The 529,045-nt window shown below is 41.8% G+C and overlaps 2 protein-coding genes across 4 annotated transcripts; both read left to right on the top strand.

Moving 5' to 3' along the window:
• Positions 1-35,348: 35,348 nt before the first annotated feature.
• Positions 35,349-443,715, top strand: EXOC4 (exocyst complex component 4). 3 transcript variants are annotated; one of them, XM_037387956.1, is made up of 18 exons: positions 35,349-35,455; positions 54,896-55,085; positions 58,811-59,005; positions 80,300-80,484; positions 82,689-82,798; positions 95,614-95,857; positions 102,688-102,865; positions 142,899-143,044; positions 147,694-147,782; positions 222,525-222,621; positions 332,803-333,022; positions 370,402-370,538; positions 378,278-378,433; positions 390,206-390,384; positions 408,974-409,115; positions 411,823-412,001; positions 413,665-413,824; positions 442,310-443,715. In XM_037387956.1, the coding sequence occupies exons 1-18, from the start codon at positions 35,370-35,372 to the stop codon at positions 442,545-442,547; spliced, it is 2,931 nt and encodes a 976-aa protein (XP_037243853.1). In that variant the 5' UTR covers positions 35,349-35,369; the 3' UTR covers positions 442,548-443,715. The 3 variants fall into 3 exon arrangements, with proteins under 3 accessions (XP_037243853.1, XP_037243855.1, XP_037243854.1); XM_037387958.1 differs by lacking the exons at positions 332,803-333,022; positions 370,402-370,538; positions 378,278-378,433; ... (3 more) ...; positions 413,665-413,824; positions 442,310-443,715 and adding an exon at positions 225,898-227,475; XM_037387957.1 differs by lacking the exons at positions 222,525-222,621; positions 332,803-333,022; positions 370,402-370,538; ... (4 more) ...; positions 413,665-413,824; positions 442,310-443,715 and adding an exon at positions 150,956-151,153.
• An 11,996-nt stretch (positions 443,716-455,711) lies between these two features.
• LRGUK (leucine rich repeats and guanylate kinase domain containing) lies at positions 455,712-496,293 on the top strand. Its single transcript, XM_037390185.1, has 18 exons — positions 455,712-456,028; positions 457,160-457,267; positions 457,925-458,006; positions 459,053-459,153; positions 459,904-459,985; positions 463,221-463,345; positions 466,740-466,883; positions 469,113-469,193; positions 470,616-470,702; positions 472,750-472,856; positions 477,074-477,193; positions 479,951-480,047; positions 481,204-481,317; positions 486,125-486,326; positions 487,346-487,459; positions 490,901-491,058; positions 493,831-493,919; positions 494,458-496,293. Exons 1-18 carry the CDS (start codon positions 455,819-455,821, stop codon positions 494,516-494,518), a joined length of 2,082 nt encoding a protein of 693 aa, XP_037246082.1. The 5' UTR covers positions 455,712-455,818; the 3' UTR covers positions 494,519-496,293.
• Positions 496,294-529,045: the final 32,752 nt, after the last annotated feature.

Consider the following 529,045-nt stretch of genomic DNA (forward strand, 5'->3'; position numbering starts at 1 on the left):
GATTAGGAGATGCAAGTCCTGTGTTCCCTTCCCAGCTCTAGGAGACATGATTTACAGCTGGAATCTGGAGGAGAGAAAGGTGGAGTACGTGCTGCATCTCCCTTACTGCAGTTCAAAATTGTGTGCTTAAACCCAAAAATAGATGTTGCGTACCTAAATCTTTGTGAACACACTAAGTCCAGGTGCCTCAATGGGTTTGTGGATCTGACCCAGATCCTATAAGCATAGCTTCAATGAAACAGCCTAAACAAATGTATAGTTGTGCCTTCAAAAATGTTTAGAATATATTGATTTTGTCAGAAAATATTTCATATAACTTATTTTTCCAAACTGTGGGGTTTTTTTAAACATAAAATGAAAAGTTAAAATAGTTTTAAAAATCTGAAATAAAATATGTTCTTGGTGCAATAAAACAGAGAAGGACAGTTTCCCCATTTTAGTGTGTGGGCAGCTTTTGGATCTTTTGCTTTTCGGTCTGATTTTAAACTGACAGTGAAAGAAAGATTTTTCAGGACTGAGATTCAGCTTCCTATATTATTTAAATCTGTCCAAAACCTAATAAATATCATCTATCAAAGAACCTCATCCAACAGTAAACTGCACCGGTGATAAAAGACTTGGGGATAGAATTATCACAATAGCTACAACTAAGTGTGAGATTCAATGTAAGAGAGGAACAAGAAGATAAATCGTGATAAGAGGTGGTTTTGAACACCTATAATAAACAAGGGCTGAGGGTGGTTGTGTTGGAGGCCAAATTGAGGCAACCACACAACTCCTGGAGAAATCTCTGACCTTCAGGAATCACGCTTAGCTCCTACAAGCTTGGCTCCCAATTCTGTATTTTTTTTAAACCTATGCTTAAAAAGTTACTTTCAATAGAAAAATGAAGAAATCAACAACATCTAATCTTTCCTGTTTAAATTTTAAACCAACATTTTCCCAAAGGTTTTCACTTTATTTCTGGGGGCCAGTTCTGTATTCTTGTCTCTACTGTAGCTTTTTTCCTTTCTTGGTTGTTTTTTCATTTGAATAAAATACTTGCTGCAAAAGTTTTTGAAAAATTTCCCATAAGAGAAAAAAGATGTGACACTTCCTTGAAGAGCAAAACGTTTTTATCAAAGACATTGCTAGCCTCACCAGGAAAAATAGTTTAACACTTTTGCCTAACCCAAGTCAGACACATTGCGCAGTCACTGTAGTTTCCCAATCATTTCAGATTTCAGCAAGGACAGGTTTTAGCAGTGTGAATTGGAGCGGGCTGGACAGAAATGAACCAGAGCTCTTATACTGGATTTTCCTACTGGCTGTGATTTAGCAAGCTCATTCACTGAATAGCAAGATTTTCCTAACAGGTTGCTTGACCTTTTCATTAATATTATTTATGGGCCAGTAATGTGCAGCATCTTTTAAATGAGCACTGCTGGGTGAAAGGTTGATATTTTAAAGGAACTTTATTCTGCTTAAAGTTTATTATCACTGAATGTAATGCTGTTGACATGTGACATTTGTAGAGTATGCTTAACCTCTAGTAATCCCTGAACTTTTTGCAAATGAATGAGCCAGATGCTCAGCTGCTAAAAGTTTCCATACCTTTACCATTATCACCAAAGACATCCTACTTTACACCAAATAGCTGTATGTGGCAAAGCAAGGTAATATCCTTAATCAGAACAACAGATTCATCCATAGGAAACAAACTTGGGCACATAGTTGCTTCTTTATGTCATTGTATGATCTTCAGGAGAGCTGGGGACCCCCGGGCCTTGCCTGTTTCTTCCAGCTTTGTCAGTTCACCTAATAAATTTATTACCAAACCCTCTCCTTTCACCACCTTCATATCCTCAGTCAGGACAGCTCAGCACAGCTAAGATGTTATCTTTGAAGCGCCTGCCTGCAGAAGGTCTATGCACTAGGAATGGAAGATGCTCTAGAATCAATGTTTCTTCATGTTTGGTAACTGGTTCAAACCAAGAAAAAAAATATTCTCAGACTCTGGGGACTGTTGGATATGAACCTGCAATGCAGCTTGCTGTCCCAAGACCACATAATCCATAAAACATCAGAATCTTTTTTCCAATATTAGTGTGAAAGCACCTCTAACCCTGTACAATAAAGTTTGCGAGAGGGCTTAAAGTCAGGTCATCTTTAGCTTTGGGAAGGCCAATGACTACTCTGGGGCAGAGTCTGCAATTGTATTTGTTACCTAGGGGAAAATAATGCTGTCACAGCACTAGAAAACTAGCTGGCTGCAACAAGACTTTTACTATCCCATCCCAGGTTAACTTCAATAAGTGGTTCCCAAACCTCACCCCAGCACAGCCACCAATCCCCCCCAAGGTTTCAACTGTTCATCTACTGCCCGTGCTGTTTCTTCAGCCTCTTCAGGCCAGTCCACCCTGCTTCTTGCCTCTGCTGCATCCAGAGTCCTCCTTCTCTGGGCTCCTATTCCAGCCAGCCTCTCCTCCTCCAGGCTCCCTGCTTCTCCCAGGCCTCTCCTTGTCTCTCCTACAGCCAGGGAACACCCACTCACTCACTCTCTGCTTCTTCCAGGTCTCTCTTTATCCAACTCTCCTCTTACATCCCCCTTAGAGCTATTTAACTACCTAGCAGGAACCAGCCACAGCTGCACATCATCCACACCAGCCAGCCCACCACCCCTGAAGCCAGCCCACAGCTGTATATTATCAATGTTAATTAACCCAGCTTCATTCCTCTATAATTCCTCTAGGAAACATCAGCTCCACACCTAGAAAAAAAGTACAGAAGAAAAACACTGAGATCCATCACCATCTATCTCCTTCATGAGTCCTGTCTGTAGAAGAGTCCCACCTTCCAGCTCCTGGTTTCCACTCTCCCTTTGCCTGCTAGAGAAAAAGTAAGCCACCTGTAAACTGTGACCAAGTCTTCTTCATCTTATGACACTTTGGCCTGCCTCAGTTTCTGGAAGACACTACTGAATCTGATAGGGTGGCTATACATCCTGATACCCTCCGGCTCTCAGTCAAGGCTTGACAGTGTTCTTCTCTGTTGGGTTAGCAAACACAGCCCTGGTGCTGCACTTTTGCCTGATGACTTTCTTGGCCAGTGCTGCCTGGCTGTTGGGTCCAGATTCTCCCCCTATTCTCTGCACCTGCCTGAAGCAGCTCCATTTTTCTGATTTCACCCTTTTTGAACAACAAGTGAGTACAGAAACTAAAATCAGCCATAGCAGAAGAGTTTCTTAGACATACGTGAAATGTGTGAAGCCAAGAGCCAAGCAAGGGAATAATTTCAGTCACTACTTTCCAGACATAGATTGTTGCCAATACAGTAAAGCATGGCATCTTGGAGATATGTACAAGCTAGCTATAGGCTTTGCAGATCGAGCATCAGAAGTGTGGCTTTTCAGAACTGCACTTCACGAGAATATATTTGGCTCTCCATTGTGAATTCTTCACTGAGCCATACAGATAGATATACTCCAAATTTGAAAGCATCAAGCTCCTAAAAGCATTTTAAGGCTCACAACCAAGCTGAAGTCAAGCACAGAAATAGGAAGGATTGGGAGAGAGTCTGCTGTGTTGCTGGGACCCATCTCTTGAAGACAAAATGTAACGCAACATTTACAAAGCTAACAGGGAGCTCATGCACGGACACAGTTTGCAGGCATGAATTAGAATATGCTTCTCAAACTTCCCACTGTAAGGCACATTGTTTGCATCATTCTTGCTCTTTTCTTTACCATTACCATCTTGTAACACACTTGGGGAGGTACAGATGTCAGAAATGGGTGCAGATATTCAGTAATGGTCTTGCAAATCCCCTGTGCAGGGGAAACATTGAATTTCTTCCATTCCTGCTCCCCGTCTGTGTACGTGGGGATCGCATCCCCTCTCTGAGCTATGGCATCACACTGTGAATTCACCTTCAGGTGAGTTTCTGTTGTTGTCCCAAGGCACCCGCAGCATCACGGATTATGTCTCCCATCTTGTCAGCATGACCTACACTCTTCAGAGCTGGATGCATGACCTTGCGGTGACTGCATCGACAGGCAGGCTCAGGTCAGCCCAACTCACTGGGTCACTCCTGTTTGGTCATTATTGAATATTCCAATTTCAGGGTTACCTGAAAATGTGACCAGGAGTTGTTTTACTTCTTCTACCAGATTCCTGATAAGGGACTGAACAGTGAGCACCAACGATGCACATTGCCTTCATCAGCTCCGCGCTCGGGCAGTAACCTTTGCCGAGAGGAGGGAAACAGACACCTGGGGGGAGCCAGGTCCCCGAGTGCCGCAGCACGGCTCCCTGGCGCCTGCCTGTCAGAGCCCTGCCGTACGGCTGTGGTGCCAGTGCACTCGACTGCCACAAGCGAACGTGCAGGCCACGAAAAAGATTGAGTTGGTCTGGTGAGAGCTATTTATCACATGGGCCCATCGATTGCCATAATTGCCCTACCTCCCTGAAACGCCCGTGCTGATTGCCGTCCCTGTCAGCCTTTCGATAATTTCATCCCCCCTGACGTCGGGCTGCGCAGGAGCTTGCGAGGCCACCCCGTTCACCCTGTGGCATCCAGGGACAACGCCAGCTCCTCCCAGGCCCCTAGAACCTCCGCAGTGCTGCAAGAGTTCGAGAAAGCAGCATGTAATGGTTTGGAGAGCTTTGCGGCCGGTTCTTTAATACTCTTAGGAGCTAGTTACATGGCCTGCCAATGCAAGTGCGTTTAACTTCAACAGCTGCTGTTTCATATCCTTCCTAGTTGCTCTTAAAATGGAGAGTATTTCCTTATTGCCCTAAGTGATGACTACAAAATCTGTCTTCTGCCTATTACAAAGGAATATTTATGAAACCTGTCGTCTTTTTTCTGAACCACAACCACCAATTTTATTAGCTTTATTTGGCATCGTGCATGTCCTGAGGGTTTCCTTTACTTCTGGTGTTTTTACGTTAGCCTCGTGTCCTGGTTTCGCCCGCAACAGAGTTACTTTTCTTCTCTGTAGCTGGTGCAGTGCTGTGTTTTGCATTTAGTATGAGAAGCATGTTGACAGCACAGCGACGTTGTAGCTGTTGCTGCGTAGTGCTTGCTCTAAGTAAAGGACTTTTTGGTTTCCCCTGCCGTGCCGGTGAGCAGGTGCACAGGGAGCCGGGAGGGAGCCGGGCCAGGACAGTTGACCCGAACTGGCCACAGGGCTATTGCATCCCACAGAACGTCACACCCAGTGTGTAAACTGGGGGAGCTGGTCAGAGCCTGCCCACTGCTGCTCAGGGACTGGCTGGGCATGGGTCAGCGGGGGGTGAGCAACTGCATGTGCATCACTTGCTTGGGTCTTTTCTTGGGTTCTATTCCTCTCTCTCTCTCCTTTTCACTACAATTGTTGTTGTTGTTATTGTTATATTATATTTCTTTATTTCAATAATTAAATTCTTTTTAATTCGTGAGTTTTATCTTTTTCTAATTGTCCTTGACATTCCACTGGGGTAAGGTGGGAAGTGATCAAACAGCTGCATGGTACTTAGTTGCTGGCTGGGGTTAAGCTATGACACCTTGTTATTAAAACACCTTATTGCCCTTAGCCCTCAGCCACAGGTTTGTTGTTGCTATCTTTATGTTCTTTTACCGAATGCCAATATTACCTAGCTGTTAGTAGGGTACATTAGCCATTAAGCTAACATCTTTGATGGTGCTATTGCACCAAATCCCAATAATAAAAAAAACCCCTTTTATTACCTGACATGCAGAACTGTGTGTAGCTCCTAGCTCTTGCTTTGTTTATCTTTCCCACATGCACAGTGCCAATGTGCGCTCTCCCTATAGCACATGTGAAATCACAGCAGAGCATCACAATATGGCTGAAGATATCCCCAGTGTGCCATGAGCACTGTGTATAGCACTAGATTCCCAGTCTTGGGAAGGATCAAGTGGAGATAGAAATGATTAAGGGAAGAAAGAGAAGCAGTGAGATGGCCTCCATGGCAGAAATGATCATATAGGCTACACAGTCTCTGTGTATGTAGAAACAGTGGAAAATAAGAAGACAGGAAGAAATATAACAGAGATCTGCAAAAAGATGAAGGTTACAGAGAAAGTGAATAGGTAACAGTTGTTCCTCTTTTAAGCCAGCAACTTGGGGACATCAATGAAATGAGGAGATGGCTGGTTCAGAGCAGAGAAGGAAATGCTTCGCACAGGGCACAGGAACTGCAGGCCTCATTGCTGTGAAGTGTGGGTGCTGAAATTTTCCAGGAGCTCAGAAAAGCATGAGTGGATAAGACCCAACAAAAGTTATTAAGCAGTAAAATGTCAGTTAAGGCTCACAAAATTAATTATCTGCAAATTTCTAGAGGTTGGGAGAGCATACCAAGGAAGACTGTTCGAGTGCTTACTCTCAGAAGCAGGATACTGAACATGAGACACCTTTAGTTTGAGCTGGGATATATGTTTTTATATTCCTGTCTATGCACTTGCAAAATTTAGGTCCTAAAATGAATAGGAAGAGGTTAAGGCAAACCATTTTTTTTTCAGTGAAATGACCCAATTTTCCCCATCTTTCAGTGGCTGCTTTAAAATGGAGACTTGGCAATTGAGATACATTTTGTCCATATTGAAGTAGAAGTCACAATTCACTGCAGAAAGTGGAGTAACGGGACCACTGGGACGTCTTCTGAATGGGGAGTGTCATAGTGCATTTGATGCAGACCTTAGGTTCTTGATGTAATGTGTTGCTCTGTCTAGGAAACGCTCCATTTATCTTTTCCTCCCAAGGTGATTTAACTCGGTGTTTTCATTCTGGGTTTTGAAAGCAAATGGTGGTAGCAAGACATGAAATTTAGCAGCTGTGCATCCATTCTGGGGATGTCCACTTTGTTCTGACTAAATTAGTTATTCCCCAATTGCAACTGCATATAGAACAAAGAAATAGGTGCTAAGGGAAGAGGTTCATTTTTTATTTATTTTACTACCTTGTCTGACTAAGTGCAGTGACATATTGCCACATGTTCCCAACATGTAACATTAGGGTAACACAGTCTGTTAAGTTGGATTACATCAGCCTAGGTCGTAATGGTATCTAACATGACATGTTACGACACAGAGCACTTCATTATGCACTGAAGCACTTAACTTCGCACACAGACAAATCTCCATTTAGACCAGACCATGCTTATGGTGGTTGTGCTATCAACAAGTATTCCGTGCGAGGTATCCACATCTCCACATTAAACCACACAAGTGGGAAGCTGGTCTTTGGTTTCTGCTGTGAAGGAGGAGTTCTCAAGCTTCATCTAACTTACACTTCTGCTTAGCAATGCCGTCAGAGAAGCCGGTCTCTCTCCATTGCCCGTAGAGACAAGTCAGCCAATGTAAGTACTCACATCAGTGGGCTTTTTAGTATTAGGATATACATTGCAGAATAATATTAGTAAATATGATATCCAAACCAGTATTACCCTGGCACAGTATCAATGCAATGAACAGGAATATTGTTGGTCTTCCTCCTCCCTCCCCTCAGTTCATCTAATTTATTATATACCACCATTTGGGTATCTTAACTGCTTGCTTGCTACTGAAAGTTAAAGCTATGTTCTTGTACGGTGCACCTGCTGTTTTGCTGCATATCAAGCATGTCCATGTAGAGTACACCTGCTGTGCTGGCCTAATGGCAACAGGATACCACTGACACATCTGATCCACTCCAGCTGTTCTTGGCGTGCCTCTGAGAAAGACGTCTTTGATGGGTAGACATATTAGAAAAGTTGGGCAAAAAAAGGCTGAAGTGCAGACTAAAATGGTTGCAAGGCAGATTGTCTAGGTTACAGCATTATTACTTAAATTACCCACTTGTGGAAGCAGCAAATAAAGTTTTAGGAACAATGTGGTCCAGGTGGAATTAAGTATGAAACACCTCCTACACTCAGAGATAACTGACTGTATCTCGATTGAGTGTGTGTAGGAGCTACTGCTTTCTGCCAGTTGACATTTGAAATTATTACTACCATTTGTCACTCTCCTAGTCATAAAACAAGTTACTGAGTGTTTTGCAGAAAAGAGAAGTACTTTGCCCTAAATAGATGCATCTGGGACACTTACAATGAAATCAGTAATCCATTACAGGATTGCTTTTCCCTGGCTGAGAATACCAAGCAGAACCAGAAAATTAAGCATGTCGTCACATGCTCTATAGCCTTCGTCCTTCGCAGAAGTCATGAAAAGCAAGTGAAGCGACTCAGCACATCTTGAGGGTCTGGGACATAGATCAGGATGGTTATGAGTGATTAGTCCCTCAGCAGTGACTGCATATCTCAATATACTTTGTCCCAGAAACAAACTGTGCCTTGTTAAGTGCTGCAATAGCAAAATATTTTGGACTGATGAAGCAAAGATAAACGGTGGCATATTGATTTAGGAAAAAGAGGAAGGTAATTTAGCTGCCAGGACAAATAAGGGAGGGGTGGATTTTTTTGCAGCATTAAGTAGAGCAGGGAGAAAAGGGAAGTCAAACATGATCTTCAGTTTAATCAGCCAGAATGCAAGAAAAAGAATGGTGTTATTAAGTGTATTAGTTCACAGAGGTAATAGAAAGAGTTTAGAGGAACATGAGTCCTTTGGGAAGCTCAGTCTGAATTCTACACTTTCTGAAGTGCCCCAGTAGAAATTCAAATAAAGTTGTAAACAACTGCAGATGAGTGAAAGGTGAAAATGAATGATGGAATAAACATGGCCCTGACTAAAAAGTGAGGTCTGCCAAAGCAGATAAGTCAGTCACCGAATTTGTGCTCCCCAGATGAAATAATATGCAAATTGAGACCTCAGAAAGATGGTGGAAGATGCAAGTCAGAAGATTTGGACTGAAAAAGATGGTTCCCTGCAAACCATTGATATACAGGACAGTTTAAAACCTGCCTTAGACCAAAACTACCAGTTGATAGGTAAAAACTGAAAAATGGAGAGAGATTCCAAATTATAGGAAAAAGTGGGAGGAAGAAGAGCATAGCTGCAGAGAGGGAAATACTCGGAGAGCAGTCAGAGATTTGACAGTGACTTCACGGAAGAGAAAGCATGAACTCAAAGCGAAAGATCATGATGGGGGATGAAAATGAAGCAAAGTTTTGGCCACTTGCTCAGGTAGACATCATTCCTAAGTGGTTTCTCTGGAGACAGAGGATACTCGGTGGAAGTGGGTAAATGGGGAGGGAAAAAATGAATGCAGGAGAGGTACCTAGGAAACAGGAGGTAAAGAGATGGGACGATAGCTGAAATGCACGTGAATCTAGGAGAGTGCTTTTCATGGAGGCAAGAGTGGTTTTGAAAGTAGAATTCAAGTAGGCAAGGGAGTAGATAACGTTTGTAGAGCAGAGCAGAGAGCACCAGGGAACGTGGAGCTAATTTTAACATTTGAAAGTGAGGTTCATGCAAAAGTAATTTATACCAACATGAGCATTGCACAGCTTCAGAAAGAGCAGGTCCCATTTGCGCATGTCCAATTTGAAAAAATTAGGAAATGCCACATTTGCACACAGATGAGATTTTAGGCTAAACTGTTTTCAGCTTTATTCCCATCCGATGTCTCTTCTGCAGTAAGCTGATCACAGCAATGTCTGCTTGCTGGCAGCTATGGGTCTGTCCGAGTCCCTCTGTACTCAAGCCACAGTCCAAATTTCATTTAGAGAGCCTAGATTATCATACATTGTGCCCAGAAAGAAAAAAATTAGCTGTCCTCTTTTGTGGGCATCAAAAAGCAGCAGTGATTCAACAGCCAGGGAGAAGCAACATTACCAGAGCCTTGAGAAGCAAGGTATGGATTTCTTATGTGATGGAACAGATAATTGATACCTAATTGATAACAGATAATGAGGGCTTCTGGGACAACAATGATCAAGGTGCTTTCCAGGGACTGGCAAAATCCAGTTGAGCGGCCACCAGCTCCTTTCCCCTGCAACTCCCAGGAGCAGATTGCCCAGAATGTGGGCCCCAAACCCAACTGCTCCATACGGACAACGCCAAGGGCTCTACCCTCCCCAGCCAGGACTTTGCTTATTTTTTTCAGTAAGGACTGAATACAGCAGCCAGCATGAACAATATTTGTTTCACCCTGTCCCTTCCAAAAACGAACACACTGGTAGTAACTTGCAGGCAGAGAAGTGCCACTCGGTATGTTCCAGCTGGAGCGGTCTGGGCTGGGGCACGGCCAGGATGAAGACGTGAAAGAAAGAGCGTGCCACCCATAAATCCCATTACACGCTCCGTGATTAAGCCCAAGCACCAGCAATCAGCAGCATGAACACGCCACGCAGCTAGCACTGCCACAACCAAAGCAAAGTGCTAAATTGCGCTGATTTAGCTGAAATCAGTAGTATATCTGACTAAAAAATACATGATTATAACTGCTCCTGTGTGTGTCTTTCCGTGTTCATTTGAAAGAAGTATGGCAGATCATAAAACACAGCAACATCCCCCAAGCCCAGAGGGTTTAATGAAGAATTAAGGAGATTGTAACTGCATAGCTGAAATAATAGGGAGGAAATTGAATTATTCCACCCATATTAAATGCATATATTCTTGGGCTTTTCTGCCAAAATTACTTTGCTAACCCATGGTGTGAAATACAGTCTGTTTTCACATGGGTGCATTAAACAAAGATGCCTGCTACAGTACAACAGCTTTGAAGAGAATGGAAAGGCATCAGGATGAAAAAGCGCACCCGACGTATGGTTATATCAGCTCTAAATTGTCTCACAGCTGTTTCTAGCTCCATTAGATGGAAGACTGTGTAATTTATAGAAGTCATTTTTAACAATTTGATTGTTGGTATATATCTGCTGAATTGATTGGCTGGGGAGACAGGTCTTTATTTTTATAATAGTAATAACATCCTTTGCAGATTACTGCTCAATTTATCCCTGATGTTAACGGTGCTAGCCAGCAACTATCCATTTATATTATGCTGTTATTTCTTAATTATCAGTCTAATTGTAGAGAAAAGAAGAGCCCAGGATGCGTGAGATTGCCTGGGCTGGACAAGAAACCACAGAAGCTAGGGGTCCAGCTCTGTCTCTTTTGATATGCTTACAGCTCTGGCCGAGATCAGTGGGATTTAAACACTCAAGCTTGTGCATATTTTTTTTTAAGTTGCTAATCCTGTGTGGGCTAGAGGGATATTCCCCACTGAAGTCAATGGGAGTGTGGTTACAGATAAGACCGATTTAGATAATGTACTCACTTTTGCATCTAACGATACTGGAGGCAATCATCCTGAAAAAGAATGAGCTTCCTTTTCAAGTCAGAAGTCTTTGATAGGCATGTGGGGATGTTCGTAGATGACCAGACCAGTGGGCTGTGTAATTCCTGATGCTGTCTTTGAGGGCAGCCAGTGCCACTTGATTCCCAGGCGGCTCAGCTGTGACCTGTTATATATCTTGGGAGGAGTTTGTTCCCCGCCTCTGAGACTCAGGATCTGGTTTATACCTTGAGGCTTGAAGATATATTGTCTTCTCTGAGCTCTTTTGGTAATATGCATTTATTGCAACTGGCTATTTTAACTTGACAGAATAGTATCCACACCTTTGGTTTGAGTCCTTCAAATCCCCAAGCCTCAGCACTATCTTGTGGCAGTGAGATTTGCAGATTACCTAAGCAATCTTTGAGAAAATACATTTTTACCTCAGCTCTGAATATGTTGCCTCTCAGTTTTGTCCCCCTGCTCTCATGGGATGAGAAACAACTGGAAGTCTCACTCGGCTCTCCGTAGGCTTTTTGGGTTTCTGCATATTTCTGTCATCATTAAGTAGATTATAATTCTGAGGTACAGTTGTCTTTTGCATTTTCAGTCACCTTAGAAGAGACATCACTCAGTGGAATAGATAAAATGTTCAAGACTTCCCCAAAGACCAGGCTAACTTCGTACATTTTGTGCTGTTCAAACTCTAGTCCTTAGTAGCTGATGTTCTTCTCACAGGTGCTAATTTCAAAAGCCAAATCCCAGAAATGGTATTCAGTGTTTTCCTGACCTCAGTGAGCATTTTTTTTAGGTAAGAATATGGTGAGAAGGGGTTCAGTCCTTAGTGTGGTAACCAGGTGACTCTGAAATACTCCGTGTTTACTGAAATGAAAGGATGGAGGAAAGGGGTGAGAGGCTCTGCTGCAAGTAGATAGCAAACATCCGGAAAAAAATGGCATGAACATTTTTTTTTCCTCATTTGGGGCTTTGGAAATTTCAAAGCAAGAAGAAAACACTATGAAAACAGGTTACTCATTCTCCATTTGCTCAGAGAAGTGACTTAATAGTAGCTGTATAGTGAACACTTTAAAATACTGGAGTCATTTACCATTGATGTTATTTCCAGAGAGGTCTTATCCCTCCCTTTTCATGTCACACCCAAGTTTCTTCCACTCAGACAGCTGGTGACACTGCTAATTTATGTCATACACTCTTCATTCTCCTTCAGCTTTTTCTCAAGGGGTAAACTGCTACGTGTTGAGAAGTATTTTCTTTGCAGAGGTTATTATTAACCCTTAGATTGTTTGGGGATATTTGGGAGCAGGATCAGAGACTTGAATTATTTTTTTCTTTATAAGCATGTATGCTCTATGTATTAAAAAGAATAGTGTCCACATCGCTTAAATGTCACCAAGACCATCAGGGTTACGGTGACATCAATGGCTTGAATATATACATGGGCAAGCTCCCCTGGAGTTTATCAGTGCAAATCAAACCAGTCTCCACTCAGCTGGTAATCCATGGCTTCTAAGTGATACTCAAATCCAATTTATTAAAAACACATTTGTTTCTCAGGCACACCAGATTCCTGATTAATTTCCAGCACTGTAGGTTATTTAATGCTGTAGATCTCATTGTCATTTTTTATTTTCCACAGAGTGCTTGATTGATAGAAGCTATTGTGAGCTGTTCTTTGAGCACATTGTTCTTGTCAAATAACAACGTGCATCTTATTGACGAAAAGTCAGTGTGCCTTTTATATATGGCAAAATCATCATGCAAGCTTTGGGACCATGTGCCGAGCATATGCACAAATGAATGAAGGAGTGGTAAATTACGCCAGGAAAGTTTAATATTGTAGAGGAGTTACCGTGCCAGTTGAATAGCTAAATTCAGCTGGCGTAACATACCCCAGCAATCCATGACTCAGATGTTAATCAGTGTTAGATGCTCTTTTTATTTTTATGCTACTGCTGAATGTTACAAAATCAAGTGTCTTGTACCAAGAGTGCAAATCAATTTTAAATTAAATTAGCCTTTTGTTTGGAGGGCACTTGGGATTTGTTTGGGGTTTGATAGCTGCTCCCAGCTATGGCTCTGTAAATTGCAGGTGGTAGGGCAGAAAAGACTCTGCCTGGTCTTTTGGTTCATCCTTCTGCCACTCATAGAATTGCACCCCATACAAAACAATCTCCTGTGCCCCTTGGCGAGCCAAATCCTCAGTGTGCTCTCTGCAGTGTTTCAGGTGAAGGGAGTGCAAATTGCATCTTATGGGATCGGTGAGATCTTCAAGCATGAAACCCAGAACTGACATTGTCTCTGTGCCTCTGTCAAAGTAACCTCGTAACTCTGTGACACTGATTTAACTCATCAAGCTGCAGATATAACGGTCAGACATTTGGAAGTGGAGCTATAGTCCAAAGGAAGAGGTTTCTTACACGCAGAATAGTGATACTTTTAACAGTAGAGGAAGTAACCTACAAATATCAACAGGTACATTCACAGGTCTTCCAGCTAATGATGGCGTATGAGCTACAATAGTAAATATTTTGTTTCTCTCCTCTTGTTAAGGATGAATACAGATATATTTTTGAAAAGTTGGTTGCAAACTTTGCATCTGTAAAAATGGAAGGAGTGCCAGTCATAACCAATGATGCTGTCAGGAGAGTCCTAGAACAGGTACAGGGTCCATTTACCTCTTCCTCAGCTGGCTCTTGCCCCAGTATAAAAATCCCTAAAAGGTTTATTCCTGTTTTCAGATCAAACCCTGGAGATGTTCCACTAACACTCAATACTCTTGTCAAGAACAACGGATTCACAGAAATAGACATGAAAACAGTTTTCCATCTCCACTGATGTAGGCTCATCTTTACCTCCTGCCTTTGCTCATGCACCTTTTAAGGATGTTCTGCAAAGCAAAAATTCAAGAGTCCTAAAACAAAATCATAGCCTAGGCATTTTATATCAGCCTCGCCTCCATCAGCCTCATCCTTTCACCATCCTATATCTCTGGCAAGCAAACTGTCCTCTCTTGAGGCAAAGGCAGAAAGACTGCCCTGTGCAGAAGGAGCTTCTCGGAGCACTTAGCACCTAGAAACGCTCTTCAGTACCGAGCACTGTCAGCTTAGTGCACAGTGAACTGCAATCACGAGCCCCAAGACCATTTCCAGAAGGAACTGTATGGAGCTGTCACTGGAGGAAATGGGATATAGTTGAGGATAAGGAAGCTGAGAGATCTACTAACATTGATTTAACAAAAAACTGGGAGCAGAAAGAGAGGGATAAGAAGGAATCTTTCCTTAAGTGTGGTAGGTTTTCAGCCCTAAGCATTTTATTAGTGGGGTTTACTATATGCCATGTCCTCTTTCTTTATCTTAGGTTGAAGCCTTTCATGGAAGAAACCACATTTTTTGATGAGTTTGGAAAGAATACCCAGAACCCGTTATAGGCAAACAGATAGTAATGGTCTCATGGGATTCTCTTGCCAAAGTCTCTTGAGTTATTTCGTCAGGTAACAACAGAGACGAACAATTTGTAGACAGATGCTAATAAATGTACTTCAGATATTTATGCGCTTTTCATCTTCAAAGGGCCTAAAAGTTCTTCTCAATCTAATCCCATGGGATCAAGTGTAGGACGGACAACACATTAGAAAGTGGAAGACAGGAATTAAGTTCCTTATATTAGAATCTGGGAAGTTGTGGAAACCACAATGTTAACAGCTTCTGCCTTTTCCTGCACTTCTAGCAGGAAACATCCTTTGTAGGACCAGGGACTTTGCAAGACCAAAGACTTCACATGGAGAGAGAGCACAAAGGACAAGAGCAAAGGTGCAAGAACCAGTCTACCATGTACTTCAGCAGAACCAAATCATAGAGTCATTTAGGCTGGAAAAGACCTTTGAAATCTTCAGGTCCAACCACTAACTCAGCACTGCCAAGCCCACCACTAAAACGTGTCCTTAAGTGCCACATCTGTGCATTTTTTTAAATCCCTCCAACAATGGTGACTCTACCACCTCCCTGGGCAGCCTGTTCTAGTGCTTGACAGCTTTTTCAGTGAAGAAATTTTTTCTAATACCCAATCTAAACCCCTCTAGCACAATCTGAGGCCGTTTCCTCTTGCCCTGTCACTTGTTCCCTGGGAGCAGAGACCGACCCCCCCTGCTGCAGCCTCCTCTCAGGCAGCTGTAGGGAGCCACCAGTTGCCCCTGAGCCCCCCCTCTGCAGGCTGACCCCCCCAGCTCCCCCCGCCGCCTCCCCCCAGCCCCTGCCCCAGCCCCTGCCCCAGCCCCTGCCCCAGCCCCTGCCCGGCTCTGGACACGCTCCAGCCCCTCCGTGTCTGTCCTGCAGTGAGGGGCCCAACACCAAACACAGGATTCCACGTGTGGCTTAAATCATCATCACAGTGGATTGGCAGTTGTGTGCCTGGGATAGGGGCTGAGTAGGCTGTTCTGAAATGAAAGCAGATGAAAACAACCAGAGTGAGCTGTGGTGGCAAATGAGATGGAGCAAGTACTGTATCCCTGGGACATGCTGGCTGAAAGAGGATTTTGTGATCAAATTAATTCTTCTTAGACAAATTGTTTTACTTAAACTATTTCCTTAGTCTGTGTGTTTTGGAGCAGGTGGAGAAATCTTGTTCATCTAAATCCTCATCCTTATGCCACAGCAAGTCCACTTCATAGACACTTCTTAATATTTGGTTTCATTTCCATGAGCGAATCTATCTCATCTTGACTTTTGGCAGTTCTTACTTTCTAATCTTCATGATGAAACTTTCTTGGCTGATCAAGCTGTCCATAGACATGACAAAAAAATCTATTACCTCCACTGCTGTCAGTGAGGAGAGGCATGTGGTTTTAGAGCTGAAAACCAGGGTTCGTTTCCCTACTATTTGGGTATGTGAGGGATTTACTGCATCTATTTGCCAAACATGGGTTTGTTAGGAGGGTGTCTGAGTCAGAGTAAGAAAAATGGCTGGAACAACTCACTACCTATGGAAGGAAATGGCTTAAACCTCATCAGCTGCAACTCGGCATCCTTGACATGGGGCTTAGCTCTTGTGTGCAGATTCTGAACTTCCCCTTATGAATCACCACCTTTCCGCAGCTGCTTTAAGCTTTGACATAAAAATGTATAAATCTCCCGCTAAAGTCCATGATTTTCCCAGTGTTGGTAAAGGAAGAACATTAATTACCTGAAATTGTCTCTGCTCCGCTGAGGCACAGCATTTGCCTACAGCATAGCTGATTTTTCAGTATGAAAGCGATTCCAGCAGATGCCTTCCTTTCCTCTTTACTGTTACCCATGCTTCTTAAAAAATCCCCTTGCACCCCTCAGCATAAAACCCCCAAACTTTTTAGATTAATCAAGATATAAATTGCACTCCTGGGAGAGAAAAATTTCTCCATGTCTCAAAAAAAAAAATCCACCCTTGCTACTGTGTGCAGTCCAGCACCTAGGCTTCCACAGACATCCAATGAACTAAAACCCAACAGATTGCCTCCTTTTAAACTGAGACACAGCAATGCATCAAACATGCAAATCTGGTCTGGTGCTGCAGCTCCTTTCTAGGATATTTGCCCAAGGGAGCCAACCAGCTGCCTGCCAGAGCCTTTGATAGTTTTAGCACAGAAAATCTATTATTCATACACACACACACTGAACCAAGGATTAATGTAGCTTCAAAGATGTGCAAGGATATTCTAATGCTATTCTAAACAAGAGAAGAATCACAGAATCACCAGCTGAAGTAATAGAGTATGATTGGGGTCAGCTTTTGAGAGAAGCAGAGAGTAATGTCTACCTGGTGCTACTTCCCACTGGACAACCGTCTTTCTGAGAAGCTGTTGGAGCGAGTGTGCTGACTGTGCTTCGTCAACCCTGTGACGGAGTGAGACGGAGAGCTGCCCTCTCCTTCCAGCCCTCCATTTGTGTATCTCCTACTGAGATGCCTAAACCTTTTGCATGTTTCCTCACCCAAGGCACCTTCAGGAGTGTCTTAGTCCCTCAGAGGAAACAAATATTCACACTAACACAGGTGCAGTATGTCCATCCAGACACAGTTCAGGTGCAAAGCTTGCATCTAGAGGTAACAGAGAATTTTCACACTCCATGGCTGGTCTACTCAAGTATCTCAATGTTTAACCCATGTATTCATACTTATCCCTTGCATCATTACCTCAATTTTACAAACAGACTCCAGCACAACAGAAGCAATCACAGAATGGTTGACGTTGGAAGGGACCTCTGGAAGTCATCTGGTCTAACCCCAGTATCTGAAGTAATGAAGTATTATTGGAAGTCTTTGGCTGAGTAGATGATTACATGCCTGTGTCCTTAGCCACACTAATGTGAAAGCCTCTAAAGGGTGACGTAACACTTAATTTTATAAGAAGTGGCTTCTTGACAATGAATTGTTGAGAACAAAATGGAGGTTGTTCCCATCATCCTGTCCTATAGCTCCCCAAGAAGCGTCCCTACTTTCTTATGGCCCAAAACTCTTGCTCCCCATCCTTTAACTTCCTGCAATACCCTTATGCAGTGTGCTTCCCATCACACAGCTTCCCGTATGCCCCCTTGCTGTCCTACCCTATTCAAGTGGTGAGAGGTGTAGAGCATAGAGGTGGGAAAAATGTGAATTGGATGTGAGAGAGGGGTTTGTGAGAAAGGGAGACTTGGAGCACTGTCTGAAAGGGCTTTTCCTTGGAGCTGGAAAGCAGAAAGAAAGTGGAGCAGAGCTCCCTCCTGGCAAGAATCCTGCTCCATCTGAGCACCGAGAGTTGCTCAGCTGATAACAGAGGGGCAAAACAGGCCAGAGAAATGAGATAGAATGTCTGATGCTGATGTCATCAATATGTCTCTCAAATAATCACTGTTCACAACACGCTTCAGGGCTGAGGAAGTAACTTTGGGTGTGCAGCACTTGAGGAGACTTGAGACCCTCATAGCATGAACGAGGATAAATTAAAAAGAGCCTGTGTGGGCTCCTCTAGCCTTGGGTCCTTCCCAAACAGGACAGATGAGGCTAGCATCTTTCTGTAAAAGCTTTTTGACATTCTGATGCATCCTTTTTAATTCATCAATAAAACGCTATTTATTTGATCATCCGAATTTCTCTGAAATCCTGATTTCCCCAGAGCATCTTGCTAAGAGCGCAAAACTAAAAGGAAAAAAAATAATTAAATCGGGAGAAAGCGCTAGTTCTTTTCTCTTTAATGAGTTCATTTGCTGACGTTCAACTCACAGATTTGCTATTAATGTTAAATTAGCTGGTTAAATTAGCTAATGATGTAAAATGTGTACAATACTCCTTGTTCGGGACAACTGGCAAAGAAGGGCTACTCAGCTAAACGGGTGAAGAAACTATTTTTTAGACCAAATAAATGAGAAATACCGGAAACATTCTGTTGTGGTTTAACCCTAGCTGGTAATTAAGTACCATGCAGCTGCTCACTCACTGCTCCCTCACCCAGCGGGAGAGTTGGAAAGGAATGTAAAACTTGAGGGTTGAGATAAGAGCAATTTAATAATTGAAATAGAATAAAAATGAAAGAACAACAATAACAATGGTGACAGTAACAGTTATAATGAAAAGGGGAAGGGAAAGAATAACATCCAGAGGGAAAGGAAGAAAGGAACACATGGTGCACAATGCAACTGCTTGCCACCCACTGACCGATGCCCAGCCAGTCCCTGAGCAACGATCTGCCTGCCCCGGCCAACACCCCAGGTATACATACTGGGCATGAAGTCCCATGGTATGGAATAATGCTTTGGCTAGTTGGGGTCTGCTGACCTGGCTGTGTCCCCTCCCAATACCTTGTGCCCCTCCAGCCTTTTTCACTAACAAGGCCTGAGGAACTGAAAAGTCTCACATCATAGCCATAGCTCCTAAGAAGATAACCCCATCCCAGCTGAAACCAGGACACATTCAAATCAATTGGGCAGTGGTAAATATCCTGATGAATGAAAAGGCTATGTGTTTTCAAGAAAGCTGGATTAATATGTTATATATTTTTACATTTTTAACATGCATAGCTACAGATTGTGTATATATTTGCACTTACTTTTTACATGTAAGTAAACAGGAGAGTCCCCACTAGTTTGATGTCATGGAGCGCTCAGGAATTCTGGATTTTATCCCTGGCTCTGCCACCAGCCTGAACTTGGGAAAAAATTCTTGTGGTGTTTTGTGCTTCTGCTGCCTCAGGAGTATTTTCCATTTAGATTATCTGCTGTTCAGGGCTGGGCATGCATCTCTGTTTAGGGGACATCAGTACAATATGGTATGGTGATACAAAGATGCTGAAACGGGACTTTGTGAAGCTAGAAACCAGTGCAAGGAGAGCTTCATCACTTCAGCAGGGACAATGGCTAGCCCTAATTAGTCCTGCAGAGAAAGGCTATTCAAAGCTAAGTTATGCTTACCTGCCTGTACAATGTAATTTAGGTAGCTGTATCTTAGCCAGCAGCATGGATATCTATACCTTACCCAAATGCACTGCTATTATACAAACAACAGTATGTTCTGGGAACCCACATACTTCATGGATGTCTTGCAGATTTTGAGTTTGGGGCTCACATCTTCAGAAAATGTGGACTGACATGAATATGACACATATGGGAGAACTGGTCTCCTAAAGCTAGAACAGTTCCCTCTGAAGTGGGCAGAAAGTATTGACAGAATAGCAGAAAGGGGCTTTTAGCTTAGGCAAGTGTAGCCAAATGCAAGTTGATGTACTTCTTGGGAGTTAACATGCTGATGAAAATGACTCATTGCATCCCTCTGTGTCTTTTGCATTCAGGCATGATACAGAAATTTCTTTGACTGGCATTTGTTGACATTTGAGCATAAATTTACACTTTTTCATGTCTGCAAAAGCCAGCAAATCTCATTAAAAAACGATATTGATACACTGTTGTGCCACCTTGCTCAGGATGCGAATTCAGTTTCTCCTTGTTGCCATACCCTGTCGTGCAAACATATGTCATGGCCTTTGAATATGAAACTGGCAGATGTCTAATTGACCTGAATAAATTTCCAGCGTATACCAGAATGGGTCAATAGAAGGTCATAAAATCCCCCACCAAATTTTAATCAAAACTAATGAGATTAACAAGGGAATGCAGAGATGAGTTATGTGGTACAGAAGATTCTGGGAAACTCTGCACCTAGAACCATAGGCAATTAATTAAAATGGTATTTTCTCTTCCTCAAGCTCAGAATTTTGCTGGCTCTGTGGCAGGGAAGACGTTCAAGCAGAGCCAGTTAAGTAGTCCAGGTGGACCTCATCCCAGGAAAAAGCATGGAAGATTTCTCTCTCTGGTGGGAATGGTCCTAGTTAGGAAGAAGGTACTGGGGATAGACCTGTCATGAAATGAAGTTTCATCAAAGATCTGAGCCAGAAAGCCACTAAACCCTGCAGGGCAGAAGTGCTTTGCTAGTAATGAGCTGTGTACACTTGGAGGAGAGCCAGAACCAGACATAACCCAAATGATGTCTTCAGACTTGGCCTTCCTCTTGCAGCTACCTCCTGGCATAATGGAATGTGTCCTCCCAACCGAGAACATTTGACTGCAGATATAGCAGGAATATATTGTAAAACATTGTAAAAGAAGCAGGATACTGTCAAGTCTTAGTATCAGATGTGGCAGAAAAACTGATGCCGTCATGCAAGGGAGGAACAGGGTCCTGTGATTGAATGGAGGAGATGAGTGAAGACAATATTTTCAGTTGCATCCTTGAGAATCAGGCAAAGGAGCACTGACCAGTGCACTTATTTTTTACACTCTTAGGTGCTGTCACCAACAGCCCCACAGCAGTCCTGGGAGACTGGTGTAATGCACACCCCTTGGCTCTTGGTAATTTGTGTTAGGCAGTAAAACTTTGTGGGTGCCACAGTTCACTCTGTGTAGGAGTTCATCAAAGCTCATGGCATGATTGTCAGTAATGCAATCATCAGCTCTTCTATAAAATCCTTGTAGCAACAGCGTAATACAAGAATATAAGAAATTATGAGTGGGGCTGGGGCAGGGGGGGCAGGGCTAGGGCATCACACTCTTTTCACCTTTTCACCACCTCCCCCTACTTACACCCAGCGGCTGTAGATAATTCAGCCAAGACCGATGCTGCTTCTTGTTACTACCTCACCTAGTTGTGCCAGCACTGTTATGCAAAGCACTGTAGAAACTCAAAACACGTTTGCCATTTGCCTTGAAAAGTTTACAGTCTCCATCAGTAACTCAAGGGATAAGTCTAGACTTTTTGAAGATATTATTAAGGGCAATACTTTTCTTGTTGTTACACCCCATCCCTGACACCTTGCTATAGCTGATGTTGTCTATAAGGAAATAGTAAATTAGCTCAGCACCTTCAGCATAGCTTTCATGCATGTATCTCACAATTCTTCCAACTGCAAACAGTGGTGTTTGTTTTTGAAATCAAGTTGAAAGGCATAAAGGAGTAGTTATGCTTTTTATTACTTCCAGTGCAGACAACAGTTACAGACCAGGACTCACACACTAAATATTAAGCCCCGTGTAAATACACAGCAAATGTGCTAAACTGGTCATAGAATAGAATCAGAGAATCATTTAGGTTGGAAAAGGCCTCTGAGATCATCAGGTCCAACTGTCAAACTTGTCATACTCGGTCATAACTAAGAAACTGTGGAACCTCTGAAACATTCATTGTTTGGGTAGGTGCCCTGAAAAATTAAGATTTTGACTTGAGGTTTATATGGTGTTTAAAAACATCCTACTTTTGGACCTTCACCTTCCAAGGAACTCATCCAAGCCATCGTATTTTACAAGTTAATGTGATTTTAGAAGGGGTAAAATGTTGCAGACAGTGAGGATAAGAGAAAAGAACAAAGATTCATTTCACTTGGGTGTACGTTCTTGTCAGCATGATGGCCCTCACACAAGTCCATCTGTCCATTTGACCAGACCTCGTCAGTGGAATATGAGTTCTACCCCACAAAAAGTTACAGACTGGCTTTTGGTGAGGGGATTGCTTTCTTTGCTCTTTCAACAATGACATCAATCCAAGCCAGTTATAGACTGGTGCAGGCAGTACAGGTTCACAGCAAGACAGAAGTCCAGTCCCAAAGAAGAAAGTAGATAATTCAGACTAAAGTGATTTATGGGTGGAGAAACAAATGCATGTGGCAATGTAGGTTCTTGCTTCAGAGCCGTAAGGCATCAGTACCCAAGTAAGGAAAAGGACCCATGAGTCCTGCACTTGAGGCAGTGTGGGATGTATCCTGAAGATGGCCCAGGAAGCAGGGGATGACTAGACCAGCTGAACTCAGGGTACTATGCATAAAGATGGAGCTTTTGTCAAACTTCATCAGGTTCAAGTGAAGACAAATTTGCCATTTCATCAGAGTTTTTCTTGCTGAGGCAGTTGTGATTTAAGCAAGTGAATGCACAGCAAGATGAAATGCCCTTTGAGTCTGCTGGAAAAATTTGCATCAACTTTTGACCACAGAGCCTAGGAGCTGCCATGTAAGTTGAATATGCCTTTGGGAAATTTAATCAGATAGTTTTTGTCATGGCTTCCAAAGCAGAAAAAGAATTGGGTGACTGACAGAAATCTGCCAGGTTTGAACAAGGAAGCCAGGAGCTGGGAGAAGGTAAAGCATATAAATGTGTGTGTTTTCCATTTCCTGCATTATTGCTGCATTAGATGTGTCAATCCAACACGGTAACTCAGAATGCAGAGAGGCAGTGTATTCAGATTTACCAAAGCCCATTACATTTACAAAGGCTCAGGAGAGATGTCCCAGCAAGACAGTGATGTAATAACTACAAGAAAATGTATTTTGAAAAAGATAGGCCCTTAGCTAAACTGTATGCACCAGGGGATCTCTCTGCAGAAAGCTTCAGTTATTACTTTCTTAAAATCCTTATTACATTTCCAGCTCTATAAAAACTGAGTAATTACTGTCTTCAATTACCTCTTGGCGCCAACTTGATTAATGTCCTTTACACCAATTGCTTTTTGAACTGTTGGAGAGAAAAGATGAGCTGGGTCAGCTCTATAAATGGCCTTTTCAATGTCTTGTTAGCGGTAAAGTAGGGACTTGAGCTTTCAGGGACGGGTCATCACTTGATTGCTGTGAGGAGGTGTAAGGGTTGGACTGGCAGCAGCTATTTCAGTATTTGGGTCCAAAAATTCGGTGATGCCAGTGCATCAGATACTCAAAGTGGTTGGTTCTCTGTCTTTCCCTGCAAATGCCCTTGCTCTAAACCCCTGGGATCTAGGCTAGAGAGATGGCACTAAGTGGGAGGATCAATGGTTGTCTACACTGGATTTAATAATTAAAGCTATTGCGCCATGTCTTGGATCAACAAACAGGGCTAACAGGTCAGTCTTCCTGGCCTTGTAAATTGATTATGTTTCTACAGACAATATTAGGGTCAGAGGCCTTGACTGACCTGCCCTCCCAGGTCTTGGTATAAACAACCACTGATTGGGACCATCTGGCCATGATTTGGCTCAGGCCATTCATTATTCTTAGCAGAAAAATACTTGTCTCCTTTAGCAGAAGTGAGCAGTGTGTTGGTACTGAGCTTTCACCTCCCTCAAGCAGGAGCCTGCACTGTGGAATGGGACAGCATATAGGATTTGCTGTTGGTAGAGTTGTCCACTACCTCAGGATCTGATAACTCATTATATTGATCAGAAGACAAAGTAATGTTGGGACATGTGAATAGCTGGGCAAATGCTCCAGGAAACTTTATCAGCTGCTCGTCTCCTGCTTCAGCATCCAATGCTGATATTACAGCAAGTGCAGGGATTTCTTGAACTGTCAGGGAATGATCTGGAAGGTCTTGGAAGGAAGGTGGGAGAGGACTGCAGCCACTTGACCAAGCATTGGAGACGCTCCTGAATGATTCAACCTATCCTATGAAATCTCACCCTGCAACTTGGTCTCCTGCTCTGTGGAGCCCCTTTCCTGGCCCTGTTGGCATTTGGCCAGTTACTAGGAGGAAGGCTAAGCCAAGTTCCTAAAACAGCAAAAGATTAAGTCTCCTGGAGGACTGCTGGCTCCTTCCTTCAACACAGCAGAGAGTGATCCATGGACCACTTCCAGAATCTGGACTGAGTCTTTCCCTCACATCACAATCTTCATTCTTCCTTGTAAAATCAGCCAAGCAATTAGCTTACCTTCCTGATCCAGGCTTTTAGAGGGACCCATCTCATCTCCAAAGGTTTCCACACTGCTGGCCACTTGCTTCAGCTCCAGGGTTCCACGTGGGCCAGTCTGTCTTCTGTAGTGCAGCCACACATGGATGCCTCCAGCTAAGTGCCCCACTGCTTTCTGTCAGCTGATTTTTGGAGTTACCTGGGTGAAGATCTTCAAAGAAACCAAGCTACCAGGCTCTTCCTTTAACCTATAGAACCAATCACTCTAGCACTAATTGGAGGGATACTGTGTGCTAAACATTTCTACTCTGTCTCAGGCAGGGTTTGCAACTGGCACTGAGCATATTACGTTATGGATGCTGCCGAACTCTCTGTCTCCCCAGATAGCTATTTAAAGCTCTCATAGGCATATCTACATGGTCTACAGCCACTCTCTGATCACAGCATAATTGTTTCCATTATAATACAAGCCTTGGAGACATATTCCAAAAAACTGTCTCCTCCTCCCGTTTCCATGTGGCAGGAGAAGGTTAGCCTAAAAATGCTTTGCAGTCACTGAGGATTAATGTTGTTTTGTAATGCCAAATCCCGATATGAGTTGCCAAAGGTCTTCTTTGCGTAAAGTATTTTCAAGCAGAGACAGTCTGAAATTCACTCCTTGCAGCACAGTAAAACAATCCCCAGCAGAATATTATTCCATGCTTGGGTTTCATTGTATTATCATTTCACCTGTCTGTATTTTGATAGCTGGGTCTCAGTGTTTAATTCAAAGTTCTCTTGTGAGCTGGCAATGTTCTTATTCCTTTGTCAGGCCCCCAGTGCCACTTCCCTAATCAAGGCTTTCTGCATGCCTTGTTCTCAGCCTGAATTTTCTCTTTTCATATGATACCTGCATGAGTTTGGAACACTTGAATTTTACATGCCAGATCTTGGGTTTTTTGTTAATTTGTTCTGCTCATTTTGATACAGGACCCTGGTGAAATTATATGCTACTGACTTTCTGCTCTCCCAGTTAACACAGGCAGGGTGAGATCTTCACTGCCAGGGGTATCAACCTGGTATATTTCACTGCAGAGACAAAAATTTGTATTTTTTCAAAAATTTGAAAATTTTAATATTAGGAAGCTAGTGTAAAGGAAAAGCTTATGTCCATAAAAATACATGTTCATGCTCTTTCCCTGTTGTTCCTTAATAACACAGATGGCATTCATCCCTTCCTGAACCACATCTTAGCTGCTGCTGTGCATGTAGCCTGCGTAGACATTTCTGAATTAGCTCACAGTGAGTTATCGCAGCTGCTGACAGTGGCCCAGCCCAGACTAGCTCCGTGTAAACTACTGCCCTGAGCATTAAAGCGGCTTCTTGGGTGGGTTTTGCAATTCAAAGAACTTCAGCCTAGGACAGAAGAAAACATCTTTCCCTCTCCTGAGCCCTCACAGACTTCAGTGTGGGGCTGGATGCTCCCCAGGAGGTAAGGAAGGGGTTTGCAGCACTGCTCAAGGCACGGCAGAGATGAGGGCTCTAACCCCTGTGCTACCACAGGAGGCCACTTCTTTCTTTGACAGGGATTCAGACAGTGAGCAGACAGTGTTCATCTAGGTGTGTATTGGATGAGTGAAGGGTAACTCCGATTTTTTTTAAGTGAGAGACAGAAAATTGCTTCATTCTGGGTGAGAACAAGGGCAGTGCTCTGCTGGGGTAAGGATGCTTCTGAGTTGCAACATGAAAACTTTATGCGTCAAGGGATAGTTACTGTTGAAAATGTAGGCACTTGGAGAGCCTGCAGGGATTTTGAAGAAGAGAATTTTGTTGCATCACCAAGATCCATCATCCTGCCTGAAAGTCACACGGGGAGACTCCTATAAAGGAGAGACCAGAGACCCATATTATCAGAGGTTTCAGTTGTGTGCCATACTCCTTGCTCCATTTACTGTGCTGCTAGCCTGGTGATCCTTGGTGGCTCCAGACTGTTTTCTGTATTCGCTGGTCTTTCTCAGTTCAGGGAGAGGTGAGCATCTGAGAGCAGCTTGGAGGCATGGGGAAAGAGTGAAGCCAAAGGAAAAAAACTCTGGATTTTGTTTTTATTCTGCAGCATGTTGATTTATATTTCAAGCTGTGGTGGGTATAAAATGCTCACAGATAGTCTAACCTCTTCTTATCTCCATGGCAGCAGGTGAGCGTTATCTTTTTAAGGACTGAAGGCAGAAATATACTGAGGAATATATCTACCCCCATGGCTTTTCCTGCCATCACATCCCAGCAACTTCTGGATCCACTGAACTAAAACCACTTCAGACAAATGGTTTCTTACTGAAAAGGCGGCAGCAGTTTTCCAAAGGTTCCAAAATTTACTGAGCTTGTAATGATTGCAGCCAGTCACCAAGACTGTGATTGAGTGATCAAGATATTCATAACCCAAGGCTACGCACTTACTCCTTCTTCCCTTGGAAAAATGAAAGTGACTATGTCTTATTTTTTCTCTGATACCTTTTTACCGTGGTAAGAAAAGCATGCAACAAAGGCTGTTTACTGTTCTGTGCTTTTCAAGTCTTTTCTTATCGTCGGCCCAAATCCATAGTCTATGGCTGGTTTGTATAATCCCTGTGGGCCCATGTACATGGTTGTGGTGGGACCAGTCTGTTCCCTGGAACGGTGTCCCACAGTGACCCTAGGGCCATCCTGCCACTAATAAGGAGAACTTCAGAACAACACAAATCTAGCACGAATATTTATTAGTTCTCATCACATGTCCATGTTCTAGACATGTGGATAAAGTTCAGAGAGATTCAGAGCCAGATTTGCCAAGTTACATGCATTGGTTATGAGATGTAAAGAGTTTGCCTCCTGCATCCTGTTTCCCCAAAGCCAGGTCTATATTTCACACAGTTGTAGCACAAGCCCCCATTTTCTGTGAATATCTAGGACACCAGGAAAGGTTGTTGCATGCTGGGGAAGTGGCTTACATAATATGAAGGCCCTGTAACAGGGTTAACCATTCATTTAGCCTCTAAACGTTCTTCACATCACACAGCCTCAGATTACACAGTAGCATGAAGGAGTTGCAGGCATGGGGACAGAAGAAGGTTGAGAGGTCTGGAGATCTTCTGCCGTAGTAAGATCTATCAGCTGAAGGCCTGGGCAAGACAAATTAAAACAGGACACATGGGACACAATTTTAGTAGGGAGGACAAACCTCTGTTGGAACAGGTTCTGATAAGACCAGGTGAATAGCCCATCAGCAGGTCTTTCTGAGTGGTAGGTTTCTGCAGGACTCACTGCCTGAAGTCCCCTGATGTAAGTTTTCTAAGAAGTTAGGCAAAGTCATCACGGTGTTCACCTCTCACCTTAAAAGCAATGAAACCAATGTAAATTCCACAGCTTACATTTCAGCCTTCCCTGAGGTGTATTTTATTATCCTGCTTAATTATGCTACATAAATCTCCAGTACGCTAAGGTTAAAATGCAGCCTCTGCCCTGGTGAGTTTATAATTTAAATAGATGAGACAGATGAGTTGAAGTAAAAGGATGTAACACAGAAACCAGCAGCACAATGATTTGTAAATTTAAGTTGTATCATTATCATTTTAAAATTATCAAAGGTCTTTAGTGGAAAGGATTAGTAAAATGCAAAGATGAAGGAAGAAAGGGCACAATGGAAAGGCAGGAGATGACTTGAGGAAGAATGGGGAGTGGAGGATAGTAGTGAAGGGGTAGTGAAAGAGCAAAAGAAGCAGCTGAATGGTCTTCAGCACCTGACAGGTCATCTTCAGCATTTGTTGTGACAGGTATTAGTTTGTGACAGATACCTACTCATTGTGCTGACCTAATTTCTTACCAGATCCCTGGATCTGGGTACTCCTTGAAATGTTTTTTCTTCCCTGAACCCACAAAGATCATAGAAAAAAAAAAAGATATTGTGTTGTAGGGTTTGCATTTCCTGAAAGGACATTGTTAAAAACCAATATCAGTTGTACCACGCCATCTTTAAGTAGAGATAAGACCTTTTAGTTAATTTTATTGCATTACATTTCATTTTATAGATGTACAGTAGATTACACTTCATTTTCTTGCTGAGCATTTAATATTACCTTACCAGACTTTAAAAGGCAATTGCAAAACCTCTGCTGCATCATTTGGAAACTACTTAGTTACACCACTATCTCTAGGAACATTTTTGGTTTGCTGACAGCTTAAATTCCTGCAACATCATAAAGCAAATCTCCAAGAGACCCATCCTTCTTGTGTTTCAAAGGCCACCTGGCCCCCAGTTCTCAAGGTTATTACAATGAACTGGCTTTACGCCACTGACATCTCTTAATCCACTGTTAGGTCTTCTGATGACTGCAAGATCATTGATGAAACAGTACAAAATGCAGGGATCTTCCATTCTAACATGTCTGTCGCAAACCCTGCACCAGTGGTGATGGAGTTGTGGGGTTCATCTGCAAGTATCTGTCTTGCTGATTTTGTCCTTCTTGCCGCCAATAACAGAAAAATTAAAGACATCCATCTTCAGACTTATTCAGTGCCCACATAACACTGCTGTACAATAAAGTTGATTTAAGTCTGTTCCCATAGATTTGGTGCTTCAGTCAGCTCTTTATCACAGTGCTTTCAAAGCTGCAGTGCCTGTAGCTCTCTGAGCATCTGCACTCTTTGACTACCCACAAACACTTCATGACACCAAATATTTGGCAGTTACCGTCACTGCCGTCTATCAGATTGGTTACTATTGAACAGTTTTCAATCTGAACTTTGAGGCTGCTTGATGGGTACGTCCAGAGATTTTAGATTTGGCCAGCCTGAGAGTCAGGCTAGTGACCACTTCTTCAGGGCTCATCTTCCCCAGCAAACTGGAATACTGATGGGTCGTAATATTTCTGGTCGAGGGGAAAGTCAAGCCTTCTCTATCACCTAAGCTGTGGTGCTGAGTCTGGGCACATCATGCTGTTGCAGGCCAGAGCAGAGGGAGGGATAGCAACAGCAGTCAGGATGGTAACACCAAAGGAGTTGGCTGGCACCATCAAAGCCAATGTGAAGCAAACATTGCCAAAAAAACATATCAGCAACACTTGACAGACATAGCACCATTGGTACCATGCACATTTCAAGCATGCTGCTGTTCCGGTGTTGTGTATTATATTGCAGAAAGCCTGCAGGGCTTTTATTAAAGAAACTCCCCCAAATAAACTCTTTTTTTTCACACTGACATTTTGTCTTCGTGAAAATGCAGAAGGTGGTGCTGGTCAAACCGTGGGGAGCTCAGATTTCTAACATGCAGGAGGGAATTGTGCAAAGCCCTTTCAGAGGCACCACTGATCCTCTGTAACGTCCTTCACCATGGCTGCCCTTAAAATGTGTTGAACTGTAGGTAGAGTATAGATCATTCCAGTTTCTTCTCCTCGGCAGTAAAACTTTGTAAGGTAAGTGGGGTTTGTTGTTGCGTGCTTGATTTTAGTATCACTGGGTCACAATTTCTCCTGTAAAATAGGGGTTATGATGTTTGCCAGTGACATATTTACTTTGTCAGAAGTGCTATAGAAGTACAACTGTCATATCATCCTTCTCTTATATCACTTCATAGTAAATTGAATTTGAGGCCAAAAGGACTGTTCAGCTGCTGAAACTTATGCCACATTTTCTGCAATGGAAGCCTTTAAAATGCATGTCTGATGTCTCATCTCAGAAGGATTGATAACCACTGCTGCTTTTCTTGAAAATACAAGAGTGTGTTGCTGGTACTGGGAGTTTTACTTACTTCAGTTCAAGTTTTTGTTGTTTCTCTTGCCTGAGGCTGCTAGGTACACAAAACAGAAAATATCCAAAGCTGTATTCAGTAGGATGAAGTACTTCTGTGAGCAGCAGAATTTATGAAGTCTTATCTCCAACGTATGTCATGCTTGGCTGCCTACAGTTTAATAAGGTGGAGGTCTGATCTAAGGGTTTTTCCTGGGGTTTACACATCCATTACCTTTCCTTCCATGTGAGTTTGCTGGAATAGATGAGCCCAGTGGTTCCACCTCCCTCTCAGTGCCAGCAGGAAATCTGGGACTCTCTTTTCTATCCAGCCTGCAGGAATTTACTGGCCTGGATATCACCTGAGGCAAGTGTTGATGCTCAACAAATCCACAAGTCATTATATGGAGACTGATGGTCAGCTAGGCATGGGGAACTTAACGGAGCTGTGTTAAAATTAGAAGTTTGTGGACAGGATCTAAGAAGTCCTTACAGAAGGGGGGAAGGGGGGGGCGGGGGGAGGGGGGCAGGAGGCAGGAAGCATAATTAAACACAAGAGAGTCAGGATATGAGTGTTGTTTTTCCTGTCTCTTAAACAGCTGAGGTTTTCCATGGTTCCAATATAAAGCTTAAAGATCTTAATTTCAACCAGCCAACATGCAGCCTACACTATTTACATGAACAAGAGGAGGAGAGACAGGCTGAGGATTTGCAAGGTTGGATGCTGGACATCAAATGGGTGGTTTGTCTTAGCCATAAGATGGAAGACACCATTGGTAAGTCACATTTAGGCTTCCTAATCCCAAGGTTTGGTGCATTTACAATACCCCGTAATGATGAAAAAACTGATATTCCTCCTTCATGTATTGTCACTGCCAGAAAATTCTCCATTTGTACAAAGCTCTCATGCAAAACCATAGACTTGCTTTGCTGAGAAGGCTATGGAATGTGTTCAAGCTCCTGAAAGGCGAATGCAGGCTCTGGGGCTCAAGCTGCACACGACCAAGTAACTGTGTTAAGGCATAAATAGATTAGAAAGCTGCTCTGCCACTTTGCAATTTACTGTTTCTCAGGGAATGAGTTCAATTAGCAAAACAAGCCATGATGAAAGATTATTCCATGGGATCAATTACAGTGTTTCTATCCCTTTTTCTGACATGCATCTTTCTGGCCAGGTCTGAATCAGGTCACCAACTGCATGAACAAACTTCCTGGTTCAGTGTCACCTCTCTGTATTGTTATGGATCACACAATTGTAAAAACAGCATTCCCTTAGTAAAGTTAAGTAAAATAAAGGAGGAAAAATAAACAGCAATAAGCTTTTTTTTTTTGTTTTTTAATAGTTTACAGAAGGGGAACAGCTTATCTTCTTTCACAGTGTTTTACCTGCCTTTGTAGAGAAACACCTCACAATTCTGCTCTGATTTCCTGCAGGGATTGCATTAGCATAGGTTCTATGGATTTGACATTGGAAAAGCAGTAGTACTTTTCCACTTAGCTTAATCTTAGTTACTATTTTTTCTGCAGCAGCAGTACACAGTGCATCTTGGGAAATGTCAGGAGGCAAAAAAAACAATAAGAAGGCATTTGAATCATATCTTTGCCTTGATTCCCAGCATTAAGCCAAGAAACTTCTTTTCCTGCCCCTTGAGTTGCTTACTTCTTATTCACAAGGTAAGACAGAAAGAATTGATGGCAGCTACATGCTGGGAAGATATACTGATTGTGGTCAAAGAAGCAACCTAAAACACCTTTAGCTCAGACTTATGTAGTGGTAAATAGGAATAACAAGGTAGTCCGGAGAAGTGACTAATCATAAAGCCAAATCCTGATGTTTCAGCACACTTTTATTCAGTTCTTATTCAGGTAGATTGGTAAAGTCTGATAAAGCTTCATAAGAAAAACAGAAAAAAATGTCTACTGCAAGAAGTGGGAGCCTGGGACCTGATTCTTTGACCATGGACAAATTTCAGTTTAATGCAGCTGATGTCAGGGTGACAAGCTCTGTAAGAACAGGTAATATATTTTAATAAAATGACTGATATATGCCAACTGAATTATGTTTGCTTTATACAAGCAAAATTGCTCCTACAGTCTTAGATGGAAGTCTGGCCTTCAGTCTGCTCCCGTTTACATTGATGCAATTCAAAGGTAATTTAATTATAACTAATATAAACACATTACAGACAAGGCAATTACACCTGTAAGATATTGGTGTGAGCTGAACTCTTTTCTCTGGCATTTCTACTAATGTTTGAAATGAAATAACAAAGTAAAATGTCATATTTTTTAAAATGTTAAACCTGTGGTTGAGAGACCAGTGTCTATAACAGCACTGAGCACTGGTAAATGTTTGATTTAGGAATTCACAAGTAATGCTTAGAAAATACCAGTGGATAAATTGTGGAAAGGGTTTACAGGCAAAGCTACCTAAGGAAAGGGGGAAAGCAATCCCCTAGTATCGTGCAAGTCCCATGGGGAAAGGAGGTCTTTTGCCATTGGAGTTTGTAAAGGCTTCCCAAACAGAGTAAGCCATATTTGCAAAAGAACTGCTCTGCCTATGCCTGTTTAGGCTTCTTTTTGGCTTAGCTTTCTGCCACCACAGTGGTCCCTCGGGCAACTAGCCTGATGAGATGATGGCAGAGATGGATGAGAAATGGCGGAGTACATGAAGCCTCTGCATGAAGCCTTTTTCTTTCCTTATGAAGGGAGGATGGGGAGGAAGAGTGAAACCATCTGTGCTTTCTAGTTCCTTTTGTATTGTGGGGATCCTTTACTGAGCCCCTCTAGTATTTACAGGCAAGTTATGACAGTGATTAATTCATCATCAAGGAAACTTTTTGGTCAATTTGGACTTTATTTGTTTTAAGTAGTCAAGAAATTACCCATTTTACTAGATATACCTCAGAGTATTAAAATTCTGTGTGAAAGAAATGTGAAAGGGAAAGTACATTTCTGTTATCTGATTTCCAATGCATCAGTTTTCAGGCTAAGACCCTTTCTGGCAAGCTGTGTAAGGAGAAAATGCTGTTCTCATAGCCCTTCTTCCTCATTGTATGATATATTATTAATGAAGAAAGACCTCTGTGTTCACATGTTGCATCAGCCCACACTATGTTGATTTTTTTTCCCTCTTTTGTTTAAAGAAAACATAAATTCACACCTATAGCTCTGCGTGGTTTGGGAGTGAAGGGAAAGGTCTTGTAAATGAAACCAGGCATTGGTTTAGCAATTTGAGCCCAGGATTGAAAGTCAGCAAGGTTATAGTTCTGGGGGAGATTTGCTGTTGTTTGTCCTGATGAAGTTCCTCCTAAATGAGGTGATTATTGTAGCTGTCAGGAATGAAAAGGTAGGACACACTGATTTCATCTGCACTTCAATCTCCAGGACGTGCAGGTACAGAGCAGTCAATATGAATTGCCAATTAACAAAAAACCAATATTGGCAAGTCGGCAGTTTGAGAAAAAACTCCCTCCAGCCAGTGCACAAAACTCCTGACATTCAAATCACCACCCTCGAGTGAAGACATTAGCAAATCTGCCCAGAAAATCAACAGAGATGAGCTTTTTTGGCATATCTGAATAGCAAATTGTAGAGCTGAGTGCCTGACTGCAGACAGGAAATGTAGCAGAACAGCTACACAGGAACACACTTCAAGTGCACACCCTATCTGCAGATAAAAATGCCTTTACTTTAGAGTAATTACTCCGTTCTGAATAAACTATCACTATATGACTATATTATTGTCAGGAATAAACTATCTTTTATTTCAGAAATAAAGTGCCCATGCTCTATTCTGCCATTCCACTAATGATAATAGATACAGCCATTGATTATAATAAATAGAGATTCTTCCACAATAGCTACTGTGGAAATCTTCCTCTTGTAAATAAGCCCTAGGAATACCATGCATCTTGTTTCCATGTATTTCAAATACAGTTCATATAAATGGATACTGTTGACATACCTACAGATTTCAGTAATTTTCATGCAATTAGAATCGTTTTAACTTGCAGCTTTGGGCTGAAGAAACAACTCCAGGATAGCAGCCAGTAGTGTCTTTGACATGATGAAGTTAACCTGGTTTAGAAAGCACCCAGCGGCTATTAGTACCTGACTGTTTCTCCACTTGCTAAAGGATTCCTGCCTCTGCAGTAACAAACTTGGGTCTTTCATGATGCTTTTAACACAAGCTCTCAAAGGACTTGACTGGAGAGGTACTGGTACCCCTCATCTGCAAACCGCGAAAGTGAGGCAGCTGTTGTAACATAATTTGTTTGACATTGCCCAACAAGCCAGTGAAAAACAACCTTTTGTTTTCTAACCCTGCAGCACGCACCATTCCTTTTCTGAAGAAGATGATCCTATGGCAAGAGATACAGCACGTCAATGGTAAAGCAAGGCCTATGGACAAGCAGGTTGGCCTTCAGTAAGCACTGGGTGTCTGAGGTCTGCTGCTTCCCAGCCGACTCAGATTTGTCATCTCCAGCTGCGCAAAAAACATCATTCAAATGCAAAATGCTGACTACTTCAGGCTTACTTTCAGAACTGGGCTTCAAAGATCACCTGGGCTGCCTCAGCTTGAGTCACCTCACCGCTGTCCCAGTGAAATCCGGGGAAAACTATTTTCAAAAACATGGTAACTTGAAAGACATTAAGCGATGCTTCAGCAGCCCCTTTAGACATGCCTGCAATCAGAATCTGCTCAAATCTGTGGCATGCAGCTAACGTTTAGCATTGGCTAGTTCATAGGATGCATTACTCTAAGTAGCTAGTGCATTTTGTTGCTTTTCAATCCTATAAACGTTTAAACCCCTCGCCGTGCAGCCCGGCGGAGGCCCTGGCACCCTGCGCCGCCAGGCTCTGTGAGGGTGGCTTCGCTCTCCCACGCTCCCACCCCATTTTCTGCAGCTTCCAGAGCCAATAAGGACTTTCGGACACAGCCCACTATGCAGATGTATCTTATCTGGGCGATAATTTCGTAGACCTATTATTAAATTTTAACTGCCTTTCGAAGGGGGGATCGTACTGTCGGCGGTGCGCTCCTGTCCCCCCCGGACCGAGCGGGACGCCGTGCGCGGGCCGCGGCCGCCGCCATAAGCACTACAGCTCCCAGCAGGCCCCGCGGCGCCGCCGCACGCTGCGCCGCCGTCCGATGCCGCGCGCCCCGCCCTCTTCGCATGCTATTGGGTCACAGACCCGCAGCCGCCCGCCTCCTCTCTTCTGATTGGCTGCGCCGCGCCAGCACGGGTGGCCGCCCTGTGTTTGAGGGGGGTACAAGATGGCGGCGGGCGAGGCAGCGGGGCGCTACCGGAGCACCATGAGCAAGAGCAAGGACCCCTCGGGGCTGCTCATCTCAGTGATCAGGTAGGGGTGGAGTGGCCCCGCTCTGCAGCCTCCCATCACGCCCGCAGGGCCGCCCTGCGTGGGACCCTGGGGGTGACCCAGGGGCGTGTGGGGCCCGTTCCGGGCCGGGCTTCCAAGACCTCGGGTCCTTCCAGGGCCCTGACAGCTGTGGGGAGGCCTCAGCGCTGGAGCAGGCCTTCTCCTGAGCGCTGCCCGCCGTCCTCCCGCCCTGCCTGGCTTCCCCCTTCTGTTCCACTTTGTTATATCCTGGGGCCTGAGGAGTAAGCCCTGCAGTTAGCACTAGCTTAATGTCGTGCAGGGAGGGTCAAGGCACTATATCTTTTATTGCTGTAGAGTCTATAGTTGACCTCTGTCCACAAACACATGGCAGCACTGAGTAAAATATGACTGGCCGGAAAAGCTGCGGGAGTAGGAAGTCCTGAGTGCAAACTCCATTCTGGTTTAGGATGCAGTAGAGGGAAAAGTGCTACTTCTAACTGCCTTGCAGGGGATGAAAAGAAAACAGTTGTGTCTAGTCATGTTTAGAGTATTGATTTCTGTCTGCCCTTATTCCTGAACCCCTCTCCTTTGCTAGAGGGTGATTCTGTGATATACTTTGAGCCAAGCAAGGACTTGAATTCATTTCACTGCTTTCCCTCTGTGCCTTCTTCAACTGCGTGTAAAAATCTCTTCTACGTAGCTTATGAACAGTAGGCTGGCAGCTGGTTTCCCAAACTGAAGCCTTGGGCAGCACGCAGTCATATTAGTACAATATTGTGAGTTGTAATGAACTTGCAAACTTTGATTCCTACTTCAGTGTCTTTGCCAGAAACTATAGTCAGTTACTTTGGAGAAGTTATTGTAGCAATATTTCTGTATCTAGGACATGTTATGATTTTAAAATCCTCTATGAATAGTAATGTTTAGGACAAAATTCCATTCTCTTTTGTTACTCTGAAAAGTGGTCTTTCAGATCTTGCAAAACTGGAGGTAAATGATGGCTCTGAAAAGCAGTAGGTTCACAGAACTGTGTAGCCTTTCCAGGGTCACGGCTGCGGTCTCTGAATTGTACGGTAATAGGTAACAAAGAATCCCACTGAACAATGAATGAAAGGTGGTGCTTAACACAGACTGCGGTGCCTGACTTCCATTTCAAATATATGTGGTTCATTAGTTTTATAAGAAAAGCTGTTAAAAACCCAGACTTGTTTAGGTTGGTATGCAGAAAAGTGTATGTTGGCATGACCTCGTATAAACTTGAGGTATGATACTGGTAGTAGTGTGCTTTGGTAACTTTTTATTTTGTATATAACAAATGTTGAAGGGGAAAGGGGTGGGAAGCTAGTACCCGAAAACGTGATTATCAAAATGGATCATGTTCCTGCAGCTTTTATACCCAGACCTACACACGCTCATGGGTGCAATTGTTCATGAGTTCACATGGAACGTTTGTGTAATGAATACATGATTAGGTGAAAATCTGAAAAAATCAAGCCTCTGCCTGGACCTTGAGTTTTTGCTGGGACTTAAGTATATTTGGGACAAGGGTAAGTAGCATGGATTTGAAGTGTTGTGCTTAGCATTTCTTTATCAGCCTCAAATTTTAATAAGTTGAGGAGGGAAATGTAGTATGTTGTAGCTAGATAACCTTAATTTAGAGAAAATTGAGAGAAAATAGAGAAAATTTGTAGACAGCGGAAGAATCAATAGTAGATGTGCATTGATTGCTGCAGCATTTCCTGTAGTAATAGTCTGTTTAAGTTTTTTTTGTTCATGTTTCCTGTAATTTCCGAGAGTATTTTAAGGGCTGCCTTCTGTATCTCTATTTTTACAAACCTGGACTTCTTATTTCATTTATAATGTAAAATGAGAGTGAGCTCATATAACTATGTTCTCTAAATAAGAAATCATGTTTGTCTAATAATCTTTGGCTTACAGGCACTGATACTTTGGTTGGTTTAGGTCCAGTGTTTGGACACAACATTGAGGTTAACTTTATGAAATTAAAATTATGTATTTCAAATAAACAGCCTGATAACTACACCTCCAGAGTTTAATTAGAACTTGGTTTGGATGTAGAGATTCTTTGCAAAGCTTGAAGTGTTGTGTTGAGCCAGACCATGAAAGCCTGAAAGTAGAACTGATTGCGAAGGAAGGAGAAAGCGTTGTGTTAATATTCACATTTCGTAGGGTTTGGCAACTACCAAAAGGAAGTGATACGGAAAGGAATTTAAGTAGTTTTCTTTATGTTGCTTTTGTATAGCTGCTCAGGTGAGGATGAACTTGCCAAGCAACAGGTGACATTTTTTTGCTGTTTTATATGCTCATAAAATACCATTGCAAACAAATATAGGCCTGAGTGTGTTAAGTGTATCTTTCTTATAACTAATCAGCTTCAGAAAAATATTACAAATCTTAACAGTAGACTACTGGTTTCAAATGTGGCAAAGTTTACTTTTCTTGATAGCTTTATTTCTGAAACATTTATGTATAGAATATTCTGCCAATTCTTGTGGGTTTAGATTGCATTTTCTGGTTTATTTAGGGAGCTGTTTATTTCTCTCTTGTTGCTTTGTGAAAGGCCCATAAAAAGAAAGTAGCAAAACTCTGACTACATTCTTCTGCTGTAGAAAAACAAAACTAGAGGAGCTTCTTTAAGTATTACGGTATTTTACTTGGTTATAGCAAAGATGGTGGTCTTTCAAAAAGAAACATTGCTTAGGTCTGCAAAATCTGCTTAGTGTGATTGTCTATAAAATGCTTTTAAATGTGAAGCTGAAAGGCCTTTTATAAATAGAAATCGTTTTAATAATGAAGGGATAATTTGTTTATATTTACTCAAGCTTAGTAGCTGTCTGATACATTGGAAAAGAGGCAGGAGCTACTGGCTCCGGTTAGGAGTTACACAGTTACGAGGCGGTGTAGTCAGACACTGAGCAGTGCTGCTGCTAGGTTATACTGAGTTTTTGGGTATAGCTTCCCCTCTTCTTTCTCCTAAAGGAGAAATAGAGGGTTTGTTCATAACAATAAATCTTTTAGAAGTAAAGAGTGTTTGGGAAGCTTAATGAATGTTTGCAGTCTGCTATTAAAATCCCCACCTTTGTTGTAGCTCAAGGGAGCCTTTCTTCTTTTCTCTGTGCCTTTAGGAGATATGAAAGTATCTTCAATTTGCCCTTGTTCTCACATTGCTGAGAAGAAATGACCATTATTTGCTACAAGAAGACATAGCTCCTGGGATTTTGACTTCTAGAGTAGGATATTGGATAGCAGGGCTTTACAGCTTATGTCCCCTTGCTTCTGCTGGCTGGTTGAAAGTGCAGCACTTACAATCATGCCTCAGCACACCCACTTTCAAAATGTGCTAATTCCTTCGTGTATGGGAAGGATCCTTCAAATTCCTTGAATAAAAGGTACTTTATAAGGTCAAAATATTGTCACTGGAGACCAGGAGCTTTTGTTGTCTAATGCTGATCACATGGGCTTTCACAGTGTCTTTTTAAAAAAATAGTGCATAGTGGAAAAAATACTGCTCATCTGCTGGAGGACAACTTGGGGATTTCTTTTTATTTTTTTATTTTTCAGAGGACAAACACGTGTATGTATATTGATTTTTCTTAACCTTTTGTTTTGTTGGTAGCTGGTTGAAGCGGCTTTTGTACTCTGAAACAAGCAACCTGGCATTTAGCAAATGCTATTTTTTTGAGGGATCTTGTCAGATTTTTAATTGGTAAATGTGTCTGCCTTTTATTTATTGTTAACGCTTTTTTTTTCCAATTAAAGGTTGCTATTTTTTAAAACTGGCCTTTAATAGCTGCTTTAATTGGGGGAAAACAAACTATAGCAGTGACTCCATAAGACCTTATTGAAATCTTTGTGTTAAGCTTTCACACAGGCAAACACATACAGCAGGTATCTGCAGATACGGCAAAAAACCTTGCATGTATTTTATTTTTCACAAGTGGATTTCTTTTTCCTTTTAACGCCTTTCGGCTATTATTTTCATTATGTTTACAGTGAACTCTGTTAAATGGATTATCACTAATGATCTGCCATTTGGTCTTTTTCTAAAGCAATAGAACTGATATCTCAGTTTGAGATGTAGAGTGAGAAGGATGAATGTATACCTGTTGCCCTCATTGTTGCATTTGAAAATAGCTGCTATGAGAAATAAGGCTGAGTTACTCCGATCTGTATACACTGTAATGGTCTCTTAAAACTGCTTTTATTGCTAAAGGTGTTCTCCAATGTTATAAAAGTAGTGGTTCTTCTATGAGGCAAGTAGCTCAGAAATTCATTGAGAATAAATTGTATTTGGTGGAGTATGGTTTTAAATGATAAATTTTACTGAAATGATTGTGAGGTTCTTGCCAGATATGCATACATTTTATACAAGTGTTGGCTTGTAGCTTCATATAGACACTTAATTGAATTTTAATATTAACAGTAGGGGAGGGTGCATACGTGAACACACAACCATATGCAGAAGGAAGTATGTGTGATCATGCCCTGTTTAAAAGTTCAAGTTACTCTATTTTTCAGCTCTTACTTCAGCTTTAAACGATGCACTGTGCAAAGCTGGAGTTCAGACTACTCTTAAAAAACTAGGAAGTAGAAATAGTTGGTTTTGTTAAAAAATTATTACATGTTCTGTGGTTTCAACTGTTCTGAAGATGTTGCCTCCAACAACTCTTCGTTCCAGTGCAGTATTGAAACCTTCTGGTTAATATTGAAATCTCCAAAGCCTCTTGCTGATTCATGCATGGCCACTGTTCTGATGCTACGTGATGTCAAGGATGGGTTCATAGTGCAGAGGGGCCGATGGCTCCTTAAATACTCTTCATCTTTTAATCATCCAGGTGGCAGGTCTGAGTCGCATTGTCCTGCTTCTGCTCTTGCAAATTTGAAAATACTGATCCTTAGGGCTTGTGTTTTCTCCTGGGAATGTGGTAATGCAAAAAGCTGTGTTGGCTTTTTGGATTTAGAATTCATTATGGAAAAAGGTAGAGCTGGTACCTGTGGTCTCCTATACATGGAGATAGTCCTGGACAGGTTGTCATGTAGTAGGGTGGTAGCCAGGTCACTCTGCTTGTGCCTGTAGTTGTAACTGGCATCTCATGGGTTGGTCTGTCTGTCTGCATCCCTTTTCTGAGGCAGAAAATGGTGCGCAGTTGGTGTCGGGGTTTTGCCTGTGTGGTATTGTTTTTTCATCTTCATGCAGGGCTGTTGGAGACAGCTAAGAAGAGTGACTTGTTCTGTTGAAGTCATAATCTTAAATGACTGAGTCTAGTATTTGTTTCAGAAATCAGCTGATCACTAGCTATGCTTACATGGTTTGTATTGATGTGGTAAAATTTGATTAAGGGTTGATTAATTTATCAAAATAAAGCATTCCATGATGATATTTGAGATGGCTGTAGGCTGCTCAGCCTTTACACTGCAGCTATATATATATGAAAGTCTTCAATGATAAAAAGATCATCAACTTTTGTTGAGAATGCTTTAACCAACTGTGTAAGCAGCATGAAAGATTAATGGAATGTAAGTAGAGGAGTGAAATGTTTTATAATGCTCTGTTTACTTTGTATGTTTAACAGCATTTTGAAGAGACTGGGTTCTGCCTTTTCTTGTAGTGGAGTGAGTTATTTCTTTGTTTGCACAGTGGTGATCTAGTTGTCTGGAGGATGAGTGCTTTGTGTTCCCTTTGAGGGTGGAGCGTGCTGGCCTCAGGATTTTACTTTTTTTTTTTTTAATTAAGGGGAAGATCCTTTATAATTTTATAGTCAGTTTACAGTGAATACCCCATTTCCCATGCCAATTGACTTACATGGTGCAGTTTTTGACTCCCTTTTTTCCAGCACCTCATTGTTGCCATGAAGGGAGGCGTTTGTCTCCTGAACGTATTGATGCATTTCCTCAAATCCAGAATTTCATAGGAACAATCAGCTAACCTATGAAAATGAGAAAACATTTAACATGTTGTTACTGAGTTAAATTGTTAACTACCTTTTGGATTTTTTTTTTTCTTCTGGCCGGCTTTGTTTCAGAAGGAACTGACTTTCAGAACTGTTTCAATGACTCTGCAGAGGTTTCAAAACATGTATTATCAGATTATATTCTTTGAGGTTAAATAGTGCTGGAAGCTGTAGATCACCCCATTTGGGACTTGTCTTTAAGACAACAGTTTTCAATTATAAAATTCAAATAAGTCTATTTAGTTTAATGAACCTCTAGAAATTTGTAGAGTAGTTTAGACAGTGTGTCAAAGTACAGTGGTTCTTGTCCCAGGGTGCCTTACAAAGCTTTTTCATTGTGCTCTGTTGAAACATAGCTGCTTGTAAGGTCTCGTGGGGTGGAACAGTAGTTGGGAGGAAGGATACTTGCTGAACTGCTCTAGACAGGCTTTTTTCCCATACAGGACTGGGTTTTTTATACCCATAAAAATAAGGCTTGGGGGGAAAAAAACCCACCCAACCAATGTCTAGATTTTCAGAAAGGACCAGATTTTATTGTTTCCTCACTTAAGCATTTTACTCTGATTAACTCAGAGGCTTAAATACTACTTGTAAGATGCCTCCAGTAAACATTTAATGTGTGTTTGATCTTCGGTGGTGTTTGACAATTTTACTGCAAGGCCCAGTTCTTGAAATCATCAGCATCAGTGTAATGTTCTGTTTCCCTCTACAGCTTTTAGGGCAGGAAAAAGTAATAAGAGTAATGCATTTTACCATACAGTATTTCTTGCAGAGCACTTATGTGCATCTTCCATGCATCTGTGAATTCAACATTTGATCCTCCCAACAACTTGCACTTCAAACTCACTGCTACAATTCCTGTGATAATTTGCAACTTGACAACGTCTGAGTAACTGCCTGGTTATGCTCGCTTCTGCTGGACAGCTGAGATGTGGACAGATGTGCTCTCTCCATCTCAGTTATTTTGTTCCCTTTCCCTCGCATCCTGACCTCTTATCTTTTATTCAGCTGTTGTTGTTTCTTGTCTATTAGATTTCCTTGCCATAAAAGAGCTTGTGCTGTCAGTCTCCATGTCTGAGCGGTGTCTCTCAATGGGGTGGCTGGCATTCAAGTGTTAGTGCACGATAAATATCTAGTAATGATCACAACGGTTTAAACTGAAATAAGAGAGCAAATACTGTAATTGCTGTGTGGTCACGGTTGTCAGCAAGAGGTGCCTTATGAAAAGTAACTAAATTCTAACGGGTTTCTTTTTACTCTGCCTTCCCCCCTTCCCCCCCCCCCCCCCCCTTCTAATACTGAAATCTCCTTGGCACATTGCAGCTATTTCCTGCAGAGAGGAGACTGGTCTTCCTAGAGATCCACAGTGCTCTGCTGAAATGATTTTTTTGCTTCTAGCAACTGCTTTCTTCACTTAACTGACAAATCCTTTGTTGGTCAAAAATTGTTTTAGCTAAGGCTGTGCTTTGATATCTACTCCCCCGCCAGCCCCCCACCCTGTAACTGACAGAGGCTTGTCATATTCTGGTTTGTCTTTTAGGTCCTTAGTATGGTATAAAATGGAGACTAAAGAAACTCCCTCATTCTCTGATTTTCCTTCTTGAAGGGTGATGTTGATAATTGTAGTGGTGTACTATTGATTTTATTGTCTAGAGTGGTGCAAATGTATATGATACATTGTGAAACATACTCAGTTTTTATAATCTTAACATGTAGTACCTACCCAGCACTTTTTTATCTGCAGATTTCAAAGGTGGACAGTAAGAATTATTGTTTAACTGTTGCCCACGCTAAAATGTTGAAAACCTTGCCCAATTTCTTCAGAAGGGATGGATCATACTGCATCCCTTAAACTTTGGATTTTGCCCAAAGCTGTAGTGTGTATTTCAGAAGCTTCTTCTGTTCAACAGATTTCTGGCATTGTTTTTACCAGAGAGAAAGGTTACAACATAAGTGAGTCCTGTAAGTTGGCCACACTTCTAAACATAGCCTTAGCTTTCACCAAGACAAACTTTAATCCAGGCTGTGTTGTACGGAGTTGATACCACAAGCTGTCTGTGTTATTGTAGCTTCAGAAGTGTTTTAAGGGGAGGAACTGGGAGGCTTAAGGCGGCATGTGATAATGGTGCACAATAATGTAGAAACAGGTGGCAGAAAGTTTACTGTGGATCGCTGTTAAAACTGAAGCTTTGTTTGATCGCCCCAGTGATTCAGCACTCCTTTTTATTCCACGTCACTAAAATGTTCGTTTTCCTGATCAGATGAGAAACATTTAAATTTGATCGGCTTGCATTTGGGTTTTTTGTTGGTGTTTCCCACTGTCTTTAATGAGTGTTTGCATTTGAATAAGTGATGCTGAATGAAGGCAAGTGAATTATGTGCTTAAAGAAACCGGATCCAGAAGTAAGAGAAGATTCTTCCTGGATTTCCAAGCTGCTCCTGTGCGTCATGTAGTATTCTTTTCTGCCTTAAACCACAAATATTTGCATATGTCTGCTCTGATACTGTGGAGCAGAGGAAGAGAAGGTCTACAGGGACACACTGGTGCTGAACACCTACAGCAACGGTCAAAAGCAGCACGGACTTCAACACTCCTCTCCTGTAAGAATTGTCTAGAGTGTTGCAGGTGCTAACTTTGCATTAATTTTCTAAAATGCATATTTGCATTTTCCATGCAATGTCTTTTCTTTCATTTTTAATAAAAAATAAAAATAATACATTTAATAAAAACCCCCGCAGAATCATAATGCCCACATACTGTTACTATAGTGTTCTTCCTTTGAAACAAATTTTCTAGTCAAGAAATTGGTAATTAAGACTGTTTACTATCCATAGCTTAGCAGTGATCATACTTAACATGGCTGGCCTTAGGGTAGGTAAAACAGGCAAAGTTATCCACCCAACATAGCTGAAAGCATCAGAAAAAGCAAATCTACAGAAATGAAACATTTATTATTCATTAACATTTTTCCCTTAAAATTGACACAATCTAATTTTCTTGGTGTTTTATTGGGTAGATAGGAAGCTAACAGTGGGCTAGCAAAAGAAATTACTTGTCTGCCCTGGAAAACTGACTGAAGCCCTTGATAATAGAAGCTATGTGGGCAAACATGAGACTTCTCCATGTAAACAAATTCTTGTTGAGTCTCAAATCTGATTCCTACTGGAGTGGTGATTTTTGAGGCTGGTGTCTGTAAATGGATAGTCTTGAAGGTTGTTAACTTCCTTTTGCCACAGTGCAAAATATTAGGGATTGAGGGGACAACCAAATAGCAGGGTTTGGTAGAAAAAACACTAGTGAATGAAATGCAGTGACAGGGTACTAGATGAAGCAGGAGTGGTGTGGCTCACACCCTGAATTCAGGTTCAGAAGGCTGAAAGCCTGTGTGTGCTCTAAGGGCACTCAGCATGTTGCAAAATGAACCAGTGTTGGACTGTGGGCATTTGGAAATCAAATTCATGGATTTGTGTCTAGGTCAGAGACAAGTTTTGTTATTGGCCCTTGTAGAATAAAAGAGGGGAAAATAGAGTTGAGTTGCTTCTCTGATGCTTCAGACTGAGGTACACTATTAGGATCGCATGTGCTGAAACTAAATCTTTACTGTCAAGCAGGAAAATAAATGTGAAAATGCAGATGGAGGAGATTCATTCATTCATGCCTCCCTTTGAGAGGAAAATGAGTGGATTTGTTTAGGAACCCAGTTTTTTCCACTTCTGTACATGTCTCTGTGAACAAAATACTCAGTCCCCTTGAAGCTTTGTGGTTCAGCAGCCCATATCGCCAGCCTGAGCACTTTGGCACTGTGGCTGCCTAAAGTACCTGCAATGATGCCTGTTGCTGGCTTTGCAAAGGTTTTTCCTACTGAAAAGTCGCAGGATGCTCCAGGAAAAGCATTTCTTAGTAACTACCTGTGTGGCTATTCTCAGTTTTTGTTAAGCTTGTTGATATGGGGACTGAGCAAAGAAGTCTGTCATGCATTTCATTCACATCAGAGCTTATTTTGTAGTAGTTCATTCGTGCAGATAAGCTGTGCACATTTGCAGGAACATGGGTGTTACACAGAATAAAGATTAATCTGTGTGTGGTGCCCTGTAGTGCTAGGAGCTATGATGTTAAGTCCTGTTTTGGGGTTGGAGTGCATTTGAAGCTCAAAAATAGCATGTTATTAAGGGAGGTGAATCGCTTCATAGTTTTGCAGCTGATCTCTGCAGCATTTCTGTACTTCTGTAGTTACCTATTGGGACACATGATGTGTAGTGCAATGGGATTTGTTTTCTTCTGCTGTTGAATAGCTTAGTGGACATCACGTTCTTGCAGTTCACAGCAATGAAGGAAATGTATTACCTTGTGAAGAAATTATGGCTTGTTTTCTGTCCTTTTTCATCATGTGAGTGTTGGTTTTTGTGGTGTTTGAATGTGGGAGAGTTTGCTTCCCACCTGCACCCCCTTTCCCTTCTTCCCTACCTTAATGTATCACACTGTAGGAGTAAATTTACAGAGGATATGAGATTGTGTGGTAGCTCTGCAGTCCAGGCACCTGTGGATCTTGGACAGGTCTATGAAAAACATTGATTTGTCAAGACACAAAGAAACAGCTAGCACTAAGTCTGCAGTGTGAGAATAACTTGTTATATAGTGTATGGAGTCTGCTGGTGGTGTTGTTGGAACCAGATTAATTACGTTGGTTCCTAGAGAAAAGTTTCTTTTATCCCTGCTTAATGTGTTGCATTTTCAAAGTGCTGTATGTATTTACTATGGTAAATAGTAGCTACAGTCTGTAGTATTTTCTGCATTATGAAAATGAGACATTGTGTGACTTTCTCAGAGCTCTTTAGTGTTTCAGTGAGAGAAGCATTTAATTTTGTTGCTCAGAGGAAAATGCTGAGACTGAGGTCTGTGGAGAGAAAAAATGACTCAATTGGCTTTTCCAGCTGCTTCCAAACACTTTTCTGTGTTGAGCATTTATAGGTAAGCATCTATAACTCAGAAATCTTGCCTTCCAGTGTTTTGGGTCAGTCCCTAGGTTTTGATGGTTGTTGAATTGCTGGAAAGCACCAGGTGAGAGTAGTTTCAAATGTGCTTTTGGGTCCTAATTGTGCCAACATGTCTGAGACACTTTATTCCTTCATCTGTGGTGCTGAGGATGGAGCACTCTTCTGGAGCTGGGAGTTAGTTCACTTTTCTAGAAAGGTATAGCCTCTTGCAGAAATGGTAGAGATGGCAATTATATTTGACCAATGTGAATACATATTCTTACATATTTACCTCTCGAAACCAGATATTCCTGTCTTTGTGAGCAGCTGTAGCAGTTTAAGGCTTTAGGCATCCTGTAGAATGACAGTGCTTCAGGACTCCTGTAAAAGTCTTTCCACCTAGTTATTTGAGTTGGGTGCTAGAAAGTGGAGATGAAAAATGCTTGTGATCCACAGATCAAGTTCTGCTGAAATGAGTAGTCCCAATGGACTGTTTTTACTAATCTAATCCCAGTGTAAATTCACTGACCTCAGGGGAAATAGCAGGGTCTGGGTTTTTTCTTGGTTTTTTGAACTATGCTGCTTATCCCATGATAAAGGCATTTCAGGATTGTGTCTTATTATCTTCTCTACCTTGTGTTCCATATGCAGAATTGACTACGGTGAATTAAGCATTTTGCATTTGTGTAATCTGTATTTTGAACTCTGTAAAATCAAAAGTCAATGAGATTTGGCTCAATGAGGTTCTGTTTTACTGTAGCATAAAAATGTCTCTTAACAGACTAACATCCAGGTAGAATTATTCTAATCCTATTGAGCTCTTGGTAATGAGACAGGCATATGCAGCCATCCAGCTGCCAAGTATAAATTACAGGTATTTTACAGGGGAGGCGGATTCTCATTTAGAAAAATGAAAATGAAAAAACAAGTGAACTGATCAGGGAATCCTACTGGAGAACCCCACCAAATTCATAACCTGCATGTACTCAATATCTAAACTGATGTTCCTTCTGCTTGTCGTATGTTTTGAATGCTTTTGTTTTGTGGGGAGTTCTAAAAAGCTAATGTATATTTATTATTGCTTCCTAATCCTGTCCTGTTTTATAATTCCCTCTTGAAAGTTGTTTCTGCAAGGTTCCTTTCCCAAACAATTTTGATCCTTTCTATTTGGCAAACAGTGTGTTGACTTTTCTTCTTCCTTGCCACACATTTTAATAGAACAGAAACAAGCAAAGATGCCCTTGGCTTACTTTTCTGCAGTATTAGCAGGAACATATATAATCTCGAGAATATTAATTATTTCTTGCTTTGCTTTTTTTTTTGTGCAGTGCAAGAAAAAGAAATGGCTCCTGTACCAAGGGGCTTAGGTAGGAAATTGAGGTATACAGAGTAAGGTTTTGGATTCAAAGTGACATTGTGCATTTTCGTAGTTACAGATGTTGCTAAACTTCAAGGATTTAATATTGTGGTTTTGAAGGAGGAAAATACATGATAATGAATTACTGGAGTAGAGAGAAAGCAGTGAGTTAAGTTTTGGTTTAAGTAGGTAAAGTGAGACCTCATCTAATACAGTGACTTGAGAAGAATGAGTAGAAGGGTCTTACTGGTGGCTGTAAGCAGTTGTAAGTATAGCCATGGTGGACAACAATGTGTATTATTGTCTGAGGAAAAAGTTTAATGTGATTTTTAAAAGAAATGCAGAAGAGTCATTCTCAGTTTTATAGCACACTTCTTTCTGACATTTTGATTGGAAACAGCTTTGCTTCCTCTTACTTATATATTGCTATTTGCATCCGTTAAAGAATGGTTTTACTTTTCTCTAAGTGCTCTTTGATGATTCTTCTGATGATGTCTTTGTGGAGTGGATCACATGTGCACTTTGCTGTTCTCCAGCCATTAATCCAGGCTCCCATAATGACTGGAAATAACAAAGTTCTAAAACCAAAACCTTAAGCTTCTGAAACTTGCTGGTCTTTCAGTCAAAGAAATGAAAAAGTAGTCTCTGATGTTGCTTTTCTCCATTTAGATCTTGGGTTGTGATTTCAACTTCTATCCATAAAGAAAGTGTTGAATTATTTATCCCTTTTGGCATAGTAAGCGGTCCCTTTAATGTTTTGAACTAGGACAGACTAAAGGGCCATAAAACATAGGTAAATTTCTTGGTCAAAATACAAATAGGATATTTTTATTGATGATTGTTTCCACAGTATTTTCCCAAAAAAGGTAGTTAAAGAAAGCAAGAGGTTCCCAATACAGGTGCTAATTCTAGAAACATTTCCCAGCTGGTGCATCTGATAGAGCCAGCTGGAAATCTTGGAATGTGGCAGTTGACTAGGCCTGAAACTTCCATTGAATTAAGTCTTGCAGGTTAGGATCACAGCCTGGAAAAAAATGGTAATGGTGTGTTAATATGGTTTTATCCTTGGTGCGCATGTCCCTGGGATATACAAAGCAGTATTTTGCAGAAGTGTTTTGTTAATTCTTCCTTTCTCCCCCTTCCTGCTGCCTGACAGCATAGTGGCTTCACCTGGAACTGTGCAAGTATGGACCATGGTTGTCTTGTCTCTTTGCTGGTCTGGATGCTGAAATAACCTGGTAAGGTGAAGGGAAGGCCCTGTGTTGGCACTTAGTGTATGTATGTTTGTGTGTACATGCGCAGGAGTCTGTAACATCACCTCCAGCACCTCCGAAAAATTACTCAGATTTAGGTGGTCTATATTAGTGAAGTATTCCAGAGGATAAGACCAAAGAAATGCTCCTTTGAGGCTGATTAATGGTTCTTCCAGCCTGGTAGTTTTTCTCCAACAATGGTAATATGAAATGTTCGAGAGAGGATGGAGGTCTGGCCACTTGCTGGTGTCCAGTGCCTCTCTTATTTTTCCCTAGTGTCTGGAGTTGTTGAGTTAGTCATGTTGGAGGATACATTCCAGCAAGTTTTTCAGTGTTTGTCTTGACCTGTTGTCTGTGAATACATTTAAGTACTTTTTCTGAACCTGCTGATGCTTCTTAAACTGATCTGTTAGTTTCAACAAGTCCCTCTAGTTCTAGTAGGGTATGATTTGGTGAAAAACTGTTTTGCATTTACATTATTGATCTTGTTTTTGACTTCTGCAGACCTCAGTTGTATCTTTTTTCCAGACTTACTTTTCCAAACTGAAGAATCTTGGCCTTAGTGTTTCTGCAGAGAACAGCTGCTTTAATCCCCTCTGTTGTGTTAGTTGCCCCTCGAAGGGCAACAGAGGAGGGGGAGGTCAGAACGGTGCACATTGCTCCAAGTATGGCCATAGTAAGGTTTTATACAGCATTAGAGTGATTCCTTTGTCTTGCTCTTATTGTTGGATTCTGAGCTATCTCTGCATATTAAGCTCATGATTCAGAGAACTGTTAAGTGTAGAAAAACACTTAATTGGCAACTATATTCCCAGTATGTGCTGCTGAGGTTCCTGAAGTCAGGTTGGATGGAATGGAGCTTTGAGGCCTGCAGATTCCTATTACCTTTCTTTTTAAGATGGGTTGGCAATATTTCCATGCTACTGATGGCTATGTTGTGGATTTGAAAGATGAGGTCTTCGGAGTTTAAACTGTGTGAGAAGGTGTGTAGTGCTCAGCCACGTCGGCTGGCTTTTTACCCCCTAAAGCATCTTGATTCTGCTGAAGGGGACAGCAAATGTATATTACAGATCTCAGCAGACAAATGGTAAAATGGCAACTAAGATTTATCCTTTTAGTTAGATGTTGTCATTTTATCATTTCAGTAGGAATGAACTTGTGGTATTTCACAAAGGCTTCTGTTATCCACCTGTACTAGCTTTGTCCTTCTTTTGACATGTGTTGTGGTTTCTAAGTTACAGTTCCTGTTGTGACTTCTCAGGCTTCATAAACATCTATTTTGTCTGTGCAAATGTCAAGTGTTTTTAGCAAAAAATATTTTTCCTGTATAAGGCAAGTTAAACTACAAGGACAAAACCAACTGGGCAGCACAATTTGAATCTGCTTAAAACCCACAGTTGTGATTAGAAGTTGTTAGGAAGCCTGAGTTGGGCAGGAGCATTAGGAAAGTCTTGAGAGATCTTCTGACATTACAGTGATGTAGTCTTATCCTTGGAGAAAGATCTTAAGCTTTTATATCAAACTACTAGCATTGCAGATGGATTCAAGCCAAAGCTTCAACAGCTTTGGCAAATTAAGAATTTTGAAATTGAATTTTCCTTAATTAAAACTAAATCTTTTCTAATCTGTGATATAGACCAATTTGGTTCTGCTGCTACATTGTCTAGAGCAATCCATGATTTTCCTGCAATCTATAATGCAGGTTAGAGAGATTCGATGTTTTCATTAACTACAGAGACAAGCAATACTGTTCAGCTTCAAACTCAAACAATATGTCAATTTCTAAAAAGGATATATACATTTGTCTAGTGTAACCCATGCTGAAGAACATTCTCCTAGCAAAAATAAGCAGTTCTTTACAAAGGAAGCATATTTATCTGCAAGAGCTCTTAATGGAGGATGATTTACTGCCAAACACAATCTTGCACTTGCTTTCTGCTCATCTGTTATAGCATGAACCCAAACTTCATGCTATTTTTAATACTGCTGCATTAAGAGTATGCTTAGCTTTGTTTCCTAGCACATCTTCATGCCTTACTTTGAAGTGTTTACATGACCCCTGCTAAGAGTGTTGAGTGTTCAGCAGTACTTGGTGTGTGTAATCTTAGCTCCCTTGTTTGAGGAACCAGTGTTGTGTATTCCCCAGGTGGGAAAGAGAAACTGGGCCACAAGGACATAGAATGTGCCTGCGGAGCCCATTCCACTCAAATGTGGATATTTACATCAGAAGTCTGTAGTAGCCAAGAGCTGTGTGTAGCTCATGATATAGTGTCAAGATACAGTCTGCAACGTGAGGGTGCTGTAAGGACAATGTTAGAGGTCTGTGGTGGAGCAGAAGCTGTAACCGAGATATCTTAATACCAGGCTTATTTTGTAACCACTGTTCTTACTTTTCAGATCCCTTTTGCGTGATATTAAAGTGCTTTGGTACAGTACAATTAAAAAAAAAATGATCTTTGTAAAACCATTATTTAGGACACGACTAAGAATGTTTGGGGGTAGAATATTAATGTAAAAACATTGGAAAGCATTCCTGTTTCTGTAGCTACAATGAAGTGTGGAACTTTAAGTGATACAAATAATTTTATGCATCGGAAGAAGCTACTCTGTCAGTGGAATGAGGAAGGGGGTTCTCATCTCAGCATGTTCTCAGCACCCTTGTCTCCTGTGAGATGTGCAGCTCTTGGTATTTGGGAGTGGGGAGGAGGGTGTGAGGCTCCCATGCTGATAGTCTGAGGCATAACAAAAGAAAGAGGATCTCTTCTCTTCATTCCCATGTGGTATCTGTTATGGCCTTCTGCCACTGCCATCTGAAAGTGAAAAGAAGTGTTAAAACTGTAAAATAAATCACTTGGGTACATTGTCTTCTTTTAGGGTGTTATAGGATATATTTGGGCTGTAATTCCTCTGTCCTCCTTGGTAGTTGAGTAGGACAAGTGTGTGTGTGCTCTTGTCCTCCTCGTGCGCTCTTCCATATGGTAGTACAGATTTGCTTGCTCACTTGAGTTTTCTTAGCTGCTCTTTCTGGGATTGTGATCTCCTGTGAAATGGATGCTTTTCCTTTTTAAAGATGGAGTCCTTGAGTAGGTGGTACAGCCTGTTGTTTTTCTTTGAGGGGAAGAAAGAGTAGTGAACTGGAAGTTTTGGGTATGTCTTCTTGACTTTCTGGGAGGGAGGGAGCATTTCTTGTATGTTTCTTTGTTTGCATTTGTTTGAGAAGAGCTTTTGCACTTGAGTTCTACTACTTTCCTATTGCGTTGAGCAACTCGGGAAAATCTGTCAAGTATTAACCCTTCTGTCCTGCTTGTGATGCAGTGAAAAACCTAAAAACTCTGCTGCAGACAGAAGCTGCATAGATAATAGAAACATTAACACCCGAGAAAGAGCAAGGGCTGGGAGCTCAGCACTTAGCACTTCGAGAAAGGACAATTAGTACCGACTTAGATGAGCTCAACAAGAATGCAAATAAGGAGCCTTCCGATGAGGACCTGCTAACTGCTAAAAGTAAACAATCTAGGGTAAAATAATGGTGGTAGTAGGAGTTAAGTGACCTCCCACTCAAATGGCCCCCACCCCGAAGAGGTGGATCCCAGGTCCAGAGATCATGGGGATATAGATTAAAACCAGCCCAGTGAGCAAGTATTGGCTTGGCATGTTTAGAGTGGACAATAAGGAAGAACTAATTGTTAGCCAGCAGACTTTATACACTTGAACAAAAGTTAGATAATGGATGAGGTATAACAACTGTAGTAGGTAACAGAAGCTAAACAACAAAGACTGCTAATGTATGCAAAGGTAAGCAGGAACTTTAGGTCACTGACCAAGAAGGGGAAAAGTACATCTTGAAGAGGCGCCAGGGGGAGGAGATTCTGAATTTTCAGAAACCTTATGTATATGCATGACTTGGTATAATAAATACCCGTCTGCTTGTTGAAACGGTGTGCAAGTTAGGAGGAGCGATTCCCCTTGCACCTGGCGCCGCAATAAACACACCTGCTTTATAACTGTCCTCGAGTTGTAGAGTTTGATACTGTGTCAGTTGTCATTGAAGATACTCTTAAATAAACCATGATGAAATGGGTTTCTGTCCTTTGTCTGTTTTTCAATGATGTGCAAGCAGTTCCTGCTTGCGTTCTGTTATTGTCAAGGACGAGTGACAGTTATTGTGAGGAAAGTTGGTATTTTCTTTCTTACTTGATAGCAGGAGATACAGCAGGAGATAGTTTCGGTTTGACTGGACCTCGTTGCTTTAACAAATCCAAAGTGAAAGCAGAGAACAGCAGCAGTGTTCAGCAATGTTTGGTTGTGTGGTGGGTTTTTTTTTTGTCTCCTTCCAAGTATTTGACCTTCTCTACATAAATAGCTTAAGAAATCCAGAAAAAAAACCCAAGAAGTTCTCTTATTCCTGGAGGTGTGTTTTTCAGTCTTTTGGGTTGGAAATAATGGCTGTTGTAGTCCTTTACTATTTTTATACTCTTTCAATGTAGGATGCATACCATATTAAGATGGTGCTTCAGAGGCCTAAACTGCTGTGATTTAAATGAAGTCTCCACTGTTCATGCTCTGCTGGTTGTATTTTTAAAGGCACCTCACTTTCAGGGTGTAAATGTTCCAGATTTTTTTGAAAGTTTTGATTGTTTCATGATTTTTAAGTATATGACCCAAACCAGTTTGTATGCAGTGAATATTTTTTCAAATATTTTTATTTTTGCTTATTTTTTGTTGTTAGTTTTTTTAAGTGGTTCAGAAATCAGTAGAGCTACAGAATTCTTCCCTGCTCATTCTTAAGGTTGTGATATACCAGTGCTTAAGTCATAACTACTATTAATGATCCTAAATGAATTTTCTGTTTTTCACCACAAAGTATCAGTTTTCAATGTCTATATGGCTGATTTAAAACAGAAACCTGTATGGACCATAGCTACCCCTCTAAGGATAAAGGAAGAAGAAAATTCAGGATGGCTTTTTTTGCACAAACCAACTTTTTGAGTGCTGCCTACGATAGCAGATAAGGATATGTCTTTTGCTGTCCCCTGCGTCTTTTTGGTAGTGCCATGGAATCAATCTAAGTGTGGCTTCTCAATCTGGTGGCAAGATGGGTCTTGGAGGGGTTAAGCGGGGTGAAGAGAAAGAGGGAGAAAAATTACGTAGATTTTTGAGTAGAAATTTATAGTGACACTGAGGAACATTTGTCTTCTGTGCCAGTGTCATTAAATTTTCAGCAGTTTTGTTGGAATCTTAAACTTCATTGAATTAAAAAAATATTAAAAATCTTACTAGATTATGTTGCTCAAAGGGTACAATAAATGGGGGGGTGGGGTTGGGGTGGGAATAAGGGCCCGTGGCATTTCTTTGCTGTGCTGGTGTACGTTTGAGAACACATTGACTATTGGAAAGCATGGGTACGCTTTTGGTGGGTTTCTTTATGTGGTTGTGATGTCCCTAGTGTACTTTTGGCAGGTAAGTAGCAGTAACTGCAGTGCTCCTAACAAACAGTTGCACTGATAGGAGTCCAGGGCAGAATTTCTTCTTTATGGTTCTTTGTAAGTAATAAATTGGCATGTATTTCCTATGTTATACTCTGCCCATATCAATGACTTTCTGGAAATATGGTAACTAACAGATAACTTTCCCTTTTCATAAATCTAGTAGTACAGTAAAAGAGCTCCAAAGCAGCTGAAAACGGGGGAACTAATAAAAGCACAATATTTATGGTTTTTTATTTTCTTGAAGTACATTGTGCTTCACTGAATACCAGACAGGCATGCTTACCAGAAATAACCAACACTCAGTAAAGTGTAAAAACTAATGAAAGTGGGTAGGTAGTGTGGTTTTTTAGGCAAAGGCTTCCTGTCCTTACAGATAATTTCAAAATATCCCTATTTTTGTAATATTTTGTCCTTAGGACTTTATCTACCAGTGATGATGTTGAAGATAGAGAGACTGAGAAAGGCCGTCTGGAAGAAGCTTATGAGAAATGTGACCGGGATTTGGATGAGCTGATTGTCCAGCACTACACCGAGCTCACCACTGCGATCCGCACATACCAGAGCATCACAGAGCGCATCACCAACTCACGCAACAAGATCAAACAGGTGATGACTAACTTTGCCTCTGCTCAATAGGTTGTATTCTGGGTACTAATCTGTGTAACACCTCTGCCTTTATCCTGTGTACTGTCTTTGTATTGGTAGTATATAAATGTTGTAGGCTCCCATTTTAACACTTTATTTTTCTCTTTGTTTTTTCCAGCTACTGATCAGTCTGAACTAAACTAAAAATTGAATTGAGAAAGCACTGTTACCCACTAATTCTGAACTAGGTCTAATTTTTCAGGTCAATGTGTGGCCTGGTTAGGAATTGACCATCCAGTCCTAAGACACAGCCTGGGACTGCTGTATTACTAGCAACATGTTTTCCATATCATTTCTCCTTGTTTGAGGACACAAGTAATTAAAAAGCAAATGGAGACGTGGATATAAAGCACAAAGCTTTGTGGTGCCTCTGTTTACTTAGTGTCTGGGCGCGTTGCTCTCAGGTTTCTGAAGTCTTAAGGGCTGCTAAGCTAACACCTTTTCATCTAATCTGTTCATATTTTGATATGTTGACCTTCAACCACCTCCTGAATAGTCTGAGTGATTCATCAGCTTGATTTTGCTTAGAGAATATGAATTTTGGTGTTATTTCCAAACTCGATTCTGTTGTTAATATACATGAACTCTGTGCCCCTGTATCTTTCTGTATTTTGAGTGCTCACACTTCAATAGTGTGCCAGTAAATAACTCTAGCACTCTTTGTTGTGAACTTCTTTGACCTGTTCCCCTCCCTGCAGGAATAGATTAGTTTGGTCTCCTGTCCCATCTTTTACTTCCTGTGTAGTTTGTTATACCCAAGCTTGGCAAATTAGGCACCAAATTTGTTTGTTGTGTCCTGTTGTCCCACCCTCCACCTCAGCTCTGTGGAGATCTCAGCTTGAAACCTTCCACAGAAGTGCTTTAGGAGCAGTAGGCTTTTACCCTTCTGGGGCTATGTACTGACCCTTCTGGCTTTTAAAATTCATTTAGCATTTTCAAAGAAAATGAGACCATTCTGGGGCTTTCCAAGGGTAAGAGTTCATTCTAGGATTTATGTACAAAGCTCAGCACTTTGAAAACAGAGATCAATTGCACTAAAATTGAAATAAACTGTAGCCCATGGCCTATTTTCACACAGTGTACTATGCTTTGCAGAGGTCAAAACAAACATGTAGGGTGTGACCTTTTGGTCCCGCCTAGAAAAATGTCTAAGGGTGAAGGACCTTTGATATTTAAGTTTTCTTATTAGTTTTGGTCAATATATATTGAAGTGGTTTTGACCTAATCTCATGGGAGGCCCCAGATCTGGTTTGTCATCAATCTGTATTACGCTATCAGACTTAATTTTGATGTTCCCGTCCTGTGGAAGGTGGATGATCACACAGGCATTTACTTGCATTAGGAATTGTGGAAGTGTAGAGAGTCCAGATCACTCTGCATATCTACCTTTTGCAGTCAATTGTATGAATTCCTGTTGGGAAAGTCCTAGTTTTGAATCCAGTTTTACATATGTTACCACTGTAAAACAGGATTATCAAGTAGAAACAGTTTGGCCTTCCAAGGGGAGGATTGCTCTTAAAGACTTGCTGTTCATTCCTTCCCCTACTCCTACATTTAGGTATAGCTGATATTCTTTCTCACAAGGACAGAGGTGGGAATGTCTTGTGAGATTCCTTCTAGCCCCATGATTGTTTTGCTGACCTAATTTGGCTCTGTGTAACAGCAGCCCACTGATGATGGTGCGCTAGGTCAGTGAAACATTTTAATTTAAGGTATTGAACAGGGATTAAGTCTGAAATGATCTCTGCGTGGATTTTATTTTGCCTCTGCTTTTGCAGCAAGCTATGAGACACTTCTGTTAGGTTTTCTGTTGGCTGAGGATTTTTCTAGGTTATTCTTTCCAGAAGGACATTTCAGAGTGCAGTGTTGCTGTATTAAAACCTTTGTCTTTTCTGACTCTGGATGGAGGCTGTTTTATGTAGCTATTGTTATTTACTGGTTGTCTTTAGTTTGGTCAATCTGTTTCGCATGTATTTTTTTTTTTTAACTGCATTTAGATGAACAAGGTAGAGAATGTGCAGCTGAAGTGGGATTTCTGGAGTGCTTTGAAGGCTCATTTTTTAAAAATAAATTGAAGGGCCTACTTCTGAGAGTCTCTCTTCATGTGTAATTCAGTGAGAGTTCAGCCTGAGAAAAGGTTGGACCCTAAGTATTCATAACTTATCACAAAAACAAGAGTAGTGTGAAAGCGATGTGTGAAGCTGTGTTGCTAATTGCTTCCACATTTTAATATGCACTGTTGATGTACATTATGCAAGAAAAGCTAGGTTATGCTGACCTTGCCAGAGGACATTGGGAGAACCCGAAAGCAGGGAATGCAGGCTGTGCGTTTGAGCAGAAGGAGTGGAGAGGAAAAACTCTTCATGCTTCCTGAATGGGGTAGAATAATAGTGGCTTTGCCACTGAGGATGGCATGAGGCTTGAAAACGAACTGAATGGTGAACACCAAGGTGTTTCTCTAGTTGATGTAGAGGCCTTGATAAATAATGGAAGTGCTGAATTGGACTGTATCTTAACTGCTTGTTCTGATGAAACGGTATCTCTTACAAAAAAAAGTTGGTATTGCTCAAGTGTCCTGGTTTCAGATGGGTTAGAGTTAATTTTCTTAGTAGCTGGTACAGTGCTGTGTTTTGGATTTGGTGTTACAGTAATGTTGATAACATACTTATGTTTTTAGTTGTTGCTAAGTAATATTTATACTAAGTCAAGGACTTCTCAGCTTCTCAGACCCTGCCAGTGGAAGGCTGGAGGGGCACATTAAAATTGGGAGGGGGCACAGCCACAACGGCTGACCTGAACTAGCCAAAGGGATACCCCATACCATAGAATGTCATGCTGAGTATATAAACTGTGGAGAGTTGATGGGGGCGGCTGCTTCAGGACTAGCTGGGCATTGGTCAGCAGCTGGTGAACAGTGTATTATGTATCACTTGTTTGGGCGTTTTTTCTTCCCTTTGGATTTTATTACTTTCCCGTTCTCCCTCCTTTTCATTACAATTGTTGCTCTTGTTGTTACTACTATTCTTCTTATTTTATTTCAATTATTACATTGTTTGTATCTCAGCCCTAGAGTTTTACCTGTTTCCTGATTCTGCTTCCCATCCCTCGGGGTGGGGACTAAGCAAGTGGCTGTGTGGTACTTAGTTGCTGGTTGGGGTTAAATCATTACATAGAGGTATTAGGAGAATGTTTGTACTTTTAGACAGTCAGGTTTCAAGAAATACACCAAACTTGAAGAAAGAAGGAGATGTGCCAAAAGATGCAATAGGCAGATGGAAAATGTTTACAACAGAAAAATTAGTAGTAGCTTATTTGCTTTCACTGAAAATTGGATTCTTGCTGTATGCCAAAATACTAAATCGGTTTTTGAAAAATGTGCAAATAAGTATTTCGTCATAATTAATAGGATCCTGCATTTGTTCATGTTATGATACTTCAGTTAAATTTTCACTAGTACAAAACTTGTACTAAAAAACATTTTGCTATGAAAACAGTTCCTGTTTGTATGTGCTATATATTTCCTTACAGCCAAAGGAATAACCAAAAATTTTAAGAAACTTGGATTTGTTTGTAGTCTTGTGATATTTTTGGAATTACTAATAAAGTAAATGTGGGAAAGGGCTGATCTATATTAGAAGCACCAGTTACAGGGACAGATAAGTAATCTTTTGACATGTTGCTTGTAGGTGAAGGAGAATCTGCTATCATGTAAGATGCTGCTGCATTGCAAGCGAGATGAGTTGCGCAAGCTGTGGATTGAAGGGATTGAGCACAAACATGTCCTGAATTTGCTGGATGAGATAGAGAACATCAAGCAAGTGCCTCAGAAGCTGGAACAGTGCATGGCCAGCAAGCACTACCTCAACGCAACAGACATGCTGGTAAGATGCGGTACCTTGTGCTGGGCCAGTGTCTTAGCAGAAACACACTGGTCAGCTGTCTGATCATCTGCAGACAGATCTGCTGTCTGTGCTGTTATTTGCTTTTTTTCCTTAGTTTCTTCTTTTGTTATTTGCTGCTTTCTTATACTGGAATTTGTTTGCTTTTGTTTTGATCCTTCCTGACTGGACTTAGGATTACAGTCTCCCATCCTGTTTGATTATCTCTTGTCTTTCAGAACTGTCTTTATCTGTTCATATGTTCTGATCACAATGATTTCTATAACCATCTAGTTCTTTACCCATTTGATCTGCACGTAGGATTTCCTTCTACTTTTGCAACCTGGTGCTTTATTTGAAAATTAATTTCCCAGGCACCTCTCTTTAGATCTTATAAATTATTTCAAATCCATTTTTGTTACAGGAAAACTATCCTGTTTCTCTCCTATTTTATCTCTAAGAACACACTCACAACTTTGGTTGTTATTCAGAGAGGAGACTATTTAGGTGTGTTTGCTTCTCATTGTCTTCCACTTAGGTTTTTTACCAGGACTCATGATCCTTTCTACTTCGTTTCAGCTCTTTGTTTCACCTTTTTTCTCCTGGTCTTCAAGTGTTTTTCCTCTTCAGTTCCATCTCATTTGTGAGCGTACCTTTTAATTCGAGTCTTGTGGTGGAGGTAGAAGTTTCCTGGACTTCTCCAATAACAGTCTTTTTCTTTCTCTTGTTTCTAAACTTAACAAGCACACTTCCTCACCAAGGGTCCAGTCCTTCCTGTCCTGGAACTGTCTTCTGTCGGGAATTAAAGACTTTAGAAGGGAGATGATCCTACCCTTCTACTTGGTCCTGATGTATGGAATACTGAGTCCAGTGATGGGTCCTCAGTACCAGAGAGTGATTGAGTTACTGGATCAAGTCCAGTGAAGGATCACAAAGAGGGTTAAGGGGCAGGAGCATCTTAGGAGAGGCTGAGAGAGCTGGGACTGCTTCACTAGGAGAAGGGAAACTTCAGAGAGATACTATGGATAGTTGAAAATTTCTTTTGGGAGGGTGCAAAGAAAACAGAGCTAGGCTTTTCTCAGTGGTGCCTGGTGACACTAGAAGAGGCAGTGGACACAGGTCGAAACAGGAAATTATGTCAAGGTAAGAAAATACTGCAAGGATGGTTGAACACTGGAACAGGTTGCCCAGAGAGGTTGTGGAGTCTCAGTCTGTGCAAAATTTTCAAGACCGGACGTGGACCTAGGCAACTGGCTCTAGGTGACCATGCTTTAGCAGAGGGGTGGATTAGATGTTCTCTAGAAGTCCTTTCCAACTTGAAGCACTCGGTGATTCAGAAGTGAAGGCAGAAGTAGTATGTCTGTTCATATTCCTCTTTGTGTTTGCCAGAGAATGACTTTAATGAAATCTTTTCATTGTATTGGTGCCTCTTGTTATTTTTTTTTTTACTTTACTGTCCTTTGCATTTCTCTTAGCTGTGCCTCTTCTTTTTAGTAAGTCATTATTCAACAGGATAGAGAGCTGGAAATCTTAGTGTTGTCACCTCATATTTCTAGAACCCATACTTGAACTTTAATTCCCCTCTTTCCGTTTTATCTCATTTTACCTTAAATATGACTTTCTAAAGCTTACCTTGCTCCTTCTGAAACATTTTTTCAAAATTTTGATGGCAGTCTCCTCATCCCTTTCTCTGATAGCTTGTATAACCCTATCTGGATTTTTGCTGTTGCTGTCACATCCTCATGTCCGATTTCACTGTGCCATCACTTCCTGTTTTCTGTTGCTCGTGTTCTGTTTTCATGCCACATTTGGCGCAGTCATCTTTTTAGAATCTGGTCACAATTTTCCCTTTCTTCCTTTTTAAAACCATCTTCTAGGAACTCTCTAAATGTTATTCTCCTTAGAGTCTCACTGTCCTTTTAATATGAACTATTGTCTTATATCTTTCTTGCTGTATTGTAAGCCATCTGTCACTGGTAATGTAACCATTTCTGTGTAATGTAGAATGGGATTTTCATGGTAGTTTTTATAGTGTCATGGTAAAACCTGTTACAATTCCTGAAAGTGTATCAGCAATGCAATGGCTTGAGGAAGCACATATGAGAAGAGTGCAATCAGGTTTTGCCAAAACTTGTGTCAGGTTTCTGATATAGGAAACTGGAGTGTGGTGTTCGTCTGGTATTTTGAGTTATGACAGATAAAGAAGTAGATGTAAATTAAGGGTGTTTAACGTAGGGAGAAAACCACAGCATTCGGAGTTAACATGCCTGTCAGTTGAAATGCTGGTGCTTTCCTTTACTGATGGACTTGCCAGTTTGCTTGGTTTTGTTTGGTTTTTTTAATTAAAAAAATTTTTTTCAGAAGGAAATTCCAGAAAAGTAATTTCCTATCGGAATATAAAATAGGAAACTTAAGAAGAAAAATAACAATATTTAGGATTTATCATATAATAAGTCTTAGAAATTGTTTACAATATGTGTATTTGTGATAATTTGTTTGCAATATATTGTGTGTGCAGTTTTTTGTGTGTGTACTTATATACATACACACATGTGTGTGCAGAAAAGGTTGCCTGAGGTTATGAGATAGAGCTGATATTAGACTTCACTGAAGTATAGACTTTGTAATAGTTGGGTTTCTTTTTTCCTAGAGTATCTTTTCTAAGAAATCAAATGATAATGATATAAAAAGCAGCTGTTAATTTGTTTTTTTAATATATCCTTTTCTAATATATTCCTGTTTAAAATAAGATTGCAGAGAAGCCTCAAGTGAAAGTTGAATGCACTATTTCTCATCTGAAGACAAGTATACCTGTAATAAAGAAATAGCAACCTACCTGCTTTTGGAGCTTTTTCATAGGCAAAAATCACTGTAGGCTCATTGGCTTTTGCCATCTTCTATTAACACTGCCTCTGCAAGACTGTGGTGTTGTAATCACTGGCTGCAGGATAATTCCTCTCTCCTTTTATACGATATGAATATCATGTAAAATAATTACAAAACTGTCAGAGATGCAGTGTATATATAGATCTCTCTGTCCTCTTGTTTCATTCCTCAAGGTAAACAGATGCTCATGGCTTATAAAAAGCCCACAGTGATCTGACAAGGAGCTTTTATCCCTCATATTGAAATTGGAGCACTGATTAATATTGTTGCCTGTAGCCTTGTGATATGTACAGTTGAAATTAGACCTTTGCAGTCGTTGTGTTAGGTTGATGCAAGCACTCTAATGGCATAATTTCTGGTTGCTGCATCACATTTCTCCAGTCTGTTCTTTGTATTCCTCTCACATTAATTGAAGTAATTTTGCCACTGAAGCGTGTTTCAAACCTCTGCATTTAAATTGAAATTTTAATTCCCTTATTGTTTGGAAAAGACGGCTGAAGATGGCTTGTTACAGGTTTCATTATCACTCAAAATTCTCCAGCTGTTGGTTCTAATGTGCAATGACTGAGTAATGCTAGGAAGAATTGTTAATAAAAGAATGGCAGCTTTTCCCAGTAGTATGAACACAATGGAAGTTATTTTGTGACAGCTTACATTTGTATGAAGTTAAAAATATTAAGTGGGAGCTTTTTTGTTTCTGATTCTGTATCCATCTAGAGTAGCACAGGTGAGCTTTAAATATCATGTACTCATGTTCTGTGTTCCTCCAGCATCTTGATAATACATGCTCTGGTGAGCAGAGCCAGTAGGATCAGGTTTGCTGTTCTGTAGTTGCACCTTATGCAAGTTGTGTTAAAACAACCTAGCTCCAACCTCCTTTGAATTGTGAAGCTTTGGGTCTGGAACAGATAGAACTCTTGCTTGATGCTGAATACATTTCAGTTATTTTCAATTTCTGTATATGCTTTTTTAAGGGATGAGTTTTTATGTTTTTCTGTTAAAAAACTGTTTTTTTCACACACCAAATGGAAAAGTTTGTTTTTGTGTGGTAATTGAGTTTACATGCATGTATATGTATGTTTTGTTTAATGTAAAACATAAAAAGGAGGTTCAGGGGGGACTTGCTCTCACAACTAACTGAAAGGAGATGTCCTGGTTTCAGCTGGGATGGAGTTAATTTTCTTCCTAGTAGCTAGTTCAGTGCTGTGCTTTGGGTCTGATGTGAGAACAACATTGATAACTGCACTGATATTGTCAGTTGTTGCTGGGTGATGTTTATACTAAACCAAGGACTTTTTGGTTTCTTGGGCCCTGCCAGTGAGAGGCTGAGGGGCATGGGAAATGGGGAGGGGACACAGCCAGGGCAGGTGGCCCAAGCTAGCCAAAGAGGCATTCCATACCATATGATGTCATGCTGGATATATAAACTGGGGGAAGAAGGAAGGGGGGGGACATTTGGCATTATGGCGTTTGTCTTCCTGAGTAACAGTTACATGTGCTGGAGCCCGGCTTCCCTGGGGATGGCTGAACACCTGCCTGCCCATGGGAAGTGGTGAGTGAATTCCTTGCTTTGCTTCTGTGTGTGGCTTTTGCTTTACCTATTAAACTGTCTTTATCTCAACCCTTGAGTTTTACATTCCTTTCAGATTCCTCTCCCCATCCCTCTGGCCGGGGGTGAGTGAGCAAGAGGCTGCGTGGGGCTTGGTTGCCGGCCGGGGTTAAACCAGGACAGGAGGTTGTAGCGAGGTGAGGTGAGGGTCGGTCTCTTGTCCCAGATAACAAGTGACAAGGTAAGAGAAAATGGCCTCTGGTTTTTCCAGAGGAAGTTTAGATTTGGTATTATGAAAAACTTCTTCACAGAAAGGGTGGTCAAGCATTGGAACAGGCTGCCCAGGGAGGTGGAGTCACCATTCCTGGAGGCGTTCAAAAAATGTATAGACGTGGCACTTGGGGACATGGTTTAGTGGTGGACTTGGCAGTGTTAATCTGCGGCTGGGCTCAATGATCTTAAAGGTCTTTTTCAAGCTAAACGATTCTATGATTCTGTGATCAGGTGCTGACAGGGGAATTTTGATGCAGAAGGAGCTTCCTAAGGAAGGGCATTGGGCAGTCTCCAAAAGGGAGAGCAGCAGAGCTAGTGGCAGTCAGGTTGGAGTTGGGGGGGTGGCTTGCACTTGGCCTGGAAGCACAAGCAGAGTTGCTGGAAGGCAGGAATCCACGTTCTAGGATACATGTTCTAGATGTGCTACAAACACTGTGGCCAAGCCAGAGCTTGAAGCAGAGGTCACACAGCAGGGCAGGCAGCAGTGGGTGAGGACAGAAGGTTTCTTGCTTGGAGGAAGCGGTTCTATCTCTAGTCTCCCCTAGTGCTGCACTGTTGTGTTGAAGGGCGGTACAGTCTGCGTAGCAGTCAATTAACTCAAGTATCGTAGAGGTCTGTAGTGTTGATCTAATTGTGCTGGCTCTACTGTTGACCCATGAGGTGCCCATAGGGAGAAATTAATATTTTCCATTTGTTTAAATAATCTAAGAGATTAAATGCTAAAAACAATTGAAGGAAGAAATGTTGTTGAATCAAGTAATTAAAGGTCATATCATAATACGATTAAATGAAAATTGCTTAGACTACTTTCTTTGCATTTCCTGGATTTTATGTGTCTAGCTTTGCAATTTTAATGAACTAATAAGACTTTGTCAATGTATGTAGAGTTTTTTTAATAAAATGTTTTAATTCCAATATACCACAAAATACTTACTCCAAACCTGATTTATTAGTGCAGGAGAACTTGATTTATTAGTGTGGGAGTTGCAGTTCCTTTGGGGTGGGATTGTGTCAAGTAACAAAACATCATGAAACTGCAGAAATAATAGGAGTGAGGATAACTGCTATTTCTGATGAAAATTTCTGGGGTTTTTTTGTTAGGATGATGACAAGAGGGAAGACCAAAGGTGGAAAGAAGGAAGTATGGAGCCATCTGACTAGTCTCACTTAAGCTTAATTTAACACTTCCTTGTGCTACAGAGCTAGGAACTGATGCGTACTTGTGTTCCACTTGTGAGCACATCCTTCTTGAGCCAGTGTGTCTTTGTCCCAAGAAATACAAAGCTGTAGCGGCAGTAATTTGTTTCTCAAGAAGTATTCCAGGGAATGCTCCACCAGCTACTTCTCTTTCTTTTTCAATGTTAAGGACTTCTATTTCAGTTTCCTTTGTCAGGGCAAGAATAATGTATGTCTCCTGCTCTGCTTTCTGAAGTGATTAATAGCATCGCGCTTTTTTCAGAGCTGACCGCTTTCTTACTGCAAATTTGCATTGTTGCCAGTTTGTTCAGTTTCTGGAGTTAAGCTGGTAGCTGTTATTGTTGCATTCAATTAAGTGTTCTTGGTGTGGCATCCAGCTATACAGGAGAAGAGATTAGTTTGCAGGTAAATTAGGTAATTTCTTATTGTGCTGATGCAGCATAGCTGAAGCATACAGAGTTTACCACCAGCATCTTTATGATGCATTAAATGTATTTTTGCTCAGCTGCTTAGATTGTAAGATCTGTATTTGTTTAATTTTTTTCAGGAGTGTTACTTCACTGTGAAATCTGACTTGTGTATCAGGAACATACCAGTCTAAACTAGAGATGTGAACCAGCTCTGTTGTCTGCATGCCAAAACATTTTACAGAAAAGTGGTTTTGTTTTTAACTGCAGGGCTTTAGAACACAACTGGACTTAGTGGGTGACAACATGGGCAGAAGTCAAAGACGTTTTAATAAGTGGAAATGCTGTGCAAACATGGTCATAAAGCTGTCGAGGCAGTCAAAAAGGAGAGGTAGCATAGGAAAAGGAAATGGAAGAGAGACTAAGCATGGGTAAAGATATTTTGGAGAATGGTGTATGAGGACAAAGACTCGCACTTACTGTGGGAAGTGGGAGTTAAACAAGGAGCTTAAAGTATTGAAATGTGTTCTCAGGAACAAAGAGGGGATATTGCTATCTGTGTGTATGCATGTGCGTATTTGTCCTCTTCTTGCTCACCAATGTGTCCTACTCGCTAAGTGTCCTCTGCCTTTCTATGCACTTCGTGTTAATCCTCCTTGAAGGCACTTGGAGTGATTAACGTCTTCCTGGAAAACGTTGGATGTTTGTAGCCCTGGGTGCAATTGAGAGTTTTAATTCCTGTTACTTGAATGTAGCTTCTACCTGTGGCTTTCCTCAGTATAGTATAGGGAGAGTCTTTCAATTAAAAGTACCATGTAGTGAGCAGAGTTCTTAGACTGTAAGTAGTCTGGAATAATGAATTTTTTTAAAAATTGCAGTGCAGATTATGCATTTAATTTATTGTCTGCCTTTCAGCTGGAACAATGAAAATCAATAAGAAAGTCTTTCATTTTGTTTCTGCACTTTTTATTGCAGAGCTGGGATTCAGGTACTGCTGTGGAACAGTTTTTTATTTTGGAATTAATGCCATAACTGGAAATAAGAGACTTTTGTTGTCTTGGGATTCTATAGATGTGCTTATTACTTATAAAATTTAAATTTTGGCTCTACTAGAAATCCTTCTGAAGTAGAAAAATAGTAATATTTTCCTAATACTTCTTGCCTTTAAGCCTTTCCCCAGCTAACATTGTGTCTTGTCATTGTTGACCTTATTGATTACAAGGAAGCCTTTTAGAAAACAGAATTGATAAGCTGACATCGCAAGGGTTGTATCTCATTTCAGATTACCTACTGAGATGTGTAAATGCTTATGCTTAAAGGAACTGTTTTCTATTAGTTTTTAATGATTGGCAAACCTTGTGACTCCTGTTAGCTGTATGGTTGAGGTACAGGTGAGAATCAGCTCTGGTGTTAAGTTGATGGATGCATAGAATATGTTCTAGCAGTTCACACAGAAGCATGGCAACTCTGAGCTTTCTTCTGTCTGCTGTTCATTCATTTAAAATATTAAAATACTCAGGTGCTAGGATTTAGTAGTAGTATTTGTGTGTCTTCAAGGAGCAATGTAATGTAAAAGCCTAAGTAATTAAGCTTGGTAGAAGCGTTGATGCTCTGTATTGCTAGAACATTTTTTCATGTCTTTTCTGTATCTTTCTCTGTTCTTTTCTCTTTTCATTTGGTTTTCTGATTGCTTTTTAAATCTATTTTAAATAAACTTGCTAGGCTAGGTTTAAAGACATTAGAATATGGAGTTTCTTTGCCTTTGAAACATCTTTTTTTTTTTTCCCTCAGTGTACTTACCAAAAACTTTATCTCATTCCTTTTTATCCTGTAATTTCCATTATTTGAGGCAGTCTGTTGCATTAAACTGTTAGTGGCTAATACTACTTCATTTGCATTGACATGTGCTTGACCTCAGCCCTTCCACTCTTAGTTAATGCACCAGCAAGCATTGAAATCTCTCTAGAGTATTATCATGTGGCTGTTAGCTCTACTAATAACCGTTCATTTAAGCTGATGAAAGTTTATTTAATAAGAAAACATGCTGTAATGAAGGTGGAGTAGAGGTGTCTAGCATCTTTTCATGGTGGAAGTAAGCTGCAGCTACGTGACAAGATACTGTCCTTAATGAATGGGAGAGGTATTTGTAACATTATGAGCTATGCTTTTGGGAATGGGCATTTCTGAACACTAAATTTAATCTTTCCTGATTATACTGTAGATGCAGTGATGAGAAGTTCTGTGCTCAAGGCAATTGCTCCTGCCATTTGATGATGCAGCCTTTCTTCAGAGTGTTCTCCTAACAGCTTGACGATTCTGTGGCTTAGTTTAAGTTTGCTTCCTTTTATAACTTTTGAACTTAGTCATATTACATACCTTCAAGTTAGTATTTCTTTTGCTATTTATGCATTAAGGCATGCATGGACTTTATTCTGTGACACATGTTATCACTTAATCTTTGAATACAGTGGATGTTTTTCCAGTGATCACTGGTCTTTTAATGAATTATTTTTTTAAACTGAATTCCATAGTAAAGTATTGGAACAAATGTAAAGAGAAATTGTTGAAGATAGATTGGGTTATGGGACAATATAAAATAATCAAGATGTCTGAGATGTCAGATTACATTTTTAAAAATGAAACTTTAAAGCTAACGAATGGTGGGTGAGAAGGTGTAATAAATGTAGTTTTTGATAAACTCACCCCAAATGTTTCAAATGCTTTAACACAGGAGTTTTCCACTGAAGTAAATAGATTTGTGTGTAGTAAAGCTGGTGTAACACTACCAGTAACTTTCAAAATGGTTTGATAGAAGAAACATTGCTATATAGACCAAGAGGAAGACTTGTGCTGAACAGCTCATAAAGGAAAATGTATGGACAGTGTGCCTGTTTGAGAAGGAGGCAATGGTTGTCTTACACTACAGTTTAATACTACCTTTTGTGAATTTATGAATGCTGTAATAAAAGTAAGTTAGTAAATTAATAGGTGAAGAGCCAATAAAAAGGAGTTAGATTCCTTTAACAACAGGGGGATAGAGCATAGGGAGTGTAAAAGATAATAAATACTATTTCAAAGGCAGCAAGAGAATAGATTTGGGGAAACTGCAAGTTTGCATTAAAAGGAAAATCTTGATGTTTTAGTTTAATGCATTAGGTCCCTATTGTTTTAGATATCATTCATATAGGGAGAGGACTTCTGGGACAGAGGTGGTCCTGAAAAAACACATTAAATCAAGAGACAAAAAAGTATGGAAATTACAAGTGAAAGGAAGAGCCTTTTTTATTATTTTTGCTGCCTTCACAATACCTACAACTGGATTGCTAGTCCATGAAAGTGCTACAGTGAGATTTAATAAAGATGTCTGAGGGCAGACCAGAGGTACTCTTAGGCCAACACTGTGTCTGATGCAGAGGATGCTTAGCTAGGAGAGTGAGGACAGAGCAAGCAATAGCAATCCTTTCCCAAAACACTCTGAGCTTCCAGCAGTTGGAAATATGCAGCTTTTGACAGAAAAGCTCATGTCTTCTGTGTCAAATAGCACTCGATAGATGTTTCTTCTTTGAATTTGTCCCTGTCGCTTTTTGCTTCACTTTAAACTTTTGGCTTCAATGCTCCTCTTTGGCAATGAGTTGTGTAGCTGACCTGTCTGATATGCTTCTTGTAGATGATACTGAATTCTTGATTTGCTAATTTCGTCTTATTGCCCAGGTGCTACTAAGGATTCGGGGCGTGGAGCTATTACAGGTACTGGGGCAGCACATGTTTCATTTCTATCAAGTTGTCACTCTAATGGCAAAAGTCTCGGATAATTCTGTGATGCCAGTAGGTACTCTTGACTTTCCGGTTTCAGTGAATTCATTTGACCATACTGTTGAAACTGTGAGCAGTTGGATAATCCTCTTGTTGTGTTTAGCCACTCTTGTTCCGTGAGCACTGCTTTCAGTTTCAACACTTCATTACTAGAAAGACATTGATGAATTACAGTCAGTGGAGGAGGAAGTAGAATGATTGATGGGTGTCAGGGCTAAGGCAAAGTCGAAAGAATTACATTTATGTAGCTGAAGTAAAGGACAGCAAGTAAGTAGCATAATTTTATACATATTTGAAATTTTATAGAGGAAAATAGCAAGTTAGGTTGGGTCATTGCCATTTAAACACTTAAATGTTGTTTATTTTTCTTTGCAGTAATGTGCTTATAATGGGTTTGTTTCCATGTTTTCATGAAGTAGAACAATAGTTTTATCAGCAAAAGATATAAAAGCTACTTCTGTAAAACAATTAATAATTAAGGCAGGACTATAGTGGTAGGGAAATGGCTGTTTTGTCTAGTAGACCTCCTATGTACTTGTGTCTGATAATATAAATTTCTTTTTAGGGGGGAAAAAAAAAGGTAAGATTAGATGGGATGATTGATTTTAGAAAGCAAGATTCTGGAGTTTGGTTTGCTGGAATTTTAGTCTCTGGAAAATACTTTTCTGCTCTAGTGCATTAAAAAAAGAATTGTGTTACTCCTTAGCTTTCATATGTACTTTCTTACTCTTGGGCACTGTGCCATATGCCGGCTGCTTGTTTTTCCTTTTGTAGAAGTGGTTGCATTTCAGTAATGTTGATGACTGTGCTGGTGGGGATCTTAATATAAAGTGCTATGTTTAAGAGAAAACAAACCCCACAAACAAAAAGTAACCCTTTTACCCTGCTCCTATATGTATATTTTCCCTGTCCTTCCCCCATCAAATGAGTTTACACTATTTATCTTAGGATGAGCTGTTTCCTTGCAACCTGATAACTTTATTTGTGTGTGTAGCTTAGAATCTTTCAAAGTAATCTTTCAAACTTCTCCCCCTTTCTGCATCATTTGGTCAGCAAATCCTTTTATCTCAACAAGGGGAGTGACCTCAGCTATTTCCAAAACATTGCAAAGGAATCATCTTCTTTAGTTCTCAGTCTTCTATAGCTCTTTGTTTGCTTTAAGCTTGTTCATTCTTACAAGACTGTTCAAAGGCGAACAAAATCGGTAGCAATTTCTTCCATCATCTTAATATCCATATCATTAATCAGCATTTGGTACTGTTCATAATCAGTGTTTTACAGCTACTAATTAATTCTCACATCCTGTGTACCTTTTCTCCTTTTCCTTTTTTTTAAGGGGAAGGAGGCAGTGACAGTTGGGAATAGCTGTCGTTGATCTGTGTGCTTTTCACATTTTTCTGTGCTTTTTAGCTAAAGACTCCCTCCTTCAGGACCGTCTGGGTGTTCTTTAAGTTCAGGGTCATCGTAGCTAGCTCATATTCACTGGTTTGTCTTGACACCAGTTCACACTGTGCTGTACACTGCCCTGTGGCGGTTTGGTAGCAGACAGTTCCCAGTTGTTGGATTTCTTAAGTGCAGCTTGGATGCAAGTTTTCCACGTGTCCCATTATTTGGATGTCCCACCCTCAAAGGTTTCATCTTGATTCTCCTTGCAAACAAAATATTGAAAAAATTTACAGAGGAGATACAGGCTTACTTCGTAAGACTTAGGATTCTAATTAAAAAATATAAATGCAGTTTAAAATCAGGCTTATTCAGTTGCTCATTACGTATTTCCAGTAATGGTGGTTCAAAGTACTCAATGTTCTTCTGCTTTCTGGATGCTATCCCCTTCCATGAAGATGATTAAGGGTGTGGAGCATCTGTCCTAGGAGGAAATGCTGAGAGCTGGGACTGCTCGGTCTAGGGAAGAGAAGGTTCAAGGTGGATCATAACAATGTATAAATACCTGAAGGGAGGGTGCAGAGGACTGAGCCAGGCTCTGTTCAGTGGTGCCCAGTGCTGGGGCCAAAAGCAATGAGAGAAAGGGAAACAGAGGTTCCCTCTGAACATCAGGAAACATTTGTTGTATTTTTTTTACTATGAGGGTGACAGAGTGCTGGCACAGGTTGCCCAGGGAGGCTGTGGCATCTCCATCCTTGGAGATATTCAGAAGCCGTCTCGACGTGGTCCTGGGCCACTCACTCAGTGGCCATGCTTGGCCAGGGGTGTTGGACCTGATGATCTCCGGAGCTCCCTTCCAACCTCAACCATTCTGTGAATCCGTGATTCTCTCCATCGTACATGGAAAATGTGGGAATTTTGCAGGCAAAACAGCCTTGACTTCTGGAGCTCTTGCTGAATTTATTGTTGGTTAACAAACTTCTGATCAGTGATTTGGGTTTTGAGGTGGGAAGACAAGAAAACATAATCAAAAAACACTTAAGGAAACATGTTTTCTTATTCTTTTTCAAGGTACAATTTCAGTCCAGCACCTTTACTGCCTTCTCTTTTCTCAAGTTATTTTTTCAATGGCTTATGCACAATCTGTTACAGTTCCTCTGATGTGACAATGGGTGGCACAGAAACTGGTGTCACCTGTAAGGTTTCTTTCTGCTACTTTTGCTTTTCATTGGTTTCCTGTGGAGCACTTTGGTTCTTCAGTTTTTCCTCTGCTACGCTTTTCCTTAGAGTGCCTGCTCTGACATGGGTCACCCACAAACTGCAGTCCCTTTGAGAGAGTGTTGCTGTTCCAGCGTGGGTCATCCCTATGCCACATTAGTCATAGCAGCCTGTCTACAAGACTGTCTCCAGCTGCTTGCAGTTGCTGGTCTCTATAAATATGTTGGAACAGGGGTGCCACATGCCACCCCAAACCAAAAGAACCCACTGGTGAATTTCTTGTCAAGTGTAAGTTGACATCCCTGAGGTAGATTTGTGGAGTTAGGAGGTTGGAGGGTCAGTTCTCTAATGCATCATCTGCTCTTAAATTTATCACATGTTCAATTCTTTGAATAGAAACCATCATTTGAGGGTGTTCTACCTTTTTACCCAATGTGAAGTCTGAACTACTGGAGTGTGAGTACCCTCCAGTTTCATAAAAAAACTTTGGATTAGATCTTTTTCTCAGGGAAGTCAGGTGCAAATCGAATAAGTGATGGCCTTGTTTAGACCTGGCTACACACATTTAAGCCATTTTTAAATAAACTTTCTTTCCTGTACCTTTTGAAAGCAAGTTCCTCGTAAAAGCAGTAGATCAATTCTCCTCCTTTTAAATGTCAGCATTGTCTTATTCATCTAGCAAGGCAGCTGAAACCTCCTAGGTTGCTGCTATCTATTTGCTGTTTTATTCAGAAGGTTCAGCTTTTCCCCTTTTGTCATACTGTGTTTGTGTATGGCTTGACTTTTTTTTTTCCTTCAAATTGTGACCTACCACATTGTTTTCTTTTAACCTTTCACAGTTGTTTGTTCGTGTTTTCATATCTGTTGTCTGAACTCAGAATAGGCTGGTATCTCAGCCGGAAAGCATTTGGTGTTCTAGCTTGAACAAACATTATTCTGTTTTATACCCTGAAGAAGCACCTAGTTGAGGGTTTTCATTTTATCTCTGCTCGTAGACTTCCAGGACTGTGAAGGTCTAGAACTAAAAATAAGTAAAATACTTCCCTCTCTTTTCACATCTATCTTACAATGCTTTCTGGAAAATTAAAATGCTGTTGAAAAACCTTTTAAGGGAGTATGTAGATTTAACTGAAAGCAGATTGGAAAACTTTGGCTAAAGTCAGGAAAGAAAAAAGAATTTTAACAAATCTTACTAGCATGTAGGTTCTAGTTTGTTATAAACCACAACATTAAAACCTTCTAAATCGGATGTTACAATAGGCAAATATTTAGCTACATTTTATTTTTAAGGCAATTAAGCTCTACTATAAACTGACTGTGACCATTAAACAATCTGCATAATGGTTCTGGTGCCACAGTTACTTTCTATAAACTTGCAATTTCTAGCCCACACAAAGCAGAGCTCTTTTTTCAGGCTTATTTCATTGATCCTTATTTTCTGAAGGGTTACTATTATTATTGTAGGTAATAATAAGTACAACAGTAAATTAGATATAGATAAGTAGATTTTAACATCAGAAATAACTAACAGATTATCGAAGCCAAGTTCTGTTGTAACCCAGGACAATATTTTAATTACTTGACTAACCCCAGTTATTTTGTATTTATTTAAGTGTGGCTTTCAATGGGAGAAACAGATTTTCAGAGTTAAAAAAAAAAATAAAAGGTGGTGGTGGGGATTACCTGCCATTTATTTTGGTACTATTTGCTCATGGTAAATCAGCTTTTTAAAGAATAACAAGATGTTTGTCTGTTGATTTACCTTCCAGCTCTTTTCTTTTGCTGTAGCTCGTCTCTGGACCCCAACCCCTGCCAGAAGAAAAAAGTTGGGGAGCTCTCTTACCTATAATTATCTTTGTGCCCAGGTACTCAAACACAATGCCATTATCTACCCCCAACCTCTCATCTTCAGGGGGGGAAAAAAACCCCACCAGTTGTTAATTTCCATTTAACTAAGCCAGGTGGGTGTAAGAAACAGGCTTGAAGGACCCTCAGGTGCTTTTTCTGGACCCTTGAACCACTCATAGTTTTCTTCTGTACATCTAATTTTCAGGTTCTCTGAAAAAGGCTGCTATTCCATTATCAGTCTTAACCGGAGTCTCATAGTGATAACTCGTCCCCTCTAAATACAATTCTGTATCTGTTAGTCTTTTTGTTAGTATGAATAGCACACAGTAGGTATAATAGGAGTATTAAAAAACAGGTAACTACTTGGGAAATCTAGTCTAAGCTGAGGAGAGAAGAGAAAGGGGAGAAAAATCTAATTAAATGTGATACCATTGCATGTTTTATAGCATCTTTAATCTTCATCATCCAACATGCTTACCACAGTGAGGATAAAGAGCAAAAAGCAGGAGCAGTATATTACACAGAACTTGAGGCTGCAATTATGTGCAGGGTGGCAATGACAGGGAAAACAAGGTTTGGTTCCTTTGCTAACTTTTTGAGTAACTCAGCATTGTGCTGAATCACTCTGTGTCCCATTATTTGGATGTCCCACTCGTGTATTTGCAGGATCATAGCAGATCAAGCTAAGTGACTATGCACTTGTGAGACTGCATCTGTAGTACCATGTCCAGTTTTGGGGGCCCTTTCTTCTACAAGAAAGGTATATACATAAGAAAGATGGGGACAGACATTAGTAGGGCCTATAGCAATAGGACAAGGGGGAATGGTTTTAACCTGAAAGAGGGCAGAGTTAGATTAGATCTAAGGAAGAAATTCTTTATTGTGAGGGTGGTGAGGCACTGGCATAGGCTGCTCAGAGAAGTTGTAGATGCCCCATCCCTGGAAGTGTTCCAGGCCAGGTTGGACAGGGCTTGGAGCAGCCTGGTCTAGTGGAAGGTGTCCCTGCCCGTGACAGGGAGGTTGGAACTAGCTTATCTTCCAACCCAAACCATTCTGTGATTCTATGATTTTCTTGTGTGGGAAGGGAAACACACACAGGAGCAAGCCCAGTGGAGAGCCCCTGGGGTGGCCGGGAGTTCAAGGCCCACAGCATCTAAGAAGATACTGCAGTAACTGGGTTTGGTTCAGCCTGTAGAAAAGAATGGCGGTTTTTTTTTGCTGTCTGTAACAATCTAAAAGAGTTAGAGGGCAAAATGGTGCCAGGATCCTCTCAGAAGTGCACAAATGAGAGGTAACTATCACTGGTTTGAGAGAACCATCTCACAATGTAGGAGAAACTGGCTGGACATAGGGAGAAAATTCTTCTCTGTGAGAGGAGTTAAACACGAGGAGCAAGAGACCTGAGAGACTGTAAATCTCTACATTTGCGGATTTCCAAACCTTCACTGGAGGTGCTGAGCAGCCTGATCTAATGTTAAAATTAGCTCTGCTTTGAGCAGGGAGTTGGATTGGAAACCTTCAGAGGTCCCTTCCAAGCTGGATCAGTATGGTATTCTAGCAATGCTATGCAAGCTGATTCCTGACCGTTGGTCTGTGCTTGCTGCCATTACATGTGAGTGTTTACTCAGTGACCACAGCATGCTTCTGAGCTACTACAGTTACTTTGCATCCTAGTGTACAGGGATTATGCAACTGTGCATTTGAGATCAGTCTTGTAGGTGTAGATAACCTTTAGTCTCACTCCTATCCTTAATGGCAGGTGCCATATAAGATGGCTCAAATGCCTTTTAATTGTAATGAACAACAAGCTCTGTAAAGCAGAGATGAATGTGACAGCAAGCAACAAGGAGGGTTTATATCATTCTAAATGCAGAGTTGCTTAATTTCCCAGCACTGCTTCTTTTGAAGTGAGTGTTCAAAACACTGGTAAGCTGAGAAAAATCTAAACCTTTCTATAATGTACTCAAAATAGTAGAACTGGCGTGGAGATGTAGCTTTTAATTTTTTTCTGTTCGTAATTGTTCAAAGTAATAAAATCCTAATAAGTGATGTAAGTAATCAGAAGTAAAGGGTTTCTGGCGCTCTGAGGATTCCAGATAACTTTGTAGTAAATTAGTGGAAAAAAAAATAGGTAAAATTTAAATACAAATTACCTATTTTTTTAAGTTTAATATTCAAGAGGGAAGGGGACAGTTGCCTCTTAAAATGTGTAAAGCTTTTTATGTTCAGGAATGGTACTAATAGTATGAAATGTTCAGCCCCCAACACTTGGGTTTCTTTCTAGAACGCACCTTTTTCTTGATTTGTTCTTTATACTGTCAGCAGAAGAGCAGCATCCACAACAAAAAATAGAAATCAGAAAATAAGGTGTTTTCTCCTAAATAAAGGTTCTTTATCTGGAGGGGATCACTACTAACCTGAAGAACAGCAAGACTTCTCTGCAGAGCAGTGTTTGTGTTGTACTCTGATCTGTTACCACTTTGTGCAGCCTGTCTCCCACTCATCTACCTCCTCTTGCATATCAGGGTTTGAAATGAGTAAAGGTTAAGAACAACTAGTTGAAATGGTATACCCAAGTTGAGTGATGAGTTGATGACACAACAGTAAATAAGTCTTTGTGATCTTTCAAATTGAAAATATTTTTATCATATGTTTGGGTCTCTTGCATAATGCAAGTGATAGTGTGTTGCTAGCTGAATGCAGGCGCAAAATTGTGGTCTTGATTTCAACTTTGCCAATGATAGACGTAGTCCCTGTTATGAATTTAAAAAGGATTACTTCTTTCTAGTCTTGCTGTCAGTGCTCACCTTGTTTTTCTTGACTGTGCATGGCATTGGCTGTTCCCTCAGCTGACCCACCACGGTGATTTTCCAAGTCCCTTTCTAACCTTACTGTTTTTCAGGATAGGTGACCGTGTTGTTAACATGGCCCATATGGTTATTTGGACTTTAAAGCCAATTTAAACTACTTCTGCTTTTGTTTCCCGGTAGTCAGCAGAGCAGTTGTCGTTATTACTGCTCTTCCTGTTCACTTTCTACTTCCCTTTCTTTTCCTTCCATCTCTGTAACACTTGATCTCCCTGCTTGTGAAGAACAAAGCCTTTGTGATGACAGTGTGGTTATTTGCTGAAAGTGAGTTTTAAGAACTGTTTTTCCCCAGGACATAAGGGTGAAACACAAAGTTGTCAAGGTTTTTTTCATAACAATGCTGTTGGATCTATCTGTGGTGTGGTTTTAATTTTGTGTGTTCTTGTAGACACCTTTGCTTAGTTTTAGTTGTTTATACTACTGTTCTGTGGTAGCCTATCCAGCACACAAATTAGACAGATGTTTTAATCTCATATTTTGTATTCTGAAATATAATCTGGAGTGCTGCTTTATAGCTTGATTGTTGCCAGGACTTAAATCATCCTTCTGTAAGTAAAACCACAAAAAGGGAAAAATGGTTGGTTTCTTTTAACATAATGTTAATCATTATTGCCACCTAAATCAATTGGAGAGCTTACCTTGACTTCTGTGAATTTGTGCTGAGCCTCTAGGTACCAGACCCAAAGTGTTCTGAACATTACAGCTTTTCTCTGGCACTTTGTCTTAATGATTGGTGGTAATGGGAAATGAAATATTGGAAAACAGTGGTTACGTGAGGCTTTACTGGAGTAGGGCTGCCTTAAGTTAAAAGACTCTGAGTGTGTGTAACATTGAAGCTTTGACTGTGTTGTTTACCTGTGGAGTTCAGTCACTGGGAAAGTGGCATTTGTCAAGGACGTATCTTCCAGCTTGGCAGACTGCAAATGTGAAGTGTCAGGAAGGCCATAAAAAAACCCCCCAAAACATACTTGAGAAACCCCACAAAAAACCCCCTTCAAATCAACCAGCAGTTTTTTCTATAGGAAGGAAGTTCGGTGCATAACAGTGGGGGTTTTTTGGTGGTGTTGCAGTTTGTTGTTTGGGGCTTTTTTTGAAGTACAGTAAGTGTTTTCACTGTTAGATTTGTTTCTTAAAAGATGTGCTTCAAAGCTGTGTGTTGGTCTTCATGATTACTTTTGAGAATAACTGTTTAGGAACTGGGAAGTTAAAAATAGAGCTGAATGATCTGAGTGGAAAGCTTTAAATTTTTGTTGATTGTGGTTTAGGTAATACTTCTCATGGACATCTTGGATCCTTTTTAATGTCATTTTACTGCTTACTTTCAGTTCTTCCATTGCTGTTTTCATCAGTTTCTCAGTTTGACAGATGTTGTTCTTGATTTTGTTCTTGCTTTGGTGAACTTGCTGAACTTTCAGGGCAGTGATGAACACCTGCAACTCCCCTGAAGTGTTTGGGGGATGGTTTAAAGCACCTTTGGAGTTAGGAAATTGGGGATACCTCTCTGCCTGCCGAAGGAAGAAGATAAAAATTAGCACTCTACGCTTCTGCCAAAGGTTTCCAAGCTGTGTCTGCGTGCCTGCTGAGCCTTCTCTATTTGTGTGAACTTTGTCAGCTTTTTTGGGGAGAAGAAAATTCGGGTTTTTTCTTCATCTGTGGTGTGGGTGTGTCACGTGTTATGGCTAAACTTCCGTAACTGTTCACAAGTAGATAAGGGGAAGAAAGAGGATCGATAGTGCTTTGTGTTAAGTGATTGGAACCCCATAAATGCGGTTGAGATTGCAACATTGGTGGTCATAGGGAGGACCCTGTTCGGTCTTCTGATTAATACTGTGACACAAATTCTTTCTCAAGACCAAGTTCTATCCTAAAGACTGTCAGCAAGTGCGTGCTCTCATCGCCCATGCAGAGAAGAGAATTTCGTAGTTGGGGACTTCCTGGCAAAATCTTTCAGGAGGAAGGAAAAAAGTGCAGCTTCCTCTTAGAAACAACTCTTGATTTAAAAAGCCTGACTGCCCCAAAGCTATTTTCAGGGTCATTCTTGACTTGGAGGCCAGCAAAGTAATACATTGTTGATAGATGTTGTTTCAGTATAGTTAATATTTACTGGCAATAAGGGACCAGACCTTAGGTTGGCTAGCTGCTTACTGTATCTCCTCACTTTTAATTTTTAATGTTTAGCTGACAGGTATGCTATAAACTTGAAGTGCAGGCAAATGTCTTATTTCACTAATAGTATCTCTGGTTATCAGGGAATTATTTTTAAAATTTTACATCTCTGTATGCAAAACATGTTATATTTAGTTTCTTACAACGTCAGCACTGAGATTTTCGAAAATTGCAGAGGGATGCTTTTTTTTTTAGTAGCTGTAGAAGTGCTCTGTTAAATAGATAAAACAAGTAAAGTGGGAGAGATGCAACTTGATAGTGTTCCTTTTATGCACCAGTTTGTCATTGCTGATAGCTTTGGTCCAGGTGTGCTGGTTTTGACTGAGGTAGAGTTAATTTTCTTCATGGTAGCTGGTAAGGGGCTGTGTTTTGCATTTGTGCTGGAAACAGTGGTGTTAATACAGGATGTTTTTGTTATTGCTGAGCAGTGCTGACAGTGTTAAGGCCTTTTCTGCTGCTCACCCCACCCCGTCAGCCAGCCGGGAGCACAAGAAGTTTGGAGGGGACACAGCCAGGACAGCTGACACTGACCCAAGGGATATCCGCTACTGTGTTGCCTTCATGCTCAGCATATAAAGCTGGGGGAAGAAGGAAGGCGGGGGAATGTTGGGAGTGATGGCGTTTGTCTTCCCGAGTAACCGTTATGTGTGATGGAGCCCGGCTTCCCTGGGGATGGCCGAACACCGACCTGCCCATGGGAAGTGCTGAGTGAATTCTTTGCTTTGCTTGTGTGTGTGGCTTGCGCTTTACCTGTTAAGTTGTCTTTATCTCAGCCCACGAGTTTTCTCACTTTTCTGATTATCTCCCCAGTCCCACCATGGGGGAGTGAGTGAGTGAGTGGCTGTGTGGGGCTGAGTTGCCAGCTGGGGTTAAACTGCAACACCACACTTGTTTTTAGGATGTAAATGGAAATGAGATTCTGCAGCCCTGCCCACTGGATGTCAGCTGGTCACCATTGAAGTGCATCTGTAGAGAAATGTTACCCGGGGCCTGTTTATGTTACTGCATGTCTAGATCTCTGTCTGTTACTTGTTGCTTGTATAAAATTATTTTCCTTCAGTCTCAATAATTGGGCATTAAAAACCCCCACACAATTTATACTTCAAAAGTACCTTTGAACTAGCAATAGCTTTCATGAATCTGATGGCTATGTTTATTTAAATTGTATAGTTATGTGACATAGCAGCTATGTAGGCTAGAAGATGAGACCTCCTAAGCTTTTTCTGCTGTGTCATGACATCTCTTTAGGGAAATAAAACTTAAGCCATTTTCTCCCTGTTTACAGAGAAGAATGTTTTATTAGTGTTTCTGTAATGAGAAGAATAAAGACAATCAAACATCACTGTCAGTATATTTTTCTAACACTGTTCGACTTGGTAATCCTCTTATTCTGTGATAAAAATATATATTTGATTTAATGAGCTGTGTTTTAACCAGCTTGTTTTACACATACGCTCAAAACATTTGAAGACTGCTCATTAAATCTGAGTTGTTTGGAAAGTGGACCTTTTTTATATATTGATTTTTCTTCTAGGAATAGAAATAAAACCCCCCTACTTAAACATTTTCTACTTTAAAGATGTTTATGGATAGAATCATCATGGTATTCAGACACTCCCCTAATCCAAGAGAAAAGTCCTGAGAGGTTAATGAGTTGACCTTTTAAAGTTGTCATGTGTTCTTCTCCCAGGTGTCAGCAGTGGACTCCTTGGAGGGTGCCCTTCTTCAGGTAGAGGGATTGAGTGATCTGAGACTGGAGCTCCACAGTAAGAAGATGAACATGCACTTAGTCCTGATAGATGAATTACACCGTCATCTTTACATCAAATCAACTAATCGAGTAGGACAACGCAACAAGGAGAAAGGGAGAATAAGGTGGGTTTGGTGTGATGCTGACTGGGGGCAGCAGGTCTTGGGGGGAAGAGGACAACATTCTCCCTTTCGTAAGTAGAAACTTATGTTTCTAGTGGATATGAAAGTAGAAACTTTCTAAGTAGATACTTAAGTAGAATGCTATCGACTTAACACCTCAACCTTTCATTTTTGGCAAGCAAATTTTTAATGGCTGTGGAGAGTAGACAAATCCAAACATGTTGATGCATCTTCAAGCCTATGAACAAGTCTGTTGTTGTTCTTAGTGATTCTGTTGTTTTTTTGCTGCTTCCCACAGAATTATGATGAGGTTAAATCCTTTTGGCATTCTTTTCCTTCTCTGATGCATATAGCTTTTCTACAAATGTCATGATTATGAGGCTTAGGTCAGGCAGAGGGAAGAACATAGGGGAAAAATCACTTATCTTTTCTAGCAAACATCCAAGGTTTAAAAGACTCCCAGCTAACCATAAGGTTACCAGCCAGAGGCTGCAATATTGAAGTGCCTGAGCAATGTCTTGGCTGTGTTGTGTTTCCAAGGTGTTTTAAAGATGTTGAAACTTTTTATTTAGTTGGTACCTCTGATCAGTGGAAATTCAGCTTGAGTATTAGGTGCCTGGCTATTTTTTCTAATTTTGTGAATTCAGAGTTTGAGGGCAATGAGGTTGTTGGGAGGAAAAGAAGATAGATAGTGGCTGAAGAGAGACACACAGTATTGGAGGATAGCTTTGTAGAATAGGAGAGGTAACAAACAGGGGCTGGGAGCAAAAGGGGAGCCAGTGTATGATAGATAAAGATGCAGAGAAAAGATAAATTAGCATTTTAAGGAATAAAAAATTCTTGCCAAAAATAAAGGAGAGACAGTAAGTTATGTTAAATTAATTTCTGAAATAAAGGATTGATTGAAATTGAAATTTCTAGGAAGAAGGGTTGCTAGCAAGTCATCGGTCTCTTCCTTACTCATCTTGTTAATTAAAAACAGACACAAAGCTCTGGTGTACCTAGACTATGCGACTTCTAATTAACTGCAGTTTTGTACAGCTGCTCCAGTGACCCTTATCTTTTTCTTATTTTCTGTAATTTTTTTTTTCACATTGCCTATTACACATCATTGGTATTTGACAACATGAACTCTTGCATCAAGGACGGTCTTGTTGCTTTGTTTTAGTGTGCTGCCCTAGACTGGCTGTTGACCAGGATGCAATAATGTTTATTTCTTGTATTGGTTTTAAGTGTGTTCTATGTAACATTACCAAGCTAGAATGCTTACAGCTAATCCCTGTAATTATGGTATTGTAAGTGTGTATATATATAGTTAGTATATAGGGAGTTCTTATGCAGGAGAGTGAGCTTAGCCCTTGTCTTTGCAGGTTTCTATAAGCATTTTGACCTGTAAGGCAACATACTGAAGTCCATTAGAGAACCCCTCTCCACTTCTTTCGCTTAAAAATGATTTCTTGCTTGAGTTCCCCTGCCACATCCAGCTTCATGCCTTTCATTATGCAACTGGGGTGGCATTGCTGCACTTTTGGCAAATAATAGTATGTGAATTTATTACAAAAAAGGACCAAGTAGAAAGTCTTTTCTTTTGGAATAAGAAAGTTTATTTGGAGAGTGATGCACCTAGGTGTGCACAGAACAGAAATTTGAAGGGGAGGAAAAAGGGTGGAGGTTTCTATTGGGAAGAGGCTGGAAGGTTTAAGTAGCTGGCAGAAGCCATGGAAATGGGAGCATCTCTTCTCAATATATAATTTTCCAGGAAGATCTTAACAATTCCATCTTAATTTATCATTATGCTAGCAGCAATTAATTGTGCTGGAGGTGAACATGTCTGTTGGGAAATAATCATGGGCTATGGCAAGCTCCAATGTGCCTGTGTCCTGATCATGTTGCTGTGGCCAATCAGACAAGTCTAGAATTCTATTAAATTCAGAGAGGCCTTGGGATACCAGATATTGTCTTTAATATGACACTGTTCTCTCATCATTGGCTTTTTCCTATTTTTGCTCAAATGTGTATACATAGACACCCAGTCATATTCATCTGTGGACTTGTGCCTTAAGTTAGGTTTTTTAAACCTCTTATACATAACACACAGTTCTGATATATCTATTACTTAGGCTTACGGATTTAAGAAATAAATGGATTATTTGTTGTGAACTAAGAATGTAAATAATAAACTGTTTGCTTTATTTCCCCTCACATAGTTCACTTGTGAAAGATGCCTCTCCTGTACCTCTTATGGATGTTACTAACCTATCTACACCTCGAAAGTTTCTTGAAACTTCCCAGTTCAGTACTCCTGGAAGCTCCAGCAGTGAGTATTTGTCACGTGCATTCCTCACAGAATTAATTTGTAGATCTTCCGCTGATTTTACAGGAGTGGCAGTAAACTTATCATCCCCTCTTTGTGGTTGGCTGCTGATGGGAGGTCCCGAGACAAAAAGTTAGGAAATGGAGTGTCATGAACTGAGTGGGTGGTATGTCCAGGGGCAGAACTTGACCAAATCTGCATTTTTGTTTTGGCTAATCATCCTTCCCCTCTATTCCCCTACCCTATCAGTTTCAATTAAATACACTTGGTTTTCTGTGCTGTTCAGATCTTGATAGTGTTGTTGATATTCTGAGGAGATTTGTAGGGAGTTCAATTTGTGCAGAGTTGTCATCTACATTATTTAATGTAGGCAGGCAGGTAGGTATGTGTAGATATTGCAGAAGTTTGGGGTTTTTTTCTGTGTTGGAGCCCAAAGGCCAAAACTTTTCCTTGTGGGCATTTTGTAAGTTCAACTAAAGGTATGTCTATACACAGGAATAATCTGGAGGTGAACTTTGTGTAGCTGTTACTATGAAAAACCCTGAGTAAAACACTCAGTTTCATTGGTGCTTTTGTATGAGGCTTTGAAAGTGCTGCACAGATGGGGAGTTAATCCTTGTATTGTTTCAGTAAATTAATAAACGGGGTTGTCCTTGTTTAACAAATGAATAAAATAATACAGAAATGACCTACATCTCTTCCCTTCTCCCTCCTTTAAAAACTGACTGAGACTCTTTCCTTCTCATCTTTATCAATTCTTTTCTCCTTTTTTTGTCTGCTTGTTTCTGTGTTTTCTTGTCATGCTTGTCTCCTAGACTCATTAGTTTGATTATTCTTATCTTGTGCTCTTGTTGTGATTTTTGTTGTTCAGCTCTGCTCCTGCAGGGTTAGTTTGTCTCTCGGAGTCTGAGAGTGTATTTCTGTGTAGTGGAGGTTTGTGAGGAGTCCCCTGTGATATGCCAATGTAAACTTTCAGAGCTGGAAACTGCAGCTTGGTCATGGAAACCTAGAAGAGAAGAACTGTGTGAGAATTATGGTGAAAAAAACTTAAGAATTCCTGTTCTGTCACTATGATCAGTGTGAAGTTAAGTTTTGTTTTTTGCTAAAGGTCACAGGGTTTTGGGGAGCTGAGGGAATAAAGGACAAAAAACTGAATCCCGGTCTCTACACTGTAAGTGTTAACCTACTTCCTTTTCAGTGAGTGAGTTGTATAGTATCTGCCATTATTTTCCACCTAGAGCATTAGTCCTCTATATAGTAAGAAAAAGTCTATTCATGGAGCTGTTAGGGATCTCTTGTCACCCCTTATGATGGGGAATAGACGGCAGGAGATGCACCTGTTGAAGAATGGAAATCCTATCCTTCTTTCAGTACCTTTTAATGTCTTTATTGCTTTGTTTTATTGCTAGTGTAATATGAACCTTAAATATGCTCTGAAAAGCATTTTGTTGATACTTGTCACCTTTAAAGGCTTACAGATCCTAGCCAATCATTGTCACATCTGCTGAGTTTGGCAAGAGGTTTGTTACTATCCAAAGCTGGACAAGAAGTTTTTTTCCTAGCTGTAGCCAGTGTAAACCTGATCTTTGTAAAGATGAATACATTTTTAGTGTTAATGCTGCACTCCTGCAACTCTATCTCTAAAGGAAAGTCCCAAGGGTACTGCTTTTTCAGATTCCAGGGTTCAGAGTCAGTTCATGTGCACTGACCCTAGTGTTCCCATTTATGTACTGCCCTTCTTCAGCAGAGTCCAGTTCCAAGTTTATGCACTGATTTGCATAGAATCCTAGAAGACCAGGCTGGAAGGGACCTCAAGGATCATCTGGTCGAACCTTTCTTGGGAGAAGTGCGGTCTAGACAAGATGGCCCAGCACCCTGTCCAGCCATATCTTAGATGTGTCCAATATTGGGGAATCCGCCACTTCCCTGGGGAGATTATTCCAGTGGCTGATTGTTCTCTTGTGAAAAATTTTCCTCTGTGTCCCATCGGAATCTCCCCAGCAGTAACTTGTACCCGTTACCCCTTGTCTTTTCCACGTGACTCCTTGTAAAAAGAGCGTCTCCATCTTCTTGGCAGCCACCCCTTAAATACTGGCACTCGGTGATAAGGTCTCCCCTAAGCCGCCTTTTCTCAAGGCTGAACGAGCCCAGTTCTCTCAGCCTTTGCTCGTCTTTGTGGCCGTCGTGTGGACCCTCTCCAGCCTGTCCCCATCCTTTTTGTATAGCGGGGCCCAAAACCAGTATTCCAGGTTTGGCATGACCAGCGCTGAGTAGAGTGGGATAACGACTTCTTCACCTCTGGTGGTGATGCCCTTGTTGCTGATGCAACCCAGCCTCCTGTTGGCTTGCTTTGCCGCAGCAGCACACTGTTCGCTCGTACTGAGCTCGTTGTCCAGAGCACCCCCAGGTCCCTCCCCACAGGGCTGCTCCCCAGCTGGGTAGATCCCAGCCTGTCCTGCACTCCTGGATTATGTTCTCCCAGTTGCAAGACGTCACGTCCTTTCCTGTTGAACTCGATAAGGTTCTCGTTAAGGCCACTCTTCCAGCCTATCCAGGGCTTCCTGCAGGGTGGCTCTTCCTTCCAGAGTGTCCACTTCCCCACTCAGTTTGGTATCATCAGCAAACTTCATGAAGGTACTCCAGATCCCATCATCCAGATCACTTATGAAGATACTAAAGAGCACTGGGCCCAATATCGATACCTGTGTATTGATTATCACTGTGTAGTTCTTGCACTACACTGACTGTGATTGTCCGTGATGGTCTTTGCCCATTGTGATTTTGGCTTTGTCTGATAACAAGGTTATATAAGAATAAACAATGTCATCCTGTACATTGACTGATAGTTATTGGTTACAGAAGTCTTCTGAAGAGCAGAACCAAAAATAACCTTATCTTGCTGCAGTTGGAACCAAATCTAAATTTAAAATTGTGATAAAACTTCTCCAGAATGAATTGAAAGTAAGCCTGGGTTATCCATCTGACAGGGCTGTTTGTAAACTTTCCCAAGATACCTTCTACAAAGCAGGAACGATACTGTCCTGGTTTCAACTGGGATAGATTTAATTTTCCTCCTAGTAGCTGGTGCAGTGTTGCATTCTGGATTCAGTGTGAGAATAATGACAATGATACACTCATGTTCTTAGATATTACAAAGTAGTGCTTACACTAAGTCAAGGACTTTTCAGCTTCTCAGGCCCTGCCAATGAGAAGGCTGGAGGGGCACAAGAAACTGGGAGGGGACACAGCCGGGACAGCTGACCCAAACTAACCAAAGGGATATCCTGTACCGTGGGGTGTCATGCTCAGTATATAAACTGGTGGACAGTTGGCCAGTGGGGGCTAATTGCTGCTCAGGGGTGCAGATGCTGGGCATCAGGCAGTGGGTGGTGAGCAATTGTATTGTGCATCACTTGGTTTTTTTCTTGATTGATTTGCCATTCTCTTTTTATCTCCCTTTTTGTTACTAGTATTATTGTTAGTATTATATTTTATTTCAATTATTAAACTGTTCCAATCTCAACCCACAGGTTTTACCTTTTTCTGACTCTCCTTCCCATCCCACGGGGGGTTGGGGAGAGAGGGAGTGACTGTGTGATACTTAATTGGTGGCTGGGGTTAAACCATGACAGATGTGCGTTAATATAGAAATTTAAACCAATATGTGAGGGATGTTCCTTCTGTAAGGAAGGAGTGAAGTGTATCATACTTAATCTCATGCCATTTTTTGGCAGAGATTAGGCCAAGACTCTTTGCCACCATCTTTTACTTGGAATAGGACATGGGACCCCTGTTTTGTTATTAGCTCCAGTTAGAATAGCAGGCTTGGGATTTGTTTACCTGAGCCATTTAGACATTTTTTTTATAGAAGTAGTGAGGCTGTGCTTTCAAATAAGAAAGTTTATTAGGTTATTCCTTTTTCTTTATAGTGGTTCCCCCCACAGTATACCAGGCAATCTTTACGTGTGTAAGAATAGGAAAAAGGTGTGTTATTAATCACTTGTGATAGCAGAACAAGTTGGGGTACTAACATTCCTAAAGCGTTGAGAAATAAGTGTTTTCTGAGCTCATTTGAGAGTTCTGAAAATCTTCTAATGATGGTGTTTAAAATTACTTGTCCTAACATGCCCTCAATAAGAAGTTATTTCAGGATGTATTTAAATGAAGGTTTTAGGGTACAAGCAACAGGTAAGAACCACAGCAGTGGCTTCTAAGAACTAGGCTATTTGTGAACATAAACCGGTGTCACTGTTTTCACTCCAAATGCCTAAAAAGAAAGACTCTGATGGCTTCATCCTCAGCTCGTAAATCGGTATAGGACAGTTGAGAATCTGCTTTAAAAATTCTTATTTCTGCACATCTGTTGTTGCTCTTTGTGCCCAGTGCACCAGAAAAATATCTTCCCTGGCTCCTTGTTACATTCTGTATCACTCAGTGACATGCTGGGCAAGTGTCCCTCAGACTGGGGAACTTGTAGATGATAATAGAAAATATTTGATCAGCATAAAGTAGGCATATGGTTACAAGTGCACAATGTACTTATGTATATTTTTTCCTCATAATTTTATTTAAAAGTAGCCTTTTCCAGGACTGTGGAACTACCAGAGAATTTAAAACTTATGTGTATGCATAGCAAAAGCTGTTTCTGTCTTTAGTCATTAAGTTTTTTGGCTTTTTATTGATGTAACAAATTGACTGTGCATATTAATGCATGTCATTATAAAGTACTGACTCATTCAACCCATCTCAGCAAAGATGCCAAAATTTTGAGTCCTTTCTGTATTCACTTCCCAAAGGAGATGTTAGCTTGTGTTGTAGAATCTTTATAAGGAAATTAAAGCTGTTCCTGCTGCACTTAAAATAAACAAAACCTTCAGTAATGTTCACCTGAGGATTGTAGATATGGCAGTTCACCAGTAACATTTTCCTTTCATGCCAGTTCAGAGAAATAAACTCACTTGTAAATGATATTTCTCTGCTTGAACCTTCTGTACTCTGAAGAGTATTTATGAAGGTTCCTGCATTGCCAGGTTCTTCCTCGGACTATAAAACACATGCTCACCCAGTACACAGCAAACCCAAGAGAGTGCCCTTTCCTGAAAAATTTCAGAGAATGCTTCTTAGAAATCAGGCAGAAGATGAGCTGAGGTGGTGACAGTTAATGTTGTTATTGATGGTATATATAAATTTTATTCTGCATGGATAATATATTTCAGTGACCCATACTTCTCAGCTCTAAGGGGAAAAAATGTAGCTTCTAGATCCAAACTGTATGGTGGCTTCTAGAGGTCAAGACTAGTTACTGCTCCTGGCTCTGTTTCTTGAAGAATGCAAGTACTTCTGTGTGGGTGAGAACATACGGAGATCTGTGAACTTGGCCCTGCAAAGCGTCTGCAGGAGCTTGAGCTTTAAGGTCCAATGATAAAGGTGGCTCTAAAAATGCCATTGTGGCATTTTGTTTGTTGTCGCAGTTGCTTCTAATTCAAACGTGCTCAACAAATAGGCAGAAGGTATTTTTTTTTCTGTTAACGTCACCTGAGGATCTGACACCAGCTAGGTGATATTTCTATATCATTCATACTAAAATTAAATGATCCCCTCACTGAACCAGAGTTTTCCTGTTTTAGCTGTTTTGCATTTGCACAGATCCAACTAAGGACTTGATTGGAAGGTGTGGGAATCCTGTGGTGAGTCTTGATTCTCTCCTGCTATCACTGCAGTGCTGCACAAAAAGCAGAATTTATTCTTATGGCAGGGTAAACTTTTGGGGCCAGAATCATGGAATAGTTTGGGTCGGAAAGAACTTTAATGACCACCAGGGACACCTTCCACTACATCAGGTTACACCAAGCCCTGTCCAACCTGCCTTGAGCACTGCCAGGGATGGGGCAGCCACAGCTGCTCTGGGCAGCCTGTGCCAGTGCCTCACCACCTCATGGTAAAGAATTTCTTTCTATTATATACTCTAATTCTGCCCTCTTCCAGCTTAAAACCATTCCTCCTTGTCCTATTGCTACAGGCCCTTGCAAAAAGTCCCTTTCCAGGTTTCCTGTAGATCCCTTTAGGTACTGGCAGGTGCTCTAAGGTCTCCCTGGAGCCTTCTCTTTTCCAGGTTGAACAGCCCCAACTCCCTCAGCCCGGCTTCCTAGCAGAGGTGCTCCAGCCCCCGATCATCTCCGTGGGCTCCTCTGGACTCGCTCCAACAGGCCCGTGCCCTCCTTGTGCTGAGGACCCCAGAGCAGAGGCAGCGCTGCAGGGGGGTCTCACCAGAGCGGAGCAGAGGGGCAGAATCCCCTCCCTGGCCCTGCTGGCCACGCTGCTCTTGGTGCAGCCCGGGGCTCGGTTGGCTTGCTGGGCTGCGAGGACATGTTGCCAGGCCACACTGAGCTTCTTGTGTTAGAGAAGTCTACTCCTGTAGTTTAAGAAGGATTTGTAACTACACAATAAACATGAAAGCCTATGAAGTAGCTTTCTGTGTGTCTGGTTTTTGTAGGACCGTGATTTCTCTTGTTTCTTATTAATAGTTCATGTTCTGACTCAGTGCTGAGCAGTGATACATGGAATGTTTGTGTGTGTTTGGGGAAGGAGGGGGAAAACGGTGATTTTAGGTCTGTGTGATGAAAGCCAGAAGAGTAATGCCTATCTCTCTTCCTGTATGATTTCATTAGTTGTTCCTGTATGTGGTCCTAATATAAGATACTTGATTACTGTGCACTTACTATTTTTTTTTAGTTTGGAGACTTGTTTTTCATGCTTGTTTATATTAGGAGGATTTTGAATGGGATTTAGAGTTGCTTTGTACAGTTTTTTTCAGAACGAAATGTTCTTAAAATTATTTGGAAGAGTGGCCTTGTCAAATTAAAATGCCTCTTTTTGAAAGACTAACTTTCTTAAAACCATAGATGGAACTGTGTGAACAACAGTTTTAGAAAGAGAAGATTTGCCTTGAGGCTTGGAGGTTATTGATCTCTGAGACCCATTTTCTTTTGGGCCTGGTAGTAACGAAGAACAGAAAACGACCAAAATCTTTAAAGGACCCATTTACCCATTTCTAAATTAACTGTACATTTGTTTCTCAGTGTCTCCATGCATGGGTCAGAATGAGGATTCAGCACCAGAAATTAGCATGTGACTTTTCTTCAAATCTTAAATTATGCCTTTAGGCACTGTGAACTTCCATTCTTCTCTCTAGAAGGATTAAAGGCAAAAAGGATATAATCAGAAGGCATGTAAATCACAGAAAATAGTACATTAAATTTTACTAGTTGCCCATAAAAGCACACAGCTAATGAAATCTTCTGTAATGAGTAGCAGCAAATTTTGACCGTTCATTGGAATGAAAAACAAGACGCAAGAGTCTTTTCCTTAGCTGCTTTGTTTAAATGAGTTATCAACATTGACTTTTCTGGGGATCAGACTGGCGCTATTAAAGTGCTTCTTGCAGCAGGTTTGTTTCTTGTGAAATGGCAGAACTGTACAAACGAGGGTATCACCAATTGAAACAGACATTTTTATAGGGCATCGTCAAACCAGAGAGCTGTCAGGGAAGTTTCTGCCTTTGTAACTACGGAGGTGATGCATCGACGACACACCGGATTCAACTTTCTAGTGATTTAAACTGAGGGTAGTTTTTTTTACTGCTTAAAAAAAAGTTGTGTGTTTTCAGATGCGCTGCTTCAGTGATGAAAAATTTCTGAAAATGACTGGATATTTCATTAGATAATGTAGCAAAATCATCAGTCCTTTAGGTGGTTATCTTGGTAGGCTTTTGAGAAACCATATTTAAATATTCCACTTCATAATCGATTTTCAAAGATCATTAGAACAAAAAAATAATCAGGAGTAGTCAGCATAGCTTCACCCAGGGGGATTATGCTTGACCAACTTGATAAACTGCTGCAAGGAAATTACTGGCCTGGTAGACAAGAGGAGAGCAGTGAATATTGTCTACTTGCTCTTTCAGTAATGTCTTAGACACTGTCTTTCATAAGATCCCAATAGAGAAATGGTTGTTATACAGGCGGGGTGAGCAGACAGTGGGATGGATCGAAAGCTGACTGAATGGCTGGGCACAGAGGTCGGTGGTCAGCAGCATGGTCTGGTTGGGGGATGCTAACTAGTGGTGTACCCTAGGGTACACGTGGTGTTTCTACTGGGTTCAGTTCTGTTCAATATCTAAATTATTGATCTGGATGATGGGGCAGAGTTTACCCTCAGCAAGTTTGCAGATGACACGGAACTGGGAGGAGTGGCTGATATGCCAGAGGATCATGCTATCATCCAGAGGGACTTGGATAGGCTGGAGAAATAGACTGACAGGAACCTCCTGAAGTTCAGCCAGAGAAATTGCAAAGTTCTGGCTCCGGAGAGGAAGAACCCCAGGCACTAGGGAATGTGGGGAATCACTGAGCTGGAAAGCAGCTTGGCACAAAAGGACCTGGGGATCCTGGTGGACAGCAAGTTGAATGTAAGCAGCCAGTACAGTGCCCTTGCTGTAAAGAAGTCTGAAGGTATCTTGGGCTGCATTAAAGTATTGCCAACAGGTAGGGGTGGTCCTTCCCTTCTACTCGGCACTGGTGAGGCCACATCTGGAGTGCTGGCTGTAGTGCCAGGCTCACTAGTACAGGAGAGATACAGACATACTGGAGAGAGTCTAGCAAAGGGTCATGAAAATTATTAAGGGTGTGGAGCATCTGTCCTAGGAGGAAATGCTGAGAGCTGGGACTGCTCGGTCTAGGGAAGAGAAGGTTCAAGGTGGATCATAACAATGTATAAATACCTGAAGGGAGGGTGCAGAGGACTGAGCCAGGCTCTGTTCAGTGGTGCCCAGTGCTGGGGCCAAAAGCAATGAGAGAAAGGGAAACAGAGGTTCCCTCTGAACATCAGGAAACATTTGTTGTATTTTTTTTACTATGAGGGTGACAGAGTGCTGGCACAGGTTGCCCAGGGAGGCTGTGGCATCTCCATCCTTGGAGATACTCAGAAGCCGTCTGGCTTCGACATGGTCCTGGGTGATTGGCTACGTGGGTGTCCTGCTTGGCCAGGGGTGTTGGACCTGATGATCTCCGGAGCTCCCTTCCGCTCCATCCCCTCGCCCCGAGCGCCGTGCAGGTACCCGGCAGGGCTGGCCCCAGCCCTGGTCCCTGGGGAACGGCCCCTGTGCCCGGCCGCCAGCAGGATGTCACTCCGGTCCCCACCACGCGCTGGGCCCGGCCGTCTAGCAGCTTTTACCCGGGGAACAGCACGTCCACGCCAGGAGCAGCCGGCTTCTCCAGGAGAGCGCTGGGGGGAACGGTCTCACAGGCCTTTGGATTCCTCTTGGATTTTGGGGGCTTCATTCTGCTCCCCATCCTGATCCTCCAACTCAGGGGGCTGGATACTGGGAGAAGAATTGGTCTTACTGTTAAAAGACTGAAGGAAAGAAGGCAGTACGCGCTTCAGCCTTTTCCTCATCCTTTGTCACTATGTTTTGCCCCCGCATCCAATAAAGGATGGAGATTCTCCTTGGCCTTCCTTTTGTTGCCAATGTATTTATAAAATATTTTTTTATTGTCTTTTATGGCAGTAACCAGATTAAGTTCCACTTGGGGTTTGGCCCTTCTAATTTTCTCGCTGCATAACCTCACAACAGCCTTAGTAGTCCTCCTGAGCAGCCTGCCCCTTCTCCCAAAGGTCATAAACTCTCTTTTTTCCCTGAGTTCCAGCCAAAGGAACTGGACTCTCTTCAGCCAGGCCGGTCTTTTCCCCCGCCAGCTTGTATTCCAGCACATGGGGACAGCCTGCTCCCTGTGCCTTTAAGATTGCCTTCTTGAAGAATGTCCAGCCTTCCTGGTCCCCTTGGCCCTTCAGGGCGGCCTCCCAAGGGACTCTGCCAGCCAGGCTCCTCAACAGGCTGAGGTTAGCTTTCTGGAAATCCAAGGGGGCAGTTCTGCTGCCCCCTGCCCTTTACTTCTCCCAGAATTGATACTAGGATTAAGTTCTGGCAGTGGTGTGCTTTTGTCTTGATACGAATGAATAGCAAAGTTATACATATTGTCAGTTTGAGTATATACTGGTGCTGATCTGTAGGGACATCTTCCTTTACCTGTGGAGCTTCTCTGCCAGAGAGAATAGCATGTGGGGTTGCAATTTTAAAGGTGTACCTCTTTATAAACACCTGTCTACTTTGATGCCTTTTTTGAAGTAGTAGAGGACAGGAGGGGCTCATTCCTGGGGCAAGGCTTTGTGGTCAAATAACCTCTTGATGACATTAAATGGCAGAAGAGGATGTTTGAAGTTGGGAAGACAGAGGAAAAGAAGAACATCTTCAATTACCTGGGGTTGGGATCTTTTCAGATATTACAGTTAAATGGGCCCCCAAAGCTTCCCAGGATACCTGTTTAATAGGCACAGTGTGCAGGAAACGTTGTCCCTACTGTTTTATCAAAAGACCAGATCTAACAGTAGTTATATACCAGTGTGTTCCTACTAGATATTGAACTATTCACTTTACTGTTGTTTGTAAGAGATGTAAATCAATGTCTCGACTATTTGAGGGTATTCAAAATTGGTTTGCTCTTTTGAAAATGGAAGAGTGTTCGTCTTAGTGTGCTGGCAGAGTTCTCAGCAAGATTGCTGCCTTTAGTCCTCTTAAATGCTGTCCTCACATTTGGCTACAGGAGTATTTCCTCCCTCTTGGGTTTTCATTGTGTGATATTAAGAATAATATACAGTCTGCTTACAAAGCGGCGGCAGCACAATCATCGGGACCTGTCCTCTAAAAGGTTGCTTGGGCTGTGAAATCTTTGCATTGAACTCAGAGGAACAAGATATTTGGTTTTTTTTAAAAACCAGTAATTTAAAACCTTTCTTCCTCTAGCATTTCCAGCACTGTCTTTTCCACAGCTCTTGTTCCAAAAGAGCTCATTTTCTGTGTTTGTGCCCGGCACGCTGTGGTTTTTTTTTTGAGAGTAACAAGTAGCATTAACCAAGTGGGTAGATGATGTACACAGTACACAAAAGTGCTTTGCAGTCTTGTGGATTGAAAGGTGTGTGATGGATGAGAGTGTTGAGCAGAAATAGTGGGCTTCCAGCTGTTAACTTCTAATTGGTATTATTGCTTTTGCGTGTTTGAAGTATCACCTGTACTATCCTTGGTCTTTTTGCTTCTTTTTGAAAAAAATTAACATGTTCTGGGCATTTCTAGTACTTGGTCCATAACTTGCCCAAATTTAATTGAAAAAAAAAAAAGCATGTGTGAGAAAGGAAAAAAGCACTATTTGATCTCCCTGGTGCTCATTATCTAAGACCTAATATCATTCTCCATGAGTCTCACAGGGATCCATTCTCATCTTGCTTTTACCTGACAGTGCTGCTGGTGCTCTAGGTTGAATTGTAAGGGCATGTGCACAGTGAGTTTGGTTTGAACTAGAGGTGCCATGTTAGGGATTACACTGATGGAAAGAAACATTCTCTGCTGTGGAAGTTGGTGTAAGCTGACACCGAAATAAGCATTATCTGTTTATTATGTTGCTGTTTATAAAGTGGCACCATATGGGCTCTTTGGGACATTGTTTTCTTGATCTTGTGTTATTTTAGGAGTGCTGATGGTCTGTTCAGTGTCACGCCTTTAGACAGCTGCAGGGCTGCATTCTACTTGTGATATGCCATTTTTCATTTTTGCCATGTCATTTAAATCCTTTTGGTGGATCTTTTGACATTTGTTCTCATGTTCTTGGGCAAATTTTGAGTAAAAAAAAAATAATCTGTTGAGCAGTTGAAACCATGGGACTCATCTATCATCCAGCAGCCATTAGCAGAGTTCTGTACTGGTAAGGTGAAACAGCTGTTAAATTTTAGTTTCTATGCAAGGAAATGGTATGGTGGATGGCATAGCTTCAGCTGTGTACTCGAGTGCTGTTTTTCCATGTAGTACCTACCACTCCAGCTGTTAACAAGCCATGCAGCTGTAGATCTTCCAAGTTGCTTTGAGCTTTCCTTGAAGACACTTAATTCACATAAGTGTTTGAATATATTTATGAAACGTTTCACCTAGTCTTTAACAGAGACATGTTTTGTTGTTGCTGGGTGCTATCTGTAAATTAAGAAATGTTGCTTAATGAACATACTTTAAAAAACATAGTACCTCTTGCTTTTCTCTTTCTTGTCGCTTAGCAACAGAATTTCTCCCTGTGCAATCTCTGTTACTTCAGGAGGACTGTATCCACAATATTGTCCCTAATTCTTCTCATTTTTCTTTTCTGGAAGCCTTGCTAAAAGATTTGAGTAACTTCATCAACCCCTTGATGGATGTAATAAAGCAGAATAGGATACTATCAAACAATCATTCACTTTGGCAGTGTAAACTTTGCCAAATTTGTCAGAAGTCTTGATGCTTGATACTGTTTATAATGAAAATTCTGCTCTTGTGAAGAATATAGGGAAGAAAAACACCTGGGTTAGAAATTTAGGGCTCTTACCTGCTCGAAACACATTCAAGGGATTTGTAGTGATGTAATACCTTCTTGTTTATGAATATCTTAGTTACATCAGATTTCCTTTGTTTCTTAACTAATATGTAACTTACACCATGACCTCTGTTTCTAAATCAATGAAATGTGCAGTCTGTTTTATTTATGTATAGGGAAGCCCCCAAGCAAATGGAATTATCCATTGCCTCCCCCCAAAGCGGAGTGTTGCTGGTTTCCTTGTCCCTTGGTTGCTCAAAGTAGTGGGAGTTCTGTGAAGGCAAGGTAGTTTATAATGCTGCTTCTGCATGGTGCTAAGTGTTGGTTTTAATAATTTAAATCTTGGATTATGTCTTCTTAACTCTATTGCAGTGCGAGAAGCAAGCCTTCTGGAAATTAAAGAAGATACGGAACTGGATCCAGAGGAGAACAGCACTGTCTTCATGGGCATACTCATCAAAGGGCTGGCCAAGCTGAAAAAAATCCCTGAAACAGTGAAAGCCATTCAGGATCGCTTAGAACAAGAACTCAAGCAGATTGTTAAGCGGTCCACAACCCAGGTGGCAGACAATGGTTACCAGAGAGGGGAGAATCTTTCCCAGGAAAATCAGCCTAGGTAAGGATATTTGAACCACTGAACCTTGGTTACTGTGAAAAGAGGTCTGGAGAAAGGTGTCATATCTGCCAAACTGCCATTTGAAGGAATGACAATAATGTTTTTGCAGTAGCAGAGAGCTGAAATGGTAGAATTTTCAGAAATGCCTGCGTCTCACTGAAAGGCTGATGTGCTTGAGCACCTGTGAGTCTTGGGAATTTACAAAATGTGTTCAGAATGGGGAGGCATTGTTGCTTCTCAGTTAAGGATGTGGGAAAGGGAGATGCTTGCTTCTGTGCTTGGCCCTAAAAGAGAATCTTTTGGTTAAACAGATGTTTGAAATGCAGATTTGAAGGTGGAAGCACAATAGAAGCCAGCATTATTTAACTAACCAGAGTGCATTATGTTCAGTACTTGATTTTAATTTTTTGTAACCTAATCTTTCATTTCAAGTGGCTTTACAACAGATTGAATTGTAATGCTTTCTCAGATTGCTGGTATGTATAGTGTAAAGCACACTTGATGCCAAAACAAGTACTATCTTCCTGTATTGCACTGAATCATAGCTTTACACTGGTGCTCATGCCAAAATTCCAATGTAATATGACTTGAAAAGAGAAGATTAAGCTCAGTTATTTATTTCAAGTGTAGCAGAGTCCAATTAAGGTGATGCAGGGGCTAAGCTTTGAAATAATGTGTGGAACTAATTACATCAGTAAGTGTATGGCCAAGTTTCTAATTGGTTTGCAGCCCCATTTACAGTAATAGCAAGGTGTGCAAGCCAACCGAGAACTATGTTTCTGCTGTTCTTCAGGATTCAATAGAACCGTTCTTTGGAAAATAGGACTCCATAAGGCCTAGCTTTCACTTTGAGCCGAAATAATAAGTTGTGACACTACACATTGTAATGATCACTGTCCAAAGGGAATTAGTGCTGGAAAATAAAAATGAAAATAAAAATGTGTATCTTCATTACATATAATATTTGTAATGGAAAATCACTCCCAAGGAAAACGTTAGCTTGATAAAGACTTTTTTAGTTCTTATCATTATCATAGCTGTGGAATCAGTTATGTTTTGAAGAATTCATAGACTTAGGGTGCTGATAACTTGGTGCAATTACAACAAGGTTTTTGGAATGGATTAGAAGGCAGAATTTTAGTTTCTGATGCCGAGAGGGAGTGTAGCATATGCTTGACACTTGGTTCTGTCACTCAGTCTTGAGAAGTGGTATGGGCTACCGGCTGTCCATTGAAATTGATAAATTGGATCAGATCATATTTTAATGAAGGTTACCTGCCCAGAGGGTTGAGCAAGGTACAAAAGCGTTGAATGGGTTTTGGCATGCATTTAATAGGAGGTTGTGTGCCTTTTTAAGGTGCTTATATCTAGAGCATGGAAAGTATCTTAAATTCTTGTTGAATGAGGAGATGATTAGAACTGATTCTAAACCAAAATCACATGTGAATTTTACAGCAAATTAGGTGAATTCATTTATATTGAAAAGAATAAATTACAGTATGGAAGGGTATACTGCCCCTTAAATTAGCTACAGTTTTAAATCAAAACTAAGTGACTTTCCTGCTGTCAAGAAAAAAATAAATCTGAACAACAAGGTCCTATTTCAAGACAGTTCTGTAAGACCCCAAATTTGAGCATGTTGCAGTGACCAAAACTGCTTAACTATTCATTAGGCTGTCAGCTGCAATACTTACTTGACCTCAGGATTCAGTGAAAAAAATGTTTTTCAGCTCACCTTAAAACTAGTCACACTTGGATGCCTCTTAGTTTCTATCACTGAGCTCAAAGCCTGTATTCAGCTACTGTACTTTAAATGATATCCATAAAAATTCTCATTTCTGGCAAATAAAATGACCAATAGGATGACAGAGAGGCCTGCGGGGTCTGAGGCCGTAGATTAAGACAAGGTCCCTGCGGCAATTTCGGTATGCATGGAACAAGTTATATGCATTTCTTCATTGCTGTGTGGTGGCTCTCAAAGGCTGGCTCTTACTTTTTCTCTGTGAAATGGGTAGTGCTTTCCTCTGTGTGAGGATGAGGCTGATAGTCTGCTTGTGAAGGTTCTGGTGTAATTCTTTTTGAGACTTCATGTAGCAATTATGTAGAGCCCTATTATCATTGTGCAAGGGTAAAATAATTTCTAGAACCTGGCCAGAAAAGTTAGAGATCTGGTAAAAGCCCACTGAGTCTGAAGAGACACTGATCTCATTCTTCTTATTTTTAAAATTTGACTGCTGTCTGCTTCCTTACCTAGCAAGCTTTTCCACATGAATTTGTGCAGCCACCTTATTCATTAGTATGTAAAGAAATGATTATTTGCTCCCAAATTTTTAAAACCAAGGGTTTTTTTGGGTTTTTTTGTTTGTTTGTTTGTTTTGGCTCTAAAGCAGCTAGCTCCCAGAGAGTTACCTCTGTCATGCACCTCTGCATGCTCTCATCATAGATCCAACAGGCAGTGGGGTTTTGGGTCAGTTCCTCAGAGCTTCATGAAGTTTGTTGTCTCACATGGAAGTCCTGAAGACTCTGTAAGCCTGCTAGGAGCAAGTTCATGCTGTACTAGATGTTGTATACCAGACTTGTTACTAAACACATGCACAAGAGTGAGCAATGATCGCAGCGTTGATGATGTGTGGCCCTTTCTGTCATGGGTGCATTGTCCTTGTCCTTTGATTTGAGAGCTCAGCCAGCAGTGCAGCTGAGTAGAGTTGGTGTGAAACTGGAAAGGCTCATTTATTGTAGATTGACACTAGCCCTGGTAAGGACCTCCTTATAATGGCAGAAGTGTATTTTTCACCAGTGGGGTCACAAAGGAAAGACTTGCATGGCTTTGTGATACAACTGATTTTTAGGTTTCCTAAAACACACAACATGGATGCAGTCACGTAGGTAAACAGACTTAGGATAGACCTGACTAGATGGAGCATCCTTGGCTCTGAGATCCTTTGCTGTGAATATAAACCCTCTCTACTAATGTGCACTTACCACTATGAAATGTGAATGACATGAAGATAGTAAAACCTGATAATGGGTAGTAGCAGGTTCCTTGTCACGGGTAGAAGATAATTTTGAAAACTGTGCTTAAATCTTGCTTAGTTGCAGCTGACCTCAGCTTTAATTTAAGTGGATTCGAAGTCTAGATAGGTTCTCTAAAGTTTTTTAGATATCTGTGCTTGGAAAAAGTTTGTGAAAAAGAGCTTAAATATAGGAATTGCCTTTGCCTTATCCTTAATTAGTGGCTCATTAGAGCATGCCCTGTAACTTCATGTTCAGAAATACTTATCTTGGGTTGTGGAGGACAAAGCATCATAGAAGAGGCTGTGTTGCATTAGCTTGGGGTACTGCTACATGAACCTGTGGGTCTATTAAAAATTATGGAAGATTGTTGACTGTAGAATAAGAATAATTGGATGCATGCCTACTTGAAGGTCAGATCTATAGGACAGGATTTTGGTAGGGATACATTGAAAATATGGTCCAGTAGGAGATGGTGTATTGACAATTTTGCTACTAAACCAAATCGATTTGATTCAATGTACTTTTCCGTACATGTTCATAATACACTTCTGGCTTTTTACCTCATCTCAAAGCTTTAAAATAAATACAGAAATTATATACATGCCAACACACTGACCAGGCAGAGGATGTTACTGCTGTTAAAATGTATGAATTGTCATTAGTGACCTCACTCAGGTGTCAGCAGTCACTCTGCATCAACTCATTCTCTGTTATTGCCTGGACAATAGGAGTTGCTTCCAGGTATGTGTCACTGTCTCTCAATATATTTACCATATTTCTCAGTGATGGGGATATGAGATTGCTTTGACAAATTGCCTAAGCCAGTCTCCTGTCATTCTCTGTATATGTTCTGCTTAGGTCACTCGATGCTGCAACCCCATATGCATAAAATCTAGGCCATATTATTTTATGCTGTTTTGTCATGTTGGCTGTCTAACACGGACTGTGTCTGTGTCTCTTTTGGGTCACCTTGTTTCAAAAATGACCTGACAGATTTAGGAGACTTCTAGAGAAAAGAAAATTAAGATAAGAGATGCTGACTAATTTGAAAATAGGGAGATGTGGAAATAAGTCATTATTTGAGAATGGAAAATGAAGTGGTAGTTAGCACCACTGAAGAACATGGATCGGGGAGTTTTCATGTCTGTCAGACTGTAACATGAGAATAGGAAGACACTGGAATTTAAAAACAAATAATTCTGTTCAGTATAGTAGTATTTTAGTAATGACTCCATAAACAAGTTGATAATGTGAGGTCAGGCTCACCTAGGGACAATAAAAATTAATTTGTCAAACTATCTGGGTAGTTTGATTCTGCAAAATTGTACTTTTCTGGGGCAGTAAGGAGGTACGTGGGTAACTACATGTTCATTTGTAATGGGATGTTAGTAGAAATCGGACTTGTAGTGATAAATTTTCTCAGTGGTATATAATTAATTTGCTCCCATAATATTAACTTTTTTGGCATTTCGACCGAGGCTATATGTAAGTTCCTCCAACATGAAATTCCTCATCTATCCAAAAGTCTTCTACATCTGGTTTTCCTCCTGTTTTTGTTTGGCTTCTGGCTGACAAGCCACTTGCCCCAGCTGCTTCTTTGTCACTTGCTATGATAAATTCTATATATCTCTTAGAAGCTGTTGAAGAAGTAGTTGCCTCTCCTATGTCTGAGAGTGGGTTGGAGAAGATAACTTGCTTAGCAGCAATGGAGAGTGTTTTTTAAGGCAGCCTTATCTGCATATTGTCCCACCTCCTTCACTGATAACATTGGTGATGGGCTAACAGACATTAGCGCAGCAGGAAGATGCATAGGTCTTTCCACAGTAGCAACTTCTCAGTTTAACTTGGACAGATTAGTTACTAAGCTTTGTACAAAGTCTAAATGGAGGAGAATAGCTTTTCTTCCACACTGGACTTTCCCATATTGAAAATGTAATAATGTTAATGTTGACAATAGCTGTCTTTTCTGGTGCTGTTGTTACCATCCTGTCCTATGTACTTCTGTTTATCCCCTGCCAGTGTCTTACTTGAATTTGTAAAGACTTGTAAAAAAGCAGTGTTTTCTCTCTTAGTACCAACACCACTTTTCTTTAGGCATTTGTTGCTAATCTTAATTATGATGAAAATGGATACAAAACATGGTTTATTTTGTTTTGCTTAAATGTGTGCCTTAGTTCTACAGTCACTTAAGATATGGCAATATTAATGCCCCTGTGTTTCTTATGAGTACCATGACTCCTAAACATGTCTTCATTGTTAATATGCCATATATCTGGCCACTTGATCTGTTCTGCTGTGCTTCACTCTACCCTTCCAGACTTACCCAACAGCTCTTTCTATTGAATCAAGGTGCTCTTCTTCTTAACTTTTGAGCTGTGTAGTTGTTATCATCAGTAGGTGAATGGCCCATGAGAGATCCCCAAGAGATTGCTGTGTAGTGCTGTGCATATATATATATCTATATGTAAAATTGTAGTGTATGAATAAGACACAGTAAGCTGATAGCAATTTTTACAAATAATGGCTATTCTTTTTTCTGCGCTTTGCAGACTTAAAGTTCAATCTAGGATTGCTATAGGCTAAGGTAGGTGGTTGTAGCCACAGCATCAGGCCAGGCCACTCTTACTGCCTGGTGGAAACAGCAGCAAGCATGCAACAGCTTCTTAATTACTCCAGTTAACTATCCAGGTGATGAAAGTGTGCAGATAATTATAGCACTCTGAAATAAAGTGGCCGAGGCATGAACACACACCTCATTAGTGATTGTTAATGAACACAGAAGACTGAACTGTGGTGGTTGAGTGGGTGCAACTCCAGTTCTGGTGCAGATCTTCTGTGCTGCTCTGGGGATAGCAACTTCTTCTGATGGGTAGACACAGCATGTGGTAACTTCTCAGCTGCTGCAGTTAAATGTGATGGAGCCTGTCTGTCAGTGCTTGAAGTGCCTAACATATGGATTTGGGAAGTGTTATCTTCACATTTTGTTGGGGTTACATGTGTACTTGAAATGCTCATTTAGCAGCAGTGAACTTGATCAGAATTTTTCTTTTCTCAAATAATAAAATGTGATGAGTCATTGCCTTGTCACAAAATATTTGGGCCTTTGCAAAGGTACATTAGTTACAAAAATTGGACAGTAAGGAAGCCATACGAGCAGGTGAAGTGTAGTACATTTAGATGAGGTTATAGCTGTAGTACCTTCTATATAATAGTAAAATCTTGATAACTGACACAGTTGATAAGGCTTAATGTTTTAGGTTTCTGATCTTTCTTGTTGTTTAAAACCTGCCATACTACTCATTTCACAGTTCAAAATGAATACCTTGTATTCTGTTTGTATGGGTAAGTCAATTTTTATCAACATGAGACTTTTACATTCTTCTGGGGGAAAAGCAGGTAGATTGATTTGGTCCTCCCTGTCTGCAGCTCTATCTGGGAACTTAAAATGGTCTCTAATGTCATAGTACTGAAGTGTGGTTACTGTGTAGTTTCTAATGCATTTGTCTTTCCCATTACCTGCAAGTAGAACACATTAAAAGTGAGCAACTCTGATACAGAGGAAGGAGTGAGAAGGAAAATCCTGGAAAGTATTTAGATACCAAACTTGAACTGCTAGCAGCTGAAGTTAGTTACCTGAAGCCCTCAGAGAGGGTTTGAAGCTAGGTGACCTCCCGGCTTGCACGCAACATCTGTCATAAAACAGGATATATGAATTCACAGTCTTCTGACTCCTGGCCTGCTGCCTGCATCTCCTGCATGCCTGTGTGCCTGTGGTCTTCTAGAAACTGAGTGGAGGTTGTCTTGATGGTTTACAGGCTACTGCTGGAACTGCTAGAGCTTCTCTTTGACAAATTCAACGCTGTGGCAGCTGCGCACGCTGTTGTCCTCGGACACCTTCAGCAAACAGTGGCATCTCCTTGCAGCCAGTATGATGGTGATATCAAGCTCTATGACATGGTTGATGTGTGGGTGAAGATCCAAGATGTCTTGCAGGTAAGAATCCTTCAGGTGGGCACATTTTCAGCTGGAAACACCTTTTTTATCCAGAATACCAGACAATACCTGTCATACTTGAGAGACAGCTGTGCTGGAATTTGTCTTGATTTTTGGTAAGTGGTCACATTTATAAGAGACTGTTAAACTCTAGAGAGCTTAAATGTCAGCAGGAAAATTTCTGTGGATTCATCTTTTTGGTGTATGGAAAAGTTGATTCCTTTTGCCTACCAAGTGATTTATCAGAAGCTTTCGAACAGTGACAGTTTTGTTCTGTGTTACCATGTCATGCCTGTCTTATAAAGTGTCACAGCTCTAATTGCTTGTCTTCTCATGTCATTATAGCTTGGTTATAGTCAGCTGAGACGCTTGCTGCCAGAATGTTTTCAGGGAATTCTTATTCGATTCCTATCCTTAACTGTAGCGTACTAAAGGAGTACCTTGCTTAGGCTTTATTCTGGTACCATGCCTATCACCTTAGTATCTGAGACTCTCAAAAGCAGCAGAGCTATCTGTCACATGTCTGTTCTCTCATTCTTGCTGTGAGGCTAACACATGCACGTTAGATTATTTTTTTAAATTTTATTTATTTTGGAATTGCCTTTATATATGGTACACAGATGCAGACCTCACCCAGTATTTGACAGAGGAGGTCAAAGAAATGGGCCTGGCATTGCTTACCAGAGTTGGCAAGATTTATGATGGTCATTCCACCTCTGGCCTGTTCATGAAAAATGCTCTCTGCTCCTACTCTAACACAGTTTTTCATTGTAGGGCACAGGTCTATTTAGCTGTTCTCTAAAGGCTTGTTGGATTGTGCAGTAATGTACACAGGTTTTTTGCTTACACAAATATAGCCAACTGTGTGCATGGTGTGAATTTAGATACTTCTTGGACATGATAAATGTAAGGTATGGGCCTTTGATCACCTCCACTGTCTCCTTACCTACTTACTTGTCTTTCTAGACGAGTTAGTATTTTTATTAAAGAAATCTTGATTAGTTTTCTCCATGATACTATATTGAAGGAAGGTGAAAATTTGTTCTTGCAAAAATTTGATTTGGAATGTCCAGCCAGAGGTTAAGGATGGGTTTTCTAAACAAAAGAATGTCAGGATTGAAGTTGTCTGGCCGTGTTACAGGGAAGAATTCAGCTTAAGAACCTGAGGAATGGGCTTGGCATGGGGTACCTCCAGCCATTTTACTGTCATCCGTGAGGTCTAGAAAAACATCAAGAGCTTTGAGTTCTTCAGGAAGGACAAAGCCTTGCGTGTAAGAATCCTCCAGGATTTTATCTTCAGTGAAGCAGAATGACAAGGCTGGTAATTCCCCCTTATAAGTGAGCATTTGTGATGGTTTCATTCCTTGTGAGTGTTGAAATTGGGAGTGAGTTACACTGGCTTTTCCAAAACAACATTGATAGAACTTCTATACAGAAGCATGTGTAGGTGTGCGTATAGAGGGTGAATGTGCTTTCTGTATTGGGCAGAAGATATTTGATTTTATTTTCTATAACCTTTCTATAAAATGTGTGCCAAGAAAAATCTAACAACTTACTTGTAAAGGTTTCCTTGCTATTGGCCTGACAGCACAGGTGTCGGCAGGAGTCAGAAAAGCTTCCAGAAGAGCTTTACAGTGCATAAAAGCAGTGATTTAAGATCCGTAATCATTTGCTGTTTTAGGGTAAGAGAAGAACATTGACTGACGTAGGGAGGAGGAAATCTTTCATTTTTTTGTTCAAAATCTTAGGGGGTTTTTGTACATTAGTTTTATTGGAGTGGATTAGGGTTTTTTTACCTTACAGTGTATGAAAACGTTTGATCTCAAGACTAAATTATTTCTATTGTGGTTTTCCAAGAAAGGATAATTTTTTTTGAGAGGAGATCTTATATTTGTGGCAGGGGGTGCGGAAAACTCAGTTTTAAAAGTGTTTATTTAAATGTTCCTGCTGTTGGGGGAGGACAAAAATTTGCAGGAAGTGGGTTCGTGGCAGGGTGCATCAGGGAAACGATGCAATTCTTTCAGATCATAGTGAATGTCGTTTATTCATCATGCTAGAACAATATCACATGACTGTGCAATTCACATGGATAATCTTTTGCATACATATATTGTGCATCTCTGCATGTTACAACAAGGTTCTCTATAATTCTGTACAAAAGTAATAATGTGCACTCATGGTGGGCTGCAAATTGTCGTTTGTGAGAAATGTGAGACGGTTGTTTCCAGCAGCTTGTTTTTGTAGCTGGATATCTGAATGCTTCCTAATAACTGCACCAGGCACTGTGGTGTAGGATTAGATAGGTGACACAGTGTTGTGCAGTGTTTAGAGACTGAACATGCAGATATTATGTATTTTTGACCTTCTCTAGAATGGAAGAATACTGAACTCCTCAGGAGAAGAGTGACCTTTCAGAGCTGGGTACTGGAGTGCTAGAAGACAAACAAAAGAATTGGTTTGTCAAAATATTAAGAGCAGCCCTGTGCAGGAAAACAAAGTTTGAAATTATTTACTTGTAGTAGAACCAGCTTAGCCTGTAGTTGTATTGCCATACCAAGAGGAGAGATTTGGAACTTGTTTAAATTTTACCTTGGTATTTTGTCCTGGAGCTAATTTAGCTCTTCAGTGTAGGAGTGGGTGGAATATCCTTTTGAAAAGCGTAATTACTGTAGGACCAAATACTCAGCTGGAGAGAACTGTGAGCTGTGTTACAACAGCAGTTAGCAGTGTACTGACATAAGTAGTTGCTTCAGGACAATGCTTCAGGACAATGCAGTGAAAGAATTCAGAGTTTTTCTGGCACAGTTCAATGTATATGCTACTTCATCCTAGCCCAAGTTATGAAGGCTATACTGTGTGAAAGACACAGAGGGAAAGACATGCTTGGGAAGAAGGCAGAAGGTTTTGGGTTCAACATAGTCTTTCTTTGTCGTTTTACTTTTTTAGTCTAGGCCAAATCTCATTAGCCGGGACAAGGGCTTTTCTGTCCTGTTGTGTTAGTGTCAGGGGATCGACAGCTGGTGGACGTGTTATATAGCAGTCACTCGTGCTTGGTGTGATGGTTCTTCCTTGCTGTTATCTAGAGCACAGAACTTTCAACTGTTCATTCACCTTTTTTAGCACTGTCTTTTGATGCCATGATGAGGGAGAGGCATCTGTCCCTGCTAAGGCCAGTGTTCATTCAGTTTCTTGAGAAATGTCACCTTTCTACTGATAGGATGATCATCCTGTCAGCTGTGTTGTCTCAGTGCAGTGTTTTGCTGCTGGAGAAAATTCCAGAGACATCTCCATGTGTGCTCAGTATCCTGTTATCAGCTTAGACTGGTGCTACTTGTTTCCACGGAAGAGATCTCTCCTTTTGTAGTGGTAGTATTTGTATTTGATGGATCTCAGTTTTTTGAGAGTGGTCTGTGTCTATTTGCTTGCTTTTACAGAAGAGATGGAAAACCACATATATGCTCTGGGACATTAGCAGGCTGTCTGGTGGTTGATATACTGACAAGACAACAACAATTATTACTTTCCTTTTTTTGTGTCTTCTCTCAAATGCTTTTGGGTGTTTTCCAAAAATGGTGTGGTTTAGCAGCCTAAACATTGCTGAATCTATAAGGAAACTGGAGCAAAAGAAATTGAAGCCTACTCTCTGCCCACACACTACTGTTCTGCTACTGAAGAGCTGGAGACAGCAGAAACTGTTGACTGAGAAAGCCTCTTTCTTTGCATGTGATGCTCCACCATCCACAGGCTGTATGATATACTCTTCTTTATAATGTGGAATGGCACTCAAGTGCAGGATTTGAGCAGGGAGATGGAGTAGTTCTGCAGTACACAGCTAGGTCTGGTGGCCAGCAACGTGAGTGATCTCACAGAAAAGCTGCACTTGAATTGTGTTTGCTATGTCATACTTCTCCTGGAGTAGTGCTGAAGGACTTGGAGATATATTTCATGGCTCTGCTTCTGTAAGCTGAGCTACTCTGTGGTTTTGTAAGTGAATTAGTGGGGAAAAATACTGGTCCTCTCAGGCACACAGGTGAGCAGGAGAAAAACAGTGGTTTTCATCAGTCTTAGTACCCATTAGTCAGTGGAAGAGGTGTAGAGTTTTCAGCTCCATACCAGTGTATGCAGATCTGATCCAGCTGTGCTGTGATCCCATTTCTTCCGCTTCTGCAGCCTAGGATGTTTTCCTTGCTCTGGCAGTGTTGCTCATTTTCCTGACAGTAATCTAATTTGAGGGAGTTGATATGGCCAAGCATTTTCTGCTTACTCAGGTCCTTGAACTGTGTCAGTGTTGGCACAGGAGTGAGTGAGAGGGAAGCGCACTGAAAAGAAGTGAAAGGGTTTCTCCTAGCAACTGCAGCTTTCACCAGCTGAAGCTGCTGTGTGGAGCGGCAGCTCAAGGTACCACTCATGCAAAAACAAGGTGATTTTTGCCCTTGCCCTGGGTGGCTCAGTACAGGTCTGAGAGCCGTGCAGAACACTTAACCAAAATGGCTCGTGATGTTAAGAGCAGGAGCTTAAGAATGGTGTCCAGTCACGAGCTCTGAATCTCTCCGCAGTTGTGATGCTGTCTGACTCTTCAGTGAAATAAGGATGTCCTGGAATAGGTAATTAAATCTCTCTTTGCTGGACCTTTGCATTTAAATGAATGAACTATTCGTGACACATACAGTTAATACTTGTAAAGTAAAATAAGATTCTTGGATGAGACATGTTAATGTTAATATGCCATAAATACATAAATGTCAGAGCAATACATGAAATCACTGTTGCATTTGGGAAGGTCACCAGGTAGTATTTCGAACCAAAGTAGCATTATTTTTCAGAAAGTCTTCTTTACAGAAATGTAATGGTTTTGTGTTTGTCCTCAAAATAATGTGCCTAACGGTCTTTCTGGTTCTTTTATAATGGTCTTAAGTGTGTGGAGCTGATGCCCTTGGACTCCTGACTGGTTTGTCTCATTAACGCTTGTCTCATTTAGCCAAGAGGACAGTGGTCGTGAAAGTGATTAGTCTGCAGCTTTTGGAAAATACAGTTTCAGTGAATCTTGGGTGCATGAAGGAGAGAGTGAGTGAGCATTCTACTCTCCAGGATATTTATATTTAAAAATGGAGTTTAGATAGTTAGAATAGATCACTTGACACTTTCCCCCTCGTTTCTTATTTGAAGTGGGCCCAGAATATGCATTAAGTAGTCCAGCACAGTGTTACACAACTTCTTTTTTCTTTTATTTCCTGCAAATATGTACTACTAAGAGCATGAGAATTTCTGTGTAAGTTTATGGTCCAGGAAGAATGAAATCTTTCTGAATCTAGGAAGGGACAAGATTATTTTGCAGGAAGGTATTTCTTTCAATGTTGGCCTTGCCAAGAAGGTATGTAACGTCCCACCTCCCCTCTCTGTTAAAATGTTTTGTAATTTGCTCCAACTTAATAATTCAAGTCTTCTCCTTACGTTTAGAAACAAAATAATTTGGTACATACTTTAAGTGCTTAAGAAGATGCACTTGGAATTTGGGATGGTGGAAGTGCCCTTGATAAAGGTGAAAAAGTGTGTCAGGAAGTGCAAAGAGGTTTCATAGCATTGGGATGTATTATGTAGCTAGACAGGCAAAGAACAAGATAGCAATGGCATACTGTCCTTTTAAAAACAAAGACTATGAAGTTGAAGTAGAAATGCACAAAATCGATCTGTTTTTTCTTTAGGTGAATGATTCTGGCTGAAGCAAAGTGTGCTTAAAACTTAACTGAATTGCTTTGGTAACAGGTACCTAGGAGAGGTCCAGACCTGAGCTGGCTACAAACACTGGATTATTTTCTTTCCTGGGAATGGCCCTTGTTAACTGATCTGTGCTATATTAGTGTGACATAGCAGAAGTTTGCACAAATACTACTGCGTTAATGGCTTTTGTTTTGACAGTCATTTTTATCCTGGAGCTGTTGATCCATTGTATTTCAAACACTAACGTTTACGCTAAAGTTCAAAGAGATAAAGCCCTGCATAAAAATGAATTGTATGAACAGTGTACAGCCACTGGTGCAGTTTATTGCAAAAGAGGTCACCAGGCTTACGTTTTGGGAGATTTTAAGAAAGATTAGCTCATTTAATAAAATGTTTGAAGGTATTTGAGCAAGGAAAAAAACTCAGGCTCTTCTGTCCATGCTGTAGAGCATCAAGCTGCTCTGTACTTGAAGAGCTCTTTACCTCAAGTGGATTTTCCGGTTTATGGTTGAGCATAATTACATAGTTAGAGTTTTAAAGGATTTTGGAGTTTATGCCTAAATATTTAAATAGCTAAATCCATAGGAGTTAAAAGCATATACTTAGACTGCCTTCTGAAGGAGGAAAAAGGTGCACAAATTCTTGTATGTAATGAGCCCCATCAGTAAATAATTTCGAAAAGCTGTTTAGCGTAGTTGTGAAAGTAGAAGTCAACTCTGGTAGGTGTTAGGCTGAGAGAAAGTCTGCACTGAGGATGAGGTTGAGAATACAGAACGGGGGTATGACATATTCCCTACTTTGATATTTGGCAGTTGGCATGAAACCTGTGCCTTTTGAATCCTGGGCCATTGTCAAATGCTTTCTAATTTATACAACTTGAGAGCACAGAATTTATGCAGCCTCTGTTCCAGCGTTGCCACTTGGAAGCCTTTCTTTTGCAAGCTGGAAGTTTGCTGAGAAGAGCTAGGAAGGATGTGAAGTGTCCGTCACACCTGATGTGAAGTCTGTGTTTCAAATTGCCAGCAGGAACATGGGTATTCTAAATAAAGCATGCAAAATTTCCAGCCTGTAAATTGCTTGTTAGCCTTTGTCTTCTTCGAACTTAATAAATGGGTTGATGTAGAAGAAATGGAAACTTGGCTGCAGATATGTGCAATGTCTTTCATTTTAACCATTTCCCTAGATTCTTGAACAGTTCTGTTAGGTCTGATGTGCTTCTTTTTCATGTTACTATCAATGTCCACTGCACTTTATTCCTGCTGTCAGTTAGAATTAGGAGAGACTACAAGTAGTTCATCAGCATTTGTAGACATGTTTTATAGGACTATAAAACCACGTCTCTTTTGATGTGCTGAGCTTATTCACACTTAGTCCCTGTGTGACTAGCTTTAAAGGCAGTGAGTCGTTCTCTTACTAGCATCATAAAAATACTGTGAACGGGAAAAGGCCAAACACTCATCATGTCCTCACTGCAAGACGTCTAATCTGACAGTGGTGCATGAGGGATTCATGCAGGCAAATTCCTGCTAGTGTTAGAGTAGCTGATATCCAAGGGAAATGTTTGGAAACTGTTTTGCTTAAAAGCCTTTCTGCTCCCGTGCTGTCTACTTGTTGTGTTTACCATGCATGATACTTATAAAACCGTAAGGTAGAATCTTTTTTTTTCCGGAAGCTTACCAGCTCTTGCTGTTTCTTTTCTGATAGGAAATCTCAACTTTGTTTTGGGGGGGCTGCATGTTTTTTTTTCAGTAACTATTTGTGATGTAGAAAACTATCAAACAGCGTTAGCAAAAATCCTTTCTAAAATTTGTCTTCCTGTTACCTTATTTTCTTTGCTTGTTGCTCATAGACAGACAGGTATGTTTGCAGGTGAATCCCTAGCCATAAACTCCTAGGATTGAGGCCATGTGCATCAAGAAGCTCAGCCCTCCTCAAGACAGAAACTGTCAAGATTAGATCTGTTATGTTTGGAAGGGGCTGCAAGGGTAGTGATTTCTTCTTTTCTTTCCCATTCATTCTGTAAGCCATGCTACTGGCCTCTTGTTGCTCTCCATTCACACACACGCATCCCTTCACACCTCTCCCCCAATCTTCGTTCCTTCTCTCTCTTTCTTCATCAACAGCATGTTCTCAGTCTTGCTCCAGGGCCCAAGTAAGAAGAGAAGGTGCAGCATTTATGGAGACACACGTGTGAGGACCTAACACTATAGATGGGACAACAGCAGCTCCTTATCACTTGCAAGCAAGTTTGCGCATATACACTTGGAAGCTGTTGCTGCTGCAGCTCTGGACACATAGACACCACTTTGAAATGTGTTGTATGTCACTAGCAGTACACATAAAACGTTTTAGGAACATCTACTTCACAGTATGCATCTTGTCATCAAAGTGACTTAGTAATCTGATCTCACCAGGGTGATGCCATTCTGTATTTTACACATGGGGGAGCTAATGTTTGAATGACTGAAACAAATGGAAAGGTTTGGGAGTATTTCTGTTATTTCTGGTGTGCCTGATTTGGTACTATAGGAGGAGGGAGTATATTGTGTGAGGTTTTTTGGTTTTTTTAGCAAGAGTTTGTAAGACATTTTTGTGTTTCTCTTGACACTATGGATGCTCTGTGACACTGAGAATCAGGACATGAATATGCAAACCACTCAACAAAAACTGGAGTTGACTGTATTGCTGATGATCTGCAGGCTTCGATATTTTGTTTATTTTATACTTACTTTTTTTTTATTTATGGTTCTGCTGAGCAGCTGCATTTTGAAGTGGTTTTATTTAGGAAGTCTGCAAACAGTAGAATTTTTTGAACGATATGCCATTGGGTTTTATTTGCATAACAGTTTCAATGGATAGTGCAAACTCTGGTTACAGATAATGAAGGCTTGAGTTGGACTGTGATTCTTCAGGTTAGGTACATGACCGGTGAGGCATGGTGAGAAAGTATTTAAGCACAGAATCAGCCTTGATATATTTTTCGCAATTCCATTACATTTATTCTTTTGCTTAAATTTCTGCTGTACCAGGCTTTCACCAAGTTTTACCCAAAGTACTCAGCTGCAAGAGAATTTAGTCTCTGCTTCTGCTTCTATATATATTGTGCAAATGTGTATGTACGAACCACCAGCAAGTGACTGATGATTCAGTGGTGATCTCTGGACTGAGAGAGGCTGAAGAAGAGCTCGAAGCCTGTGTGCTTTTCAGGAAATGATAAACTCCCAACTTACGTTGAGAACAAACAACCCCCTCTGCACCCCCAAATCCTTCTGTTATGCTCAGTGGTGTTCTGGTAATGGCATTGTAAGTCAGCATTTTTTGACATTTAAAGCATTTTGACATTTTGACATTAAAAAAAAATAATCTCAGTTGACTTGTCAGAAATAAACTTGGGAGAAGCTGTTTTCCCTCTATTCTGGTGGCTGAAATGGAAAATCTGAATTGCATTTCATACCTCTGTTCTGTCTTGCTTTCTTTGTGGGAAGTGTTGATGTTCTGTGCTTCAAAAGTGCCAATATGACATAGACAGACTTTGAAATGGGCTGATTTTTCTTTCTCTAATATAAATGTTTTAATTCTTTTTTAAAATGAACAAAAAAGACTTTCAAAAATCTGAACTAAAATTAAACTTTAATTTTGTTTCATGTAGTTAACAATCTAGTTTATTTTTTATTGGTTTTACATGCTTTTTGACTCTTTGGAGAATATTTACTGATTAGTAACTGGTTTTACCTTTATGCATTGAGAGCTATGACAGGCCTGCTGATTGGACCCTCTTGCCACCTCCAACACCAAAAATCAAGTTTTAAATGTGAAATTTGCTCTTCTCTGCCTTATCAAGTGGGATACTGATTTGCATGATCATTTAGTGGGTATATCTCTAACCACAGAGCATTTACATCTACATGTTTTGACTGGTCCAGAGCTAGCAGTAGGTAATGGAACTTCATGCGGGATTTTACATGAATTTTAAATAACCATACAGTGTGTTTCCGCAAACCCCTTTTCCCTGGCAGGCTGTGTGCTGTGGAACTCCCAACCCACATGCCTTCAGCAAACATGACTACCAAAATAAGGTTTAGAGAGATCAGGAGAAAATGAGCCTGATGATAACACAAGAGCCCAAATCCTGAACTTGTGGAAGCAGGAAAAGGGAATTGATTTGGCCAGTACTGATTTGTTTCAAGGTACATGATTATTTTAATTCTCAGTTTGCCCCATGCTGGCCAGTCTGGTACACCACAGCAAATGCACAACGGGAGAAGTAAGCCTGATAGTTTCCTTATGTCAGTGACCCTACAGTTTGGTAGGCCAAGGACTGCAGTGGGTTTCCAATTTAAAAGAGTAAAATTTCAATATTGTAGTATGCATTCGCTCTGTTTAAGATTTAATTTTGAAGATTTTCTTCAAAAGCTGACCACTAGGAACCATTAAAAGGAAAGCTGAGAATCTTCTGTAGTCACCCCATTTTCCCCAAAATGATACAAATATTGATGGCACTTTATTTGTGTGGTCGTTCTGTCTTCTGCCCATAGTAAATACCTTGCGTCTTTAAGAAGGAGCAACTTGAAAATATTTTTTTACTATATCTGTGTTTCTTACCTGTAGTCTTTCCCTTAACTCCTTTATGTGTGTTCCTCTTGTCTTGATCTGCAAACTTCACAGAGATGGCAGGTCTTGCATTGGTTTTGTATGCGGATTTGTTCTGCTGTGATCATCCAGCTTGAGCTTCCAGGCATGACTAGACTGCTTTTCACTTCCATGTTACAAAATTAGTCTGCCATATTTATGATCGATCAGTTCATGATCAAAGTTGGCGAGATTGAGTATTGAAGTTTCCTATGTCATACCACAAATACGAGTGATGGTGGCATTCTGTAATGCTGCTGGTAGCTCGTGGTCTGTAGACAGCTTAAGCTCTTTTTCTCTTTTCCCTGTTCTTTGAATAGGGGTCTTCATCGCAATCCTATATATAGCTTGAAATATTGCAGTGTTGAAGACCCACTGGAAGAACAGGGAAGACCCATATCTATCAAAATACAGAATATGTGTGCAAAAATAACAGTAGTGTTTATTCTAGATGCAACAAATTAACTGTAACTATTGCTTGTAAGCAAATGACTGGAAAAGACAGTAACTGTGTCCATGCTAGGAACCATGGAAACTCATTTTCACCTGAGAAAAGGGGGAGATGAGGGAATTAGGTAATTAAATGTGGCCTCTATGCAGTCAATTCTACTCTTAGTATGTAATTAAATGCCTTGTAAAGCTCTTTGGGGTCTTTATTTACTGGAAAAGGCCTGAGAAATGTGTAATTGTTGGTGTACTCTTGGTGAAGCTGTGATCTGGAAACTGATTAAAATAATAATAAAATGTGTTGCATTGTTAATTCATTCTTTCCAGTAATAAAAGCTGGACTCCCTCTGCTTTGCATTTGCTTGAGAAAACTTCAAAGAGCAGCACTAGGAGAGGAGAATGAAAAATATATGTGTGCCTTGCTTAGGTGCTGGGGTTTTGAGTGATGTTGTTCTGGTGCTTTTGTATACTGGAGCATTGCCTTTTATTTTTAGTATTACAGTGTGACGTAGTGTCACTGATCACTTTTTACCATGGTTTCTGTGGGTGAAATGTTGTTTCCCAGAGTTGTGTTTTGTTGTGTTTTGGGGTTTTTTTTTGTGGAAAACGTGGTGCTGGTGATGCCTACTATTGCCAGCCTAGTAGTGGCTGAGGGGCCCTGTACAGTGCTGTAAGAATAACTCTGAAAATGTGCTCAACTCAGTACTTGTTTTTCTGTAGTTTTTTTTGAGCTATCCTATGAATTTCTGTGATGGATGAGGATTTCCAAAAGAGCCAAAAGCATATAGGATCTAACTCCCTTGTCAGCCCAGTGGGAATTGGGCAACTAATTACTTTAGATTCTTTTGAAAATCCCATATCTAATTTTGCATTATAATAACATGATTTTACAGGGGGGTAAACCTTCAAGAAAAATAACACTTTGTGTAACTTTTAATCTTCTTTTTAATAGACATAGGAGCTGTTTGCCTGGCCTTGCTGATGACAGAGTCTCTTGTGTCGAACGTCCTTTGGAAAAGGCTTGGAGCAGGAGGTCAGATGGAAGGGTGGAGGATGAAGGGCTGGTTGGTGTCTTTTCCGAGGGCTGACCTATGGCCTTGTGCAATACCCAAGATGAAAGCAGGAACAGGACTCTTTGTCTGCCACTCGGTAGATTCATTCCAATTGCAGAAAGGTTAAATCGTGTCATTAATTCTCTCTCCTAGGCTTAAGTGGTTGGAAGTTGCTGCATGTGAGAGAGAGAATAATCTAAATCAGCTACACCTCCCAGTGGCTTGGTAAATAGATAAATCTGAGTGTTCCCTTAAGCATAATATCAAATATCTTTCCCTTTTTACTTACAAAGGACAATGAAAAAAACCCAGTAGATTTACACATGATTAGCTAGGACACAATAAAAGGATGATCTCACTTTATTACGCTGATTTGGTGCTATATTTCCTTGCTGTGTAATCAGTGTGTCACGTGGCTGGTGCCCTGTTAGAAAAACTGCATTTCCCAGTCACATTACCTGCCGAAGTGATAAATGATGGTGCCTTTGAATTGTTCTCTCACACTAACCTCTCTTGATAATTTGCCTTAATTCATGATGTTGTCTTTTCTTTAGAGCCCATGTTGGTCCTAATGTGGAAAAATTAAGATGCTAACAAAGATCTGTGGACGTGACAATTGCAGTGGAGAGTGTTCTGAAAAGTTTTGTCATATCTCAGTGAAAGTGATGCTAATATCTCACCCCATTAATATATACAGATCCTTGCATTTGACTAGAGAGAAGAGCTAGTGATACCCTTCAGTTTGTCTGCAGTGTGGTATCAGACACACAGTTCAACTATTGCGATTCCAGCCATGGAAAGCAACAGCATATGTGTTTGTATTGGTGTGTTAAAACTACGGTGCTTGGACCTCTTCAGTGCTGTGTAAGACAAGCAATTGTAGGGTTTTCCCAAGTTAGCCATATTTTCACTGTAGAAGCTTCAGCTTCCTTCTGCGTTGCAAGGTGATTACAGTTGGATAACCTTTTGTATGGGCCACTTTTCTTCCCAATGGGACCAATTTTAAGGTGTCATGTATTTGAGAAGGCGTTCGTCTCTGCAAGGTACACACTATTACTTTTTTCTTCAGTGTCCTGCATGCCTTGCAGTTCTTCAGTGCTTACATCCACTGCTTGGGCAATTAGAAAATAGATTTGTAAGTATGTTCCAGATAATCTGCACTTTTGCCTTCACACTTAGAGGAATGCTGAACAAAATAAGGATTCCAGGGGTTGGAACCCTTGTATCAACAGTTAAAATATGAAAATAATTTTCGGTGTGTGGTTAGGTTTTGATTCTGCTTTTGGTGTGGGGATAGGCCAAGGCCCTGGAAAACGCCATGTTGCAGTCTGAATTTGAACATCGTTCTGATTCAGCTTTGTGTAGTGGCAAGCAGTACTGAAGGAGAGAGAATTCAGTCACTAACTCACATGTAGTGCTGTTCAAGACAGGACTGTCATACCAGCAACTAGTCAGCGCTTTGCTTAAAAGTAGAACTGTGATTCTCTTCATGGTTACATTAATTATTAATTTGTGACTTTCAAATCTGAGTGTTTCAGAATTGTTTGGAAGGATGAATAAAGACTCTGCATCTCTGTGCAACTGGTATTTTAATGCATCAGAGTATTATGTAGATCAGATGGTGTGATTTGTAGAAATTTGTATGGCAACTTAGAAGTCAGTCTTCCCTTAATGGCAGCCTGTGCGATTCCTTTAAATTCTTGGAGGTTGCAGGTCATATAAAGCAGGTTAGAATTTGGTCCTTGTATTCCCATACCTTACCTTCCTTTCTTAGCAGTGATTCTTTCAGCATAATGTTCTTTGGTTTAATACTCTTCAGAGACTTGAGTCTGAAAAGTGTTCTTTGTTACCTGTTTCATATCTACTGTTAGGCCTGTATTCCCTTTATCTATACTGCATTTTCTGAAAACTAGCTAGATGTTAATCTGAATTTTTGCATTGACAGGCTTAAATGTATTCTGTAGTTAAACGCCAGCAGAAGCAAAATGATTTCCTCCATCTTACAGGCCACCTAAACATGTATTGACATTCTCTGCAAAGTCATTTGAATGAAAATCCAAACATCAAATAGCTGAATGAAGGGACTCTGCAGGTGCAGATGAGAATGAGATTATGAGACTTATCTCCAAGGTCACAAAGATGTGTTCTGCCTTTTGAGAAGTCTTTATTGTAGTGTTGAGTGGATTGTTCATGGTGTGCTGTAACTGGTGCTACATGTTCCCAAAAGTTCAGCCTCCTGTGATTAGTTAAGAGTGCTAACCTTGTATTTTCTATTGGTGTCTTTTTAAGGCCAAGGGTTCAGGTTGAAGGTTTTGTTAAACATGCTTCTCTTTTGCATTTAGTTTCGCTGTAAGCTATATAATTAACAGTTAAAGACTTGGGTTGAAGGTTCACATATTAATTGATGGTACAGAAAGAGTCTTCTGCACAAGTTATAGTAGTTCTTCATGGTCTGTGTAGGATTATTGCATGTTCTGTTAGGGGCTTGTTCTGTTGGATGCATAATATTGTGTTGTATTAATGATTGTGAGAGTTTTTGGCTTCATTCAGAAAGGTTGTGTAGAAGGAATGTGAATCCCTTTAGTATCTCCCAGCTGCAGCCCCCTGAGAATTGTAACTCAGTGTCTGCTAAAGGGTTAAGTGCTGGAAAACAATACTATAGGGAGCAAATATGTTCAGGGTAGAGCAGTAGAGTTAACTTTAGGGGAAATTTATTCTTCTCCCCGACCCCTCCCCGCAAGCTGGGGAGCAGAGAATCGTTTGTAACTTTTGTAGCCTAAACTGAAAACAAAACAGCGCTTTTAATGAGAAAAAAATACGCAAACTTAGTTTTAAAAGACTCTGGAAGTAAAGATCCATCAAGTGGCCCCTATGACACCAGCTGCTTTGCAGGACAGATCTTCCAGAGACAGCTTGAGATGAGCAGTTTTAGGTATTGGTCAATCAATTTCCTCAATATAATCCTGAAATATCAATACTCAAGTAACTTGTGTTTTGCATACTAGTCTGCTACAAAAGACATAATTTAGAGCTTGGGATATACTGCCAAAGCTGTGTGCAACCATGTGCATGTTTGGTAAGGGAAGAACAAGGGAGTGGGTGGTATTTAAGTGTGGTTTTTTTGTGCTTTTACTCTCAGAATAACCTCTCTAGTGCTGAATGGTTTAATCATATGTCTATATGTGGTACTGTTTGCAACTCTTCCAGCTTGATGCAGGGGTAATGTAGTAGTACTATGTTTATAATCCCAATTCTGTGAAACCCTCTCTAGTGGAGAAGCAAACTGTTTAAAAAAATCATGTATAATTTTTGCTATCTTGTGGAGAAAAGATGTTTTGAAGATTGAAGGTGTGTAGAGTATTTAAAATACCTTTATAAGCACAGAATCAAAACTTTTGGAGCTTAGCTTACTGTATGCTGTTAGCTGCTTGAATAATGGCAAGTTGCAGCTGCAGTAGCCCAGTGAAAATGCTTATGTTGCACTGACAGGGATTGTTGCTCCTTTTGAGCTTCAGAGTGCCACATTCGAGGTTTTTTGTGGTGTTGTCTGTGTGGTGCTAGACAAGGGAAGAAAAGCAATGACTAGTTTTCATGAAGGGAAAGATTGTTTTGGGGTGAATTTGAACTTCTTTAGATGCATTGGGCTATAGTTGATTTGTTCATAGTTGTCCTTTTTTGCCTTACTAAAGAGTCTGATGCTTGTTGTAAAATACTGACAGTCCTCAGTAAGATCCTGATGACGCTGGCATTTATGCACCTGCTTAATTTGATTTTGCAAGTAAGGCCAGCAAGACTGCCTGTGAGACTTCACTTAAATTATGTGCTGGCTTAGCAGAATAAAGCTGACTTGATGTACTTAATGAATTTGAAATGATTTCCACAAAGTATTTGCTGAACCTCAGCTTATTTTTGCAATCTTGAAACTGGTTCATTAATTGATGGGAGACAGAGCGGTGGACTTGGCAGTCCTGGGTTAACAGTTGGACTCTATGATCTTAAAGGTCTTTTCCAACCTAAATGATTCTGTGATTCTAAATTAGGTCCAAATTAGTGTTTCTCTTTAAACAGCTGACTTTCTCATTTTGATCATCAGTAGAGTGGCACCAGGTAATTGTATTTGTTTTAAGGCAGTCTTTGGGTTTAAGATATGATTAACCTCATTCTGTTTCTGAATTTGCACAGATTCACAGACTGGTTGAGGTTGGCAAGGACCTCTGGAAGTCATCTGGTCTAACCTCCCTGCTGAAGCAGGGCCACCCAGAGCTGGTTGCCCAGGATCGTGTCCGGACAGATTTTTAATGTCTCCAAAGGTTAGAGACTCCACAACCTCCCTGGGCAACCTGTTCCAGTGCTCAGTCACCCTCACAGTAAAAAAGTTGTTCTTGGTATTCAGAGGGAACCTGTGTTTCAGTTTGTGCCCATTGCCTCTGGTCACATCACTGGGCACTGCTGAACAGAGCATGGCTCTGTATTCTTTGCACGCTCCCTTCAGGCACTTAAACACATTGATAAGACCCAACTTGAGCCTTCTTTTTTCTAGGCTGAACTTTCCCCGCTCTCTCAGCCTTTCCTCATATGTGAGGTGCTCCAGTCCTTTCACCAACCTCATGGCCCTTTGCTGGACTCTCTCTAATACATCCATGTCTCTCTTGTACTGGGGAGCCTGGCACTGGGCTGTGCTCCAGATGTGGCCTCCTCACTCAGATGTGGTTCTCCTCTACACCCAAGCCTCTGATTGCTTCTCCCTCAGATTCTGAACTTGCCCATCGTTGGCTTATGATCACCTTTGTTAGGTTAATTTCTTAATGATTTTAATGATTTTACTAGCCATTATATGCTATATGTTGTATATTACTGCAGGGTAAGGTCACGCTCTGACTATAAATACACATGCAAGTTTTATAACCAACTGTACAGTGACAAGCAACTTGCTGTTGTTGCTTTCTTGCACAGAATGAGAAAAACTTGTAAAGGTAAAGCCTGTAAATTGCCCATTTTTCCAAGGTGTTCATCAGTGGTTTTGGACTTCCCTTGTCTGAAGATGGACTCGCTGTAGCAGAGTATCAGGTTGGAGAGCAGTGTGAGTCCGTCTTGATTCTGCATTTGGTTTTCTGTACAACCGGACAAGCTGCTCGTATGCAGTAAGGTGGATAGCTTGCCTTACACCAGTTGGTGCTAAACCAAAGGCTATGAAAGGCAGTGTAAAGGCTTTTGTGCCTTAATGTTTACATTTTCCAGTACGTTATTCATATAGACCCTTTGTTTTCTTTTGGGGATTTGGTCCTGTAACATTCTGTCAGATCTGTATTCTCATATGGCCTGCTTGATGAAACAAATATCCGTGTTATTTTTGTGTGTCAGATGGACGCAGAGGCTGTTCAGTAGCTGTTTTGTTGTTTAGCTGACTTGTTTTCTTCATTCCCTAAACTTCTATCTTCCTGGAAGGTACTGTTCTGCTCCTTCCTTACTGCTGCATTAGTCTGGAACATTTCGTATTGATTTTATGGGTTGGTGATCATTTCCTCTTCTGTACACAGTTGTGAAGAATTGGAAGTAATTTGGCCAGGGAAGGTTTTGTGCTTCCTAAGATCTCGAGGAGTATTTAAAATCTTTTCTGTAACCTGTTTTGAAGAGGTTTGATATTCTTGTTTGTTGAGTTGTCATTTTATTAAGGTCACTTTGTTCATTCTTGTCTCTTTGGTAGGCTTTGTTTTCAGCACAGCATTAAAAGCTGTTTTGTTTTTTTGATTAGGAAGAAATCTTGATACTATGATTTAAATTTAATATTTCATTTTGGGTTCCTCTACAAACCATTCACTGAAAACAGAACAGCAAAAGATGCAATTTAGTCATTGACTGATAAGTAAAAACCTTCTTGTGCAGACTTTAAGGAAAAAGGAGCATTTTGAGGTGGAGAGAGGTTTATCTGCAAATATTGACCTGCAAGTTCTGAGCTGGAGATAAGTGATTAATCTGTCTGCCATAATCTCTCAGAATTTGAATGGGTTCTTGTTAAACGTTTCATTCCTAGGATAGAACTAATAGTTTAGAAATTATCTGTTACCATCTAGTGTTTAGACCAATAGAGCAGCAGTTGGGAACAGGCTTCAAGGATGCTGCTGGATTTTTGTGTGCCTGAGGTCTGCATGTACAAGGGATATCAGTGTTCTCAGTGAGGTCTTGATCTAAAATGTGTTGAGTACTTTGGCTCTAATCCAGAGAAGTAATTAGATGTGTGGTATGATTGGGACCATTCACGTGTCTTAAGTTGTCTGTGTGCTTAAGTGCTTTCCTGGCTTATGGCCAGACTGCCCAGCACCTTGCAGAATGAAGACAATATTTTTGTAATAAGGTAAGGTAGAACCTTTTTCAGAAGGTGATTGAAGCAGAGTTCCATATCTGGACTGGGAAGTAGCTCGGTCTGAATCTTCAAGGTTCAGAGTAGCTTAAGGGAGTTTTGTGTGTTTATTGAATATCTCTGTCACTTCTGGAATATGAGGATTATGAATAAAGTTGTCATTTATATTCTGCTGTTTGTCAGCTTGCAAGTGGGGTGATCTGTGCATAACAGTTCATTATCTGTTTAAGAAAATCTGTCATGTTGGGGGTTAAAAATGTCATTCCTCAGAAAGTGAAGGGGTTGGCTATACTAATGGAGCCAGGCACCTGTGTCAGTGCTATATTGTTTCCATATGTGAATGGATAACATTTTCTCCTATGCTATCAGCTCTACCAATATTAGTATGCAGTGAAAATAGGGAACTGATTTCCCCCCTTCCCCCAAGACATGGGCATCTAATTTCTCCAAGAATTTGAGTGTTGATTCATTATCCTCCTCAAAAGCCAGGCAGTCTGCACAGATGCCTCAGGAAGCTCCCACTGAAATTGAATTCCTGTCCTGCTGAAACAGATTCCCAGAAAACCACAGTCCTACCTGAAACCGAAATAGACAAGAGAAAGAATAGGAAGAGAAGCACTTAAGTTGATGTACAGCAAGTACTCAAGTGACATGGAAGAACATTGTGGAAAAAGTAGAAAAGTTTGTGGGTTTTTGGTGTGGTTTTTTTCCTTAAATACAGTCTGATTCTTCAAACTAGTGGAATCTTCCCCCCCCAGAAGGGAGGACTTTTAGAGCCCAAAGGTCATTCAGCTTCTATGACATTCATGTTTAAGGCACTTTGGAAGTACTCAGCTTAAAAAGCTGACTTGGAACATGGTGTGGGTTGAGACAATTTGATTGAAATGGAACCTTTTGCAGAAAACTTGCTACAGAATGTATGTAGCAATTAAAGAAGGCATGAGACGTCTTATTTCTAATAAAATCTAAGGCTACTCAGTGACCTAACAGATTAAGGGCACAGATTGAAGGGTATTTTTTGCCTATTATTTCTTAGAGCAAGTATTTTTATTTTTTTTTAAGAGGAAAAAAATGAGTGGTGGGCTCTTTCAGCAACTATAACTTATGTATGTGATCTTAAAGATAGAGCAGCGACAAAGAAAACAGTGAATTCTAGCCTTTTGTGTCTTTAGATATTTGCAAATGAATGTCTAAAATATGTGGTGGCTCTTCAGTCAGAGGTGGGTGAACTGGATATTATGTGGATGCATCTTGTCATGATAATTCAAGAGGGACTATTTTCTCATCCATATGAAAATTGGGTGGTGATAGGTGTCAAATATTTGTCTTCAGTACTAAAGTAAATATTTGCTATCTAACTGTCCCCATCAGTGAACAAATCACTTGCAAACAACAACATATTGCAAGAAGGAGGATGCATGAAATAACATAAAAATTAAAGATGAGGCAACTGAATGAAAAGTAGATACCAAATAAACCTAAAAACCAAGTTAAATAAAAATTAGGTGGTTGGATTCCCTTGTGATTGAGAGAACCAAATTATAGAGTGCGTTATGCAAAGGTGGTGAAATGACAAATGTCAGTGGAAATCTGTAAAGCTGTTTGCAGACTGTGTATGGAAGACAGACTTTTTGTAGGAGGTGGAGGAACATGCCTTTATTTAAAGAATTTCTCTTGTCTAGTGATATAAAAATCTTGGAGTAGAGAGGACCATATATAGGGACAAAAATACTATGCTGTAAAAATTGAAGTGTATTAGCAGATTTCATTAGTTTATGGATTCAGGAGTGAAAATGGAGTGAAATTATTATTATTTTTTTAATTTAAAAAGATGAGAGGCCTAGGACTTGTTAACAAAACTGTGGTGGCTGCCGTCCTGTATTCCTGATGTTTCAGTTGTGTAAGTGGAAGAGTCAGAACCTGTTGATGGAGACCTTGCCTTTGACTGGTTCTTGTAATGGCCAGTTCAAGAGCCCACAGGAGGAGGGAAGTCTTTTTTAGGTTAAATTGCAGATTGCTATCTGATGTAATGTACTGTAGCTGGTTCAAAAGGAACAATTTCAGCTGCCTTGTGTAGTTCCTAGAGTATAATTACGTTAAGCGTCCAGAGGAGCAGGCTGAGTATCGAATAATGAAATGGACAGAAAAAGGAGGTAAAATAAAAGGCCAAATTGCAAAGTTCTAAACAGGCAGAGGAAGCAAAACTCATAGTTGGCTGCTGGATTTCAGTTGTCTAGTCTTGGAATTATGTTCCTTTAAACAAAAAGAAAAACAGAAAATAGATAAACAGTACGGCTGCCAAGGTTGGAGGTGTGTTTATTTGGTGCAAATAACTTAAAATTTAGAAATCAAGTCCTGGGAGAGCTAATAAGCTGAAGTATTTTTGAGTAGGCAGGAGGAGGGAAGTGAAGACGACCTTTGTGGGTTTTATGAATAAAATCTACTTGATATTCTCTAGACCGTTAAAAGCAAGACATATGCAGAGAACATCACGGTTTTGTTGAGTTGTACAAGATTGTCTTAAAAAAACCTCTAAACATTATGGGAAAGCTAAATGATTTCTCTGAAACAAGTGTTTAGTTTTAGAGAGTGTAGATGAGGAAGCTATCCAGAAACTCTTCGCTTCTGATAATAAAGACATGCAGGTAGAGCTAGAGGCTTTACAAGGAACTTTGTAATTAATTTAAGCTCAGAGGCAGTATGTCAGAAGACTTTTAGGAAGGAAGAGTATGAAGTTACCGAGATACCGGGAAAGATAAGCAGCCTCTCCTTAAAGTCTTCAGCTGAGGATTGGAGAATAAGCAGAAATGTCTTATTTACATGTACAAAAGATTCTGCAAATTATTTTTGTAGGGGGAAAAGCCCTTGGGCAGGGGGTGGGGGGGGGTAGTTTTGGTTTGTTTTTTTTCTTAATGCTTCACAGAGTGCACTTGCAAGGGGTACTATCTTTCCAACAAATCAAAGTAGGCAGTGGTTGAAATGCAGGGTTTTTAGTTTTATTGGTTGGGTGGTGTTTTTGTTTTGTTTTTTTTTATTGATTAAAAAACTGACCAGGAAATATAAAGTAACAATCTGTGAAAAATTATCATAATGGGAAGAAGAAAGTTAACTCTGTTTTTCTAATGACCCTTGTGGTGGTGATCTGGCTTGTTAGTGGTCTTCTGTACAGGAAGACAGCAAATTTTGACACTTGCCACAAGATTTTTTGAATTATTTGGGACAAGATGGGATGGATGAATCTGTGAGATGTTTAAACAAGTTAGCAAGTATATATTGAGGTGAAAGTTAAAATTATTTGTTGAGCTTCCTTGGTGCTAAATTAGCCAAAGGCAGGAAAGTGGGTGTAATTTTTAAGAGTAGTTTGCCACTAAGCTTCCTAATGTGCAAACTGCGCTCCAAACTGGGAAGATGCTAGAGTGTGTAAAGGATAGATATCAAATCTATTTTCGTATTGCTTTTATAGAAATGAATGCTGTAAGCCTCCTCTGTAGGTGGTCAGCCCTGAATTGTCTATGCTCATCTTCAAGGATATTGCAGAACAAGAACAGATTAGGAAAGGTGGAAGGATGAACATAGCACACTTACAAACTGCCATTTAAAGAGAGGCAGAAAAAGCTGGGCTTGCTTCCCTTAGGAAAGAGACTAAATAAGGAGGAACATGATGAAACAGGGGGTGGGATGGGAAGGGTAGGTGGCAGTTCCTGTTTGTTGCTGCTCCAAGAACATGAAACCAAGGGTCTTCAGCACAGCTAAAAGGCAGGCAATGGGTAAAATGGTAGATTTTTCGTGTGACTGCAGCTGAACAGAGGAACTGCTTGAATCAAAACTTGCTCTGCCAAGGTCCACGATATTCATAATTTATTTTCTCTTTAACTAGAAATGGACTGACAATGCAGGCACTTGGGTGGATCTTTGGTCATAAAATATGTTGCAACAGTTTGTTTCCCACAGACTCGTTATGGGCAGATTTACGTGTGGAATGTAAGGAAGGAAATGAATGAAACTCCTTGTCTGCTCTACCTGACAAACCTCAAATTTAAATAGAGAAATCAAATCCATTTGTTAATGATGCTTCTCTGTGTGTTCCATTTTCTGCTTGCAGAGGATCTCATCAAAGTCTGTACTAGCTGTCATCCTACTATCCCTCTTCCTGCAGTACCGTAAGGGAGTTCAAGTCTGAGGAAATCGGCACTTACCTGAAAAGCTGGAGAAATCTGAAGAAAGTATTGTGAAATCCAGTGGTGCAACACCATATAACTCAACTTGTTTACTATTTGTTTTGCATACGCCTTCTTTCATGTCACTTGCCAGGCCCAAACTGAGGGAAGATAGGCTATTATATGGGGAGGATATTGTCTGCTTTTATAATTCTCATTCTTCAAGGCTAATACTGAATTAATTGTTAGTAAAGTGGCCTGAGTAAATCTGGACCATCCAGAGAGGATAAAGACTAAATCTTAAAGAAGAAGGAAATCCTGAATGGAGGAAACATGCTGAGAATATGAAAAGCAGCGGTTTAGATTTGGTGTCATTTTTAGCTTGACTGCCCATGTGAGAGCTTTGCTTTTGTGTTGTCTGAGTTTTGTTCTCTAAAACCTTTATAATTTGCATTTGACTGACAGATTAGAATTTAGCTTTAGGCATTTCTGCAGGTTTGGTGTAGGTATGTGACCTGGTTAGTGCCACTTCTGAGTGAAAGACTGCAGGATAATAAATGTATATAAACCTACAGAGGTGAGTGGTACTATGAGACACTTCAGCCAGAGCTTATGTTTTATGATATACATGAGATGAATCAACTCTGAGAACTGATGCCACAGAAAACCAGGCTTCTCACATGGATTCATGGATTTATTCCATCAGTATGTGCATGTGTTTCTTCTTCCCATTCCCCCCTTGCTTTGTTATGTACTGACTACAGAATCCCATTCTACAAGGTCTAAACAAGGATTAAGTTGCAACACGACTTTACTGGGCTTCCACAGTGAGTCTTGTCCAGTCTCCACTTCCCTTTAAGGACTCTGCTGGATTTCAATGAGGGAGTTAGAGGACTCGTGGTATTTTAATTTATTTTTATTGTCTTTTTTTCTCCCTGACTTGCCCTTGGTCGTCATCATTATTCTCCCTTCTAGTCTGTGGTAATCATAGCATAAATCACACCTTCATCCGAGGAGAATAACATCTTCCAAAAATCTTCTTAGGAGATTCTGGAAAAGCTTAAAAAAGAAAATCTAGACACAGGCTTTTAAAAAAAAGTATTCAGGGAAGCAGGGGAAGAACTCAGGGACTTCTAAAGCAGTTGTATTAAATGACTTCTCAAAAAAAATGTAGAAACGCATAAACTATGTAATATATAAAATCAGAGGAAGAATTACTGTTGCTCTATATCAAGCATAAGCTGTCAACTGATTTAACTTCCCTCTGAGAGCTGGTGGCAGGGATTGTGGAGGAGGGAGGAGCAGTGGGTAGCCCATGTCCTGGCGACAGTAAGCTTTCTACTAGGTTTTCATATGCTTTCTCTCAAAACTGATTTTGGGAACTACGGTGTAGATAAAACTGTAATGAGCTAGGGTAAACAACTGGCTGGGAAAGGAGAAGTTATGAAGGGTTTACTATTAAGGGATTTATCTAATGGCTCTTTTGAGTGCTCTGTCTGGGGTTTGGTGCTATTCGATATTTTTGTTAATGTCTTAGATAATGCAGCAGAGAATCGTAAAATGTGCAAATACCATCCTGGAAGGCAGGACTTGGAAGCATGTTAGAGAATATGGTTAGAATTTGGAAAATCTTAATAAACTAAGTTTAAAAGGAGAGGTATGCATTTGGCTATTTCTGTGTATGAATATGAAGTGAAGAGTTGAGTACGTCTCATCTTTGGACAAGGAGTCATGTGGTACAGGGGATTACAATGGGATGTGAATCAATATGTCACCAAAAAAAAAGTCAAATATTGCCCTACTGTGTACAAGAGAAGCATGGCCTGCAGGATGTCTGGAAATAATCCTGTTCTAGTCACTGTTGAAAAGATTTCAGCTGCGGTCCTATGTCCTCTTTGACTGTGATCTTAAGGAAGGAACCAAAGAATGGGGGGAAATTCAGAGGAGAGCAACCAGCGTTATCAGAGATTTAGGAAAAAAAATATTGTTTGACTTAAAAAGGAACAATCCATTTACTTATAGATCAGAAGACCAAGGGGTGGAGGGAGGCCTTTGCTTTCAAATATATCAAGAGAGTTGAAAAGAGGAGTAGAAGCATGTGTTTTCCAGGACATGATTGGACAGCAACTACTGAGCCTAAAGACTGGCAAGGGAGACTTGAACATTTCTTGTCTTTTATGTCTTACCTAATGGCTAGTGTATGTAAGCAGTGAATGATTTGGGGATGTTACATTTTTGTGCGTAGCATCCCTAAAAACTTTCAAGCATCTGTCAGGCATGACAACTTAACTAGTTCTTTGGGGTATGGGGATGGGCTAGGACATCTCTTGAGGTCTTTTCCAATTTTCTGTGCTTCCAGGAAAATCACTGGGATTATGGTCCTGCCATCCACGATGATGGATGAAATGCTAGAGAGCCAATCCACCAGCTCGCAGGTTATCAAAGCTTTGCAACTTTGCCTGTTTGATTTAGTTCTAAATACTGCCTTGCAAGTTGGGATTTGGAAGAACAAGACATTGCAATTAAATGTAGAATTAATGAAAGGGGGAGGGTATGTGTTGCATTTAACTTCACGCTTGTGATTTAAGTGCCAGAATTAAAATCATCAGCTCCCTGTGTGGTCTCCTTATTTGTAAGAATTCAAGTGACATTAAAATTGGATTAGTAATGAGCTTTTGGTTGAAGGACCAGTATTAAAATCAAGGGAATCTGAAGGAGGAGGGAGGGGGAGAGGTGTTTTCCTTGTGAAGTCTTTGTTGGCAGTGGCAAACTGTGTGTGTGTTTCTGTGGGTGTGCACACATCTTCCTCTTAAAAGCTTTATCCTCATTTCAGCCATGTACCAGAATCTTATTTGCCTTGATTTATAAATTATTTACACTTGGACTGTGATGCATTTAAACTTTTGAAAATAAAGGTATATATTAGTCCTCCATTTATGACTGATAGGATCAGGGGAAAAGCAACAGACTAATGGAAGGGAATAAGGAAGCACTTGGGAGCTGCTGGCTCATACTTGACAGTGATTTGTATGTCTGTAGGTTTTAAAGTGCACAGTGTATTTTAAAATGTGCCTGTAGCCTTTTCTTTGTTTGACTGTTACCTATCACCTACCATCTTGCCTTAGGAAGGACTGCATTTGTAGAGGTAACTGTGGTCCTGGATTTTTTTGCCCTTCCTTGGAGCCACGTTACAGGTGCTTCTGTTCTCAATACCATTTTTATTTGCATCGCAGTAGTATTAAGAGACTCCAGTGAAGATCAGACCACTAGTGTATTTGTCACTGAACAGATATTCAGCAAAAATTCTCTGTTAAATGTTCCTTGAGACAAAGAATGCGGCTTGAGAAGAAATTAAGGTTGTGCTGCAAAGTGATACATGAACTGAAAATGTGCTCTGGATCTCTGATTCCTGGTTCAGTAGCTTTGTTCCATCCTGTGTGGTCTCTCCGAAGCCTCCCCATTTTATCGGTCATAAATAAAAATGACAGATCTCCCTGCCATGTTGTCTAGCTGAGTAATGTAACTTCTTCCATCCTCCTTCTCTCTTCTCTGTCATCTTCTGTGGACTGTTGCTTGGGTTTTTTTAACTTTTTTTTTGCATTTGAAAAAATTCTGTTTGCTAGAAGCTGTGCACGCAGTAAGGGGGGAGGGAGAACTTTCTAAGTAACAGCTTTTTTATCCATTGAAGATAGATTCTGTCACACACCAATAAATAGGTAACTCTCATAGCTGCCAACATCAGACTGCAGAAGACGGCAAATTTACAGACTCCCTTGTGAGTCACACGTCTTAAAAAAACCTCACAGTTAATTATCTGAAATGGAGAAAAGTTAATGTAGGTTTTGTCTGTTTGTTTCTTCTAACTCTCATCCATGGTTAAAAGCCATGCAGTACTTTATTTTCTTTCAAATTCTGTGTATATATGTTAAAGATACGGTATTGTAACTGGACACATAGACTTACCTATGATGGCATTACTGAGTCAGGTTTGTATGCCTGGCTGCAGTCTTGTGCTGTGAAGGGTGGGCTTTACAGATTCCAGCAGAATAGATTTTAAAATGAATTCCAAGAATCTTAAAATGGTAGGTAGTCCTTTCATCAGCTGAGTTGAATCTGACAGTCCTTTTTGTTTTTTTCATGGTGTAACAGGGGATGCAAGGTGGTTGTTTTAATAATTGTAGTAGCACGAAGTGATGGCCGTGTCTATGCAGTGTTCTGAGTAAATAAATAGGCTTTTAATCTCTGAAATTTAGGAGCAGGAGGGAACTAGTGCAGGGGGTTTGGTTGAATCGAAGGCCAGAATTTCCTGTGGTAGCGACAGCTTTTCTTTTTAGAAAACCAGCACTTAAATGGTAGCAAAATTGGCAGAGTGCTGAAATTTCCGTTGCAGCCATCTGCTTTATCCTGGCTCCACCCAGTGGTATTACCCTGCCAGTTTCACACACATCGCAAGGACTTTGGTGGGGATTTTATGTCAGTGCAGGATTTAGTGTTGGCTTTTGTTAAGGGTTAAGATGTTATACAAATACACTCTGCCTTTCCGCTCTTGTCCTGGACAATGTAGCCTTTGTTTGGACTTTTCTGTCCTGGTCCCTATCTTTGCTGTTCAAGACCATGCATCAGTAAAATGATTATTCAGAGAGACTGGAGCCAGAGCTGGAACCTGAATTCAAATATCCAGCCCTCTGGACCAGGTGGCTTGCTGACCTGATGTATTGTTACTGGTTTTCTTTCAGTTTTCAAACCAAAACAAATCGCCACCTCTTTTGTGTAATTGCAGTGCGACTGAAGAATAAATCGACTATATGGCAGTAGTCTCAGGATGTTCTTGTGAGTTTGAATTTCAGTAGAAAGGACCACACTCTGGGATTCCTGCTGGGGAAAATACGGATGAATTCACATCCTGCATCTCAAAGAATGAGAGAGAGGCATTTTGCAGTAACATAGTAGAAAGCTGGATGGAGATATCACAGTGTTGTTCAGGAGGGGCTCCTTTCTGAGCAACAGTATGGTTATATTGTTTGCTTTAGATCCTATAAAAATACAGAGTTGTTTTTTTCTTCTTCCCTTTTTTTTTTTTTTGTCAGGCTCTTAGCTTTAAAATGGATTCCTGTTGCTATTGCATTTACACTTCCTTTTGGCAATCTGAAGAAATGTTTTCACTGAAGGAAACAATGACATGCATGATTGGTTTGGATATTTGAAGCCACATAGTGATTCCAGAAGCACTTACACTTTTCTGAGTAAACAAAAGGAATGGTTGCAGGTTTTGCTGGAGAAATTTTTATCTAAAATAATTTGAACACTTGCCAAATTGAATGTGTTTCAACAAGGTGCAGAGTGTTCTCAGTGCTGAGAAGTACTTCAGAAATTAAGCTGGGTGTTCACCAGCTGGAGACCTCGGGTGGGATTGTAGGTGAGTTGTCCTGATGTGTGCGCCTGTCTCTGGACTCCTTAGAAGAGTCGAGTGACACCCTCTGACAGGACTGTGGAAAAAGCAGCTCTCAGCTGGCATTGCTGTTTGTGTGCTTGCAGCCTCTGTGCCATGTCCCAGCAAAGGCCTTTGGCGTTGTGTGTGGTGCCATTCGCTGATCTAACTGGGTGGCCAGATGAGCAAGTGTTGGAGGATGTTGGGCAAGAAACCGTAGTGTCATGCTGGCTGTTGCATGTACCGGGTTGCAGTTGGGTGCTTGATTAAAACTGTTTTTTGCTGAGCCAAGAGCCTTTCAGACTGGCTTTAGGAGTGCTCTGTCTTTTCCTTCTCTGTTCCAGGTTTCATTCTGGTAATCAGTTCGCTTTTTTGCCTGCCATTAATACAAGGGGAAAGACAGTATCTGCCTGGGAATTGAAAGCCCCTTGCTTCTTCTGGGCAATTCCTCATCCTTATGGAAGAATTAATTTCATTGTTCCTACTGTATCCCTTTAAAGCGCAGGGTAAGAAATGTCTTCAAGGTCACATTCCTTCTTGAAACTAATGATGGTGTTTTTTCCTAATCCCATTACAAGGTCCCTGGTATCATTAGATGCAAGCGTTACTGTTTAGCTTCATTTGATAAGCTGGTGAAAAGGGGAGGAAAAGGCTCCCTGATGCAGAAAGGCATTCAAGTATCTACTGTAATGGAACATGTTCCGAAATGTTATAATCTGCTTAACGTTGGCATTTTGGTGGCCCAATGCTGTACCTTTTGTAGAGCAGCATAAAAAGCAGAAGCGATAGCAGTCCTGACAGGTACTTAAAAAGCTGGAATGGCTCATGCACAAGAGCTGTAAACAGTCTGTAATTTTTATTGTTTTTTCCCCCAAGCCTTAAAACAGGAATCTTGTCTATGCTGTGAGCTCCCTCCTCTGGCATCAGGATACTTGTAATAATGTTGAAGACCCTGAAACATTACAGAAATATGTATTTCTGGAATAAGGTTGGGGGACTGTTTGTTGCTGAAGTGTGGTATTAAGCATCCAAAATGAGACTGCTGACAGCACTGGACTGCTATGCACTTCCGTCCTTTGGGGAAAGGGAGGAATATAAAGCCAGAGTACTTGTAAGTTTGACAAAAACGTTCTCTAGTTCTGATGTAATTTCGAAGACGTCAGTGGCTTTATAAGCTGGGCTAGAAATGGTGGCTGCTGGGTTGATGTCAAAGGGGAACATGCCTTTCTATCAATGTCTTGGAGTCACTAGGCTTGTTTGTACAGAAGCCTACATTTGCTGCTCTAGCATTTAGAATCTGCTGTTCTTTTGTGTAAACCCTTTGCAGAATTCATTTTATGGGCCATTTCTCTCTGTTAGGTGCTTTGCCTCTGGGCCGCAGTTGTAGATTCAGCTGTGGTTGGATCTTCAAGAACTTGGTCAATTAGAGAATGCCAACGTGTTTAAAGAATCAGGGAAACATTTTTTTGTTAGTCTGGTGCTTGTTAAACAGGACTGTTTATGCCATCTTCTTAAGCCTGAAAGGCATGAGATCTGAAAGTCTTTCAAGTTAACTCTGACAAATGCAAGAAATTACATACAAATTTGCAAAATGTAGGCTTTTTGAAAAGTGACGGAATAGTGGTTCCTGCAAGATCTGTTTAAAAGCTTTTTGTATATAATGAAGCAACAATACTGGGTTTAACTATGGCAGACTTCCTTTTTTTAATCCAGTTCTACTCTTTTGCCTGCCTGACATAAGTTGGTAAATCACTTTTGTGGGTAATATCTCCTATTACCACAGCATATTACAAAGAGGTGAGTGGAAGTTTCCTTACTTGTCCTCCATTTTTCAAGCCGCTGTGATGAAGTTTTTAATTGATCTGAAAGAAGATAAAGCAACTGGTAGCTATACAGTTCTGTTACTCACTTTAATTAACTTTCATTGTTCCTTACACCATTTCTTTCTCACTATTCAATATTGCTTAGAGGCAGTCTGACTCTGCAGCTTAGATTGCTAAATTTATTTCATACTCTGGGTTGTAAGTATAATAGTCACCTCCACCGTACACATTTTATGTTGGCTGATTTTTCACTCCCATACAGCACTGCTGCAGTGGTCTAGCAGTTGCTATAGCTGCTATAAAGCTTACTGGAAAAATGTATTCTCCTAGGATCAGGTGTAATTTGTAATTTAAAAAACAACTCGGACTTAAAATCCAGTTTTAAATACTAATTCTGTAAGAAATGGGTGCAGTCTTGTATCTAGTTATACAAATATTCAGGTATTTCCGGTTTTGTGGGTTTTGGTTGTTTTGGGGTTTTTTGTTGTTTTTGTGTTTTTTTTTAATAAACATGCATGATGGTATATGAAGATGTGTGCTAATTTGTTTTCTAGATAGTCAAATTACCATGTATGTGAAATAGATGGGTCAGTCTGGCAGCTGATCCCAGTGTCTGTCTGACCCAAGGCAAAGGTCTCTGGTCCTGAGGTCCCTTATTCAGTCTCTGAGCTAATCCTGGGTGCAGTCGCTGTTCAGTCAGATTAGGATTTGAACCCCTCATTGCATGAAATATTCCTTATTTTGTAAAGTTTTGGCATAAAGTATCCTGTTCATGGATCCTGCTTAGGTCTGTTTGTCACTGTACAGCTCTCTTAAGTAAATGCAGGATGTGCACGCTGCTATAAAATATGAAATTCATATATGCCTGCAAATGAATTGAAATCAGAGACTGGAATCCTAGTTAATTAGAATAAATCTTAAGTCAGGTTTCAAATGGGGCTCAGACTTCTATCTGACTGACACACTCAGTTTTTGTATTTATTATAATGAGTGTAGGTTATGAATGTGGAGGTTAGATTAATTACCAGGGGCAGCATGAGGGAGGGAGCACTGTGCTTGAACAGTTTGGTCGATGTGAATGTCCTGAGTAGCTCAGGGTTCAAGTTCAGGAGCACGCCTGGATGCTTTCTGTAGTATCCGGCATCAAAACACAGAGCAGCAAGCTGCTCACAGAGCACCATACAGACATACTAAATTTACTCCCGACAAAGAAGTTTTTATAGTTTTGACTGGTGATAATTGATGGGCTGTACCCTCAAGGGAAATAAATCTCTGCAAGTCAGATTTATGAGGACCCTTATGTTTATTTGGCAGCACAACACTTGTTACAGGGATAAACCAAGCAAGCAGAAGAAAAGCTGACATGTTGAAAAATGTTGTATCCTATTTCTCAGCTGGACTCCTGCAGTTTTAAAGCCATAAAACTTCCCTCCTTGTTGTTTGGGACAAGTGACTTGGAGAACTTTAATTTGTTGGTGAGCTGAGGACGGGGAGGCATACAGGTGTTTCTCAGGAAAGAATCCTAAGACACTTTTGTTCTTCTGTGCTGTAGGGATATTGCACGGTTTTGTCAAGTGCCTGATTAAGTTTGACATTTGAAAATAGAACTTCACGCAGAAATAAGTACTGTACTTCTGAGTGTTTAATTAAGATGTTTAGTTCCTGTCAAGGCTGGTAGTTTCTCTTTCTTGTTAAGGGCAATACGTCTTCAGCTGCTGAAATTTCAGAAACCTGTACTTAACCTTTAATCGTCATTCCATTTACATAGAAATCTGATTAACAACTTTTAAAGTTCAGGAGCTGCGACTAAATGCAATTAAAGGCCTTTTGGAGTCTGTTATTAAGAGTTGGCATTTAATGAAGACTGAGGGCACACTACTGTTACCATCTACACTATAGTAGGATGTCTTAAGCAATTAGTTGAAGGCATGAAATACATGAAGTGTGCTGTATTATCCATGAGTTAACATGGTTGGTATTTAAACAGCATGCTGTCTTTTTCCTCTCTTTGCTGCTGCTGTATTGTATGTGCCAGTTTGAGTAGCAGAAGCTCAGATCAGTTGGGTTAAGTGTAACACTGTTTCTCCTATGCTTTAGAATTGCCCATTTCTTCCCTGAGGCAGAGGATGTTCTGAAAGGTGGGCGTGTAGTTGACGCTAAACTTGAGCGAATATATCCTCTTTCTTTGTGATTTAAAAATGTTTAACTTTACCTCTAGTTATAAACGCAAGTTTCTAACTGTTGTCCCCACCTTCAAAACATGCAGAACCAGTGAAGCTTCACTAAATTATAATTGCAGACCAGAAATCTGCACTCAAATTACCTGTTCAACTCTTACATTCCTCCTTGACCTTTTTACATGTTACGTGAACAAAAGAAAGTCCAGACAAACTGAAAGACGGTGTGTTTTAATCTTGCTGGAAAATACTTCATTTTGTGCTGTCTATGAAGCAGGTGGTAATTATGCCTTTCTGATGAAGTTCATTGCTTTTTGGTTCATCTTAGAACACAGTTGGCTAGCTATCCATCCTCTGGATTGTACTGGACTGTATGTATTTTACAACTTCTCATCATTCATATCAGAAGGACCATGTGCTAAAGATATACATGCATGTGTGTAGACATGTGTATACATACCAGTATTTGAATACACATATATATACACACACATATGTGCACCCATGTTTTTATGCAGTTATTGAACAGTCCTGGCAATTACATGTTACTGCCCAGAAGCCAATTGGGTTTACTTGTCAAAAATTGCAGAAAGATTTATTCCCCCCCCGCCCCCTGCGTTGACCAGTATTCCACCAAGCCCCCGCAAGCTGTGTAAATGTGTAGGTCTCACTGATTCCAGTCATCGGCATGCAGATGAAATGTCTGCTTTACTGTGGAAACACACATCTGAATGTGGATTTTCTTTGCAGGAAATGAGTAGTCCTGACTGGCTCCCCATGTCACCCACTTCCATTCCGGTTTGGGCTTTTTTCTAACTGTTGTTTTGTTTTGTTGTTAAGGGCCTGATACCAAAATGAGAAAGTGGCCTTGTTTTTTGGATCATTTCTGCTGGCATCATCTGTATTTGCTGAACAGTTGATGTGCCTGGAGAAAAATAAATACTGTCCGTTTGTTTTATGACCCAGTTATTCAAGTTGACTATTGGTAGCTGTAATAAATTTGTCATCAGTATTTGTTCCTCTTTCATTAAGGTAAATAAATAAAACAGCAGAACTATTAGGAAAGATGGGAAAAAAAGACGGCCAAGCTCCTGTTCTCTTTGTTATGTTATAAAAAAGACTTAGGAAGAGGCAGCCCTCTTTCAGCATCACGTGCCTGCTCACATCTTGCAGAAGATAAGGTTACCTGCTGTAGTCTCTCCTCAGCTTTTGCTTTTACCTGCTTATTTTCTGAGCCACAAGTGTAAGTGAAGATGAAACTTAAAATACTGATGCAGCACAGGGGAGTGGGTGAAGTTAGTAATGGTAAGAGGCCTTCTGTCATGTGTGTTTGTCAGTGGCAAGACACAATCTCTCATGCTCTCAGTGGCTGAGAAAGTTAGTGGATGCAAACCTCACCCTGTGGATGTCAGTGATGTTTGTCTCGGCACTTGTAGCAGGACCAGGGTTTCACTTTAAATCTGTTCAGTCAGATAATGATGTGTCACGGGGCGTTGATACGTCAGAGGGTTAATTAGTGAACACTTGCAGAAAACATGGCTATTTAAATCATTATGCCAGGTATTTGTTACAGAACCAAAGTCCCTTTCCTGATAGATGCGTAAGCTGTTGTGGCAGTTTGCATAAAGAGTGGGAAAATGAAATGAGTGCTGGCCTGCGCTGGCTTGTTCGAGGAACCTACAGCCTGATGTGTCAACTGTGACAGCACGCAATGGTTTCTACTTCTGCTGTGCTAGCAACTGTGAAACCCGTTATATTAGTATGTATGTCTCAAGTGACTTCAGCTCATCCATACACTTGAGTCAGAGTCTGTGGCGCTGAGGTTGTGAAGTCCATGCATGTGTTATCAGAAGCTTGTGAAATGAAAAGGGTCTGGTTTTAAACTCTCCAAAGCCATCTGAGCAGGTGTGCGATTCATTGCCAATAAAAACAGCTTTTAAGAAGTGGTGGTTTTAAAGTAGTTTTGAGGTTTGTTCCCTCCCTTCCTTCCTCCCTGGAGGTAGATGCACATTCACAGGTCTACAGTAATAGTTGTGCTAATTGACAATTAGCATTGATAATGAACGTAGTAGTACTGGCAATGGTAGCGTTATCTAAACAGTTCTAGGGTTATTTTTCCCTTTTTCCCAAAAATGAAAAACAAAAGGAATTCTTGCTTCTTGTATAATAATGGAATTGAGCGATGCCTTGAGAGAATTAATTCTGGAAGGGCTTTTATTATTATGTTTCAGTTCAATTAATTTCATGGGCAACAAGAGGATTAGGTAAAGCAGGTTGTGCAGCATTAAACAGTATTCACGGTACCTAAAAATTGTTTTTGTTCTTTCAGACTTACCTTATTGCTGTGTCCTTTGTCATGTTTGCCATGTGTGTACTCAGCCCCTGTTCTCGATGTGGTGTAACTTATGCAGAAAGCTCAGTGCTCTTAGAATTCAATTAGCTGTTGCTTTTTTTGTTGTTGTTAAATTCCACAATTGCTGCAGTATTTTAATTATTAAGACTTTTAATACAGCAAATTACTGGGTAATTAGCTGTAGGCTACTGTCTCGCATGGAATGCCACTGCTTTTCTTGCATTATTCTGGCACTGTGCTAGTAGTTAGTTACCTCCAGTCTCTTCAAGAATGATGCCTCTTTTCGTATGTTTACAAAGAAGTAAGTGCATGTCACAGTATCCTACTTGAACTCCCAGCTTTTTTCTTTCAGGATTCATTTGCAGTTGCTTTTATTGCCCCTGAAATAATCTCTGGCGGGATATCATCCTCTCTCAGGAATGTTGTGCCTTTCCTCAGTGCATGCACTGTTGTTTGCTGTCACCGGGCATCTCTGTGCGTCCCTGGTGAACCCGGATAACTTGAATCTGTTGTTCTGTTTTTAACCAACTTTTCTTGTTGAAATAGCATTGGGAAATCTCTCTTCTGCTTTGTAATCTTGGCTTCTTATTCCTCCTGATAGGTCTAAAATGTAACTGCAAAGCAGTCTCAGAAGCTGATATATCTCAGAAAGAGCCCACAGTGCATCAGTACAGCTGAAATGCCAACATTTCTGCAGATGCCTGGTGTGACGCAGCAATAAGCTGAAAATAAATCTGGCTTGCAATTGCTAGTAACAGCATAAGAAAATACTAGCGACATCCTCAGATGCTGAGAGTATTATTTTGTGGGTTTTTTGCCTCTTACAGTTTCCTCAAAGTACAAGTGAGGTAGCCTTCATTTGCACTTTCATGCCCAGTGGTTGCCAAAGACAGGCCTGGGTGAGAACTTTCCACTAGCACAAACCTGTTCACCAAAGACAAACGTTAACAGTAGATGGTTTTATTTCCTGTATCAACTCGAAATGGAAATGAAAAGTGCTGTGTAGCAATAGTACTTTGATCACTAGTGGTTTCTTCATGCAAGAGCCTGAGAGCTGGCCCTGAAAGGTGTGACAGCTTTATTAAGATCCCTAGATTATAAGGAGCTGTTGTGATCTTCTCGCCTGACCTCAGCATAAAACAAGCCATGGTGCTTTCTTGAATTAATTCCTGCTGGAAGGAGCGCACGTATTTTAGAAAGGTGTCCAGTCTTGACTGTGGGGGGAGAAAAAAGTAATCAGTGGCAAGACAGTACAGTGCAACCTTTGATGTAAGTGGTTAATTGTGTTCTGGAAATATATGCCTAACTGTTCACCAAAGCCTATCCAAATTCAACTTTCCAGCCTTTGATTTTTTTTAAAAAAATTCATTAGTGAAGATTTTTTTCATCAGTGCTGTGCCCTCTGTGGCATACTTGCAGACTGATACTGTAACCTCTTAGCCTTCTCTTTGCTAAGCGAACAAGACCGAGCTCATGACTTCTTGTTTTGCTCCAAGTCCTGCATTCTGGCCTCTTAATAACTTCTAGGCTTCTTTTGTGTACCCTTCCACCCCCTTTTCCTTGATCTCTCTTTTGTTTATGAGTGCCAGGGGGTTTTTGGCATTCCAGGTGTGAGACCAATATGGAATGATACAGTACACTTTTACTTCAGACAAGGCTGTCTGCTTTATGTAGCCATTTCCAGTTAGCTAATTAATTCTTGTCATCACAGTTGGGACTGTCTCTGTTGTTGATTGTCTTCAATATTCCCAAATTTGCTAGAGTCACATCTTTACACAATAACCCATCACACACAATAACAAAAATAATGATTTTTGTATTTTTTTCCCTAGATGTAGAGATTTACCTCTGCTGACATTGATATTCTTATAGTAGCTTGATTATATTATGAAAAATAGTAAAAATAGAAAACAAAACTATTTTATTCTTTTAATACTTTGTTCACTTTATTATTTACCATTTTCCCCTCATAACATTATAATTTACAAACCTCCTGCAGTCATTATATCCATAGGAATTTGAGATGGGAAAAGTTCTGGTCCGTTCAGTCCAGAAGGGAGTTGCTGCAGCCACACTTGCATGTGCTTTCATTGTTTGATTGCTAATATTTTAATTACCTCTTCTAATTACTATTGTTTTAAAAACAAAGCTGGACTGAACTTAGGCTGAAAACTAGGAGATTTCTATCCGACAAAAGAGAAGGGTTCTGAAAAGGGTCTTCTGTTTCCCTTGGAATACAGAGGACAAAAGGATAAGAGGAATTAAGATTTTTGGGACCTTGTGAAGTCCAGTATCAGTGCTTTCCTCATTTTTAGTTGTATGTGAAGGATCTTGTCATGTACCTGCCCGTTTTTCTTTTAGGAGATGCTGTGCTGACTTTCAGTATTTTGGCTTTTGTCGGATCCTTGGCTGAAATATAACTTTATCTGTCTCTGTTTACTTAAAGCTAAATTTATTGTTGTTGTAAGAATACTGGTTAGCTAAGATCTGTGTTCTGTAAATCCATGCTGGTGGACATGAATTCTGTTATTTTCCCTTAATTCTTTTTTAGTAGAGTCTTTAACCATCTATTCTGTGATTTTTGTCCCTGATCAATATGAGGTGGAGAGGCCAGTAATTACCTGGTCATCCCATTTAACCTTGCAAAACTTATGGTGTGGTGTTAGTTTTCACTTGATTTTTCTGGACCCCCTGAAATATATGAAGGCATGATGAAAATCAGCATTGATGGTGCAGAGTGTGAAACTGTCATGATTTTCTGATGGAGCAGACTGTTCACACTGCAGCATCCATCTTAATTCGGACTATATGAGGATGTGAAATACCTATTTACAGCTTTTAATTGACAGAATACAGCTTCTTCAGAGCTCAGGCTGCCCATCTAAAACCTCTCAAGAGGTACAAATAATGAATGAATTTAGCCGTCGCCCTGTGGCCAGACATGTTTTGTTGCCCATGCTTTGTTCATAGGTCAATCTTGAGCATGATAAGACATAACGATTTAGACAACTTCTCGTGGGGCTCAGCCAGAGGATAAAAATGTACATCTGAAGAGTTGCAGCAAGTGCAGGCAGCAGAAAGACACAGAAGCAAATTTGTTCTTGCCCCGTCGCCATTCAGAAAGACAGTGTAGTGCAAGCTGTTATCAGATGAATGTGATAGACAGGCTACACATACTGATACAACCTTTTGAAATTTGAGAATTTAATTAATCCTCCAAATCCATAAACACTGCTTTTTTAATAAAGCATTTTATATTAATTGTAATTTCTGAAGAGCAGTTGGAGAAAAAGTGCTTTGTTCTCTTGCTTCATGTACAGCTTTGTTTGTTTGACATTGATGTAAATATACTACATGGAAGGCAGAATTCAACCATTGAGCAGAAAGTCATAGTCCTTGTTACAGATGAATGGGATGTTGCCAACTTTACAGTCACTCATAAATCTTCCTGTACGTCCATGTGATTAATGTCTAACAAGGTTTTTGATTGATGGCTTAGCAACTACTAATCAGGTGTTATGGGACCAAATCATGAAATCCCTTAGTTCGTTGGTTAAGGAAAGCTCCTGTTCACTTAGATAGGTAGGAAAATGTCTGGGTTTTCTTTTCTTTCAAGTGGATTTTGAAGTTCTAGCTTGCTGTGGCTTTTAATAAGTACACGGCCAGACCACAACTCTTAACATTGAAATATTACAGTTATTAAAATCCTCTACTAGGCCTGTGAAGCAGAACAACTGGGTAACTCTGACTGTCCAGACATAGGGAATAAATTGAGGTCGATGACATTGGGTGACGGCCATGCATTGCACAACGCAATGAGAAATGAAAACTTCAGGCTGTTTTTTGAAGCAAGTAGCTGGCAAGACTTTCCGACTGGCCCACATGTTAATTGTATTGCTTAAATATTATAAGGGTTTTATTCTTTACGCTGCAGTGATAAGCCAAATGTACTGTGTGTTGAAGATCTCTCCTGTCTTAACTTCTCTCCCGCTTGGCTATGTATTGTAAATGCTCAGCCATGCTTACACTTAATTACTTCCTTCTGAAGAATTTGTGTAACTGTTGAATACAGGGCACTGGAGCAGAAAGAGCTTTGATCTGTCTAGCACAGTTTCTGCTAGGCTTGAGTTTTATAACTTAAAGATGAACTTTGAGAATAGTTATCAAAACCATCTATTTTTGCTGCTTTTACAGCTTTTGACTTTTTCAGGGCCTTGTATCTAACCATCCTGCCCTGCCTGTCTTGTAATACTACAAATTAACGAATTTCTTTTCTTTCTTCTAATCTGTGGCATTTTCAGTACTGTTCTGAGTATCTAACTGCAAACTCATCTTTTTGTTTCTGTAATTCAATTTTTAACCAACAGGGATAATTCATTATGTTCCTAGCTCAAACCTCTGTTGGCTTATTGTAATCTTGGAGCCAAGATTATTACACGCTGAACATTTCCTAGTCTTGGACACAAAGTGACACCGGAGTAGTGGAATCCATTATAGATGGGTTTCATCTATAATGGAAGAACAAATTGCTAAGTCTTTTTTTTTCAAAATTTGATTAAGTTTGAGGGTTTAATTACATTTTTGTGGCGATTTTAAGGTTGTTAATTCAAGTAGAGAAGATGAAATGCAAATATACGAATACAAACGGATTTGGTAAATTACTGTTAAAAATTAGCACAGTGATTATTTTTTACTTCTGACAATAAGCCTGCATTTTAAAAGCTTGTGCTCAGGTAAAGTTTTAATTGAGATGTTTTAGGAGTTGAAGTTCCTTTGTGTTTGTGTTTTTTTTTTTCCCAAGGTATCCTGAATTGTTTCTAATTTGGGGCATGATACCTTTTGCCTAGATACTTATTCCTATGTAATTTGTGTAAACTCAGACAGCACAGTACTGATGTATTCCTTTCATTGCAGACAACACTTTGATGGGCTTTGACTAGCTAGTTATGAAAATTGAATACATTAGTAATATTCTCAGAGCAGGTAGAATTTTCTTATAATAAATAGTGACTTCCTGAATGCAGTGACAAACGTTAATTTTTAAGGGGTTTCTTTCCATCATCAGACACAAGGAAATTAAAAGCGAGTGACTTGGAATCTGTTTCTGCTTTTGCACCATGGAGTTGCTTAAATAGCATCAAATATCAGGCTACTGCTCAGGGCTCTAAGGGTTTCACAGAGTGTACCCTGGTCTCACAAAGGGCCCCCCCAACCACTTACTGAGTATGTCGGGCTAGAGGAGAATCAATCCTGAACTATGTTGGCAGAACTGGCAGCTGTGGGAATTCATATTTTCTATGGTAAAACAAGTGTGTTTGGTTTGGGAGGTATTAAAGGGCAGTTTTTGCAGCTTTACCAGGATTTTTTCCCAGCATATGTGACATGCAGCACATGTACCCAAACAGATGCATGGATGTTTTTTATTTCTGCATATAACTATGTAGGAAATATAAAGGCATACATACACATATATAAAATATGCTTTTGTAACTGAACAGATCAATATTGCTAACCTTGAGAGCTGTGGTATATAATCAGTCAGTAAAGGCCAGCCAACAACCCACCCACATCTCCTTGTTGCTGCTGCTGCTGGAATCAGTTTTGGGAGGAGTGGGGACTTCTTACAAGTTACCTTTGGTACCATCTAGGTTTTGTAGCAGATTGAATTGGGCAAGTGATGTAAAACAAGCTTTTAAAAAATTGGAGACAGTGACATGTAAGTCCCTAGGATCACATTTCTGAAAATAAAGCCAGGTTTCTGTTAATTAGAATTTTTGAGATTTTTATTAGTTTTGCAGTCTTACAGAGTATCTAGTAATCCTAGACTTTCAAGTTTTCAGTATAATGCTGTTTTATTTCAAATGCTGAGATCCTTTTCCTTCTGTTGGCAGATGCTGCTGACAGAGTATCTGGATATGAAGAACACTCGCACTGCTTCGGAGCCATCCACCCAGCTTAGCTACGCCAGCTCTGGGAGAGAATTCGCAGCATTCTTCGCAAAGAAGAAACCACAAAGACCTAAAAACCCTTTGTTCAAGTAAGTGCTGGGACAACGTTAAAGCTTTGCCTAAGCTCTCTTTGGTCCCTCAAGTACTGCACAACACTGGCTGCCAGTCATAGTTTCACAGTGTGAGAGGAGTGTAAGTTTTAAAGTGGAGGTGCAATGCCCAAAGCTGAAACCTTGGTAAGATCTCTGTTATGGATTCATTGCTGGTTTTTAGTGTAGCTCTTCCCAGGGCTCGTCCTGGGTTTGGGATCCTATTATACAAGCTGCTGCAAAGCATGCAGTGATATGTTATGCCTGGCTTTGTCAGTGGTGAATTCAGGACTTGTTAAAGAGAGCAATAAAGGGAACTGGACAAAGAGAATTACGATAACCATGTAATTACTAGATAGACTAAGCGGTTAATCCTATCACTAACTCCTTTAATTTGGAGTTCAGAGTGGAAAGAATTAAGCGGTTGGGAAGAGACTGTAAGAGAGAGGATGAAAGGCTAGGTGGCCAAAGGAAAGATTTGGGGGAACAGATTTCATGTGCGAGAGTAACAAGTGGAGAAGAGTTGTTGGTGAGCAGTACTGTTAGGAGAGGAGAGGCTGTCTTGTTACTACACCTAGATTCAGGGGAGCTGTGCTGAATTTTTATCTCGTACACTTAACTACATGTGCTGGTCATTCTCTTTGGCCTCTTGAGGAGTTTGGGGAATACCAAAATGTGCTGTTTTGGCAGTGGGTGCTCCAGGTTCAAAGATCACAGCTTTCTCAGCTCTGCCAGCATAACTCCGTGGGTGGCTGCGGTCTTAACTCGATACTGCCAAGATAATCTTTTTATTGATGGGTTTCTTTTATTATTTTTGGAATGAGATTTTTCAAAAACAGTTGCTGACGGTATGAGCAAGTTCCACAGCAGCTTTGTGGAAAAAGCAGAGAGTGGAGCAGTGGTGGGGAGTGCCAGCAGCTTGGAGCAGTAACCTTTTAACCATGCTCAGCTGCAGCAGGAGCAGTGTATCTGGCAGGTTCTTGGCACCCGTCTGGACTATAAGCTGCTGCAGGGCTTGGGATGTCTTTCACTACCCATCTGAGCAGTGCTTAGCCTTCTGTGCCTTTGTTTTCTGGAGTCAACAGAGTGCAAGGTTAAAAAAATTCTGGTGGAGTATTTGCTGGAGGAGGAGCCACTGGAAGTGAGCTGGTATTTTCACCCTTTATTTGCTGGAGATGGGGATCCATGAAGTCTGGGTGTTTTTTTAAATAAAGAACCCCTCATCTGTGATTGGAAGTAGGTTGTTATATGGTAGGGAAATAATGCCAGGGACTTCTGTAGTGGGAAAGGCTGAGAGTAATTGGCTGTTTTGGGCAAGTGGGAGGGGAGCTTTGTGTTCTGCATCCTGTTTACAGATTGTTCATTGTTTTCTGGGCTTTTTTTTTTCCAGCTAAAACTTATTTCTTGATTATCCAGAACTCACTGTGGTTTTCCCCATAGGCATATATATATCTGGTGGCTGTATTCTAGTAGTACCGAAGGCCCCAGTTAGAACTCTTCTGCACTGCTTTCTCTCCCTTGCACAGGAGAGTTCTCTATGTAATCTTCTGTTATTAGAAGGCTAACTGTTACCTGGAGGATTTCAGAGGTGCCTCCTGTCCCTGTCAACCCCTGGTTATTCCCCCATGACCCTTTCTTTTAATTAACACTTTCATGGCTGTTTGGCTATTTGGGTTGAACATTACACACTCTGAACTTACTCTGGCTTGCAGATGTATATTGAAGCAAAATAGGGCTGCTCATCTTTTCATACTGTCTGTTCTTGGGTGTACTTGGACCAGTTCACTTTGAGGAATAAGGATGCTGTGTTTCACCTACAGCAATTTAAGGCTGTATATTAGTTTGTCAGCGGAGAGTGAAGGTGGGTATAATTGTTTAAATTGAAGGTGCATAACCTCATAGGAGCGGCATGTCTCTCACCACTCATGGTCTTGTCACCAAGTCATTGCCAGCACCGCAGTGACAGCAGTACTTACTGGGATCTCTTATTTGGTTATCTGTCTTCTGTCAGCTGTCACTGTATCTGTGGAAATCTCCATTGAAATGGAATTTCTCAGTCCACTGAGGGATGTACATGTTTGATGGAGTGTTATTCTTGTCTCCTCTCCCATCTTCAGTGCTTTTCATGCCAGGCTGCAAGGCGCTTTTTCTTGCCTTTCCATTAGCTCTGTCCAAATCAGAAGAGCCTTCCACTTGTCATCAGAATATCTGCATTTAAGTCCTCACTTCAGAAGTTTCTTAGGGCAGGGCTCCACCTCACTTTTTACTCACAGATGGATGCAGGTGTTTGTGCCGTGTCCTGCGATAGCTTGCTGTAGTCTTGTTTTATAAATACTAAGTACTTCTGCTAGTTGTGTGTTCTAGCAATAATGGGAAAAATCTCTGCAACCGTGTCCCGCTCTGTGGTAATCGGTAGCTAGCATTTGGAAAAGACTTTGAGTCATTGTTTCCCTGTGTAATAATAATAAAAAAAAAGTCATGATGTATTTAGTTTTTTAATGTTGGCTTCAAAAAGAAAACTTCAGACAAGGGGTACTTTGGGAATTTATATAGTTCACGCAATCATGAACCAATCTGTCTTCTCTTCCGAAAGGTAGCCAAGTGCACATTCAGGTTGCCATCTCCCTACAGGTCAGGTTTGCAAGATGGAAATTGGGCATGGTGGGAAAGGAGTGAATTCTACAAGCAGACGTTGAACACCCAATCCATCAGTCTCAGGCTTGGCTGTAATTATGTGTAATTCTATGTACTACAAAAATATTTTGAAAGCTTTGCTGTGGGAGGATCAGCATGGGGAAAGAAGTTACAAGAGCAGAGGACCAAAGCGTGAGTCGGAACATGGGATAAGAGCAGATGAAGGAGACAGCAGAGGAGGGGAAACAGGGGAGAGAAACTGGATGTCTGTGGGAAAGAAGTGAACGTGATGAGATCCTGCAGCAAAAGCCAGTGCAGGCCTCTGAGGAATAGTCTGAGTCTCTGTCTCAAGGAGGAGACTGAAGTTTATTGCTGTAGTTTGCCTTGACCTGAAGCTTCTGATTTTGATGCCTGGCGAAGGCCATGGTGATAATGTTATGCTTAATATCTCACTAGGGGTAAAAGAGAGCGCATCATAAATATGGAGCCAAGAATTTACTGTTTGTTTAATTAAAGTCTTAAGTGTTTGTTCTATTTTGATAAATTGTTATTCGTTCAGTTGCAATAATACTAACACTCAGTCCAAATTAAAGCAGAAAAGCCTCATTAATAGTAATAACCTTAACACTGTTGCACAAGAACGCATGCAAATGCGTGCCCTTTTTCTCTGGTGTGATGCTCATCTTTCCAGTGTCCCTCAGGGCAGCACTAGGGCTGATCCAGTCTTCCTTAGCAGAAGGGGTAGGGAGGGGCCAAGGGCTGTTAGCAGCAAGTCATCAACATTGTGAGATCTTCACCTCCAGAAGTTTGATGTTCGTGAAAGATGACTTCCCTCCCTCTAAGCCTTATGTCTATAGCTATGTGAAGATGCTTTGTCCCCACCGCCTGCTCCCTTCTCCCCGGTGCCCAGCACCAGGGCAGAGCTGCCCAGCGCCCAGCCCGGGCACACCAAGGGCTGGTGTTTGCTGGGCAGTGCCTGCCCGGGGCGGCAGCCCTTGGCCGTGCTGGGTGTCCCCAGCGCGGAGCTCAGGCAGGTGGGCACCAGCCCCTTGGCCGTGGGACACGTGTGATCCCAGGGACACCCAGCTGAGGGCACGGCCAGCCTAGAGATGTCCTGAGACCTTGCAGCATCAGCTTGGTGCCCAGTCTGTGGCCTTTCACTGTCAGTGGCAAAAATCATGTTCATGGGGCTACAGTAGTTGGAAAAATATTTGTCTGCCTCTCAGATTGGTCCTTCTGGAGTATTAGAGCCATATGATAAATACTAAATAATGTATTGCTTCCTAGTTTCCAGGAGAAATTTAGGTTTTTATTTTTAATTTTTATGTATAGGTCAGTTAGCAATTTAGATGGTGTTAGCTTATGGCTTTGGTTTGGATTTTACCAGTTTTAGGGGCCATTCCTACTTAAATGCCTAGGTGCTCCCAGCTAACAGGGCATCTCTGTGCTTTGTGGGCAGGTTGGTGTTATGGGTGGCTGTAGAAGAATGAAGGCAGTGTGTTGCTTAACATTGACAACACGCAGCTGTGGCCTTGCCTCAGCGGCAGTGGGTTGATTGACATGGATGATGTGCAGCTGTAGCTCCTTCCTGCTAAGTGGTTAAATAGCCCTGAGGTGTATGGGAAGGTGCTGGATGAAGGAGGAGCCTAGAAAAGGAAGAACCCAGACTTAGCAGAGATAAGGAGCAGGGTGGTCTGGCCTTGGGAGGATGGAAAAATAGCATGGGTAGTAGAATCTGGCCAAGGGTAAAGCCTTTTTGCAGCTTGCTAGTTTTGCTTGTTCTGTGACAGATGGCTGCTGGTAGAGCTGCGTTCATTGAGGGTGGCAGAATGTGGTGCATCAGTGATGGAGTTTTACAGGAAAAATGTGCTTTTGGTATGCTGTGATAATTTTGCTCCAGCATGCAGAGAAGTAGTCCTTTTTGTTTAGGGCTGACTGGTGCTTACAGGAAGGGTGCTTCTTCAGATGGCTAACGGACTAGATTTATTTACTTATTTGTTTATTTTTAATTACAGGTTTGAGTCCTCCTCCCATGCTATTAGCATGAGTGCCTATTTGCGTGAGCAGAGAAGAGAACTGTACAGCAGAAGTGGAGAACTTCAAGGTGGGGAAACAGATAATGTGCTAGTTCGGATAATTCTTTTTTGCAGGAGCTTGAATATCCTGTCCATGCTATGTCAGGGTGTTAATACCTTTCTGCTTTGCCATGCAGGCTGTCTAAATATCTCCAGTTTCTGAGCTCTGCTTATTTATTATTACTACATTGTGAAGCAGCAGGGTTTCTCTTCATTCCCTCTGCATTTTCAGCTAGAGGTCAAGGTCTTAAAAGAGACTTGTAAAACAATGGGTGAAATGCAGACAGTTTCACCATGAGCACTGCTTTTGGATTCGTGGAGCTAATGCCTGCTTCCTTATCTGCAGTTTATTCCCTTACATCGTGTGCTGAATTTGATACTTACTCTGGATTGCTTTGGGAGCCGAGCTCAAGCATCCCATATTTGAAGTTGCAGATTTCTGTTGTATTGACTAAAGTGGCCAATTCTTTGTCTTTTGTACAACGTTTGAAGATGAAGAATTGTGGAGTGTTTGAAAACCGTGAATTTGAAGAGCTGGACTACTCTTGCTGTTTTATATTGCCTGTGGCAAGTGCTGTCTATACACAGAGAAGTGTTCTCTCCTCTGAGTATGACATCATCCCATGGTTTTCTCATGAATGATGTAATTTATGAAAACATTGGTTTTGGGAGCAAAATCAAGGGAAGATCTTAAGGCTGTAACGGCAATGTATAGCAAGACTGAAATTGTTTTGTATCATCTATTCTAGTTTGTTACTGAGGAGTCATAAGAATAAAATAATATATACTCTTCAAGTATTACAGTGATGGACAAGGGTAGAATTTCCCCTTGAACTATTACCCATGACAATTTTCAGCTGGCTTTTAATTGAGGATGTTTTATAATTCACAATTTTTGGGTGACTTTTTGTTCCCTTCCTCCTCTTATAACTCAGTTGTCTAAACCCACAAGAACATGAAAGGAAGCCATGAGAGACATAGTTTTTTGTGGACAGATTGCTTCACTTAGTTGGCTCAACAAAGATGATCTTAGTATTGGTGATTAAGGATGTAGTGATTCACTCTGTGGTGAATATTCAGATACTGCTGGATGGACTGTGAAGGAAGAATCTGAAATGGAGCTACTGAAGTTGACAGTTGTCTACACTATGATCTGACAGCATATAGGAATAAAACAAAAGTGGAGATAGCTGTCTTTTAAATCATGGTATTGACATTAATACTCACTTGAAAGGTGTTCAGCTTACAGCTCTTTACCTTCTGAGATTCAGGTTCTCACCACCAAAATCTGTCACGTGCTCTTGTGCCTAGGATTAACTGGAAGAAGTTACCCAGTTCAGCGGATGCTGCAAATTTGTTATTGCATCATGATTTTCTTGTACCAGTGGGCAGTAGGATTTAAGTAGCTGCTTCTCCACAGTTAACAGCTCTGTTACAAACTGCCTGGGACAAATGTGGGTTTGATGCCAAGAATTTTGAAGCTGTTGAGAGCACTAAGTTTGGATCAGTGATGGGGCCATCAGGGAACCTGCAACGCTTGCCTCACAAATTTCAGGTCTCTTTGGATTGAGTCCTGTTGCCTCCAACACCCTGACCTGACTCACTCCACATCTCTATCCTTTTCCAGGTACCTTGTGGCTGAGAGAAGGGCTTTTTTGTGGTTACCATTGGTGTTAGACTGAACTGAGGATTTGGTTTTAAATAGCTTCTTTTCTGGGTTCAGAACCCTTTACTGATGGGCACAGCCAGATTTCATGAAAGAGTGACTCCTTGTTGATACAAGACAAATCTTGCGGAAACATTTGTCATGTGCGGGAGATTGTGAATGTTCTCAAGAAAGGGGGATGCAAAAGAGCTATGCAGACTTCCAGCCACTGAGCTAGCACAGGGTTAGAAAGTACAAAGCCTGCAAGCTGACAAAGAAGTAAAGGACAAAATATAGGAATTAGTGTGGATAGGACAAGATTATATTGCCCTTCCTGGATGAATTGGAAGAGCTTGAACGTGATGCAATGGGTGACAAAAAGTCAATGTAGGGAGTCAATAGGGACAATAGATGAGATGACTTTGCTGAGAAATCTTTGCAGTTTAACCATCAAGAAAAGTTTCCCTTTGAATTTTATGTTAAAAATGTACTATCCTCTCTTTCTATTATAAGCTACTGTTCCCTTTTAGGTAGCTCATTAATCTTCCCAAATCCCAGGCCACAGCAAGATCTGCATTTTTTTTAATACCTCTTTTAAAGAGGAATACAATTTAATTGTTCAATCAGGTTCCTGGAAAGCAGGCATGTGACACTCTTCTGTGAATGCCACAGTTTCTCTTCCTGACAGCCTTATCCACAGGGATGACTTTTCAGTGGCAGCAGGGGGAGGGTGGCTTCTTAGGAAATCTTTTTCCTGAAAAGATCTTCAAAGAAACATATGCATTAAAAAAAAAAAAACCCACACCAAAAAACCCTGAACTTATAAAAGTTTGGCTCGTGCCAACTTTTTGAAATAAGAATTTAATTTAAATAGCCTTAAAATGTGTGAAGATCAGAGTGATGCTTTGTCATTAACCTCTTTCATTTGGACTGAAATAGTGCGGTGCATAAGGCACATATTATCCCTCAGTGGGAGAAAGGGACCTGATACAGGCATGGAATTCTTGTCTTATTCTGCTGAAATCAAGGGAGGAGGACTTTGACCATGTATTTTTTCCCTTGGAAGATGAATGCACAAGTTTTTTGACAGCTCTCTTTAAAAAGAGGAGGGGGCAGGGGGAAGGAAGTACATAACTGAAATGCCTCTTTCTAGACTAACACATGTGGTTCCCCAGGTTGTTTGAGATAGTGTCAGAAGTGGTTTCTTCTGTACACAACGAGTAATGTCCATCATTAAGCTTCTTGTATCCTACCACCCCCTCCCCCTGCCCTTCCCCCGAGGAGCCTGTCTTGGCTATGTGTTGGCTGAGGAATTTACATTTTCTTTGTTGGACCTCTCCTACCATTTGTCAAATATGATGTTTTTTGTAATAGACTATGATAAATAATGCAGGTATATTTAAAAAATGAGTAAGCTTATTCCATGAGCAGCTGAATGACTGAAGCCTTGGTCGTCTCAGATGTGCCACCTTTTCTCCCTTAACACCTTTCCTTCGCTAGCTGCACTTCTCACCGTGTCTCTAAAGCTCCTTCATCCCCCTCACATTTTTCTTCCAGGCACCCACCAGTGCCTGCCTATGTCCCTGAACTACTGTCCCCCAAACCAAGCAAAAAGCAGCATGTACCATGACTGGATCAAGCAAGCAGCCTCGTGCCCTGGAAGCAAATGTGCAGGTTGCTTCCTGGCTGGTAAGTCCAACAGCATGGAAAGCTAACACATCCTCACTGCAGCATTCCCTTCCATGGAGGCACGCTTTTATTATGCTTTCATCTATGTGGCTGTGTGCTTTTACAATACCTCTAAGAATTTACTGCTTTTAAGATCAATGCCTCTGCCACATTTGGCAGAAATTGGCTCACCAGCGCAGTTGTTTTCAGGATGGGATGGCCAGCTGGACAGACACAGAAGATCAGCACTTTCATTGGAAACTAGGCTAAAATGCTGCATTATTTCACCACAGAGGTGGATGGTTGCTTGTCGCTGACTGGTGGAATGAATCCCGTGTGTGCACCTTATTTCATTCCGCTGCTGCCTTCAATTACCAATGATTTCTTGGGAGTAAAAGAAGAATGTAGTTTCTTGCCATTGAGGGAGGTCAAGGACTGCAGGAGAGGACAGTAGACAGTAGGAGGATGTCACTGGGGCTGCACAGTAAGGCAGGAGACAGTCTGCAGGGGCCTGGAGGCTGTTTTTGTTAAATTGAATGTAACTGCTGTCTACAAAACATGTTTTCAAGCAAAAATAAAGACCACAATTCTGGGTAGTATCTGTGCATGTCTGGATTTCTGATGGTGTATTATGGTAATGTTTTTTAAAAGCACTAATCCAAGTTTTAATTTCATTATACTGAGCATGGTACACACATGATTTGTGCATTGTATATACCTGCAAGGATTAGCTTTCATATGATGTAGCAGCCTTCACCACCACAGTTGCCTTGCACAAGTGTCTTGAAGTCTGTCTTCCACGGGTCTACACATCTCCATTTTTTGTGGCTGGGAGAGGGGCAGTGGCAGGAGCTGGATTCTGGAGGTGCCAGTCAATTTTTTATTTTTTTTTTTAAATACATAAAAAAATAAGCACAAGCCGCCAGCAGAAGTGAAAGGAGACATAACTGAAAATGGAAAGCTCAGTGAATGATAATCTTTGTTTCAGAAGGTGCTGTATCTTAGCTAGTGATCTTCCTTACTTGCGGATAGCCTTGCGTGCATGGGATTCGGAAGACCCGGGGTAGGTGAGCTCTGAGGGCATGAGATGTCTCGCCAGCAGCCGTGCACTAAGCTGCTCACTGCTGGCTGATAATTTCTGGCATGGTTATGGGCCCCTTCTAGATATGCTGGGTATTGTTTCAGAGTCCTGTGGCCGTAGGGAATTCGTGTGGCTGTATATTGTGCTCATGGTGACTGTGGCCTCGGTTTAGTTTATCAGTAGAAATGGGAAAAGATGTTTCTTCATGCTGTGAAAATCTAAAGAGCCTCGAGGGTGCTGATCGGCATGGAAAATAGCATCCAGCTTCTCTGTTATCTGTGCGCGTGCAGGCCCTAGCAGTTCATGTGAAGGTCAGCTTTGCTGGTGGTGTACATCTGGGCCGTTTTTAAGAATGAAATGTTAAGTGCTCCCGAGCAGCTGTTGTTCCCATGGATGTTAATGGACTCCACAGCTGCTCAGCACCTCTTAAAATTTGGGCTTGTTTATTTGCTGGGGAAGCTCAGTGCACTTCAGCATTAATTAAACTTCTCAGGGTCTTTGCAGAGTAAGATTTTATTTGGATTATAGCTGTGCAAGCTGTGGTATGCCATGCATCATCCTGAGAAGGACGATGAGAGCAGAATTAAGAGTCAGAATCACCTTTCATTTTTTTGTTAAGTAGCACTGGTTTGACTCTGAGTATATCATGGTATTAATATATATTCATGTAAATGGTGGCTTGGGCACACTTGACATAGCCATGCATTGAGTGAAGCGGCTCTGCAGCCCCAGGGTTGCTGCCATGCCCAGCCATGTGTGTGCTGCCCTGGGAGCTCAGGAGGATGCTGTTGTGCAGTGCATCTTGAGGAATCACTGCCTGCGTGGTTTTGTGGTGGACTTGGCAGTGCTCAGGTAACAGTGGGACTTGATTTTTAAGCTCTTTTCCAATCAAAATGATTCTATGATTCTGCAAGGGCTTTTTTGCTGTGTAAGAGGGTTGAAAATATTTTTGTATTATTGTGGCGGACAGCATGTTTCCCATGGGCTAGCAGCGTGCCCTTGGGGCCAAGAAGGTCCCTGGGACCCTGCGGGGCATGAGGAGGAGCATGGCCAGCAGGGCGAGGGCGGGGATCCTCCCCCTCTGCTCTGCCTCCCTGATGCCACGTATGGAGTGCTGGGTCCGGTGCTGGGATTCCCAGTTCGAGACAACAGGCACAAACTGCAACACAAGAAGTTCCGTCTGAATATGAGGAATAACTTTACTGTGAGGGTGACAGAACATGGGAACAGGCTGCCCGGAGAGGCTGTGGGGTCTCTTGCTCTGAGGACATAAAAAACCAGCCTGGATGCGACTGTGCAGCCTGCTAGAGGTGAACCTGCTTTAGCAGTGGGTTGGATTAGGTGATCTCCAGAGGTCCCTTTCAACCCCAGCCGTTCTGTGATTGTGCCTGTGACTTTTTTCATTCGTTTTTGGGTGTTGGTTTTTTTTTGGTTTGGTTTTTTTTGTGTGAGAATTTGTCCCCTCTATAATCCTGCTACTTGAGCATTGTGCAGACGCGTTTCTGCTCTTACTGCCACTGGAAGGTAGGGCAGTGCTTGTACAAGAAAAGCAGAAAAAAGTTAAGTGACTTAACAGAGTAAGTCTTTTAATAGAACAAAGAATGAAATGAATGCCCCGAAGCCGTATTCCCCCAGCTACTGGGCATGTTTTGCGTGCTGAACTGAAATGGCAAAAATTCTTTATTTCTTTCTGAAGTTTATGCAGTTTCTGTCCAGAACATCCCTGTGTTGCAGTACAACACACTGTGATGCAGTACTTTTTTTTCTAATGTTTAAAAATTTTGGGTAATTCACCTTGCTTCAGTTTTCTTAAGTTTCTTTAGTTTGTCAGAGGTGTTTTTAAACTCTTGCCCCAAACTCTTGCATGGTTACTTTTCTGTTGGTGGTAATAGTAGAGTATTACATGAACTTAGATTTTCATTTTGGAGTTTCAAAATTAATGCAAGAGTGTCTTGTGGATTCAGATTATGCAACACTCCCATGTCTCACAGTTGGCTGGTAGTTCAGCTATGCATGTTATATGTAAGATTTCTTTTTTGCCAGGTACCATATGCAATGTTATTTTTCTCATTTGCATGTCTCTTAATATTGGTGGTGTCTTTGTCTCCTGGGTTGCAGTGGATCTTGCTAGAAGTTTGGACCTTGACTGAGCGGTTTCAGGCATAACTGTTGACGCTCAGAAATACCCAATTTCTGCAAGTTTAAATGATCAAGCATGGTCCCAGTGAATCGGTAGGAGGGCTACAAAATTAAAGGTGGTGTATCACATCCAACTCTGGCAAAGAATGGTGAGTCAGAGCTGTTGCAATGAGACAGTAGGTACTGGATCCTTTTTTTAACCTTATTTCTTAGAAGTAGAAACTCTACGGATTTTTTTTTTCTTGTTGGTCAGGTGATAGATGGGAAGCCCTGAACATCCCTATGATACAAATTTAAGTATGGGGAGTGGATTTGAGTTACTTGCCACTATGCTGTTCATACATGTTCTCAGTCCAAGCCTGAAAATTTCTTACCATAAGGTTTTAAGTAATTAAGGAAATCAAAGAGAAACTCTGCTAATTAAGAAATTGATGCCAAGAAATAGCAGCGGAGGCAAATGGTATCTGATATGACAAGGACACAATGTAAGGCCAGGTCTGGGGAAAAAGCAGTTATTTGTAGGTGCCTTGTTCCATTTGGATTCACCAAAGGGCTGCTGGAGGGAGCCAGCTGTGTCTGCCAGTGACAAAAATGAATCTTGACATTTTGGATAATGAAAATTCAGTTCAGCACCTTTTAGAAATGTGTATGATAATATGTTGTCAGTCAGAGGCAATGAGGAGGGGGAGAAGCAATACAATTCTTCTCTGGTTAAAGGAGACGACGTGACAAGCGGATGGTCCCAGTTAAAAATATCAGTTAGAAAAGGATGGGGAATAACCAGCTGAAGAATCAGGAAGCTGGTTATGCTAAGGAGTGGGAAAAGATTTGATGTTATGTATCTCCTGTCATGCAGCTGCTTTTGTCTCCCCGTGATGCGCAGGATCACAGTTTGCTTTGAGCTTGGAGGGGGAGGAGAGGGGAGAGAATCGCTTTTTTGTGGTTTGACGGTATTAATGCAATCATCTAGTTCAGACCTTGTAAGCCCACTTATTATTTCCTCTGCGTGTGTTTTTTCTGGTTTAGCGGATTAGCTGCACTGTCTCTTCAAAGGCTATCCAATCAAGAAGGGGTTATTAAAACCAGGGCGCTTTATGACTGAGAATTAATTAGAGCAGCATTTTCATGCAAAACATCCAATTTTTTGATTAGCAATGGAGCAGGGCCACAATTAACACTCTAGGAAGCTTAAATTTCCAGCGTTTTGAGTCTCAGGAAATGAGATTATCAAACTAGGGTCAGGCACTTGACAGCAAAAGGGGGATTATGTGTAAGAAAATAATTTGTTTCTTGATTTTTGCCTATGAGATTGTTATTAAAGCTATGGAAAATTCAGAGGGAGGCAAAAAAAAAAAGGAGGGAGATGGCTAAAAATGGAAGCAGGAGAGACCCTTTGCTTTGTTAGTGCCCTCCTTGCTGTGTAAAGAGCTTTCCTTGTCCTGGCGTTAGTGAGAACACGTTTTGCATTTGATTTACAGCAACAGGTTTTCATTGCTTTCATAGGGTTAGTTTGCCTTTCCTGGTCGATGTATTTTAAGAATCCTGCAGTGGCTGGTTTTTTTTTAAATGTTCAAAATATTTGTATCCAGGGGAACGAGGCAGTGTAATCATTTTAATAGACATATCACTTTGTCTCCATTCCTTTAAGTGAGTATGTGGTGTGTTTTTTAAACAATGTTTTTTTGATCCATTGCTGGTGTCTGAGGACATATATTACTGCTTATTAAAGGCTGACCTTGGCCAGCTGTCAGGGTCTGTGAAAAAGCAGCAGGGCATCTCTGTCACTTCTAGAGAACACTTAAGGGTTGGGGGAGGTTTACATCTCCCACTTAATTCTTCTCACTTCTCAGGGAGATGTAAGGTGTTGAAAGTCAGGCTTGGGCTGCGAAGTCTCTTCTTTAGCTTGGGTCGAGGACTTTGAGCAGGCTCAGGTAGTACAAGTTAGTTTTGATAGCAGGTCGATATTTACTGACTGCTGCGAGTTCAGAGAGTGCCAGTTAGATCTCCACAAGACAACGGGAAATCATCTGTCTGCTTTATAAAATGACCATACAGTAGTTCTTATTACTATTTATTTTTGCGCAAAATTGTTCATGAAAACAAGTATTGTGAAGATAATTGTCAGCAGCCATGTTAGCCACATTCTTGGTCCTGGGTCTTACCTGGCAGTGCCCACAGCTACTGCATCCTTTTTAGCAGCAGTGACATTATTAAGGAAGCTCACTTTTAGCTTGCACCTTTAATTTATCTTCACAGGTGGGACCTTACGCAAGCCTGGCAGCACAGCTCAGTTGTGCTTTGCTCCCTGATGTGGCCTTGGCAATGGACTCTAGCCTTCACCCATGACAATATTTTGGTGTTCAGTTTTGGGTCTCTGTCCAGGGCTTCTAAATAAGTCCTTGGGCTTGACATGAAGCTCCTCTTGCTTTAGTCTTTGGCCCCATACCCTGCTCAAGTCACTTCAGAGCCTAAGGGCCTCTAGTAGTCTACTATGGAGATTGCCAGATGCCACTTGGGTTTGTTTTTTTTTATTTAGTAAGAAGACCAAAAATGCCAGGAATCAAGGTGTTTTATCATTAAAGGAGCTTCTCAAATGAAGACTGAAAATCAAAGATGCTGGAATAAGTTATGAGTTCTGTCATAAGCCTGGATTATTCATCTTCGTGACTCTCCCATTAGTGCTATGTGTTGCTCCCCTATTGATACGAGGAAGCATGTTGAAAAAGTGCTCATTTTATAAAATACCCCCCCCCAAATGGATGCTTTAGTCCTATTAATATTGCTGGGAGGTTGCTCTGACCAGGTCTGGTTTGTGTTGTGTTGTTACAGTTCTGGGCTGAGAGACTCAGGTTTTCTGGGACTTACTATGTCACAGTGCCTTGTCTGGAATGCAGTCATTGATTTTCAAGGTACTTATTTACAGCTTCTTTTGGGCTCTGAGTTTTGGATTACTGAAGAATTTGAGGGCTTTGTGGTAAATTTACAAAGACGATGTGGAATTACTTTGTGTTATGCAGATTAAAGCAGAATAGGTAGAAAATGTTTATGTCTGTGAACTATAATATCCTGTTTTGTATAATTTCCTGCAGGTTTTTTTTTCAGGACGACTAGGCTTTTGGAGGTACTGAGCCATCTCAGCTTGGTTCAGTGAGATGTTCAAGTCCTGATATCCATTAAAATCAGTCTGTATGTTTTCATATGCTTAATTTCTAATTGGGTATAACTTAAAGTGAACACTAGGTGAACTGAATTCAGGGGTGAATGAAAGGCAGCATCTCTGTAATGTGACTTACCTGAATTGGAAAGTGTCTTTCTCCTTTTTCCCTTGTGTCATACGGTGCAAAGCTTTCTGGGCTAGTCTGTGCCAGGCGGTGGGCTGTGCTATGTCAGTGTGTAAGGTGTGTCCCAGGCTGGAACAGTTAAATCACACTTTGCTTTTTTGAAGGACAGTGGAAACATTTCATCAGTACAGCCACTAATAAAGTATGGTACCATTGAACAGGTACTCTGCTTACTGTGATCTGAAATAATACGATCTTCCTTTCTATATGAGAGCTTCACACTCCTGGAATTTGTGCTTTTGTGTAAAGTTCAGTAGTAAACCATTTATTTAAAAATATTCTGTCTTGCTGTTTAGGATCAAGATTCTCTCAGGCTGGTATAAGCAGGTCTGGTTTCTGACAATCTACTCTGCTTTGAGGAACACTCATTGCTGCACTAGTGGAAGTGGGCTGCAACAACCTGAAAGAGTGAAAAAGGCTCTGTGGGTTAAGTGGATGGTGCTGCTGTTGTTCCTTCTAAAATCTTAATTATCTGAAGCCAAAATCCTGGTTTTGAGCTCTGGCTTCCCTTATGACATTACTTACTGCAAAGCCATTTCCTGAACTCATCTAAGGAATGATTTTAGGTTGCTCCTGTGTTGTGGGGTTTTTTTGTGGGGTGTTTTTTTTTTTTTTTTTTTGCTAGCAGGGCATTCCAGTGTGTCTTTGTTGCCCCAGGTTTAGATTCTTATGCTTATCTTCTGTTACTGTTAATAGTAATAACAGCCATTTGAATCGGGATTTGGCAATTGCTTGGTAACGCCATAGACTTAGGCTGTAAAATGAACAAAAATATCCCGTGGGAATGTGGATTAGCTGAATACAATTGACTAGGTCAGAATTCAACCTGGCAAAGGTTAGCCAGTTAATCCTGTTCTTTTAGGATCTTTAGCGACCAGGTTAGCCAAACCTGCAAAACGTATCCTTCAAGAGAATACATACTTTTTGAAAGAGATTTATACAATGTGTATACTTTCTAGAATGACTGATTGCTATGATAGCATTGTTTATCTCCCCCCCCCCCCCCCCCCCCCATCTGGCCTGTTAAATACTGTGGTTTTAAGATGCTCTTAGGTGGCCATGTTTTATGTTGAAGTCTTGCTGACATTTGGCTTTTTCCGCAAGTTCTTACTTCTTTCCATATTGAAGTTTATCCAGATACACTTTTTTATGTGGGTCAAATTCTTATTTACTACTTTGTAATTTCTTCTTTGTTTTCATGAACTTAATTAGAAACTCAGTAAATACATTGTGGAAACAGTGTTTTCATTTCTCCTGTTTGATAGAGTAGCTAATTCTCATTTTAAAAAAAAGTGAAACAGAATTGTCTGTGGAGACTGAACTGCCTTTTTGCCTCTTCTGCAAATTTTATACCCTTCAAGATGAGACACCCTGTAATATCAAACTGCTTTCTAGAGGTATGGCAAATTACAACACATACCTCAAGGGCGAGTGTGGAGGCAATAGCCGTTGCTTTGCCTTGTCTTGTACCTGTTCAGTGGGTAAAGAAGTGTTTAATCTCTGGCCCTGTCATTCTAATGCCTCTAATCTGTATTTGAAGTCCCTTAAAAATGCGAATCCGTTGTTTTTCAAGTAGCATAAAAAATGCACCAGAGACAGCTGTATTAGCATTTGGACTTTCTCCTTTGGCTTTGATGGATGGATATATACAGTTTTTTTTACACTGAAGACTTGTTTTATCTTGGTAATGTTGAAATGAAACTTCACAGTGGCATAGTAGTGGGCAGCTTTAGAAAGCCCTGCTTTCAAGTAGGGCTGAAGCCATTTAGGTGAGCATGAATTAACATTTCCCTTGTCTTGTAAAGGTCACCCTTTAATTGAGATTCACAACATTCTGTCCAAAGCCTGGATTTGAGGAGACCTCTCTTTACAAGGAAGGCACAAATTGGCAGCGTAATCTCATCAGAGGCTTAGGTTATATGGTAATAAATCATTCAATTCGAAGGAACGGAACTGCCACGGAGCATAAAACATGCCAGATGCTTGAAAGACTTTCGTGGCTTAGAGATTGAATAACAGTTGGAGGATCTGTAGATGTCTTGAGTTTTTCCTAATAAGGAAGAACTGTTGGGAGGAAAGTAATTCTTACTAATTAAAGGATTAAAATGTTACACATTTGATTTTGTTAGCCACTATTCATTTTGTTCAACATCGGAAGGTGTGATGTCTCTGTCATGTATATCTGTTTGTGTATGGTATTTCAGAAACTATTGAAAAAAAACCCAACAGCAACAGCTTTCATCTATCTATTATACTGTACCTTTTCTAGAGAGATAAATGTGTGTTGAGAAGGTGATTCTCCTCCGTAGAATGAAGATGTAACTTTAATCAATAAAGTGATGTGATTTAGAGTTCTGAAGGTACAAAGGCTAACAGTTTCTGAAGGGCTCTTCGGGCTAAGTGCATAAATTGCTGTGAAGTTTTTTCTTAATATATCATGTATGGTATTAGAATATTTTATCATCGGAAGACAGAAATACAGATGTATTTTCAGATGAGAGTATCGTAGAATAAGGTTTTGCGTCCACTAATGATGTAACTAGATGGGTAGGGGAAAGGGTATTTTTATGGAGGCTGGAGGTAGAGAAAGGGAATGCCTGTGAGACTCACCAGAGCTTTGAAGCCTCCTGTCAGTGGGCTTTTAAATCTATAATCTCCTGGCTTTTTGTTGTTTTTGGAGCTTGAATGGAATTCTCCATTCGGGAGTGTGTGGGCTGCATGTGTATGTCGCAGTGAATGGTTTGGGATAGCAGGTTCACTGCTGCTTGTACATGTTACAGTGCAGAGACCTGGCACCTATAACTAGTGTTAAAATATCCCTTTTCTGCTGTTCATAGAGTTAAGACCTGGCCTCTTCTATCCTCCCTATTTCACTTCTTGTTGTTTGTTCTCTTTCTTTTCATAGCAGCTCACCAGAGCAAGGCCAGTATCACCTTTAGGGACCTGGCCACTTAGACAAATGCAAATGAATGTCATTCCTTTTGGACTGGAGTGGGGGAATTCTGCCTTGTCTTCCCTGTTGTGCCCATGTTTTTGTAAGTCACTAGAGAAATGAGGTGGTGGCATTTGTGGAGTACAAGACAGGAGCCTCATTGTTCTAATTGTATTACAAGGTCCAGTTGTAGAAGGACATGGTGTGCATGTTGGATACGTCTTTAATAGGAGCTTGTTTTGGTGGTTAGTCCAGTTTAACTGACTTGAAGAGTCTTGAACTGGGATGCATTAATGGCATAATGATTGAATGGGCAACGTAGTACTGAGAAAGCTACCTTACTCCAAGTATCTCTCTGGCTGGATAATAATAGTGTGATGCATGCAGGCTCCATGGGGTGATCCTCATGGTCAGCTGTGCTGGATCTGTCTTTGGGATGTGTCCTAGGCGAGGCCATTTTCTTGTACAAAGGTGAAGGGTGGACTGTGGGGTCTCAGATCTTGAAGGTTGTTTCTGAATCCTGTAAATTCAGTAGCAGCTTTGCCTGTCCTTTTTCTGGAGTGGTAGATACCAGAGTGATCAGATCTTGCAGACTGCTTCCGTAAGTGTCACCGAAATCGGGAATCAAACCTCGTCACACCAGTGCAATATTAAGAAGCAGGCGCTCCTTTATTGCAGCACTGGGTGCTCGGTGGTGTCTCCACAAATCAAGTACACCTGTGTAGATTTTACTGTTACATCTATACGCAGAATTACAAGGTAGTACACTCCCAGTTACAATCATTGGCTAGTAATTTGCATATAATTGTAATATTTACTGTGTCATCCTTTTCTGTTACTACGCTTGCACGGGGGGGGGCGGGGCGCGCGTGTCTTCACCTGGGCAAGGATCTTCTTGACCTGTGGGTGTGATTTTTAGTATGATAGTGAAGGTAGTTCACTTCAGGACACCTTAAAAGTAAGTTTTGTTGCCAAGTTGGACAGCTGGATATCGGCCTTGCCAAGCTGTCTGATAACTCATCCTATACACGATAGAACCTGGGTGCTCTGGTTATGGTCTGGAGCGTAAGGACTAAGGGTATTATGATCTATAGCATGGCGACAGCGATTCATACGTCGTTGGTTAATAAGTGCTAACATAATTCTATCATGAAGGTTAACTCCTGTAGAATCAAAATTCTTATAACTAACTTACATAAACACAAAATATAGAAAGATTCAGTAAAATCTTAAGATAATCTGCAACATAAGGGTGTGGGTTAGTTGAAGCAGGAGGAAGGATACTTTCGAAGGGTTCAAAGACCATTCTTTCCAAGTTAATTATCACCAAAAAATATGCTTTTAGGCAAAATGAGAGACACTTCTTTGTCTCAGTTCCCTGGATCATTTTGGAGTGTTAGGATGTTTCGGGAGTCCCAGGACTCCTCTCGATGTGACTTCTCTTCTGTGGGTACTTCCTTTCTCCAGTTCCTGCCCGGTCTCCTAAAATTGAGACCCCTTTTTGCCTGTGACAACTGGTCCCTTTTCATCAGTGGGTTCACAGTTTCAGCAAATGCCTAATACGGTCACAGGATCCTTGTGTTTTACTTCCCCATTGGCAATCAGGATCGGATTAATTGGCTCATTTTGTGAGAGGAGTGTGCATGTAAAGCTTTCTTCCCCAGAATTCATCATTTGATTATATACCAAACAAAACAAAGACTGGTTACTCTTCATAGTTACTAGTATGCCACATTTGTATCTAGTTTCATAAAGAAAAGAGGACAGGGAGGGTAACCAAGCTCTACATTCAGAGTGGCATTTGCAGTTCCTCACATGCATGTGCCCACCAGGGTCTGAATTTAAATTCATGCTCTGTATGTAGATTTCCCAAATTTTTAAGCTTCCATTGCCAGTCTTTTGAGCCATGCAGTCACCAGAAAGGCGGAGAAGTTGTTGAAACAAGATTTTTTCTGTGTGTTTTCTCCATATAAAACTTCTGCAGCTGCTTGAAGGAGGTTATTCCAAGTTTGTTGGAGAAAGCCAAACTGATTCTTTTTCCTCTAAATATTGGGTACAGCAAATACTTGCTAAAGATCTCATTAGTGTTTTCATATTTCGTTGTAATTACTTAATAGTATAATAGCAAAGACTTGATGCTCTGTAGCTGGCTTTTATATAATATTAAAAATACTCTAAGTGATTGGGGGCTTAGAATGCATCTGTGCTCCTCTTTGGGAATTTTAATTGCACTGATCATGTGGTTATGTTTGACTTAATTGTCATCAGTAGTTATTGGATGAGATCCCTTGCATAAGCACTGTATTCACTGTACCTCAATGGCATCTAGAAATTTGTGAACAAATGTAACAAATGGCACTTTCTTTGTCTGCTTAATGAATATGTAAGTGATTTCAAATGGCCTCTACCCTAGACTCTAACTATATATTTCTTTCATAACGGGAGATATGTTGATACTATGTGGAAAAGCTGTAATTCCAGTAATAATTGGTTTATAGTGCACTTGGTGCTTTTCCCTCAGCAAGGTAAGATGCCAATTTGGCATGACCCCAGGTTAAGTGAGGAAGAAACACATTCCCGGTGTGTGGTTGTACAATAGCATGATGCTTGGAGTTGGTTGCCAGCCATGGGAGATACGTATTTGTGCCTTTTCAGGTACTGTGGAAATGTGATAATTTACCTATACTTGGCTAAAATTTATTTGCACCATAAGTGGGCAAAGTCTAAAGTCTTTAAGATTTAAGGAGCCATGATGTTGAATAGTTTTTGCAGTGCACATACCCAGAAGGGTGTTACTACATTTTAAAGATAACTGCTATGCAAAAAGCAATAAAAACTCACTTCATCTGGAAATGTCCCTATTTTTAAGGTTTTCAATATTTCAGTCCAGGAGAATCAGGCAGTTTCCTGGTGACCTTGGAGAATCCTAAAATAGAGACATATTATGGTAAAACTAGCATCCGTAAAATTCATGCTGTTAAACTATGGGGTAAATGGGAAATTTTACAGCTAGAAAAATGATTATACAGGACTGAGTTAGAAAAGACAATGCTCAGTCTAGTACTGTAAATGTCCTAGCCAAGAAATAAGCTGTGCCCTTGGGTCATTTGGGTACCCTCATTGGGTACATGGTCCTGTTAGCACAGTAAAACTGGACTTAGCATCTGCAGAAAGTGCATCTTCTGAAACATCTTCCAGAAGGTTTTAGTAGTGCTGTAATTGTGCTTATAATGAAGCATGTCTTGAGAAGCCCAATCAGGAGTCTTTGCATTGAATGTGAAATTGTGCCTGAAGCATGGTTTTGATGTCTCTGTTCTCAATATTAAAGTACCTAAAGCAGGCTTTTTGGAGGATCAGGGTTTATATGCAAAAGAAAAATTTCTTAATTGTGAGATTTATTGGTATTGATGGGAAGAGGGAGGAAAAATCCTCTGACACTTAAGTTAGTCTGCAATGTAAACCTATTGCATATCGTATAGGAAGCAACCTTCTGTCACTGGAATCACAGGCTGTATCATTCTGTGCATTGTTTCTATCTTAATTGTTTTTTTCTTATGAGCTAATTTGTAAGTGAAGCATTGTGATACGGAAGGCAAAAATTAATTCAGCAGCAGTGATTTCTTGAATTATTCCCTTCTCTGACTTAAACCAGACATTAGATGTTTCTAAATGCAGCCTTCACCTGAGAACCTGGATACCGATGTATTTCTTGCAACCTTTTGCTTTCTAATTTGTTCCCTGGAAGAGAAGCTCTTAGGACTCTATTAGTGGTAATAGCTGCCACGTGTGTATATAAAGAGATGAGGACGTATGGCAAGATACACTTCCATGTAAATACCTGACAATTCTGGTGGTGGTAATACATGTCTGTTATCCCTAATTGATGACTTTGGTGCTGTGTTGGGTATCTCATGTATGGGGCGGAGAGGGGAAATCTCAAACAAAAGGCCTTCCCTTACTTTCATCAGCTCACTTGATAACTGAAATCAAATATTTGTTTAGAGGTGTGATAAGGAGGTGCGCTGTATCTGAATACCCAGTTGCATTGCTGTTACAAACACAGATGTCAGGCTGTAACTTCTAGTTTGGCATTATTACCTTAACCATACCAGATGGAGCACGTGCCTCTGCTGTTATATTGTGTCCGTAAATATATAGTGCCTTACTACTGGTATATCCTCTTGGAGCCTCTTTGGAATATAGAACAGTGTATTAAAGAAAAAAGTCAGAGGTGTTTTTTACTGAAAATATTTATAGGTTTTTTTCCTTCTTGTTTTAGGAACTAATTTAATTTATAAAAGTTCATATAATTGATTTGGGGCTTATCTTGGTGTATGCTACAGTTAAACACTCTAAATTATTTCCTATTAATAATCATGAGTTACTTGACCCTTTTTTGGAGCCTTCCAGAAATAATGGCCAATTTACACAGTTCTGTGGCCAAACTGTTAAGCTTCAGACAAGGGGCTTTGTGTTGGTACTAATATATGGAGTTTGGGACTAGTAACCTGAGATACTGGGTGATGTGTAAATGGTGCTGTGCCATCTGTGCACCTTAGTTTCATATGGTATGCTGCAGTTAACCTTGTGTATAGCTAAAGGCTTTCTTTTTAAGGCCATTTTTGTAACTAGAGGGTCCAGTTTAGGAACTGGACAAAAAGTTGCCCACTGCAATTTGGTCTTTACCTATCCCTTACGAGATTGTGAAGCAGATCTTCCTGGAGACTATGCTAAGGCATATGGGAAATAAGGTGATTTGTGACAGCTAACTTGGCTTCACAAAGGGGAAATTGTGCCTGACAGATTTGGTGGCCATCTACAACAGGTTTACAGCACCAGGGGATGAGAGAAGAGCAACTGACATCATCTGTCTGGACTTGTGTAAAGATTTGATGCTTTCCCACATGTCATCCTTGTCTCTAAACTTGGGGAGACCTGGATGTGGTAGATGGACCACTCAGTAGATAAGGAATTGGTCTGGGTGGTTGTGTTCAGAGTTGCAGTCAACAGCTGGATGTCCAAGGGGAGACCAGTGACAAGCAGTGTTCCTCAGGAGTCGGTCGTGGGACCAGCACTGTTTAACATCCTTGCCAGTTACATGGACAGTGGGATCAAGCACACCCTCAGCCAGTTTGCTGATGATGCCAAGCTGAGTGGTGCAGTCAACACAGAAGGGAAGGGATGCCGTCTAGAGGGACGTGCACAGGCTTGAGTGGTAGGTCCATTTGAACTTCATGAAATTCAACAAGGCCAAGTGCAAAGTCTTGCACCTGGTTTGGGACAACCCCCAGTATCAATACAGGCTGGGCAGAGAATGGATTGAGAGCAGCCCTGAGGAGAAGGACTTGGGGGTGCTGGTGGACGAGAAGCTCAGCGTGGCCCGGCAAGGTGCGCTCGCAGCCCAGCAAGCCAACCGAGCCCCGGGCTGCACCAAGAGCAGCGTGGCCAGCAGGGCCAGGGAGGGGATTCTGCCCCTCTGCTCCGCTCTGGTGAGACCCCCCTGCAGCGCTGCCTCTGCTCTGGGGTCCTCAGCACAAGGAGGGCACGGGCCTGTTGGAGCGAGTCCAGAGGAGCCCACGGAGATGATCGGGGGCTGGAGCACCTCTGCTAGGAAGCCGGGCTGAGGGAGTTGGGGTTGTTCAGCCTGGAGAAGAGAAAGCTCCGGGGAGACCTTAGAGCACCTTCCAGTACCTAAAGGGGCTTGTAAGAAAGCTGGGGAGGGACTTCTTAGTAGGGCACATAGCAGTGGCTTTAAGCTGAAAAGGGGGAATGGGTTTGAACTGGAAGAGAGTAGGTTGAGATTACATATTAGGAGTAAATTCTTTACCACAAGGGCGGTGAGGCACTGACACAGGCTGCCCAGAGCAGCTGTGGCTGCCCCATCCCTGGCAGTGCTCAAGGTCAGGTTGGATGGGGCTGGGAGCAACCTGGTCTAGTGGAAGGTGTCCCTGCCCATGGCAGGGGGCTGGAACTAGATGGTCTTTAAGGTCCCTTCCAACCCAAACGATTCCATGATTCTTACCCTATTTCAGGCGCTACAAATACAAAAGAAAAAGAGCAGTATAATTTTACTGTTTCCTGTTGAGTGGGGATAGAGATCTGAGATACAGAGATACGTCTGCTGGAGGTAGGAAAAAAATTACAAGATCTCTTGTCTGGGAGCTAGAAGAGCAGATGCCTTATTCCCACTCAAAAGATGCTATAAAATGTTGATGGACGATTTCCATATCTCTGAATTGTGTCCTTCTATGCCACTGCATTTACTCCTTTGAAAAGCCAGAATCCTTACACAGAGAACTTGTTTTTGTGTTAAAAATATTATTTTAAGTGGTCTGAACATCTAAGACTCATTGCAGAATAGTTAGTTTCTGCTAATAGGTATAGTTGTGGCAGAGTTCGTGATTGACTGCTTGTGTAAACTTTTATATGCTGTCCTGGATAGTGTTAGGTCTGCGTATGTAACAAGGCATTAAAGTGATGGATTTTCTAATGTATAGAGACAGTCCTACCTGGTCAGCTCAAGGAGATTGAAGCAGCTGGGGAGCGTGGTAGGTATGGCCTTCAACATCTTTCCTAAGGTACCATTTCTGACACCTCTTCTTTTACTTTGTAACAGGGTGTATACACATTCTCCTCAAGGCAGAAGTGATTAAAAAAAAGTTACTTTGAATATTATGTTCTCCTGATTTTAATACTGTATCTTCTATTCTAGTTACTAGTCTTGGCACTGTTGGCACTAGTGGAAGTATTCTTCCTATACATCTAGTTTTCATGTTGCTGTTCTTTAGACCAAACTGTCATTAATATTTGCTACTTTGGTCCAGTTGCTACACCAGCTCTTCTAGTACAGAGTTATGTACTTCTTACTTACCATCTAAGTCTATTTTTTCTCTTACGTATTTCCACTTAATGATGCTTTCCTTGGAAGTACCTCTAAGATACGTGCTGTTCTCATGATGTGCACCCTTCTATAAATGTCTGCCTGATTTGGACCCTTTCTGATGTAGTAAGTTACCTGCATTAATAACAAAGCTTTATAACCTCATGGTTAGAAGAGTGCCAGAAACACTGCTTTTACATGGTACTGAAAAGCCTAGGAAGTGGCAAGAGGCCTGCTGTTTATTTTATCTTTCATGTGGAGTCTGCATTAATGGATGCATTTAAAAAGGAAAAATAACAGCAAGATGTTGCTGTCGGGCTGCTGCATGAACTTGGTCAAGTCTCAGGCTTGCATGGAAGTGAAAACTGCATGTGGCCAGTTGTGAACACACCATCTTTAGTGATTTTGTACACATCTTCAGTTGTTGTGCTGTCATGAGAAGGGCTGTGTTGTACTGTGCTCACATAGCTGTAGCACTGAGATATGCTTTAATATATGTAAGGCTTTTAATCAATCAGTGTCAGCACTTGCTTGCTCACAGTACCCAAGCATTGCATTTCAGGACTTGAAGTAGCTGCTCATGATGTCCATGGGTGTAAGCTTATACTGAAACAATTAGTAACTTCAGTGGACTTCGTCTAGCTATTGAGTAATCAACTTTCAGTGTCCCGGCTAGGTTTTCTGCCAGAGGACCAAGTGAAAGAAGCACTGAAGAGCCCATGATTAAGATGTGTGTGACATCTTATGTATACTCCATGTGATTTTTAGAAATTTAGGTTACCCTGGTGCAGATGTGGTTCTGTCTAAGTAAAGAAGCAGAATGCAAAGCTGAAAAAAATGGCACATGTTGCTTTGTTACATACTTAGATTAGCTAGAGGTGTTCTGAGAGCTCTGTGAATCCTTTAGTACAGGGGTCCTCAAACTACGGCCCGCGGGGTGGATACGGCCCCCCAGGGTCCTCAATCCGGCCCCTGGTATTTACAGACCCCCCCGCCGGGGGTTGGGGGGGGAAACCAAGCAGCCGCAGATGGCTGCCTGCCACTGCATCCGCGCGCCGGCCCCCTGGTTAAAAAGTTTGAGGACCCCTGGTCTAGTAGAAGACCAAGGAAAAACTGGAGATTGTAGTTGAAAATTTCTTTTAGGTTTTTGTGTTTCCTGATTATATGCTATAATATCCCAATCCCTATCACCTTAAAAGACATCTTAAAGTTTATTTAGTCTAATTTATCCAGGAGGTATTTGGCTTACTGTCTTTTCATTACTAGAAAGCAGTACCAGGCTTTCTTTGTTAGCTGGTTTAATAAGACAAAGCTCATCTCTCAGTGCTACACAGTCAGCTTTAGGTGAAAACCACAATTGATTGCATTGCGGTTGGTTTTTTTTTTTCCATGTTGACTGTTGACTTTTAAATTTACAGATCCAGAAAATCACATATTGTTAAGTCACAGAAGGAGTATATAAATGAGTTTACCTCCTTACCCACTGAAGTAAATGAAATCCACACTGGTCACAGCTGATTTCATTTTTTTTTTCACTGCTTTGGTAGGTTATGTTGCAAACGTTCCAAGCAAAGAGCTGTTGGTTTTATTGGTTGGACGCTGCACCTGCCAGTTATTTCTCAGATTGTAGGAATTCAGTTGTCTGTTGGGAGTACAACCACAGCAGCCTTATTCACAGTACAGAAAATGCTTTGGTTTTACTTTTTTCAGTCGTTTTGCCTTTACTAGTTGTTAGAGCTTCTGAATTAGTCTAAAACAAGCATAAACCATGTCTTATGCACCGAGAAGAGTCATTAAAGCTAAATAATGCCATACAATTGAATTAAATGTGGGGAAAGAAGATTGAAACCTCTTTCTGTCTATTTTAATAGGAAGTTGATGCAAATGGCAGTGGGTAAGCAAGATGTAATAAGTTTTGATGAAAAACGGGCAAGCTGGAGTGATAGGTTGGATTGTCTATATAGGATGTTAATGACACAGTTATGAAGCAGAACGAGGGGATGGATGTGGTGGATGTAATACTAGTGAAATTAAGCAGGTTAATTCCAAGCCTTGATGCAAGACTCCATTACTCTGCACTCTTAAGTGCAGATTATTACAGTTATTTAATGTGTTTAACCCACTTACTGCTTTCTGGTTGTGCTTACGTAGAAAAGTAAAGGATGGAAGTGTTTTAGCTTTACTTTTTCCCCTTTCTTCTTAGAATCACGGAAATGTTTCAATTGGGAAACAGCCATACAGTGCACTCGGTGTCCAGTTGCTGGTGTTCCCATGGAGAGAACAGCAGGGATTTAATTTGAAAGATTTACCTAGAGAAAATTGCTGTTCTTGACTTCCAAACTCTTTTCCAGTATGGTCTTGCTTATTATATTTATGAAGCTTTTCTCTTATTTTCCTTTTTTATTTTTCACTAACAATATTTTGGAGGAACATATGAGCTGGACAGGGCTGCAAGCAACCTGATCTCGTTGAAAATGTTTCTGCCCATTGCAGAGGGGTGGACTAGATGGCCTTTAAAAGGTGCGTTCCAACCCAAACCATTCTATGGTTCTATGATAATCTTGGTATACTCTATATATACTTTGTGTGTGGATATAGATGTGTATAGTGAATAAATGAAAACATAACTAGCCCTGAATGCAGGCAGAAAACATTAATTCTAGAAAAGCTTATTTTTCCTTTAATGCAAGTTAAATAAGCAGATGGGAATAAAACACAATTACGGTGCCACACAGATAACCTTTTTTAATGACTGCCTGCAAAGACAGTCCCTTGAAAAAGAGTATAAATACCTTTTTTTAATAACAAGACAAGCTGCTGGGTGTCAAGGATTAAAAATACCAAAGAGTAAGGTTTCTTTTAACTGGATGTAGAGTTGCATTTTTCCTCTTACTCTGTCAGGTACAGAAGTGTCTTTTTGACAAAGGCTTTTATCTAGAATGGGGGTTGTGGTTTTGGGGGTAGGAGGGTGAAATGTAGCCTGTCTGATGTTTTAGTCCCCTGTGTTTTCAATTCACCTGGTGTCAGTAAGAAGCAGTGCTGGAGCCATGTGCTCCCATTATCACCACTTAGCCTGGCTAGCTCCTTGGCTGGATGGCTTGTGTGGTTGCTGTCTTTGGGAGAGCAGCCAGAAGAGTTGGTCTCTTGAGGCCAATGAGCAGAACAGATGGACGGACACAGGAGAGATGTAAAGCAACACAACAGATAGCATATTGAGAGTAAAGGAGAATGTCTTCAATGAATGTTGTGCATTAGGACAAAATGCAACTTTGCTTTAATAGTTGTTCTGGCACAGAGATATTTTCTGTCGCCTTTTTATTCCCTTCCATTTTTGATCAGCTACTCCCTGGTTGAGAATGTTGTTCCAAGGCTTTGAAAATCATAATCTGGAGAAGGCAAAGGGGTTCTGAAAACTTGGATGCATCCTTTTTGCCTTTTTTCTCTTGAAGTGGTCCATGACTTTCAAAATCACTTAAGTGACCTATTTTACTTAAAATACTTCAATTTTTCCTCAGTGTACCAGAAATATCGCAAAACACCTCTTATGCTGTGATGTTTGTGTTCATTTTGAGGCTGAGCCCTCAGCTGTAGAAATGAGGGGAAGATAAGATTACTTCCAGTTGTGGTGCCTGATCTTTTGAGAAATGTAGGTCTCTGAATTCCACTCAGTGAATTCACCAAGTGGTAAAGCAAAAGTGAAGACTTGAATAATGTTCATCGGAATTTCTAATGTATATACATCAATTCAAATACATGAGTCTGAGGATTATAGAGGGAAACAAGGTATACTCTCCTAAGGTACTGAAGAGAAGCATCATCTTCAGGGATATACAGGATACAACCAAGCATTTTTGAGTTAACTGAGAGACATGTGATGCTTGAAGTGATGAAGCTACTGCTTGTCTCAATTGTGGGAACACCAGCTTAGAGCAAAGTAATTCTGTCTTTAGCAGTGGTCCACAGAAATACCCTGCCTTGCCTCTTGGTAAGAAGAAAGACTGGAGTCAAGAGTTCTTCCTTCAGCTGAGATGTTCATTTGAGGTCTCTTGCCTCCACTTTCCAGTCTTTTGTGAAACTTCTAGCAGCTTAATATCCTGAAGGTCCCTCCATCTCTGCTGTATTTTTTTGAGGGACTGAAAGTCATTGAGGACTGAGGGGTACTGATAGAATTAGGAGACTGGGGTGCATCAAGAAACAGAATTACATCAGTCTTGCTTTCTGTAGAAATCAGCTAAAAATGGAGGGTAATGTTACAGCTCTTTTACTTAACAAGTTATATGTAAGTACATAAATATATATTTACTTAAGTTTTTGTCAGCACTCACAGGAGAGAAGCGAAGACAGAAAAGAGTTCTGTATTTTAGGGCAAGGGAAGAGAAGAGATGACTGCTGGGGCAGTGTTGATGTGGAATCAAGTTGTCTGCAGAGCCGGTTGGTCATGAAACAGAAGTGTGGCGAAGCCTTTCACATCATCTGGGCTCTGTTTTGCTCTATTCAAAGAACAACACAGGCAGAACCACATTTCTTAAAACAAGGTGGTTGTGAATTAAATTGATTGGATATTGCTCTTGGGGATTATTCAAGAAAAGATATCAGAAAAAAAAATATATTCATATCAAAGCAAGCCACAGGGCAGAGGTGGTTTAGATGGCAGTGATACAGGCTCCGGCCTTTGTCTTACAAGTATTTCAGCTAGTGCCCTACTCTGAATACAACTGTCAGGAGCACCTTAACTGAAGCATTTAAAAATAACCTAATCCATGTAGGCAGTGGGGAGGAAGCTGCATGTGTATTGACTCTGCTATTTTCTGCTCCCAGTAGATACCCCAGAACTGACACTTTGAGTCACTGTTTGACCATGATTCTTCATGCATCACATTAACAGGCATTTGGGTTTTCTAAGTTTTCTAAAAGACCTTGTGTGCAAGACAATTGATGCTGTGCTGTTTCAGAGAAGTCCCTTGCTTTTTGAGCACAGCTGCTGCTGTTAGGTTAATGTTTTCACAGATCAGATCAGCTGTGGAAAATTATTTCCCTGGTGAGACCAAGATACCTCTGTGTTTTCAGCTCTGCTCAGAATTTTCAGGGTATTGGAATAAAAAAAAATAATCTGTTCTTTGACAGGGCTAGCAAATGTTCCTGGTTTCTGCAAAGCAGTAGCTGTCTGTATTTGCTTGGGCCTTTTCGATTTGATGCCTGCATCTGACATTCTGGACATTTATGGATGCATGTGCTTTGTCTGGCTTTCTGAGGCAACAGCCATCTGGTACTGTCAGTGTTATTGGATCGCCCTTCCAAAAAGATAAGGAGACTTTGCTTTTCATCTTCCATTTGAAATAGCTCCTTAATTAAAAAATATGTTGAGAAACTTTAATATATTAGACTGCATGTGCTGTATAGCTTGGATCATATAGAGGGCAGGGCTACTGCAGAAGTGAATGAGAGAAGTTCAAGCTTCACTTGGCAGAAAAGGCAGACCATGATGTCCTGTTAAACACTCCACATGAATAGTGCTGGGGAGAGGGGGAAGGAAGGAGAGGCAAAGCTTTCCTTCCAATTCACTTGTAACTAACTGTACTGTAGCTTGAGCAGTGCATCATTTCTAACTGAAGGGCAAAACCCCCAAACCTCTTCATCTTCTGCTTCTCAGAATTTTTTGATGGGTCATCTTACTCAGCTGACTGCCTTGATGCCTTTTTATCCAGCTGATAAATGAGGGTTGCATTGTTTGTATTGTACTCCAATATGATGACTGCTGTGCTGTTAATGCTTAGTGGCAGGAGACATTCCTGCTGTATCAAATGCAGGGAATCACTGAAGTATCCAAGAGGCCCTGGAAGATGATGTGAGGTTCCTGATTTTCACTGCTTGTTAACTTAAATACAAAAGATAAAAATAAATCTTTTTGCTTCAGAAATTCTTGAGGTTGAAGCTGTGTATCCATTCTGACAGGTGGCAGAGAGTCTTTGCAAATCATTAATGAAATTGTGAGCCATGCTTCTGCAGCATCTCTCATCTTGGACCTTCAGGTCACTGACAGGGGAACTAAGCATGAACATTAGTTCCTCTTGTTGTCATCTGGGAAAAGAACACTCCTTGGTACAGCAGATGTTTTATACTTTCCCAGTATTTAGATGAGCGGTGGACACTTTTTTTAGTGGCAAATCCTGTCATGTATTTCTCAACCATCTATGTTCTTGCCACTTTAGGAGGTGTCTTGTTCTGGTAACCTGAGTGCTCAGCCCTGTTCAAGTGAACTAGACCCTTCTCACATTCATCTTCACTTCTGCTCTTGATAATCAGTTATCTGTCTTGTGGTTTAGGATAGATGGTAATTTCCAGCAAAGTGCATCACTTTGCTGAAAACCCCTGAAATGCCCCATCCCTGGAAGTGTCCAAGGCCAGGCTGGACGGGGCTTGGAGCAACCTGGTCTAGTGGAAGGTGTTCCTGCCCTGGGCAGGGGAGTGGAACTGATAATCTTTAATGTCCCTTCCAACCCAAATTATTCCATGATTATATGATCACAAAGATTAGCAAAGCCAAGGTATTGTTATCGCAGACGGAAAAAATGGATCAACATAATTAATTGGACCATTCTAGCAGTGCTAATATTACTTAAATTAAGGCACTGGTAGTCATCAAGTGCTGATAATACAGAGCTTAGCACAGACTTATTTTGTCTATTTTCAGAGGAGCTTTGCAGCCTGTGGAAGTTTTCTGCTTCAAGCTCATCTGCCACTGAGTGTCGGTTGAAAGTAGGGTTTCAAAGTCACTGTGCTGTTATAACTGCAGGAGTGTAGCATTGGTTTTTAGACCAGAAAGATTTTGCAGAGCTGGAAAATAACATTGTACCCATCATTTTGACTTCCAGTTCTTTATTACCTGTAAGTACTCCTACACCAACTTAAAAAAAAAAAAAAAAAAGAAAATGCACAAGATCTGCTGTGTTTTATCTTGCAGTAAATTCAAAAGATTATCAACCTGTCCATCAGTAAAGTTTCGTTCTGTCCACATTTGAATATCTTCCTTTTGATTCATCTTGCTCACCTCTACCTAATGTTGACGTGGGTTGCAGGGTATAACTGCTCTTAGATACTGAACTTGCAGGGCTGCTTTTCTCCATCTTCTTTGCTGTTTAGGTACCTGCTTCCACTTTATGTCAATCACTGTGACAAGTACAAAGATGTTACCTAGTTCCACTTCACTCCTTTGTCAAAGAGGACTTGTGGAGTCCAGTGTTGGAGTCAAATTTATATTAAAAGACATTGTTTACATAGCTTACAGCTTGTCAGAAGGTGTGTTTAGAAGTATACATTCTTTCAGCAATGAATACAGGAGGGACCTTGCTGGGAAGCTCTGATTTTTATTTTTTTTTTCCCATTGACAGTATTCAGTGCAAAGAAACAACCCTGTTGCATGTACCACAGCTTGTAAAACAGATTCATTTCTGTCCCTGGTATGCCGGATCAGCCTGGACTGTAAAGATGTACATCGTTAATTGCCATTTTGACTCTGCTGACCCCACATCCATTTTGGCCTGCTTTTGGTAATGGCTGTTGCAGGAACCACTAGAGCTTGGGACTGGTGATTTATATCACCTGAAAGCAGCTGGGAAACTCTGTTTTCACATATGATAAAGCATTAGCCTCTGACCCTGCAGGTTTGTGATGTATTAGTTGTTAAAAGCATGCTAGAGCTGATGTGTGTAGTGGAGGGGACGTAAGAAAGTAATCAGAATGATAGAGTGATCATATTTCATAGTTAAGGTGTCAACTGATTTCAAACAGCAAAGTTCAGGGGCCTATTGAGGGATTTTCAAAGCTAGTATTACTACTTAAAAAAACAGTGGAAAGAGGTAGGTGACACCTATGTTGATGCGTTGTTTTGTATTCAGGTTCCATTGCGTTCTCCACATTCTTAAAGAGCCAGAGAATGCAGGAGGCCTGATAGCATAAAGACTTGTAAAAACCATCAAAATATATAGGGAATTATTTTCTTTCTTAAATATTATTTATATCTACATGACCAAAGATCTGAAAAAGAACTAAATGCAAAACTTCTGTCAGAGTGGGAAAGTTGGTTGCTCAGGGGAAACATTGGATTTGGGCTTGGGGACTGATGTTTTCAACTGATTCCAGCTGATGCTGGCTTCACGTTGGACTTCAGGGTAAGTTAGGGTAAGTATAAGTAGCCCCCATACCCCTTGTGCCTCTCTCCAACTTTCAGTGTGGGGAAGGCAGCTGAGTGCTAGAGCTTGGAGCTTCACCAGTACCCAGGTGGGCAGATGCTATGTTTAGTAGCTTCATTTAACAAGCTCCCACGAGCTTAAGATCTAATTCTGAATTTGTAAAGGATATTTTGGCAAGGGAAAGCTACGTTTGTATTTCATTATGGTGTAAAGCCTGGAAATGTACTGAACCATTTGTATTAATACTGTAGTGAAAATAGATACTTAATGGCTTGCTGACAATGCCAGCCATTCGTGGAAAGTGAAGGTATTGGGATATTAGAGGAAACTTTTAAGTGTCGTAAATTCTGTGTTATTTACTATGAATATAGTTTAAAATCTAGATCACTACAAATAAATCCCGTCACCAACCTCTAGGAAACATTTCCCAACTTCAGGCAGTGTTTTATGACATTTGTGCTAACGCAGTATAGCACAGACAAAATCTCAGAGAGGAGAGGTTTCTGACTCTGTGGAGAAACCAATTGGATGAATTTGTTTGCTGCTATCAATCCCAACTTATGAGTGGAGTTTATATTTCTGGTTTGCATTTTGCATTGCACATTCAATGTGTGTGTATATATAAAAAAATTAAGCTGTTCATTTGGTAAACAATATTGAGAAGAAAAAAGCTGCCCCATTTACTTGTTCTATATGCACTTGTACTGTATGTTTGTACCTCTTGCGTTGTACTTCTGTGTTCTGGGACTTGATTACTCTGGGGCTGCTGAAGAAGATCTCGAATGCAGTGAGCACAAGTCTAATTATTTTGTTCACTAGAGGCAATAATTGGCTTGTTCAGAAGTAATGAGATAATTCAGATGTAAATTCATTTTTGAGAGGGGAATTTTAATAATGGGTAATCTAGGAAATTATATCATGAATGAAAGAATATTTTGTTTATAAAAGGAAAAAGTAATGTAACTACAGAAGGTTAGGGCCATTTCAACTAACTCACAGCTGGAAATGAAATCTGGGAGATTGCTTTTGACTGCTGCATAAACGCTATATGTTCTGAGATGTTAGCATTGGGTGTTTAACAAGACTCTTACCCTGTGAATAAGTAGCTGCAACATTTGCAGAACTTGGCTGTGGACAGGGTTTGCGTTTGTGGAGATGAACTTTGACAAATACGTGAGTGGCCATACTAAATTTAAAGCTTATGGAAATGTTTCAGTGAACAGAATCCAGGTCTGAGCAGTTGTGTGTTTTGAAACTTTTCCTTAAATTTTTCTTTAGCATTTCTGTGAACATTCTTCAGGCAGTTTTGGTGAGTCAGAATGTGTTTCCCTTTAGAAACAGTGTTTACTATTAGAAGTCTGATTTCAAAGGGGTGAGGTTGACTGGCTTAACTTCAGTTTTTCTACTTCCCAATGCTGGCTTGCTCTGGAGCTTCTGATAAGTCTTCATGCCTTGTACTTTCAGTCTCATGTTACTGAAGCTCTGTTGCTAATCGGTGAAGTCCCTAGGAGCTATAAATATGAGCCTGAGGCAGGTGCCCACCTTCTGCCATTTTAACTCAGATTGTTTTGCCTGTTAATTTAGCATTTTTTCACAAGAAGGGACGTGGTACGTATGAGGTGAGACACACTCAAATGGATAAAAGGCAACACATCACTTACTGATGCCATCTAGGTGGCATGCCAGCATGCAGTGAGCAGAGGGGGAAGCAGCATCTGGCAGGTGGGACCAAGATGGGGAGAATTTCCTTGTGCTTCTGGAAAGCAGATTTAAAGAGAGAATATGTGGAATGGTTTAGTTTTTGTAGGAGCATGTGGTCAGATCAAAAATAGATGAATTGAGCAGTGGGAGGAAAGTTTGAGCGATCAGCCTTGTTGGAGGACCCTGGATTTAATTGGAGAACACTCTTTAGCTTTCTTTAGCAGCCCTGTGCTGCTTTCCCCTGACATTGTCCTTTGTCTTACTTCCGAAGCAAAAAAGAAAGAAGAAGGTATCTGAGCCATGAGTTATATGTCAAGCCCTTCTGGTTTGTCCTGTGCTGAAGAGCTGTGACTAATTTTAAGCAAGCTTGAACTGTCATTCCGGTTCATCAATGTCACATTAGTGTCATTCGTGTTCATCAATGTCATGTTAACAGTAAATCTGAAGCCCCTGATTATTAAAGTGGATGGAAATCACAGCTCTGTGTGTGGCCAAATAGTTGCTCATCAACGGGGTTTTTGATGGGGCCTGATAGTTTAATGCAGGCCCTAATCAAGGGCTTGTAACTGTTTTCTCTGCTGGTTTTTATCCTCATGCTATCGAATTGCTTTAATATGTGCACATATTCCCTGTTTTTGTTTAACACGCATGCTATCAGGGTGGGAGCAGAAACTTGGTTTTAGATTGAAGCATTGCTCATATTAACAGCTTAGGCCCTCAATGGTAATGAGGCAAAGTGTTTAAAAATTGGTATTTAAGACTGTGAAGATTGGGAAGGTGGGAAAACATCAAGGAGGGAGGGAGTATGAATTGTGTTTAGTGCAGAGAACCATGCGTCAGAGCACTACCCGTTTTATCCTTGGAGTAGATCTTCATTGCATTGTTAAACCTGGGTTTTGCTTGATTACTGCCTCTACTTCTTGCCTTTTCCCTGTGGTCTCTGTCTGTATCTCTACCTTGCTCGTTTCCCGCAAGTCTTGTACTAGTTTTGACCTGAACAGGCCGTCCAGTTACATATTCAAACTGTAGGTTATATGTGCCAGGGTAATTACCGCTTTGCTCTGAAAGTCCAAGGTAAAGCTTTTGGGTTTGTAGTCCAGCCTTTCCATTGTTACTTCTGTGGGCTCAGAGGACAGACAAAAGCTTCCCCAGTTCAGCAAAAAGGATGTTTTGACAGGAATATTTACAGGATGTGATTTCGGAATCACAAATGATACTCAGGTGGGCGCAGAACTGTTGGGAGGATCTTGGCTCTGGAACCCAACACTGATGCCTCCAGTCATGCATGTGCTCGTGGAAACAGCTTGTGCCTTGCATTTCTTTGTCAAAAGTTGTGTGCAGCTCTCTACAAGTACAGATGAAAAATCTCCCCTTACCAGTGATAGCCGGGAATATCCTCAGACGTAGTAACATACAGAATTAAAAACTGGATTTTTTTCCCCCCAGTATTTTTAGATTACAAGCATAACTGCCAAGTGTTATCTTGAAATCTTATGTCTGCTGTTATTCATCAAATCACTCAGTGCCCAGTTGAATTTAGAGGAGGCACTTGCCTACCTGTGGGCCCATCGTGTGTCCTTGAAAGAATAATTTGCTTTTCCCCAACTGGCACAAAAGGTTCCAGTCCAGTGCAAGGAGCATTTTGGTAATTTATTAATAATTAGCTGAAACTGCAAATTAACCAGCAGTGGTGCCCAGTAGCATAACAGAAGTCAGAAGTGACAGAATGAAGCTAGCCAGGCACCAAATTAAGTCCCTGTGTAAATCCTTAAATTTCTCCACACTGAGAAAAGTATATTTATTCTATAATTACATATAAAGATAAATGTATGTGCATGCATTTAAGACTCAGTGATGGAATAAGCATTGGGCAAAGAGGTTTTAATGCATATTCTGCACTGCAGACGAGGCTCTTGATAGCTGAAGTGGCTTGAACAATGCCTTCCTGAGGGGCAGTGGTATATTTTCCCTAGTTCTTCCCTCAGCTTCCGTGTGCAGTTCTTTGTCAAGAGTTTTTGCCCAACTTTGTGTTATAATTGAGTCAATACTGCCATAGAACTCACTGGCATTAGACTTTAATTAATGACAGTCCATGCAAGCCTTATTAAAGCAAAGAGAAAAAACCACTGTCACGCGGTATCTGTCAGTGGCAGATCTGCTCTGTCGAGGAGAGTTACAGTTAACCTTTAACCAGTTATGATGGCAGATAAAAGGCGCTTCCATCCTATTTAGCTGTCATCAGACCTGGTTAAAGGTTAACATCTTGCTTCTGGCACCAGGGTCTTGCCAGGGCACTGTCGTCTTCCCAAGGGCTCATCTGACCTGTGGTCTGATTTCCTAGCTATAGCCTCAAAAGACAATGTGAAAATAAAAAAAGAAAAAGAAAATGCGGGCTCCATCTTAACAAAAACAGCAAAGTACAAGAGCACACATGTTGGAAACAACTAATTCCTGTGTGCAGTCTTGATTAGTGAGTCCTGGATTTAATTGGAGTCCTTAAACCAGAGAGCCCTGGTAGCTTCTTTACCCTGGTGTCTTGCTTCCAGTGCTGACGTAGTTGCTTGTCAAAGAAACCACTCTTTAGGAATAAGCTCAGTCCCTTGTTTCCTTCTGTGCTTTCCTTTTTTTTTGTGGTCTGTTTGTAGGATATATTCAAAATCACATTCAAACAGTGCACTACCCGGAATGAGATTTGTCAGGGTTCAGCATCTCCTGCCTCTGAATTCTTCCATATGAAGAAGCAGATGGATTGAAGCTCTGTCTCGGCAGCACTGAGTAGCTGGAAGACGATGAGAAAAGGAATAATGGAAGGAGATCTTGTGTTTGAAAACTTGGGGTGCTTAACGTAGAGATGTTAAGATGGCTAAATGGAATATACAGTATACAAGGATGGCAGAGCCTGCTTTATCCTCTGAAGTATCTGGTGGCATGGAGAGCCTTTGGCCTCAGTATCCACGTGAAGGTGAATTGCAGAAGCTCCTTGCAAAACCGATGGACTTAATTCAGGAGTATCTTCCAAATGGCCATAGGTGAAAACTTGAGTTCAGCAGATATAAAGGCAGGTTATAGCTACAAAGTTAATGGCTGGTTCTAAAATCAGCTGAGCTTTAGCTTTATCAACTGTTGAGCAGCAGTTTTAAGGGTGTAGTGGAATGTGGGAGGCATAAAAATAAGCATAACTGAGCACAGAGGGATCACCTAAGGACAGATGTATAGTGTTTTTCTTCTCTGCATGTATTTTATGTGTTTCATGTTGTGAGGTGTTACAGGCTTGCAGTTGTATGAAAAGTACTGCTACCAAAGGAAGATTGTTCTCTGAGGATAAATACTGTGTTGGTACCTGTTTATCTAAGGCTTTAATGGAAGGCAGAATCCTTACATAAGTTTTCTGGTTTCTACATCATAAACTAGTGGTACTCTGATACACTTCTGTTTTTGTAAGCTGCATCATGCTTATAGATTAAGAACAAAACAGCATTACCTCTTATGATATCCACCTATGGTGGAAATAATACCAGGTTTTGGGATGTATTATTTATCAATGAATTGTTGCTGAGATTTTCCTAGAACTGCCACACAGGGGAAATGCAAAGCAATGACACAATTTACAAACAAGAGTAATTTCAGCTGTTTATACACAATTACATCTCTGCTCCCTAAGGAAACTGTTGAAGGAACATTGTAAGTTTAAGAACAGCTTTATTTTTATAAACACTTTTTTTAATTGCTGAGTTGGAGTTGTGTTTATTACCGAAAATTCCCAAGGCTTTTTGCAAACAGTACAATCTCCTTAACACAGGCATAATTTAGTTATGTATTTTCATCCTCCTGGTTATGCTCTGTTTTTCTCATCTCTTCTTAAACTCATTTAGTCTCTGAGTTGCCATATATTATACTAACTATCCCTGTTTTCTCCAGACAGTTTCCAGCTTTATAAGTTAACAGAACACTTTCCTCTAAGTACTATCCTCATATAAGGGCTTTTGAAGCATTATAGAAATATTCCTAATTAGTTGATGTAAGCCTTATGTGAAGTGTCTTAATGTTAAGTCAGTTTTACAGAATAATAAAAGAGGGGTCAGAGATGGGGTTTCTTTCATTTATGTGTAATACCAAAGGTTGTATTGAATAGCCTGACTTTTAGCTTTCTTGCTTATGTCCTGATCCACATCATCAGTGTGTCTTGTCCAGAATTCATGGATTGTGCAAGACCGAGAGCATCTCTGCATGGGTTAAACTGCTTTCATACTTTGTCAAGTACAAAATCCTTTGGTTGAGGGTCAATTATTGTGCAGTTATGGTCAGTTCCTGCTTGCTTTCTCTGACTTCTTATTTTATTTTTCTTTGTAAAAGTTCCTGCCTTCTGTGTCTTCCTTCATAGACTTTTTGCCTGAACAGTGGAAGAGGATTGAAAGGTAGGGAGACTGTTTTCTCTTTGTTCCACCTTGCAGTACTCCTCTCTCTTGGTCCAGCATTTTGCCATTCATCTAGGGTTCAAGTTTCCCAGGCACAGATTAACCCGTACCGTACCCCAGGTCAGTAGCAAAGGGAGGAGGAGGAGGATAGCCCAGTGCCACTTTGTAATGAAGCCTCCACTGCTGGAGGAAGATCCCCGCATACATGTGTGCTGACAGACTGTGAATAGTTGTGAGAGGATAGACTCCCCTGGCTTAGCACAGAATTTCTGGAATTCCCTTTGAAACCTTTCCCAAGGGATCTGGTAGGATTGTGACCTATTTTTGGTATTGCTGCCTTAAAGAATCAAATTATACTGCCCATTAGTAATCTAGGAGCTGTTTTATATATAGCTACTAAAAGCAGCCATGTATGAAAAGTCAGCAGCTGTGATACACTTTTCTTCCTCATCTCTATTCTTTGCCCCAAATATGGTACTTGGGGAAAAGCAGATTATAAACTCATGTCTGTGGTTGGGTAAGAATATAGGATGATACCAGCTATTCAGTTAATTTCAGGACCATTCAGTTAATATCAGGACCAGTGGCAGTTTCTTGAATCTCGAGTGACCTGAAAAACCAATGTCTCTTTCTTTTCTCCACTTTCACCCCAGTCTCCATAATCCTTTCAACATAAGCATAAATGGATTTCTTGCAAAATGATTTTTGGCACAATGACATATTGTAGTGATTTCTGCCAAACACTCATTACCCTTTTGTGTGAAAGCCATTTCCCTAAATTCTCTGATTCCAGCATCTTGATTTCTGAGTGCCTGTTTAATTTCTCTTTTTTTCTTTGCCATTAACAGGAATTTCTGAATACCTCTTCTTGCAGCAAATTAAATGAGGTTACAGCTTGGTGTCCCATCTGTACAAGAGCTTCAGTTCTGCTTTGTGTCTTGAATCTTTGAACTTTGGCTTTGTCCTTTTGGTGGTTATTCTCTTGAATGCTGTGGCACAAGGACAAAATTAAAAAGCACTTCAGCTGTTGCTGAATGGTAGGTGATGTTGAACCCCATTCTTGAAATGGAAATTCAAGTTCCGTCTTTTTTACATTCCTTAAGCAACAGGGTATTGATCCGCTGGGTTTAAGTCTTTAAAAAACCTGCTCTGTTATATTCCCAGTTTATTTTTCTGGTGGAGCCTGTTTTAGTTTTCTTTGCAGTTAGTGGTGTGAAAGAACTTGGAGATCAGATTTAGGTTATTAGGGGGATAAATCTTTTGCTTCATTCTGTGCTTTCTTATTCTGCCTTGTACCAGTGATAAAAGCGAGGGGATCTGAAGCTGAGCTTTGTCTGAAAGTTGTGGGTTTTTAGCTGTGAAAAAAGTTCCTGTTAAATGCCTATTTGAGATAAAAGTGAGATGCATGAAAACCATTGATGTGTTAAGCCCAAGCAAGCGACTTTAGTTCCTATTTTGAGTTTCAGCATGCTGTATTACACTTAGGTACAAATCTTTGTGCAGGATCTTTGTACAAGCAGTATACCAACTTTTCCACGTAGTTGTATTTTTATGTTAGCTGATGTGTAAGAGCAAGGTGGGAGCTTGCAAAGTTGGACCCATTTCTTGAGGTACTTTATAGTGGCTGTTCGTAGCAGTAAGCCTGAGGTCTGGGAGGTGGTATCTGTGTACTGTCTTTGCAAAGGGACTGTATAAGTGCTTACTGCTAACAGCATATTAAAATCCTCCAGGGTTTGGCTTTGTCACTCTCTGTCCAACTCTGGAGCTTTCACATTAGTGAAATAGGAAAAATTGGCTCCTCTATACTTGATGTCGCATACAGTATTTTGAATGCCTTCTGTAGCATGAGATTAAAATTTGAATATTTGAGGTCAGTCGGAGAAGAAGTAATGCAGTGTCCTTTGGTTGTTCTGCGATCTTATCCCAGTATTCTGTCCCATGCTGATATAGTGCCAAAGCATATGGATCTCCATATGGTGATTTTTTTTTTTTTCTGGTTTTCTACCACGTGTAGTCAAGCTGATTTTCAGTCACTGAATTTGCCCAAGAGAGATAAAGAAAAATAAGTACAGCAGTGAAATAAAATTGCAGTGGTAAAGGCTGAAGTTTTATGTGACTTACTGTTGTTACAGTAATTACTAGAAGAAGAAAAAAAAAAATAGATTTAATGAGTATGTCAGTAATCCAGGAACACGTGTTTCCAGTACCTCATTAAAGGGGGTGAGATGGGCTCCATACACTTTCTTGTCTCCCAAAAGACAAAATAATTTTTGTTTTGATACAGCTTCTGTGAGAAGATGGAATTAAAACAGGTTGGTTATCTTTCAGAGTGGTACTGCTAACTGGTTTAAATGTGTCTTGTCACATCATTGTTTTTGTACCATAAAGTAACACAGTTTTGAATTACAAAAAAGCCAGGAAAACACATCCTATGAGTGATTTGTCATAGCTTTATTGTGTTAGGGTGGGTTTCTTGAAAATACCAATCTATAAAATGGTACATGTATATATAATGTATATTGTAACATCTGTTTTTTTAGTCTAATCTTGTTCTCTAGCAATTGTGTTACTGCTTTGGATGGATGAACCACTAGCACTGGTTCTTCACATCTTTTGAAAGAGTTTTGGCTGACCCACCATCTGTAGTTAAGAAAATACTCCTCTGCAATGCCTGTAGGATGGATTCCTTCTGTGTTTGGGTTTTTCCTCACTCCTGTGGGGTCAGATCTAGCTTATACATAGGCTATCCAATGGTGTAAAAAGCAGATGCACAGTGTGTAGTTTTGGCTAGTGTGACCACAAATCTTTAAAGGCCAGAGACAAGGGATACAACTCTGGGCTACTTCTTGTCAGTCAACTGTATTTTCTAGTGCTCATGGATAATGCTCTAGTTAAGAAGACCTGTAGATGTCTCCTCTCCTCCTTAGTCTGTTACCAACATACTGCTGTCTCCTGCTGCTTTCTATAGGTTACTTTTCTCATGCATATGGGTTGTTCTTGTAATATGGAGATGGCATAGCTGTTTCATGTTTTTTTAAATGGTCTTTTAAAATTGTTCTGTTGATAACTGGTGATAATAGTACCATTTTTACTAAGTCTACCCAATTAGTTTATGAAGGGCTTTCTACCCAAGTGGCATGTGGAATGGAAGAATTCAAACATACACATTTACTTTGTTACATCTTGTTTTATTTAAAAGCCCCAGCTTTTCTGCTCAGTTCCAGCTTAGTTTGTTACATACTGAGAGTACAGTATTTTCAGCTAATCGAGACATTTTTCATGACTGATTGTACTCAAGGTCTTGGGGGCCTGTATTTAATTTTCTATCTACTGAGAAAAAAAGAGAAGTCCCATGAAATTAACTTTTTTTGTTCTCTTCCCTACCAGTGTACCAGATGTGCATCCAAGCCACCTTTTTAATGTTCCCCTTGCCAAGCAATTCAGTATCCTCACAGTGAATATAGAGGAAAGGTTTTAATGCACCAGTCCAACTTTTACATACTGGGACACGTAGCTTCACTGCAGAAAAGGAGCAAATTGTTAGATTTCCCAGGAAGAATTCACTGAATATTTTAGCTGCTCATGATGAAAATGAACACCATGTCTCTGAGGAACATACTGGCTGGGGTGGTTCTGTAAATGCTGCTCTGTGTGTTTGTATGGCAGCACATAGTTAAGTCATTAAAATAGTCTGTTACCTGCACTCCTGAGCTTGCCACCAGATATGTTCTTAATGGGTTGTTCTATCTTTAATAAAATCCAGTCTCGCTAAATCACTGAATTGCTTTCTCCAGGAAGGCTCTTTACAGGGACCTGACAGATCGCCTCTCCAGTGCTTCCAGACGTCCTGGCTCTCTAATTCTTCTCCATAACGAGTTTTGTGCTGCACAATAAAATATTCATGTTAAAATAGGTTCTAAACTAATTATCTGCAGCCAGCAGTTGCCAGTGCAGTCATTTGCTGTTAGCTTGGCTCAAGTTAATGGCTTGTATTTCAATACAAATAGTCCCTCCTGGCTGTTTCCTGTCACTGATTCTTATCCTAAATGGAATTTCCATATGTGTCTGGAGCTAATTCTTCTGACTTCCAAAGGAGCTTTCTCTTTCTACTTCTGTACCTCCTTTCTAAAGAGGAGGATGTATTATGTATTATGCAGTTGTTGCAGCTGCATTTTCCTTGGAAGCAGTCATCTAGTAGGTCTTTTCTGTGCACACGGTGTGATTATACTCTGAGCTTTCTGTTACTGTGTACATTTTTAGTAACAATAAAAAAAATAGCTGTTCTACAGACAGTGACCATTCTGTTTGGGTATCAAAGTTACATACAGGAAAAAAGGGAAGAAAGCCAGTGATACATCATGGGAAGATACACAGGTAAAATAATCTCAACTTTTATCTGGAGGTATCACATTAAACTGGCATCACAGAAAATCCTGACTGTTGATTTTGAGCTTAAGAGTTCCATTAAGGAGGAATTGGACAAATGGAGGCTTAATAAGATGGTGCTGGATTTCAAAAGGACTAGTGACTTCTTTAATTTTCTGTATTAGCTATATGGGGTAATCAAAACCTCCAAGGTTTTTTCTCCCTCTTTGTATTGGAGGCAAGTTTGTATTAAAAATATTGACAGATATTACTCTCTTCATATTGCCATATGTCCACATATGGAAAACATGTCACTAAATGCATGAAAGTAATTTTGACTAATCATGTCTGTGTGCCTAATTGTTGGTGGGATCAAGGCCTGTGAGTACTAACATAGAAATAATTTAGCAATTTTTTTTATATATCTTCATGTTTATAGCAAATAAACTAAACAGCTTGAAGGAAAAAAATATCTGTTCTAGTCTATATTAATTTTCCCCCCATTAGTCATAATGGCGCTTTTGTAATCTGACATGTCTTAAGAAATGCATTTAGACATATAAATTGTCTAAATTCTATATTATTACAGAAATGAGGACAGACTCTTGCTACAGGTGTCTAGAGCTACTTGATATCAGAAAAGATTATTCTATTTCCAATTCCATTTCATCAGACATAAACAGATATCATCCAGTCCAACTGATCTTCTTCAGCTCCCCACATACCCAACATGGGTGCACCCTTGGTGTAGTCTTTGGGAGCAGAGGTCATTCACCTGGGATCTGTTGGATCAGAAACTTCAGCAAAATCATTCACATGTGCAGAACCTCTCTGCAGTCTGTGTGGGTCACTGACCTCGTGTAAGACACACTCATTTTCCCATTATTTTGTGTTATTGTGGCATTTCACCATTAAACCAGGGTTATGAGCTCCGTGAGACAGGGCACAGTCTTTAACTTCATGCTCTTTAGGAGCCTCTTTAAGGTCTCTATTTGTGGAATTGGAGCTGTAGGTTAACTAAGTTTGCAGACAGCACCCAACTGGTGGGGAGCATTTATGTGCCGGGGGCTGGGCAGGCCGGGCCGAGGGGCCGAGGCCGAGTGTGTGAGGGGCAGCGGGGCTGGGGGCAGGGGGCTGGGAACTGCCCGGGGGAAAGGGCCGGGGGGGCTGGGCACAGCCGCTGGGCAGGAGCCCCCAGCGTGCCCAGGTGGCCAAGGGGGCCAGCAGCGCCCTGGCCGCTGTCAGAAGCGCTGTGGCCGGCAGGGCCGGGGCAGTGCCCGTCCCCCTGTGCTGGGCACCGGTGCGGCCGCCCCTCGGGGCCTGGGCTCAGGGTCGGGCCCCTCAGGGCAGGGGGGACGCAGAGGGGCTGGAGCGTGTCCAGAGCCGGGCAGGGGCTGGGGGGGGGCTGGGGGGGGGCGGCGGGGGGAGCTGGGGGGGTCAGCCTGCAGAGGGGGGGCTCAGGGGCACCTGGTGGCTCCCTACAGCTGCCTGAGAGGAGGCTGCAGCAGGGGGGGTCGGTCTCTGCTCCCAGGGAACAAGTGACAGGGCGAGAGGAAACGGCCTCAGGTGGCGCCAGGGCAGGGTCAGATGGGCTGTGAGGGAAAATGTCTTCACGGAAAGGGTGGTCGAGCCTCGGAACAGGCTGCCCAGGGAGGCGGTGGAGTCACCATCCCTGGAGGGATTTAAAAGACATGTAGATGTGGCGCTCAGGGACATGGTTTAGTGGTGGACTTGGCAGTGCTGGGTTAATGGTTTGACTGGATGATCTTAAAAGTCTTCCAACCTAAAGGATTCTGTGATTCTGTGAAGAACAAGGAGAGAGGAAGAAATGGAGTAAGCAAAAGCAGAGTGAGTTAAAATTTGAAGCAGCTAAGAGACTTGACTTATCTACAGAACAGTGTTACTCAGTGATATTCTTAGTAGATTTTCATCATCTTATAAGTCTTAGTCATCAACAGGAACATCACATGACAAAAGCTCCCTTGTTCTCCTGTTGCCTTAGAAGAGTTGGTTAAGCTCTGTTGAGGGTTTTAGAGGTGACATGCATATGATATGAATCTTAAATCACTAAGGATTTGTGAAGGAGGTACTTAAAACAAACCACATTGTAAGTTTATGTTTTCTGAAAAGAAGGGAGAAAATACTTTTACCTATTTACTATAAAGCTGTGAAAGTTTAATGAAGTTTCACGTCGTGTAAATTTTAGCATGAGGAAATTTTTACTGCTATCAATCTGTTTCATATTGGTGCTAAATTTTGTTCATCTTCAGTATTTATGAAATTAAGGAGTAGTTAACGGGAGACCATTCTCCCAGCAGTGCAGATTAGTATACGTGTGATATATTTCCTTTTCTCCTTGACTCTGTTTTCCAAGTAACGTTTGTTTCTGTGGAGTGTGAATATGAAGAAAAGAATTAAGTGATGCAACTTGAATCTGTCGTGCAAGGAACCAGAGGAGTGCCCCTGTATAGTGGGACTTGAGGGGAAACAGGTTTTTTTCCTTTATTATTTTGTGTTTTCGAATGCTCTTGTCACATAAATACGCAGTTAGTCTATTCTCTTTCTGAACTGTTCATCACTCTCAGTGTTGCTGAAGCAATGATTTTCTGCTACGTGAAAGATGACTGATAGAAGTTTGAAATTGATACCTAGACTGTGGCTGTGCTTTCAGGTATTTGATCACCAGTATATCGATGATAATTTCTTCAATATCCTCTTGATTTGGGGGGGACACCCCCCCCCCCCCCCCCCGTCTTTTTAGAACTGAGTGGAATGAATGTTATCTGACCGAAAGATGAATGTAGATTTAAAATTCACTTGATAGCAGCTATTTTATGGTTTTAGCTTGATTTTCTAGGAAACGAGTGCTACCATAAATGAATGAGTTCTTTATGATCGTTCTGTCTGTCCCTCCCCACTAATGTGATTCATATCAGCTATATCTGAGAGAAGTAGAAGATGCAAAGACATGTGCAATTCCTGGAGAGAAAAAAAAAGTCAATGTGAGCAGCTGCACAGAGGAGAAAAACAGTGAGGGGAAAGCAAGTAAAATTTGGACAGTGTGGTCAGCAGGAACCACTTGCTGGGGATGAGATGCAGAGCTTCAAACCATCCATGTTTGATGGTGTCTTTTGGGCAAATGTTGTAGGGAATGTATGGAGATTTATGGCTTTTACAGTGTGGGAAGCTGAAGGGGCAAAGGAAGCACATCTGTTTCAGTGTCAATCCTTAAATGGGTTTTGGAAGTGGAAATAGCATGTACTTATTACAAGGTATCTTTATTGTAGACTTTGGGCTTGATTTTTCATACCTTTGATGTTCTCCACAGTACTCAAAGCAAGCAGAAGTGTTCATCATGTCTTGCTAACAGTGGAACTGTGTATCTCTCAAGTTGGATTGAGTCCTCCATACACACTTCTTTATCCCACCCCAGATCTGTCACTAGATTTGTTTACTAGCCTGGTCATGCATATAAAAATTAACTCTTAATTTTTGAGAATCAGATACCTTGATTTCAAGAGACTTAACATGAACATCCCTGAGGCGGTTGAGGCTGTACAGCATGCTGGTGTTCTTCAAGGGACTGGGATATCCTGGGGAGTTGCAGCAGCGTTGCAGTTCCCTTAAATGTCCATCAGTGGAGTATTTGGTAGATGATTGTGAGGCTGTCTTACTGCTTTGAGCAGAACGTGATGTGGAGTATGGGCAAGATGGAAGTTGTGTGAATTAGTGCCATGTGGTTCAGAGGTTAATTATCTCTGGTGAGAAGCATTAAACTAGATTTTGTGTCTTGCTGTCTGTTAAATGTAAGCAATGGGTACTTCTAATATAGTTCAGGCATGGTGTAGGTCCTCCTAGCAGTTCTTCCACCTCCATGTTGCCACTATGTGCAGATATTTAGCTCATCTGCCCCCTTTCCATTTGCAGTCACTAAGAGGTCTTGCAGGAAGAGCTGTGCAGAAATAGCTGTGCTGTTTTCTCTAAGGTGAGAGTGTCAGTAGAATGCTGCATGGGACACTCGCTGGTCCAATGTTTGTTCAGGAGGAGAAGACTTTTACAACTGTTACATGGATTTGTAATGGCAGCGAAAAGCTTTGGCTACATAAAACATCAGGCAAACAAAAGCTGCACCAGCATGGGGAATATTTTGAGTTCTAAGGAGCATCGGCTTTGACTTGACACCCCTCATTAGACAGTATGACTTAAAGCAAGTTGAACGTAGACTACTTTGGTATTTAAGTCCTAATGTTGTCTGCTGGAATACACATGGAGTTGGCAGTTGCTGACCTTTTGCATCTGCTGTGTCTAACTATTCTTTGAGAGAAACTACTCAAGTATCCAAAGCCATAATTTCCTTATCTGTGGAAGAGGAATAATGAAGCTAATGTCTTGTAAAACCTCACTGATTGTGAAGACTGATTAGTTAATACTTAGAAATCATAGGAAGTGCTCCACTGTGAAATATTTATTAATACTGGCTTCTTACGCGAACGAAAACATCTCACTTGTAGCATTTCTGTAAAAGAGTCTTAAGAGGTAGGAAAAAAATATTAAACCCAAGTCCTGGGTTAAACTAAGCTTAATCCTGGGTAAGTCAGTTAAAAAAGGAGAAATCCTAGGAAAGAAAAGCTGTGTTAATACAAAGTAGTTCAGATAGTGCAGATTATGCTGCCTCTCCATTCTCATACTGATCTAACTGCTTAAGGAGTCCAGGAAAAAAAAATAAAAGCTTAGCATGCCATTATTAATTGTTATGGCTCTTAATAGGGGTTTTAAACTTTAATTCCTTGACTGATCCCTCTTTCTTTTTCCCCCCACCCCCCTTCTTTTTTTTTTTGCTTGCTGGCCCCCTGTGGCCTGACCAAATACCTTCCTAATTAAATTTAATAATAGAAAGAATCATCAGTGAGGTGTGTGGTTCTGCTGGGAAGGAGGATGGTTGAGGCTGATGTGAACAAAAAAGAAATTATTTCTGGAGTTTCAGCTGAACTTCTCAATACTCTGGCCTGAAGCGGTGGAAGAGAAGTCACAGAGGTGCCAGGAGGGAAGGGTTAAACATGAAGTTTGATCTCCTCATTTCCAGGGAGTATTTTGCTGGCATACATTAGAGTAAAAGGGGCTATAAACTTTATTTTGAGAGCCCTAAAGAAAAGTAAGCTTTGTGTACCAAATCCCAAGAGTTTTTTAAGAAAGTGGATCAATTTAGTTAAATTGTGAATGAGTATTCTCCTGTGAACATCTGTAAACTGTTGAGTTTAATTGGCCTACAGCTGGCTCTGATTGTAGCTGGGGGGGGATTTTTTTTCTTTTTAGTATCTCATTTCCTTTTCCCTATGGTTTCCTGGTATCATTTGTTGTTGTTGGTTTTTTTTTTTTTAATTCATGTTAAAAAGTAAATAATAACACAAACACATCCCCTTCAAAGAGCCCTGAAGAGAAGTGGGTTTATCTGGTAGAGCATCCTTTTGTAGACACCTCTTACTGCCTGAGCATCAATGGGTTCCAGCTGCTTGTGGGAATGGAGGCTGGGTGTAAAAGGTGTTCAGGAACTTGGTTTATTGGATTTGTTTGCTTTACATTATGTTTTTTCCCCTTTTTAGATTCTTTTCAGTCTGTTTTTTTTCCCTCTTCTTTGAACATGTTAACAGGCAGTGCTGGGTGGTTTATACAGTAGAACCTAGCTTTAAACAGTGAGAAGGGAAAGGACAAATGCTTTTCAGCAGACTTTTCTTTTGTCTGGCTGAGATGTGAATATAACAGTGGGGTTTTAGTACTACTCTCCTCATAGTTCCTTAGAAATAATATAAAGAATGAATTTGGTTGACATTTTCTTATGGCCTTAATATTGTCCATTGGCAGAGAGAGCAGAATTAGATTACAACAGGGTGCTACAAGATGCAACTGTGGCCTTAAACTGACCTGTGGAAGATTAATGACTTCAAAGTACAACCCCACAGAATGGCCTAACTTGGGTGGTGGTGGTGGTTGCTGTTGTTAACATCATCATTATTATTTTCTCCCCCAGAGCACTGGTCATCTTTCCTGGCTACTAATTAACTAACTGTGTGGTTTTGCCATTTGTTGAACTTAAAACATTAAAACTGACTGCATGTTTGGATGTTTTTTCTGTCCTTGTCCCCTCCTTTTTTTTTTTTTTTTTTCCCAAGTTAAAGATGCACTTTATATTAGAAAAAAGCTAGATATGTTAACATGTATTAACATTGTTAAAATCATATAATCTGTCCTGGATTTTGCAATACCCGAATTAAAAAATTTAACAAGAAGTATGTGTTACTATGAAAAATAATATTTTTTAGGGAAGATGGATGCAGAGAAAAAGGGGGAAAAGCTGTGCAGAGAGCAAGCCAAATATGTATTTACATATAATATTTTAAAAAACCAAGCAACTAAAAAACTTAATAACATTTGATGGAACATCTGGCAAAGTGTGTGACATTGTTTTGCCAAAATATTTACTGCTACAAAATGAAAACAAACTTTTGTGCATTTCAGAGGTTTGGAGTATAATTGCATGACAGAGTAGAATATATTATTTTATAAAATATTGTTAACTGGCTTCCCTCCTAGAGATTGATATTTCCAATTAAGATTACAGGATTTGGAGGGCTGCTGGTGTCACTGAATCCAGCTCCTGCATGTTTCTTAAGTGGTGAAATCTTTCAATTCTGCTTGTAAACTTGTCAAACTCTGTGGCTGTGGTGGCTGGGATATTTGACCTCCCTATTCAATTGGAAGGGTAATGTGGATCCTTGCTGTTCCCGATGGGGAGAAGCTGTTTTCTAATTTCCAGCTGAAACTTGTTAATGATCAGTTTTACTACCAGCTTGTTCTTCTGCCAGGAAGGATTAAGCTGTTTGTGGGAGGGATGAAGAACAGCTGGTGCTTTTTCTTTGGAAACGGCAGGTGATGATACAGGCTGGAGTAGATAAACCTAAACTGAGGGGAAGCTGGCGTTACTTCAGTGGAGAGGAAGCGGTTTGAAGGCATCGGATTAGTAAATCGAGTGTGCTGGAAGACCACTGGTCTAAATGGTGGGTGTTCATTGAGGTGGGACAGAAGTGACCCCTCTAGCAGCTGGGTCACTGTGGTTGCTGGTTTCTGTGATTGCCAAAGAAATTCTCCCATGTGATGGAGGTTCATGTTTAATTTCAGGGCATTTGGGTTAGTTGCAGCAGATGTTGGTAGGAGGGTGACTGGTTTAGCATCTAATTAGAAGGCCAGAATGGTCTGGCAGGTATTTACATCTTTGAAGCATGGTACACTACTTAAATGAAAACAAAAGAAATTTTTAAAAAAGGGAGGGGAAAATGAAAGAGCTTGGTATTTAATTCATGTTTGGCCTTTTTATGGGCCATGCATTTATTTTAAGGGGAAAATAGACACGGAAAAGCTAGTGTGAAACGGCTGTTACAAATATAGTTAGTGGTGAAGCATGGGCTTGTGAAATAAATTTGAAAGGGAAGAGAGGAATGACTGTAGGATGAAGTCAAGGGAATGAAGATGATGCAGAAGAGCAGCCTAGAGAAGGAAGGCTGTAAATTTATTTTCATGTGTACAGATGTTTTTTGAGCACCACCCATGAACACTCCAAACTTCAGGAGAACATGGTGAGTTTGGGGAAAGAAGGTATAATACCAATAAGAATGCAGTTCATACTTAGTAAATCATCATACAACTGATGTGGCTTATTGTTATTAAAGGAAGGTGGTGGAACAGATGTTAGCGAGAAAAAAAAAATTCTCAAGGGGGAGGCAGAAGAACATACAGAAAAGGAAGGATATGCCAGAACAGGTGATCAGATGTTGCAGATCTCTGAAATCTGGCTAAACTCCAAAAGGACCAAATTGGGGAGTGTTTAATGTAAGATGGGAGCTGAGCCAGCCTGTGAGAAACAGATACCAACTTAATTCTTTTGTAATAATTGAATTTTCGTGGGGTTGGGTTGGAACAATTGCCAAAGCAAAAATTGTTACTTTTGAATACTCAAATGCTGTGAGAAAGAAGATTTTTTTTTTTGGTAAGGAATTATTTTAACTTATTTGTTGGTAGTATGTGCTTTTTCTGTATTTTATTTAAAATTTTTTTAAAACACTTTGTTTGTTAGCTGCGCAGTGTGGGAGTGTAGGAGCAAATTCATGTTAGGTGACTGGTGGTGTGGAGGACTCCTATTTAGCATTGCTTCTCAGGGATGAACATCATTATCCTTGTGCTGTGGCAAAAAAAGCATATTAAGCAAAAGATCAGTTAAAATTCTTTTTCAAGATAACGGGAAGCTTCAACTAAAATAAGTGTGAATATTTGGAATTAGTTAAAAAATGAAAATTGTGTATAAATATTTATAAAGAGGAATGGTGCTAGTGAGGCAGCAAAGCCATCTCAGAAGGCTTCGTGTCAATCAAAACACGCAAATTTGTTCAAGATTATTTATATTCATAAAAAGGTGGATCATTCAGAATGAATCTTAGGTTTGAAGTGAGTGGGGGCAGTAAAAAAGCATCAAGGTTTGGCAGAGGGCTTTTTATTATGATTACTTGTGGTTTAATAAAGTGTGTTGTAGTATTGCTTGTGTGAAGATGTGCGAGGGTGGCGTGTGGTGTGAACTACTACAGCATGTAGAGCATCAGTTCAGTGCTTTCTTGAATGGAGAGAACATGAAAAAAGACTGAAAAAGGGAGACAGTTGCTTACAAATTGATCAAACTGGTATGTTGTATAGTGTCATGGCTGAGGGAAAAGAGGTTTTTTTGTGGGTTTGTGGGTTTTTTTGTGTGTGTGAGACTAGACATCAAAGGGAATTCAGGGACATGAACATGAGACCCTTCACAGTGCCTGGAACAGACACTCAAAGAATGCCCCAGAGATGTCACAGGGGCTGTGCTTTGCCCTGTGGCACCATGGTATTTATGGAGGTACAGTCTGAGGGACTGGATTTTCATCCTGTTGTTTGTGTTGAAGTCCATTTCTGTCCTGTTCGTTTTCCCCAATTCAACCTTTCTGGGCATTGGGTCTTAAGTGCAGAGGCTATGTAACCACACCAAGGATGAGGCTTTTGTTAAGCTCTTTGATGCTACCTAAGTTCAACAGGTTTTTTTACGAAACTAAAAACACATCAGAGTATTTGGAGGTAGTTCATCATAAAAATCGCTTTACAGAGCTTGGGTTTGCTGCTGAAAATAACAGAAAAAACATTGTCACGATTTTCACAAGGCTTTAAAATTCATATTTATGTGGATTTGTACAGCTTGATCCTTAGTGTGTGACATCTGCCTCTGTGTGTTTGCTGTGGTTTACAGCACAGGTTTTACTGGAATAAACTATGGAATTGAAAATCAAATTGCATGAAGATTTTAGACAGAAAGAAACCTCTGATGCTGAGCTCTTACCCCTTGTATCTTGATAGAGTTGAGGGTTCAGAATTTTGGAAAAGAGATGAGCTCGTTGCAATAAGCAAAAGGCTACAGAGTTTAGCTGATGGGAGATATACCGAGAGAGACAGTTCTCCAGCCAGGGAAGATTATGGTGCCTTTTTTTTTTTCCCTTTCTCAAAGAGGCAGAATCTGCTTGGACAGTTATTAGCTAATGTGTGTCTGGTCTGCTGAGGGTAGCAGTAACAGCAGCTAGTGTGTTTTGAAAAGAGCAACTAAACAAATGCAGGGTACTGGCAGAGATGGGAAATGTTGCAAATCACAGCTGTGTTAACTCAAAGGAGGAGACCGATTTCTTGATGAGCTGGCTTTTGTCCTAAACTTTTCTCTGTTCCAGTTGAATAAAATGATGATCCTCGTAGTCCTAATGACCATAGCTTTCTGGAAATGTAAAATTACCAGATCTCATTAATGCTGGGCTAGATCATTCATCAAAGCACTTCTTATGCCTCATGCTGGCTCCTTTTCTCTCCCCCTCTTAATCTTTCTCTCATTATAACGATGTGTCTGCCCTTTAGACCTATCTGCTTCCAAGGAGTTGACACCTGCAGAGATATTATTTGGTGAAGACTTGTTAACTCTTTAATAGTTGAAATGTTGAGCCTCCGGTAGGAAAAACACAATCTGGTGGAAGCTGCTTTGCAGAATGAGCACAGCTGTAAATACCTCGGTAACAAAACCTAGCAGATGATTGCACACTAAGGAGAGGAAATTATTTGTGTATCGGTGCAGTGCTTTCTTCTGAGAAGCTATTAGTCTCCTTGTCAACAGGTCCGTGCAAATGCAGTTTATGGCATTAGCTTTTCTGTTGAAAAAGATTTTTCTATTGCTTTGGAGACTTGCTTCCAACCTAATGTGTTTTTCACATGTGCCTTGAGTACCTGGATAACTCAAGGATAAAGATTTCGAAATAAGCCCAAATGCCATGAAATTAGACCTCGCTGGGGACAAATGCCTTTAACATGTACGTGGAAACTAGTTCTCCAGACGATACTAATAGTTCTGTAGCACCTTTTATCTAAAGAACTAAAGCACTTTGCAAACACTCATATTACAGAAGTGCTGCACTGATCAGGTATTTTAGCCAAATAAATACTGTTTGTAAAGGAATTTTCAAAAGAGCTTTCAGAAATACCTGTCACTGTTTCAGCGTCTTTATTTAGTGACTGAAGCTCTTATCTCTCTCAGTAGGGGATGCCAATTTACTGATGTACTTTTCAGTTAAAATCCAAGTTCCATAAGGCAGTGAGAAAATGCAGCTTGGGGGGGGGGGGTGTTTGAAAGCTGTTTTAAAGTCAGTTCTGTAATAAATGAGCCAATTTAGAAGATGTATCAGGTGCCACAAAAACAATCATTGGAAACTGCTAGATCTGTGTTGTTCTGAGACCCCCACCTATCATGCTAAGGAGTTGAGAGTTACCATGTTCATCCTTTCTACTCTGCATCCATCTGTTCTCGCCTTAAATGTCCTTTGTTAACTCCAGGGGGCTCACACATGTTTTTGTCACTACACAATGACAAGCACACTAATGTTCTGATCAACATCTAGGCTCCTAGATATTGATACTACCATTTTTAATTACTTGATTAAAAAATATTCTTCCTCATGTAGTACTTGCCAAGTTCTTGACATTGTTTTGATAGCTGACATATCATAATAGTTGTGAAACAATATTAGCTTGGAGAGATGTAGCAAAGTTCTGCAGGAATGAGGCTGTTAGAGACTATTTATTATTTCCATTAGTCATCTCTAACTAGAAGAAGTCAGGATTGGAAAGGCTACTTGAGTTATCCAGTCATCTTCCAGTCACTGCAGTCAATGAACCATGCAAGGAAAGGAACACATTTATCAAGACTCGGTTTTACTTTGTCCTCCTACTGAGAAACAGTCCAGAATGTCTCTGCTTTAACATTTAAAGATGTTACTTTGATATTCCATCTGGATTTTGTAATGGACAAATTACATTTCATGGTTTAATACTGTCTTTAAATAATTTCTCTCTTTTCTTATATTTACTTTCCCGATCTTTTTATTTAGTTAACCAGACCATCAATTTTTTTTTTCTTGTAAGATGTGCTGATCATTCTGGCTCCTGAACTGTCTTTCTGTGTCTGTTCCAGTTTCTTCTCATTTTGAATTGGTATTCCAGATGGTGTCTCACTGGTTCCTTAAATATTCATAGTATTCTCCTCTTGACCTTACTGGAAACAGTACGCCTCTGTATCTTGGATCACGTTTGCTTTTATGGCTGCATCCACTGGGTGGTCCCGAGTCCTTCTGTGATTGATGGATATACTTGAATTTGTCTTCTAAAGTTTCAAGCCATGCAGTCTTTACCTCATGGCAAAAATTATTAGCACCTGGATGCACTGAAATATGCAGGATCAAATTACATTCTATTCCTCCAGTGATCAAGAGTATCAGATTCTCCTGTGTGTTGGTAATAACTTCCATCTCTAGTTCCATCAGCATCTTTTTTGCACGTTAACTTTTGTGCAGTTGTGAATAAAGAATAAGTAGGAATATCTCCTTAACTCGCCCATAAGGATTTTGATTAGTTACCTTTTTGCAGTCCAGAAGTTCTGCTTTCAGCATAAGTAATTATTTTTTTCTCCTTTAGTTCATTAACCACTGCACAGTCATGTTACCAATTTCCACCTTCTCTACCTTGGTGCTTTCCTTTACCACTTTTATTATAACTATTAGGTCCATTAAATATATTTTCTAAAAAACTTTGTCGGAATGTAGGTTTTAAGAAGCTTGGACACTGAATTCTTTCCGTTTTGGATCCTTTATTCTCCAAAACTTGGTTTCAGAGGCTTCACAGTAACATCTGCTTCTTACAGCACCTCTTCTGGCTCTTCACAGCAGTGCTGATAGTTTATTCAGAGCAAGTTATATTGTAACATTAGATAATTAATGAGCATACAGATCTTTGGTGAGGTCTTTATTGGGAATTGGTATGGGATGTAGTTGTTCACTGTGTATTTTGTGCCTAGGGTTAAAATAATTCATTAACTGGAGTTACTAGATGGCCAGTCCAGTGACCTTGCCAGTACAGGGCTTCAGAAAGGGCTTGACATCCTTCATGTCCTGCTTGTGGTTCATACAGTGGAGTAATCACCATACTGCACCGATTTAGTATGTTCTTTTATATTTTTACTGCATCTTATTTGGTCACTACTGGGCAGAAACAGGCAGCAATGCCAGTTCCCACTGTTGCTACATAGGGACTTTGAGCCAGATGAAAGCATCTGGTTAACAGTTCCCTTCCAGGTTTTGAGGTTACTCTAATTTGACACCTATATCATAGGTTTTACATTTCTAATCCTTTGTCTACAGTGTGCTCCTATGGCTCGTCAGCAAAGACACGCTGCTCCATCAGCTGACTGCCGACCAAATAAGTAGAAGATAGCTATAGCCGTGTTAGCCATGGTGTCTCCAGCATCCTGGGTACCACATGGACTTCTTGTTGTCTTGATTCAGGATGGCTTTAGGAGTCTGCTCAGCCTTTCTGTCATAGTTATTTTCTGTCATAGTATATTTATATCTGTTATAGTTATTAAATAAAATAATGTTTAATTATTACTTATTATCCAACCAAAACAAGGTTGGAGGGGACTTCTAGAGGTCTTTGGTCCTGTGCGCTGCTCAGCATAGTTAGATCAGGTTGCTCTGACTTTGTCCGGTTGAGTTCTTAAGATCTCCAAAGATGGAGATTCCTGTGCTTCACCACTCAAAGATTCCTCCTCCCCTGCCCTGAAATTCAATCAGAATTTCCCATGCTGCAACTTGTGACATGCAGAATGATCGGACACCTTTATGAATTGTTGTCTGTTCTGATACCAGTTTTGTTCAACCAGTAATAAAATTTTACATGGTGGAGAACTGAGAGTAAACACTCTTTCCTGAAAGCAGCAACTCTGAAGAACACTTAAGCAGTCATACTGATCCTACACCTAGACTGCTCCCTGCACTCTTTAAATAATGGTGAAAAATTGGACGGGTACAGAGGAGAGCTAATTACAGTTAAAGAATACAGAAAACAGAGTCCTCTACTGTCTCCAGGGGAAAAAAAAATAATGAAAAGAAGATGAAGTACCTTCAAAGGTACTACAAAGAGTACTGAAGGACTATTTCTTTCTTTGGTGCACAAAGATGTAAGAAAAGAGTAGCTTGAAGCTGAAGTGAGATATAATCAAACTAGATGCAGTCTTTGAACATGAGCTGATGTAGCACTACAGCAAAGTAAGGGGGGAGATCGGTTCTCTGCCTGGCTGAATCATCTCTAGATGCTACCTGGATGTCTAGTTAAAAACAAGCTATTGAGTAAAACTGAATGGACTCTTAGCTAGAAGAGGCCGGTCTAAATGATCTAATGATCCTTCCAGCCCTAAGGTCTGTGAATAATTTTAGCTTTGTGAATTTCCATGAGGAAATGTTGGGATTTTTGTTTTGCAGGGTTCAGAGGTTACTTAAAAGGATTGTTCTGTAGTCTGCTGCATTTTTTTTCTCCTTTTATGTTGGAGCATGGGCTGGTGAGGCAAAACTTGAAAGCAGTTAGGAATGTCAGCAGTGCTCATTCTTCTTATTAGAAGATGTGTCAGTTCTCTGCAGTTTAAACGTATCCCTGAGCCTATCAGTGTAGCTGTGCTGAAGGTAGGGCAGAGTCTGCCTGCACATGATTCTGATGGGTCATATTTGTGAAGCCCTTAAGACAAGTTCAGCACTAAACTTGGGCACTTGGCTGCTTTTGCTGCTCCTGGGTGACCTGCCAACATGTTTGTAAACTCTGACCAAGTCCTTATTGCAACCATCCTTATTCTGTGTGGTTTGCTTATCCTCTGTTGCTGTGCAGAACAGGACACGGAGCATGAGATACCAGCAGGTACAAAAACATGGTGCACAACCTGATGAGCACCAGAGGACTGTTGCAGGATTTTTGGGTGCTTGTTGCTTCCCAGCCTCTGCTGACCTTCTCAGGTGGAGAGGTCTCACTCCCCATAAGGGCAGTCTGCTTTCATAGTCCTTAACTTGATTTCTCTTGGCAGCCAAACTAGGTACGGTTGACAGATTATGTCTGAGAAGGGCTTCAGTAATTGCTCGTTCTGTTCAGTGACTATGTCAATGACAGATGGTCACACTGAATGTTTAAAATGTTCAGGACCCTTGGATGATCCCTAAGCTTATGAACAACAAACTTTGCCAACATTTCTGTTGTCTATTAGTAGAAGAATTCAAAGTGTTTCCTTGAATTACTGGGGTTTTTTCTCCCCTAAGTCTTAGGCATGTTTTGCTGGTTTTATACTTTCCTGAAACATTATCTTTTTTATTTTTTTTTCTTATTAAAGAGGGTCTCAAGATGTTAGTACAGACTGGCATAAGCAAGTGCCAACTGCTATTGCAGACTTGTTAACAAATTTATTTTTGCCTGAGAATGGCACATATGGCCCAGAGCGGAAATATTAGGTCTGTAGTTTTTGCGAGGGCTGGCAGATATTGTCTATGAAGAAATAGCATTTGGTTCAGTCATAAATTTCATTTTTATCTTTATTGCTGGAAGAACTTCTCAATATTGTTTTGTGGGTGTTCCCCCCCCCCCAAGTGATGGTCTTCAGTCATTTAACAGTCCTGTGACAGCTCCGGAGTTGCAAAAAAGGGGTGGTGGGAAAGTAGTCAGTTTATTTGTGGCATCTCTTTATTGCAGTTTAGTAGCTGCAAACTAGGAAAGTCAGCTTACGTGACCCATCTGAATTTCATGGACCACAAATTGCCTCCAGACCTTGGTTTAGGATGGGTTAGCTGACCTGCAGGGTATGAATTTGATACTTTTTCTACTGTACACTGCATCATTTTTTACAAGTCTTGTAAAACCAACTTGTAAGGAAGATGTACTTACTTTTATACACTTATTTCTAATTTTTACTTTGAAGCATTTGACATTGTTGCCTTTTCTGGGTTGACTTTTGATCCCACAAACTCTGAATGCTATTGTGGTACGAAATATACTATTTTGCTTTCTACAGATTCCTTCATTCCCCTCGTGTTCTGATGAGGAAAGTAATGTGGATTTGTGGCATGTTTCTGTCCATGTACAGCTGGATTCATGTACCATTCCTACATGTCAGTAATATGCCGTGTTTTATGTTCTCATAGTCTTTCAGAATGCATCCAGGTTCTGACATAGCATCTGCTGCAAAAGAGGGAGTGTCAGCCAGCACATGTGGACAAGGATGGACCAATCTTTCTGTTGCTATTTCAGATGCTTTTTTTCCTTTTGCGCTGCCAGGCATTGTGGTGAGGGATGTAGTAATCTTCAGCAAGTTTATTGCATTGGATCAGATTGTGTATTCAGGTCGCATATGCGGCAAAGTGGCTTAAAATGAGTTTCTTGCTGTTGCAAGACATTCTGATGGATGTCTGGATAATTTTCCTATCTGCATATGCGAAAAGGTGAAGGAAATTATTGCATCCCCGGCCTTATTTAAAGGAGTGAAGGTTGTTCTGATGATCTAGAGGGAGGAGATTGACGTAGCTAGGATACATTTAAATCAAATCAGTAAATTAACATCTTGCTATGGTTGCGTAGTGTGCTTGACTTAATTAGTGGGGGGTGGGGTGGAGAAAGGACTGATGTGCATATGTGTGTATATATATGCGTGTATTTGGAGGAATAAGTCAATATGGCTGGACTATGTGATTGAAATACGTGAGTGAAACAGGCCAGAGGATGCATAAGTTTGGCACGGTCTGTACCATCTGCTGGTGGGAGATGCAGGTAGATTCAAATACCGAGATGTCTCTGACCAGAGCTCATTGACAACTCTCACTACTTTTCCTTTCTGTATATGTTTTTGGATTTTGCTGTTTTGAAAAGAACTGTAACTCCATTTCTCTGTTTTTCACGTAATTTCATTGATTAATTCCTCAGTGCTGCTGCTCCTCATCTTTGACTTAGAATTTTCAGTCCCTGTGGTTTTCTTCATTTAGTGGGAGAATATTGGAGCAGGTGGAAGTAATCTTTGGTGCTTCTCTCAACTGCTTTTTTAATTTTTCTTTGAAGCTATATTTTGGAAGTTAAGGACTTTATATTTCAAAGTGGCTCCTGAACAAGTGCCACAGTCCAGAACTGGATACTTAAATCAGCAACAGTTGCATCACCCGAAGGAAATCTTGCTGATGGCAGCCTGGAAATAAACACACTGAACTATGTCCCCAGCTGGGAGATGAGAATATTTTTGTGTTTTCCTGGTGCTTCACGGCTTTTTTTTGATCATAACCGTTAAAAGTATGAGAGCTTTCCCATGTTAGGAAATGAAGTGTGCTGTTGAGACACTCCTGGGAAGACCAGCATGTCGGCATGGCACAGCACAGCCAGGCAGAGGGAAGCTTGCTTAGCTCATGGGCAGATCTGGAGAACAGTGTGGACTGCGTTTGACCATCCTGCTTCTTTCCTGCAGATCCAGCTTGTTCAATACCTTTTTGGGCATCTCTATACCCAGCTGATTTCAGTAGTTACAGACATGCCGTAACCCACTTTTGCATGAGCACCTTTGCTAAAAGCCTGAGTAACTCAAACGGCTTTTCATTGCTTCCTCCAAGACTTGTATATGTGCTGAGATTATCAAAGGTGATAGTCACCTTCAGGTAAAGAAGTGATGTATAAAAATACCCATTTTGAGTAAAACCTGTGCAGGTGTTGAAAACCATGCTTGTTAGATACGTGCCAGGAAGGATCTGTTATTGTGGTACCGATTAGGAAAGCCAAACCAGACACGATTAAACTCTTCAGGAAATGTCAGTGTTCCAGCTTCAGCAATGATCGCAGGCATTGGCAAGACAGCACAAATAGACAGCAGCTGTTGTCCCCTTTCCATGGTATCCATGGTAAGTACCTTTGTATTGGAGGGGACTTGAAAGCTCTCTGAACAGTGCTGGGAAGCTCTGTGGTTTGACTGCCTCAAGTGCTTCTGATGCTTTTTTTTCCCCAGCGTAGCTGCTCCAGATTATTTGATCTACTGTTTTGGGTAGTCAGTCATGGGACTGATGGCTCTGCGATAAAGTCAGACTTCCAGCAAAGACTGGTCTGTTTCAGTGTACTGCTTTTGGTTTTCTAAAATAAATGGAGAGGTTAATTACTTTTTAAAGTTACTTTTTTTCCCCTCGCTATTGAAATGGACCAAATAAAGCCAAAGGGAAGAAAAGAATGTACCCATCTGGTTTACCTAGCAGGACATCCATATCATCAGACTGCCATGCTCAACCCATGTCAAGAAAGTCCAGTAACACCAGTCCAGATTTGAAGTGCTTCAGATGTGTAGCAACCACCATGACTGTCACTTGCATCTCAGTGGCTAAGTGGTTTCACGTAGAAAATATTCCAAGTAGGAAGGTCACTTCAGGTGAGCCAAGGGCAATGGAAGGCTTTTAAGCATCTGCTTTTCTCTGTGTTGCACCTTGGAGCTATCTGCTGGGATGTTCTATTCGCAACAGTACTGGCTTTTACTGCAGGATTTGTTGTTCCCAAACTTACTTGATTTTAAAACCAGAAGTACTTTTCAACAGCTGCTTGAATTTTTTGTAGTGGTAGTGTATTCTTGGGAATGGTTTCCCTTTGTCAGCAGCTGCTCACTCCTTTCTGAGTTGTCCTTCCCTTGCTGTCGATTTGAGCCTTCAATTCTGTAAGAGGTCACGTTATGCAAAATTAGTGGAAGTTCTATCAAATACAGTTCTCAAATGATGTATTTTACTGGCAGACTGCTACCTGATGTCTTTCACTGGCCTCCAGGACTGTGCTTTCTCATTAGGTTCATTTTAGGAAATATTTCAATGACTTTCATTCCTTATGGTGATGGCCAGCGTGGTGGTGGTGATGAAATAACCTACAAAAGCTGGATGACCTTAGGAACTGGAGTAAAATAAAGGGGATGAAATTCAGTAGCACTAAATGCAGGGTCATGCATCTGGGGATTGGTAAGAGAAATCAGCTCTAAACTAGGAGCTAATCAATTGGGAAAGATGGAGGATAAGTGGTACTAGTTGATTACAGAATGATTGTGAGCTGCCAAAGCGTTGCTGCTCAGAAAAAGGCAAATGCAGCAAAGGCAGGGTATTTCCAGCAGAGACTGGAAACTATTAATGTCACTGTACAGGTCTTTGATTAGAAGTAATTTGAAATATTGGATGTAGTTTCTGGTTGCTTATAATGGTGAAAAAGACTATTTCATGCTGGAGTAAAGTAGTCTCAAGGGGGATATACTTGCCTATAAAAGGTATTGGGCACTTTGAAGGGTGGTAAAGAGCTATTGCCTGAAAAATGGTGTTGCCACATATGGGAATAAACTGGCCAAAAATGAATTTAATCTGGAAATTGGAAAAAGGTTTCTAACAAGTGAGGTCTGAACAGTGAAGGGAAGAAACTTGGTTTGAGCTTGAGATAGGTATGCCAAGGGAGGTGCAGGTGGTTGTATTCAGAGAAGTTGAAGGGTGAAGTTAATGACCCTGGAAATCCTTTCCAGTATTTTGTTCTCATCTGACCTGCTTTAGGTTTTCAGTTCAGTTTGTATTTAGATGGGGGGAGTTCAAGGCAATTACAGGGAAGACTTGCTGGAATCATCCAGAGTTTTCTGTTGTTGCTTATAGCTGCAAATTGAAGAAATTTATTCATTTTAGAAAGCAGCTGCTGTTGTCTTTCATAGAAACAAATACATTTTTGTTACTGAAGCATTGTTGAAGTCTGAGAAATTAGGAAATTGTTAAAAAACTTTGTGCTTGCCTGCATTCTCCTGGGCTTGTGGCAAATATCAGGTGTTTGCGGTGCTGTTGAAATCAGCTTGGAAACAGAAGATGCATCATACCAAAACAGCCCCTAAATAAAAATCCTCTGAAACTGCCAAAGTCGGGAGAGGCAGATGACTTTGAAATAGTCCGTAATTACCGAGCCTGTAACTGAGAAAGTGCTCTAGTTAGTCTAGAAGGAAAAAAAAAAAACCCAAAAGAATCAGAATTACATAAATAATGAAAGAGCTAAAAATGCCTTGGTTTTGTAATGTAGATGAAGGCAAGGTGTCATGATAGTAACACATTTACATATTGGGATTATTTAATTATCCTATCTTGTCCTCTGAAGAAACAAAATGATCATGAATATTCATGTTTTCAATTAAAATATTAATGGCGGACTGAGACTTTGGTTTTTATATCTCCAAACACCCATAAACAGTTTTATTTAAATGCAGTGAAGACTGGAGGTCAGAAGGGGTTTGCCTTTTTCTTTTCAAGTTGTAGAGAGGTTGATGTTTTCCTTGAAGACAGAAGGACAGTACTTGCTCCCCATTTGCTCTGTGCTAGTTTTTGAAAGGAGTCTCATCATTGCTTGCTGCTCCAGTAGCATCCTGTACCTTGCTGAGGACTTGGGAAGATTGATTTACCCTTAACTGCAGACTGCAACCACCATCAAACGCATTGCAGTGATCTCCCTCTGCTCTTCTCTGGTGAGACCCCATCTGCAGACCTGCATTCAGCTCTGGGGCCCCCAACATAAGGAGGGCACGGACCTGTTGGAGCGAGTCCAGAGGAGGCCACAAAGATGGTCAGGGGGCTGGAGCACCTCTCCTAGGAAGACGAGCTGAGGGAGTTGGGGCTGTTCAGCCTGGAGAAGAGAAGGCTCCAGGGAGACCTTAAAGTGGCCTTTCATTCTTATAAGCCCCCTTTAAGTACTGACGGGGAGAAACATTTCAGTAGGGCCTGTAGCGATAGGACAAGGGGGAATGGTTTTAAACTGAAAGAGGGCAGATTTAGATTAGGTATAAGGAGGAAATTCTTTACCATGTGGGCAGTGAGGCACTGGAACAGGTTGCCCAGAGCAGCTGTGGCTGCCCCATCCCTGGCAGTGCTCGAGGCCAGGCTGGACGGGGCTTGGAGCAACCTGGGCTGGTGGAAGGTGTCCCTGCCCGTGGCGGGGGGGCTGGAACTAGATGGTCTTGAAGGTCCCTTCCAACCCAAACCATTCCATGATTTGTTTTGGTTTGTTTTCATTTTCAGCCTGTAGGTGCAAGTTACTGCCTTTGCCTATGAGATCTGTGCAAGACAGCTTTTTTCCTTGCAGCTCTTAAATAGTATTTATGATCTGTAGTATCTTCAATTGTACTCATTTACATTTTTTTTCCAGTGTCATTACAGTGAGCATGCTTGGTGTTATCAAAGAAATTAAATTAAACCATCCTGCTGGCTTTGAATTAAGGGAGTTGAGGTTTTCATTGGTAACTAAATGCATTCAGTCGGCAGCTAGTAAACATTTCCAGCTTGTAAATGGTTTTAAAGAAGAGAATAAAAATCTTAAAATATTAAAACATAATGAATAGTTGCTCCAAAAATATCCAACTAACCCGTACAACTGATTTTGCTAATAAAGAACAATTCCTTAAGAATAATGAGACAGAAGAATAATAACCAGGAAAAAAAAACAACCAACAAACAAGCATTTTTTTAATTTATCAGCCAGAAGGGGGACATAAATTTCATTTATATGAACAAAAGTAATTAAACTTTACAAGGTAAACAATTAACTAAATGGATACAAGTTTTTTGGCTGTTATTTTGTGAGTAACTAAGCATACTGTAGAAATAACTGAAAATGTGCTCTTTTATGTTTAAATTGGAGGCTGTGGCTCTCAGGTGAAAGCAGACATGGCAGGGGCTGGTTGGGAAGGCAAGAGAGAGGCTCTCCTGGCCTCAACGGCAATGGATTTGGGCCTGCAGTAGTGTCTGTAGAGGGTCAATTTGAAGTTATTTCACAGGCTTATTGGTGACTTTAAAGTCTTAAAGGAATTTGTGATAGAGAAGATTGGACATACCACAGTGTGTTTGGTCTTGAAATGTGTTGATCAGAGCAGCTTCTCTGCCAATGTTGGATCCTCATCTTGCTCTCTCTTGCAAAAGCCTGGATGCTATGAGGACTGGTGCATGAGCAGTACATACCCAATCAATTAGATCTTCTCTCTTTAATAGGGGGAAGCAAATTCATAGACCTCCTTAATTTAGAATTTGATTTTATTTTTTATTTTCTGTTTGGTGCTTTTATTTGCAAAAGAAGAACCTTAGTTCATTACTGCCTTATGCATTGTCTGTTGTATAGACATGTAGTACTGACGAAGCTACCAAAATACAAATTTTCTTATTTGAATTTGACCAAGTTTGCTAATACTGCCAGGCAGAAATTAAGCAAGCTAACAGAATGATACCAGTTTTCTCACCTGATCATAGAAGACACACATTGAACTCTAAAATCTTTGTGGTCATTGTTCTGTACAGACCCATTTAATATGCCTGTGGTAAATCTGAAAAGGAGTGTTCTTCTGCTAAAGCCCCTTTTCTCAATAGTGTACATGGAAAATAGAAATATGTCTTTTATGGATGCAAGTGGATGATAATGTCCGCTCTACCCAACCTCTTGAGTGGCTAGAGGCAACACCAGCTGCGTGCTGGAGGTCACGTTACTGCTTAGCACACTTCTGTGCTTGAGCTAATAACCCTTTTCCTCCTGTAGTATCTGTACGAGCTCATCCAAGTAGATATGCCCATAAAGAAATAAGTTTCAGTTGAGTCAACACAAACTTCTGCAGTATCTTGCCTTTAATAATAAGGATTTCGTTGCATGAGGTGACTGAAGACTGTAGCGTTTTGCACAAATGACCTGGCCAGTAAGCAAATGCTTGGCGTTCGTAAGAGAGTTTTGACTTTTTGTAGTTTTCTGGTTTATGGTATAGAGCTTGATGGTGTGAAACCTGTGATAGCAGAAGATTTTGTGCCTGAGAGCACTCAGGATGTCTCTTCTGGTTTACTCTTTTGGTGTGTGCCAGGGAGAGCCCAGGCCTGTCTGTGAAAATTCCTGTTGCATTACCTCTTGGCCATGCCACTGCAGAACAAACCACGGCTGCTTCAGCCACCTTGTATCCCAGCTGTGCTGAAGGCGTCTGGCAGTGCTTGAAATGAGGGTGATCTGCTGCTGTTTGTATGCAGAATGAAATGTTTCAGGGGATGGGAAGCAACTACTACATACTTGTTTTACATCACCACCTCCATATTGCAGCTGTAGATCAGTGTCCAGTTTTCCTAGGTGTGAATGAGCCTGGGGGTTTGGTTTTATTTTAAAAGAAAAAAAGGCAAGCTAGCAGAGTCATGAGCTGGCTCTGCCAAAGATACGAGGAACACCATCCTACCTGACTGCACCGCAAAGGCTTTTGGAGGATTCAGGAGAGCATTCGATTTGCTAAGCAAACTGTTTGGGACATTTTGAAGAGTGATTAAAAAAACAGAGGAAAGATGCCATAAGTGGGAAGCACCTGGGGAGCATAAAGATAGTTTGAACTATTTCCATATTGAGCCATTTTGCAGGTTTTGGTGGCAAGTTTCACATATTTTTGCTTGCAAAGAGTTAAATGCAGTTCTTGACAGCTACAGCATGAATGCTGTATAGATGTTCTTGCATTTGTTTTGAACTTTAAAAAAACAACAGTCTGATAAGTTGGAACAGGTTTTCCCTGAAGGAAGACTATAGAGTGTAATTTCATTACAAAATACAGTACTTGGAGATGAACTGGAGTTGGAATATATTTTTTTTTCCACCCTAAGGGATCTGACATTTCTATTTCTTGACATTTCTCTCATTGTTAGACCAGCTTCTTTGTGCTGCCTTTTTTCCCCCTCCCCTGGTGAAGCTGTACCTGTCTTCTTGAAGCTTGGAGTGTCTTTTCTTGTAGGTAAAACTGGTAAGAGTTTGAATTAGTTCAACAAGCAGATGGTCAGAAAAGGAGGCTCTGCTGCAGTGCTAAGTGTGTAGCACTGGGTCATGTGAGTTGTTGCTGGAAAGAGAACGGAGCAGTAGTCCCTTGAACATGGGCATGGTTAAACCTGTAATTTAGGAAAGTATGTTTTGTGATAAAGAGAGAGATGTAAAAATAGTAATGGGTTACTTGGAGGTCTGGCTTAAGGTATGTTAAGTATGTCAAAGATAGCACTTTAAACAATTTTGTTCCTGGAGCCCATTATTTTAAGAATAATGGATGTTTGTATGATATTTTCTGATTTCAGCTGCCTCTCTGCACCATTCTTTTCTGGAGCCTTTAAGTGGTAGCATAGCAAGCCAGCTCATCTAATGTGTTGGAAAGCTTTGTCATTTATTCACAGGGGAACAGAGAGGATATTTTTCCACCTTCATCTGTGATGATCCCATGAAAGGCATGTCACGTTGCGTTCTGGTAATGGGTAACAGTCCTCTGGCAGAGTTTACAGCACTACAGCTATTCACAGCTTTCTGCCAGCACAGCGATGTCAGTTAGGGATGTTAGGGAGTCTTACCCTCTACAACCAAAGTCGCCACTGTAATCGCAGCTCTACAGGCAAAATTATCGTTTTAATCAGTTACTATATGGCTTGTTTACAGAGTATAGTTTTACTTTAGTGGTATAAAGCTGTTTTACATTAGACAGAGGTCATCATCTGAGACCAAATTGTTTCCAGCTTTGTTTTGATTCCTCCTAATATCTCATCTGGTCAATTATGATGGATTTTTTTTTTTTTTTCCAAGTGTGTTGGGGAAAAATCTTCACTCCAGCAGCTGGCTGGTGGTGAGAGGCACATAGTCATTTTTCATGCCTAAATCCTTAGATTTTCACTGCTCTGAAAAAAATCATGGAAAACTGATTCAAGCATCAGCCCTACAAAAAAAAAATAATAATCCCATTAATAAGGAGTATGTACATTTCCTGTTAAGAAAGAGCAAAGAACATTTAGCTGATACTCTCACAGCTTTAATTCATGTCTTAATTTCATAGGTTGAAGCACAGTCATCATAATTGCAGAGAACATGCTTGATGGGCTCCGTTGCCTGCTGGTGGCTGCTGGGGTGCAGTGTATGCTGAGGATTGGTGCCTGCCCGTGGCTCGGCAGCAGCCAATAACTTGTTGCTTCATGCCCTGCAACACAACGCCTTGCTGTAGGAGCATGATACCAATCTTAAAATTCAGTGGGAGGTGGGAAACCTTTTAGATCTGCAGTTTCTCCTGTGTTGTGGGACCCTTTGTATTACTGAGTGTCGCTCTGAATAACAACCTTTTCCTGTGTTACAGTTTGGCTGCTTTCCACTTGTAAGTAGCCCTTGCAGGGGAAAAATGGGGAGAGGGAGGGAGGTGCTTTCTGAATACTCCATCAGCTAAAGCTTCTTCTACTTCTGATTTTTCTTGATGAACAGTAGTTTTCAAAGTAAGTTTTGTGGCTGTTTGAAGCTGAAAGGTTAGGACCACAGCAGAGGGGGACCTCTGAACTCAGTACTCCTTTCAGGTGGAGAATAGCTTATATCTATTTTGAGAGAGAGAGAGAGAACGATGGATTTGCAGACCATATAACGTTGTTATAGATGATACAACACAGCTTGGAGATAGTGTTGTCCAGACTTTTCAGTGTTACTGCAAGAAGAATCTTCCATGTTCCAAGGCATAGGAATAACTTCAGTTTGTGCCCGTTCCTCAGCCTTCTTTTAAAGTATGCATTTGATGCCAGGTTTACTGTTTGCTTCTGCTGTTTTTAGTTGCTCTCTACTAGTGTGCACACTTCTGCTTCATGTGGTTGAACAAAAGAGCGTGTATTTCATTTCATTGTGAAATTATAATACAAAGTATTCCAAGATGTAGGCGAGACTCTACCGAGCTAGATAGTTACTGTTGACAGTCCGCTGAATCAGCAGAAACCACAATTTTTTTTTTTTTCTGATGAAGTTGAAACATTCAGATCTTGACTTCTTTAGCTTATGGCTGTTGAATGTTTTTAATTAAAATTTAAAATAAGAAAATTGTTGCTACCTTGAATAGATTTTTCAACATGTACCTGTAGAGCTTTTCTTATCCATGATACCTGCACAGCAGTAACAATAAGTAAAAAGATAATTTAAATAACACTCTTAAGGAATTTCTGTGAAACTCATAGTTCTTGGTCATTGCTTAGGAGAAGTTTTAATTTTATTGTCTGTAGAAATGTACAAAAACATATGGAGAGGACTGGTCATTCTTTCTGGAGTTTATTAGACACAGTGTGATTCTGACGTATTGGTTCCTATGAAGTTGCGCTTTATTAAAGTCACCAGGTTATTCTTGTACTAGCAATGGCTCTGATTAAGGACTGTATTAGGGTCATATCCTAGAATAACAGCACTTCGAAATCCCTGGCTGCATCTGAAAGAACTGTGATTAAAGTTCTGGCTGTTTTCCTGCAATTGCTAATGTCTGCTGAGGGTTGAGTTACCCTCCTTTTTATTGGTGCTTGAGTTCTGTTACAGCCCCATGCGATTTCGTGCCAATATCAGTGACAGTCTCTGGGGGGAAGCAGTTTTGCATTAAAATGCAAGAAGTAAAAGCTGTAGCAAAATTAACACAGGAGTCTAGAATTTCCAGTGTGACTTAATAGCCATGGCGTTGGTTGTTTTCGAAAGTCTAATTCATCTTAGATTGAATTTCAGGCAAAACAAAGCAAGGAAGATAAGGAGGTGGGGAAACCCATCTAAAAGAGATTATGGATGAACAGGTTGAAAAATGCTGCCTGACAGGTCATACTCTGAGCACTCTGACAATTTCTGCTGGCACAGGGAGTTGTTTTGTGCATTTTGTGTGCTGGCGTGGACAATCCATTTTGGTTCCCTTGAGGAAAACCCTTGTTGTTAGTAGGGATCATTCTGCATATTGCTGGAAAATGAATTAAGTCCCACTACTGTATGCGCGGGTGAGGAGTAAGGACATTCGTTTGTTGTTATAAATTTATAGAGGTATCACTGTTGAATAGCCAAGTAGGATTTATTTTGCCCTGGTTTACATGCCAGGTTTGTAACATTTTCAAGACTTGTCAAAAAACAGGCAAATTTATCTTCATTAGAACTGATGCATTCATTAATATGTGGAAAACAAATCTATGACAGCTTTCGTGGGCAACATGACGGTTACTGTAGTCCCAGCTGAGTACATTTTCTGAATCCTGTTTCCTTCCTCTGTGCACATGTAAAAAATCAAGTATTTCTGTGTGTACTTTTTCTAGAATACTGTACAACATTTTACACTGTTTATTTCATTATTTCCTATATCAGACCCATAAGAGGGGCTGTAGCAAAGCTGCCCCATCTCAGAAGTGTGTGAGGGGAGATGCAGTCTTGTCAAACATCATGCGAGCCTGTGGCCTCGCCAGATGTACCTTGCTGTAACTACGGATTCCAATGTCTGAAATGGCTGTGAACTTCTGAGTGAGTATTGAAAAGGACGATGAAGTGAGGGAAGTTTTAAGAGTTAAACAGTTTGTTTTATATTCTTACAATCAATGATAGTCTATCAAGACTATCTTTGTCTTGCTTCACTTGCTTTCTCTGTTAGCTTGCTGGGTTTTTTTCTTCTGACATTAAAACTGAATAGGAAACATGTCAGGAATATAAAAAATTCAGGTAGGAGCCATTTGCAGCTACAGGAGATAAGATAAAGAAAGAAAGCTTTGAGAGCAGAATAGCTGAAAAGTGAATGCAGTGTGAGAGTAATCACAGTTCATTAGCTCTAGCATGTTCTCTGGCTTTGGATAAGGGTTTATGCTACAGCCATGCTCTGGAAGGGCTTGTATCTGTACACAGTAGTTTTAGGGAAACCAACAAAACAGTAAATATGCAAGCTGACAAATACATTAATCAAAGTGCGTGCTGCTGAGTTGTGTGGCCGGGGGGGGGGGGGGGGGGGGGGGGGGCAGAGGGAAGAGAAAGAAAAGTATGCATTTTAAACAATTTCTGTAGCTGAAAGGAGACTACATATGTGGCTGACACACTGATCAAATGATAAAGTAGAGTCAAATTGAACCTCAACCTTTTGTACAGCCTGTGAAAGTGAAGGCACGCTGCAGTTTTTCAAGGCAGATGGAGTGTGAGCAACTAATAAATCAGGTTTTGAAACATTAAAGAGCAACTTATTTAAATGCATATGGTGTTGGATCTCAGGCAAGACAGTATAGGAGCGCGTAAAAGGATTGGGCATGGGAACATCAGCAGAACAATATGTCTGCGCACCAGCTATGTGACTGCTTCCAAATCGGCTTCTTGTGCTGAAGTCCTGCTACGTAGTAAATGAAGGGTAATGACAGTTGGTCAAAAGCAAGCAGGAGAAGCTGTTCTAGGCAGAAATTCCAGGCAGTGAACAGAATAGGTGGTGCAGTCAGTTTTGTAATTTGGAGCCATATTCTGTGTTAAATGGAAAGCTAAAGTCAAAGCATGACTTTAAGAACAGTGAATAAAAGCTTTGTTCCTTCTTGTATACAGCATTTCTTGAAACAGCTTTAGCGGGGGGAAGGTTGGAGTCCTTATCTCAGTTCCCCTTTTGGGAAACTGAAAAACAGAAACCCGATCGAGCTCAGAGAGTTTGCATTAGACCCATGACTTGAATCCAGATCTGCAGTTGAGCACTAATAAAAACGTTTATATGAAGTCTGGGTTGCATGATTTACATCAGCTGCCTGTTAGTTTCTGGAATGATTTTTAAGGTTTTGATAGCGATGTGTATTCTCATGGTTGGGAACTCTATACCTGTACAGAACAAAATGCCACGCTGCTGTCATCATGGTGCTTGTGCTCCCTTTGAGTAGAGAGGCAATTTATGGTAGTAGTGCCTCTCCTGCTTTTGGAAGTCATTTTTCCTTCAGCGTGGTTTGAAGCAGAGTGTGCTCTACAAATATGGAACGCATGTTGCAGCTCTCACCCCTTCTTTTCCAGTTTTATACCTGGAAGGGATTTGTGATTGTCCAGTCATCAGACTTCAGCTGGGATTTTTAGATCATTGTGCTGGCTGACATGGTCCCAACCCCAAACCAGACAGGAGGTGGTGCATATTTTGGAAGCTCTGGACTCCTGCGTCTGTCCTCGTCCCCTGGCACAACAGCCCTGTTACTCTACGAGGCAAACTGAGAACCAACAAGGAGCCCTGCCTTAATTTCTGCAAAACATTTGTGTTTTTCCAGTGAAAGCTTTTGAGGTTGGAAAGCTGCTCTGCAACTCATGTTAGGGGGCATCCCCAAACACTGCTTCTGGGAGAACTGCTGAGAGTTTTTTCACTTAAGGAAATATTACAGAAATGAAATGTGGTGTGCTTTATAACCTTAAAGGTCAGCTTCCTTCATCTTTTTTTCCCCTCACTTCACATCTTTATTGCCTTAATTCCTACCGCACCTCTCTGTCAAAGAAGAAAAGGATTTACAAACTGACTGGGCAGGTCTAAGCGTATAGTCTACATGGAGTTAGGGTGTACCTGTACTTGGCTATGTACAATGTGGCTAAGTGCCAATGACAAGAGATGGACAGACTGGAAGCTGGGAAGAGTCTACTGCCCTTTGAGACAGTTAATCGTCTCAGAGCTCCCTTCTGACCACTGCAGAGCCCTCGCCCCAAGGACTGACAGCCAGTATTTTACAAGTAGTTAGCCACCTAATTCCCATTGATTTTTGGGTCTCTTGTCATCATCTCTCTGATCTCTGTTGATTTTGGTAGAAGGTAGCGTGTTATGTGTTTCTAAACATCAGTCCCTTACTCCTGCTGATCTGGTCTATACATTTACAGTTGCTGTAATTAAAAAGTGTGTGTGATTAAGAGAAGCAAACAAGAAATTCAATCTTTCCTCCATCAGAAACCTTTGCTAAATTGATTCTCCCCTCAAGCAAGGAGGTAAACAAGTATTGGCCTGAGCTTATCCTTGTCTGTCTTGATAAGGCATGGATTATTATTTATGTATTTATTTTTTGTGTGGTGCATCTCGCCTTCCCATTGCAAGAGAGGGAATAGGAGCCCCACATGCTGCGTCATAGGACAGATATGTCACTGCCAGAAACAGCAGCTATGTAGTGCGCTCTCTATGGCAATTTGTGGGTGAAGAGGACAGACAGAACATCATTGTTACATAGGAGTAGACAGAGTAATCTGTCTAAAATGATTAGATGCCACTAGAACATGAGATTGCTCTTGTCTAGTCTGTGGAGTCCTAAAGTGGGTGTTTGAAGGGCTTTTCAGAAGAATTTTGTATCAGTCACTTATAAATAACCTTTGCTTTACTGTGTTGCTTGGAGCACTGAGTTTCAGTTCCAGTTGCACTGGCAGACCCATAGCAGCTCAGAAACAGAAGATTATTAACCCAGAGTTGACCTGCACCAGTGGGAAAGTGCAGTGTTTCGAGGTTGTCTGCAAAACAGTATATACTAATAAAAGTGTAAGTCATCTAAGATGGTGTTTGTTCAAAAGGAAGGGTCTATGGAAGTTTAATGATTATTTTCTGGGGAGCTGGATTCTTTTGTGGAACATGGGGCTGGGCACTTTTGGGGTTTCTGTTCTATTTATTCACTTGGATAAACCTACTCAGCTTCAGGGAAGACCTACCTAGGTCATCCTGTCATCCTGCTTATAGGGCTGCATGTCTAAGGCCGAGGTGCTTGGAAGTGCTCACAAAAGCTAAATTTAGGTGCAGGATGCTGAATTCCCTAAGGGCTTTGTTCCCCAGTGGAGACCAGTCTGGGGAGTGGACCAGGTCCTTTTGCATCCCTTCCATCTTCCCTGCTGAGGTCTGATGATGTAGGAAAGCAAGTGCTGGGAGGGTTGGTTGCTGAGCCCTTAATTCAAGCATGCACTGCACCATATGGGCTCTACTAAAGCAGGTGTCTCAAAGCAGTTTGAAAAATGGGCTGAATGCAGTTAAGTTCGATGATTCAAGATATGCAGAAGAATTTTAGAGAAGACTATTTTGTCTGTTTCCTTACAAAAAGAACTTAAATGTGCACACCAGTATGTTGAGTCATTGCTGTGAATCAGTGTATTAAAACCAGGACTTGATGCTTGTGTTGTGGCTTTATGTAAGGGGGTGCAGTTGTAAGACAATAGTGTCCTAATGTACAGAAATATGAGAAAGCAGGAGACTTCCATTATAAAACTCCATAGTTACTGTTCTGTAATACCACAGATCAATCACTTCTTTCTGTTGAGCTCTGTTTTATAATAACCTGCTTTGTTCTTTTGGGGCAGCATTTGCTTTCTTCCCTTTCATGCTAAATGACAGTTTGTATTTCCATCCTTTGAAGATGGTGTACAGGTAATAACTGTGTTGTTGATCTTCACAAAATCAAGACCTTCTGGTAAGGACCATAATGTCTAAACTGGTTCCTTTTCTACTGCAAGTTTGCTCTGATGCTCAGAGGGGAGGAGGTGGCACTGATATGCAAGCTGTCTTGGTTGCCTGATTGTTGTGGCTTCAAAGCCTGTTTCTTTATTCTTTTTATGGTTGCATAGATCAACGTGAAGTGGCTCACTAGGAAAGGTGCTTTGATCACAGAGAGGTGCCTGGAACCCATTTAGCTGAAAGGTTTGCAGTCAAGGATTGATTAATGAAGTTGTCCTGTGCTAACACGGAGGAGGATGGGAGGGGGACAGAGCAGAGGTTTGCCTTCAGTCCTCATGGTTTTCAGGTGCTTGCTGTTTCTGTTGAGAACAAATTAATATTTCCTGGATGTTTTGGAAAGGGCTTTACTTATTAGCCAACTATCTCAGTGTCTGAAAATTTCTTGTCTGATAGGATTTGTATTTGGGCTAAGGGTGAAATGCATTAAGACAGATATAGCTCCAAAGCAATTGGGTAATGCGTTATGGTGTTCTGCAGTGACAGTGTAAGTAATCTCACCTTTTAAAAGTACTGTTATTGGACACCAAGAGTGCTTTCCTTACATTGTTGTTAAAAAAATATAACTATGATTTTAAAACATGCAGGGAGCTTCTTACAGAGAGAAGCTACTTCCTCTCTGATGTCTTCACGTCCTTCAAGGAACAGGTCAAGGGAGTGAGTAGTGTGAGATTCCTCATCAGACATGTTGCAGAGTAGTAACTTCCATATAAACCTTGGACCCTTATGGAGAAAATTGTTTCAACTAACACACCACCACCACCCCTTGCCAAACAACCTAAACAAACCCTCAATAGTCTAGGAAAAGGAAATATAATCACTGTTACTGACTCTTTTTTTTGTGGATTTGTTTGTGGTTTGGTTTTTGTTGTTTTTTTAAATGAGAAGTTATCTTGAGAGATGAGGAAGCCTCAGGATGTGTCTCAATGTGATCTTTTTTTACAAAGTAGAATCAAGCTTTTCCTGCAGACATAGTACAGTCCTTGGTTATAGAAGGTAACCAGCATCACATTAATTTATAAAATTATGAAACAGGAAAATCCCTGCATTGTGTTCCATGGTTTAAATGAGGAGCCATGATTTGTGTGACGCCATGTATGTAACTCAAGGTTTGCCTTCAGTACTGTCAGTACAAAAAACAGGTATAGGAACGCTGTGAAGTTTATTTGCACAGTTACCAGGAGACACTTCCCTGCAGGATGTTAATCCTTAGCATTTTTATCATGTGCTTTGGTATGTTTAGATTAAATTAGCAAAGTCCAGGTATACCACAGACTGTGGTGAGCGATTGAACTTGAATTACTTCGTGGCAGAAGAAACTCATGTTTTCCTGAGGAGATCCCTTCTGGAAAAGAATTCTTGCCATCATTCTTCTGAGACCTGCTCTTTGTGTAGTTAACAGGACATGAGCAGTAAACCTGAGATATCCACAATGAATATTTAAATTTTTAAAACACTAGGCAGAATGGAAAACTTGCAGCACTCAATGTTTGTTCAGACTTTAAATGAGTGCAGAGATTCTAGCTTTCTTGGTAATCTAATGCTTTTTCATATTGAAGTATGACATTTTAGGCTCCATTTCAGAAACATTCAGCTGCGTTACTAATGGACCCGTCTCTGACTCCCACTTGCAGCGATATTCAGGTGGGCACACTTCATTGCTAGCACAGCGTGAGGATATCATTAACTGTATGACAAATTTCACTTCACCTCAGAAGTTTTTCTGCTTTTTTTTTTCTTTTCATAATTTATTACTAGACAGATTAAATCAGCATGCTGGTGCTCTTAAGAAGGAGCTGCTACAAGAGTAGTACTTTCAGACAGCTGTGAAAGTTTGTGGATTTTTTTTTTTCCTTTTCCTAGCTATTAGGTTTTTGCTTTACTGCAGTGTGGCATTGCTGAAGCAATGATGTATACTTGGTCCAGATGGTTATTGGAGTGATGTTGTACATCAGTGAGCATGGATGGTTAGTCCTATAGTCAGTGCTTATAGTGAGCTGTCATGGCAATAAAGTTGAGCACTTCCATACAGTTGAAAATCTTCAGTGCTCGCTGGGAATTAGGGTTTACAGCTCCTTTTCCCTAATGAGGCGGGTAGTTTTTTTCTCTTATCTGCTGATGTGTATGTGGCATGCATTCTGGACAGCCCAGCAGTATAGTATTTGCATGCCTAGCTCTTGTTTGAGAGACTACACAAACTGCCCCTCTGGTAATCATCTTGATAAGGAAAAAAACAAACAAAACAAAACAACAAACTCAGGCATTTTTTCCACTCTTCCTTCATTTGCTACTGGTTTCCTGTGGAGCTGCCTGGTATGGGTTTCTTTGGGTGACTGATCATTCACCTCCCTGCAAGAGGTGCTCCTCGGCGGAATCAATAAGAATGAAGGAGTGTTCATGGTGTATTTTTATGGAGACATCTGGTGGCTCTCCAGCACAGAGCATTCTCTGGAGTGGAAGTATCATGTTGGCTGGCCAATGTAAATATACATTTCTGACCTTGATGTAGTCAGGGGGAGTCCCCACGAGAGATTTACACTGGAATATACGGGCAAAGTTGTTACAAGCTTTTTCTTGCTCCAGATTGGACTTTTCCCCAGCGGCTATCATAAAACTACTGTGTTGTAAATTTTGGTAAATGGCAGCATTTCCTTGTCTGCTTTGTGGCCATGCAGGAACAGAGCTGTGCTGCTGGCAGGCTGTGGCAACATAGTTTGGCATCCGTAGAGGTACGATGGCAGCGTCAGGAGTGGTAAAGGTAAGAGGTGTAGTGCAGGCTGCTGGCATTGGCAAGATCCGTTGCAATGCTGGATTGTTGGTATGTATGAGGCATCAGCAGAAATAAGATTTACATCTCAGTGTATTTTTCAAGGTAAAATATTTAAATACAAACAAAATTACTTTTCCTCATAGCTTACATCTACATGCAGAGCATTCATTATTATTAATCGAAAGCTAAGAGTGGAGAAGATGTAAAAGCATATTTTTCTCTCACTGCCGATATTCTGTTCTCAAATCTTGTATAATATGGCCAAGCAGATAAGACAGATTGTGTTATTCCTTGCTATGGAGTTCATCCCAGTCAATAATATTGATTAGTGCAGGGTGACTTGATGTAACAAGAATAACACCCCTTTCATAATTTGAGCCTGTGTTTCCTAGTTCATGCCTCAGTAGCTCATGCTTAGATGAATTCTTCAGTAAGTCGTTTAAGATACAGACCCTGCTGGAAATTGCAGGGTCTGTCATTAATAGAGGAAATGAATAATTTTATTTCCCTAGATGTTGTGCCTCGTTTTTCCACAATTAAGCTGTCCCATTGTGCAAGGTAAATTTTTAAAATACAAAATGAAATTCCTGAACTACTTTTTTTAATAAAAAGCTACCTTTGTAAATACAATCAATAAAGTTTTATAAACTCTGTAGCTGCTTCTTTGTGCTCCATGAGTCCTTTTGTTAGTGTAGAATTTGTCAAGAAGCTTCATGTCCTAACGGTGCATTTGAGGAGCTGACTCAGCTTGGGGAAACTGTGGCTGCAGATATTCAGAGTTTGCATGGATTTCCCACTTCACAGGGAATTTAATACTGTCCCTTTTACCGGGGCACTGAAACAGCATCTTTGAATCTACACGTGATGTGAATTCTTGCACAAAACACTCCTGACGTGGAGGGACCGTTGAGAGTATGGAAGAACTGGTGTTCATGACCTGCTTGATCCTTGGACATTGCTGTGAGGTTGCTAACAGGAGGGTCAATTAAATCAAGTCATCAAACAGCTTTTTTTTTTGCAGGTTGGTTGTCGGTAATGGTCTAAAGCAGAGGTCCTCAAACTACGGCCCGCAGGCCGGATACAGCCCCCCAGGGTCCTCAATCCGGCCCCCGGTATTTACAGACCCCCCCGCCGGGGGTTGGGGGCGGGAAACCAAGCAGCCGCAGATGGCTGCCTGCCACTGCATCCGCGCCGGCCCCCTGGTTAAAAAGTTTGAGGACCCCTGGTCTAAAGCATATAAACCTCACTCTGAAAAGGAGATTGGAGTCACTTACTCATCAATTGTGTTCCTCCTCTTACACTTTCCCATGTGGAGACGTTCTTCTTCTCCTTTCAAGGCAGACAGATGCCAGGGTCAAAAAAATTCAATATTCTGCTATTGGTGTTTTGATTTCAAGTACTTTGTCATTTTCCTGCCTGTAAAGCTATCATAATAATGTGATTAGGTTTTGTATTTATTATGATTCAATCATTAAGGAGAGTTCAGATGCAAAATGAAAAGGACTTGATAATATCTGGGATATATAGACTTTGCCCAAGTTCATATTTGGGGTTGTTTGAGGTTTTTAGCCCAAAACCACAGCTGATAGTGTTACTTGGGAGATGACAGCAGGGAGATGATGATCTGTGCTTAGTGACAAAGGAGTGTGACCAAAACATGAGGGACTATCTGCTGAACTGCTGCTAGTTTCAGAATGAGATTTTTTTGTTTTTTTTTCTAATGCTGTCATTTGCTAATGTGTAGGCATCAGACCTGTTCTCCTAAAAATGCTTTCTTCTGGAAGGGTAACAAGTGGACTTTGTTGCTATCAGGAAATGCAAGGGTTTCAGGAAACTGAGAATTGCCTTCCCCACTCTTTTCTTTCTCAATATTATAATATGAAGTATTTTGGTGTTAGGAGCTGCCTATGAAAGTAACTTTGGCTTGGATGTAATGGTTTGCAGGTGGGTGTTTTCATGCCACGTGGAAGTCCTGCAGTCTGGACCTGAGGTGTATAAATAATGCTGTCTGAGCTAGTCTTCTATGACCGAGAACCATGCCAAACTCAAGTTTGTTTTTCTGGAGAATCCCGTTTGTATGCAACTGAAACTTGGGCAACAGAGGCTTCTGCTAGTGAATGACAAGACTTGGTGAAAGACACAGACTCCTGAGAGACCCAGTAACATTAAATATAATAAGTTAGTGTCATGTCACTGGCAATAAAAACCAAGCTGCCTTCCAAGGGATTGAATGGTAGCATCATCAGTCAGAGGTGCAGAAGCCTTGTACAGAGCAATATGAAGCAGCAAAATTCAGTGAAGTGCTGCTCTTAAAACCCTTTCCAAGCATTGTGCACTTCAAAATACATCTTAGCCACATGGACAAGGCTTTGGGTGTTTTATTACAAAAGCACAAGGGCCTTCATCTTGTGAGAAAAGATGGCTCAAGTGTGTGCTTGTATGCTGTGCGTTTAGTTTTGAGCTGTTCCAACAGCTGCTAAAGTCACTGAAACTTCAGGCTGTAGGTCCCCATCTGCCAATGACACTTTGAAGAGCCATGAGACTCAAGCCTCTTAAGGGTATCTGGGCATCTCTCATCTGTGTGATGGGTTTCATGTTAGCACCTCCAGTCCAGTACACTGGACTTCAGCCCAGCTGATGAATTCATGTGATGTGGCTGGGAAACTCTTCTGCAGCTGAAACTCACTCCTGGGCTGTAGGACACCTGCACTTACCAGTCTTTCTGCAATACTGTCACCAGCTATAGAAAAAGGAGCCTAAAGCAATGTATAAATACTATCTCTATTGTTCCTTTTGCATTAGGAGTACTTCCTCTGAGCAGAAAGAGGATAGAAATAGCATATCTTTGTGTTAATTACTGATCTTCCACCAGGAATGAAGCATTTACAGACAGACCTAAATGTTTAATTATCACTTACTATGTAAAAATCAAGGGGTGTTGAGATCTGTTAGACAACTTGCTTCATGTTCTTTTCCAGGAGGACCAGATGATAACTTAATTGAAGGTGGTGGATCCAAGTTTGTCTGCAAACCGGGAGCCAGGAACATTACCATCATCTTTCATCCCCTACTCAGGTAAGTAAGAATTTCTACATAGTTCTACAGGTGCGAATAATTAGAACAAGTAGAATTAACCTTCTTTCTTCATGGCATATTGCCACTTCAGAGATAACATCCCACAGCAATGGGCTTGCTGTAAAGTTGTTGATGTGCACACATGTAAGAAGTAATCACTAGTTGAGCTTGTTGCCGACGCTCCTTAATCTTTTTCAAAATTAACTGGCATACCAAGGGGGATTGCTTGCCTGGGTGACCCTGTTTCATTGAACAGTGTAATTTATTATTGACCCAAGCTGCGAAAAGTTTAGTTGCAATCTGTCACAAATTGTTTATTGCTGACTGTCCATTATGCTTATTAAAAGTCAGAAGGATACTTTATGAACTGCAAGGTAAGTTCATTCTTTGATAAAACAAGTGTGGTCTATGGACTGCAAATTAAATGCCCGATCTGAAGTGCCTTGCCAATTACAAAAATCTTCACAGCTCATCAAGGACTGCTGGAACTTTAAAACAGAGCAAGTCTATAATAAGCCTCTTCTCACCAAGTCACGCACCTCTGATACTTTAATTTTGCTCCTTTTGCTTTGCAGTCTTAACAGTTGATCTTCTTAGTTCTGCTGGAATTAAGTAATATGATGTTTTTCTCAGTTCATGTCAATCTTCCACCTCTGTGTTTTCCTTCAGGGTTTTTCTTTATCATCAGACATGTCCTTTCCTATTCAGTGCTAGCACCTTTAGAGGGCATTTTCCTCTTTGACGTTCTCTTACTCACTATCATGAGTCACTTCGGCCGTAGGGTATGTATCTCGAACGCTAAAAACAACCAATAAAAAATATAATAAAAAGTAATTGGAATCTGATTCCCAGGGGAAGGAATATCTTGACTGATGTCTTGGTAGCTGAGAACTGTGGTCATTTGTGACTTAAAAATGCAGAAGGAAAGTATGTGAATTCCTCCAAATTTGAATTTCTGGTGTCATTACATCAGATATTGGAATAATCTTGAGAACAGCACCTGTTGTGAGGACATAGTAAAATTTGTTAGTGTTTAAGGTCTTTGCTTGGAAAAAGGGTTGCGTACATTGTACACTCTTCATTTATTGCTAGATGCCTGTAATGAAATGGATAATTTCCTAAGCATAATTTGTTTCAATCTGTCTCTTTTAAGCAAAAGATATGTGCTAATAAATAAATTTGCTACAGCATTATTTATAGTTTTCAGCCATTTTATCATAAGAAAAGATGGGCAATGGTCAAGATGCAATATGCTATTATGACCACTATGATATGGACTTCAGTCTCTTTAATGAATTTACAGGCTTCTTTTAAGCACAGAGCGGGTGGGGGTGGGTGGGATATGATGCTCTTATTTTTATTGATGAGATACTTCACATTGATTTAGAAACTGGTGAAAATACTTCTTCCATTCTATTTGCCTTCCTGCTTAATTTTTCCACCTTTTTTTGCCATCCGAGTCAAACTTGAGTGCTCTGCTTTAAATAGCACTTCTCACAAACACTTCACTTTCATTACCAGCTTGCAAGATAGGCAGTAGAAATAATTTGCCTCATAAAAAATAATTGCATCAAGATTAAGGTATCCGCGTACAATATATTTTTCATGCCAACCATCTGTAACATCTTAACTTTCTTGCATTGAGTAGTTCATCAATAGCTGCCTGAAGAGAAGGAAAATGCTCCATGACCCAGCTTACCCTTTTCTCACTACAGAATGGGATGAGTTTGGGTGTAGGTGAAGACTGCAGAAACTCTTTAGATGTGATTTTACCTACTTTAATGATCAACAGAGTAAATGCATGAGTCCTTGCGATCTTAGGTTTAACTCATGATGCTCAGCTTTGGCATTTGCATGATGCGTGGGATGCGGTGTACGTATCTGGGTTGACCATAGGACTGGATTTCTTTTGCTGATAATAATTCCCTTCAGGGAATTCTCTTCCTGATGGGAGTCAATAGCAATGACCTGTCCTACCAGAAAACTGGTTTACCCATTGACTCCTGTTAAAATTGGCTATATGATGCTGGCTGTGGTTGTATAAATGCTGAATGTGGTGGATTTGCTGAAATACTGATGTTTGCAATAATTTCTAGCAAATCATCTTATGTGTGCATTCCTTGTTGGTTAGATCTTTGTCATTCCTTTCTAGATGTTATTGCATTAGGTGTTAGCTCTGGGAGGAGGTAATTGCTCCAGAGGTGTGAAGTTTTCACTTGCTTTATTTTCCATTTGTCGTGGAGATTCTTTATGGCTTGCCTTAATAATCTTTCATTGATGTTGCTTTTGCAGACTTAAAATGACTCTGTTTTGAATTCAGAATGATCAATATTTTATTTAGAAGTGTGGTGGTGTGTGGTTTTTTCCTTATTTCTATCAAGTTCACATAAATACGTTGACAGAGAAGGTTTAGCACTGTATGGGCTAGCTGATTTTATTAGGAAGCTGAGTGCTTCTAGAAGTATTAAGCTAACTGGATCACTGAGAAACCAAGATGCTGGCACAATGGTTTAAAGCCTGAGCATCGCATTAAGTGATGACTTTGAAATGTAATTCAGCCCAGTAATGTTAGATGGAGAGTTGGTTATAACCAGAGCATTCATATTCATCAGTCTGGATTTCTCTGTCGTACTACCGATATGAAAAGTGTCGTTGTCGATCACATCAGGGAGTTGCACAATCACAACGTTAAGTTTACTGGCTATAACAGCGTTTTTTTTGATCCTTTTTCATTTACAAACTGAGGTTGAGCTTGGCTCCAGATCCTTTTGAAGAACTTGAAGAACATCAAGTCAGCAGGCTTTCAGGGGGCTGTAAATTAACCCCCATATCTCCAAAAGTTTATTTAGAGGAACTCTTAACTTAAAACGGTGGAGAGTGTAAGGGCAGATACATACAAATGGTTTTCAAAGTCTTCCCTCGAATTCATTTAGAGCAGTGAGCCAGAGTTGGGAGTGAGTTTGTCGTTTGGGATATAGGTCCCTAATTTCCACTAGTACAACTGAGACACACCAAGCCCCAGATTAATTACCAGGACTTAATGACACCACCACACACGTAATAAATGAATAGTCAATTTTTGGAAGACTAGTGGGTATTCTAGTGGAGATGATTCCTGGGAATAGATTTTACTAACTACATATGAAAACTAATTGCACTCACAAACTGAAGAGGAATACACATCTGATTTTCCTTAATTACATATTGCGGGAGGTGTCAAAGTATAAAAGTTACCAAAAGAGTCCAGTTGCTTCCTTCATCCTTCACCGCTAACAGGCGTCTGCTTGGATTGTGAAAGCGCTGGTGTTACTGGTCTGTGGACTAACGTCTCCCGTTGGAGGAAGGAAACAATGCGGGACCAATACTGAAGCCTTTACGTTGTGGAATATCGAACAGCCTGAGTGATGTCTGTTGTAACATTTTGTTTGTGGGGATTTTTTTATATGTTTATTTGTTTCAGCTGGCATTTGAAAGGCACTTGGCTCTTCAGGGTAATAATCATTTTACATATGCTTTATAGAGTATGTTTATTACCAGACAATTGAAGAACAGATGTCTGCAGTCTTGAGGCTTCAGGGGGAGGGACAGGAGGGACCAGAGATGGAGGGGATGATGGCGTTTGGAATCGTGAAAGCACCACTGATGCTAACTCAGTTGAACATTATTTGGATATTGGGTATTAAGGCCTCAAGGATATCCATTTATTAATATCAGCCACACTTCATTAGTATCAACCAGAATTAAAAGGGTTGTAGGATGGAAGAGAAAGCAAAGTGTTCATTGATTCGGAAGAAGCAGTTGCTTCTAAGGAAGGTTGTGTCCTTACTGAGAAGTGGACCAGAGGCTGAATTGACTTGGCACCCTTTACCTCTCTACCAAAGAGGCAGTGTCTGTCTTGGGGGGGTTACCCCTTTACCAGATGGGAAGAACTGCAACATGTCAGTGATATTCTAATCACTGCCTTGGATTTCATAGTGAAAACCAAAGTGCTGATGTATTAGATACCAAGAAAAAGTAAGGAAAGAAGGAAAGACAAAATTAATGATTTGACTCTGCTGATGTTCTTTGGGATGCAAAGACTGAGGTTTAATGCTTCAGTGTGTGCATGGTCCAAGACACTGCAGAGTTTGCTAGTTTTTGGTATTTTGGACTGATCAGAGTGGGGGGAAAAGAGCAGGTAATAATTTGACATTTTAATTTAACAATTAAATAATTATGTTAATTTACACTGTTCTCCATCATTTAAAGAGGTAGGCTTTTTACTTGATAGCATTTTTGGAATTTCCTGTTTCTTTCAGTTAATGCTAATAAAAGAGTGATTGCTCTTTTAATAAATAAAACAAATGCTTTAGGGAATAATCAACGAGGATGGTAATTTACTTTGCTGCCTGTTGCAAGTTCCTCACCAACTGGTGGCAATCTGCTCCAAACTGCTGAAGGTCAGGTTTCAGACTCCACTTGTAACCTGTCCGCGGGCGGGAGGTGCACACTGTACAGAATACGTACATACACGCAGGTACATATGTATCAGCAGTGATGTTTTAACTTTCCATGCTTTGGGAATAATCGTGTCAAGCTTCTGTTTAAGTCACGATATGCCAATATAAAAGGTACTGTATGTAGGATTTAAATCCTCTGTTTATTTTGAAAAAGTTGGGAGGGGACAGCAAAGTTGTCATTGGTTCCTATGGGGCATCTAAATCCTTTGGTTTGTATCAATGGCTGCTGCAGCTGAGCAATGTTCATAACTACGTAACTGTAATTGATACAAAACTATGTATATAACTGAGAACCCATATGTACCTCGCTGATAATCCTTTTATTAGTATATTTGTATTGCTATAATAATAAACAATCTGATTTTTAAATATGCTGTAATATCTTGTAGTTCTCTGCTATAAAATTAATATTTGATAATATGGGGAATGTGTTATTTGGGAAGTAAAAGGAGTATGAAAATTAGATTAGTTTGTTAGTGACATTTAGTATGTTTAGATTATGTTAAATGATAGAAAGTATGCTAAGAAAAATAGGTGGTGTTTGATCAGTCTAAGATCTATATGTTCTTACTGCAGTAGGTTGAAAATGTGAAATAATCCTGGGCACAGATAGTGCTAAAGTGTGAGAGGTGATGTCTTTAGCTTTTCGAAATCAAACTTCAAATACTTGATTACAGAGAAGTTGAGAAAACTGGTGGAAGCTGGGGTAGGGGACTTAGTATTGACTGCTTAAAGTTTGTGTTTCAGGTTGAATGATGTTCAGAGGATAAGAGATTAAGTAAAAAAAAAAAAAGTCTGAGATGCTGTCATGTGCACAGGGGAACATTATTTGCAAACTTTTAAAGTCAGTGACCCCTTAAAAATATAACTATCCAGATTTCATGAATGCTGGGGCTGTGTGTGTGTGTTAAGTCTTAAATTCAGACATATCCTGTATCTTCGGGGGGGGGGGGGGGGGGAATATCACTTAGTTAATCTAAATCTCACTTCTGCAAGAGAGGCAGTATCTTCCCTTCCCCTCCCCCCGTGGAGGCAGGGAGATGGTGCCTCTGTGCAGGCTCTGCGGTGCAGTGGGGTAAGACAAACCGGGTAGAAATCGGGAGATCTTGACTCCTGCTTCTCACTACGGTACCAGCAGTCACCACGATGCTTTATAGTCCCATCTTTATTTTGGAATTGTTAATACTCATCCTTGAGTGTGACAGATGCTTGATGCAACTTTTCATACACTCGCTGTTTACTTGAATTGACCTGAATCAAAATCTTAAGGGAGCAATTTGACACCCACCTACTGATTTTTTTTTCTCCCTCTGGTTTGAGTGTTTAGAAGACATTTAGTTGACGAGTCCCTTGCTGTTGACATTTAGTACTTTATATCTGTCAACAGTGGGAATGAATGTTTCTTGCAGGCAAAACCTAACTCTTTTCTTTGACAGGCTCTCATAAAGTTGGTGTCACTGAATTACAAAGACACATTTCAGAAAAGCTTGTTGTTCTGACACTGCTAAGAAAAGGTTTAGTTCTGACTGAGGCCATCGCAGAAACGGGGCACATGCACGGGAAAGGGTTGGGGAACAACTTCACATTTTGTGATTTTGTTCCATTCCTTCACATTTTGTGATTTTGTTCCATTCCTTCACATTTTGTGATTTTGTTCCATTCCGCGCCCCCCCCCCCCCCCCCCCCCCCCGCTTTATGAGAACTGACAGTCTTTCTGTGTCTGATTAAAGATGACAGTTTATAAAAACCTTAAGGTAAGGCTGTTCATTTTCAATGACAGAAAATAAAGCAATCCCACACACACACACAAACAAAAACTCTTACACTCAAAAAAATCCTTACACTCAAAAAAATCCTCTTTATATGTGATACATTGATTTTATATTGTCTGTCAGAGAATGTGCTTCAGCGTATCAGTCAAGTTTTGAGTTTTCAAACATGCTTCATCCATAGGGAAAATCAACAGCTTGTCAGAAATCTCACACGTCTGCAGCTCCTCCTTTCCTTCAGATGAAACACAACCTGAAGGAGCATAGAGATTTTGACATTTGCAAGAACTTAGGCTGAATAGCTGAAAACAGTGTTAATTCAATTCCATGATACTGAGTTACTTCTAACCTGTATTATGTCCATCAGGACAACAAAGTAGTTTTGGCTTATTTCTTAATGGAAGCACTGCTGAAGTTTGGTTCTAGCATTTAACTCTTGTTCTCATGAACAGGATTAAGGTTGCCTGTATTGCTGAATACTTGTTTTTATTATACTGTACATAGAGATTTATGGTGCCATGAGTTTTCAATGACTGACTTGGGTCTCGTGATGCAATATTCACAAGGAATGAGTTGTGTCTTAGAAAGGTTCAGTTGGAAGGGACGTACAATGATCATTTAGTCCAGCTGCCTGAACACTTCAGGGCTGACCAAAGGTTAAAGCACGTTAAGGGCATTGTCCAAATGCCTCTTAAACACTGGCAGCTTTGGGGCATCGACCACCTCTTTAGGAAGCCCGTTCCAGTGTCTGACCTCTCGGTAAAGATATGCTTCCTTGTGTCCTGCCTAAACCACCCCAGTGCAGCTTTGAATCATTCCCACACATCCTATTACTTGGTACCAGGGAGAAGAGCTCAGCACCTCCCTCTCTGCTTCCCCTCCTTGGGAAGCTGTAGGGAGCAATTAGGTAGGTTGCCCTTCAGCTTTCTTTTCTCCCAAACAAAACAAACCCAGAGTCCCTAGCTGCCCCCTCATAAGGCATTCCTTCCAGCTTCTCCACTGGCTTTGTTGCATTTGTCTGGATGCATTCAATACTTGAAGATCCTTCTTAAACTGTGAGGCCCAGAACTGCACACAGTATTCAGAGTGAGGCCACACCAGCACTGAATACAGCAGGAATGACAGCAAGTTTTTAGGTAAACTGGCAAACCTTGTGTAGATCTCATCTGATTCTTTCCCAAAGAGATAGTGAGTGTGCCTCCTGGACATGGGTTAAGAAGTTTTTGCAAAAAGTGCTGCTTTCATACTGTGCAAAAAATAATCATGGGTTTTCCTGGGATTAAAGGAGTTGGTGTTGGACTGGGAGAGGGTTATTTTTGGGTTTTTTGGGGTTGCTGTAGTGTTACACAAAATTTTAACGTGGATGAAATCCAGCATATCTTGTATATAGACCTGCGAAGTAGTTCTTAATCTAACAGGTGTTTTACTGTATCTGATCAAAACAGAACAGTTATTAGTAAGTACGCTTAAGTGAAATTACAATAGAATTACAAAAATCTGGATATATAGACCAGGTTATAAAGTTATTATTAATTCAGTGTAATGTTTTAATTAAAATTAAATTCTATTCTGCCAGTGGTGGTAAATGGTAAGTGATAGTCATGTCTTTTTCTCAACCCACAAACTTTTCCGTATTATTTTCTATCCTTCCATCTGTTGAAGAGGGGGCATGAGAGAGCAGCCAGCCAAGGTCAACCCACCACAAGAAGCTACTCTGATCTTCCCGGGGTCTTAAAGATGCCAGCAAATCTTTGTAGCGGTCCTAAGAAGGAAGAGGATAAATTTGAGGATGTTAGTTTTAGTGTAGCAAATAGTCTGGGGAATTCCTCTTATATTTCTTAAATCACATCACTAAACCAAATAATTTTATGTCTGAGTGTTCCCTTGCCCAACAGCCAGCTAGCCAAGGCCTCTGAAAGTCAGCTCCACTAGCAAGTTCTCCAGGCCTAAACACTTAACAAAAAAACCCCACAACCAAATAACCCAACAAATCTGTGATTTCCTCAAGAGAATGTAATATACCTTGAATTATTTAGCTGTCTTGTAGCTCTGTTTCCATGTAAAACTGTGTAAGTTAGCTGACATTTAGCTAATTCCATATTATTATAATGTGTGCTCTGTTAAAATATCTTCTGTAAATACTCATATGATGACCGCAAATTTATTTGGCAGAATTAAAAAAAACCAAACACACCAAATCTGGGAAAAAGACTTAATTTTCCCATTAATCCATACCTCTCCAACACAAACCTACAGGCAGCCACCCTGACTGACTGATTTCACAGCCTGTGCCTCTTCACCCAGGCAGATGAATTGGTTCAGATTGTTGTAGCAGGGACCTGCAAGGTGAGACAGGGCTAGGAAAATGCAGAGCTTGCTTGTTAGCAGGATAGGTGCAAGAAGTTGATTAGAGACAGTGAGCAACCTTCCTTTGTTACCAGAAGGTCATCTTTCCAGATTGCAACTGAGGCTGAAGGAAAGGAGCTGGCGAGGTAGAGACATGGACCAAAAATCACACTTCTTTTATGATTTTTTTTTAATTTGTGTTATTACTTATATGCTAATCTGTTATACAGACCATTCTGCAAATGTCTTTAGGCGTCACGTTCATGAAATGAGAGATTAAATATGATTGAAATGGGTCTTACATGCATTTAAGTTTATAGATTTTCTTTTTCCTTTTTCCTGTTTCCCTTTTTTTTCCCTCCGCACCAGAAGCACGAGTATTGTTGTACTCAAAAACTTGTTGGTCGTAAAGGGATTTAGCAAAGCTGGAAAGGAAGAACGGGTCAGTTTATTTAATTTAACCATTTTAAGTATGAAATGGCTTAATCTTAGAATGCTTGAAGGAGCCTGAGTTACACACTGAGATCTGTGTTTGATGCTTTGGCTTATCAGATGCTATAAATCTTTTCAATCACAAGGTGAGATTCTGCCATGCAGGAGCTGGTATCTTTCTAGCAGCTCAGTAAGCATTGGGGAATGAACTTCCACAGCAGCTAAAACTTGCTTTAATAGCACCAGCTTTCATTTCAGGTATATCAAGTACTACTCTGACACTGCAAAAAAGACCCCTGGAAAACACCAGGAAAACTCACAAGGCAAAAATAGAAAAGCATCTTTCATTTTCATTGTGGAAGAAAAGGGAAAAAAAACTTGACAAATTCGAAGTTTGTAATCTGTCTATGAAAACTGTTCATAAAATACATTAGTGCAGGCTTTCCCTGAATACAATAGGGGAAATCCAAGGATGAAAACCTAGAGTGGCTTAGGTCCAAGTTACAGTATTATTACCCTGAAAAACTTTGCAGAGTGCATGAGGTTACTTTCACAAAGCTTTATGAATTTTTGGTTGAAATACAGGAGAGCTCTTGCTCGATGAGAACAAAAAAGGGAATGCCTGTATTTTGTATTTGCTGTTAAAAGCAAAGATCTATAACCCAGAACAGACGGCAGTGTGATTTGGACCCCATTTCCACCACAGAGCAATCAGAGGGACACGCTTGTGAAAGAAAAGGGTTTTAAATTTTTATTGTTACTAGTTATTTCCATGAATGTCATCATGTTGTTTAGCTAAAGGTTCTCTGGAAAAAGCCTTTGGCAGTTCCCTTGGTGTTGGGCCACTCATGTCTGGAGCTCTCTGCTTTCTGTTTTAGCTAGATTATTCTTGCTGGGTTTTTACAAAGCTATCTAAAACCTTATGTACAATTTAAAATTTTGTAATTTGAGGAGTCTATAACTGTTATTCCAGAGCACAAAGGTGAATTTCAGTCTCCTCCAGCGGGTACTAAAAGTAAAAAAAAGGAGATTTTTGATCTATTTAATTTTTATTTATGCTTTTAGAGAGTTAAATCTGTAATGTTTATTTCAACTTATTACCCTCTTTTCAATTTACTGAGCAGAGCTGAAAACAGTGATTTTAGAGTCACATCACCAGAAGCTGTGTTTTTCTGTTCCGCTCAATTCTGTCATGGATATCACAGTGTGGGACCCTCACTTATTCCTGTTTCATAGAGCACATTTTTTGGTCCAGCCCCATCAGATGTGGCTGCACAACCACTTGCAGGGTTTTCATGCTGCCCCAAAGGTGGATGGCAAAAGGAAGGTCCTTGTAGCACCACAGGAGATGCCTTGCAAGGAATTCAGCTCATGGAAGAGCATGTTTTTCAGACGCAAGATCATAGACAAGATAACTTTTTGGTAGAATATTCCTGAGGAGTTTGGTTTTAAATTCTGCTATTTTTTAGAGATCTGCAGAATAGCCATAAATAAATTTTGCAGGAAAGGAGGTGTTTGTTATTTTGGGTCCCAAGTGTCTTGGAATACTGGATAGGTTAATAGTAATTGCACATTGTGTAATAGCACCACTAAACATTTCTGTAGCTCTTTTCATCTGATCGCTTCCAAGCTTTTCAGAGACATCAATTCATTAACACCTTAGCATGAAATTGCTCTGCACATGGAAATCCTGGTTATGTGACTGCCAGGGATGAAGCTGTTGTGGATGAAGCATTGAGTTCAACAATCATAAATTCTGTGCAGGCTTGGAATAGGCAGAACAGAAATGAAAATCATAAATTCCCACTGTTACTGATCAAGGTTCAGATTTTCCATTTTATTGTAACTTTGTCTCTCTGGGTTTTAGTTTTAGAAACGGATTCGCTCTGGGCGGTGCAGCATGTCTGTGACTGATTAGATTAGGTTTGAGAGTCCTGCAACCTGATGGCAGTCTCTGCCGCCTGCTCATACGTGGGTGCTTCGTTCAACTTTTGCTTGGGTGATTTAGTCACCTCTGAGGACTACGTGTAGCACAAGGTGGTATGGATGCTTTATGCAAGCTTCAAGCAACTTTCTTCTAATCATTGCATTCCTTAAAGTCAGATTCTTCTGCTGGCTTTGAAAATGGGAATTGGCTTTGAAAATCTGGAGATCATGTCTGAAATCTAGATTAAATGCTGGGAGCCTCTTGGCGCAAGGCTGGTGACCCCACTCCTGCGTGGTAGCGGCAAGGCCAAGTAGAACTGGTCTCGAACCACATGTCGATGCCATTTAATCACTTCTGCCTCTGCTTCCTTCTCTGTAAATTGGCAGTAACTCTTGTTCCACATGTCAGTTCAGTGGTTTGTCATTTCTAGATGAATAGTACTGTCAGCCAACTGACTGCGGCAGTTCTGTGGTGTGGGATTTTATGGACAGTTAAGTGCTTCTGCATTCAGGGACAGGGCAGGAAAAGGAGACTACAAGGCCATGTTTATCAAGGTGAACTCCAGTGGATCACAGCTTGTCTTAACTGTTATGAATGTTTGAGTATATGGACACCTGTGAAAAGTTTTGTTCCGGGAGAAAATCCAGACAGTGACATGTTACCTGGAATTTAAGTTTTGCAATGGACCTTTAGGTGCAGTCGCTGCTTCAGTCCTTGTGATTTCAGGAACCCAGTTGGACCAGTTAAGCCCATTGCCTTAGTTCTGTCTGTACTGTCAGATCAGTTGGTTTCTGTGGTGGTTTGTTTTTTGGGTTTTTTTGGGGGGTGTGTGTTTGGGGGTTTTTTTTCCTTTTTTTCTCTTTTTTTTTTTCTCTGTGTAATACTAAAACATTAGAAAATAGAAGAAGCTAACAGCATATCTCTTTTTCTTTTTTTTTCCAGTCTTTATTGTAACTTAAGAACCAATCCTTGTAATAATACTTAAAACTAATGGAGTGGTGGTACCTGGGATGCTAAATGATGTGATAATGCCTCTGAACACAAAAGCATTTCTTTTATTTAGGTTTTATTTTGGTGGCCCTGGCTGATTCATCATAGGATAAAAAGCCCACAGAGAGGGCAGTGTGGTAGTATGCTGTGTATACTGTAAAATGTAATGATGATCAGGTTCTGACTGAAGCCCTTAGGGGCTTTAATAATTTTTGGTGACTTTTTCAGTAAAGTTATTACATAACTCAGTGGTAACAGTAAGAGTGAGTGTTTTCAAAGTAAAAAAGAAACAAAAAAAGTTTACACTCTGTAAGGTCAAATAACATGGCTAAATAATTGCAGATCCCACAAAATTTTTCTATTCCTTAGTTTTGGGATACCCGAGCTGATTTTAGTCCTGAGTTAGGTAGGTAGTTCAGTGGGAATGAGACATTAATTGTTCTGTATACAAAGAAAAATTGGAGACCTTCTAGAAATAACACTAAATACAAGAGGAAGGGAGAAATACTGGAAGATATTAAACATGATTCTCTTCTAATAGGTCTCTAGTGCTCTCACAAGAAAATGACCATTCTGCTGCTTTTGGAGGAGGATGAGTGACAGCCATGGAGAGCCATGGTCTGGTGGATGGCCAGACGGTGGGAGATGGCAGCACAGAGACTCAAAACTGCTGCACAGAGTAGGAAAAAATTAAATTCTCTGAAGTTTTATAGTACTACAGGGAGGAAATAAAACCATTCTCTTTTGCCTATATCTTTACAAAAGGTGAAGACAAGTTTTCACTTTAGAATCATTCTTCATTTTATTTTACAGGGCTGTGCAGTTTATCACTGCAATCCATTCCTCATTCTGAAAGTCATCCCTCTTGATACATACCGTATAATTGATTTTAATGAAAATGGGCCTTGCAGTTCACACTGAAAATCAGACTGGGCCTGCAACACATGTAAATCATTAATCTCAACTGAAAGCAAATTCTTGTTAAAAAATAGTAAAAACTAATTAATTGCAAAGAATCTTTAGATTGCTAGTTGCTCTGTTTTCTTAACATTGGTGTTTCACTCTCTCTCTCTCCTTTGCCTGACTCCTAAATTATTGTTTTATCTCCTACCCAGTCAGCATTATTCCTAGTCTTTCATGACACTTTCAGTGTTTGGGAGTGTTTTCTGCTTCCCATTCATTTGGGCCAGTTGTCCTTCTGTGTCAGGGGTCCTCAAACTACGGCCCGCGGGGCGGATACGGCCCCCCAGGGTCCTCAGTCCAGCCCCTGGTATTTACAGACCCCCCCGCCGGGGGTTGGGGGGGGAAACCAAGCAGCCGCAGATGGCTGCCTGCCACTGCATCCGCGCACCAGCCCCCTGGTTAAAAAGTTTGAGGACCCCTGGTCTATGTAAAAGGTCTACAGAGGTGATGAGGGGACTGGAGCATCTCCCTGATGAGGAGAGGCTGAGGGAGCTGGGCCCGTTTTGCCCGCAGAGGAGAAGACTGAGAGGGCACCTTATGGGTGTCTACAACCATCTCAAGGGCGAGTGTCAGGAGGACGGCGCCAGGCCCTTGTCAGGGGTGCCCAGCGACAGGGCACGGGGCAACGGGCACAAGCTGCAGCACAGGGAGCCCCACCTGAACAGGAGGGAGAACTTCTTTACCGTGAGGGTGCCAGAGCAGGGGAACAGGCTGCCCAGAGAGGCTGTGGGGTCTCCTGCTCTGGGGACATTCAGAACCCCCTGGACGTGACTGTGTGCAGCCCGCTCTGGGAGAGCTGCTTCAGCAGGGGCTGGGCTGGGGGGGCTCCAGGGGTCCCTTCCCAATCCCACCATTCTGTGATTCTATAAGAGGTGCCAAACTGATAAAAATGTTCATCCAGCCTCCACTCAGCTGCCTTTTTCCCCAAAGTCCCCACTGCTGCCATGTGTCTGGTCACACGAGAGGTACATCCATTCCAGCCATGTGAAATGCACGTTTCCTTTGTCGGATGGGAGGATATCTGCCGTGTGCATCCCTCAAGAGCCTCCTAAAGAAAATGTTTGGCACCTCTTCCATACTGAAAAACAAACAGAAGTTGTCAAGAGCATAGAACTATTGTTTAAGTAAGCAGAATGGGTACTTATTATCAGTTTTAGGTACGCCCAGGCCAATAGTTAAGTAGGTTTTTTTCTAGTTCGTTTGATAAAAGGTAGTAATGGGTTTAATTGCTGGTTGTCTTTTGTAATGTAGTATATGCAGTATTAGAGTTATTCTGGTAATGTATTGTAATTACCTACCATCAAGCATTTCACTATGTTAAAAATATGATCTTGGAAGTAAAGTAGCTAAATTCTTTGAATTGAAGGCGATAGCTACTGAGAGTACAACATCATTTAAAAATGCAAATCAGCTCAGTTAGGTAAATAAAATTAAGGCAGCGGGTTCTTTTCCATAAATTCTTCCTCTGCCCTTAAACCTTCCCAAAAGCTTGGCGGAATAAGCAGCATGCCTGGAGGGCTGATAAATAAAAGCTGTTTCAGAGTTTCCTGCACACATGCCTGGTTTAAAAAGTATTGTGTGTCTTGCATAAAGCACTATCCAGAAAGCCTCTTTGTGTTCAAACCCAAAGGGATTACTGTTCCTTTTGGCTTTGCTACAGTAGGAGAGAAAAACTCTTTTAGGTAGTGTTGCCCCAAAGTCTGTGTGAGAAATGATCCTTGTAAATAGTAAATGGGGCAAAGTTTTTTTAAAAGGCAGAGGTTTCAATTTGCATTGACCTTATCTACGCACACAAATGAATCAACAGATGCAAATGAAGCAGGGGAGGCTGAACTACCAAATTTGTATTCTTAGTTGCTTTGGTCATGTGCCTAGTCTGGCAAAGAAAGGGGGAGGGAGAGAAAAAAAATCTGAAGTTTAATGAATAGAAGTGTGGCTCCTGATGACCTTTACCTACTGTTATAATTTTGATGTAGAACAACCATATTCCTGAAGATGTTTAATCAGCAAAGTTGAATTTTGATGAAACCACGTGCCACAGTCCCATTAGTGCTGCAGAAATTAATTATAATTCATAGCAGTATTCTTGATTCATAAGGATCAACACCAGTGAACTGCCACCTTTTTACATTCTTTCCACCCTTGGTCTCCCAGAGCCTAACATAAGATACAAGCAAGGTGCGCTCGCAGCCCAGCAAGCCAACCGAGCCCCGGGCTGCACCAAGAGCAGCGTGGCCAGCAGGGCCAGGGAGGGGATTCTGCCCCTCTGCTCCGCTCTGGTGAGACCCCCCTGCAGCGCTGCCTCTGCTCTGGGGTCCTCAGCACAAGGAGGGCACGGGCCTGTTGGAGCGAGTCCAGAGGAGCCCATGGAGATGATCGGGGGCTGGAGCACCTCTGCTAGGAAGCCCGGCTGAGGGAGTTGGGGTTGTTCAGCCTGGAGAAGAGAAGGCTCCGCGGAGACCTTAGAGTGGCCTTCCAGTACCCACAGGGGGCTTGTAAGAAATATGGGGACAGACTTTTTAATAGGGCCTGTAGCAATAGGACAAGCGAGAATGGTTTTAAACTAAAAGAGGGTAGATTTAGACTTGATACAAGGAGGAAATCTGTTACAATGAGGATGGTGAAACATCGGAACAGGTTGCCCAGAGAGCTGGTAGACGCCCCATCCCTGGCAGTGCTCAAGGCCAGGTTGGACGGGGCTTGGAGCAACCTGGGCTGGTGGAAGGTGTCCCTGGGTATTGCAGTGGTGTTGGACTAGGTGGCCTTTAAAGGTCCCTTCCAACCCAAACTATTCTATCATCCTTTGATAAGTCAAACTCCACACCCATTCAGATACAAAATTTATTTGGGTAACAAAGCATCAAATAAAAGGTGAATTAAAATATCATGTATATATTCTATATTTTACCATAGATTTTTGATTAAAAGGTTTAAATTGTTTACATCTATTTTATGTTTTTTCCTGCAGGGAAGCACATATACATGTGTAGTCTCATTATGGGACTCATATCATTGCAAACCCTCTAAGATGGTGACCTAGAATTTCCCCTAGTCCATGGCATTTAGGAAATTACTGTTCCTCTAATTTAACATGTTGCCAAAAAAGAAAGATTAAAAGACTAGTGATGTGACAATAGCGACATTTTTCTTCTTCCAAAAAGAAGATGAAATAAAATCTTTCTTATAATTTTTTCAAATTCCTGAAGCTTGGGTAGATTTTGTCAAAGATCTGTCTTGTGTTTAAGTAGCCTGCTGAATTTTAAAGGCAATTTAAAATACATTGTTTTCCTCTCCTTTTCGTACAGGATCAAACTGGGATAACCAGGGCTGACAGTAGATTTTTACAGAGCTTAATAGGCGTAAATCTCTCTCTGGGTGGAATTAGCATCAGGCATGAACAGCCCAGCTCAGGGAGAAGATTGTGTTAGTGTTGCTAACGGGCATTTTCTAAGACTTCCCTGTGTTTGGTGGCAAGTCCCAGCAGCTCAACGTAGAAAAAAGTCAAATTGTCAAAAGTCATTAGTGGTTGTCACTTCATAGACCTTCACACTGGAGTTCCCCCTTTGGAATTTCAGTGGAATGATTTTTTTTTCTTCTTCTTCAAGTAAGTAGGACAATCAGATGTTGTACAGAACTGCTGGGATTTAACCCCTTCATAGCGGTTTTGTTAATGGCTGCAAAGAAACGGTGAATTTAGCTGTCTGAGGTTCAGTTCCATGCTCTGCCAGAACCTTTTCTACTTCTAGTAGTCTGTTTATACCCAAATCCCCAGGAATAAATTTTGAAGCTTGATTTCATCAGAGATGCAGGCCTTTTGTGTACGGCTGGATAAGCTTTGCTGAAACTTGTTGATTTAGAATGTACCAGCCTTACTACATCAGAGCTTTTAAATCATTGTGTTTCTACATTGTTACACCTCTGTTTTTTCAGGTAGTCTCCAAACACTCTTATTTTAGTGAAGTAGCATTTTAAATCAATTGTCCAAGGAAGGAACATAGTTGCCCTGTTTCCATTATTCTTTTGCAGCTAAACAGGTCAGTGCTAAAGGATGTTATTTGCCTCTGTTTATAAATGAATGCCGTTTCCATGGATTTATTCCTAAGTTTCTAATTAGGAAGTTTTTGATTGTTAATTGGGGCTGTTTGAGAAAGGAAAGAGGATTAATTAGGGGGTAAATAATCTAATATCTAATAGGTTAGGTTTGTCTTGAGGTCTCTCACCAGCCCTATGCAGGTAGAAGTTCTTCATCACTCATGCTCTACAGCCTGAGAATTTGATCTAGCCGTGAAGGCTTCTTCTGCACAGTTATTTTACACATGTATTTTCCCTGTCTCTCTGGTGTAGCCATTCTAGCAAAATCCTTTCAGAACCACATTCACTGGCAAAGATTTCAGTCTGTGGCTTCTTCTGCTCAAGGTCCATATTGAAGCTATGCTGCAGTAGTGCTGTAACTTCATCTCCACCAGGATGTTTTCTGCTCAGTGTAATCACTGAAGTAGAAGTCTGAGAAGGGGGGTTTTAAAAATATATTCCTTTTCTGTTACTTTCTATAAGAGGTGCATTTTGGGAGCCCTATTTAAACATTTGCCCCCCCCCCCCCCGATTCTCAGTTACAAAGTGGTGCTGCTACCAAAGGGTGTTGAATCTGTGGTTCATCAGAAGTTATTTTTATAGATCAATTTTCTGCACATATCATACAGAAATAGAAAGGTTTCAGTTTAGATTATATGCTTTGAATTCCCAAATTTTAAAGAATATATTAGTAATGCTTTGGTGTCCTAATTAAATACCTAATTATATTTAGCAGTTTTACAGTTTTTGCCAGTTTCTGATGGCTTTTAGTGTGCCGATCTTTGCTGTTAGTGACATTTAAAGCATATGTTTGAATTCTTCCATCTCCTGTGTCTTGTCATTTCATTGCTCTTTTCTAGAGCTGATATGTCATTTTTGCAAAATAATTGCACAATAAGAAATATAGTGTAATTTTTGAAAAAACAGTAAGTATCCCCTCAAGAAAAAGAAATAGAGGAACACAGTGCATGTGCAGGTGTGCTGAGGACAAAGAGCCAGCTCATTCTGTAAGTAGCAGAGTGGTTGGGGGCATGTAAGTAGGAGTCTTTTCCATTTGTTTTTATAATTGTGTGTGTATTATCGCCCCTTTAGAAGCAAAATATATTGAGGGGGGGAAAGAAAAGCAAAACAAGAACATAGAAGTCACCTTAAACTTGTCCTGGAGGTGCTTTTTACAGTAAATCTTTTGACATTTTTATTATATCCATGTCATCGCAAAGTTGGGGGGGAAATTCCCACCTTGTATGACAAGCCCTGCCTCCCCCCCCCCCCCGAGAGAGCATTTGTGTCACAGGCCATTAATGTTAATCATTACAGAGCGTAATGTGGCTTTTCCCTTTGTTCAGCTCCATCAATAGTTATCTGGGAGGTGTATAGAGGTGGCTGAGGGTTATAGCAAGTAGTGGAGTTTCAAGCTCAAGGGTTGTCTCTTTAGTGTAGCATCTCAAAAACACTATTGGCCTGGGAGGCAGTTGTACGGAATTGTTGGCAAGGGGCGTGTGGCTTCAGTGTCACTTTGGTTTTAATAGAGAATGTTGGTTTATGGAGATAGATGAAGCCTGCACGCTTTAAGGGAGCCTTCTGGGGCAGAGTTAGGGTGGGCTCATGCTGGAGTGCACCCAGCACGCATGGGGATGGATATGCTGAGATGGTGTCCTCAGGCCTTTGCGTTGTTGCACCTTCCCTGTGGTGCCAGCAGGAGATGGTCAGTGTTCCTCAGCTGGAAAATCACTGCCTTTCACAACTGACTGTACTTCAACTTCCATGCTTAGGGTTTTGGTTTTTTCCCTTTGTTTAGCTATTTGCTGTGTAACAAATAGCACAACAACATATAGGCCAGAAAGGTGTCCCCTCTTTTCGCATGTTACTGGCCCTTTTTTTGTGTATTTCTGTAGAAAAATTTCTCAGTTGCACTAAGGATGCAAGTAAGTCTTTGGAACACACTAAAAGATCTATTCACATTCTTTTTATTATAATACAAGTCACTGCAGTAACTAATGTCTGGTCTGTTTTTATGACATCCAGAGCAGGATGAATTAAAAAGATGTATATTCATGGGTTATTAGAAGGTGCTGAGCTTCATTAGTGTGAGAGTCAAACCAACTTTTTTCCTAGAGTCCTCAAATGCGTTCTTTTGATTGCATCATCAGTCCCCCAGGATTATTTGAGTTATAATTAGAAGACAGAGATGGTTTCAATGAGAGCATCACCCAAGAGATGTAGAGCGCCGAGCTTCTCCATTTGTTTGCTAGTGCAGGACTGTAGCAGAAAAAACAGCTCACAAGAGCGACCACAAAAAGTTAGGTTTGTAGCTGTGAATGGGAGCAAGATGCCCTTGGAACAGGTCTGCAGTGAGATCTGCCCAATGTCACAACTGGATAGAAAGGTTAGATGCGAGGATTGGTTCTCTTCTCTCTATTCCCCTTGAGATGTTACCAACGTTCTTAATGTTACAGATTACAAAGTGAGACACACGGCTTAAATTCCTGTTGTCTTTGTAGTCTATGAGACCTGATCATTGGTGCTTTGGGAGTTTGTTTCCCAGTCCCATTAATTTTCAGTGCCGTGGAGCGTTGCCTATTAATTACATGGCACATCAGCTGGACAGACCTCATTGGCACATGTTGTTTCTTAAGAGGGTGGATAAAGTGTCAGTTTATGTTCTGGGTAAGGGCAGTTTTGTTTACATATACACAAAACACGCCTTGTTCACTCTAAGGAAGCAGGTGACTAAAACCTTGCAACACTGCTTAAATTGTAGGGGGTTTAGCCAACTTCATTCTTACTGTCCTTGCCATCCTACCCTGTTCTTTCTCGTCCTGTCTCATGGATGAGGGTCCAGAATCTAAAGTGAACCCCAGGTAATCAGGAGCACATGTCTGTGTAGGTATGAGCCTTAGCAAGGCTCCTCATCAGCTATGAGGACAGTTGCATCTTCATATCATGCACAAGGACAGAGCTCAACTGATAATGAAATCTGCACGTTTTCCTTTAGGATATTTATAATTATAGTGAGAAATTTGCTCTTGCTTTGCATGTCAAATAGGTGGGAATATCTATTCCCACAGTTAAATTCCATCCACGGGTAAGTACAGTATGAATATACTTTTTCACCTTCTGAATTGCATTTAAAAGAGAGAACACGATCTGATTCTCTGCTTACTGAAATAAATGTCAGAAAGGACATGACCTAATTATCTTGCTTCACGTTTTCCATCTACATGAAGTCTTTCAGCTTTGTGGGTGTTTTTTAAAACCATTGATTTCTGTCATTGATCCTAGAATTTCCATAATTTCAGTATTCACCGAAGAAGGCAATGAAGTATATGTGTGTATTATAATTATGTGATGACATGCAAATAATGTCTCCTAGGTGAAGAATCCAAGATTCTGATATTGAGAAACTTTTAAAAAACCCCTTTGGTTAAGCTCAGACTATGTCAGTCTCAGGGTAATGAGTTTGCTTGCTTTAAGTCCCATGTGAAACATGAATAGTTACATACCATTTACCTCAAGCTTCTTAATCCTGTTCTTCATTCTTTCATTTCCTTTGTTGCCTCAACACCAAGTTGATGCTTGTAGTTGAAGGGCAGAAATTGAAGCATTTTGATGAGCCAGTCTGCACAGGGCTGGACATTATAAACTGGAATGTTAATTGTATGCCTAGGAGCTTTGAAAATATGGAGGAATTCAGAGGAGGCTAGAAATATAATGAATCTAATAGTATTTATGTTGTCTTGAGATTGCGTGTGATGTATTTACATGTGTTCCTTCAAATCATGTGTTTATGTTGTTTACATAGATGTGACACTCTTTTTGGGCTATGAATTGCTGTTTATAAGTTCCTCAAAGGATTAGTGCAGTAGACATCATGAAAGAAAACAGGCAAATGGGCACTTGAAGATTCTGTGATGTAATAAAATTAACAATACCCTTGAAAACAGAAGCATTTTTTTGTTTGGTTGGTTTTGCCGTAGCGTAGTGTTGTACGTCTGGGTTTAATGGAACCTATAGTCTTCTTTCAAGACTGCATTGAAAACTCTTACATTCAATGCCAATTAATTTTTTTGTAAGGCATTCAGATATACTGAAATATGTGTGTCTGTGGAGGAGAGGAGGCAGAAGCACATAGAGGAAAAGGTATAAATCTCCACTGAGCTTTTTATCTCTACTTTAAAGGCAGAAGAACTGACAATGCTCATGTTGCATTCACAGCTAACCCTTAGACTTCTCTATTCAATGCATTTACGTATCCAAAAATACTGTGACCCTATTTACTAGAATTATTGGATAATTTATTATTAAAATAATTATTTTCATAATTTTTATGCTTAAATAAATATGTTTTAAATCGTGTAGTACTGTGAGGGTGGACAACTTTTTTTGGCTGCATTTCACAACAATTAATTATAACAAGGCTGCTTCTGGGAAGAGGGTACTGTCAAGCCCTATAGGGCTGAGACACCAATGACTCTTCTGTTAGTCTGTCTGGACTAACTGTGTCCTCATGTTGCTGTTTTCCTGTCACTTGAATCTGGAAAGCTTCTCAGCAAATTGGGGTGTGGGGGGCAGAGGGTTTTAGGTTTGAGATCAAATTGTGCGTAGCTATTAAATGCTGGTAGGACATTTGCTTTGAAAAGATTAACCTATTGCCAAAATCAACTAAAATGGCTGCAGTGGCTCTTTTTCTCCTCTTTCTCTAACCAATTTTAGTGTCTCAAGCCTTTGAAGTGTCAGTGGGATCTGCATCATGTCTGTTTTTTGCCATACAAATTCTGATACTCAGGTTTAACCAACCGGACACACTCCATTGACAGTACATGTCATCTTCACCCTGCAGCGATCACTGATTGATCAGCAGAAATAAGTCCCTCACTGAAGATGAATCAAAGCCATTGAAGGGTGAATGTTGCAATCCCATCCTTTCAGCCTGTGATATGGGTGTATGGCAAGAAATTGCAAAATCCCTGCTACTTGTTCCTCTTTTGTAGCTGAGCTTCCAAGGCTATAGTCTAGGGCAGTCTGATCCTTGATTTTAAACATGCTTTAATAGGAGTTCCTTTCCTTCACTGCCTTCTTTGCCATTGTGCATCATGCAGAAATCACTGAAATTTCGGAACACTTTTGGCTTACTTTGTTTTTATGAACTGTTCGGCTTTTCTTGACCATTTTGGTACAGATTGGCATCACGGTTGTAGTGAGGATTCGTTTCTCTAAACTTCCTATTACTTTGCTGCCACATCACAGTGACTAAAGCAAAAGGGAGGGGGCAGCAAACCTTATTTCAGTAACCAGTTCACTTCTGGAAGGGTTGCAGTTTGTCCACTCATGAATGTCAGTGCTGTCCCATGGTGACCTGATGCTGAGATATATTGGGTTTGTCCTGACACATTACAGAAAGTACTGACCTGACCTTTAAAAGAATTTATTAACATTTAGAAATTTTATTTTACTGTGCCATGTTGAGAGAAGTTCTTCCAGCTGGACAGGAGGAATGCTTCTGTAATGACATTACTTCACTCATTTGTGAAACAACATACTAATGCCACCTTCCTTTTCAGTCCTAAGCTGGCTATACTCCTCTCATCTACCCTTTCACATTTATTTTGTCTATATTTGCTGGTCTTTGCAGGTTAACTTTAATAAACTGGTATTTACTTTTATGGGTGTCACCTAACACAGATTAAAGGTAAATCTTCTGTAGACTGTGGTTGGTTTTTGGTATATTTGGGAAGAAGGAGAAGTTTTCTTGATCATGTCAATCCCTGGGTTTTCCTGGAGCAGCCAGCTTCTGGTGGAGGTACCTGGTGGGGCTTAGGATGGATGCTCCTGCCCATCTGCATGCAGGAGAGGTCATTGCAGGAATGAATAGCTGTATTGTGGCTCTAAGTTGAAGTTCTCTTCCAGAAGAGATACACAGAATAATTACCCACTCTGTACAGGTTTGGCTCAGTAGTAGCAAACTCTAAATTTTGCTTCTTGCCGCCTCTCCTGAATTTAATTAGGAAGCAAAACTAAGTCTGCAGCTGGGGATGTCATTACTATCTATAAATTTATCATGTGAATAAATGCAAAGAAGGGAAAATAAGTATTTGGCCACTGTTGGCTGAGAAATAAATGGATATAAACTTTTCATCACTTGGTAAGACACTTTTTTTTTAAAGTCTCTTTTTTTAAAAGTGTTGTGTTACTTTTTTTTTTTCCCTTGCTGCTTGTTCAGATATCATAGAATCACAGAATGGTTTGGGTTGGAAGGGACCTTAAAGACCATCTAGTTCCACCCCCTGCCATGGGCAGGGACACCTTCCACCAGCCCAGGTTGCTCCCAGCCCCGTCCAGCCTGGCCTCGAGCACTGCCAGGGATGGGGCAGCCACAGCTGCTCTGGGCAGCCTGTGCCGGTGGCTCACCACCCTCACAGTGAAGAATTTCTTCCCAATATCTAATAATAAGTCTACCCCTTTGGCTTAAAACCATACCCCTTGTCCTATCACTACAGTCCCTACTGAAAAGGTCCTCTCCTAACACTCTCGGCACTTGAGTATTAAGTTGTTTGATTTCAAAATCACTTTAATAATAAAAATAAATAAAAATGTCGTAGGAGAAAAAGCACTATCATGCTGGTAGCTCTAAAGGACAGCTCTTCTTAAATACAGCTACAGGATGACTGTTTGTGTGAAGTAACCTGTTCCATTTGTTGGCTTGGGCGCTTAGCTTTTAGAGGTCAAAAATAAAATTAGAATAAAAAATGAAATGTCAGTTGCATGGTCTAGATATGGTGTATTCCCCAAAGTGGACAGGGAAGAAAAATTCTTAAATTCTTAAAGACCAACATCTGTTGAAGTAGTATTTGCTTTAAAGGAGACTAACTTGTGTAATGTCTTCATTCACAGTACATAAAGCTTTAAATAGTTCATTCTGGATAAAAGTTTTACCCTGGTGACTTGTATAATATGAGTTAAAGGAGACCTCAGTTTTTCTTTGCAGTTAAGTCTAATGCAACAGAAAGACCAAGATGTTACTCTCTCTTGCATTACTCCTTTGGATCAGTGTGGGGAAACTGGGTTTACTTTTAATTCATTAGAAGAAATTTTAAATGAAGTGCACTCTTGATGTCAATCAGTTGCTTTAATTAAAAAAATGGGATTCTGCTCCGCCCAGGTCTAATCACAGAACTCCCACTGATGCCATGTGTACCTTCAGCACAAACCAGCTTTGCTGCCTCTGCTTTGCTTCTCTGCCTGTGAAGATTGTGTCTCATCCTACCTACTTCTTTGATGAAATGCATAATGATTGCAGAATGTTTTGAGATGGAAATGGTTGCATCACTGCATGGTTTTTACCATGCTTGTATTTCCTCCTGGTATGGAGGATTTTCTGAGCCCATCTCTCAGGCAGCCAAGCAATCGTTGCTTAATATGCATGCTCTAATAATGACTAAAATTAATTTCTTAGAAATGACACCATAATAATTAATACGGTCCTCTTGGGCTGCATGTGATAGAATTGATCTGAGGAAGTGGAGATATTAAAGTGTCACTGTCCTTCACACATGTGAAATGTCATCATCAGTTCATAGCAGTCTTGCTTTATTACAGCCATATTAAAATCAATGTTGTGCACATCTTCATAGAGTGCCTATTAACAGCATTTCCTTGATTTAAGAAACGGTTCTAGTATGTGAATGCAACCCATTTAAATGAATAAATTTAGCACTTTAATGCTATTTATTTACTTCATATTGTAAAATGTAATAAGATAAATAATGGGTCTCACAGAGGCGTAGGGTAAGTTGGTGATCAACATCTCAGCAGGCAGATGAACACAGCTCAAGTAAAGAAATAATGATCAAAATTCACAGTGCTCCCTGGGATGCCATTTATATACCTGAATCTAATAAAGAAAGAATTACAATGCTTAACAACGTGCTTAGCACTGGGATCTGAATGTAATGAGACCAGCAGTAAGGAATGTAGAGCTGTATTGGCTGAATCTGAAGCATCACATCAGAGGTGTGGACAGGGAGAGAGAGCTGCAAGCGATCTGATGCCCTGTCAATGCGGGACTTGCTGGCAGTCTGGGTACTGGTGCTTTCTTCTTTACTGGCTAGCAAAACCTAGTCTAGGGCAAGCTTTCTGCTCTGTATCTGAAGTATTAAGTTGAAGGCTGTTCTGGGGTTTGGATTTTAAGCCTTTCAAAATGTGTTTGGATTTTCTATCCAAACATAGTGCCAGACTGTGGCAGTTATGAGTTACATGAACTGATAGAGCTGGTCAAGTCTTAAATGACAAAACTGCACAAGGCTGGCAAGTGGTTGATTGATTGATTGATTTTTCAATGAATTTGATTGATTCTATCCCTGCGATTATGCAGGTCTGAAACATGGTTGGTGGGGTTTTTGGTTTTGGTTTGGGGGTTTTTTTGGGGGGGTGGGGGTGGGGGCGGGGAGGAGCAAAAGATGGCTTTGTGAGAAAGTGGTCCCTGTTCTGGTATAAATGTTGGGAGTGTTCATCATGATGTGCTTGGAGTGACCAAGAATGGCACAGGTCACCAGCTGCCACTACAGCACTCGCACCTCTTCGGGTTTTGCACTTGCTTTTCAGAATAGGTTTTTAGGAAATATTATGCCCAGGAAGTCTTAAGAAAAAAAACCACCTGCATTAAAGACTTTGTGTATAATTTTTCAAAATCACAGATACTATTGGTGTTCTATAAGCAGTCATACTTTGGACATAAAGGCAATAACAACCTGTCTGGAGACTATTCTCTATGTTTCTTGGTCAAGCACTTAAGAAGTACAAACATGAATGACAGAGTAAAATGGTAAAATGAGAATGGATTGATTTATACTTCAACTGTTATGTGCTTTTTAAGCTGTCAATAATCCAGGTTGTCCCATGTTTTAATAATAAAATATATTTTTTTGTAACTGCAGGTCTTGCAGATTAACTCCTTCTGGAGTTTGCATTCCATCCCCTCCAGAAGCAAATAATTCTGTCCTCAGTTGTTCCTGTTTCAATAACTTTTGTCTCTCCATTAGTTTCTCAGCAACATTTTTCACCCTAGTCTGACTTAGTGGATATGTCCAGTTGTGGGAAATAACCCTGGGCTGAAACACAAGAGAAAATACAGCTTGGCTTTGTCTTTCAGAGATTTTGACTCTTTCAGCCTGAGAGGGCATGATAAAGAGTCCAAACATCATCAGTGGAGTTAGTAAGATGCTAAAATTTTTTGTCTTGTGGGTGGGCCACCCTGGAGCCAGCCTAGGAGGATCTGTTGGGGTCAGATATTGTCATGTCATATAAGATGTAGCACATCTGGAGACATACCAGAAAACTGGAAGTAGTAAAAAACAGTGCACATTGTCTCAGTTTCCAGTTGATTGAAATGCTTCTGTTTTCAGGTGTGTGCATTTATTTTCAGGAAATCATCAGCTTTTCCTGGAGAAAATGGATTCTTCTAATGAAAACAAAAACATGTAGTAGAAGATTTATTCCAGAGAAAATTTTGAAAGATGATTTGTGACCACCCTTAGTCATCAAATCTAGTTGACTACACATGCACGCGCGTACAGCAGATGCACTGAATGAGAAAGGGGCTGTTTTTGACTCTGCCCTCTTCCAGCTAGGCCCACACATTAAAAACGAATATAATTTGCATATCATTCAGATGGTTGGAATTCCCAGTTGTATAGGAGGGTATGTGTCTTCTGTTCAGTTTCTTTTTCATTCTGGTTAAATAAATCCTTTCCCGTGCAGGAGAATAAAGCTTTCTATATGCTTCAGTATGCAGGAGCAATTTCACATAAGCTATTCATGCAGCACATGAAAGGAATCTTGCAGGAATAGCCTCAATTGGTTATTTTTAGGAGGGGGAGGATGGCATCAGCAAAACCACTAGAGAGATCTCTTCTGCCACTGTATACACATCTCTGAATAAAAGAAGCCAGTTGCTGCCTAATGAAAAGAGAAATTGGAAACCTCACACAGACTGATTACAGTCACACAGATGCTTTTGCCAAGTTTCCTACCTTCCTGGGCAAAATTTGTTCTCTTTTTCTCTGCAGAAAACCTCTACTACAAGAACTGTTTGGAGAGGAGGGGGTGGGGGAATCAACTGCTGGACTAAATAAATTAGTTCAGGGACATTGCAGGCTTCCCTAATGGCACATTCATAGATGCTGGATGTTTTGGGAGGTACAGGAGTGAGCAAACTCTGATTCCTCCTTGAGAGCAGGTCTCCTTTCTGTGTGTCTGTGGCTGCCTCATTCTCGTTTATGGAATCACATAACTCTCTGCAGCCCTGTTGTCTCCTAGGTAAGACAATGGGATACAAAGAATGTGAAACTGGTAAAGATGACTTCCTTGTTCCAGTATTACCTCAACACCAAAAGCCTAATTGAGAATCTGTTGAAGGGCATGTTCTTATTTCCAGTAATCTTGGCTTCAGAGGAAGTTTCTTACTGTTTCTTTCTTTGGGAAGCAGAAGGTTGAGGGAGGGAAGATGGTTATTTGCCGTCACAGGTGGGGTTGCAGATCTGGAAACGAGCGTGAAAGATGCTGAGTCTAGAAATGCATAGAATTGTAGAATAATTTAGGTTAGAAAAGACCATTAAGACATCAAATGCAAGCATTAACCCAGCACTGCCAAGTCCACTGCTAAACCATGTCCATGAGCACCGCACCTACGGGATTTTTGAACACTTCCAGGGACGCTGACTCCACCACCTCCCTGGGCAGCCTGTTCCAACACTTGACCACCCTCTCCGTGAAGACATTTTTCCTAATATCCAATCTAAGCCTCCCCTAGTTTTCATCTTGTGCTGTTGCTTGTTACTTTGGAGAAGAGCCTGACCCGCACCTCGCTACAACCTCCTCTCAGGTACTTTTGGAGAGCGAGAAGGTGCCCCTGAGCCCCCCCTCTGCAGGCTGACCCCCCCAGCTCCCCCCGCCCACCCCCCCCCAGCCCCTGCCCGGCTCTGGACACGCTCCAGCCCCTCTGCGTCCCCCCTGCCCTGAGGGGCCCGACCCTGAGCCCAGGCCCCGAGGGGCGGCCGCACCGGTGCCCAGCACAGGGGGACGGGCACTGCCCCGGCCCTGCTGGCCACAGCGCTTCTGACAGCGGCCAGGGCGCTGCTAGCCCCCTTGGCCACCTGGGCACGCTGGGGGCTCCTGCCCAGCGGCTGTGCCCAGCCCCCCCGGCCCTTTCCCCCGGGCAGTTCCAGCCCCCTGCCCCCAGCCCTGCCAGGGGCTGCTGCATGGGGTTGGTGAGCGTGGGATGCAGCTGTTAATGGTCCATTCTTGGGTGTCTGAGAAGTTTTGAGTGTGCAGGATATACCCTAGAAGATCATACATCGCTGTGGGCAACAAAGAAGGTTCCTTGTACTGAACCAATTTTGGTTTTAGTTATTTCTTAGAGAGAAAAGGGTGAATCTTGTGGGGGACAAGGACACTTTTTTCCAGTCACCCTCACTTCAGTTCATTGTTAGGTATTTCTGATAGTCCCCTAAAGTCTGTACCATTTGTGTTTCTCTGCTGTCTCAATTAAACCCCCAAAATAAGAGGGTTTTTTCTAGCTGTTTGCAATTGCACCAAAGGGAAAGGCTGTCTGGTTGAGTGTTTGTATCACTTCAGGATTAGCTCTGTGTTTAGCTCTTGCTACTTTAATTGGAGCCACAAGTGAAAGCTGTGTGTGTGGTGTGTTCTGGAGACTTAAAAAAATAGAGAAACAGCAGCAAGAGCTGTGCGACTCACGGAGGAGAAATCAGTTTAATTTCCCAGCTTTTCTTGCTTAGATCTACACAAACTGGAAATACATTGAAGGTCAACCATTGATGTCAGAAAAAGGGGAAGCAGTTCGGGCCTTTACACATTTTTCTGCTTTCACCTGCTCCTGAAAGTTAGTTTCTCTTTTCTTTAATAACGCTGTTTATTACTGGAGATGGATTGTAGAGCTCCTAGAAATAAAATTATGAAGCAAATAAAAACTTTACTTTTAACAAATTGGCTGCATTGCACCTTTTTGGCTTTGCTTTTGGCAAGAAACAAGTTGGAAAAATCTGATTCTGACCAGTGAACCATGATGGAAAAATAGAGGATTTGCTACTTGGTTTCCAAAGTATTTTCTGGTGTCTTTCCATGGGCAAGAAACATTGCCTTGGAAAACTGGAGTTTGTGTGAAGGTAAATGTATCTGCAGATACGTTTGCAGATGCTTGTGGGATGATTCAAGGAGAACATTTAGGAATTTGATGTAAAGCCTGTCCTAATCTACAAATAGTTTTCCCTTTAGTCCCTTAAGCCTTGAGGCCTCCATATGGATTGAGCTCTTCTCTGTGGTGGCTTACATGGCACAGGCATGATTTGTAGTTTTCTGGTTTAATAATCTACACTTTTCCTAGGACAAAGTCATTGGTTTTAATGCACACCCTTTAGAAGAATGAGATGCATTCAGGACTTTGCTGGGATCAATTTTATACTTCCCTGCTAAGAAGAAAATGTTTGTCTAGAATTATGAGGAAAACATCCCATCAATTTCATTGTGAACATCACATTATGAGAGGTGCCGTGTGGGATGTAATGTGCTGTAGTAGCAAATGAAGTACTTGGCGGGGTGTGGGGGGAGCATCCTATGGACTACAGACTTTGAAGCATTAGGTAAGAAGTATTTGGTCTGGGAATTATGTCACCTTATGCACATTGTTTTATACAAAAATTTTATAAGCTTTGAAGAGATATTTGATGAGGATTTCTGTTAGTAGAACACATAATCCTTAAAACCTTATGGTATTTGCTATAAAGTCTTTCTAATTTCCTGATCAATGAGGCATCCGAGCATTTTACATTTTTACATGTGTTAAAACATGTACAGATTACCAAGCTTAATAACTTTTTACTACAGATCAAGGGCTGTGAGCTCTGTACAAACCATATGTTGTAAATGTTGTATGGCAGGTCGCAGAAAGGAGCAGTTGAATTGATCAGGCCCCTTTGTAGGAAGACATCTGCTCCTTTTTAGTTATGCAGATTTTCACTAAGTCACCCATTACTGGGTTTTCTGATGTCTTCATAAATTAAATGTTTTCATGCTTTTAACCCCTGTGTTTAAGTTTAAATTTGAATCGTTCCAGGGCTGATGCTTTCATGGGTAATATTGTTGTTAATAATATGCCATGGGGCCTGTGAGTGCTTTCCAGTTTTGAAATTGGTCTCCGAGTTCCTGCTTCCATCTTCCTTACACCTTCCCCCCTATGATGATTTATGTTAACTGCATAAGCTGCCATCTCTAGAAAAATCATTGGATGCTATTGATTTTATATAACTTTATTTTCTTAAATGATTCACTTGGTTGGAGAAATTGTAATTTTAAACCCCGTTTCTTTTGGCCTATATAAAACTTTTCCCAACTTGTGGGTGTACAGGGGAGCTGGATTAAATCCTTCAGTACTTGTGGGTATGTATGAGCATAGCTACCAGTGGCAGTTCCCAGTGTGCCTTAAGAGGATCTGGTTTTAACTGCTTCAAACTGGTGACACCGGCCCTTTCTTCAGTGCTGTTTTCTCACAGCTTTAATTGGTGCAGGTCAATGTCAGTGTGATGAGAAATGGAGTTGAAATTGTGATGATACCAATATGAATCACCCCTGTTAGTGTGGATCAAGAAGAGGCTCTTTACCAATGCAAGACATTTAAACGTTGACGCCAGGGGAGCGTAACTATTTTGACTCATGTACCTTTGGGGTTCAGTTTGCTTGTAGACGTTTTCCTCCCCTTTTGGTTTGTTGTAATATTCCGTGAAAGAGAGAAAATGAGGGCTTTTATTTGTTGAAGCACACTAAACTCTTCATTCCTGAAGCAAAAGCCAGAATGAAGAACTGACCCTTGAAACCTTCCCCGCAGATAAATAAAAGTGGTTCTGATGGGTAAAGAAGGGGATGAGATCTTCATTAAGACCCGGCTAGGAAACGTAGGCTGGCATCAGCTTCCTCCATCATCATTTTGGAAGCCTACCTATGAACTGCCTTCGCTGACTGCTCAGAAAGAGGAATACTTGTTTTGGTAGTAGAGCTTCAGCTGTGGCTGCTCAGGCATAATTTCTGAAACAGAGGCTTTACAAGAAGAACTCAAAAAGTCATGACAAAAATCTTTGGGGGTATGCAGGACTGGGACGGGAGCGTAGCCTTGCTTTTCCAAAAGACTCGAAAAACAAAGAAGGGGGTAGGAGGAATAATGAAGAGAAAAGTGCAAGCCTGAACTGCAGGTGTGCATGCTGTGCCTAGAAGCAATTACAGTTTCAGGTCCAGTAGGAAAACAGCTGGGTTTTGTTTTTTACTGTGCTTCTAAAGAGCAACAGTTGTTGCTCTTTAGCCTGGAAAATCGAGATCTTCCAGTTATGTGTTTCCATCCCTAGATGGGAGCACTGCGTGACACACCAGAAACACAAGCCAACACGTCTTTGGTGACACTGTCCACGTGATGCTAAAGATCCCTTAATGCTGGTAATTAACCCAGGGCCATTTATTCCAAATTTTAAATGAGTTTTGATGTCCAGAGTTGCCTTTGGCTACTGTTTGAATGAATTAGGATTTCAATACCACCTCATATTTACTAACTCACAGTAGAATGAACTTGGAGTCAGATCTTCATTTAGTTAAAATAAATGAACTTCCATGGTATTAAACAAATTTAAACCAGTGGACAGTTTGGCCTGGGGAAGTATAAGAGTCTGTGTGTTGGATCAGGTTCTGAGTTGCATTATAATGAGTAAGAAATGTGTAATATGGCTGAGTTCAAGAGACGAGGTTTATACCAGGCTGGCTTTGTACCTCATGCCTAGTTCCCCTAATGCATAGCAGAATGGAAACAGATTAATATGCCATCAAATCAGAGGCTTGCAGGAGAAGAAACACTTGATAGAACTTTCAAATGTCCGTTCCTTCATTTTCAGTGGGTAGATGCAGCTTACCCTTTATGTGTTTGGTGTTTGGGCCTTGTGAAGAAAACATTTCAATGAAGAAAAATAGATCAAGGGATATTTTCAAAGTCAACACTTCCACGAAAACCTTTCAATCTCCTGGTTCATTTTCTGTACACTGTGACCCTCTTGAATATCATCTGCTCTTTTCCAATTGTAAAGCCTTTCTCTCTCCGCTCCTTTCCCTTGTGGATCTCCTCTCTTCTGAGCTGTCCTTTCTTCCTTTGTGAGCCTTCCCCCCTCCTCCTCCTCCTCCTCCTCCAGCTGCTTCATTCGGGCTGACACTTTTTGTTAGTGTTACCAAACAGATTAGAGGACTAAGATTCGTGAGGAACTGGTATAAATTCTTCTAGGTCAACAGGTTTGTTCCTGGTGATCATGGTCTTTGATTGCTCAGTGTGAGTGACGATTGATTGATACCAACTTTGTGGCTAAGCCCAAGTTCAAGTTTGTGTGGGTTTAACTGGCTGAGTACTGATTTTGAGGGAAACAGTAATTTTGAGGAAAGGAGAGAGGGAAATCGATGGTTGGGTTCTTTCCTCTTTTTCCCCCAAACTTTGCATCTCTTGGGTTTTTAATAGATCATCTTTTTGGGCAAAACAGGGTAAGAAAATCATTCAAATAGTCATGGCAGGTATTCAGAATTTTGGCAGGGGAGTTCTGTCAGCACCAGTGTGGCTTGTGATTCTTCCTGACTCTTCCAGGTAACTCTTAGGAGTCCATCATGGATCCATCCCCATGGCTGGGAGATGCCACTGGGTTGTTTCTACCATGTTACTTTGTACACTTACGGCATTTCCCTCTTTTGACACTCTGCAGTTGTTGTGTATGTGTCTTTACTGCAGGTGTTTGAATGAACATCCCTTGACCTTACACTAAAGGCCAAGAACTTGCCTTAAGATCCTTAAATTAAATTTAGATTTTTTTAATTAAACTTTTTGATGTAAGTTGAAACCAGATCTGCTCTCCATCTGTAGTGGAATGAATGTCATAAAATATGTGTGCCTAGTATTTTAGTGCAAAACAAAGATATTACAGCTTAGGTTTGGGCTGTTCAAAGCAAGGTAATCTGTGCTGTGGGTACCTCTGTGTGTCATTACTGAAAACCTGCTTATTAGCAAAAACAAAGAATCAAATCTTGTTTGTTTTATCACTTTGTTTCGTGCAGCTTAAAAACTTAAGGTTGTTGCAGAGTATCATTTATTTCTCCTTATTAGCAAATGTTTGTGGATGGTATGAACTGGGTAGAAACATTCACACTCTATTCACACTTTCATGGCTTGGAATTCAATCTCTGAATCAACCCATATAATACAATAGTGGCGTCTTCAGGCATCTGTGCAATTTAATAATAGCCCTCAACAAAGTAGGCTTGCATTAGGTCCCTGCCATGGTTAACCTTCACAAGAGGTTTTGCAGAGAAATCAGGCTGTGTTTATCTGTCTGCCTCATTCATTTCATGTTTCGGTGTTGGTGGACTTAATAACGTCTCAGAGACTCACAGGAGAGACGGATTTTGAAAAGGTGGGCAACAGCAAAACAATCTCCCTGTGTATTTTACTCGGAGTCCCAGTGGATTAGTGGTAGTAGTTTGCATTAGCAATGACAGTACAGAGATGATTACTCTCCCCTAGAGACTGGCAGGGATAGAAATGGTGCTCCATTATGTTGCTCGTTATTATTCTCTGTGCTAAGTGGCACAGTGACTGGGGAGCCAAAGGGCAGAGTTGAGCTGTGTTTTTAAGCTAATAAACGTGTCCAAACCAGGAGATGGGATTGTTAAAATGAAAGCTTTGTTCCAAGGTGCCTGAAAGTACCTTTTTATTTTGTAACAAGCTGAAAATGTGTATTGGCTGTGTTTGCTTTACTCTGTTGCAAAAATGTTTACTTTCCCTTCTGTTTGCTTTACAGAAATTTTCTGTTACAGACTCTAATTGCATTGTGTTAAAGGACATTTTCCTCCCTGATTCAGGTTTCTGGTCTTGCTCTCTCCCCTTTATGTAAACTAAAGTGATGGAGAGAGCGCCAGTTTGAAGATGGGCTTCTTTAAGAAAGCTCATAATAATCCTCTTTCCTTAAGCAAACCAACATGACCTTCTTTCCACGTCTAAGAAATAGTTCCTGAAGACTTGTCTTTCCCTTCTGTTCAGTCTTTGCATGGAAATCAGGTTTCATGGTCTTAATTCCATTGTTCTCCCCCGCAAACAAACATGTTGCTTGGCTATCCTCTTCATAGTTTATAAATGATTAGTAATTTAATTCATCTCAGATGTTGCAGAACTTTACAACTACCGATAAATAACAACTCACTGTCATCTTGGGGTTTTTGTTTGGTTGGTTGTTTGTTGTTGTTTTGTGTGGGTTTTTTTTGTTTGGTTTGTTTGGGTTTTTTTTAAGTAGACCATGTTGTAGGTAAGCAAAGTGAGACAGAATGACTAAATCATGAGGTCAGATTAGAAAGCAGCAGCCAAGTTGGTGATCTATGAATTTTTGCCTCTTGGTAGGGCATCTTTGAATGGGCAAGTAATCTGAATACCTGTTGATTTGTGAAATATTGGCTGATAGAGGGGGTTCGTTTAGTAAGTTTCTTGTTTGTATTTATCTGGAAACGTAGTAGTTCACATTGTAGCAAACTGAGGGGACAAAAAGCTTTGTACTTCACCAATTTTGTAATATATATCTCAGTTAAAAGCAGAAAAATTTGTTACAGTTTGGATAATATGGTAGCATGATTTCAGATTTATGTTATCTTTTGCAAGAAAAGGATGATTTCTAGGACCGGGATTAAACTGAAGCGTAACTTGTATCTTCATTCATGCCTGACTATATGACAACATAATTTTTGCCAAGCTCTTACTGCCATTAGGTTTGCAGAGTTGTTGGTAATTTATTTTCACATAGCTGTAGGAATGTGGTTGTGACTATCTTAGTATGTTGCAAGAAGACTGAGAAATTCCTGAACTATTAAAAAAGGGGCACATGCCCACCCCTTCCTAAAGGGTCCCTGTGTTTGAAGAGACTGTCTGGTTGCGTAGCTTGGTAAAGCTGTTGTATATTTGCAGTAGAGCAGTATAGTCTGCAGGACATTGAAATTTTTATGCTCCAAGAAAGGAGAGCTAGGGCCGTAGTCCATCCTATGGATCTGTGATGCTGTAAAGTGAAGAAAGCACGTGTGTATAGGACCCACTGCATTTCAATGATACATTCCTTGTAGTGTATGTATTAGACAGTACCAATGAGATCCCCCATCCCTGGACACATTCAAGGCCAGGTTGGACGGGGCTTGGAGCAACCTGGGCTAGTGGATGGTGTCCCTGCCCCTGGCAGGGGGCTGGAACTAGGTGATCTTTAAGGTCCCTTCCAACCCAAAATATTCTATGATTCTGTGATTTTAGAATTTGATAATAATGATGATTATGATGATTGGTATTATTATCATTGATATTATTAACTTTATTATTATCATTATTTGCAGTAACCTGTGATTTATTTAAGCCACTGCATACCAAGCTGCAGCCAAAAAAAAGCAGTAAGGTCCTTAGCCTCCCTAACTAGTACTTCACATGGTTGGGGTTGTAGTAATCAATTGAGTAATATGCTTGCTACTTTCTTTCTAGCGAGGTAAGAATAATCCCTATATGAGACATCTGAGATGACCCCCACCCAGTACATCCCTTCCCTGCAGTAGATTCACACCTTCATTCTTGATTGAAGCATCATGTCTTTTTAATGCATCTGCTTTTCTCACTGGATCTTCAAGTTGCATCCCCTCTCCTCTTTCCGCCTTCATTTTAGGAGGATTTTCGGTCAAGCTGCATGGCCTTACTTCCAAAATGTGCATGTTGGGAGGAGCATTGGCATTATGCAATGAGTCTAGAGATCAGGATGGGATGTGTTGAGCATCAGTGCTTCTTTACCAGCTGAGGCTGGCTGGGTGTGCTTGGTCCCCCATGATCATCATCTGCCTCCCAGAAACCAATGTGTATGTTGACCTCTCTAAAGCCAGAGCAGATCTCGTAGTGCTGGCCAGACTGAGCACGTCTTCAAAATTTGTAAGAGTTAAATTCTTTTTGCTCTAATTAAATGGGAGCTAGAATTCTGATACAATCAAGGTTCCAGAATCTGAAACTGAGATAGGAAAGCTATTTACGCGCATCTGTACTTGGTGGTGAAAAAAAGAGCGCGAGGGAGAGTTGTTCTTACTGGCACATCTGTAAGGTTTTACCAGGTAATTTATGAGTTGACTTAAAAATTAATGTATTTTTTTCCCATTCTGTAAAATGTTCCCTCACTGTCTGGATTTTGAAGCTAACATTGAGCTCTCTTGTTCCTCTGAACTGGAAGGAAGTAATTGAAGTTCTGTACTTCAATATTTGTGACTATTCCCTCAGCAGCTGAAGCGTATTTAGAGCGAAGGAGCTCTGTTGTTCTTTACAAAGGCTCTCAACCTCCTTGCTTATGTGATCCATCATCAACTGCAAAGTCTATGGCCGTATTCCCAATCCTATCAGCAAAGCCTAATGAAGGGGCTGGATTGGATTGTTTTTCTAGGTCTCTTCAGGTTGATGGCATTAGCCATCAATCAGGAAGCTGTGAAGGAGCCTGTCGAAGCTATGCCAGCTCCTTTTGCCCCAAACTGTGGGGCAATCTGCCAACAGCTTGCAGGGACCTGCCAGGCACGCCAGCTCAATAAAAACACAGATATGAAGACGATGTAATTGAGAGGACTCTGGGTGTGCTTGGGCAGATCGAGGCAAAGCTCGTGCTCAGAGTGCAGATTGATATTTTCATCATGAATTATATTTTTTTAAGACATTATCTGCAGAGTCTTAGATCTCATGAAGCTTATCGGGTCAGTTTGCAAATCCTGGAGGCAGGAGTATTTGTTTCGTAAGAACAAATTTGGACTCACATATCTAAGGAAAGAAAACCCAGCCTAGACATATGTGTTTGCAGAGACCCAAGAAATACAGTTTTTCAAATACATTTAAATCCTGTCATTTTTCAGTAATGTCACCACAGTTGGCACTCTGGAAGGCAGCCTGTCTTTATTTACAAACTTCTGTAGAGTTGAGAAGTTTGTATTAAAGGATAAAATGGGGAAAGCAAAAAAATTCTATCTGACACCTTTCTAAAACTATTTCTGAAGTAATATTCCGCAGCATGTAAGGATATGAAAGTGAAATGTATTCTCAATTTGTATTAGAGAGTGACTGAGGTTAGAATGAGCACTATATTTTGTTTACTGTTCTAGCATGTACTTAAAGGGAATTATTACTCTATTAAATCTTTTAACCCTTAAAGTTTTTCCTTTGCTTGCTGCAGGTAACGGAATATATTGCTGCGGTTAAAATCTTTCTCTTGGTTTTTATAATGTACTATATGCCAAGCTACATCATGAAGGAATAAACACTTTTGATCTAACTCTTATCTGTGGCGCAGTTTACATGGTAAAAAGTCTGTTGTGGTGTTAAATGCTCTCATCTTTATTCATGTCCTGGGATGATGCAGCCTACGCCATGTGAATTCCTGGAGCACTTTCAAAACCTGTATGAGCTTACACTGGCATCTAGAATAAACAAGGGGTTTGTTTTAAGGTCCATATAACGTGATTGTACTCATTCACTAGGTGAGCTGAGCACTAGTGCAATTGGGTTGTTACTGGCTTTAATACCATTGGTGAATGCTGTGTCAAGAAGAAACTACAAGGTTTTGGATCTGTCAAATTGATGGCATTTGATGATGCATTGCTAGCTACCAAGCTTGTACCGTTACTGTAAATTCCCTATCTGGAATCTTTAAATCCTACATAAAATCAGAATTGTGGAAGATTAGAAGCTCCCTCTGAATGTTGGTAGTAACAAGAAGGACAGTAACTGACCTGTCTCTGAGACGTGCTAAGAGTAATTACTGCGTTAAGTTGCTTCTGTTTGTTCATTCTTACTGTAAATTAAGAAGTGAAGATTTTGGACTCATCTACCATGTAACTTGATGAGATTTGCGAATAGAGATGTGTCTTCAAAGAGTCATTTAGAGCAATTACTTTAGAGCAGTCTTTTGCTGATGGAGACAAAATACGCTATTAAAAATAAAAAAGATAAGACCAGTGCAGTAGTTACTTTCCTAATGTACTCCACTTTATGGCTTTTTAATCTAGAGTAACAGAAATCCACAGTTTCTTATGACTGTTTTTCTACATTAGCAGTGAATTTGAATTGCTGGACTGGTTGCTTTGCTCCCTGGAAGCCTTACAGCTAAAGGCTGGGATGTATCAGTCTGTATATAGGTGGATTTTGCTGAACTGCAATGGGCTCACTTGAGATCTTCCTTTTAATATTTCAGCATATATTTTTATTCTTAAAAAGGTAGCCCTTTGCCTTATTAAGGAAACATTCTGCAAGGCAAACTTGGAATACAGCTGCAGTCTCTATGTGTGAAAGGCAGCTGCAGTGGAACATATAGATCCTTCTGCCATGCTTTGATCTTGGGCTGGTGTCTTACTACAGGCAGAGTTTCAAAACCTAGCACAGGCTGGTGTCTTACTACAGGAGAGTTTCAAAACCTAGCACAGAGTAAGGCCAAAGCTAATGTGATCCCCCAAAAGAGAGAATGAATCTCAGTGAAGCTTTGCAAAGTGGCAATAGCAATTTATTTTCATGTCAACTAAATGAAATAAAAATATAAATTCTGGTTTATTTGCTTCCTTTATTAGAGAGGTTGTTCACTCAGCTTTAATTCACTTTGGGTATATCCCCAAAGGTTAATGCCTTTCAGGCTCAAAAAACAACCCTCTGCTGCTCCATGGCTAAGAAGTCATCGCTCCTTGAGGTTTGCACAAAACCACAGTGTATTCCTGAGCTTCCAGAGATCCCCAAGCTGCTCTTTGCAAACAGTTTAAATGCATTTTCTGATGACTTATTGCCCTCCAAAGAAGACGTTAAATCCTATCTGTAGATCCATGAGTATCTGTAGCATTCTTCAAGAGGCTGCTAGCTTCCTTTTTTGTTTTTTTTTATGTAGTCCAGCCATGGTGAAAACCCACATTCTGGCTTAGCCATGCTGGCTTTTCTCATTTGCTGGCTGAATTGGTCTCAGTATGCTTAAATTTCCCATTCTACCCTCCATGCCCTTTTCCAGCCCATCCTCACTCGTAGTTCATACCAGCTCTGCATTCATTTCTCTGCTAAAGATTTATACATGGCAGTGGCATAATAGTAAGCCAGTTTTCATCCTCGTGTGTCTGTTGTTCCTTTCCTGTTAGAAACTGGGTTTTGATGTGTTTTCAGGAGCATGCAAGGAGTGCTTCTGTGTGACCACATCTTTTCTGAGCTAAAGAAGTACTGTTGTCTGGAGCTATCCATGCACCACCATGACTGCTGTAAAAATCTTGGAAAGAAGAGGTTAGGAGGGAACTAAGGAACTCTGGAGCTTTGATGATCAGTCCAGTGTTTGTTCTGTTGTCTTAACTCTATCTTGTTTGCTTGTTAAATACATTTAGGATACCTTTGGGAAGCTAAATCTAAATCCTTCTTTCTTATCTCCATGCAAAGGCAAAGCAGTGCCTGGAGTGCACATCAGCTGGCTGTTGTACTGCAGCATTCCCACCAGGCTTCCTAGTCCTGTTGCCATCCGGCTCGTGCCGAGATGAAGAAGGAAACAAAAGCTGATATTTTTGAATGTAGAACCAGAGAAAAATATTTTCTTTCATAGGGAATAGTGTGAAAATCCTGGGGTAAAGGAAATTATTCTTCCAAATGACATTGTAGGTAGTGGAGGCGGACACTACTGGCCCAGTGCCACCCGGCTGGGGTGTGTGCTAGGAGTTTGCAGGAAACTTTTAATTTTCCCAGACAAGTTTTTTAACCAAAAGGCACACATTTGCATTTTTTCCACAGGTGACTGAAAAAGTGACAAAAGACTTCAGCTGCTCAACTTTTGTCTTCTTTCTGGCGTTACAACAGGAGGGGGACTTGAGCCCTGAGCTTCTCACTGTCGTCTCTCAAAAGGCAGCTCTGGTTGAACCAGAGGCTTCTTGCTTTGTACACTGTGGCTTGCATTTCTAATAAGGAGCCAATATCCTGCAGATGTCACTCCTTCTTTGAATCCTTCTGTCCAGCTCATTCTCATTTAATCCCTGATGTTCACAGAGGCCTGTGGTATCTGCATATCACAGGAGAGGAACAGTGGATTGACATGTCTAGAGATGTTGGATGTCCATAGCAAATGTGAGGACTGGACAGGAAAAAGTTATTTCTGCTTGTGTAGAAGTTCTGATGTTTGGCATCCGTACACTTTTCTCAGGGCAGTCCCAACAGCATCATTTTTTATGTTGTTTTTATTTCTTCTTAATAAACTGCCATATTACTCCAAGATCCATATATCATTGTATATATCATATATCATTCCTTTTGTCTAATTAAATATATCCTCTTTCAGCTTAAAATAAATCCTCTTTCAGCTTAAAAGCATTCCTCCTTGTCCTATCACTACAGGCCCTATTAAAAAGTCTGTCCCCATATTTCTTACAAGCCCCCTTTGGGTACTGAAAGGCCACTCTAAGGTCTCCGCGGAGCCTTCTCTTCTCCAGGCTGAACAACCCCAACTCCCTCAGCCCGGCTTCCTAGCAGAGGTGCTCCAGCCCCCGATCATCTCCGTGGGCTCCTCTGGACTCGCTCCAACAGGCCCGTGCCCTCCTTGTGCTGAGGACCCCAGAGCAGAGGCAGCGCTGCAGGGGGGTCTCACCAGAGCGGAGCAGAGGGGCAGAATCCCCTCCCTGGCCCTGCTGGCCACGCTGCTCTTGGTGCAGCCCGGGGCTCGGTTGGCTTGCTGGGCTGCGAGCGCACCTTGCCGGGCCACGCTGAGCTTCTCGTCCACCAGCACCCCCAAGTCCTTCTCCTCAGGGCTGCTCTCAATCCATTCTCTCCCCAGCCTGTCTTTGTCCTTGGGATTGCCCCGACCCAGGTGCAGGACCTTGCACTTGGCCTTGTTCAGCCTCATAAGGTTCACATGGGCCCAGTTCTCAAGCTTGTGAAAAAGCACAGCCTTGCTCGGGTAAGCTGCTGTGACAGGAGTTTAGACATCAGAGCATGTCCTGTGGCTAAGCACAGTGATTTAGAAGCTGCCTTCTTGCAGTAGCTGATGTGTATAGCTTTCACATGAGTGCTGTAGCATCGTGTTTTTCTTTACAAAAACAGACCTGAATTGAACACCATGTCATGTTACAGGATGTTATTGGCGAGTTTTAAAGATATACGCAGTTGGAGCAGTCATCAGTCTAACGACATGATATCAGAATAGGGGATGAGAAAAAAATATTGGCTACGTTGTTGATGAAACAATGGGAGATACAGTATACAGCAATGTATCTATTGAACAAAAGCAATCGAAAATGAACTGTATTATTTCTCACTCACTTGTTCTGTCAGTGATTGAGGCATTTCAGTGCACAACCAGGAAAATAATAGGTTGCTTTCACAATGGTAGAAGTTTAACAAATGCTCAATCATTCATCCAACATCATTGCTGTCATTGGTGAGAGCTTTAGCGTGTGCTATTGATGCCTTGCTTCATTCTTATTGCCGCTTGCTTTTCAGATTCAATCTCCCCGCAATGGAGGACTGAACATTTCAATTTGCTACCTGTAGAGTTGTATTGAAATGGTTGGGCTAAGATGGGAGAGATTATTTTGGGTGAGGCTGGCAGCAGAGGCTTTATGGAAGGTATTACACACACAAATCCTCTGACAGGACCTGCATTCGCTAGCACGTGTCACCCCACCATACATGGCACAAAGCGAGTGGATGGTGTTCATAAGTAGAATATTCTCAGTGGGTATTGATAAGCACTTTTGCATTGTGTGGATGTCTAAATGCATGTTAACCCGTTGTTCCCTTTCAGTTGGAAAGTTTCATTTCATGGCCTCTGTGTTTGGCAGAATTCTATTTTTGTACTTGGTATGCTTGAAAGAGCTTGGCATAACCTGTTCATTCAGTGTATGTTACTCATGCTAACTTGGTCCATCATAAACCTAGAAACACAGTGGATGTAATTCTGAGTATCTCAGCTGGTTAGTTTGCTGTCAATTAAATGGGAACAGCCTGTTTCCAAGGTGGCTTCCATCTGAAGATTGTGAAACACCCAGGAAGTTGTGTGTTTGGAAGGATTCATTGTCCCTTTTTTTGTGGATGGAAAAGGGGAGGTGTGGGAGAAACAATTAGTAACCTGGCACAGCAAGAAGTAAAACTCCTTCCATCTGACCTCTGTAGGCTTTCTCTGTTGCTGTGTATCTGAAGGCTTCTCAAGCCTTTGAAAACAATCACAGTAATAAGAGAAATAATTTGTTAGTTAGTAGAGTTCGCAGGAGGGAATGCAGTCCATTATCATGTTCTTTGTCAAAGAGATGACCTTTATATTTAGGTTTGAATGTAAAGCTGTTAACGGAAGACTTTCTCTGTGCTCTGGAGTCTGCCTCTTAATTTCTCCTGCACTTGCAGGAACCCAGGAACAAATTTTCTCTCGAAATGTGACTATTTAACACAGAGAATGGGATGAATTGGAAACTGCTTTGGCTGCTGTCCATGTGATGCTGTCATCAGTCCTCGAGGCAGTGTGTTGTTCTAAGGGCTGTAAGCCAAGAGGCAAAGAAATGAGGCTAAGGAGAGGTGAGTGAATGAGGGTAGCCTTGATACCATCTTTCCTCAAACTGTTGGAAAAACGCTTTTTCCAGTTGCTTCTGCTCTAGTTATCATGCAGAAGCTCTGACTGCCTTCAGAAAAACTTCTTCAAAGCAGACATCCATGTCAGTAGAGCAAAAGCAGTGGTAATGCAGTGATCCCAGGTATTGCAGGGGTGTGTGGCCAGATTTTAGCCCAGGCCATCCTAAAATGGCCTAAAAATAACTAAAGGTAAACAGCTAACACTGGCCATATAACAGACCCCATTAGCTGCCTAACACTCTCACTTACCTTCAATTTGGATCCAGTCCAGGGTCCTAGAGATTAAAGGCTTGGTGTATTAAAAGGCCATTCATTATCAAGCTGAGACAGCCAATCCTTCGAGGCTTGAGTCTTAATCACCAGCAGTGTAATTTGGCCCATTAGAAGCCGTAAATATCCGAGCTAGCATGTGCGGTCCTCTTCAAGGTTCACTTCTGTTTAGAAATTTTGTCAGTTAGTTTTAAAAAATGAGCCTTGCTTGTATTTGTCTGGAAATAAGAGCATAACATTCCCTCTTTGAACAGAAGTTTCTTCCACCTTGATCGCTGTGGACCCCTGAGAGGAATATAGGAAACTGTTAGAAACATTTTCTTTTTTTTTTTTTTTTTTCCTTCTCATTCTCATTTATTTCGTATTCCCATGGCTCACTGCATACAAATCGATATAATAGCTCTTTGGTTCTGATTTAGAGTTTTTAACTTTGAATGCAGGCATTAAGCTATCTCAAAGAAGCTGTTTCACTCTCTGTAATTTGGAGGCTTGTTGCTAATATTTAGCAGGTGCAATTTGTACTTTAACACTTCTCACTTAGTTGCTTTATCCTCTTTCACTCATCTTGCTCATTGTCTCTCCCTGTGTATTTGTGCACGTCAGTAACATGGTGTAGAGGCTCTTTCCCAGGATTTGCACTCATCCAGTAGTCCCTGTTTGCTCTATTCTGGGTGATGCCATTGTGGGTTTTTATGTGGTTTTCTCTTCCTGGGAGTCACTGACAGCAAAGATTTCATAGGAATGTTTGTGCTCTCTTCCGCAGAAAGTAGATATTGGGGCTTTTTTGTCTTTCTTTGCCCTGTGACTCTGGACAGCATCCTGAGAAATGATGTCCAGAGCTTTGTACCTGGAGTCCACATTGCAGGCAAGGTCAGGAGCTGCGCTGTCAGGAGGACCTCTATCATTCCTCTTGAACTAGGAGATTTTTATGCATATCTTTAAATCACAGTCATTAATTTCTCTTATTCTTCCAACTGAAGAAGGATGATCCCTGTGAAGACCCCACCTCCTGCTAGTAAGGCAGCACTTCACTGCTGCCTGGGTGTGATGGTTTCAGGTTTCAGGTAGATCACCAGGTGTGAAAAGACTACTTCTACCCCCAGGGCTTTATATAGGTCTCAGAGGAATAATCCTCAGAGTGTCCCTTAGGGCCCAAGGTTGGCAAATCTGAGCTAAGGTCGCTCCTTCCACAGCACGCTCAGCTGATTCAGGGAGGCAGAGACACAGCAGTTGCATGGAAAGGAGCTGTAGCAAAAACAAGCTGTCATCTGAACAACAGCAACAAAAAGACATGACAACTTTTGTTTCCTATCCCATCAAACAGTGCAGTAGAATAATCTCATCAGTTGAAGGAGAGAAGTTATGGACTTCCCTCTGATATATTATCTGTACATTGCTTGCCTCATTTGTTATAAGTCAATATTTTGCCCACTTTGGAAGCCTTGCAGAACATGGACATTCAATTCTGAAGCACTTTCCATTGGCATTTCCTTAATAAACTCATAATTTATAGACTCTGTTTTACATCTTCTCCTCATGCCCCCAGAGTTTGTTCTAGCCAGCTATGAAGAAATGAGGTATTGAGTTGTTACTTTTCTTGATTAAGGCAATAAAATCCATTTGTGTTGTTAAGTGAGTAGCTCCATTTGGCATGTTGCGCAATCCCAGATTCTACATTTTGGGGTGAAAAACGATGTCCAAGACAACAATTAATCATCTGAAAATCAGAAGTGACCAGCCAGTACCTCAAATCAGCCATGCTTGCCCATAGCGGTGCCGGTGCTGTATTCCTAACACAGCGCAGTTCAGTCAACATGACAGCTTTAGCTGTAATTTCAAGGTGATGATCTGTAATTATTAGGTGATGATTGCTCTGAACACTGAAGAACATTTTGTTATTTTTAGATGACAGAAGTTAATCTTTGGAAAAAAAACCCCACCAACATAGCATCACGGTGAAAGATACGAGATGGAAAAAGAAATCTCCTAAATGAAGAGATTTTGTTGTATTTTGGTTCATATAGTGTCTTTTGTAAGAAGCAATCTGAGTTCTGCTTCTTCATATCAAATGGTCGCATTCCTGTATCCCAAAGCCCCCATCTCTTTTGTTCTGATTTGAAGCATTTGAATTTTGGTGAGGTGTTGGTTTGGAAGTGATAGAGATGACTGAGCTGTACTTAAAGTACTTGGGGATCCTATTCTGCAAATTTACCCAACATTCCCATCAGGACTCAGACAGAGAAATTATCCAAATGATAATATCCTGTGGTACATTCATATCCTCATTCCGAAGTCTTCATGTCCTTTTGTGTTTGATTACATTAGATTCTCATTGGGTCTTTTTCTGCATAACTGCTCTAATTTTAATAAAGATGATGCCCGTGGAAGCAGCAATTCTTCCAAGCTCAGCAGCAGCAACCAGTGAGGTATTTCAGGTGCAGTGAAAGAGGTGGATCTGTTCAAGCAAGTCCAGAGGAGGCCACAGAGATGATCAGGGGCTGGAGCACCTCTCCTAGGAAGACTGGCTGAGGGAGTTGGGGTTGTTCAGCCTGGAGAAGAGAAGGCTCTGGGAGACCTTATGGTGGCCTTTTGATATATAAAGGGGGCTTATAAGAAAGATGGGGACAGACTTTCTTTTTATTAGAGTCTATAACAACAGGACAAGGGGGAATGGTTTTAAGCTGAAGGAGGGTAGCTTTACATTAGATATTAGGAAGAAATTCTTCCCTGTGAGGGCGGCGAGGCGCTGGCACAGGCTGCCCAGAGCAGCTGTGGCTGCCCCATCCCTGGCAGTGCTCCAGGTCAGGCTGGACGGGGCTGGGAGCAACCTGGGCTGGTGGAAGGTGTCTCTGCCCATGGCGGGGGTGGTGGAACTAGATGACCTTTAAAGGTCACCCTTCCAACCTAAACCAACCTAAACCTGTGATTTTTGGGATATGAGCTGCTCTTTGCTACTTTCATAATTTGGATCAGGATCTATACCTACGGTTTTCTGAATGTCAGCTGGTTATGACATAAATGTTGCATGCACAGTTTAGATCCTTCTAAACTGTAGGCCCCAAGGAAGTACAGAGCTGTTCTAGCTTATGCTGTTGAGCAGATTAATTTTGTCTCACACTCCAAACTGAGAAAATACAGGGTGAGGAGTTTTCACGAGAGTTTGAGTGGTAGCCATGCAGGTCAGTCATGTTGTGGAGAACCCTGCATGAGGATTGTTGAAGTTTGCAAGCCACCTTCCATCTTAAAAATGTAATGAGTTAAAAAAATGAGGGCAAGATTCAAGGTAGGACAAAGGGTGATTCTGTACATCTGAAAGGACTGAAAGATAGTAAATCTGATCAGGATTTGGCCTATAGGCACCTGCTGTCCCACCCCACGGTATTTTATGATGGTTTGGGTTAATTTTGAATGAGCATGAAATCCATGCTTCCTCTCTGAAAGTAAACATTTACTTTAAATGTGGTGAACAGATGATGAGTTTAGAGCAACCTTGGGGGAAATGAGGACACTCCTCTCATTTTGGAATCGCTGGTGGAGTGAGTCATCCTACCTGCCTGGCATGCGGAGCTTTTTACACTCAGACATAAGTGTTCTGAGTTGAGTTTCCCAGTGCTATAGTGGATTTGGTAAACGAGGAATAGAAACAAATAAGGAGCACCCATTATTTTCAAGGAAAATAAACCATCAAAAGAGCAAACCAGATTGAAACTCAGAACATCTTGCTGCTGCTTCTTTCTACTATACTTTTGTAGGCTTTGTCTTGCAAGTGGCTCTAATTAAAGGGAAAACCGAGGATGTAGGGGACGAGTAATGCATGAAACCCATTCTCCCCATCACAGAATTAATAGCGCAGCCCTATGATGGGGTGCAGGCAGGTTGCACACAGCCTGGCTGTCTTCTTGCATCCTGATTAAGAGATACATCCTCACTTTGTGCCTTTATCATCTGCTGTATCACCTTGCAATTTGCTGTTCCCCTCAGCTCATGGGAGCTTATTATAACCCAGCTTTACAATGTAAGTGAGGCCAGGCTTTTTATTTTTATTTTCACCTGCTGTGATTCTCACATTACACCTTAAAGGGCTACTTGTCAAGGGTGGTGGTTCCAAATTTAATCTAGTTGAATATTAATAGTGTTTGTCTATTCACTTTCTTCCTGATACTGAAAAGCTGTTAGACTTCCTCAAGAGAGAGATGGAATAGTAGTAAAATCCATCCTTTCCTAAAGTTTTTGTCACTGCCAGTTCCTAATCCAGGTCTGTGTTTCAGGTGTGTTTGAAATCAGTATCTCCCAGAGATTCGCTCAGTTATCTGTGTTTTGGGGTAGTCATCAACAGTCATTCCTAAATAACTTGAGCAGCATCAGGAGCCTCCATCTTCTGACCTCAAGCGAAGGGAAGAATCTCATCCTGGTTGTGCATGACCATGGGCCAGCAGCGTGCCCTTGGGGCCAAGAAGGTCCCTGGGACCCTGCAGGGCATGAGGAGGAGCATGGCCAGCAGGGCGAGGGAGGGGATCCTCCCCCTCTGCTCTGCCTCCGTGAGGCCGCGTCTGGAGTGCTGGGTCCGGTGGAACTGGGCTGCCCAGTTCAGGAGAGATGGGGAACTGCTGGAGAGGGGCCAGCAGAGGCTGTGGAGAGGATGAGGGGACTGGAGCATCTCCCTGATGAGGAGAGGCTGAGGGAGCTGGGCCCGTTTTGCCCGCAGAGGAGAAGACTGAGAGGGCACCTTATGGGTGTCTACAACCATCTCAAGGGCGAGTGTCAGGAGGACGGGGCCAGGCCCTTGTCAGGGGTGCCCAGCGACAGGGCACGGGGCAACGGGCACAAGCTGCAGCACAGGGAGCCCCACCTGAACAGGAGGGAGAACTTCTTTACCGTGAGGGTGCCAGAGCAGGGGAACAGGCTGCCCAGAGAGGCTGTGGGGTCTCCTGCTCTGGGGACATTCAGAACCCCCTGGATGTGACTGTGTGCAGCCCGCTCTGGGAGAGCTGCTTCAGCAGGGGCTGGGCTGGGGGGGCTCCAGGGGTCCCTCCTGACCCCACCATTCTGTGCTTCTGTCTCAATGCAATCTGGTAGAAACATGTTTCTTTGTTAGCTCAACTCCCCTGTTTTCTCTTGAGCCCTCCTTTAAAGCGGCTGTTCTTAATTAGTTGCATTCTCAGTAATAGCAGTGTTTTCAGTTCCCTTCTGTAAGAACAAGGCATTCCTGTCTCTGCAGGGACCAGACTTCATGCATCCCTCTCCCACAAAGCATTGCTTCTCATGCTGCTCCTGATCTGTGCCAGGATGGCAAGGAGGAGCTCAGCTAAGTCCAATCAGGATTAGCCAGACTGATTTAACACTTCCTTCTCCATCATTACATCATGATTTTAAGACATGATATCATACGTGCATGCTTAATTCCCTTCTGTTAATAGGTGCCTCTGTACAAACTTAAAATGAACTTTATGTTAATTGCTGGTTTTGGCCTCATTTCTCGTTTCCCATTCCTGCCTGTGGCCGTGGTTTGACACAGGGATGTCATTGCGTCTCTCCTGATTTACAGAGCTGAAGATCTTATCCATGTAGAGCTCAATACGTACAACCCATATGAGTACCCTTCTGCCAGCAGCATTAAGGCTTTAATAGCTTTTTAATATTCCCTAATTCCACGGTTGACCAGGCAGGCTCTCTCTGTCAGAGGCTCACTCGTAGCTCTGCAAGGGAACGGCATTCAGGTGGAGCAGCGGAAAGAAGGATATGGAGGGATTAGAGTGATTTCTATTTATTTAGCAGTAGATTCCTTCAAGCCTTGGGGAGGCACAGGGCTGCCTGCTAAGGGAGTAGTGCCCCAGCTTTAATAAATAGTTTTTATCCAGATTTGAGCACTGCCATAACCGTCATGCAGGGTTGCCAGGAGCAGCAAGGATCTACCTGCTGTGGAGTTACTGCTAGATCTGTTCGGTGCACCGCATGGTGTTACAACGCCTGCACAAAAACAGCATGGTGAGACCTGCTCTTGGTTGCCTGTAAAAAGCATAACTTTGGCTGTTCCATGTTAATTTTTGATATGAGCCAGCACTGACGCTTCAAAACAGGAAGAGTTTTTGAAGACAAAAGGCCTCAAAAACTTTTTTTAACTTTGAAACATCTCTTTCGGTGCTTTACAGGGTAAACACCCAAATCCCTCCTGGATTATAGTTACTTCATAGCTGTCATATTTTGGGTTGGTGTTGTTTTGCAGTGCATTTGCAATTGCTGATTCACAGAGCAATAAACCCCCAGGACTTTGATTTTAATCTCTGAAAACAAAGTAGCATATGAGAAATGGATTTCACCTTGCAATGATTAGCTCTTTAGCAAGCGCGTGCTGTCTTTCCGGAGACATTTAGAGTCAAACTGCATCTATAGAGACAATTCATCTTCCTTTCCATTGAAACTGCAGTGCTGCAATTCCATTGTAAATCAATAAAAAAGTTAGTCTTTTTGCTTTAGTCGGAGATTTTACATCAGATTACATTTTTACGGCTGTTTAGGAATAGCCTCTAGTCCTTTCTACTTACTGCACTGTCACCATAGTATTTAGCTGGTTTAACCAGTGGTAGGTGGCACAGCAACATCTGTTGAATTGAGATAATTCAGTGCTTGCTCTGATTAGGGACACTACAAAAGCCAGAGATGAAGAAAGCATAATCGAATATCCAACTAGTACAATATAATTGTTTGTTATGTGCATTATGATAATGAATCGGGCCTTCAGCCTCAAGGGGGGGCCCAGCAGTGCATAGATGGATTAAAAGAGGACGTAATATAACCAAACGGGGCAAACAAGGGACAAGAGAAGTGAAGGATAATTGCTCCCATTTTACATATGGGGAATGAAGACCTGGGAAGATTAAGGGATTCATCACATAGAGCTCTGCACTCCTTTGGCCTTCGTCTAGCAAACAGTTTGAGCATCTGCTGATTTTTAATTACTAGAGTAGCCCCGATGCTTTGTGGATGGAAGGAGGAGCCAAACCAGTTTCCCAACTCCCTGTTCTGTGCTTTAAGTACAATCCCATTCACCAGCTCAAGAAATAGTTTTCCCCCCATGTTCTCTGCCCTTTTGTACAGCTTTGGTAATGTATTTGGAGGCAGCAATCAAATGTATTTTGAAAAAAAGGATGCTTATTTCAGAAGGGAGAGAGCATTATTGTTAAAGCTGCATTTAAGTAGTTATGTGTTCTTATGGCTACTCAGCCTTTTAAGAAGGCTCTCCAGTTTGGCTTTTATAGATAATAAACCCGGTGCGGTAAGCAGAGGTGATAGCTGCTGGACCATTTAACGCATTTGGGGATTCTGGAGTCAAAGAGAAAGGGGGAAATCTATGAACTATCAAAATGTTGCTGGCTTTTTATTTCAAGATCAATGTAGGATTTCTCAGCACATCACAGTGCAGAATGGTGCATTATACCACAGTCCTAAATTGTCCCAAATTATTGCATTTTTAAGCCAAGACAGCTTTGTTTAAATAATGGCTTTGCCACAGAGACTGTCTCATTGATTGGATTACATCTGTGTGTCTTAGCAATAAAAATGAATTCGTGTCAGGCTGAATTACAAGTTTACATATATTATTTAAGCATTGCTCTTTACCTCTCCCTCTGTCAGTCATCATCTCCTTGCAGATTGCTCTATTTTTAATACTTCTCAAAGTCGAAGGTTACTTTCTTCTCAAGCAGCAGCTTTCAGCTTTCAAGCAAATGTTACTTTAGCAATTATGTTAATAGAATTAATAATTAAGGTGTTTATGAATGCATGTGTTACCATTCTCCCCCTCTACTCTATTCTTGTGGGACCCCACCTGCAGTACTTCATCCAGCTCTCGGGCCCCCAGCACAAGAAAGACCCAAACCTGTTAGAGGTCCAGAAGAAGACCACAGATATCGTCAGGGGCTGGAGCACCTCTCTTAGGAAGCCGGGCTGAGGGAGTTGAGGTTGTTCAGCCTGGAGAAGAGGAGGTTCGACAGAGACCTTGCGGAGACCGTTTGATATATAAAGGAAGCTTATAAGAAATATGGGGACAGACTTTTTACCAGGGCCTGTAGTAACAGGGCAAGGGATAGTGTTTTTAAAGTGAAAGAGGGCAGGTTTAGATTGGACATAAGGAAGAAATATTTTATGCTGAGGGCGGTGGGGCTCTCGCACAGGCTGCCCAGAGCAGCTGTGGCTGCCCCATCCCTGGCAGTGCTCAAGGCCAGGCTGGACGGGGCTTGGAGCAACCTGGGCTGGTGGAAGGTGTCCCTGCCCATGACAGGGAGTTAGACTAGATGATCTTCAAAGGTCCCTCCTAACTCAAACCTTTCTGTAATTCTGTGGTTTTGCCGCATGAAAGATGCCTGCTGTGCAGTGAAGGATCCAAGAGCTTAAGGCAAACTAATTTGGTGTTTTATGGGGAACAAGTTGTTTCTTCTCTTTATGTTTACTGATTCTGTCCCCAAACCCCTGTACTTCTTCCATCTGCTGCACCCATTGCTATAGTGTTACGAAAGAAGACAGGAAAGAGCAGCACATAAATGCAACTGGGACTGGAAATAAAGGGTTGGAAGTAGCAGAATGAGAAATTGAGGCTTCTACCAGCTGTCCTCCACTGCATCTTAGACTGCACTGAGATCTTCTACTGTTTCTGATTTCCACAATTTAGGAGGTCTCCAAATAGGCCATTCTGAGGTACTCTGAAGAACCGCATTTCTTGTTCATCAGCAAAGCAATGCTGAGCAGGAGTGAGCTGGAGCAAAAGTCAATACTTACAACTTTTTCATAAAACCTTTAAACGTTACATTAAAAATGTATGGTTTTAGATTCAAGGAGGAGGGAACAGCAGAGAGGGCAAAACTTCAGTAAATCTTTAGTTAACAGTTTTCAGACCTTAAAGCAAGGAGAAGCAGTTCATTCCTTTTTGCACAAAAATCACCAGCCCCAGCTTTGTTCCCACAGGGACGCAGAACTTGCATGTGTTCCCATGCAAGTGGATGGAGCGTATGCGCATGGGTATACAAGCACTAGAGATTGATTTCCTTTATCTTTTGTCTAGTTTCAAAGATTTCTTTCAAATTAGTTTCAAGAACCAAGAGCTGTGAGAAGACCTGCAATGTTCTCTACTGTGCAAACCTTGCCTTGTACGTTTTGGAGAAGGAAGGACGTACAGGAGAAGCTGCATTTTTTGTCTGTAGCTGTTATGTGATAGTCACTAGTGCTTCGGATAGAGCCTGAGGAAAATAAATTCAGTATGGGAGGATAAGAATTTGCCACCACGCAACTGGGAAAGCACTCTAGTGCATGATTAGACCCATTAACTACATGTGTTAAGTTGTTGCATATAATTTTTGAGGCTTAATTTGCAGCTTTGAAATTTGGAGTGGAAACTGCAGTCAGTCAGCTTCTGCCTGTGATGCTGATGACTCTTTATCATAGCCATCGTTTTCATTATTTTGTGTTTAATAGTGAAGCCCCAGAACTGAGGCACATGGAATGTCATTTGGGTTCTTTTTCTGCCTTTCCTATGCAGTGAGCCCCTTGGTTCATCACTGGGATTTTACTGTACAGGGGCACAGTTGCATTTTTAAACTATGCCAACTTCCTGGGACGTAGGAGAAAGTTGATGCAACCTTGAGAAACAACAAGGAAAAATTACACTTTTAGTTTGGAGTGGTTTTAAACTTGTGCTGATTATTTTCAGGTGCTTGTTTGCATGTGAGTTTATTTCCAGGACAATTTTCTGAAAAGGAAAATTCCAGTTGGTTTGGGAGGATGTCTGAGAATGGGTGATGGGACAGACTGACCACTGCAGCATCATGGGCTTCTTGGGTAGGAGTCATCCATGAGCGTTTTAGATGTACTGTGTGTTAGCAACAGGCAGCAACTGATCCAAAGTGTCACATAGTTGTTAAGCCATCGCTATTTCTTAATTGATAATTAATAGTGTCTGGCAGGTTCAAAACTGTATGTAGCACTGGGGAGAAAAAACCTTCTTCAGGGGCAGTTCAAAACTAATGCAAGGGGAGTCAGGGGTGCTGAACCTCTGCTGAAATTAACCATTGGGAATGATTCCCCATGGACATACAGATCCCACTTACAATAACATCAGTTGTCGGCTGGAGGTTTGCACTGCTGGGTAAAGCAGAGAAAGCAAGCCCTGCAAAGTGTGACTGCCTCAATATGGAGGATATTCATAGGATGAGCAACAGCTTTTGATTGAGTACCATGATTGAAATATGACTTACTTTTCATATTTTAAATGTCTTTGTTAATACAGGAACACGTTTCATACCAAGGTTCCACCTTCAGCCTAGACCTACAGTTTTTATTAATTCTTGCAAATAGCTGAGGTGGGTAATGGGGCCTGGGTGAGCCCCTAAGGAGTTACTGCAATGTGTGGCAGCTTTTCTGAATAGTCTCAAATACCAGAGCCAAGAGTATATACACTGCAGACTCAGGATGTACACTTCAGACCGACCCTGCTTTAGGAAAAAAAAATAAAAATAAAAGAACCATGCCCATCTTTGAAAATTTTAACCACAAAGTCATAGAATCGTTTAGGGTGGAAAAGACCTTTGAGATCATCAAGTCTTAACTGTTAACCCGGCACTGCCACATCCACTAAACCATGTCTCCAGGTGGCACATCTACATGTGTTTTAAGTAAGGTATGGTGACTCCAGGACTTACCTGGGCAGCCTGTTCCAATGCTTGACAGCCCTTCCAGTGAAGAAATTTTTCCTAATATCCAATCTATTTAATTTCCTTTAAGACCATTTATAAAAAAGTAAATCCAGATCTATCTGCTTTGCATGTAGGATTCTGCAAAACAGACCAATACAGTGAAACAAAACCACTTTTAAGGTGAAGATGCTCTTTGTATTCCCGATACCTAAACCTTCCCTCCAAGGACAGAAGTCCAAGACCAGCATCTGATCCCAGCTGCTTCTCATGCCACAAGCAAGATATCTGCTAGAAAGAGGTAGAAAGAATGTGTTTCTAAAAGTAGCTTTCAATGATAAAATAAATAATCTTTCGGTGTTAGACCGAGCAAGGGAATATCTGTAGCTGTCTTCACTAAAATCCCATCCCACAATTGTACTTTTGCAGTATGGAGAAGTAAAAAACATAGTATTGTAGGCTGATGTGCTGCAGCAAAATGGTTCTTTCCATCCCATGCACATCTGGCATCTTCTCTCAAGGCTGCCAGCTGGGCAGAACTGGCTCTGCTCATCAATTAGGATGGAAGATGACTTAAAAAGTATATCCATATAATGCAAATGGAAAATCCCTCCCTCTGAACCCATGCTAAATACTTGTCTCTATTTAACATTTGGAAATAGTCGGATAGTAGTGATTCTGTCTTTCCCATTTGAATTGTTGGCAAAATACACTTTAACCAAAATACCTGTTATACTTTGAGCAAGAGCAGTATGAGCACTGCCTAAGTTCCTGTATCAGTGCACTCTTTACTTCAGTTGTGCCTGTAGTTTTGCCAGTGTGTAGCTCTGTCTTCTCAGCTAACACAAAATTACAGTCTTTTGCAGTGGATTCTGGAAGTAGTACTTCATTTTACAACATATTTGCAGACGGTATATTGAGATGGGGATTTTTTGCAGGCAAAAAGTCTCAAATTGACTGTCCACTTTCCTTGTCCAGTTTCACTTAAAAAAAAAAAAGAAGTTAATACTTGACGTAACTTTATTTTCAGTTTGGCTTCATAACCAGAAAAAGCAAGTCAATATTTTGTGAAACAGAGGGGGAAAGTCTGTTGGAAGATTTTTTTCATCTTGAAAGCGTGTTTTATTGTGAAGCAGTATTACTTAGAGCTGAATTTAGTGAAAATGTTTAAGTGCTGACAGCACAGCCCAGTCCAGCCCAGCCCCTGCATTTAATATCTCTAAATAATCATGGTCCTGGAAAGGCTGCTGTTGCACTTGTTAATTACCCCTATATTATTTAACTATCTCACTACACCTGCCGATTTCTCCCCCTGAAAAAACAGTTGGGAATAATGCATTAAAAACATCTTAATATTATATTGTTTGTTGTCTATATGTCATTAACATTTGTTCATCTGGAAAAGTGGAGTAGTAGGTTTGACCTATGCCATACCTGCCATGACACTGTCCTCCCGTGCTGCATCCCCATCCCTGAATGCTGAAGTGGGGAAAAGGCTAATTTATTCTGTAACACAAACCACTGTATTTCCTTAAATAACCCTGTAGGAGATGTTGACAGTATGTGGAAACTTGATGTTACCACTTATGCTTTGAATGAGAGTATTAAGTGTTGTACGAATGGTAATTATAAATGAGGATCTTTGCCTTGTTAATAGGCACTCAGACTCTCGGGCGATATGTAGTGGGTGTTGGGACCTAAGAAGATCTGCAGTGGTTGGATTCAGTGTCTTTTTATGACCTGGTTTAGGAACCCAGCAGTGACTACGTAGCTGTTTGGGAAGGACAGGTATTGTTTCTCATGATTATGTTTATTTTATAAAGAAACAGAAAATCAGTAGAATAAATCTGGGCATTTAATTTCATACATTGGCATTTAACTGGTGGCTGTAATGGGAGTTTTTCACTGCTGTTTCTGTATCAGACCAGTCTCTGTCATTAATGATCCATTTGACAAATCTCGTTGCTTAAAATGAATAGGCTTAGTTGCAACCATACCTTAATTGTTCAAAATTATGCGCTTTTTTTTTTCCCCTCTAGTGAGGTAACAGCATGTTGGAATGCTTTACCCCATGGCACAAAGAAAAGTCTGTTATTTGAAAGATACTATGTTAGCGTGAGAGTGATTTTTTGTTCTCAAGAAGAGTGGCTGCAGTGCAGATGCATGTACGTAATAGAGGAACCTGTCCATGTGTTATATTTTTGATAGTTTAGGATCATTATCTTAAAGTAAAGGCAGTCAGACCCCCAGGTAGTTCCCTGTCTTGCTGTATTACAGGTTTTTTCTCCTCCCACCAAGGTGGTTTTGCAGCCCTTAAGGAAATACGGCCCTAAGAGGCTGGAGTGAGATACTGAAATGTAGTTCCATCCGATCTTGGAAATTGCCAAAGTTAAAAACTTTTAAAACCTAAAAATAAGAAAAGGCTATTTTGCAAACCCCTATAATAGATGTTCTGTCGGAGCTCACATTGTATTTCATTTCTCTGAATTCAATATATGGATTTTTATCCAAAGCATTTACCAGACGCTGGTGACTGCCCCTTTGGCTGATTAAAGATGAGGGAGGGGGAAGAAGGATGGTATTTTTATTTATTCAGTTTTGTATTAGGTGAACTGAACTGTAGTTCCAGGATGAGTCCCGTGAGCTGCTCAGACAGTCCTTGAAACCCTTCCCCAACTCTCCATCCGTCTTTACAGGTCACTTACAGGTTTCCAAAGAGAAAAGAGGCTGAACCGACCTTCATCCTCTGTGGTCTTTACTGTGTTAGGTGAGAGGAGGGCATTTTACAGATTGAATCTTCCAGTAGGATTAAACAAGAACTGTCACCTCCTGAATGAAGTCTTTGGATTGACTTCGTAGTTCTTTACTGACATTTCTGCCTTTGTGTGCAATTGATGCATTCCATCCACAGTTCTGGCTTCAGCTTCTGGCTTTATCCAAGGGTGCAGGTATCTTAAGTTTGTTTGGACTGCAGGGGGTAGAAAGGTGAGACATGAAGTTAATGAAAGGTGATTTTTTCCCCTCTCTCTTTTTCATTGGTCATATCCCAGGACTGATTAGCAGAAGGAAAATATGAAAGCCTTCCTTGAAGCACACTAGAAACTTCCTCTAATTGGCTTGAAGTCATTCTTGAGTAGTGAGAATCTTACCTATATCTCATTTATTTAACATTGCCAAGATCATTCCTTGGCCTGCATCAGTCTTTGGGGACTGCTTAGTACCTGGATCTGTCCCCCAGGGGCCTGCTCGGCAGCAGCGTGCGCTTTCTGCCCCATGGAAATGAAATGGCTGAATCTCCATTGTTTTTCATCGTTCTCTGACCAGAGTCACCCTGACACACATTTTTATTTCTGTGGTTGGTGACTGTCCTAGACTTCCAGAAAAGGAGAGAAATGTAAGAGAATCTGCAAATATGAACTCAGTTTATCTGGGGATGTCAGTGAGTTGTTCGTAATAGTATTGTATGTGACTGTATTCCAAATTAATTGTAGAGAACTATTGTTTTGCTTGTAACAGCACTTTATAACTTAATAGAATTCACATTAGTTGAAGGGATTAGAAAATACGAATGTATCTTCTTTTACTTTGACATGCTGTCAAGAGTATTTTTGAATTATGTGTAGTCAAGTAGGCACATCGTTCAGAAACCAAAGTAGCTCTAGTGGTGGTCTGAGTTTGAAATGTAATGTTGGTTTTAAATGCTAAGAATTCTTGTATGGTTTATTTTCTTTTAAAAAAATCATTACTAGCGGGAACGGAACAGTGATGAAGAGAGCGGTATCTGCTAACTCAGTAGTTCTCCACGACTTATGCTTATCATATCCAAAAAAACCTAAGAAATCAATTCCTGCAATCCCTAGCCACATCAGAACAGTGCTTATCAATGTGAGCCTAATGGAAGTTGCCTTGTCTGTTTGAAAGCATATGAATCTCAGGGGTCAGGATGTAATTTCTTTCTCCTGTTATACTTGCAGATGCTACTGTGGAATAAAGAGTTTCTTCAACTGAATGAAGCTGATAAAAATTACTCACTAAATTGTTCCAATCAAAGACCTTTTTAAAAATTATTTGGTAAGGACAGAACCCAAATAGATGGTTATTCAACATCTGGAACGAAGAACAAGTTTCATTTTGTTTTAGTGGCTGAAGTTAAGTTGAGCAGGTCAAAGAACTGTAGATCCAAGAGGAGGAAAAAAGCAACAGAACAAAAGCATGCACAAAAATTAATTTGGCCACAACATATTTCAGGTGGATCTGGGCTAATATGGGAATCCATAGTGCCAAGCAGGCCGGGGAAGAAATTGAACAGCACAGCAAATAGGAACATGTTACAATGCACATGATGTATTGCACGTAGAGGAGACCTGCTGAGTTCTGAGCTGTGGTTTTGCAAGATAACTGGTTGGGGCTATTTGTGTTTCAAGTTGGTTGGATGGCTTTTAAAGGACTCTGTGCAGCAAGGTGTTGTGTGGATTGCAAACTTTCGAGGCAGACTTTGCTAGGTGTTAAAGTGAGAGATGGCCAGTCCCCTTGTCTGAAGATCATTGAAGGTAGCAGGTCATCCGGACTGGGGCTTTGGGTCCAGCCTTGGTGTAGAGGGATGGAGGCAGTGGGATGATCAGCACTGATAACACGCAGCTGTGGCCTTGCCTCAGCAGCAGTGGGTTGATTGACATGCATGATGTGCAGCTGTAGCTCGTTCCTGCTAAGTGGTTAAATAGCCCTGAGGATTGTGGGAGAGGGGGTTGGGTGGAGGAGGAGCAGTGTGGTCTGACCTCTGGGGGCAGGAGATACAGCACAGACAGTAGAACCTAACCAACGGTAAAGCCTTGTTGCAGCTGGTTAGTTTTGAGAGTGTTGTGACACCTTGACAATACGGAATTAAATACAACCACAATGGCAATGCAGGAAATAAAACACTCACTTTCTCTTGACAAGGACATTGCTCTGAAGCACAGAGAGCAACTCTGTGGCAGATTGTGGCAGAAACAAATGTGTGTGTGTTCTTCCAGGCTTTATTTCCCTCCCCCCCCCCCTTTTTTTTTCCTAATCCCAAATGTTCAGCAGGATATTGGGTCACCTAATTGCATTTTGTTTTTCACTGGCTGCTGTTCTTATCACAGCAGCGCAAGACTCTGCTAGTTCAGTCAATACTTGTATATTCACGGGAGGCAATCAATAAAAAAATTTACAAAGGAGTCATGGTAATTAGGCTAAAGCTGCTGCTTATGAGTTTTCAATAATTACTTTAGCTTCCGCCTTTTCTAACGTCTCGAGAAAATGGTGTCTGATTGAAGGAGGGGATCTTGCTTGACTGAGGACATGTCAGAATTCAACAAAGCCAAGCGGGAAGTCAAATTAGCGCTTTTTGTTTCAGCACATGAAGGGGGCTTCACAGGGAGACAGGGGAAGAATAGTCTTGATTTTTAGATGGTGCCAGCTAGCAGCTGTGCCATTCTCTCTTACCTGTTGTCCTCGTCTTCATGCCCTGTTAACGTTAGCTCCCCTGGCAGTAACCCAGGGGCTTGCATGTCTCAGAAGAGCTCTGGGGAGATGTACCATCTGGAGGAAGACAAAAAGTTTTGAGGAATGTGTTGCTCGCTTCTCCTTGGCTTTGTCACCTATTTCTGAAGCCACTTATTTCCTGCAGTCATGTTCTGAGATCCAGGAGTGAAGAAGGGGCTTATGGCTTGTTCACAACAGGTTTTCTGGTGATAGTGCTGCTGTTAGGGCTGTGGATGGGAGGAAGAAAATACATAAACCCCTGTGCTTTGGTGCTGAATAATCAGCCATCTCTCCATTAAAAATGTGCCACAGCATTTTCTGTCATTGGCTGATAATTCCCTTTGCTCAAGCAGTCTTGAATCCATCGTGATGGACGAGGGCCTGAGATCTCCATCACTGCATCAACAGTTTTCTGAGATGATGGAGAACAGGGCTGGGGTCAGACCACAATAGGGGTGCCCTGTGCAAGAGGTAATATCCTGAAGTTCAACCTTTCGCACCCAGATCTTGGATCACTTGAACACTCTGGAGGAGGAACACTCTGGGTGGCTGGAAGACCGTGCCATGGTCGTGTTAAACCCATTATTAAAGGGGAAGAAAGTGCTCCAAGCCCCACTGTGGCCATATCTAGACCTGGTGGTTATTTGCAATAAAAATGGCATGAACTGAACATATGTGCCATGTGTACATAAGAATATGCGTGCACAAGGGAAACCCCTTTTGTGTGAGTAAATGGCGTCTCAGGGCATCACAGTGGTCTCTCCTGAGAAAGATCTGTTTCAGCTTCGGTGAAGCATTGGAGCATCTTTGTAGCCACACTAGCTTCACTGTGTAATATGTAGTCAAATTATGTTTTAGAGTGAAACCGGGGATCCTTCTGTCTACTGGGCATTTTGTCCATTTTCTGTCTAGAGACCACATTATTGCTTGTCGGTTTCCATGTGTGAAAGGCACTTAGTGGTCTTTCCCTGGTGAGATTGGTTAGGGCTTTCTACCTTAAACACACACCTCTGTGGTTGCAGAGGGAAAAAAAAACCCAAACCATTTCATTATCCTGCACTCTCTTTGCTTCTTCATAAATTGACTTGTTACTCCAAGTTCAAAAAAGGATCTTGTGTCCATGAATCTCATTTTTCAAACAGGCTGCACTGTAAGAGCAACACTGTGCTGGAGAGGAGCAGACTGATACCTGAACTAATTCAAAAGGGACACAGAGCCCTTTTCATCCTTTCTCTCCATCATTCCAAAGGTATGGAAATGGAGCTTGTGTCTCCTCTATATTATTCCTGCGTCTAAGAAGAACTAGAATGGGTCTCACACAATTCTGGCTTGGCCCTGAACAGCATGTTCTTGTCGACCAGAGATCTCACCACAGCTATTAAAAAAGGCAGAAAGGAGCAGGATGCTGGTGGAGGTTTTTTAATAGCTGAATCTATCACACTCTCTTTTACCCCTGTTTCCAAAAGTTCTGCTTTTTGTGTGGGAAGTGTTGGAATTAATTTGAAAGTGTTAGTGAGGAGTACTGGTAGACACAGCTGTAAAAGCACTAGGACCTGCAAAAGCCCCCAAAGAGCTGTCAGAGCTTGGCTGTCTGTGGAGAAATGTAAGTTGGGTGTTGTTTGGTGGTTTGGTTTTTTTTTTTTTCCTTTTTCCAAATGTACAGAAGCTTTTTGTCATTTCTCAAGATGCAAGGCAGCTTTTTAAAAATCTCAATTTTCCACGTTCTGGTGGTCTGTTCTTGCTGTGCTGCCATATGGTGGTGACCCAGCCTTTCCTGCTTACTGTCAGTCTTGCTATACTGCAGCTTCGTGCGAAGGGAGGTGAAATCACTGAATCGTAATGACTGTATCCAAGAAATTGACCCTTTCACCCTCCTGGGGCACTAGCCAAGGCATAGACCATTAACAGACTGAACACTTCAAAGGTGGGATTCAAGATGTTAAGAGTTGCTCAATATGGTTTGTAAGATTTTCACATAATTGCGTCCCTCAATTTTCTCCTTTTAATTTACATTGGAACCTGGAAGCCTTAATAACCAGTCAGGCATCAGTGTATGTAGATGTTTTCTAATGTAGGGGAAAAGATGGTTCTTTCTCCCTAACCCTGTAGCTTTGATATATGCATTTTAAAACAAAAGCTGACAAAAAGTTGGCTGGGGCTTTGAGCAACCTGGTCTAGCCGCAGCATGGCAGGGGGTTGGAACCAGATGATTTTTAAAGTTCCTTCCAACTCAAGCCGTTCTGTGGCTCTATAAATACTTGGATATCGATGGCCTAGATGAGCCATACAAAGAAATATTGGGTCAATATTTTTTAGTATTATGGCGACTAATCTCAAGATTCTAAAAGTTTCTCCTAGTTCCCTCGTAGATCGTCTTTATTTGCTGTTAACCATAAGGCATGAGTTTCAAGGTCCTTCTCCTCTGTCAGTGTCACTTGTTATGCAGTACTGTTGCCCAGACCAATTTGCATTTGTCCATTTTAGAACTGAAGAAAAAGGCAACATCAGCTTTTGTGCTAAGAAAGAAAAGTTTCTCTGAAATTCCTTCCTCAGAGACTGGAGGAGATTTGAAGGTGCGAGAGACTTGAGATGTAGAAACTGCTCAGAAAATTATTTCCCTAGTGATATACTGAATACCTGTAGATCTACCAGATCTATCTGGATGAGTATCTAATTGAAATACAGAATTTGGTTATATTTTAAATAGTCAGGAGTAGATTTAGCAACCTTGGGGGATCCCTTCTGGTCCTGGTAGGATTTAAGTAATGCTCTGAGAAAAATATGCTTCTATGTGTTTATTTTCTGGTGTCTCTGGCAGTCTTGCAGGTGATAACCTTGATGGAGGTAATCAGTTTAAATGTATTAGACATGTAATGTTACACCAGTGGTAGCCAAGGGCATTATCCGAATTGAATCACTCCTAAATTCAGGATGACTGATGCCCATTTGAATTAGCTTCTCCTTACTTCTATTGATGTAGTCGATGCACAGAGAGTGGAGCAGAGGGATAAAAGTTGTGCAAGGTGGTAGAGCATGATTTGACCCAGACAAAGCAGGACTGAAGCTTGTTTGGGATTTAAGCCATTTGTGAGATGGAGCCAGTCCAAAGGTAATCTTTTCACCTATATTAAACTCTGAAAAAAGGATTATAATTTTTGCTGTTAAGCCAGAGGAGCAGGTAACTTTCACAGAGACCACGAAACCTGGAGTCTTAGCTGTGCATAATCACGTTACCCTGTAGTGGGTGAGCCATGGGGAGGATAAAAGCCATCAGGTAATGGAGATTAGTTACAGCTATCTTTCAAAAAGGTAAGCCTAATTCAGCTCCTGGGAAAATATGGTGGCTTGAGTACACAGGAGGTCATGATAGATGGTTGTAGTGGTCGCTAAGGGCCTCAGTCTTTGAATTTATGTGAAGGGATGTGCATTTATGAAAAAAACTTCAGTTTTGTCCTTGGAGATGGACTGCAGCCAAGCAGGACTGACCCTGGCTTCCTCGCAGTGGGGGAGCGCTGCTGGTTTTAAGATGATAAAACAGGTCAACCATCATTTCCAGTCATCAGTCTAGGTTGTAGTGTTTTTTATTTACGTTGCCATTGATATAACTATTGTACGTTAGAGACTTGAAAAATACTTGAGTTGGTGATGGTGACAATTTGCAGTTACGGAGACCTGAAGAGGTGTCTCTTCTCCCCTACTTGTTTTGGAAGCTAGTTTGGATCGCTCCAGGCAAACTTACTTCCAAGCACCTGAATGTTTCTTTACAGCTGTAAAGCTGATTAATGCTGCTCATTGGGAAATCGTTTTCTTTCCCTGATTCACAAACTAGTTTTTACACACTTGGTGCCTTTAAGGGGTTTCTTCTGTGTTGCTCTGCCTGGAGCCGTTGATCCTAGAGGCACAGGCATGCTATAGTTTTGTCTCATGCATTGGGTTTGCACGGCAAAGTTTTGGTAGCAGGGGGTGGGCTGCAGGGAGGGCTGTTGTGAGAAGCTGCTGGAAGCTTCCCCTGTGTCCGATGGAGCCAGTACCAGGTGGCACCAGGACGGACCCACTGCTGGCCAAGGCGGAGCCCGCAGTGATGGTGGGAGCGCCTTGGGGATAGCATCTTTAAGAAGGAGAAAAAGTTGCTGTGCGACGGCAATGGCAGTGAAGAGAGAAGTGGGATATGTGAGAGCAACAGCCCTGCAGCCCCCAGGGCAGTGCAGGAGGGGCAGGAGAGCCCCCGGGGGGCAGGCCATGCCCCCAGCCCATGGAGCCCCCGGGGGAGCAGATCCCCCACCCCCCCGCAGGCCAGGCAGGGGGTGCCCACAGGGGGCTGTGACACGCGGGCAGTGGTGTTGGGGCAGCTCCAGGCAGGGCCTGTGCCCCCATGGGGACCCCCCTGGAGCCGTCTGGGCCCGAGGGGCTGCACCCCACGGAGGGGGACTCACACTGGAGAAGTTCATGGAGGACTGTCTCCCGTGGGAGGGACCCCAGGCTGGAGCAGGGGAGGAGTGCGAGGGGGAAGGAGCAGCAGGGACAATGTGTGATGCACTGATCACAACCCCATTCCCCATCCCCCTGCGCCACTTGGGAGGAGGAGGTGGAGAATACAGGAGTGAGAAGGGAGGGGTGGGGGAAAGCTCTTTTTAAATTTTGGCTTTATTTCTCAGTATCCTTCTCTGATTTGATTGGTAATTAAACTGATTTCCCCAAGCCAAGTCTATTTTGCCCATGGTGGTAATTGGTCAGTGATCTCCCTGTCCTTATCTCAACCAACGAGCTTTTAATTATATTTTCTCTCCCGTATCTGGTTGAGGAGGGGAGTGATAGAGCGGCTTTGGTGGGCACCTGGTGTCCAGCCAGGGTCAACCTACCACATTTATCTGTATATGGTTTTGAGAACGTGCATGGTAAAGACCCAATGAAATGATGCAAGTTTTCTCAGTAAGTTGAAAGGTGAATCAGAACTTAATTACATATGGCATGCTCCCTCCTCTGGGAAACACCGTATTTCAGTTTGATGTCCTAGTCCTGGCAGATGTACATCCCCATGGACCAGCGACATGACACAGGGACCTATAGAAGACCCGTATCAGTCTGAAGTGGGATCTGGAGGCCAAAGTAAAGATACCTGAGGGCATCACAAACAGCACTAGTTGCCTGGGTCTTGGCAACTGAGCAGAACTTCCAGCTCATATGTAGACACCTATATTGAAGTGTCTGAATCTGGAGGTAAATCTTACTTCAGGTAACAATCTGGTGCTAAGGCACCTGCTGCTATACTGCACATGGTCTGAGAGCTTTGTTCTATTTAACCTGGACTATTTAAGGACTATTTAATTTGGTCTTACATGTTAAACTTTCCTACCACATGGTTTTGCTTTGTGGATGTCTGAAAGACCAAGCAGTGATTTAGTTCCAGACGTTCTCATTAGCTGCCTGAGTCTGCTTGGCGCAAATCTTACAGGTTGTTTTCTATGAACGGAGTCTTGTTTGTGCACACCCAAAGAGGTCTGCGAGCAGGACCCATGCAGGGAAGGAGCACAATAGGGGATTCACTTCAAAACAGCGTAATGCCAGTGTAGACACTTTGTCTTTATTACAGCTTTTCAGCATTTACCTCCCTTTGGAGTGGCTATTTGATGCAAATCAGGTTTCAAAGGCCACCTCAAGATCCTGCCATTTCCCTCTTAATTTAGTGGACATACTGAACTGCAGCTTTGTTATGCTTTTTGCATTAGTGAGGACGTAGATGAAGCCGTTTTAAGCTTGTCTCCAGTGATTCTCCTTTGATGTGTAAAGAAGTTTGTGCAAATGTTGTTCGCTTGTCACGTTTAACTTTCCAGCTCGAGGAAGCCATGTGATCGCAGCTGTAAGTTTGCATTATAACATTTTGCAAATTATACACAACAAAGGTTTTTACTGGAGTTGCATATGGCAATAACAAAATCTGAGATTTAGGGATGCATTCACCGAGAGTGAACTTCTCCCCTCTGCACACATACTTTGTCACATTTACCCAGGGAGACTTTCCTTTTCTCCATGGAGGCAAAGGAGTAGTGGTGCTCTCAGAAAAGCTAACAGATCCTTAGCATTGGCTTTTCAAGATGCAGAGCATATTGTGATTAAATGCCAGCCCGATCCTTTGTATACTGTGTCCTATTATGAATGCCCTAATACATTTTATACATTGCTTTCTCACTGAAGGTTTTGTAAGTGCTTTGGAAATAAATGTCCAAAACCAGATAATGTCTGAAAAGTACGTATATAGGCTAGAATGGCATTTCTTACAGGTGGCATCTTCTCCCTGTTCACACTGTCATCCAGACCATCTAGGGCAGGTGCTGGAGACTGTTGTATTGCCTTGAAATAGCAAGTTATCTTGGATTTTGTGCAAGGTATGGCTTATTGTTGCTTCTCTGTAAAAGTGCCACAGAATCTGTCACACTTCAGGTTTTATTTCTGTTGGGGCTGTAGAAATCTCATGGGAAATCAGAGTAACGTAATGTATCGGACTTACATGGGATAGGGACTGCTCTGCTCTGAGGTGCTGCTGATATTTCTGTGGGAGTAACTGAAGGGGAATGGCAGGACGGACACTGGACCTGAACGAGAACAGAGTCATGCTTCAGATGACCAAAGGGCTTTGCAGTCATTGGCAAAATCTGCTCTTGGTGCTTGTAGGAAATATTAAGTTCCTTCAGCTCCTTGCTTTTCAAAGGGGCTTTTCTGTGTCTGAAGCTGTTAAAGATGTGCTGAGCCTGATAGTGCTGTGCAGCGACATTTTTTTATGTCCATTTGTTTGCATTCTTGCCCACACGTGAAAGTCTTCTTGCAACTTTGCTATATGTTTTTTCTTCCCCCACCAATTGTTCAACAGACCTTTGCTTCATCTGCAAATGAAACCTTCAAAATGTTTTGAAGGCCAGTTCATTTTCCTGCTTACAAAAACTCCTTTAATTGCTCCCGTGAAGTATTTTCTTGCTTCTCTCCATCCCAACAAAGTGGCATTTATTAGCATTTGTATGGTCGTTATTTGTAATTTTATTGCTGTTCCTGATGCCTGCATGTTATAATTAAATCATTTCAGATTGTAGTTACAGTGTGAAACAGCTGCACCAAATTACAGTTGAAAACATATGCTGGAAATATGCAACTCCAATTAGCTAAGTATCAGTGAGGGTGAAAGACCCAAGCAAACAAGGGGCCTTAAATAGGCTGCAGTTTCCCGCCTCTGATCTCCTGCCTGGATGTCATTTGTCATCCTCATTAGTCATACTGTAAGGAATGTCCTGATTCTTTGCATTGCAAAGCAGATCATAGAAGACCATAGAATCCTAGAAGACCAGGCTGGAAGGGACCTCAAGGATCATCTGGTCGAACCTTTCTTGGGAGAAGTGCGGTCTAGACAAGATGGCCCAGCACCCTGTCCAGCCATATCTTAGATGTGTCCAATATTGGGGAATCCGCCACTTCCCTGGGGAGATTATTCCAGTGGCTGATTGTTCTCTTGTGAAAAATTTTCCTCTGTGTCCCATCGGAATCTCCCCAGCAGTAACTTGTACCCGTTACCCCTTGTCTTTTCCACGTGACTCCTTGTAAAAAGAGCGTCTCCATCTTCTTGGCAGCCACCCCTTAAATACTGGCACACGGTGATAAGGTCTCCCCTAAGCCGCCTTTTCTCAAGGCTGAACGAGCCCAGTTCTCTCAGCCTTTCCTCGTAGGGCAGGCTTCCCAGTCCTTTGCTCGTCTTTGTGGCCGTCCTGTGGACCCTCTCCAGCCTGTCCCCATCCTTTTTGTATAGCGGGGCCCAAAACCAGTATTCCAGGTTTGGCATGACCAGCGCTGAGTAGAGTGGGATAACGACTTCTTCACCTCTGGTGGTGATGCCCTTGTTGCTGATGCAACCCAGCCTCCTGTTGGCTTGCTTTGCCGCAGCAGCACACTGTTCGCTCGTACTGAGCTCGTTGTCCAGAGCACCCCCAGGTCCCTCCCCACAGGGCTGCTCCCCAGCTGGGTAGATCCCAGCCTGTCCTGCACTCCTGGATTATGTTCTCCCAGTTGCAAGACGTCACGTCCTTTCCTGTTGAACTCGATAAGGTTCTTGTTAAGGCCACTCTTCCAGCCTATCCAGGGCTTCCTGCAGGGTGGCTCTTCCTTCCAGAGTGTCCACTTCCCCACTCAGTCTGGTATCATCAGCAAACTTCATGAAGGTACTCCAGATCCCATCATCCAGATCACTTATGAAGATACTAAAGAGCATTGGGCCCAATATCGATCCCAGGGAGACCCCACTTATGAGAGGTTGCCAGTTTGAAAAGGAGCTATTTACCACCACCCTCTGGGTGCAGCCTGTCAGCCAGTTCCCCACCCACCGGACAGACCGCTTGTCTAGACAGTAATACGTTGGTTTGTCTGGAAGGATGCTGTGGGAAATGGTATCAAAAGCCTTGGAGAAATCTAGGTAGACATTGTCCACCACTCGCCTCACATCAGCCAAGCAGATTACTTTGGCGTAGAAGGCAATCAGGTTTGTTAAGCATGATTTGCTTTTGGTGAATCCATGCTGGCTTTTCCCAATTACATGCTTGATGTGACTTGTGACAGCCCCCAGGAGGTTTTATTCCGTAACTCTCCCAGGGACTGCATTAAGACTGATGTGCCTGTAATTTCCTGGATCCTCCTTTAAGCCTTTCTTGTAGATAGAGGTGACATTAGCTAGCCTTCTTCCAGTCTTCTGGGATGGTCCCCAGTCTCTGCAACTTCTCAAAGATTATGGAGAGTGGCTTCAGAACGGTGTCAGCCAGCTCTCTTAACACCAGGGTCTATGATCTTTCAGTCTTGGTTGCTAACTCTTCCATCACCCCATGCAGAAGGAGCGGGTGCCCGGCATGGGCAGAGTATGCCATGGATATCTGAGTTGCCTTTTTCTTGACTGCCTGTATAGGGACAGTGGGCAGGAAAATGCTTTTTTTGCTAATAAATGAGTCCAGTACAGAGGTTGGATGCAATGGCCAAGTGTTGGCCACATCATTCTGGCATGATTTTCCCGTTACACCTTGGGATAGCCATGGTTGTTACCTGATTTTACAATGACTTCTTTCTTCCCTCTCTCCCTTCCTTATACTGGTAGGTAGAATGGAGTTGAAATGCTGTTTGTTGACTTCAAACCATGGGGTGGACAGGGTACTGGAACAGGAGGGTTGACACAGTGCTGGCACTTCCAAGACGCCATGTGGCTTTGGGAGTGGCCACTTCTCTTCAGCCTGCCTCTTCTTTCTTAGCAAAGCACTCAGCTTGGGACCACGTCTTATAAAAATGTATCTTTGTTTCAGGATTGCGTGTTAAAAATGGGTCACCGTTGCAGGGTGGTTTACTGCTTTCTAAGGAGGACGTAAAATGGAGCTGCCTTCTGGTGCTATATAATACACTTTATGATCATGGATAATGACTCTGCAGTCTGGTACTGCACTCCATCGCACCTTGCGAAGGCACTGGGTGATAATTTCCTTGAAATGAAGAGGAGATGCAGGAGAGATTGCAGATGGGCTCTCTGGCCCACCTGGGTAAGGGCCTGGGTCACTGAAAATAAGTAGTAGGGTAATGGCATGCATTAGCATAGATTTTTAGATGTCACCGTGCTTGTTAAGCAAAAGTTCCGGCAAATTTCCATTGTCCTTATGAATCCCTAGCCAGATCTTGTTTAGTGAGACTGTATAATAGTGAAATACTACAAAATTTAAAGTATCTGTATTTTATCCATCATGCCACTATTGCATTTACTTGATAATGTTTCTCTCCATGCGTCCATTACAAATTGTTGTGCAAGCTGAACAGCAAACTGTGTTGCTGTGTGTTTATAATGCATTAAGGTTTTTACTAATCTATTGTGCAAAACCTTTCACACTGGTAGAGCTGGATTTTGTCTGATCATGTCTATTGCAAAAGCCATTTATCCTATTCTGTGATCATCTGTTTACTGACAATAGGTAAAACAAAATGCTAAGTGCATTCCCCGAAATCTTTTGTGCATTTTCTTGAACGTACCTCTGTTAAGTCGCCTGTCAGGCATTTCTCCCAGTGTGAGCAAGAGGGTAAGCAAGCATTAACATCCTGGTTTAGCGCAGCTGAGGTTGGTCTTTTCTTCCAATATGTTGTGCTTTTGCAGGAAAGGTAGTGGATCCTGGCTTCAGAATTAAATTGTTTCCAAGAAAAGATTTGATTCTGCTGGAAGTTATTGAACATAATAACACTTTATTGCTCTGCTTAAGCAGCTCAAAAATTCTTGTGGTGGCTTTGAAGGGAGGAGAAGCGAGAAGAAGAGAGTGTTATGGAAGATGTGGATGCAGCCTCACCAGGTGGAAACCAGGAGGGGAAAGACATGGCATGTGTTAGACACGAGCTGCCAGGATGGTCCAGCTGTGAAAAAGGCTAATGTGATCTAGGAAACATTTTCTTTAGGAAAATAATGAAGTATTAATGAGAAGTGTTAAAACTATTACACTGGACGCATTTGAAACTTTCCCTGTGATAACTGTGACTGATTCTGATCACCCATCTTCAAAAAAGGTATGAAGGAGAAGCTGTTAACAGGAGCAGAAACCACTTCTTCAGGACCAGAGTGGGAAAAAAAAGGTTGACTGGCTTCTGTTAGCAAAACGAAGGCTGGCATGGAGGGGATGGATCTGTGCAAGCTGCAGTCTCCAGTCAGAAACTGGAGAGCACAACTCCAGGCCAAGAACTCGATAGAGACACCCCTCTCTGCACACCAGTTGCCATTACTGTGTGTAGTGCCCAAAATGCGCAAATTGCTCTCCGAGGTTGGGCATACGCATCACAATGTTTCAACACAGTCAACAACATTGAAATTAGTATCCATCTGAACCTGTGCCCAAGCTAGACTCTTTTATTTTGAATATTGATTCAGTATGTATTTCTGAATAAATCTTGTTAGGTGTAATGATCTTCAGTTCTGCTTAGCCTTTTAAACTCTACAGGATAGGATTAAGGTGGGGGAAATAATACATCTTACAAAGGTTGTATTTCCATCACATTGGATAGAGGTTGAATCTTGGTCTAATGCTAAATAGCCTGCTTGGACTTTCTGATGTCATAACTGGTGCAGCTGAAAAAGGATAAAGGAGTTCTATATTATATTTCTGCTGCTGTTTAGTTTAATTGGAGAAGTTTCCCTATAAGACAGTATTGATTAAATAGCTGCACCTGCGTTTATATTGTCCAACCTGTTTCTGCTGTTGAGAAGCTCTGCATACATCCTATAAAACCAAATCTTTCTCTGTTTTTTATTATCTCATTTCTACAGGAGGTTTATTTGCAAGACTTTCTTCCTTCCCCCAGACCAACTATCTTTAAGCTTTCCTTCATGGTTAACACTCCGTCATAGCCCACCCCGCCTTTTTTCTTTATTCTGAAATATATATCACTATCAAATTCTCAGAATACTTCACAGTGAAATGAATTAAGGATGAAAAGAGAACAATAATATGAGTGTGTGTGTTTTGAGATACCAATGTTCAGTGAATGAGACTAGTTGTAAAGTATACAAGAGCATGACACAGAAAGAATGGTCTTGTTATGAGATGGGACCTTGGAGATCTGCATTGGAGTCTTTTGCTGATTTGTTTGGGAGTTTTTTCCATTGCAATTTTATTTTCCCAACTTTAATCCAGCAAAAGACATCAACCAGTTGAAACAGATCCAGAGGAGCCCACGGAGATGATCGGGGGCTGGAGCACCTCTCCTAGGAAGACGAGCTGAGGGAGCTGGGGTTGTTCAGCCTGGAGAAGAGAAGGCTCTGGGTAGGCCTTAGAGCCATCTTCCAGTGCTTCAGAGGGGCTTATAAGAAAGATGAGGACAGACTTTTTAGTAGGGCCTGTAGCGATAGGACAAGGGAGAATGGCTTTAAACTAAAAGAGGATAGATTCAGACTAGATATAAGGAAGAAATTCTTTATAGTGAGGGTGGTGAGACACTGGCACAGGTTTCCCAGACAGGTGGTAGATGCCCCATCCCTGGAAACATTCAAGGTCAGGTTGGACAGGGCTGCGAGCAACCTGATGTAGTTGAAGATGGCCCAGCTTGTTGCAGGAGGTTGGGCTAGATGGCCTTTAAAGGTCCCTTCCAACCTAAACCATTCTGTAAGTCTATGAAATACTGCTGTTTCTCTTCTCCCCTAGCTGACTCAGCGTGGGCTTCTTAGCATAGGCAGGTATGAACTTGGAGCGTATCAGCTCATCTGCTGGTACCCATTGATAAGTGCGTGGCAGCTGACCTTGTTGCCATGGGCAAATAAGTTTGCATGGCTCTGAATATACATTCCCAATGACCAAGCAGTACTTGGTCCTGTGAATTTGTACCTCGGTTTGCCTCTCGGTAACATTTCTGGATTTGAACACCCAAAGACCAAATTCTTTCAGACCAGTATTGTTTCCTGGTGATGAAGTATGTTAAGACCCAGCCTTAACCCAGCCTAGATTCTCTAGATGTGACACACAACTAAAACTTCAATTTCCAGAGTCTTTGGCTTTCTCTTGATTCAGTTTTCTGGTGTGTTGTAACTCAGCATGCTTATAGTCATGTACAGTAGCCCTTAATGTCTGCAGCTTTTTACATTTCATTAAATTGCCTACAGATTCTCCGATACTTTTAATCACAAAAGTAGATGCTGACACGATACACGTGGCAATCAAAACACAAAAAACAACTTTAAAAGTAAGTGGCAGCAGCTTTCTTGCTGCAGATGATGATATCCTCGATAAGCAAGTGCTTACATTGTGACACATGGTATTAGAAAACATCCTGTTGTGGTAAAATACCGCTTGCACCTTGAGAAAAGCCCGGTGCCTGCGATACCAAATTACATGCCGAGTTTCTAGGATCCTTGTTCAATGTATTTTATGCCAATAGGAAGCCTGATCTTTCGGTTTATCATCAGGAAAGAAAAAAAAACCAACAAAAAAAACCCAGAAAGCAAACCCCACCACTAAATCGTGCACTTCAAAGCCTCCAGACACTGTGGTAATACAAACAATAAATAAAGAAATAATAAAGTGCAGAATTCAGCATTCAGCTTTAGGCTGAGAATGGGATTGATAAGGAGAGAGTTTAACATTAAGAAAAAATCCTTTGGGCCTTCAACCCTCACTGACTGTAGAGTGTCAGGAAAGGAATTAGCATTTTTGTTGTTGTTGTTGTTTACCTCAGAAATTTAGGAAGAGATAGAGAATGAACAAAAGATGCTCCAAGGAGCCCTTCTGGAAAAAGTCCAACCATTGCAAAGTTACACAGATGAATTGATTTAATTAGGCTGTATAATAACACTTTTGCTGTGGCTTTTGAAACAGACTCATAAAAGATATTAACTGATGCAGTCTGGGTATTGCATATTTATTTCAAAGATGCCCATGACTCTTCCCTACTTCCTAGGTCATAAAGAGCTCTGCAAAACATATAGTTTCCTCATATTCTTTTCCCCCTCAGTTTCCTGTCTTTACTGATTAAAAATGTCTGTACTGTGGCTGGAAACACTTAAGCAGAGACAGAGGCAAAAATCCTCTTTCCTATGATGTAGGTTGTAGAAATTACTTAGGATAAAATTACAATCCTGTAGCTGTGTGCTGTGTACTAAAAAATTGGGGATGAAAGTAGTTGAAGAAAATGGGATTTTACTACCCAAGGATTTTTTCTTTATGAAGGAGCTGTGCCTGTTTTGATGGCCAAGACGTCCATCCAAATATCAGTGAATGTTTGGAGTGAAAGGCATCTTCCTTCAGCCCTTCCTTCTTGGTGACCTACTAGTGATGCTAAATTCACTGAAGTTTATTACACAGGCACAGGAACTTTGTTTCACAGTGTGCTGATCAAATTTGAGCTATCATCTTGCTCTTTGCAAATGCAGTGCTGGCTATTTCTGAAAACCCTGGTCGTGGCGAGTAGGAGAGCAATTATAGGTGCTTGCAAACCTTGGTATAAAGGATACTGACTGAGTCATTGGCAAAACTGTTATCAGGGATTTGTGGGTAAATCATCTAGCAGAATTAGAGGTAGGTTTTAAAAAAAGATTCTCTTATTTCTTGTGGAATAAACCACTTCCAGTTGATCATGATGGTCTGTCTTTGTGGGTGAGTTGTTGAAAGATTCTGAGGTGGTTAGAGAGACTTTTTAGTAAAGCACTAATAGTGAGAAGAGCACCATGTCAGCCCCACTGTGTTGGAAGAAGAACCCTTTTTCATGGAAACTTTTCAGGCTTACTTGACTGTCAGAGGGAAAATGCTGGGAAAATCCAAGTTGCTCTGAGCATGGTACTGTAGACTTTGTTTCTGCAGGCCTGAAAGCATGGGTGATGCAAGCACAGGACATTCCATTTCAACATAAGGAAACACTTTTTTACTGTGAGGGTGCCAAACAGTGGAGTGGGTTGCCCAGAGAGGTTATGGAGTTTCCATCCTCAAAGATACCCAACACACAACTGGAAATGGTCTTGGGCAACCTGCTCTGGCTGTCCCTGCTTGGGCAGGGGTTGAACTGGATGATCCTCCCAACCTCAACACTTCTCCATGTCTTGATATCACCTTACATTTTCGAGGCTGTTAGAACAAGATAAATAGTCATAAATTTGATGTTTGTATTTTGTTAATCTAGGTAAATAGGAATTCTCCTTTGTAATCCTGAAAGCCAGCACTGTTAAAAAGTTTTCACGATCGTCTCTTCCAGGTCATAAACTAGGCATGGTGAGGGAGCAATGCAGGGGATTCCGGTGAGGGAGCAATGCAGGGGATTCTGGTGACGGTGCAATCATTTCTGAATGCTTTGGCTTTTACGGGGGTCTGTGCATTTCAGTGGGGCTGTGTAGAGCCTGGTTTGCCACTCTTGTGTACCCGGTTGTTCAAAACTGCTTTATAACCACCGTATAAAAACTTTGGCAAGACATAGTATGGTTACTTTCTTATGCATCTTGTTATGTTGGCATATTTGTTTAATTAAATTCCTTGGTAATTAGGGCTGTATGTACTTGCGTTAATTATTATTTGCTTAACACAATCAACAGTGTAATTCTTTTCATAAAAGCCGCACACTTTCTAGTTAAATTAAATTACTGATTTTGTGTGCTTTCTGAAAGAATAGTCGCTCCATTTTTGTCAAATGATAGGTTGCATTCTTTAATGTGAATGAAATTCAATTTAGACTAACTAAAACTTCACATAATATATTTTATTTTTAATTGATGATCAGACAAAGAAAGGAGAAACTGGTTTGATTTGTACCTCAGCACAAAGTTGGATATTTTTTCTTACTTACTGGATTACAAAATTGGATGGGTCTGCTATTTATCACCCACCAAGACCTTTTTCCACCTGACAAATAAAAGTACATTTGTCTTCTTTTTTGTGAGGCTTTGGAAGGAAACTACTTACTTATGCTAGAAAAATGTAACCCGGTGGAACTTCTGACCTTTTACCAAGCCCTTAATTACTTTCAAAAATGTGGAGTACTATAAACATATTATACAGCCAGGGACGTATTTGGTTTTTAACGCTATGCCCATTAGCTCTAATTTTGATCTGTGAATTTATATTTAGTCCCTGAAATTGAAAAGAAAGTGGTAACATAAATATCTTTAATCATGTTCAATAAGGAAGCTAATAACCAAGTATCTAATAGTTTCTGTGACTAGATTACTAGATGCTGTACAACATGGGTAGAGTTTGTGTATGTACATACACCCACACCCATATGTATCATCTGTATATATCTGGCAAATTTACTGCTCCATCTTTATAGCATTAACTTTTGCAGGTTGTTTCTCATATGAGCAGTGAGCTGCTGATCAATACTGCAAAATGTGTTTATAGTTTTGGGGGATCACTGAACCACAGTATACTAATGTATTTAAGTTGAGAACCTCAGGAAAGCGGTAAGAAAGAAGCAACTCAATAGACTAATGCAGTAGGAGCAGATGGAAGAAATAATTCTTCTAAAGCACAATATAAACATGGCCAGGATTACGTGGCAAGATAGAGAGGATTTGTTCTCATCCCAAGAAGGGTTAGGAATGTTTCTTCGCATTTTTCGAGACAAAATGTGCCATTGAATGAGAACCTTATCAGTAGAGGAGCAGAATATTAATGAGCATGGTGAGCCTACAAGGCTCTTCGATGTCTTCGTAATCACTGAAATGAAACTGGGCATATAATACAAACACTCCTGAGGTCTTACTGCAGATTACACAGAGCCATATCTGTTCTTCTTCAGTATTCACTAATTGTAGTTAGTAATTTTAGCTATGCCACAAAATCAACAGAAAAATATTTTTTTTAAATGCGACTGCAGAACTTCGCTCACGGTTATGTCCATCCAATTGTAGCATGTTTAATCTTTCATTTGAATGCTGGCCTGTGACTGAGATATCTTGGGAATAGAACAGTAAAACCAGTAAGAATTGCAAAGTGTTTCCGTGCCATGTGCTTAAATGCTTTGCTGAACAGTGATACATTTTTTTCCAAGCTTGTTAAAGTGCATCTTTTCTGTTAATAATCACCATCATTAATCTGCGGGGAAATAAGCATTTTGCAGAATTGAGTGATTTACTCCTCTATACAGAATGAAGGGCACAAGTCAGATATTGTAAGTGAAAAATCACAGGGGGGGAAAATATGGAAATTGAAGAATCACAGGAGAAAAAATAAAGAAGTGGAATAATCAATAGTAACATTAATGAGGACTGCTGGAAATGCCTGTTAATGGCTCTGGGCATCACTGATTTGGGAATAATTTCTGATTGTAAAGCAGGACCATGGCTTCCCGCACAAGGAACATCTCAAGAGATGTGAACACAGTTCTCCAAGACCAACTTGATTCATTAGAGGATTCTGCTTTACAGCGATACATTTTCTCACACAGGTTGTCACCCACTCAGTCTCTTTGCACTTCTGTTGTCCACACAAGAAAAGGAAATGAGACTATTTCACTATTTCAGCATAAAGGAAAAATTAGGTAAAGATGATAAAGACTTCTTTGGTGACAACTTACTAATGTTACCCTCACGAGGCAGTGACTGCAAACAGTTCCAGAGCAAGTAGTAACCAGGCACAGAACTTCTCAGAGCCCTCGCAAGCCTTTATGCCAGTTGACTGAATTGCTAACATAGACATGCCGCCTACTCTTGGCACTTCACAAAGCTCAGGAGGGCTGAAATTTTCTTTCTTTTCTGAGTCAGGATAAAAATCACAGCTACTAGTGGCACTACACATGAGTAAAAGTTGGGGGAAGAACCAAATTTTACAGTTTTAAGTCCTCCTTCCACTGAAAAAAGTCCTCCTTCCTCCTTTCCATTGCAAAAACCCAGTCCACTTTGGTGGGTCCGTGGCTTTTGTGTGGAGTCTTTGGTTTGCACTGAGGAGAGTTCAGCTCTGATGGTTTGTACTTTGTAAATGAGTGGAAATGTTTTAGACTAGGAGATTTTCTTGCTAATTTGATAACAGCAGACAAGACAGAAAATAAATTTAAATATATTGATGGAACGAAGTAAAAGATATGAGTCACATATAACTATATGAGTGAGGCAACATGAGTCAGGCTTTGTGAAGCAAAAGCACAGAGATATGTTTCCTTTCAGTGAACAGAAACTAAAAAGGCAGATAAAAACCCGTATTATCTGCTAGTTCCCAGAAATTAAAAAATCCCAAGGAGACTGTAAATTCCTTACCTGTCTTGGGGCTAAACCTCCTGCTTATATTTGCAGAGCCTAAAACCTTCTTCCAGGAATATTTTTGTAAATGCCTTTTTAATTTCCATGCTTTCTCTAAGCATTTCTTTCCTTTCTTCCTTCCACTGATATGGCGTAAACAAGCAGTTTAGCATGGAAAGAACACAGCTTTTAAAGAGGCTAATCAATGTAGAAACGTAGAGTCACAGAATAGTTTGGGTTGGAAGGGACCTTGGGCAGGGATACCTTCCACCAGCCCAGGTCGCTCCAAGCCCCGTCCAGCCTGGCCTTGAGCACTGCCAGGGATGGGGCAGCCACAGCTGCTCTGGGCAGCCTGTGCCGGTGCCTCACCACCCTCATGGAAAGAATTTCTTTCTATTATGTACTCTAATTCTGCCCTCTTTCAGCTTAAAACCATTCCTCCTTGTCCTATTACTACAGGCCCTTGCAAAAAGTCCCTTTCCAGGTTTCTTTTAGGTCCCTTTAGGTACTGGCAGGTGCTCTGAGGTCTCCCTGGAGCCTTCTCTTCTCCAGGCTGAACAGCCCCAACTCCCTCAGCCCGGCTTCCTAGCAGAGGTGCTCCAGCCCCCGATCATCTCCGTGGGCTCCTCTGGACTCGCTCCAACAGGCCCGTGCCCTCCTTGTGCTGAGGACCCCAGAGCAGAGGCAGCGCTGCAGGGGGGTCTCACCAGAGCGGAGCAGAGGGGCAGAATCCCCTCCCTGGCCCTGCTGGCCACGCTGCTCTTGGTGCAGCCCGGGGCTCGGTTGGCTTGCTGGGCTGCGAGCGCACCTTGCCGGGCCACGCTGAGCTTCTCGTCCACCAGCACCCCCAAGTCCTTCTCCTCAGGGCTGCTCTCAATCCATTCTCTGCCCAGCCTGTATTGATACTGGGGGTTGCCCTGACTGAGGTGCAGGACCTTGCATTAATTCCTTAGGCACGCTAAATATGAAGCACTTCTAGCACCTTTATTTGCTCTATTCTTGGCCGTATTTTACATATAAACCTCTACTTTAATATCTTGCCTACCAGTATCTGCATAGACTGAATACTTGTACCCAGGTTGGTGACATCTTATATGTGTTCCATAATGACAAAACCATCCTTTATGTGGCCTTTTCAGCAAGCTGAAGGAAATGGAGGTAAATTTACATCACAGCTCTGGAAGCTGTAAAATATCCCTGTGCTTCTGCCTTGAGAACCAGGAGCTTGCAAGGCTCTTTTGCAAGGCAAGATGCAAAAGAGTAGTGTCTGTCATAATACATTTTGGAGCGAGTGATAAACGTGAAGGATTGCAGGTAGGGTTGGAGCTCAGAAATCAGACTCTTCAGTCTCAGCCCTTGGGGCACTATAGCTGCTTTTTATATCAAGCTTTACTATATCAAGGTACTATATTTACAAACACCAAGCAGAGATGTGGAGCAAGGGAACTGCATGCTTTAATGATTAATGGACTCTCTGATATCCCCTGAGTTGGTATTTTTCATAGATTGGATCTTCCTTTCTGCCTGGAGGCTGCGTCTGAATTTCATTCCATTTCTGAAATCAGGCTGCAACCACCTGAAATGCACTGCTCTCCTAAGGCACATTACACCATCCTGTGAATCGGGAAAACTACTGAACATTTCTGTAAAGAAAGCACATTTGGATGGATTCCATGCATTTCCATTAGGCAAAAGCTCAGCTTTTCCTCGAGGGAAGGGTGCAATGATACAATAGCTAGTTCATTGGGTTCATTATCGTATTTTGTCCTGGGTGATGCATGTTATAGCCAATTAAGCTGAGTTAGAGAAAATCTAGTTATTTGAGGCAGTGATCGCATAGACCCTTTAGATTATAACAATAAGACTTTAATAGTAGTAGCTATTTTCTGCGCACTTTGTTGCATTATCATAAAGTCCTTTAATGACACTGTTCTCATTGGTCAATTTTTACCTCTGGGCAAGAGAAAGAAGGCTAAATTGAGAAATATTCATAGATTATGAGTTTTGGAGCATCTCATTCCAAAATTGGACTACCATTACAGTGAAGGTCATTTCCGAGCCTTTTGGGTATTGTTACTGGGAATAATCAGGTCTGATGATTGTTTTCTTCTGGTGGCTGTAATCTGTGACTGGAAAAGGAAGGTCGGCACTGTACAGCCTTCAGGGAAAATGAGTGGTTTCTCTAAAAAATTTAGTGGTTAAACTACAATTCCAGAATATGTAATTTTTCTGGGAGTAGTATCTCATACGCTCCAGAAATTCCTGTGTTTCTCCAAGCAGGTTTTGCTATTAACACTGAGGTGGACTCCACCATCAAAATACACTTGCCAGTTGACTCAAGAAATGCCACTTGTAAATATTTTATGCAAAAAAAGCTTCCAAATGAAGTCTGACTGCTCTTAAACCAGACACTCCATTGGGTCACATAATCCGGTGTTACATCACTAAGGTCATTGCATTCTTGGCATTTTCTGCAATATTGGGTAGGGATAGCAGGTTGCTCGCATGTCAATCCACATTAAACTGCTTGTATCAAGTTGTGCTAAAGGAGAGATTAAAATACTCTTAAACTGGCCTGTGTCCCTTCCCTTTTACCCCAGTAAATTAATGCCTGTCTCCATACTGACAGTTGTCTTACGTTGGATGACTTTGTGCAGGAAAAGGTAGATGTCACCAGGAATTTAATGAAGAGGTTTCCATCCAGCTCCTCCACTGTGCTTCCCCATGCATGTAATGCTTGCAGAAACAGAGATGGATTAATTTGTGCTTGCTCTAATTAATTAAAAAAAAAAAAGAGATCTAAGGTCTGACTGTGCAGTATGCTACAGAAAAAAAAAAAAAAAGCTCCACAAGTAATTGTCGTCGTGGTTGTTTAGATATAATTGTTTCATTAGTCATCTCACAGTTCTACAGACAGCTTCCACTTTCATGTCATATTTGTCTTCTAATCCTTCTCTTTAAGGCTGACGGCAGTAAAGAGGGAGAAAAGAAACAGTTTTAATCCATCATTTACTCCAAATACTGAGTACCAAAGAGGAAGGAGGTTTTAGTAATGCGGGGTAGGGAATGTTTAATAAGACAACAAAATTCATTCACCAGCTTGTTTCAAGGGGATTTTTAATATTCTGGAGCTAAATTAGACAGCAGATCCAGCATAGGCCCCGGGCTTTGACATGTGTTTTATAATGACAGTTAATTAGATGCTGTCTGCAGCAATCATAGGCTGTCATTCCTAATACATGTCTAGTAACGTGAAGGACAGAACTCCCTTCCCTCTCCTTGCCCTAATTGAAATCGGTTGCCAGAATTAACTATGAATATATGAGATGGTAGGTTGACAGTTAACATAGCCTTTCCTCACATGCCATGAAGAGGACGATAACTCCTTCTGTGATCTACATGTTTTGTATGTGTGTGGGTACTGCAGCGAAGTGAAAGAGCTATGATTCCCTGGTAGCACAGAGGAACATTTCCCAGTTCCTCCCATCTCCAGCCTTTCTCAACAATTACTTGTCGGGGAGCTTTACAGCATTCAAGAGATGTCTAATACTGCAGGTCTTCTCCAGTGGTGCTCCCCTCCTCCTCCACCGCTGGGTAGTCATTATCTTAGAAGATGTGGGTCAAGCTCTTAGAAGGAGGTAATTCTGTTGCCACTTATGCAGGCTTTTCTATAATTCAGGAAATCCTGGTTCCCAGCAATTTCTGGTGCTCACTGTGGTGCTTCAGGAGAATTGGCTTCAGAGTAGCTGTAACGTAGAACCAAGTTCTCTTCTTCCCACCTCCTTCTCTCTTTGTGTTCCTCTTTCCACTCTTTCTGCTCATGCTTGTATCCTTCAATTCCTGGTATGTTAAGTGAGGGTGATAGCTTCCATAGACCACAGCATGATTTGAGGATAAATACTGTGGTATCTAGATACTGTTACTTTACACATGTAAAGAACAGAAATGAACGAACTGATCCCGGAAGCGTTCATGGAGGTAGCTAAGTGTTTTTCTTGTACTGATGGAGAACCAGGTGCAAATCAGTTGAGTTGTACCAGCACTGGAAGAGAAGTGTTTGTGTCTGAGTTAGAGCTCTAGAATGCTGGGTTTGTACACGGACAGTTGGACCACTTTATGGTCTCAAAGCTAGTATTTCTGTGTAGCACAACATTTTGGACAAACCTCATCTGTTCTGGCTGGAGTGCAAAGAGAGTGCATATGACTGTTGAGGAGCTGTGAGCCATCTATATTGGCATTCAGGAGTTTAGAAAGCATCTTAATAAAACATCAGGTGTCCATCCTCTTTGCCCATCATGCGTCTCTGGCCTCTGCCAGTAGAGAAGGAGGCACCATGTGCCACCATGTGATTTTGGAAGCCTTGTTGCTGAGGCGCTACTCTGCCCGTCGGCTGGGCAGGCAAGCCCAAGGACCTGGGTACCAGAGGAGCTCAATAACTGGGGAACTGAGCAAAAGCATCCCAGAGTCTGAAGATCAGCAGCAACATCATGCTTTCTAGATTGGTCACCTAATTACTGAGGTATTGGCCCATTGCTCAGCTGCCCACTGTATTTGCAAGTCCTGGCTTTAAAATGAAGATCATTTATGGTGTTACCTTGGGTTTAGGTTACAGATACTTTTTCCCTCCTTTTCTTACTTGAGCTGAGGGCTACAAGTTCTTTGGGCTGGTTTGTATGCCAACATGGATAATAAAGATTTGGTGGGACAAAAGTTGTCTTCAGTTGATGGTTGGAAGGCACCAGCATAGCCTTCAGACTGTTCTTTCAGTGAAGCTGAAAGTGATTCTTCACCCTCAGTTGCTTTGCACAGCGTAAGTGGAGGAATCCTACTGTGTGCAGGGTTCTTGGTTTTTGGGGTTGGTTGGGGTTTTTTTTTTTCAATCATTACTGAATAAACCTTTTCCAGTAAAGCCAGTTACCCAGTTTGTTTTTTCCAGGTGATAGCAGTCCTCTCAGTGGTCCTGTCTGACTTGCCAAGGTTATGGCAGACACTGTGTTAGTCTCTGATTGTACCACAGTACCTAGAAAGCTGCAGTGTTTTCTCTTCCTGGTTGTTTTGCCAACACTTCATTCCCATATTGGGCACTTCCTGTTGTGATTCAGCAGTGATGTGGAGATCATATCTGGGTCTGTAAGGTGCTGAACTGGAAAGTCTCTGCTAGGAATTTTAGGGCTTCAGATAAGATAATTCACCTGGTTGGATTTCTGAACTTTAGACGCTCGTGAAAACCACAACTGTTGACAGGTGTCATGCAACTCAAGAAAATTTGGAACTGTGGCTTCAAAGCAGTGATATGAACAAAGCTTGTGTCTTTTTGCATCACTGGAAAAAAAACTCCTTTGTTGTAATTGCTTCATCTAATCCTTTATTAGTCTGTAATATGTTTCCTGTCGTGTCAGATTTTTTTTATATTTATTTTAATCTAAATAAAATGCTAACAATACTTTGCTTCTAATTTATCCCCATCCTGGCTGCTTCAGAGACTTATAAGTAGATTGTTATGGCATTAATTATGATTTCATGGTCAGGCCCTGTTCCTCAACGGGAGTGATATAATTTTGCCCCCACTGTGTCTTCAGACAAGGAATCTACAAACAGCCCTATGATGTCTCCCACTGCTTTAGAAGATTTGATATAATAGAGGAATGATAAAGCAATCAAACAAATCCTATTTACGCATCCCTGAGAGTATAATTCATGCATCAGTGAGCACTGTCAATGGAAAATTACCTTTGGAGTTTAAATTTCCATTCCAAAGTTGCATTATAATTTTGTTTTTGTAGGCTACAAGCTTCTGCTTTTTCAAGGCCGTGAAATTTATATCCAGTTGCCATTTTTACTGTACAAGCAAAATGCTTAAATAGAAAATATTTAATGTCCCTGTCTATAAATGGATATTTTTTAGTAGTTTACTCAAGGCTGCTGACTTTTACACTTTGTCTCTGGTTTCTCAAGAGCTCAAGCTTATAATCCTGTATATATATATGTATGGGTTTTTTCTTAAATCTAAATAACAAAAACAGCGTCTGGAAATTGATTTGCTGGGGACTGTTCAACATCCTCTCATCCTTGTGTACTCTTTAATCACCATCCACTTGGGGATTTATTTGGAAAAAGAAAAGTGTGAAATGATGCAAGAAATTTTAGCCCTATTTTTACTTCCATGAAGTGGAATGGAAATGAGTGCTGTTACGTGCACATTGCAGGTTGTCTGTCATCTGGCCCTGTGTGAAAGTGTGCCTAGATTTCATTTCCAAGATCAAAGGGAGTTTCTAGCCTTGTGACCTAGGGGTCTGCGTAGTGAGGATGTTCTTGTCATCCTCTAACTCTGGCTTGAGTTTGTTGTCAGTTGTATTGTCATTGTAGGAATTTGCTAATTATCTGCCTTTGAAGCTGCTGTTTCTTGCACAGGCATGCAACGTGCTCAAGGTAAGTCTGTTTAATCACAAGTGTAGACACCAGAAGATAAAGGTTTTGGGGGAAGGATGAGGGTTCGTGTATTTCTAAGGAACCAAGACTTCCAGTGGTGGTATCCTACTAGTGAGGTGCCTGTTACTGAAGTAAGTGCGGTGTTGTAAGGGGAGGTGGTGGGTCTGCCATGCTTCTGTCTTTGCTTGGTTTTTTATTTTGGGCAGTGCTTAGCGTCTGTGCTGTGTGCCATCATTCTCTAGGTTTCATCCATTCATCAGTTTTTCTAATGCTCATTAATCCATAGGACATTTTAGAAAGCAGGTAACTACTCACCATGTTTTACAAATAGGGAAACCCACTCAGCACTTTCTGCAAGTCATGTAGTACTGCACTGAAGCTCAGGAACAGGTTCAGGAATATTAGTTTTTCCTTCTGCTTTGTTGAATGCACGGTGGTTTGGCACCCGCAGAAGTCTTTGTCTGCTGAAGAAACCCTATAGGTGTATTCTCTGCATCTGGCCTTGCTGGGGCTGCACCTCGGATCCTGTGTTTGGTGTTGGGCCCCTCACTGCAGGACAGACACGGAGGGGCTGGAGCGTGTCCAGAGCCGGGCAGGGGCTGGGGCAGGGGCTGGGGCAGGGGCTGGGGGGGGGCGGCGGGGGGAGCTGGGGGGGTCAGCCTGCAGAGGGGGGGCTCAGGGGCACCTGGTGGCACCCTACAGCTGCCTGAGAGGAGGCTGCAGCAGGGGGGGTCGGTCTCTGATCCCAGGGAACAAGTGACAGGGCGAGAGGAAACGGCCTCAGGTGGCGCCAGGGCAGGGTCAGATGGGCTGTGAGGGAAAATGTCTTCCCGGAAAGGGTGGTCGAGCCTCGGAACAGGCTGCCCAGGGAGGCGGTGGAGTCACCATCCCTGGAGGGATTTAAAAGACACGTAGGTGCGCTGCTTAGGGACATGGTTGAGTGGTGGCTTGGCAGTGCTGGGTTAACAGCTGGACTCAGTGATCTTAATGTTTTTTTCCAACCTAAATGATCCTGTTATCTCTCAGAAGGACTTTTCTCAGTCAAAGGTAATAAGGGTTTATCCATAATTATGTTCTGAAGTTCCTGTTGAATCTGTCCATGGAAGCCATGTACTGCCTAAGTCTCTTTCATAATGGAAGGAAAATGAAACTGTGTAGTTGGTTGATCTCCTTGATCATGATGAAGCAGCTTGAAACACTGCCACTGGGGTTTGTTCCAGATGGTCTTCTCTGGTGGTCTAATGGTTAAAACTAGACCACTTCATACAGTTGCCGAGTTTGGGGTGGGCAGGTGGAATGAGGGGAGGGAATACTGCTGGGCATAGTACAAGCATTTTTATTCAACCGTTTTAAGGCAGGGTGTTCCTTAAATTTCAAACAGTAGTGGGACATGTATGTGCACGGATGCATCTTAAACAGTTGTAGATCAGCTGCTTTCTGAAGCGGCCTCAAAACAGAACATTGCACATGGGTTGACCCATCATGGGAGTTGGTAGTAGGAAGGTAATACTGCTGTAATGTCTTTCCAAGCAGTAAACAGTTTTCCCTTTATTGAAATAACATTTATTGGTATTTACCTAGGTTTTGTTATTTCTCTCTGTTTTATATCTCGATGAGAGGCTGAAAATAGGAGGCAATATAGTAATTAGTTAGAGAGGAGTATAGTTAAATTTAGGATGTAATCAGCTTTACATGGGTACTTTCAAATTTAGGTAGATCCATGAATCATAATAGCAAACCACGGTCCCAGCTGGATTTAAATACAAGTTTGCTGAGTTTCCCCTTAATTTCTGTTTCCAGGGATTGTTTCTCCCTGCATGAACTGAAATGGTGCTGGCACCTCCTGGAAACACATCTCATAATGTCCCGGGCCTGCTTACTTGCGCTGCGGTGTAAGAGCAGTTTTGGTGAAAAGGAGAAGTCTAAGGGATAACAACAAACTAACAAAGTAGTTCTCTAATGATTGTTTTCTTCAGTATTCAGGCAGGCGTGTCATGGACTGATTTCCAGAGTCTGAGTGTGAAGGGGTGACCTTGGTGGTACTGCTTTTGCTGCACCACACATAGGAACCCTGGGGTGAGACTAGAGTTTGGAAATCCAAAAAGCAGGCAGGTGCCACAGTTGTCTTCTTTCTGTCTTTATCAAATAGCCTTTCAAATCAGTTTTGAAATTTGGCCAAGTGCTGAGAAGATATTTTCAGTTTTTCCGACATGCGTCAGCTCTCATCATCAAGGAAGAATTAATCATATGACCGCCTTTTGTTCAGAGGATGGAATAATGGAAGGAAACAGCTTTTTTTTTTTTTTTTTGAGCATGCCTTTTCTTGCATGTCTTCAATCATTCTTTTTTCTCATTAACTTAATTTTTGGGTCCTCAGTTCTTTAAGGTTATAGAAAAAGGAGGAGGTGAAAGAAGAGAGCAGCAAGAGGGATAAAATACGAGGGATGTTATTATGTTTTAGTTAACTTTTCTTGACTTCATTTATACACTTCTCTAATGTCAACACAAGGCTTTTTAAATCTAAAGAGTGATGAGGATTTTTTTTTTTTGGTTGAGATCAGGTGTCAGTGCCTCTTTAATATTGAATGCATTCTGTTGAGCTATACATCCATTACCTTTCAATATACCATACTGTGGTCCCAAGGTAGGGATGAATTAAATGGGTAAAGAAACATAGAAGGTTTTCTGTTGGACTACTTCCATCCAAACCTCAAACCAAATCCAATTTTTTTCTTAGGAAACTGAGAGGTCCACCACAGCAGAAGGATTCACAGTTTAGGCTGATGTCCTTAGCTGGGTCATAAACTTTTGCAGTTATTTTTTTATTAGAGCATCCTTGAGCTATGCATGTCTTCCGTTTCCAGCTAGTTTTGCTAAATACTGTTAGGCACTTTTGGAGGGGTTAGGAGAAGTTTAGAATTTGCTTCTCACAGCATTGTTCTTTTGCTTTGATACATTCTGTATTTTGTGTTCTATCTCCTCAGTCCGTTTCTTACAGGTCCAACTTCATGTCCCTTTAATATCTCCATTTGTTTAGTACCCACTGTGCTGGAAGACTGTATTTTGTGCTCGCTGCTGGATGGAGGCTTTCAGTGATTAATAGGTTGTGTCTTTCTCCCATTTATATTATTGTACAGTGCTGCCAAGGGACAAATTCAGGGATACCTCTCAGGTGATGGATCTATTGGGAAAGACATAAGCACTGAATACTTACGTCTGTTCACTAAGCCCTTTCTTCGTCCTCTCTTATTTTTTCACTGTAGTCACTGACCAGCAGGTTAACATAACATTGTCATTCTGTTGTATCTCCTTTTTCGTCATTTTGTGTCCTGTTTCTTTCCACTTTTGCTTCTGTTTAATACTTCTATTGAAAACTGCATGTCTCACAAATCATATGTGCAGCTTTTAAAGATAAGCTGATCTGTAGCTACTTAGGTGGACGCTATCTCAAATAACGTGGGATTGCAATACAAAAAATAAAATAAATAAATAGGTGAATACATAGAATTGGCAGAATTTTGCATTTATTTTACATAGGCCCATCTGCTGCTGCGTGTATACTTTTGCATTGCTATCTGTGCAATTATGATTGTATCGATAAGTGCATGTGTGTATAAATATATATATATATATATAGAGAGAGAGAGAGAGGAACTGAGAAGAGACTAATCTTAAGCTATTATTTCACCAGGGGCTGAATGCTGCATGCTAATGTTAAAGGGGGAAAAACCAAGAAGTTAGCTATTGGCTTCCTCTTTCCAGTCCTCCCTTTCCCCTTGTCGGAGTTTCTGTCTGAGCAATATGGCATAGTTTGTGACTCCATCTGGAGAGCTGACAGCGCAGGCTGGTTATACTAAAGCTTTCAGCCTTCTTCCCTAAGCCTATAATTAAATGACATCACAGAGTCTTAAATGCATCAGCTGTAAAAGTCAGAAGGCTAAAACATCTCATTAAAGGGAGGAGTGCATTTCCGAGTATTAGAGATGCTCAAGTGTGGAACTACTCCAGGAAAGCTGTTTTAAAACTCCTTGAGCGTCGTTCATTGTAGTAAGAGTTGTAGACTGGTAAGTGTGCTACTGATTCAAGTTCTTAAGACTCAAAATGTAGTTTTAAAAAAAGTCCGTTGTGCTCAGGGAGCTGTAGCTGTGCGTATCTATGTGTATGTACATGTGTGTGTGTCTGTAATCTCTGCATGTCTGTTTTAACTAATATGTAGGGGAGTTTTAAGTATTCTTCATATGTTGTTTGAGCAGTTGTCCAAATTGAATAATTGTTTATGTGTGAGGCTGAAGGGTGAAACTGCAGAGAACTGCAAGCTGAGATTCATAGATGTGTAGAATCCTGGAATCATAGAATCACAGAATGGTTTGGGTTGGAAGGAACATTAAATGTCATCTAGTTCCACCCCCTGCCATGGGCAGGGACACTTTCCACTAGACCGGGTTGCTCCAAGCCCCGTCCAACCTGGCCTTGAACACTGCCAGGGATGGGGCATCTACCAGCTCCTCTGGGCAGCCTGATCCAGTGCCTTGCCACCGTTACAGTAAAGAAGTTCTTACTAATATCTTGAATCTACCCTCTTTCAGTTTAGAACTGTTATCTCTTGTCCTGTTGCTACAGGCCCTACTAAAAAGTCTGTCCTCATCTTTCTTATAAATCCCCTTTCAAGTATCGAAAGGCTGTTGTAAAGTCTCCCCGGAGCCTTCTCTTCTCCAGGCTGAACAACCCCAACTCCCTCAGCCCGGCTTCCTAGCAGAGGTGCTCCAGCCCCCGATCATCTCCGTGGGCTCCTCTGGACTCGCTCCAACAGGCCCGTGCCCTCCTTGTGCTGAGGACCCCAGAGCAGAGGCAGCGCTGCAGGGGGGTCTCACCAGAGCGGAGCAGAGGGGCAGAATCCCCTCCCTGGCCCTGCTGGCCACGCTGCTCTTGGTGCAGCCCAGGATAGATGTATTTTCTATTCAAAGCCTGAAAAGCAGAAATAAGCACTATAAAATGGTGATATGTAATTAGGTATTTTCTGTCTTCTCTTGAGTCATTTATGCTGACATCAGAGGCATAACTAACAAAATGTGTTTTAAGGTAGATTGCTTTCAATCTGACATTGCATTCTAGACAGATAAATGAAAAAATAATATGCAAAAAAACCCCAAAACACTACAACATGGACTGTCAAATTCAGTCATCCCATTGGAAGGATTCCCTATAAAAGTATCCTAATTTCCGTGTCAAAAGTTGGGGATTTTTAACTTCTGCTGCTTCAGAAGTACCTGATAGACCTGAGAATAAAATTTTTATTCTTTCTCTCTCTCTTTTTAACCATTAGGAATATTGACTCTACAGTCATATGTTGTAAGCTACAGTAAGTGGAAGATGCCTACCACATTTTCTAGCCATCTTGGACCTGAGCAGATAGAGGTGAAAGTTTCTTTTCAGATATCAAACATCTTTATGGACTTGTAATATAAAGATGAGACCTGCTGAGTAGGAGGGGGCTGCTTTGTCATGCAGGAGAATTTCCGACTGGAATGGCAGTTCAGGTTTGAAGCATTCAAGGCTGGGTGACATAACCTGAGTCAGCATTTTTATCCTCATTTTCTTTGGTGTCCATTTTACCTGGGGCTCTAGAGACATGCCACTAAAGTAAATAGATGATAAGGATGTCAACAGTATGGTCAATAGCCAGGTGTACAGCTGTACGATTCTGAAGTATTTAATCATATACTCCTTCCAGTTACTTGCTTATCAAGCTGTGTCCCTTACTAAACTGTTTTTCTTCTGCTGCTTGATTCATTGGAGACAGCCACAATTCAAGATTTTGTGAGCTTGCCCTTCCCCTCCATGTGCACGTTGTGATGATAGGATGCACCATGCTGGCCAGCTGCAGGAAGAGTCACTGTAGGCAAGGCAACTGCGGTTTATATGCAGATAAGCAATGGTGACCTGCAGTTGTGGGAAAGGAGATTGCACACCAGAAGATACGTTAATCTCCTTTGTACAGTGTTAGGTAAAGATTTAAGTTAAACTTTAACTTATGCTGCATATATTTTATGCCCCAAAACAGATCAGATGGTCTGTGTTTTCACTGGGGAAATTATCCCTTATGACTCTAATTTTTAAAAAGGAAAAAAAAAAAAGAAAAACCCAGAATCCAAAACCTAAGAAACCCCAGGATCTGGAAAGTTAGGAACACGTAAGTTTGTCCTTGTTTCCAGCAGAAAGGAGTAGTCATCTCAGTAAGCATGGGTATGGCCTCTCTTGTATTCTGGCTGTCCAGCTGTCATGCATGCTTGTGGCAAAGACGCACTGATTTAAAAATATATGGTCTGAGAAAATTTTGGAGAAATTCAGAGAGCCAACTGTCATTCAGAGCTTAGGTTCTTTGAATCAGACCGTGCCAACCCAGAAAGGATTGTGTGTATGTTGAAGCAGAGGTTTTTGAAAAAAAATCTTGCCAAATTGGAAATAATGATGAAAAAGAAAGAAAAAAAAGCAACCCCTCAGGATGTAATTCAAAAGCAGGAAACAAAAGGTACAAAGCAGTGGCTGTGCACACTAGAGAGCTGGTCTGTGTGTTTATTGGCAATACCATACCCTTCCCAAAAGCTGACAAGTCAAAAACCTCTGGAATGTGTTTGCAATACAGAATCACAGAATGGTTGGGTTGGGAGGGACCCCTGGAGCCCCCCCAGCCCAGCCCCTGCTGAAGCAGCTCTCCCAGAGCGGGCTGCACACAGTCACGTCCATGGGGTTCTGAATGTCCCCAGAGCAGGAGACCCCACAGCCTCTCTGGGCAGCCTGTTCCCCTGCTCTGGGACCCTCACGGTAAAGAAGTTCTCCCTCCTGTTCAGGTGGGGCTCCCTGTGCTGCAGCTTGTGCCCGTTGCCCCGTGCCCTGTCGCTGGGCACCCCTGACAAGGGCCTGGCCCCGTCCTCCTGACACTCGCCCTTGAGATGGTTGTAGACACCCATAAGGTGCCCTCTCAGTCTTCTCCTCTGCGGGCAAAACGGGCCCAGCTCCCTCAGCCTCTCCTCATCAGGGAGATGCCCCAGTCCCCTCATCATCTCCGTAGCCTCTGCTGGCCCCTCTCCAGCAGTTCCCCATCTCTCTGGAACTGGTGTGGACCTGCAAGGCATGAGGTAGTTCTTCACCTTCTTCAGTAATAGGAGCCAGGTAATGTCTTCTGCTCACAGGTGTTGTGGTCTGGATTTGCATTAACACCACCAGCTCATCATCTAGGAATTTGGGAAGGACAGGGATGGTTTGTCTTTTTCATTTTTTTCTAGTTTTTATGCCTATGGAGGACAGCTTGAAACTGTTAACAGAGGTGAACCCTAAAGGAGCATAAATGGGAAAGCAAATGAAAAAGAAAGATGCCCATTTTTTAATTCTTAACATTTTTAGATTGATTTTGTTTGAGTCTGACTCATTCTTTCATGTTTATGAGAGGCTGTTCATCTGCAGAGTTGTCAGGTCCAGCAGTGGTGCTGTGTGCATAAACCTAACAGCAGCATTTATTTAGTATAAATATAAAAAGAAAAAATCATGACACCACAGACCCTTCCCCTTCCCCTTCCCCTTCCCCTTCCCCTTCCCCTTCCCCTTCCCCTTCCCCTTCCCCTTCCCCTTCCCTTTCCCCTCTTTTAGTAGCTGGATGGAATTAATAGGTTTAATTTTTATGTGACTTCTGCTCCAGTACTGAGTTTTGAATGTCAAGAGAGAGACTGCAGAAGTTTATTCTCCCACTTTTTTGTTTGTTTTGCCCATTAAAATAGTAGGGTTGGTAACAGTAGATCATTACATGTGATGCTGCCATTATAGTTATTCTCTACTAGTGAACTTCAGCTTGGACCGAGACCTATCTGTCTTTTTTGGGTCTGTGCTACTTTGCACAGACCAAATAGCATCCAGTTGTTTAGCTTAGGAGACGTCATTCTGTTTTTTAAAAGGAAAAAACCCTAAGTTAAGTGCATGGACACACCCCCTTCCCGGAACTGAAGTGGTTCCACTAAACTGAAATGAAATGAACTGGTGAAAAAAAGCATCCTAAGAACTGACCGCTCCACACACCTTGGTCTGAGTTAACTCATGTCAGTGGAGTAAAAAAAGTAATCTTTGAGTTTTTCTCTGCATAAAATTCTCTGTATTCATATGGAAGACAGCCCTGAAAAATTCAAAGCCTCTCTGCAATCAGCATTTGTCATCAGTGCCATTCTAGGTCCAGGATGACTGAGAAGCCAGTTGTGAGTATCAGCTATGCTTTGAAGCTGTGGCTTTAGCAGGGGCGTGGGAGGCCCGGAGGCAGCGCAGGGGCTGTCATCCCCAGGCATGGGCCAGGAGAAGAGCTACATGCCACCTTGACCTTCTGCGAGGTCTGCAGTATTGCTAGCACAGGAACGGTGCTTGTCTGATGTCCCTGCCGACAGCAGTGGGGTTGGAAGTAGATAATCTTTAAAGGTCCCTTCCAACCACAGCTATTCTGTGATTCTGTGATATCTTTTTCTGTGTTTGCATGAATTTTTAAGTGTTAAGGTAGTGCTTCAGTGTAGCATATGGCTGCTAACAGCTCCTGTCCCCTACTCCATTCCCTCCTTCTTCACTGTCTCTCTGCTTGATGAAGAACCAGCACCACCAAACTTTGCATGTTACCAGGCATTTTGGACAACCGGCTAAATAACGAGTGTTTTGCTAATGCATCTCTTAAATCTGACATTGCTCTGCTGCAGTGAGAGCAATCCCACCTGGGCTGCTGTATTGTGCTAAATCAGGCAACTTCAGCCAGGTATGCTTGGTTATTACTGCGTTCAGCTCTGGGGCCCCCAGCATAAGGACACGGGCCTGTTGGAGTGGGTCCAGAGGAGGCCATGGAGACGATCAAGGGGCTGGAGCACCTCTGCTAGGAGTGAAGGTTGTTCAGCCTGGAGAAGAAAAGGCTCCAGGGAGACCTTATAGTGGCCTTCCAGTACCTAAAGGGACCTACAAGAAAGCGGCAGAGGGACTTTTTACCAGGGCCTGTGGCGATAGGACAAGGGGAAATGGTTTTAAGCTGACGAAAGGTAGATTTACATTAGATATTAGGAAGAAATTCTTTACTATGAGGGCAGTGAGGCACTGGCAGAGGTTGCCCAGAGCAGCTGTGGCTGCCCCATCCCTGGCAGTGCTCAAGGCCAGGCTGGACAGGGCTTGGAGCAACCTGGGCTGGTGGAGGGTGTCCCTGCCCATGACGGGGGTGGCTGGAACTAGATGATCTTTAAGGTCCCTTCCAACCCAAACCACTCTGTGATTCTATGATTACTGCAGGAGTGGAAAGCAAGACTTCCAGGCAGAAGAAATACATCTTTCAGTGCAGACATAAGAAATGCAATCAAGGCAACTTTGGAGAAGCACAAAGGAAATGGTTGGGTTGAGGTTTCTCTGAGACTACATCTGCCCCTAGTTGTGAATTTTAGCAGGGAGGTCCATGAACTAAATATTCCTGGAGACTGAAATACATGTTCACCCAAAAGGTATCCTCTTCAGCTCATGGGCAATGTGTGTTGGCACAGGAACGTAGAGGAAGTTTCTCATCTTTCCAGCTGTACTGGCATAAAAAGGAGACTAATTATTGATGCTGATAATCTGGCTCTTTAGGTACAAGAAGGAATTCCAGGGTATTTTTGCAGTACAGTAAGACTTGCAGCTGCAGAGGATGAAGTGCAAATGCCATATTTTCAAATACAGCTTTCTGTGTCAGGATTTCACCATCATAGTGCTTTAACATATGAATTTTCAAATACAAATGATGATTTGAGGCATTTCAGTTGATGATGTTTTGCTCAGAAAATTTCATTCTCAGAAAGCGAAGTTTAGGTACTTTCTGAAGTTAGGACTCTTTAAGTTGTACATGACAACTAAAATCGATACAGTCTGAAAATGTGCTTTTTTACAAGAATAAATTTGACATAGTAATACGGTTCAGCATAATAATAAATTATTCACAGCATTCAAGCACTTTTCACGCTATCAGAGGAAAAAGATGAAATGCAGGGGACTAAAATGATTCACATGGGCTGGCTGAGTTAGGACAAGTATTAGGATCCTGATTCCTGGTGCAGTTTTTACAATGCAGGAAAATAAAATTCACGGAAAAAATCCCAAATAAAACTGCTGCATCATCCATCCTATCCATGACATTGCAGAATCTGTGTTGCTCCATATCCCATAGTTATTCACATATTTTTTTCCTATTTTTGGTAATTGAAAAAAAATTGAGAGTTGTAAGAAGAGAATGTGAAGAAACTGAGCACGATTTACAATGGAGATAACCTTAAAGGTAGGATTTTATATCAGAAAATATAGTCGTATTTTGTAAGATTGCTGCTGAATGATGTCTTCATGGTTCTCACTATTTATTTCCACCTATTTCATCTTCCCAAGCTCTTAGGACTTGCTCTGAGGTTTGTCATGCCTTGGAGGAATATGAACACAAACACGAGGCTTTATTTACAGGGTGACTTTCAAATTCAGTCTGGGAGAACGCCTGCCCCTATTGCGCTAAGAAACGTTCTTGTAGGCCAATAAATGTGTGGGGTTTCCATCCCTAGCAGAAGGTCACAAGCTTTGTACTGACCCTGCGTTAGTGTTATTGTAACTGGACTAATAAGAACTCTTCACTGTATTTTGATAGATAGTTAATTAGGCTAACAGCTTCCTGGCTCCATGCATGTGGTGTGTCCCTTTTGCAAATAATAAGATTTTGAGTGTAGCACCACAGCCCATCCCAGTATACTTTCTAACTGGGAAGATGAGACACCAGAAAGCTGCCATACCATTTCAACTGGAGTGCTGCTGGCTAGCAGAATAGGGTGGAATCACCATGGACAAAAGTCTGTTATATCAGCCCATCTGTTACATATCTTTAATTAGTATCATTCCCATGCTGTCAGGAGCTGGAGTTTCCCCGTTCTTGCTGTAAATTTATGCATGTTTCAGAGGAAAGCTCTTCTTTCAATGCATAACATCGCAGGAGACCTCACAGATGCAGAGAAGCACAGTTCAAAATCTCCTTATGCCATCAAAAATGACCTAACCTGTGCATTCAAGGCCAGGGGACTTGGAGCAACCTGGTCCAGTGGAAGGTGTCCCTGCCCATGGCAGGGGGGGTTGGAACTAGATGATCTTTAAGGTCCCTTCCAACCCAAACTGTTCTGTGATTTGATGATTCCAGAATTTGCAAACACTGATGTGTGGTAGTGGGAGGATGCAGTCATCTGCAGAGTCACCATTGGCACTACCGGCCAGTCTGTGTCCCATGTTGTGGGATGGAAAGGCTTTACAACCTCAGTTCCATCTTACTGGCCTCTTCCAGCCCGATTTATGAGCTCGTTAAGCAGTATTTCTAGTCAATATGTTGCATTCGGTTCTCCTGTGCTGCACCTGTGTCTAAAGATAATTTTGTCTCTCTCTAAACATGGGTCCTTTGATCTGATAGTGTGTAATCAAGAGTCGTAGTTCTTACAGCTCCATTTTATACAATTATATGTTTACAGAGCCGAATGCTGCTCCTAATGTACTGCATATCATCTGTGCAAAGTGATTATAGGGTGATAAAACTGACACACATAAGAACATGAAATGACATGGACTGGGGTCAGAAAATAGTTTTCCCAATGGCAGTGTAGCCCTTATTTGTTCATGCTGTGTTTTACAGCAACCTTGCTCAGTTTATTAGGGTAATGAATTATGTCTGTTTTATAAGGATCACTCTGTGGACAGAAACCAGCAGTCTAGGCAGAAGACATCATCCATCAGTTAATTTCTCCTTTCAGTTTTTAAGATCAGGAGTTGAAAAAAATGTCATATACAAATGGAACTGCACAGGGAATCAATTAGTTTAACTAGTTAAATTAGTTTAATTGGGAGAACATAACTCCTGGTGTCGGAAATTGTTGAGGACATGGAAGCAAATACCCTTACTTTTCTGAGGAGAGGCATGAGATCCTTAATGCACGTACAGCATCCAATTTGTCCAGATTTGCTGCCTCCAGTAGCACAGCATTGTTGCTCAGGTCCGTTATAATGCAAATCCATTTTCCTCATTAGCTTGGACCAGACCCTGACTTCCAAATGAGGTGGATGATCAGAGGCAATTCAGAAACCTGCTTTTCATCTCTATTTACTCTGGAAGCTGTTTCAGTTTTCCCCAAATACATTCTGCAAGTCTCTCCTTGTAAAACAAGCCCACTGAACCTCATCTCAACCCTTTGGAAAAATAGTGGTGGCCACTGAAACTGCCATAAATATCTTAAAGGGCATATGGTAAACTTCCCATCATTTCTTTTTCTGCAGCTTTGGCTCTGTAGACAAGGTTTGCACTTATTAATGACTAGAGCCTGGAGCACAGCTGGTTCTTTGATCACTTTTTTCTTGCCTTCCTAAATAGCAATATTGGCATGCCCCAACTGAGTTAAGTTTTTCTGCCAACTTACTAATGAATGTGATTAGATTAAAAATGCGTGTGGCATAACGTCACCTGGCTTGATTTGTAATCTCGATCTCAAAAGTGCAGCATGTTTACACTGGCAGCTATTTATATACAGGATCTCTGCGTTCCGGTGCGAGTAGCTGTAACTCAGCAGCATGGACACAGTTACGTCGGGTGCCAGATCCATGGCGTGAAAGCTGACAAGCTTTCCTCTGTGGTGGTGCTGCATGCCCAAAGTTAATGAGAAAACAAAGTAATTGTGCTGAGATTGCACTCTTACTATGTCTGCACTTGCTTACCTGGGTGTCTTAGAGTTATATGTATTTTGCATACTCGTCTCGTAATTTCCTTGTGATTGAGTATGGTTAAAATCCAGCCCAGCTCAACAGCATGTCAGCTGCAGACTACATGAAAATCAGTAGGGATCTCCTTTGGTCCCCTGTAGGTTACTTGCACACATGGAGAAAAAAACATCATTGATTTGCATTATTTGATCCCTTAATTGACAAATGTCAGGAGCTGAAATAGCTGTGGTAACTGAAATCTCCTCTGATGTCCCTCCAAGTCCAATGGAGGATCGCCAGAGGTGCTAGCGCATCTTCTTATGGGAGGTCAATATATTTATTCTCTCCGTGGTGTTCTCAAGCCAGCATCTTTCCCCACTTCTCAGTTTCCTTTGCAGAGCAACAGGTATTCACTTCAAGTGACTGGTAAAGAACAAGAATCTTCAAAGGAGGTTTCGTATTTATTTACTCATTGCTCCTGATTTTGATGTTGCCCTAGGCTTATCATGTTTGTCCTTAGAAGGGGGAAAGAGTAGGCAAAGATAGGTATGCTGCAGAATATCATTACTCCCTAATCAGTAAGGAACAGAATAATTTAAAAAAGATGATGATGTACTTAATGACCGTGTTTTTCTCTTCAAACCAAGACCATAAAATTGTTAACCTCATTAAAGAGCTCTAAAGTCACCTGCCTAAAGTGGCTCAGCACATTAATGCTTCTCTCTTTTTATTGCAATCACCCATTTGCTGCAGCCATGCGTTTCTGGGTCCTGCTCCCCTCTGGGCATGGCTTCATACCAGGATGGCAGGGAGTCTCAAGAACCTACCAAACTAAGTCATCCTCTGCAATGAGGACGGCAAAAGAGGAATCCAAGTCATTGCCGCATGGGTCTGGCCGATTCCCTCTTTAGTAGGTCTGACCGTTGGGCAGCCCGTGTGTTTCTTGGGTCTGCCCATGCCTTGGCTATGGAGACGCTGGGACCTTGGGAAGGCTTTTATGTTCTCGTTTCTAGGCCTGTTGCACATGTACATGCTGTTCCTGGGCATTCAGCAAGGGCTGCTCTTTCCCTCAGTTCCCTTACTTATAAAATTTGCATCTTTTACTCTACGCTGATACTCTATGGTGTGTGAGTAGACTTTCACCACAGGTTAATTTGGCTTTTTAGTGAAATACAAAACAGCTTCCTTGATGAGCCAGATACTGTCCCATCCAGATTCTCAAGTCAGGCAGTAAGGTATATGGAACTGATCTAGGGTCTATGTTCTTCTGCTCCACCTGATGTGTTTCAGGGCCATATCTTTGACAGCTTTGGGTACAGGATGAAAATGTAGAAAGGAGGGTTAAGGGATGAACTTGAGGTTGACTGGGATGGAAGGATTTAATTCTCTGCCGCAGGTTCCTGGGGTGATGGTGTCTTATTTCCTCCTGTAAAATGGACGTGGTCTGGGCATGCGGAAAGATAAGGGCTGTCCCTGGAGCTGTGTTTCCCAAATATTTGCAAGGACACAGGGCTGTGGGATTTTACCATCCTGCAACTGGTGGTTGAACTGGGCCTCCCGGCTGTTTGTCCACATTGGCCGAAAGGAATTCTAACTGCTGCAAGGAGGACAGCCAGAAACACTCATCAGACCTTCACTGTAGATGCCACAGTTTTGCAATGCCTAAGTTAGGTGTCTGTGGCGGAATGTCTAAACACAGCCCTACATGCTCCTGGAGGCAGTAGCTCCATCAGGCTCCGATACTCTGGGACATCCCCAGGTGGGCCCTGGAGTTACAGTTTCTTGGTATGGGCTTTTCATTTGCCCCAGTGTGTTTTTTTGAGTAATCCCTGATTGAATTGATTGGCCATACCCCTGTCCGCGCACCAGTGACTAATCAGTCAGTTGGATGATAATGAAAGATCACGCCATCTGTCTGCTTATTTAATGGAGTGTCAGCACGCAGCAAATAGGAAGTAATTGGATTGACAGACACAGAGCCAGTTATTAGGCTGTTTGCTGTCTGATTGGGAAAAGCAGAGGAGCAGAGAGGTGTAGCAAAGCTAATCTGATTGTGTCTGTTGTTGTAAGCGCACACAATCTGCCACACCAAATTCACGGGCTTTGAAACTGCTGGCTGGCTGGAGTTGTTTCCTCGCTGCCATCCTCTCCAAAGCCATCCTTGCATTCGTATTACAAATCATTATAATGCAATCTAATAAAAACAGTTTTCATAAAGAAGGTGCCCATTTATAAAGCTGTCACCACAGCTACGCTATTAATAGAGCCGTTTTAAAGATTTATAGTCAGCATATGTTACTTTTTACAGGGGCCAGATTGAGAGCTGTGGGGTTTGAGCGTGAAGAATGTGCCACCATATCAGATTTAAAAATAATATGAATAATAAGTTAATTTTTACAAAGCTGTTGTGCTCAGGAGAGAATGTGTACTTCGGGGGGTTGAGATCATTACATTTCAGTGGTGGTCAACAAACTGAATGTAACATGGCATTAAAGGAAATAGGATTTAATAATACAAAAAGCTAAAGTTGGTGAACTTGATATTTCAGATATTCTGTATAATAGGATATTATGTGATGGTTCTGTTAGCATATTTATTGATGCATGATGCTAAAGTGTTTTATACGCATTTGATGAAATCCCACTATATTTCCATGTGATAGGCAGGAATTCATTTGGAATAGACTGTCAAGATTGTTTAAAGTTATAATGCTTTTTAAGCAAGGCTGTGTGTATTTTCTACCTTGCACAGTACAGAACACACACCAGTAGTAGTGAAATCATGTTACCTGTTGTAGTGTCATGGGAAGAAAGGCATTGTTGTTACTTGTGGAGTAAGTTAGAAACAGAAGCAGTGGGATCCTATAGGTTGGTTTGACTTCATCTGATGGGCAGAAAGTGTACACGTGCCTTGGGTTCACATAAAATGAATACACTGAAGAAATTCCATAGAGTGAGAGATTGATTGACCATGGTTAATACATTTATCTTCTGCCTTCTGCAGGATTGGATTTAAATTACAAAGGGATCGGCAGTGGGTAATTTAGTTCACTAGTCATTTTGGATTATCATCTTCATCATGAAGCAGTCTTGTAACTTAGAGGCAACTGGCAGGCTTTGCTCAGCGTCAGTCTAGTTTGGGGCTAGAAGCTTACGGTTTCAGGGACTGGAGCAGGGAGATTTGGTGGTGCAGCTTCAGAAGAGCAAAGGGGTGGCTGGTTGTAGGAGATGTGTTTGCTCAGTTCTGTGTAAACTTGAAACACAGACTTTTTTTTTTTTTTTTTTTTTTTCCAGTGGCAAATGATAAAGTAGTAGTGATCAAAGCTGTGTTTCAAGCTGAAGGTAAAGCATGCTGCTGTGGCTGCTGAGCTGCACATCACAAGCTCAGCTGTCTCCAGTCGCTGGAGGTGCAGCATTTTACATTTTCCTTACTGGATGTGCACAGTCAGGATTTGTTGGCATCTTTATGATACTGTACCCTTCTGCAGTTTTGGGGATCTCTTGCTTTGCAAACATTCATTGCTTGTTCAACTAATGGGGAAACTGAGGCTCTTTATACCCAACCAACCCCCAAAAGTTCCTCAATATATTAGGAAATATATTAGGAAAACATTTGACCACAGGTTTCCTGCTTCCAGGTTCACTTGTAAAGAAACTGCACCTGCTCAAAAGGATTAAAAGGAGGTTCACAGCATATAGGGAATAAAGGTACTTTATATTTGTTCTCAAAATGAACTCAGAGGCCTCATAGTGTAGTTAGGAGTCTGTAGGGGGTAAGCAGAATAGAAGTGGAAGTCAGCTCTCAAAAGTGCCCGTGTCGGTTGGGCTGATAGGAGGCTGCGTTACGCTGATGGCTATAACTATGCGCACACAGGCACGCACACAGCTCTGCTGAAATGTAGCCTCATGGAGGGGAGCAAACAACCACTGCTCACCCATGACATCTGAAGAGGTTTTTGTCTTGGTGCTCCGGGGTGAAAACTGTCTCTTAACAAGTACGCTGCAGAGTGTCTTTAGGATCTGAACAAAGCTCTAGGTTTTTTTTTATGTTTGATCTAAAAGATCTCTGCAAAGATGTTGAGCAAACTGAATTTGCCTACCATAGAGTGATGAAAGGCCAACACCAAGGGATGGCTTTTGCAAGGAGCCGCAGGCACTACATTGCTGTAAGATCCCATGCTGTGCTATACATACTGAAGCCACCATGTTCCACTTCACACCGAGGTGCTCTCGGGGAGAAGGTGTGCGTTTAGATTTCTTCGATTAGATGGACACCTTGTAGGATCAATAAATTGCTCCAAAGCCCCGGGTCCCCCCAGTATTTTTATGAGTTGGGAGTTCAGACGGAAATGAAGAGGCCAAACAACAGCTGTGTTTTGCTTGTAGATGACAGGCAAGTCTTCTTTTTACTCAGTGTTTGTTAGTAAGCATTGCCTTCTCATGCTTGTTAAATGCTTCTAATGCTTAGAATGTGCTCTTTGCGGTATGTTTTAGGTTGGTGCCGAGAGTCATGTCAGAGTTCAGCCATGTCCCAGCCATGTTTTCACCCATAGTTGGGATTCTGGCTTGCTGTTTATTGTACGTAATCAAAATGTCAAGCAGTCATTCTGCCTCGGTAATAAAAAATAATGCAGTGCAAAGCGAACTAGTGCAGTGTTCACTGATCACTTTTTAAGCCTCATTACTGAAAGGCAGCATGGATGGACATATGGTATGGAAAGCAAAGCAAGGACCGTCAGCATCAGGACAGGGTGAGGTGAAGAGAAGGCTGACAGCGAATCCCGTATCTAGGTGTACATTTGCAACAACCAAGTGACAATGACTTAGTACCTACCACCTGCATGTTCCTGGCTCCTTTCTGTGTGCCAAGTAAGCCATGGGTCACACACTTTACTTCCAGGTCACAACAGGGATAACGACACAGAATCACAGAATGGCAGAGACCTCTGGAGCCCCCCCAGCCCAGCCCCTGCTGAAGCAGCTCTCCCAGAGCGGGCTGCACACAGTCACGTCCAGGGTGGTCTTGAATGTCCCCAGAGCAGGAGAAAATAACCAATCACCACTGCTCGGCTTATAACCCATAACTCAACCTTGGAGATCATCTCTCCATACCATGTAGAGATGCCACCTTGGTCTAAAGCAGACCAGTCACATCATGTGATAAGAGGCTGTGCAAATCCTGTGCGAAGCTCCTTGGGAGGGGTAGAAATCCCCAAAACCTTCACTAGGGACTACTGCTGCAGCTCCAGCTCGTGTTGCTTTCCCTGTAGCACTCGTGATTCATATTTCAGGTGCATCCTCATTAACAGAATGAGCTGATGTGATTCACGCTTGAGTTACTCTTCTTTTGCCTGCGTTCACAGAGAGGCAGCTGTACTCATCTGCTTGCAGAGGGAGCTGCTTGTGGGTCTTCCAGATGTATAAATGCTATATGCAGATTTGTGGTGCTGGTAATTGCTCTTTCTGATCTGCAGAAAGGGAAATTACATCTTTGCAAGAACAGTGTCTAGAGACAGAAGAGGAGTAAAGTTAGACTTGCTGCTGTAAATTCACAGGCCAATGGATTGGGTTTCGATTCTGCAGACTAATGCCTTTACAAATTTACAACTAAGCTCAAAATCTACCCAGTTTCTATTTCTCAGGTAACATATCTCCATTCCAGTGGTCTGTACAGTGTATTTTCCCATGTTTTGCCCAGGACTATGATGTTCATATGCATTTCATTGCCTTCATTTCACAGTAATGACACCAGTTACACAGTTTTGTTCCTTTTGAAACTCAGTTTCTCCAAGTTGGTCACAAAACTCGGGGCTGCTCCTCATTCAGATTTACCACCTTTGGAAAAATTGCGCCTGGCTATTAGCTGAGGTTTGGCACTGGGTGGAAATGCAGCCACCTTCTGAAGCTTGCTCATGCTCATGCAAGAGATGAGAGGATAGAGACCATGAGATGCAAGCATCAGCCTGACTGCCACACCACAAACCTTCCATCGGGTGGGCTTTTGCTAATATTTGTGAAGCATGAATTACCTTGTGCCAGCTGCATAAAGGAAATCATTACTCCTGTAGATGAGATTTATCTCTGACAAGATGAAAATTAAAAGTGAGGAAGAGGCTTTGTGGCGTTACACCCACATCACCTCTGCTCAGATTGATTGGAGCAGAAGGATGCTTTCATTCATACCTGTGCTGGTGGGTGTTAATGAAGATGTTCAGCTACAACAGCAACCCCGAAAACAAATGAAAGCAGTTTTGAGGCCATGAGGAGGGGAATGGAAATAAGGGGTGCCATTCAAATTATACAGTTGAAAAGATTGTAGTTAGCACAAATTAAAATCTGCCTCCAAGGTTCAACCTCCCCCACAAAAACCACCGTGTTCTGCTGCTCATGGATCAGGTTCTGTGAAAGGCATCTGAGCTGTAGAGTATGAGGTATTTCTATATATTCTGAAGCTTTAGATCTAATTAGTTCTGGCTCTACATCTTGTGGTCCAAATACTAGTCACATCAGAAGAAATTGTACCTGGTCTGTCCTGAGATAGTTACACCATGTAAGTCAGAAAGTTGTGTTCTTCAGGTGGTAGGTGAGCATTAAATAAGCAATATTTTTAGCATAAGACGATAGCTAAATTATAATTTTTTTTTCAGTGTATGGTGTCTGCAGTACCTCACAGGCAACAAAATACTTGTATTTATATTACAGCTGCATGGGAACGAGGTATTTCTTACCTCCGTCTCATGGATGAGCAACTACAACATAAATCGATTCTTTAAAGCTCGTATTTTTTAGCTACTGTTAAAAAAAGAAGTCTGAACTCTTTCATCTTCAGATGCTAAAGCTGTCAGCTCTATGGGGAGATACTCAGAAACCTTTACACTAACGGAAAGAGCTGTATCAAGTAGTCAAGCTTTTTTTGATTGAGGATCTCTGTTTGTATAGGGCAGGGACTGAAGTGGTGGGGACTGACAGCAGAATCTGGCCATTTGCCCAAAACAGCCCATCAAACTCAGCTTGGTGGTGTGAACCCCAGTCTGGCTGACGCTGCCGGTTACTTGTGTTAAGCTGAAACCTTAATATTTTAGTGAAAAATGCCAAAAATCTGGTGTTTTCTATTAACGGTAGTCATTTTATATCATTGTTACCTTCCTGGATGTTTTCTAGGCAACGTAATATTTCAAAATAGCAGAAAATTAATGCTTTTTGTCTGATATTTGCTGGGGTTTTGTCTGTTTTTCCTAAGATTCTGAATGTACTTAGCATAGCTAAATCTCCATTGAGTGTCCCACAGCTATTTACACTTTTTTATGGTAATTATAATTTTAATCACATTTTATGTTACCTAGAGAAGAGCTTAAACCTTTATTCCTGCTGTTGTCCCCTGCATACAGCTCCCTTTGGACTGACTTCATACAGAAGCAGCTCTATTATCTTGCATAGAGCCATATTTATCAGCAGTGTGATCCTCAGTGAAATAACAGTGAAGTAAATGATAATGTAACCAAAATAATTCTCTGTAGTCAAGTTTTTATGCAATATAATGTGCTTCCTGTTACTTTAGTACCTATTTGATTGGTCTTCAGTAACAAACGATCTCTAGTCTATGTGTTGCAGTGATTTTTATTTTTTTTTTAATTTTATTGTATTTATTGTACTCTGCACATGTGTAACAGTCAGTACCTTTTGGTACGGGAGCCTCGCTAGGTCTCACTTTGACAGAGGAGGGAGCAGTCAGAGGGTGGAACAGGCTCCAGGATGGATGAGAAGTAGGTTTTACTCCAACTAGAATGTTATGTGAACAGAATATACTGAAATACATACTGATTTTATTGTACATAGCTGTTGAAATAGCCTCTTTCCCTGGCCATATTGTCACAAGGGTGATAAGTGAGGACTCAGGGCTGTACCTTGTTGGTTATCAAAGAGCTTAGCAGGAGAACATAGTCTTTGGCTGTCCCTTTGGTTGACCCTCCCACAATGCTCGCTGCTGAGGTGGGAAGGCTTTCTGGATGGGTAATGGACAGTCTGGGATCTTCCAGGTGTCTCTTGGTTTGCGTGTGTCTTTAAAACTTCAAGAACCTTTATCCTTGGGTATTTTATCTGTAATTTCCTTGAGCCTGAACAGTCAGTTTGGGATTTGCCATTCTGTCAGCAACTAGTACACAGTTCAGAGGATTTCTGATGTTTCCTTAATATTTCCTTGCTGTGCGTAAGCTCACCAAGAGGTTCATTTTAGGTACTTAGATGTTCTGTGACTAAGATGGAGGGAAAAGAGCAGGTTACCATCACACAAAAATGAAACAAGATGAAATGTAAGTTTGGGCTGAATGTCTGTAAAAATTTCCTTAATAAGGTTTTGGAATATATTTTTTTTTTACTGTCATTCATTTGTTTGAGGAGGGAATTTCAGCTAATATTACCATCATCATTAAGGAATGGCGTATTTGATGTCATGTACTTTCAATGACATGTCTTCAGTTTCTTTTAGTGTTTTAGAAGACATAACTAGACGACAGAAGCAAGCCTTGGGAAGGTGAAAGTTGTAGGTTTCTAAATCAATCCACATAGCTTTTTTGATGTTATGTTTTTTATTACACACTTCCAGCCTAGGTAAGACAGTCCTCATAGACAATTAAGTTGTGAGTTGGGAAGAATTAAATTTTCTGAAATGGTTTGCCTTTTTTTTCTTTTTTAATCCAAATGACTGTCATTTACAAAAAGATACTTCATTTTACTGAATGTGCTTTTCTGTCTAAGGGGAATGCTTAATTGCAGCCACAAATCACTTCAAATGCTTTCATAGGAGGATAAAACAAGTTAAAAGTTATGCATAATTTTGAAAATGCAGGTTCTGAATCCAGGGTAAGATGCAGATTTCTATTTTTTTCTCTGGCTGCTCTCTTCCAAGAACTCCATCCTGGCCAGACATCTCATAAAAGTGTCCTTCAGAGCAGTAACATCCCTGTGAGACTTTTTAGGATTTCAGGCAATTCCCAGAGCTACCTAGAGTGACGATTACCAAAAGTCTGGTGACACAACTCACTCTGCATTTTTATTCAGAGAAAGCATTTTTGCATTTTGCGTATCTGACATACATGATAGTTATATTAAATAACTGTAATTGCTCAGTGGTAGGGGAATTTTCTCTCTGAATGTGCCACATGGCTCATTCTCTCACATTTAGAGAATACACCCCTTGGCGTGTTAACCTTTACAGGTTTTTCTTCAGTTTTTGTGTGCCAGTTAGAGATTATTTTAAATGTGGTTGTGGATGCTGTTTCTGAAACCCCACTAAATTACAGCCGAATGGTTCTTTTGCCAGTAGAACAATCGAAGCAAATGGAAAGTGAATCAAAGCTGTTCCTCCAAGACTGCCTTCATGGCCCCTTTTTACAGTGAACTGTATCTCAAATTTCCCCCTTTGGAGAGTAAAAAGAAATTAGTAGGGTGTAAAAGGGCTCGGGGACACAGCCTTTCACCATTGCAGTGGTTTTGATTGAGATTTTGTTGGTCTTTTGGATTTACGCACATGCAGGTATGTCCACAACCAATTTGTTGGATCATGTCCAGACTTAACTTCCCTCATCCTTCACTTTATTCAAGTGCCAAAAATTTTTCTCTGCTTTGATTTGTACATGTTTTATATAAGTGTGACCAAAATGCTATTTCTTACCGTGTACACTGGTTCAGACACAGACATAAACAGTGATCTCTGGGATAGCTGTGGGTCAGATTGCTTTTTTGACATCTTAATAGTTACATGGGCAGCTTGGATGAGTAACACGAGAACATTTTTGGAACGTAATCTTAGAATATTTTTTTTTAGATGCTGTTAAACGTTTTTTTCTTTATAAAGACTGAATTCTGTTTGAATAACTTAACCAGCAGTATTTGAAATTTAAATAAATAAATAGCACAGTGTGTGACTGTGAATGTATGTGTATCTGTCTGCCAAGCAGAAAATAGAGAATATCTGTTAGGTCTTTAATGCCACCCAATACTTCCCATTTTAAAACCTTCATTTTCATTTTCTTACAATTTGGCAAGTCTTTATTTGCAACTGGGGCTAGATTCTTTTTTTTTTAAATGCGCCTAAACTACATTTCCTTTCTGAGAACAGAAGAAGAAACACATCATACATGTTGGCAAATTCCGGTGACCTTTTCTTCGGCTGAGAATTTGCATCTTCATATTTCTCAGTAAGAAGAACTTTTGTGTAAAGGGTGTGCCTTTTGCCATTCCTCTGAAAATACACCAAAATTTGGCTTAGTTATACACATTTGAAGAAGTCCAGTGCTCACAGTCTCGTGTAAGAGGCTTCCAGTTCATAGTGTCTGAAGTGCCTGATGGGCACGATCCTGCCCTTAGCTAACCAGGACAAAGCCAAGGGCAAGAACCTTGGAAAAGTGCTAGTTCCTGAGCCAAGGACTAGCTCCCTCACAGTGTTTTGAGGCTCCTGTACCTGTTGGGCTCCAGCTGCCTGGAGGAGGATGCTTCATGATGTAAGTGCTGAGAAGAGAGGAGAAACGATAGGATGAATGAGTGGGACTGGGAACCAAGACAAATAAGAGAACTGGTGGCCAAATTCCCACAAACAGGAGTCATGGGAGGAAATGAGAAGGCAGGAAGGATGAAGCTTGGAAGCGGTGCAGGCAGCCAGCCCCGTGGGACTTTGTGGCAGGAGTGTCTCACTTGGTGTCACAGTGATTCACGCAGGTGACAATTGGCTGCTGATGCATGGTTCTGCTGTCACACATCAGAGATTTGCTAAGTCCCAGCACTGTGACATTCACTGTCCAAACACTGACCGTCCTGTTCCTAGACAAGGATCTGCTGATACGAGCAATACTATGCCATTGTGTAATTAATAATTACACCATCATGTCATGCACAGCAGGCCAAATAAAAGTGACACAAGTGGCTCCAATCCTTGCTTTTCCAAACTTGTCAGTATTTGACTATGCATCCTTATTTCTTTTAAGAAATACATAAAATTAAGTTTTCCATTAGATTAAACTGCTCTTAATTGAATTCTGAATAATCCTCCTGATCCAGAACATGTAGGGTGTTTCACTGTTGCAGTGCAACGTGGTAGAAGGATTCTTGGTACAAATCTGCTGTACATCTGTATTCTGGAGCCTTGTGATGCTTGCTTGGGTACCCTGGCCATGTGCTCGGTGGGGTTTTCCTCTTGGTGGGGTGAAGGCTGGAGCTGTGCAGTGGCTGCCTTGGGTGTTCCATTTGGAGAGCAGATATGGGACTCATCCTGGCTGGTGAAAACACGGTGAGGTTATCTTTGAACCTCAGCAGATCATAGCGTTTTGGACCCCAGGTGTCTGTCTTTCAGGCTGTACTAAGTGGTAGTGTGTTTTTACCATTGGAGTGTCAAATTTATGAACTCTTAGGGCTGTTCCCTTACTGTATGACATGCTCTGACATCCATACTACATTTTTTCTTTACATTTTCTTTACTTTCATTTCCAGTAGAGATCTTTTGATTAAATGAAGACTTCAGAAATTGTCTATTTTTCATTACCATTATCATTTAATCAAGCTATCCTTGAACATTCAAACTTAAGGTCTTTCATCCATATCCTCCAGTCCTGCATGTCGTGCACAGTTTCAGTCTTAATAACTTTTTCCTGATATCGAGTTTAAATCTGCTTTCCTAAGCTCTTGACCATTTGTTCTTTTATCACAAGTGTTGCTGAGCACTCATAAAATCCCCTCTTGCAGAGTCATTTCTGTCTGGCAGCTTTCTCGTAATCTATGATTACCTTATGGTTCATATCAAGTAAAATAGGGATATATTTTTGATTCGTACCAGTATTAAGTGAACCACTGTTGTCTTGTCTATGCCAAGAAATGAAAGCCCATTAGAATGTGTCAACCACAGGACTTAGTTCTCTAATCAAGGTAAAGTTTGCTGGAGATTAACGCACAGGTCTTTAGGAGAGATCTGAAATGGTGATTAATGCCAGGTACTGGGAAACAAAAAATCTTGATTACACCTTTTGCTAGCACTGACCTTTCCTTCAGCATCGCACAAGCAATTTAGTCTCTGGTATAGGAATCACTTAGAAACACCATCCAACTGTTGTGGGATAAGGAGTTGCTGTAGGTCAGCACATCTGAGTTCTGAAAGTTTGCTGCTAGTTTGTCTGTGGCCATTCTCCCTCTAAAGTTTTCTTCTATTTATGTTGGTTTAGCCATTTTTAAGCACGTGCTGGATTTTAAAAGTGTTTAAAAGTTGTTCCCTTCAATGGAAGTTGTTGGTTTCAAATTCAAGCTGCTGTGCCTCTCCCTTCCCATCTGAAAGAGAGGTGTAATGGGATAATTCACTCTTTTTTTTGTTAGTTTTGTGCATTGAAAGCACCATATAAATAAGCTTATAAAGAAAGAGTAGCAAATTTATTGGCAGACATGAAAAGGTACGGTAAGTTAGTTCAGTATGGTCCCATCAACCTTGACAATGTTCCCTTAAGGACGTCAGTGGTTGTCACTCGAAGCTGGTGACATTAGGTCTGTTATTTCAGAGATCAGCTTTGTGCTGGTCTCTCTGCTCTTCCCAGATGACTCCACTGTCTCCCTGTTTTATAAAGCTGATTCACATTATCGATCTGTGAAAAACAGGAAATAAAATCACCATCCTTTGCACTTCTTTCCATGCAGCATCTCTCTTTGTAGAAGCAATCATCAAACTTAACTGTGAGTGGGTCGTGTCCCACCCCCCCACACACACCCCCGGAAGAAATAGCTGCATTGGCCCAAATGTGTCACTCTAGACTGATGGAGTCAACACTGCAGAGGCTTTAGGGAGCAAATTGTTCAGATTTAAAAGAAATCATGCTACAAAAATTGACAGCAGCTCCTCAGTCACTCCTCAGAATGGAAGCTGCTTCTTCTGAAGTGCTGAACGTGGAGGTAGAAAGTCACAGACAATTCAGCAGACCTTGTTGAAGTTTGGGAAAATAGTTAGTGGTAAGGCATCTTTAATACATGCTAACCACACTGTAACTGTTAGAGATGTCTCAGTTGCAGAAAGGGTCTTTCCTAGTGAAGAAGAGGTGGCTTTCAGGGTGAAGAAGGTGTTGCAACAAATATTGGGAGATCCAGTGTCAAACACTTGCTTCTGCTGCTGCTGTGTGAAACAAAAGTAAAAACAATCCCAGCCTGTCCAGGAGTGGGATTAGAATATAAACAATTGTGAGGCACTTGTGTGCATTTTTGAAGAGGGCTGTGTAAACGCCATACACGTTTCTCACTTTTGGACAATGTCTCAGTCCATTATGATTCCTGCACTCAATTCTTAATACATACAATTCCTAATATGTATAATACAATACAATTCCTAATGAGTACAGTAATTCTAATACATCCAGTTTTGGAAAGAACACTGATTTCATTGCTTCAGATGTAAGTTACAGAAATTACAAAGTAATTTCTAGAAGAAACTCCTGTGTGTTAAACAGATGGCATCACTCAGATAAAGATATTTTGCAGGAGGAGATGGCAAACATTTTGTGTTAAAATATTCCCAGAATCGGCATGCCTTTCTGCGTACACAGGAATGGGATCTTAGGATGAAACAATAATGCATAATAAAAATATAGTGTAATACAGACATACATAATGCAGTATGATGCCAGCATAATACATATGCATTGCTTTTTCAGTGTTACCCCTAGACGTTGAGCTGGAATATACTGCTGTTAAGTTCAGACATGGGGAACTCACCTGTGAGAATGGAATGACCACTCCCAGAAGGAACTCTGCCTTTTCAAAGGGATTTCTGGCATCCTGAATTTTTTATTATTTTTTTTTCAGTGGGGGGTGGGTGTTTTTAAAATACAGTCTTTCCAGTATGTCTTAAATAGAGCAGTCAGTGATTTTTGGACAAATAAACGCAAATCATGCCCAGGCTGTGGATTTTCACCAATCCCTCATTTTGTCTGTTCTCCAGCCATTGAATCTTTGTCTTGCCAGCTGTTGTCTTCTTTTTTTTTTTTTTTTTTTCTGAAGGCTACCTGATAGACCTTTTCTATTGTTCATGTCTCATGTTAGCTCAGTCTCTAGTCATTCCCCCCTGCTGGTGCTTAGCTCTGAAATGGCAAAGGCAACACTAACACTTTTAGAGTGACTACGTGGTATAACTACATTGCATTCTTCCCATTCTCTTTTCCAGATTTATCCAGGAGATAGAGCATGCCATGGAGCTTGGCCCAGCCAAGCAGTGTCCGCTCCGCGAGTTCCTCACCATGTACATCAAGAACATCTTCCTCAATCAGGTCCTGGCTGAAATTAACAAAGAGATTGAAGGCGTCACGAAGGCATCTGATCCCTTGAAAATATTGGCTAATGCAGATACCATGAAGATCCTGGGTGTGCAGCGGCCTCTTCTGCAGGTAGGAGCTGAGTGAACTGCCAGTACACCCCTTACCATCCATATCTAGCCCTGACCTGGCTATATATCCCACGACTAAAAACATGGACCTGTTGAGGCGAGTCCAGAGGAGGCCACGGAGATGATCAGGGGCTGGAGCACCTCTGCTAGGAAGACAGGCTGGGAGAGTTGGGGTTGTTCAGCCTGGGCTCTGGGGAGAACTTTTAGCAGCCTCCCAGTACCTAAAGGGGCCTACGAGAAAGATGGGGAGGGACTCTTTATCAGGGAATGTAGTGATAGGATGAGGGGGAACAATTTTAAAGTAAAAGAGGGTAGATTTAGATTAGGTATTAGAAAGAAATTCTTTACTGTAGGGTGGTGAGGCTCTAACAAAGGCTGCCCAGAGCAGCTGTGGCTGCCCCATCCCTGGCAGTGTTCCAGGCCAGGCTGGACGGGGCTTGGAGTAACCTGGGCTGGTGGGAGGGGTCCCTGCCCATGGCGGGGGGGCTGGAACTAGATGATCTTGAAGGTCCCTTCCTACCCAAACCAATCCATGATTCTAGGATGCTATGACCCACAAAATTTGCCTCAGCGTTGAGTTTGTAACTACGATCTATTGCAGTGTCATTGCTGGCATGCTCTTTCCTCTTCTGATCCCTGTATGCAGCCGTGTAGGTATATACGGGCTCTTACGTTTTGCTTGTATGTCTCTCCTCCTGTGTCACGCTGATGGCATCTTTGCATCTTGCCTGGCACGTGCCATTTGTAAAGCACCTTATAGCCATTACAACAAATTGATACCACCTTTCTTAAACAGCTACCTTAGAAGTTTATTTGCAAGGTTTCAATAGATTCAGCCTCCCCTAGAAGTTCTGGGGACACCTGCAAATTACGGAGCAAAGATGAGGTCTGCTGCCTCCCAGATGCAGCGTGTTTGTGATTGATGTGGTGCTGCTGCAGCAAGGCACCTGTGTTGCTTCCTCAGCCAGATAAGAGAGATTTGAGAGATATGGCTTATGAGGTTAGAGTATTTACGTGAGAAGTCTCTTTTGAAACAGCTTTTTTGAACTCTGATGTGGAGTAGTGATAATAGCAACAAGCACAGTTCTCTTCCCAACTGTATGGGTAACAGGACAGTATGGAAGCCCACCCCAAAAATCTGAATTATAATGATTTGCTGTGATTTGGGTCAAGCTCTTTTAATCCTTTTAAATTATTCCCTCTTATCTATAAAATCACATCTTCAGGGATGAATAATAATTGCAGAGTTCACAGGAAGTAGCACGCATCTCCCATGGTATATATGGCCGCTTCTATCTTAGTTTATAACTGTAAACCAAATGTCTGTTATAGTGCTGTATGGTAATAGTAATTACTGTTGTTGTTACTATTATTTGGGGGAAATCGCTAGGATTTTTGCATGTATTAATGGTCACTAATGCTTTGCTTGTCTGGGTGCCATGAGTATGGGCTGGTTCCTTCAGAGGCAAAGCAAAATTAGATTCCAGTGGAGAGTTTTCAGAAGCTTTTAGAGGTAAATAACTTCCTTAGAAGGGGGTCAGAAGTTTCTTTACATTGTTTAGAAAATCTCCATGAGTTAAAATAGTGTTTTGGACCAGCATGGCATCCCTGAACTGTTTCCTTCCCAAGGTACAGCTTTACTAGTCTTCTCAGAAATTCAGTTATCAAACCCAAAAAATGGTAGAGTACCACTCACTGTAAATAGCTACCAATATAAAAATAATTTCAGCCTCAATGTTCACTCAGCACACACCACATAAGATGAGAACAGAGCATTTTCCCAAGGGCAGGTTATGTCTGAACATCTTATGATGAGCCCTCTCGTGAGCTGACGGTGGATTTGATGGTATTTGTCTTTATTTCCCTTGACACTGCAAAAGTAGCGCCGAACAGGTGTAAGATGTTACAGCAAAGACACAGCAGGAGCGGTCACAAAACAAGATCAGAGTATTGAAAACAACTTTAATGAGAGCAGAAGGGGTTTCATAGATCAAGAACTCAAATGCATTGGCTGAGCAGGGATGGCAGGAGCACAATAGAGAGTGGCTGCACTGGGGAAGAAATTACACAGTACACCCTTGTTTTGCAGTTATCTGCGATGCTGGTAGTTCCTCACCATTGCAAGTGCCTATGAAAAAAAGAAATATGCCAAATCCATAACACATGTATAAGTCTTCCAAGACTTGATTTTCAGAACAGAGTTGAAAAAAATACATTTTAGGGCAGTTTTGGCTTCCACAACAGGGAAAGTATCTGAAGATTGAAACTGTGAGTTAGAATAGAAAGCAAAATTCCACTTATTCACAGTTTGAGGATTTTGTTGAAGGTGTTATTTGAAGTTTGTTTTGAGAGCTCTGGGAAAAAAATGGGTATGTTCTGTGTGGTATTTTGTATCGTTTGCCTTTCTTTTGTTTTCTCTTACGAGAATTAAACTAAGAACCCAAACTCAGCCTGTGCAGGCAGCTGACCTTACTGAGAGCTGGAAAGATTTTACAGTAATATTAACACACATGCTTTGGAGCAGGACCGTGGAGGTTGTTAACCTTACAAATTTGTTTTGGATTCTTAATGCGACAATGTATTTTTGTGGATTGTGGCATCATTCGTAGCCATGAAAATGTGTTCTATAATATAAATATATTTTCTTAAAGTTCATTTGGGGTTGAAGAGCCAGAATGGCTGGGAATTTTCTCGTCCAGTTCCTATAATTTGTTTCTCATGATGGATGGAAATCATTTTGAACTAGAATTATTCTTGGTCAAAATGTACATGGTCAGAAGGTCTGCCTGTTCCCGACATTATAGAAGGGTAATTTTGTGAAGGAGAAGAAAAATTGCTGCCTCTTTGAACCAAGTCATCCAAATAGCTTGCTAAAATAATTTTATTGATTTTACATTAAAAGAAAAAAAAGGCTATTTCTGCATTGACAGTGCTGGAGCCTGAAATCTTTGCCCTCATCACCTCATGGGTATGATGAAAATACAGTGTGTATTGTGAATGAGCCCGGCACCTCTCTCCCAGCACTGTGTTACATTTTCCTGTCTTGTGTCATTCATGGAGGTGTTCATGGTTCAACCATCCCACGCTTTTCTATCCTGAAAATCTTTCTGAAGCTTTTGCGGCAGGAGCTGGTGCTGTGATTTGAACATGACTCAAGAATTTATCAGTTCCCACTGCACAGGCTGGTAATAGCAGCTTTTTGATAACTATCGGCACACGCTTGAACTGAATTAGCTTATAGATAAGAGATTTTCTAGCATCCTGTGCCATCATGTCCTCACAGATGAATCATCCATTTCTGTAAAGATTATGCTTTAAAAAAAAATTATAGCCGCCTTTTGTAAATACTACATTTGACTGTGAGAATGGTCTTGTTTCCCGTTCTTCCACCCTTAAATGCAAAATATTGTAAATCCTTTTCCTTTTAAGAGGGACTGAATAACCATGAAACCAATTTGTCTCAAAATTATTCTGCATTAAATTTCAGGCTGTAATTGTTTAAATCAATACTAAATTAGGCTACAAGCAGTTCGACAGCTTCTCATAGCCTGTTCTTGTACAGTTCATGTCGAGGTGATAAATCTTTCCAGCTAGGTGGTCACTGCTAATACGGGCCTTAAAAATGTATTGCCCTGTCTTTGTCCAACAAAAACAGTGCAGGTTGCTTTGATCTTTCCACTCCATAGCCACAGAGGTGGGGTTTTCCTTTAAAGCATCAGTGCGACTGTTGTCTCTTACAGCAGTATTGTGTAGATGATGGGTGTAATAGATCGCTGGCCAAGCTCCAGTGGCTGAAAATCCAGCAAAAATCTCCTTAAAGAGTCAGAGTGTGCAGCTGTTTGCAGGATAATGACTTGCTGGAGCTGATTACCCCATTGCCTGCACTGCTTATCCCACGCATGAAGTCACTGGCTTGTGACCAAGGAGACGTCACTGGTAGCTTTGCCATGTTTTCTTCCTGTCAAATTACTGGTTATTAAGAAGAAGAATGGTCACAGTGAGTGGCATTTAAATAGCTCACCAGTAGTGGTGGGTGCATGCTTTGGTAGCGAGTGGATGTTATTATTTGTTAATGTAAACAAATCAGTTGTCTTTTCAGGCTGGCATCCAGCAATCAAAATCCGTTTAGGAGCAGACATGGCTGATCAATTGGGTTTTCCCATTCAAGGACAAGTATGACTTTTGAGGCAGCACCTGTGGTTCTGGTCCTCATATTTCAATGTTTTTTGCAGTGCCATGGTGTCTAAACCAGTATGAAGTGCTTTGCAGATGCCTTCATGTCTTGTGTGGTGCGTCTGTTTCCATTGTACAGGCAACAAGCCAAGAGGTTTAAGACGCACTGAATGAGTCCATGGCAGAATTTCTAGCTGCATCTTCTTTTCCAGTTTGAAATGAGAGGCAAAATTATCTCTCTGTGGGAGCCTGAATCTCCCTATTGCTTTCAATATTTCTTTAGATAATTTTTCCTTTGGGGGGAACATTTAGTGTGGTTATTGCCTTTTGTGGAAGCTTTTACAAGGCTCTCATGTAAGTTTTCTGCAGATATGTTAAGTTCTCCGCTGTGGCTGATCATGAAGCTCTAAGTTATGTAAAAGCAATTGCTAGCTTTAGGCAAACCGTTACAGAAGTTATTTGAAAAATCAAGTTTAACTTGCACATTCAGTAAAGCCTAGGTGGGAGATGGCTTTAAGTTGCATATGGCCATATTGAAGCAACACACCTTGCAGGCAGAATTATTTTCTTCCTTTCTGGATCTTAAGAAGCGAAGTCAGCTTTCACAAACCATCCCACAGATGTGACTCACATTTGACCTGAAGGAAACAGTTGCGTGTTTGAGGTCTCTGTAGCCTATTAATCCCTGCAGTCGCTGGGCATCTCTTCCATAGATGGGTGCAGTCTTGTGTTGGAGTTGGCCAGAATCTGTATAACCCTTGTTTTTTCAGCACTGAATCCAAGTTAATATTCCCTATCTCTCATGACCTGAGGCTCAACACCAGGTCTTGGCCATGTGGTTTCTATCTAGAACATGTGAGAACCATTCTCCTATTTAAACAAACTTTTTGATCTGGTAAACAGAACATGCTATATTAGAATTTCACACCACAGAGAGAAGTAAAATCCTAAGTCTTGTTTGAAAGCATTGAGAGGTGGGTGCAAAATGTCTTTGATCATGGTCATACCTGAGACCACCAACTTGTTTTGTTCACCTCAACAAGTATCTGACATATGACCACAATTTTTGGCCCATACCAACACAGATTGGATTTGAACATCATAAAGGTTGGTTTACTATTATTTTCAGATCTTTAATAACCATATTTTTAATATTTATATACCCACTATAATAGTTCTGTAATTATATTAGTTGAAAGGGGCCTGTGGAAGTTGGTCTTATCTGCCTGAAGCTCTGGGCCAGAACCAAAGTTTGGCCAACAACAGATCAGGTCAGTCATGGCTTTTTCACAGTATGTCTTGAAAACTTCCAGAGATGGAGATTGAGATTGGATATTAGGAAACATTTCCTCACGGAAAGGGTGGTCAAGCGTTGGAACAGGCTGCCCAGGGAGGTGGTAGAGTCACCATCCCTGGAGGGATTAAAAGACGTGTAGATGTGGCACTTAGGGACATGGTTCAGTGGTGGACTTGGCAGTGCTGGGTTAATGGTTGGACTCTTAAAAATCTTTTCCAACCTAAACAACTCTGTGATTCTATGGAGATCCTTTGGGCAACAGTTCTGCACTGCTGTCCTGCTGGAAGGCTTTCTCCTAGCCACAATTTTTGGCTGCGGTTCCTTATTATGTCCCATATGTGATATATAGAACAGACCAGGAGTCATCAATTAAATCATATATTATTTTTCTTTGTGGAAACGTGAAGCCTACAAACAGTACAGCTCTTCAACTGTGTAAGTTATGTTAGGTATGAAGCAGAATAACTAATCCAATGACTACATTACAGCCTTCACACTTGTACCTGCGGTAGAATCTGGTAATCTCTGCTTTAAATTATTCCAGTGTTATTAAAATACACCTCCCTAGGGTCAGTCTAGCCACAATGGTCTTGACAGTACTAGAGATGAAAGTGTGTGTGGAGGGTTTGTATCAGTGAGTCTAATCAAAAGGTGTTACAGGCAAAACACACTAGTTAATAAAAAAAGATCACCTAGTCTGGCATCTCTTAGCAATCACATTGTGCTTTTGATTAGTAGATTTTAAATGTTGTTTCAGTAATTTGAATTAATTGGTAAAATTTGCTATTCAAAGACTGCCTTTCTAACATGGCTTTATCTCTCAATTGACGTCTTTATAGTGCATCAGCCAACATCATTCCTTGGGTCCAAGAGCTAATACTTCAGGGTGAACTCATGTCATTAGCTTTGCACGCTCAGGGTTGTGTCTGCCAGATTGTTTTAGAAGATGACCTGAGCCAGAAAAGCTCTATTTCCAACCTTAAGCTCTGAGCAAAAGCGATGACCATTGCTTGTCCTTGGGAACCAGCAGCTTCAGGTTGGAAAAGCATAACCTCCTGAGCTTGTGGTGCTGAGAAACCTGGTTGGAACGGGGTCAGACCTTCTGTTTTCGGGGTGGGTTGGAGGGTGCAGACTGGCTGCTGTCTCTTTTGATCTTTCTGCAGCAAGATTTTTTGGTGGACAAGGCAGAGAGAAGTAATGGTTTCTGACACATCTGCTGACAGGGACTGAACTGCATTAGCACTCTGTCAATCCCATCTTCTAAGAGCTGCCTTTTTTGAGACCTGTTTGACTTTACTGGCTATCAAAGGCAGCCTCAGTTTTTGGCCTGCATGGGAAGAGCAGGAGGCAGCCAAGGGAGAGGCGAATAGCTGCATGGCCAACGTGAATCCGCTGGGATCAGCAGCTCTAAGGGAGCAGAAGGGGCATTAAGCCCCCGAGGTCACTCTGGGAGCTGGAATGGATGCAAGGAGAGGTTGACTTTGCCTCTGTGTATTTCCTGTCTTTCTCTTGTGTTTCTGGTCATTAGTCCGATAAGTGAGACTCACACCAAAGTGGAAAGAGAAATATACTCCAATTCTTGCATGCTGGAGATGGCTAAGGGGGGGAGGGGAAAAAAAAAATAGCTGTCACTGTCTGCTTGGCCTTGAAGATTGACATCTCACTAGCAGGTCCTGTCTGTGTCATTGCAATTCCCTGTACAGCTGGATTAATCCTGTCTCCATAAATGCAGTATTTATTGAGCTAGTAGGGCTTTTAACCCTTTTCTTTTGTTGTTGAATTAATACGAGGTTTTAGGGCAATGGGAGAAACATGCATAGTCTGCTTCCTTCTTTCCCATTATTTGTAAGAGTATTTTATTGTGAAACCCTGTGATCGTCATGCATGCAACGATTTCTGGCTTGGCTAGAACTTAACAAGACTATGCAACAATTCACGTAGGGAGGCTGTGGGAGATGCACCAGCATGGTTCGGGGAATGTCCCTGCAGCGCTGATCAAATCAGCTCTCCCAGTGCTGTCAGTGAGAGGCATAGGAGGGTCCATGTTTTACAGGATTAACCCTTTTGAAGGTCCTTGCTGTCATGGAATTTACAGTGTTCACCCTCACCCTGAATTGTGCAGCTGTTTTTCAGTAGCAGTTCATTGAGTAATCACTACACAGGTAAAACCACTAAAACTTTCTTCTAAGTTATTTTGATTTTAATTTTTTTCTCCTTGCCATTGTTATTTTTTTTCAGAAGGTGAGAGTAAAGCACGTGTCTGTCTCAGCCTCAGTCACAGGCCTTGATTGATTATTTTAATTACCAAAACAGCCCAGACAGGGTCCTTCAGCGGTAATATTGTGCTCATAAATCCTCATTTTGCTCCACATGGCTGGTGTCAGAAACAGTTCCTCTTATCTTTCTGTCCAGAGGAGAAGCCATTTAGCTTGGCCACCCTCCTGTTTGTTTGAAGTCTAAGCTGCACATTTCTCATTTGCAACGTAGTTAAGCATACAGCATCCATGTCAGGAGAGCACATCCCTGTGATGTGGAGGCAGAGCTGGCCTTCTCATTAACCTAAGGGTACTCCTGAAAAGTAAGTGTGAATTCTCAGATACAGCTACCACAGAAGTCACACTTCACCCAGCCTTCCTTTTTCCCTCCAGCTGCCTTTTTTCCTAGGTGTTTCTTCAATTTTAAACCAGTGTTTTGAATTTGCTGTGGTTGTTTCTGTGATGGATGGACATAGCTGCAGTGTCCAGGAGGCTCTTAGCATCCACTTGTGAGTACCTACAAAGAAAGTCTGATGAACTTCATTTAAAGGAGATCCATATCGCTCCATTGCCAACAGCCCTCTAGGAGCTTCTTTCATAACTATTTTTTCACTAAGAAAGTTTAATTACTTCCCTTTTCGAAACACAGCAGTGGTAGAGTTTGGGGTCTTGGGCATTTTTGACTCTCTGCATGCATTAGCTGAAGCGCAGATATTTTTTCCCTTCCCTCTGCTTGGTTTGCTTCATGAATCCCAAATTCAGTCTGTAACACAATCTCATGCAATGTACTTTATAGATGGCTTCAAGAGAAGAAACTTCCTATGTTCTTGCCAGGCTCATTGAAAGTCACATTCCTCCCTGCTCCACCCCACCCCCCACCCCGCATTTGAAGCCTGGGCCCATTTCATTTAGGAAGAATAACTCTAATTTCTAGTTTTTGAAATGTTTTCCTAATCAGAAGTGCTGTATGAGAAGAGCCATCGCATTTTAAATAATTGATGGCTACTTTATTGAGTTGTCAGCACTAATTCATCCTCCTTTTGAAGTGCTCAAATGTTCAAAGGAGTAATCCTTTTAGAACATGCTCATTTTTTGAAGAAAAGTTCATTTTTATAATTACTTTTTTTTTTCCACTGCGGAATGTAATTGTAGCTGTGCAGTGAGGGGGAGGGATGAAGTACCTTCCAGCTCACACAGGCTCTAAAATACCTTTATTACTACTTTTGCTGCTAATTTCTCTGCCTCCCTCCTTTTGCAGAGGTTTAATTATACCTGTTTTAAAAGTGCATTTTGAAATATGACACCTAGTTCTCATGGAGAACAAAAGATAGATTAATCTATTGTGAAAAGGAAGGGTAAAGAAGCTCTATTTTTTATTTTTTTGTCAGGGGCTGCCTGTCCCTGACAAGCAGCATTCACTGGGAGGATCGCAGAGTAGTAGCTGTGATTTTGAAGGAAGGGACTTGTCAACAGAAGAATTAAAAAAATAAAAAACAGATGTAGAGATGATGCGATCAGAGTATTCCTTCTTGCATGGTGGGTTTCCCCTCCTGCCCTCAGCTGGCAGAGAAATAGGTTCTTGCTAGAGTGTATAAACTTTTCTAGCAGTTTAAACGTTAACAGCACTCTAATTTACATCTGAAAGAACTGAGAGAAGGCAATAAATTAAAAGTTTCCCCTCCTGGTACTAATCTGTAAACAGACTTTTTCCATTTCAGAAAAATAAAATAAAATAATAGTTTTGCTCACACACACAAAACTGTCAGAACGCTAATTTTTTTGCAAATGATCTGCTTTTGTGCTGTGATTTTTACTTACGTTACAGAGGATAAAAGCTTTTCCCTTGCATCACCTGTGCAGCTGTTGGGTGGTGCTGCAGCCCCAGTTCTGGTCATTGTGAGCCTGATCATGGACTCACTGGGGAATGTAAACCACTGGGATGAGCTCTTTAGTTAAAATATTCAGAGACCTTGTGTCTCTTTGAAGTAAACTGCTACATGGAGTGAAAATAGAGTAAAATGATAAAACTTCATGAGAGAGACATGCCCCAGGCTGTGTTCTATTTTAATTAATTAGGTGCTGATTATAGCTGCTGGAAAAAGTAAAGACAAGAGAGAATTGAAAAGCATTGAATTTGTGAAGGTGGTATCCTAGATTCTGATCTTAGCTAACCTTGAAATCAATCAAGTTATACGGGATTTCCTCCAGTGTGAGATGAGATCCATCCATTAGGTCGAAATAGTGTCTGTAGTCAGTCACTTTAAACGTTAAAGGACAGAAAAAGATACGGTCATTCAGGTGCGTCCAACTCCTGTTTGCCTGAATAGCATCTGCCTCAATAACCTCTTGAGACACATAGAATTAAAAGAAAATCAAGCTTGAAAATTAAGCAACCCAAACGTTCAAGCCTCCAAGGGAGCTCCAAGACAATTCTAGCAGAAGGCACTGAGATTTCTGTGCTTAACTGTATTTTTTTCACTTGCAGGCAGTGTCAGAAACTGTATTAAGGGCAGGTTGGTGATAAGTTACACACTCCTCTTTGGTATTAACATTGCATTTCATATTTAATTCCTGCTCTGTTGTTTTACATGGTACTTCACTGGCCACAAAATTATTGTTAAAAATATTATTAAACACCATTCTTCTAGTTAGACACTTCAAAATAGTCATAATCATAGAATCATTTAATCATACAATAGTTTGGGCTGGAAGGGACCTTAAAGACCATCTAGTTCCACCCCCTTCCAGGGGCAGGGACACCTTCCACTAGACCGGGCTGCTCAAAGCCCCGTCCAGCCTGGCCTTGAGCACTGCCAGGGATGGGGCAGCCACAGCTGCTCTGGGCAGCCTGTGCCTCACCACCCTCATGGTAAAGAATTTCTTCCTAATATTAAATCTACTCTCTTTCAGTTTAAAACCATATACCCCCTTGCCCTGTTGCTACAGGCCCTACTAAAAAGTCTGTCCCCATCTTCCTTATAAATCCCCTTTAAGTATCAAAAGGCCACCATAATGTCTCCCTGGAGCCTTCTCTTCTCCAGGCTGAGCAACTCATTGGCCTAGAATTAACTGCCAAGATGCACAGGAGATGTTGCAATATTGCTCTCATCCAGGTGCTAGTCAATCATTGATCTGAAAATAAAACTACGTGTGTTTTGATTCTTCCTAGAGTCACCTAAAGAACTGTTTCCTACCCTCTCAGCAGGAACACTTTGGCTTTGCTCTTTGCATTGCCACTGATAGGATAAAGTCTGCAAACCATCATGGAATGGCGTCGGGTTCCCATGGGTGATGTAGGAAAACTGTGTTGCCATGTGATAGCTGCACTTGCAGACTCATAGGAATGTAGATTTGGAAGAAACGTTCAGAGAAAACCATTCCCAGATTGGCATGGGAGATCTCATTGTAGAGACAATCTTGAAACAAAGCTCCACCTGGAAGGCAGCTCTTTTGCTGTCCCTTGCTTCTCCATTTAAAGCCCTTTTTCTCATATCCAGGTTAAAGGTAGCAGCCAACACTGACCATTTATTTTGTGCTTTGGACTGCTGCTGTGACAAAAGCAATTTTTTGGAATTCAGATTCATTCCTTTTAATATTGCTTGGTATTTGGGCATTTGGCATTGATGAATTTGTGTACTAGATGGTGCCTGTTTTCTGGTTTGTAAAGCCAATCACAGCCTGCAGGAGTGTGCACAGTAGCAGCCAGAACATTATCCAGATTTCATCTCTAGTGCTTAGTCTGAAGTCTAGGAAGTCTCGCAAAACTAATAATAATCAGAATAATAGTTCTTACATTGGTAGCGCTTGGGGAGTAGCCACATGCTTTAGACAGGTGAATTTTCTTATTTTTGCAGATAGAAAAGTTTATACTACAACAGAGGTGTGGGTTTTTCATGAGCTCCTCAAAGACTTAACGAACAGGCTGTCGAAGAGTCACCAACAGCCCATGGCTTCCTAATTATTGTTGCCTTTTCAAATCAGTGGACCATGCTATTTTTAAGAGTGTTCATGCTCAGAGCAACATCAAATGCTTGTGGCCATGATGATGCTTTTTAGCCCTTCCTATAAACCATCTGCCAACAACCACTGGAAGGGACAAGGAATGGGATTTAGAGCAATCACCATGCCACAAAGCAGAGGCTGAACTATCAAAAAAAAAAAAAAAAAAGAGAAGAGGTTAAAATAAAGCAGCTGATGTTCTGGAAATAAGAACCTACTGTTAGATCAGGGAGGAATATCCTTTACAAATGGACTTAGGCAAGCAGTATCTACCTGCTGTTGAGTGTAGACCAACAAATAGCTGGAGGATATCAGGGCTTACTTGGTCTTTTTGGTTCTTAAAAATAATTTGGCAACACTTAGATGGTTTGTCAAGCCAACGAAATCTCGTTTTATTGGAATGAATTGCCTGTGTGTATATGAGTGTATATTGATGTTTCTGTATTGCAGCCTCAAACCGGTAATATGGGCTAGGCATCTCTTAATTGCATTTAGCCTTGCGTTTCACAGCTGGGCTGAAGAGTGGCCAGAAAAGCTGCATTCCATCAAGTCAGGTTTCAAGTGAGGAGGAACGAGTCCTTCTGCTAATTTTTTTCCATTAATAAATCACCAGGACCATAGCACTGGAGATACAAAGAGCTGGTTGAAGTTTTGGAAAGGAGAGAAGGACTTTTCAAATCAAAATGTTCATTTGCCAGTGAGCTAATGCAAAGAGTGTAACCCAGGAGTGGATATACTCAGGCAGGTATGTTTGGGTGTCTGGAAAGATGTGAGCTTCCAAATAAAGTCCATTTTTTATATAATAGGAATAATAGTTCTTGAACATCAAACAGTCCAGCCTTGAAGAGAAGAAGTTTTTGCTGAACATTGGTCTTAGTCTGATATATTTTTATAGTCTTTTAAAAAAACAGCAAGAAATTGCCCTAGTGGAGCTGAGAAAGTGAATTCCCCTGATAGTCTGCAGCTAGTTCAGTGCTCCAACTCCTTTCTGCATGATTGGAAAGGAAGAGTTTGGGGCAGGGATCAGACAATAATGCCAAATGTGCAGCAGCATGGAGCCTTCCAGAAACCGTCTAAAATACATATATCTGTATATTTAATCTTAGTTAGTTACGGTAGCTTGAGCTCCAAGGTACTGAGCTGTGAACAGTGGAGGAGGGAAGAGGGGAAATGTGTGCTGATGGTACTGACAGGTCGTTGGGGTAGACGTGAGGTTTTGAATCCCTTTGAGATCTTCTCCAAATACTCGGGGGGGTGGGGCAGGGGGCGGTTTGAGCCACCTTCACTTTTGTGCAATGTGCCTTTCCCCCAGGCTGCTTCCCCAGTCTCCTCTTTCGGTATTTTTATGTGGGTATCAGCTTGGCTTTTTTCTTAAGAAGTGTATTTCCACCCTGTATTGTTTGGCACTGATCCATATTTAGGTAATGAGAGAGGTTGTTTTCCCTCTGATGAGGAGAATGGTTTAAAATGTTTTTCTTCTAATAGGTTAGCAAGTGTTGAAATTGATGTAATGAAATAATGACAGGGGAGCATCTCTCCGTGAGTTTACTGTGGTGGTGAAAAACATTCTTCTTGACAGGCTTTGGGTTTTTCTTCTAGGTTTATTCCCTTGCACTTGCTCTTTTGTTTTGCTCTGAATAATCAAACAGCTCTTGAAGGCATAGGGTGGCCTTAAGGAAACACTTTTAAGTCCAGGCTATCTCCACTAGCCAGTACCATCCAGACCAACCTCAGTTACCAGTACCAGATCTGTACTTGACTGCTTGGTTTGCAGGAGATGGTTTACATCATTGCCTCTCCTGTTCCCCTTTTCCTTCTGTAAACCCCCAGTGACTGGTTATAACTTGTAGCCATGACATAATTTAAGGTTATTTATAGATTATTCCTTACTTGCAATCTTAAGTTGCATCATTTCTTGCAGGTGGTAACACAAGGCTTCAAGAGAGATTTGAATGAAGGTGGGGATGGCCTGGCTGGTCAGTGGAGGATTTTCTGTGCATAAGAAAAAGTGTAAAAATCTTGAAATAATTATACTGGAGATAGATAAATGACACATTCAAGATTAGTGTTGACGCCACAGGAGGATGCAACACAAAAGCAGGCAGCGATGTAATGGCCAGAAGGGAACAGAGCGTGTTTGGCCAAGGAAGCTGTTCAGTTCCCATCCCTACTGTAGATTTATTTTGTGCATTCAACTTTTTTAAAAGGCTACTAAAACTCAGCTCCAGGTCCAGATTGTGAGATAACCTTTTCTCTTTTTTGCACTGGAATCTGGAGGAATGGTAGGGAACTTGGGAAACAGCCATTTGGAAAGTTTATGGCAGCACACGCAAGGAGCAGGTATTCACACAGCGGCTTGATAGCTGAGTTTGTCATACAAGCTCAGGTCAAAATCAGCTTGTCTGGGTTCGTTTCTTTACATCTGATTGAAGATGCTGACTTTGGGTTGCATATGTTGCTAGCAAAAAGGAGCTGATTTTATTTTGTTTGATGCTCTGGTTTCATAGAGCAGGTCAGTGTAGACAAGGTCTAGCAGGGACGGGGGAAGGTTGTGACAGAAGTTTATGGGTCGATCCTTAAATCTTCGCTTCAGGAGATTGACATCCACAGGCGATGAAAAGGAATAGAGGAAAATTTGCACAGGCAGGGGTGAAGAAGGATAGTATTTGGGAGCTGACAGCCTTCTATGGGTGGACTTTCAATGAGAGCATCCTCTCCAGGATGTGCAGTTAGCTGTCCAAGGCCCCTTCCCTGCCTCATGTCCCACCTTGCTGAGCATGTCAGACAACATCAGGCAAGTCCACAGCTGCTTGCTGGACCCATGTCCTTGCAATAATTAGAGGTCATTTATGACAAGAGTTAGTTTGTGCTACTAAATTATTTTTTCCATTTAATTGCATAATAAAGCAGGAGTGATCCATTTTTTAGAACCTTTATCACGGTAAAAATAGCAGTCAAATCACAATCTGGAGTGTTTTTCACTCTTGCGATCTGTTCTTTTCAATCAGGTGACTGTCCATACCTGCTCTCTCTTAGCTTTCCCGTCAGTTTATGACCATATGAAGCCTCCAGCATCTTTCCTGGTTTATTTTTATGTATCACACTCTTAGGAAAAGAAAATGAAAATAGTAGGAGCAGAGAAAACTTGAGTACTGTAATTGCTTTTTCAATCAATTGTAGAGAACTGCTGTAGGAACTAAATGCAAGAGCATTTAAAAATATGTTTATGTTTCCAGCTTATTGCAGGAAAATGCTCAAATCTCTTTCCTGCTGTCTTCTGTCGTAGATATCCTTGGTGCAGCAAATTATTAAGAACATGGTGGGAATATTTCGGTAAGGCTGGTGGAAACTGGTCAATAAAAGCATGCTTTGCGCTGACCCTTCTGGGACCTTTTGTGTATTTTGCTGTAAATGGATTAGCAGCATTTTTCTTGGGTGACGTTTATAAATTGGTTCTGCGTGAGATACGCTGGGTCACAACACAGGGTGAAACCCTCACTTTCTTTATTCTGTTTACTCCACAATCACTCACTGAATTTTCCCTAGCTAAGGAGGTCTGCAAAGGCAAACATCAGAATTCTTTATTCTTTACCATCAGAGCGGTGAGACACAAGCACTGGTTGCCCAGAGCAGCTGTGGCTGCCCCATCCCTGGAAGTGTTCAGGGTCAGGTTGGACAGGGCTTGGAGCAACTTGATCTAGTGGAAGGTGTCCCTGGACAGGTGGAACTAGATGGTCCTTAAGGTTCCTTCCAACCCAAACCATTCTATGATTTGTCCTGTTTCCAGTATTGACAAGCAGCTTTGTGTATCGCCAGCATCAGGAAATGGGAAGGGACATCTGTGTCGGTGGTGGCCACAGGGCTACAGAGTTCCTGGAACGGAGAGGAGAGGCTTGAAGATCGTGGTTTCAGGTTAAGGGAGAGAGGAGAAGGGACCATGTATTTGGATAAATGCCTGATTGCAGCTCAGTTCATGATGTTGCCATTTGAGTCTTCCCTATGATAAGGAAACTCCAGGGATGACTCAAAAACTTTCATGTTGAAGGTTTCCCGTAAAAAGACATTTTAATCAAAAGTTAATCTTCTAGTGCCCTAAGTGACATATACTTTTAGGGGGTTATTAAATAGCAGTTTTCAAACCCCATCAGTAGAGTGCACTGGGGGCTCTTGGGGCTTGGTGCAGGTACCCTGTGAGGGAAGGTGCAGTACTTCAACTCTGAATTGATGTATATTGGGGTAGCTTAAGGTTCCAATGATGGAAGATCTGTAGCTCAGGACTAAGGTGTGTTGGCAGATGAAGGTGAATGGGTCTGGTAGTGCATGCCAAGCAGAGGTTTGCCCAAAGCACATATATAAATAATACTTTCATGAGTACTTACATCCACATTCATCTAGCACAGAGATAATGAGATTTCTATGTCTCCCATACATCCTTTACATTTAAGTCAAACATGTCAGCAAAAGATTGAATACATTGTAGTTAATGGGGCTACCTTTTGGGTAACCACAGAATTACAAAGGTAGCTTCTCAGAAATGTATCATTCACAGTGAGTATTATCTAAGATGTTTGTTAATGTGTCAATGAAATTTAGGTACAGCTGCTGGAAAATACATTTTATCAAACTGTTGATATTGGATTTTGTGAGATGAGGTAGTATTTTGGTTTCAGTTCTTCTGATTTTATTAGAAACGAACTATTAAAAAAAAACATCTGATGTGGGTTCAGTTTGCATTTGTTCTTGTTGCTCTGCTGCAGGGCTCAAACAATGCAACAGAAGGAGCCATCAGGAGTTCTCACTGGGGGTAAGATAACCACTTATCTCCAACAGGGACCTAATATCACCCAAGGAGTCTCCAGAGCTGAAGGAAGTGTATTCAGGAGGACTTTGGGGGACACAAAAACATGTTCTGGCTTCTTGGAGCAGATTAGGCATTGCTGAGAAGCTGGCTGAGAGCATGGCCAGTGCAGAACTGTGCCCTGGTAATGAGATCACTCACCTGCCTGCCTGGCCCCATGTGCCCCACTGACATGGCATAATGAGAAAGATAAAAAAGTCTGGCAAGCTGTAATTTTATCATGTTGATTCTTGTGAGCTTTTTCTCCTTTCTTCATCTTTTAGAAAGCCTACTTGACATGGGGTGTTTCCCAATATAATCTCAATGCAGCAGAGCTTCCTCGTGGTCATTTCCACATTCTCTATCATACTGACATTATTCGGGGGTGGGGGGAAGAGAAGTGCTTTATAACCTCTTATATTACTTGCTGTGAATTTTAAAATTCATTATTAATTATGACAGTGTAGATTGAGCCAGTGTCTTCTGAAAGCTCTAATAAACATGTGGCAGAAAATTAAAATTACATGGCTGAATGAGTTACTGCCCCCAGCCATCTGCCCTGTCCCTTCAGTGGTTGTTGCTAGAAAGGTGAGGATATCTGATCCACTTCTGAATCCATTGCTGAAAGCCTCTGGTTTTCATTATATTTTCATGCAGGCATGGCCTGATCTCAGTTTATCTTAATATGTGATGCAGAGTTCTGTGAAGGTTTGGGAGCAGATACAGGCAGGTGAGACATCCTTAGATTGTGCTATTGAGTGGAGTGGAGGAGATAGCATGGCTGTCTGATTTTAACCCATCATCTCATCTGTCAGAGCCTCTGAAGGTTTTGAGAAGATCTCCACTCCTACATGCCCTTAGCAGGAGCAGGACACTTGGCTCCATGGAAAAGCAGAGCTGTTGTATATCCCATGTTGAAGGTTTTCAGAGGTTGTCCTCCTGCTCACTCCTCTTCAGCCCCTGAAATTTTAAGAGATTGTTTTTTAATCTGGCCCTATGGCTTGGACAGCAGGTGCATTTGTGTGGCAAACATGGTGCTGTAAAGATACCGCCTCTGCTTTGACTCTTTTCTAGAAGTAGAAGTTTGGGGAGTGTAAGGAATGCCATGAGGAGACTTACCCAATCTTCCCTTCCATCTTAGGAATGGTCAGCAAGAAGTGCTTTTGGAGCCTGCTGTAAAAAAATCAATAAATAAAATGGACTGCAGGAAATCTTCCCTATTCATTAGGCTTCATCATGGTCTCTGATAGTTCAGCTCGATCCCTAAACGCTGCATGCAGTATCCTTTACAAATCACACTGAGTCTGACAGCTCTGGATTGCCTTGATAGATGTGTAAACAGTCTGCCCCGTTGTGAATGCCACCAAACCCCATGCCTCCCTGATACCTCCCGTCACCGAATCTAATCACGTACTCCCGTGTAAGTGAATTCTAAGCTCTCATTACACGACAAATAAAAACTATTCGCTTGTTTCAGTTTTGAATTGCCAGTAATTAATTTAGAGTCCAGCGAGGTGTAAAAATAGGTGTGATATTTTCCCTCTATGATGGATTTAGAAGCACAGTGCTAAGGGGCCTCTTGGGTCATGAAGTCCCGATCCCTGCCATCAGATGCACAGCATCATATAATCTGATTTTCATAAACATACTAAGTCTGTCTTCAAAGCAGCCAGATTTTCATTCCCTCTAGCTCCTGTTGAAGGGTATGTAGACTTACATTGCTTTAGTGCTTTATGATTCCTCTAATTCCAAGCAATAATAATAATACTCAAGGTGTTTATCAGTGCCTGCTTATGCAGGCTGCTGAGTTTGGTCCACCTGAACTTTGCTGTCTCTCCTGTGGGGCTGCAGTGGGGTAGGTAACTTGGAGTCATCTGCAAATGCATCTGCTCAGAGGTATTCAGCCTTTCTGCAGCTGTAATGAGTGAATTAAAAAACATGAGATTTGATACAGAGGCTTAAGACAATCTTCTTCAGTTGTAAATGGGCCGTTTTCAGTGGCAATACTTTTGGCTGTCTTTTTGCCAGTTTTTGATCCAAAACTTTGTGACTTGCTCTGGGACTACATTGCAGTAACTTTTTCTTAAGGGGTGGACCAATGAAACCTGTTTAGAGGCCTGTATTTATTTAGCAGAAAGTCAAGCTGGTTTTCAGTGACTCAGGCTTATTATAAGCCATTTCCAACTTCTTGGTTGTGAAGTGTGGTCTTGGCAACCATGGTTGGTAGGACTTCCAGATTCGGTAGTTAGGGATGCTGTATTTTTGTGATAAATGAACTACTCAGGATCACCTTGAGCATTTGACCTCAGCTACTTTTGTTCCTTGAATCTATCAGAAAACACTCGCCACCTTTGAGTTCCGTAAGCTGGAGGTGTTGTCAATGAGTGAGGTGACTCATGGGTGAATGGGACACAGGAGTGAGGAAGAGATCTATCTGACATGGGACGATGGATGTGCTGTGCACGTTCTCCTTCTGCCTTTGCTGCCAGGTGGGGTTGTACAGCACTTCATAGGCTTTGCTGTCTGCACTGAACTAGCTCTCTACTGGCCCTGTCCACAGCTTGGAGACAAATAAGACAGAGTAAGAAACGACATTTGGATTAGACATGACACCCCCTAATTGTGGACGATAAGACTGTATGGGCAGGACAACAGGTCTTTGTGCTACTTGATTTAATTCACGATTGTCTATCAAGATGCTGAATTAAACAGGACATAGGCATTCTCAGGCTTTCTGATTTGGCAATGGAGTAATTTTTTATCTATGTGTTGCTGTGTGGCCCACTATCAAGGGTACCCTTCACTGCAAAAAGCCAATTATGAGAACATCTTGGCAGCCCGTGAGGGCCACACTGGTGATTTTTAGGAGCAGAAGTCTTGTGTTATAAAAAAGGTTTCATCCCCAGTGCTATCCAGGTCTAATCTTCCAGGTTTTGGCTTCTTTTGACATGGAAGTTGCGAAATTTGCCAGCGTACGTGTGGGGTTGTTTTCTTGAAAAATAGAGCTTGGCCTGACTGCTCTCACAGTTGCACAGTTCAGGAAAGATTCCTCCCTTTTTCAGACAGGGTTCTGTGTAGCAACAGGCAGGGATTCTGCTGTGGGAAGAAAGCTCTTGAATACCATTTGGCAAAAAAAAAATTTAAAAAATCTCAAGGATATTTAATTGCCTCTTCACTTGGGGGTAGTTAAGAATATCCCTTTTGCAGAGATTATGTAACCACATTCATCAGCCTGCTTCGTGCTGCTCAAGTGGAAGATGCACAAATATGGATTGACCCCATGTTGCAGTAACGCATCTCCCCTTTTAAGCACTTAATATTTAAAATTACTCTTTGCTCTCCAAAAATTCCCACATTTTTTGCCCAGTGGCAGTCCCAAAATGGCAGACTGCTTCCTGCACTGTACAAACTCCAAGTGGGATGACTGTCCCAATTCTTCAACGCTTTCACTGCCTCGGCACACCCAATGCCTGTTCCCCATCAGACCTGGTCATGTTTTTTTCTGGATAAGAAGAAAAATGTTGCTCCTACATGGGAATGAATCAAAAAACCAAGCAAGCAGTATCTGAGTAGTAGCCTGGTAGTAAATGAGCTTCTGTAATTTGCTGCTTCTACACAGAACTGAATTAAATCTGCTGCCATTAATTGCAACAACATCTTGACATTGGAGATGGATTTTTCCTCTGCTCTTTTTGCATTCAAAGTGCTACTCCCAGAGGCAGAAAGATGGCACGAGCAATCTTGAGTGCCACCTGGCTTCCCGATAAAGCTTGCATTTCATCTGGTTCACTTGTCGGCAATATCGCTCCTCTTAGCAGCACGGCATTGCCAGAGAGATCTTGCAAATATGACAACATTCAAGAGACAAATTATCTCCATTCGGAGTTAATTTCTGTTTCCCAGCAGGGCTCCGCTGTGACCCTGCTGGGTTTGGAAATGCTGCTGTTTGGTTAATAGATGAATGTTTTGTGGATGACTGTATCTGTGCTCTGCTGGTGCCAAGTTTGGCTTCCTCTGCTCTCTCGCCTTCTCACTTGCAGCCAGCATTGCGAGGCCTAAATGGATTTATTCACAGGACAATAACTTAACTGTCATTAGCATGGGGAAAATAATATATGAGCAAGCGATAAAACAAAATGCTCGTTCTCTGCCATCCATAACTGCCTGGGAAGTCTCTTAAAGATGTACTGTAGGGAGCCATCTGCTCGGAAGGAGACATGGGGCTGTCAGGAAATGATACACAAGTTAGACATGGGAAGAGAAGATGTATAGTATCATCCAGACCATTTGCTGAGCGGGACTGCTCATTATTGCTCTGCCCGCTCTGGCTGGGAATTGAACAATGGCATCTCCGCTGTTATTAGATAGCTCTCATAATGAGCTGACCCAGTGGGGCTTTCGTTTCCCAATTTGATTTTTTTTTTTCCTCCTAGAATGTGATCTGGGGGGAAAAAAGCAACTTCTTTTTGACACTGCCCTTTTGCAGTATTTTGGAAGTGGAGTTTGTGGGTTTGCAGGACTTTGTATTTCTTGCTACAACAGAGATCCAGAGTTATGAGCAAATGGTTGCTAAAATGCTGAGTAGTTCATTGAGTTCTTTTTGCCTCTTGCAGGGAGCTCAAAGGTGTGGAAGTATTCATTGCGTAGCGTGGGAAACAATGATGTGCAACTTGATACTTTTTTGCTTCTTGGAGTTTTGGGGGTTTCTTTTGATTAATGTACAGGCCTTTGGGCAGACTGTGATGAAATACCATAGCAGCATAGTTGCGGTCTTGTCAGCCTGGGTATTGTGGTTATGAAAGGGGAAAAGGACAAAGCTGGATCAAGTGAGGTTCCCCTGACATGTGTGATTCAGGGTTTGTCTGTAGGAGTGTTCTTCAGCACATGACATTTGACTTTACAGCATCAGGCAAACAGTGCAGCTGACTCCTAACACAAATATTTATCACAGAACTTGGGCCCCATCCAGACCTTGTTTTCTGCTGGAAGGTGTTAGATGGAGCTCTATGAGAGGTCTTCTTTTTCCATCCCTCTTCATGCGAATAGGATGGTGAAAGTTGCTTTGGTGGTAGTTGTGACCCATCAGTCAGATTCTGTGCAAACGTCCAAGTGTTCCTTTTCCACACTATTTTAAGCTGATGTGGCCAACCTAGCCTGCTGGAGATGGTCAGTCTGAAAGGGAAAGTGCCCTGCAGGCTAATGGCATTTTCCACATTTATCACTGCTTCCCAGAAAGTGTGGTACATGAACATAGGTTTCTTGTTTTCCTTCCTCACACCATGGCTCACATTTGGAAGCATCATGCTTCAGAAATAGTCCCATAGTTGGACTATCATCAGGTTGGTTCTGAGCGAAGAAGAGGCAAGTAGCTTTGTTCAAGCAGGGGAAAATAGTATTTTAACGGTGTGTAAATTTTGCACCCAGCCCGCGAGTCTCATTGTAATTGCTGCTTCTCTTTGCAAGAATCAAAGGCTGTTTTTGTCTGTTCTCCCATCTCCTGAACAGAAGAATTTGTCAGACCTGAATCTCCCGGGGTTTGGAGTGGTCACTCGGTTTTGATGAATGCAATATTAATACAAGCTGTCAGATACTTGGAGCAAGCTGCTCACAATCTCCATGCATGAGGAATTTCAAAATAATCCTTTGGGGACATCGAGGGACAGAACTGTGATCTCCTTAGTCTTTGATGTGTAGAACACAAGGCTTAATTTATTGAATAAATCACAAGTGATGCCATCACGTACAACATACAAGTTTTCTCTGTGCTTTTTGGGCAGAGCTTCACACTACATCTTCCCTGTTGGTCTGGTGCTGTGCAAGGGTACCCTGAGTTGCCCTTACACTGGTCAAGTCAAACCGTGCTCATGCCGCAAGAGTAAATGCAGAAAAGTAAACAAATGGAATAAATGAAACTATAGAGCTTTTAAATCTTCTGCTTCCTTTTACAGAAGAGACAATTCATCTTTTTGTAGTTTCCAACTTCAGAAGCTCTGCATAATGCCAAGGGTTTCATAAAATTGAGATTTCACAAGACTAAGGATATTTGGATTCTCTTTGTGTATGTAGACATATATGTGTGTTAATTTTTGCCTTGAGTACATTGCCTCTCATTTCCTAGTGGCTTTGGTTTTTGCTTACTGAGTCATACCTGGGAGGAAGAGTAGGGAAAGTTGGTCTGAGAGACTTCAGCTCTACTAAGGTATGCCTGGATGTGGTTGGAAGGCATTTTCTTGCTGAGTTGTATTGTGATTTCTCCATACCAGCAATGTGTTTGTCTGAAATCATCTGGAAGCAAATGAAATCAGGCTGGGGAGTCTAGCATCTGTCTTGTCCTGGAGAGTCTAGTGGTTAGAGTATTGGCCGGTGCAATCAGACATCAAGGCTCACATCCCTCTGCTGAGTGAATGGTCTAGGAGAAAAATTTATCTCCTTTTTATTGTTTTCTTAACCACTGAGACAGAGAGGCAGAGATCAATTTTGTGTATAAATAGCATTTCAGCACAGGTCTGTTCTAATGGGAATATGGAAAAGGTCTTGATTTTGCCCATTCTGTTTGGGGCAACCCAAATTAGAAACATCAGAAGTTGCTGTGAAACCAAAGTGTCATCCTCTGGCCTCCTGTGTGCTTTGTTGTGTCAATTCTCTTTGTAAACAGTTGGTTTTTTTTCCTTTAAATTTATACTCAACCTTAGCCCCACAGAATCCCTTAGCTCCAACTTGAGGGCAGCTCTCTGGGAGCTGGTGGCTGTTGATGTGGCCCATCAATCATAACTATCAATGGTAATGGCCAGCCCTTTATGCACAGGGCCACATTATGTGTGGCAACGAGTTCTCAAGAAAACCAATGTAATGAGGGTTTTAGCAAAAATACAGCCTCTGAATTGCAGAAATCCATCCCAAGTTGCTGGTAGGTGACATTTAAAAGCACTTTGGAATATTTGAGATTTCTTTTCTTTACTCTCTGATTCCTACATTTAGAAAAAAATCATCTACAGGTGAAAACTAAACTAATGTTTAGGGAAAATAAGGTTTTTTAACTACTTGAGAATGCTTAAACAAGGGTCAGTTGGTCTACTGCTTTTTACTACTGCCTCTAGAAAAATGAAACATACACCATTCCTGTGGTTTAACTGCATTTTCATCCATGGTGGCTTATAAAGTCAAGCCAGAGAAAACAATACCATAAATTTAAATGCCAATTTTAATATACTTTTGGATGTCTTAGTGGGAGACATATCATCGGCAGGAATTTAATCCACTGCCTGTAATTGGCTGGACCCTCTTGGAGGGCCTCTGCTCTCTCCCATGTTTCCCAAGGATTGCTTTGGAAAATACAGACTGCTTTATCACATTCATTATAGTTAGGTTAATTCAGTGTAAGACACAAATGTGAATTGCAGTGCTCTAAGGTGAGGTTTGAGTGACCTGTGTCTTTCAGGATCTCCCCTATATTGGGTGTTACCTTCTAGAAACTCACTAGTGACCTTGGTTTTGTCACTCTACATTGTCATTTAGCCCTACAGATGAGACTTAGAAACTTGTTCCAAAATCATAGAGTCATGAAATGGAATGGTTTGGGTTGGAAGGGACCTTAAAGAGCATCTACTTCCAACCCCCATGCCATGGGCAGGGACACCTTCCACCAGCACAGGTCGCTCCAAGCCCCGTCCAGCCTGGCCTTGAGCACTGCCAGGGATGGGGCAGCCACAGCTGCTCTGGGCAGCCTGTGCCGATGGCTCACCGCCCTCACACTAAATAAATTCTTCCTAATATCTACTCTAAATCTACCCTCTTTCAGTTTAAAACCATTCCACCTTGTCCTGTCGCTACAGGTCCTTGTAAAAAGTCCCTCTGCAGATTTCTTGTCAGCTGTTTCAGTACCTTTAGGTACTGAAAGGCCACTCTGAGGTCTCCCTGGAGCCTTCTCTTCTCCAGGCTGAACAACCCCAACTCCCTCAGCCCGTCTTCCTAGCAGAGGTGCTCCAGCCCCCAATCATCTCCGTGGGCTCCTCTGGACTCACTCCAACAGGCCCGTGCCCTCCTTGTGCTGAGGACCCCAGAGCAGAGGCAGCGCTGCAGGGGGGTCTCACCAGAGCGGAGCAGAGGGGCAGAATCCCCTCCCTGGCCCTGCTGGCCACGCTGCTCTTGGTGCAGCCCGGGGCTCGGTTGGCTTGCTGGGCTGCGAGCGCACCTTGCCGGGCCACGCTGAGCTTCTCGTCCACCAGCACCCCCAAGTCCTTCTCCTCAGGGCTGCTCTCAATCCATTCTCTGCCCAGCCCGTGTTTGTGCTTGGGATTGCCCCGACCTACAATCTGACAAATGGCCTTGTGATTTCAGTGAAATTACCTCTTTCTGATCCTAGAAGCTCTGCCTGGGTTAGCTCTTGGAGCTCAGCCTGGATTAACTGTTAGCCTTTACATGTCATTCATGTATTTATTTGGCCCTTCTGCTTTTAGTATTCTTTCGCATTTTCATTAATTCTTGTTGAATTTAGATCATACTTACAGTCTCTGCATTGTTGTCCACATGGACAGCATAAATTCATGAGCACAATATCATCTTCTTTTGAGGGCTCAGTCCTAAGCCGTTCTCCATCTATTTTTTCAGATAGCTTTTTTTTTTTTTTTCATCAGCCAGATGCCCTTGTTGTGGTTGCTGTGTCTTTCCAGGAGTTTCTTTCCTCCACATGGGGCATGTGTATGCCCTCTCTCTAGCAAGAGATTTTTAATAGGTAAGTATGCTTTAAAAGCTGAAGCTCTGAGACTGAAGGAAATAGACCTTGGAGCACATAGAGTATTCATAAAAATAATACAGATGGCTCTTATTCTGCAAACAGGGCTAGCCATATGAAAACATTTATTAAAAAATGAGGTTCACTCTGCTTCCAGAATTGATGGCCTGCTTCTGAGCATCATTAATTTCATGGCCCGTGTTCAATTTGTATCATGTTTCAGCTGCTAATGATGTTCTAGTGCAGGTATTACAAAGGAGAAAGAAACCTGCCACTCAGTACATGAGAAATAAATTGTCACCTTGCCATGAGTGTACCTGTAATTGGGAGAGTTGTGTAAAATCCTAAGAGCCACTTCTGGGAATATTCAGGGGGGCTGAAAATGTCAGGGACGAGCTTCTCAGCTCCTGCAGAACAAACCATTGCTTGAAATAACTGGACGTTATTTCTTTTCATTGCAGCCTTGCACAAATGTATATTGATTAATAAAGGAAGAGCGTGGTCTGTGCCTGACACTTTTGAGTGATAAACAGTTATGCAGCAGTAAAGAGGGTATATTAAAGGCTGAGAGCTAATGACTTTTCTTGTGTATGTAACACATTAAAACCAGCATGAAGCTACAGCTATTTTATCATGCTGCTAATGTCTCTGACAACATTCACTTGGTAGGAATGAATGAATGGAAATCCATTTAGAGAAGTAAATTAAAATACCTTAAAAAATGCCTTTAATAATAGCTACAGAACTCAGCAGGATCAGAGAAGTGAGAGATACAAAAGACCTATTAAGTTATCCAGTCCATCTCTCTGCCAAGGTAGCGGCATTCCTTATTATGCACTTACTACTGTATCATTCAGTGAAGACTTAAATGTCTCAAGTGGCAGTGTTTCTTATGGGAGGGTGATCTAAAGGCTCTAAGATTGGACTGTGATGAACTTTCACCTGTGTGCAACCTAATTTTTCCTTCCCTGCTCATCTCCTCTGCTGCACACGTGGATGTGCAATGAGAATAAATGGATGAAAATCCTTATTCGAGTGTTAACTTTTATATTTCCTGCTTTTTAACTTTGTAACAATGCTGAGTTAGCAGCCTGCTTGGTGTCAGGGGTGAGTGTTTGTTTGTTTGAAGACTATCAAAACATCAAGTGGATGCTTCCAGTCCCATGGCTATGATTTACAGCAGTATGTTTTTGGAGTTGAGAACCGCTTGGCAGGGGATGCTCCGTGGCTTCTGCTGGTAGTCCATCTCCAGCAGCATGGACCCACTGAATCCAGTCCCTTTTTTTTGGCATGGTGGCATGTTCCTGGGCACCGGCTAAGAGTTGATGTGCCAGGAATTCCTGTTTTGTGGGGAAATTAGGAGAGGTGAATAGTTACAGTGTCTTTTTGGGGTGCAGATCTGCACTGCTAGTTCTAGAGAAGAAAATGCCACTGCTTTTAGGTATTTCTGTGTCAGAGCTTCTGGGATGGCAAGATGGTTTTGTTTGGCTAGTTGTTTTTAAGCATACCTTGGGCAGCTTTTGCCATGAAATATATTTGGGCTCAAAATCAGAATAAATGTGCCTGATCTCCAGTATAATCAGCTATAGAAGTGTGCCCAGTAATTTCTGCATCAAGTCCATAACTCGGTTTGAATGTAGCTAGTGTTTCAGATAAGCACCTGTGCTTGATTTAGAGCCTTGCAGAGATGGAAAATCCAGTACATGCAAGCTGTTCATGTGGTTAATTACCTCCACTGTTAAAAAACATGTAGCTCATTTCTGCTCTCGTATGATCCAGCTTCAGCTCCCATCTGCTGGATCTCTCTATGGCTGGCTTAGAAGGCTTAAATAAAATAAATAAGGAGCTTGAAAAGTATTCTGGTGTCAGAGGCATTCAGGAGGTCAAAAAGAAAAAGATTTTTTTTTCATTTTTCTATGCAAATGTCTGAACAGGGAAGTGTAATGATAACCATCAAATTCAGTTCATTTGGGCAATGTAAAGCAGGCAGTTGCACAGAGCATTTCTGACCGGAAAAAGCTTTTCATATGTAGTTATCTAGTCACATCATTCTGTCCTGATGGTGTGGCAAAATTGGTTTCTGGTGGGACAAATGAGCTGTAGTCTCATATGTGAGTGAGCATCAGTCTACAGCCGTCATGAAGGATTGTGAAGAAGAACTGAATTGCAACCCAGTTGTTAAGTCCACATTCTGCATGATGTAAGAAAGCATGAAGGTAGATGTTGGCCAATTCTGACCTGCGATGTTGTACAAAGGGATTCAGTTTAATTGGAAATTGGGGAAATCTTCCTAAGAAAATGTTTCCTTGCTGTGAAGCTCCATCTGGAGCACAAGCATGTCTCAAATTTGGACAAAGAACATGATGAAAAATCCCATCCTGACATACCACGGTCTTTGTAGACCCCAGTCTTTTCCAGCTTTGGGATTTGGCTTTACCTATTGCAGAAAAGGCACATGCGCTTTTAGATTGTGCAGGCTTTCGTTCAAATTGCAGAGCAAATGAGTATCCCTTACCTGTTTTTGAAATCATTGCAGAGCATAGTTTGAAAACCCTCATGGCAGACTCCTCTTTCTGTGCTTTAAGTAGTTGTGATGGATTGCACACCACGCTTACTGGACTTCAGCAGGGCTGGCCACAGTTGATGTGAACTTTGTGTGTTACAGAGGAGGTTCATGTGTTCAAAACACAGACTGTGAAATCCTAAATAATGAAATTAGTGTTTAGAGGAAGAAAACAGTTCTTCTGCATGGTCAAAGGTAATACAGTAATAAGCAGATTTTACGGTACATGTTTTCCTTTTTTAAAAAAAGAAAATGTACATTTTGCTCTTCATCAATATTCTAGTTCACTGGAGCAAATGTTTTCTGGATCACACAGTGCCAGGTAAATAAGAGCTATCCAAGACCTTGTCTGTGCACTCATTTGGCTACTGCAGCATCACATTTAAAGGTGAAAGGGAGACACAGCAGATCCTGGGCTCCTGTTCACATCCATGGGGATGAAGGAACTCAGGACCTCTAGAATAAAGCCCATAAAAAGAAAAAATGTCACTGAAACAGGCAGTGTTATAGTTTAAAAAAAATAATAATCCCTCAAGGTTAGGAGCATTTGGGAAGCAAAGTTGTAGTAGAATGTAGTATAACCATAGTAACAGTCAGGATCCTGCAGAACTGATACTGGGATAATGATTTTTGCTGAAAAAAAAAGAAGCTGTATGAGAAAAGCAGGCTATCAGATTTTAAGACCGTAAAAAGAGTTTTTGCATTTAAACACATATTTGAATTGATACATACTAAGAACTCCAGCCCTTTGTAAACCCTGGATGTACCACAGAAGAAAACAAATTGAAAAGCCCCCTTATCACTCTGTGTGAAATAACCACTAATCAGTAAAACAGACAATTTAGACTACCATCTTTCTTCTGTTAGCTAAGGAAAAATTATTTTAGTTGGTTCAGGGTTGGTTTTTTCCCTTCTGCTTCTGTTGGGGTAATCATAGCACTGATACGCTGAAATAGGGATGGAGGTTGGGACCCATGGCAGTGATGGAGCTGGAGCAGCACCCAGCTCTCCTGCCCAGCCCATGCCCCCTCCCCCAGCCACAGGGGTTAGCTACTTTTTAAACATAAAGTAGGTTTAAGCAGCCAGTTTATCACAATATTTAGGAGAAGCTGGGTCCCCAGCTCATGGTTTTCAGTTTTGAATGATTTCCATCTCTGACTCTGCTCTACCAACATGTAATAGCATTTAATGAGATGAGAGTAGTTATTTTGGTGGCCTCACAAGACAGTTATTAAACTGCTGGAATGTGGGCAAAGGGAGTAAATGCATTTGTCTTTTTATCTCCATCTCCCATTGCCCTTCAAGGTGCTGACAGCACTTGATATTTAGAAGCTTACAAGAGGCTGTCCAGGTATTTAAGCAGCAAAACTGGTAAAGCAAAGCACCAGTAAAGCAAAGCACATGCTGGGAGATCACTGCAGAGCTCCGTTTCACCTGCCTGCTGAGTAACAAACTATTATTAATTGACAGCAGAATAACCAAATTGCAACTGGCACCCTAATGCTGCAGAGCATCACGGGTCAGAACACGGGGGGAGGCAGGATGGCAGGTGGGGGCGTGGGATGGGGAGGCAGCTTGGGCACGATGGGTTTCCTAGTTTAGAGCTGATTGCCTTGGATGTGATTTTGGCAAAGCTCCTGTGCCTGCTGAAAGCCCATTAGTCTCTATAAATGTCCTAAGAAACTAATCACAATATTAATGAATCATAGAATAGAACAGCCCGGGTTAGAAGGATCCTGAAAAGATCATCTGGTCCAACCTCTCTTGAGAAAGGGAGCCAAGATGAGATTGTCCAGCACCCTCTGCAGTTGCATCTTGAAACCCTCCTACAATGGGGGCTCTACCATGTCCCTGGGGAGGTTGTTCCAGTCAGTGATTCTTCTCATTGTAAAAAATGTCTTATGTCGAGATGAAACCTCTCCCATTGCAACTTGTACCTGTTGCCCCTTGTCTTCTTCGTGTGGTCCTTCTGAAGACAGTTCTTCTGTCTTCTTTATAGCTGCCCCTGAAGTACTGGATAATATAACAAAATTAACCCCAGATCCTTGACCCTAGATCCTGTATCCTATATGGTATTTGGAGAATTGCACATTTTTCTGTGGAACTCCGTATGCCGGGCCATATCTAGGAAGCACATCAAGCTCAGTCCTCTCTCTACAACCCCATTACATGCCAGGAACGCTTACTTGCATCCAGCAGCATTTTGCTGGTATGAAACCCAAGTGCAGCGATGGTCAGCCAAGCTTCAGAACTTTCATAGAATCACAGAATGGTGGGGTTGGGAGGGACCCCTGGAGCCCCCCCAGCCCAGCCCCTGCTGAAGCAGCTCTCCCAGAGCGGGCTGCACACAGTCACATCCGGGGGGTTCTGAATATCCCCAGAGCAGGAGACCCCACAGCCTCTCTGGGCAGCCTGTTCCCCTGCTCTGGCACCCTCACGGTAAAGAAGTTCTCCCTCCTGTTCAGGTGGGGCTCCCTGTGCTGCAGCTTGTGCCCGTTGCCCCGTGCCCTGTCGCTGGGCACCCCTGACAAGGGCCTGGCCCCGTCCTCCTGGCACTCGCCCTTGAGATGGTTGTAGACACCCATAAGGTGCCCTCTCAGTCTTCTCCTCTGCGGGCAAAACGGGCCCAGCTCCCTCAGCCTCTCCTCATCAGGGAGATGCCCCAGTCCCCTCATCATCTCCACAGCCTCTGCTGGCCCCTCTGCAGCAGTTCCCCATCTCTCTGGAACTGGGCAGCCCAGTTCCACTGGACCCAGCACTCCAGACGCGGCCTCACGGAGGCAGAGCAGAGGGGGAGGATCCCCTCCCTCGCCCTGCTGGCCATGCTCCTCCTCATGCCCCGCAGGGTCCCAGGGACCTTCTTGGCCCCAAGGGCACACTGCTGGCCCAGGGGCAGTTTGCTGCCCACCAGAACCCCCAGGCCCTTCCCCGCAGAGCTGCCCCCCAGCAGGGCAGCCCCAGCCCGTGCTGGTGCGTGGGGCTGTCCCTGCCCAGGGGCAGGACCCTGCACGGGCCTTTGCTGAGCTCCATGAGGTCCCTCTCCGCCAGCTCTCCAGCCTGGCCAGGTCTCGCCAAATGGCAGCGCAGCCTCTGCTGCAGCAGCCGCTCCTCCAGCTTTGTGCCATCAGCAAACTTGCGGAGGGAGCCTCTGTCCCTTCATCCAGGTCACTGATGAGTAAGTTGAACAGGACTGGACCCAGCACTGACTCCCGGGGAACATCATGAGCTACAGGCTTGCAGCCAGACTCTGCACTACTGATCTCAACCCTCTGAGCTCTGCCATTCAGCCAGTTCTCAACCCACCTCAATGTCCTCTTACCTGACACACACTCCCTGAGCTTGCCTCTGAGGGTCTTGTGGGAGACAGAGTCAAAAGCCTTGCTGAGGTCAAGGCAGACAACATCCACTGCTCTCCCCTCATCTACCCAGCTGCTCATTCCATCACAGAAAGCAGGTTGGTCAGGCGTGATTTCCCCATGGTGAATCCATGTTGATTTCTTCTGATAACCTCCTTTTGCTCCACTTGCTTAGAGGTGACCCCCAGGATGAGCTATTCCATCACCTTCCCTGGGATGGAGGTAAGGCTGACTGGCCTGTAGTTTCCTGGGCCCTCCTTGCCCTTTTTGAAAACCGGAGTGACACTCGCTTTCCTCCAGTCCTCAGGGATGTCCCCTGTCCTCCACAGCTTTTCAGAGATGATAGAGACTGGCTTGGCAATAACATCTGCCAGCTCCCTCAGCACTTGGGGGTGCATCCCATCAGGGCCCATGGATTTGTGAGTGTCAGGTTTTCATCAGTGATCTCTAACATGTTCCTCCTTGGAAGGGGAAGGTCTTCCTTTCTCCAGACTTCTCTTGCCTCCAGGGCCTGGAAAATCTGTGGCCAGCCTTGGCATCTATCCCCTTAGCACTCCCGCAGGCATAGCTGTTCTGAGGGAAATACTGGGCAGCCTCTAGCCCCATCTCAGGGCAAGCAGCTTCCAGCATGGAAGCAGCTGAGATGCAGCTGCTGAGCACATGGCAGGGGGGAGGAAGTAAGTAAATAAATAAATAAAAGCAGCAGAAAATATTCCCCAAAATGGCGGGAGTATTTTGCCTAAACCTCCTGTTATTTAAAATGTTTGCACTGGGCATGGCACAGGCAGCAGTTTGGCAGCTGACTGCCAAGAGGTTTGGAGAGGTGGGATGGGGATGGCCGACACTGCAGCATGGAGGGTGGGCTCAGAGGGGAATGAGGAAGAGTGAAGTTTTGATAGGAGAAAAGAAGCTGGATCAGATCTTCGACGGATGCTGTTTCCTTGGAGCCTTGGTTAATGAAGGGGACTTCCCCAGCGTTTGACTTTCCCTGGTGCGTGCCGCGGGGCAGGGTTAGCACCAGGGACTGCACTAGGGCTCCTGAACCAGAGCATCCCTTGGCACCCTGGGTTACGGATTTGTGAGATGCTTGAGCCCAGTAGCAAGGTGCTGGGAGATGACCACCCGTTGCTGGCATTCAGCCAGATCCAGCGCTGGCTTTCAGTGCATGCCCATCAGCTTTATTGCTTCCATCCCAAGCTGTCCAGAAGCCTCCACAAGTTCATTTCTGCAGCTCATTGCAGAGTGAGGAATCAGCCTAACACCCACAGGTACTACAGGAATGTAACGCCAGCCTTCCCAGAGGAAAGGAGACACTCCACGGTCTCTTAAACCACAACCATGTAGTTTCCAAGTGCAGCCCCCAGCTCTGCACCCCACCTCCACGGGAGGAGCCGGGGCAATTTGTGGGGAAGTTTGTCACCATAATGAATGATGACACGGCACACAGCACCCGAGACAGGTGAGGCTGCATCAAGTGGAACAAATCTGTATGGATGATGCGTTTCTGCTGGGGCAGGCGAAGGCTTCCTCCTCTGACATGATGATTTATGTATTTGCAGCTGTTGCCTGAAGAGTAGCACCGCAGCATGGGTCACTGGAGCCCTCTGCTGAGTACACCTTCTCAGTGCCGGGAAAGGAGGATGAATAATGCTTTGGAAAGGCAGATGCTGCGAATTTAACATTGTTGGGGGCAGCTGAGAAGCTGTAATTAAAAATAAAAAAACAACGAGAAAATGCATGAATAAATGTTGCATGTCAAGGAGTCAGTTTGAGACATAACCACCAGCATCCTTTGGAAATGGACCGAAACCCAGAGCTATGGGCCAGCACTGAGCCTGAAGAGGTTTAAAAACCTTTCATCTCTCCTATTCCGCCTTTAATTACAGCTGTGCTCCATATAGTACTTTTAAATTTGTGGGGTGTCAGCTAATCTCCAGTGTAAAAATTAGATTAGGCTTTTTTTGGCTTGCCTTTTTTTTTGTTTGCCTTTAAGGCAGCCACATCCTGCACTCATCTGGTGCCTTCCTCTGCCAAGGCATCTCAAGGAGATTTTAAAGTGATGGGCAATAGTATACTAATAATTGACAACCTTTACAGTTCCAAGGTCTCTTCCTCCATCTGCTGTGTTTTCAGGAGCCTGTCACGTGGTGAAGCCATCGCTGCACAGGTATATTCCCATCTTTGCCTTCTTCCCCCAAGGAAATGAAGCAAGTAAACAGGCATGGGAGAAGCTTTGATTTCTGCAGAAAAAAATATTTAGGGTGGAGATTGTTCCTCTAATCTAAGTGCTCCTCGCTAAGAAGTTGGAGAAAGCAAAATGACAGATTGAAAACCTGGAGGTTTGCGTAGGCTTGACCTGTTTTGAACTTCTGCGTGTTGGGGAGTTGTTGGGGAACCAGCTTTATTGTACTGAAACTGCATTTTAAGAGACTTTTACAAACATACTTCCAGCTGCATCATTTTACATCGAGTGCCCTCTGGCTGTAGAGGAGTTCAGTCATTTTAAAAACTTAGGTGGGGTTGCACAAGACAATAATTCCAGAGGTATTATTGGAATAATACCTTTGGGTCTGCTTATTCTCCATCACTCTGGACTGGTGAAAACCCTATGGCCAGAGTGTAAATTATACCTGCCCTGGAGCTGCTTTACGTTATCTGAAGCTTCAGCACAACTGAGAATAAGGGCCATATCAAGGAATAATGATAAATGTTTGCAAGATACATTAAAGCTTAAACCCATGGTGTTAATAACAAGTGGTGCGGCTCTGTTTTATTCTGTTACTTCAACAGTAGCTAATGGACAGGAGGTTGTAAGAAGGAATTTCTTTTTATTTTTAGTAGCCTTAAGACTCTTTTAAAACCTTCACCCCAATGTGCTGTGGGAGTAATGAATCATACCCTCTGCGTGATGTTAGGATTCAGCACCACGCAGCGTTTTCAGGTGCGAGAAGATGAATATTGTTCTGTGGATGAGTTTCCTTGTTAGTGTGGGTTTTTTTAAAAGGCTTCATTGAAGTGACTTGCCATAAAATTATGCTTTGATCATACCCATTTGCTGTTAATGAATCCAGATGGGTTAGAGGCAACCGGATTGTAACTCTCTGATAATACGTGCACTGCCTTTCATTTTCTCGCACGGAGTTTCAGAAGATCCTGCGCTGTCCCAGCTAACGAATCCAGCTGTATTAGTGTGGCCTAATGCATCCTAATACAGTGTCCCCAGAGATTCGTGCAGATGTGTCAGGATTGCTTTGGAAAAGGTTAAGATGTTACAGAAAAATAGCCATTACCTATCTGGTACTATGTTCTTTCATATGGTAATCTTTTTTCTTTTGTTTTTTTTTGGTCATGCAAGTAGCTTTGTATTTCCTTTAAATCAAAAGATCTTATTCTAAGATCCAGATATTGGCAGGAGCTTAGCTGTGATTTTAATGTTGTAGAGAGGAGAAAGTAAGTGGGAGAAATGACGTAGAAACCAGCAATATCTTCTTTTTTAACATACAGTCTTTGGATTTTTAGGTTGTTGTTTGCTCAAATGTTGAGTTACATAAAGAAATAGACATGAGGTGGATCAAGACCAGGTTTGATTCCTCTTTGTGTGGTTGCACATCCAACCCATGAAGTTTGCTATCACACGAGGATACTCAGAAGGAAGATCCTTCCCCTGGTGTGCTCTAGGAGAGATCAGCTGATAGCATGGGTCTGCTGAAAATCCCACCCATTTCTCACCAGTGAAATACCAGTGGCAAATGAGAAGTATGATTATCCATGCGAAAAGGAGAAAACCTGTTTTTGTCTTCCAGGTTGCTACATGACTTGGAAGATTATTATTTTTTTCATTCCCTATGTATAAATGTTAACTTTAATGCTTCACCCTTAAGGATCAGGATCAGACCCAGAAGGAGTCTTGAATGCTGCACAGCAACTTCTGTATTTTCTATTTGGGCAGTCAGAGATGTTCTCGTGGCTCGTGTCAGCAGGTTGGAGAGTCACCTTGTCCCCTCTTGACAGACAAACACTGGCCATGGGAGCACTTTTAAAGCCATCTAGGTGCAAAATGAAGCCGGTCTGCTGAACCCCCTTGCACTGACTGTGGTCATCGGTGCTTGAAAGTTGAAGGACAGCAGCTCCTTAAACAGCCTAAATGTAATGAAGGCATGACTGTGCCCTACCTCTAGCCCAGTGGATCTCATTGATCTAATTTCCCCAAATTACTAGGTAATTTTCACACTGCATTTATCAGCCTAACATACGTAGTCTTGGGTTTACTCTCAAGGGAAAGGTGCCAGATTGGTCTCACATTTTAGTAGGAACTGGGTAGATTCTTAAAATGCTGCTTTTCCCCTTGCTACAGTCAGCCTGGCACCCAAGCAGGGATAGCAAAAAGCCTGGGCAAGTTTGAATGCTGCAGCTAACAAGCTGTGCTCACACACCTTGGAGCCCATTGGTGCCAAAAAAGCATCCGTGGCTGCTGCAGCCTCTCCACGCGGTTGTCTGCTTCATTTGCTTGCAGTGGTTCTGGGTTGCAAGTCCTGTATGCTGAATTGCTCTCTTGTGTACATCAAGGCCAGGGTGGGACTGAGTATTAAAACATAGATACTTGTAATAATAGGAGAAGCGGCATAAACAAGAGCATCTGAGAGGCAGCTACGCCAGACTGTATTTTTGTTTGGACAAAATAATCCCAAATTGTTGCTGATTACAATATGAAAGATCAGTTAATTACTGTGATTTGGTTAAGAGCAAGCTTAATAAGATACAAGAGCAACCAAAGAGAAGGGTGTTTTTTTTTCCTCCAAGTACAGTAGTGAGCCAAGGATGTATCAGAAACAGCACAGGCGGTGACTAAGCCTTCATTGAAACCCCCACATGCTAAGGAGTCATGTGTGCTCTGAATGAGGATGAGATTTGCAGATGCTTTTTTACCAAATCAGGGACAGTTAGAAGAATCAATTCCTGTCACTCAGGGGTTGCTCTGGAGGAGCAGGATTATGGATCAGGGAGATGCTGCCACACTTTAATCTGGAAATCAATAGAGAGATGGAAGTTGGGCTTGTGGGGATGTGGCAGAGACAATGATTTGGGGCTTGATGAGATTTTGCTCTGCAAACGACTGAGTCACTAACTCCTCTTCACGTCCTGATTAACACGGAGAAAGGGCTAAATTCAGCTTTGATGCAGCCCTCGTGAAGTCTCTGGGGTCCCCCCATATAATTTGAGTCCAGAATTTCTCAGACAATCCAGGGCTCCCAGATGCTTTAGTCTCCTTTGCCTTTGCACATAGCTCAGGAATACCCTTCACTCTGCCGAGCTTAATACTAATTCAATGTATATCAGCCCTGGATTTTGGTAACCTTCCTTCTGTCCAGTTTGTAGCAACCAAATGAAATACAACAGTCAATGTTGTAAATACAAATGGTGTCAAGTCACCTTGCAGTGCCTCAGAAATCTCAGAATTCATACGGAGCTGTTTAAATCTCAGATGTTATCAGATATGTGGTACCTCCTTCTGCAGGCTGTCCAAACTTGCTCATCTATAGGATGTAGAGCAGCATTTTTGGTTTGCAGACTTGTGCTGTTGTCCTATGATTGTAATACACTGCTTGGGGTAACAAAAGGGTTGCAAGGCGCTACTTAAACCTCAGGTGGCAGTAGAAAGCTTGTGCCCTACACAATACACACGCAGCTCATATGAGTGGGAGTGATGGGTGAAATCCTCAGTATTTAAGATGGTCTGCAATCTGTGAGACCAGAGTTATTGGTCAGGCTGAAACACTTGGCGTTTGCAAGTCCAAGCAGAGTTCAGTGAAGCCACGTGTAACCAGTTCCTCTGAAAATCATACCTTCTGCATGTTGAGGTTTCATCTAGTGAAGGAAAGACCTGGTGAACTCCACTGGTCCTCAGCAACTGGCTCAGAAATCCGGACTTACAGACCTGATAGTCAAACAGCTAGGCAACCCCTGTTCACCTCTTGCATGGTTTCTTCTTTTTCCTCATTCATTCTGCTTTACGCCACTTTATGGTATGGACTGCTCCAGCATCTGCTCAGCGTCAGGAAGCATCAGCTGTATGGTTGCATCTGTGATGCTAATTAGCAAAATATGAGAAGGCTGAAATTAAGATATACGCTGAACTGCTATTCATACTTCAGCTTTTTTTCTTTTCCAGAGCACAGTAATTGTGGAGAAGACTGTTCAAGACCTGATGAACCTGATGCATGACTTGAGCGCCTATTCGGATCAGTTCCTGAACATGGTGTGTGTGAAACTCCAGGAGTACAAGGACACTTGCACCCTTGCCTACAGGTACAGGCAAGCTTGGAAACCAGTGTATGCTAGCAGTACTGCTCTTGGGCTTCTGCTGTTTTGCCCTGAGTAAGCAGGAGGTACTTCTGGAAATCATCTCTGCAGACATGGTCAAGGATTTTTCTTTCTAGGTGGGGAAAAAATCTGAAATAATGATCATTAGCATGTGGAGAGTCTTGGCTTCCCAGTGACTTTATCCACATCACACTGTGGTTTAGGCTTTTTAAATGTGGATGGCAGTGGTAGCAGGGCTTAGAAACCACAGAGCTTTTCTCCTAATCAGGCAAACACAACCTCAGGTTGGAGATGGAGAGTATAAGACATCATCTGTAAAATAAATAGCTGTATGTAGCTATTGCTTTCTTGTAAAGCAAGTCAGATCCTTCCATTTGAGTGTTCCCAAGAGATTCAGCTATATTTTAATTAATTAATAACGTTGAGATTTGGGTATTCAGATCTCATGGCAAGGTAGGAATTAGGAACCACAACACACTATATAAATACACACACACTGGGTTTTATGAAACTTTCCCCAAACCTCTGTAAACTTATTCTTTCAGGCGGTCATCAAATGCTCAGTCCTGGGCTGTCTTTGTTCATTAGCATTTTCAGGTGATCCATCTCTTAACTGCTTCCCCGAGCACAGTGTGGAAGCTAAACACAGCATGGTGCCACTGGACACAGGGTTATCACGCCAGCTTGTTTGGTGTAAGTCCTTCAGGTGCTTGCTTTATCATAGACTTCCTGGGTAACCATGGATAAGTAACTTATTCTCTGTACATCCCAGTTGCCCATCTGTAAAATGGCTCTCCCTGGAGAGGGGGACCAGGAGCATGCCCCGTGCCATGGGAATAAATACTTGCATAGAAAGACACTAAAGATGTTGCAGCAATGTGGGCTGTAATAGCTGCTATACATACTCTCCTTTAATAACTAATAGCGGCTGGCGATAGCAGGGGAAGCTGAAAAAGCCCCTTGTGTTTTCTGACCAAGAAATTATTTCCTATTGCCTGATTCTGTTCAGGAGAAGCTTCATCTGGCGAGCGGCTGTGTACCCGCTTATTATTATTAATAATAATACCAACAGTAGCAGTGAGCACATATGTGGGCTAAACTTCATCTGGGTGCTTCTGTAAATCGGTAGCTGCTCACGTGCTGTTGTCTAAAATGCTCATGTTTCATATAAAACTTCACTGACTGGAGCCAGACAATAGATCTGATTTCTTTGGCTTGAACTTAAAGGTCCTTCCTTCCTTCCTTTGCTGATACCATTCCTGGATTTGGCACCTGCTGAGGAGTAATTAGGACAGCCCTAATTTGGCAATATCCTGATTACAGCAGGAGGAAAAACAGGAAATGTTCTAGTTTTGCTGCTAGCAAATGACTGACTGAAATAGAAATCTATATACATTTCAAATGATGCAGAGGAATATAGCAGCTACCCGGCTTTCCTGGGGCGATCAGCTTGATCTGCGGGGCCGTTATGCCCTCTACAGGGATCTTGCATTGCTACGGCTCCACGCAGCCTTGCCCTTTGGACCAGGGTTTTCCTTGGGGGTTTGAGAGGTAAATCCTCATGATTATAAAGTTAGTGGAGGAAGGATCGTTTATAGCTGCTTAAGATCAGAATAAACTTCTTAGAGCTGTGAATTAATACGATCAGGCAAAGCTATCAGAGCAAGGAAGTGTGCATCTGTTCTTGGTATGTCAAGATAGTGAGAATTTGGGAAGCCAGAGAGGTGGTTTACGCAAGATTTGCACATGGCATTCATTCATTCCCCATGTGCATGTGTTTCTTGAAGGGGAATATGAGCAAACGTGGATGAAATGTATTCAAAGACAGGCTCCTCAAAACAAGGCTGTTTTATTTGGAGTCCTTTGCAGAACAGATAGCTCTGTCAGGACGTCAGCACTAAGAAAGGCACAGCTGAGATTTCTCATGTTTGATTTCCATTTGGCTCACATTTTCTAGTGAATGCAAAAAAAAGCTGGTGGCTGGATATGAATGGATTGGACATTTATATAAGTAGCAACTGTAGATTTTCTTTTTTTAATTGATGACGATTTCCAAAGTGTATTTAATCTGATGTAGGTGAGATGTCTTCTGCAAATTGCATGTTTGTATGAAGTGCAATTTCAGTTTGACGCAAACTGTTTACAGATGTGAGTTATGTTTTACGTCTAGTTTATGAGGGGTTGGGGCTGAAAATGAAAACAAAATTGGGAGATAGAGCCACAAAACCTCCTGCTGTGTTGGCAGTACTTTTCTCCAGTCTTGTCCAGCCTATGTCTAGCTGCTTCTTCAGCAAATTTCTATGAAAGCAACTCTAGTCATGAGTTAAGCCTGTATAGTTAAACCATTTTCATGGGGCTTTGGGAGATACTGAAAGGCCATACAGAGAGTAATAGGGACAGGAAAAACCCTGACCAGGTCAAGATAGCTACCCTTAATATGAGTCTCTTTTTAGTCTCTTGCCAACAGCCTTCTTGGACAAGCTTTGCTGTCTTCAGTGCTAAACCTAATAACTTTCCATGCCTTTCTGCATAAATTGGCCCCATGTTTAGTTATGTCCGTGTTGAAGCTACACATCCTTATTTTGGTGTCCAGCTTTAAGCCCTTTCCTGTGTGTCCACCCCCTTCTTACTAGTCTTCATCCTCTCTCCCTTGAACAACCATCCTTTTGCACATTTTTCAACCTGTATCTGAAGAGTCTGAGTAAAGGCACCGCCCACCCAAATGAGTCTCTTTAGTCTGTAAATAGAGATGGACAACTCCAAAGAGTGGTCCACATTAATTAAAAAGTGGCTCAACTCTCTGGAGGTTCTCAGCTCTCTCCATAAGCTGTGAAGGCAGCTTATGGGACCAGCCTCCTGGCTGAACTGTCTCAGCTAAATTTGTTAAGATTAGGTGGGATATAACTGGGCCTATATCTCTCAAAATGATGAAGATAAAAAAACCCCAAAATCTCAGTTTCTGCTTTCCAGCCAGGCAAAATAAAACTAAATGCCTTTTTATTGATAAGGAAAAGAGGAGCAGATTAATTGATCCAAGGTGTGAGGTCTGCAGTCAAACAGGATTTCTTGAGGCCCCAGCAAACGCTTTTGTCACTACTTCTTGTTGGCGTCTTCCCCTTCTTGCATTAATTTTTTTGATTTTTAAGTTGTCTTTGTGACTCTTTTTAGGCAGGGGTCTGTCTCCCTGTGTCGCTGTTGAGACGGACACGACACACAAAGGATTGTACACAAAACTAAAGGCCAAAAGGCCGTTGATTGTTCGAACAAGCCTTTTTTATATATTTCTTAAGAATAGGTGTCTGTACGTGATTGGTTCACTCGCAGACCATCAGTTCATGGTTGGATGGCCTTTTCTCTGCTACATCTTTGATACACTTCTTCTACTTGCCCGTCTGGCAGTTCCTTATCTTGTCGTCTCAGCTCCTCTCAGGACTTTCCCAGGCTCTTCAAGGATGCACAGGTACATGTTCAAGGCTAACGTTAAGCTCGCATCCCGATCCCTCAAACCAGCCGAGGTTTCCCACATCCCTCTTGCTGTTAGGTACCTGGCACATGCTAAGCAGGCCGCTTTTAATCACTTAGCAGTGCAAGCAGAGCTCAGCATGGAAACATCACCTTGACCCTGAGAAAAGAAGAAAATTATTCAAAAATACATTTGGCACAAGACAACGTAGTCCAATTAGCCGCTGTGGCCCCCAGATGTTCTTCTCCTAATGAAAAGCCCTGGCCACCCTAGCTGTGTCCGGGGATGTTCCCCAGCACTCTTCTCCCAGCTCAGGGCAGCAGTGGTGCAAGTCCGGGACCACCTGCAGATGTTTTTTTGGATAAACCCCACTGAGCTGTGGAGGGGTGAACCCTCCTCGGACATGTGCCATCCCCTGTGTAAGTGCTACACCTGTTCCCTACCCACTCCCAGGAGCTGGGTTAAAACAGATGGTATTCTCCTTGGCCTATTGAGCTGTGAATTAATTAGTTGATTATGGCACTGATGGTAGCCAGTCACCCTGTGTATGGGGTCTGGCTGCGATGGAGCTCATTCTCCCCACAGCAGCCCTCCCAGTGCCATGCTTTGTGTTGGTAGCTGGAAGGGTGGTGGTAACACACCGGTGTTTTGGCCGCTGCAGAGCCGTGCTCCACAGCATCGAGGCTGGCTGCCCAGCATCCCCCCTCACCAGGGGCTGGGGGTGGGCAGCATCTTGGGAGGGGACACAGGCAGGACAGCTGGCCCAAACTGACCAAAGGGATGTTCCATACCACATGGCATCACGCTCAGCAATAAAAGATAAGAGAAAGGAGGAGGAGCAGCAGCATTTATTATTATGATGCTTGCTGATAGGGAGTAGAGAACAAATCTTTTGTCTTCCTTTGCTTCCACACATTGACCTGTGCTTTTGCTTTATTAAACTGCCTTTATCATGAGCCACAATTTTTTTTTTTCCATCTTATTTTCTCCCCCCCCACCCTGTTCTGCTGAGGAGGGGAGTGATAGAGCAGCTTGATGGACACCTGACATCCAGCCAGAGTCAACCCACCGCACCCTATTACAGCAGCAGGAATAATTTCATAGGAGCTTGGGAGAAGGGGGGCTTTGAAAGGAAACATTTTGAGCTGTACTAAAACATGTCATCCTGTCTTGTGATAATTTACTCAAAAACCTGAATCAGATTGACATTGATAGACGTTACAGAGGTTGAAAACTGGCTAAGATGCTTGAAAGAAAAAGTGGGGGAAAAGGAGTCTGTAATTGATGGGGAAAGCTGGGCATCTCACTGAGATCAGGGTATGTACTACCCTGTTTAACGTCTTCCTTTAATGAGGGGGTGGTTGGAGTAAAACCAACCTGTCAGTAAAAATTAGGAGGTGTTACAGTCACAGGAGAGAATGGGACATAACTCCAAGGGACCCACATAGTGGTGGCGGTGTCCCAGCACTGATTACTTTGACACTCCCTATTGATTTCAGTGGAGAATTTGTCTTGGGACTCCAGTGGGTCATGGACTCAGGAGTACCACATTGCCAAAAGGTGAGAAAAGCAGGAATCATGTGGGTTAGGCTCTTGGAAAACACTGACCCTAAGAAAAACAAGGACACCAAGCTCAGTTTGCAACTTGCTATAGCAGCCAAACGTCCTCCCCTCTCTCCTCCCCCAACACCTACTCCGAAAAGCAATAGGATTTTTGAGGACAGCAGATAATAAGGATCATAAAACAGAGAGGCAGCTCTGTCCTCTGTATAACTCCATCAGAAGTCTCCCGAAGATGACTTGCATTCATAGATATCTGAAGGGCTATGATAAGGCTGTAAATAATTGAAGAGAGTAAATAGTGAAAGTGGTGAGAGCTGAAGCTGCTGTAAGGGGAAATAAGGGGGAGTAATGGGATGAAATTGAGTAAAGTAAAACATGAGCACAGTATCAGGATTTTATTTTATTTTATTTTTTATCCAAAAGTTAGATTTGTTCAACTGTGAAATAGACTCCCAAGGGAAGGAGGCTATTACTTTAGTCTTTTGAGTCTGGAGAGGACAAAGCACTGGCTAATATATTCAATGGAGTAGTTGTCTTGCCTTGGCAGAGAAATGGCCAGATATCATCAAACTCAGTTTTTCCATCTCAGATGTCAGAGATTCTGGTGGAGCTTTATTTTTTCCCCTCAGTTTTCACTAGGGTAAAAAAAAGAGACCTTTTTTCCTAAGTGGAAAAACACCAAGTTCTTAACAGTAGCAGAAAGCCAAATTGAAATTTTGATGCCGCGGTCTTCTGTGGCTGGAAAGAAAATTCATTTTTTTTTTTGCCTGTGGCAGATTGAACATGAAATTTAAAGAGAAGGAAAATTTATATGTAAGTGCATGTGATAAATTCATCTTCACAAATTGTGTGTGCTTACTGAGCAGAGGTTGTTTTCTTGGTGGTAGGTGAAAGGAGTGATAGGTTGCTCCATGCTGGTGGGAAAAGAAGTAATCTGCTCTGTTTCAAGATAGATTAGCTTTGGCTCCTATCTCAATGCCTTTTTCACTGTTTTCCTTTTCAAAACACTGATACGCAGTGTATTGTTACTTTTATTTCTGGTTATTGACCAAAACATACCTTTCAGGAAATTTAAAAGTAGAGTAGTTAATCCGCACAAACCCCTTCAAAATGTGCAGTGTCTTTATTGTGATTTTGCCTGACTCTTCCCAAAACCACCACCTGAATGCTAGTGACAGCTCTGAGCATCTGCCCCATGCATCTTTTTGATGCACAAAGTTTCTATCCATGTTGGACAAGCCATGTTTTCTGGGGAACAGTAACAGAAAAGGATCTCTCTGGATTTCACACTTCTTCAGCCCCTTGCATTGTAGGATACAGCAAGCATGCATAATTTCTAGGTGTCTTGTAGCCTCGTGAGCAAGGAGTGGTGGGTGTTTGTGGGGAAACACAGATCCCAGAGCCTTTTCTGTATTTTTGCATAGTAGAAGGTGATCAGTCTCTTAGCACACAAGAGAGATCCTGATTCTGTTGTAAACCTGCAGCTAAGCCTTTTCCATAGGAACAAGACCTCTGAGACCTTGTCTTTTCAGATGGTCCCTTTCTCAAATCACACTGTGCTGGTTCAGTGGGTTTGCCATGTTCTTGTTACAGAAGGCAGGAAAAAAATCCTGCTGCTGTCCATTGAAGAGGTCTCCATCATGCTTTTGTGTTGAGTGGTATGGACAGGTTGCATGTCTTGGGCTGGAGAAGCAGTCCAATTGGTCACCATGCAAGGACCTCCTAGAAGAGCCTTCCAGGTGCCCACCAGAGAAGGAAAAGAGTGATAGGATCTAGAAGAAACACCAGCACCCCTAACTACCACTTGCCTTTTCCAAGAGATGGAAACACCTCCCGGATCCTTGCTGTTTACTGAACAACCCAAGAACAGGAGAGGACTTTCCTGTCACAGTGTGACAGTGAAGTAGCAAACATTAATGAGGACTATGCTGATGGTTGTTCATGAGCAACCCTGAGAAAAAATAGGCAACTAATGGACTCCTCCAAATACAGCATCCTGTTTGTCTCCTGAAATTGCCAGTGAGGAATTCAGATTAGTTACACTGCCAAAAATACTAAACAGGGAAAGACTTTGTAATTGGAACATGCTGTGGTCTTTGATTCGATTTCACACATACATACAATTTAGATGAAATCTCTATTACTAGGTGTTTTGATTGACTGGACAGAAGATCCTGGACCCTTCATTTCCTTTCACTGTTTCAGACAGGGTCCCCAATCTGGGCCAGCTGATGTACGGTGAGCTGGTGGCTTCCACCCAGGTCTTCCTGGGCAGGTTTCCACGTTACAGTCACAACACAATCAGTAACAGCTGGCAAGCTGCATTGAGATTGCAAAGAACAAATGAGCCATGGAGAAACTACCTTCTCTCTCTTCTAGTACAGAGTGACCTCCTCTGGTTATGTAAATGGTGGCAAGTTGAATGATTTCAAGGGTGGGGAGAATATGGCCCTTTTTCCCTCAAAGGACTCTATCATAAAGTACATCAACAATTGGGAGCCTAAAGTGAATTTTATATCCTGTCCACTCATGTTGCTGTGCCCTCCACATGAGCACTTCGTTGAACTTCTCTTTGGACCCCTTCCTTAATGCTTAATGCACATTTGTATGTAATAGGGATTGTAATTAATATGTGCAGAATTACATGGAAAGTACAATTTGCTTCACACTAACAAGATTGTTGCTGCTTTCCCCATAGGAGCATTGTGCAGTCGGATGAAAAGCTGGTGATCAGTGCATCCTGGGCTAAAGATGATGATATTAGCAGGCTCCTGAAATCTCTGCCTAACTGGAGCAACATGGCACAGCCCAAGCAACTGAGACCCAAGAGAGAAGAGGAGGAAGACTTTATAAGGTAAAATATTTTATGAAGTTGTAAAATGGTTTCAAGGAGAGTAGCAACAATGGTACAACCTGCTGGAAAGAAAGTAATTACGGTGTTTGCATAGCTACTGTGTTCTCAGGTGTGAGAAAAATCATCATAAAGTCATGTAATTGTTTAGGTTGGAAAAGACCTTTAACATCATTGAGTCCAACCGTTAACCCAGCACTGCCAAGTCCACCACTAAACCATGTCCCTAAGTGCCACATCTATGCATCCTTTAAATCCCTCCAGGGATGGTGACTCCACCGTCTCCCTGGGCAGCCTGTTCTGAAGCTTGACAACCCTTTTGGTGAAGGATTTTTTCCTAGTATTCAATATAAATCACTAGGCATCAGCTTTACTGACTGAGAACTTCCTGTGTGTTGCCTGGATTTGGTTCTCTTGATGGTATCAAGAAGTCATTAAGGAAATAACCTGTTTAGGGGATGTTTCTGGGCTTTGCTTATCCGTCGTATGATGGATTGGTAGATAAACCATCCTGAAGCTCTTTGTCCTACAAGAGAAAGGAGAAAGCAGAGGAGCTTCTCACATGCAACAAGGACAGAAGAGAGGGAGGCCACAGTTCAGTAAGGAGCTTCAGTGGCAGTGCCAGCTTGCTGCTTTCCTACCATTATGGCTCAGTCCTGCTTGCTCTGTTGTTCAAACAAGGCTGTTTGAAGAATCGTGCTTGTGAATCGAGTCAGGAGGGTGGCTGGGATGGGGGAGGAAAAGAAAGGGTTATTTTTAATTCAGGCAGATCCTTGTACTGGTTGGTGGTGCTACTCTGATCACCCATGCAATGAAAAGAGCAGCAGCCTGTGACCTAATGGAGGGGCCAGCTGGTTGTACTGGGCAGGAATTCCCAAAACTGGCATTGTCACCAAAGCTGTCCTCCATTTGAACCATGACCTGGTGATGTTTCTCCTCTGTCCCAACCCCAGGAGCTGTGTAAGGAAAGTCAGATGAAAAATATTGGTACCTGCATAGGGGATTCTTTCAGATGCAATTTACTGTGCCCAAACCAGATTTTCAGGCAAGTGAAAGCCTGTAAGCAGGCAGATTGCCTTTCCCTACACGCTGTAAATGGCTTAGTCTCTGAATCGTTGATGCGTTCTGAAGAAACAGGTCCTCCTTGTCATTCCAGTGAGTCAGAAAGCTTGTCTGCACATTCCCATCACTATTCATCACTTCCTTGATTGGCATTTGGCTATAAAACTGTAGGAGTAAGTGAAGCTGTTGAAAATAACAAGTCTAATTTGCCCAGATTGTCATTTTAGTTATTCACTGAATGCAAGCACAGTAACATAAAGATGACGCAGTCTGGAAAGAGGAACGACGAACAGTATAAAATATGTCTAGTCACAGAAATGTTTGCTCATACTGCAGTGGGGATAATCAGTTTTGCCAGTGTTTTAAAAAGTCTTCAGTGATGCTAGAAGAGCAAGGATGGAGAGCCCTTGAGGTTTTTTTGCAGTCGCTGAGGTTTTTTGAGTTTCATTGGTTCAGTCTTAGCCTCCATCTTGCCTTCACATTTATCCTTTGTTTCTTGGCATGGAAAGCAGCTGGGATGCCCTCCTGGCTCTTACTGTGGTTTCTGAGCTGTCAGCATGGGACACCAGAGGTCCTCTGGATGCAATGCTGGGTACTACTAACTGAGCATAACCTGTTAATGTAAATCCCTGGCCAGGCCGAATCTGATGGTCAAGCAGTCTGATGCTAGCAGTGACAACATTTTAATCCTAACACGCATTTTATTCCAGTGTTGTCATTGTACTGTCCATTAATAAGTATTTTGTGACATTTTATCAGAGATGTTGGAATGGAAAGCCATCTACATTGAATTCCCTCAGAAAAGGTCTTGTGCTGTGTCTTTTTTTTAGCCTAGACATTAGGACAAAGATCTTTTCTGAGTATCTGTTTGCACAGAGCATCATGTGTTAAGCCTCAGTTCCTCAGAGTGCCATGTGAATGCTCCTGTAGTATTAATTTAAGTTATAATAATTGGCCTGGGCCAGTTTCAGCCATTGATGGTAAGCAACATGGCTTATAAACTTCCTCAAGAATCTGTGCTTCTCCTGAAAGCTTCAAAATAGTATTAATTGTTTGTCCAATTTTTTGTCATCTTCTTTCCATTTAATCAGGCTTTTTTCAGACTTTCTCCTAATACAAAGGAACATGATTTCTTCACTGCTGTTGCTTCTTTCTCTTTCTCTTGGCGCTGCTGGTGAATTGGGAATAATTCTGCCGTAGTCATTTCTGCTTGAACACTGCAGTGGAGCCAGAGGGAAATGGGTTCAGTGGATGCTTTGGGTCATGGCTGTGGTGGGAGATCCTGGGGACAGCTCGTTTCATTATCACTTTAACTATCCAAGATATTTAAAACCCTGATATACAGATACCTACATGCATTCACAGACCGCCCTCCTTGGCTAGCAGGGACGGACTAAGCATCCTTTCCTGGAAAGGGAGGTTTAAGCTTGATGAAACATGGAAGCATTTTCTTTTTGGACATAAACCAAGGCTGACAGCAGTGCTTGAACTACTCGGCAGTACCCCTTTATGAATGCTGCTAAATTAAATATGTCCTGAAAGTTTGCCACCAGTTTTTGTACTGTGGCAGGAAGAGATACCAGTGCACAGTTTTCTTTCCCTCCCTCTCCCCAGGTTTCCTGTAACTCATTTGTTTAATTAAAAAGAAGAATCCAAACATGAAGTCTTCCCAAAAAAATCCTAATGCATACCTGTGTTGACAGTGATTGATTTTGTTGCCTTAACCCGCCACTGTCTCTTTTGCAAATAGATGTCGAAAGGTAGGGTAAGATACTAGCAGAATCTTCCCATTAATATTCTGGTGTGGCTGGCCAGACAAAGGGACCTGATTGAGCATATTATAGTAACTCAGAACTTGGCAAGGGGAGAAAGGAAAGAAAAGTCATGCCTCTATTCGTATAATTAGTTTTTAAAGCTCTGAAGGCTATTTGGCACTGGGGTGAGTGTGAAATATGCTGCCTTTATCACTTTATAAAGGTTAGCCTTCGGTTCATTACTGAATCAGATAGGTTGGTGATAAAACGCAAAGATGCATCATTTCCAGGTTTGCCTTTGATGAGGAAAAGCAATGTAAAAAGAGTTTCAGAACCGGTTGCGCTCGAGTTACAGCAGAAATTCTTGCTTTTTGGTGCCGTTCTGCAGCAAGTGGCAAGGGCACTGTGTGCCTGAGGGAAACCACTTCTGCGGGGAGCTGAGAAAGGCATGCTGGCAATTCACGGGGCAACACATTTGCCTGGAAACCTCACATTGGTCTGAAGATCACACCACAACACAGATCATTCTGGTTGCATATCTGAGATACCAAACCAGTGTTAGGAGGAGGATGGTGATTTTCCTCTTGCCTTTTGACTCCAGCAAGCTCCTGGACACTGAACTTGGGATCAGATTCTCAGGCGGAAGTTAATGGAGCAATAAAAAAAAAAAACAAACCTCTCCGCTTCTCCATGTGCAACATGACTTCTCCTTTTGCTGCTTGTGTTTCTTTAATGAGGGTAACCTGACTGCAGGGTGCTCCAGCTGCCTGCTGCTTGTTCCCCTGCATCTCCTGTTCATTTTGGGATGCTCATCCTCACTTGCTCTGCACCAAAAGGATGGGATATATTTGAGCAACATGGAAGGATACCTGTGTAACAGCAGATACTTCACCAAATCATCCCAAATGGCATTGGTCAGAAGTTACGCTATCCCAGATGCTTGTTAGGAACTCTTCTCTTCTCTTGATTTAGTCAGTGCTGATCCTCTGACTCTATTTCCAATGTAAAATTGGAGCCTGTGTGTAGATTTGGGTCTGCTTGGGGAATGTGTTGCTATTGGACAAGGCAAAAAAGTCAAGCTGAAGGAAGAGAGCAGGGATGGGCTAAAGGGTGTCCCTCCAGAAGGCATGATGGGAGAGAGAAATGTACCCTCCAGTTCTGGATGTGTATTGGGACTGTGTCTTGGGAACCACTGTCCCACACCTCAGCTCTCTTGGGGCATGCAGCATATCTCACCTGTGCCCTGGGAGAGCACATCATCCATCCAATGGCACCAAAGACACTGGGTACACTCCAGAGAATGAAATCTCCTCTCCTTTCCTTTTCATAGGGCAGAGCATGCAAAGCTGATGGTGGGCAGTCAAGAATATCTCTCTTCCAAACACAAAGCTTTGCTTAGCCCTGGGAGCAAGAGCTAAAAGAGCTAGTGGTCTGAGGCATAATTTTGCACTGCAATGAATTAGAAATGCTCCTGTGAGCTCTTCCTCAGAGGGTGCTTGAGGGCAGTAAACTCAGGAGTTTGGTACAGAGCGCCTAGGACTGGTCACAGCTTGAATGACACAAAGCTGGAGGAGCGGCTGCTGCAGCAGAGGCTGCGCTGCCATTTGGCAAGACCTGGCCAGGCTGGAGAGCTGGCGGAGAGGGACCTCATGGAGCTCAGCAAAGGCCCGTGCAGGGTCCTGCCCCTGGGCAGGGACAGCCCCACGCACCAGCACGGGCTGGGGCTGCCCTGCTGGGGGGCAGCTCTGCGGGGAAGGGCCTGGGGGTTCTGGTGGGCAGCAAACTGCCCCTGGGCCAGCAGCGTGCCCTTGGGGCCAAGAAGGTCCCTGGGACCCTGCGGGGCATGAGGAGGAGCATGGCCAGCAGGGCGAGGGAGGGGATCCTCCCCCTCTGCTCTGCCTCCATGAGGCCGCGTCTGGAGTGCTGGGTCCGGTGGAACTGGGCTGCCCAGTTCCAGAGAGACAGGGAACTGCTGCAGAGGGGCCAGCAGAGGCTGTGGAGATGATGAGGGGACTGGGGCATCTCCCTGATGAGGAGAGGCTGAGGGAGCTGGGCCCGTTTTGCCCGCAGAGGAGAAGACTGAGAGGGCACCTTATGGGTGTCTACAACCATCTCAAGGGCGAGTGCCAGGAGGACGGGGCCAGGCCCTTGTCAGGGGTGCCCAGCGACAGGGCACGGGGCAACGGGCACAAGCTGCAGCACAGGGAGCCCCACCTGAACAGGAGGGAGAACTTCTTTACCGTGAGGGTGCCAGAGCAGGGGAACAGGCTGCCCAGAGAGGCTGTGGGGTCTCCTGCTCTGGGGACATTCAGAACCCCCTGGACGTGACTGTGTGCAGCCCGCTCTGGGAGAGCTGCTTCAGCAGGGGCTGGGCTGGGGGGGCTCTGTGAATTACTTCCACTGTTTCTAAAAGGATCAACGTGCTGTGAACTTCCCATTCTCTAAATAAACAGTCTGTGGAAGCCCAGAAACCAGAATTGGGAATGAGCTGGAACAATTTGCGCTGGACTGTTAAGTCCTTCCCTTGGCACAAAGGGAGAGCCATGGTGGCAGGAGCATAGTGTTCCGGTTGTACCTACGGGTAGGGTGGTCTTTCTTTGTTTCACATCTCTGGGCAGCCAGAAGGCATTGGCCAAGGATTTCATTAAAAGCTGTATCTCAGGTTGTACCTTCTGCTCTCTGGTGGGTGTTTTTTGCAGTGTTTGGTTTGGAGCTTTCCAGTATATTTGTTCTTTGGGCTGTCTTAGTGTTTTTTCTGCTGCGTGGTCCTTTTCTGAAGCTCTGATGTTTTATGGAAGGCTTTTCCCTTTCTTTACCTCCTAGCTTTCCCTCCCATTCTCACTTGCAGGTTTTTCTGTATCTCTTTCCTTGGGTCTTTCTCTCTCAAGAACAAAAGATCTCCTCCAATTTCTCAGGCTCTGTTTAATATATTTACAATATTTTTAAAGGGTGAAAGGATGATTTTGTAAGATTGGCAGCAGACTAGACCTTTTTTCCCTCTACTGGGACTATGAATCTGAGCATACCGTAAGTATGTGTCAATTCCATTTGATGACAGTCTTGTCCTTTATGTGAAATGGGTTTCTAGATCTCTTTTTTGGATCCTACAAGAGAATGTGCCTCTTCGTGAGCGCAACTGACACTAAACCTTATTGCTATCAAGAGAGGTGTAAAAATGAGTAAGCACCTGAATCTTCACAGAACACCTTTGTATCCAAGAAGTTTCCTTCTGTCTTTGCCTGTCCTGTGAATGCAAAGAAGTTTCAGAGGATTTGGGCTGGATTTGAGTTTTTTTGAAGATTACATATATTTTGAACCTGAATCCAGGAAGAATCTCCCGGCTTCAGTTTTATTAATCCTACAAATTGCATTGTGTATTGAAATGAGTGCAGCAATGCCCAGCTCTTCCAACATACTTTAGGTAATGTCTATGCCTCTAAACTGTGTAGCAGGGATGGAGGGGGAAAGCACAGCCGAAACATTGAGATTCAGCTTCTCCACAAAGATGTAATAACAGCTCCTGCTTTAACAAGATTGCATATCACTAAATCACATCATTAGAGCTACACAATGTACTCCAAGACACTTCCTTGTCTGCTGTGATAAATTGTATAATAGCAACTTAACAAGACCAGAATATTCAAATAAATTTAAGTGAGAAGATGTCGTGTGATGTTACTGTTTAAAATCGTCAGTTAGCGATGTCTGCTTTTTGACAGTGTTGTGACCTCTCAGCAGAGATTTGGAGCTGCTGGGGAATGCTGGTGCTGATCACGCCAGTCCCTGATAGAGATGCACAAATTGTTGTCGAAGCTTTGCAAATCCCAATGAACCTCAAATCTGGGTCGGTTTTAGGATGGGCTAGTTCTTCAGTCCTTTAAAGCCAAATACCTTAGGTTGGCAGGGTGAATTTATATCCACTGAGGATCCTTTGCAGAAGCTTTTCATCAGGACTACAGTGCTGTTTGGATGTGCTGTGAAAAGTGTCTTCATGTGCTGAATTTTTAAAATACCTTCAGGTGCTGAATCTTTGAAACAAGTGAAACGGTATCTTCTGCAGGATGATGGTTGAGCTGGGGTTTATTGTTCTTGCGGCAGTAAATGATTTCAGTGGGCTTCCCTTTGCAGAAAAAAACCTACGTGGGTTATTTGTTTTGGTGCTTGCATGATTCTTTATTATAGTCAAACAAATTCTGGTGCAAGATGAAGAAACAAACCACCTTTTCTCTCTTTGCTTATAAGTAAGAACATAATGGGAATTTCTTCAAATTAATCAAGGGGAAACCTGTCTGCCTGAGTAGTTTCTATATACAGTTTTTAATATGGTCTCCAGGCTGACTCTATGATTCACACGCAGGAATAGAAAATAAATGGGTTATATGAATTTCTATACGACAGAAATACATAGAAAAATTTACTGATCCAAAAGAAGCTGCAAAGGTGCAATGAAACTGATGCGAATTCTATTATTACAATCTTTCCATTAGAATGTGTATCATGTTTTGAGACTGTATATGTACTATACGTATTTTAAGTGCTTTATATTAGGTAGCATATTGAGTTGTTATATGGCAAGCGTTTTACCCAGTAATTGCTTTCAGTAACATTTTCATGGATGTTCAATATATTGTGGTTTTGGTACAACATTGTGACAAAGCAGTAATCCTTGTTTTGTGAGCTCTTCCTACAGTATTTGCATCTTTGTCCTGTTCACACTTTAATAGATATTTTTAGGGTATTTCCTCTACAGCCACAGCTCTGCCTGCTACTCTTAGCTGCGGTTTAAATTAATTTTGTTGCTTCCCCTCTGCAAGCATCTGATGCTCAGTGGAAAGCATTCCTCTGAGGTCTGCAGTTGAGAGGGTGTGAGAAAGGACAGGAGTGTGTTCCTGGGGAGGCTCCCAGTGGGCTTGCTTGGTGTGTGTGTGTGTGTCCCACCTCCTACAGCTCCATGCACCCTCCCAGCAAGCTTTTTCCTCGGTGTTATCTGCTGAAGGGATAATTGACACTAATTTCTTGGTAGAGAAAAGGGAGAGGAGCAGTAAGTGAACGTAAAGCTGCTGCCAGGGGTACCTCAGAGACCTCCTTCCTCATTCTGCAGTATTGATGTGGACACTTGGCTGCTGTTCAGCCCTGCTCTGTCACGGTCCGAATGCCTTAAACGTAGCACAGGTCATCTTGATTTATCACACATGCTCTTCCCTGGCCTTTCTTCCCTTGCATACAAGTTTCCCATCCTCTCATGTATATGCTAAAATACGGATGAGAGGAAGCCTCGTATATTCTCATCAGTCTCTCTGTTTCCAGGCAGTTTAGCTCAATAGGTTGTTTCATTTTATTAACAGCTCATCACATAAAAACATCACCGTTGCTCTTGGTTGCTGGAGGAGAGGAGGGGGGAGCCAGTCGGCCTGCATAAGACTCCTCTGGAGAACCAGCCTCTCCCCATCCCTGCTGGTACCATGCCAAAGATGCGTTTTGCATCCCATACGGTATCCATAGAACAAGGTGGATCTAAGGCTGACAGATTGCTGGTCACTGTGTTTGGAAAGGAACAAAAATAGAGAAATCAAGATGATTCAACAAAGTGAAACAGAACAAGGTACTTAGTTAATCCAAGGATTAAGCTAGCACAGCCAGCCTGCTCTGACAAAGCGGAGATTTAAGTGAGTCCTGTTGCAGTGCACACAAATCCCGTGGGAATCGAGTCTGAAGGGCAATGAAGCGGTGTGGCACCAGCATCAGATATTGGTGTAAGGGAGCATGAGCTCCCACAAAGAAACAGCTGGACAGTGAAAAAAGGCACGTGAGTTTGCTTTATTCGCAGTGTAGTTAATAAGCAATATTAATTCCATCTGAAGCGTGGGTATATTCACAGCTGAATTAATCACAGGAGACTGGAGCATTGCCTTTTGTTACAGATCTGTAAAACACAGTTATGAACTGCTTGGTTATGAGACTTTCTAAAATATATCATCTATGTGGCTGGAAATTTCCATCTTTGGGTGCTCATCAAAAGATGGAGGATCTTTTATTGTTCTCGGAAGCTTTGGCAAGGTCCAAAGCAAACTGCTTGGGTAAGGTAAGATGGGATTTGAATTTTCAAAAGCATGGTAATTCAAACCCAAGGTGCCCACTGAACCATCAAAAACTCATAAATTAAATGCAGAAGGTAGCTGCAGAGCTCTTTGTATGTGCTGGCTCTGTCTTAGATACACGATTACAGATACAAATGTGACAAGTATTGGCTGAGAAACTGTATGGGTATCAAAGGTCTAAAGATGCTAATGTAGTGGAGGTATTCAAAAGAGCAGAATTAAGGTTGGATATTCAGTTGATCTGGGGTTTTATATCCTTCCAGGTAAGTGTTTAGCCTTGCAAATTTAATAAAGACAAAGAAAGGCATGTAGTGAATATTCTTTCAAGCAGGCATCCAGAACACAAGCGAAAATTTCCTTCATGGAGACGTTTGCTACCAGCAGGTTTAAATTGAAATTACAGGAATCCACCAGAACTCTCTAAAGTTACCTTCTAAGAGGGAGTTATTTGCTGAAGGTTGTCTCCACTTTAAGTTTCAGTTTGTGTGAAAGTAAATTGGGGGTTCTGCAGTCAAAGATGTGTATTAAAGAAAACAAATATATTTGCAGCCCTTTTGATATTTTTTTCTGTTGTTTTAGAGCAATTAGCAGAATCACATTGATCTCAACAACATTTTAGAGTATAGCTTCCCATAGAAGATCTTATTTGTATTCCCTCCAGGAGCAAAAATAGGAAATACACTGTGCTTTGTATTATATAGATTTTTCCCAGTCTGTCTGAAAGCATTGTATTATTCATGCACAGGCTATCCATCCAAAGCGGTGCCAAAACCGTTTCTCTTTGCATGTGGGAAGGCAGAAGAGCTTTCCCCGCAATAAAACTGAATTTGTAATCACGGTTGTGGGCAGCAGAGTGGTAGTGACTCCTCACTGAACAGCTCTCAAATTGTGGTTCCCAAAAAAATGCTTTTTTGACTGCATTTTGTATTGGAAAGCCATGTTAATGAAGGTAGAAATTCACCAAATGTTTCATTTGTTACTTTTCCAAGTGATGGATGCAGTTGCCAGAGAGATTTGGTAGTCTTAAGTCAACAGGAGTGTTTTGGTTGGAAGGGAAAAAACATTTCTATGAAATGTCTCCTGCTCCACGGGAACAGATGAGGGTATCCGAGTGTTTATAGGTGGGTAAAGCAAAGTGAGGTGTCTCATTTTTGCTGTAGAAGTCAATAACGTGTTTTACTTGGAAGAATGATCATGTTTTGCTGGGGAAAAAAAATGGTCTAGCCTGGCCATGATCTTGTCCACCTGCTTCAACCCTGTATTCACCTTCAAACGTCCATTTGGACTTCAGATGGGTCACTCAACTGTCCTTACTCCCCAAATCTTTGTAGCCTCTTACGACTGTCCAAGAAATGCCTGGTCAGGGAAGCTTGTTAAGGGCTTTCCTAAAGTTCAGAAAGGATTTACTGTATTTTCAATAGCCAGTATTGATCAAAATTAACCCTGTCTTATGGAGAGGAAGAACAGCTGAATTACCACTGCATACTCCACTGGAGTTGGAGATGTTTCTGTGTCTCAGTCCTGACACAGCCAACAGATAAGGATTCCTCCCAAACCGCAGTATGCGGGTTACAGCCTAAGGCAGCATATTTTTTATTGTCAGCAGAAGAAAATCCTCGAAGAGATTTTTTTAATGAAGGCTATTTTTGTCTTTTGCCTTTAATGAATTCAATTGAGCAATTTAAAACCATTTCAGGGTTGGTTCATTTATATATTTTTTTCTGAAGTGACAGTGAAGTCCCAGGGACATGCTGGCAATAAAACTGCTTAGATAGTATATAAAATGCCACTGATGGGATTATTTTGCTGCAGCTCGTTGCAGCTATTATGCTCAGCAGCATGATTCCTCATTGTAAGTTCATAAAAGAGCTAATGACAGGAAGTGGAGATTTGCAAAGTTGAATGAAAGTGGAATGCAAATTCATAACAAAAAGAGCAGCTAATGATGGGAAGAGTGTACTGAGGACCACGGTAAATGTGCCATCACTTAGAGTCTTTCAACGAAATGCACTTGGCTCCAGCCAGGAGCTGTTGTAATTAGATGTAGAAACCGTGTCCTGATTTTCTCCATCCTAAAGGTACACAAAAAGTCATGCCAGAGTCTCCTCTTTCACCTGCAAAAGCAATAAGAATATTTGCCTTGCAAATAGGACATAACTAACCATGTTCTCCATGAAGACGAGTGTTGGGAAAGTAAAATCTGAAGGCAGAGATAGAACATAACAGTGGAGTGAGCAGTTACACACCTTGAAAGAACTTTTTTCGGCTTTTTGGTAAACACCTTTGTTTTTTCAGTGAACACGTTTTTCTTGGTCATCTTTTTTCACCAGGTGCTGTGTCTGTGCAGGTAAAATAATGCACGGACTGATACTCAAAACCATTTGTCACTTTGTCATGATAACCCATCAGGTTTTACAGATTTCTTTTGATAGATGTGTGAAAGAAAAATGAATCAGAGATTGGAAAAGTTCATTTTCGAGGAAAGGTTAAAAGAACTGCATGTGTGTTCTTTATACATATCCCAGGGAGACAGAGAAAGCACCTGCATGTCTCAGCAAGGTGTAAATGCTGGGTGGGGGTAAGAGGTGTGGGAGTTGACTGAGATGAAGTTTGTAACTATGAGGAATGAGGTGAAATTCAGAGATTGTAAGTGCAAGGAGAAGGACAGGAAAAAGCCTCCCTGAGACAGAGGTCTCATTCACAGTAACAAAACTTCAAAAACTCCTCCAGACAACATTCTTGAGACCCCACACTGGAACAGTTCTACATTGGCTGGCTTGACCTTCTCCGTGGTGTAACTGATGTCTCTCCCTTGCTGTCCCGTGCTGTATTTCTGAGGGTGGCTTTGGTTTGCATTTCAGGGCTGCTTTCGGCAAAGAATCAGAAGTTCTCATTGGCAACCTGGGAGATAAACTCATCCCTCAGCAGGAGATCCTGCGGGACGTCAGTGACCTGAAGGCCTTGGCCAACATGCACGAGAGCCTGGAGTGGTTAGCAGGTCGCACCAAGGCAGCCTTTTCCAACCTATCAGCCTCCCAGAGTAAGTAGCTCCCATAGGAGAACCTTTGTCTTATAAATGAGAACCAGCATAAATATGCAGTTTTAGTGGAGATGGGCATCTTTGTTCTTGATTTCAAAATGGGTTTATGTCAAAGAGAACAGAAAGCAAAGCAGCTTCATTCCTTTCTTCGTAGTAAATGCTGTGGTGTGACATCTACTCAGGCTGTGGTGGGTACCATATGAGGGTGCCAGGAGCATCACTTCTAGCATAAGCTCTGAAGGGTCTTTCAGTGTTTGAGCTTTTCAGCTGTCCCTGCTAATGACATTGCACAGGAGAAGGTATCAGTGCCGAGACAGGTTTCATTTTCTTTAAAGCATCGCTAATTCGCTTAATATTTAAAAATATATGTGTATTATAAATTCACTAGAGAAGCTGAACAGCTTTTAATGAGGAATGCCCTAACATGCATGGCACTGGGGCACCAATGCTCAGCCTGCAAAGGCAGAAGTAACACTCAGTGAACTGAAGTGCCAAGAGGGCAAAGACAGGGGAGCCTGGAGACCCCACTTCTGCTCCTGGCTGTCAAGGATTGCCCACACTACTTTTGTGAGATCATTTCACTTCTCTGTGCTTCAGCTTTCGCTCCATCCCCCAGGGAATAGTGATTTATTTTTTTTTCTGTCTGGAAAGTGATAGAGACATGATTAGTGTTGCTTCTCTTCTTATCACTGTCATTGGTGTTGTCAGCACAGAGTCACGTTCAGAGGAGGGCTGTGGCTGTGCCCCTGAAGTAGAGCTCGGCATAAACAGATCTCAGCTCTGCTGCTTTCCACTGACACTTTTCCACTGTTACTAATTTGCAAGGGGTCACCTATAGCTCAGCTGACATGGGGTTAAGCTTTTCCGAGGACCAGGAGTCTAGGTCTCACCCGCCTACCCAGACGTTGCCAGTAGCTGTCCTGTGTCACAGGCTGAAGCTGGGGAGGTGGCCATGCATTTGTTAGAGCACTTCGTATTACCCTAGATCCCTGTAATAAAATACTGTGTTTTACAAATATTGAACATCCCCTGTTGTTGAGGGTTTATATTAAATGCAGCTGCCTGGGGTGTGGAAGGAGGCATCTACACTTCGTTGTAGATGAGGAGCAGAGGAGAAGAAAAGCATTGCATAAAAAAGTTCGCACAGCTTGGTAGGATCCCGAGACACATGGGGATGCGGTGAGGATGCACAGCATTCCTGCCTTTTCTGGGAAGTGATGGGGGAAGTCTTCTGGTGCTAAAGTTGTAGTGTTATATGTCCATTAAACTAATTGTCCTTCAACAGCAGAGCATCTCTGGTTGACTGACAACCTTTCCTATGGCTTATAACTCTGCTTTAGAGCAGGACCTTTAAACTCCTTACTCCAGATGACCACAACCAGTTTGTCAAGATCCAAAAGGATCAATAAGATTATACAATCAGCTAACAATTTAAGACCCAGAATACTACAGGTAACTTCAATATTCCTGTAACCCATACTTTGAGTTCTCAATACCTGAGTGTCAAGAAGAATTACTGTGGTCTCACAGAGTGTACTTTAGAAGATTAAAAGAAATAAAAGAAAAGAAAACAAAGGCAAATGGAAAATGCTATCAAAGTTCAGTAGCCAAATATTTATTCACAGAACTTCAGTTACTGGGAGAGTTCTTGGGGCTGAGGCGTTGTGCTCTGACAGTCAAAGTTGTTAAAAATAAAAACATCATTTATAATTTCAGTTCTGGTTGAAACTCAATTTTTTTAATAAATCAATTTTGCCAAACATTAAAGGGCATGAGTATGACTTTCAGGCTTCTGAGAGGACGTTACATGCAGCAGTGAATAAACATAAAAGTACGAAGTGTAATATTTCACTTGGCAGCATCCTCCTGACAATAAAAAATCATCTTCCTTTGTAATAACTTTATACCAATGCACTAAAATGTCTGTACACAAGTGCCAGGAGTATCTGAAACAAGAGGAAGAACGTGCAATGTTAGGAAATGATAGAGGCTTTTGACCTCATGGTTATAAATGAAACCTGGTGGAATATATCTCATAAATGGAACATCAATAGAGCTGACTGCAATCTATATGGGAGAAGTAAAAAGTGATGCCGTGGGGCAGAGGTGGTGGTATAAGTCAGATGTATTTACAAATCCAGCAAGCTACAGTGATGTACAGGGGAGTGCAATTCTTTTGGGGAAGAATATGAAGAGTAAACAACAGAGGAAAAATGAGATGAGATGTCTCTTTCCATCGCACCTGGGCAGGAGGATGAGAGCAATGCAAATGTGCTTGGACTGCGCTGAGAGGAGGAAAGATTACATCTACCTTTTGTTTCAAAGATTCATACAATGTTAATGCCATAACATTCAACTGTCATATGGTGACTTGTTTTCTGTTGTGGTTTGATCATCTGAATTTCTGAGCATGTCATTGCTGGAAGCCACAGCATGATAATGAGCATTGGGGGAGGGAGAAAGGGAAATAACTGACCTAAAGTAACGCTAAATAAAGGGAGGCTGTGCCACATGCTGAAGCTCACCAAACTCAGATTCACATCACCGTCAATGGAGCCAGCTTTTTTTTTTTAAGACATGCCCACCTGAAACCCAAGCATTCTGGTTCAATGCAGCTCGAATCCATGGTTCATCATATGCAAGTCAACGGGCCATTAGTCACCCAGCTCGCTTTTTGGGTGGCTGACTTTGGGCAGATGGCAGTTGTTACATTCGTTTGAGCAACTTGTCTTCTGCTTTGTTTTTCTCCTTGGACTTGATGCTACATTGAAGTGTCTGTTCTTGAACAAGAGCACTGACCACATTAACTGTTAGCAGTGGTGGGGGTTTATCTTCCGTGCTTACCACATGTTGGCCAATGCATGATGAGAACTCACATCCAGATCTTTGATTGTTTGTTTCTCTGTTCTGTCCCAGCAACTTGAGATTGAATCTTGCTTCCACTCAGGGCATCATCAAAGCACTTGGTGAGTGACTGGGATGAGAATTTTCTGTGCGTTGCCAGAAATACCGTAATCTCCAACAAGTCCATGACATAGTGGTGGTGGCCCTGTATTCTTTTCTGTAGAAAGTCGGTAGCTTTTTCAGCAAAGCTTCCTTGGCTGTAAACCAACTTTATAGCATATATAATAGCATAGCTAGAGGTATTCAGAAACCACAGGGTGATGTTGGGCAAATATGGACATGTTTTGGGAAATCCTAAAAAGGGGACTACCTGTTGGTGGCTTTTTGGTTAGGTTGTCAATTGTCCCCTTCCTAGAGATAAAAATTCAATAACCTTTTGCTGTGAATGTGCCACAATCATCACTCATTTAAAAACAGTCTTGCTAATAGAGTGTTTTATCATGCTGGGCAGTCTCTGCCTTCTTCATTATTTAGTGTTTGCTAAGCTGATGGCTCTTCCATAGCTCTTCCCTTATCTGCACTCCTTCAGAATTGGATTTTATATTTTCCAAACCAGTCAGATATGACAAAGTCATTTTCTTTTGCTCTTGTCTTTTGAGGGAATATAAACTTCTTTTTAACAATAAGCATTGAAGGATTAAAGTTTCTGGAAGAAGACAAATTAACTGAGGAAGTCAAGTAAATTTTAAATCGTTTTTATATGAAAATGGAAGAAGGGTTTCCTCTTCTCTTCCTCTCCTTCTTCTCTGCCTTGTTATATGCAGATATTCCCTTGCCAGAGCTTCAGCCTTCTGAAGCCCTCTGAATATTTTACAAAGAAGGAATTACTATTCACAATGAAGGAGTTGGGACGTTCTTTACATTTTTAAGATGGTTGCATGCTGTGTGTAGGTAGGAAGGTGAAAGATTAGCCATTAGCTTACTGAGTTGTGGATAACCTTTCAAATTCAGCCAGCTGCTGGCATCTTGTGACTTCCAGGTTGTCATAGTCAGCACTTAATGACTGGCTGGCTTAAACGTTGAGTTTGAAATTACTTTCTCATAGCCTGACATAAACCACAATTGTCTATCTCTTCTAGATGGCTTACTGTAAGAAAGCTTTTGAATGTGTACCATGTGTCCACATATGTTTATAGATCAGTAGATACTCTTGTATCCACCCAAAGATGTGCTCAGTGTACCATGTTCACTTGCTGCGTGTGCTTTCTCTTTCTTGTCCTTGATGAAGAATAATACCATTTTAGTACCTCAACAGTTTTATCTAGAAAAATAGGACTCCAGCAATAGTGTCAAGAAAGACACCTCCTCCTCTGTCATTGTCTTCTCCAGAAAAAGAAAATCTTTTTAGAAATGGATCCTGAGGCTCAATATTTAGTCAGAGTAAGGAGGTGCATCAAGAAGCCTCCTGAGAGGAAGCATTGGGTCAGGGGGGTATTGATATCAAGGCCCAAACAGAAACAGACTCTTGAGTGTTTTTATTGTGGGCTGTTTGTTGGCTTTTTGAGCACCCCAGGTCCTGAATTCATGCAGTTGGGTGAGCACCTTACTGTATCTGAAAACCACACACATACATGCATGCTTACTCTTTTTCTTGAAGAAGAGCTTCAAAAGCATGAAGGATTCAAAACATACTGTTTTTTAAAACCAGACCTAAACCAATGATTTCTTTGTCAGTTGTGACAGCTCTTGACTTTCAATACCAGCTCCTCCCTGTCCCCTAGTCTCCCTTGGAAGTTGGCACTGGAGCAAAGATTCCTTAGAAAGCAAAGATTCAAAGTCTTTGACACAAACCTGGCTTCAGCGAGACAGCAGGCTTATCCTGTGTCTGCAGTGGCAGAAAATAGAAGGTAAACTCTCAGTAATTGAGGAAAAATCTAAGTACACATTTGGAATTAACCTCTGCAGCTCAACCCTGCCTCCCTATGGGGAAGCACCCCAGGAGTAGAGGAGATGCATGGGAGACCTCTGGAGGGCTCACCCCATCGCTGGGACTGCCATGCCCTTGAGGACATCTTAACCCTGCTGCTGTCAGCAAAGCTGTACCCACAGCAAAATAAACAGGATGAAGCTGTTTCTGTGCTACCTGCTTGTCACTCCACAGACACGAACTGCAATTGCTCACTGGCAGAGCTGAGTCTCCGCTCTGGTGATTTGCATTAGACACTGAGTTAATTACGGTGTTTGGTTAAGCCAGCTGCATGCGGGTTTAATGAGAAATGTGGAAGTGCCACGCTCCCTTTCCAAAGGGGGGTTGGCACAGACCATTGGCACACCATGACTTTCCAGTTCTCCCTCCCCTTTTCACACGAGCCATATTCCAGGAGGGGTGGAGAGACAGCTCCAGGCAGGACCATGGTCTTCCTGCCCCTGCCTCTGCCACCAGTCCCACTGTGGCAGCTGTAAGTAGGGTGTTTAAGTGATGTCAATATGTCAAAGTGATGCAGGTGCCAATATGCAGATTGAGAGATAAATCACTCTTGTTCTTCCCAAGGAAGTCCGTTCCCATTGGATTCTTATCTTTCTTTTTGTCACCCATCTGAGCAATTGAAATCATGCTGTGTACCATAGAAAAAGCCAGCGTGGAGTTTGTTACTGGCACAAGCTTTACCCAGGAACTCAATGATTTTTGGTAGCGCTCTTAATTCCCACTGCCACATCGTACTGTAATCCTGTGATTTCCAAATTAGAGGCCTCAATCTCATGTGGGGTTGCAAACCAGGCAGATTTAATTGCAGAAGTGCTGAGAAGTAAAATCACAATGAGGACATCAACAATAAAGCTTAGGAGCCATCGGCTTCATCTGTTTACGTTGCAAAAAGAGCGTGGCTCTTTCCTGGCAGCTGGGTCTAGTTACAAACACCATCAGGGTGCTGTTCGATCTGTGTGTTTATTTAAGATGTTATAAAATGAGGAGATTTATTTAGGGGCATTGCAGTGTGTGCAGAGACAGTTTGCCCCTTCTGAATTATCTAAAAAGTACAGCTTCTTAACTTCTTTATCCAGGGTGCTTCCAAAGCAGGTTATTTTCTACTGTTCAGGGATGCTTTCACCCCAGAATCAAAGAGCAATGGAAGATACCTTCACCACTTCTTCTACAGATGAGCAGCACTTCACCTCCAGATTTGCAGCAGTTTGGATAAGCTACAACTTCAAAATCGGAGGGGGGTGGGGATGGCAGCGGAAGGTTTGTACTACAGTTTTTTAACAAATACTGCAGCAATCTGTCACTGGCTGGCTCTTATTAATGCTAATGCTGAGAATTTGCATCACATTTTCTGACCATGGATCTCAAAATACTTTGAAAAGGTTAGTGAAGGCCATTATGGGATAAGACTATCCTGGACCACTTTGCACCCTGAGGGTCAGCATCCCCTTTTGCCTGGCTTTGTAAGCCTCCTCATACCAAAAAAGGCTTTGATGGCTAATAGAAAGCATCCTGCAACACTCAAGAAAGCAATGCCTTTTTAAATTGATGGTGGAGCCCCTTTATACCACTTTGCCAGAGTAAAGGAGCTATAATTTACTGTCACTTTAAGGCCCCTTTCTGCTGACAGGGTGGTGTAAAGGGGTCTCGGTACAAATGAAAATCAGGCTCAATGCAGTGGTAAAATTGATGCCTTTCATTTTGTAGTCAGGCCACACAGTGGTGGTGAACTTAGATGGGTCTTTGTGTTTAACCCCAGTGTTTCTAATGAACTGAATTCAGCTCTGAAATGGGGCTATACTTCAAGCTGGAGCTTGGGGTTTTTTTCTGTCACTGAACTTGTAACACGTCTTGCTGTATTGATTGCTCATGGGGAACTTTTTTTGTAGAGATCTATTAATAGAGAACCTTGTTTAAAAGCCAGATTAAAGATGATCAACATGTGCCTGACCTCACGCAGGAGAAGGACTTAGTGAATGCTGTTGCTTTATTATTGCAACAAAAGTAAATGTCTTTCTAAAACAGGAAAAGCTGCAAATTTCTAACAAATGCAAAACATCTGCCAATAACTTTTAAAAGATAAATCGTGAGTGCTTGTATTATTTGATGGTTATCTGTTGCTTCAATATAACTTAGTCTAAATGACAGCTTTCCATTTTAGCTGCTTAAGCAGTCTCATTTTCCAATGCTTTTTTTCCTGTTCCAGTAACAGAACAGTTGGTGCTCTTCTGCAGATGCTCAAAACATAGTCAGATCCCCTTCTTAGGTGCTCTGAACATTCATAGTATGATTATCCATAATGTCTTTTTCCATGTTATAGCTGTGCACACATTGATTGGAGATCTGGTGTCCTGGGGTGATCCTTCCCACCTCTGCCTTGCAAACTGTTTGATCAGGATCGTATTAACTCAGTTTGTGTCTACGATGTGTTTTACAGATGAACGCAAGTTCACCCCATCCATCCCGAGTTGGCCACAAGTTCACATGAATGTGGGTAGTCCTGCAGTAAGGTCAGGATGTCAAGCCCTGCACCTGGCTAGAGTGTATTAATTTGGTCTGGGAACGGCTGGTTCAAAACGATTTGGACACCTTCATTCAGATATAGTTGGTTTGGAGGAGAACCACAGGAAGCCAAAAGGAAAAGATCTTCTTGGGCGTCTTATCCGCAGTGCTGTGACTCATATCCACACGGCTCCCTCTGGTCAGTCCCACAGCTCAGCCTGTTCCTGCATTGACATCTCTGGGATGCTGCAGAGATGACCAATGTCATCTCCTCACTGCTACAAATCCCACCATTGCACATGCGTGCTTGGGGCTGGTTTTTAATCAAGAAATGAGATACCTGCCTCGAGTCATGTATTTCCCCAGGTGGGACTCCCCTTGAGCAACGACAGGAAAGCTTTGTCATCCTCAGCCACAGTAAAATGTGGACCTGTGAAGTCCAAACCAAACCATCTGTGATCACCTGCTGACTAATTGCCATTTGTAGTTTTGATAGAAGCTACAAATGTACTCATATTTATGTTAAAGCTGCTACAAACAGGCTGGAGACTCCTAGCTAATATTTAGACCATGTGTTCAGCAGATGCATCATGTCACCTGGTGTTACTCCATACTGAATGGTAAAAGCCTAATGGGGGAACCAGTGTCAGAGTGCAGAGGCCTTTCAGAAGACTTTTGAGAGGGAATATTAAATATCCATCGATATCTTGACTTGGCTCTTGGGTTCATTGATAAAAGGCTCATAAAAGCTCTATCAGCAATACTGTTGGATGTGTTTTCTCCCAGAGAGCCTCCAGATTGAATGGATTGACCCAAGATATCAAAATGGGATTATTTTTTCCCCCTCTTAAGTGCTAATTCAGCAAAATTGTCTTGAATCCAAAAGCAAAGCTGTGTCTGTCGGTCTCTTAACACCAGCTGAAGCTGACCAGGATCTGAGCAGAGCTATTTAGGCCGCAGACGAGAGTCCAGCTGGTACCATCTTAGCTGAGTTGGGTTTTGGAGTATTGAAACCATGGAAAATTTATTTGGGACAGCAAAGTGTTAAGACTAACCTTCAAGACCAGCAGAAAACTGTTAACCTTGTGAAGACAAAATAGCTGTTTTGGCAAACCTGAGTATTAAGATATTTTTTTTTAATAACTTTGGCAAAAAAAAAAAAAGGGGTCTGCTTTACTGAATCTCAGGGACTGAAACCATACAGTCATCAGACAACTGAAAGCTCTTGTTTTCTTGTCAAAGTGATCTCCTAGTGCCTTTCAGCGCCTTCTTTTTTTCCTTGAATGTCTGCAGCGAAGCTGTTCTTATGGATTAGTGGTTGCAGCTTTCCCCAGCCTCAATGCTTTACATCAAATATTTAATGGTTAGAAAATGAGATGTTGTTTTCCTGATCTGGATGCTCAGCATTTATGGTTCTTTATCTCACAGAATAGGCACACCACCGTGATGCAATCCCAGTATTGATCTGGTGCTGTGGGGTCAGCACTTAGCTTATCGTCATGATTACACTAATTACTCTTGTTCCATCTTTCTTTCCTCCCACCCACCAGCCTTAAACGCAGGGGACTGTCATGTAAATAAGTGACCTAATTAGCAGTGCTTTCAAACCATTTTACAATGAGGAACCCTCACGAGTGATACCAGCAAATCAAGGATTTTCTGGAAATAACTCCGAAGAGCTTGCTCTCCACTCCAGTTGGTTCAATGTGTTAGGATCTCTTCTGAAGAAAATGACTCATTGGTGTCAAAGATTAATAGCAGTAAGTCCACCTGCCTCTCTTTGGTTTGTTAGAGGTGGTGGCTTACCACACTGGGGAAGGGGCAAAATCATTTTCAAAACTCGGTGAGCGGGCCCAAAAGTATGGTCAATCATTGATGTCACCAGTGAGTCAATTCTCCACGGTGCATGGGCTATAGGGTCATTCTGTATTTGTGTGGGACTTGGGGGAAGTGACTCTTGAAAATCACAGAATCACAGAATCGTTTGGGTTGGAAGGGACCTTAAAGGCAAGGGACCTACTTCCAACCCCCCTGCCATGCGCAGGGACACATAACAGTAAATAAGCAGAAGTTGTGGAGAAGTCAGACTGTGAGTCTGATGCAGCTGATGCAAAATGTAACTGATGTTCCTGCTGACATTAAGGTCATCTCTGTGCTTGTCTCTTTTCCTGTGAGTAGATTCTGTGTGTTTCCCATCCGTCAGCCTACATTTGAAAACCCTTTGTTGTTCCCATGGATATTCATATTGACACTTTCGTCTATATCCTTCTGGACAAGGCTCATTCATTCTTGTTTGTCTTCCAGCACAAGCCTCTCTGCTGCTCCTCTTCTTGCTTTGCAAACCAATCTATTAAAAACAAAGAGCCCCCAAAACACTTTTATCTAATTGTCAACAGTCAAAAAAAGGGATCCTTAAGGTTTCTGCTGAACTGTATTTATTTTCAGTACTTTTCTTTACCTTGTCCCTGCCTCTTGCAAAGAAGAGCAGTTTTGCTCCTGGGCATCAGGACACTTATTTCAGGACTTCAGGACTACTGGTCCTTGCTCTTCTGGCAAGTCCAGTAGACTGGCAGTTTTAAGTCCCTGGGGAATATGTCCCTCTTTGGATGTCTACCCAGAGAAATTGTGCAATGATGTTTTGAGGGCATTTATTGCCAAGGTGCAGCTCAATACCGCCTCAATGGAGGACTCTGAGGAAAGAAAGGAAGAAGTTAAATTTATGCTTGTGTGTGCAAGGGAAATTAAGTGGAATCTCAGATGATTTTAAGCATCACTCCCTTTCTTGGCTCAGTTGATCCCTCCCTTAAAACATCTTGATCCCTCACTTTCTAGTTCCAGGTTCAGTTATGCTGCTTTGTAAGTGTTCTAATACCAATCACTGCTTTTTCTTTTCTGTTTCTGAGGAAGCCTTATGTGCAGGTTGACAGCTCTTTATAGGTTTGGGGACTTCTTTAATATTAATCCAAGCATGTGGCCAAAGCTCATCGTCCTTATGTGTTTAGCTGCCAAAAAATTAATCATTTTAATTCACGTAGGACACATCCTAAGAGCAGTGTAGAGTCTTCCATGAAGTCAGTACATAAATGCCTGTTGTTTCCCTCTGCCTCGATTCACATTATGTGGATTTTTCTCTAGTTTTCACAAATGCCCAGCATTCCTGCTTAGTGCTTGCCAGTGAGTTAATGGCACAGCCACCGTGCTCTGAGTCAGATACCATTAAAGTATCATTATTTTGATGATACGTACATGTTTATGCTGAATGCTGTGAAGCATTCTTTATTAGCAGTTGAGCTAAAATTATCTCCATCAGCTCTGAGGAAACACTGCCTTGAACAAAGCATCTGGCCTTCAGGTTTTCTGTTTTCCTTCCATTCATTTTTGCTCATTCATTCACAAATGTTGACAGTTTATAAAAGGTCTTCTCTGCCTATTGAAACTAGTGACAAATGGGTAAAGAAATCAGTTTGGCTCTGTGTCGATTGATGGAAGTGTCTCCGTTGACTTCGCTGAAGCTGTGGTTTTGCCATCTTTAATGAAAATTAGGTGAAGCACGTGGCTAATTCTGGCTGACCAAGCACAGAGAAGGGTGGGAAACACTGAACAGGCAAAAAACACTTTCCATTGCAGATGTATGGTTTTTACTAAGCTTTCTAAATCAAGTCACTTCTGAGCTAATAGAATTCAGACCAAGAAATAATATTTCTGAGAGAAGTAGGAAGGGGAAAGTTACCTTATAAATAAGTAAAACCAGAAAAATTTAACACAGAATAGTTTTTGCAGTTGAGAAGCACTGAAACAGCAAACTCTGGACTTGCCGAAGAGATCCTTCCAGACTGAAAGTCGTCAACTGTGACAGCTCTCCTGCTCTTAGCTGCACCTGCACAATTTTGCATCCTTCAGTGAAGAAAACCTGCTCTTCAGAGTTTTATAAATGAACCAAGAGGTTGTGCATTCTTTTTGTTTACATTCAGATTTTTTCCAGACCTGAATGCAAAGTGCTTAAAGAAAAGTGTTGAGCAACCAGACCTTCCAGAGGCTTATCGTACAATAGAGCTAGAACCTCCCACCATACTTCTTCCCTACCCCTCTAGCTCGGAGACACCTTTGTTCCCCCAATAATCCTTTTCCTGAGGCTGCATATTTGCAAAAAGTAATGGAAAACAAACCACTTTTAGAGGAGTTATTGCCTTTTTAAAAGTGCTAATTTTCTTGTGAAATTTATGCCTGCCAGCAGAGGCAGACCAGAAACTCCACAGGCAGCTCTAACGAGACAATTCATTAACTAGCGAGTGTACACACGCCATAAAAAACATTAATTCACAAAATGAAAAACTAATAGAGTGTTTAGCCTGTTCTTTATCACCAGCGACAGTCTGTGCTCTTCTCATCATTAGTGTTTACCGAACTGATGGAGACTGCAACCCAGCCTGCTTATCACCACTCATCGCAAATGGGGTCATGATGCTTTTTTCCAGCATACTGCCTTGTCCCCTCTCCCACACTGGAATTTTAACACAGAGTGATGGGCAGAGAGGCATGGAAGGAAGCTCCTAATGTCAGCCTTCAGTTATGTCTTGCCTTTCACAGATTTTGGTCAAAGTTCTCCTTCCTTCTCCATCCTCCTCAGAACCTCAAGATTTGCAAGGGAAAATCCCTTCCTTTAGTATCTTCCCATACAGTCCTGGTTGCCTCTGCTAAAGAACAGGATTCATTACTAGTAATTTTCTATGAGTAATAATAATGAGAAACTCTTCCTGAGCTTGTTTTCTCTTTACTTCTGCTTGTCCTTTCAGTGTTGGCATACCTTTGCCCCACAGCACCAGTGAATGGTTTTGCCATTGATCCCAGTAAAAGTTGAGCCAGACCAATGCTGAGTATTTAGATAATTCCATTCTCCCATCTCTTGTTAGAAACATCCTGACCTCTTAAAGTATGTCCTTTCTTGGCATTTGTTTGGTTTTAACAAGAATCCCTGTTCTCTCCTGTGTTTCTCTATCAATTGATATGGTCAGCTGTGCGCTCAGCCCGCATGTGCATGATAAACGTTCTCCACATCTAAGAGCTTTGCAGGGGTCAGAGTCAAGGAGGATGGTTGCAGCTATTGCATGGGAGACTCAGTGCTTGGCTTAGGTAGGCACTGACTGTCATCACCTCTGCTTGTCGGGTCCTGCACTTGTCTGTAAAGACAACTGGCCACAGAGACAAGCTTGTCTTGGACTCAAGAGTTAATCTTACCAGTCACTGTGGAAGTCAGAAGGTCAGAGCACTGATGTGCAGTCACCATCCTTGCCAGCTAGGCTAGCATGGGCTAGGGAACTGCCTTCCAGTTTGGAGCCTGTGTGAAGATGACAGCTGACATCAAAAATCGAAGTGTTAGGTGCCAGATACATTGAGGTTGGACTAGATGGCTTTTAAAGGTCCCTTCCAGTGCACCATTCTATGATTCCATGATCTTGGAAGTCTTGGGAGATGTCATTGCTCTTACTGATTTTTTTTTCTTTATATTTAAAATTTACAAAGAAAACAGTGTAGGTAAAAGGAGCAATGCAGTAATATCTGCATAAATAGTCTAAGTATTCAGCCATATCTAAGAGGCCCAAAGGTTCACAATTCTGAAAAGGAAGGGGGAGGATGTCAAACCCAAAATCTAACATTGGTTCCTGATTCCTGTAGCTCTGAAATGAATCTCTTGAACTTTGGGAGAATCAAAATCCAGTTCCAGATTTTATGACTCATTCCAGCTCTTTTCTATAAAACTGCAGCTCTGAGATCTCCAAACAGACCAATTTGGAGGTAGGCAGTGAGTGATCTATGCCTTAGAGCTTCAACTAATACTCCTGCAGTGAGAAACCAGTCCAAGTGGCCATATGGGTTGCATATAGTTGTTGTTGTTCATTATTTCTCAAGCACCACAGGTGTGCACAGTGCTTTGCAAGAGGATAAAAAGAGAAGTTCCCTGCTCCTCAGAGAGCTTAAGCTCTAAATTAGATCGAGACAACATCTCAAGAGTGGTGAGAGATCAAAGTGGGAGGAAAGATATGTAACCACAAAAAAGGAAAGTGGCTTGAGAGCAGGGTCCTGGTATTTATCCCCACAGAGAGAAAATCATTTGAGTTGATTTGCTTTGTCTGGTTCTTTTTGGTTATTTAGGCTTCTTAATCTCCAGCAAGTTCTAACATACCTCCCAGCTCCTGCAGCTGAATGCAGCCATCCCCATACAGCTGCATGGAGGCGATGCTCCATGCCACTTGTGTCAACTTTCAGTGAGGCTGTGGGCATCTTGGCAATGTACCTGTCACCTTGCAAAGCCCTTGCTTGTCACCTCACAAAGCCCTTGTTCACGAGCATCACTATAGCTGCAGCTTTCCTTTACTTGGTTCTGGCCCAGATTGTCGGACCGTGGTTTAACAGAGAGAGGTGTTTTTTTCATGGTGACCTATTTTAAAAAATATTAGGTTCCTTCTGCTGTGTGGTTTCGAAAGACAGAGGTCTCCTGGCATATGTCTGTCTTCAGAAATCTCACCAAAATAAGTCCTTCATGTTGTATCTAATGTGCATACTGTAGTGCCATAGTCTTAACTCTCTTTAAAAACCCCACATAGTCACATATCTAATTCTGCCCAACTTCACCTAATGCTTTTTCCTTTAAATAACCAGATAATCTTCTTTCTTGTTGATGTTAGAGTAGTGATTTTGTCTCCCAGTGGCATCATCACCTCGTGATGCTAAAAGCTGTAGGAACAGGAGACGTGGAAACTCAAGAGTCAGCTTGGATTGCAATGATGGATAAAACCACATTATCCAGGTTTTACATGCCAGGAACTAAAGCACAGAAGGAGAAAGCAGTGCATGAGATCTGCAGAAAAGTCTCCAGCAGAGAGAAAAGTTAACCCTGAGTCTCTAAAGGTGTGGTCCAGCATGTAACCCATAACAAATTTCCCTTTCTGTGTGTGTATTTACGATTATTTGTAGAGTTTCCTCTTCTAGAGAGGAAGGGAGTAAGAAATTAAAATTTTTAAAGCTGTGAACTGGTCCCTGATGTTACCTGTGGGGCACCACAAGCGTTTCATACTGCATGTCTTTTCCAAATAGGAGGGTTTTTTCTCCAGCAGACTTGTAAAATTTCTCAGTGAGCCTTTCCCATTTCCCCTGTAAAGCAAATGTGCATAGTGCTATGCAGAGCCTGAGCATGTTGGAGGTTTATTTCTCAGGTTCAGGTTGCACCAGAGCAAAGGCAGAGCCTGTAACCTTAGATTGATTTTTCTCTGTGCGCTATTAAATCATTCAAATCTGTTAGCAGTCACTCTGCTCAAGCAGGGAGCAGGCAAGACGTGCTATTGTAGACCTTGATTGGTTACAGAGGTTTGTTTATGGGCAACGCGGCAGGTTTTGTTTAATATTCCAGAGGTCTGGTAATTTACATCCATCGATTTACAAGGCACAATCTGTCAAGAGGCACCAGCGCAGGATTGAATTGCCAAATGATTGAAATCATTGGTGACAACGAGTGTGTTAAGTTTATTTTTCTTGGGTTTGCTGGAATGAAACATTCCTTCTCCTTGGAGTGAGATATCTTGGCTGTGCTTACAGCAAACTAGAAGAAATCCCAAACAAAACCGTAACTGTTATCCAGCGTCATGGGAAGCTCACTTAAGACAAATGAAATTCATCTGTTAAGGCTGCAAGATGATAAGGCCCAAGGGAGCAAGGTGATGGCCACTGCTTACCCAGCTGTTGGGTATTTTGCTGGCCAGGAGCACTCATGTTCAACTTGGTGTAAATAGGTTATGAAGGAGCAGAAGGGGAAGAGTGGATGGATGCTGATCTGCTGTTTAGCTTTTCCAGTATTTTGGTCGGAAATACCTCTCTCTTTGGGCAGAGAGCTCAGAGTGTGCTGTGGTGGGTTAACTGTGCAATGCAGGATCTCCCGTTGTCCATAGAACTGGCCAACTCCAAAGCCAGCCCCAAATTACATTTTTTATTCAAGGTCTTTTAGTAATTTAGGCTCTGATTTTTTTTTCCTTTTTTTTTTTTTTTTTTTTTTTTTTTTGCTGCTATAGCTCCTTCTGTGGGTTTGTGTTGCCAGGGATGATGGAGTAAAACTGTCTTGAGTGACACTTAAAAGAAATGGGATATTCTTGTTGGCTGTGAATACTTTCTGGATGTCCAAAGATGGAGAAAGGAAAATTGATGGGCTCTGAAAGGCTTCCTTTGGTCTTGAAAAGCAAAAGTACACTTTGGTGTCCTCATAGTGCATGGGAGAAATTGGTATGCACCCCCCGATCCAGCAATGGACCCTCCTCCCCGCCACAGCAGTTCTGAACACCCAGAAGGACTTCAGTGCTCTGGCTTTAAATAAGGAGCAGATTGTCCCCATCTCCCTCCTCCTCCTCTTATCTCCACTGACAAATACAGTTACAGCTTCACTTAAATTGCTATAAATTAATTCTGGAGAGTAGAAAAATTGTGCGTGTATCTCTCCACTGCAGAAATCAGCTGACTATTGCATTTTGGATAATGGGTCCATCCATCTCCACTGCTTGCAGAGAAGCATCACTGGAGCGAGCTGGCATGATCAAACCAGAGGCTGCAGCCCCAGCGCTGCCAAAGAGGGATGATTCTTGCAGCAAGTCCATCTCCAAGAGTGAGGCTGATAGAAACTTCTCAAAATGTAGGATTTTTGACTAAAAATGTATTCCCCCCCAGCCCCCCAATAAAGGTGAGGCTTCCTGCTCTTACTGCGACTAAATAAGCATGCCTAGACCTGATCCTGAGCCACAAGTCCTGCTACCCTCCAGGGAAACAAATGTCACTTGGAGGTCTCACAGCTGGAAGGTGGGTGGCAGCTGGACAAACAGCTCTTCCAGAGTGCCTTCCGAGGATCATTTCTTAACACGGTTATCTGGAAATTAGAGGCTGTGTAAATAAGCCCATCATGCCCTCGCTGATGATTTCATTTTCTTTGTGGGAGAGACCTTAGTGAGTAGAGAGGCTTGGAGGAGTGTCAGGGTGTGCTAGGGAGGAGACATCCTTGTTATTCACACTGGGTGGATTGTCACTTTCCCTCCTTATTTCTTTTTTACACTCCAGGCCAGTTAATTATTTTCAGCAGTATTTGCCAGGCTGTGAATTTCTTTACCATGTTCCTTGGTTAAAAAAAGTATTTAATAAATATTGTGGCGGAGTTGCTGAAGGAGGCTACTTCCAGGAGCCATGTTTTACATGGCTTCACCCGTGCATGCTTCTCGCTGGTTTAATTCACGGTACATTTAGATGCACAATTAGGTACTTTGCTGTGTGCAATCTTCTCCTTTTGCTTTGTCGCACTCCTTTAACTGTACAGTTCTTTCTTGTGTATGTTTACCTCTGTTTCAGTTTGTTTTGCACAAAATAGGTTGGGGCTTTTTATCTCATTTTCTTGCCTTTTTTCCTTTCAGACTAGAGCTGAAGGTGTATTTAATTTTAGGAGTGAGTCCAAAGCTCGGCATAGGTTCTTCTTTCAAAGCAGGTCTTCGGCTGTACAAACAGCGGCAAGTGACATTTACTTAATCAGTCTCCATCAAAATGATAAGTTTATTGTCAACAGTTCCTTGATGATGTACAAATCCTTTCTGTGCAGAGTTGCGTTTGCATCTGGCTAAGTGCTTACCGTGTAACTAACATTAGTGTGAGAAGAGAGAGGAGATGTTTCTTAAAGCCAGCAGATAACACACCTCCATTGTTCAGGTTTATCACAGAACAACTCTGAGCTGAAAATGTGAAGCAACCGTAAGAAAAGCAGATACGGCAGAGCAAAAGAGTACTCCCAGGGGAGACAGGAAAGCTCTAGTCCCTTTGTGGCACCAGTTACAGCTCAAACACAGCATGCGGTTCTGGTTACCTGTGCTCAAGGCAAATTAATTGAAACCAGAAGGGGTGCAGAGAGTTGCTTTTGTCAGGCATCAGAACAGGCTGCCCAGGGAAGTGGTGGAATCACCATCCCTAGAAGTACTTAAAAGATGTGTAGACGTGGGGTGTGGGACATGGTTCAGTGGTGGGCTTGGCAGTGCTGGGTTAACGGTTAGACTCAGTGATGTTAAAGGTCTTTTCCAACCTAATCAATTATGTTGGGATGTCAGAGATGGAGAACTCTGTAAGGCAAAGAATAATGCTGGTGTATGGAGAACCAATTATGGAACATCGTGAATAAGTTTAGGCTGGAAATTAAATCCCAGACTTTGAACTTCACTGTTAGGGAGGTGATGTTTTGAAGGAGTCAGCAAGGGTAGAAATCTGAACAAATTTAATATGGCACACAAGTTTATACTCAAGGCCACGGGACATAGGACTTGCGGGGACTGGACTTGATGATCCAGGAGATCCCTTGCAGTCTCATTATTTAATTCAAGTTGTCTAAGCAGGGCTGCCTGATTTCAAACATTGCTAATCACCCTATGCAGGAAGTCATTTCCGAAGTGCCGCTTGAATAGACTTGAACTCAGATATTTGGGATACAATTTCTCTAATTAGGGCAGAATATATGATAACAGTGTGTTAATCTTGTTAGGGAAACTGCTTCTTTAGCTCGAGTGGCAGCAATTTTTGTTGCAGGGGAGAAGGTTCAGGGTTCAAACACTTTGATAAAATATTAAGGGATGAAGGCTGCAGAGTTATAGCTGCATTGACACCTCTCCAAGAGAGGTGATGCTCGCATGGTTGAGGTAAACTCAAGGTTTTTTAAAAGACGTCTCAGTGGGAGGGAAACAGTTGGTCCATGACCAACTCATGTGTGTTGCCTGCTTTTTAAATGCCTAAGAACTGTGTTTTATTAACAAGAATGAAGAAGGCCTCCCAGATGCCTCTGAAGGGATGGGGGCAGCCATCACTTGAGATTACATGGGATGTCTATGGTGACCAAAAATGACATCTTTCATGTTGGTGCCATGCTTTGGCTCCTGAGCAGCTCTGTTCTCATTCTGAGCAGAGCAAGATAAATGTTCCTGGATTCTACAGCTACAGAAATACTCGTCACAGACCAGCATCTTCCCAAGCAAATGTATTCTAGTGGTTGATTAAACCCCTCAGATTCACTTTGGAGTTTAATCAATTGCAGAAGCAGTTTGTTTCTTCATACACTCCCAAATTGTAGACCTTATTGCTCAGCCACAGGTGGGAGAAAACACACATACTTAGGATGGAAACAGACAAGATACTGTGGTTGCTAAAGCTGAGCAGTATTGATGAAGTATGTCACTGATTTGTACTATCTTCTCTTGCTAGCCATGTCTCCTGGCCAGGACAGCCATGCCAGTATGGAGCACCTTCCTGCATCCGAGCAGATTCTGCAAACCTTGAGTGAGCTGGCCAGGTCTTTTCAAGAGATGGCTGACCGCTGCCTGCTGGTTCTGCATTTGGAAGTCAGGTAGAAGCCCTGAATTTGAGTATTGCAGGTGCACTCAGGAGGCTATAGGTTAAGATTGTGTCCAGAGTACATACTACAGCATCTGAGACAGATATAGTTGCCTGCTGTAGCATCAAAGGTCAGTCCAGAAATGCAAGATCCCATCACCACAGATGGCAAAATGTGGAACAAAGACAGGATACTGAAAGTGGAATTTCCTAGGGAGGTCTGTGTCTTATGTGTCACAGACTAGGAAGAATGTGGGGTTTGAGGGGCTTTGTCCTTAGAAAATTACACAGTGATGTTTTAATGGTGTAACAGGCACATTTATTAGCCTCTATGCTTTGGATTGCAAATAGAAGCTTTTCTTACTACTTTTTCAAATATTAACAGAAACTGGGAAACCAGCTGGATTTTTTTGAAGGGATGGATAATTTTATGATGTCTCTGACTTCACATGCAAAGATCAAAGGCAGCAAATCCCTCTCTTTAGCCTGCCAACTGTCCAGTCTGGGGCTGGGAAGACATTTTTCCCTTACGCATTGAATCGGCCAGGTGTATTTTCATTGCTTCCCTTTTCTCTGAAGCATCAAATAGAAGTGGGTGCCAGTGACAGGCAATGAGACTTGATGGATCATCAGTTTGTTCTGCTGTGACATATCCTGAGCCATATTGTGTCCTTGTCTACATAGGCAGAGCTCTGGTGAAGTCGGTATGAAGCTTTAAAAAAAAATACACATTAGTTATTGTCAGCAGTCCTTCAACCTGCTATCCATCATCTGCTGGCCACTTGATTACAGGCATCACAGATGAGCTGGGCTTTGAAGGATTTGAGGAAAAGATTGTTAACGTATGGAAATGCAGCAGTTTTCCAGCTGTGGTGTAATACGAGGTGATGCCCAAGGTAGCTGGATTCCTGGTATGGGCATCAGCCTGAAGGTGTTTCTGGCCTCAGTCCTCTGTGGCTTTCCATCACATTTGGGTTAAGCAAAATTAAGTGCAAATGTAATTCAGGAAAAAAAATTCATGTCGTTTTAGAGCAGACTGTTGCCCACCCCGTCTAGTGCTTCTAACAGGAGCCCCACTTTGATGCTGTAAATATACCAAACCGTGCTACTCTGTGCAGCAGGTGGAAAGGATTGAGAAAGAGAGACACTAAAACCACGAAAATGCCCAGCGGGATGGGTGCTTCCTTACATTCATCACTCTGCATTTGCAGCCACCTGCAGTAACAGATTAAAATCCCAGTCCCTCTGACAGCCTTTACTAGCAGGTTTCTCTGCAACTTCCTACAACGGTTCCCTCGATCAATGCCATTTCCAAGGTGCATAGTACAATGTGTATTCATTCATAGAAACCCTGTGCTTTGAGCAGGCACTCAGAGCACATTTGTAAAGAGTCTGGGAATTCATCTGGCCTCTTGCTGTTGCAGGTGCAGTCTAAGAAAACACCACCAAACAGCAAAGCTAATTTGAGATGATGCAGTTATCCCCCCCCTTTCTCCTCCCTTAGGGCCCCCAGTTCATTCACAGCTTTGCCAGATGCAGGTTGGCACCAGCCTGGTGTCAGCTTCTTCTCCTTCAGTACCATGTGGGCATAACCTGAAGACAGCAGTCACTGAGATGCTGCTCCTTGGATTTATATCTGCTTCCTTAAACAAAGCCTTTTGGCACATTCAGATCATTAACCATTTCTTTTGTTACAAATAACAGTGGAGTTTTAGATCACTTAACGTCTGTTATGGTATTTGCAGGCACTGCAAAGTATAAAAAGATGTTTTATTTTTACTCTTGGAATTGCCCTAAATTGAACTTGCTTGTGAAGGCCACCTCAAGGATGTTTTCCAGGAGGACAGGGGACATGAAAGCCAGGGCATACCATCACAGCTTCTCCCACCACAACATAACTCCCTGCTGCTTGGGTCAGTATGGTGTGAACTTTCTGTCTCAGTGTGCTGATGCTGAGCTATGCTTCGAATGCAAGGGATATTTCACCCAGGCTGTAATTTGGCCATGTTTCCCTGACAGGTGAAATTCAGAAGAACCCAACCAACCTCCTGTCCCCACTGAGTGATGTGGGTGAAACACAGGAATTACAAAAGTAGAATTTTTGTTACCGACTTTGATGGATATAGCACTTTCCTCTATAAGTTCGAGATAAATTTCATAATTCCAGTTTTTTGCAGATAGGTGATTTGAATGTACAGAATTTCTCCTTCGATGGAGGGATGATGCCCAAGCACATTGCGTATGACCCTACTAGGCAGCTGAACAGAAAAGAAAAAAGTTGCAATAGTGTTAAATGCTTGGGAATAGGCACAACCTTGGCCTGCTAATTATTGTTTCATGTGCCCTGGCTCTGTCCTGCCATTTATAACTGTTACTAGGTCTTCATGGTGTGTAGAAGTAGTTCTTATTTGAGCATCGGTATTGAGGTGCTGCTGAACCAGCATGTGTGAGATTGGAGAACCTTGTGAAAAGACATTTGGCATTTTACTGGGATGATGTAGGTTGAATCTGTTAATGAATGGTCCCTTGTATTCACCTCTCAAGACAGGACAATGGCAAGAGGAGAATGCATTTAATACAGACATAGCCACCCATTTCTTAAAATTGTTGTTATTTTTTAGTATCTTGAACATTAGAAGGAAAATGAGGAGGCAACACTTTGCATATCCACTGATATTTTAACATTGGGGTTGTTGCATTGGAATATTTCTGTCTCACAGAGTTCATTGCTTCCACTACCTGATCCCACTGGCTAAACAAGGGAACTATGCCATCGTCGCCAACGTGGAGAGTATGGACTATGACCCCCTCGTTGTCCGGCTCAATAAGGACATCAGTGCTATCGAGGAAGCCATGAGCGCCAGCCTTCAGCAGCACAAGTTCCAGTATATCTTTGAAGGTCAGGCATTTACCGTAAGAGTTTGGTTCTTATGAAATGATTTTTCATTCTCATCCCAAAGCTCAACAATATCCCTTTTTGGGGTAAGGCAGGCTGTGGCACTTTTACCACCTACAGCAGATTGATAAGTGAGACTCACACAAACACAGGGCACTCAAAACCCCTGTTGCCTCCATACCATGTCTGAACGTATCTGGCTGAATAGGAGAGTGGGCCTGTGCTGAGTAGGAAGGCACTAAGCTGATGTACATGCAGGGCAGTTCTTCCTCAGGAAGCCATAGGGCATGTGTATGTATTACAAGCACAGCTCTATTATGGCGCAGTTCCTACCCGAAGTGTAGTTACTCCATTTCTAAAATTAAATTTAGAGAACATTAGCTCTTCTGATGTCTCATCTGTCGTGATTACCTTGGAGAATATAAATCATGTTTTGGTTCACCTCCTCTATATTTATTTGTGGTGTTCACACAGTTCTCTTGCCTGCGTGCCAGGATACTTTTTTTTTTTTTTTTAATGCGGTGGTGTTCAGTCAGGAGAAGGTAGGAACTGGAGAGGTGCCAATTGCCCAATATAACATATCAGCAGGGATGAAGGCTTTGCAAGCCTACATAGCCTTATTTTGGCCACTGCTTACCAGTCCTGGAGGTGGCTTTCAGTATCTGGGTATGTCCCTCCACAAACCCATGTAGCTACTGCTGGAGCGTTTTTTAATCAGATATCTTCCGAGCTGTGTGAATCCGTAGCCAACTGAGCAGTCACCAGCACATTGTAGAGCTCCCCTTACAGCTCAGGTCTAATTTGTCTGTTCAAGGAGAGTGAAATGACTCCACACAGAGCCATGGGGACCATTCCCATCTTGCTAAGTTATGAAGTTGAAAGGCATACACATGGTCTTCATGAAATATAGGCACCTCTTAAGCCCAGTTTTGGGATTTATATATACCCCATGATGGTTACCTATACGTGAACATATTTTCTTAATTCAGACTTTTAATTGACATCTAGTCCTGTACAGACCTGTGTACTGAGGGAATCAGGCTGGAGTTTTTGCTCTTTGTAATGCCACATGAATGGATACATCCTTTTCGGGGTGGCTGTGACTTTTAGCAGCCGGCTGTGTCCTTCAGTAGCAGAGGAAGGATGGAGACATTATTCAGACACAAGAAACTGTTCAGGACTCATCAGAGAGAGGTTGTACATCAAGCACATTGAAAAGCAGTTAATTTCTGCTCTTGCAGACTGTGAGTTTACCAGGGAAAAATACCACCTTTGATAACAGATTAAAATACTATGATTTTTTAGGAGCGGTAGTGTCCATTGCTCTGCCCAGAGAGGGGAACTGAGAGGGACATCTTGCAAAGCCTCATTATAAATCTGGAAGTGCTGTGGAAGTATCAGTGTCTATGATAATGCAACTTTGAGTGTTCGTAGTGTTTTGGGGCAGTTTAATATTTTTTCTAAAGAAGGAAACCTTGTGGAAAGTTCTCTTAAAATATACAGGGACAATACAGAGGGCTGTTTCAAGATACAGTCCAGTGTATCTCCTGTTCCAACTCACACGTACCACTTAACAGTGCTCATTCATTGGTTTTAAGATGAATTATTGTCAATAAATGTCTTCCTCCTGTGATTTTATTGTTTGTTTCCCCCCTCACCCTTGCAGGTTTGGGCCACCTTATTTCCTGCATTCTTATCAACGGCGCCCACTACTTCAAGCGCATCAGTGAATCTGGCATCAAGAAAATGTGTAGGAACATCTTCATCCTCCAGCAAAACCTGACAAACATCACCATGTCACGTGAGGCTGACCTGGACTTTGCAAGGTGAGCAGAGCACCCCATGTTGTGTTTGTTACTATTTTGAGGTCCACATGTACAGAGGTAGCTCCTTCCAAAAGTTGCACCACTCGTGTGCGCAACTGGATGGATATCAAGTTAAACCCATAGAAGTCTTAATTATAATATTCATTTCCCCCCCTTGTTGAGTAACATTCAGAGCAACACAGAGCACTTGAGCTTAGCATGAGCTCAAAGTCAGGGTCCCACCAAAGTCTGTGTAGGGGCTTCCTGTTGATGTGGTTCTCCTAAGACCAAAACCCAGGCAAGGAAGAGCTTCTAGGTGTAGGTCGTGGGTGGAACTCAAACTGGATGAATCTGGGGCCTAGATTCATGCCCAGGTAAGTAATACTTTGGATTATTGAAGGCTTAAACTTTTTATTTCTCACAGAAACAGTGTGTGTGAACCTCAGGGATGCCAGGTGTGGTCTGCCTTCCAGTTCTGTTGCTCTTGAAATAGTAGTAATAGCAAAATAAAACCAAAACTAGACATGATGGATCCCCTGCAAGTTTCTCAGCCATCTTGACGCTTTATTCACAAAAGGGGGATTCTTTGAGGAATTAGCGAACGGATAAGAGCAAATACTAAACGGTGCATGTTTTGCGCATGGATCTAGGGTGCAGACTATGGCTGACCTTCTGTGGCAGCAGCCAGTGCAGCGACGGGCAGCTGAGCCCAAGAAATAGCCAAAGTCTCGAACTTGCAAATTAAGGCATGTAGATCAAATGACAGAGTTCTGTGTACACTTGGATACGACCCACCAGAAACACTGGAAATAGTTGGTGTCATCATTTTGCCATTGCTCTTGGAGAATGAATTACGAGAGAAGCACAACTTCCTCAGATGAGGGAGGGCACGTATGACTGAGTGCTTCATTTACTTGGGCTCTCATATGGGGAATGATCTCATTATTGAATTAGTTTCTTCATAATAACATTGACATGGAAAGTTATGAATGCTGAGGCCTGGAGGAGGGGAAGAGAGAAAGATCCACTTAACTCTCCAAGGAATAGAGTTCCCAAATTCAGTCTTCCCTTTTTTTAATATTTTTTTTCCCTGATCTGTTGAAATGCTAAATAAATTAGCCCTGTTTTTTGGCAGGCAAAACAGAGCTTGAGCATGTGCTGGCAACAGCTGGCACCCAAATAATGAAATGCAGACCCAGTGCTGCTGGAGGCTGGCACAGCGTGGCTGGCTGTGTTCTGGAGAGATCTTTGTGGTAAGTGCTGAATAGCCATGGAGTTCTGAATCAGTGCTGCACAATTTGATGTGGATTTTGAAAGGAAGGGTGAGGAGGTAAAGCGTGTGATGTGTCAGAGCCGAAGTTGTCACAACATCAAACGCATACCAGCCTTCTTCATATATGAGTTACATGGCAAATAGGTCTTCTGCACCATTGGAGCTGCAGAGTACCATCACTGAGACCTGTGGAGCTCAGAGGAGACACTTTAGCTTTCTGCACAGCAGCATCAGCTGCTTTGTGGTACCTGTGAGGCAGATTTATCCCCATAATGTAAATTCAACATTTCTTTTTAGCTTTCATGACTGTATCACTTCCCTTTTTCTTTTGGGGCAGATTTCTGTGATCTAGAGAGTATGTTTTATTCTTCTGTTCTTCAGATGACTCCTGAATACTTATTATCCAGATTCTCCTTTTACATAAACTAGGCATCTCGTGCATCCAAACCTTGCCCTGCTCACCTGAATTTACAATTACCCGAGCAAGTTCTCATATTACCCCAGGGACTGCAGTTACTGAGGTCTATTCAAACTATAAAATAAACATAACAGTTCACCCCTAGAAAGCATAAAATAACATCAATGTAGGATAAAAGTGATTTGTACTTCTGTGATATAGCTCATATAGGAATCTATAAATACTTTGCGCAGTAGCTAACTATCAGTTCTGCCTTTTTAAAAGATGAGAAAAGGAGAGCAAGTGGTTATTTCATGTATGGGAGTAGTGGCAGAGCTGATGGAGAAATACTCGCCTGCTCTTCCTTACCCCCTGCACCTCCTAGTAACTGGAGTATATCCCCTCCTTGCTTCCCTTCTCCAGGGAACCGGGTGATTGTTACTGAATGGGAAAGAATATTTCTGGAGTGAGTGTAACCCAGCTTGGGATTCACTGCCCCATCACTGGTCTTTGCATTTGCCCTTGTGCAAAATAATTAATCATTTACTCCAGTTTATTTAAGGAATACGATTAGAAGTCATGGGCTCCTTTGATCAGGGAAAGACATAATAGGATTTTTAGTGTTTTCTTCACACACACAGGAAAATAGATTTTCTCAGGCATTTAAGGAGCTTTTTGCCCTCCAGGTTGGATTTAAGCCTCATCTGAAGCTGACTGGCTTATGCTTCCCCTGGATGGTCAGTTCACTGCCCCTGTTGCTGCCTTGCCCTCTTGATATTTCTTTTTCTGTGAGAGTGTGACACTCAGGGTTCAAGAAGCAATTAGACACAATTAACGATCAATACATCACTCTTCATATGATCACTTTTTATATGTTAAGCTTTAAGTCTGGAACAGGTCCTGTGTGTTCATTTTCTGAAAATGAATGCATTTAAAGTCTGATGAGCTCAAGTTTATAGGAAAGACTGGACCATTTGAGAAAGAGCCAGATGACTTCCAAGATTTTCCTGGGTGTCGTGCTTTTGATTTTGGGTTTGGTTTTGCGCTTTTTTTTTTTTTTTTTTACTTTTGATATATTCTTCAGTGCTTTCTATGGGCCTCAAAGAGCACTGGGCATCCCCTTTCTTCTGTCTCAGTGACTTAAGCAGTAGAAACCCCAGCCGGGGAAGCTGGAGCCGGAAGACCTTTCTCTGAAGCCAAAATCATGTAGAGGATTCACGGCAAAATCTTAACTCAAGTAACACTCATTGGTTCTGGTGAGACTCTTGCTGTTTAAATCACATTTTTCAAAAGAACTGTAAACCACAGATGACAACAGCAGGATTTGCTGCTTTGGGAATAGTACCATGGCAAGGGGGAAATTTGTTTCAAATGAGTTCTTCTTTGAAATTCTCAGTTCAAGGTACAGCAGGGTAAGGAAACTCTCAGCAGAGCATTGTGAAGCAGAGCCAGAGCACATTTCCATTGAAAAAAAAAAAAAATCAATTGCCAAGTTTTGCAAGCTCTAGCAAGGAGTTTCTCCACTGACTGAAGAAAGGGTAAAATAGGCTGGTTCCGACTGCTGAGGTGTTGCAAAAGAATATGTAGCATTTACTAAATTTCCTGCAAATATTAATAGGTTTTTCCCTTATATGTGTCTTCAGTATCTAGGCCAGCAAAAATGCAGTCAGTCATTAGGGCATCCACTACTATATTAAAGAAAAAGCAGTATTTTCTTCCCATGTATAATACCTAGGCATATACTGCAAAGTCTAGGACTGAGCAGGAGTTCCAAATACCTCCAAATTTTGGAAGTTTCAGACCCAGAATTAGATTTGTGGCATTAGAAGGATAAAATTCAGCTTCAAATTTGGATTCAGTTCAGGTCTTTTCCCTTGTGCCTTCTTTCCTACTCCCCCTCTATCCACATCAGAAATTATGCTTGAATGTTTATGCAGAAATTTTCATCAGAGGTAATCAAAAAGGGCAGGGTTTCTGCTTCAGACTTATTCTTAAATAAAATATCATTCGACTGATAGATGTTCATTTTTCATCAGGGTAAAAAAAAAACAACACAAAAAACCCCAACTTTCCTAGACATACAGCAGTGATAAAATTGCCCTATTCTTGAAAGTTAATTGAGGTGGTTGCAAGGGGAAGGGAGAGACCAGTGATGAAATGTGAACATTTCATACAACACGGTGTCATTTTGACCTCTGAGATAAAGGTTTTGAGTGGTGCTACTCATCATTACTAGATCTGAAAGTGTCCTTCATCCCTTAAATGGTTTGTAGCATAGTGAACCAGAGGCGTCTGTACACCTAAGAGTTAGATTGGTGGTTTCCCTGCTGCTACCATTCAAGTTAGCAGTTGCTATGGCCATCCACCCTGCGTGGACCAGGAATCTTTTCCTGCTGCTAAAGACGTGACCAGGGCCTTTGGCTCTGACCACATCTTTATAGTAGATGGGGCACCTACATTGTCACAGATCCAGCCACCCTGGAGGAGTCCCCAGTGGCATGGGGAGAAGCCATCAGCGTGTCAGAGGGTTGTTCATAGGTCAGCTGTGAATAAGCCCTTGAAATGTAGTTCAGATGCCTGTGATCAAAGTGTCTTATTGGTATACAAGGGCTGCCTGAATTTGTATTATTCATAAAAGGGAATGAATGACCTTTGCTTCCACTCCCTGGCAAAATACAGCTGCAGCTGCTGCTCTGACCTTGTTCCTCTGTGTCTGTGCTCTCCTGGTGACACCTGTGAGGCTATGATGTACATGTACTTGCTTGTATTCTTACATTGTCAGGGCAGACATGTTCCCTCCACCCATACAGCCAGCTGCAGGTAGTCAGGAGATAATGGCACCAAGCCTCATACCGGTTTCAAACTAAGAACTGCCAGGGCATTTGTAGGAAGCAGTTACAATTAACACCGGTTACTCTAAATGGGTCCTGGAAACACACCCTTTACTTAAAACCTGTCTTTAGGTGGGGAGGGTAAGAGAGTACAGATGAAGGAGGATGCAGCTGGAGCTTGAGCTTTCTTTCAAACCAGTGTCCAACTGCTACATCATTGGTTGGGTTGGATGCCAGGGTCAGGGTGCTGAGATATCTACATGGGGCTAGGCAGTGTGATGGGAAGAGATCAGCGTGGTTTGTGAAGCAGCAGATCATCCTCAGCTCTGCTCCAGCACCTAATAAGCACCCTGGTTTTGCTTGTAAGTTTGAGTGAATCACAGTAGCAGAGTGGATCTGGACCCTCTGAGTGTAGGACTAGCTCAGTCAGCGCTGAGAGGCAGAGATGCCCTTGTGCTGCAATTTTCCAGTGCTAGCAGGCCCATAGCTTTCAACAAATATCCATGGAGATGCCAGGGTTGTCCTGTCTGGCTCTGATACTTGCATGGGGAGAACCAGAAAAATACCCCTAGGAACAATCTCTGAACGGTGGCAGCAGGATTTCAGAGGGTGCTTTATTTCAAGGTGGAGTTCTGGTTTGGATGCTCAGCATTTCAGGGCTTCTATCCTCCTATGACTGGCAGGCAGGGGATTTTGTTTATTTAATTATACAGGGGCGGGAGAGATTGCTGCCTCTTGTTTAATGTGCAAGGCTGTCTCAGGCAGGGGAATAAGCGATGACTTGCTGCCATCTACTGGGTGTTGCAGAGGGAGGGGGAAGGCAGTGTGCATTAGAGACCGCTTAGATATCCCAGTGCTCTGAAAGAAGTCTTTTTTTATTGCCAAATACTGTTTCTCGTTCTGATTTTATTCTTGATAAATACAGAAACAGCAGGCTGCGTTTGCCGCCTTGGTGCCCAGGTTCCCTTGCTGGTCAAGGGAAGGCTCTTTTGAGAGCCATTTTTTATGCTTGATTTGTGTGTGTTGAACCCCAGGTCCAATAGATCCTGGCCTGGATCCCCTTCATTCAGTGGCAGCTGCTGTTCTGCTCTCAGGTGCCTCTGCAGTGCTTCTGAGATGCTCCTCTGCTGCCTGTCTTCACTTGTGGTTCGGAACTGGATGAGAAAGGTATCTCAGGTGTTCTGCCTTGTGGCTGCACTCAAGCTAGGGAAACATTTGAGGTGTTTAAGATCATTCAGTTTGAGTAAAACTGATGTTAGCTGAGTAGACAACTGGGGTACCAGGCACTGTAACTCATGTATCCTCCATAGCTCTTAGGAGATACAAAAGCAGATGGAGCAAGTCTACTAGAAAGGATACTGCAAGCTACCAATGAGTGGTTTTGGTACCCTGGTGCAGGCGTGCTCGTCACTAACCAACCCATACCCTCTTGACTCGGTGTTGGTGGGAAAAACTCTGACTTGTGCATAAAAACTATAAATGTGTTAGTCTGGAGAAATTTCTCTCCCCACACTTCATAGCCCAAGGTCCTCAGTGCTGTGAAAGGTAAAAGTCACTGATGCTTTGCAGTAAGGAAGACCCTTCCCTGTAGAGGAGCCAGAAGCAGAACAGGCTCTAGAAGAAAAGCTTCTATTTGTTGACAGCGTGGGAAAGATGTGTTATCTCCATCACGATGCTGGACTCATGTTGTGTATCTGTGGAGCATGCCCTCATTTTGTTTTTGCTGCTTTTAATTAACAAAGCTGCTTTAGTTTTCAATTAAGGACTTGGTTACAACAAAATCCGTATTTTCTTTCCTTTCTTTTCTCTCTTGTTTTCTCCCCCCTGTAGTTTCCACTGAGCTTTGATCTCAGTGCAGGTTTAATTAGCTGTAATTAGTGGTTTCACTGCATTAACCAAAAATCCCAACCACAGAGGATTAAAAAACACCCCTCAGCATGATGCCCCCCACCTCCCCTTTTTTCTTTTGTGCCTTGGGGGATCAGAGACTGTCCCTGTACAGTCCTGCACCAGATGGGTGCTGCTGGGTGATGCCCCATGCATCCCAAGCAGCTGCCCTGTCATGGACTCATTAAAACTATGCTGGAACAAATCACCCATCCATGTAGTTTAATTTCCAGTTAAATCTGCAGCTGCCATGACTTTTACTAAGACATCAATTTATGCCTTCACAACATTTCGTAGAGTGCTTCTTGGCGGTTCTGACTGCGTTCTGCAATACAGTACATTTACAGCAAGGTGTCTGCTCAAGACTTCCCAGACTTTCAGCTTCTGCAGTCCTGCATGAGCTTCTGGAAGCAATGGCACGGCCAGGTTCTTTGCTGGAACTGCCCAGCTCCTCAGCACAGACATGAGAGGGGGTTTTGGAAGACATGACTGGTCTCCTCTCCTCCATGGAGGTGCACAGGGGAAATGCCACATAGTTGGACATGCAATTCATCTGGTCAGTCACAGCAGAGCAGGAAAAAAACAATGAGCTGGTTGAGCTGGTGAAGTAGGAGCAGTGCTAGGAGTCATGTCTCCTGTCAAGGTAACCCCTCAACACCTGTTAGGGACCATTGTACCCCACACCCGAGGCCTGCCAACCACTCATTTTGGAAAAGGTCTCAGTTCCTCTTGACAGCTGCTGGAAGGGCTTTGCTTCTCCCATCTTTGGGCATCCTGATGGACATCAGATGGGAGGAGATCTAAACACTCTGGTTTATAGGTCCAAAATACTCTCCCCCACGGCAGTATTTGATGCTTTATCTGCTTCATCTGGAAAACCACCTCCAAAACACAACATATTTGCTATGCAAAAGACATAGCCAGTACACAACAAAAGATCAGCAGCTCTTTGCAGAGCACCATCGTATAGGAGAAAAGCAGCATCCAGCTCTGAAGTCACAGTGAGAATTTGTGATTGCACTTGCATGTACCCCATGATGCTAACACCTCGGCAAATACCACCTTCCTCTACTCGTTCTCTGCACAGCAGGTCCTGATGCGACACAGTAAATTAGAGTGGGGAAGTGGTCCAGCTTGGGGGGAAGGGCTATGTTTTGTTTTTTGCATCAGCTTTTTCTGGTTTTTGGCAGGATCAGCTCCCCGGTCTGGTTCACAGTGGGCCTTGCAAACAGCTGTGCTGGCACAACTGAAGGAGAGGGAACAAACAAGGAAATGAGCTGTAATGCTCTGAAATGATAATGTTCCTGAAAATGGAACTTTATCTTAAATTAGGATAAGACATCAGGGGTGAAGAAGGGAATTGCTCAAGGTAGGAGCAGAGGGGAGGCAGGAGGAACGAACATGTCTTTGTGCAGAAGTCACTGCTCTTCCCACACCATCTTTGGGCCATTTGGCCTCACTCCAGCCTGACAATGGAAGACTTTTGTTCTCAGGTGTGCTGAGTAGCAGATTTCTCATTTATTGCATGCGTCTGGGAAATGCCTTGCCTGCTGCTGATTCTCTGCGTTAGGAAAAATCTCCAAAATGCCCTAATGGTGATATACCAGATGTTCAGAAGCAAAGAGCCTGACTCTTGGGGGATGACATTTCTCATGTTTGTCCTTAAGTAATTTTTGCGTAATGAGAGCACTTGAGCACATGAAGATGGAAAGAAAGTGGCTGAACCACAGAGTAATGACAGCACATCACTCGTCATCCTTTGGTGACTGCATAGATTATAAATTCCTCAAGGAGGGGATTTTTCTGGCTTTGTAATTAAAACGCACACCAGGTATTTTGTAGGCACATGGGCCGTGGCAGCCCAATGAACATGCAGTCAAGTCCAACAAAGTATTTCAGCCTGAGTTTAACTTCCAGATACATGCGTTGACCCATTGAACTGATGAATACTTGCTCTGTAAGTAGAGGTCTGCCACAGTCACATCTCCATCAGAGCTGGTTGCCCTCAGTTCGCTTTACAGCAAGTAGCGAGAAGTGAGCATGATTAGAGTGCAATTTTCTGAATTCGTTTAAATGTTCTTTGAAATGAGATGAAGGGCCTCCTAGGAGTGCCTGTTGCTTTCTCATGAGGATCAGAGAGCAGAGGTGACCTGCTTAGTTGGAATTATCCATGGCAGATGTCTATCGCTAGGCAAGATGAGCCCCTCCTTGGCTGTCAGGGGTCAGGAGGTGACTTTGCAGGTAAGCAGATCAATCTGTAAGCGCTCTCAATAGGTTTTTACACCTGGTAGCTGCCCCATATTAAGTGGATTAGGGAGCTGAATTCATTTGGCAGTTCCTGCATCCCTGACATCTGAACACGCTGCAATGTGTGAAATCAGGTAGTATTTGCTCTTCATTGGTATCGCTCCATATAGCAGAGGAAGCATCTTAAAATACCAGTCGGTACTGGAAGGCACCAGTCCTGCCCAGGCTTTCCACTGTTGACTCAACGGTTTTATTTTGATCAGCCATTTCAGTTTTTCCTGGAGGTGCTTTTAATCTTCGCAGTGTAACCTTTAAAGATAGAGGTTTTAGTGGCCTCTGTAATGATTTTCATTGACTGAATGTGGATGTCTTGAGTTGCTCTGAGTAAAGAGATTAATTCAATTTTGCTAAACTGGAAATGGACTGAAAAACTGAGAGGCTTCATTGACTTTCTTTGCTTGGTTCTTGGTATGTTAGTGAACAATCAATGGAGGTGAACTTCTCAGCCAGCAGCAACCGGCATTCACATTTTCAGGGACAAAAGCTCAGGAAGATGTGAATAAACATTTTTAAGAAGTGTTTTTGGCTGTTAGACTTGGCCAGACCACGTTCCTACTCTGCATTAACATCAGGATATATTCTCCTGGAAATGAATTACAAACAAATTCCTCATTTATCCCTGAGGTGACAGACTTTTGCTGATATGTGCTTTCTTGAGGCTAATAAGTTTTGAATGTCGGTGGGGAAAAAAAAAATCAAAGTAATTACTTTGTGTTCCCAAGCTCCTTATTTGTGTAGGTGCATGTGTGTTTATCTCTCCCTGTCATGCTGCATTGCTAATGGTAATTAAAGTGAAGGGATTTTTCTTGTTAGAAGTTTTTCTTCTTAATTTCTACCTTTAGTGACTTTGGCCTCCATGACGATACTTAGCCACTGACCAGTTACTTGTAGAACTGCAGTTGCTTTAACATAAGGTCTGAGTTTAGAAAACTCTGGCTGTCCAGCTGGAATTGGATCATTTTGTTTATCCTGGTCTACAGTATGTAGGGTGGGTGGTGGTTTTCTTTGCAGACCAAGTTTTGAAAGCATGTCCTGTGGGCGTGAGTCCTGGTATTCACTATCATCTTGGTGGCAGTTCTTGTAAATCACAGAATACTTGTCAACATTTGCTTTGTTTGACAACACAGAATTTGGTATGTGGGTGATTACAGCAAAAATGCGGAGCAAAACCAAGTTGTACTTTGTCAGTAATGGGGGGGGGTGGTGTTCACCATGCACTTGTGGCTCCCTGCTAAACCAGCAGCATGGGACACAGTGTCTGTGGCTCAATGGGTGGGCCAAGGAGTTCTGCCAGGTTTCCAACCTTGGGTGTCCATCTCACCCAGGGGGGGCTTCAGTCTCTCCCCGCACTTTGTTTTTAGCATGAAACATGAAATAGGTGGGCTGGAAAGAGGCCACAGGCCTTTCCCGCTGGCTCCCCAGGCTGCACTGCCTGCAGACCAGGTCTCAGCCTGGATCAGGACACCAAAACTGCAGCCCCGTCACAGTGTCCAGAAACTTCCTAGGTTAATAAAGGCTTTCTCATACTGTAGAAATATGAAGATGAATGTGAAAGCTCATTTCTGGGTCCAGGTAAAGCATAAAACACATGATAAACCACTGGCTTTAGCCATGAAGGGGCTAGGCAGGCTTTTGTGTGCATAGAGAGCAGTTTTGCTTGCTTTAAAAATGCCATAGGAACATTTTAGCAATCCTCTTCTCTTGGTTGAATCCAAGGACCTTCTCTTACTTACTTCTCTTACTGCCTTCACTTGGTCTCCTGCTCTTCCACACCTTCAGGCTGGGGAAAATCACATCAAGCATCACACAAGCTGTTGGGCTGGAACCATAACTGCACTGGAGACACTGAGGCAGCAACATGCAGGGATGGAAACGGTGGTCTGAGCAGACTCATTAAAGGTGGAGTAAAAGTATGCCTTTTACAGCATCCCTTCTGAAACAAGTGTTTGTTTATTGTATTGGGCAGTGCTGAGCAAAGCAGGTTGAAATCTGCAAGGCCTACATGGTGCCGGTTGGAGACACAGCAGCTGGGGTGTGAAGGCAGGCACCGGCCATGCAAGCATGGAAGATGAATGGTTGGTAGTAATAATCTTACTAAAAGGTTACAACCTTGAAATGGATCCGAAATGTCATGACAGACCCCAGGTCTCCTAAGGGACCTGAAGGAGATCCAGAAAGGGAAGACGGTTCTGCGCTTTGTGATCCCAAAGGGCAAAAACTGATTTTAAACAGGCAGAATAGTGCCAAAAAGGAAAGCGGTGTACTCATCCATCCCCTCTTAAGGGTCACAGCCTTCTCTGTTCCCACAGTGCTGCAGCACATCTCACTGGTACCTCCTGGTGAAAGGCATTGCATCCTGACTCATATTGGTGGAAAATGGCTGTCTTTCTGTCAGTGTGGCTGTCACCTCTGTGCATGCAGCCAGAGGTGACAATTTTTTTGTTTTGGCCAAAAGGGAGGGGTGGGCATATAAAGCTTTGCCTGCAGCTCTCCCTCCAGGAATTCAGTGGGCTGGCAAAGATCAAGAGATTTGGTGGCAGAGATTTCTGCGGTAGAAGGAGCCTGGCAGAGGGATCGAGAGGGACCTTTCACCCTAGAACTTGGGTACCATACAGAGCTTGAGGGGAAGAGTGTTCAAGGTTCTCTCCACCCTCATGGAAGACAATGGATGTGCAGTAACATCTCTACCTGGATTTCTTTATGTATGTAAATTGCAGTTCAGTTTTTAATTACTTTTTGCCATCATTACTGTTTTGCAAGTGATCTCTGTCCAGAGAGAAGCAAGGAAGAAGAGGGAACTCCGTTGGTTTAGCTTTTAGTTTAAGGGATTTTTTTTTTTTCCTCTACAGTAGCAGAGTGGCACCTACCAGCACAAGGAATGGGCTTCAGTGGATCACCTGCTCTTTTTGGATTAAGGTCCTCCATGCTCTCTTGTGAGCTGTAAAAGCTGAATGGTTTTATGGGGAAGCTTGCCAAGGGGAGGTGGAAGGAATGGGAGGAGAACGGCCACTCAGGCGTTGTTTAATTTGCCAACCAGATGGGGATGCAACAAGCAAATCTCCAGTTAAGTCTTGGAGCTCCTAAAGGGTCAAATAGCATCCTGGAGATACAGTTCTGGTTTGAGGCATCTCTGTCATCTAGCCTTGGACTTTCTTGATTGACACTGTTCAAACAAGGTCAAAATTTAGCTCCAGACTCTAGATAGAGCCTGAACAAACATCCAGAGTCACCCCACAAGAACAGATAGCCCTGTGAGTGTATGTGAAAGTGAACTCCATGTCTGAGCTCTCACGTAGCCTGCTTGGAGCTCCTGTTTGATCTAGAAATTGCTTCCTGCTCCCATGCTTAAACACGGGCTTTGCTTGTGCTGAGTTTGTGTGCTGAAGGTATGGTAGCCTGCTGGGAGTTTCTGCTTAATGCACAGCAAACAGAGCTGTTACAGGAAGGATAAGTTTTTTAAGAAGGGAAGTTGGCATGACACACAAAAAAAAAAAAATGCAAAGAAAGGGGGAACCATCAATGTGTGAAGAACAACCATCCCAGGCATTTGTCTGCAGCTGAAATAAAGGTAAATATTGGGATTGTCAGCCTGAGATGCATCTCTGTTGCCTGGCTCCAGCCTGCAAATGGAAGCAATTAGAAAAATGTCCTGCCTTTTTCACAGTAGGCTGCATCTTTCTAGCACAAGCCCCACAGACAGAAAGACACATGCAAGTTCTTAAGTAGCAGATTGGTTTACCCTGTCAGTCAGATCTCATTAGAAACGGCAATGTTTCATACCCAGTAATCTGCTAGGAAATAACAGATATTGGTGCTGTGCGATACGTTTTTAAGAGTCACTGCTCATCACTTTTCCAATGCACTAAAGTTGTATCTTTCACAGAGGCTGCTCTCTTAATTAGATTGACCCAGGGAGTGGAGCATTTCAACCTGCTGATGCAGTGGCATCTGGAAATCAGAAATGTTTCACTTGAAAGTTGTATGAGCAGGCAGGACACAGCTGGTAGGGTGTAAAATATCAGTGCTAGAACACAGTGGGGAACAGGTGAGGACGTGGCCAGTTCTGGGAATGATGCTTTCGAAGGTCACAATTGAGGACAGGATAGGAGCAAGGAGCAGGGGGTAGCAATGGCCCAGGGCCAGTTCCTGCTAGACTTTGGAGGGAAGAGGAAAAATGAGCAAAGGACAGGAATAGCACAACTGAGAGTTCCAACAGGGTCAAGCCACAGACACAGTGTTAGGGCAGAGCAAAGTATCTTGACAGTAGGGTCCAGGGCAAGTGGAGCCCAGGAACCGTACAGTAGAGCTGGCCAATTTTGCAGCTCCTTTAAGTCATGTATGGAAATCTCAGCACAGTCAGGAGCCCCAAGCAGCACATACCCATAGAGGTAAGAGCAGTTCCTCAGGGTGTCTCAGAGGCATCCCTCTGGCTCAGCGAGTCCGCAGAAGCTGGGAGGGTAATCTAGAGAAACATCACTGACCTGCTTCTGTCTGGGTCACAGTCAGCACAGTGGGACACCAGGACATGGACTTTTGGTGGACCAAACATTCTTGTGTTGCATGGCAGCTCCCTGGCTGCTTGTCTTCTGCTGCAGGGAGGAGCAGACCTGAGGATACCTGTGCCTACCGACCCTGTGCTAACAAGTTCCAACATACACGCTCATCACGTACACAAGCACACATGCTCACCACATGCTCCAGGCTTGGCAGCCATGATCAACTGCTTCAGGGCTGAACAGAGCTCAGGGACCTTAGGCTGGTTGTACCCTCCATGGTGCCAGCTCAGCATGGCCTTTATTCAGGTTTAGTCCATCTCTGAGAAGCAGACCAGCACGCTAAAGTGGCTGAACTGCTTCTGCTGCTTAAAAGCTGGCTTGCATAGCTCTCTGGACCTCTGCCTGGAGCAGGTTCTGTTCCCTGATTTACCAGGGACTTGCGCAGGATGCGATTCACTTTCCTAAATATAATGTGATTTGAAAGACCCTTGGATACCATAGGTATGTGAGCAGGGCTGGCAGGTGTGACACAGGGTTTACAGGACACCCAAACCCCATCTGAAATGGTTGCACTAGACACCGGTGTTGAAGCAGACTGAGATACATCCCTCCACTACCTTTTACAGTTTCTTAGTCTCTAACTAGCAAGACCTTAATTCATTCACTTTTTGTCTGTTTTGGAGTTTTTGGCCAACTCAAGGCTATTACTGAGTCTTTCTGTTGCCAAGCCACATGTCTCTAAAGAACAATTTCCAGCAGCTGCATTGTGCAACCATAGTTTCATTCCACCTGGTGAAGACTGGTACCTGAGAATGTACAGGTCATTCTTGGCCAATGGGATCTGTAAAACTCATACCTATCTCATGTTACCATTATGCTATGTGGACACCAGTGATGAGTGGTTTTCCTTAGGGGTCAGTACGGAGTCCAGCACTATTTAGCATCTTGTCAGCCACATGGGCAGTGGGATCGAGCACACCCACAGCAAGTTTCCTGACAATGCCGAGCTGAGTGGCACGGCTGACAGGAGGGAAGGGATGCTGTCCAGAGGGAGATGCACAGGCCTGAGAAGTGGGCCCGTGCAAACCTCATCAAGTTCAACAAGGCCAAATGCAAGGTCCTGCATCTGAGTCAGGGCAATCCCAAGGACAAACACAGGCTGGGCAGAGAATGGATTGAGAGCAGCCCTGAGGAGAAGGACTTGGGGGTGCTGGTGGACGAGAAGCTCAGCGTGGCCCAGCAAGGTGCGCTCGCAGCCCAGCAAGCCAACCGAGCCCCGGGCTGCACCAAGAGCAGCGTGGCCAGCAGGGCCAGGGAGGGGATTCTGCCCCTCTGCTCCGCTCTGGTGAGACCCCCCTGCAGCGCTGCCTCTGCTCTGGGGTCCTCAGCACAAGGAGGGCACGGGCCTGTTGGAGCGAGTCCAGAGGAGCCCACGGAGATGATCGGGGGCTGGAGCACCTCTGCTAGGAAGCCCGGCTGAGGGAGTTGGGGTTGTTCAGCCTGGAGAAGAGAAGGCTTCAGGGAGACCTTAGAGCACCTGCCAGTACCTAAAGGTACTGAAAGAGCCGACAAGAAATCTGCAGAGGGACTTTTTACAGGGACCTGTAGCGACAGGACAAGGTGGAATGGTTTTAAACTGAAAGAGGGTAGATTTAGAGTAGATATTAGGAAGAATTTCTTCAATGTGAGGGCGGTGAGCCACCGGCGCAGGCTGCCCAGAGCAGCTGTGGCTGCCCCATCCCTGGCAGTGCTCAAGGCCAGGCTGGACGGGGCTTGGAGCAACCTGTGCTGATGGAATGTGTCCCTGCCCATGGCACGGGGGTTGGAACTAGATGGTCTTTAAGATCCTTTCCAATCCAAACCATTCTGTGATTCTATGATCACGATTCCTTTTCCTGTGTCACTTGCTGTATCTCAGTTGGCCAAAGAAAGTTCAAGGATTGTTTTTCCATGTTTCAGTTGCTGAAAGCTGGGGCTGATGCATGATGGGTCTTTGCTAACTGGGGCACCTGGGAACTTTCCTGTCTCACTGGTGCTGAAGTGTTGATGATTAGGGCAGTAATTTGCCCTCATGCTAGGGAATATTCTTGCCTCTAGCTGATTGCCTATGGATTTCCACACTGTCTTCCTCTAGAGCAAAGGACCACTGATGGGTACTCCACATAGATGGGCCCGCCGATGAGCCCATCTCCTAGCTCTGGGATCTAACCAAATTCTTGCAGGCTCCATGGGGCCAGTTGCTTCACATGGAGACAAGTTGCCATTCAGCAGTTTTTGACCCATGGAGGAACAGCCCCACATCATCTTTCCCCCTCCACTCCCCTTTCTCCCCTCTTCAAGTTCATGCAGTTAACATTTTGGTGTTCAGCACCCCAGTGTTTTTCACCATGAGCTTTCCCAGAAAAAGTGTGCTCTGAGTAGGATTTTGGATAATAAGGTTTGATTGTCTTAATTACCCTTTGACTTCAGTCCTTGAATGTGATGAAAATGCTGCCCCCGAAAGGGAAGCTGTGATTTTTGCAGCTAAATCAGTAAAAAAATGAGTAAACTGAGAGATGATTCTTCAGCTGCAGAAGGCAACTGACTGCAGGGCACAAAAGCACACAGTCTGAATAGGGAATGCAGATCAGACAATTCCTGTCTATCCAAGGTAGATCCTCTGGTGAGACTGACATTAAAAATTCTGACTCAAATGCAGGAAACATGGAGTTAAGAAGGTGAATTATTGATGGAGCACAAGTATTACCATATCTGACAGATGGAGACTGTCTGAGAACATTTTGCAGAGTGGCATCTGCACCATGCCTGATTGGCGTCCCTGAACTTTCGCACATCAGATGCAGAATATCAACATACAAACTTTGATGTAGCAATTAAATCTGTCCCGTAATGAAACTGGTCTTCATAGCCAAGAGAAATACATACGCTCAGGTAAAGACCAAAAGCTTTGATTCTTGTATTTTAGGAAGATACTAAAATAATTACATCCAGACCACTGCATTTGAATATACACATATGATGTCAATTTATGCAGGTACATATGGCTTTCAGGAAATGATCTGCAATGTGTAATCTCTTACTCTGATTTTATTGAAGGCTGTAAGGCTTGCCTTATATACTACAATTTGGATTCCAGATTTGAGATCAAATAATACAGAAAAAATATAAAATTCAGATGACATCTCATGTCACCTAAGTGTATTAACATCTACAGCTGAAGTCAGTCTCTCAAGTGCATACAGAAGTCATATATCAGGTATGTGTTCCACGTTGTCATGTGTGCAAAAACAAAGAGAAGAAGAAAAGAGGTGAAAATAATAGCAAGTTTTATGCTTTCATGAAGAACAGCTTGTATTATGAAGAAGCAGTATGTAAAATATGTCTTTTTTAATAAGATTCAGTGTCTTCGTATTCTAGGTTGTTTTCTTGAGCCCAGCACAACTTGGTAAATTATTGTAATTTTTTGCCATCTGTTAACTGTTTGGTGCGCTGTATGAAATTCATTCTTCTTTCACTTGTAGCATGCAAATATGCAGATTCTGACAATCATCGGGACAATGTGCTTTTTGTCTCTGGAGGGGGTTCAAGGGTGGACACCAGCGGGTAAGCTGGTCGTGGAGGTTACTCAGTGAGCATCAGCATGGGGATGGCTGTTACTGGGTTGTAGCCATCCCATTGCATGCACAAGAGACTTCACTCAGACCCCTTAATCTCAACAGACCTTCATTTTCTTGACCGCAAAGCAGCCTTTTGAGAAAATGGAGAAGTTCCATGCATGGTGTCTCTAAAGTACTTTGAGATGTACAAATGGGAATTGAAAGACGTGATTAATAAATTAATACAAGAAACTACAGGTTCAGTTCTCACAGCAGAGTTCCTTTAATAGTCCGGAGGTTTTGAATATGGGTTTCTGGGAGGTGGTAAAAATAAGAGTTCAGAGACATTTCTCTGCCTTTGGTGGCTATGAACTACTCCGTCAGTTTAGAAGCAGTGCTAGGATTTTCTTCTCACTCTGTAGGGACCAGTTTTGTTTCCAAGGAGCAACTGTCACACTGCAGTAGAGTCTGTCTGGCATTTGTAGCCTGTATGTAAGGAGTGGTGAGCAAAGGGATCCATCTCTGAGATACTGAGACAAGCAGACCTCTTTTTTTTCATGCAGCGGAGAATGGAGATAAAAAACACATCTATGTCTGTGAGTCTTATCCTGCACTGATGTTGCCTTGATAATGTTTTAATCTTAAATGCTAAGAGTTTATGCTGACTGGCAACAAGTATTGTAGTGCAAATCTGTTGGCTTAAAAACTGAGATCATTGGAGCTAAAATTTCACCAAGAATGACCAGAAGAGGCCACAGTTGTACTGTACACGGCAATGTTGGTGCTTGCTCTGGCCCTGGTGAATGTTCTTTCAGAAGCCGTATTTTTCACAAGGAGCAATTAAAAGTGGCCTTCTTGCCTTGCCTACTACAATACTTTAGAGAGGCAATGGCTTCTCTCTGTGAATACATCTTTTGCCCTAGGTACAATAGAGAGGGAAAAGCAATTTCAACCAGAAAAATTGCTGCAAGAGCAAATGAGTGGCAGCTGGCCATAAATACCTCTAGCCTGCAAATCTGAAGGTGCCTAAGCATCAGGAGAAGTATTGAGAACTGGCATATTAGGCATGTTGAAATGTTCATCTGGCCAGTGGCCAGCACTGAATGCATGGAGGAAGGTGTTGAAGCTCTTTACCATTAACTCCTTCATCCAGGAGACCTACAGTTCTATGTTGATGTCCCCTACTTTCGGCCATCTAAAAATTTGGCATTGAATCCATCCTGGCTGCCCGATTTCTTTATAATAAACAACCTCCACAGGGCACTTCAACCCAATATAACTAATTATTTTTGTGTAGGATGAATTGACTTCACCCAATTTCTTCTCCATTCATAGGTAGGAGGTCATGGCACTCAATCCCTTTGAGGTCTTCGTGGCGGTGGTAGCTGATGATCATGAGCCAGTGGGTAGGGTTTGAGGCTGCTGTACCATTTTGTTTTCCTCCTGGTTTGGATAGGTCTGTGCACAGTAATGAGCAAGCAGGGGTCTGTAGGTCATGTCCCCAGGCTCAGCAGTTTCTGGGCTGGAGCTAGTAATGACGCTGGATGCTGCTACCAGGAGGAAAACAATAGTGCCATGAGGCAGGTGATCCAATAAAGGTCTCTTCCATGAGAAAAAGCAACGAGTTCAACAAAAATAATATAACAAACTCAATTTGGTGTCAGCATGTCCACAAAAAGTCTCAGTTACCTAATTTCTGAAGCCACTGTGGCAGTTGAACCGAATGAACAAAGGTAGCCAGAGCAAAACATGAACTGGAGTTAACAAGAGTTTGGGGCTGTTTGCCTGACTTCAGCACGTGGTTCAAGCCTCTGAAGCACAGAGGCCCAACCGCAACCTACTACAGGTAGACGTTGACTTGATGGACCTTGTAATTTGCAATTCACGTCTTGCAGCCTGTTCTGCCCCCCAGCAAGCAAATCCCATCAGATGTGTCCTTCACCCATTGGTGGCTACGAAACATTCCTGTTTTTATTAAAAATCAGCAAGCTTGCACCACTGAGCATCTCGCCAATTACAGCATCAAGTTTTTGTATCCAGTTCCAAGCCACTTGATCCTAAATAAAGCTGGAGTTTTTTGCCACAGTAATTGTTGTTCCCAAAGGGTAGCTAAAATTGCATTATTTTTTGCTGACTGCAGCAATCCTTGCAGTACTTTCCATCAAACTGCTGACTCTCCCTTCTTTCAGGCTACATTCATTTCTACATTTCCTCTCATTTATGCATGAGGCAAGGGGAAAAATTGCTTAATATTCTTTATAAATTGGCATATGGTATAGATATTTTTTTATTTTTACTATATGCAGTGAAATGCAAATGTGTGTGGCTTATTTGCAAATGCTGGCATTAATAACTGATATTTAAACAGGCCAGATTAGCACTTTTACTGATCTATTAAAAAGATTTTTTCCAATCAGTTGCACACTCAAAATCAATTTTAATACAACATGTAAATTGAATTTAATTTTTTTTATATAAAATTGCATTTCTTTGCTTGAACTATTAAATTTACTATTTAATATGTACTTTCCAGCTCACTTGGTTAGAATTTCATTGCTCTTTATCTGTATAAATTTAATTAGCCTTGATATCATCAGTATATTATAGAACTAATTAAAGATTTAGATAAGTGCTGAGGGTGCTTATTTAATACCCTATAAAGTTTCATTTGGAGAGGGAAAATTTCCATCTTTCATTATATCAGCCAGTATGGAGCTGCAAGGAGTGTCTCAGACATTGTTTTTGAAAAATCATTTAATGGGGTTTAATGGATTTATCCTTCTTTTGAAAAGCCGTGTAATTGCTGTGTATTGCTGCACAATATGAGGGTGGTTGGAGTTGTTCAGGGAATAGGTTTTGAATGCTACGTGCACGTGTTCCCCTCCGTGATGACGCCACCTGATGCACAGAGATCCCCATGCATCACATCTTCTTAGCAACATTGTCCAAGTCACAAGTGACAAACCACGAGAGGGAGGGAAAAGGAAATAAGAAGGAAATTTTAATAAGAAAGTAGTAGATAAGGTAGAGCACAGGAGGTATCAGGATGAAAAGCAGGGAGAGATCTTTTGGAAGAGTAGTTATGTTCTGCACATACCTTACCTTTTCCTTTGCTAATTAGCTCTGCATTTTACAGCTGATGTATCATCTTATGCTTTACAAAAAGGCTTGCAGTAGAGAGAAAACCAAGTGCTTCAGTGACACGAAACTGCACATAGCACCCAAAGGTGTTGGTTGTTTTGGGGTTTTTTTTCCAAAACTAGCCACTAAAACAATGCTGCTTGATCTGCATAGAAGCCAACACATAGGTGACCCGATTTGTATTTAGTGGCTCATATGCTGTCTGTGCGGTTTACGTTTTGAAAGGGAAAGTAATTGGATTTTATAATTTGGTTGTCTTTGATTAGAAGACTGTACTTATACCCTGTTGAGTAAATACACCTACTTTTTTTGCCTGGCTCTGTACCCTGATCAAAGTTGTGTGCTGCGGTCCCAAAAGCAGGTACAGTACCAACCAAGGTGTGAGGGCTTCCTGTCTGTGATGCTGTCTTCTACCTTGGCCAAATGACTAAATTTTTATCTCAGTTTTTCCCACTGTAAAAAACAAACTAATACTATCCTTACATCACAGCCCTGATCACTTATTAAGGGCTGTGATTTGCAGAGGTACCACAGGAGTGTGAAGCACTGTTATATTATAAATTCAGTTTTGTTTCTTCCTCTCATGTTTTGTTTTCATTTGTAAACCATTTCACATCTTGGATGTTTGCATATTTTAACTTTTTAAGTGCCTTTTATGTTCTTGACACTCCTCCTGTAGTAACACAGCTCAGAGCGTCAGTGCTTTCTACCCCAAATTGTGCCGTGTGTTGCAGTGAGTGGTGATGGGGCATCTGCCTCTGACTTCTGAGCAGCTGTGAACAAGGTGGGCTCTGGTGCACCTAAAGAAGATGCAGATCATAATGGCATGCAGAAATTTTGGCCTAATTTTAAGTTCCCTCTGCAGCCCATGGAGATAAATTAGAGGTGTCCGTTTCTTGGCATGGTTTGTAAGAGGAGCTGTGGTTGACTTAACACAGCAAAAACATCTCTGATGTGGACAGCTAGAGCTGTCTTAAGTCTCCTAAAGCACTCTGGGTTTTTCTGGAGGCACAAGATGGCCGTTACTATTATTGTCCCCAGAACTGCTCCAGGTTAATTAAAAATCAAGAAAGAAATCTTAAGAAATTATGATCAGAATATATATTCCCCTGTGGCATAATGTCCTGAGGGTAATGATATTCTTTTGTCTGTTTTAGGGCTGTAACTGCATAGAGAACTTGCAGGATGCAGTGTAAGTTGAGCAGCTGTTAGAAAGTGGATATGTGATATAGTGGATACCTTCCATCACTAGTTTCTGTTTTGTTATCATAAGCTCCTAAGATGGAAAAATAACCAGCTTCCACATTTGCAGACTCTTGCTTTAAAATGCCGATCACTGATGCATGTATGCAAACATCATTGCAGTCTTCATGAGGTATAGAAATTACAGTAATTGCTGGTTTATGTGGATTTTGCCTTGCTTGGTATTTCAAGTTTTCAGAGCTTGCTTTTCAAAATCCTGCATGCTGGAGCTCATCTCTCCTGCCACATCTCCAGTGCCCTGTAACTATCAGCTCCATCTTCATCTCTTTCCCCTCCCCACCTCAAGTGTCTCGTGCTCCAGAGACACAAACCCCTCTGGGCTTCTCTTCTTGGTTAAGCCAGTCCTTTCTTCTGCATTACATGAACTGAAGGTACCTCATTTCTTGCTGTATATTCCCTTTTTGCACGCATTTACTTTCCCCATGATTTTAAACAGAATGGTTCCACCAAGATCTGCATGTATCAAGAGTGAATTTATAACTCTAGCTTTGGTCTTTTTTCCTCTTCACTTGCATGCTCGTTGTTCAGTCTTGTGGTTTTTCATAGAATCATAGAATGGTTTGGCTTGGAAGGGACCTTTAAACAGTCATCTAGTCCCACCCCCCTGCCATAAGCAGGGACATCTCCGACTAGATCAGGTTGCTTAGAGCCCCATCCAGCCTGGCCTTGAATGTTTCCAGGGATGGGGCATCCACCACCTCTCCAGGCAACCTGTGCCAGTGTTTCACCACCCTCATCATAAAAAAATTCTTTCTTATATCTAGTCTGAATCTACCCTCTTTTAGGTTTTGTCTAAATTTGGTCTGTAAGTGCTTCGTACTTAACCTTTTTTGCTTTTTTATTAGAGTATCTAAGATATTTTGGGTGCTATAAAAGTGACTCCCTAATCCCCAAAAAGGGAGGGAAATGAGGTACAGAATTACTTTTTCCTGTTCCCTTTGGGTAAGTCAGCAGCCAAACCTGAGTTCTTGCTTTGTGAGTCTGTTTCTGTCTGCACTACTACCGAGTAGACACCCAGCTAGATAATGAAGGAATAATTAAAGTAAGATCCTTTATTCTGAAACATCACACTGTTCATCTGAAGGTCCTTCTCTTAAGAAGAGATCAAGTAATTCTCAGGGGAATCAGAATTTAATTTTGAATTCACTTGGCCACTTCTGAAAAACTTTTTTGTGCACAGGCCTTGGGTTATAGGTTAACATTAGCATTTAAATGGAGAACGGTATTAATAGCCCTTGGAGGAGCTTGTCTCATCCTGATTGCCTTTCCAGAGATTTTTTCTAAATGAGAAAGCCTCTTAATTTTTGTTCTCTTTCTCCAAGAATAGAGTTCAAGAGACCATCTATTTTTATATATATGTTAAAAATCCATCCTTGCAAAATGGCTTCATTGTTGGCAACTTGATGTTTTGTTTTAAAACTGCTATTTAAAAAAACAGCAAAACAAACTCCTTTGCGTGCCAGTTGGCTTCTTCAGTTTTGGTTTGCCCATGTGATGTTTTTTCTTGCACCTGGGAACCATTTCCACCAGTGATATTTAACCTTCCCTATCTGCTCTTAGTACAAATGTCTTCTTCATACGATAGTAGATCTTCCTGGGCCAATTCCAGCCTGCTAAAATGAGTGAAAGAGTACAGTTGTATTTGGGCTTTGGATTAGGCATTATTTGCTCTAAGGTATGTGCTTGCCCTAAAGAAATGCCCAAAGAATTCAAGGGTTCGTTCAGAAATTTTGAACCCAGTCCCATTGCCAATAGTCACAGGAACAGGTCACAGATGTCTAGGATGGTTGACTTGCAGCAAATGAGATAATCACATGAAGGAGCATCGTAAGGATTAATTTAATTTTTTTTAAGAAAGCAAATCTTTGTCATACAAGCCATCAAAACTAGCTCAATATCCTGTTTAAGCAGGATAGTAAGGACTTTGGACACCTTAAACAGTCCTTCACTCCTCACTCCCCCAAAATATGGCCATCAACACTGAAGCTGAACATTAAGTGGAGAGTTTGGCCAGGTGTTAACCATCCTAAAGAGCTAGAGGCTTGGAGCCAGATTAATGTTTCCTTCTCCTTGTAAAACAGCATTTGTTTATATTTCCATAGCAAATCAGGGGAGATGCTCTTTAAGAACGTGTACCACATTTATGTGTATAAAATCGGTTGTATCAGATCGACTCAACAAGTCCATCTATGCTTTTCAGCATAATACAAATAAATAGTAACTGTGCGAGTAAGCATACAAGCAAAAAGATTTCCCTGATGAGGTGAGTCACCCAGGTCACTTTGTTCCCATCAGCCGCATTCCTGACTTGATATTCGGGTGAGTAAATGAATTCAGCTTTCCTCTGTCCTCTTCTTACCCCAAATACCTCACCACTGAAGCACTGGGAGGCTCTTACTGCCCAGGCTGATGATCTGTGTAGGGTAAATCACCTTATGTGTCCTTAGCTGTGCTCACATCAAAGCCGACAGAAGGCCTGGGAAGCTAAATTTGCTTTTTGGTTAGGTATGCTAATCCACTATTATTATTTATTAACCTATTTGTCAGATGATAGAATCAGCTTTTGATGAATATTAATTCTTCCCATTGGTTTTAAATCTCAACTTTAAAAAAAAAACACAAAGCAGTTTGCCAGTATTTCACTGAATAGAAATTTCCCTCACCTGTCATCCGTTTGTTTCCCCCATCCCTTACTAACTTGCTTTTCTCAATCTCCTCTTGATAATCAAAAGAGCATTTATAATGGCAGGACAAATACACTTCTGAAAGCAAAATGAAGAGCCTAAATAAAAAATCACAGAACAAGAGGCTCATCCCACTCTCTCTTTCATATTTCATTATTTGATAACATCAGAAGATAAGTCCATCAGAGCTGCTTGGGCAAAGGCAAACAGGAGTGTGTCTGATCAATATTTATTAATACTTTCAAAGACAAGGGAGGCAAAGTTGAGCAGACTTCGTAATGGAGTGAATAATTACTCATGCAAATACAGTTTGGCCAAAGGCAATGCCATGCCAAAGCAACAGTTTTTTAATTGCACACAATTAAAAATGCATACCTTTCGCTCACTTGTACTGTCTCGCTTGCTTTTTTTTATTTTGTAGGAAATTTTTAATTAAAAAATAATCTGATCCTGAAAAGAGTGACAGATTAATCCTGTGTTTATTAGGTGCAGAATTCTTCAGTAATCCAAGATTCGGGACAGGCTAAAAAGAAAAGGCAGCTGTAAGGACGTGGGGCAAAGATTGGTCTGCATTGATGAGCTTGTCCATTGGTTGGTCTGGGCTGCAGACAGAGCAGCTTTAGTTCTTGTTCCTTCTTCTTCTGAGGTGCAGACAGAGCACCTGTCACCTTGGGAAGGCCATGAGTCCAAGGCTTTGGAGCAAAGACTTGCAATTTCTCAGAGATTGCCCCATACAAGATATCCTTTCTGTCAGACATTTTGTTGAAAACCCAGCCAGACCTGGCAAAGGTAAAAATCTCATTTCACATCTCCTCAGCATAAATTCCCTGAAGGTGATCAATGTTTCCTAAATCTAAATCTTCACCTTGGCAATCTTACTGGTTTTTCTACACGTTTTATGTATAACTGTACTGGAGTTGTTGCCAGTACCCTCAAAGTTAACCCTATATCAGATTTCTGACTGTGTATTGAAGCATCTCAATAAATACCCGAATCTTCTAAAACACTGAGGCTAACAGCAGCTTCTGAGCACTCAGGGAAGGAGCCGCACATCAAGGTGCCAGAAGGATACTATAGAGACATATGATAGGTAGCTGCCATTCAAATTTGGGATCTTATTTTCTGCAAGGTCCCATATACAACTGTTTAATCATGTAAAGTTCAAGCGTAAACATTACAGGACTAATTATAGCTAAAGAGGGGAGCTGAAATTAAAACTCATCCTTAAACCACTGACCCACAGGGCTTTATCAATCCCTGCATGTAAGCAGGTGTCCCTTTAACTGCTTTAGCTGAAGAATGAGCTGTGTTTTTCTGGCTGGGAGGGAGTTTACGGTAGTGCCAGTGCTAGCAAGGAGGATGAGTCTGAGCCTCTGCTGCGCCTCTGTCACCTGCCAGTGCATTGCTGCTAATGGAACTGCATGAGATCTGCTTTTTTTTGTTTCTTCTGTGTCTACCTGCAAGAGGAGCCAAGATTTAAAGAATATCCATCGGCGATGGCAGGAGGTGGATTGGACACACAGCCATTTTTCCTGTGACTGGAGATGAGGTTGGGTTTAGTCTCCCTCTCCCTGAATCCAGTGTGGAGAAATATGCTGCCAAGGTTTTGTGGCTACTGCTATTGATGTTTTGTCAAAACCTAGGATTTGCTACTGTGGCTCTGCAGGGGACCACATCAGCTTTGCAAAATCCTTCTTTTCTGAGCCATGTAGGTCTTTTCAATCCCTCTGTCAAACAGTGGCCTTGTTCAGCACTATCAGCATCGCAGTCTGAGTAACAAGAGATGTGAACATTGAGGGGAGTAGAGCAGTAAATCATACCATGTGATGTGGTGGCACTGTAGCTTCTGGGGGACCATGAACTGTGCCGTTCGCTTCCCCATCATAGGAACTGAAATCAATAGCTGACGCAAAGTGACTTGGTGTTACCCAAACCTGATGAGTTTGTAGCTTGTAAGGATTACCCGAATGCCTTCTGCCAATAGCAGCTGATACAGGGAAGTTGCACGTCTCCGCCATCCTTACCTATCCACCTGTTAATTGTTCCCTCAGCCCAAAATCCCTGCCAAACAGCTGTTACCAAATCTGTTCTCAAGTGGCTTGCATGGATTCCCTTTCTTTTCTAAGGGAAATACTGTCACTGAGACAGCTGGCTGCCCCATTTACCCCCTGCTTCTAGGGGAACAATGTGTCCTTGTAGCAGAAGTCCCCTCAAAGTTCCCTCAGTCTATGACACTGGTAAACTCCATCAGCTCCAGGAGTTTCATAGCCTGTATCTCAAATGTGTGGAGCCTAACAGTTTGATTGTTTCTTCAGCTTATCATTCATCCCCAGAAGCTATTTCTTAGTTCTGTCTTGTGTGTTCTACATGTATCCTTTCTTGCTCACACACACTCCCTTCTTTTGACCACACAGTGCAAATCCTGTCAGTCCTTGTTCTCTGAATTGATGATTTTGGAGTTCTCTTCCTCTAGCCACAAGCCTTTCCTCCCACCTGATCTCAGCTGGCCCCTGACAGCAGTCGTGCTGGTGCAGACTTTCAACCACAGGAGCAAATTCTCAGGTCACAGCAGCAGGTGATATCTTGAAGGGAACAGAGGAGATAAAAATGCAGAGAGCTCTGAAGCCCAGTAGCCTGGCTGTGGTAGCAGGTGAGGCCTGAGACACTCCAAACGTGTAGTTTTGCTACAGCTGCTTACAGTGGTTGCTGCAGTGATCTGCAGTCTGGCGGCATGCTGAACGCTCTCTGCAAAGGCACAGCTAAGCCAGACCTGAGAGCCTGCAAAGTAAAGAACAAAAGAAATTTAATATGCAGCTTTGCCATGTTTGCCCTGATTGCTATTTTAATGCATTCAGAGGAGAGGAAGGGAGGGAGGTGTCAACTTTTTCTGCAGCCCCTGCTCTTGGGTTTTAAATAATTTATTCCACCAAGACCTAAGATTTAGACTGAAGCCTGCCCTTGTGCTCCTGCAGAAGCATGGAGTCATGCAGGGACCTCTTTGTCATCTGCTCAGGCCCAATTCTGCCTTGCTTTATTCTTCAGCCAAACAAGTGCTCGGTACTTGGCTGAAACAAATCCTTGCTGCCATGTGATGCATGTGGACAAGACAAGGATCTTTTCACTTCTCCTTCCTTCCTTGAGCTTTTCAGATCCTTGTTTCTTAAGGGTATGTAACATCTGTAATGAAGCTATCAAGTTAACCAGTTCCTCTAGAAAAAGGGTTACTTTCCATCCATGCACCATTTTTTTGTGATTGTGATACCCCAAACAGACCTAAATCCACAGCCAAGGTTCATTGCTTGATGGAGCTTGCAGCAGTGGAGTCATATGTGAGAGCCTTCCCCTTATCCTTGACCTGGAAGGGTCTGCCCAGGACTGGGGACCCCTCTGCCTAAAGGAGCTTTGTATTTTCACAGCTCCCTCCAGACAGGATGCTTTGTCTTGGTAATATCTAGACCACAGACTCCTGACACCATACCTTACCCTTGGTACAAATAATGAAACTGAGGCACAGAGTGCAGCTGTATGACTTGGAAAGGGCGTGCCAGGAATCCAGAAAAGTGCTACATAAAGGGCACCAGAGTCCTGATTCCCCTCCAGCTGCATGACCTCTAGGCAGTGCTTTCCAGGAGTCACACACTCTGCTCCTGATTTCAAACTTTAATCAGTTCGGGCTATAAAGGAAGGAGGCAAAGAAAAAGTCTCCAAGTGCCCCATCAGCTCTCATTAGTTTTACTAATGGGCTGTGGAGCTGGGGCAAATAACCTGGTCCCACGGCCAGTCCCAGACCATTTCCTCTGCAGTGGTTGGATTGGCAGCTGTCAGAATTGCCCCACTGCTTACCTGGCCCATGACACATTTTCCCTTCCAGTAAGTACTTGCTTAAATTCCCTTCCTTGGAAATCCATTTTTTCACTAATGCCACTTTACATTAATTTAAACCAGCCTGTACTGCAGCCTCTATATTATGCCTTCTCTTCAGATGATCATTTACTTATTAGAAGAGGCACCTTGGCTCCTGGCTCCAATTTTATTTTGCATTATTTAGTATTTTTTCTCTCAATCTGTGCATCTCAGTAGCATCTCCGGAGTTTTAGGCTTAGAGCTTTTCCCATGCTTCATGTTAGCATCTCTCTGCAACAGCGATTCATTAGGGACAGGAAAAACTCCACTTCCCCTACCCCTGTGATTCCTTTCCGTTCCAGAAGACTCCTGTTCTTGCAGGCTGAGCTGACTAGATATACATCTGTGCATCACAGTGTATATGTGTCTGTATGCATCTGTATGTATATACTGCTTCCCATACACTGGATTTCAAAGAGTGACATCTGGGCATACAGTAACTGCTAGGAATGAGGAGCCCTCGGTTCCCTGTAGTTTGTGTTTTAGCTGAGAATGGAAGAGTGTGGGGAGCAGATTTGTGAGATTTGCTCGCCTATGCATGTATGTACCCACTTGGCATCTCCCGATGTTCAATAGGAATAGGTTTGAGCTCTTTGTACAACACCCAATGCAGCCGGCTCTGTTCATGTTACTGAAGTAACAGTTCATGGTATTCTACAGAAATAAAGGTGTGGGGCGTCAAGTATCACTATTCACCAGAGTGGGGATTTTGTTTGCTTGCTTTTCAGGCAGTATTATGAGATGCTCTACAACACAGCAGATGAGCTGTTAAACCTCGTGGTGGATCAAGGGGTGAAGTACACAGAGCTGGAATACATCTATGCCCTGAATTTACTGCACCGAAGCCAGACAGGTGTGGGAGACCAAACCACCCAGAACATGAGGTTGCAACGGTTAAAGGAGATCATTTGTGAGCAGGCTGCTATCAAACAGGCCACCAAGGACAAGAAAATCACCACTGTGTAATCTGCTCTGTTGCTCGTGTTAACTGAGCGGCAGGGGCTGTCAGGTTGTGGGTCCAAGCCGCTGCCTTTCTGTTATAATCAAAGGCAAAAGCACCTATCTTTTGTGTGGCATTGTACTAGTGAGAAGGGAAGTGCCATTTGAGATTTGGCTTTGGGGTTGTTTGGGGGGTTTTGGTGTGTAATCATGTAATGCTTCCTTAACGTGTTCTCCCAGGAGAGATTGCACAGCGGGAACAGGCATCCTGGTGGAGATCTGGGATATTGGGCTTTGCTCTGTTGCTGCTACTTTGTTTGGAGTTGTAAGGCAAGCTACTATCCCTGGCGGGGTGGGAAAAGAGAATATTTCACACTGGGTTAGGTCAGAGTCTTCAGTGAAAGTTCAGACTACACTAAAGTAAACAGCACCATGACAGTCAAGCACAGACCTGTTGGTCACGTGTTGGTTTTGAAGCTGTTCCAACAGCGTTGCTGCATGGAGCCTGTTTCAGCTCTGCCAGTACTATTCTCCTCAATTGTAGATCTGTACAATTGTAGATGCATTACGTTTTCTGATGTTCCCACTGCAAAGAGATAGAGTTGCTTATTCCTTCAGATAGTGATAAGCCAATTCTTGTAGTGGGAGGTAACATGGGACCATTTGTTTCCACTTCTACTTTTTCATTATCACAGAGCCATATGGCATCGGTTTCTACAGCGCATACTGCATTGGATGATGGTGGACATGGGAGAAAATTGCCAATGTAAGGTGATAACAAAACTTAACTCTCTTTTTCTGAATATATCTTTTGAGTCTCCCCAGCTCAAAAGATATTTTGTAATCATCATTTGAGGTACTGGAAGGACATGCAGGCTTATGTAGCTCAGCACTAATGATCAGCAAGGGCAAGAGGAGGGCAGATCCCAGCGCTGCAGTCTGAGGTGCACTCAGGTCACCGTTTCTGCCCTGCCTTGACCACATAAAGCCACCTGGTAAAAGGTTCCATACTCAGTGAGGCTGAGGAGTTTATACCATGCCTCCAAACCAAAAATACAGTGCATTTGTATTTGCCAAGTAAATTTTCAACCCAGCTGGGTTTCACATGCTGAGATAGGTTCTCTCTGAGCTGTGCAACTGCTTGCGTATCAGTCTTGAAACTGCAAAATTAAAGGATGTTTAAAGACTCTCCAAAGGCTCTGGGTCTTTGTCTGTTTGTTTGGGTTTTTTTAAGAACTGTTATTTTTGTGATATTTAGAAGATTCCCTTCCAGGTCCAAATTCATATAGCATCCTCCAAGGTTACATCAGTGTGGAAGTGGTCTTCTGAATCATTCAGTCTAAGCCCCAGGTACCACAGGCCAAGCGAACAAGAAGCTTCTCAACCTCCATGGTAAAAGCAGAACCCAATCATTCTACTTGTTAGGAATCTTCTGGTTTCTATTCTCATTTTATTCATGAACTCAGTTTTTCTTGTGCCAATATTGGCCATTAACTACAAGAGTTCCTTCCTTTCCTTGATGGAGTTGCATGAGTAAAGGTGGAGAACACCATCATGGTAATGCATATGATGATGTGGGGGTTTTTCTGGGGTAACACATGAGATCTGTATTCACCTGTTCAAACATTAAGATGCGCTGCGGTGCAGATACAGGAAAGCAGGCTATTCTATACCCAGACTTTGGAGGAAGGTAAAGAAGCCACTTGGTACATGTAAGCCAGGTTTCAAACCCTTTGAGGTACACTGATGGGTGAGGAGCTCTGAATTCAGACTGGACTGCTGTAATCTAATGTCAGACTATTTGGGATTCCTTTTGGTTTTAATTGCTTAATAACCTGAGGCTCTGCCTTGTCTTCCCCTAGCTGATGTCAAGCTTTGCAGTCCACATTTTCCACCCACTGAGCAGCTGTGCTGGCGGGTGCCATGACAGATTGCATGAAATCAAGAAAATTTCATACTTGGGAGTATGTTTGCTTCTAAAGCAAACTATTTAAAGGACTCTTCTTCAGACTGCACCTTACATTGTCCATCATCTTGCAAGATGTAAATACAAAGCCCTGGCTCACGTCTGTGTGCTGGCCTGAGATGTGAGGATTGCATGGCACAAGAACACCATGGCATGACCGTGGAGAGAAGAGAGGGGGTGACATACAGGGACTACCTGGTGTAGAGGAAAGAGAAGGTTTTGCAATTGAGGTAATTACAGCATATAATTAACTTGTGTCTCTCTTCTGAAGTGTCCAGACTCCCAGTCCTCTCCAGACCTTCCCAAGGGAAGTTAGTATTCTCTCTGCGTATTGGAGTGGTCACACCAAGGGCATAAAGGGAGTTAGCGTTGCCAGAGGGCACAGAGAGAGGCATGAGCAGTCTGCAGCATGTAGGAATCCAGACCCTGAGCACTCTATTTCAGCCGCCCAGTGACTTATGCTACACAAGCTTTCTTGCTGCGTCACGAGAAGTTGCTACCAGAATGAATCCTCATCAGCCTTAACAAATCCTTACTGAATATTTTTTCGTTTTGAAGGTAGCTTTTGAATGCACTGTGTTTTGTCACCAACAGGTGTTTCAGAAGTATAACACACAATGAAGGTTATGATCTTTGAAGCATAGAAGTCTCCAGATAGCTCTTGTTTAGGCAGTGCACCTCGTTTTGTGTGTGCATGTGTTGGTTTTACCCCGCTGCTTTCCAAGAGACAGCACTAAATAATCAGCAGGCCCATCCTGTGCACAGCACAGTTAGGCTTTGCTAAACCATCTCCCAGGAAGTTTCCCACTGTACGTGCGCTTCTAGGTAGCGCTAATGGCGTGAAAGCAGCCTACTTGCTGCAAAGCACCTGGACAATAGGAGCAATGAGGGGGCTATTTTGGCACCGAGCCTCCCTGGAAAAAAAAGAGTTCACTTGCAAGGTGTCTGGCTTGTGTGCTGGGTGTTTGTTGCAAATCCTCTCACGCTAATAGGGGTTTGTGTGGGTGGGGGAGAGATATTTTGGGAACGCTTTTTTGTTTATGAAGCTGTTACTGTGGCTAGAGTCAAGCTGTTACATTTAATAGTAAATAATTATTCAGACAAGACGCTGGCTTATCTGCACACAAACTCCACACACACTCACAGGCACCCATCGGAAGCCACAGTCAGGAGGCCAACCCCGAAGGTGGCTGGAAGAAGAGGGTGGTACTGACACACCAGTGGCTTCTAAGTAGGTGTTTGGAAAGTCCCTTGAGAGCACGTTGTGTCACCCAGGCAGCTGTGTAATCCTGTGTTCTTCATACAGCAGCCGCCACCCTTTTGGGTTTGGTCCAGGTCACACAGTCCCTTGTTGATGCTCATATGCTGTCATGGTCTTGTGCAGATCTGTCCTGAATTTTACTAGTGCTTATAGATTCAACAGAAGCACAAGTCTCCTGAGAGTACCAGCCCTTGGGAAACTTTATGACACTAGCTTACCAGCATTTACTTTTCCTTTCTTTGGTGTGTTGTTTTCCACTAACTACTTCTGCATCCCAGCCTGTGGAGCCCAGTCACGCAGATGGGGCATTTATAACACATTCACAGTGGAAGACGGTTTCCCAAACCACACGAGGGTGTTGCAAACTGTGCAAATGCCCAGGAACCCCCTTTATGTCAGATCCGAGCTATGCACAGCACAATTTAACGCCACTGCTGCCCTGAAGGAGGGACCCAGCCCTCAGTCTGGTACCTGCTTACAAGACCACAGATAAGATCTCCGGTTCTTCTCTCTGCACGAGTTCTTGCCCACAAGAAGGTTTGCAGTCCTGATGTGACCTTGCAGGCACAAAGTTTTATGGACAAGGCCTAGAGATTTTGTTTTGTAATGCACCACGAAATGCTGTCGGCTCCACCAGTGCTTAGAGTAACCATTTTATGAATGTGGCCATTTTAGTGCTTAAAGAGACAAGGAAATACTTCTCCGGACTGCAAATTGAAATATTTTCATGGGGGCTGTAAAAATTCATGAGGGTTTGACAATTTCCTTTTTACAGCCTCATAATCTTTACTGGGTTTTAATTAGCACGCTATTTTGAAGCCTGCACCAGACGCAGTAGCAGAAGTGGAAGGTACAGCAATTGCTCTGGTTTCTCTCACAGTTGTGTATCAGTCACCAGCTTGTCCTCTCCCAAGTGCCTCCTCCCTCTTGACATCCTCTTGTTTAAGGATGATATAAACCTGCCTGTCTGACAGATAGACATACAAATGTATGTATGTGTGTACACGCATGTGCACAGATAGACAGATAGATAAGCCCCCCAGGGACATCATGCTCTTGGTCCCCCCAACCTCATAATCCGTCATACAAGTGATGAGCGCAGCCATTCAGAGACAGCACTGGCTGGAAAGGTTTGCTGAGCAGTCATTCCACTGAGATTCTCTTTTTGCCTTTTATTGGCTGCATTTTTATTTTATTAGCCTGAGTCATAATTGCAAATTTCTTTTTAAATGTGGTAGATAGCAATAAAGGGGAGGGCACTCAGACAGAGAGCAGGGGAGAGTTGCCAAGAGGAAATTAGCACTGCAGTAATGTTGATTCTATTGCTCTTAGGCAAGCAGGGAGCTTTTGGGGCGGGGGGAAGGGAGTCATTTTACTGAGCTGAGACATGGAAAAGTCACACAAATGGCCACTTGCACAATGATACTTAGTCCTGGGGATTAATTCCCGTAGTGGAATAATGCAGTATGATACACAAGCCCCATCCACCACTGCAGACCTTGGCCACAAAGCCGACTGTGCTCTAATTCATTACCAAGGATTCATCCTACTGCACTTTAAATACCTACTGACCCACATCAGTTATATCACAGTAGCAACTTGAGCCTCAGACGTGGCTGGATGTCCAACCGCTACATACGTGCGTAACAGGATGTTCTGCCCTGAAGAGTTTGCGCTCCAAATAGGCGTGACAGATCATAAACTCAAAAGGAAGCTGAGATGCAGGGAAGTCAAATGTTCTCCAGGCCATGGTCCCTGGTGTACTAGCCCTGCTCTTTCATTGTTGGGCAAAACTGTCATTCTGAGCTGGAGCTGCCTGTGGCCTGCAGTGCATCAGTTCATGTTTTAGCTTTTTGCATCAAATAGGGAGCGTGCTCAGAAATAAGGCATTTTATTTTCTGTTCCTTCCTTTGCTGATTGGATCTAACAACTGAGCCAGGACAAGAAAAAAAAAAAAAAAAGGTAGCTGCAGCCAGCATTTAGTCATTAAATTTGCTTTTGGATGACCTGTGTGAAATTCATCAGAAGTGATTTATTGGGAAGTTCATTGCATCGGTGTTCATTATTTACTCTGTTAGGCTTAGGCGCAGTGGCAATCAGTGGAGAAAATTGGACTGTTAGGGCTTTGGACTTCAGTGTTTGTAATTTCCTCTACCAAGTTGCAGCATGAAATATATTTGGCACAGACAAATCACTCCCTCTGCTGCTACAGCTCAGCGTGCTCATCCATCCGATGGCACCCAGCCATCCTTGTGGCTCTGACAATTGGAGAGGTGAAAGCAGGTCTGGGAGGAAAAAAAGAGAAATAGAAAGCAGCCTGAATCCCAAACACTTCCAAAGGCCTGCAGTGACTTAAATTAAAACCACAGTTATTTTTCATGCCTCTGCAGCTGAGACAAAGCTACTGCCCTTGCTCCTGGCTAAGTTCCCCCTCCATCGCTGGACTCTGATAAGCACAAGCAGGCCAGGGCTGAGCTGAGCAGTACAGGGACTAACAGCCAGAGGATCCACAAGAGAGAGGCTGATGGAGATCCAGTGATATTTGTGTTACACACATTGCGTTTTCCTGGTCATCCAGGGGAAGATGCAAGAGGAACTGGCCTAGAGATGAAATACATCTCCACAGGTCTCTCCCTCCCTCGGTAGCTGTACTGTTTGCTGGGCCCCTGCCCAATTAAAGACACCTTGCAATGAAAAACAACACATGACATTGCAGTGCCTTCCTGGCTCTGAACACAGCTAACCCCATCAGCTCTGTAATGACCAGACATCATCTCTCTGATCTTCTCTTAGCAGGATTGGCTGTCAGAGTCTTCGTCCCCTCGCGCTAAGGTACAGTTTGCAAGGCACCTCTGATCCTCCACGGTGCCTGGTTCGTCCCCTGCCTGCTATCACATCCTACCAACACCAGCAAGGGACCAGAGGAGAGCAGAGTTTCTGGGACACGACAGGTTGGGTGCAGACAGTGTTGTACTGAAGTGAGATGTCATCTCCTCATTGGGACAGACATTAGGGAAGGAGGTCTGCTGCCACCTTGCCCTCCTGGGCAAACTCCCCAGTGGGCTCAGACTGTCAGAAAGACAGGGAGCTCATGAGAGAGACCTGGGCTCCCCCAAGCCCCTCTGACCCCTCATCCAAAACTTTTAAGACTATTGCTTTGCTCATGCAGGGTGTTGGCAGCTATCCCCACATAGGGACTTCAAATGCAAGGCAGCCGGCTCCAATGCGACACATACACACTCTGCAACTCCCCCAGTGGAAAAGCTCAAGGAGCTACAGCAAGAAATACAAGAGAACCAAGAGGAAATTAGTAATCCCAAGCCACTGGCTGCAGGGAAATGATTTAAGGAGTTTGGCGGTGCTCCCAGCAGGCTGAATACCAATAACACTGCCATAGGAATAAGCTGAAGGGGGAAGGTGTCAAATAGACTGACACATCTGCCCCATCACCGTGAAAACTAGGACCTGCAAAGCTGGGTTAAGCATGATGTGAGCAGCATGCAACCCGTCTGTTTTACACCTTACTTCTCCTCCTACACAGGAGCACCAAGGCAGCATTTCAGGTTCCCCCTTCCTCCCTACATCTAACTGGGTCCTTTTATTGCTTGGTGCTTCTTGGTGAATCACCAATGAGTGAATTTGCATGGGGCTTTTGCAAGTGCAAAGAGCTATCCGAGTGTTAAGGCTGCCTATAAATCTGCTTTGCATCTGGCATGTATTTGGGAGCTGATTGTTTTTATAATTGAATAGTAAATCAATGTATTTAAGGCCAGTGTTTGCTGTTAACACTTCTGAGTATAAAATGCTCCCTCTGTCAATAGTGGAAAGGTTTTATTAGAATAATAATGGCTGATTTAGAGCTTCCGTTCTGGGTTTGGTTTTGGGGTTTTTTTTGATGCTCTGTTCAGTGTTTGCTGTTCCAGAGCCAGGAGAATTTGGGGAACGTTTCACAATACAGCCAAGCGCTATTTGAAACGCAACATGAGACTGAATGTCTGGGGAAACATCTCTCATCCTCTGGCACATCAGCCCCTTCGGCAATGAGGGAACAGCAGATTAGCCAGTTTTCCTTTATTAGTACAGCTGGAGTCATTTCTCACCTGCCTCCATCTCCTTTAAGCTTGCAGCTTGAGAAACTGAGTGCAGTGAGGGCTTTTCTAGACCTGTTTTTGGGACGGAGTCTACCTCAAACCACTGATCTTCACTGAGACAGGCTGGCCATGATGTGGGTTGCATTTCCTCTTACCCTCCTGGCTACCAGCCAGCCATTCTCCTTTCACTGACTGAATATTGGCCTAGAAGATTTATCTCTCCTTGGTGCATCCAGAAATCCCCCTTCTCACATGAAAAGCAGGAACATGTCAGATGAGGCTGTGAATAACTAAGCCTGTATCCTGAGCTGTTGCTCATTAATCAGTAGGAAGAGAAGCCCAGGCATTCAGGGGAACTGTCAAAGTCCCTCATCTGCATGATTAGCTCTTTCCCAGCTGATTACAGAAGAAGGACACTCTTTGAACAGCTGCTGTGTTTTTAATGATTCCTTAAACGTGAGTAGATTACCCCAAACACTCTGGGCAACCAGAGGCAAGACCTTGTGCCATCCTCCCCCCGCCCTTTAATGGATCAAGAGAATCTGCACTACCGAATGCAGAGGCTGGATGGAAGAACACCAAAACATCCATGGGCACACAGCCACTGACTCCCACAGGGGGGTCAACCCTGCCAGCGGAGGACATGGAGGAGGGAAACGTTGAGTAAGGGTGGTCTGAGCACAGAGATGATAATAGGGGACTGGAGGGGATGCCTTACAGATGATTGGTCAAATATGGAGACAGATGGTGACATGGGACCTGACAGATCTTCTGCGGCAACTGGGCAGATGCTCCCTCCCCTCCATGGATCCAGTGGTCACAACAAGCAGTCAGTAGTGTTCCACTGTGGCCAGGGTGGCTGCTCAGGTGAGTAAGGGCTCCTGCTGCTGGGACGAGTTGCCATGTTATGATGTGAAGCCCTGCAGACCTGCACGTTCAGAGATGGCAACTGGCAGTCCATGAAATCGTGGTCCTCTGGCTTTTCTGTCACATTCCTCTCCCAAGCCATCTGTGCCTGCTCATCCCAACCGAGCAGTTCCTTGTGCAGCTGTGCTGCAAATTTGCATCCCCAAATTTTGACTAAGTGGTGGCAGTAAGCCAGGAGAGCTGGTTGCAAACAGATGCAGAAGAGCAAGACAGGCTGGTACAAAGATCTTCAAACAGGACAGGCACCAAAGGAATCAGCTTGTAGATGAGCTGTGTGAATATACAAGCACAGCCCTTTCCCTGGAGGCTGAGACCACCACATGCTCCAGCACCCACCACCACTGCCCCCTCAGTGTCACACATGCAATGAGACAAAGAGTCTCATTGTGCTTGCCCTGTGCAAAGGCTGTGTGCACAGCACACAAGGCCCAGCTGTATCTAACACATGCCACAGTGTTAATAAGGAGCAGCTTGTGGGTGGTGTTTGAAGATTATTTACATATAAATAAGTACTGCTAAGACCTCCACCATGCTCATCTGACAACTTCAAAGGCACCGGTACAAAGTCAAACCCCACAACTCTGTGCAGTGCCACTCAGATGTGACCCTTGTCCACGGAGGTACAGGGTGGCTGCCAGCAAATGGCTTCTCTGATGTTCGTGGCCAGCCTTGCTTTTCAGGAGCAGCCAGGTGAGGACAATAATGAAGCAAACCAGGGGAGAAAGGGTAATACTTTTGGGGTGGGAACACCAAACCCTGCCAAGAAATGGTACCCACCCAGGACCACAGAGAAGCTGGAGCTAAAAGGTGATAGCAGCTGCTGGGGACACAGAGGAATGAAGGGAAGGCAGAGGGAAGTGCATGAATCGTTGACAAGGCATAAAACCCAACATGGCTCCTGGAAGAAGATGGACAGACAGCTGTCAGCCCTTTGGGATGGCCGTGCTCAGCTTTCAAAGTGTAATTTGCACTATGTGATTTACGGAGGGAAAAGCTCAATTTTTCATCCTTTCTACTAAGGAAGGAGAACATATCCTAGGTAATCCCCTGGCTGGATGGGTTGTGCTGGACCAGGGATGTGGCACTAGAAGGATGATGTCTGGGGTGACAATTTCCACCACCTCAGCTATTTTCTGCGTCCACCAAAATTCCCATTACCACCTAGGTATTTTGTTTCCCCAAGACTGCTTCTTTTTTTTTTTTAATGGCCTAATTCAGGAACAATCTGTCTCTAGCCCAAAATACATAAGGCTAATTTCATTTCAGTTGCCATCCCCCAAGGAGAGGGGTCTTAAAGGAGCCATTTCATCTTGGAGCACGTGAGCAGGCAGCCGGTCCCTACATTGCCAAACCAAACAGATGGGGTGGGGAGAGACGGGGAGGGAGGACAAGTGTTTCTGAGGTTTTAATAATCCCTTCTCCTGTCTGAATCATCACAAATCCCAGTGGAAGGGCAGGCATTTTCCAGATGGTAGGAAATAAACTCTGGGACACTTCCATGCTGAGAACTCATTAGCCCTGCTGGCTCTGCTCCAAGCTCAATGGAAGTCCATGTCAACTGTATTTGGACCTGCTCTTTTTCTATCATCTGTTCCCATGAAATCTCCAGCCCCATCTTACACAGACAGGCTGCCCAGCTAGCTATTAATTTGATTACACGTGGCCTTTGCCTCTTGGAGAGCTTGGAGCTCGGGCAAGTTCCTTCCCATAAACCTACTGCCTGCTAATCCAAGCATCTCAGCTGCCTTCACACCACCCATCTGCTCGCCACTCGTTTGATGCTAACCTGCCCATGCGGAGCCTGGGGAATAGTGAGGAATTTGGCTGGCTTCCAGGTTGCAAAGGCAGAGCGCTGGACAGAAAATAAAAAAGTATATACGCACATGCACACAAAGGGCTTTAAGCCCAGCCACAGCCAAATGCTGCTACTGTACTTTGCATGGGCTGCAGTGGTGTTCTCTGTCCTACCACTGCACACCCCGTGCACCCCACAAACTGGGATTCTGCCAGGCAGTAGCTGCCCTTGGTGGCTATCACTGCCACCCACCACAGATGACAGGGCCTCCAGAGCAGTCACAAGGCTCCAAGTCAGCCCCTTCTGCCCTGAGTCTCCAACAGCCATTAGCTGAGTGACAGGTAAGCCACCTGAGGAGCACCAGGTCCTGGTTGGGCTCTGCTGCTGTAGGTGTTTCTGGCTGCAGTAGCAACCTGGCTCAGTAGGCAGGGCGCTCCTCCTTGTGTGGTTGCAAGATGTCAGACAAAGTTGTACTCTAGAATAAAAGGTTTTCTGCAGGTTTTTCTCTCTCCAAAACCTCATAGCTTTTCCATAGCACAAAGCTTGTTTGCAGATTTCTCAAAGCCCTTTAACAGTCCTTTAAACAAGCCCCATCTAGAGACAGATGTTTCCACAACCCAGGTGAAAAGTGGCCCACTTCCTATGAGGGTGACCCAATTCACTCTGTTTTAAAACATGAGAGGCACAGTAGGAAAACCCCCATGTCAGTTGGAAGAGACAGTAGGACTTTTCTGTTTCATTGCAGCAGTGTTTTACACAGTGGAAGCCGTTTCAAAGAGGTCCATGCAGTGTAAGGCTCCATGAAGCAGCTGGTGCTGCAGAGCAGACTGGCTGGCCCTGTCGGGTTCAGCCCTCCTGTGCCACTGCAGCCCAATGTGAGTGACTCAACACTGCAAGTGAGTGGTGGGGACGGGCAGCAATTGTTTCACCCATGAACTATGCCGTTGGGCTGCCAGGAGGGCACGTGGTGGCTGACAGCCATGTCCTGTGGACACAGGGAGTCACAGCACAGGACGGAAGCAAGTGCTGCTCACATCAAAAAGTGACTTTCCCTGTTTGCAGAAGGTGAAATCTGCAGATGTAGACTATAAAATGGTATAGGTTTGGAAAGAATATCCTAGTTATCATGAAAGCTTGAAACAGCTACAGCTGCCCAGTAGGGAGCAAGTAACTGCTGTGCTCAAGCAGCTCCTGCTTGGCTTTGTAGCTCTGGTGATTCAGAAATTGTTCTCCTACGTCACAACAAATCCAAAAGCCTCCCAAAACATATTCCTAGATAGGTTCCCTCCTTCCCTTCCAGGATTTTCTATCCTTTCCTGACCTCTCCAGCCCTTGCCTTTGCCACCCATCCCTGAACACAGTCCTAGACATGCACCAGCTGGAGAAGAGCCTGTGCCCAGAGGGCACAGGGTGCTTAGTGGAAAAGGAGTAAATCCTATTAAGGGTCTTAACATTTATGGCCAGCCAGATAATGAAGGAAGGTAATTTGGTGTAGCTTTATTGCAGTTATCGTAATGTTTCCCTGAAGGAAAAATACAAAAATCCATGGATAAGGTCCATAAGAAGTTTTTATATCTTCCTCTTTTAATTTTTTTTTTTTAAGCAGTAGCCATTGCAGTCAAAGATGAGTGTCATCTTACGAACACAGGAAAGGCAATTATGTGATGTTGAAACCCAGAATTACAAGACTCTCAAGGCTCACCTGGCTGTCATGACCCATGCAATAAGCAGGAATACTTCATCCCCAGTATTAAATTGTTTTATCACGTGGAGCAGTGCTTTCCCCATGTTTATATCGCAAGGACCTGTACTTTGAGACATCCCAGCACGTTCTCTTCCTCCCCTCCTCTATTATTTTCTGGCTTTACTTTCTCATTTTACTCTGTTCTGCAATGTAAGAAGAAAGGCAGATGATGGACTGGGAATGGAAGAGGCCTAAAATGAGAGAAAACTTTTTTTTTCTTTTTTTTATTCTGCACTAATGAAGTTGTGGAACTAGCTGCCACAGGGCATGACTAGAGCCAATAGGTTACTGTGCACAACTCAACTAATCACAAAACATGCTCACACAAAACTCAAATATGTTTAGCATCTTTACTTACGATTTATATTACCAATTGATTCGTATCTGTAAGACATTTTTTGTAGCCCAAAGCTTGTTGTTGGCTGCAGTTGGGGATTTTTATTTCTTCCCCTGAAACATGATGTGATGAGCTTTCTGTTTTCTCAAACTAACAAATCAGTGATTTTAACACAGTGCAGCGGTGCTTTGTGGAGCTAAACAAAACCATCATCCCAGAGAGTTTGCAGCACCAACATCCACTCCAGCAGCTTTCACCCATGGGTGTCCTCACGCCCCACAAGCCCAACCGTGGAAACAGTCAGGCCTTTGTGGTGGTAAAAAACCAGGACAACAAGCAAAGATATTTCAAAAGCCATCATTTTACTTTCCCTTGCTCTGACAGCCTGATTATTTCCCAAATGTTTCCAGCAAAATTATTAAGATTTTTTCCACCAGCTCTGAAATGTTACTCTTTTCTTAAGGAAACACATTACTTCACCATTTCAAACAACCCTCACCCCTGCAGATGGCTGTGCTTCCCAGTAAAAATGATCAATGCCACCAGGCTTCCCAGACAAAAACTAGTAAGACCAGGACCGGCCTATGACTAAAACAGCTAACTAGAATTCAGGGCTACAGACTGCCCGCACAGCCCTTTTCCTCGAGCAAAGTTGGCACCTTGCACAGAGCCCATTTTGGCCTGGGGCTTTGCGGCTGGGTAACGGTGCCCTGAAGATTCTTTGTCTGGCAGTATTGACGTTGCATCCTGATCTGGAACAAGCAAGTGGAGGCGAACACACGCTTCCCCGTGCTGTGGAGGAGTGGGGAAAAAAGGAGACAAGCAGGGCTGTGTGAGCGGGGCTGCGAGCCGGAGGGCGCCGCCTGAGGAGGGCGCCGATGGGGCGGACTACAACTCCCAACATGCTCTGCGGCTGGGCGGCCACAGCCAGCGAGCCCTGCGCAAAGAACTACAACTCCCGCCGTGCACCGCTCCACCCGCCGCTTTCCTATTGGCTGACTGGCTGGCTGGCACGCATCCCCTTGCCCTCAGGAGGAAAGGCGCTTCTCCCGTCTCCAGGACAACGGGAGAGCAAACAAGATGGCGGCGGCCTGGTCGGAGGGGTGAGGGGGAGGTGTTTGAGTGCCAAATACCGATTGTGCGGCTCTCTCCGTGTTCTCGGTTCTTCTTACAGCTCATGGCGGGGGACGAGGAGAAGCAGGGAGAGGGCAGCCTCGAGAAGCAGCCTCCCGCTTTTCAGGGGCCTCAGCAGCACCTCCCCCAGTGGTTGCCTGGGAAGCTGTCCCAGGACAGACCCAGCCTGCGGCCTCCACAGCTCAGCCTGCCTCACCGAGAGACCGAGCAGGAGGAGGATGGCAAAGAGGAAGAGGAGTCACAGCGCACAGAGGTTCAGTGCCCCCCAGCTGTTTGGGGAGGGACGTGCTCGTGAGGGAACTAGCCCTTTCCCACCTTATCGCTCAGTGTTGCTGTGTGGGAAAGAAGGGGAGGTCGATGGGAGCACCACGTTGTGCATTTCCCCAAAGAGGAGAAAAGCTGGTTTGGCCTGTTTCCCTTCACCTCTCATTTCTGCCTATTTATAGGGTCCCTTTCATCCCCATAGTGTCCAGGATAGTCTGGATTGCCCCCCTCTCTCCTTGCTGTATAAAGACTAAGGATAAGTTGGTATATGGATGACCAAATTAAACCCCTTTACTGATGATATTCCCAACCCTGAGATTCAATAAGCCCCTGGACCCAAGTGAATTTTTAGTCCCTGCTCTTCTGGGCTCTGAAGTGTCCCCTGCCACACTGTTATCACCTCATGTTTTTACTTTGTTGAAATGCATCTGTAGTCTCCATTGCTATAACATGTAGGTGCTATAATTTAGATGATTACCATTTGAAACATTATTTATCTTGGTCCCTAGATTAGCAATTGTATGACTTCTCCAAGCTTACAGGAATTTCACAAACCATTGGCTTATTTTCTCATTAAACCTACACAGTGGTTCATTAGTGCCATCTGTCAAGTACCCTCTTTGGCAAAGATTGTTCTCTGAAGAGTAGCACTAGCTGCTCATGCTGAAAAAATTTAAAGGGCTTCCAATAATGTGCGTATTGGGGTGCAACGCTGGGGTTATGTTAGTGCTGATTTGCTGAGATGTTAACATCCGTAATCAATGTGAGTTCCATGCTCAACATCTCTGGAAAGAGGTCCTGTTTAGAGCTGTGCATTCAAAGCAGAAGGTAGGAAAAAAATCCCAACAAAAACTTGTTGAACCTTTTAAAATTAATAGAGCTAGTACGTGACATGTTTCTATTTATCTGTTTTGAGGGCTGTATTCATAATTTTTGCTAATGTGTAGTGCCTTAGCAGGGTGATGGAGCACTGAAAGCAGTGTTTGATTGAGGACTTTCATTAAACTGTTCCCAGTTGCATCCCAAGCAGCCCCCAGATTGTACCAAGTGTGGTATTTCATTTCATGAATCTCCCCTTAATCTCTTTCTCTCCCTACCTCCCTTTTCTGGTATTTTATAGGGTCAGTTTGATGGAGAGTTGGACGAAGACACTGTGGCTGAGGGACTCCACAAGCTGGGGCGCTCAGCCTCTGGTATCGAATACGTTTATCTTAATCTGTCCCTTTCAGTAAGTATAAGAAAAGAACATCAATGTGAAGTGCTTCTCTGCTCAAAGGTTTCCTCTTTTTAACAGCAAATAGTTGGTCTAGTAAAAAAGTGTCAAGAGGCAGGGTTTTGTTTCTACCTGTCAGCGTTGTTTCATGTACATGGGATTTTTGACAAGACACAGCATGGCTTCTGCTGACAACTGCCATATTGCTTTTTTTCACTTAGTAGCAACAGCAGTAAGATTTTTCCTTACCCAGTCTTCAGATGTGAAAATGTATCTTCCTGCTTTAGTCAGCTAGAGGGGAAAAAAATAGAGGAACATGCTGAAGACCTGAGAATGCTGCTTCATTGCCCCTTCAGGAAGTTAAAATGCTTGTGTCTTTCTAAAGATTACTTGCTGACGCTCCCTTTTCTATGCAGCCTTGTTTTTTCTGGCATTTTTCCTAGCTACAGCTATCTCTCTGGGTTGTTTTAAAGTCTTCTTTTGACATTTTCTCCATTCATGGCTGGTCTGCAGGTCTAACATCACTTGCTGTATATGTCATCCTGTTCAGAAACATCCATCTGGAGGGACCCTGGGGCATGTCTTCGATGTCTCCCGCTACTGTGTATCTCTTGGGAGAGCGGCTGAGGTTATACAGCTAGTTATTAAAGTCTCTTTGCTTTATTTTTCCAGGGTCGTGAGCTAAGTAACATTAACATTCTCTGCAGATACTTTCACCTACAGAAGCTGGAACTTTCGTGTAATAAAATTAATGGTATGTAGTAAATACACTAGTAAATTCTTGGGTTGTGAAATTGTTTAAGATGAGAAATGCACTGTACCACGGAGCTTTAGTATCACAAGGCCTGGTCTGTGTTTTAATGGTGTAACTACTCCAGCTCTACAGAATGAGGTGATGGCTAGATCTTCTTGAGAATGATGTGTGGACCATTCAGACAGCTGCACCAGCATATGTTTATCAGCAAGAACATGGAGATTATTGTCCAGTTTATTATCCAAAGATAAAATGCAAGCAAGCATGTCAAGACAAGGTTAAGGCTGAGATTTTACATGTGCAGATATTTTAAATATTAAAATTATGTCTGGTGCAGTTTTCCCAGCCTTGGCCTTTCCTTTGTCAAGGTTTCCCATTGGCGACAAAATGTAAGAAATTACATCCTGGATTGAGAAAAGTAGCAAATGGAGACTGGGGTAAACTCCATCATACTCCTTCCCTCTCCCTTGTACTCCCCAGCTAATTTTTTAATTTAACATCAAAAGGAATATGCTGTGGTGGGCAATCTGTTGCATTATTTCTTTGAAGTTCATTTCACTTGAGGTGCTGGAGTCCAATAATAGCACTTTTGTAAGGCAGTCCTCCATTCTCATTTTACTAACAGTTTGTCTGTGAAGGTCTGAACAGAGCAGGGACTTTTCCATAGTAACTATTCAGTCTTCAGTAATTGGCCTAAATACTTCTGTCCACTAATTAACAACTTAGGACAGAGGTAGTCTCTCTGTCATTCTAGAGGTAGCTAGAATATAAAACTATTCTGACTTATAGTCAAATCAGTTGACATAATGGAAATCTAATATAGAACTTGAATATTTGTTTCTTCATGGAAGAAACCATCTTTTTTTTTTTTCTAGTAGAAGGTGTTAATAAAGCTGATTTCTGCATTTTAAACACTGCTTTCTGTATGTGTAACTACAAATCATTTCTTGATTGCTATTGGACATAATTATCACATTTTGACATGATGATCTTTGCATTTACCTGTGCATTCATGTACACAGTTTGACATTTTGTTTTGTTACTAGATCTTTCTTGTATCAGCCACATGCCTCACTTACTACAACTGAATGCTTCCAACAATAAATTGACTACGTATTTCAGTTTTAAACCACCTAAAAATCTCAAGGTATGTTGCAATAAATGCATTTTATGGGTTTAAATCCAAAACTATTTTCTAAATCTAATTTAGACATTGTATTTGGACATATGCAAAAGTGAATTTTTATGCCTTCCTTATTCTTCTTTCTTACCTCATTTGACATTTTAATAGCTTTTCCAAATGTTTGGGTATTTTACACTGCACATTTCAGTCTTTTATTTTATTTTACACTCTGAAGTCTTGCATGCCATGGAAAGGTGTGTTGTACAGCTAACTGTTCTAGCTGGAGGTAAAAATAGCCAGAATTTTTTCCTTGCTTGTTGAAATCATCAGACCTTTAGTGGGATCAGTTCCTGCCTTTCAAAATTGACTGATGCCAATCATTATTGTGAAATACGTACTTAAAGCGTAGCTGTGTGCCATTCTTCCCTTTAATGTTGTTTTCATGTAGCTTACTTTGGATTATAAAAAGCAGGAGGTTGTTTTGAAATGCAACCTCTATGTATTTCTCGGTCTTCTCTGTAACTTTTTTAATATGTATGAATAATTACTGGACCATTAATGATAATGCTGTTGGAAGAAAGTATAATTTTGGAAGTTCCCAACACGTGAATTCCGTGTGTCATATGAAAGAGTCTTTCTGGTTATGTCTCAGTATTAATATAAATTATCTTCTTACTCCTTCCACACTCTTGATTGCAAGTTTAATGTAGTTTTGCAAGCCAGCTGCAAGTGCTGATGAAATAAAACTAACTTTCTGTCTTGTTTTTTCACTAGGAAGTAGATTTTTCATACAATCAAATACCTAAAATGCAAGATTTGTCAGCATACCAGTCACTTACTAAACTCCTGCTGGATTGTATCCTTTATGGAAATTCAAATGGGAGAAAGTTGCTTGTTTGCTTTCTGAACAACTACTTGCTTCAAATAGATACCTGCTTTCTTTGTATTTTTCCTTCATGTCAGTTTTGTCTTCAGAAGCAAGATTAAATATTGTCATTCTGGTGGTGAAACTGATCTTAATTTACTTAAGCATGCATGGTGTTGAAAGTGTTTGTGTATACATGTAAGTTATTAACCGGCTAGAGGAACCCAGGAAGCCTCCACTTTGCATCATGTAAAACTGAAAAAATGACATGTCATACTCTCTTTGCATGGCAGAGGTAATAAATAATCCCAGTATTTTTATATACAAAAGGTTAATAGGAAATCAGCTTGGAACACTAAGCTCCCTTAAATGAAAAATGTGCATGTTGTTCAATTTTAGACATAGCTAATTATGCAGGGACTGTAGAGGCTCTGTGGAGGACAAGGCCGTTCAATGACAAAGAGAACCTTTTAAGTGAAACTTCCTGGAGTATGCTGAGGGAAGTCACTGGGGGAAGGTGTTCTGCTACCCACTGTCTATGCGCTCGCTGTGGTATCCTGTTTGTGGGATTAAAAGCACTGTTTTGGCAGAAATCAGATAAATATGAACCTGCAGATTATGTTTCATTGCTTACTCTTCTAAGGCCATCCATAGTACTCCTAAAGATTCTCCTTTGCTTTTCTGAAAGGTCTTCTGGAGTTTCACATTGACATGCTGCCTTACTTACAATTGCTTCCCGAGGGCTCGTGAACCTGTCCTTTTTGCTTCATAATTTGCATCTTGATTTTCTGCTCTCTGAAAAGGAGACGGCAGCAGGCTGTTGCAGGTTTTTCTCTGTCTCTTGTCCTTGAAGTAGCCCATTACCAAACGATATTAATACAATGCCTTTTTCATGTAGGAGCAGATAAAGCATTTGCAGGGCATCCAGGTTATGTTATTCACACATTTTAGAAGGTGTGCAGGTGACATGATTCTTGTCAGAAAATGGCATTGAGACACTATCCCTTTGCAATTCTAATTTTTCATCACAGAGCAAAAACCATAGGGCAAAATGAAAAGGAAAAAAGATCAGAGATTTGTATTGTGGATCTGAATCGATATTTTTTCATTTCGTTTCAATGCAGCAGCATGCTGTCTTCAATTTTTTCATTTGTCAATGAAGATGTCATTGAAATGGGGAGGAAAAACTGTTTCATGCATACAGTTGCAATAGGACCCGCTGGAATATAGGGAAAATGAGTGCAGGATTCACAAGTACAGAATTTAGAATAGCAAAGTAAAGTGGCATGTTCCTAACCCGTGTCAAGAACTCCTCGCCAAAGACATGGCAGACAAAACAAGCTGTTCTTTGTAATCATAGATGAAAATACTATATTGAATATCATGCAGTAGTAGAAATGTTTGGCATGCATTTCTCGTTGACAGTAACTAAGCATTTCTTACCATATTTAAGTGAATTATGATGCAGATGGTAAGGTCTTTGTAACATTTTTCTGACAGGTGCACACACAAGCACACCTGACAGGTTTATAAATGAGTTTTGAAGGAGAAAACTGCCTAAACCAGAAAGGGAGACAGCTTGGGCAATAATATCTGACAAAGCATTATAGTGAGCCGTTAAAAGACCAAAACTGATTCTATTAGTTTTTAGTCCTGAGCAGTTTGCTGCTTCAACTTGATGCTTGTGGCTTAAACAATACTTGTTCCTCGCCAAAACTTCTCCTCCTCAGTTGCAAGAGGAACAGTCTCATTTTGTATCTGAAACAATTATTATCTGTCAAATGTTAGTGCCTGTGGATTCTTTTGGTTTCTTTTCTGAAATGACAGAGACAGCCAAGTGTGAGGTCATATGAAAAGATAAACCAGTGCTTACTAGCTCCTTTCTCCTCCTCCTTCCCCATCTAGGCCTGTGAGTGTAGACCTTAGTGTACAATCAAGTCCCCATGTAGGAATGCAGTTAGGAAAAAACAGAGTTAGGTTACAGCTATTAAAAAGTATTCTGTTGGCCCTGGCTAAGCTTACATTTTATTTGCTTACAATATTATTCAGACTGCAAGAAAAAAATCATTTGATTGTTAATTTGTCCACTGCCTGGAAAGAATTAAAATTAGCTTGCCTTTCTTTGCAGGCAGAGTTCATTCTCTCAAGTCAATTAAAAATGTTTTATTCTGTGATTGCCTAAAGGCATTTCTCTGTGTCCTGCATGTTCTGGCTAATTTTATGTTTTTTCCAGTTATATTTCTTGGGGGGGGGTATGTAACTAGTTCCAACTTGGATGCTTACAATACGGGTGTAATTCTTCTTGCCTAACTTCAGTCACCAAATTAGATGCCTGCATCAGAGTTACCTGATTTCAGTAGTCAGGTACCTCTGCAGTTCAACCAATTGCAAGAGAGCAATTTGAGATGGCTTGCTGCCAAAGGAAACATGCTTTGTTTAAGGCATCTGGGTAGTTATGTTAATGCTGAAGTTTGCTGAGAGGGATCCTAACTACTTGTACTGCTGATTTTGATTTTAATGTTAAATGAAAATTCACTTTCCCCTTTCAGGACAGATGGCCAGTATAGAACAGCTATAATATAGAGTGAAACAGCCCCATATAGTACTGTTGTCTGTTATGACTTGAATAATTTGTATATGAAGCTTAGAGGTCAAGGTCAGTTAGGAGCTATGTTAAGTAGTCCACAAACATAAAAAGATTACAGCCTTCTCTGACAAAGATGACAGCTGACTTACCATGCCTGGTACTCAGTTAAAGTCAAAGACATAAATACCCCTATGTTTTAACCTGCATATGCGCATCTGATAAGAAGACCAGAGATTTACAGCATAGTTTTTTAAGATGCTGGCGGAAGTTGTTTCTCCTCCACACTCCTGTTACCTCATTTTCACTACTTTCTTGATTTGTCATCAGCCCTAATGCAGGTCACAAGAAACCATCAAAATTTAAAACCCTTCCAAAATGAAGGGGAGGATATTTCTAGCTGGAACAGTGTCACTTGTCCTCCTGCCCCACAAAATGTTGTGTCAGTCAAACAAGGAGGCAGTAAGTTCCAGAATAGGAATGGATGTGAGCGGCTGGGATTTCACACTCTTTATAGCATGAAGCATTTGATGTCCAGCTCCCCTTACCATAAAATTCAGCTCTTTTGGTTAATTTAGCAACTAATGTTTGCTACAGTTTTGTGTTCAGTTATTTTCCTTAAATGCAAAAACCTCTGTATAGTTAATAATATAGAGGAGATAAGAGGACTGGAGAAGTGTCACAGTCTGACTCATCTTAGTTTGTCGCACAACAGACTCACTGCAGTCAGTGGCCTTGAGAATTTACCTATCAGAATACTCAATCTGGTAAGAAAGAAGTAATTCCAGTATGTTTTCTGTCTGTCTTTCATCAATATATTAATGCCCGAATAAAAGTGAAGGTAATTACATGACAATTTTTTCAGAGATATTTGTAATACTGGACATACTTTTTTATTAATTCAGGATCATAAAATAACTTAAAAGGGAGCTCTGAAGGTCACCTGATCCAGCTTCCTGCTCAAAGCAGAGCCATCCTCAGTGGAGGCTGCTCAGGGCCTTGTCCAGCTGGGTTTTGGATTTCTCCAAAGATTTTCCATTTGCTCTGAGTAGCTTTTGTTGCTTAGGTGATGTGTAAGAAGTTACTTATTGTACAAGTCCCACACAATAGAAACTGGTTATTCTTTTTTTAAAGTATATTTCCTCATAAAATTGTGTTCATGATAGCAGTGAGCTAGGACAGGAGAGGGAAGGATGAGGACTGAGAAGCCTGCATTTTTTAAAGAAAGTAAGTCAAGTTTAGTATGCAAATCTGATATATTATTAAAAGATCATTGTTAAATTTTTTAAAACATCTTGTAATGAGATTGGAAGCTTTATATTGTCAGCTTGCATCAAGATATCTAGGGTATCTTTGTTTAAATACAACACTTCTAGGTTATATTTCTAGATGCTTTAGTGGGATTTAGCTTACCTGACTTCAGATTTGTGAAGACAACTGCAGCTGAGCTAGTTGTTCTCTGCTGCCTCAAAAGTCAGTGGAGAGAAATAGACACTTAAAATACTTCATTATTCTGATCCAGCTGCTGACATCTACATTAACACAAGATGCATCATGCCTTGGAAGTGCTTTTTTCTCTCTGTTGGTTATGAAGATAGCCAAGGATAACTAGCCCAAATATAGACATCTCTCTGTCAACGCCTGCACTTGTTTGCATGGATCTTGATCTTTTACAGGCCTTAGGAAGGCATTTATCTCAGTGTTCCTTGGCACCATGTTTGTAAAATTTCCTTAATACCAATGCTTTCTTCTAAATCATTTAGAGATACTGAATGGGAAGAGCCATCAACACAGAGGCTGCACAGAAACACAAGCAAAACCTGGTTTTGATGCAATTCTGTTGCTATAAAATACAACAGGCTACTTCTTAGTAGATTTTACTTAATAATAATAATTTTAAATATATTTAGTGCTATTTTAAAAATAAGTACAAAAAACCTGCACATAGAAATATGCCCATATTTGCTACAGTAGTTTTGAGCGCCTACATAAATATGTTAGGTAAAGTGAATAAATCCCTTATGAGGAATAGAAATATTCTTTTCCAATTCTTCTAAAATTGTAAAGATTTTTCTTCTGTTCTGTAGTAATTGATATGGAAAAGAGTAAGATCTGTACCCATCAAGGCCTGATTGGCCTTTGTACTTACTACTGCTTTGATAGTCAGAAAAGGTATTCACATTTAAAACATGATAGTAGTATGTTTTGAATAATTTATTCAAACAGTATTCAGTAACATTTTTAATATACTTCTATTTGAGCTATATAATACTTTCGGTAGCCTTCAGTTATGCCCTTAGTGGCAATAAAACTGAAATTTGTCTCATTTTTAGTGGATAAGATTAACTCAGATTGGCAAAATCATGTCTAAAAGTTCTAAGATAAGCTGTTAGGAGTGTGACAATCTAAGTTGACAGGAAGATCTTTTCTCTAAATACTTTCTTCAGGGAAAACTACAGTAAGTCGCTCAACCATTGTGTGCACTGATTTCCTCATCTGTTAAAGGCCTAATAATAATTCTGTTAGTAATGGTTATCTGCTCAGTAAAATGTTTTGGAGGTTGTGTTAACAGCTAAGCCTTATTAATGTGAATGTGTTCTTCATTTTTGGTTCTTACATGCTGATATGATTATTTATACAACTTCCTGTCTTTTTTAATTAGCAGAGTAGATAGTCATGTGGAAATTATGTAAATAGACAGATTTTAGCATAGCTTTTTCTTTTACTAATTAGAATAAAATGCAGTTCTTTATTCATGGGACCAGTCATCCCCTCTCTTCCCATTGATTCATTCATTTTCCATTTTCCCTTGAGCTTTTTAGGTTGAAAGACTAGTAAGGTCTCAGGTTTGTATGAAAGGCTGCAAAAACTGTAAATACTGCCTAGTTATACCAAAAAGCCTTTATTCTGCTTATGTTTGCAAAAATTAAGTACAGCTCTAATGAACTGGATTCTTAGGAATTTTATGCTTTGCAAAAAGGATGTCTGCACAAATCCCTTTTGTTCAAAGAATTTTATGTGCACCTCTTGCACAGCATTTTGCAACTAGAGCTCTGAGCTGTATCCTATTAAACAGAGGTCTAACGAAGAACAGGAAGAGAAGAGGGAGCCTCCATGCTATTAATAACCTAATTAAACATTTAAAAGTCAGGAAAAATGTCAAGGACAGACAACTGGATTAACATTAGAGTCAGCTGGCTTATTTATTTCAATAGTTCCTAAGTATTTATTAATAGAATACGAAGTTTCAAAGCTTTCAGCACAAGGTGATGCTGATGGAAAAATATAATTTGCAAGGTTATATAGAAAGAATCATGTTGAGAGGCCATCTGGGTACATGTGGCCACTGGAACAAAGATGAGTACAGAACCTAACATGTTATACCTATTTGGAGTTCACAGCAGAAACGAGTATATGATTTGTGAGGCACTGAGAAATTAAGCTACCTGGTATCCAGCGTTAAATGTAGGTCTTCAATGTTATACCTTGTTTGGAAGGAATGTAAAACAATTATAGCTGGTTATGAGTTCTCAAAAACTTGGGTCATTTCTTGTCTTACTTACAGTAAGGTGGGTTTGGGTTTGAGGGTTTTTCTAACATTTCTGTGCATGCTGTCACTGACAGTAAATAAAGTCTGCCTTCACTTAGTAAGCATTAAGGTGAACTTGTGTATCCTGGAGATATTTTTATAGACTGCCAGTAGTCCAAAGAAGGCAGTACTGTATTGCTCTACCTTAATATTTTCATTATTTATTCTGTAATCATGAGTGTAAATATAACCATGATTACAGAGGTAAATTCTATGTATTTATGTATATATATTCTATAATTTTATGTGCATATCTATTTTCTAAATTTTGAGTTTGATAGTGACAAGTGTATCCTTTAGCCATTATCAGCTTAGAAGAATGCTAGAGCTCTTTTTACTGCTTTTGTCTCTTGCTCCTGTTCAAGGTGAGTCAGAAGTTAGTTGATTCTTTTTTCCTGAAGCATTATGGAAAGCTGTAATATGTCATCTCAAGATGAAGAAGGCACTAATGCATAAAAGGCCTATTTGTAATAGAATTCTCAATAATAAAGTGAACACTGTTCTTCCTCAGGAATGTTGTTTTCCATCTGTAGAACTTTATCAAAGGTTTATATGCTTTCATTTCTTCTTAGAGCTCTAACCGGATTGAGAAAATAACTGGCTTGGATAGCTTGAAAACTCTACAGAAGCTGGACCTATCTAGCAATAAAATAAGTAGTCTAGAAGGCTTGGAGGAACATGATCTACTAGAGATGATCAACCTAGAGGATAACCAGGTAGCATACTTAATATCGATCTCAGCCTTTTATAAGAATTTCAGAAACTCTTAGAAAATATTTTTTTTTTCTAAAATTCAATCCCTTTAGGGCTTAGTCAAAAACCTCTTAGAACACTGTAAGAAATCAATATTAGAAAAGATGACATTTTTTCCTTTGATATTTCACTCCAATCCTGTTTCACACACTGAATGATAGTGTACTCCTCAGGCCTTATTTAATGTCTCTAAATGGGTTTATCTTTATGTAGGTATCACTTCTGTAGTTCTTAGTGCTCACACACATAAAGAACTAACAGTGCTCCCTAAAGAGGATAAGATAGGGATGAGTATGCAGCTTTTTCAGCTTGATTATTCTTGAGGATCTTTACTTACATCACAGCTTTTCTACTGCCAGGGCTCAAGAGGGTTTGCTAGTATCTCTCAGCCCAATTTTGCGACCACAGATTCTTCTGAGCTGTCAGCTGGGTACTTCCTGTAAGGCAGAACTGCATGTACTCTATTATAAAAGTGAATTTTGTTATGCAGCAGGAAGTACAATGATATGATCCAGCTCGTTTGTATTTGAATATTGAAACCCAAGCCATATATACGTAATACTTTTGATATTGATCTTCCAGCATTCTTAACTGGAAAGGCCATCGACTCATGAATCATTTTGCCACCAAAGTCTGATTTGCATGTGGAAAAAAAAATCTAAGAAAATAAGAAATGAAAATATAAACCAGGAATCGAACATTTTCTGTCTTTTTTCCCCACATGCAAGATACAATTACAGGATTTAATTCAAGACAGTATGAATTCTTTTTCTCACACTGTGTTCACGTTGACATTTAAAGGTATATCAATTGCACAAGACAGGAAACTATCTAATAGTATGGTTGCTATTAACAGTAATAACACCACTTCCATTGCCTCATATAGTTTTCACTGTTCTTTACGGCATGCAAAAGCTATTAATTTTACCTCATCAAAATTTGCCTCTTATAATTATGTTATTGAAACTGTTTAGTGAGCCACCATTTTTTTAACATTTCCTTCTGAAGAATAATTTGAAGAGAATTTTAATTAATTAACACAGAAAGATCTGAGTTACTTTAGTTCAGTACCACCCAGAATGATCTTAAATGTTTGATTTTTCAAAAACGGGCACGATAGGTTTACCTGCAAACCACGTATCTCATATACATGTTCAATGATTTTTGAATGTTGACAGTTGGCACTCTATGATTTATTTAGGAAATCTACCCAAATGACATCTAACTAAGTCAAAACTGTTCCACGGTGGGCTTCTTATCTTAAAATGAATATTGGCCATGGTTGAGGTTTATGTTTTTGGACACTACGTAAGCTGAGTATGAGTTAGGGGTAGAATCTGAAGTCTTCTAGGTTCAGTCTTTCAGCAGTGGAGTAGAACCAAGCAGGTATCCTTGCAAAGCAACTCATCCTAGCCTACCTTGGATCTGATGACCTTTGGAACTGCCTCTTTCCAGTGATTATAAAGTGAGATCAAGCAACTGACTTGAGCTAACTTAACAGATGGCTAAAATGAGGCGACTGAATGCCATCTGACCCATTTTGTTTTAATTGAGAGCCTTACAACTGTTCACTCAGGGTCTAGCACGAGTGCCTCTGTGTGACTTTGTTTTGGGCACACAAACTTTAATTAATCCCTTGTAACTTCTAATGTGTATCTGATGTGACTGAGTGCAGCCAGCCCAGGCTTTCGTTGTGGATAGATGAGACCTTAAATGGAATGCCTCGCCCTCTGGACATAGCCAAGGACAACTATGCTGATGCTTTTCAGTCAAGTGCTGCAAGTTAGGTATGATGAACTTGAGCTCCAGTGAAAAGAAACTCTTCTTAGAAGGAATTTTTTTTGCTAGTCAACTGAAGCACAAATATAACTGCAGAATTGCCTCACTTAAGTACATCAGCCACATAAAAGCTAAATGTGTTAGGGCTTGACATTTGAAAGAACTGGAAAAATGCAGGTGGTTTGAAATTGCTGTCTGCATTATACTGCTTCTCCAGCTTACATCCAAGTTCTCTGCCTTTTGTGAGTAGAAGTGCCTTATTGAATGCAGTTAACATGTATACCCATTTTGTGAGTATAATGAAATTTTTTATGTCCGGAGTTTAAAAGCAGGGATTAAAATACTTTTTTTCCCCCATAGTTATCATGGATTCTGTTGCTACTGATTTATGCTCTGTTTCTATCACTAATTAGATTGCTGAGCTGCGTGAACTGGAACGTATTGATGATCTGCATCTCCTCAGAGTTTTAAATCTTTTAAAAAATCCCATACAGGTAAGAAAGAACTGAAGAGGAAGACAGAACTAAGAACATTGAACTGCTGTTTTGGATCGCGCCAGAATCCATTAACCTCAGTTTCTATCTCTGAGAATGGCCAGATCATTTCAGGGAATTGGTACAAGAAATAATGGGTAATGGTTTCCCTGGCGTTGTTACCCACCTTTGTCAGGGAACTTTGAATCACGATGTTTAATATCCACATAGCAAATCCATGAATATGAATTTTATTAATTCCATTTGCAAATCCATTTATATGTCTTTACTCACAGTATGCCATGATTTTTGTTTGGGAAAAGATCCCCTTGTTGTTTGCTTTAAAAGTCTGTTTTCAATTGTTCCTGGGAAAATCTCAAAGGAACTTAATAGTACCTCTTTCAAAATCATGTCTCTCTGGAATCTGTATCTTCTTTTCTTTGTTAGGATTTACTCAGTTCTTATGTGTGGCTCCCATAATAGTCCTCAATTAATTAATTAAGCATACATTTTATCAACAACAATGACATTTCCAAAATACCAGAAATTCTGACTTTGGCTCTGCATTTGTAATTTGTCCTGAGTGATCAAAGAAGATTCTATCCTGACTCTTTTGATTTCTAAATTTTGTGTGAATTTTATAGTGATTTCCAATGTCAGAAAGAAGAAAAACGTGAAGCATTTAACAAGGTCTTCCTCTAATTGTCAGTTTTATATTGGCTTTTGTGAGAATGGTCGGTCATGGCACACAATGAAATTAGCATGAAAAAATGCCCGAAATAAGCTGCCCCTGGTCCTTGATAATCTGAAAGGCTTTCTCTGTTTAGAAGTCCTTTCCCTAAGCAAAGTCTCATCATATTCCTTTCAATTACTGTTTTAATAACTTACAAATGCAACATTCATCTTAAGACAGCTGTCTGTTGTTTTAACAGGACCTTACTGTTTTTAGAACTAAGAAGCTTCATGAACTTGTCAGTGTCAGCTTTTGAGTTTGATTTTTAATTATTCTTTTTTATTGTCTCAGACTTGAAAGCCTACATGATGAAGATTTTGTAATGCAAATTCTCTTTTAAAGTTCCTATAGTACTACTGTTAGACGTATGAACCATAGTTTATTACATAATTCCAGATTAGGTATAGATAATGCTTTTAGTTATCCAACAATCTTTCTTGGTGTTCTAGTGGGTGGGGTGGTGATTTTTGAAGTCCCATCTTGACCTTTTGAGCAATGTACCTCCAGACTTTTGAATAACTATTAGGTTTTGCTGCAGAAGCTAAGCTTGTGGGGGGATGAATTTGTACAGTGTGTATTGACATCTGTCAAGGTAAAAAGCTTCTTATGTTGCAATGCGTTAAGGCCAATTTCATTTCAGCCAATTGAAATTAAATATTAGATTGATGAAGTTAAGTACTTTATGCCAAAATGGAAACTTTGTCCTTCAGGAGCAAACAGATTATTGGCTCCTGGTGATTTTCATGTTGCTTCAACTAACAGAACTGGATCTCAAGAAGATTTCAGTGGAAGAAAAGGTATGTAAACATCAGAGCATTCTGGAATTTTTCCTAAGTGAAGATTCTAAAAAACTGCATGCAAATGTAGCTTTGTAGTCATTTGGGTGTGACAAATCTCCTATGTTTCAGCCCCCAGGATAGGCTAAAAATTCAGACACTTTTGCTTTTAAATCTAGATACATATCTACAGAATTTCTGGAGCTGTTGTGGTATGTAAAAATACAAAGCTTACCTAAAAGCTTTGTTCAGTGAAGAAATTTACTTAGCAGCCATTGTTACTCAGCTAGTGAATCCAAACAGGCAACTACATTCATGAAATACCTGAATTGATACCACTGTGCCACTTCTAAAATACTGTTGTTGGATTATTTTTTTTTAGTAACATGTACAGCAAAGTGAACTCTGAAAGTTATAATGGTGCTTGTTTCCTGTTCTACTTCATGCAGCTTTCACTGTAAAATCTTCTCCTCCAAAAAAACCCTGCGCAGACTGCTTAGAGTAACTTTCTGTTGTAATAAAGCCTTTACCCCTTGTACCACTTCTACTGTAATTTGGTTGCTGCATGTAGTATTTGGGACCAAGTCATGCTAGAACTGTTAGGATTAACAGCTGCCAATTGTGGCTGGATTTCAGGGAATTATTCTTTAAAAGTTATGTTTATAGGAAATTCGTCACTCCCAGCTTTAGCTGCATAAATACTAGGGTTCTTGTTTAGTGCCAGGTGCTCTTTATCATGAACACAAAGAAGGGATGATACCAGAGTGTCATTTACCCCACCTACCTGAGATATTGATCTTACTCTTTGTTTTATATGGGAATCTGTTTTCCTTCACTAAAATTCTGAATATATTAAAGAATTTTTTCCTTCTCTATGGACTGTAAAAGTAAGCCTGGGTGACTGGTTTAGACTAGCACTTAACTTTTGGATGACTAAAGTTATTTCAGAAAATCCTCTCCTCAGGTTATTTTAGAATGTCTACTCTAGCCTCATAAATTCACTTGTCAAACTCAATTTGGAGGCACCAGCTCTCCTGTCTCGCTGACATACAAAATGGACATACAGAAATGTAGTTTAGATCAGAAGTGTAGTTTTGAAATGAAACTGCTAGTTACCTACTTGCTGTGCTTGATTTTTATTGTGGAATAATCTTGTGATAGATGAACTAGACTTCTTTAGGACACCTTAACCAGATGACATGCACCAGGATGCACCTAATGTGCTCCTAGCCCCTAATTCAGACCAAAGGACCAAACAAGAGCTGGAGTGAAATGAACTCCCTTCCCCTAGTTCCCCCCAAACAGTGTGAACATTGGGCCCTGAGGGTTTTTGGTTTGTTTTTAAGATCCACTCCTATTGCACCATACTGCTTGCTCATACAGGCATGGCTGTCATAAAAGGTTACAGCAGGATTTTGCAGCAGTGTCGGCTAGCTGATGTTTGATGGTTTACATGAAATGACTCAGTAGTTCTTAACCTGTTTCTGAGTGGATAGCATTAATAATACCAAAATATATACAACTCATTAGCCATCAGTATCCTCAATAGAGCTTTCAACAGAATGGATGGAGGAAACAAATTCTTGGAGTTTGAGCAATCCTCCTTGCAGAAAAGGCAGAAATGCATTGTCAAGTGAAAATGGCAGTTTGCTTACTTGGTTAATGCCCACTCTGTTCCTCTTCTGACAAAAAAATTAATGGTTTCAGTCCCTAAGGATTTTAGTTCAGCATCTTCCACAAGCACTGAGAGGGTGCAAACTAATGGATAATTAAAACCTAAGCAGAATTACTTTGTGTCTTGTGTGGCATCCTGTTTTCTTTCCAGTAGAAGGTTGATTATATTAAAGATGGTGAGCTACATATGGCTGCCTTCCATCCATTTATCACATTGTGCTTAAATCTCCTGAAAAGATTTAGGTAGTAGAGTACCCACAGACAAGTCAAACACAAAGACTGACCCTCATAAATATAAAGCCATTGTTATTCATAGTGATCTGCGAGGCATATTGCAGCTGGAAAAAATTACATCACTGCTCTTCTTTCTTTTTCCCCCATACTGTGGAAGCAGGTTGCTGCTGTGAATAAATACGATCCTCCTCCAGAAGTTGTTGCTGCTAAAGATCATATGACTCACGTTATGTATAGCATGCTGCAGCCCCAGAGAATCTTTGACAGGTAAGCTTACCTCCACTTCACATTTACTTCTGAGGGTGGCACTCAAGCAAAGCAGAATATGTTGTCATATTTAGAAGGACATTCTTCTGTCCCTCTCCCACCTCTAAATTAATCTAGGAAAGAGAAGTTCTATAACGTTCTGTTAGCAGTCTGGAAATTAGGCAAATCTTATTTGGTCGAAATTGATTATTAAACGAAGTTAGTTCCACCTCTAAAGTCTGAGACAGATTGTCCACAGCTCCATTTTTTTTAAACAATCTGTTGAAACAGATGGCTGTTTACACCGTAAATGAAAGATGCCAAATTTCTATCAATACCCAAAGGCAATTTAAAAATCTCTAGAGGCAGAAAAGAGCTGTAAAACATACTTTCTTCCTATTCTACTTATTCTTTCTCTTCACCCTATTGGCATCCCATTGTGAACAAAATTGTTTTGTGGCTTTGAGACACATTTTATATTCGTAAGGTGAAATTTCAAGTTTGTACTTAGGGAAGTCCAGCTACTTCCACCTTTGGGAAGAGATGATGCTGACCACTACTTAAAGCACAGAAGGGAGCAGCAAATCTCTTTCTCTAGTGTTGCCATTGCCATACCAGGTAACTTCTCTCAGTCTCATTTCTCATCTAGAAAATGGAAAAGGCCATACTTTGCTGCTCTGCAGATGTGTTATGATATTTCCATGATGAATACTTTGACATACTGTGATGAAAGATACTATGAAATATACATGGTTTATAATTACATTGGCTACAATGGGCACTGAGATCAACTTCTGTGCCCCACACCTTGTTTTAGCACCATTTGGGACATTTTAATTCATAACTGATTAACCTGATTTAAGATCCATGATTTAGTAACTCAGACATTTTTATTTTTAGGATATCTTTATTGTGAATCTTATGTTTTCTGGGACTGCTGATGAAAGACAGGAGCAGTCCCAGTGTGATGATAGCTCTGAGAACTCTTAACAGCCTATTAACAACAACAACAAAAAAAAAAACCCCAAAGATTTATTTATTGTTTTGCAGGGTTGGAGATTTCTTAAAAAAAATAAAATAAAAAGCACCATAGTTTTACCTAAAGTCATGGATTTCTTCCAATGCAGACATAGGCTCTATTTATATATTTGTGTACTGGGTTGTGTATGTGTATCTTCATTGCTGGAAAGAAACAATTCTGTCTTCTGTCAGAGGTATCATATACACAAATATATAAACATGCAGATCAGCATTTATGGTACTGACCAAAATTGTTAATGATTCTTTGAATGTTTGCCCATGCTCAGCTGGAAAGCACACAACACAGTCATTAATGAAATCTTCCTAATGATGGTGTGTTACATTCTTGACACTATAAAATGCTTATTGGAACCAGATTGGTACAGTTAATTTGCATCTATCTTTTTAGATGTGATTCTAATTAATTCTCATTTATTAATATCTCTCTTAAAAATAAAACCTGAAAACAAAGCAAAAAAGTTACACTGTTGCATACTCTGCAGTCAGAAAACATTAGCATTAAACTGCTTATGCCTTTCTCTTTCTCTGTGTGCCTTATGATTCTATCTTTAATTACATGGTAACACACCACTGAGCAATATTATGTGTATATTTCCCCTACTAGAAATGCATGTGATATTTAAAAAGGTAGCATGTTCGTAGTTATAACTGCTACATCGGAAGTAGAAATTTAATAACATAATAAAAACTTCTTCGGTCTATTGGGCAAGTACATGATGAGACTTGGTATCTGGCTATTGATAAATTAATTCAGAGAAGAAATAGAGCATGATTATTTTTAATAATGACAGTAATTAACCATTGGAACAATTTACCAAGTGTACCAAGAATTCTCTGCAACTGGAACATTTTTAATTAAAATATGTTCCAATGGAACCCCAGGTATCAAGCTTGAAAGAAGAACTAACTCGGGGAAATCCTGTAGCCAGTGTGATGAAGGGAGTCTGACTTAGATGATCACAGTGGTCCCTTCTGGCCTTGAAATCTATTAATCTTGCACAGCACTGTATTACTGTACCTGCCAAAGACAAAGAAAGTTGAAATTAAATGAGCCAAGAACTCTTTACAAGATACTGCTTACAAGTTGTAGGAAAACCAAAACCTTTAGTTTATCTTTTGAGAACCAGTAAGTAGTGATGTAATGAAGGACAGTAGTATGGAAGTGTTCTCCATGTTCTTCTGATGAAATAATAAATTGAAGGAATTTGAGGATGTGAGGGACTTGAGCAATGGAAATTTATTTAAAAGAATTTGAATTCTGAGTATGATCATGTCAAGTAATGGTATATCATATCATTACTGGATATAACACTTCCTTGTAAAAGAAAATATTACAGAGGAATTCTGCAATTTGCAAGCATGTAACAGGTTCTGTGCATGGAGAATGAATATATTAAACCTATGTTGAAGATAAGGGTTCTGTCTTCACAGACCTGCCTTGACATCATTATTCATGAAGGGCATGGCCTTGAGCAAGAATAAGTACCTTTCTTCTATGTCTTGATAAATTTTGGATCTCTAATCACTAAACATGTTTCCTGGAATTCCCGTATTTGGAATGGTTTATTTGTAATAATGCGCATTCATTTATAATAATCCACAACTGGCATTAATAACCTCCTGGGGTCATGTCTTAAACTGGTCTTTTCCTTACCACAAATGTCAGAAAAGAGAAAGAGTCTGAACAGCTCAAATAATCAAGAGAGGAGAAAGACATTTCTTGTATCGAATGGAATGTCACAACCTGACAGATTCAGATAAGGATTTTTAAAATTTATTTTTACCTTCTCTAGTATTTTTAATGTATTGTTCTAATAAGCTTATTGTGCTAATGTTGTGTAATATTTTGTAAATGTCATCGATTGGAACAGTAAGTAAAAAATCCTTAAATCTCCCAAGGGTTCAGCTACTGCCTTGCTTTGAAGTGGTCTAGTGGATGAAATGCTGAACCTCGATCCGGGTTCATTTCAGAGTTTAGTAACAGCACATATGTACAGACTCCAGCCAGTCTCTTAATTTGTTAGGTGTATCTGTTATTTCTTCTGTGAAGATAGTATTCCACAGGAGAATTAGAAGACTGAATTGCATTATCATCTTAGCGCTTCTGAAGCATCAAGTCCCATTACATACATATAGTCTGGTAGATAATAGAGCTGGTTTGCTGAACGTAAAACAGGAGTAAAGCCATTTGAAATCTTTTTCCTCCATGCTTGTATTGGTTATCATTACTTCTTAAGGAGTTAGTTACTTGTAAGGTAAAAGAAATATACTCTGTTTTCAAGTATTTGTGTTCACCTGTTTTAAATCACATTAAATGGAAGTTAAAGGCACATAGATTAAGTTTAGTTAAAGCTATTTCATTAGGTAAAAATAAGTGGGTTTGAAATTATTTCAACTATTTCTGACATATTTTCAAGTGGCATAATCTTAAGATCTAGCTGAGATCTAAAAATGAGAATCCAAAGTTGCATTCCATTTTTAGCTGTCTAAATAAGTTGCTGGACACTTAAAAGTGCAGAAATGCTAGTAATTCTAGTATTTACAGCAGGAAGTGGAAGTCTGAGGATCTAACCATTTGCTCAGCATGGAGAAAATGGAGGGCTTTGTATTTTTGCAACACTTAGGATTCTTTTATTGTAGTGTTATTTGTGTTCAGTGGATTTTAAACACTTTTAGATTTTCTTACTGTATTGAATTGAAGAGTTCTTTACAAATTTGTCACCTTCATCTGACAAGGCCACAGAAGTCAGCAAGATTACATGCAGGAGTCTGTAAAGGTTTGTAGGATTGAGTCCAGGTTCATAGTAGGCTTATTATCCTGATCATTAAAATATTAACATCTTTGCAATAGACTTGGAAAACTCTTAAACAAATCCCAGCAACACTGTAACTGCAGAGGGAGCTTCAGAAAAGGCTATAAATCAGAAAAGATTATAGTAGACATAACATTATTCTTTTTGCAAAAGAGACCCAGGGGTCTTTAGTGTAGTATTTTGTGCTATTTTTATGTTTAGAGCATATCAAACTGAGCACATGCTTCCCCTGATTTTTGTCTACACTGTGAACAATGTGAATAGTGTGATAGACAGGTGAGATTAGTTGAAATAACGATAAAATCTCTGCAGAAACCTTATACAAAGTTGCTGAAGACTTCATTTGTAGGTAATGTAATGGCTGCTTGTTTTCCTTTCTTGTAGCACTTTACCCAGTCTTGATGCTCCCTACCCCATGCTGGTATTAGTTGGCCCTCTAGCCTGTGGTAAGAGAGAGCTTACTCATAAGATCTGCAGACAGTTCAGCAATTTCTTCAGATACGGGTAAGTTTACTCCGTAAGTTTAAAAGAACATCAAGTGATCAAGGCTAGAATTGCTGCTGGTTGTTGTTGTTTTTAAAGAAGTTAAAAGTTAAAGACAGCCAATAAATGTTCATTGCTGTGCATTTTATCTCTTCACAGGGCTTGATTGCCTGAAGTCATCAAATACTTCCTTAAAAGAAAAGCTATTTAAATTATCATGTTCTTTTCAAAGGTGAACAGCAAACAAAATTGTTTAGTGCTTCTTTTATTGATCTGTTCTATCTATGCTCACTAATGCCACTCAACCTAAGCATCTGTTTAGATATGTATGCATTTCTCTTAATTTTTGTAATGTACCTGCATATAAAACATTAGCATGCATGTGCAGACTGCATCCAGAAGCTACGAAAGGAAGCAAGTGCAATTGCTGGACCAGTTTATTATCCTGTGAGTAGTGTTATCAAAGCAAATGGCACCTTTCAGACTTCACCACCTGCTGCGAGAACTAATTCTCCCTATCTGGAAGACCTGAATTATGATCCTTACCGCCTTGGGCTGCCTGTGTATTTAGTGGAGGGAAACTCTCTCTTTCCAAGGGAGACTCAGCCTTTGTGAATCAGTTCCACGAGGTACCTACCTATTTTCAGTGCACAGTAGATGGAAAGTCTGGCTAAGTTAGATCACCACTATCTGGTGCCTAGAACTAGGCAGTGCAAGCTGTTCTTGTCCACCCATTCCATTCCTCACAGTACCTGACTTTCATAGGTCCTATAGCACATGCCATTTGGCACTGGTCTATATTCCTGTTATATTATCTCTCCTCTATTGTCTCTTTTTTTTATTACACTAATTTATCCATTCATTTTAAACGAGACTTTGCCCATAGTCTCACATGTATAGTGTCTGCCGCAATAGGACCCCCCAGTTCTATTTGGGCACTCTTGGGTATTGAAGTGGTGAGTTGTAAGAAAGGGACCATGGGCACATATGTGCATATGTGAGAATGACTCCTCAGAGTTCTTAGCATCGCAGGACCATATTCTGCATGTCAGTGTGATGTCTAGTGGTAGCCTCTACTCTTAATTTAATACACCTCTAATTTAATATACCATGGTGAAAGAGCCTATTTGTATTTCTGCCTGCTCTGTACACAGATTATAGCCACTTGCTGGATTAGATCATTAAACTGGCAAGTTGAAAGGACATTTTAAGAAAAGATCTGTGAAGGTTATGTGACTGGAAAAATGACTTTTTACCTTCCTTTAAAACAGCTACTATGTTTTGAAAGATTGGAAATTGCAAGCTAATTGAATGCCAATTGAAACTTTCCAAGCACTATGTGTTTTTTTTAAGACCATTGTTTTTATACTGTGTATTTTATTTCCTAGAAGTTTTATGCATGGGGGGGGGGGGGGGGGGGGGGGGGGAAGGGAGAGAGACAGAATCTTAACAGAGCAGAAAATTGCAACCATAAAGCAAAGTTGTATTTTAATTATTCAGTGGAGATTTAAGCAATTTTATGGCTTACACTTTTAAATTTCAAACATTCCACTCATTAAAAATGTATTTCATGCAAGACACTCTGGCAGTTTGAATGTAAACATGGCCTTGCAATTAAAAAGGGTTGTAATGTTTAAAAGTGTTTCAAAAAATAAAGTTAAATTGGACCCTCAAACCATCTGGCTAGTGCTAAGGAATGACCTTTAAAGCCGGATGCACTCATAATATCTTAAAGAAAATCAAGCCTTTGAAGTGAAATTTTACAGAGTCCATGTGTAGCACGCTTTTCTCATTTGCCACAGCTTGCTGATAAAAAAAGTGGCACCATCTAATGCCATGACAGTTAAGTTCATGCTCTGCATTGTAGACTAAACTTCTTAATGGTTTATAACTCAGCTACCTTGAATAAATGAAAAATGGCCTGGCAGGTGTTATACTAGTATGCGGTATGTATTTTGCCATATTTTCCAGGCCAGTGCATCAGAAGTCAAAGAGTTAAAATGTCAGTGTGAATCAATGCCAAAGCTCTACCTTGTACTTTTGTTCCTCTTATCCTACAGGATATGTAAAAATGAAAAACAAAACCAAAGCAGAAACAAGAAGCAAAAATATGATTTCCTGAAGCAGAACACGAGCCACTGCATACTTTAGTCTAGAATTGCTACATGCATTGCCTTAGCTGAGGTTTTGTGGTTCTGTTTGGGGGTTGGGTTTTTTAGTGTTTCATGCTGGTAGTAAGCTCATGTATCTGAGGTTTATCCTGTTCTCCATGTGGTGGCAGGCAATTACTTTTCCTGCCTCGTATCCCACTTATCTCCCTAGTTTCAGGATTGTTTCTCCCCTTACTGTTAGGGGTCTATTTAAAGATTGGTCTTTATATCTCTTCCTTGACCCCACAGTTCAGCCTAATTCCTAGTCTCCTTTTCTGTATTTAGGATTCTACTTTATATCATCCACAAGCTGACATAACTGGAAAAAAAATGGTTTCATCATTTCTGTCTTACAGGGTGCTGTGACAGCTTCAGTTCAGGCTATCCTGGGTTGGTGGGGATTTATAGCCAAAATGTAATGTTACGTTTAAATTTTTTTTATTTTATTTATGGGTTAATCTTTCAAATATGCAGGATTAGTGGTATGATTTGCACCCCTTTATATTTCTCATATTTCTTCTTAAAAATAAAGTGACTTGCAGTATTTTCCCTTTCCCCCTCTCCTATTCCATAGCTGCTTCTATGATTGAAAACAGGTTATTTCTTGATTATACCATATATCTTCCAGACCCTGTCACACTACCAGGACAGCTTACTTTGGTGAAGAAAACAGACTTGATTACTATTTCATTTCTCAAGAAGCATTTGAAAAAATGGTGAACACAGTAAGTATCTGACTGGTAACCTAGTAGGCCTATTTCCTACATCCAGAGTGAACTCAACTTTTCTGTCCAGGTCTGATTTTTTTTTAATATTGTTTGTGTCTGTGTGTGCATGCTTATTCACTCACAGTTATGTGGCTGTAGTTCATAGACAGAAACCACAAATATATTGTGCTGTCTTTTCTTTTGTGTGAATGTATAGAAACCATTAAATGGGCATAATGATCAGTAGAAAACTTTAAACAGTAGTATAATATAGAAATTTATTTCTATATGCAAATATATAGAGTGTGTGTACTGGAAAGAAAAACTCTTGAAAAAGCTGGCATCTTTTTTTCTTTTTTTTTTTTTTTTAAATCTTCTTTCTTTTTTATTTTTCCCCAAAATCTTCCAGCAACCCTGCAGGGAATACAGTCTTTTAAAGTTTAGCAAATTCACCCTAAAGGCATTGTGTTTCTCTCTGAAGGCAATGTGCCTCCAGCTACTGTTTCTGATGCCTTTTGCTGCCTGCAGTAAAACTTTGGCTTGAAAAGCCACAACACAGCTCATTATTTGTACATATACAAAGGGGGGAGCCAACACAGTCTTAAGCAACTGATTTGGTTTTTAATGATAACTCTCAGTAATCAAGTAGTTTAATTTTAAAATAATATAATCTGCTTACATCTCTCTAGACATGCTACTGGGAACCAGAGTTTCAGCTGTCAGGTTTTAACTTTGAAATTTCTTGGCCAATTATACATTCTCCTTGCGGATTTGTTTCTGTCCTCTCTTTTCTTTGGCATCTTCTATTTTATATGGCATGGCCATATGGTTTGATGTAATGTCAAAAGAAAGATACCCCTTGCTTTAGATCTTGCTTTCTTTACAGTGTGAATGAATAACCAATGAAAGCTGTAACCTGTCAGCAGCTTGTTTTCAAGACACTGGTGTTTTATTATCCATGAACAATGTACAAGCCTGTACCCTGCAGGACTGACTATGTACTCTTCTCTGCACATTTTGTGCTCCCATTGGCCTCATTATCATTGATGATTTAGGCAGGGAGAAACTTTGTAGGGAGAGAAAGCAAGGAAGTCCAGAGTGAATATGCTCCTTTAAGGAAGTTGTTTCCGTTAAAATATTTCTTTGTCATTACACTTGCTGTTTTGAATTTCAGGGGAAGTTTATAGCAACATATAAATACAGCAGTTATTACTATGGACTCGGAAGAGACACTGTAGAATCAATTGCCAGAGAGGGTCTTGCAACCTGTGTTCACTTAGAAATAGAGGTAAGGATTATTTATTGCCTGATCATTTTTTATAAGTCATTCTGTGAGAACTGTCCTGCAGAGGAATTCATGCGGTTTGACTAAGGTTTGTTTCAGCTGCCCAGACATAGCCACTTAGTGACACAAGAGACATCCTATGGCCTTCTGCCCCAGCCTGCAGCTGCTGATGACACATTTGCACTAGTTGTGTGGGCTGCATTACTGTCACTGGAGGTCAGATGAACTGTATTTTTAACTCCGCTACCTGCGTCAAGTAGTTCTACACTGTCTGTATGTAAACCACGCCACTCCCTTTATAGATACCCACATTTAGGATCCTTCTGCTGGTTTCTTAAAATTTCCTTGCCTGTTTTCTTAATCATCAGTGGCCTCATCTCCTCACATCACTGGTACTTTCCATTACAGTATCCTCAGCTTTTCAACCATGTGCTTTCCACCCATCTGCAGCTTATAGTGGGACTAAAGCAGAGCTGCACACCTACTGATCACCCCTAAAAGAATGCCATGTTTCTCCTTTGCTGATGAAGCAATGGAGGATGCATGCAGGCCTGAGGCAGTATTTTGGGCAGAACTATTAAAAGATGCAATCTCTTTGAGGGGTTATTTTATCCTCTCTGAGATTTTTAAGGTGCATGTGCATAGATGGGAGAATCTCAGAAGTCATGCTGCGTTAAGGAGCTAGGTCACAAACGAAGTGTCAAAACCTAGCTATTGGAATCCCCAAAGAATAAGTTTTTAGCTAATTTTCTAATTATGTACTTCTCATTATCTTAGATCAAGATTTACTAGCTGGGGGTTGAGGTGACAAAAAGGAAAAGTATGCTACTTTTCCTTCCAAATCCTTTCTACAATATAAATTCCATCTATGTAAGCCTCAAAACTGGGAGCCTGTAGAGTGTCCAGAATGGGATCCTGAGTGTTGCTGGGTTTCACTGTGTTTGTAGGGCTCAGCTATACCTCTGGGAGATTACTACAAGTTAACAGACATTACTATACTCCATGGTAGATGGGGAAAAGAAATAGAGATAAAAAAAGAAAAGTAGGAGATCCTCAGTCTCCACTGATTGCAATAGGCTTTGAGTGTGTTAGTTGTCTTTGCCAGGCAGACCCTAAATTTACAAGAGAGGAAAAATAGGAGAAGATTAAGTATGATGGAATGGGGTGCCTTTTAAAGCTGTCAGTTCTTCACAAAGTAGATGTGTTACAGAATAATTTAGGAGAAAGAACTTAATGGAACATCATGTTTATTCATAAGGAGGTTAACCCAGCAACATAGGCAGTGACCATAACTTTTACTGGGTATTACCAAAGCTGTTGTCATGAACAGACAGCTAGAGAAACTCCTTTGTCACTGAAGTTTCAAGATCACATAGTAATTATGCATAGTCTTGCATTACTGTGGACTCTGCTAGCAGATGAGAAACAATAATAGTGAGTTATGTATCTGAATAGAAGTTATCGAAGTCCATTATCTTCTGTGAGGCTCATAACAAAAGTGATTTAGCACTATTAGAAGAAATTTTAATTATGGTCTGTGGGCCAAGAGTGAAAATTTAGAGCTGTTCATTCCCTTTAATCTAGAGTATATCTTTCACTGATAAAGGAGACTGACACAAATTTTAAAAGTTAAATCTTGCTGACTCTACACTACCAGTTAGTGAGGCTGCTGCAATTCTGACACGCAGTTAGGTGTTTCAGTAAGTGCGTTTGCAGTGCTTTTCCTTTGCTTGTGTAGCCACCAATACCTGTAGAGCATGTTCCAACCAAGGGTATAGCGGCAGAGTGGCTAATATTTCTCATTATGCTTCCAGAAATATAAATACACCTTGTCTCCTACCAAAGGCCATTATTGCACTTGTTGCTGGTTATCCTCCCATTCAGGCTGTGGAGTCAAAAGAGGTAGAATACAATATTAGTCACAGCTTTTCTATAACCCCACACTGTAACTGAAGAAATTGAAGTGCTTTAGCTATGTTAAATGAATGGATGTCTTCAAGTCAGGTAGTCCTTCAATCTTTCTTGACGTCATATACAAATTCAGGAAACTCAAACTTTACTCTTTTTTTTTAATTATTTCCCAAATATATCTTTGGTTTCAAACTGTCAACTCCTGTATTCTCCCATTCTTTATTTTAAGGTTACTTTCCTTTTACTCTCTTTATTTCTTATTAGGTAGTCACATCCTATTGTCGCTGTACAACAAATTTATTTGGCACACCAGACACTTTCTGTATCTCTTCGGTTTTTTCTGCTCCCTGCTCATCCCAGACTATTGGTGAGTTCTGGGACACACAAATAATCTGTTACATTATTTCTTGATCAGAAAGAGAACTCATTCATGGTGCAGCTTCAGATGAGGAAGGTGTTACTAGGCTGGAATGTGGGTCTCCTTTCTGCTGGTTTTACAATCTCTGAATAATTACATGCCTAGCTGAAAGTAGGTGGTCATACAGCTGGATGAAAAGATTTCTGTGCCCAAAATTCTCCCCTTTAGTTTTCACCAAAACAAATAGGATTTTCCCCAGAATCCCCCCCTGAAATTTTTAGAATGGATCAAAGTACTGTTCAATATTTAGAATGGTGTAACCTGGAAAAATGAATCTCTTAAGTGTTCAGCTTGTTACTGGGTTTTGCATTATTTTACTTGTATTTGACTATATTTTAGAGTTATTCTGGGAAAACCTCAGGATGTGAGGGTAAGTACTGATGAAGTTATGAGCAGTGCTCAGTTTTGACGTTAGTCCCTCTCTGTTCCTACCCACTTCAGCGAAGAAGATGTATCATGCCTCAGTGAAAACAAAGTTTCCCACAATGCAATAATGTGCGTGGTCTCACTTAGCTTTGGATAATTTGTTCATCAGCAGATACTACAATGGATGTTGGCCTGTTTTGGGGTAGTTTGTTGGTTGGGGTTTTTTCCCCACAGTGATCATTAAATACTCAGAATGATAATTTTTGTATATATTACCATATACATAAAAGTAAAGCAAATAATTTATTGTTAGTGTGATGGAAATCTTAACTGTCTAATTTAAGAGTAATCATTAGTCTAGATCTAATTTTTACAGAAAAAGGAAGAATAATAATGCATTTAGAGTACTTCTATACTGAGAAATTATTGTTATTAACAATTATAATAATAATAATAATACAGTTAAAATTGTGATGCATGCTTCTTACTTTCTATCTGTTTTGCTGGTGTTATGCTCACCCTTTCACTGCTCCTTTGAGGTCTAAGGTCAGTGCTTTCCCCCTGGTCCTGCTGGCCACACAGTTTCTGATACAAGAATTCATTATATATGGTGCCCTTTATGTATGCTAGATACTATTTCTTCTTGTTGCTCCCAAAACCTGCTTTGTCCAGCTCCAGGCCTTTGGTTTTTAACTGACCATTATTGAGATGTTTATAGTTGTGAGGTGTCTAGTGTCAAGACTGTGCCCCATCTGTTATCATCCCATGTATGTAGTCCTGTACATTTTTTTCTGCTTGAAGTTTTTGCTATCATGCCAGACTTGTATTTATAAACACTATATGTTGAGTCACAAACATCTCATTGTACCTGGAACAACTGCTTGTTACTGCTACCCATATAAAACTATAGTTGTACCACGCAAAGATAAACAGAAGTAAAACAATTACATATAGGCACCTAGTCAACAAGAGAAATTGCTGTCACAGCTGAACCAAGTAAAACAAAGTTACAGTCTTGGAAAAAAGATCAGAGCAAACAGGACAAGCCTCACTCCTCAGGTATTGAAAACTCAGTACAAATCTTATGGCAATGGCAATACCATATTGCAGGGCTACATGGTTACAGTATTCTGTTTTATATGTAGATAGAGGGAGAGACAAATGATTCTTCAAAGAATGAGTTGGTGCAAAGGAGAGCTATCAGAAATTCAGAATTTGTACCATTACCTACGTTATTTAATAAAACCTTGTGTTTAAGTCCTAGCATGCAGACAGGTCTCCTTTTCCAGATCTAGCTGAAATGATTATAGGTGTTTGCAGTCCTCAGCTGTCAGCTAGTGCCAATTGGAGCCACTGTCCTTACAGCAAAGTTGATGCAAGGCACATGTAAATGTTTCCTACTCTGCTATACTACAAGTCCTTTTCAATATAGCTTATTTCTGATAAAAATGGTTCAAGTTAAGATGGCTGACTATAGTGTAACAGATGAAGAACGTGCACATCATATCTCTGCTGTGGAGTTGTAGTTATACCCAGTTTTGGGAGGAGGTAACGTTGCAAGCGGCTTCAGCAAATTAAATATGCCTGTATCTTGATGAAGCTGCATGCTTTCACTTAGAAAAATATACCAGCAGAGGAGAAAAATGTCAGTTTATTCATAGCAGAAAGCTAAGGGCCAAGGTGGTGATGCAGATAAGTTGTGCTGTGTGTTGGTACAGTAGTGTGAGTCAGTGATATGCACAATTAGAATAACTAGGTCCTGATGGAATAGAAGGGATGGAAAAGAAGGAAAAGCCATTAACTGGTGGTTGTAAGAAGCATGATACTTTAAATCACTTTGGAGTTTAACTGGAAGTATTCTTTCAAAAGTATGTTTAGAATAAAGCTATACTAATCTTATAATGCTTTCCACATGTAGCTTTAGAGCACTTCACCTTGAACTTGCCTGTTTTTTAAAGTTGGATACTAGATCTTGAGACCTGTAGATCTGAAACCCTTCCAGTACTGCTTTCACAGTAATCTGTGATAAATACAGTTATCCTAGACTCAGCTACAAGTTCAATAAGCACTCAGTTTCAGGAACAAAACATTGCATTTTTCTGCTTAATTTTAAAGGGTGTGCGTAGCTTGAAAAATACCTACTTTAAACCCAGATATATCCTGTTAGTACCAATGAACAAACAAAAATATGAGGGACATCTGCGGAGGAAAGGATTATTCAGCAGACCAGAGATTGAAGAGGCAATCTCCAGAGTGGACATGTACATCAAAATAGGTCAAGATTTTCCAGGATACTTTGATGCAGTAGTCGACACAGGTAAATTAATCTCTTTCATACTCTGCGCCTGACTTCTAATGTCACACCTGTAGATGGACTGAAACTGCTATGCAAACAAAACCATTGGCAAATACTGAACTAAGGATGACAAGTGGTTTGATGTTCAGCACAACAGTTTATCCCTTAATTGATTTTCCCCATTAATTCTTATCCCAGGAATCCAAAAGCTCTGGAGATCCGTCAGGGCTGAATTACTGTGCTATGCCCAAGTTGTGTTTAAACACATCTAGAAAGCAAACCAACTATTGAACTCAATAGCACACTTGTTAAGTATTGTCTCCTATGAGAGTATTAAACTGATCAGTGCTAATTGTCTGTTGGGTTTCTGGCCAGAGTTCAGAGGTGCTTTTGATCTAACAGACCTAATTATCTCTGGGCAGGGTAGGCTGTTTTGAAGGGTTGAAATGACAGCCAATGTTCAGTCTGACAACATTTCACTGTAAAGAAGAGGCTGCTGCAAAGCTTTTCCATGTAGGACTCTTCTGCTTAGTAACTTGCTCAAGTCCCCCAGCCTGAAACAAGGAATGCGAAGGTGGTAGATACTTCATTAAAATAAATGTTTGTTCTTGATATTTAGGAATCGAGGGTAGCAGGTGGTAGAGAAGAACCCTTTTCTAGCTCATTCTGTGTCTGCCCTTTTGTTGAGGTAATTTTTGTGGTTCATCACAGTGGTGGTGAAATATATAATTGGGGTATAAAATATGTATTTGTACTTATTGTCAAGGGCATATGGAGCTTACAATTTAAATATAGGATTAAATAAAACAGTAATCCAAATTGCAGAAGAAGAATATTTGGGTGAGTGCAGAAACCGAGATGAATTTCAGATTATTTTCTTGAATGTGCTATTTATGAAGATTTTTCTCCCTAAGAGTTATCTTAATAAGTTAAGAATGCATTTCTGTGTCAGACTTCTGTGTAACTTCGTACTGTTGAAAGCTTGTTTTTTCATTACGTATCCTTTCTTTCCACCATGAAATGCATATCCCTTTTTGCAGATGAATTGGATGAGGCATTCACAGAGCTCAGTTTCCTCATAAAGGCATACCTGGGTTTGGAGTCACCTCCAGTTTTTGATAGCGTTCAGGACCTGAATAGCAGAGCAGGAGCAGGTACTGTGTCTGTGTCTGGGCATATGCTACTACTGTTTTTATCAGTGCAGTATTCCTACTTACTTGTTACAAGAATTGAAATCTGTGAATGATGCAACCTGTGGGACTACTTGTCTATGAAACCTCCTTGTGCTTCTCTGTAATGGGTCTCCTGTGCTGATTCCTCCCTGGGATCTGAATCTAAGAAGAAAATTCACTCTGTCCCAGCTGAAACCAGGACAATCTTTAATGGAACCCAGGTACTTTACATCACTGTGTGCCCTGAGGCAATAATATGCAGAAAGTGAGTTTCTTGACTCTTCTGAGGATGTTTTTGGGCTGAGCATTTCCCAGTCATTCCAGATGAACCACAAGTGAGATATGTATTTATGGTTGAGAGCTTTGTGCCAATTAAACTGTTAAGCAATGAGAAAATGGCATGGCACTGAGACCTTACTGTATTCTCTTCCCCAAGGCAGCACAAAGCATGAAGATGTGTATGAAAACCAGGACAGCAGTGTGTGTGTGAAGTGCAACTCATAACTTCACTCCATATGCTTTTGGCGCTACTGCAGGGTAAACCCAAATAATTAGTAAGGTGTTTAAGAGAAGCCTTTTAGCACTTGAATGACTGAGACTGGAGCCTCATGATCACTTCCAGCTAACCCAAGTGCATGCCGCTGCAAGCTGTGGTCATGCCCAAGTTGCCTCTCCTGCCTATGCATTTCTAGTTTCCACCTTGCTCTCATGCCTGTGATTGTGCAGTCATGTCTACTCTGGATCAGGAAATGGTTCCATCCAAAAACCAACCTAGGAGAAAAAAAAAAAAAAACACAACACCGAACAACTTTCTGACAGATTGATTCCTTGGTCAAACTCATCATGCAGCTATGGAATTGTCTCAGGGAGGGAAGGGTGTGGGAGAAGAGTTTTATGGTTGCCTGTGGAGGAAGAAAGGAGACTATTCTTGTCAGAGGCAGCGTAACTAAGATTAGCTTGACATATTGTGAGAACTCAACTATAACCCTTGAATTTATTCCAGACAAGGCAGGTTACCAGCAGGGACGAAAGCAGTATATGATCTCTCAAATACTGGAGAAAAAGAAATAAGAAGCAACAGGAAGACATTCTACAACATGGACTAACAAGAAGCTCATTTATGTGAACTCTCTCCTCTAACTCCAAGAGCCTCCATGTTTTATGGCTCTCTTGGTTAGATCCATTGCAACAGGATGGTTAACCAGTTTCCTAAGTAACACAGAGCCAATAATTCATGACCTTCGGTGTGACTCAGAAGGCTGCAAATAAAAGTAGCTGAAGGAAGGGCAAAAATCTCTGAAAATGTTAATGAAAGGTAGTGTAAAATTCATCACTTCATCATTTCAAGTAATTTTGTATCCTGAAAGAATTAATAAATACCGATTTCCCAGTGGACAAGAAAAAAGCTTTTACACATATTGTGGCATCTCAGTGCTACAACAGTGAGGACCTTTCTGAAGAATCTTATTTAATCTTAAACTATGCAGTTCGTATTTTCATTTCCAGAGCTTCCATGTTTACTTCAAGTGAGAAAGAAGACTTCTTTGCCTTATTTTCTATAATATTTCTTATTTGTCTTTAAAATAATGGAGGAGTTTTGTCGTGAGAGGCAACGAAACCCACCAAACCTGAACTAGATTATCAGGAAAGAAGAAAAAAGGGGATGATTAAAGAGAAAATATTTTTATATAATCATGGTATTTATGAAGATATATACGTATGTATCTGAAGTTTCTTTGAAGGACTTTGTATTCCTCAGCAGTTCTGAGTTCTTTCAGTGAGTGACTTGTCACTAGTTACAGAAACTTCATTAATAGTACTAGATTTTTGTAGTTCTGCTGTTCATAAAGTAACTTAAATTTACTATGCACCATTAAATTCATTTAGAGTTTCATTTATATGTGTTTAAATAAATGTAACTATCCTATTTCTAGAGATCATATCTTCTTGTGGACTGTGTGAAATAATTTATTTTAAAAAACTTGCCCTAAGGTTGTCTTTAATATAGACATTTTAAGTAAGATAGTAGCAGGGGGAAGATTGGTTGTGTGAGATTATGATAGGTTGTTAATTCTTTTTTTAATGAACTGCTGTGCAAGATCTTCTGCTCATGTATAGAGCAAAAATACTGGAAGAAAATAGATAAGTTCTTCTTTTAAAAAACTTTTAATAGCAGAATACATTCCAGAGCTCATAACACTGCATTAGCAGCTTCCATCCATGGAAGTCAGTACTTTACAACTGTTAATTATGTCTCACAGCAGTCCTGTGGAGTATGTGTTGCTATTTGTATTTTACAAATGAAGAAAGGGACATTTATGTCAAAGACTGATTATTTGTGATGGTGGAAATCAGAAATCTCACTGAAGTTTTGGCAGTGTGAAGCTCCGCCCCTCTGAAGGTTAGGCTCTATACTTACTCAGTGTTGAAGTGAGTAGTTTGCCTGAAACAACAGTCTGAAATCCCATCTCCTCTATAATAAACAGCAGGTTTTCTGGCAGCTACAAACCAGCAGTATACAAGGGCTATGCTGAAAGTCATCTGATGACTTTTGAAACTTTTGAATAAAGGCTTATACTACAAAAACTAACCATATTTAATATATGAACAGGCATATGGATGGCATCACTCTCTGCCTTTCATCCACCACCTTTATATGTGACTTCTTAGGTTGTGACCTCTTGTGCTTTGATATGACACACAACACAATTAAACCTTCCTGGTGACTGGATTTCTGCAGACTGCCATGTACCAATATTTATAAGAATTTTTCTATGGCTTAGTTTAATATTTAGATACCATTTTATAGACAGGATAAATCCAAGTTTGCAGATCTTTTTTCTATTTAGAAAAAAAAAAAAAGGAAGCTAGTTGTGTCTTCAGCTTTCTGGCTCATGTTCATGTTTGATTCCTTGCAATACAGCAGTGGTGCAAGTCTTTGGATTTCTCTTCACAGAAATTCAGATAAATAACAAGAAAAGCTGTCCTGCTCCAACTATCCATCACATTCTAAGAGCTCTGAGAAGGTTAACATTTCTAAGTACATAAACTGTAATTAGCTTAGAGATCATAACAGTAGTGTATATCAGAGCAATGGTAGCAAAATGAGCTCATTTACACACAGTTAAGTACCTCTTCCTAGTCCATTAATGTAGGGGTGGGGGTTTTCTTAGCATTTTCATAACTTTTATTTGCCTTACTATTCAGGGGGGATAAATTTGCTGTATCTGTGAAGTACTCAGAAGGTTTAAAAGCTTTTGGGGAACTGCATAGTTTATATCCTTTATAACTTTATCTTTTGTGAATCCAAAACGGTGCCAAAAGCCAACTGATGCTAGCTGCAAATAACTGACTCCTTTCTGCTTGCTGGAAGCAAAGTGGTGTTCAGAATATTTTTGTTGAGGAGTGTCTTTCCCACACTAGGTTCAAGAACACGGCTCTTACAAGAGCAAAGATTGTCACCTGGTGGAGGAATTACTGCTGCTACTCGGTCTTCATCTGTCAATGAATTCTTGGACTCTTCTGTCAAAAACTATCCAGGAAGCATCTTGGACAAACATGCTGCACCACTGGGCGCTGTGGTAAGCAGCATTTACTGTAACCTTAGACAGAAATGATAAGCTGTATGCAAAAAATACATGTTGTTCAGACCTTTCTTGCTCCAGAGAAAATTGACTCCTGTTCACTGGCTGTCTTTCATTTCAATAATATTTACCAGTTCCCCAGAGTTAAAGCCAGATTGCCGAGAAAGAGGTAGGTAAGCTCAGGTGAGAGGACAGGCTGTCATTTCTGCTCAATTTTACACCAGAATAAATCTGTTGATCCTAATTGACTTCATCCAATTGTGTACTGGTGTGAGGGAGCTGAATATCATCTCTCATTTCTACAACAAGATAGGAAAATATCCTATTCAGTGGAAATAGTTAGATACAGTTAATAGGACATTGAAGATTACTTATGAACGCCATCCTGTGGCAGTGGAAAAACTCATTCAGCTGAGCCTTTCAGAGTGTACGCTAGTAATAACTGCCAGAGATCAAATTTGAGCAAATTTTTCACCTGCTTTTACTTTTTCAATCAACAGATTCAACAATGTGCTTGGATTTCAAATAACCTCTTGCAACTTCATCTCCCTTTCTTTTTTTACTTCTCCTTAATAGTTCTTTCCCTAAAGGTATTCATTCTCCTTGCAAGCAGTGGGAGAGTTGGGGCTATGAAACAGATGTGTCTAATGTTCTTTTTATATGATAATGACAGGAGAAAGAGAAAAAGAGAAATGAAAGCTTTAAATTTTGTTCCATTCCAGGGTTATGATGTCATTATGATGAATGATGGCTTGGCAGGCATGACTTGCTGTACAATTTTGCTGCTATCTCTTTATTTATAACTACCTCTGATGTTAAGAATTAGTGCTGTAGATAGAACAAAGTAACAGACCCCCCTGCCCCCATGCTCCAGGCTTTAAAAGAGGCTGTCTTAGGTGTGGAGAAAAGTATGATTGTAAAATGGCTGACAAATAGGGAACCTCCCACCTGTCAGTTTTCTGAAATGAAATACCTCTTTTCAAGCCATCCAGAATCCAAAAAACGTCAGAAGTCTTGTTCATTTTCATTTTTCTTTCAACCAAAGGTTTGTTGGTTTAATATGAGAGAGGAGCCAGACTATTTCTTGCCTTAGTGGCACTCTGCCATCGCTCCTTACCCCAGCAATTTATTTTTCTCACTTTGTATTTAATCTTTTTTATTTTTATTTTGAAAGTTTACATTCTGTCAAGTCAGGGAGAAGTGGTTTATAATGAAGGAAGCATATCATTTACATTGGGATTAACTTACTTAGTGGCTGCAAGGCTCTCTTTCTTATTAGTCTCCTTGTTCAGTGCTGGTAATATCTTTTCATTATTTACTACACTAAGTTTCCAATATATTTTTACATGCAGAGGAAGCTTTACAGCATCAGCTGAAGTGTCAACATAGTAAAATGTTCCAGGTGAACCACAGGTGCCTCTTAGACCATATTTAATGAGAAAAATATAAATATGTCTAGGGCCTTAAAGTAAAATTTTGTGTAAACCATTACATTTTGGACTGCAATTTATTTTTGTGCTTTTGGCACCCAAATATTGTGCTGTCATTGCAGTAACCATGTTCCATCATGTAGAACTGGAAAGTAAAAAATGTAAATAAATTAATGTGAATAATCCATAAGCAAAATAAAAAGCAGGACCTGCTGCTCAGGGGAAAACAGTAGATCTGATTCCTTGCAGCCTTATCCCCTGTGAGCATGCCAACCCTGTGCTAATTTTGTATGGCTGTAATTAACTATACACAGTATGAACAGAAAGGTATCTATACTTGTAATCCACACAGGGGAAAAAAGTCAGAATTATATCTTTACCAAAATAAAGCAAAATAAAACACAAGCTCAGTGAACATATAAACAGAGCCTTACTTAGCATAAATAATGAAGGAAAGTGAAGGAACTCACAACAGTCATAATGTGAGCATTCAGCAGATTAACCATATTCTTTCATTGCATGACAAAACATGACAAAACACCTCCGTTACAGATAATGTGATTTAGCTCATAAATTGATAACTATCAATGGCTATCAGTTGATAATAAAGCAGGATTTAATAATTCTGATCTGTGATTTAGATTTTATTTTTTTAAGCACACTGTAGTGCTCCATTTGTCTGACCTGAGAAATCACATTGTCCTACAGCACATGTTAATTAACAAGCCCTTAAAACTGAGAACTACATTTTCCAGTCTGCTGAGATCATAATGTGTTCATTGCACAAAATCATTTTAACTAACTGAAATGTCCGAAAGGTAATTCCTTCTTTGAGGGGGGAATATTTGTTGATGTAGAGTTGATAAGGCAAGTTTTCTGCATTGCTGGAGCAAAGAGACCGTTTATTTAAGATTTAGAGGTGGCAAATTCTTCTGTATTCAGTTCCTTACTGGTGAAAAGAAGTTTAACACAACCATAGTTAGAATTATTCCTGCTTTAACATATTGGGAGTTTGGGACATATCAAAAGTGGTTCTCTGTGGATATTCCTTCCTACTATGTCCTGGCACATTTTGACAACTATGAAGAAATGGAGCTTCACTGGAGATTAAGATCTTCATTTTTCAAAGCCGGCAAGATTTCAGACCAAAATTTAATTTGTGTAGATCAGTGAATCGTATATAGCACCTTGTTGGCTGTAATATAACTCTGCTATTTTTCCAGAATATATAAATGCATACACTCTAGAGTCTTAGCAAAAGAGAGGAATATCACAGCCATTTAAGTTACAATATATACTTTTAAGCTGCTGCATAAAGTTGGTCATATTTCTTTATCAGGAAGAAGCTTCTCTCCGAAGACGTTTTTCTGCAGCACGTCAGGCTCTGTCAGGGGAGGCACCTACTGCATATGTCCAGCTGTTTCAAAGGTAATGTAAAGTGGTTTCAGCCAAGTTCTTTACAATAAAGTGAAAAATGCCTATTTAAGATTTCTTCTCCACTGCTCTTAAGGATGAATGATTAAAAACTGTCAGGGATTGCAAATGTCATAGAATCTCATCTTCCTTTCCATCACTTTTTAAATCTAGCCCTACAAATATATCACACCACCTGTCTTTTGACTTGGGAGTGAGGCAGTCCTGAAATGTATACCAAAAAATATATGAGGCAGAGCCATCTACCAGTAACTTGTCTAAAACTGTGAAATGATTATAATGTGTCTTCTCTGAGACAGCAGAAAAGAATCGTTTTTCTGGCATCTCACAGTATCTGACATGTTTTTTAGCAGTACTAGTAATTAGTATTGGAAAGTCACAGCCGTGCGTGGTGCGAGATTGTTTTCTGCAAGTGCACCTTCTCTGAATATACCTGTTTAAAATAGAATTTCTGAAAGCTGATTCTACTTCCTATTTTTCTAAGAAAATGGATTGTATCTTGACTGTCTGTCTTCCTTCTTTTTCCTCATAGTCACAGCCCTGCAAAAATGGTGTTAAAAGTCTATGAAACTGAATGTACCTTCTCTGACTGATCTTTTGTGGCACATCTGCCTTCTCCCGGTGTAAATCTTCCTAATATGAATTCTTCTTTGCTCGCTTTTCCTACTTGCCATGAGAAGGCTCACAGCGTTGACATTTAAAGTATCACATAGGCATCTAAATCAGCAATCATCAGAAGGAATAGAGAAGTTCACACCTTTCAGCTTATTTCAGGCCTGTAGAAATGCCGTCACCAATTGTACATACCAAATATGTTGCTGAAAATCATTCCAATGACAAAGTCTGTTGACCCTACCAACTGAGCTGGTGATAGCTGGTTGCCTGTGAAATGAATCTAAGTTCACCCTTAATTCTTCTTCAAGGACACTCAACCCAACCCATGTGAAATGAACTAAGAGCAATGTAAAGAAGGTACATCTCCTTTAACAAAGAATACAAACTCTCGTAGCGGATAACTCAACCACCCCTCACTGGTACTGTGGGCCTTCAAGTGGCCGCCAGCAAAGAGTGTGTCAAAGCTCCATACAGAAAAATCCAAGAACAACATGACTCCCTTATAACCTAACAGACCACTCTGTCAGTGATAGAAGAGTTAATGCTAAAATGAGTAACTAGGGAACCTACTCCCTTTCAGGTGAAAGCTTACATCCAAACATTATTGACAGACCCTGACTGATGTCAGAACAAAACCTAACATTTAAATTGACCCAGTAAATCCAACTCAGGTGTGCCTGCGAGAAAGATTAAAATCTGTAAAAGGAACTAGGCAAACCCAAGGCCCAACTGTTTACCAAAAACATAGCCTTCAGCCAAACAAGTATTGAAGATGATGCCTGCCTGCTGACACTACGTTCAATGGCTGCGGTATCCTAACCATGCAAAGGTAGTGCAATCAATTTTCCCATCAATCAAGACTTGTATGAATGGCTAAATGAGGTCTTAACAGTCTCTTAGAGATAATCAGTGAAATTGATCATGCTGCAAGAAGATCCCATGGAACTTAATTATATAGCCACTGCACATAAACTCAAACCTACCAGGCACACTATCACCTCAATGCTGGCCCATAATTCTTCAGTTGGGATGACCATGAAGAAAACATACCCTCCAAAAATAAGACCACCCCTGTTAACCAAGAACCACCCCTTAACATGCTAATAGCAACACGTTTAATGGCAACACAAGGCAAGGCATAGTACAGTATCCCCTCTGCCCTCCTCTCCTCCTCCCATGCCTTTCCCTCTCCACCTCTTCCCAGTGATGCAAGAAAATATGGTGAAAAACCTAAGACTCTGCTGCAGGCAGGAGCTGCACAGAAAATAGGAACCATCACCCAGCAGGCAGGAGCCTCACTGCCTGGAGAGAAGGGCTGGGACTCACCCGCTCGGCACTTCAAGAAGTGACAGTTAGTGCAGATGTAGGTGAGCTCCACAAGCTCTGTTGAGGACCTGCTAACTGCTAAAAGAAAACAAACTACTGAAGTGATAAGGCTCAAGGATACTCAGGTAAAATAACTGTGGGAGTGGGAGATCATGAGCTCCTACTCAAATGCCGCCCCACCCCCCACCGCCCCCAAAGAGGGTGGATCCCCTGCTCAGGGAGCGTGCGTAGTAAATTTCAAATTAACTGTACCTTTAAATTGAAGCGAGAAAGCAACTAACCAATAATTAGCTCATAGGTGTGGACTCTGGGCAGAACTAACAGACTTCACTGTTTAAATATGTATTGTGAGTAAAATTAAGTTTGCAAGCTAGGAGGAGCGATCCCCCTTGCACCCAGCACCACAATAAACACACCTGCTTTGTAACTCTCCTCGAGTTGTAGAGTTTGATTCCACACATCAATTTGGTGACCCAGGTGGGACTCTCTCTGCCTGGCCACAGGACTGGCTGAGAGGGGGACATCCTTGGCGGACCCTGAGATTTTTCAGAGGAACTCCCTCGCTCACCCGTACGCTGTAGGGGCAGACAAGAACCATCAGCAGACCAGGTATGTTAAATAGGGAGAGGTACCTGTAAGTTGTGAGGAGATGTCCTATGTGAGGTAGAGAGCTGAATTGCTCACCCCCAATCAGTTGGGGTAAAACCCATTGGAAAGGGATCCTGCCTGGGTAACACATGTGTACGTGTGTCTTAATGGTAACTTGGACTCTCCTAGTTGGAATAGCAGGAGTGTGTAGTGTGGTGGTAATTACCTATATCTGCTGTATGTGCCTGGTACTGTTTATAATTTGAGTTCATGTATCTGGAGTTGTTAACAACATTTGTTTTCTGTATGATTGTGTGACTGAGAAGTACAACCGAGTACGAAGTGATTGTGGATTTCTGATCCACAGAACAGCTCGAGATGAACAAAGTGAAAGTGTGTGCAAGTATACTTTTGTTACATGTTCTATGTTGTATTATACTTTGTTAATATAAGGGAGGTAGATTGGGATTCAGGTATATAGAACCTTGCGGGCATAAAGCCCAGACTCCTCCTGTCCGCCTTCTTATCACTTATATTTGAGCTAATTGTTCCCAGTGCTTAGACTTTGTCAGAAGAATGTGATTTAGTGATGGGGGGGTGGGGGGTGGGTGGGGAGGGGACGGGGAAGGAGTAAGGAAGTACCAAAAGTAAGCCCTCTAAATTGTATTTTAAACCATCGGAAAGAAATTGCAGGGGTGTCTGGGGGAAGCGTAAATAAGAAAACTCTCATTAATTTTGCAATCAATGATGGCCCCTCTATAAGTTGGAGGATGAAGAAAAGCGGCCCCCAAATGGAACCTTAAATTATAACACTGTTTTGCAACTGATACTCTTCCTAAGAAGGGAAGGAAAGTGGGAGGAAGCCATATGTGCAGATATGTTTTTTACTCTCTGAAACAACCCTGAAAACCAGAAAGAGTGTGGATTAGTACCTCCACAAGACCCCATGGTGTTAGCGTTAGAGAGTGAGTGCAGAAAGGAAGGGAAAGGCAAGTTGAAAAGGTGCTGCTCAGCATGTAGTATAGGGCAGAGATGTATAAAGTTAGAGAAGGTAAGAGATCCTCAAGAGGAGGATTTGCCAGATTATTATCGAGCTCCAGTAAGTCCCAAGCAGGAGGAGGACAGGGATTCTATCTCTGGAGGCCTGTCTGCCAGTCTTGTATCCTCCCACACCTGAGGAAAGATAGGACAGTGGCACAGGCTCCGTTAAGGGAAGCGGTAGGCCCAGACGGAGAAGCAGTTTTGATAAAAGTCCCATTTTCTTAACATTATCTTGAATCCTGGAGAAATGTGGCCAAAGGCTACCATGATGATCCGGTAGGGGTGAGCAGACATTTTCAATGTATTGTGAAGCAGCATAACCCTGATTAGGATGATATTCAGCTATTGCTGGATCATTTGACAAACTGAAAAACAATTGGTACTAAAAGTATCTCAAGATTTGACTAGTGAACATCTTCAAAAAACCACAGGAGAAGATATTAAAGATCACTTCCCTTTAGAAAATCCGGGGTGGATTCCTAATCATAGTGCCCACATGAGGCTGCTGACCGCTTACAGAGAATGGATCATATGAGGAATGGAGAACACAATCCCTAAATCCATTAATTGGTCAACTCTGTATGAAATTCGACAGAGATCAAAAGAAACTCCATCCAAATTCCTCAATAGATTGAGAGACACCATGAGAAAATACACCCCATTAGACCATAGGTCAGAAATTGGAATCCAAGAGCTGGTTTCTCTGTTCATAGGGTAGTCAGCAAATGATATACGAAGGAAATTACAAAAGTTGAAATCAACGGAGAGCGGGAACTTGAAGGCTTTGTTAGATGAAGCATGGAGAGTATATAGAAATAGGGAAGAGGAAGATAAAAGATAGGAGGGTACTGGTGGCAGCTTTACAAGAAACTAGGGCTCCTAGGGGAGGCAGATTGTGGAAGCCCTTAGGGAATAACCAGTGTGCAATACGTAGATGGCAAGGGCACTGGAAAAGTGAGTGCCCTGAAAGGCACAGAGGGAAAAGGAAGAACTCTAGCACATACCGAGAAGGACTGACAGGGAACCGGGGAAATCTACCCTAGCGGACCCGCTGGTTGTATTAAAGCTAGGGCATCAGCAACATAAAATAGAGTTTTTGGTTGACACAGGGGCAACATTTTCAGTCTTAAATCAAGTATTGCTGCCTGTAGATGACGATTTTGTAATGGTAAGGGGAGCTGCTGGCCAAAGTGAAAAGGCGTATTTCTTGAAACCTCTTAGTTATAAATTAGAGAAGCAATTGGGGGTGCATAAATTTCTGTACATGCCTAATTCACCTAGGGCCTTATTAGGAAGGGACTTATTAGAGCAATTGGGAGAAGAGATAAAATTTTCTCAAGGAAAATTGGAATTTAAGGTAGGGAATGAACAACTGATTGAAGTTCTCAGATTAAACCTTATAAATTCTCCTACCAGTACTAGCATATCTGAAGAAGTCCAAAATCAGGTATATCCAGGGGTATGGGCTTCTGAAGCACCAGGATGGGCAAAATTAGTTTCACCCATAATAAAACAACCTAAACAGGGAACAAAGCCAATTAGAATTAAATAGTATCCTTTAAGATTGGAAGATAAAAGAGGGATTCAACCAATTATTGAACAATTTCTGAAATATGTATTACTGGTAGAATGTGAATCTGAATATATTACCCCTATCCTACCAGTTAAGAAACGAGGTGGAAAGTATAGAGTAGTACAAGATTTAAGAGCCATCGATAAGATAACAGAACATTTCTATTGCGTGGTAGCTAATCCATATACCTTATTAAGTAGGTTAGGTTCTGAATTGGCCTGGTTTACCATACTGGATTTAAAGGCTGCATTCTTCTGCATACCCTTAAGCCCAGAGAACCAATTGTTATTTGCTTTTGAATGGGAAAAACTGGGCTCTGGAAGAAAAACACAACTCACCTGGACTGCGCTACCACAAGGTTTCAAAAATAGTCTGACCCTTTTTAGAAATCAGTTGACCAAAGACTTAGAAAGGTGAGAGTGTCCTTCAGGAATTTGAGTGATTCTGCAGTATGTAGGTGATATATTAATACCTACTGAAAACAAAGAGTTATGCATAGGGTAGATAATAAGTTTGTTAAACTTCCTTGGATTAAATGGTTATCGAGTCTCTCCCCAGAAAGCCCAAGTTGCACAACAACAAGTAACTTACCTTGGATACAAACTTATGGCCAGCAAGAGGATTCTAGGAACTGCAAGGAAAGAAGACCCCAAGACCACAGACAGTTAAAGAACTTCATACATTTCTTGGCATGACAAGTTGGTGCCGCTTGTGGATTTATAATTATGGGCTTCTGGTAAGACCTCTTCATGAGCTCTTAAAATCAGACTCAAAAACTTTGGTCTGGAATAAGGAGGCTGATGAAGCTTTTCGGAAGCTGAAACAAGAACTTATGAGAGCACCAGTGTTACTGATACCAATCCATCCAAACCTTTCTGGTTATTTTCTCATAAAAAACCAAGAAATAGCCTTGGGCATTCTGGCCCAAAACGTGGGGCCAGATCAGAGGGCAGTAGCTTACTTCTCTAAGCAGATTGATGAAGTAAGCAAAGGATGGCCAAATTGTCTAAGAGCAGTGGCTGCGGTAGTACTCAATATTCAAGAGACACGCAAATTTACGTTGGGCCAGAAGATTACAGTGTTGGTATCACACACTGGATCTGTAGTCTTGGAAGCCAAAGGGGCCCATTGGCTGTCACCTCAATGACTCCTTCAGTAACAGGCTGTTATGGTGGAACAAGATGATGTGCAAATTGTGGTTACTAACATTGTCAGTCCAACATCTTTTCTCAGAGGAACTGAAGGAGAACCAGTATCCCACAACTGTTTAGAGACAATTGAAGCAGTATACTCCAGCCGACCAGATATGAAAGAACTGCTAGAAGATGCTGAAGATAAGTCGTATATAGATGGGAATAGCATCATTCAGTGTGGAACGCGTAAGGCTGGATATACAGTAACTACCACTGATCAGGTAATAGAAGCTAAAGCCCTCCCTTCCAACACCTCGGCCCAGAAGGCAGAAATCATAGCTCTGACCCAAGCTTTAAAATTAGCAAAAGGGAAGAAAAATCAATATTTCGACAGACTTCCAAATATGCATCTGGCGTAGTTCACACCCATGGGGCAGTTTGGAGAAAGGACTACTGTCTACCCAAGGAAAACACATAAAACATGCCGGAGAAATTCTCAAGTTATTGGAGGCAGTCCAACTGCCAGAGAAAGTGGCCATCATGCATTGCAAAGGCCATCAGAAAGGAACAACAACTCAGCATATAGGCAATTCCATGGCTGACTGCGAAGCCGAAAGGGCAGCAAAAACAGGTATGGCAGAATTGTACTCTTTGATCTCAGATGGTAAAATACATATTGATCAAATAGTTAAGGAACCAAAATACTCTGAAAGATCAGAAACTCATTACAGATATGGGTGGAAAGGTAGAAAAGGATGGTTGGGTTAGGACACCACAGGGAAAAATGATAGTACCACTGCAGTGCTATGTGCCTTAATTATGGCAGAACATCCGAAAACTCATTGGGGAGCAGAAGCCTTATACAGATATTTAAACCAGTATATCATGGCCTGAAATCTATATACTACCATCAGACAGGTAACCCAACAATCTGAAGTCTGTTTGCAGAACAACTCTCAAACATGTTAGGACAAATAGGAAAAGGGAATCACCCTGGGCAATGATGGCAGATTGATTTTTCGGAACTCTCAAGAAAAGGGGGTTTTGTTATTTATTGGTTATGACTGACACCTTTTTGTGTTGGCCAGAGGCATTCCCCTGCCAAACTAATAATGTTAGGGAAATGACTAAGGCACTGGTACAAGAAATAATACCAAGATTTGGAGTCCCGGCATTAATATCCTCTGACTGAGGATCACATTTTGTGGCTAAAACCACTCAACAAGTTAGTAAACTCTTGGGAATTAATTGGCAGTTGCACACCCCACATAAGCCACAAGCAAGTGGTCAGGTGGAGAAAATGAACCACCTTATCAAATTACAAATTGTAAAACTGGGACAAGAAGCTGGATTACCTTGGCCTCAGTCACTACCCTTGGCTCTTCTGAGTATTAGAACGAAACCAAGAGCCAAAGAAGGACTAAGCCCTTTTGAGATATTGTATGGGAGGCCCTATATGGTAGAAATGGGGACATCTACTCAAATCGGTAATGAGGTATAACTGATTACATAATAAATTTGCAGAAACAGCTACATCCCATACAGCAGTCAGAGTTAAGGAGCAAGCATCCTGGATCCATCATATCAGAGCGAAGGTTGCCCCTAAGTTATAATGGAAATCAACACCTACCAGACCTCTGCGGCTTCAGATCCAACAAAAAGACTGTTGATCGTTTGTATTTTCACAATGTTCTGTACAGTAGGAACTCATTCTTGGGACCAGAATCTGTACAGCTAACCCGTAACGTAACAAATGCTTTCAATTTGACAGATTGCTGGGTATGTTCAGCATTTCCCAGAGTAGTACAGAATTTCCATTATGTGGTGTAATGGTATCACAGGCAAAGTGGAGCTGGCCATTTAATCATAAAGGATTTGGTTGTTATGAATCTCCAGGTAGTATGGCAGGACCCTGATACTAAGTACAGAAATCAGGAAATTCTACGATAATTAGACTGAATGATATGAATGCTCCACAGATGAGAGGGTTCAATTTAAACTATACTGCTCTGAATTGGAGTGTATGTGACACACCAATTCTAACACCAACTAATGTTTCTAGAAATACAAAAGGAAAATATAGCACTACCCCAGAATGTAGAAAAGTGCATCTAGATATGCTTATTAATCAGACCTATAGCTGCTTACCTCAAGGATTATGGTGGTTATGTGGAGATGGCAGGGCTGGGAAAAGACTACCTGACTGATCATAAGGAGAATGTGGGGTAGGATACCTGGTTCCCCAAGGCAAGACATTTAATCATTCACATCCTCCACCAGGTGTGTTGAGATCCCCATGGAAATTGGTTAAATGAGGAACTAATAACCCCCTGATGACCTGAAAAAAACTCAGGATTCCATGGTTTTGCCAGATGGCATCTTCCTTCATTAGGGGTGAGTTAGAAAAAGCAATAGTAAATATTTCTGCTACGATAAAACAAATGGAAAAACTCACCATAGGCACTGTACAGGGAGTCCAACAAGAAATTTCTTCATTAAGAAATGCAGTACTTCAAAATCAAATGGGTCTGAACATACTTTCAGCAAATGAAAGAGGATTGTGTATGGTTATTAATCAAACTTGCTGTGTCTATGTTAACCAAGGGAAACTAATTGAAACAGACTTGCAACAAGTTACATCAAACTTCCCTAGATGATACTTCCTTTGGATTTTCTGACCTCTGGGAAAAGCTTACTTCTTGGCTACCTCATTTTATGTGGCTGAAGCAGCAATTTGTTGTAGTTATCATTATAATTATATTAGGATTATTAATTGGTGTTATGTTACGATGCTTTCTGTGGGTGTGTAAAAATAATGGGAACAGTTATGAAGAATGGAAGAAACACAGGCTAAGACAAAGTCTGGAAGATGGGAAATATTTTACCAGAATCCATACTAAGAACGGTATTGTTTAAGCAAAAGAATTTGCTAAGGGGAAAATAAAGGAGAGACTTGATGTGAGAAAATACAGTGAAACACCTAAAGCTCTGCTGCAGGCAGGAGCTGCACAGGTAACAGGAGCCGTCAGCCGGCAGGCAGGAGCCTCACTGCCTGGAGAGAAGGGCTGGGGCTCACCCGCTCGGCACTTCAAGAAGGGACAGTCAGTACAGATGTAGGTGAGCTCCACAAGGATGTAAGTAAGGAGCCTTCTGACGAGGATGTGCTAACTGCTAAAAGAAAACAAACTACTGAAGTGATAAGACTCAAGGATATGGATACCAGGGTAAAATAACTGTGGTAGGGAAGATCGTGACCTCCAGCTCAAATGCCCCCTGCCCCGCAGCAGAGGGTGGATCCCCTGCTCTGGAAGCGTGCCCAGTAAATTCAAAATGAACTCTACCTTTAAATTGAAGCGAGAAAGCAACTAACCAATAATTAGCTCGTAGGTGTAGACCTTGGGCAGAACTAACAGCCTTCACTGCATAACTATATATTGTGAGTAAAATTAAGTTTGCAAGCTAGGAGGAGTGACTCCCCCTTGCACCCAGTGCTGCAGCAAACACCTGCTTTGTAACTCCTTGAGTTGTAGAGTTTGATTCCACACGTCACCAGGCCTCCCCTCCTATCTATTCCCCACTCTCCTCCCTCTGCCTAGGTCAGATAGTATACTTTAGGTTTAGGTCATCAAAGTTACGTAGGGTTGGGGCAGTTACAGTGTTTAGCATTAGGATGGTTTGGGGGAGAATGTTTATGGGTACGTCTTCAGCTAGAGTTAGGTTAAGCGTTAGGCTTCTCATAAGTGTAGGCTCAGTAGGTTTAGTACATTAAAGTTACTTTAGTGTTAGGGCAGTTATGGTGTTTAGTAGCAGGATTGTTAGGGCAGTTAAGGTATTTAGTATTAGGATGGTTAGGGTAACTAAGGTTAAGGGTAGGGCTAGTCTTAATGATAGGGCTCCAGCTAGGGTTAGAGTTAGGCTTACCTTAAAGTTAAGGTACTTAACGTTAGGTCGGTTAGTATACTTAGGGTAAGGGCATTAAAGTTACTTTAGTGTTAGGGCAGTTACAGTGTTTAGTAATAAGTTTATTAGGGCAGTTACCGTGTTTAATACTAGGATGGCTAGGCTTAAGGCTAGGGCTCCAGCTAGGGTTAGGCTTCCCCTAAAGTTAGGGTACTTAACGTTAGGTCGGTTAGTATACTTCAGGTAAGGGCATTATAGTTACTTAGGGTAGGGCAGTAAACAGATACTAGTATTATGGTGGTTAAGGGGAGAAATTCGTATTTCTGAATCCCAGGTAAGTCTCTTAACAAAGGTGAGTTTAACCTCCAAAACTCAGCAAAGGCCTTAAATGCAGCCCAGCACCTAACTGCAATAAGTTTAAGTCCTGAAACTCAGCAATAACCGTAAAAGTGGGCAAGGGTTCTAACTGAGGTAAGTTCACATCCTCAAACCCGGCAAAGGCCCTAACTGAGGAGGACTGAAGTCCTAATACCCCTGCCCTCTTCCCCACTCTCTCCTGTTCCACCATCTCATCCCCCCACCTCTCCACTCCACAGCTGACAACTCTCCCCTCCCCTCTTGTCTCCTCTCTTCTACTTTCCTCCCCTCCAATAGCTTTTCTTGTATTCCTCTAGCTTTGCCCCACCCTGCCCCTCCCCATTCCCTCTCCCTTCTAATCCATCTCCCTCCCCCCTACAGAGTTCTACCAATGCACAGCTCCACCAGAGAAGGTGCCAGGAAGGACTTCTCTTGGTGGTTCTCACTTTGCCCTGGTAGCTATATGAAGCACACCACAAGAGTTCTGCTACCTGCTTTCTGGGGTGACATGAGGAACCGCTCCCTTTTGCACTTGTCCGGAGCCAAAACACTCCGCAGCATCACCCATGCACAGCTCCACCAGAGAAGGTGCCAGGTGTTGCACCTTGAGTTCTGGCAGTCAGGAAACAATGCAACACAAATAAAATAGCAAGCAGCAAAATGCTTTACTATTGGTCCAACTCTACTGCCCATGCTGTTTCTCCATCCTCCTGAGGCCAGACCACACTCCTCCTTGTCTCTGCTTCATTTGGGTCCTCCTTTCCCACCCTCCTCAGAGCTATTTAACCACTTTGCTGTAGGATCACAGCTGCACATCGTCAAAGCAAGGCCACAGTTGCATATTATTGATGTTAGTCAACCCACTGTCTTCCTTGCCCTACACAAGGCCACAGCTGCATATTATCAATGTCAGTCAACCCACTGTCTTCATTCCCCTACAATTCCCCCTTTTTGTTTTTAATCAAAAAGGCCATGTTTATCATCTGTTTCAGGGCCCTTGTAAAGTTACACTAAAGCGTCCAAGCAACAGCGGACTCAATTTATTGCCAAAGGGTCCCACGGCACTCGGTGGGAGCTTACGTACTTTATCATCCTCTACTGTGATGGCGGTTGCTGCGGTAACATCCAACCCAGCACTCCCTGTAGTTCAGGCTGCAAGTTGGCTGCATAAGCCTGGAATTGTTGTGGAGGATTCATTTGTATCATCACGCGGTTCCTCCCCACGCTCTTCCCCCTGCCCTCTGTTGCCATCTGTAAGTAACTGTCCTTGAGGTTATATTTAGATTTACATTGTTTTGCAAAACGCTCTGGTCTGTTACACCGATGGCATACCAAGACAGAGCTATCAGCTCCTCCCGGCTTCGATCTCTTTGGACAGTCCTTCTTTAAGTGACCTTCTTGCCCACGTGTGTAACAATGGAGGGTGACCCTGACTGCATCAGCAAAGGTCTTTGCCAGATGCTCCATCTGGAAGGCAGCGGTTCCTACCTTCCCACATACATCCATTAATTCTATTAAAGTCTGATTGTGGTTCGCCAAGCCTGCAATAACCTTCCTACAATCCTCGTTCGCATTGTCCTTAGCTAGCTGGAGTAACAATGCTTCCGTAGCTGCCCCATTCTGTATTTGCTTGTCTAAGGCGTCTCTCAACCTATCCAGGAATGACATGTACCTCTCATTTGGGCCTTATTTTATTGTGGTCCATGATTGTTGTGGAGCACCATGATCTGGGACCTGCAATAAAGCTTGGGGAGCCAACTCTTTTCTCTGCTGCAAGACTAAAAGATGTAAACGACCTTGTAACTGAGGAGAGTTAACTGGAGCCTCCCCCATCAATTGTGGAATCTCTGCCCCAAAACGTGGGTCATCCTCAGGGTATTCTAAATTCATCAATGATTGCTCATTCGCCAAACACCTCCAATTTGACTCAAAAAGTAACATTTGCATAGGGGTCAATATAATTTGTGCAATCGTACAGCAATCTGAGCAGTTCTCTGCTGTGAAAAGACTACATAACAATGATGGAGCATAGGGTGAGCCTACTCCATGCTGTATACAGGTTGCTCTTAACTCTTACCGCCCTCCAGCTGAAAGGTTCCCACTCAGGGGGAGCATTACTGTCCCCTCGAAGTACTGGGCAGACTAACACCCTGCCCCCCGTGGCGGTTGTGGCATCGATATCCCCTTCTGTGAGTACTTGCTCCTGCATCTTTTTCTAGAATTTGGCAGGATCTGGTCCCGATGCTGTAATTTGGACTGGTTGTTGGACATGACCCGAGGTCTCCTCCAATAAACCTATCACAGATGGCTCGGGATGACTGTCAGGCAATGGAACAATGACCAGATCTCCCTGCCGCCCCGAAGGGAACCAACTCTGCCAGCCTGACCTAGTGCCGCTCTGCTCCTCCTGCCGGCCCTGACCGCGTGACTCAGGCGACGGAGAACCTGATGGTGCCAAAGGTACCTTACTGGGCATCATCTCTGCAACCAGGGACGTGGCTATTTCAGCTCAGCCTTTGTCTCCCTGCCCTCTTCTGATTGTTCTAGTAAACCTAAGACCAATCTCCATGTTGTCCATGATGCTGTAGCAATTTTGTCCTTTCTTGTGGCAGCCCCAAAAAGTATTCCAGTGCTTTGCCGTATCTGAATGCTGGAAACATTTTTCACCGTAACTGGCAAATTATTCCTTTTACACCACCCCAGCAGACTTCTTATTGCCGTCGCATTGTACTTTATGCCTTTATTTTCAAATATGTCTATTAGCATTGTTAATACAGGGTTTGTCTCTACGTCCACTTCTGATTGATCATAGATTCGCTAGAACAATCTCCACATCATTAACGAGGCTGTGGCAATTTCGTCCCCCCTCGAGGCAGCTTCAAGAAGTACCTTTCCAACACTTTGCCATGTTTGAACACTGAAAACTTTTTTCACTGTGACTAGCAAATCGTACTTTTTACACTACACTAGCAGAATTCTTATTGCCATTTTACACCTCTTTTTTAACTAGATCTGTAAGCATTGCAAATATAGAATTTGTCTCCTTGCCCACTTTTAATTGTTCTAGTAAGTCTAAGACTAATCTCCATGTTGTTAGTGATGTTGTTGCAGTTTTATCTCCCCTTGAGGCAGGCTCAAAAAGTAATTTTTCAGTGTTTTGCCATGTCTGAACACATGAGACTTTTTTGGCAAAATTAGCACATCATTTACTTTACACCATCCTAGCAAAGCTTTAATTGCCATCTTGTTATAATTCATGCTTATTTTTCAAATATATCCATAAGTATTGTTAACATCAAATTTTCTTCTTCTGAAATCTGCACACCCATATCAATTAGCCCCCATCTATGTTGGGCACCAAAAGTTGCAATTCAAGATGGACAACAAATATCGCAATACATCCATACTGATTAGTTGCAACAGCTCATGTCTCACTGTGTCTGTTACAGGTCGCAGGTTCTTCCGGTTGTCTCAGCTACACTGGGCACCAGTTGTTGTAGTCGAGCCCAACTCAGCCTCACAGAGGGCACCAACTGACACAGCACAGACAGGCTATCAGGCTGCAACAAGGTTTTTTACTGTTGCTCATCCTGCTCTCCCTGCTGTTTGTCCTGCCCCCAGAGGCCAGACCACACCACTCCCACTCCACCTGACCCCCTCTCCCAGTCCTCAGGGCTATTTAACCACTTAGCAGGAAGGACCTACAGCTGCACATCATCCATGTCAATCAACCCGCTGCCGCTGAGGCAAGGCCACAGCTGCGTGTTATCAGTGCTGATCATCCCACTGCCTCCATCCCGCTAAGCTCACTACCTGGCCACCCGTCCCCTGCCATTGCTCACTACCTGGCACAAACACACACCCCCAACCCACGCTGGCTCACTATCTGGCACACCCGCACCATACCACGGCTCACTATCTGGCACCCCTGCCAACGGTCATAGCTTACTATCTGGCACACGCCCCCACCCCCACACACACCCATGGCAGAATATCTGGCACTACCACCACCCCCACCAGTACGGCTCACTATCTGGCACCCCACCTGCCAGTACCAGCTTCTATGGCTCACTATCTGGCACACCCACCCCACACCATGGCTCACTATATGGCACAACCACCCCCCTCCATGCCTCACTATCTGGCACCCCCCTCTGCCACTTTGGCTCACTATCTGGCAACCCACTTTCATGGCTCACTATCTGGCATCCTGCTGCCCTGCCAGTACCGGATGCATTGACTCACTATATGGCACACCTCCCGCCCCCGCCCCCTCCCCCCTGCCATGGCTGAATATCTGGCACCCCATCTGCTGGTACCGGCTTTAATGGCTCACTATCTGGCACACACACACATACACGCCCACCCACTCGCCGCCACCATGGCTCACTATCTGGCACCTCACCCACCGGTACTGGCTCATGTGGCTCAATATATAGCATATCTCCCGCCACTGCCATGGCTCACTATCCGATACACCATCACCATGGCTCACTATCTGGCACCCCTGCCTCTGGCTGTGGCTCAGTTTCTGGCACACACACACTCCCACACACACCCATGACGCACTATCTGTGACACCCCCACCCCCTGCCGGCCTGGCTCACTATCTGGCACCCCACCTGGCGGTGTTGGCTGACATGGATCACTATATGGCACACACACACCCTGCAATGGGTCACTGTCTGCTGGTACTCGCTTTAATGGCTCGCTGTGTGACACACACACACACACACAGAGCCCCTGCAGCTGTGGTCCGCTATCTGGCACCCCACCTGCCGGTACCAGCTGCTATCGCTCACTATCTGGCACACCCATCCCCTGCTGTTGCTCACTATATGGCACACCTGCCCGCCTCCATGGCTCACTATCTGGCACACACACCCATGGCGCACTATCTGGCACACACACACCCCTGCCCCATGGCTTACTATTTGGCACCCCGCCGCCATGGCTCACTATCTCACACCCCACCCGCCGGTACCAGCTGACATGGCTCACTATATGGCACCCCGTCACCTTGGCTCACTATCTGGCACTCCACCAGTCGGTACCAGCTGACATACCTCGCTGTTTGGCACACCACCTCCCTCGCCATGGCTCACTATCTTGCACCCCATCTGCTGGTAGCGGCTGCAATGGCTCAATATCTGGCACACACGCACCCCGCCATGGCTCACTCTCTGGCACCCCACCTGCCGGTGTGGGAAACCTCGGCTGGTTTGAGGGATCGGGATGCGAGCTTAACGTTAGCCTTGAACATGTACCTGTGCATCCTTGAAGAGCCTGGGAAAGTCCTGAGAGGAGCTGAGCCGACAAGACAAGGAACTGCCAGACGGGCAAGTAGAAGAAGTGTATCAAAGATGTAGCAGAGAAAAGGCCATCCAACCATGAACTGATGGTCTGCGAGTGAACCAATCACGTACAGACACCTATTCTTAATATAAAGAGGCTTGTTCGAACAATGAAGGGGGCCCTTTGGCCTTTTGGTGTCGTGCACGAGCCTTCGTGTGTGGTGTCCGTCTCAACAGCGACACCTGGTGACCCCGACGTGGTCACAGCAATGGCACTGCACGGGCGGCGCCGCGGGGACGGAGCCCCGCACAGCGGAGCGGCGGGGAGAGCTGCCGGAGCCGGCTTTGGGAGGGACACCTGGACGCGGTGAGCTGCTGGGGACAAAGGGAAGGACGTTTGGCCGCCGTAACTTACAGTTCATATGAGACGGCGGGATTGAGCGGTGCCGGCGGTGCCCGAGGTAGCGGGGAGAGCCTGTCACCACCGGGGAGGTGGCCCGTTGGGGACTAATCGGTACGGGTTCTTCATTAAGTAAGGAAGAGACGATGAATTTTGCAAAACGAGGAGTTAAGTTGCAGGAGTGGTTACTGCTAAAAATGTTATTATGGAGTAAAGAACAAGGATATGAAACGGACACTGTAACTTCTTTTAGTGTTTCTACCTAGAAAGGGTGAGGCGACAAACTGACTGTGCCACACGGGGGGGGGCAAAGACACCGCAGCGCTTTTAACGACGTTGGAAAACTGAGAGACTAAAGCCGGCGAGATCAGGCAGAGGGCACTGCCGCTGCCTCTAATGCCGCAGAGTCCTGAACGCCCCGTGCCGCTCCCTCCGAGGAACGGGCTCGGAGAAACGCACCAAGGATGGACGCTACGGGGACAGCGGGGAATGCAGTGCAGGAAGGAGAGAAGATTGCAGATTCTGGAGCACACCCTAAAACCCATGAACCGTGAAGGAGGGTGAAGCTTTGGGAGGACTCTGATGGTGAGATGTACACGAGAAGCTTTCTGACAGCTTGTGATAAAACTTATAAAACACCTGCAGAGCTGTTAAATGAGGCAGAACCAGTGCCCTCGGTTGACACCAAGAATTCAATTCCAGTAGAGCCACCGGCACCACCATCTCCTCTTTCAGATGAGGGAGAAACTCAGTATCCTCCGCTCCTAGATGAAGGGCCTGATGACTGGGATAATCCGGTGGGGAATAAGGGTGGTGAAAGAATGAACAGGGCCAGAAAGTGAAACGACAATCAGAGAAAGCTTTTGGGGGTCCCTCTTGTAGAAAGATGCCACAGTCGTGTGATTTACCTCCTGCACATATTACTGCTAGTCCGTATAATCCTCTAACGTTTTGGCAGAAGGTAAAAGCACAGGCTTTGCAAGAAGGGAATTGGGATTTATCTGAGGCGATAGACACCCCAATGTCAGAGCCTGCTGCCGAACCTTCTGCGACAATGGCATTTCTTGTCGTGAAGGGGGACGCAGCACAAGGGATAACGGACAAACACAAAGCGTATTCATGGAAGGTAATCCAAGATTTGCAGAAATGGGTAGCACAATGGTCCGAATTCTCCAGCGCCTATGCAATTAATCAGGCTATTGACCATGGAAGAAATGGCACCTTATGATATTGCTATGTTAGCAGATAATGTTCCAATCAGTGCAATGTGCTGTTTTTAAATTATATGGGCGCAAAAGGCTGATGCCCAAGTACTTTGAAATTTGCAGGTTCCGCAAGATGATGTACGTTTTGGTAATGGTTCGGATGTGCTAACAGGAACAGGACAGTTTTCTAATTCGCAACATCAGGCACAGTGGCACCTGTTGGTTTTAGAACAGGTTAAGGCTGTGGGTATTGAAGCCTTAATGAGGACAGCCGAATTAGCTGAACCTAAAGCCAAGTATACTACGATTCAACAGGGAGCTGGAGAAATGTTTTTTGCAGTTTATTGGAAAGTTGTGAGCTGCAGTGGAAAGACAAGTATTTGATGGGAATTTAAGGACTATTATAGTAACTCAATTTGTGAGAGACAATGCAAATGCTGGTTGCCAAAGAATTACTGAGACATTGCCAGGGGACCCCACCCTGGAAACCATGATACAAGCTTGGGCCAAAGTGGGATCTGTAGAACATAAAATGATGGCCATGGCTGCTGTGAACACAAAAACCCAGAAACGCTTTAGTTGCAGCCAGAGTGGGCACATTAAAGCAGTGTGTTCTAATAAAAGTAAAAAGGGTGGCATGGCTGGAGTGACAGGAGTGGCAGTGATTACATGTCATAAATGTGGAAAAAATGGTCATTTTGCAAAGCAGTGTTGATCTAAATTTCACTCAAATGGCCAGCCTTTGCTACAGGGAAACATCAAGAAGAGTGTGAGGGGGGCACACGCAGACACAAGTGCCTGCCACATCAGCAAACGATCCATTCCTCAGTCATCCTCAAACACGGGCCTTTGTGGCCAATTATCAGGGAAAACCAGGGCATCAGCTGGCATGGATGTATCCACCACTGACACAGTAACTATAACAACACACAGGGACATAAAGTCCCTTTGGATGCTTGGGGACTTATTGGTAAAGGACTAAGTGCATTATTAATTGGACAATCAAGTGCTACTATACAAGGAATTATGGTACATGTAGGAGTCATTGATGCTATGAGGGACAAATCTAAGCTATGGTCTCGACACCCACTCCACCTGTTATGATAGAAAAAGGCACTCACGTTGCTCAACTTGTACCTTTTGTGAGTTGTGTTCCTAGGACTGAACAGGTCACTCGGGGCACTGGAGGGTTTGGATCCACTGGACTACCACAAGTGTTTTGGACACAAACACTGTCTGACAGTCGACCACAAATGGTGTGTACACTGTCTATGGATCAGATATCACCAACGTCACTGAAGGTAGCTGGACTATTGGATACAGGTGCAGATGTCACTATTGTTTCTCAATGAGACTGGCCTTCCTCTTGGCCTGTAACGTCCACCACTCAAGGAGTTGTGGGCCTGGAGGGAATCGCTAACAAGTCTCGTGGCAGCAAAATCGGTACTTATCGCCAACCCAGAAGGACAGAAGGCTACTGTTTGACCTTATGTGACTGTAGCCCCTCTGAATTTATGGAAAAGAGATGTTTGTCACAAGGGGGGGGTTGAATAACTACAGATTTTGAGTAGGGGTCACTGTGTTGCAGGGCATAAAAAGACCTACAATGGCTTTGAAATAGTTAACGGAAAAGCTGGTCTGGGTGAATCAGTGGCCCCTCAATCAGGAAAAGCTTCTAGCCCTGTGAAATTCGGTAGCAGAACAGTTAGCCGCAGGTCACATTGAACCATCTCATAGCCTATGGAACACCCCAGTGTTTGTAATTTAGAAAAAAATCAGGAAAATGGCTATTATTACATGATTTGCACCAGATCAATGTGGTGATGGCAACAATGGGAGCACTGCAACCAGGATTGCCCTCATCCATAATGATCCCCATGCAACGGTCAATTGTTGTGATGGATCGAAAGGATTGGTTTTTTATAATTCCATTAGATGTGGATGATACAGAAAAGTTTGGCTTTACAGTTCCATCAATTAATCATGCTGAACCAAAACAAAGGTATCACTGGAAAGTGCTTCCACAAGGAATGAAAAATTCACCCACCATTTGCCCAATTAGAGAAAAATATTCATCAGGGTACTGTTATCATTGTATGGATGGTATCCTTTTAGCTGCTCCAACATCTCCAGTGTTGTCAGCAATGGAATCCGACACGCGAGTTTCACTGGAGCAGTATGCCCTGGTGTGGTGCCAGAGAAGGTACAACGCACCGGCCATGGCCTCACTTAGGCACGCAGGTGCTTGACCGAACTGTGCAGCCACAAGTGATCCAGTTAATGATGGAGGTAAAAACCTTGAATGATGTACAAAAATTAGCAGGAATTATTAATTGGATATGGCTTTATTTGGGCCTGACTTCATCACAGCTGAAGCCTCTTTTAGAATTATTAAAAGGGGACACTGATATTGCAGCACTGTGGTCTTTAACCCCTGAAACAAAGCAAACAGTCGAGGTGGTGGAACGGGCAATACAGGAAAAGCATGTCTGGAGAATTGAGATGACTGTTGCGGTACAGGTATTTGTTTTAATTGATGACATGATACCATTTGCAATGATTGTACAGTGGAACTCTGGTTGGGAAGACCCACTTCATGTATTGGAATGGGCTTTCTTGCCTTGTCATAACAAAAAAGCTGCTCCTGGCCTATTTGAATTATTGGCACAAATCATCATTAAGACCAGAATGAGATGCTCAGAGCTGTTAGCAAAGGACCCAGAAAGAATTGTATTGCCTGTACAGGTGGACTATTTTGAGTGGTGTCTAGCTAATGGTTCAGCATTGCAAGCTGCACTGACAAACTATACAGGACAAATTGAATATCATCTTCCCTCTCATCCGTTATGTAAATTGGGAAGTCAGATTTGTATTGGCCAGAAAAAACTAAATCAAAAAAACCTGTGACAGGTCCTACAGTATTTACAGATGGGTCAGGAAAGACTGGAAAAGCAGCTGTTGTTTGGTACGATGGTCATCAGTGGCAACACATACTTGAACAACAAGAAGGCTCCCCTCAGACTGTTGAACGTCATGCTGTTACTTTGTCCTTCCAACAATTTACTTGTGCAGTGAATGTTGTTCCTGACTCAGCATATGTAGCAGGGTTGGTGCAACAACTGGATAAGGCAACCTTGGGGATGTGAATAAAGCCTTGTTATTTGGTGTGCTACAGCTATTATGGCTGACGATTCAGAAAAGATCACAACCATATTAATATGGTTTTCCATATTAAAAGCCATACCACTTTGCCTGGATTTCTGGCAGCTGGTAATGAGCGGGCAGACCAGTTAGTCTCAGCCGTAACAATGGGACCAGTGCCTAACGTGAAACTGCAAGCAATTGAATCCCATCGGTTTTTACATCAAGGCTTTCGTGCCTCGAAACGTCAGTTTCATTTAACAACTGCAGAGGCCTGTTCTATTGTTTCAGCCTGCCCTGACTGTCAGGGCAAACATGTACCTGCATATTATGTACAAACCCCAACAGGTCTACAAGCTTTGCAGATCTGGCAATCTGATGTTACCCACATTGGAGAATTTGGTAGGTTAAAATATGTGCATGTGTCTATTGACACATTTTCATCAGTCATAGTAGCTACTGCACACACAGGGGAAACAGCTTGGGATGTCATTTGACATTGGCAATGAGCTTTTGCTGTATGTGGTGTTCCGCATCAAATTAAGATCGATAATGGTCCCGCTTATGTTTCCAGTCGAGTGAAAGCTTTTTTACAGCTTTGGGGGGTACCCATGTCACTGGTGTCTCTTATTCTCCCACCAGGCAGGGCATTGTGGAACGTTCACATGGCATGCTCAAACACCTTCTTCAAAAACAAAAAGAGGGAATGACTGGTGAATCCCCTGAAGTGCGGCTAAATAAAGCCACGTATGTGCTGTATTTTGTTAATATAACAGAGGATTTGCAGGAGCCACCTATGGTTCACCACTGTGAGTCCCTATGTAAACTGACCACTGTCTCCACTGGCATTAAGGTTAGGGTGAAGGACCTACAGAGTGGTCAGCGGTCACCTCCATGTGATTTATTAACCTGGGGAAGAGGGAATGCTTCTGTCTCCACAGATGGTGGACCCTGGTGGATTCCTGCTCGCTGCATTCAACCTGTTCTGGATGATGTACAGAAGTGATGGCTATTATCATCCGCCTGCGCTACCTGATACCAACGTCTGGCTCACCCTTGCCAATGCAACCAATCAATCTACACTGTGTGTTGCCATGATTAGCCCAGTGAACCCATTCCGAACATGCCTGGTGGGCATTCCTCTTACTGAGAAGGAATGGAATTCATTGTATAATCAGGTTGTACAAGGGGCTTGCATCAGTCTGGGCGTTCAGGAACCAAAATGGTGGTATGAAGTGAAGAAATTACAAGTAGATGATGGATGGGATTGGTTAAATAACTTGTTTAAAAACTGGGGACTGTCAGGGTGGTTGTTGTCTCTGATAAAAACTGGGATGTTGATTTTGTTCATTATTGTAGTTGTGTTATTGATGTTGCCATGTCTTGTGTCTCTGTTGCAAAGGACCCTGCAACGGACAGCACGGGCAATTTTTGCAGCACAAATAGAAAAAAGGGAATTGTGGGAAATCTCAGCTGGTCCGAGGGGTCAGGATGCGAGCTTAACATTAGCCTTGAACAGATACCCGTGTATCCTTGAAGAGCCTGGGAAAGTCCTGAGAGGAGCTGAGCCGACAAGACAAGGAACTGCCAGACGGGCAAGTAGAAGAAGTGTATCAAAGATGTAGCAGAGAAAAGGCCATCCAACCATGAACTGATGGTCTGTGAGTGAACCAATCACGTACAGACACCTATTCTTAAGAAATATATAAAAAGGCTTGTTCGAACGATCAACGGCCTTTTGGCCTTTAGTTTTGTGTACAATCCTTAGTGTGTCGTGTCCGTCTCAACAGCGACAAGTGGTCAGAAGGCTGTTCATCACCTTCACAAGCAACTTAGGAGTAGGTATCAGGTATCAATCTTTACAAATAATATGAAGCTATTCAGGATGGAGCAACTGTCAGGGACTGCAGAAGCTGCTAACAAAACTGAGTAACTGTTTAAAAGTATTTTGCACCCAGTTCTTACATATGTAGCTTTATTTGCCTCATCTCATAAAGACAGAGTGGGGGAAAAGCTCATAGAAGAACAGCAAAGATCACAGGTATGGAGTATCTTCCATGTGAGGAAAGACTGTGCAGACCAGGACTCTTCAGCCCAGAAAAGATCAAGTATGTGACAGAGGCACATAAACCTGTAAATAGCCCAAGAAGTTTACTGTTTAGTTTCTTTCCCTGTGGAACAATTAGGGTTCATCCAATGAAGCTTACAGGAAGCAAGTTCACACTGAACAAAACAGGGTGACTCTCTATACAATATGTAGTTAAACTGGTGGAAACCCTTGCTATAGGATGCTATGAATGATAACCATTTACATGATCTCAAGAGGACACTGTATAAAAGCATGGACAAGAAAGCCTGTTGAGCTATTAAATACAAAGATTTATCTAAATCCCTCTGGAGAAGTCCATAAGCTGCAAATTCTTGGCAAGAGTGCATACCACGAGATGTCATTGGAGGCTTGCATCCCCGGGCACCTGCTGGTGGCCACGATTGGCAAAAGGACACAGGATTAGACACCGTACAGCCATTTCTTAAGGTCTGCTCCCCTCAGGACACTTGGAACAGCTTCTTTAACTGATCATATATCAGTTAGATATAGCCTAACTGATTATACCCTAGTCAGCAGAGTTACAAAAAGACTCAGCAGCTGTATATTGAAGCCAAGAAAGTTCAGGCTGAGACACAGGTTTTAAACACATAAGGTCATGTATGTTTGGAAACCTTAGTACAGCCACAGCACACTTCTGCTCATTGAAAGCTTTTGAAGAAACTAAGATTTCCCTGTGGCTGATCTTAGCAGAACAGGAACGGCTTGCTCTTGCCGACTGTCCTTTCTTTTGCTAGCTGCATGCTTCCTAAATCCCTCCCTGCTAATGAGGGCCACAGAGAGGCCACCAGAACCCTTCTCCTTATAAAGAAGCTGAATAATTGCTATCTCCATGTGCCACTCTCTCCGTACCCTTCCCAGCAGGTGCACTGGCTCTTCCCTTGCTACGCAGCCCCTCCTTGCTTCCCCCGTTGCTGCATTGCTGCCCCTATCAGATCTTAGGAGCTTTCCTGATGTTGTAAACTGAAGGAGGGTGGCTATCCTCATTTCCCACTCTTGCTATTAATCCTACTCTTCTGTCCTTGTCAAGATGCCTGTTTTCACCTTCGCCTTGCTGATCTCCCACCTTCCAGAGCCAATGTCTCCCATGCAGCCGCCCCTGGCACGCACCACTGCCTGCACCTGCGTGTGACTCTTGCTGCTCTCCGCAAACCTCGCCTTGCCCTCTGCAGAACAATGGGGCTCGCTGGGCTGCTTTGCCTCTTTGCTCTGTTTTCTTTCGCCTGAGCTCTCTCTGGGGAATTGTTCCTTGCTTTGTGCTTAAGGTTAAGAAGCTGAACTAGTTCCCCAGGTGTTCCTTATTGAAATGTCCCAAACACAAAAGTAGTTAAGTATTTATATGCCACTTGTTACTCCTGAAAGGAAAAGGAAAACACACTTTCCCTACCGTTGTCCGTGTTTGACATTTGCCATAGCAAAATTTACAGAGGAGTTTGGTGAAAGTAATGCTCAAGTCTGTAAGAATATAAACTATATCTTATAAAACAAGCTCTGGTTTTATCTCACAGCTCCCATCTCAAGTTGCTTTCACTTGGTCCTTAGTAATAAAGTGGTACCATAAACTTGTTTTATGTCCTGCTCTGTAGTAAAGCACAGTGTAGTAGGTGGCAGACACAAGAAATTTATATTCTTAGTCACTTCACTGTATTAATCACAAATGAGAGCAGTAGCCTCAACATGTCAAATTTATAAACAGCAGAGAAAATGGAGATGGACCAAAGTAAATGTATGAAGAAAAGTTCGGTCTTTACCAGCCCGTGATGACTGATGGTGCAATTTGCCTATGAATGGTGGAAGGGAGTCAGAGAGGGTCTTATGCAGGAGCGGGCTGGAAACTAGGACCATGCGTGGCAATCAGTTAGCTGAGGGGAATGTGCTCGAGCTTGTCTAGACAACAATTAACACGATGGGGCATGTTTACAGAGCACAGGGGAGTGGGAGACGGATGGCGCCAAGGTTGGCGCCAAGGAAAGGTAACACCTTGCGGTTAATTGATGGTAATTAACCACCAATCAGGGATTGCCTAGTATGCAATGCTTAGCTTCAAGAACCAATCTGTTTAAAACGCGCACCTTCTGAAAGTGTATAAAACCTCGTGCTTCTGTACAATAAATTGACATTTGCTTGCATCAAGCTGCGTCCCGTCTCTTCATTTGCCGCAGTCTTAGACTTTCTCTTGTGCTATCCTCCTGCAAATGGTTGGACTCGGGGCTGGTGGGTGTGCACGTGTTCTTTGCAGAAGCACTCTGTGAGTGGATGCTGAGATGTGGTGCTAGAAAATATGAAGCTCAGTGCATGTGCAAGTCCTGATGCAGACAGAAGTGGAAGAGTGAATGATGCATCAAAAATAAGCCTGATACTGCAACTGTGACTAGCTGTGCCTTTGGAGAGAGCAGAAAACTAGTCATGCGGTAAGTGTGCCTGAAGCTTATCATCTCCATATAAAATTACCACTTTTCTCCACTATTGAAATAGCCAGATCACATACGCATTAAGCAAAACAGCTTTTGGACTGTCACTGTCTTTAAGCACCAGCAAGAAAATATGAGTTTGTTTTCCTGCTTCAGATACTTCAGATTCTGTGGGACATTGACGTTTTCTTACAAGCCACCTGTGAACTTAGTCATGAGAGAAGGGCAAGTTAATAAGGCAAACATTGTTTTTCCTTTGTGGCAAGTGGTTTCCCTTAAATGTCTGTTTCTTCTGTGTGTCCAGGGGCTGTGACATAGTCCTGCAGACTAAAATGCAACCCCAAACAAACACTAACAATAAAAAAGGAAAGCAAACAGAAAAATACCTTACTGTCTCAGAGATTTGCTTTTCCTTGCTCTTTCTTCTTACCTCCTTGGTGTTTTCCACATGAAATCCCGAGGCTCGACAGTCACACCATGGGCAAACAAGCAGGGCTGGTCTTTCGTGTTCCTGCGTTCAGCATGGTCCCCACAGCTATTTTGATGAGAGTTGTGGGAGGGCAGGAGGGGTGAGCTGAGCTTGGGTGGCCGCTCTGGCTTTCAGATGAAGCTCTGTCTCCCTAGTACAAATGACAGTCAGTGACTGCAGAGCCTGGACAACTGACAGACCATCCCAAGTCCCTAACCAGAGAGCTCCAGCGATGGGAGGAATAATAACAGACATTGAGTTGCCTCCCACTGAAAAACTAAAGGAAGAGGAAAAGCTAGCACAAAGTTTCTGGAGGTCATAATCCAAGAGCTCTGGGGCATCATGCTGTCGGTGGGAAGAATTAGTGGCTACAGAAAAAAGGTTAAATGCCAAAGTCATGAGTAATCTGGAGAGCTACAAACACAGAAAGGAGAGGAGGGTGGACAGACAGCCTGGAACACGCCTGGGTCATAGATGAGCATGAACCAGGTGTTGGTTCAGCCTTGTGGACATCAAGAAAATGATATGGCCCTGTTGTATCCTGCACTGGCACAGCTTGTTGTTGGTTTTGTGCATTGAATGTGCTGCACCTCTCTGGCCCTGGCTGAGTTAGTGCATAGGCAGAGACCCACTCTCCTGTCTGGCACAACACATCCATTACAGCCCTGACACATCTTGCCTGCTTCTGGTTCTGCAGAAGCTTGTCTCTTGCCTGTGTGAGACCCTCTTGGGAAAGCTGGCCACCAGAAAAGGCCGTTTCCTAACCTGGGGAAGAAGTTGATAGAGCAGGGCCCTGCAGGTAACTTCCGTCAGCTTTGCATAGTCCTACTCAGCTTCTCCTCCAGCCCAGGGTGAGGATGCACAGCAAGGTAAAGAGAGAGAACACAGAGCTCAGAACAGATAGGATGGGCTACCTATGTAGCTGTTTGTGCCTTAATGGCATTTGTCACTGTGCAGGTGGCTGGAGAACCAAGACAGTATGTAAGGCCGCCTTCTGACCTTCTTTAGTGCTGTGCATGTCAGCTCAGCCACATGCACGCAGTCACGCTTGCAGAAGTGGCAGGCTGACATCCAACACAAAAGTACTGTGAAGTATCATTCTGTGCAAAGCTCAGGGTGTGTATGGGTGAAAAACTGGTATTTCGCCGTTCTGGTATGTATCTTAGTGACATAGTTCTGCACAGTTGCAAACAGAACTATAAAATGGGCTTCTTTCTACCGTTTTTTTATTTTCTAAAACAGATGTGAAGAAAGAAGTACAGAGAGATCAGGATGCTAACAGACCAGTTGCCTCATCCCCTAAGAGGTCAGTGGTAACAACCACCAGGCTCCATTCACCAGGTAATGATGAACCAAAAACCACTGCCTCAGGGAAGATTTTAACTTGTTGATTTTGCATTTTTTGTGAACACACTAAACTGAGACCTGCTATTAAGTGAAGACTGATTGCATACAAGGTTCATTAAGCTGGCTCTGAGTACAGTGGGCTTTATCATACCAATGCATGAGCTGAGTAGACTTTTGTTTTCTTTGTTACAACCATGAAGTCATCTCTCCTTCAAAACAACTACAACCATAAAGTCATCTCTCCTTCAAAACAAAGAATTGTTGCTATTACATGTTTAAGGTCACAGGAACATTTATTTTTATCATTACAATTTTCTTATATAACAAGAGAACAGATAGTTATAGTGAAATAAAAGCACCTCAGATACCTGGAATGATAGTATATTGCCTGGGATCTACTCTTAGTGTTGTGCAGAAGCGCTACATTTCCTGGACTATTTCTGTGCATGATTGGGAAAGGGATTATCTATAGAAATAACCTTCAGAGTGCTATTGGGGCATTGTCAATTTACCTCTAAATATTGCGTACAAACACATGGTTTTAGCATTTCTAAAGAATACGCTTGTTTATTTACTAAAATGAAGAGAATTTATTTCTATTTATGTTTCCTAAGTGTACATTAACAGATGTATAAGGTACCTAAAGGCTTTTCTAAGGCTGGCCTTTGGCTGATCTAAATGCTTCTGAAATGCGTGGGCATGGTCCCAATGATTTCTTTGTGCTTGCAGTTTATCTTCTGTTCTGTTGCCTCATTTTTCAGACCCTACTTGAATACTTCAAATGTCATCTCTACAGCTATACGATGCTTGAGTTGTTATTATGATGTGGGGCAGAAACCCATGTTTCTTCATTTGATGGTAAAGTATAAAAAATGTGGAACAGCTCTTTGGCTCCTGTAACATTCATCGAGAGTCTCTTCATGTTTACTAAACGCAAACTCTTCTTCTCCTTCCCATCCAACAAAATCAAGAAAATGGAAGGTTAAATTTAATCTTCCCAGGCACCAACAGGATTCAGAATTCTTCTCCTCGCTAAGCTATTAAGGTAAAAATATGAACTTAACACTGTCTTCTGAATCATATAATTTTAGGCTGTTTTGCAACTGGTGAGATCACCAAGAGAGATCCAAAGAAAAATGTGTTGTAGAGAGTGCTGGAGCATCAGCTCACCAGCATTTATAACTTCGGGACTCCAGTTTAAGCACCAGAGCCGATTGTGGTGGTAGCAGCATGATACAGAACAGCTGATTTGCTTCCACTAGAACTGAAAAGCAAAATGAAACATAGGCATATTTGTACTGCGTATTTCTGTTGTCTTAAGGAGGCCTGCATTTCCACAGGTCACTTAATGGTTTTCAAGGCTGAAATCTTTGGCATATACAATTCGTAAGTCCTCAAATGTTCCTTCGTTGTCATGAGAGGTTGAGTAAGTGCCCTCTCTCCCACTGTACAGAGTGATTCAGGATTTCTTAAGCTTGGTTGTCTGAAATTATGGCAACCTAAAAATTTTTATCACTGTAAGGATCAAATAGGAAGATAAACCTAATCTTTATTTTTTGAGAGTAGCCTTTAGCATTCTATGAAATGACAACAGTAATAACCAAGCAATAAAGACAAGACGATGTTTTCACCTATTTAACAATTTCAAAAAACAATCAAAGCAGCCATTAAACAGGGCAAGGAGTGAGTGTAGCTGGAGCTAAGGGGTGGTAGCACAGCCTTTCCTCCATCACAATCACAAACTTGTGAGACATTTACGTTTTGTGATAGGAGAGCACGTGTCCTCCAGGTAACTCTGCCACACCTACATGTGGCCATGAAACAGGCTGTAAAACTTTTGAGTGCTGTCTCTAAGTTGTGTTCCCTCTGTTACTGGCCTCCTCACATGCAGTTCTTTTAAATCAGTGCTGGTCTTTGACTGTCATGCAAATTATTTTAGCCTTGAATCTTATCTTTAGACTTTTGGTCAGTCCTCCTGCAGACTTGCAAGGAGTTCTGAGATGCAGAGTCTCATAGTGATACCAATTTTATCTATTGATGCAATCCCATTCCTGAAATATGTGTATAGGAACAGGTGTACATAGATGCAGGTGCTCTGCATCCACTCCATTCTAGGACGGTGCTGTCTGTTTCTGACATCTGTCACTCTACAAACTGCTTGTTATCATTCCTCTGGAAGTAATTTTCTCACTTTCCTTATGAAAGTGTTCAAAATTGGACAGTTAAAAGACAAATGAATTGCATTCCCCATCTAAATCCTCATGGACCGTGTTAATTGTGAGTATATACTTGTCATGTCTCCTCAGTTCAAACACAGGTAGATAAAAAAGACCTGGAAGTTTTGAAGTGGATCAAAGGGTTCAGTTATTTCAGCGTGCACTAGGTCTCCCCCCTGGTCCCACCATCAGCAAAAAGGACATTCAGGATCAGGGCCGGCATCGTTAATACGTACCCTGTTCTGTGCAGAGCAACAGAAGAGAGACATGAATGTCAGAATAAGCTTAGTAAGCTGCTTTTCAGACCTAAATGAACTGAGAAATTCATATTCATCCCGGAGGAGAATAGCACAATTTCATTTACAAGGACGGCTTATAATACTGACGAGGACAACACAGAGATGTGCGCTTCAAATGTTCCAGTGAACAGGAAAGCTAGAAAGATATGACAAAGCAACCTGATGGGTTTCTGTTTTAATTAAAACTGGACTGATTTCAAGGGCTTCCCTTTACACTTCTTCCTATGCTTTTTGTTGTAACATCACCATGCTGCCTCAACAACCCAAGATTTTTATACTAGAAAGACAGATAATTGTGGCCATTGCTCCTATGAATCTCTTATTTTGTGATAATACCTACTGCCCAGCTAAGAGCCCCTTTACATGAATGGAAGAATCTGTAAGAAAATATTCCTGAACAAAAAGGTGTACAGGCTTTAAATGACATGAAAATGGATAGAGGGCAATGGCTGTGCTGGTTGAACTCTTAATGACAGGAAGTCCTCTCTCTCTCATCCTGTATTGTATTATTTAGGACTCGCAACATCATAAAGTTAGTCTTGACACATTGGGAAACCTGGTATTCCTCTTTACAAATGCCAGTCATGGGCACAAAGAGTTTCAAAGGCTGTTTTGCACTCGTGACTCTGCAGTTGCAGCATGAGATACTTGGGGTCATGAAGGAGCATCTCTGGAGCTAGTTCCCTGTAAGTTTAGCCTGGAGCCAGAACACGGTCCACCATATTGGAAGACATGCTCCCAGTGGCTCCACACAAGTCAGAGATCTAAAAAAGTAGGAATATGCTCCTGATGTATTGTTCTGGAAAAGCTATGCTGCTTCCCTGCCTGACGTAGTAAAATTGCCCTAAGGATCTGTTTGCACACCTAGGCTATGGTCTTAAAAATCTAAAATTTCTAAAGCACATCTAACAAACTTACCTCTGGAACAATGCTCTTAGATGCATCTCTGTGGAAGGATTCTTCTGGTTTTGGGGAAAGGGGTAGGTAGTATCCACAGACAACTAGTTGGAGACATTGTGTCTGTGTTGTTTTGCAGGAAGTGTGTACTACAAGACTATGACCACAAGATATTATTCCTTCTTTTTTTTTCTTCAGATTCTTCCGTACCCAACCCTTGCTGCCAGCACAGCAATGTTCACTTCCTCTATATACAGATCAATGTCCTCCATTTCTAGTAACACATGGGAACAAGGTGTCTGACTGTTTTCTGCCTTTTTCTTACTGACTCTAGCTCCTAGGCTAAAAGCTTGACACTAGTGGGAGGAGATCAAGAAGTGAACCAGAGATTCCTGGACAGTATTCAGGAATGAGCTGCAAAGCAACAACCGAGGAGACACTAAGGGTAGCAAAAAGGATCAGTAAATCAAAGGTATTGCCCCAGCCTGATGTTTGCAGAGAGTTCTCAGAAGCTAAGAAGATAAAGACAAAACAGGTGGTCCAAGCAGTGGCCTGAGCAACCTGACACTACCAGAACACTGCCCTTTCTTGCTTCATCCTCCTGAATATCTCCAGAGAAATGAATAGCTGACTCAAGCAGCATATGAACTTAAATTAGGATAAAAGCTCACTTCCCTGAAGTGGCTTATCATGAGTGAGCTTTAGTTCCTGAGCCATTCACATGAATATGACACTGTGTTTGAGCTGATATCCTGAAGACAAGCTACACTAGTGGTTTCAACTCTTTATACAGGATCAGACTTGTTTCAAGCCAACTTGGAGCATGTCAGAGGAGCCGGAGTCAGTCAGGGCCCATTTCTGCAGGCAAACCTTAAAGTGCTGCTGGTGTGACTGATGGTGCAGAGAGAGCAGCCATGCAGAGTCAGTGGTGGAACAGTCAGCATCATATGGCACCCGGTGGCATTTCTGTACAAATCTGTTTTGTGCTGCAACTTTAGAAGTGTTACAAAGGGGAGAGCAAGGGGGACTGGCAAAGTAGACTGCAGTATTGCTGAGAAAAAGAAGTCGTGAATCCCAATAGCAAGCAACCCATGCTATGTTTGCATTCAGGGAAGGACAACTCCAGTCCCACATTGTCCTATTTGGAGGCAAAAGGAAATCTACAAAGGCCATCTGGCACCTCTGTCAAGTCACCAGGCTTGGGGTTGAGGTGGCCAAAGAAATCATGTGTAGAGTGTAAACATCATCCTACTGTTTCCCACATCCACAACAGGATAAGATGAATCTCAGTCTGGAAATGCCCATTTCTCTCACTGTTATTCAAGGGAGTCCAGCATCACACATCAAGATGCATACCTCTGTTCTTGTAGAGGTCTAACATAGGTGAGAGGGAACCTTCCTCTAACAACCTCAGTTCTCAGTAAGACATTCTTAGGAGAGCTCTGCCTGGCTCATAGCAGACCTTCAGGCTCAGAGCCTGAGGTGAGACGACTGTTACAAAGGTTTGAGCTTTGGCCCCTGTGTAAACATATTGCACTGTGCTCTTGTTTTTTTTGAAAGTCATTACGGATCTGTGTGAATGCTACAGACCTTTTTTTCTTTTATAGGGCTGAGTCCCAAGGGCCTTAGAAACACAGGAAGGTCATGTCCACACATATAAAGGGACCCTGATGGTCTTTTCTTCTCTCCTTCATAGGACATCCCAAGCAAAGGCCAATCACCCCAAAGAGTGGATTTTCCCCCAAACTGGGAGAGAGTAGAGATGCCGAAAAGCAGTTCATTAAGAGACTGAAGGAAGAGTGTGATGAGCCGTCCCAGCAACTAAACAATATTCCAGTTGAGCTTAAAAGGTCCAGCTGTGGCTTTGATGTCTTTGCTATAACAACACAGGACTTTTTCAGGCAGGTAAGTGCAATGAGTACTTTCTACCATTGGAAAGATACTTTGCCTTTACACCAGCCACTTGCCCAGATTTATTCCACAGTTGTTGAAACTTTATTCTTGGGAGCAAAGCATGTAATTTCTTTGCAACAGTTTATTATGATGAGGAAACCATAATTTGATGCCATGTATTTGAAAATCAAGGTTCAGGAACTTGGAAGAGGAAGAATTGTCACTGAAGTATTTGTCATGGAGGGTTTTCAGGGTGTTTTTAGGAGTAAAGCAGATGCACAAACTTAGAAGTACCAGTCCCTGACTGCTACAGCTGGAATGGAAAGTGTAACTGAGATCTTGATACTTGTGAACAAATGCAAAAACAATTAATGCATTTGGTCAACCAAAGGCATTGGATGAAGGAAAAGATTTGCTTTCTCACAGTACCTACCTACTCATGTTTATCAATATGGTGATAGGCACTTTATATATATAAATATATATATATATTTAAAAAAAAACCGAAAAAAACCCAACCTGCTGTTCACCACAGATCAGTCAGAGTGTTCCTGTTACAGAAGTGCCAGTTCCTGAAGACATTAGAATAACATTATCTCATCATTTAGGAGATTACATTCAGCAGGTATAGAGAACATCAAAGAAAATGTTGCCAAAAATTAGAGAAGCTTATTTATTCACTAAACCTCAGACAAAATGAGTAAATTTTAAGACAACCATGAAGGACTTGTTTCTGGGAAATCTAGCTGGGCTCTGAGGTCAAGACCTGGTTCACCTGATGCTCATGTATTTTGTACCATCCCAGATTAACCTGGTGTTCCAAGTATTTGTAAAACAGGCAGACAGTCACCAGCAGTAGGACCCAAGGTTTGGAGAATATCCTTAATTGCCTGTTTGGCTACTTTTGGAAGAGGCAAGAGTAAACTTTCAGTATTAACTGGGATGAAAAAAACCAACAAAACCCAAAGCACAGATTCAAACAGTCTTTACAACTTCTGAAATACTTGATTCAGTTATTTTTTTATATTAGTGGGAAAGGTCACCTTTGAACAAATAACCATAGTTCACACTTTTCCCTAAGCAGGAGCTGATCTTGCTAGGGGGAGCTTCAGTGAACTTTAAAAAAAAGGGGAATTTTTAATATGTACTGAATATTTTAAATACTTTCTCAGGGGTTTTTCCCTGTCCATTTTCCTAGTCTTGACATTTCTGGGCTTGATGGGCATTTGTAAAGCTTTTTTTTTTCCTTTTCCTTTTGTTTTTTTTTTTTTATTTATTTTTTATTTTTTTTATTTGAGCTGACTGCTGAGTGTCCTTGATTAAAGCAGAGGGAAACAAAAAAGGTCAGAGCAGTGTATGCTCAGCTTTGTCTATGTGTTGTCCACTGGGGAGAGATTTTTCATCTCATGCCTCATTCACAATTTGCTGAAGGAATTCTGTAAGCTTGGGCATCCTCTGGATATATTTTAAGTGAGAACAGCTGCTGCAGCTGAGCTTTCAGATGACTCTCATCCAGCTGGTGCATGTTAGATCTGTCCTGAGAATGCCTACTAAACTGAACACCTCAGGGGACTTTATTTAATAGAGTCCTCTCCAAGTCCTGCCAGGTGTAGCTGTGCCTCATGTTTCCAGCTTCTCTGCACCATCAGGCCAGCCGGGGGTTTGCCGTGATATTCCTCTGAATGCCTGGGGCTCTTGGAGGTGAAAAAGAATATACTTATATACTTTAAGCACCTTCAGGCTTGGGCAGGATTAGAGGTAGATTTTCTCCAGATCCACTGCTGGGCTGGTTTACCTGTGTTCAGCCTGAGTGTCACTTTCTTCTGGGCTTGCCTGGTCACCCTGGAGTATATATATGTGCACATCATCATTCAGTGCAGTGTCAGACACCTGTATCTTGCCGCTCGCTGTGTAACACGGACCTCTCCCAGGCAAAGACACCCCTGGCTTCCCCGGGTGATGAGCTGCACAGTCAGCATGAGCCCAACAGTTATCCTTTAGTCCAGGGGTCCTCAAACTACGGCCCGCGGGCTGGATACGGCCCCCCAGGGTCCTCAGTCCGGCCCCTGGTATTTACAGACCCCCCCGGAGGGGGTTGGGGGGGGAAACCAAGCAGCCGCAGATGGCTGCCTGCCACTTCATCCACGCGCCGGCCCCCTGGTTAAAAAGTTTGAGGACCCCTGCATTAGTCACTTAGGTGTGGTACCTACATTAAGAGTATGGTTGCTCTGGGCTCCATTTTTAGGGAATGGAGGCAGGTGAGCACTTCCAGGAGACCGTTTTCAGCACCAAAGATCTGAATTTCTGCTTGAGGTACTTGCCTGTACTGTAGCCTCCAGGGATGCCTAAAGCTGCTGCACTTTTAAATTCAATGCTGAAGTTGAGAGCCTACATGTGAAGGGATGATCTGGGAGTATTCAAGCAATTGTGTAACTGGTCAGTCTGTTCTCCTGCAACATAGACACAGACTTCCAAGTTTTCGAGTCATTCAAAAATACAATCTGTAGACATTTTCTGAGATGGCATTATTGTTTGAAAGCTTGAGCAAAATTGCATTGGTTGGCTTTGAGTTAGGGCAGCATGAAAATAGAGACTTTCCCCATTATAAAAATAATACTTCTGTTTGTTCCTGAGAAGCCTGCAGGCAGAATGGTTGAGGTCTGAGTAGAACTGCAGTTTGGCAAGGGAATAATATTGATTCAGGAAAAAGGTGGGGCCTTATTCCAGAGAAATTTGAGCTTGACTTGTCCAATTGGCAGTTCTGCTCTGCTTAGCAGAGGACCCAACCCTACTTTGGTGCTAGGGAGCCTCTTTGGGCTGATAACCAGCCATAGCCTAATTTTAGTATGTGTGTGTCTCTCTCTCCTTACGCCACATCAAAATAATGCCCCAAACATAGATTTTTATC

This window comes from Falco rusticolus, chromosome 5, assembly GCF_015220075.1.
Source record: "Falco rusticolus isolate bFalRus1 chromosome 5, bFalRus1.pri, whole genome shotgun sequence".
Lineage (NCBI taxonomy): Eukaryota > Metazoa > Chordata > Aves > Falconiformes > Falconidae > Falco > Falco rusticolus.

What these genes read in the sequence shown, in the direction of transcription:
- EXOC4 (XM_037387956.1), top strand. Translation starts at nt 35,370, where the DNA reads ATGGCGGCGGGCGAGGCAGCGGGGCGCTACCGGAGCACCATGAGCAAG. An exon ending in CACGCAACAAGATCAAACAG is followed by an intron (nt 55,086 to 58,810) that starts GTGATGACTAAC and finishes TGTTGCTTGTAG; the next exon opens with GTGAAGGAGAATCTGCTATC. An exon ending in AGATCCAAGATGTCTTGCAG is followed by an intron (nt 102,866 to 142,898) that starts GTAAGAATCCTT and finishes TTCTGTTGGCAG; the next exon opens with ATGCTGCTGACAGAGTATCT.
- LRGUK (XM_037390185.1), top strand. Translation starts at nt 455,819, where the DNA reads ATGGCGGGGGACGAGGAGAAGCAGGGAGAGGGCAGCCTCGAGAAGCAG. An exon ending in AGGAGTCACAGCGCACAGAG is followed by an intron (nt 456,029 to 457,159) that starts GTTCAGTGCCCC and finishes GGTATTTTATAG; the next exon opens with GGTCAGTTTGATGGAGAGTT. An exon ending in TGATGCAGTAGTCGACACAG is followed by an intron (nt 486,327 to 487,345) that starts GTAAATTAATCT and finishes CCCTTTTTGCAG; the next exon opens with ATGAATTGGATGAGGCATTC.